General features: G+C 43.6%; 6 protein-coding genes, 5 non-coding genes and 1 pseudogene across 17 annotated transcripts; 8 read left to right on the plus strand and 4 right to left on the minus strand.

The window, feature by feature from the left end:
- Positions 1 to 78686: 78686 nt before the first annotated feature.
- Positions 78687 to 369745, minus strand: LOC121200233 (partitioning defective 3 homolog). 3 transcript variants are annotated; one of them, XM_041065396.1, is made up of 24 exons: positions 369215 to 369743; positions 339551 to 339652; positions 280846 to 281020; positions 260208 to 260392; positions 256925 to 257062; positions 238907 to 239013; positions 237950 to 238033; positions 233840 to 233965; positions 231132 to 231359; positions 229845 to 230032; positions 225969 to 226108; positions 225329 to 225457; positions 214198 to 214386; positions 213735 to 213905; positions 204061 to 204208; positions 194784 to 194970; positions 185044 to 185192; positions 177479 to 177712; positions 174081 to 174315; positions 156244 to 156372; positions 148749 to 149048; positions 94913 to 95030; positions 88014 to 88141; positions 78687 to 82258 (listed from the first exon to the last, which is right to left on the minus strand). In XM_041065396.1, the coding sequence occupies exons 1-24, from the start codon at positions 369332 to 369334 to the stop codon at positions 81829 to 81831; spliced, it is 4140 nt and encodes a 1379-aa protein (XP_040921330.1). In that variant the 5' UTR covers positions 369335 to 369743; the 3' UTR covers positions 78687 to 81828. The 3 variants fall into 3 exon arrangements, with proteins under 3 accessions (XP_040921330.1, XP_040921328.1, XP_040921331.1); XM_041065394.1 differs by having other exon boundaries at positions 94913 to 95033; positions 369215 to 369742; XM_041065397.1 differs by lacking the exons at positions 78687 to 82258; positions 88014 to 88141; positions 94913 to 95030 and adding an exon at positions 128651 to 129241 and having other exon boundaries at positions 369215 to 369745.
- trnaw-cca lies at positions 337303 to 337374 on the plus strand. The gene has a single exon. It is a non-coding gene; the product is annotated as a tRNA-Trp (tRNA).
- On the plus strand, positions 343714 to 343785 carry trnaw-cca. Its single transcript has one exon. It is a non-coding gene; the product is annotated as a tRNA-Trp (tRNA).
- Positions 362892 to 362963, plus strand: trnaw-cca. Its single transcript has one exon. It is a non-coding gene; the product is annotated as a tRNA-Trp (tRNA).
- Positions 369746 to 376373: 6628 nt separating the features above from the next.
- trnaw-cca lies at positions 376374 to 376445 on the plus strand. The gene has a single exon. It is a non-coding gene; the product is annotated as a tRNA-Trp (tRNA).
- Positions 376446 to 376657: 212 nt separating this feature from the next.
- trnaw-cca lies at positions 376658 to 376729 on the minus strand. The gene has a single exon. It is a non-coding gene; the product is annotated as a tRNA-Trp (tRNA).
- Positions 376730 to 377897: 1168 nt separating this feature from the next.
- cul2 (cullin 2) lies at positions 377898 to 389154 on the minus strand. The gene is made up of 21 exons (XM_041066245.1): positions 389022 to 389154; positions 387761 to 387899; positions 387221 to 387323; positions 387008 to 387102; positions 384515 to 384620; positions 384236 to 384318; positions 383889 to 383985; positions 383623 to 383733; positions 382691 to 382853; positions 382429 to 382553; positions 381990 to 382097; positions 381703 to 381762; positions 381480 to 381608; positions 381196 to 381282; positions 380830 to 380982; positions 380523 to 380600; positions 380351 to 380417; positions 379996 to 380198; positions 379623 to 379724; positions 379391 to 379507; positions 377898 to 378676 (listed from the first exon to the last, which is right to left on the minus strand). The coding sequence occupies exons 2-21, from the start codon at positions 387877 to 387879 to the stop codon at positions 378545 to 378547; spliced, it is 2238 nt and encodes a 745-aa protein (XP_040922179.1). The 5' UTR covers positions 387880 to 387899; positions 389022 to 389154; the 3' UTR covers positions 377898 to 378544.
- Positions 389155 to 392681: 3527 nt separating this feature from the next.
- On the plus strand, positions 392682 to 396500 carry LOC121200572 (cAMP-responsive element modulator-like). Its single transcript, XM_041065953.1, has 3 exons — positions 392682 to 392777; positions 393961 to 394120; positions 395320 to 396500. Exons 1-3 carry the CDS (start codon positions 392747 to 392749, stop codon positions 395462 to 395464), a joined length of 336 nt encoding a protein of 111 aa, XP_040921887.1. The 5' UTR covers positions 392682 to 392746; the 3' UTR covers positions 395465 to 396500.
- Positions 396501 to 398767: 2267 nt separating this feature from the next.
- Positions 398768 to 429427, plus strand: ccny (cyclin Y). 5 transcript variants are annotated; one of them, XM_041065882.1, is made up of 11 exons: positions 398768 to 399445; positions 414901 to 414975; positions 416041 to 416061; positions 417386 to 417420; positions 418249 to 418349; positions 418482 to 418517; positions 419289 to 419346; positions 419674 to 419793; positions 422630 to 422796; positions 425373 to 425535; positions 426057 to 429427. In XM_041065882.1, the coding sequence occupies exons 1-11, from the start codon at positions 399292 to 399294 to the stop codon at positions 426171 to 426173; spliced, it is 1047 nt and encodes a 348-aa protein (XP_040921816.1). In that variant the 5' UTR covers positions 398768 to 399291; the 3' UTR covers positions 426174 to 429427. The 5 variants fall into 5 exon arrangements, with proteins under 5 accessions (XP_040921816.1, XP_040921817.1, XP_040921819.1 ...); XM_041065885.1 differs by lacking the exon at positions 398768 to 399445 and adding an exon at positions 413297 to 413352; XM_041065883.1 differs by lacking the exon at positions 416041 to 416061.
- Positions 429428 to 432465: 3038 nt separating this feature from the next.
- LOC121200688 (gap junction delta-4 protein) lies at positions 432466 to 433936 on the plus strand. The gene is made up of 2 exons (XM_041066133.1): positions 432466 to 432529; positions 432720 to 433936. The coding sequence occupies exons 1-2, from the start codon at positions 432466 to 432468 to the stop codon at positions 433934 to 433936; spliced, it is 1281 nt and encodes a 426-aa protein (XP_040922067.1).
- Positions 433937 to 436368: 2432 nt separating this feature from the next.
- Positions 436369 to 438767, plus strand: LOC121200241 (annotated as a pseudogene).
- A 4634-nt stretch (positions 438768 to 443401) lies between these two features.
- Positions 443402 to 446141, minus strand: fzd8a (frizzled class receptor 8a). The gene has a single exon (XM_041066157.1). It carries the CDS (start codon positions 445733 to 445735, stop codon positions 443990 to 443992), a length of 1746 nt encoding a protein of 581 aa, XP_040922091.1. The 5' UTR covers positions 445736 to 446141; the 3' UTR covers positions 443402 to 443989.
- Between the last annotated feature and the right edge of the window lie 130575 nt (positions 446142 to 576716).

The raw sequence follows: 576716 nt of genomic DNA on the forward strand, positions 1-576716 counted from the left end.
TACACTTTCCCTGACATCCATGCCTTGAAGATCTCCCACACGCCCACCCAACCATTCACCGACGCTTCTCCCCTGCTTATCTGTCAAGGCTTGGATAAGATGTTGCCGGGCAGATTGGTTGGCAGGCTGTAAGGCATGACTTGAGCCTGTTTGGTTTGCTGTGCAGCCACCGAGGTGTAATGCAGGGTGACACTCACACATGGGAAGAGGATGTGATGTGTTTTATCACTCGGCTCTGCACAGGAATGAACTAAGGGATTTCATTAAGCGCCGCTTGTATCTTCCTTTAGCATGTTGTGGCAGGATACAGTTTTTCATATTTACTGACAAGAGTAAAATAGGCACAGACAAATGATAAATATAAATCTGCACTCAGACCTTTATTGTTGAATAATACCTAATGTATCTAAGCCCACAGTATTAAGCTGTCCACCACTTTGGGTCATTATATTAACAGTAAAATGCAGCGGAGGCGATAATGTGGTGCAAATTACAGCACACTTGGTTTCCTGCACTGCCACTAATGGCTGTGAGTACAGTCTTTTCATTGCACAGTAAAGTTTAATAGCTTTATTAAATGGGCTGAAGTATATCACTGCACGCATATGATGTAAGAGTGGATCTATTTACATAGGCAAAGTAAACAATGTGTTTAATGGATTATTGGCAGGCCAAGGGGATAATCAACAGGTCTGTCGATGAAACACGAGGCCACTGTATCACTAATAGATTCAATGCTTGCAATCGCTAATTAACACACAGATGCCAGGAAATACTGTCAGGAGAACACACAGTGATTGTGCAATGACAGGCAATTCTTATCGCCGTATCAGGAGAAGATCAATGGTAAAGTGAGTGAGTCGTTTCAATGAATAACTGAATCGTCTATGAAAAATGCATGGAAAAGTGCTGTATGAGCTGCGAGGCACAGACATCCAGCTCCAGACACCCAGCTTTAATCCTAGGATCAAAACGTTCTGCAGCCCGGAAAAGATTTTGAACCCGAAGCCTTCAAAGGCCAGAGACTGAGAGATTTCATCAACTAAAAAGGACAGTGTGAGTTCCTGCAGAAAACAGAAACGGCACAATGACTCAAAAGACGACTCGACGCCTCAGATGAGACACAAAGGTTCAGAGACAGTTCACTCACTGACACCCAATAATCAATGTGCTTTAGCTTGACAGCATCAGATGAGTTTCTGGGGCACTGCACATAAGACTCACCCTGTCAATAAAAACAGCTTTACTTCATCCACACAACTTCTGTCATAAGTCAATAAAGGACAGTGCGTCAGAGGTTTCATTTTGATTGACTCTTTCAGGTAATCCTGGGAGAGTACATCCTGTTGTAACATTTCAGCCTCATATGAAATAAACTGGCCTGTCTTTATAAAAATGCCTTTGTAATCAAGTTAAAGTCACAGTTCTGTCTTTTTATTTGTTCCATCTTTGCACAAAATGGGTATTTGTGTGCAGTTTCTACATTCATTTTTTTTTTTTTTAGACCTTTTCCAATCTTGTTCTAGAAGGAGATCGCACACAGTCACTAAAGCATTAACACAACTTGTCAGTATAAATGTAATTCATTGTAAACGGATAAAGACTCTTTGGAAATGAAGGTGAATTCTTCAGGTGGGGGGGGCGGGAGGAAAGAAAAAAAAAAAAAAGCGTCTTTTGCATTTTATTGCCACAGCTACACTGAAAAGCAGCACAGGGCATCATCACCAACCACTCTGCTGACTTCATCCCAGCTTTCATACACAGGAACCTCAGCACACAATAGCTTCAGTGCTGCTGCTTCACACTGAAACTGTCAGTTGTGTCCTGAAGGCTCCTCTGCAGCTTAGAGACATTCCATTATTTATCAGCTCACCCACGTAAAATATTTCACACACACACACACAGTGGAGGGACGACTGTATGTTTTCATACATTTGACCTTGACTTCAAAAATCGCCTTGTGTGTATGTGTGTGTGTGTGTGTGTGTGTGTGTGTGTGTGTGTGTGTGTGTGTGTGTGCATGCTGACAGCGCTCCCTGTCAGTGAGTGACTTGACTGTTGAGTTGTGTTTTTACAGGCTTCACAGATTTACATGCCCAGCAGCCGGGGAGACTTAAAGACAAGAGAGAGGGGGTGGTTATCGAGGGGAGGGGGGGGATGAGTTACCTATCATTCGATGCTGCCTCTCTTGCATAATCCCACGCTTTCAAATGGAAGGAAAATGCTGATGAAGCCACAGAGCAGAACAATTGAAGGCAGAGAGAGAAAAGGAGAGATGGAGAAAGAGAAAGAGGAGAGCCTGCCCTCTTCTTTGGCGTATCAACGTAAATTCCTGACAAGGCAAGCCTCCCCTTCTTCTAGTTTGTGTTTTCCAGGCTTGCATTTTGACTGGATCAGCATTCTAATGAAAGACCGCGATGCCCCAAAGCCCCGTTTGAATCCCTCAAGAAACAGTCAGCAATTGTCTCTTTTGTTAATATGCAACTTCTGCCGTGCACCTGTAGAGAAACTCCGGGGATTAGAATTACGTTTTCATCCTGACAGCTCAGAAAAGTTATCTCTTCACCTCTATCAAACTAGTTTTAAAGCATGGAAGAGAAGAGATATGTGAAAACTTAAAATTCAAAAACACTTTACCCAAAGATTAGAGAACTAGGATGTCTCTAACTCCCACTGAACTCATTCATCTTCAGCTTTCCTCCCGTCATAACTTTTCCTGCTTCCCTTCATCCCCTGGGCCCTCCATGAGCACCAGAATCCTTTGGATCAGGTACAGAATCAGCCAGAGCATGCAATGCACTTCAGGCCAGCAATGTTACACCCAGACTCAACCTGGAAAACATTAACATCTCAAACCTGCACAACTTCAAAACTGTTCTCCCTGCTCTGGATGTATTGAAACAGCCCCGGGCTCTTTCATACTTCTTCTGTTATGTGTGTGTTATGTGTGTGTGTGTGCGTGCGTATCAGTGTGTAGCATGAAAGCATTTTCCATTTGCAAATTACTTCTGAGGAAACGGGTGCTGACCAGCTGGTACCTTATGTTTATCAGGGCCTTGGCTCATTACACGATGAACGGCAGGAAACCCTGGCAAGTGTTTGCTGTTTTACATTACCAAACAACAATAGAGAGCCAAACGTCTTGTCGGTATTTCGTACCAGTTATTTACACGCTGCAACAAGCGCACACACACACACGAGGACAGGATTCAAAAGGACGTGTGATTGTGCATATTTTTAACTCTGCTCCATTCACATTCTAGTTGCCATCATGATTGTGTGCTGTGGGAATGGATAACAAAGATATCTAAAGCAGCCAGATTTGTTCATGAAGACCATCACTTACTGACCAGCCGAAGGTGAAGATATTATTAACCTGTGCACAGCAGGTTAGACAACCTTCTCCCTGCTATAGGTCATTATAACCTGTTCTGTTTGACCTGCACTTTGTATCATGTACAGAAAAAACTAAGTTTTGTCTAATTAAAAAAAAAATCTTCTTCTGATATGGAGCAGCAGCAGCAGGAAATCTTTGGTCTGCATTCGCAAAACCTTAACACATCTCAAATACAGTTCGGATACAACTGTGAGGGCAATTACTGACATTAGCAGCGGGTAGCTGAAAGTAAGAACAGGAACATTCCTGTCACACTAAACTCCCAACCACAGAGATTCAGTCACAGGCTAAAATAACCGCCACCAGCACAGTCATAGACAGTCATACACAGTGACATTGATCAGAGGGTTTGGTTTGAGAGATCAAACCACCACAAGTTAAGGCTGTTTGGCCTAAACTGGCTAAACTGTGTCCATCGAAAAACAGCATCAGCACAGTTTTTATTGGTAAGTCTGTGTTTTTGGTAATCGACCTCAAAACAAGGCCCCTCAAAGATTCTGGAAAGTAAATGGCCTTGAATGTGATCCACTCTTGTTATAATTAGACTTTAGTGAAGCCCCGGCAGCACCTGGATTTATCTATGTGCCTAAACATGCCCGGTCCAATTCAAACAGTAATACTGCTACTGCTTTAACATCTTACAGTGTCAGTAAATACAGCATCACCTGCTGCAGCTTTGTATAAGAGGAAAATGGGATGGTCTTTTTCTGTCTTTACACAGCACCGTCTAACTGGTACACATAAAGCTGAATCTGCAAATCTGACTGTGATCATCACTGCATTAAATATGTAATGAGGAACATCTGCTGGGGTACGTATCATCTCGCTAATGATGTGATTGAACAAACCAGGGCAGACAATGCTGCTGCCTGTCTATTTTGAAGTTCGGCTAGCAGCCCATGAAATCAAACTTGTGTGTGCTCACGAGTTTGTGAACCACTTGGCAAGAGATTGACATATCGAAGGATGAGGCAGTGCCCTGATAAACGAAGCTGGCGTGTGCTTGAACATTCGCCCATTGCCTCCCAATAGCTGAATTAAACACTGGCTGGGAATCGACTCAAGGCAATCCACGAACAGAGACGACCAGTCCCCCACCTGTTCCCTCCAATGAATTCATGGGTTTCTCAAAAGAATGCAAATCAAAGTGACTGTCTCCCCACAAAATGATGTTATCAAGGATGGAGACACATGCTGTAGCTGAAGGGAACTGGGAGAAATTGTTGTTTGTGGTTCTTCAGCACAAAAAAAAAAAACACAGCGTAAAACAGAATGATTGCGCTGGAAGATCAGCCCTTCCTCCAGCATTTTCCTTCAGATGAAAGACTCGTACCTGTTTTATCACAAACGCACACACATTTGGCTTTGCGCTCTACCTTCACAGTCCAAGTATATATCAAACATTCCTCTGCTTTGCTGTAATTTCTCTCACATGATTTTTTTTTTTCTTCCCCCATTTCCTTTCATTCTCTTTCTGCATGCCGGGGGAAATGAAAACAGAGGCGGAACCCCGGGACAGAATTGTTCTTTATTCATGCTGTCTCCTCGTGTAAATATGGAGCCATCAAGTGTAAACTGAATTCCGCAGCCGGTCGTCACACAGAGCTCGTATGGAGATGTGGGATACCGTTGGGATACCACACAATCCCACACTGGTTCCTGTCACATTTTCCTGCCATTCAAACCCAAACACACCTCTCCTAAACAGTCACAACAGTCCGAAACAGGAACCGGATCTCATAAAAAAGGGGAGTAAAAGCCTCCATTTGGTATTGTGCTTTCTTTGTTTTGTTTTTTTTACTGCTTTCAACCTGTTGACTAAAACCATCTATGGTTGACTGTTGACTCTACAGAGTGTGATGTTTTAAATCTTTTCTTTGTTCCTGGGTTTCTTGGTTTTTTCACGTTATGTAGTGGTTGAAATATAGATCTAGGTTAAACGCTGAAAGAAGTAATCAGCGTTGCATATGTTAATTACAGATATGAAGATAGCAAACAGCTCCTTCATAATGACCTCCCCTGGGCCTGTGCATGGTTATCCAGCAGTGTGCTAATGGGGTTACTCACAGTCCTCTGTGGATTTCCTACCACCATCTATAGAACCAGATAAGCTTTATCAGAGTAAACACTGAGCATTTACATATCCGTCGTTACAAACACGACCTAAAATAGTACTGTTCAAACACAGAGATGGAAAATTTTAAGATCCTTGAACATCAGAGAGTTTATGAAGAAACACAGAAGAGTCTGTGCTGCTCATGTAGTGGGGATAGCAAACCAGCCAGACCTCTAATGTTAGAGAGGAAGTCTGTTTTCATAACTTGGGTTTTGTAGTTTTGGTCATTATTCTTACTGGTAACAGCAACACTGAAGTGCTCTGGGATCACAGCGGCATTGATAGGAAGAAGTCAGACGTTTCACACTGGTTTTAAACAAACCCCCAGGTTAGTCAAACTTATCTGGAACAGAAAACAAGAACAAAAATACATCAAATATTAACCAAACTGTCAAAGGCAAACATCCATCACAGTTTACAGACCAGCTTCTTGGCTGAACATTCACCTGCCATACTTGCTGTAGTCTTTCTGCATGTGCATTGAGGGATTATTACCAATGAGACTGGCAGTGCTAACGTTGGGTTCTGCCTCTGTGAAACTCTCAGCACTTGTTTCTTGCCTTGTTGGACCAGATTTTAGATTTTTTTTTTTTTTTTGTTGGTTAGCACAATGTTCACAACAGACAGAAATTATGTTTCAACTAACCCCATCTTTGGTCTCTCTCCGCTGTCAACAAACAAACAAAACCTTTGCCTGATATTTGCTGCTGTGCAGTTAATGCTAGAAAAAGATGCCTGCTGGAAGTGGAACTAACACTAATGAGAGCAGGGAAACTGAACCAAAACCACAGTGTGGGCCATAAGAACCAAAACAATGAGCCTCAAGATGCTAAAAAGGGCTGTCGGCGAACCACACAATCGGATGATTGTACTTGTTCATCAGTACGAGAGATACCTTTGACAATACCCAGTCATTTGACCCACTGAGTGCAGCTTTTACATCCCTGTGTGTATTTGTGGCACAACCATTTCTTCAGGACCTTCTGAGACCTACATGTCTACCTTTCAGCTCTTTCTGAATTCCCTCCAACCTCTGTGCTCTTCCCTTTGTCCTCTCTACATGGAGAAAGCTATCTCGACAGTAGGAGATAAACATCGGCCAGACACTTGGAAACACAAGAAAGAGGCAAAACCCAGTGTTGTTGCAGAGTACACTCTCTTCCCTTGCAGCCATGTCTTGTTTGTACACTGGGGAGATGGCAGAATCTCATGTTTCACCAGCTCTTGTCGCGTAGCCCCACCACCACCGTCTGTTGCTGTCATCCCTGTATACCCAGTTGTTAAGAACAGCATGTGCAGTCGGACTGCTTTGCATCTTTCAGGTGCTGCTAAAAACAAGAGGAAAAGGGGAATAAATCCGACCAGCAGTGCTGCACTGAAGGATGTGCTTTCCCCTGGTTATTTCATGTCCCCTTCTTTGTCTCTGGCCCTCTCCTCTCTCTCATCCTCTCAACTGAGGTAACATGACTCCAACTTGATGTCTATCACGATCCTCATTACACCTTTGTTGTCCTTTCCCAGACCCACAAAGGAGATCCTCTGTCTGAGGTGGTCCTTGTCTCCCTCCCTCAGTCCCGCCACTCTTTTGTACCGTCTCCATTTCTCACAGAAAGCCTCTCCTATGAAGAATCTGAGGTAGTTTTCATGAATTTAAAAAGGTCAAGCTTCTGGTAGTGTCAGAATTTTGACTTGTTACCTATACCACTGTATTAAATTCAGCACAGCTGGGTTATACTGACATGTGGATGTCTGTGGTTTCAGCCCCAGTGGCAAGAAGGATTTGTTTGGAAGGAATAGGGAAAAAAAAATCTTGAGTTTTTGCCAGAAAGAGAAGAAGAAAAATCTAAGTAAAAAGACAAAGTACTGCCACACAGTTTCATTTTGAAGTCTCTGGTGATGTACAAACACCACAGCGGCTGGAACTTAAGATGCAAACCGAAATAAGACTAACATAAGAGTGCCACTTTAAATCAATGACCCAGATAACTGGAAATGAAAAAAATCAAATCTACATTTATAAGACAGTAAAGTGCACTATGCAACAGAAAAGCAAGCACAAACAGTGCATCTCAAACAACTTTAGCCTCAAAGACATTCTTCAGACTCTGCAAACTTGACAGAATTGCTGCAATCGAAGGCGCGCTCTCCACAGCAATCAAAGTCCTCTCCCAGAAATCTGAATGGTTTGTGATGATGATTAGTTGACCACGACGCGGAGCCGACGAGTGGATGCAGATGTGGCTAATTCCGATAGTACACGGAATGCTGATTGTGTGGCACAAAGTGCTAGCGGATAATCAATACAGTTAGCATTGCTAGCCCTCGTTCCTGCATTTGAGGGCTCAGCACCTGTGACTGCAGCCCTGAGCTAATTTCAGCTTGATTATCATCAGAGCTCATCTGTTTCCTTGCATTCCAAAAACTCTCCAATTAGAGGAGTCGTGGTGCTGTTAAATCGAAGTGTACTGTACACAGCAGGGACAGTTATTCAAGTGTGGGACTTTATATGGTAACGTCTTAAAGATTTAGTCTTTGGTAAAAGCCTGAAGTCTTTTGAACGCGGTCCGTGAAATGACACAACTTTCTGAACACAAAATATACCAGATAAGTGATATTGATCACTAAATTGTTAATGTGAATTATATTATGCAGGATGTTCCTGTGTAATTGTGAAATTTTGCCAAAACAGTTCTAGTCTATGTGATGTAACAAGGTGATACCTACACACCTGAGCCAGAAACACTGTGAATATTTCATTGCTGTAAAGATGTTGTTCCTCTGATGCTCATGCAAGGTTATGTTTACCATTAATAGAACTGTTATAAACGAACTCCTGTTTCTGTTTTTGTAAAATGCGCAGGAATATCATTTGAATAGCAGAGTAAGTGCCTCTATATCATGTACAGGGCTTTGTACAATAATGTATGGCCATCACACGTTGCCTGTGTGAAGACAGTGCTCGCGGCTATCATTCCCCAGCCTTTGTTTTTCCCTCTTTCTGAAGCAGGAGACGAGCCACAGAATGACTCCATTAATGCAGAAACTATTTCTTCCAAATCAAAAGAAACACCCCACCTAATGTAATGACAACCTCTTCCCTCCTTGCCTCTGGTGCTTTTCTTTTACTCATCACAGGAAAGGAGGTCATGAAGGTTGGGGTGTACAGTATTGTGTAGAGTTAATGTGCATGTCTGTGGTGAAGTTCCCTTTGATTGACAGTGCGCTGCTGAAATGGTGCCATACTTACTTATTTTGTGCAATCGAGACAGTTAAATGACCAAAATAGATTATGGAACCATTATATTTTTGTTCCCTTTTTGACATCTCCAGCACTCAGCAGCCACGGCTGAGATGTTTTGCTTTGCACTGGTGGCAGAGCTTCTCTTAGTGGTGTTGGTTCGGTGGTGGTAACTACCCTGTTCTGCTATTTATTTCAAACCAAATGTTCTTCACTGTAGCTAGAAACACAAAACACTCTTGTTTTGATGTTTTGATGTATAGAAAAGTAAGTGCAACTGCTTTCTCCTATTATTTGAGTTTGGTAGCCTTGCTTGTGTTTATACAAGCAAATAAAAGCATACACTTTGACTGTATGCTTTTATAAGTAATTCTTATTCCTAATTTTTCCTCTGTGTGACATTGGGAGGGCCACTCAGCAGGCCTTCAGGGTTTACTTTGGCTTCTCCTGCTCATTCCAACATGTTTTCTGTCTTTCACTTTATCACCTGAGACATTTTTACGTTAGCAATTTATTTTAAAGACTCGTATTTTTCTTTGTATGAACTCGCAGAGCTTAACAAAAGAGAGATTTATTCACAGTATATAAAAATTTAATTACTATATTTTTTACCTCAAGTGTTATATTAAACCAGGGTCATGTGACATGGCCTTAAGCCCCTGTGCTATTTAATTCTACCCTGTATTTAGTGTCTCTTTGCAGATGGTCACCTGTTGTGGGAGTCTGTGCTCAAACCACTGATGGTTAGCCTCTGTGGCTGGAGTCCTAATTAAGCCGGCGTGGAGATATCGTGAGCCAGCATCATAATGATGCTAATTGTTTGCTTCGACCCAGGAAAAGTGCATCATGGGCATAATGGGATAATAAGAAGCTCTAATGCCACCCCCAGTGGGACAGCACCTGCTTATTACACACTGAAAGCTATATTTAGTCACTGTAGGTGCTAATATAAATGAACCATATATATACATGTGTTTTGGATGTTTGCATTATTTAAGCTCCGGTGAATTTCTGGGCAAGCTATTTGTTTGTGTGCATTGCAGTTTGTAGGCTTTGTCTACAGAGGAAAGGGGGAAGACAGGACAGCAGAGAGAGGTTCTGGAGGAGGGTGGGGGGAGGATGGGGGGAGGTTGCCTTTCATATTCTCAGCATGAATCCAGCAGAAAGTCATTACCCACAACAATAGAATTTCTGCTCTATTTGCCTGGCATATTTTTCCATCTGGCCTCTGAAGTGTGCCACCCTCAGTCCGGAGTGTAAAGAAGTGCCCCAGACAAACAACTCTTTCCACCACTGTTACGAACATGCCGTGCCCTCTGTCTCAAGATGTGTTGGGAATACACAATTGCCATTTTTTCTCCTCTCTACCGTTCTTATGCAACAATAGTGTAAGGCCACCAAAGGCAGGAGCCCCGTCTGTCATAACTGCTACGAGCATCTGTTGGACCGATGATTTCAAAACAAAGGCTTCTTGGTTTGACATCTTATCCAATGAATTTCAGAATGTGGAAACATGAGGATTCAGTCTTTGAAGGAAGCATTCGAGGTCCAGGCTACAGAGCAGAGCTCGTCATTAAGGACAATGGAGTGTATCATTCAAACAGAACAGAACAAAGTTTCCTATAGAACCTGCTGAAAACCTGAACATTGTTTTTCAGCTGTGTCTCCATTGAACTGTTTGTAATCATGTCTCATTTCTCTCCAACAATTAAACAGCTTTGGGAAAACTGAGATGCAGTAATGGATCCAAACAAAACATTTGGCAACCTACTGTAATGGCCCAGTCCTCCCACTGAAAGCCCAGTATGTGGGAACTATTCTGAAATGGGTGGGAGAGCTCTCATCTTTCCTCCTATCTCTCCTTACATGGATTCCTTTGCTTTTTCGCTCTGTCTCCTATTAGTAGTCCATGAGAGTGGGAGGAAGAAGGAATGCTTTCTGGCACAGGGGTCCTTTTGTTGTCTTGGTGACTGCGGCTCTGCCATCTCAGAAAAAAACTCAGGGACGTAATACATCATCACCTTGGCTCCCCAAGGCAGTCGTCGCGAGGCTCTGATCTGATTCTCTGTACAGCATCATCCTGTTCCACAAACACAACCCAGACCAACGTAGCACAGTCGCCGTTTACTCAGGAAAAAAAAAAAAAAAAAAAATCGACTTCCTGGCAATCATCCAGCTCCTTAACATTCACCAGAAACGTTCCTGTGCTGCCATGCACATGTCCCCATTCATCTGCAGTTATTTAAGTAAAGATTGTTTTTCTATGTGTGCCCACTGGCTTTGAAGTGCCTATTCTGCCTGCTTGGAATATGTCTCTGTTTTCCTACAAGACAAAGCCTCCTTCTAATTTCTGCGGCTGTGTGCAATTTCGGCGGACAACCTTCAGATTTACATAGCGAAGTGGCCCACCTGCTCTGTGTTTGTCAAGCCAAGAGAGACGGATACAGTGTCTTTGTTTAAGATTGTAGATTTGATTAGAAGATTACTAATTCATCCTTACAAAGCTTGGATTACTTGAGTGCTTCGTGTTTTTGGACTTACACAGATCTTAAACTTCTACTCCTGTGCTGATGTAAGGAGATAGCCTTATATAAATAAAGTTATCCGTAAAAGCAGTAGACTTCTCTGGATAATGATTGGAGGAGGCACAAGGCAAACATTAAAATAAGTTTCCAATAAACATGCTTTAAGTTACAGAAAGGTCACCATTAACTCTGGAACGCACAATTTGCTTCTCCAGTGTCTGATCCTCCACATTTCAACATACAAAGACCTGTTACTGCTCCAAACGTGAGATCTTCATGCATTGTTTTCAATCTTTATTTCTGTTTAACGTTTTCTCCAGAGAAGACACACAAACACATGCTCACATGCATGCACGTGAAAGCGCACACACACCCACACACACAGTTCCTCTGGCTTTATGAAACATTTCCCGGGAGGCTTAGCGACTGAGGAAGTGTCACGTAGATCATTTTCTCATTTCTCCTTTTGATGAAAGCTTGTTTTGAGAACCCCCCACCCTCTCTGAGCGCAGAAACTAAAGTGACTGGAGTGAATGAAGACGCTCAACAGGATATCATAGCTGTCAGGGCAATATTACATTCCCTGAATGGTTTCTTGGACCACTGTTAAATTGAATTACGCTGCAACTGAATGATCATCATCATCTGCATACAAATATGTATTTAGATTATGCAGGGATTTCATCTCGACCAACCAAAGTTTAACTATTTCTCGCTGCTAAAGTCTGAGCATAAATTGCTGCAGTTGTCTCTGCTGATGCAGTCTACTGCCCCCAAACCTGGTTTGAACTATATTCAAAGTCAAAGTATCGAAATAATCTCCTCCGCTGTGAGCTGACCTATTCTCGATAGCGATGTGGAAACTAATTCAGTCCTGCTTCCCAGATATGTGATGTGACTCCAGTCTGGCAGGGGTGGGCAGGAGTGGACAGGAATGAACAGAGCGATAAGGAAGTCCAGACCCAGTTGCCCACTGCCCGCCGCAGAAAGGCAGACGTGTGACAGATCATAAAATTAACAGGCTGCTCTCTTTTTTTTTTTTTTTTGACATACAGAGGCACTGCACAAACAGAACTGCTGCCCAGAGATAGGAGGTAAGGCAATCACACAAGAGACGGTGTGGGGAGGAGAAGAGATGAGGGGGGAGCAGGATGGAGAGATGAGGCACATTTCCTGCCAAGTACTGCTTCCTGAAATGTTACTTAAGTAGAAATAAAAATAATGCTGGCTCTGTGTGATGACAAAAAAAAAATTCATATTAGAAATTTAAATTTGACATGTACATGCATTAGGCCTGCAACTAGGATCCTTTATATACTTCCAAACAAACATGGACAGCAATGAGTGGGTACACAGGTCTGTACACAGCAGAGGTGAAATATATAAACTTTGCTGCCTTCCTTTCCTTTCCTTTCCTTTCCTTTCCTTTCCTTGTTGCCTTCAAATAGCTTATGTTGTCTGACCAACAGGTTAAAATCCAAAGATTTCCACAGCACAGTGATGTAAAACAGAGACAAGCAGCATTTAATCACATCTGAGAAGCTGGGACCGACAGATGTTTCGTGAGTTTTACTTCAGAAATAACTTACATGGATGTGTATGTAGCTTAAACAGGACCGAGAGTCGACAGCTACACAGGACACGAGACATTTCATGGCAACCAATCCAATAAATGTTTCTGTGTGAGTAAATAATATACACAACTGTGAAGCAGCTGCTGCGTAGTGGAGACTGTACAGCGGCAGAAAGGTTTTTAACATTCACTCAGGCAACCATAGGTGCAGTCTCCCAGATATAATTTAAAGATATCCATCAGCCACGTCTTCTCTCCCTGGCCCTCTGAGCTGCTCTCCAGGATGACCAATAGGCCTCAGCTGTGGCCATCTCTGCTCCAGCTGATAACCTCTCACAAAGCAGGGACCCAGCGTCACCGCTGGCCAAAGCAGGGCAGTGTTTGGAGCACATTTTCTGCTTGGATGGACCCAATGTTTCTGGAATTCTATTGACTTTGCTGCTGCTGCTGCTGCTGCTGATCTGAGCGAGGGTAAAAAAAAAATGAAAAAAGTGACAGAGGGGAGATGTATAAACCTGCTTTCAGTGATGGAAGGCGAGATTGCGAGGACTAGTGAAGCAGGTAGGTTTGGGCTCCAGGGTGTACAACCTGTGCCTTTGCCCCTTACACCACTAAAATGTCAAATCTGCCCTTTGCGCTCAGTTCAAATCTTATTATTTTTATCACATACAGCACGGTACAAACCGCACTCAGTCGTCTGTCACTCACCTCCCTCACCTCCCTCAGTCTTATTCAATCATTCTTTTTCTTATCTAGCTGCTGGCTTCAAGAACATCCAATTTTTATAACCCTTGTGGTCTGCTTATGTACTGCATCTCTCTCCCACTTTCTCTCCATGCTGATGCCCAGTTAACTTCCAGTTAAATGTGTTTTAAATAGGATTCCTTTCACATTGTTAAGGTACCAGATGCTCAGTGCTGAAGGCCTGGTCAAACCATGAAGTGGCACCAAAAATTTCATCCTTACAAAATAGGTGACGTTAGAAGCTATGTTTTTCTTTTTGTCTTGCATGTTCTGTACATTCAGTATTATTAGCAGTCAGTCACAATCATGGCTGTATTCAGATTAACTGAACACGACGTTTCAAGATGGCACCACATTCACTCCCAGGAAAGTTGCTCACTGGGCACATACGGCTAAAATGTCCCTCGCCCGATTGGGATGGTTTAGATGTGGGTTCGAGACTTCCTCTGTCTGACCAATCTGACTTCCTGTGGGCTGCAAGAGACCCCACTGATTCTTTGAAATGAATTTATATGGCACTGTGTAAGTTCACAGTTTTAAATACTCATGTGATCTGGCCTTTTTTGTCTTCCAGCTCAACATGTTGACAGTAAATTGGTTTTAATATGACAACATGAACATTGACATGCCCACAAATCGTTGCTAGCAATGTCACTGGTGCATCGCCTGCACATTATCCAGAAAACATCATCTTCAAAGCACTGATTAATATGTATAACTCCCCAACCCCTCAGACAGAGAGAGAGCTGCTCTCCTCACCAGAACCAGCACAGTTACAGCACCGTGAAGAGAGCACGGTTATGAAATGCCACATTGAATTTGGGAATTATGTTGAGACACTGGAGTTGCCGGGGTCTGTGGGAATTATAACGTAATGAAAAAAAGAACCGCTCCTCACCATGGCCTGTCTCATTTGGCCCCCATGTCCGTTTCCCATAATGCCGAGCTGCAGGGAGTCAAGTGCTCCGAATGGTCCTCTCCTTTGGATCTAATGTGTGCCCCACGCTGTTGTCAGAATGACTTAGCTGTCACCTGGTGAGAGGTGCTAAACGTCAGCTGGGCTTTCTCACAACAGAAGGTGAGTGGGGTGGCTCAGCCAAGCTGCTTCCCAGCGACAGTTCACGCCGCTGAAAGACAAAACTTTCAGAAACTGATACGTACTATTTTTGGATGTGAAACACGGCGGCCACACAAAACCTACTCCAGCCGTACGGCCATGCATCTGTTTTTCTGTCCTCATCCTTCTTCCTCTTCTTGCCAGACATGCTCTCATACGCACACGCTTCGCTCGATAATGCTTGGGCCCACTTCAGCCGTGCAACATCCTGAGCGATGGCTCCCTCAGCAGCACTCTAAATGACTGTGCCCATAACCATTAGAAAATATGGAACATGAGCACTAAGCTAGCGTTGAGAAACATACAATGCCGATTAATCAGGGAGGGGGCCTTTCCCCTCTCTGATGCTTGCTGCTGTATTACATGGGCACAGGGGACGACTCAGTGCTGAGGAAGCCAATAAAACAGCACATTCTCTGGAGGGAACCAAACGCTGCCAGACCATCCGCTGTCGTCGAAGCCTAGTGATGAACCGGGCCATTAAAGCTTAGCGACACCCAATACTGGATGCCTGCAGGGGGCCGTGGGTCTGTTCTCATCTCGGCTTTTACATCTCGGCTAATTTCTAGGGAGGAAATCTGCGTGCAAGGTTCAATTCTAATGAAGTCAGGAACATGTGTGTGTGAATAAGCTGGACAAATGTAACTCTATATGGCCATTGTGGGATGCTGCTGTAAGCTAATTGTTGAGGGCAAAATGACGTCGATTCAAACTGCTTTAGAGAACTCTCTCCAGCCTTCAGCGCGACTCACCGTGCACTGTGATTACCCATTTTCATTTTTTCCTCCGTACAGTTTTACAACAAAAGGAGCAAAGCAAAGGAAACTGCTGGGATTGTTTTTAAGTTAACAGCGTGGCCCACTGCCTAACAAGGAGCTTGGGGGAATAACATGTTAAGTGGAGATGTGAGCCAGAGTCCTGCACTGTTGTGTTGATGTTTATTGCACACAAACAACCAGGCACAGACTCTCTACCTTATCCTGCACATGAAAGCCTGGCCCGATTTCAAAGTTTCCAAAGAGAGCACAGTCTGCAAAACACCTGCAAGATAACACTCAGGGAGGATTAAACTGCCATTTGACTCTCTCTCTCTCTCTCTCTCTCTCTCTCTCTCTCTCTCTCTCTCTCTCTCTCTTTTCATGTGTTGAGCCTCAAGTAAAGACTGCGACCGCGGCATTGCTGCTGGCTCCAAAGGCCGACTCGCTGATATCATTCAGAGGTGAGCCCCTCGGATTTGTTTACTTAATCCAATATTTATGCTCTGTGTATATGTTAGCGAATGCAAAACAGTTTGTGCCTCCAACAAACAAGACACACGGTCCCCAGATAAATGCAAAAAAAATATAGGGATGGTTGAAAAAGAAAAAAAACAAACTATAAACAGGAAAATAAGAGTATTAGGGGAAATTCTGCGAGGAATGTCTGTGGCTCACGGCAAAGCAGATAGCCGGAGTCGACCCTGGGAGGAATTATCACAGTGGGCAAGTTAAACGTGCCGAACATCTCCTCTCTTCATTTTCACCACTGCTTGTTGACAAAGTAACGCACGAGTCTGGCTAGAGCTTAGTCAAACTGCAGTGGGAGAGTGTAAAATCATATTAAGCGAGTGCAAAATTATACGTCGATTAGCCAGATTTTTCTGTCTGCAAGTAAAAACAAGCAGAAATGAAATTTAAAATTCAGCAGTCAACAAAGACTGATTATTCCTCACAGCTCAGGATTGAGAGCACAAACTAATCTAGCGGTCAACATGAGGGTGATGCTACACAGTCCATCTGAAATATTCTCCATTCCTTTGATCTCATCTGATCTTCTCCGGGGGGGGCCTGTGTGTCTGTCTGTGTGTCCCCCAAGCTCTTGCCATATCCATGCATGGCCATGATGTTCTCCCAGAGGGGCGCTCTGAGATGTCTCTGGCTCCTCTCTGCGCTCTCCGTGTCCAGATGAATTGGTCAAAGGTCTCATCTGCCACTGATCTCCTCCTGTCCACGCCTACAAGACTTTTACGGTCACGCTGCCTGGGAAGAAGCCCTGCATGGCTGCCAGTGATTCACCCACAGCCTGGCTCGGAACTGAACGTTACCATTCGTTCCAAGCAAGAAAGCTTGTGCTGAAATATTTCAGACTGTGGGGAACATATTGCTGTATGTGTGGGTAATATGGTCATTCAGCATTTCTCTTCAGGCAAAAAGGCTAATCATCGCATTTAGTTGAGCCTGGTTTTAAGATCTTTGACTGTTTTCAACAAAGTCCCCCAGGGCTCCATAAGTGTGGGTCTTATCAGCAGTCACACGCATGGCAGATAAAGCATCTTCTATAAGGCACCACACACACACACACACATACACACACACACACACACACACACACACACACACACACACACACACACACACACACACACACACACACACACACACACACACACACACACACACACACACACAGAAACATAGATAAACACATGGACATAAACAGATAAACACAAACACAGATCTGTAGTGTAACGTGCTACACTGGCACAAACAGTATCATTTCTTTCTTTATTTTTCTGCTCTGCATTTACTCCTTTAGAAGCAAGAGCAAAATGTTGATAGTATGGACATGGAGTAGATATTGTTTTAACTCAATATTGCATGTCATAATATTTTTCACTGTAAGCATCACAGCACTGGGCTCTGATGCAAGCCTGCTGTGCTAGGCTGAAATCAAGGTTTTGCATGTCTACACAGACGCCCTCCTCACACCGTGAATCCACAAAGGGCAGCTTCGATACGCCGCGACACGCAAAGAAATATAGTAACGCACCAACAAAGACGAGGAGAAAGAGGACTGCTGGCTGCAAACATGAACGTAAACAATGCACGATTCAAAACACTGAAAAATCTTCTGGACAAATGTTCTATGACAAAGGAAATGAATTCAGTTCTTCTGTTAAAAACTCTGATGAATTTTCTGTCTGCTGAAAATTCAACAACTCACATCTGTCAAAAGAAAAGTCATATTCTGCAATTTCCTTAAAGGGTTGTTTCACAAAAACATGTATTACTATTATAAAAATATTTACTTTTCTAATAAAACTATCTGCACGGATAAGGTTAGAGCTAAATGTGTTTTCTTTCATTTGAGTGAACCAGCCCTTTAAACATCCCTGATCATTACCTTATATTAAAAAAAAAAGAAAAAGCTCTCTTCCTTTAACCGCTCCCAAATGTACTTTTCCGTGACCTCAGGCATGATGATGTGCACAATGAGGTAGAACGTCATGTAGACTTAAGCTAAATGAGTTGTGAGGGCATTATTTATCATCAAAGGACTTTCTAATTACTCCTGATAGTTGAACATGTTGAGGAGAACACCAAGAATATGAACTTTAGCTGTTATCGCCTATCTGTAGCTGAGGCAGAATTAAGGATTGGCCCTGCACATAATCACTTGGCACAGGCAATTACAAAAATAATTAGAATATTAATTAGAATTTCTCATTAGTGCACCCTGTTGTTTCAGGAAACGAGTTTAATGATAGGGAGGCCTCTGGTCTTCATCCTTCCCAGTGGGGGCACAGTTTGCCCTGAGAGCAGGAGACATGGCCCCCGGAAAGTGACAGAGCAAACTATCATCATATAAAGAGGAAGAAGAAAGAAAATCAAACAGAAATAAGGTCGATGTGGGATCGGGCAAACGAGATTCTGGGAGAACAGAGGGGCATGTTTAATCGTGAGCTGGGGGGCGTATTTACACAGTTAATACCCACGCTTACACATTTGTAAGCATGACTTTATGCCTGGATCTGATTCCCAGGCAGTGGGATGAGGAGACTGTCATCATATCATCTGGGGTCTGTCTGAATCACGGGCAGAACAATGTGGCTCAATGCTTTTCTGCTACTTCCCATCACTAATATATCCTTTCAGAGTCCTGCTCTGAAGAACATCTCAGTTAGTTCCTGCATACTTCCGTTCATTCAGCTCTCTACTCTTATTATCGGCCATTCTGTGCCCCATAAGACACGGGGTTTGTATATTCAGGATCTTTCAATAGGCCCCGCTCTGTGTTTGCTTGAGTCTATTCCCACCACCAGTGGCAGCGTGTTGTGTTTCACCGCACAGCAGACAAGCACAGAGGCGAAGTGTCGAAGCAGGAGACCCATTCATTTGATGGGAAGGTTAGTGAATAATCAGCACCGGCCCGCCATGACACCGGACTGCGCCGGAGACTGGGCCAGGTGCTCCGGTTCACAAAAGTTATTTATTAACTGCATTCAAATTTATTCTGCTGCCACAGCTGCCATTCCCACGGTCATCTCACAGCCGCTGCGCAGACACTCTGCGTGTTTATCATCTCTTTCAGTCCCTCACTCTTTATCTCCCGCCATCTTGCTTGTTCTCATTTGTTATTTTTCCTCCCAGCCCCCCACTGTCCCACCCCCGCCCCCTCCTCCCCTGCTTTGATTTTTGCAGATTTTCAGTCCCAAATAAACAAAAGAAGAGAAAAGTCTGGAATTCAAATAGCAGTTCTGATGCCGGATGAGTTCATGAGATGCCATAAATATTAAAAACTGTTGTGCTGACAGCCACAGTCATGGGACATGAAGTCCTAGTTTTGCAGCATGTCTTCATGCTGATAAATTATTTGTCTGTGAGCTCTCAATCCCACTGTTAATTTATAAATAAATTCCCTGTCACACATCTTATGATGTGCATGTAAGCTGTCAGTGCGCGCAGTAAGGCCACCTCCACCCCAGAATCCATATGGTTGGTGCGCTCGCACTTGTCAGGTTGAGCCTCTGGATGGGAATGAACAGCTTTTTTTGTAACCTACATACAATAACACGCAGGCATCAAAGCAATCCCACTGGCTACCCAAGGAAAGCCATTTCTCTTCAGATCAGCCTGCACACAAACACTTTACAAACCCTTTCATTTGACTCCATTTAAAAAAAATATATATCATGGTGTTTGACAAATAAAGCCATGAGTAAACAGGTGCACCCATCCTCTCTGTGTGAAAGCATTAACGGTGGCGATAGCCAATTTGCATGAGTGACTCGAGGTGTCTAAACAGTGAGGAAAGAGAGCGCTGCCTATTATAGCGCTCCATTGATAGCACTGACTTGTGTGCCTCCTCTGAGTGCAAAGAAACGCCTTTCATCTTTTGTTAGGACACACAATACAGCTTGTATTGTGATGTTTTTTTGCTGCAGGAAAGCTGAAATGATGAGATGTTCCAATGTGCCATTGTATGGTTTTTCCATCAAGTTTCCATATGTAGCTGACAAATGACTATACAGGCCTCAATCGCTGCACGAGGTCGTTCTCTGGGCGCTGCAATTTCTCTCTTTACATATTCAGGAAATGCATGTTGATGCAAGAATGAATGATAATGCTCTTGCCTTGGGGCAGTGTGCTCTGCAGTATCACGGTGCATATCCCAGTATCCCACTATTCAGCAGCCTCAACTGGGGGAGACAAAGAGGCCGCAGCCGAAGAAAGAAGCGTCCGACTGCCTTTCAAAAGCTCTCCCAGCAAGTGACAGTTTGAGACCTGGCCCATGGAAAATGCCACGCTGACAGAGATGACAGAGGGAGAAGAGGATGGGGTCTCACACACACAGACACACACACACACACACACACACACACACAAATGTCTATGGAAACATGTATAAATGTATAAAAGTGCACCAGAAAAACTATGGCAGATAAAAGTCAAAGCTGGACCAATTTACAATGAACAGTTTAGGTGATAACTTTGCTGTAGAGCTGCAGATATGAGTCGATTCATTGATTAGTCGTTCAAAGAAAAATTGACTGGCAGCTATTTTGATTATTGATTAACTGATGGAGTCATTTTTCAAGCAAAAATGACGAATACGGGCCAGTTCCAGCTTCTCAAGCATCAGGATTTGCTGCTTGTTTGTAAAAGTTACATTTTTCTTTTCATGCCCAGATGTACACTGGAACAGTTTTCTTTTTAAAAAAAAAAAAGAGTATTTATCGAAGTTGCTGTCTTTTCAGTGTGAAATTCCCTGTGTCTGTTTCCCGACACTGTTGCAGTGGGCGGTTAGTAACACAAAGAGGGAATTTTGTACTAAAAAAACTGTAAATTTGGAAGATACCTACTTAAACTGTCTAATTGAGACTGCTGTAATCTTATATATGCTTCAGTTAAACCTTGAAATGTATTTTTGTACAAGAGGAGGATCCCCCCACCATCACTTACACTGGAAGTGCTTTAGAGAGGGCTTTCTTAACAGCCTGAATAAAGAAGACGAATGATTACAGCATGGAAAAACTGTTTGAGTCACCTGAAAGGACAGACATGAAAAAATGAAAACCCATCTGTTAAAGAACATTTATGGCAAATTCAACATCAAAGCCTGCAGCTGTGTTGGTGTTGGAATCCTGTTGAAAGCAATCTTAGATCCTTATTGTTCAGATAATTCACTACTTGACCAACCTCATCATATCACTGCACCATGGCCCTGTACATCAAGGTGGTGAAGGCGAAGTGGAGGCTGTCGGCGCCCTCGCCTCCACCAGCCAGTCGCTCATAAACCACTTCCTTCACTTTGTAACTGGCAGTAGCTTTCCGCATGTTGACCTTGCCATGCTCCATTGATTTGGGTACTTGAAGCTCTGCTTGTCTGCATTTATTAAGATTGGAAGCAGACTGGGGGGTTGGTTTGGGATGACGGGTCTGACACCAGACACCAGGTACCTTCCCCCGATGCTCTCAGGTCTTCTGACACAGGTCTAATAGGCTCTGACAGGCTCTCTAAATGGAAAATGTTAATGATCGAGTATGTTAGCAGGATGTTACCAACTCTTGCTGATTTTATCAAAAGGGTTGGGGGGGGGGGGTTGGGGGAATACTAGAAGGTGACTAGATACCCAACGTCCATGACCGCTCAGGATGTGAGAGAGGGAGCTGAACAAAGGGAAACACAATACCACGTGAGAGGGAAAAAAGAAAGAAGGGGCATAACAATATGCACCTATGGGCTTCACACTGACTCATTTAATCCATTTTAGATATATTTTATTGCTGATTATTTTAATGCTAATGATCTGTACATATTCCATTCAACAAAATCAGTCCATCTTTGAAAATAAAAGAGTACACAGCCGTTTCAGTTGTTTCAAATGTTAAAGAGAAATTCTTCAGCTGCTTTCATTTTTACTGTATTCATCATGAAGCCACTGATAAACATGATCAAACACAGAGGAATATTGTTTTATGTCTACAACGTTCAACCTTGAAATCAGCATGTAAAAAGCTCTACCTTGATAAAAACCAAAAAATTTTTATCACAAAAAGAGAAATTTGAGAGGCACTGAGACCAAACGCTAACTAGCACGTCCCTGGTTTTCATGAAAGGATAACAGAATAAGCTGATTTACTTTTTGATTTATCCACCACCTCACACACATCGTTTAGTCTTGCGCATAATTTCGAGAATTTCCAAATGACAAAATTACTTCTGTGCGAGGAGAAAAGGAGGAAATGACTTGAGTGTCCTATTCATTTTTAGCATAATTTTAGTAAAATGGATTTTTGTTCAAATTTGCAGTGAGGACTCTGAAATTGCACTTGCTCTCGGGCTTCTAATCAAAAGGTGCACTTCAACACACCATAGACACTGCGCTCTCTAGTCCACAAGTGAACTTAAAAGGGCTAACTCTAATCACTGTTCACGAAACAAATTCACTTCACATCATATTCAGTGCATGCAGGTTCATTTAAATCAATTTTCTAAAAGGCAGCTTCCCACTGAGTAAGTAAGGTGTAAGAGAAATTCTTTTGTTCTGGTCCGGACTCAGTGAGGAGTCCACTCGGTTGCAGGGGAAAGAACGTTTGACTCAAAAGCAGTTTGCAAGGTTATAAAGGGTAAAATGAAAGATGTAAAAGCTTGTGGCAGTGTTGTGCTGGTGGCCTTTGTGTGGTGAGAGGTCTGGTCAGGGCAGGTAATGCTGCTGTGTTGTGGGGCAGTTGATGATAAACCAGTCAGATATGGGCCTAAGACCAGGTTTCATCAACCCTGTGGTACAGTTACTGCTGCTGTTCAGACCACATTTCCTGGATGATAATATTTTTCATCCTCACCTGAAAAAAACACGGCATTGCTCTTTACTGAAATGACATCAAGGTCCAGCTACAAAGGAATTAGTTTTATAAAATCAAACCACAGCAAAAAGTCACATGAAGGCTGCTGGAGTTTCACTATGTTGACACAGACCATGCAGGGAATTTGACTCCAGAAACAGAGAACACACAAGATCACACAGATGCACACATACAGCTAAACAAAGAGATCAAGATAAACACTTAGCTGCTGTATAAAAGCCGGACCTCTGTAGTGTGTACAGGGAGCACACAAGAAACAAGTGTTAACACCCTAAAAACAAAATCCACAGCAGGTAGATATACAGCAAATACACAGCACATAAAACCAAACACTCACCCATCATTCCAAAATAATTAAAAAAGCATGTCTTGTAAGTTCAGGCACTTCAGCAGAACTCTTTCATGTTTTAAAACTTAGCTCCTATACTTACAAACTAACATCAAGGTTTGTAGCAGTCCAATTATTTAAGATCCCAGCTCATTTCTCAGGTCCATCCGTGCTCGTCACTCCCTGAACAAGTTCACAAAACTCCCTCCCCCAACGGCACTCTGGGCTGATTCAATTCTCTGAGCTGTAATTCAGCATGAGCTTTTCTCAAACTTAAAATAGTCTAGTTCAGTTTGGTGGGAAAGGTTACAGCAGCATGTCTGCGCCGGGTACAGTCGTCCTCACGAGAAAGTGATTTCAGGCACTTCAGCAGAGCCGTGGCTCTGAAATCTCTCTTTGTCTTTGTGTTCTTTTTACTTTTGTGGCCTTTTCTTTTTGTGTCCAAATCTGGTTCCCAAAGGCCAAACAGGAAATCCTGTTTTCATGTTTTCGATGCTGTTGTCTGGTTATGAATCACCTGTTGATTCTGATTTGGCCTGTACGCTGTGCAGACACTGAAGCCAAATTTGAATTTTTTTTATTTTTTTTCATAGAATCTTTTAAACCTCAACATTATATAAATATCTATGTACTTTAAATCAAACTGCTGTAACAAATGAAGGTGGACATCTTTACTTTTTACTTAGGCAGAGATCAGAGTTTGAAGCAGTTTCTGGGATAAAAGTTTAACAAACAAACCATTGCTGCTGCTGCAGGAGAATAGCTGATGGAGTATACAGTAAAAAAAAATCATTTTCTGGAAAAAAAAAAAATGTTTTTGAGAGCAGTGTGCTGCTAATCATACACAAGAGTTGCCTGGGTCCCTGCACTCATGCTATTTCAGGCATTGAGCGTCCTTTTATCCCTCTACCTCCTAATAGCTAATCTCTATTGATTTTCCCTCCAAACATCTGTCCTATTAGTATGTTCTCATCAAATCTCTGATGAGGCCTATTTCCAAGATGAGACGGAGCAAACCATGCAGCCATAACAACAGAACCCCATTAATGTAACCCTGAAAAGGTATCTACAAGTAGATGGAAAAGGATGGAGGAAGTAAACAGGGACCACAGGGGGAGAAAAAAAATGGAAATAACCATGAAATAAAGGAGTTCAAATCATAACCAACGTTACTTCTCGAGAGTGGTCTCTCCATAAACGCAATCAGTCTTCATTTGGTCAGAGCCTGTGTCAAAGCGGGATGGGCTCCACATTACCAAGGTAACTAATTTCTTTTCTATTAGCTTCAAACAGCTGAGAGAGGACAGGCCAAGAGGACAGCTGGGAGGTGAGATGGAGAGGGGTGGAGGTAAGTAATTGTTGATCACAATAGTACAGCTGGAGCTTGGACAGCCTCTGTAATTGGGCCCGGCGTACATTTCTCAAAGGTGAAGATGCGGTGTCTGTTGTCCTTTTTGTTTACTCTGTGTTTTCATTATGAACCATAAACCAAATAACAGCAGTAAGACAGTGAAAATGGTTCTTCTTTAACCACTGTATGAGGCCTGTGTCAGGTCTGAAGGTGCACATGACCACGACCAACACCATGCAGGCCTTTAATCATCATTCAAAAGCTGAAATGTGACATTTACAGAATAATAACTGTGGATATGCACGGGGCTGAATGCCTGAGAGCTCTGGGCAATTTTGGTTTAATGGCTGCTTTTCTAAAAAAGACACATGTGGACTGAGCAATAGGTTGGATAACAGAGTGAGGAAGAAATTACAAAGCTCCGGTGCTGCTAATGATTGCTCTCTTAAACCTCTTTAAGCATTTTCCTCGTGTCCTTTGTGTTCTCTCCTGCCATCGTTTTCCTTGCAGCAGTCAAAATGTAGATTTTCATGGTGTCACCACTTTAGAATGGACTTTACTTAAATCATTTTAAGATTTAATATATCCCTCCTCCTTCCCTAGACAATAGAAGTCTTTATGCTGAAAAGATCATAAATTTACCAACCTATGGAGACAATAGTCCTCATCTTCCCCTGTTCCTGTGTCAGACTACACTGACCAAAGACACACCTCTCACCCCTGTCTTGTCCTATAAGTGAACATGACTCCATCCATTCAGTTACTACAGGTTGAGAATGTCACTCAAAACCATCTGGCAGAACAGAGGGAGGTCTATATCTGGGTTTACTGGTGAAAGAGAAGGTTGGGACGTGTTCAACCCTTTTTAAAAGGCCAAGGTAGCAGCACTGGTAATGGAACGTAAAGGGGATCGCTGTTAAAGGGGAGCAGTGGAAGTGAGAGGAGAGGCATGAATCATATAGAAAAAGTGTGTGTGTGTGCTGGAACCTGAAACAGCTGTGCAGCGCCTCATAAATGCACCATGGAGACAGGTGCTCCCTAACACGGAAATATAACCACCATGCCGAAAGGAGAGGCCCCGTCTCACACGGCGCTGTGGGACAGGGCGGAGGCAGGTCATGGTTCATCTCCACTGACCCGCCTGTCCTTCAAGAAGATTAGCCCGTGCACGACAACTCAGAGCCAAAATGGACGGCTCGGCTGCTGATGTCTGGGTGCATCCTTTTTCGGGGGGGGTAAGTAATCAGTGCTAAAAACACGGAGGAGTGAAGCAATACAAGAAGTACTGATGCGTAAAACCGGCCTGCACGCTGAATTCAGAAGCCTTCACCAGTCTCAGCAGCTCTTCAATCAAATTGACGCAATTGCCCTTTTTACAAATGCACTGAGTCAGTGACAGCCCCCTCCCGACCCCATGCCCCACCCTCCCACCCCACCCTTAAAATGAAGTCTGATTTCAATATGAAAGTGAGCGTTGCACATAATCAAGCTCAGAGGGGACCCAGAATTGGACACACACTAATGGCTGCAAACCAGTGCTTTGTTTTCCATGCTGATGTCCCGGCTCCGCATTTTTTTCATATATTACACATGACTGGGAATTGCGATAATAAGGTTTCAGCCCAGTGGCAGCAGGACAGATACATACATGCTCCTGTGCTGCTGTGACTGATGTGAATCCATACACAGGACAGAAGGTTTCAAAAATTCTCAGAAGATTAAAACAGGGTTTTTCTTTTTTCTGAAATGTAATACTGGGGCACATGTATTTGCCCACTGGGGTTTTTCAAACCACATTGATTTTTGACTCCACACACTGTGACACGGTCTCAGCTGAACACCGCAGCAGGTCATACATGAAGCAAGGAAAAAGGAAAAAGTTACGGAGCCCCAGAGTGGCCATAGATACCAAAAAAATTCATTCATCAAGCCATGTTTTACTACACTGAGCACTTTCAAATGCTATTACGTGCACGTTGAAATACAATACGTCCTCACGTTCTGGTTACTTTGTGTGAACAAGACAAGTGTATATGCAGAGAGCCAGCACCCTGCCAACAGATGCTATTTCTGTCTGGGTACCTACTTGGAAGCTGGGTGGAGTCGCAACCAAGTACAGACTCTGTCCTCCAACACTTCAGAGCACCTGCACCCTTCATAAGTGACAGTCGCTTGCATGCACAGTGACTTCTGGATATAGACTGGTGACTCGCCCTCTGCTTGACTTACCATATTCAGCTGACTTGGAATCCTGCCTGGAGTGTGTCACCAAACACTATGGGCTTACAACAGACACTCACCTAACTGAGGTCAACGTTTTATACTGTAGTCATTTCTCGTTTCCACAAAGATTAACAGCCATTTAAGTGACAATAACTAAGACTGAGTTAAAATGACTATAACAGGGTCAGATAGGGCTGTTGATAAACACAAGTGACTTAATAAATACTTCAGAATTCTTCGACCCATGCCGTGTATTAGAAAGAATATAACTCAGAAACCAAAAACACTAATTACAAATCAACATTATTATTCTGATGTTCAGCAGCACTTCTGCTGCATCCTGAACTCATCAGCCAGTGAATTCATTCCTCTAATGCAGCCCGTCACTTTAGCTTTTTATGAATTGTTGTCCTGTTAGACAAAGATAAAGGCTAAAAATCATCAAAGTTCACTTACTGTGCAGTTATTGCTGCAAAAATGATGAATTATTGGTGGAAAAAGAAAATTTCAAATGAAATGAGATTCCTGTCCTTTTTAATATGTTTAAATTGCTTTCTTATTTCTTATTGAGGGAAAAGACCGTTGTTAGACTTTGTTGTGACACAAAGAGAGTAGATGAAATATTTCATCTGTTTCTGTTGCTGTGGAACTAATGGTTACTTTTTTTTTTAATTGGAACTGATTTAGCTGTAAAATGAGAATCTTTATTAAAAAACGAAGCAGCGTGAAAAATGGAAACCAGCTCTGTGTTGGAAGGATCTGTGGCTTTAAAGTCACAAAAATATTCACTTGAAAGGTGCAGTATAATGACATGATTAGCCAGTAGTTCACCCGAGCACTGCTCATGTACAGGAAGTGATCCCCTGCTCGGCCATAGCGATGGTGCCATAAGGATGTCCTAATGGCGTCTGACTGACGTCTCCAGCGCGCCACATAAACCTTTATTAGTAGTCCCTCAGTCTACATCTCGACAGGTCAAAGCCATTACTGCTCAGCATCACCAAAGCCAACAGGCATGTGTCGAGGTGGGTTCGGATAAAACCACTCGTCTATTGGATTAGGAAGCAGAAGAGAGAGAGGGAGAAAGGCGATACCCCATAATGATGTGTCATGGCTGCCTGAAAAGGCATGGTCTGTGATGAATCGCAATGTTTGGCCTCATAAATTATAATTATTTTGTGCCAGCACGGTTTGAGAGAGCCACTTAGCATCGCAGCATCTATCAGTCCACCCATATGGCACGGAGATTAACGCTGGACATTTTTTTTTCCTCTCTCCTCAGAAAAAAGGGAGAGGGAGGAAAACAGAGTGGTTAAAGGAGCAAGGTGGCTGCAGTGCTCGTATAAATCCCACACACAAGCACATGCTAAACTAAAATCAGGAAGTGGTGTTTTCACATCATGGTTGTTTCACCCTGCAGCTTACTGACACTCTAACCTGAGGCAGCCCAGTTCCTGACAGGAGATTTCTTTAAAAACAGATTATACTCTATTGCTCATCTAATGCTGAACTTCACTTATTCAGAGAACTGAAGCTGAAGTCTGTTTCTGTAGCAAGGACATTGAGATTTCCAGAACCATACCTGAGCAGCTGAGGAAACAACACTGGTTTTGATTAGACATTCTGGCACAATGCAGCTTGTTTTCTTAGTTACTTCTCTTCGAACAACTGTTTCTAGTTTGTCCACACGTTTCATTTTGGCATGTGTGAATCTGCTCTGATCACAAAAAAATGTAATGTTTGTCATGTTGGATTGAGATCCTGCTCCATACAGCCCAACTAAAGGAAACTGTTTGGTCCTGGAAGTATTCTGGAAACATCATTAGACAACAATTCCACGTAATTTTCCTAACTTCCTGACTGTGTGGCACACTCGGAATTGTTTTCACATGTGGTTCGGTTTAAATTCCAATCTATTGTGAAAGCGCCTGGCTGCTCCCCTCGTATAGAATCAGAAATGAAAAACCCTGATATGATGCTCATGAAATCCCACTTGAGCAGAGCGACACATGCTCAGACAGGCTTCTGGAGCCAGCACTTGTACTGGGTTTCGTAATTTCCAATTAGCATGCAATTCCAAGTCCTAATTCAATCCCAGCTAAACTCATTTGCCAATTCATGTGGCAAGTCGTGCATCATCTAAAAATAACCATTCTAGACATCTATTAAAATAGCGAGTGAACATGTTATTGTCAGTCCTGGTTGCATTGGTTGGTATGAAACCTGCAGAATCAGAGAAAATAACAGGCAGACAGTCTAAAAGACTAACAAGACCAAGTGAGAAAAAAAAAGGAAGGAAGCCTCAGCCGCTGATGGGTTATGATCTAAACCAAGGAAAATGCTGCTTCCCACCTCAGTCTGGCACCTGTCCAGAGGTCCATCTACAGCTTCCCTGATGTTTTTATGTGACCAGACATCAGACCACAGGCACAAGTCGCTCTGATCGCTCATCCTAACATCTTTTCGGTGGTTTTCCTGCCCCACCAGGCAGCCGGCGCAGAGAGAGAGAGGACCTGTTGTTTGACACAGTGAAGGAGCTCTGGCCTCGGGGTAATGCGGCTGCAGAGTTTTCTCTTCAGTCAGAGTGATTGGAAACCTTGCAATTTGGGGATCAGTTTTTATGTTTTATGATTTGCAATAAGTTTTTACAGCTTCAAAAAACACAGAGAAGAAATAAATCTCCAAACAAGCACTGGTAAGTCATGGCTGGCTGTGCGAATAAACAGGTTGCTTCAATATTTTGATTAACACCATACAACAGCAATTTACTCAAGTAATTTCATTGCTGTACAGTGAAGATGTCTACCTGCAGTGAAAAAGATGGTTTATTAAATATTAATGCCAGTGCTCAGTGGCACTTTGTGAACAGAAATCCTTGGCAGCACAGTCCCAGTGTCAACAATACAAGGAAGCTAAGGAGAACTGGTGGCAGGAGCAGTGACATTGAGAAAAACAACCTTTAATCATAATTTACTGGCACATGAGATATTCACTCAGTAGCATCGAGCACTGATAAAACTCAATGTGAAGAACGCGACTGTCAAGAAACGTGACAAAATGCAAACTCACAAACTGTCATTCAGATTATTTTCTGTTCATGCACCACTAAACTATGGAAATGCACATTTTTTCACTTTGGACAGAGAGAACCTGTTTCCCTTTCCCATCCAGTCTTTATGTAAAGCTAAGCTATACCTTACACATCTTGACTGTAAAGCAACAGTCTGACGTTTAGGAAAATATATTTATTCACTGAGAATTAGATGAAAGATCGTAATATCCTCATGTGTGGATGTTCACCGTGTAGCTTAACTTGTGGCCTCTAATTAGACAAACACTGTTAATGAAACACCTGTTTAAAGGAGCCGGCTGACGTTACTCCTTGAGTAAGAACTGAATGGGATACTGTAAAAATCTAGAGCCTCTCTGTCCATGTGTAGGTAGAAGATAAACATATCTGGCCCTGAAAATCTCTCAATGTATAGTTTTCTCTCTACATGAGTGCACTTGCTGTGAGAACTTGATGTGAGGAGGAATAACAATAAAACTGCTGTATCAGATTCCACTGGGATCTAAAATTAACATTACAAACAGAACATCCACAACACCTCCTCCCTGAGCAGGCCCTCTCTCTCTCTCTTTCTCTCTCTGGAGTTGGAAGAAAAATAAAAACAGGCAAAGAAAAGAGAAGATTTTTCACCTTTGGGCTATATGGTAATTTGAATGATCTAACTAGTATCGGATTTGGAAGTGCGTGCTGAAAATGAAGTGTATGAAAAGCGAGTGCTGGATCACAGACGATGTGAGAATGACTCAGAGTGAGAGAGAGAGACCTGATACGGACTGGAATTATCATAAGCCATATGCCCGCAGCCTGTGGAGAGGCCACAAGGTAAACAAAGATGATGACAAACAACAGTGCACACACTACCCGTACCACCCCCTCACTCCTCTCCTTTCTCATCAGAGCAACACAGGCTGCCAGCTGAATTAGCATCAACTGGCTAATACATTTGTAATCTATTCTGAGCATAGCAAACAATATAAATTGGATTTCTAATTTATCCTGACGCATTTATGCAAAGAGTAATGGAGTGTCGCCATGGTAACGGCTTTGATACATGGCAACTTTCATCAGAGAGCTCAGAAATACCTTCATCTTCAGTCCTCAACAGGAAGTGATATCAAAGCGTTTCATATGTTTGAAACTCTGCTTCTCTTATATCAATATGTCTTATATAAAACACGTCATACACACAAAATCAAACTCAGTCGGGTGTTTAACTTTTTTTTGTTTTTTTTTTAATACAATGGCTACAAATACTCTCACCTGTAAGTCCAAACACACCGAGGAAATGAGCATCTGAGAAAGACAACAGGTGACTGTCAAACAGCTGAGTCTTTACATGTGCCCAAGGCATCAACCATTGATTAGCCAGATTAATCACAGGGCAGCTTCCAGACGCCACCTTTCTGCAGCCAGGAAATGAAAACAAAAATCTGCTCCTGAAGCAAATCCACAACAGTATGCATACACACACACACACACACACACACACACACACACAAAACACCACACGAACAGAAAATCAATGGCGAGGCCTCACAATGCACATAAAACCAGAGCCCTCACTCTTTTGATTATCTAACTCCCAAGAACAACAAACCCAATTAATGATATCGTTTCTGGCTCCATTGAGCCATTTTCTCCGTCCGAGATAACCTAGACACACCAAACATGCTGATAAATGGGCCGTAAACTCCTATCCACTAAAATAACAACACTGCCTAATGTCCACTAGGATGCTTATCACAGTGTAATCATTATTGTGTTTGCACTGAGCTTACAATGTGGGTCAGAGCTGTGTATATTGTGTATTATGTTCATTATTTAGCTTTGCCTTGACATTGAAAGTATTTCACGTGTTTTCCCTGTAGCTTTGCTGCAATAGAACGAGTTCGACGATGTGTGCGGTGCAGGTTCAGAACAAGTTTGACCAAATAAATCTTACTCACTCAAGCGATGCTTGAGTCAAACATATATGATATATTACACATAGTTAATTTCACTTTCTGTTTCTTGTCATGTTTTCCTCAGGATTAGACCCATGTGTCCGCTGCTCTGTGCATTAACGGGAATGTGTCAGGAATTTTCTCTGGCTTCCGTATGAACTGTTCAAGGGTGTCAAATATACTGTGATTATACGCTGTTTCATCACATCATAAAAGAAGTCATTTTGTGATTAGCATAAACACACAGTAATAACTGCGGGGGGGAAAAGAGAGCAAACAATAAAAGCGTGACCTTTATTTTACCAAATGTGATGTGTAAGAGGTGTGTAACCGAGTGGTGCGTGAACAGAAAATGACAACGTGTGATTCGGCAGTGTTACATGTTTCCTGACAAACGTGTTCTTCACGTTGTTCTTGATGCTGCCGAATGATGAATAGTCCACTTACGTGCCAAGAAATTATGAGTAAAGGTTATTTCTCTCAATTTCCCCACTCCTGAGGCGGGAAGGTGACATGATGGGTGTGGAAACTGCTATCGAATTCGGAGTGGACAGTGGTTTAAACTCCTGAATGACGATCAGCAGAGCAACATTCACAGCTCAGATCAGAGAAGATAAACACAGTTTGATCTCTTGCAGTTGTTTTTCATTTTGGAAAGGTTATAGAAAAAAAAAACACCCTCCAAACTCTTTAGATACAGACCATCACTTTGATTTAAGCCCCATTTACACTGTTCAGTATGTTGAGAAATCCAAAGCTGGACACGCCGGCCATGATGTTTGCTAAGCCATGATTTGAGAATCACTCAACTCTACGGACTCCTTCAACCATTCAGATAATAATCATATATTATCACCCACAGAGATTTTTATTGACCAAAACCAACAGTGGGTGTGATGCAGCTGAGGCACCTCATACACTGACAGTGCTTACATGGAGCAAACACACACACACACACACACACACACACACACACACACACACACACACACACACACACACACACACACACACACACAGGTAGGGGAGAACAGGAACAATAGTAATCAACAGGATATTGCTGCCAAAAGTTGTCTAACCTGAAATTTTCCACTTGACCAAACATGTGAAATTGCCCAAACTCTCACACCTGATTCAGGCCAGTCAGACACTTTACTCTGTCCCCTGTCTCTCCTTCTCTCTCTCCTATATTATTTATTTTAAGGACAGGCCTTTCTCAATTTTTTTTTTTCAGTTACACCAGACACAACTCTTGTTGATATCTATCTTCGCTCCCACCTGTGGGACACTGTGGTTCATGGTTCAGTGGCTTTAAGTAGCTTCTTCACCAGGCAGCAGTGAGTCCACTGCTTCCATGCAGGCTGAGCTCACCACAGACAGGTACTGTATAGTAATAGTGCATTTTATTTATAGGCACCAAAGTCACCTTACATCATAAAACCAGACAGTATTAAATAACAGCAAGACTCAGCCTTATTATCATTATCATTATTATTATTATTATTATTATTATTATTATTATTATTATTATTATTATTATTATGAAATTAGTTTGTTTTCCTTTTCTTTCATCCAGCTATTGTTTCCTTACTTGTTTAACCACCGAAGCTGTAATCTGTTTATCAGTGTATTCCGCCAACAATGAGAGAATGACTGTTGAATTCCCCTCTCCATGATAACAATGAGCACAGACATTAACAAGCTATTGGTGTGTCTGATTGTGGTTTGTATTTACTGATGTGTATCAATCTGCTGCCGCGAGCTTCTTGTGGCAAAGGTCACGGCTGACGCTCGGTGAAGTGCTTATTCATGGCATTCATCCTTTTTACTGTCAGTCAGGATCACACACGCACAATGCCACGATAGGTTATCCATACCATTAACGGAAGACACAGAGATGACAGGCAACAAAGACGGGGCTGTCTGAATGGTGAGGCGGTGATGTGTTTATGGGGGAAAGAAGGGGAGAGGAAGGGAGCGGATCCTGAAATGACAGCAAGAGAATTGAAGCTCAGCCCTGGGATTTGTCTTACATTTCCCTGATCTTGTCCCCGAGCGCTCCCCATTATCAGAGAATTTATTTTCTATTTATTTCATTTTTATTTGGGTCTCTAGCTGGATATTTATATATTCATTTGTGCCACCATTGGTGTGTGTGTGAGGCGAGCCGTGAAGTGCATCACAATAAATGTATTGACATAAACAGCTCGCCGGGCGCATTGCCTCAGCCTTTGATGAGGGTTTAAGTAGGAAGCCATTGAGAGACTTATGGAGAAACGTTCCCACGGGATCAATAGATTAGAGGCCTAACTAATCTTAGTGAGCTAGATAGCAGAGCTCGTAAAGCAAAGCGACAGCGGTATCAGTAACACATGGTGTGCCATCACTCCTCTCTGCCCTCAAACTGTAATTATTCCTCACTCTAACATGGGTCATGAACGAGTAACAGCGTCTGTTGTTTTCCATGTGTTCTGTTTTTGCTCTGAGCCCCTGAAAGAATAAAACCGTGTGTACTTTCTTCTCGCTGCTCATTTCTCTCCGTATCTTCTTTTTGACATTTTACTAGGTGTCCATTATCTTTTAAACTGTGGTGCAGCCATTATGAATTCATATGAACACTGTCGGCGGATTCTCTTTATAATTAAAGGTGCTCCTGAACAAGAGCTTCCACAAAAACGGTGAGATGGCTGTGTGTCGAGGCTGCTATCCTGAAACGGTTAGAAATGTCAGTCCTGCATCATATCTGATTGTTTCTTGGCATTTTGGCTATATTTAGAGAAACAGCTCTAATCTGATCTCCTATGATGTGGCTGTTCATTTTTCAAAACTGAGAGAAAAAAAAAAAAAAACTCACTAAACTTAACTAAAATGCTTTGGTTTGCCTGAACCTAACCACCCATGGGAATCTGGATGTGAGTGGACTCTGTCCTACCTGCTCCCTCTGACTGAAGTGGACAGTGGACAGTGGCTGACAGATCCAAGGTGAGCCACCCAGGACGGAAGCCCAATTACACCGATCCGTGGGGAGTGAACCTCTGCACCATTTATCAAACCATTTCAATTAAAGCCATCTAAGAAATGATTAAATAATCAGTTGCAGGCTAATGGAGCCGTATATCCTTGTTATGGGAGAACATTGGTCATCGGCTTGGGAATGTCTGGCTACTGCCAGATGTCACACAGCGATGGCAAACGAGTAAGACGGATGACAGGAAGAAGGGAGGATGGTAATGAGAGACAAAGAAAAGGTAATGCTTATTGGGCCAGTGTGGAATATAAATGTGAATCCATGTCAAAGAAAAGTTCTCCATCTATGGTTTTGGCCACGTTGTGAAACACACCATAACTGTTTTAATGTCACTCACACGTGCAGCCGCGGCTGACGCTGAAGACGAAGGCAAAACCACGAGGTCAACAGCTGAACGTGCATCAGCAAACGGCAAAGGGTGACACATAAACTGTCATGAAAGTTTGTCTGTCTGCAGTAATGCAGAGTCCTGTCCCTGTCAGCCTGCTAGCTACAGCACACAGCTTCAGGAAACAGCCATTTAGCCAGAGGTGAGTCTGGCCTGCTGTGGATGGTGTCACACACAAACAGATAGAGATAGCATTTTCCTTTCTGCACACACAGTCTTTTAAATATCCATTACAGTTAATGTGTAATATTTTCCATCTCACAGGATTAACTCTAAACTTAATTCTGAAAATAATCACGACAATTTCTTTTTGGAAATGTGGCACATGATGCTCACGAGGGTTAATCTTCCCATGTAGAGTTTTATTTCAAAAACACCATTAACACACACACACACACACACACACACACTCGCGCACACACAGAACTGTGCAGTAAGAGCGGCTGGGTTAAATAGCCGTCATTATCAGGCTGGGTGGCTGTAGAATGGAGGTGACCCTGGACAGCTCTCCATCTTCCTGCTCTACGGCTGCACATTAATGGTTAATTGATGTCACAGGGGACTGCTGATCAAAGGCTTTCTAACCAGCCCCCTTTTCAAGCATGCTCCACTGCTATTCTATTAGCAAAGCAGGCATGCCAGACTGAGGTGGGGGGGGGGGGGGGGGGGGGGGGGAGGGATGGGGAGCGGGAGTGGAGGCGGGTGGGGGGGGGGGTTTGAGAGTGGGGTGGGGATGTTGTTCCGTCCTTCTCTTCTCACTCATCTCCCAACCCCTCCACACACCCCGCCCTGCCCTCCCTCCTCCATGATAATTAGCCTCTGCCATACACACACCAAAACACACGAGTATACACACACACACACACACACACACACACACACACCCTGAGCTGCCACCGTATCTGCAGCTTAAAGTGCTGGTGTTCTGACAGCCATCAGCAGAAATAGAGGCAAATCTTATTTACCTCGCTGGATTTTCATTTTTTTTTTGCATCCCTTAAACTCCCCCCACTCCACCCCACTCACCCCCCCCCCCCCATATTTATGCCACTTTCATGATTTCTCTCCCCACTATTGTCTGTTCACCCACATTTCCTCTCAGTAGTCATGCTAATGCAGTAAGGTAGGGCCCGTTTGGTGCTTGGCTACACTACAAATTGCAGTTAGAGCTCACAGATATTTTCAGAATTGGAAGGACAAATGAAATGACATAATATAAATCCTGTGCTAAATATCTTTATTCTATGTGACACACAGTTTGGGAGCATGCCTTTGGTCAAGTTGAGTGAGTGGGAGTAGACGGTTAAAAAAGAGAGCAAGTAAAATTATTAGTGTTGCGCAACTGAGATTTAAAAAAAAAAAAAAAAATGTAAAAAAAGAACATAACGTCATGATGAAATAGTCAAAACATTTAGTCACTAAAGCTGAAAACTGTGCTTAACCTGTAGAACAATATGCAGCAGTACATCTCCATCTGTGCACCTGGTACCTGGGGTACAGTCTTCCACTGGACAATTTATCCTCAAATCAGAATCCCTGCCACACCAGGCAGCTCAGAGGAAGCACATGCACCACGATGGCTTTGTGGAGCTGTAATATTGTGAGTTTGGCGGGCAGCCTGGAATAATTAGTGTTGCCCTGGGTCTGACTTACTGTTTGCTGGGCTCGCAGAACATTCCCTCTTAGGCTCTTTGGCTGCCAATTAACTCTCACACACACAAATGATCTTGCGTGCGCCCTGAGCTGTAATCTCTTTACAGATTGGAGTCTGCAAGCCCCATTTCTGTGAATCTTCTAATGGTTCGCCCACTGATTTCCACACTGTGTCACAAACACACGTCTGTCTGTGATTATAGTGGCTGCAGGAAACAGCGCCGTGTCACACTAAAGGCAGATTATGCTGACAGCTTTTATTAGGTGCAGTGGAACCTTATGAAATCACTACAGCATATTGAAGAAGAAGGAAAGGGGTCACGGTGGATAAACTCTGTCAGCGCACTTTTGTTTGCTTTAACCAAACCCAAAACTCCTGCAATATGTCAAGTGAATATAAAAGGCATCTAATGTTTGATGCATCCGAGCTGCAGGTTTGACAGCACACTGTGCTCTGCCTGAGCGAGGCCAACAGAACCAGTTATGCATCACAGAGGAAGCTAGATAAACGCATCATCCTCATCGCTCTCGCGCAGCGATTTCCCAGTAGTAGGTCTACTTGATGAAGTGCCAGCTCCCCTCCCTGTTATTCTCCGTGCGCCAGCAAAGTGTCCACATGCACGAGTGTATTCATCAGTCAGGTGGCACAAGCTCGGCTTTTTTTTTTTCCCTCCCTCCTGTTCTCCCTTCTCGCTGTTCCCAGGTGTGAATGAGATTGGGCTGATTTATCTCCTTTGTGCTGCTTATCAGTGAATTGTAGTGATAACCAAATGAACTCAGGTAATGTGAAAGCGCACACACTCGCTGATTAAATATGTTGTTAGCATGCAATTATGCTCTGGATCACATTTGCAGGGCATACTGTACAGAATATAATACTGAGTCTGCAAATACTTACATGATTAATGAGTCACCCAGGAAATCCTGGCCTGTAATTGACTAATGTGAAAGCCAAGAAAGAAAAAAAATGAAAGAAAGAAAAACTAAGAACACACCAGGCGTAAACTGCAAGAGCATAAAACTGAGTGCAGTAATCAAAACAGAGCCTGGGGCCATTGGCACATGACACTGACATTTACCTGTCTCTGACACCTGCATAAACCTTGTTGTTGCTCTGTTTCTTTTGTTTTTCAGCCAAAGTGATGTCAACAAAGTCAGGTCCTCACATGCAACATGCCACAATGATGTTTGTGTTCACTCTCACATCCAAATCTATCCGAGACACCTGTAATTACACTAAATCCCCAAAACTGCAGACTTAAACCCAGAGGAGGAGAGGAGATGCTGGAAACATCGGATCCAGCCTCCACCCTGCCATTATATCCCACAATTCCTCACTTCACCTTACAGCGACAACAGCCGCACTCATCTCACCCACCGCACCAACTGTGAACTCATAATGCTGGTGATTTCTCACACATATTTTTCACATCATGCGCACCACCCTGCTCTACTCTTCTTCAGGGGAAACTGCTGGATGAAGGAGCCCTGTGATGAGCAACCTCCGAGTTCCTCTCACAGCACTTCAAAGAAGGAATTAATAGAATTAGCTGGTCAATGCAGGGGGACTGACTGCAAATGTCAGATGGAGCTAATCATCCGCTAGAATAACATTGGCTGATGACAATGAGTCATTGCATAACCTTTGGACTTTGTTTGAGAGTTTCTGCCTGTCAGAGTACGTTCACAGCCAGACTGAGCCTGACTGACATCATGGCTAAACCAAACATCTTGTTCATGCTGTACAATACACTGGGGAAAGGGCAGGATTAAGAAATATAACTGTACCTGTTATGCTCCACATAATAAGAGCAGGGATATAGGGGTAATATAGCAGTGACCTCTCCAACTGAACTTTATAAGGAATGGGCAAAATAATAGGAACATGTTACGACACAGTACAGAAGTGGTACTTCTTTATTTGGCAGGGTTAGAGCCCAGTCATATAAAGAAGTACGGTAAAGTTCATTCCCATGTCCTCACGTAACATGTGGTGCTGGAAACCTGGCTGCACAAAAACTTGTTTGTGGCAAAATGGATGCTGACAGGAAAGGTTTACGGTGTGTGTGACTGCTACACCTCACTCACTTTTATGATGATGAACTGACAAAACAGACGTAGAGGGTCTGTTTGAAATGAGTCATCAGAACAAATCCAGTGATCACACTGAAATGAAATGGATTTAAGTCTGAAACTTCCAGCTCGGAGTGAATTTTAGAAATAAATATCTGCACATGATGTAGGGTTTTTGCTGTGGCCTTGTTGTGCCCTTAGGCCAAAACAGAGTAGTACCTGAGCTACCCAGAAGGACTCATGGACTGAACACACAGGCACCTGGGCCCTTGAATTCTTCTTCATATTTCTATACTCCTAAAGACTCCTAAAGATCATCTGCATCCTTGCGATCCTCATTAGTGTTCAGCGTCTGTCGATCTGTTGCATCACTGACGTGCTTTAAGTCGAGGGCAGCTCATTTAAAGTCTGAATAAATGACTGAGTGCCTACATTAGGAATGCAGAGATAAAACACAGCTGAAATATTAGAACAGAGAATGTACATTCCTGCAGTTAGGATGCCGTCCTAACAACCTTACTGTGCTGTAACGTCTGCCTTTTGTGAGATTTAATTAGACATGATATCTTAATTTGCACACAGATGTACCACAAAGTAATTATAGCGTATTTTCCAAAGACTAAGCAAAACATAGCGAAATCCCCCAACTGCCTGTTGACTGGTAAGAGTAAAAATAGCTCATTTGAAGACAGTGGAAGTCTGTCGTCTTTGAGTAAGACTTCTAGTCTGGCCTCTTGGGATGAGGCTCACTGCAATTTATCACAGCCACTAATTATTCATGTTATAAGCCACTTTCTCTTGCAGAGAGAAAAAAAAAAACAGAAGAAGAAGAAAAAAAATAACAGGCAAACACAACAATGACACAAGAGCAGAGCAATGAAAGCGCCATATGTCTAGATTGTGTGCCGCTCACTGATTATAAGACATGTGTCTCATCCAGAGGGAATAGAAGACTTGTGCTAGTTAAGTGGAGTGTCTGCTTCCAAGTCTTATTTATTCAGAGAGGGGGAAAAATATGTCACTGTGTGATCCCTGATCGCTTCCTACCCATCATGTCAGCCCCATGTTTAAAAAGCCCAGCAAATCTTACCATTTGCTCTGCGAATTTATTTATTTAGATGACCTTTACTTTGTGATTATCAAACACTTAATTTAGCTCAAAGAATAAAAAGATTTAAAAAAAAAGCTCTAGATACACAACAACAGACAACATGATGCTATGTTATTCTCTTTTGTAGTTGGACTAAGAGAAAAAAATAACAGCTCTAAGATCCTACTTCAAATTCAGTGTCTTTGAATGTGTTTCCGCCTTCATTATGTTGCAGCACATTCACATTATTCTAGGTCAATGGCTCCATTGAAGACCTATCTTGCAGAAGGATCAGCACAGGAGCTAATTACACTAATAGGCTCTGGCAAAATGTTTGATACCAAACTACTAGCTATAATATAAGAGCTGATAGAAGACCACAAGCATTCATTTGTGTTCCTTTACTTTCATCTTTAACAGTGTTTTCTTCGACTGAGCGCACCATGCTGTCGCACAGATGAGGGAGACTCGTTGTGATGTTATGCAGCTGTTGTGCTTAAGAGGCACAGTTCTAATTTAGAACCATATCTATGTACTACTTTAATCAGGTAGCAACAAAAATATCTATGATATCTCTGAGCTTACGAACGTATCAAGCAACATGTGGTGAAACTTTGTCAGTGAAGTATGATGAAAAATATTTGTTGACAACCTATTTTTGACAACAAAACTGTGACGAAAACTAAATAAAATTAAAATAATTAGGGCTTGAAAATGACAAGCTATGACAAGATATACTGAACAGTATCAAAACAGTTTCCTACAAGTTTGGCTGCTTGACCTGATGCAACAGCATCTCACATTTCAGTGATGTCTCTGCCAATAATATTAGCAAACATTTGTGGATCCCAGAAGGAAAAAAAAATATTTATGGACTCAATTTATCTACAGTCCCACTGAAAATTAGACAAGACACAGCAACATGACAGCTGCAACACACTGTGAGAACATGCAGACCAGCCCAGGGAAACCAGAGGAACATAATCAAGGGCTGTGGGTGTGACTGTAACGTTAAACTCTTCTTTTGTTTTGGTGTCAGTAGGAAAAGTGCAGGATTAATGTCGACAGTTAACCATCTAAAACTTTATGTTCATCATTGGTGTTATAGCTGCTCTTCTCAAGCTAAAGCAGGAGCGTGGATACTACGTCAGGTAACAGGTGAGTGAACTGGGCTTCTGACTGATTATGTCACTCATACTGAGGAGCACTGACTAACGGTGAGCGACTGAGGGGAGTCGGTCTGCTGTATTACTGGGCACTATCTGCTATGAACAAGGAAACATTGCCTATTCCACTAACCTTGTGATAGAGGACAACAACACCTGTAACTATGGCAACTGCAGATAACAAAGATGGCAACAGTAGCCTCTGGAAGCTCAGAGGATGTAAAAATAAAATGTGCATGATTAAAATGAGACTAAAAATTCAGTCACAACAACACGACTGAAATATTATATATATATATTTTTTTTTATCAACACTGTCCTATATGCACTAATGTGGAAACATGATTATTTTCTTGCATTAATGCGTATATAGCATGGCCTATGGTGATAATGACCAAAGAGCAATAACCTAAGTTTCTGTCTCTGAAAAAACAATATGCAAAGTAGCAGCAGTGTTTTTTTGAGATAATCTCAGACGTTACAAATGGCAGAAAATCATTATGAATGTTTCTCTGAGGCCTGAAGCTAATCATTTTACATGCATTGCATTTTTTTTTTCATATGTACATTCCTTTAACTTTCTGTTTTTTTTTCATATGTGAAATTAGCGTAGAGAAAGAGAGGCAGTGCGATTACTGTCTTTTTTTCTGTCACCCACCTCCTGTTTGAACATAAATCTGTTCCTTTGTAATTCTGTCTTTTACAGAGATCCAGTCTACACATTGAGCAGTGTAAGAAACACTGCCTCTGCACACAGCGTACTGTAGATTCCTTTCTTTCACAAGCACGGATGAAAGAGCTCACAATCCCAAGATTACATGAGCTGTATGTTCCAAAAATAGACACTGATGCGTGTGATGGCATGAAGTTTGTCAGCAGATATATACAAACAGACATATGGAGAAGCAGCTTCACACAGACACACTGGTTAAAGGTTGCATATTAAGAATCTACCCACTGAAATGCCTACCTGTAGGGAAAGTACAGGCACCAAGATCTTATTCATCATAGCAGCGCTCTGGTATAACATCACCTATGAAGGCCTATAAAGGTCTGGGACTATGGCAGTGACACAGAAATTACATGGAGACTGCAAAAACTGTGGTTGGTCAGACTGGTCATATTTTCTGCTACAAGTTTCCAAACTGAAGATAATTTATAGTGTCGACAACATTAAAGACTAAGTAGTATTTCTCTTTTCAGTAACACACGTCAAGTAAAGGCCATATTAAACCGCAACCGCTCTGCTCACAGCAAGCTGAAGCCTGCCACTGTCACTGGACAGCACAGAATGAACGACAGAATATTCACACAGTTAGAGAATCCGATTAAAAGCACGAAACGACCTGATCACATACGACACGTCTGTAGAGGAAAATTTGCCTGCGAACAGAAATTGGCATCTACACTGTAGGTAGGTATCCACTTCAATGTGTTTCATTTATCATCCCTATTATTTCCAGACCAGACAAGTTAAGCAAGATTAACCAACCTGTGTTTAGGATCAAAGTCTCTCTCCTCCTTAATTGGCAAAAAAAAACATGTCTGTTCACACAACCTATACCACTCATGGTTCTTCCAAAATGTATTTATAAAAGCAGATTAGAGGAACATGAATATAAATGTATTTTATAGGTGACAGGGTTGCACACAATCTGAAGAGGATTCAACAGGTCCTTCTTTTCGGCCACTATCGTAACCTGATTCACCGAAAGTCATTGCTGCAGCACCTAAAATCCTAATGTAATAACCAGCACAACATGTAATTATTCTTATTATATTATGTGCAAGAATTTCGCATGTTTTGATAACAATATGCAAAGTTATCGCACGTTTCGACAGGCCACTTCCTGTGTACCCAACAGTCAATAAATAACTGTCGCAGCACGTAGAAAAAAAAAAAAAAAAAAGCTTTATCTGTCCCCTCTGTGCTGCATGCGTGGGAGTCCGTCTGTTCATTTCAATAGCAGGCGTGATAGATGCAGCGCTGAGATTATTGTACTCTGTGACAGAGGAACTACATTTCCAGCTTATCTTCCCAGTGGCCATTCATATTGCCTACTTGGCCAAGTATCCTCCTTCACACCCAAGGAAATGATTAACCAAGAGAGGCCCAGTGATTACCACCGAGGTTCAAGCCAAATCTCACTACTTGCAAACCTGCATCCATTTTAATTTTATCCACGAGCTATAGATGAGCATGGCTGAGAATTAAAATTCAGCAGTATCAACAACATTCATTCACCGAGTTTAACAATAAGTCAACAATGAGAATGTGGGATGAATGTGCTTGATAGTGAAGATATTCAATTATGATGGATTGAATGACGGCTTAGTGAGCATAATGCTGTTGCTCTTCCCTATTGGGTTGTTTATTTTTGGCTTATTGTTTGCTGCCTGCGAATAAATTGTTAAAGTGCTCTAATAAGCAAGATGCCATTCTTCCCACAGCTTCAAAAACAGTATGTCTTCATACAGCTGAAGTAATTCCAAGTGGGCAGATGGATTATGGATAAAAACCCCTTTCAACATCCAATGTGTTTGATCATGTTCTATTTACCTTTCTACTGGAAAACTTGACCTGAAACACAAACATACCTGGGTTGCACGTGCCTTTAGCCTTCGTGTAAAATGCGGATTTAGAAGTTAAAAACAGTCCATCAGGAAAGCATGAAGGAGGCTGTCTAATCGAGGGAAGGCATGAGGGAGTGGAGGGGTGAAATTGCTTGCTAATGGCCTCTCTCTCCCAGCTGTGAGAGCTGCAGCTGTCTGGGTGTGCTGAGACAAATAGAGGTGGCTCATGTGGGGACCACAGCATCCAGACAACAGCTCACATTTTTTCCCTTGCACACTATTTGGCCACAACAAATTAATTCTGGACCGCTTGGGAAGGAACGGGAGCCAGCTGGGTGTTGGCTAACAAACATGTAATGTATTTTCAGTGTGCTGAGCCTGCTCTATCTGGAGATGCATGATTGAAAAGTTGGGCAAGTTGAAAACATATTTGCTCCAGTTACAAGTGATTCACCACAACGTGACCTAGAAATTATGGCTGTAAAAAAAAAAAAAAAAAAAAAATGAGAGGGAGGGAGGAGAAAGTGTCAATGATGTGAATGAAAATGATAAAAAAAAAAGAAAAAAATCACTCCTGAATAATCAAAATTAAAAAAAATAATCTGCATCCATCGCTGTCAGTACTGTGGCCAACTCATTCATATAACCAGAGTGCCTGGACTGAATTTAGACAGACATCAGAATGGGGCTCTCTGGCATGCTGTTAGAGAACGAATGAGAAGGATGAAATCCACTTGGCGGAGATTTTTGTATGTCCAATACAAAAAATAGTCATATTAAGTTCATACTCCAAATTCCATACCTCCAGATTTACATTCAGTGCCAGTGCCAACAGTACAAAGTAAGAACTAAATGTGCAAGAATTGATTTTTAAAGAATCTGGGAAATGCATTGCTGTGGTAAAAAATCTATGTTGGTATTTGGCTAATATCAACATGATTAATCCAAACTTTGATTTTATTCCAGGTTTCTGAAAGGCGCTGAAGGAAACACCTTGCATTCCATTTTCACTTACTTTAATTTCACGTTACTCACATATTTGGCTGTGATTGTGAAAGTGTGATTCATTTGTCAAAAAGGAAGGTAGGCTATCTCCCCTTTTTCCTCTGGCAGCTCTGATACACAGCCTCTGGAAGGTCTTCGTTCAGATAGACGTTTGTAACCTTCGAGGTATTTTGCCTCTGCCGCACTGCTTTCTTGTCCTTGTCCTCTTCCAAGAAATTTGACCACAATTGGCTTGGGCCTGGTGGAACTCCCCGTCCTAGGTCTCCCTGTTTTGCGTGTTCTCTCCAAATTAATTTTGTTTTGATCAAGTTTTAATTTCTCTTGAGTCACCTATTTTACTTCCTCCTCACAACATTTCTCATTTGGAGACTCAGGAACGCCATCAGCCTTTTAAGTCCCTGACTTTAGCATCTGGGGCCAGAAGAGATTCAGCTAAGTTTACGTGAAGTCATTTGTATTTGAATTACATCCAGCTGAGAGCTCGTTACAGTTATCTTTCCTTATGAGTAAACTGGAGACTTGCTTTCAGGCCATGCACCTCTTTCATGAGCTCATCCACTCTTTTGGCGGCTGTTCTCCCTTCTGTTTATGCTGCGACCTGACTGTGTCTGCGGCTCGCTGTCTATGAATGTTACGCTCCACTTACTTTGTGGTTCGCTAGTTGCTAACTGTGTCTGTCTGCCATTTGGGGCCAGGCAGGTAGTGTACACTGGGTTCACCAGAGCAAACCTGCTGAAAACAGCTGCCTGTTGTGGCTTTGGATATGAGGCTGATGAGACTGAAGCAAAACATTCAAGCTGCAGCACAAAAAAAACAAAACAATAATCTCAAACACAAAAGAGCTCTTGTGCTGCTGAAAGGAACTGCAGAGACAGGCGATATTTCTCTGTGGGTTCATCAGTACGAACGCTCCAACCACATTACACAGTCATTTGATCCATTGTCGGGCTGGTTGGTATAGAAGTATTGATTAGTGCAGCTCTAACCATAGTTTATTTGCCTTAACCACAATCCTTCCCAAACCATAATCGCAGCCTGTAGTTCATTTGAACACATACTGTAGAAATCTTTTAAAAACACTGTTGGTGCTGGACATTAAAGAAACAAACATATCCACGCTCCTCTCTGGCAACAGGACTCTGCAGTTTTGTCAACAGAAAATGAACAAACAGAGAAACACTCCTCAAAGCGACTCAAAAATAAATAAAGGATGCTCAAACCGATTCAGTTTATGTATATATCGAGATCAGGGGTTCAAAAGGGCATTTTATAGTACAGAATATAAATATATTTCTGTATATTTCTGTATATATTCTTCATCATTTCACATGTCCCTTCCACGTTTAGCTCCAGACTGGAGGAAAATACATAAATAAACTACTTAAAACACCCATACAGTACACACACATCCTCCCAAGGAACCATGGGAATTAAGGAGGTACATGGCATTTTTCTTGCTGCCCACATAGACTCAATTATATTTACTGCACATAAACTATCTGCATGTTGCACAAGAATCACCAACATACATGACGATTCCTCTAAATGTGTCACTTCACCAGACTCTGAATCACAGCTGCTGAATGTTGACTCCCGCCTGAACTTATTCTCAGTTATGTTGTTTTCTGTTTATTTCTACAAAAGAAAAATATGAGTATTTATTCACTAAAAAAAAAAAAAAAAGCTGTCCATGACCTAAATAAATCACGCTTCCTCTCATTTGGAAGAGGAGCTGTATAAACCACTGGATTATGACGGCCTTTGAACTATTCCTCCCAGACCAATGACTGGTTATTAATTCATCCATTCTTTTGAAAAGAGTGCCTCATTATCATCCCGATATCAACCCGTCCCGCGAGAAGTTGCGGAGCCAAGCCGTCAAGATTTTGCTCTCCAGCTTCACAGGCTTGTCAAATTAAAAGGGCCTACCAGTGACACTTTGAGGATGGCTCTCCAAAAACAGAGGAAAAAAGAGATGAATTATGTAAGATATTTTTGAATATTGCATTGCAGAGGAGGGTGTCCCATATGCCCAGCGTTTCCAGTCTCACAGAACACTGGCACAGTACAGCAGAGGTAAACTCATCCACCTCTTTTCTATTCCCTGTTATCACCGTCAGCAGTGCGGAGTCGGCTCCTGTGGGTTTTCTGAGAGAGAAGCTTTGGGAGATAAGGGGAGAGGAGACGATCACAGAGTGATTGAATGAAATCTGCATTTGGAGGGAGGACTCAGATAACATCAGAGGTTCTTGGAAGATGACCCGAGTTCTGGGAAGTGCAAAGAAAAATAAGACGGAGCTCCTGTCTGGCTTCTAACAGCTTCTACTCCTCATCCTGCTTCATTTGGAATCAGGGAAATATTTGTACCTGTTATTGAAACAGATAAATAAGTCAGACTCAGCACTAGTGCTCCATAGAGAAAAGGATTCGGGGGTAATTTCTGAAGGAGCTCTCACAAAAAGAACGGCAAAGCACAGGGCAGGCATGTGATCTGGAACATCTAAATGCAGGAAACACAGCAGGGAAACCGCAGTTTCCCATCAGAAATGAATAGAAGTTGTTTCCAGAAGACACCACTAAAGAAATACCCTTAAAACTCCCATTTCTAACAAACAAAGCAACTGAAATGACTCCCTTAGTACAATATTCCACAATCTATTAGTTTTACTGCTAATCACTTTTCTCTTTCACGCTGTTGCATTTATTGACCTTTTATCGGTACCAGCGGTCCCCTGCTATTTCACTGCGTGTTGCGTTTCCATCTACTCTCTTCATTCCCCGCAGCAAAACAAAGAGATAATTGAATTGCACCCAACAGGCCACCTGATAAGTCAATCTCATATTTAGAATTTTTGATGAAGTCTCACCATATGGCCTGCACCCTTATTTTCTGCCCAGTAAGCCCATGTCTAATTGTTATTATTATAATTACTGGAATGGTAACAATTGTTTTGCAGGGGACGATGAGCAATGTGATGCAGCTGTTTTTACACCACTGAATTAAACAGCGAGACACCTTGGTGGTGAACGGTGTCAGTAATAGATTGTGCCACCAGCGGGGTTTAATATTTGAATTCTGATTTCCTAATTATAGCAATTACACTTGTGCAATTATAATAATTTTGAATTGTGTGAATCTGAAGAGTCGTCCAAAAGTAATACAAAATAAACCTAATGGAAAAGAAAAGCTGTTCATACAATGCGGAAGGATTTAAATGGAGATGAGATTAAACTTATCATTCAGTCTGACTTTATACTGTAATGTATTCCAATATATGATGCCATAATCCTATAAGGGGCGTATAGCGGTATGGAAGATAAAAGGAAAACTGATTGGAGAGCTGGAAATGGTGATGACAACTGCCAGCTATTTCACATCATGCCTCTTCTTGAGTAAAGAGCTTAACTTGAGCCTTTGTTGTGATAAAGAAAAAAAAAAAAAAAAAATTCAAAGTTAAATCTCAAAACAAGCTTTGTGGTCGAGGAGTCACCAAGAAGGTTGTCAGCCTGATTGCCTCAGAGGAGAAGATGGTCCCTCGTCCTCGTTCTGCAAACCACAAGATGGGCGTTCCAGATCTTTCTTAATTAGGTGCGCCTCTCTAATCAGCTGAGCAACTCACTGCGGGATGTACAATAACGATATCCTGAGGTGAAGTGCATGCTGGGTCGCCAGGGGCACGGTCATGTTTACCACAAGTTGGAGCAGGGGAGGCCAAACAACGAATATCAAATGCCTGGGGATGCAATAAATCTTAAAAATACTCTTTCATTTAACAAACACTGAACTCATGACAAGGGAGCCTTGAGTCACTGCACATAAAATGGAATTTGCATTTGAGTGCATGTACCGAAAACCAGGGAAGATTCTGAGGCAGAGTTGTCACACATGTCCACCATCTGTTGAGGACCCCTACAAGGCACATTTAGACAGCTCCTGGCAGTTCCAGAGACACGCATGGCAGTGGGCCTCTGCTGAGCGGCCATCAGCTCCCATCGAGCCCCTCTGGAAACGCTCACGCTCTGCCGTTTGCTTAATTTCTCATCTGTCATAAATCCGTCATCCCTCCTGCACCAGTTGCATGCTGGTCGGTCTTAAACGTGGGGCCTGTGGTGCTCAGTGTGAGGCGGACTGTGTGCAGCACGGTGGATGTATGGATGCACACCACGACAGTGATAACAAATAAGAGTCGGCACAAACGCGACACACACGGTGACCATCGTCGCTGCCATTCATTTGACTCAGCCGCCTCTGTCTGCTGCTGTAGTTAAAAGATCATTCTTCTTTATTACTTTAATAGTATTTTCCCTTTTTCTGTCCATCATTCCCACCGGTAACAACAACACTGTGCTTTCAAAGTTAATTACTGAGATTTTACACACTCAACCAACTATGCTCCACAGTTTAGAGACAGACTTGATGTTCAACTTTGACCTGTTGTACCTACCATCCATAAGGGATTTAGTACTGATATTTTCTGTGCCCTCGCTTTGGGTTTTACTTTCAGATAAAGTAGTTCACGTATTCTGTCCGACACCGTGGGCTTGTTTACAACCTGTCTGCTCATCTGACTGCTCATATTTCTTGCTCCACTGGACTTTGTTGTGGCGATATCACATTCTCAGATCACAACGATGACAATCGTATCATAACAGATACAAACTATGGCCCAGACTACAACAATAAGACCCAAACCGTCCCTTCAACACATTGTAGATTAAAACACTGCAGCCAATTTAGAAAACTATTATCTTGACCTGCATGTCATTTTCTATGACCCAATATTGACATACATAATTTGCATTTAAGTAATCAGGTCACCGTCTCATTAGGATTATGTGCCAAACTGTCATGCTGTTGCAAACTGAGCTGTGACTTAGCCTGTGTTGTGTTTGATAGGGATCTGGACCTCTTTCTTTTTTTTTTTTTTTTTTTTTTTGTTCTGTAGCCTTGCCCACAAGGAAATCAATGGCATAGCAAATCAGAGCTCACAGCATTAACACATTAAAGTCACAGTCAAAAAAATTAAAGGTTTCTAAACAGATGGTCTCATTTTATGCAAATGTTATTATGCAAAACTAAGCCTGGAGGCACGGCTATTTTTTCAGCCTTTTAATTGGCAGAGAAGAGAGAGAGGTGCCAGACGTTGCAGGTGGCAAGGTAGCCCCACGTTTCTTTTGTCACATCCTGAGAGAGAGTTTTCAGAGAATTTTATTTAGTGTTATTTCCACCAGGGCCTCGCCACAACCATCTGTATGCTGAGAGGGGAGCCCATTGAGCTCTGTGTGATGCTGCAGCTTCTCAAAGCCTGGTGAACTGATAATGTAGCACGTTTTTGCTCACAGCGGGGGCTGGCTCACCAAGGCAACGACGGCTGAGAATAAACCTTTGGTTAAGAAGGTGAGCATTATCCGCCATGCTCTTTTCCCTCCCCTTTCATGCCCCGAACACTCTCAGCTGCTGATTAGCACCATGTAGTCTGGAGTATGTCAGGATAATTAGGAAATATGATCTGAATAGGCCTTCGCACGGAAAGGTCTGGTCAAGTTGCCTCCTTACGAACGTAACAAACATTTAGCGCCCGACGTTGGCTCGCCTCTGAAGCAAGACGTCTCCGTTTAGTTTAATCAAATTTTATTTTCCTGTAAAGAAAAATGTGGCTCATAGAAATGGTTTACGATAAACACACACAATAAAAACGGAACATAAAAAAAACTGCCACAACACATACCAGTGTAGAGTGACATCAGCTGGTAAAACCAAAGTTGCTTACTGGTACAAAACAGAGAGTTCTTGCACAGGCATCAACACTATATCATGTCATGAGCTAATTAAATAATCTAATTCAAGAGAGGCTCATTTTTGTTTTGAAGCCTGCAGAAGCAGCACACAGAGGGCACTGGCTCAGACTTCCCTCCAAAGAGAAGCTACTGAGCCCTAAAGAGACAAGAACAGGCAAAACAAAACAAGCAGCTCAACCAAAATTACCTCAATTACTCCTGATGAAATCTAGTTTTTTGGACTCTGATCAGATAAAAAAAATATTCAGAGGGGGACTTTGAAATATGTAACTCGTCCTATAATATTAAGAGAAGTTTTTGATGTTGGGTCCTCTTCCCAACATCAATCTCTCTGAAAATGTGCTCTTCATCAGCAGACTTTAAGATGTGCGTCACTTTTTTTCATTCTTTAAAAAGTCTGCTGTTGGGGCATCACTCATCTGCTCTCCGTGGGACTGGAATTACAGGAAATAGTGCGATTAAGTGTTGGCACGCACTGTACACATAAAGAACATGAAACTGCTGTATTTGTGGTAGTAACTTCTTAAATGTGATAGCGCAACATTCAGACTTTGGCAGCTCAGATGTGCTTTTGGCTCAGGGAAACACTTTTATTAGATCTGGCTTTCCAACAATTAAATCTGACTGCCCCAAAAATTTACACTTGACAAACATTTTCCTAAAAGATTTTCCATGCGAACGGTTATGCATTCAATATGGATGAGAGTGTAACAAAGACCTGAGCCGTTCTCATGTTTCTGTCTCTCGGTGCTTGGTAACAAAGAATAGATGAGGTAACACTAGATGCCATGATCTGACTGTAGCTGGACCCGTGGGGCAGCACAGACAGGTCAGCAACACCTCTGACTCTATAAATATATAAAATCCCTGGCATGTTCTCGGGTCCCCTGTTGAGCTCTGGGCCTGTGAATCATTCTGCCCCCACCTGCTCCTCTCGTGCCCCTGCTTTGCCTCTTTGGGGAGCAGCCAGAGTAAACAATGTAAATAAGTCATGATGACCAGGATTTGTTGGCACGTGTTTTCACAACCTGCAACAGTGTTAGACTCAGGGCAAGCCTCAGTCTAGCAATGGAGACTGCGATCTGCTGACAGTTGTTCTTTGGTAATGAAGGCAGTGAATAGATTCAATCATTTCTAAGTACTTTACAGATTTTGGCATTTCTTGCCAACAACATGGCAAGAAATGCCAGGATGCCTTGTTTGTCTGAGGGAAAAAAAGAGTTTTTAAATCCACATTTCAACTAGAAATACTTGGTCATTTGTCTGTGCAAGCTGTCAAGGTTAGATTCAGTCTTTTAGTGAGCTACAGGAGTTACAATCTGAAGCAAGCGAAGAGGACAAAGACTATTTCCAAACACACCAGAGATGTGCAAATATCAACCGGAGTCCATGTCAAGCAATGTTGTAAATGATCATGACTGTGACTTCTTCTGGTGGACGTGTGCATCCATTAGGGTTTTATTTCCAATCATATTCAGGCAAACAAGTTGATATTTCGCCTGGGTTTGTTTAGACAGTAAGGTTGAATGCTTGCCAATTATAAAGCTGCCACTCAAGCTGCCAGACTGAGTTTTGCTAAATAACAGAGTTTAATTAAAGTATCTGATTAAATATCTTTTGCCTGATGCCTTAAACCATAAAGCCTGCAATAGAGTACAAACTGGAAATACTTGGAAAATGACTTTAATTGTCAGTGACACGTTTGTTTTGTGTGCGGATGCCAACCCTGTGGCCAGACAACAACTACATAACATTTGTTAAATTCACACTATCTATGATACCTGCACATGATAGGAAGGTGCTGTGCTTATGGAAAATAAACTATGGTTAAGGTATGTTCAGCCCCATGTTACGCCCCAGTCAAGGAGTGTGAGGGCAAAACTTAAGGACAAGAAGCAGAGAGTGAAAATGAACAGTGAGCGTATTTTATGAACCAAACACCAGAACAACAAAGAAAACCAAACTATCTTCTTGACCAGAGTTTGGCCTAAAGACATTTTCTAACCCTGAGTCCATAAGCTAAACAACACAGGAAAAACCAGCATCCAAATGAAAATGAAGATTCAAGACTTCTACTATGTGCTGTATGTTAGCAATAAGGCCAAAACTAAGAGTAAGTACTATTAAAGCTCACACACAAGTTTCACAAAGTTTCACAAACTTCAGAGGAGAAACGAGGCTCCATTGTCAACCTCAACCTTCCTCATCACCTTCAGAGAACCCAGGTCAAACAGGCCGGCCTCTGGATCAGCCAACCCACAGTGGCCCCATCACTGGAGGTTAACCAGTCCACACTGGAACTGTCAGGTGACACACAGATCCTCACAAAGAAAAGAGAGCGCTCACTCTCCACCACAGATTTATGCAACACACAAAAATAAGATGTAAATACAGCTGAGGCTGTGACACCCTACTTAACATTAACCACTATTTCTCCTGGTTTGTTTATAAAACATGAGGTTTGATGTCAGGTCATTTGACTGGGCCTTCGATTTCTCCCATAACTGCATCTGTTCCTCAGAATAAAATCATTGTATGAAGGCGAGCATCAGCGCTCGGCTACAGAGCTATTCTGTGCCATGTCTGGGTTTAGCTGTTGGTGGACCCCCTGTATTCAAGGCATTCACCGACAGGGCAGAAACGCATTTGCCAATAATCCCGTATTATGAGGTAGGAAGGAGGAGAATGACTTGAATGGTAGTGGCAGAGGGTTTTTCCTGTCTGAGAAGAATGGAAACTCAATGAAATAGAAGGGAGACACAAAGCGGGCATGTGAGGGAGATGATTAATAGTGAACTCCATTATTGAAAGGCCTCACTCATAAGATGTTCTCATCTCCCCGAGGAGCCAGCACAGAACTGCAGGCTAGGTTCACACTGCTGTTTTTTTTTTTTTCATAACCAGAAATTTCCTCATAACACCATGGCAGAGAAAACAACACCCTTGGGGGCTCAGACGCAGGAGAACGGACGCTTTAAAACACCGGTGAGGCCTCCAATTAATCCTGAGAGCATGTTACCGATTCAGTTTTTGTTTTCAATAAAAACGTGTCCAACCTAAAAATGGGGCACTGAGTAAGACGCCACACTGCTGCCCTGGTCAGTTAGGTTTACAAAGCGGTTCAGGCACAATAGCATATACGTCTTGGAGTGTATTTTCACTATCGATGAAAACGCCATTACTAGTATTCAAGATTTCAACAATCAATCCAGTTCTTGTCAATCAAGTTCAAATGTCCAACATATTGTTTTATTTTTCATTGTTTAATTTGAATTCACATTTCAAGTGGCTCTTTTTTTTTTTTTTTTCATGAATAGGCTATTGGTTAAGTAGACTGAGTGCTCGAACGACATTTTGAAAGTATTTTGGAGCCAATAATGGACTGGGATGGATGTGGAGAGGACATGAACATAGCTCATTAAACACCGGGGTGAAAAGCTCTCGGCAGGCTCTCGAACGCATGGCTGAGCAGTTCCAGTCACCTCCGGCGAACCGCTGGCTGGAAGCTCTGGTTGAAGGAGCTACTCCAGTCAAAGGTGCTTTGTTCTATTATTTTATAGAATAACAAGTAAGTGCTTGTTGCAAGGTCAGGGGAAACAGCAGTGGACATCTCTAGTGACAAATTATTCTCTTCACGGAGCTTAGAAAAGACTTTTTGTCTCGATCGATTCTTAGCTCAGTGGCAGTAGACGGATTTTTTAAATGATACCTTTTACAGCTGGAGTCTCGATCATAAACCGAGCCTATATTTAGAGGCCTTAAATACCTTCCTAAGGGCAAACTATCTGCCCCCAAAGGAGTAATTGTTCTTGTCTTAAATGCCAAACTAACAAGTGCTTTTGGCATTTAGCATCGTCCATAAAAACATTTAGCCGTAGCTCATGTCGGCTTCGGCTCTTGGTAGTTTCTGTTTGGCATAATGTGTGTGCACTAATGCACCAAGACAAAAGACAGCTGGCTTTTATTTCACTAACCTTTATGCCTCCCAGTTGGTGTTATTAACCACATACTTACTGGTTCCCACATGACTTGTTATCAGGGTTTACATTAAAAATGAATTTGCTGGTTCTATCGGCTTATAATTCATCATTAGGCTGTTGTAAACCCTGCTTTATCACCCGTTTAATTCTTCAGGCAGATTGTAGGGTCACTGACCTTACAGGATGTGTCTGGCTGCGGTGAGCAAAAGTGACGGTCTTAGTAATTATGCTGCAAAGGGGCCAAGGTCAATTAGAGAGGAAATTCTCTGAGTGCAATTAAATTAATGTTAATATATATTTGTTGCTATCTCAATTAAGTGCCGGAGCTGTCAGATTATTCTGTTAGGAAGGTGTCAGAGAGGCTGAAGGAGGGCTGTTTCCACCTTTACAGAGTTAATGAACACTTCAGCTCTGCGTCAGTCACTTTGAATTTCCTCTTTGTTGCTCCAAAGAAAACTGCTCCCTTTCACATCTGAAACAGTGTCGTCTCTGCACTTTCTTTTTAAATATGATAACAGAAAAGAGGATCACATTTGACCCAGATCGACGACCAATACGTGACACATTCTAATGGGCAGCAGGAAATGGACAGAAATAAAGAAGACCATCAGTCAGCCACAGACAGATAAGTGAGGAGCAGGTAATGGGAGGAAGCCAGCAGCAGCTGCCGTTGGTGGTGATATCTCTATGGAGCAGACGTAAAGCTTGAGAAGATTTGGGAGACAGTGCTGGCTGGCAGGAAGCATCCACACTGGAGGACAGATACTGTAGCTGTCTCAGTGGCTAACAAATGTCTACTGTAAGCAGTTTTTAAGTGTTTGTAAATGAGATGGCTTCAGTTTTTTTTTTTTTTTTGTGGAATTTCATTCAATTTTGTATGAAAAAAAAAAATCTGTTCTTCCACCTAACAATCGCTGCCTAAGGTGTTTTTCAATTTCTTACATTAATCCAGTTTATAACAAATTAAGGATATATCCTCGAACAATGCAGAAAATTCTTGAAAAGGAAAAAAGATCACCCACCTCCCTTCAAGACTGACTGAGACTGCCCTTTACCTGACAATGTGTCCCATATAAAGTCAGCCCAAGCCCCAGACAGAGGGAGGACGAGCTGTCACCGTATCCCTTATCATCCGCCGCAGCATTGTGGATGTCAGGACTCCTGCTCTTTTCATTTCTTCCACCCCTTTTTTCTTTTCCTCCCTCCCACCTTTGCAGTTTTCCCCTGGTATTCAAGCGGTTTAAGCAACGCATATAATCTTCAACCACCCAGCCAGCCCTAAGCCTCAAAGAGTCACCCAGATACGGGCAGATGGAGGTGAGCTATCAGCTAACCTGTAACCGTGGGCCTAAGGCGATAATCATTTCAAAACTGCGAGGGGAAATGGTTTTAATAGCCCTGTAAAGGTAACGTTTGTCTGCCTTATCACACCTGGCAGATGCATCAGAGAGAGGGAAGGGGAGAAGGAAAACACGGGCAGGGGGAGAAAGAAAGAGTCAGCTGATAACAGTCCCTCCCCAGGGAAGGATAAGTCTGGAATTAAAAAAGTGCTTCCTTCAGGAGAAAGTTTAGGGGATTAAGGTTAGTCGCTTTTCCCCTCTGTTCACCTGCACCTCATCCTCACCTTACCTCATCCTCCCTCCTGCATCAGCCAGCTGTTAACCCCTGGAATGAGCTTTTATGAGCCTTGCAATACATTTGACAGACACCTTGTATTTTTACCCTCGGGGCTCAACTTATTTCTTTATATATTTCAACATGAATGGATACTGCTTTGTTTTCCTCATTACTTCTTGTGTGTTTTGACCAGTGGCAACAGTGCGTGACACTGCACCTGCCTCCATCCAAAGCTCCTTTCATGTCGGGAAAAAGTTTCCATGATAGCTGGTCTAAATGGAAACACCAAACCCACAGTTTCAAAGGCCCCTCTCTGCCGGTTTATACTTGACCTGTCGGGGGATTCGGAAAGCTTCAATTGATGTTTTATAGGGAGCATGGCCCTCTGTGCAGTGTTACGGCATAACTGTAATATTCCACTGAGGACAGACCTGGACTCTGACTGCAGCTCTTGGCATTTGACGGTATTTCTCTCGGCTGTTTCAGTCCCTTACATCAGTCTTATGCGCGCTGGTTTGGATTTATGTGTGACCTGAAATTGTTCACTTCTACTTCGATGTAAAACTTTTATGGGGTGGTTATGGAAAAGTTTATTGTTTTGTTTATTGTTCCCATTCCAAGAGTGGACTAGCTCTGGGAAGGAAAATTTTAGCCGACAGTTTTGAAGGTTGATACACTTGGTATTAATGCAACTACAGTAAAAGCTGGATTTAGCATCCCATAGACATGTATGTCTGTCTGTCTGTTCACGTCTAACACAATGTGACGTTAATTTGTCTTTATGGGAGAAAAAAAAAAAAAAAGAAAAACTACAAGCTCCTCCTGGGGGAGATGACACAGGACACGCGCAATGACCTCAAAACAGCGAGTGCTGTCACAGGACATACACGAACCTCCATCATGTCAGGAGCAAACCACTCAATTCAATTACTGCACATCAGAAAACTCATATACTGGTCTAAGCTTAAACCACAAACTTTCCTTGCAATCACCTGGAGTCCAGTTGGATCTATGAGCCTCCTCCCTGTGACAACTGATTGTCAGCAGCCATGTACTGCTGACAGTGATTTCGCTTTAATGGCTGATTGAGCATGTCACCAATCACAGTGTAACCTGCAGTTTGATATGCTGCAGGGCGAGTCGTTTGACAGCCGTGACAGCTGCTGTCACCCTCAGTCAAAGCAATAACGTCCTAGCAATCAGCTGGAGATGAATGAGCGTTGGCGCCCTGTGTACCTTCACGTGTAGAAAAAGAAGAATTCAAACTCCGCAACATCTGCTGAAGTTGGAACGAAGAGAAAGAAAGAGGGGGCGGGGGCGGGAGCAGGTGATAAATAAGTGTATTCATAACCAGACGTAAAGTAGAGGTTGTTCCGCTGAGCGCCTCTCTCTGTACCGAATCGCACTTTGAAGTGTTTAGCTATGTTTAACACTCCCATTATGCTGCAGGGCAGAGATAACTTTCGACCCACCAATCTTTCTTTTTCCACTTTCTTCCTCTCAGTCTCTGTTTTCTTCTCTCAGAGGCATTGAGACTGTTGCTATCTGCACCTTTAATGCTGTAATTAATTCCCTGACACCCTTGTCATCTTACTAGTGTAAATTATTCTGCTGCGTGCCTCTGGGTACTGGTTAACACTCTTTATTTAGTAAAGAAGCGAGGTGAAAATTAAAGCTCTTTTAGTGAGACAAGCTTGTTTGTATGGAAAGAGTGATGTGACTGACAGCTTAAGTCGGTCAGTAACCTTTGGTATTCAAATGTCCTCTAATTTACTTTACTTCATTTTCTGATAATAATACTATGCTGCATATAGAACTTGTTGCATGAGCAGTCTCTAAAATGTAACTGTGATGAAAGGGGGACATTCAGTAATCCATTAAAAAGGGATGAACTCAGCTGAAAAGCAGGGGGACTTGTACTGTGTCTGGACTTGGAAAACCAGTCCACGTTCTGAGGTGGCATTATGGTGATTCACAAAGAAGAAACGTGGTCACGGATCATTTCTCGGCTACACTTGGCTGAATTATGGAAAACGTTTGTTTTTGGCCCCCCGTGTTTGAGGAAGCGGGGCATGTGCTAAATATTAAAATGAGACAAATCCTGCTTGTTCGAGATGCCCTCTTTGCCATTTTGTTATGCCAAAGGAAAGAATGGGTCAGTGTTCCGCATCGTGGTGCCCTGACGCTAATACCCCGAGGTTGACAGCAATGTCTGGAAATTCAGCTAATCTTTTCTAAAGTCCAAGAGGGCTGTCAGTTTGAAACTAAATACAAAAAGTGTTCCAGTGGGTGTTTTCGCTTATTGATCTGTGTGTGTGTGTCAGTACAGATTCAGAAACTTCTTTTCCCAACGCCAGTTTGTTTATATGAACAAGGAGAAATGTCTAAACAGATTTCCAAACGCACCTCACACAGCACCACAGCAACAACGAAACGAACCCAGGATGTGCTCGGCAGGCACACGTGCTCGTTAAACGATAGGTTAAATTATTCCTCTCTTTGCTGTAACCGTGGACACTCCAAACTGAAGGACAACTGAATGCACTCAAGGCAGATTGTGAGTGGGACATAAACAGTCCTGGAAGGCTGTATATGCTCAGGATGTACCTTCGTAAAACATCACTGCACTGCTTTTCAAAAAAGGAAATCTCACACAGGAAGTTAGCTTTCCACTGACCGTCCACTCTCAAAGCAACAAGGGCTTTAATTTGAGCAGATATGATGAAGCATATTGAGTTTGGTGGGAGGTTAGATCGGGGTCTTCCTCCCACTCTGGCATGCTGGGCCTCAGCTGGAGCAGCAGCCAGCAGAAGACCACTGAATCTCACTTGCCTTGATAAGCCTTACTGCTCACCGTTTTCCCTTAATTCTCACCGTTTGGCTACCCTTCACCACCATCCAAATCCATCTTCCTAATCCCGCCTCACTTCCCCTCACCGCCACCCCCCCTCTGTCTCTCCTCTCTCTTTCTGCGAGCGGCTGTCTTGTTGCTCTTAGACAGATCAGCAGTGGTGGAAGCAGCAGCAGCAGCAGCAGCCAACCTTAAGCTCTCCACATGACTCCTCGTCTGGAGGAAGTGTGGCTCAGCAACAGTGGTGGAGGAGTTTCAGCGGCTTTGGTGTCTCCCACTTTCAGTCTCAACCTCTGTCTCACATGATTGTAAGCATGATGGACTTAGCTGTATTCTTTGCTGTAATTTAGCTTTTCGGAACCAGCAGCTGAAACTGAGCATCAACCCAGATTTTCTTTCATTTTGTTGTGCTAGGCTTATCAAACACGAATAACTGTCAGCTCACATGTAAACAGGCGTCTCCTTACACACATAAAATCTTGTGCTTTGGGTTGTGACATGTAGCTGGATTGAATTACCTTCTCAACCACTGCTAACTACACCACAGTTCTCTCTAGAAAACACAGTCAAAGTGAAGGAGGTTTGAATAAACTGCCCCAAACATTAATGTTCCCTTCAAGACAAACTATAACAACTTTGCTGATCCCCTGACTTTTCATCAACCACTGTCATCAGGTCAAACATTTGTTTCGTTAATAGCTTGGCTTTTTACCAAATACCTGTAAAACTGATAACGCTCATGTCAAATATTAGCATATCATCATGCTAAACTAAGATTGTGAACATGGTAAAACTAAACTACTAAACACGCCAACATTTGCATGTAGTATAAAACTCTGCTGTGCCTAAGCACAGCCTCACAGAGCTGTTAGCGTGGCTCTTAGGCTCATTTCTCCGAGTCGATAATGTCTCTTCTTCTAATGTATTGGAAAATCTTTTTCCCCCATTACAGAGATGTTAATGCCCAGAAAAAACATTTAGAGGCTTTTGCCTCAGTTGAGCCAGACCATCATTCTAAGGTGAGGTGGTTGCCGTGATGCACAGCTCCACCATGTTCCACCTTTCTTGTCAAGATCCGGATTTTCAGACATGAGTCACTAACAGAAGTGACAGCACTCAAATTGAGCTTGTATTTAAAAGTTTCAGTCATTTTTTTTTTCTAAGGTATAATCTGTGATGATCAGACAGTGGAACTGTGAGTCGGGTGCAGTTTATTTTCTGGTTAGATGTAAGCACAGAATATGACTAACACTGATCGTGATAAACAGTGATAGCAATGTCACAGCAGTACTGAGCTCCAGAGAGATGCTGTGTTTTTTGCTTGGATATGTTTTTGCAGCATATCATCTGCTTGACAGTGGATGGAAACATGGGTGTGTTGTGTCTTACTCTGTGTCACTGTCTCTGTCATATTGTCTTTCTCCCCCCCAGCTACCCTCCCCTCCATTTTTTTCTGCTCTTATACTAGATGTTGTGGTCATGACAGCTGTCAGGAGGTCTGGGGTGTCTGAAGGGAACACAATTACTTCCCATCCCTTCCATCACTGAATGCTAAGCACTTAGAATCCTGGAGTGAAACCAAAGCAGAAAGCTGCAGCCTCCCACCTGTTTCCAGACAAATCCTTCTCTTCATATGTCTATGTAAGTGTTTGTGTATACAGTACGTACACTGGCTTGTCTGTGTCTGTTTAGAGTCTGTCCATCGCTCGCTCTCTGATACATTCTGCTGAGTGTAACGGAGAATAGCAGGTGGAGCGACGGCCTACGCTTCTCGCTCTATGTTTAACCTGTGAGATTCAACACCCCCCGAGGTGGTGTGACACGTCTCTCCCGATGGGTGCCTGCTTGAGTATAATTAAACTTTGGTGGAAACTAAACTTGTGTCAGTAACTGCTGCCATCAGCGATATGACTGAAGTCAGCTTTCTTGTTCTCTTGCTATTCTCTTGATAGTGTGGCATGCCATTTCCACAGATTCATGTTCCTTTTTAATGACTTATTTGCTAAGTAGTTTTATCTATTTTTGCTACAGCTCTACTGTCTTCACAAAGTGAGACAATTTGCTTCTCTATGGCAGAAGCCTGTGAAACTCATCCTGCAAAGCCACAATAGCACATTTCAAACAAAAAGACATTTTATGGCGCTTTATGTAAAACAGATACTAAATGAGAAATATAGAATAAGACTGACTCATTTTTACATATACATTTTTTTTTTTAGAAATGTTACGTGTGAGGACTATTTCTTTTAAATCCAAATGAATATGATAAGCTGCTTCATATCAAGACATAATTGTTACTGATTTAAGTTTTTGTTTTCTTAAAACAGCTAAAAACAAAAGGTTTGTCCTCATGGCCTCTGTGTTTAAGACACTGACCGAGTGAAATGTCACCACTTGGAGATGTGTGATGGAGACCTTTCTTGCATGTTATCCCCATAGGTGTATTGACCTTTATCACATCACAAATGTTGGCTTGCCCAGCAGGAAAAGCACAGGTATAATTAACATTAAAAACGGCTCCATGCCATTTAGGGGGGCTTGTTCGAGGGTCCTTTTTCTTAATTATAGTGCAGCGACCTGCTTCATTCTTAGAAATCTCTCAAACGTTTTCTACAGGAGACTAACTGGCATTTTCTTGGAATAAATCATAGACTTGGCCCCAAAAAATAAAAGTTTTTTTTGCAGGGTATTTTTGTGCTGGTAAATTTTTTCAGACATTATACATACAGAGAGAGAGAGAGAGAAAGGGCACATTTTTGTTTATAACTGCTTTCTGTGTGCTAATGGCAGAGTTACTTATGTAACCTGAAAGCCAATTAACTGTTAGCATATTATCTGTAGAAAATACGAAGCCTGCTGATCAACTTGGCAACCAGTGATAGAGAAAACAAACAAAAAAAAAAAAAATTAGAGAGATATGATACACACAATGGCCTGGAAGCCATTTCCTTCCCATTTCCTTCCACCTCAATGGGGTTCCTTATGTCTGACTCAGTTATCTCTTTGAAATAATGCCAAGGATGTCATCTATATTCCACTCATGAGAGACAATTCAAAACACCAACAGACTCTGTAGCTTTTTCTGTGACTGCCGCACATTCCCCCAACACCAAAACAGGAGGTTTGATACTGTGAGAAAATGCCTGTGCATCTGTGTCCCTGTCTGTCTGTGGATGCAGAGATGTTCCATCTCAAGGGGATTTTCTTTTTTTTGTTTTACCCCTATGCATAATTCTGTTACCATCATGATACAAAAAACACACGAGGAAGATCTGGACAAGATTCTCCTGTTAAAACAGTTCTAATCCCCTGAATCAACATTCCACTGTTCATTAATTTCAATAAGTCTCCTGCCTGAGACGGAGTATGCAATTCATCACTGAAGAGTTGGATTTTGCACTCCAAATACTGATGTCACTCAATTTGCTGGAGTGAAATGCAACACTGTGTGGTCATGCAGCTGAGAAAACAGAGGAAAAAAAAAAAAGGCAAGAACATATTCAGCTGTTGAAATTAAAGGCTCCAGTCCACATAAAAAAGTCCATGACGTGCTGGCTTCACAGAATATTGCTATACTTAAAAGTAAATTATCACACCTAAGGTGGTGTAATGTCTTAATCACATGGGGCTATAAACATTTATTGGCCTCATTAGTCCTCGCTTTTAAGGCCTTCAGCTGCTTTGTTGAAAGTCATGTTAAATATCGCAGTGTTTTTTTTTTTTTTTTTTTACATACTGTAGCCCCAAGCACAGAGAGAAGCTGGGCCATTAAAACAGCCCTCCTGCACAGGATGTTCCCTCTGAGCAACATTCCACAACAAGCTCTCATCTTCGCTGCTTCTGTGCCCATTTCACTTTCCACCTGATCCTGATCTCCAACATTCCAGTACGCGTCCTCGCTAAATAATTACAAGCAGCCTATTCTCACCTGTCAGGGCGGTCAGGACCTTTGCTAAGAGTATGACAGCCATCTTGTCCCCTCACTCCTCTAGTTCCATTAGTGTTACTGGTCATTGTCACTGCAGGTCCATTCCAGGGTCAGGGCCCTCCACTATAGGCTGTAATTGCAGCACGTCAGGCACTCGAGAGCCGCTGCACCCACCTAATGAATTGTCACCCAGTTTAATATGAAATTACATTAGGGTGAATCGTAATAGATTAACAGGGTTGGCAAGGTTAGTCACAAAAGATAATCCATTGTAAATTGCTGATTACCTGCCTAAAATTATTACAGGAACATGTGAAGTGGATTACTCAGCGTGAGTGATAAGCCCACAATCTGATCACCCTCACATATCACTGGATTACTCTGTGTAGGAGGGAGACGATTGCTAATCCTCATCCTCCTTTAAAAGGTATTGGCCATTAGCTTATTCTTACAGTGGCTACAGAGGACACTGGAACTTTTTATCATGGTGATATTTGATAATTATTATTAATCCCAGCCTTAAAGGTAACTCAGATATTTAATTTATGTAAGTGTCTCATCTGGACTGACTAACTCTCTGCATCAGCCCACAGCCGTGGGTTATGATCTGTTGCAAGTTATAAAGCCCCTTCCCCATTTCAGTTAAAGGATAATTCTGGTATATTTAAATTTGATCTTTGGCTCTATGAATTATTGTTTGTTACTGATAAGATAACTTTGTGCAAAGGACAAAATAAATTCTAATCAACCTGCTTATTTAAAAGCCACTGACCATTACAGGTTAGCTTGTTCTTGGTAAGTGGCTACAGAGGACAATAGAACTTTTTATCCTACAACATCCCAGGTTTGACTATTCTATGTGAGACACAGTGGTTAGTACTGTTGCCTCTGTCCATAGAACAAACACAGATATCAGCTGGGGTTTGACCCCCCCCATGACCCACAAAAAGATAAGCTAGCTAGCACGGGAGCATCCTGGGCACTGGCCAAAACACACGCTTCAACATGATACAGAGCAGTAGTGGACTCATTAATCATTTAACACCAAAAACATTAGCTTATCTGAAAGTTTATGCTCACATCAGTAAATTTCAAAGCACATAAACACATGACTTACTCACATCTATATTAATATTCCACTTCAACATAATGACTCTTCACACAGCACAGCTTAAAGAAAAGAAGAAAGGAAGAAATTCACACAAGCAAATCTGTAGCAGACCAACAAATGCAAAACAGAAGAAATTCCAACTTATTCAAAGCCCTGCAGGCTCTGTCCAGGAAAACAAGATGCAGTACTTCCACAACAACCAGACAGCAGGGAGTTAAATCCACACAGACAGCCACAGAGAGGCATTTAACCAACCAGCAAGCAAAGGACAGATAACAGAGACAGGCAGAGATACAGGCAGATGAAGGGTGGATCTGACTCACGTGTTTTTTTTTGTTTTTGTTTTTTCCATGTCCCGTCCCTGAGATTGAGGATCCAGGTGATTTAAATGTCCCACCGCACTTGTTGCTGTGATGGTCATGCTGCTGTGTGTCCACATGTCCTCGCTCCCTTGGTGTTAGAAAACTGGTTTTTACACAAACATTTAAGCTAGCTGGCATCATGAAAAAGGAAAGGTTAGCATTACCTAACTCTCTTAGCTGTTCCCTTCTCAGAGCTCCACAGGCTTCACTGTTTACACGGTAAAGAGTTTCTCTTCTGTCCACTCACAGTTTCTCAGGGACTGTTTCACAGCTTCACTTGCTAATGCAATCACAGGAAAACAGCTGCACCTGTGTGGGCCTTTCAGCAGGCCCCGGTAAAGCTGCAACACCGTGTCTGACCACAAAGCCTGAGCAACACTGAGCAGCCATTACAGCCCAGAGGGGCGCTGTGTCTCTCCTCTGACAATGGAACAACACTGTTTGTTATGTGACGAAGAAGATGATTAAATCTTTCTATTACAATGACAGTGACTAGGAGAGGTTCTTGCCTTTTTTTTTTATTTATCTCTGCTGAGATAAACAGTTTTATTTAGTACAAAGTTATCAGAAATAGTAGAACTGATGATAAATCCTAGAAGAAGAAAGACTGGATTTTAAATAAGGAATTGTTCTTGAAAGTTGTCACACAGTCACACAGCCCAGGCGGGTCATTCAAAAGGCGAAAAATGAATTACAGTGACCGATTTGCCTCCTCATCCTCACAGAGCTACCACCATAAATTATTCTAAGTACGAAGGCTTATGTTTCACCCCCTCACATGTGAATCAGCCGATGCATTTTTCATTGACCAGGGGCTCCATTAGACATGCTGATAGATGTTTCTGACACTTGAGGGGAACATTTTCATACATCCACAGAGGGATGATTATTAACAGAGATAAACAGAGTGAAATGACACACAATTATGCTATCGTGTCTGCCCCCCACCTCCTCCTCCTCCCATAGCCCAGTTTTGACGGCAATCATCTAGCATTTCACACCTCGAAACCCAAGCAGACAAGCCAGAGCTGTCAGGATCGCTGACCTAAAATCAGAGTTACATTTCCGATATGAATAATAGCAGGCTTAGTCATATTTCTGGCGATGTAACCCATCATTATTTGTGCCCTCGACCAGTAAATATAGGAAGGGAGCAGCAGTTATCACAGTGACAGCATCTCAGCTTGTGTACTCCTAATTTATCAAACAGCAGGATCTAAAAGGCATTTATCTATCGACTGCCTTAGAACAAAAACGGTATTCTTTTGTGAGGACAAGAAAACAACTAGTAGAAGGAAAATTACAGATGTTATTGAGTTTTCAGTTATCTCTATCATTCTCTGTGATTTCCTGCCACTCAGTAAACACACGATGTGTAAGTTCAGAGTTGCTGTGCAATGCTGTTCTCTTTTCATTTCACTTTATTTTTCCTTCAAACATCCCTGTGCTTTCAAGAAACAGCTCCAATAACTGAAAGCGAGTTTTAATGAATTAATCTGTGTGCGCAGCAGCTGCAGATAAATCTATGACTCCACTGTGAATGCGTCTGCATCGTCTTCTGTGTACATGAATAATAGTGCATGTTCAATAAGTGCATGCGGGCGGAATGGACTGAGAGTTCATCATCATAACCATCCACACATTGCAGCAATCATCACATCTTACACCTTGCTCTCTGTCCCCCGATGTTTACAAAAATGCATGAATGAACTCCACTTTAAAAGCCATTCCAAATAAATGCTTTTATTGATCTGTTGTTTTGCCACATAATTAGGGGAGACCGGGGCTAGTTGTCACACGGGTAAGTTGTCACAATGCAATTATCTTCTCCACCAGAGGGCGCAACTAAAAAGTGGAGTACTAGTTTTCTTCCTTTGCATAGTCAGGCCTCATGGACTGAGTGAGAAGAGGACAACACATTGTAAGTTGAGATGAGCACCAATTAACCATTTTTCACTACCCAAAGTAAAAAATATTAACTCTATATTTTTTGAAATAAGCTTCATTCAGATAAAAATCCTAGCAGTTATACATGTGGACTTGTTAAAGTAGATATTAAGGCATCCAGTCATACCTCAGTCATTGTTCTGATTTAAGCTAACTTTAAGATAGAGCTAGCATTAGCAAACATGGTCTTTTGGGGCAACTTGTCACAGTCATTTGGGGGTAAGTTGTCACATGTGACAACTTACCCCAGAATAATAACTTTCAAAAATAATTTAAATCAACACATCCAAATGAAAATTTTACTTTATTTTTATAGGAAAAGAGTGGTTTAAAAGAGAGGAGAAAGTGAGAAGATGGTCAGGAGTTATAAAAGAAAAACAGAACATGGCAGTGCAGCTCCTGACGTGATGCTGAGGGCAGTCAGGCAGGTGACCCTAGGTCACAAGTCCATCAGGAGTACGGCGAAGGACTTTAATGTCAACTACCGTACTTTGGCGCGGTACTGTAAAACATTCACACCAGCTGAAATTCAGGGTCAGACAGCTATCCCAACTACAGTGGTTGGGTACAAATCACCACGGCAGGTTTTCAGCACAGAGATGGAACTGCAGCTTGAGAACTATATCAAGAGATCCTCTGACATATATTTTGGTTTGTCTCCATCAGAGGTGAGAAAGCTGGCATATGAATTTGCGGTGGCAAAGGGCCTGAAATTTCCGCAAGCTTGGTCAGACAAAGAAAAAGCCAGTGCCGAATGGTTTACAGGCTTCCTAAAGCGGCACCCCTCACTTTCTCTTAGAAAACCAGAGGCAACTAGCCTTGCCAGAGCTAGTGCCTTTAACAAGGAGAATGTGAAGTCTTTTTTTGACAATCTGGAGAAAGTGTTAACCAGACATTCCCTGGGACCAGGAGATATCTGGAACATGGATGAAACTGGAGTGACAACGGTACAGAAACCAGACCGATTGGTAGCCAGGCGTGGCTTCAAGCAGGTGGGGTCACTGACATCTGGGGAAAGGGGTACCCTGGTGACCCTTGCCTGCGCAGTCTCAGCCACAGGGAACAGCATCCCCCCCTATTTCATATTTCCTCGGGTGCACTTTCGTGATCATTTTATGAACAATGGGCCACCAGGCTGCAAAGGAGGAGCAAATCCCACAGGGTGGATGAAAGAACCACACTTTGTTGATTTCCTCAAGCATTTCGTGGAACATGCCAAGTGCTCAAAGGAGAAGCCCTGCTTACTCCTTCTGGATAACCACTGCTCACATCTCTCTATTGATGGGCTGAATTTCGCCAAAGAAAATGGCATCATCATGTTGTCCTTCCCACCCCACTGCTCACACAGGCTGCAGCCTTTAGACAGAAGTGTTTACGGGCCATTTAAAAAGCATGTAAACTCTGTCTCTGATTCCTGGATGAGGAACAACCCAGGGAAAACACTCAGCATCTATGACATCCCTGGGATTGTAGCAACTGCTTATCCCCTGGCTGCAACCCCACTTAATATTCAGGCTGGCTTTCGGGCAACAGGGATTCAGCCTTACAACAGGGATGTGTTCTTGGAGACAGAATTTGCGCCATCTTACATCTCAGATCGCCCCTACCAAGACCCAGCTCTACCAAGCTCAAGCACTAACCCAGCCATTCCAGGCTCCGAAATTGTACCATCTTCTCCAGGCCCCAGCACTGACCCATCCAGCACCAACCCAGCCATTCCAGGCCCCAGCACTGGCCCAGCTGCTCCAGGCCCAGGCACCAACCAAGAAGCTATTCCAGGCCCTAGTAACCCAGCCTCCTCCACCAACACATTTACTCCAGAGGATATTAGGCCTTACCCAAAAGCTGGTCCAAGAAAAAAAGTTACCCAGCAGAAAAAGAAGAGAAAAACTTCTATTCTCACTGACACACCTGTGAAGGAGGCACTTGAAGCTGAAAGGCAGGCACAAGGGAAGAAAAGACTGTTCAAAAAGAAAGGCAAGGCAACCAAATCTAAAATGCCAAAGAAGCAAAGCACAGGGAACAAACAGAGGGCAGATACAAAAAGAAAAACTCCAGATGACTCCTCATCGGAAGAAGATGAGTCCCTGTGCCTGGTCTGCATAGAGCCATTTGGAAACAGCCGCCCAGGAGAAACATGGGTGCAGTGCATGATATGCAAAAGATGGGCACATGAAGAATGCACCCCTGGCAATTCAGTCTACATATGCCAAAACTGCAACTCAGATGAGGAGTCTGGCTAGTGAGCTCAGGTTTTGTTTGAGGTTTTCTTTTGTCCCAGGACCAGTTTAAGTGTTTCATGATGCATGTTTCATAATATTTCATTTTATTTCATGTTATTTCATAAGATGCATGTGCTCCTGGCAATTCAATCTACATAAGCTATGCCAAAACTGCAACTCAGATGAGAAGTCTGACTAGTGAGATTTTCTTTTGTTCCAGGACCAGTTGAAGTGTCAGTTTCATAATGCATGTTGCATAATATTTCATGTTATTTCTTGAGTAATAAAAGTGAATTATTGTCATTTATTCACTTTCAATTAAAACAAATAACAACAATAATTTTGTCCTTATTTTATGGGTTGCAAAATCCAGTGTGACATCTTACCCCACATAGTGTGACAACTTACCCGTTTGTGGGGCAACTTGTCACATGGTGACAATCTCCATTAGATTGCTTATAACTCTGCACTGACACAAGATATGAAAATGACATGAATACAAAATATATACCTGAGACTTTGGTCTTTCATCTGGTACATATTTTTTTTATATATGATGTTTTGATTCCAAGATATCTATATGAATGTAAAAAGTGTGACAACTAGCCCCGGTCTCCCCTATCTGAGAGGTGTAGTTCTTTGAATAGTTTTAATGGACCTTGGCCAGGCGTGTGGGCTTGTACTTACGGATGACAACATGATTGTGTAATTATTCCAGCACAATAAGTTGGAGACAAAGCACAGCACTCCCTGTTGCCAAGTGCAAAGATCTCCACTGCAATCACTAAGTTCACTTGTAAATTTTCAGCTGATACTTTTCCAATCGATTGTCTTTTTTTTTTTTTTTTTACCTACAGCCTAATTTCTGTTACCCACAATGTCACGAATTTCCATTTACAACTTCCGTGTTAGGCTTTATCTCCGCTGCACTCAGCCACTTATATTCCACATCAGTTTTCGTGTATGTGCTCAGATCGACACGCCAATCAAATGGTCCCTACTGGCTCTCAATCTCCCAGCCTTCCTGCCCCGGGCTCTGGAGACGGAGAAAGGCCGTCCTGGGGTCGTGACGCTCCGTGTTCTCATTCAGAGAAATCCCATTGCTGTTTTTTTCTCATTACCCACGAAACCCCGTGTCTGGGCGAACCCCCCTCCACAACAGCACGCCGCAGCCTCAGGTCAGAGGTCAGGTATTATTGAAGTTGTTTTTATTTATTTATTTCTGCTCCACACTCTTGTATCACTCTCGCTGCAGCCATGGATAATGTTGTTTGTGTGTGCTATGGTAAATTCTTCAGGATTCTGATTTGTTTGTCCGTCTTCGAGAAACTGGAGACTGGTGTCATGTCCTGTGACTGCCTGAAAAGAAAGTATTATTTATTCAGAAAGCAAAAACTTGTGCAGAGGGAGGGATTAATACCAACGAGGCAGGGGGAATGAATAGGCTTTTGTCAGAACCCCAGTTCACCCAAACATCTGCAGGAAGGGAGAAAAATCCCTGATTAATAACATACAGAACATTCCAAACAAGGAACACATACATTTTGACTATGACTTTTTTTTTTTGTGATGCATTCAGGTCACTTCAGTCACATGTTCAGAATTCCTGCATCATACTTCACTTGGACACAGAATTTAAAAAAAAAAAAACTCAGGCTATGTTCACGAGACTCAGACAATAAAACACAGCATCAGTTAAACAACAGTTTGCATTCAGTGTCGGCCTTCAGCATGTCTGCATCACCATCCCTGCATGTAGGACGCCTGCTCTGAGGCTACTAACAACTGAAGGTCTCGGAAGATCTGGTTTCTGAGCTAATGAGCTAATGTTAGTGTATGAACAAGCCCCTAAAGAGACAAACAAGGTGTTTTTGCCAGACTCAGTGAGTGTTGCACAGAGCACGTGCACTGAGCAGGACAACTGGGTTTGGTCATTTCCAAAGATTCTGGATTCAAACATAATCAGTTGTGTCACAGTATTATGAAAACTGGGGGATGAAAACAGCTTCTCACAAAAGGAAGCCGAAGTCCTTGAGTCTTAGCTTAAAAAACAATTTATTGTTGTTGCCTCTGCTACAAAAACCTTGATCAGACTGGTAGAAATTATTTTCAGACAGTGTGTTGCCACTGGGGGAATCAGACAAGGCATCTGAAACGTTACAAAGCCTTAAATACCTCAAGTGAAATCCAGTTGGAAAATTTGGCAGGTATTGTGTCCCATCAGCAATGCTATTTCAACAATGTGCTGACTGCAACTGTAAAAAAAATAAAAAAAATAAAAAATAATAATATACAGATATATTTTTACAAAATATACACACATTTTCTGTGCTTAAAGTAAGGGTCACATTCACTTTCTTCATATTATTGTGCATAGTCAAGTTGGTTAGTCTCATACTGCATGAACAAAATGTTAAATTCAATATATCTGAGCAAAAGAGAGCAGTGGGATTTGACCTGAGCCTTTAAAATAAACATTCATGTTTATGAGGTTACGCCTGGTCCACGCTGTGTGGTGGTAAAGCTAAAGTAAGCGTCTATAGTTTTATTGTTCGATAGACAATAAAGAATATTTATTGGCATGTATTTCATTCTAACTCCACGGCTCTGCACTGAATACACAATGATTTCACACGGGAAGTGTGAGGTGAACCAGCCTTGGGCGACGGGCCCCCCCCTCACAGCAGCTGTTGGTGCAGATGTAAGGTGACAGTAATCAATACTGATTATTAAAGTGGGAACACCATCTCTAGTGTGTGATTAATCTTCATTCCCTCATGTTTACAGAGTCTCTTCTGGCCCATTCGCCTCAGAGGGGGAGCGTTCCCCATTATCTGTCCCCAGAGACAGGAAAAACAAAACAGCGTCAACATTAAAGATACTCACTGTCACTGTGGAAGGAGGCAGGAGGCAGGCGCAGGTCGTCAGTGGGATGGAGCCCACATGTGCTGTACCATCAAAGCACAATGTCTGCAACATATTGGAAAGGTGTAGGTAAAGGATGTGTGCTGAATTTCCAAAACATCCAAAACACTGACACAGTGTAGGCTGGATCGCACAAGTGCATTTTCACCACAGTGTCAACAGTGCTAAGGCTGTTAGTATCCTGTTAGTTCTTATGATGTAGCTCATTGTCTGACCACGCCTGAGGGCAGCGTTCATACATGTACAGCACATAAAAGCTGTTTTTTTGCCCTGCTTTCACTAAGGGGCGACATAAGTGGCGTTCGGGTGGAGATAACACCACACACAGCTTTGTGTTTTAGTCAGATTGTCCATCATTCCCCCGATTCGTTTTCTTTTAATGAGAGTCTGCAAAACACAGACTGACTGACAATTTATCCAATTTGTTTTCCTCACAATATCCCCTCAGCAGAGCTGAAACGTGATTAACATTGCCATGGTTAAGCTTGGCCATTCAAAGCTCTTGGTTAAGGGTATGGAGAGATCATGCTCTGGGTTAAACAGTGAAACAGACCATGATAACTTTTCTTTTCCACAATGTAACTAAACCACAATCTGTCCATTATCCTTAACTAAAGTGTTTTCAAAGTATAAACCACACATATGGGACTTTGTGCTTCCTGGGCTAGAAAACATGTCCAGGCAGCAAATACATTTCCATATTGTTTCATAAGATTTCATCCCATAACATATTTGCCAAAACAGTTTAGTTGTATATAAAGTAATTTATAGGAGGGTTGGCTGGCGACTTCTCACATTTCCCAGAACACAACCACCTGAGAACATACACCAGTCAGTTAAACCCCACAGCTGGATGAGTAAATAGCTGTTGTGGCCTCACTTTGTTTTGCTGTTGTTATCCAGTCATCAGAATCATGATCATATCATCAGTTAGAAAGATATATAACTAAACCCCAGCAGTGCAGGTATAACAGTCATTTTAGGGTTTGTCTCCGTATCAACTTAATTGGTTCTTATTGTTTCTGTGCTTGTGGGAAACGTTACCAATGCTGCAGGACACGTAAAACCCCAGTGCCATAGATATGCAAACACATTATCCAGCCAATAACCTTGCTCTTAACTAACACTGTGTCTCTGTACAGTATGTTCTTTTCAAAAGTTAAGTCCTGTAACCTTGCTGTATGGCAGCTACTGTGAAACAAACAATTCATCATCCTTGCTCGACTGCATCCACAATCAAATTCAGATTAATGTTTAAAACAAAAACAAAACAAAAATCAAATTAGAGTCACTTAGAGTATGGATTGTTTGCTTTGGGGGCATTTATGCTACCAGGTCAATTAAAGGAAGAATCAATAATACAATAATGAAACAATAATGAAACTTTGGCATCACATAGGACGAGGAAGTAAAACAACCCAGGGTTATAATGCTAATCACTGATATACAGCAAACATCCAAAGCATGTGGGAGCAGGTATGAATCATGGATTCACAGTCAGAGGGGACGAGCTGCTCCGTGTGCAGATGTGTGTTTGATATGCATCAGCAGCACACCATTAACATTTTTGGACTGGGTTGAAGGCTCCCGGTGCCTCTTGTCTCCATCGCCTGTGACTGCAACAGATGGTCACCCCCTTTCGCGCAGGCTCCACCCCCTCCCTGAGTACTCCCCCACAGGTGTCAGGCTCACACTCCCCCCCCTCCTCCTCCATCGTTAAATAATCACCAGCAGCAGCCTCAGCCCCCCCCCCACCCCCCACTCCCCCTTTCTGGTTGTCAAAAAAGGAATGGCACCCTTCCTCTGTTTAATCCACTCTTACTCCTCCTCTCCTTTCCTCCCTCTTCCTCTTGAGGACCCCCCCCATCACTCAGCACCTGTGAGGATCCCACCGAGAGGAGATAAGGCCTTTGCGTAGCTCCCTCTCTCTGCGTAAGTGGGGTTGGGTGATGGTGGGGGGGAGGGTCAGGTAGAACAAAGGGGGAGAAAGCACACTGAGACATTGGGAATTCTTGACAGCTGTTTCATTCGAAAGGCAATCTCCTCTCCCGGGTGCCATATCTGAGAAAGACAGGGGGAAAAAGAAAGAGAGCGGCTGCACTCTCAGGAAGGAAAAGGAAACAGACGAAGATCTTTAGGAAAGTTCAGAGGATTAATTTGACACAAGGCAGAGAGGATGGCAGAGGAGGAAGAGGAAGAAGGGGGGAAAAAATGCTTTCTTTGTCAGAGTAATTGCTCTCAGCCAGTCTAGTGTGCAAACTGAGGAGAGATTATAGGATTTATTCCCATGTAGATTTTCAGCGAAGACGCTTTGCTGGAGCCTTTCTGTTCCCTTCAGCAGAATGTGTGGTCTGGGATGTGCTGTATAAATCCATAAATACATAAATACTGAGCAACACTGGAGCACCATTTCTTTTATTCCCAGGGACAGTAAAGCACAGCAAGTACACACGGGTCAAATGTGTGTGTGTCAAGGCAAACAAATGAAATGTCAACATAAATGACAGCACAGTACATATTTAGCATATGGGAAGCAGAACGGCAGGTGCAAACTGAACCGTCATTGTTTTGCAGCGAGAAAAACAAGCCTTTGTTCAGTGTCAGAAGGCAGAGACCGTTTCACAGAATTACACTCATACTACTGTAAAAGGTGGATAAAGCAGAGGCCTGCTGGAGGGATGGAAACACTAATTACAGATGCTATCACACGAGTAGATATTCAGTAGAATAATTCATTTATTTGATGTTGAAAACACAGAAACAACCTGAATTTGGGGGAAGAGATTATTATGAGATCAAAACCGCTGCACATATTTGCATTTGTTGTGCTACTTTGTTTACCAGAATACTTCAAACAATGCATTACCATTTCAAAGCTGGTCAAGTATGTGTAATTCTTTGTCCACACATGAAAACAAGATGAAATTGTGTTTGTCGATTTTATTTATTTATATATTTACTTCCTAGCCCGCGAGCTGAGAGTAAGAGTGCAGCTATAAACTATCAGCTTATCTTTGCACTGAACTTGTGGTGACTCTCTCATGACTTGCATAAAGTAATGGAAGTAAATAGCATCGTGTTGCATGATGAAATGCCTCGTGCAGCACAGATGCAGACACTTTTTGAAGAATCAAAGGCTCCTACAGCAAGAAAAGAAACTTCTGTCATTCCTAATGGTTTCTATTCTATTCTACTCGATTCTTTCAACATGTGTCGCCAATCAAACAGCCCTCAGAACACCTTCTGTTTTCAATCTGGCTCTCTGACGGGCTGCTTCAAAAGTAAAGGGTCCTGAATGTTCCCCATAGAGTGTGTGTGTGAGCGTAGAATATGACAGGTCTCATTACCTTCACTGCAGCCAGCCAGGGAATGCCCCACAGTTGCCTACAAGCTTTTGTTTCCACAGTAATATCTCTGATAGCAGCCTGTCTGTATGCCCCTTCAGCGCACAGCGACAGTATGTAACAGAAGCAACGAGGCCCAAATTAGACCAGAGTGACGTAGCTGCCATACAACCAGGTCTGAGGCTTCAGAGGAGACAGAGTTTAATGAAACCATTTTTCTGTGTAATGAAGTTGCATCATAACCTCAGCAGAAGCCCAACGACTGTTTCATGTACTCTGTTGGAGGTTTCGTGGTGTCCTCAAAGCCCACAGCAGCACAAATAAAATGTTCACGTAAAACATCAAGCCCAAGCTTTCACAAGGCAGTGACTCACGTCACATGTCGAGGCTTGTTATCTTGATTGTTTCTCCTCATTTGTGGGGAAGTCCTCTCTTCCCGACGCCTTCAGGGCTGTGGCTGGTCCCAGGCAGCGTGTGACGCTCCATGGGTGGCATGATGGGAAACGGCCCCGGGTTAAATTGGCGCAGGAAGAGGAGGTCTATCTGGGGACTTCTGTAGCCTGGTTAGGCCCGTATTTTGGCCTGAGGAGACCTAATTTCATGGTGTGCACTGGGATCAGTGATGTTGTGGTAGATAAGCTGCTGGGCTGTGTGACCTTCCAGTCGATGATTAACATGTGCCAGCCACGGAAACCAGTGATTTATTTTATTTTATTTTATTTATTTTATTTTTTTAGGTGTTTGCATATGTGGACATGTCGAGACAGGCTTGTCAGCATGAACATACATTTTGGACCCTCACACGTGCAGCTGACAACATTTCCATCATGCGTGGCCTTACAGCAAGAATCATTTCCTTTTTGCACATTTCACTCACACAGGTTCACACTGTTCCCGGCCTTTCATCACTCATCTGTGGTCGGAGTAGTACAACAACTCGCCGAATCTGGGAGTCTTCAGGGTCTTGACCTTGAAATTGTAAAAATATTGCATTACATACAAGTCCTGAATTTATAAAATGAAGCTCACTCAACTTGTTAAAGAATTTACTTAAAGCAAGAGTCAGTTTTTCCTTAAAACCAATGCAGTGAAGTCCAATTAGATTTTAAACCCAAATATACATTTCTCATTTAGTTTTCTTCTGTTTGGGATATGGACATGAGAACCATAAAATTGTCAGACACAACCGAAATGTAAATTTAATTTAATTTGGACAAAGTCAAGAAATAATTTAATACAACGATGATGACAAGATAAGATATTCTTTTGTGAATCACTCTCTTCATGCACCTTATTTTTTCCTTTATAGAGTGTATTTATTGTCTCCTTGTTACTGCTGCTACAAACGAATTTCCCCACGGGGATTAATAAAGTATCTCTATCTATCTATCTATCTATCTATCTATCTCTCTTCATCAGACACCACAGCCGTACAGCTTGAATTCATTTGTTGTTACTCATTTTTCTTCCTCAGAAAAGTTTGAGAGATATATGAAAAATAACAAGTATATGTCCACATGCTACGGATTCAAGTTGCTCAGATTTATGTCAGCCATAAACGCTCGGTGAGCTCAGTTCTGGTGGATTTTATCCATTACCGCATCCCTGACTGCTGTTAAAGGTCAACCGCTGGACCTGAAAAACTTCCCGCCCGGTTCACATCATATTTAGTGGAACAAAGAGCTCGGACGGTTGAGACGATGATTTGTCACAGCGAGGAGGAGGTGAGAGCGTCCTGGTAAACAGAGAGAATACGTACACTGCCTCTGTTCCTCATCTGGTCATCGTTTCTTTTCAGTAAGTCAGTTCATCTGCAACTCTGTCTCTGTCTCTGAGCTACACACACACACACACACACACACTCAAAGCCTGCTCCACTTTCCATGGTCCACAGAGTGAAAGGCATTAGCCCTTCCTTCCTCCTCTCCTCACACATTAGAGAGACCAGCCTCTCCTCAGATACACGCATTCACCAGATGTTGCCCAGAGCTTTAGAGAAGAACCCCCAGGTATGTGTGTGTGTGTGTGTGTGTGTGCGCTCATGTCATCCTCCCACAATTGGCTTTTCTTGTGCATCTGCCAAGATTAATGACCACAGTTTTTCCTACAACAGAGTTCAGTTCCTCTTTTGAAATCCCAGTGGGGCAGCAGATCAGGGCTCAGAGGGAGAAACAGGTTCTTCAACCCAAAACAGGTGACTCCGACTCCGAGGAGTGTAAAAAATGATTTCCCTGATCCCCGGACTGGAGCATTTTTATCTACCGGCAGTTCACACACACACACATCCCATCTGCTTCTCATATCAACATACTTGCACTTGCCAACACAGGGGTCTGCTGGTCAGGCCTGCAGGGGTCGAGAGGACAGAGCGGAGTAATAAACTCAAACTGGACCAATGACAGTGTCTGCTGCTGATCACTGGAAATCTCTGAAGGTTTTCATCATGAAATATTATGATGGCGGGAAAACAAAGGGGGGATATTAAAGACTCAGCAGAGCTCTTTCAGTGTGAGTAACGAGCGGACCGATCGGGGCCAAAGACAGCTTTACTGTTCCCTCTGGCTTCAAAGTGTTAAGGGTGCAAGCCGATACAGCAGAGCACCCACCAGGTTACACACTGTGTTGTGTATCATACAGCGATGAAACCTATTGTGTTGTGATGGCTTTAGCTTACCTGTACGGACACACGGACTGGATTTATATTTGTCATGTCAGTTTTGTAGTGATGACGTCATTGTACATGAGAAAATCCCGTCTTTATTCCAACACTTCCATAAATCACAGTGGAAACGTAGCCATAGAATGAAGATTTTATTATCTATAAAAACTGGTCTTTCTCCGTTCTACATGATGTCTGGTGTTTCTAAACCTGTAGAGGACCATATTCTCACTGTACTGTTTAATAGTGTTATAATACTCTGTGCTAAGTTAATATTATAGCTTGAAACAGTCCCATTAGTCTTCTAATGTACAATGCAAAACTGTTACTGAGAGGCTTTGTAAAGAACTAAAGATTATCATCCTCATATAATGATATCCTACGTCGTATTTCCCTATTACAATATACAAAGGTGATAAACATGAGTGGATGTCTGCCTTGTGTATCTCCTCCCTGACCAGACGGACTCCTTCAAAGACCTCTCCCTTCCTCAGGATGAAGGCAGATTTGGCAGGAGTTCTGTGAAGCAGGGCCAGAGCCAGCCCTTTCTAAAATCTGCCTTTTCCCTGGAGCTGAACATCATAAAGTTAACTATTGTCTTTATCACCATCAGAGTCATCACAGGATGTTATTAGAAGGTAAGCCAGCTCAAGCCAAAACCTCCTGGCTGGCCGTCAGTGACCTATCAGGAAAAGAGATTAAAGAGACGGAGAGACGGGGATGATGTGTTCTTACCTCTTACTATACTTTTTTCACTGCGGCTTCAACAAATGTGGAAGCCACATTTTGAACAAGTGCCAACATATAGCTGTAGCTATAGCAGAAGTTCATCTTGTTTCAACATTCCTCCAGTCATGAGGATCTGTTCAGGAAATCCTGACTTTTTTTTTATTTTTTTGAGTTACTTTTTTTATTTTTAGCTGCAGAAGGCACGAGGACTGATCTGTCAACCAGGCAACTAAACGCTCGGAGTTTTTCTACTTCAAATACACGAATCTCTGAGAGAGAAAAGCCAATTTTATAATCAAAATGGAAAAACAGAAGTTTAACAAACAGTGGCTCATTCTGAATTCTTAAATCAGCACTGTGCAGCATGGTAGCAGCCAGAACTAAGATATTCATTATTTGCCTTCAATTATGCTTCTTATTTCGCTGGTGTGTTATCAAGTAGAGAAACCATTTGTGAATGTTAAAGCAACACAATCAAGGGAAATTACTGTAACAAGGATTGAAACTACCCTCAATTTATTCATTGAAAAAGTTTATATTGTATGTACAGAGAACAGCAGAAACGGTTCTTAATGATGCACTGTTGTAAAAAGGAAAATTGCACTGTGCTTACATATTAGTCATCTTTTACCACCGTATTGTGGATAATAAAACACAATGAGGGACGGTCATAAAAATACAATGAAACAATAACATTATATTTCTCATTTCTCCCAGGATAAAAAAAAAAAAAAAAAAATCCCCCGAAACAATAGCTTTATGGGAAGAATCCATGTGTCACAGAGGCGGCGCATTAACATTAATTACACGACACAAATAATAAACGTGCATTATGGGATATTATCAGATTTGCATATGAGGAGAAAAAAAATCTCATTAGATATTGCAGCCACTTGAAGCCCTCCCCAGCTCATGGTGAGACACGTAAAAACACACAGACATCAGTTAAAACAGCCGCTGTGTCTCACACACACACGGACACACACACGCACGCACACACACACACACACACACACACACACCCACCCTCTTTCATCCATACAAACCAGACCCAATAATTCTGCCACAGAAAAACCTCAAACATGTGAAACTGACAGATGAAAAACATAAATGAAGAGAAGAAGAAGAGACAGCAAAAGTGAAGCGCAGCCTTGTTGGTAACCTCCTGTTTGTACTGCGCGCTCAGAGGAATAGTTGTGATTACTCCATTGACTGAATCATCTGCAAGGTCAGGCCTCCCATCTTCTCTCCCTCCCACTCCTCTGCTCTTCTCCCACTCGGCAGCCAAGTGGTTCATATGGCTGCCAAGACATATTCATAGACATATTGGAGCATCCAGTTACTGGCAGCGTTCTCAGACACTTAAACACATGTCCACCTACACTAACATACACGCACACGCTGGAAAATTGGTAGCTGAACAAACATACTAGTGCTGTAATTTACATACCCGTGCATGTGCGAGGAAGCACTTACACAAATGCTCTCTCATTTCTTTCCTGCACTTGTGAGCACCATAAACCCTCTACCACAAAAATGTTAGAAATCTCACTCCTAACCTATTCTAACCGTTCTAGCAGGTCTAACAGTAACCATGAGCTTTATCTTCCTAATTCTGGTCTAAATCCTGAACCCAGGACTCAGGAAATAACCGGACTTTAGAGACACAAATTCATTTGAATGTTAATAAAAGGGCCAAAGACAGAAATTCTTTCTGTAAGAACCACAGCTTGTTTGGAACATTTGACAATAGGTGTATAACATACTGTCTATGTTTAATTTACATGACTATGAGGGGTAGGAAACATCTCATTGCAGGTTTGTAGCAGTGGGTTTACACTGCAAGTAACCAGGCTGCAGTTAGTTTTCCCTAGTAACATCATTTCTACAGAACCAGGGTAGAGAATTTGTCCAGCTGGGTGTTTAATCATATACACATTTCTAGTTACCTCTGTCACCTGGTTTCTCTGAGAAACCTGCTCTCTTGAGTGGATGTAAACATACTAAAGGGTAAAATGCCTCCAAAAGTGTGATCAAGTAAAAAGGAAATCAGGGTAATTTCCCAGCTCCCTCCTATCAGTTACCAAACAAATAAAAACCTCAACTTAAAACCAGTTTTAACAATAACCACAAATTAATCATCAAAGCGTCTTCACATTGCAAAATGCGTCATTACTCTGACAACTAAAGCTCAAATTCTTGTTCTTACAGGGACAAAAATACAAACACACACACACACACACACACACACTCAGGGTCATACATATACACTCGCACACACACTTCTTTATTGATTGAATGTCGAAAAAGCTCCCAAGTGGTTTTCTATCAATGGACATAATCACGAATGGAAAACAAAATCAGCTCTATTGTATCAGGCCTATGGATAAGCAGTCCCACACTGAGGCCACCCACTGCAGAGCCGATGTGGTTTCCCATGCAACCACCCTGATGAAATATTCAGCGACGACCAGCTCAGACACCAAGGGTCCAACCGGCTTCGGTTACAGCCAAATCATTCTTAGTGAGGCCGAGGCCGGAGTCATGCCGGCAAGGTCGGCAACGTTTCTTACTCCTCGCCACACATGACAACAAACACACACACAAAGGGTGCATTCATTTTTAATGAGGTACATAAATTAATAACCAAGACCTGACCCGGTTTATACTGCTGGGTTTCCCTGGGTGGGTGGGGCAAGCTAGGAGTGAAGGAGATGCTGTATGGTGAGGGTGACAATGTGAGGAGAAAAGACAGAGATAAAGCAGCCAGCAGAGAGGAACAGAGAATTCAGGATTATCATATTAAATACAAGAGGGGGTTGGAAGGAGGACACAGACTCAGGGTGGTGTTGTATCAGAAACCAAGAGGGACATTTCTCTGCACTGGGGGGGGGGGGGGGGGGGGGGGGGGGGGGGGCGGCCATGCCCAAAGCCCAAGCTCTGACTCCACAGTTCACACAAGCTGCTTAACATCCACACTCTCACTACTACTATGCCAGCTCCTGCCTGCACCTAAACCCACACACACACACACGTGTACAGTAGAGCCTGACAAAGTCCCCACCAACAGCAAAAATAAGCCGGATTCACACATGCATGATATCGACTGAGATCCCCACCAGGACCCAACGTGGTACAAAAACATGCCCAGGCCGCGCCCTGTGCTCGGGGTTATGATGCTTAGGCCAGACTGATGTCCGTCAGACGTGGTGATGCAGTGATGGCCAAAACCAATCGCCTCCTTCTGCTGTGATGTCTGCTGTACTCAGTGCGTCAGATGGATGGGTCAAAGCTGCAGATCAAGAGCTCAACAAAAAGGGGCTGGTGCCTACAAAAGGTGAACCGTCAATGGAGGAGAAGGCACATAGTTCAATAAATCTGATGGTGGATAATAAAGCGTCTCAAATCATTTCTTTTTGATACAGCTAAAAAGGATCATTGTTCATATCATAAAAAAATCTTCTTTTTTTAAATATTAACATTTATATCAACAGTCCCATGAAGGTCTCAGCATTTTGCAGAGAAAAATAAAAAATTTAAAAATGACTTATTGCCCTCTCTGTATTTTTCCCTGTTAATGCTCCTAATCTCCCAAAACTACTACTTTCCAGTTCCTCGTTACTGTCTCAGGAGTAAAACGGCCTTCCTTTCTCTGAACCCTGAAGCCTGCCGAGCTTTGCGAGCTGAGAAGGAGATGGGGGCACATCCTGTCGGTAGGGGCCCTTGGACTGAGGTGGAGGCTGCACTGGGGCTGAGCTGGGGGCCTGAATGTGGTCTCTGTTGTGGTCGTAGGTGCTGCTGCTGGGGGTTTCCTGCGCAGGAGGCGGCCTGGCCTTGTTGGCCTCCTGCTCTCTGCGTCTCTGCTCCTGTCTCAGCAGCTCCTGAGTTTCTAAGAGGACACGGGCGTTGAAACTGGATGTTCCCAGGTAGCCATTACGTGATCCCTGGACGCCTGAGTAGCGAGGGATCTCCTTGGATGTCTGGAATCCGTCTGTAGGCATGTACACCTTGTCCCATGAGTCCTGGGACAACGTGCTGGGGTTCTTGCGAGGCTGCCTAAACACACAGAGACAGGTAAAGAGGTCAGTCTTGCTGTTGAGATAGTCACCTTAAACGGCACCTGAGCTGAAAGGGAAGAGAGGAGGACAGCAGTTAACTCTGCCTGCAGATTGCTTTTTTTCTGCATTTGCCCCTGGGTCAGTGCTATTGAATGGGAATTCAAAAGAAACTGCACTTCAGCAGAGAATGTGACCATTTTCACATTTTGTGAGATTAAAAAGGGATGTGGTAGCGGCGCTGAGTTAAAATACTGAAAGCAACATGGGTGGAGCAAAGAGGGATCTGTTATAGCCTGCTGCATGATTACACTGAATCCAGTGACATAAAGACCGCGACATGAAAGAGACAGGAAACAAACAGAGGAAGCCTGAGACGCCCACAGGAATATTAGTTCCACATTGTAAACAAACACAAATGTTAAAACATCCCTGAGAAAAATGGCTGCTTTCATCCATTTAACTCCTTTTTGGAGATGCAGACGGGTGCACTTACGGCACAGACAGAGTAATGGCAGGCCTCACGGCGTTATCTGCCTTCTACTCATCTTCAGTCTGCCTGCTAGCCCCTACACCAGGGGTCATCAACTACGTTTGTCCAAGGACCAGATTTGTCTGAGCAGACACTATAGGGGTCAGGCTTTCAAAAAAAAAAAATGTTTAGACCTAATTAGCCTATTATTGCTTAATATTTTCTTACAAAATGAATATATATATTTTTAGCCTATATCAGTGTGAACAGACTCCTAAAAAGGACACAAAGCCTTTTGTTGTTTGTCAGACGAGCAAAAATGTCGCTCTCAAAGAGCCTAAAGCAGAAAGTAGAGGTGGAAAACCTCAGTTTTAATGAAGAATGGACTGATAGGTGTACATACCAGTTCCAGAAAATATAGACCTGTCTCATCTGCAATGAAAGTTGCTGTTGCAAATATAAATAATTAAAAAAAAATCCTCCTGATCATCACAGATGTTGCTCCTGTGGTTGGCGACGGAGGTCTGGTGAGCAGAATTAAGAATGTGGCTCCCAAAGCTAATGTCTCGTTCAACCAAATTGTGCTGTGTGACAAACTAAGCGGGGATCTGAAAGAGGTTATGCACAAAACAGTGAAGATAATTAACTTCATCAGAGGGAATTCAAGTACGGAGCAACGGCTGTTCTGCAAAATTTGTGCTTCTCAAAACAAGTTCTTCCGCAAAGCCAAGGAGCGCTTCACTGAACTCAGGGATCAAGTTGTGGATTTTTCAAAAGGAGCAGCTGAACACCTGCACATCATGCAACACAGAGAATACATGTGCAACCTTGCATTTTTAGCAGACATATTTTCCCCTTTGAATGTGTTCAATGTGCAACCACAGGGGGAAGAAAAATCCGTTCTGGATATGCTGAAAAAGTTTGATGCCTGTGGGAGCAAACTCTATTCCACACAGATTTGTTTGTCAGGGAGCTGCTGCACTTGAACACACTGAAGACAGTGGGTGTGAGCAACGTCACAGAGAATATGAAGAAATGCTTCACACAGCTGGGGGAGAATTTCTTTACCAGATTTGATGACTTTGCCATTTCCAGGGATGTTATTGAATTTGTGCGCGGCCCATTCACCATCAGCTCAGGTGGAGAATTCTCAGCTAAAGTGAAGAAGGTGACGATGGACGAAGCAGCGATTCAAAGTGAAATGAAAGCTTGAGCCCCAAGACTATGGCACACTGAACACATGGGCTATGTACAGTATGTGCTCACCATGTTCAGTTTACACATGCAAGCCTGAGCTCTCAAAAATGACCTGACTGCCAAACCAATGTTTGGAGGACTGCACACGAATAAACCTAACAGCTGTCAAGCCTGATGTTAAGAAGCTAGTGTCAGAGGGGAAATGTAATTTCATTTGTACAGATGTGTACAGATGCCTAGTCGACCCTTGAAAGCAACATTTCTGGAAACTAACTAAAACTGTTTTAATTATTTATACCCATTTTCAGTTGACACACAAGCCTGGCATTTGCCATGCTCCCTTGTTTTTTAAGTGATGTTAATAAAACCAATTTTCTTCCTTTTCTTTTTTTGACTGAGAAGTTCTGGTTCTTATTACGAGTCATTGTTTTTGTGCATGTGAAAAAAAAAATTAAAACAGCAAAAAAAAGGTTTTTGGCTAAAGCATTAAGCCTGCTCCTCTGTTACTGGGCTCCATTAAGGCTGAGGCGCGATGGAAGACCTGTGACAGTGTCTTTTGCATCAGGGGTGCTAAGAGAAATCCCATTCACACCTCACTGACCCACTGTGTGCTCAAAAGGAGTTTGACTTCACGGTGCACAAGGCTGCAGAGACGGGGGCCCAGGATGCTTTTAGGCCAAAATGCCTAAAAGCATAAAAGTTCTCCAAATCTTGATTTATATTTGATATGAAGGGGTTACACTGTAGATACAGAGACTATGCAAGCAGCTGTTGCGCCCACGCAGTAGCCAATGTGATATAAGTATGTGCATAGTTACTGTGAAGAATTTTATTAAAGCATAATAGTCTGATTCTGTAAAAGACTACAGATCCAGCATTGTAGTGGAGATATCAATGGATGAAGTCTACGTTTTAAGTGTCTGCACTGTGGCAAGACTCCTAGTAACCCCTTGTGTCAAACGTAAATCTGTTTTAAGGATTTTAAGCAATGTAGGCAATGTTTGTACATCAGCTGCACAGCAGAAAATGTACATTTCTTCTTCTACTCTCCCTTGTTAAACATTTCTTCTTGCTATTTATCCAAGTAAGTCTAATGAAAATCCCACAATTCCAGCATTACTGATGGAAACCCCTGTGGTCCACAGTATCTAAGGGGAGGGGAGGAGCTGAAGCACATGGCAGTGTGATGGGAGTTTGTGTGGCTTTGTGAGCTTAGGTTTACATGTTATGCATGCAGGGACAAAAATGTATGCATTTATGTTCGGTACATGTGAAACGCAAATACATTATGTTGTTACATTCTGTGTGTGTGTGTGCATGCTTGCATGCATGAAGAGTGTGTGTAAGTATGAGGGTAATTGGCAGAGGGGCAGCTGTAGGGACAGACTGCAGAGAGAGCCCCACCACATGCTCCATATCTGGGTTTCACTGTCTGGGCGAGCCGCCATGCATTTACACCCCGGTTTGGCTTATAGAGCGGCCAGCACCGCTCACGAGGGAGCCGCTTGTTTAGGACGCCTGTTGCGCAAGGCAGCGATCTGCGTTTCCAGAATGACCTTTTAGTTTTTTAAAGCAGATACAAGAAGGAGGCAGACTTAAGGGGACAGTCTTTGGTGGCAACGAGGAGAGATGGCATTGTTCCACAGGAATGTAGTCGTGATTGATGTGTCAGGGGAGGTAGTTCTCCTTATCACCTCTACTCCTGCGCCAGAACATGTCACAAAGTAGATTAGTTACATTTACAGAAGGAGGGAATGGGAAAATACATCATGCCAAAGACTGGGGTAAATTTAGAATGACAGAACATAACAAACAAAGCCAGGAAGTTGGCTTGCACAGAAATTTGCGGCCGTTGTGTGTTTCTTTAAAACAGCTGGGAAGAATCAGAGTTTATGAGAAGGAGGAGAAAGCACATGCTCAGATACAGAATGATTAGGGGAAAAAAAAAACCCAAATGCATGCAATGGGCAATGGATCAGTCGTTTCGATATTTTACAAATAAGTTGTCAACAAAACAAAATAATGTTTTCTTTACAGTGTGCAACAATATTGTTTTGGCAGAGGAATGCAAGAGCTGCATGGATATTCAGGAGAGCTACTGGCAGGTCACTGAGGCCACGGGTAAGAACCTTATCTTGCCCACATTTGTGTGTGTGTGTTTGTGTGTATTTTTGTGTGTGAGTGCATTTCTTTCGGGCTAATCAGTGCTCTCTCTTTCCTACTAACACACTCGTTCCTCTCCCAGCCCCTCTCGCCCTCCACTGCCTGTCACCGCTAATCCTGCTCCGACAACAAGCCTTCATTAGTGCTCCTCCAGTCCCCACATCCCAGACAGCGAGCTAAGCCTGGCCGTCATCAGATAACTGGCTACCATGGCTTCTTCTGGAAGCTCTTTGGGAAGGACTTTCTTGTGGGGGGTTGTCCCCTCTCGGCTGAATGGCTCACTGCTCAGGGATCCTGTTTTGGAAGAGAACGACAGAATGAGGGGGTTCCAAAAGAGAGGTGGTTGGAGTGGTTGGTGGAGGGAATTGTGGTTATTAATCTGGGGATATAAGACTCCAGCTCTTTAATGAGGAGCCATGCTAGACACAAGCTCTAAAAAGCCTTAGCCAGGGTCAAATGTCAAGCCTGAGCTCATGCGACTCTTTGCTAAAAGACGCTATGAGATTATGGGAGGAATGCATATCAAAGGCCATCCTCGCCGGGGCTTTTTTTCGGCCGGCCAGACCAACTTTCCCAAGAGAAGCAACTCACTGAAAGGGGAGGGCTGGAGGCAACTGTCACATCATATGAGCTGCCAGCAGATAGCACCTATGAAGGGAATGCATGGACTGGCCTGGCTTAAACAGACCACATTGATTACGGGTCCATGTGGATCACAAATCCATAGCCTTAGACAGGAACATGTTTTAATCGACCTGACTGTGGCTGTTCGGAGACAGCAGAGCAAAAGAGGACGGATATGAAGAAGTAATTGCTGTTTGTGGAGGGAGAGACTGAAATCGCAGGAGAGCAGACTTTCTCTGGCCAAGAGAATGAAGAGACCACACACACGTACACTATGTACTCTATACACACACATTAAGTGTTCTTTGTTTAAACTGGCAAAGCAGCAAAACTTAAATAAATCAGACTTCACTTTCAGCGTTTCAGAACATACTGTACCTTAAACAACACACAAATCTCACACTGGATGGATTTCAATTTCATTTTGAGAGGAAATATTGTTTATTTTATTACTAACTTCAAATCCCTGTATTAGTCAGTCAAAGTATAGAATTAGTAGCTTTAGTGACTTTCTCTTTAAACATGTAAAGCTCAGGATGTGCTAATTTTTCACCAGCAGTGGTGAGTGTAGCCATTTGCATTGACTAAAATGTGAGTAGAAAGCTTCAGAGGATTGGTAAAGACACTTTACAGAGCGATGGCAGGAAATGCAAATACTGATACTAAACTCATTTCCCCCCCAAGGCCTCCAGATGTAAGATATGGAAAGCTTTATTGGCATCTCTTTGACAAATATGCAAAAGAATCGAACCAGGATGATGAAGAAGATAAAGAGCAGCTCTCAACTCAAGCTGTATAAGGCGAGAGATTGCCAAGAGAAAATTCCTTTTAAAAAACATAATATTAGAGCTGTTAATCATAAAGGAAGTGTTGGGGTGGGGGTGAGGGTGGGGGTGGGGGGTTGATGCCTGTGACAAAGTCACCACTTCCTCAGGGTCAACATTGACTTAATGAAGTTGAATATCAGTCAAATAATTCCAAGCGATCACATTAAATGATTTCACTCAAAGAGTTTTGCTAAGAATCATTTAAACGTCTGGAGATGAGTTGAAAGTGGCTTTGTGGTGATTGACTTTGTAGCCAAAGAGATACGCTAAAGAAAGTGAGTGAGGAGGGGGAAAAAAAGGGGAAAGGCACAAATATGAGGAAGGGAAACTGATGGAAATCGAAAAAGTCAAATGAAGAGGTTGAGAAAGGGCAGGAAGAACGTGATAAGTCACAGGCTGGGCAGGGAGAGAGAGAGAGAGAGAGAGAGGCAGACAGATGGAGTAAAGAAGGGAGAGGACGAAGGACGTCTCACCGTGGCAGGGAGCTGTACTGTCTCTGTGTTTGCTGGAAACCGTCTCTGTCCTCTTGCTGCTGTTTCTGAACCTGAGTCTCAACTGTGACAGAATGACGTCCACTCTGTGTCTCTGTCCCGTTGCTCACCTGTAACGTCAACCAAATCAAACAAGACAAGACACACACAGTTCAGACAATGTAACACGGAGAGACATAAAGCCACACACACACACACACACACACACACTGAGATGATGGTAGAAATGTCCCTCAGCACAGCAGGTGGTTTGACAGTGTGATGCCTCCTGTGTTTTGGGCTGCCCTCAGGGAACAGGTTGTTAGTGGGTGCGACTCCATGATGACAATGGCACTGAAAAATGCACCTGTGCCCTGGTGATCTCGTTGAAGGCATAATTCACCAAGATATGATCTTTCTATCAGTTCCAGGAAAATCATACAACACACTCTGTAACAAAATTCTTAAAGGCGAGTGAGGCTTTCAAAACAAACCTGGTCAGAATTACGTTTTACCTACAGCGCCATCAAGAAGTCTAAAACAACCATACTGACCCGAAAATGAAATGACTTTTTTTTTTCTGGAAATATTGAAAATCTTTAGAAAATAATTTATAATAATTGAAAATTATTTTTTCATTACTGTACGATACAATCCATCTATGGACCGGCCACATTACTGTCAGACCTTCTTCTTTGGTTTTTCTTGATGGAGCTCTTCTTTGTCTGCTCAGCTGAAGTGTTTATCACCACTCATGTTGACTACTACTCTATTCTAAAATTATCTTGGATTTTAAGAAGCGTATGTAATTTATGTAATATATCTTTTAATCAACACACTGTGTTTTTCAGAACTGCTAAGCTGAAGACAAACTATGGATGAATAAAACCGGTCACTGCTTCATTCTACAGATGTGTGTGTGTGTGTGTGTGTGTTTGTTATCTGATCATCGGTGGGGTTGACATGGAGATATCATCTCCCTCAACACCAGCGCACTGCTAACGAGCTGGCTGATGAAAGAACATGACAAGCCAATTAAACAGAGGCGAGCTGAGGAGATGTCGTGAGTGTGGCTTGACCAAGTGTCAGTTTTCATAAGGATCGGACAGTAATATGTAGGCAGGTGGAGGTCTGGATGCTTTCTGTGCATAAATTCCTGCTTAATTAAATATTAACCAATCATTTTTTACTATTATACAACAACATAACCACGAAAGACTCAGAGTTTTGTGTCTCGGAAAGAGACTTTTTGGAATTTTGGAAAATCTGCGTGAATGTGTTGGTGTGTGGTAGAAAGAGGTAAAAGTACAGGACAGAATGGATTGATGGGGTAAAGGTGTGTTGGTGTATGGAAAGGCTGTCAGCAAAAGTGTCTTTTTGGGAACTTCTTGGGTTCTTGAAATGGCTGCTTTCCTCCTCTCTTGGACAGCTGCAATAACAGAGCAATTACATTTCACTCAGCGTCAATAGCATGTCCTTTCTCAAGCCCTCCAAGTCCTAAAAACACAATAGTATTCCACGTGGGTGAAGTGAATTGGACTCATATGTTTCAGGTTTTGCTGCAACAACACGTTTCCCCAGTTCAGAGAGTGTGGTGCACTTAAACGAATATCAGATGAGCTGTAAGGGAAAAGGAGAAATTGTTTTAATGGGGCCAAATGTGGTGGTGAGAAAATAATTAGTCACGCACACTGAAAGTTTTTAACGTGATCTGAAAGGAAGTGGTGAGGAATCCGGAGGTGTTTGACGCTTCGGTTCAAATCCGAAGGGTTTGAGGTGGATGACACCATGCCAAGAGAAATGCAAGAGAAATAGCCAGGAGAGAAAATCAGTCAGCGTAATGGCATTATCCAGGGAAGGAGAATCAGATTATTCCATGTTAGGCCTGGAATACAATGCCATATAAAACATGACATTTGCTGAAATCAAATCAAAGAGACGTCCGTGTTCGTTTTTATCCAATAATGTGAAAAATGATGTCAATACGTCGCTTTTATCCCTCCCTCGTTTCCTTGGTGGTGTCACAGACAAAGCAGGCAGGAAAAAGACTTCTCCACCTGTTTAAACATGGGAGCGTTCACAGACGGTGAGACAGGAGGGGACATAATTATGAAAATTATTTGCAGCTATCAAAAATCCGGGAACAGGAAAGCAACTCGGACGGAGCGGAGCTTTAAGAGTTCAAAACATGAGCGAGGCAGGCAAGGTGTAATGTTTCTTGGTTCAGAGTTGGACCTTTGAGATATCAAAGCAGTTTGCTGTGATGGGTCAGCACTAACATATGGCGCTGCTGCCTGCGTGCCTCGTGATGCTATATTTGTAGGCCACCACATAGGGAACAGTTTTAAAAGAGCAGCCGTGCTGTACACAAACAGACATATGGAAGAAATTTAAGTTGCTAATGGGCAGACAGAACGAGAAGAAAGCGAGAGAATGGTAGTGAAACACCACATCCTGACAAAAGCCCAGCTGGATAATGATTCTCTCTTAAAGTCCTCATGTCGACCCAATTCCGCCAATTTATTATAAGCTAGCCCAGTCCATTTGTGGTCGCTAGGGTGTGTAGCTCTGGGCAGAGTATCCATCTGAGAGCAAGCGGTGTGGTCTGCCATTTCCCGGTCTCTGGCCCATGAAACCATGCGGAATGGGAGTTTGGATTGCTTATCTCTGTATCACTTAAGGACTCCACAGCACGTACGACAGGCAGAACTAAATGTTTTAGTCTCATTTTTTGCAGCGCAGATATCTGTGTGGATGAATGTGTGAGCTAACGGAGCTGAAAAATATCAGTGTAATCACTTTGTTCTCTTCCCTTCCTGCTGTTATTTGTCTTCTCTGTTAAAACACTTTGGTATCTAAGTAAAGCGAGCGCAGTAAAAATGCTGGATGTGTCGGCATGCATACATCTGTGTACATGCACGCTTGAGAGTGCAGATTTGGCAGCAGGATTGAAATTGAACAAAAAAATCTACCCCACACTCACAATAACTTTGTGAGATGTTCAAATATGTTGGCAAGTCCTGTTTGTTGTGGAGGTTGTAGAAGAACTTATCCATAATTTACACATGCAGCCCGAAGAGCTCACAAACTGAGAGGAAGCTTCACAGACTCTTAGCCCCTGGGAAGTCAAGTGACTGCGGCTAAAAGTGGCTTATTCTTCACATGATCACGAAGTAAAGAGCTCACAGTCAAAATCAAATCCCCACCAACATGAAAGCACCATATTCGGAGTAACCAGAGTTTACGTAAACATAGCATATGTTTTGTAGACTCATGTATCCTGGTAGCAGGAGATGGAGCGATAATAAAATCAAAAGAATTCACATAAATAAGGGCTTTACAAGCTGCTGTTGGTGTGTTTGATCCAAGGTACCAGCATGGCGCTCGAACTCGTCTGTGTGGTCATGCTCATTGGTGCTCCAACCCAACAGCACAAATTGATTTTATTGCTGCAGACAGAGAGCGAGAGAGAAAGAGGCAACTCTTTGGAAAATACATAGCACTTTATGATGAACATCTGGAAATCCCCTCTCACAGAGCAGCAGAGAGGGAGGGAGGGAAAACATGCCAGCTCTAATTGTGTGTGTTGACCTGGGGCTATGTGATAGACAGGGCTTCTCGTGTCCTGGTCATTATTCCATTAAGGAGGAGCCGGGGTTCGAGGACTGACCTCAGCATTGTCATTACAGCAGACATACCTGAGCTCAGACGCCAACACTCCAGAGACAAGCTGGGGTCGAACCCACACACAAGGAGCCTCACACCTCACGCTGCTCCACACGCTCCCTCTGTACCTGTTCCTCATTATGGTCACTATTGTCTTGGACATTTTGGGTTTTGTTTTCCACTCAAAGTGAAAGATTTTTTAAGACGTAAAATATAACAGCAGTTTGTTTGGAATCGGCAGAACTTGATTCTTGAAACCTTGCATCAGCAGTTTCAATTCAGTCCATTCAGTAGCTGTTCCGCAGCTTTCAGTCATTAACATTTTGAAATTCTGCAGCATCTGCTAATGGAAGTCATGTGATATGACCCACAACAGCTACCAAACAGACTCGGAGGTGATACTGTTTTCCCTGATATCTGGATTGGTGATCAAGCAAATATGAGCTTGTGTTGTTTGTTTTCATAAGAAAATACACAGTATAAATAAGACAAGTGTCATGCCTCTGGATGCGAGCAGCTGCTCTTGTTCTGGTTTGTGCCGCAGATCTGTGTGGAAACCATCACAGTGTAACCTCGAGTACTCAGGGCCAACGTGCACCAAAGTGCTGCTCTGCAGAGTTTGATGTGGGAGGCATTTAACTGCCTTCTTGAGCATCAGGGCCTTTTTCCTGGTTACAGTCACTTTCCGCTAAATGTTTTCATTTACAAAAATTAGAGGTCATGGAGGTTTTCACTTTCATCACCGTGGGCAACATTCAGCGATGACACGGAGTGGGGAAAAAAAAAAAAGTGAGATATCAATTTCTGTAGCAAAAGTAGCTGCAGAAACCGGTAAGAAAGGAGCACAGTTAAAAGGTTGTGTTTCTTAGTGTGGGTCAAAACTGTTTCTAAAAATGCTACTGACGTCACAAATGCCTCCACCTACACAGTTGAAGAGTTCACTCTCTGAAAGTTATACAGAGTTTTCAGTTTCATAATCACTCTAAGAATATGCAGTTGAGATGGAAACTGTAAGTAAAGAAGAAGAGTTTATTTCTCGGATGTATTTTTATCTCTTGCTCCTGCTTCTACACGTACATGTTAGATCATTTTACCTTTTCTTTTCACCAACACTTTCAACATAAATGTGTCACCTCATATTTTTGCCTCCTTCTTTTCTTTCCATATTTTTTTCTTGCTTTCCATATTCAAATATTTGCTCCATCCGTCTAAAATAAAGCCTTATCCATGTTGCTTTTGGGTGACACTGAGACAGGATTTCCCTTCAGTTCATCTAATCAGTGTCAACATATTACATGTGTACGCCTGTATCTTTCCTAACAAGCCCCACCATTGCGAATCCTTGTTCGCAGCACTAAAATAACATGAAAGAGGGCTAATAAAATAGACTTCAATGCTCCAGGGCTGGCCCTGTTTCTTCTTACCAGTGGAAAAGCAGGGATATGCTCAACAACGTCAACAATCACAAGCAATTAGGAGCTCAGAGGCTCAGAGAGAGACACAGACTGAGACTGCTCAGAGCTGAGCAAACAGTTAACATCTCATTCTGACAGCAAGAATGTGGAGAGAGAGAGAGAGAGATTAAGAAACCAGAGGAGACGATGTCCGCTCTCAGTGATCTTCAACCATCAGTGGGACTAACACTGAAGCTAATCCAGAGCAAATAAAGTTTCTCTGCGCAAAAACATGGCAGGAAATATGCTGTTACATCTAAACCAAACTCATTCAGACAGCAGGAAAAACGGCCGAAGACGCCTGCCACTCCAAAACCAATTCAGTTAACAGACTGACACTTCTAATCCTCCAGAAAATGTGATGCCAAATGTTTTTCTTTCAGACTCTGACATTCTGACTCATAATTTAGAGAACAGCTCCGCTTGGTGCAACAATTAGACATTTTTCCTCAAACACCAGGTCAGAAAAGTCAAACTGTCTCAACCATTACATTGCAAAAATATACAATTATTTGACCTGTAATTTGTTCAAGCTTCATTATACAAGTTGGGCTCTATAGTTTAAAATAAAGAGGATGTATTAAATCAACAAGTTCTATCACTTCTAACAAACCCATAAATAGCATGACTCCGTGTTGGGATCATCACAGGTTATGAGGACAGATGAAATAAAGTGCTTCTTTATTTAAACTTCAGGCACAGTTGAAATTCCTGTGCACAGCAGGGAGGAATACGAGATCAAGCCTGAATGAATTAACAAAGGAATTAACTTGATTACATTTTTCCAATTATGAGGACTAAATCCCATTGTTGTTACAGATCAATCATGGAAGAGGAGAACGGCTTAAAAAAAAAAAAAAAAAAACTTCTCTAAAATTTTAATTTAAATTTTTTCATTTAAAAATCCCTTTAATCAAGTCTGATGAAAATTAAAATGAACGTGTGCCTCACTGTCATCACATTCTCTCCCCTCACTTTGCCTCTAAGTCCTGAACAGTCACTTGTCATCAAACGTCTCCCTTGTTCATCTCCTCTCCGCCTTCCTGCCATAAGTGTGTCATATTTTTGGGGTAGAAAAGGCGCAGGCGGAGATGAATAATCAGCAATTTGTTCCCAAAGCTGGACCCCGAAAATACAAATTAGTCAAAGAAATAGTTTTAGTGACATGAGTCAGATAGTTTGGCTGTTGTACAACACTGACGGATGATGGAGTCAGACTATTCATGCAGCCAGAGAATGTTGATGTTAATTTTTATTATTAATTTCACAAGTTATTGTTATTGTTGTTGGTCCCTGGCTGCAGAAATGTGTGACACTTCTTAACTGTAGTCTGCAGAGATATATATAACTAAATATCTTCTCCTGAGAATGAGGCAGAAAGAGTAAAATCTACTGGAACATTTTCATCTGCTGTGTATTTGATCGAACAAACTGGGTAATAGCGATAATCATCAAGAGGATACCAATAAAAGATATTTAGAAAATACTGAAATATTGATTTGTTAGCGTTTGCTGCTAAAAAGCCATGATATGGAGCAGTATCCAACTCTGCCTGAACTACAGTCAGGTCACACATAAATAATCCCACAAATAAGATTCTCCTTTATTGATTCCCAAGTTCCACGAGCAGCTGGTGGCTCTGGAGATAATCTGAGTGCCCAGAGGTGCATCGGGGGCAGTTACCGCTGGGGTTTTCACTGCAGGGAATTTTGAAGTATGTGTTTCTGGGTCTGTGCAGCTCAGCGCCGCTCTGATGGAGCGTAGCTCCTATTGGACACTTACCCAGGACTGGTCGAAACTGTAGGTGTGCCGATGGTCCTCGAGGTCCTCCTCCTGTTTGGCCTGCTGGAACTCGTGCCTCAGCCTTTGTATCCGGTCGTGGTTACTGGGAGCCATCTGACTGCTGGGGAAGAAGGAAACAGGAGGTAAGATAACAGGAGCTGCTGTTTTGAATCCAGTTAGCACACCGAGCTGTTACTTGGTCATTTTTCAGCAAGCCCTCATTCAGAAATAACACCTGGTACATTACTCACCTTGAATATTGTTACAGATGCTTTCTTGTATTTGAATAATTCACTTGACCACCCTAACACCCCTCTAAATTGTGAGGAGGATCCCTTGATCTGACAGTCACGATACCCTTTTGCATACCTGACTGACACCTCTGTGTGCTTTTTCATCCTGCCCTCGCTCTTCCATCCATTGCCCCTTAACATTCCTATAACTGAAAGTGTCCCCTGTGCGCCATTGTGAGTGATGCATGTCCCTTTTAGACTGCAGGAGAATGTTGGCCTTTTATGGTACACAGTCATTAAACACCGTGGAAAACCCTCATTTACATCCCCTTCATTAAAGGGCTTTGAGGAGCCTGTCAATAGGAATCAATAGCCTTCCTTCAGCTTAATCAGGCTCTCCTTTTATCAGCAGCTACAGAGACAGCACATGACAAAATGCATAATTATGATGAGACAACCAGCGTGATAATAGGCCTGCATTTATGCATACCACAGGGATGAAAGTGACCAAAGGTTAGGAATTTGTGCTGGGCGGGGATGGGAGCTTGGGGATGTAGGGAGTGGGATGGAAGGAAAGGGAGATAAAGGCAGGAGGGGTGTCTCGGGTATGGTGCTGAGTGAAAAAGGGAAAGGTTAATCAAGAGCATGTGGGAGAAAGGAAAGAAACAAAGTCATCCAGGATTAAATAACCACAACTGCAAATGAGAAATAGAGCAGAGAAGTCCAGGTGGATGAAAAGAAGAATAAGGGGAGACATAGCTAAAAACATCGTCAAAATGGACACTTGACATGAGGACCTGTCACCCTGTCACTGTGTGTGTCCTCCGGAGTAGCACTTACAGGTGGCATGCCAGCAGTGGGAGTGATTGCTTGTTTGGGCCCAGCGGATTCTGGGCGCAATTATGGCGATAATTGCAGATTAGAATGAGCACATCCTTCTGATGATAATGGGCACGCGGACATGCTGCCAATCAAGCTTCATTAAAAGCACAATAAATAGCAGCTCATAAAGGAAGCTCGGATCTCAGTGAATGCCCCTGCTCGGCACTTGGCGACACGCGGCTACCGTGTTATTCGTATCGCCCGATCAAAATCAATTGTATTAGTTATACCCCATTTGATTCCTATAGCTTTATGTGTGTGGGAGTGCAGGGAGTGTACATTAGGCCTTTTATGTGGATGTGGGCAATTAAGTGGCTCACTGGGGCGTGAGGTGGCTTCTGCTTTTAGGGTGTGAGGTGATGGTGAAGTCCTTCTATTACTGTTGATTACAAAATCAGCGTTCCCTTTATCGTTGCATGAAATTGCTTAAATAGCATATGCAGTGTTAAAACAATTAAATTACATAATTCTAGTCTGTACACAGAAGAGCTGCAAAGACTAGATGTACAAATTTATGACAACACATAGAAGAAGCTCATAGAAGAAGAGATTCCCCTAAAGTTTTTCCAACAACTGTTATATGAAACCATTATCAGCTTCAGAAAGAGCAGCTCTACATGCACAACAGTGCATCTGTTTAATTTCATCTGTTTGTTAATGCAAAGGTTTCCAGATTTCCCCGAAGATCTGTTGTGCAAAAGTGTGTGTGCCTTAGCTGAACTGTACATACACACACAGCAAACAAAGGAGAAGCAAAACTTAAAACACATCTGCAATTCTCAGTGAATTTTCTTCGTGTTTCCTGCTGCTGCTGCTGCTACACATGCTAAAATAAATGCCATCATCCCTGTTTGTGCAGAGAGAGGTTTGACAAGACTGTAATGGGTGAAAAAGACCAAACGTAGATGTGGGAAGCCCGATACATGCAATTAGTTTAATCCCTCAGGCTGGTCAAAGAGAAGCCCAGGCTGACTCCAAACAAACAGCCTCGTAAATTTTTTCTCTTTGACCCTCCAGGGAGGGTCATTGCTAGCATCAGCATCTCAAACATGCACCACTGGGCTACAGGAACCAGGCAACAACCCAGGCCATAAACAAGACTACTTGAGTCCATGTACACTCACTGCATAACAAGACCTATTATCTTTCTCTCACCCACTAAAGCTTCAAGAAAGAAGGATTGCCTGTACATTACCAAAGATCTGCTCCAGTATGTGCTGGATAAAGTGGTGGGATGTGGACTGGAAGATCAGGGAAGACAAGATCTCCAGCAAATTAAAGATATGGCAGCACAGCACTTCGATATATTTTTCAAAGAGCTGCAAATGGAAATCGAGTTCGGGTTGGGAATGGGGGTGGGATTTAACTGGGGGTGAATTTGTCACGGTAGTTCAAAGGAGGCCTGTGCAATATCTAGATTATCTGTAGGGGCTTCTCTTCTTGGTCCTCCACCCACCGTGTGGATACCAAGTTGATGGGATTCTTGGAAAGCACTGCATGGAATTCTCCAGTGCAAATATATATATATAACATATAGGAGTCAAGCACAAAGAGGCATCAGAAGCTGCCCGCTATCACTGCTACCGTCTGCAGAAGACCTGTCTCCATACATAAAGAAGATGGATTCAGCTGCCTTCCCCGAGAGCTCGGGCACCTCAATGCATAATTAGTCAGCATGATCGCTCCTGATGCATCAGGTGTCACCATTTACAAATTCCCCCCTGAACGCGCCACCGTCTGTAATGGGCCTGAAGAACAAGAGCGGTGAGAAAAGATTGAGGGAAAACCTGGTAGCAATTTATGCTGGAAGATCACCTCAGCAATTAAGATGAATGTGTCACCCCTGCCAGCAATAGATGGGTATGAGGGAATATGAATGAGTGCTGCTCATCACTTTGCAATAAGCCCTGTGTTTGTGCGTAAGGGAAAATGTCTGCATCACGATCGCATGAGCTTCAGTCCCTGTGCAGTTTTTCCCTCTGAAAGTCCTCTTTTTAAAATGTGAGTCAATGGAAAATGGGATACTGCCTGTAAAGTAATTAAAAAACATGGGGGAGATAAAGTATCCATATGCCACAGCATTTTCACAGCCAGCATCTTCATTCTGTCCTGTATAATGAGATTTGCTCAAAATTCATTTGTGTGTTTCGCAGACTGAAATGTCAGCACTTGGCCTCGCAGGTTGGCAACGCTGTTCCCTAATGCATGCAAACAGAGCCACGAAACACAGACCGCAACACGGAGACGCAGAAAGAGACACAAAGAAGCCGACACACACTCTCACTATCTCACTTTCCCTGTCTCTCTTCCCCTCACTTTACAGACCCTTGTATTCAGTAGAGTCACACCGCTGCTGTATTTATAGCTTGGCTGAAAGCTTATTCTGAAGGCTTATTGGCAGAGGTGAACCTGTGAATTCATAGGCATGCAGAGTCAGGTCAAACAACAAGGATTCAGGCTCATCTCAACAACAAAAGACCCTCAGCTGATCTCCTCTTCCTCCTGCTGCTACTCCAAATCATCCTCTTATTAAAAAAAACTAGCTGAAGTAGGAAAATACCGCAGAACAACAAAAACAAGGCCTAAGATTATTGAAGCAAAGACTGTGAAGGAGCAGTGGTGTGCATATGTCTTTGTGCATACGTATGTGCGACCTCTATCCCACCTGTGTTTTTTAACCTGACCCGTTGACAGGGGTCATGAGCCCTCTAAAGCGGCAGCTGGGGGTATGTGAACGCCTGCCTGTGTAATAGTCATCCTTTGATCCAGGAGGATTTGGCAGATGTCTCACACACCACACGGCTTAGGCCGAGGATGCAAACTATGCCCCCGGTCCCACTGTTTGCTTCTGTTGGTGGATCAAAGCCGAGTTGAGTCTCGGCATGCCCTATAAACACTGCCACCGGCCAATAAAGGAGTAATCCAATCACTGAGAGTGTAACATGGGTCATATGAGCATACCTAAGGTCAGGGGCCAGTCCCAGCCAATCGGGATGGGAACAACAGAGTGTTATAATCCCGGAGATAAAATTTCAAGAGGTGAAGTTTGACAGAGTTTTGAGAGTTGTCACAGACTTGTTCATTTCCAACTAAAGTGAAAAAGGCTGAACTGTTGGGGCTGTGGTCTGACTTTTAAATCAGGCGGTCTGTTATTTCTTATCTGATCACTGTTGATTGAAATTCTATCAGATTATCTGGTTTCTTGCTCTGGCCCCAGTATCTCCACGCAGCAGATGAGGGGGCAGGCTTCTTAAGTTTGGACCCTTTGGCAATCTTGCATTAAGTCAAAGGCTTAGCTCATCTTTATTCCATCGCCCTGTGGACTTTCATTTATTTCAAAGACAGAAAGATGAGGCATTTTTCAGGAGATGGACAGCCTTTGGGACCTACCGCGACGACAGAAGAAGATTAGATATGCATTACCGCTGGTCATTTTTGAATGGGAGAGGGACAAAGATAAAACATTTTTTAGAGTCTTCAGAGGAAATCAGCATATATCGGCCAATCTGCTATGATTTTTGTGGCAATCAAACGAAAGCAGTTGAGGCACTGTAGCCTTCTCCCACTATTTCTTTCCCGCTCCACTTTACTCTCTCTTTTCCATCTTCATAAAAATATCTTCCCATTTTCTTTTTTGTTTTTCCTTGCCTCATCTCTCTCCTTCATTTTTTCTTTTTGTTCCCATATGTTTTATCTCTGAATGCCTCAGTCCTCCTCTGTGGTTACAGGGATAGGTCATGAATTCCCTTCTGTCCCCCTCATCCTCTCCCACTTGCCTGGTAAGTGACAGCTGCAGGCTGGACAAAGGCCTGATAATACCCTGGATTTGTCAGGCTCTGACTTCACCCATGTTCTCCTATGACTGATGCACCGACGGTGGCGCCTTGCCAGCTAAAATCCCCACTTCTAGATGGGAGCTTGCTGTTGTTGTGTGTGAATGTATGTGTGCACGTCTATTCATGGTTCCTTTCCTCCAAAGCAGTCCATATGGGGTCCTTGGGGGTCCTTGGAGGCCATCATCTGGGATGCCTGCCTAGGCCATAGTGGTGGCGTGACTGGGGAGCATGGAGCTCTGATTAGCAAGGGAAAAAAGCACTGCCTGTTGAACTACTCCCTCCGACAGACGGTCCAGCATGGCTGGCCCCTGGTGTACCGTTCATCTCCCGCTTCCCTAGTGTGAGAAATGAAGAAACAGCTCTGCCCTGAAGGGAACCACAGAGGGCCGTCCACCAGGAAATACAGCTCACAGAAAGAAAATAAAAGACGCAGTTCTCTGGTTATCTCTTTGTCCCTTTAGAGACCTACACCCCTCAGTATTTCAAAAGCCCCATTTGCCCCTGCACACATATAGCCCTTCCACCCTGTCTGGCTGAGCTTCATCCCAATTTGTTTTATTACTCCAAAGATCTTTTTCCATTCTAAACATTTTATGCTTTCTTTCTTTCTGTCTTTCATTCTGCTTTTTGAGAGATTTTTAAAATACAGGTGCAGGTGAGGAATCATCCTACGTCTGCTCCGCCTTTTCACTGAGTTTTACAGCTTTGGTTCCAAAGAGAATGCACTTTAACTGATTAATGGCACTTTTGTTTCTGCGTCTTGTGCCGTGTGGATGTATAACTGTCAGAAGGAAACAGTAATAAAAAAAAAAAAGAAAAAAAAGAAAGAGAATGAAAGTATGTTTAGCTGTTTTAAAACATCCAAGATATGGACTCAAGGCAATTCTGTGGCAGGCAGAGTCAGCTGGATGACCAGAACATTCCAGTAAATAAAAGTTAAAAAAAAAAAAAAAAAAAAAGATAAATGCTCAGGTGCAGTCAGGACATGTATCAATTATTCAGCTGATCTTGTGAGGCAGATGGCAGCTGCTCTAACACAGAGCGAAGGACAGACAGGAGGTCACAGTGGCTGTCCATCTAAAGTGAGCGCAGCTCACAAAAGCCGAGTTCAAAAAGTTTTTTTTTAAACAGGAAAAAAAGGGACTTGATATGTTTGTAAAAATGAGGTCAAGCGCAGTGCTTCCATTCTCCTTTATGTTAGTGTAAAATTAAATATATTTGTGTATCAATATAAAGTGTACTCTAAGAAAAAAACTCCACATGGTTCATTTAGCTAACTCTCATAAGTTGCATCAAATCCAATCTAGTGTAACTCAATTTACGTCCAGCGGCAGCAGCAGCCTCTTTTCTGAGTCGCGTCTTTGAGTAACACTGAGAAGCTTTCGTATAGCATAAGGGGAAACACAACACTGACATGACATGTTCTCTTAAAATGGATGACAGACTCTACAACAGCTCTCTCCACCTCAACTGCTGGCAACTTTTCTACAACTTATTTTCTGGGAAGAAAGGAGCAAAGGCGGCTCCTGACTGACAGCTGCGTCCTCCGTGAAGAAAGAGATGAACTTTGAAGTTAAAGCCCCTAAACCCAGTCCATTGATTCAGAGGCACTTGCTCGCTCTGAGAGAGAGAGAGAGAGAGAGAGACAAGGAGCAAGTTAGACTTGGAGTATGGCTGCGACTGCATAATGTGTTCACTCAGTCAGAAACACACACTCACACATGCATGCATCCACATCAGAGTAAGTGCCACTTTGTAATGAGACAAAGCTGCACTGCATGCTAATGATTAAAGCGAATCACGTGTTCCAAAACTTGCAAGCACACGCAAAATTAATTTGCTGGATCCTGCCGCAGACCACAAATACAGTAAATCTTTTATTTTCAAAGAAGCGTATAAACACTATGCAAACACATGTGGTAAGTTTCACAACAGGGTGAATAATTCTCTTCAAATACAGTTTTTCTGTCTCGTTACTGTGCAGCGTTTATATTGCACTGAGGCATCTGATGAGTCAACATTCCTCTTCAGGGTAAGGAGACTGAAGAGTCCGTCTTAAATAAGGTGTGAAGGCCATAGGCTAAAGTATCCATCTAAACAGGTTAGCTCAGCTTTTATGAGCCCATCATGCTTTAAAGACAGCGTTTATGAGATATCAGCTAGCTAGGCACTAAGAGGGCAAAGAGAAGTGAGCTGGGGGTACACTACGTGACTTTGGCTTCCAGTTTACACTTTTATGGACCCTGACACCAAAATATTTGGTCTAAGTATAGGTTGGCGCCATGAAATATAAAAGTGGTTGCTGTATTTTGCATTAGGTGACCTCAAATAAATACCCAGTGAGACTGTTACGCTGCAGTGACAGGTCACCTTTGCAGGCTTCCCTCCTGAGCGGCACTCCAAAACCCAGAGAGGGCAGGAGGATGTGGCAAAAACACCAGCTAGACGACTGTCAGACGAGAAGGAGCCGAGTGGATCTCGAGACGAGTTTTCCCGGCCAAGTGTTGATATCTCAAGTGCTTTGAGTGACACAGATGCCACATCTGAAGTTAAATAACCTGCGAAATGAAATTGAGTAAACAGATGTAAAATTAAGAAGGAGAAAAAAAACTGAAGAAAGAATGAACTGAATAAGTTTTTGAACTGTTGAGTATAAAAAGAGAAAATGGGGACGCTTCTTGTTATCTGTTATCTCGGTGTGCTGCCACAGATATAGTGCCACAGAAACAGCCTCACAACTATCTCCAACCTGCCTAACAAGGTCCAGCTGAGCTCATCAAACAGCTGTGTGATCCTGCAACCCCCTGCCAAACCTCTCCTTCCCACTTGACTTACTTTTTCACTTTGCATTTTGAGACTGCCTCATCCCTCAGCTGCTCTCATGCACTGTAATGGCCACAGGCAGCTTATTAGAGAGGCACAAACAGGCAAGTTTTTTTTTTAAACGCGGTGTGTACCACTGCCTCAGCACAGTCGCAGGGAAACAGACAGGCTGGAGGGAGGCAATCCAAAGAAGGGGTCAAGAGGTAAGTAAAAAAAAAAAAAAAAAAAAAAGAAATATGAAATATAAGTCACATGAGAAAAGTCGGTGATATCAGCTATCATCAAATATTATCCAGTGTGTTATTCAAAACATCTCATATTTCAAGTAGTGGAAAATGTCAGAGAAAACATTGTCCTATGATTATCCTGTGCTGTAACACAGCAGTTTGTCTGTGGTCAGTTTTAGATCATTTCCAAATTAAGAATGATTTAATCAACATTTTAGACTGATTTAGAAATGGCTTGAAATTTAGAAATGGCTTTAGTCTCTGTGAATTGATAAAATCACTCTGTGATGACTGAAAAGCAGCAGTTGCCTGCAGGAGAAAGAGGAGAAACCCATAAAAAAATGGAGGATTTGGACTGTTAGAGGATTTGGAACATTGCTGGTTGTGTATAAAAATGCACTAAATGGATTAAAACACTGGTACGGTCCTTTAATGAGAATATATGCAGAGATATCAGCATGTGAATGAGCCGATGAATCACTCCAGATGTAAATACTCACACGCAGCTGACCCTCTCTAACTCATTTGATATTCTAGCACATTGCTGGAGTGACACATACTCACTGGCTACCTATAATGAAAGGCTAATATTAGATTTTCAGCAGGACTTAGCAGCACTGATGCACTGGCCATATATTACACATGCATTCAGAAATGTATCATTCGACATTTGCAGCATCATTTTCCGTAGGATTAGCAGACGTGGAAGGTTCACTTCTTTACTGTGGCATTCAGCGGTCACATGAAGATCCATTTTTTAAAAGTCCCTTTTAGCAGCTAACAAGCAGAGCAGATATCCCGTCTTTTATTAGGCCCCTGAGGTCCCACAGGTTCATTCTGAAAGACCTACACCACCAAGTATCTCATTTTACACCGGCGCGGCATCACACAGTGCTGGATGCAGACAATCGCTCCCTTTCCAAATGTCAGTGGATGACGCTCAGCGGGCAAGCCACGATTCAGCGGTAAATAATTTACGCCAGGCCTCCGTAGACCTCCTCCTCGACCTCATACACAAGCAGCCCCCATGTCTTCTCCTCCACGACCCCCCGTGCAGCTGCTGCTTCCTCTATACATAATTAACGAGAGAGACACCGTGGGACGCCCGTCACTCAGAGCCGGGCCAGAGCCAGCACCACTTTAAACAATAACAATATTGATAGTGGGTGTAATAAAGCAGAATTAAAAAGATGGATTCCAATGATTTTTTTGCTCCTGGCGCAGCTGGTCCCACCTTTAAGTGGTGAGGAGAGGAAAGCGGGGTGGGAGGTGGGGGGACTACTGGTTGGTGGTACTACTGGATGGAGATACAGACTGTTACCCCTTTCCCCACCCCCTTCTTATCATCCCCTGGTGTCCTGTACTGGCTGCTCTCCTGTACTCTCCATTACTGGATTAAGTGTTGAAGCCCTCCTCTGAAAGCCAGAGAGAGGGAAGAGGGAGGAGGTCAGGGGTTGTGACCTTTAGTAATGGCCACGCAGACGGACGAGTGAAAAAAAATGAAAGATGAAAATGGCAACGTCATTTCAATTTAGGCTATCAGTGTTGTGTGATGATCAATGTTGAGGTCAAGAGGTTAGCAGATACTGACAGATGGGGAGACAAAAAGAAGAAGACAAAAATGAGAGAATCAGAGCTAAAAACACTAATTAATGTTCAAATAAGGACGCTTAGAATGATTTGTCCAATGTCTTTATACATGAGGACTAAAATGGTTCATAAGCACCAACAAGTGATTTGCATGACAAACAGTTCAACTTTATTCAAATCTCATTTTAAACATAACAAAATGTGCTAAAAAAAAATAATAGTCCTAACAACAGTTTGGAGGCTGTTTTTGTTAAATACTTAAACTGTTCTTTTTATTCGTGAGACACATTCACACATCAAATCCACCAGTCCTCTGCTTCTTTTACAATGTTGTAATGCATTTGTATCAGTCCATAAAGTCACAAAGTCAAATCAGTGAAGAAGAAATTCTGCCATTACTGCTTTCACCCATCAACCTCCGGGAGCCTTACATATGTTAATGCCCCCTTCAACCTGTGACCCTCACATTCATGACATCATTATCAACCCAACCCAAGACATAATGTTGCCCTGTCACCGCCGTGATCTATGGTCACAGTGGCTCTCTGTGCTAATGAAGCCATAACGCTGCCTTAAACCGCTGAAGCCGCGACGAGCTTAGCATGGCCGTCGCTCAGCTTAATGTGAGTACACATCCATCATCTTACATCAGGCATCAATCAATCAAAAGCCCCCCGTGACAGCTGGTAGCCCCTCGCCCCCTCAATCCACCACTATGACCACCATATACACACACACACACATAAAAAAAAACCTCATTGGCTGTGATTATGAACTCAATTATCATCATGACTGCGGGCCACCACTTCCCCTGTGACCGACATGCTAATCAGGAGCACTGGCAGTCAATAATCAAGGCATGGAAAAGGCCATCGGGTGCAGAACTGGTCAAGTATAATTATATCTTTTAATGTCAATTGGCTTAAATTAATAAGCTTGGACTTCTCTGAGAAAATGACAAGATCTGGAGGAGAGCAAAGTCAACATGCAAGGCTACACAGGAACTGATTTGAATTCTTTCTTAGAGAAGAATATGCGCATATATTCCAAAAGCTGATCTTGTGACACTGCAGCGAGGCCAAGGATGATCTTAGAGCGTCTTTGTCCTCCCTGGAGATTTAGAGGGTCATAACTTTCCATGTTCAGCCCAACTAAAAGCTATGAGGTCAGCCGTGACAAGCTTTTAGTCTACAAGACACAGCGACAGTGGCAGCGTTCCCTGTGCGCACACATGCTTATGCACAAACACCCCCCCCACCCCCCAGCAGCAGAGGCAGCAGCTAAAGTAGGTCTCTGTTTATGAAGCTAACATCAGTCCTATCCTGTTGTTTCTTCTGAGCAACAGGGATCTGAACCAGTGTAATTTAAGAAGGGCCTGGATTTCAGCGAGCACACAGAGATCTGATAATGTTTCTCTGTGCCTTTCAGCTGACAGCTAATAAGATGTTCTGTCATGAGGCCAAATTTTTGGCATTTCACACAAAGAAGTTGGGTGTTTTCAGTGCAGGTGATTACCGGACTTCCCCAAATATGAGCTGTTATCACAAACCAGATCAGAGTGTAATACATTTTAATCCGCTGGCTAAACTTCTTCCGAGTCAGAAAAAAAAAAAACCAGCTGCAAAGAGAGGGAGAGGGACAGGAGATGAGAGAAGGGCAGCAAAAAGACAGAAATTCTGCACAGAAGCAGAGTCTGTGTCCTCAATAACAGAAATCTTTCTAATTAACCTCTTTCACTGAGAGAAACTCCTGCCTGGCATTTCAGTCACGAAAGGAAACTGCAGATTCATGGGAGGAACTTGGAATGGACATCACAGGGGTGAGAAAAGAGAGAGATACGGTAGTAGCTTTCATATTATTTTATCTCAGAGCACGGTCTCTACCCCCTCTGCAAAGCTACGTGTTCAAAGGCAAAGACCCCATAAGGGGCCACATTTTAAATGTGACACAGCAAAGCTCTCAGCCAAGCTGCTAATGCACCTTGTAATGTCCGAGAGAATTATTCAGGCCTGGTTAGGTGGCTGACTTTGAAGCTCGGGTTTAAACTGTACTTCACGTGAAGGGGGGCTAAGAGGCACTGATGACAAAACACTGTCACCTTCAGGTGGTTTAAGGAATGGGTGACAGGGACGCCACTCGTGATGGTGCTCCCGGAGTCCCAGACAAGCCACAGAGGATTAACCCCCACGCGGTCATGGGTTCGCCCACAGATGGCAGCCGCGGTGGCTGATGTGTGAATGAATGCACCAGCGAGTCAAAACTAAATTAAGGTACTGTCACTACATCTGCCCGCGTACACACGGATGTGCATACACAACCACATACACAAAATGCTCATTACGCCTAACCTCCAGCATAGGGGGAGGGGCTAAGGGGGCATGAGAACAAAAGCACTAAGTAAGTGGTGAGCCCTTTAATTATAGGCCAGTGTTTGGAGACCTCCCAATAGAGCTGAGAACAATAGAGGTCTTTGGTAACGCTCAACCTGCTGAGTTAACACATATCCTCCAGGTATGACAAAACACACACACACACTAACACACAAGGCCAATGGCCATGCCACGGAAATGAAGCCATAATTGCTCTGTTGGTAACGGAGAAGTGAGTGGCTGGTCCGAGTGGACACAGAAATATCTGAAGCACATTTAATTAGCTTTCCTCCCACACTGAGTGCAAGTGAATATCCCATTATTTACCATCATCTGTAGCATTTAATTTAATGCGGCTATGTATAGCTGCTAGGTAATACTTACCTGAACATATAATTGCTAAATTAATTTTGATACTATAGCGTAATTGCAGAAAATTAGATTATCAAGAGAAAATTAGCGTATTTCCCATCTTTGCTCCTTTATGTGTCCCTGGGTGAGTTCCTGAAAATTGCTAAAGACTGCTAAAGACCATAACCACCTCAGAGAAGGTGGGTTCCTTTAAACACATGATTCCCAACAGCTGTAGGCTCTCTAATAAAATGTTCTTAGCAGCTTAAAGTATAGTAAAGAGGTGATACTAAATGAGTAAATTGACTCTCTTATGGTGTCAGAGTGCAGTGAGGTGTCCGGGTCCATGTAGTAGTGAATGTGTGAAGGATGAGGCCTATAAATAACTTGAGTGCTGATTGTGACCATATGACCATATGAGAAGTGACAGCTTTGCCTGTCAGTGCATTTGACAGGCTTAAGGATAACTCCACATGCCTGGCAAATTGGATTGGAGCTCTGGTGGCTTTGCACAGAAAAAAAAAAAAGATGAATCCTTCCCTGCCTCCTCCCTATCCCCCCCCCCCCCCCCCCCCTCCCTATCTTTTTCTCCCTCTCACTTTTACCCCCCTACCTTCGGAAATTCAAAGAAGTGAGTGATGAGCTGGTAATAGGTAATAGTTTCTATTTCATGTTTTAAAGTTAGTGCAGGGAGGCCGGCCAAGAGCTGATAAATCATCATCGGTGCAGATTAAAGACCATTATCACCTTTAAACAGTCCCTCCCCCTTTTCCAAAGCACCGGCAAGGTGATCTTCTGAGGAAGACGGGGAGAAGGACAAGAGAGCAGGCTTTTGAAACTTCTGACGGCACGGGAGTGTCTGAAGGGCACCACTGGATCGACTGAGAAAAACAACATTAAAGAGACTTAAAACGAATACCTCCACCAAGACAAGACATGGAGTCCAAGCTTTTCTGTCTTTCACCAGCGGCACCCAACAACCCAAGAGTCAGACGTCTGCACACTTCCCACCCAAGTCCAATCCATCACCATCAGGAGACACTTAATGAGAAAAGGAATTAAATTAGCTCGACAAGTGGTATCTGCACTTTTGTCATAGTCTGATCAAAACCAAGGCGTTCCCAAAAATAGCTGTAACAGGCCTCAAAGGCCAGTTAATATGGCAAAGCTTAACTTATTCCATGCTCAGGCATCTTGTAAAGATTAATGAGAGGGGAGAAAAGAGAGAGAAAGTAGACTGATGTGTAAAAGACAGGCAACAACTTCAATGAGCAAAAGCAGCTGCTGGCAGTAAACAGTGGTTGCCAATTGGCCAGCGCTCACAGAATGCCAATCTCCAAAGCAAGGCGTGGCTGCCATGTCAAAAATGGAACAAAAAAAAAAATCAATTTAGCTTCCAAAAGTTGTTTTAACTTGAAAAACAGGAGGGAGTGGGTACTTTTCCCCCACTTTCAGATCTGAGATTAGAACGTTTTATAACTGAAAATAAAAAAGTTATCTGCAACCAAGGAACGCAGTGGCTTTACACTGGAGAATAAAAAAAAAATCAGTCCAATGAGCTGAGAGACATTTGTCTTGATGAATGACCAAATGTCAACGTTTACCCAGGAATCTACTGGAAAATTTTTAAAATTCAATCACATGCTGCAGTATAAAGATGAGCCATAAAACTGCTCTGTGGACTGATTTAATTCCTCTTCTGCAGCTTTGGTGTACACATGTGTATGTGCTTGTGTGTGTGTGGCCTCATCCTGAAATGTTCTTATGAGAGACAGATGAAGCTGAGTGAAGTTTCTGCTGTGCTTATTGAAATATTTCTTCAGGCAGTTTACGAACTGAAACCGAGTCATTTCACTTCTGGCAGGTTCATATTTGCACGAGGCCATCGCAATACTCCCCCGGGTGGGTGACTTCCATACTTATGTAACATGAACTGGCTATTGCTCTAATAAGTCCAATACTCACCACTGCCTCGGTTATTTCAGCCATGGTTATTTCACCATTGCGCAACAAGTGCTGAATGGTCTGATTTCCTGTGTTGAATGGGGATAGATACACGAGACAGGCCCACTCCAGACAAGTCAGGTCCCAGTGTCTAGGATGTAAGTGGGCAAAGATTATGTGACAGCATTGGGAGTAATGAGAGCTTGCCACATGCTCTGGTCGCTGCGCTCCTTCAAGAGGAAAATCTCTGATAATGAACTCTAGACCTTTACTTTGCTCCTCAACAGCCCAGACAGACAGGAAGAGACGGAGAGAGAGAGAGAGAACTGGAAGAGCTTTCAACTATCGTCAGCACAATCATCATGTAGTGAGGCTGCCTCTCATTACCCCTGTCTCTTCTGACGCACAGTAACACACTGGCTCACACGCTCAGACATTATGCATGTGGATGAAAATGTGTTCTCAGAGGCGTCTTTGCACAAACACGCAAACATAAAACTTTTGACTTATGTGGATTTATTCACACAATTCCATGGTCTCCACTCTAATCATTTTTCCTTAGTTGTATCTACAGTGTCCATTCCTGGCAACTGACACCATGAGTTTTGCTTTTAATTGCAATAGTGTGTTCAGTGGAGTTACCATCACCTCCAACATTTATAAGTTAAGAAAGTTGTTAGAATTTAGTTTCTTTTATCTGCATGAAAACCTGGGTGTAAAAGGTAGAAATCACCTCCCCCTGTCCAAGAAAAGTCCGGCACCTATTCCAAAACAAATCTCTATGCTCAGCTATGCTAACTGGCTACAAGGGGAATGTTGATCTTATCTAACTCTCAGCAAAGAAGGAACAGAAAAGTTCCCAAGAAGTCAGATGATTTCTTCCAGTGTGGTAAACCCTTTAAACATACACAAACATGCTCTCGCTTTTCCTAAATCTGGAATAATCGAAAGTATAAATCCTTACAAACCAAGAAAAAAACACACTAAAAACACACACACATTTGCTGTCTCAGGGAAACTCACAACTGCCCAACCTCAGCGTCTGATTTCACTTGGCCATCTCATCGATCACAGCTTATATCGTCTGAGATGGACAGCTGCTGTTGAGAGCCAGAGGTTCCTGCTATTACAGAGCCATCTCATCCATTTACTTGCAGATCAATGGGACAGTTACTGAAATGGCCCTTGGAGCAGTGTGTCATCCAGCCCAGACGCTTTAACCGCTTCGGTCGTGCACTAACTCCTCTCTCGCTTACCTGAGCCCATCTCTGTCTTATCGGGGCTGTCCTCTCTCACCTCGGATGTTTGTTTGGGAGATGGACTCCGAGACAAGGCCGCGACCTGGACCGGTGATTCGTATTAAAGTTTGATGGCGGAGTCGGGAGGGGGTTTTGTTGGCTCGTGTTCTTTACAGCACCGCTCTGATTAACAGGTCGCACAGAAACAAAGTCACTTTATGAATAAGTAATGGATGTGCCTGGACACTGCCAAGTTCCCTTTTAATTAAATTAAGTCACATTAAAAAAAAAAAAAAAAGGGGGAGAAGAGGGGAGAAAAAAGGACTCCCCTCTTCACTTGGACAGGGAAGTTTAGGTATGATTGCAGCCCGGTAGGGGATTAACGACTCATCATTAAAAACAGCGATGATTCTTACTGAGGCCTCGTTTCAAAGTCACCACAGATGAAAGGGGACACTTGGAGACTGACAGAAATGCATGCAGGGAGTTCAAAGGAGCCTTGGACAACATTGTTTTGCTATAGGCCTTTTCTCACGCCTGTACACATGCATACAAACACACACACACATACACATGCATACACACACCCGGCCATTCTTTTCAGGATGGACTTACCACTGAAAACCCTCCAAAGAGAGGGAATCAAATAAAGCCGTCAGGAGACGGAGATTAAAAGGAGTGCTACACAGTAAAAATCTGATTTATGAAGCTCAGGCCGGGTTGCTACGGGGCTTTTGGTGCCATGGTAACCCAGTGAACGGTAAGGTCGAAGGGGCGGTTGAATAAGGAGCCGCAGAATAGCGAGAAAAGAAAGGAGACTTTTAACCTCTCACTGTTCACATCTTTTCATTAAGCCTCGAGCCTTTACCAGGCTAATGCATAAAGGTAGAGTTTCAATAGGGAGGTCAAAGTCCTCTTCATAAATAACGAAAGCCTTTCTCATTGTTTCCATTCAGGCCAGAACAGATCTATTTGTGTCCTGAATGAAACAAGGACTTAAAGGCAACAAGTTCATGATTCTAACTTTATAGAACCGGCTCTTTTAACGCTCATGTGCTTAGTGTCTTTCTGTTGCCGTCTTTCATTCCCTCCACCTCTCTCTGCTTCTTTCCTTCTTCCATCTCTCCACTGTCCTTTATTGTCAGTCCACTGCTGTGCAGCCACTCACTCAGCCAGCCAGCCTGTGTGGCAGTTCTGAGGCCCACCGTGGTTAGTGGTGTGTTTTTTGTCTGTGGGAGCAGTCCTGTGCCATGCTGCTGTGTCCGGGGCCAAGGCCCTTTCCTATTGTCTGCTGCCATATGGAAGCCAGCACCAACATGGAGATAAGCCTGTCCTCATGCTGTTCCCTGACCTTCTCAGGCACCCAGCTGGCACTAAATGCAGAAATAATTATTATCCCAATTACCCAGGCCAACTCTGTCTCCTCTTTGTGTGCTGAGGGTAAAGAAGGGGTGGGGTGGGGGCGCGGGGGGGACACTGAAGTGCTGGGGGAGATACTGCGGAGGGAGGTCCCACACTAACACTAAGAGGCTGGTCTCATGCTGCCTCATATACTGTATATTAGCTTGTCTATTTCTGTGGATGCCTCGTGAATAATTGTAGACTTTTTCAGAAGTTAATCATCATACATTTTAAAGTAGATACATAAAAAAACACTTCATAAAATGATTAAATAAATTAGCATTTAAATTATGCAATTAAAATGTTGTAAAAGTATTAAATTTCCATTTAATAATGCTATTTTATTATTCAGTCTTAAACTAAAGAAAAAAAAAACTCAAAATAGTTTTTAAAGGGCTTTTACATTTTATTTTGTTATTCCATTATGTAGCGGAATATCACGCCCTTAAAAGCAGTAGTTTAAAGTGTAGTGTTTAGCAGTGAATAACACTTCAGGAGTAGTTTAAGAAGTTTCCTTAGAGACTTTTTAAAATTTCTTTTAAGCTGACAACAGCCACCGTTTTCTAAAAAAGTGCAAACTGCTCATTTTTAGCAGCCACCCCTCAACCCTACAATAGGCACATAAATTATACATATAAGATTTGACATGGTCACATTAACAAATGCTTTTCTATTTCTCATTTAGCAAGATTATAAACCGTGTAGACTCAGTGGAAATACTTTTTTTGTGATACTGACATTATTTAAACCGCACACCTTCCCTGTAGTTTTCTGTAATACTTCATTAAGTCCATGGAAACGGACAGGAACATGTTACACATATTGATTTACATGGGCAGGATATAACCTTTGAACACACATGAACGCACACAGAATGTGCTGATAATTGCTCTTTCTTCAGCAGCCAAGACTGACCTGACATTATTCCTGTTAGCTGCACATCATTTGGCAGGAACAGGTGTAATGCTGGGAGAGAAAATAAGGCCAAGGTGTCCATGGTTATTGTTTTTTGAAGAGTGAGATGTTGACTACTCGCTGACTTCCATAAATAAACTTTGTTCAAAGGGCCCTGAAATACTGATGCTGAAACATATAATAAAGTTGGCAACAGTCTTTAAAACCTGCCACTTTCACCTTCTCACCTTCCCTTAATCAGTTCCTGGTGCACACTGGAGCTCAGGACACCAGGGTCTGAACAGGAATGCTCCACAGATGTTCCAGTCCTCCAACTGCTGGAGCATCTGTGTCATAAACCCTGTCGGACACGCTGAAAGATGGATGGACAGACAAGACGACAAGTGCAGAGCTTCAAAGCCCGGGCAGGAAGAAGAAGAGGGGGGAAGTTGGTGGATTTAGCCCTCTCACAATGGACATGTTCACTGGATGTGAAAAAAGCCCTGTGAGAAAGATATCTTTTCTCTGAAGCCCCCACCCCAGTGGAATCTGCTCCAAGAGCCCGAAACAGAGGTGGGAGGGGGAGGCACAAGACCCGAGAGAAAGTGAGGATGAGGAGCCGTCAGTGGCAAAGCAATGTGTAGCATGCAGCGTATAAAGAGCCTGAAGGGGTGAGTCATCCGCTGTGCTGAATACTATGACACCAAAATGGAAAGATTTGAATTGGTGCTCGAGATGCCTATAGGCTGTAATAAGATAAGATACTGCATAATTTGCCAACAATAACTTGAACGTAGCGAAAATACATTCGCAAATGTGAAACCATAAATATGTGAAGCAGCAACATTAACTTTCAGCTCTGTAACAAAAGCCAGAGCACAATAAAAGCTGTAGAAAATGGAAGGTGAAACATACAACAAAAACAGTCATTAGTGCCAAAACGGCCTGCACCATCAGCTCATCTTATCTCTGCACTTTTATTGCTTTCTCTCTCCCTGCAGTGAAACGCTAAGGCTGCTGGGGATGTGGCTGATTCCTCCCTGAAGATTTTTATCCTCACTGAATGTCACGGGAGCTTTGGGCGCTAAAATCACTTTAGAAGACTGTATTTTATTGTGTTGTTTTGCTTCAGGGTGAAAGTGCCGAAGAATTTCGGGGGTGGGGGGGGAGGGGGGTGGCAGCGATATTTCATAACAATGCCAGGAGAAATGATCTCACTTATCCTCTTGGGATCTCAGTAACGTTTCAGGACGATAGATAAATAATGAGGTAAACGCCACAGTTTGGAGAAAAGGTGAGGGAGGATTATTACGTGGCTCTGTAGACCAATGAACATATCATGTCTTTATTGACAGGACGGCCTGTATAGAAGACAGAGGACAAGGCTGTCAGAGCTTGTCCTCTATTTGATACATAAAGTAGATCCACATCCTGTACTTCATAGCCTGAGGTGTCTCACAGAGGGTTAAGCAATTTCGGTGCTGAAACTGTGGCCAGTAGTTTTTCACATTGTGAGAAATCACTTTCTGACTTGTAATATCAAAGGGAATGACCTGAAAGAAAAGAAAACAACGCACACCTCGGTGGAGTAATGAAAGCAACGGAGGGCGGATTTGAAGAGATTAGTCTGCCAGCACTTACATTTAAATGCCTCTATCTGGCCTTGCTTCACTCCATCACATAGAAAATGTTAAGAAGCGAAGAAGGGAACAGCGGGGTTGATTAGAGTGGGGTTAGGGATTAGGTCTCAGCAAAGACGCTTCGAGTTATTTAAATCTGCCCCCTTCGTCAAGGTACAAAGCCACCGCCGGGAAGGTGCATCATGACTTATTCCAATGGAGTGAATAAAAAGGCAGAAATAAAAAAGAACCAGATAAGTGAACTACTCGCCAGTGTTTATTAGCTCAGTGCTGTTCAGGTAACAGCCTCAGAACAAGACGCGATGGATTGGATTGCCAGAGCAGAGGCTCCGTCCAACCAGGGAAGCAGACAGAGTCCACTTTTAATTAGGGGCATCACTGTGAGAGGCCACTCAGTCATGAAGAGGTGACATAGTGGAGAGGATTTCTGATCACTGGGATTTAATGTCACCTTGTAAAGAAAGAAGAGAAAAGCTAAAGCGCATCCCAAAAAAAAAAGGAAAAAAAAACTACAACACAAGCCACTTGTTTGCCAATCACTTCTCACATTAAACATTAAAGAGTCTTAAGAGTCTAGGCCTGTAGCTTTTCATGTACTCCCACCCTTAGCGACTGTACACTGGGGCTTTCTTGTGTCTCTCTTGCCAAGACTGTGATCTTTTCCTGTGTGTGTGTGTGTGTATGTGTTGGTGCCAGTGAAAGACAGACTAGCACTGCCGCGGGAGATGATGGGAACACTGACCTTCTCTTTACCATTACACCGCCCACAAAAGATGAAAATGGCTCCTGTGTTTCTGATTGCCACACGATCTTAACAGTATATCCAGGATGGATGGAGAGATTGTGAAAGTGTGTGTATGTGTGTGTGTGTGAGGGGAAAAAATGTGAGACAGAGAGAGGAGATGACTTGGTGTCTCAGCAGGGGGACAGAGACATCAAAGACAATCCCAAAACCACTCATCGCCATCCGCTGACGAGACAATGTGCTAACACTCTCTGAGGCTCAGAAATGTGGCTGTATGTGTGAGCGCATGAGCATGTTCATTCTAAAATCCGTTGCACAAAATTACTTCTCAGCGCGTCTGACCTCCATCTGTCGGGTGCTGCTGGTGCCATATTTGTTTTTGTTTCATCTGCTAAGAATCAAAGACTGTAATCCCGCTGAAATGGGCAGCGTGACAGAGCGTCTTACAAGAAGAAATATGTAAGGACGATTCTGCGTCTGTGTGCGAGACGGTTTGTGGGTGAGTGTTTAACACAGGAAGAACATCCAGGACCTGACTTGACCCCCACCAGCTGGCTGCCCCACTTTTCTGTCTGCTAGTACACACACACACACACACACACACACAGTCACAGTTACACTGTCTTTGTATCTTTGACAGAGGTCCCAGCAGCCCCTCAGCAGACAATGCCCCAGTCTGTCTACAGTACACAAAGACTTTGCTCGGAGTCTATGTGATGTCCGCTGAGTGTTTGCCAGTGTGGGGCTCTGCCTTCAGGGGATGTGCCTAGTTGAGATGGTGTTCATATAGCTCTTTTGCTGTCATCACCTCTTCCTGATTGTGTGTGTGCTGGATCGTACCCTGGGGAGACGGAATCACTCAGTGAACGGCACTTTTTGGTTTCACCATAAAAGCATTCAGCATCAATTACTGAGTGTTTGTGTTAGAGCCAACTCATGTTGCGTATCAGGGATTAAAATAAGGGTCGGATATGACACATGATTTTATTCCTGTGTATTCAGTCATAGTAACAGACAACCAGTTCCACTCCTGGGAGCTTCTGAAGGCCCCAACAGAAAGACTGACACGTCTGAATTTTACAGATGTTTTTTTTTTTCCCTCTCTCTCTCTTTCCATTCTCTGTGACTCTCCAGATGCTACGGTTTATTGACATTAATCCAGGACATGTCTCTGGACCTTCTTCACCTATTAACTTTGTAAGACAAATAATGAAATATGCTACAATTGGTCTGGATTCCACACTTAGTCTCTTGGTCAAGTTTCAAAAGTAATTCATGGCACCGGGATCATGTCATGTGACACAGTGATCGTCTCAAAAGAAATGAGATCCTCATCAGGCCGATATTAGATTGTTGTTCGATTATCAGTATTAGCTATCCGTCTGTGAAGGAGGTATTTAGTCCAGCTACAGAACAAAGTTAAACAACCATGTAATTTGTCGTGTGACATTTTACACCATTTATCAAATTGTTAAATGTGACTTATTTAGTTGATTTCTCACCAGCTGACCTTTGAAGAATTTCTCCGCACATCAAAGACTCATTTCTGGTGTGGGTCAGAGCGCTGCGGTCGAGGCTAACGAATGTTGTTTTATTCACGTGCCTGATATGTTTGACCTCCTTATTCGCTGTCAGGAGCAGACGGATGGTTTGACCAACCTTTCACACTTCTGTGTGACAGCGATGGCAGCGGCACAGGATGGATGAGCTGAAACTCGAAGGGCTTGGACAGGTGTAATTCTCCAAGTCCGATTCTAAGCTTTTCTGTTTGCCAAAATGTCAAAGCCCCCAGCGCACAAACACACACTTACATCACATACGCACACACATGTGAACACTGCATGTCAGTTCAATGGTCCTGACAGGGCTGGAAAGCGAAGAGATTAGCATGCTGGCCTCTGAGAGTCGAGCTCGGGCACGCCTTCCCGAGTCATGGTTAGGATCTCAGTTTGAGGGCTGAAGAGATCTAATATTAAAGTGCAAAATTCTTGCCAGGTTTGGACAGTTTAAGTTGTTCTGCAATGAGCTGCAAGACATTGATCATGGATATATTTCAATATTCTTAACACTAATGGAAAAAAAAACAACCATTTAGTTTTCACTGTGCCAAAACACATGGCAAAGACCTGTCATGCCTTACTGGTGAACAAACATGGATCCATTGTTGTGTGTATTTAGTGTCAGGGATGTCACCCTGGTTGAAGGGACACCTACACAGGTGGTACTGGAGTTACACAAAGAGCGCCATTTCTTTCATTCAGCGGCTACAATGGAGAGTCTTTAGCTGATTGTTTCGATTGATCACACAGGGCGGTAAGGAAGTCAGTCACAGAGCAGCCCACCATTGACTGCTGCACGAGGGAGGGACCGCGCAGCATTGGTGGAAATAAATCATGTGTTAAAATTATATTCTGATGCGGGGCCTTGAGTGCATATTGATTCGTAATTATTTGTACTAACAGTGGCGAGGGAGGGACAATGCCATCCATTACTGTGTGAAAATAGGCAGGGGGATCAATGCGAGTGGAATAAGGATCGTGGTGAAAAGCACGGCGGCCATTCCTCTGTCAAAGACGATCATTAGCCCGAGCAGAAGAGAGAGCGCTCTCCGCCATGACCACGGCTTGCCTTCACAAAGCTGACGGTAAATTACATTCCATTCACAGAGGAAAAATTGACCTCACTACTCTTGTGGTGGCACAGGCAGCTATGTAATAACAGTGTCTCTGGACTGAGGACAATCATCCGTTGCTTTCTGCATTTTTCTCTTTTGTCTGTCTTTTTCTGTGCCTCTGATATATTGCTATTTGCACTGTGATTTTGACTCATCAAAGGAAAATGACGTAACAGACTAAGACCATAATGACAACAGCAGAGGGCGAAGTGATCACTACACACAGACAGGAGAATGAGGTGACGTCAGGTTGGTCTGCCATTAGAGTTACAGATGTCGAGGTAGAAATTAGGACACACACTCACACAGAGCCACGGCAGCCAGGCACTACTAACACTGTTCATGGTGGTCTGCACCATGTGATGGTGTAAGAAACCCACACAGGCAAAGATGTCAAGGTAAAACCTGGAGAAACAACAAAAACTGTACAATAAAGTACGGTACGTGGTGCAATGCTGAGTGAGAGGCAGATCGAGACGAGCCGTCACCAAACAAAGTTTAATTAAGACATCGAGCTCTGAAGAGAAAAAAAAACAACAACAGCAAAACAACAAGGAAAAATTCCCTTCTCCTCAGTTAGAGAACAGGAGAACAAATGTGAACTATCTAAACACATTAACCCAAGCCTACGGGCCCGGAGAATATAAACCTGCTTAGCTGCCCGCCATGTACACATTCACCCACACATACACACAAACGCGCCGAGCAAAGAAAGGCAATCTCATCCTCCCATTATGATTTGATAGCTCAAATTGTAGCAATGATTCAAGTGCGGTCCTGTGGGTTTTGTGGATGAGCCCAGAGCCTGTTATTTCACCACTGGGCACCAGGGGATGGGAAAGGATGCTATTGCAGCCAACAAAATGACCATTAAATCACAGGCTATGAAGCCACTCTGGACTGTGAAAAAGCATGCACCTACTGCTTGATGTGTCAGGTGTGTGTATGTGTGCGCGTGTGCGGATGTAGTGTTATTCTGCCAGTGTGCGTTGTTACCTGTGTGTCTGTGCGAGTAAGTGGAAAATGTCTGGATAGAAATTGTGTGGATACACACTGTGTCCGTGCCAAATTGTATGGCAGAGTATAACCACTGAAGTGCAAATTGTGTGTACACTGATTCAGTGGACGTGCAGGACGTGCAGCCGGTGTCCGTTGTTCATCTCCTCCTCAAATGTTAGAGGCCTCTGAGAGTAAGCACGGTCCACATGCACATTACGATAGAAAATACACTGTGTATCCACGGTTTATAAAATGTTTCCGGGTAAATCAGGGGATATGTGATCAAGTCCATATGTTTACAGGCTACGTGCGTGTGCAGTCCCGTACATAATGCATCTATTGTTTGCAAATTTAATAGTCGGTGCATGCCTGTACATGTGTGAGTGTGTTTGACAACATGACTGTTGTTCCAGTGTCACACCCTGTCATAGCCAATTAAAGCCTCCCAAGTTTTTACAAGATTAAGCTGCTGGCTATGCAGTGAGAGCACAGGCACAAGTTACTGTCCCTGTCAGCCAGCTGATTCATTCCTTTGACATACTAACACTAAAACATCTTTGTTGTGTTGGACTGTTGTGTGTATGCCGTGGACTGTTGTGTTTACGCTACACTGCACTGTGAACAGTGAGCATGCGTACAAAATGTTAGCAGCAGCCCTCAGTGATTCAGAGGCCCAGAGCTGGACCTGGGCCCTGAGACGTGACAGGGGTTTTACTGCTGGTGAGAGCTGCTGTGAGATGCCCTGAAGTCAAGGGATGAGTTCACATTTTAAAAACAAGCTGAGTCAGTGTTGTACATCGAAGACAGAGGGCAATACGACGCGGCAAAAGATGATGCAGCTCCTCCATGATGGCATCATTTCTCTTGCCTGTTCTCTAAGGTAGGAAGAAGCTCCAGCTGTGCAAAGGCCATCCCTCCCTCTGCTTCACTCCTAGCCAGGAGCTACAGTTCATGGACTGGTTGTGGGAAGGAGGGCAGCTCTCTGGGAGATTGGATTGTGTTGGGTGGTTACCTTCCGACTACAGTGCTAAGCATCCTGCTAGGAGCCGACACACTGGGGGTGCAAGACTCCCCCCTGTGCTCAGCTGAACAGAGCGAACACAGCACTTTCCCCATGTGTGGCATTGCACTAGCACACTCAACAAACACAGCAGCGTGGGTACAGCATGTGATGTCAGTTGCCGCACAAAGCAACAGTGAAGTAAACAACAAAGCCACAGGTATAATGCTGGAAAAAAGGACATTTAAAATGATGTTCAGTGTTTTTTTTTTTTTTTTCCAACACTACCAAGGAAACAGATGTAAGGAGCCAACTCAACAAGCAACAACGAATCTGCAGAGAACAGGAGTAGCTGATGGCTACAATCTACCACCTGTGCCACTGATGATAGCTACCAGAGGCCAAGTACTTCACTCAGCAGACAAAAATACCTCCATCCTTCGATAAACCTGGGGTTCCCATGGAAACGACGTGGAGGAGGTGAACGCAACATCTTGTGCTAAAGAACTAAATTAAAACAAACATGTTTTTTTTCGAACAACAACTACCGAAACGTCTTATTTTGTTGAAATGTTCATTTTTTGTGTATAATTAGAAAAAAAAAAAAAAAACATGCTGGAAGCCTTTTGATCAAACCTTCCAGAGTAGGATCAGGTTCAGTTGCCCCCTGCATGACTTCAACCATCCACTACAGTTCTGTTGGACACATGGTGACTGCTTCAAGGTTGTAAGAGTCATAGCATGCAGTGCTGTGACTGACAGATCTCCCTACTGTAACTTCATGTGGACGCACATCAAAGGCTCACAATAGGACATCTGAACTGTGGATATCTCCCCCCCCCCCCCGACTCAGCTTGCTGGAAAGGAAAAGCTAAGGGAGCACAGGGGAGGAATAGAGGAAGGAAAATATAAAGAGGTAGAGGCTTAGCCTTATCTCCTCCATGCCTGCCTACCTCCAGAGGAATGAGCTTGAAAGGTTTCAAAGTGCCGGGGTTTGGCCCTTGTTGCTGCATTGCTGTGTTTCCAATAGACCTGTATGGTAAAGCTGGGGGAGAGGGTGCGTCTGAACCCGGATGTGTCAGTGGCTAAAGGGCTCATTAAAATGTATCCCACCAAAGATGTAATGTGTCCTACGATCATCAGTGCTGTAGTCAGGAGTGCCAAGTCATTACAAAGGCAGGTCCAGCTTCTTCTGAGTATGTGTGAGGGATATAAAATAAAATAAAAGTAATGCTTAAGGACTCAAGTATGATACAAGATATAATTCTCCTCTGCAGGCGATGCACCCTTTGTCTCATGTCCCTTAGCATCTTGCACATTACTGCATATTTACTCAGATCCATTGTTCAGAATTATTTAAAGTTGACTGGACATTCTGTAGATGAGAAAAATGTGCATAAATGCACTGAGATATGATTATACAATGACCTTTAGACATCACTAACCCCTTTGCACAGTCAGAGAGATACAAACCAGAACTGTGTCAAAAACCTGTTTTCCAGCTTGTCCATCTACCCGCCAGTTTTGACAAGGCAGCCATAACCTTTTCCCGCACTTTTAACTTTCTTTCCCTGAGTCACATGAGGAGTTTCAGTTCACCTCAATCTTTTAAATCCCTGAGTGTTTGCTCAGGAGAAACAGGGGCTGTCTTTTAAAGGCCAGCTTTAAACGACACGTGTGTAAACAAGAAGACTTCTGGCTTTTCTCCAACATGAGATGTGATGCCATAATTTCTCCTGACAAGCGAGACTTCAAATTGGCATTTATCTAAACAGGCTGGGGAAACAGTGCACCAACGAAAGCGACACATGTTAAGACTCAGCATAACAAAGGCAGCAGCACTTAGGGGCGCGGGGGGGGGGGGGTTGACAAGTCAAAGGTCTCCCTCTGTGAGAGCTGACATGGTAAGGATTAAAAAAAGAAAACTGCATTAATTAAGTTATTATGGGGGGTTTGGTTTGTGACTTTTGACTCTGGAAAAGGGGGATAGTGAATCAACAGCCCATATTTGGGAACGTCAATGTGTTAGCTGGTCAGGAGAGAACTGTGCTACAGGTGGGAGCCATTCAGCCATCCTGCTGGTTAAACTGGTTTTGTCATTTTCTGGGATCAGATGTGGAATGAAAGAGAGTCATGTTCCAGACATAATTTAGTCTGAGCACAAGATTACGATTTAGTCTAAGTTGTGGTCGAGCTGATGAAACAAAATAGACATTAATTCGTCTCAGTTCCAGAAAAATCAAATCAAAACAAAAAATTAAAAAAAAAAAAAACCCAGTAAGCTAACAAAAGTAATTCACACCCCCTGTGAACAGTTAAACGTTTGATTCCCTATTACCCCCTCAGCCAGATATTTAGGATACGTAATTCAAATGTCGGCTTGTGTTTCTATCACCACCACCCATTCACACGGGAATTAACTCCCATAAATACAAACCCCTCTAGTTGGAATAAATTTTCATTACAGAGATGAGAGGGAAAATAATAATCTTTGACTCAGAGTTACAGTAAATAAAAGATGGTATCTCCTGGTGCTAATATTTTTTCCTCACAGTTATTATAATAAAAATGTCCAACTGAATGTTGGAGCATACAAAACAGCTGTATTTGCTGCCGAATGTGTGTGTGACTGTCTTCAAACAGGCCCAGTCAAAAAAAAAAAACAATACCAAGAACAAACAGAAACTGTATTATTCATAATTGGCAAAATCTCTTTTCTGATATCAACCCCTATGAGGCGGCATACATGATACATGAGAATATGCTCTCATGTATTAAATCTTTATAAAGTGGCACAATGAACTCAGCCCCATGTGTTCCCTGAAAAATACTGCCAGGCCCTTTGGCTGCTCTGTATGTTACTTCACTCGCTAAGCAGTGATGAAGGCCGTGATTAATGTCTGCTTGACCACAACTTTGTGTGCATGTGCATCAGTCTGACTGTGCAAATGGTAAAAGTGTGTGTGTGTGTGTGTGTGCGTGTGTGTGTGTGGTGCCCTGGGTGCCTGCTCCTGCTGCATCCCACTTCCCCAGGGAGCCAACACAGATGCATAAACCTGTCGGCTCTCGTGATCGGCAGGGCGATGCGTGGAGACACACAGTGACAAGGCTCACCTAGATTCATTAGACCTCCTAAGGACCAGATCCATACAGCACTGCAGGCTGGTGTCACTGCTGGTTACCCTGACACACACATGCACACACACACGCACAACCAGAACAAAACAAATGCTCCAGATAGGAAAAAACCTGGAAGAAGACCTAAATCAATCTTGATACACAGTGAGACCATCTAGCAGTCAATATCGGACAATTCATGTCAGGCAGTGTGACAGGTATTGTGTTTGACTCCTGAAAGTTGGCCACAGTTGACATTGTCAGGACCAGTAAAAGTTGATGGGAACACACTAAAGCAAAGGGGCAGAAAATGGCAGCAGTGATGACAAGAAAACTAGTTTTATTTTCCAGAGGCAAAAAGCTGACTGCTGCAGCAGGAGGATGTTTCGCCCAGAGGGTAGAGAAGAAGGCTGGTGAGACACTTCTGAAACTCTGAGAGATGAAAATGACAAAAACAAAACAAAACACCAGAACCTTCATCAGCAGCTACCGTCAACATACCCGTAAGCAAAGCACTGTGCTGTTAGTAGTTAGAGTATATAGTCCTGGGCAGCTCCAGGTACGAATGTAAACCTGTGTCAGTGTAAAGTAAAGAACATGAATGTTCACAACAATTTCTCTGAAAAAAAAAAAACAAGATAAAAAACAAAGCCAACCAAAGATAAGTCATGTGTCACATGACTGTCGCCAAAAACGGGACGAAGTCAAAAGATGTGCATGAGTCTATGTCAGTGTTTTTCTGTGTGTGTACTATATGCCGATGCCAGGGCTGAGGCAGGATGGGCAACAGAGCTGGCAGCCATGCTAACACCCCCCACCCTCCCCCACCACCCTAACTCTGTGTCTGCTCTGATTAGATGGAGCTTCTTACTACGGTGTGCCAGGAGCTCTGCCAAAGATAAAGACAGACTAACAGATGTTCCCCTTATCTCAGGACCAACCTCAAGCCCATCAACTCCTTAACACTCAGAGACACACACACACACACACACACACACACCCACACACACACACACACACACATACACACACACACACACTGTGAGATGACTGTGCTTCTCTTAAATCCTTCTGGAAGGAATCAGGTCTTGCACAAAAAAAAAACTTTTTACTTTCAATCATGAACACTAATTCATGTATGGGAAGACAACGAGGCTCACACACCCATAACTGCAGAGCCGTGCACGTCTCCAGATCCTGGTAGCTTCCTTTGGCAGAGAGAGGAAGCATTTTGAGCTGCTCCACCCCTCTGCCTTCCTCCAGCCGCATGCAGTTAGAGCAGAAGTGGAATGTTAAGGTGGCTTTGAAGAGGTGTCTGCTTCGTGTCAACCCGACACGACACACTTATTGTTCTCAACATGCACGGCTGATTATATTATCTCTCTCTTCCACACACCGCAGAAAGAGAGAGTTTAAGAGACGGGGGTGAGGTGTGGGTGCAGAGAGAAATGGAGACAGAAAAAGTAGCAAAGGAAGAAGGAGAAACGAGTGGAGGAGGCTCTAAATCAGGAGACAGAGAGATCACGGCACAAAGACGAGAAGCAGAGCTCCAGGGGCCCCAGGGTTTGGGGTCTATGTGTAGGCATAATGAGCGGAGCCAAACATATCCAGCCTCATTAATTTCAACTATCAAAGCCACCTTCTCCGTGCGCCACGCTGCCTGCTTCTTCTCCTATCTGCGAGAGCCCTCACTTGTCACCTAAGATCAAAACAAGCGAGAAGGAATGCTAGGCTAGTGGAACCGTAAGCTGGAAAAGATACTTTCTTATTTATATATATTTAAAAAAAAGGATTTCTGAGAGAACATTTTTGCTTTCTGCTGCCAGAGTCTGGATTTAGATGCCTAAAAATACACCCAAACACCTGGTGTGGAACAGAGACTGTGCATTATAATGCAAGTGGTTAAACATCAATATTTATGAAGGGCATCTCCTTGGTATGGTAACAAGGAGGACCAGTTTAGAAAGAAAAAAAAAAACAGCAGGGTCTCAAATGGAAAAGTGCAATCAGACTGGAAGAAATACCACCATCCTCCATGAAGTGAAAAGTCAATATGCCAATTACTCTCTGTAATGAAAGTAAAAACATTCAAAGTGTCAGTGCAGCGATATACAGCAGGGAAGCAATAATCACTGAATGAACGAACGAGAATGTGTTGAATCCTGTGCAAGGAGAAATTAAACTGGATTCATTTGAGACAATAAAAATAAAAGACTGCCTTCCTTTTTTCTTTTTTTTTTTTTTTAATTTTAAACAAGCTACACCAGAAGAAACCAGTTGCTAAGGGTTTTGTAGCTCCTTTCACCCATTTGCATCAGTGTTTTTCCTTTTCTCTGCAAGTAAACACATGCCTCATTACGAGTTATTTCTCAGCTCAACATCAACAAGCCGCAGCTAGTTCTCCAAAGCAGTAACATTTCAGAAACCAGTTTGCTCTGAGATGCTTCTCAACTCTTATTTGTGGCTTTTGTTTGTAAAAACAGACTGGTACACACCTCAGGCCATGTGGAGCTTAATTCTTTGGTTACATGCTTTTCAGCACTATTCCCACAGTTTCTGGACAAGGTGGCCATTGTAACGTTATTCCTATCGTGTGGTGAGGACAGGCCCGAGGACATCAACAACCACCAAAACCTCCAGAGCCCGGGCATTTGGTCTGCCCTCATGTCCCCCGTTTGCATGGCCAAACAAAGCCAGCGTTGATTTAAAAAAAAAAAAAAAAAGATGGCATCCACGCTCTGATAAAGCTCGATGCTTCACATGTCAGGCACAGTCAGAAGTTTTATAATGTCAAGCACAGAGGCAGCTTTTGTGGCTCAGAGTTAAATAAACAGCATTTTCCAAAAGCAGCGTTAAAGAAAGGTGGTTTTTGCGCAGCAATCATTTACACAACAATGCACACGCTGTTCCTTTGACACATAACGTTTACCGCTTGATAACCTATCCCATTAGCAGACAATGCCAGAACATCATTTGTAAACATATGGAAAAGAGTCAGGGTTGTATTTCATCTGGGGACACTATCAGGGAGTCTTCCATTCCTGATCTTATCACTGGGGCTCGATTCAGGTTCTGCTGTTATAAAAACACCTCAGCGAAGAATGTAGCGTATCTCTAGTCGCTCATGTTCCATGCTAATAAACAAAAAGAAGAGAAAACACTCCCCCGACGTGAGGGTGAAAAGTGGAAAGGCTGTCGAGTGGCGGCCAAGTTTGTGTCATGTCCTGTCTCACTTGGCATGGAATTTTATCACCATATCACCTCCCTCTCTCCCTCTCTCCCTCTCTGCCTCTCTGCCTCTCAGAACGAGGAAAGTGTACGATAAACAACACTCTCCCTGCAAAACAGCCACGCTCTTGTTGCCCTTTCATTTAGTTCACGGTGTCTTTTTCCCCCTTCTCTTTACTTTTCCTTTCCTCTGGACTCTCACCTGCTTCTTCCCTTTCAGATGCTCAGGCTCCTTTTCTCCTTTTCAAGAACACATGCAAATACACGCAAACACTCACACAAATACACACACAAACACACAAAGTTGCAAACTTACAGAATCAATAAAACATCCAAAGTAAATAAACAGTAAAAAACTTTTCAATTGCAAAAGTTACAGACAGTCAGCCGATATTTTCAGGCAGAGCGATGATAGAGAAAAAAGGAATCGAAAAAAAAGAAAGAGTTACATAAGAATCTAGGTTAAAGCAAAAAGTGATTTGCCTGTAATCTGACACCGCTGATCAGGTATGGATATGAAAAAACAAAAAGAAACAAAGAGGCTTCATTCTCTTTGGTCTCTGCCTGGTAGACTCTCACTTTTGTAAAGGTAGAGAGCTGAGTTTTGCAGACAGACGTGAAGTTTTTCACACAGTGGAGGCTTGAAACAGAGAATTCACAATGGGGGCTGCCAGATATGTGAATGTCTGTGTGTGGGTGGTGAGGTAACTGGGGAAACTTGCCGTACTGCACTTTTATCAGGGTTTTATAATGAATCAAATGTGATGGGCCCCCAGTCTGTTTTTTATTTTTTGCTGGGGGTTTACAAAGGGATCTAAGCTGATGGAAGAGGTCACTTTTCCACTTTCACTGGGCTGTTATTTTCAGTTAAAAGGTGAGCTGGAACCCACAGCTGAGCAAGTTCATTTTACTACATAGCTAGTTTGAGAAAATGCTGATCTGAGAGAGGCAGAACATTAGACTTTCATTTTCAACCAGTACAACTAGTTTTTTCTATAAACAACCAGCAGAACTGAATTTTAATTTCTGATTGATTTCGTTAGTTTGAATTATAGTGGTACAGTGTAGTAGAGCTGATTCATTCAGTTTTAAAGGCATCGGACACCACAAAATGTGATTAAAAGGCTGTTTTGATATTTAGATATAAAGTGGATGATTCTGTCTTTGTCAGCTGAGGCCTAACGTGTACACACTATTCTGCCGGGGTCATTCCAGTAGCTCTCAGACACGGATCAGTCAGCGAGGCTTTAGGCCGGGGTAGGGTCACTCTCAACACGGTCACTTTCATTGAACCCTCTAAGCAGCCGTCACAGTGTGGCCAGTGACAGAAAATGTCAGCAAGCCACTAATCCCTGTTTAGCCTGCAAAAACAAAGACAAAGGCCGCTCCCTCCCTCTCGCTCACTCTTGTTATCCCTCTCACTGCCAGTCCCACTAACTCCCACCCACCCACCCAGCCAGCCGCTCAGCCTGCCGCCTCCCCACTGCTTAGCAGCCTTCACACAAATTCACACACACACACATCGACACACACTGAGGCCCATATGGAGAGGCCTGCCCGTTGCCATTGTGTCCAAGATTATCTCCTCTCTCAGCACCTGGTAGGGGAGGAGGGATTAGAGTGCCTCCTAACCGCTCTAAGAATGCTCTCTACTCTTTGACTCCGTCCCGCCACACTTCCTGTTTTGTTCTCCTTCCATCGTGGTCAAGCACCATATGTTGGACTGAATGAGGCTTATCCGTGAGGGGCAGGCTTTACATGTAGCGCTGTTTAGCCTGACACTGGCATGTGTCAAGACGAACGGAGGAGGAGGCAGAGATGAATGGGCCCTGGGTTCAGCTACTTGACATTCTTACATACACACAGGGCCAAACGGTGCACACGCACACTCGCCCTCCGCCTGCGATTGTGCCAACAGTGGCACACTTACCCTTGATAAGATTACACTGCTACAACAGGCTTAGTGATGCAGGGGCCAAAATCAGTGACTCATCATGACAAGAAAAACAACAGGAAATTGTGACCATGGAACTACGAGGTTGTGAAAAATTGATTATACAAAAGAAGCTCCTTCTTTAAACAAGTTATTATCATATGTTTAGGTTTATTTTTAGTTTTACTCTTTAATGATCTAATCATTCAAGAAAAGAAAAGGTCATTCCTGGCGGTTCTACAAGGTTCCAGCTGTGAAGTGAATCACTGCCGCTTTCGCTGTGTTGCCTCACTGCTCTGAGAGTAAAGATCATGAAACTGTGCCTGTGCGAGGCTTTGAAACCTCAAAGTTTGTGATATCAGGTGTTGACATTAACGCCACTGCAAATGCAACTGATAAAAAGTTCAAGTAACTAAATGTGTTGCATTGTTTTGAATTGAATAGAAAAAGTTTATGAAGTCAGTTCAAACCTGTCAGTGAAAACCTGTCTGTCTGAGGAAAATGTGCAGTCTTGATTGTGAATGTGCTTTTTGTGTTGTGTTTACCACAGGCTGTGTAATCTTTGTGACTAAACACACACCAAGGACGATATTTGATACACGCACACATGCCCCTTTGTGATTCATTTGCTTTCTGATAAGACGGACTGGCAAACAAAGTGAGGTGAAGCCATCAAGGTCTCCAGATAACCTTGTTTATTCCACAGTATGTATGTCCCATATAATATGAAACTCTCCTACTCTAACAGCCTTGTGAGGTTCAGAACTGAAAATAAACACTGCTCTAAAGTTACCATCGTCCTTCGCCAAATGCTTCTAGTCGTTCCCTTTAATCTGCCCAGAAATCAAGGCCTTATTTTACAGAGTACTATCTGGGCTGTGAATTGCATGGAGGCAAAACAAAAATCAATAATTACTTTAATTGTGTTAGGCTAATGTGCATGAAAGCCATCTAAGCTCACATCAGCCAGCCTGGCCAGCACGCAGGCGGGCAGGGAGGCAGATAACGGAGGATGGCTCTGTTACACCTACGGCCTAATTACAAGCAATTCATCAGACAGATGCTGCGATGACAGTTAATTGATTTGTGAATTAATAATAAGGGGTAAAATAATTCTGCTGCCAATGTGATTCCACCGTCATGGTACCTGGCCAACACCGAGACACTCCAAATGCTGCGGGGTGCTTCTGCTGATCAGACTGATACTGTGAAAAACAAACCCAGGTAGAGGATGAAACACTTTATCTCACAAGTTGTTGTATGATTACTTTGCCAAATACATGTGTTGTTTTGTTGTTTTATTGTTCACTTTTCATGGAAAATGTTGCACAGGTGTTGCTGCTGCTGCTGTTGTTGTCAATTAGCGAAAAAATGGCCCAGTTGCTCGCTGGCCGAGCTTTTAGCATCTAACAACCAGGTTAGTTCCCTATTTCTCTGACACTGAAAAGACAAAAAGCAGAGGGCACCATGCAGGGAAAACACTACTCTAAGGCCCCTTGTCAAGCACTTCTTTTCACAAGCTCCTCAGGGCCCTTGGAAGGGACAGAGAAAGCGGCAGGGGAGGGAACAAAACTAGCAAAGAAAGAGAGTGTTAAGAAAGAAGGAGTTATAAGCATGAGTGGATTCACAGGCAGCAGCAGGGGCCGTGGCCTGCAGGGAAACAGGGCTATGCTACTGTGGTTGGTTAAAGGTTGCACTCTTGTTGTGGCCAGGTATGGGGGATGGCTACGATGAGGTGCAGAGCGAGCATGAGGAGGTTAGGGGGTCATGGGGGACTGGAAATAATGAAGAGGAAAGCCTCATTCACTTCCTTGGTTTAGCCTTTGGCCTATAATGAGGGCTCTTGACACCAGGGAGCACACTGATACGACACATTTGGCAGCCTGGCAAATTGACCTGGGAGCCTGACGAGTGATTGACAGCTACTCCTCAGGGCTCCTAAGCTGCCCTGCGTGTTCATGTGTATGTGTTTGCGTGCGTGTGTGTGTGTGTGTGCATGTGAAGGAGGGAATCAGACTGCTGGAGAAGGAAAGAGAAAGTGAGACGGACTGAGACAGAGGATGAGGTGACAAGGGGCTGCTGACAATGAAGAGGGAAAATGTACTAAACCAGGCCTGGAAAGGTAATTGTGGGTAATTCAGTGCAGGACCAAATTAGAATTGAGGTTCAAACATGAAAATGGCCTGGACCAAAAGTGTTTACCAGACGGGGTAATTCGATATTGGCGTGGCCACTGATGCGCGCGTGTTCATGTGCGCATGCTCGTGTGCTGCTGTGTCTCAATACATAATGTATTTCGACTGAGACTCTGCCTCTGCTGCTCGGTAGCTGTCGTCTGAAAATGCTAAAATATATTTTGGTGCCAAAACGCCACAGAGCTTGGCCACAGACTCAAGAGGTGTATTATTTGACAGATGCAGAGTCAGGTGACATAAAAAAAGGCATTTACCATCTTTGCATTTTCACCTCATAAACAAAGATATTTTTTTTTTTGTCTCTTTACATTCAGTTCTACTTTTTAATTTTGCATATCACCTTATTTTTCTGTTATTTACTGGAATGATTGACATAAATTGATTATATGTTTTATACTTTGATCACTGAAGTATTCAGGTTCAGTGCAGTGCATATGGAGGATGTTACTGTCTCTATATAATGTCATATATAATGTGTTACCAGTTTCAGGCAGAAAATGTTCGTTGTTTCTTCCCACTCGTGCCTATGACTTCTGATTTTCTCTTTTAACGTTCCTCTCACTTTGAAGATGACATTTATTTGACATTAGCTGAAAAAAATTTGATTGATGTTTTATACTGATGATTGGGATAAGAAAAAAAAAGATTATATATAGTTTATAGTGCTACAGCGAGTAAGACAAGTGATGTATAAAATTTGTTTTCCTCATTACAAAGAAAGATGGAACTGACTGTCCTCCTCTAAAGAACGACCCCACAGGTCGTCTGTACAAGCAGCTTATTATGACCCATAGTTATGTTTTATTGTTAAGCGACCTCTAGAGGCCGTTTATTACCTGTGGTAACTGGTGTCAGTGTTGTCTCTTTCATACATGACCGTCCCACAACCTTAACTGCCCATTTATCATCGCAACCATGGCAACTAAGGTCCTCTAACCTGGAGAAGGTCCTAGTTTAACACAAACCACAATCTTTTCTTAAACCTAACCAAGCAGTTTTTGCCGTGGCCATTCCATAAGCTTAACCATTTTTATTATTGTTACCATGACAACAAAGGTCCAGTATGCCGATGCCGGTACACACAATATGGGTCTGGTATGCCTGGTGCTGCAGGGGCCCCTCTTTCAGGAGACGCTCCCGTGGGTCGTATCAAAGGGTAGAGACAAACGAATATGCTCGTTTAGGTTGGAGAGCTAAGTTATAAGTACTGAGCAGCTACAGGAGGAAAGATTATTTCAATTAGTCCAAAAGTAAATATGACAAGAAACGACGCTCAAACACAAACCGGGAATTTAAACCTCACATGTGACGGTCGATAAATCCTCTGTCTTATCCTGCTGCTGTTCAGCAGACATCAGACATGCAGCCCATAACTTCCAGTCGTATCTGTGGACTGATGGGCTGCGATGTTTGACTAGTTGATAGAGATGAGTAGGAGAATGAAATCTCTATGTCTCTCTTAACCGGGGGGACATATATCAGTCTCACCCAGGTGTAAACACTGACTAACAGTCTATTTATCTCACAAGCCAGAGAGACCCTGACCTCGCTGCTACTCAGCTCATAAAATAGACTCCCAAACCTGGAGGGGAGACTTGTACCTGATGTGCAGTATTTAGATACTGTCACGACACAGCACCCTGAATGGAAAAGCAATATTTTAGAGAAAGACACGGCTGAGTTCTTTGAAGCTGACAGCTACGGGCGAGACTGTATGTTAAAAATTAGCCTGTCTTATCAACCTGAATCACACAGACACCCACTCCCAATAACTGGGACACTGTAAATTCAGTTTATTTACTGAAGGAAATTACGTTCTCAGGTAATGTTCACTAGCTGGAAATATCTAAACACGCAAGGTGACAAACCAGAACATAAAGATACACTCATACACATGATGTTTCACTTCCTCACACTATAAACCAGGCGATAAGGTGCCAACCGAAAACTACAGCCAGTGTGTCGCAGGCAGCCAGGGACATTTTCTGCATGTCTCCCCCATGTAATGTGTCCTATCATTACATCATTTCCTTTTTTATCCCGTCTGTATAGTTTGATGTGAAGAATCACAGGCTAACTATACTGATAAACATGAGAAGTGCTGGGTTAACTGACAGCACTTTGCAGAATCTGTGGCTATTTTTGAAATGTTGTCTAGAGCCAGAAGTAAATCAGAAGTGAATTCATTAACCTTAGTTCCTCCATTGTGTTGGCTGGCAGTCTAAATCAATAACACAGACGTATAAGACCATAAAAAATAGCTGCTAACTGATATTTAATCACCAGTATCAGTAAGTGATGCAGAGCTATGAGTAGCTGTGCAGAGGACTCAGAGAACCTGTAGGAAACGGAGCTGACAAATGAAAGCTCCTCTGCTGTGTTTACTTGCTGTCAACACACTGCAGGCACGCAGCCACCTAATTAACATCTATGTCCTGTAAATGTGCCAGTGTGTGTGTTTTTAATCTCAGACAGATAGCGGCAAAACAAAGCAAAAATCCCAACAAAAGGAAAGCTAAAGTATTTTGGCTGGAGGCATCCGCCGCAACGCCACGATGCAAAAAGAAAGAACTAGACAATAAGCAAATAAAAAGAAAAAAGATGGTCTCACATGAATGTGAGCAATAATGACACAGTGACAGCTCTAGTTTATATGGCCAATAACTGTGTCGCAGCGTGATTGAGCCGGTCTGGTGAATTATAGCCCCTGTAGACTCTATTGCTGCCATTTTTCCTTAAGTCTCCCTGAGGAGCAGAACTGTCGACCATATTCTTCTGCCCCTGTCCTACATGAATGAGGCTGGTAGATATGTGGAGAGTTATGGTGACGGTCACAGGCTGTTGCTTCTCATATCTCCGATGGTTGTTTTAAAGACAGACTGATGGGAGTGATGAGAGCGCAGGGGGGAGGAGCGGAGGGAGGTGGTGTTTAAGGAGCGTCTCTGTGGAGAGGAAGCGTGTTGGAGACTGGAAACACCTCACACCACCGCGCTATGGCTGGATGAATGATGGGATGGGAGCCTACAGCTGTGGCCTCAACAGGGAGGTGTGGGAGGGTGAAACGCTCTTCACCTCAATCACTCTCGCTCCGTGGAAAGTGGAGGTCTGCTCGCCTCCCTGTATTCTCCTCCACTGGGTTAATCTTTGTCTTGTCTGGCTGGCTGCATCTCCCTCCTTTTACTATTCTGTTTTTTCTCACCTGATGCTTTTTTGTTGTCCTAACATTTTTGTCTCATTCATCAGTTCTCTTTGTGTTTATATACCTCCAGCTGCCTCTCCCCTTCGGTGTCTGCCCATCATCCTCCCTCACTCGCTCTCCCCTATTCTTGCTTTGCACAACGGTGAATAAAATGGTGGGCACACAAAAAAAGAAATATTTAACAGCCTTTGACTCGTCAACCCCAGCTCACATTACTTGTGTCAGAACTTGCATATCATCTCGTCATCATTTGAGAGTCATACATCCGCTGATAGAATCGGTTTCTCTTTCCAGTGATAGCCGTGTCATCAGGGATGCACTTGAATTATCTGACTGACAGCTTCATGCCGACCTGATCCTCTTCTGGTAGGTTTTAACTGCTGTTGATTTCATTGAGATTTGCTGTTCATGTATGTTTTCATTATGTGGGTCTGGTTTGCTAGAAAAACCCTCGATGTTGCTAAAACTCCTTGAGATTTCCCTTGAAGAGCAGAACCTTCTCCACCACACTGAACCATATAGACTGGATAAACATTTGAAACACTCACTTGGTGAATGAAAATGAGCCTTTTTCCATGTTTCTTATATCTATATACCGCGAGCCTGTAAATAAAGGAAAGGAGGGAGAAAAACAAGCAGAACGAGCCTGGAGTTCACAGGGTTTAATGTGGTTATAACCCTATTCAACAAATATGAGGAGGGCAAACTTTTAGCTTGTTTACCTTCCACTTTTACATCCCCGCCTGCGTTTGATGTCTATTTATCTGCTCTCCCTTTCTCTCACCCTCTCTTTCAGTCATCTCCCCTTCGCTCGCAGCTCTCTCTGCCCGTGTGAGGATGTGACGATGACACAGCATGCCACTCTGATTACAAGGTTAAAAGACACAGACGGAGGAGTCACACAAACAGCAGCACCGCTAATGTCACCCTCGCCAAAATAGAAATGACGTCTGTCAGATGCGGCCATAATCCTGTTTGTGATGTGTGTGCTCTCTGACAAAAGCGTGAGCAGGTCCAAAATCATGCACAAACAAACACACCCACACACACACACACACAACAAACAATGTGAAAGATGCGCTGTAAACAATTTTGTTAAGCACGACATTTGGCTGTCTGTTTGCATCGGCCACCTCCAGACCAGCAGACTGAATGAGACAAGACAAGGGTGGGTGTGTGATCAGGAGGGGGTTCATCCTGTCACTCTGCACCCCCAGATAAGATGTTCACCCTCTGTGTGTGTGTGTGTGTGTACTGCATTCGTCAACGGACCACCACCTACCCAATCATGTAGCAAAAAAACACTACTTTCTCTTTTCTCTTTCCCTGTCATCCTCCTCTTTTCCTCATCTCCATCCTTTTAACTAAGCTGATTAAAACACAACTCCCCACCACCACCTCTTCCAGCCCCCCCTCCTCCTCATCCACCACCCAGCCCATGGCCCTACGGCAGCATGGGACGGCGACGGGCCCTCAGCGCTTTCTGCATGAATATTAAGTGCAGGATTTGTGTCGCGGGTTTGAAATTGGAAATCACAAGTTTGACTAATCAGCTTTGGAGGTTCCACATTCGGAGTTTGTGTGTGTCTGTGTGCGTGTGTGCGTGTGCATGCATCTCTTCCCTCGTCTCCAGTGGCAACAGAGAGGTCCTACACACACACACACACACACACACACACACACAACTTCACCACCACCACCCCTGATCCCGCTGCGAGTCAGAGTGCTTATTCACTGCCTCGGCGGGGCCAAATACTCCCCCCGGCACGCACACACACACACACACAGACACACATGCACACACACACTCCCCTCCATCCTCCTCCACCCCTTCACTGCATTCACTCCCACCCACCTCTTATTTAAAAAGGGACCCAGAAATAGCCCAAGAGGCTATTAGGAAAAATACAGCCAGAGGAGGAGGAAGCTGTAGGGGTTTACAATCCAAAGCCATTCAAGGGTACACTCCAGCATCTCTCTCTCTCTCTTTCTCTCTTATTCTTTCTCTCTTATTCTCTGTCTCCCCCTTGTCATCCAGCCTTCTCCCTCGCTCTCTCTGCCTCTCTTTGTTCTGATGAATCAGTGCTTTAGTGAACATGCTCATTATGGCTTGATAGCTGGGGCTCGTTCAGTATCCCTGGCATTGGTTGAAAATGGAGAAGAAAGACGGAGATAAAGAAAGAGAGGGAGAGAGATGGGAAATGGAGGGTGGGGAGGGAAGGAGCGCAACAGGAAAAGGGAGAAAAGGAATAAGAATGAATGCAAACTGAGAGAAAGGAGCATTAATGAAGCAAAACAGAAGAAGTGAAAAGTATAGATTCCTCACAATCTCACAATGGACGGCAGATTAAATGAAGGGAAGCACACGACCCGAAGGAACATTCAGGTCTCTGTATTTACAACTAATGATAAAATTCACATTTTCTCTCTCTTACCACTGAAGCTGCCACAACCTTTCCTACCTTCTGATCATACTTACAGCAGACATGGTATTTCCTCCTGTTTTAAAGCACTTTTATAAAGCACTCTTTCTTCAGGGTTGGAGCAGTTGCTATCAGTTAACCGTGTTCCAGTTCTCACAGAGTTTTGTAAGAGATAAAAATTATAGAGAACATTCAGAATTATTATTGATAACAGCAATAATATCAAATAGATTTCATTTTCATGCTTTTACTTAATGTCCTGCTGCTCTAAAGACACCTTTCAGAGAAAGTGGTTTTTCAAATGCTTAAAGTCTGTGATATATCTGGCTGCACACATAATACAGGGGTTAAATGTCTCACTGACTGACCTGAGTGTGCCTCCTGATAGCAATGTACCAGGAGAAAAAGCCACACAAAGAGCTACTTTAGGAAATACTTCAGGTCCCGCGGCCAGTGACGAAATCTCTAACCTCTTCATCTCACGGTTCACGGCCTCACAGGACTGGAAGAAGGATTCCATGGCCCTGGTGATATATGCTTTGCAGCAACCCGCTATATCTGTGACTCAGGCTGTGCTGTGAAACAGATGTCTGCTGAGATTTACCGTCATTGTGTAGAGACATAGTGAGACAACAAGCGTAACGATAGTTTATCCACGATCTTACTGCACAAACATTTGAAGATGTAGAATTGTCTGACGGCGTACACGGCACACAAAGAGAAAACAGCGGTAACAGGTTTTATCATCTGCTGTACAGTGTGAATGTAAATCCTAAAACAAATAAGCAAATAATGGAGATTTGTAAGATATTGATTTTAACATCGCTGCATAAATGAGCCATGTCTGAAGAAATGTACATAAAACTGAGACAGATTTGAAAAGGAATGGTAAAAAAAAACCAAAGCAGCACAGGCTGAAACATCCTGGCTTTTAGTCTCTAATATGGGTCAAACTCACAAACCAGTAGATCCTACTTTTCATTTCATAAAACTCGGTAGCTTCTTTCATTAGAGTTTCCCTGCCTGGTGAACACACACACATCCAGTTAAACGTACGTCCCAAATGCTGTTGCGTAGTACTCCTTACGACTTGTAAAATCATTTTTGTGAGTTAAAAAAAAAGCTCTCAGGATCTGGATCATCTTTAAATGCACTAAAAAGTATTCAGTCACTGCAACTTATCATAATAATAATATCACTTTGACAAAAAGGTAAAGGTGACAAAATGTGAGCCGTGATGAATGAGTCGGCCGTCAGGAATGTGAGGAATAGGCCGTTTGTATGGAAGAAAAAAAAAAAGAAAAACTCAACAAGCGCTGTTCTTATCCTTCAGCTCACTGTCTTTTAAATCACTACAACAATAACTTCCAGTTCCCCATGTTCAGAGCCCAGTAAGCAGGTGCTCACACTGCTGTAGTCAGTCTTTACTTTGTCTCAGACTGAGGACATTATCTCACCACGCCAGGAAGTAAGTCTGTGTATGTAACCATAGTTTTTTGTGCCACTATCAGCTTCATCATCTGAGAATCACTCCGTTTCCAGTCAGACCTCCAGGCCCCCACTATCAACCACTCTATTAAAGTCCTCCTGAACAATCATCTCTCATCCTGCTGTGCTACATTATGAATAAATGACAGGCACTGACACACGCCAGAGAGAGGACGGTAACACACACGCCTGCTCTCAGACGGGGCTATGCTCTCACACACACACCACAATTCAAATACAAAACTCAGCCATAAACACAAAACCATAAACTGATTTGAAATAACAGGCTTTATCACCTCGCCAGCTCTCACCGCCATGCAATGGATGAACCACAACTTCCTACGAAAGGCCATAAAACCAACGTGGATTTTAATTGACATCCTCAACTACCACTAAAACACCGCCATTACCCGGGTTAGAACTGACTGCAGGTCAGCCTGGCAGTGAGCCTTTAATGATGGCCATATAACTGCAGGATGGGGATTATTCTTTACGTTTAATCACGGCAGAGAAGACAAGTGTTTCTGGGACGACGTCTCTCACTGGGACACTCACACACACATTCAGCCACAGCAGCTGTAAAGCTGAAGGATGGAGGCGGTAATACCCAACAATAACACAGCTACCTCGGACTCTTACAGACACACACACATCTGAAAATTTCCCATTATAAGCAACTTAAATTCATACTTAAATCCATTATATAACACAATAAAAAAAATCTGCACTAAATCAATTTGAAAGTTTGTTGCTTCTTGAGTTGCTATAAAGTACTGACATTTAATAAGAGGATATTTACTGTGCAGTTCCAGGCAGGAGAAAAACTTGGAGGGAGTAAGGGAGAGGAAAAGTAGAGCTGATTACCAGGGATTTACGTGGCGTCTGGTCCAATTCAATAGGGCTGACTAGGTTAAAATGCCTTTGGTTATTAACTTCCCCAGTAATTTCTTCTGCTATAAACAAACTCCAGCAATCACAGTGAATACAGAGGACACTAAAAGATACTTATGTGATTTCCTTGAATGCGACTCTTTTTTTCTCTGAAAACAGCCGAGGAGCGAAGACCTTTGGCTCCATGATGATCCCTGATGACATCACGGGCCCATTACAGCGCACCAACAAGGCCATGTGCTGCCATTACTGCACTGCGAGGGACTAAGAGCATTTTTACTGGCATGCTGATGGCATTAGAAATGTCTGGTGGCCCTCACAAGATTTTATTAGGTCCCACAAAGGAACTCAAACAGGTCCGGCTCAGGTGACCTGACAAAGCATGTCCCGTTTCACTAGAGGGGCCCTAAAACATCAAGCAGAACCTGTACTGAACAGAAACATACAGAGAAGGCCCCGGGCTTCCCCCCTCCATCATACTAGAAAAATGACTTTTCCAGAACTGAACTGAAACAATTCTGAAATTATACATTTTTCATACATTTAAATGAAAAACTAAAGATTGAACAGGAAAAAAGTGTCGGTGCACATTATTTCGGTATCTCCTCATGAGTCAGTCTCAAATATTGGAAGGAGGCTTAAGACAGATGGAATGTGTCACTGGCTGGTCTTGTGGATTTGGGATGTATTCACCCATTCAGTTCCCTGTAATTACAAAGGCTCTTGCTGAGATCCGATTTGCCGCCGGGAGCTCGTTCAAGGCGCAGGGATTGGAACGACAATGGCGTCGTCTGACAAAGGAATATGGATACTGCTCTTAAAATAGAGAGAACCTCTGCTGTTCTGTGAGGAGCGCTCAGGCTCACTGGCTCAGATGTGGGCAAGGTAAATTTAATTACGTGCCCTGTACACACTGGCTGGCTTTCGATTAGAATGGACTAACTTCTTGATACAGTTGTACCCCAGCGACCACTTAGAAAATAGTGTTCGGGACACAGCTGGGTAACTGAAGCAGGAGCCACTGGTCAGTACTAAACTTTTAGGCACAAATCTCTTCTGTCTGTTCTGTTCAGTGGCCTTGTCTATTCCTAATATTATGAATTTCAACCCTTTTTAACAGCAAATGTGAGTGAGGTCCTGTCACTACTGCAATAAGGGAATAACAGAGTAGTCCGCATGGAGCTTTAGGGTTTTAAAACAAAATGTACTCTAATAAAATGTCAGGTGAAGGCCAATAAATCAACTAATGAACTGCCAATAACAGATATTTGGTGCTAATATTTAAAATTGTTGTTTTTAAATGATAGTTATCAACTTTTCCAACAACATGAAGTTGCAAAACTGGAATTTTTCCAGAAAACATGCAGAGAGCACCAGCTAGCAAGAGATCTGAGGGCTGGCAAGCTGCTTGATGTTTGGCGGGGCCTGGTTGGTCCTCAGACGGCATGCCGCTCAGGATGCAGGTGTGAGGATGAAAGTGAATTCATGGAGAAGAGACTTGTGGAAGTTTATTTTTGGAGCGGCTGATATGGCGGTATATGGTGTGGTTTTCATTATTTGCAAGTGAAAATATGTCTAGCAATTATTAGATTATAACCTGAATTTCAGTGGATTTTAATGACTATAGTTTCATCAGTGGTAAAAAGTAAAATCTGCTTCATGCATTACAGTGTTATTGTGCAGATTTTCAAGCGAGATGCCAGTGTATGAGGGCTGGATTTCATCGGACTAAAATCTGGATTGGCCTATAGAAATGAAGATAACATCTAATTGGATTTTTTAATTTTTGATGAAAGCTAAAATTGATTAGATACAGCAGCAAAATTATTGATCCAGTACGTTTTTTCTTGTATTCACTGTTATTCAAACTTATTTTCCTACCTTAATATTTATATACATATTTATTTATTTATTTTTTATTCAGCCAGAACTACTGTGCCTTATTCTGTTGGGCTCTGCTTTTTAGTTGCATTTCAGTTCTTCTTTTGTGGTTTCTGCTCTCCTGCCTTCCACAAGTTATGTTTACAGTGAGATATGAAGCCCTAAACACTCTCTTATGACTCTGCCAGCTTTCACTTTACAGTAAACAATGACTTCCCTGGCCTCACTTCACCGGTGTTCAAACATCAGCGCACAGAAGGAAAAATGCATCAGTTATCAGCCCTGCCTGACACTCTGAGGCCACTTCTGTGTTTATGTGTGTGTTTACATTTGCCGTAACCGAAGAGAGGGATGAAAGCAAGGTGAGGAGGATGAGGAGGCGTGAGAATCATCTGCTTGCTGACATGGTTCATAGTGCAACCTCACGCTCTGCAGTCGCCTGCCTCTCAATCACATTCCTCACCTGATCTATTTCTGGAGCGGCTGCATGAGAGTGGTGGGTAGCAGGGATGAAAGCAGTGATGCTATGTTAGTGGAGAGGACCCGTGATTAGTTTATGAAATTGGGTTATCTATCATGTGAAAATCAGAGTTTGTCACAGAGGAACCTCATATGCACGAAACAGGCACACCACAGTGTGTGTTATTCAACCAAAATGGATTTCTCAGCCACTGAATTTGCAGAAAAGTACGTCCCATGTTTGCTAACAGCATGTTCCCTGTGTGCTTTCTCTCAATTAGTCGCTGTGACATTTTCAAAACAAATCATCAAATTCAGTCTAAATTGTCGAGGAAAACTTGCCATGCACGGCAAAAGCTTGTCTGTTGTGTTCATCTCTCCTTGGTGCAGCACAGGCAGTTACCCTGTCAGGCATCGGCAGCCTTCAGGAGGGTTGAGGGGGGGATTAACTGTCTATTTGCAGCAGCTGATTGCCCGGAATGAGATGCCCTCTGGTGCTGATCAACAAACGAGGCAGCCCCGTCGGCATCGGGCTTCCGGGGCTTTAGCAGAGAATGTTTTTCGACCCTGAATATTTCTGTAAGAGGAAAAAAATCTATAATCATCACGAAATGTAAATAATTGAATTCTGGCGGACCCCACACCCCTGCTGCCCTGCTGCCTGTGTGAGGATGCAGACAGACTGAGGAAGTGGGTAACATCCTCCTGTATCCAAACTCAGTCAGTCCTCTGCAGCCTTCTTTTGGCATGGACGATGCACACTCTACTGGCACAGCGTGCAATCGATGCTGCTCCTGTTCGGGTGTTCTGCCCACACAACAAAAGGTAAGATATAAACAAAAGTCCCCCAAGCGACAGAGTCCCCAGATTTGAGAAAAGCTGGTTTATTGACTAATGTTTGCTAAGCAAACCCTAACTTATGTGAAATCTCCTGCTGGGACGTGGAGGATGTGGCTAAGCTAACGTTACTGGTTGTTCACCCACTAGATGGCAGTGTACATGTCCGTTGCATAATGCAGACTTCCCAAATATTTGCAGGCTACATCTTGATAATTCCACCGAAATTCTTATTTAAAGCATAATTTATAAGATGGATGGTTTTATGGATTTGAAAAACATGTTATGGAAATAATGTTTAAGTTAACACATGATTTTGTCATGTAGACATAGATGACATGAGGTGATGAGTTAAAGGGTATAGAATCCTTTGGGAGAAAATCGAGATGGTAGCCGTACAGTGCAGTAAAATTCAATGAAATTTAGGCAGAACAACAGGGAACACCTTAAAAAAAAATCTGGTGTGCACCCCACGCATGCACATACCCTGACCCCTGGCCCTGTCAGCTCCTACAAATGCCCCCAGGTAGCCCTCTGCCATATTCAGACCACCCCGCATCTCCACTTCCCATTTTGTCTGCCGAGGCACGCCTGCCCTAAATGGCACCCTCCCCTGCTTTCCTTTCATTTTCTTGTGAAAAGTCATTAGGTACTGTACGCGTGTCTTCCAGGCTTCCAATCTGAAGGACGTTGATAAAATACATACTGTACATGCAACTTTAATCAGCTTGATCCACTTGATGTAGAGTTGAAGGCGAGGTGGGTCTATATTTCTCCCTCTCCCTCTCGCTCTCCCTCCCTCTCTCTCGATCTGCTTTCAGGCTGTTTGCTTTCTTAAATGAACGTAATGGTACAAACGGAGGATAAATTGCCTTCTTGTGCTCCATCTCATCACATCCATCCCACAGGGCCCTCTCCGAAGCGGGAGGGTAAAAAAAAAAAAAAAAAAAAAATGAAAACAGACCAGGAAAATAATTCACTTGCTTTGCCTGGGAGATACACATTGCTATCTGTGTAGAGCCTCTGTGATAAGGCTGATGTGCATTTGGTGCATTAGGCCTCCTGCACTATCACCACAGCACAGAACAGGCTGAGAGCAAGGGGCAAAAGCCAGCGCACGAATGCGCGTGTGTGCATCGGACTTGCACCCTCATTTTGTAACCTATCCACAGGGTTTACACGAGGCTTTTCCAAAGCTGCGCGGGGACTGAAACACCATCTACACAGGTTTACCAGGTGTCCTGCAGACGCCGGTAACAACAGCTGACCTGAGGATTCACCTGGACTCATTCATTACACCGCCAGCTCTCTCAGCAGGAGCTAACATTCCAGATGAACTCTCCCCATTACCTCAGTGTCCCTTTTTTTATTCTCAATTAAGAGCAGGAGAAGGCACTACCCCAGACATTCACTGTGACACTAATTTCACAGACACACAAGGACACTCAGAGGGAGTAATGGAAAACGCTGGCGGATGTCAGCGACAAACAAAAGGCAGTGCCAACACATGCTGCCACGGCTCTGGGAGTAAAATGTGATGCAGTCAGCGTCATTTCTAAGTCTTTTACAGGAAGTGGTGGAACTGGATACACCAGACGAAACAACCTGGAATTACAGAGACGCTGATGAGTAAGTAAAATGTAATTAGTTACCATAACTGTATGCGTCTCATTAAAGCAAACTGTTCCTTGATGCTAGGCATATCAGTTTCATTCCCTTGGGAACAACGAGAAAACATTATTAGAGGCTCACGAGCTGTTATTTAAGTCTTAAGGCAGACGCAGGGGTCGTAAAAAATTCATTTGTTTACCAATGAATTATTGAGAGGTAGGATTTAATCAAAGCTACAGATGTTGCAGTCAGAAAGTGTTGCTAATCTCACTTTGATTGCATCCAAATGAAAATATAGACAATAAAAATCAAAGAGACTGATTGTTGATTGCAGAGTTAATTACGGACGCCAAATAAGAGACAGCAAACAATAAAAAAGTGATTACTTCAGATTGGCTCAGCGATCATCTGATTGAGGTGGAACGTTGTTCATAAGAACTTACTCTCCATCTGCATTTTTTTTTTAATGGAGTCATCCAGTGGTCCATTCTGACAATACAACACAGAATAAAACCAAATGATTATGTGTCCCTGTTGGAATGGTACTGGTACGAAAAAAAACATGATGAGGATGATGAGAAACAAGACAAAATGAATTGTTCTTACTGATGATTATCCAAACAATAGTAAGGATAAAAGCTCTTTCAGCCTGTGGCACTGAAGAGCAGGGGGTGACTTTTTAACTGCAGTCTGCGGCTGTAAAAGACCCTTCATCTGAGGTGTGAAGTATATGTCTCATTGCATATTAACGCTTCCCACCTCACACATCAAAGTCTTCAAGCCTCAGAGTGGCGAGGTGGTGAGAGCGAGGGGAGAAATCCTCACAAACTTTCTCCTGAGATGAAAAGCCTGACCTTTTATCAGTGCTGGAAAATGCATTAGCAACCTCATAATCCAATTTCAAGACCATGCAAAGTGGAGGTTTTGACTGAATTTTAGTGTGGAGAGAGCAAGGGGAAAAACACCCCAGTGAGTGTTTCTTTAGGTGAGGATCTCTGGGTTCTCTTTCTCTCCCTGCTCTCTGCCTGCCAGGCTCTCTGGAGCTACTGAGATGCAGAGGACTTCAAGGGCTTTGCACTGCTGAGCTCCGTGAGCTCCGTATCTTTTCCTCCCTTCCTCCCTTGCTTCCCCCCACCTCTTCCTCTCTGTGTCTCTCCGACTCTTTCTCATGCCCATGCTCTAAGGAGCTTTAGAAACTCGACTGGGTAATGGGAGCAGCAGTCAATCAAATTGCAGTTTCAAAGGTGATGCTTTGTTTCACGCTTGCTTCCCACAAATCCCATCGAGCCTGGCACCTGTCAGGTTGTCGTTCTGAAACGCAGCATCCAACGCCAGTCACCCAAACCCCACGGTCCCTGGGCAGATGGAGGGGTTGACTTGTCAGCTGCCTGTCAAGAAATGAGGTCATTCCATTTTGCTAGGTCTACCTTTTTTTTTTTTTTTTTTTTTTTTTTTTAATAAGGTGAAACAAAACAACCGAAAAAGAAAACACAGAGTTCAGGTGTTTACGTCTGGCTCACTTTCCTGTAAACTCTGTGACTAACAGAGCAGAATTCATGCTACAGGTTTTAGGGGGGAAAATGATATTTGCGTTTGCTTTATATAAGGTTTTAACAAAACTGAACATGAATAAATTCTTGATTTCTATTGGTGCCCTTCAGTTTTACTGAGCCTGACAGCACTGTCAAAACATCACTGGTGCTGCCAGCTCTAATAACGTGGAGGTTGGTAATAAATTGTCAAATGAGTTCTTGTTGTACCGTGATCTCACAGAGGAACAGTAAAACCCGATACAGCACAGTGGACAGGATCTCTGGCCGCCCACAGAAACCAGGGGTCCTCGTATCTCCAAGGGTTTATAAGCTCAGGTCTGACTCATTCCGGCTTTACAGTCACACTGACCTTCCCATTAGGGCTCCGTTATCAAAGGGCTATTTATCCAGCTGCAGCGCCGCCATATGAACTGCAGTGGATAAACAAGAGTGCAGCTTTGAGACCCTTGGCAAGTCATGGGTGAATGCCTTTATTATGGCATAAAACGAACGCACATGCACAAACACACGAGGCATAAAAAGAGTCCGAGATGCAAAACTATAATGTACGGTTACTGGCAATTGCAGGCATTTGGGCCCCCACCTCCTCTAAAAAGGAACACCTCCCCACATCAACCGAAGGGCCCCTAAGTGTCTCTAATTAGTCGACTGGATCTAAAGAACCTTCTTCTATTTGACTAAAATGTTGTGTTTTAATGACAGCACCGAGGATGTACAGTAAACAAACCGATGGGAACCCAGACTCCCGGGTGCACCAGTATTGTTTGATGTCTTTCCAGCTATGCTAATGTTTGACTAGGTGGCTTTTAGATGAAAGACACTGATTAGTTCAAGTGTAGTCATCCTCCAACACACCCTCTGCCTCTGTTCAGCATTGGGTGTGTTTTTCCCAGCAAAGATGGAAAAATAAAGGAAGGCTGTCAGCTAATTTCAACTCAATTTACTTCCATTTACTTGGTCCCTGGAACCAATTTTACAAGATAAGATTTGTGCAGTTGTGCCATGCTTCTAGAAGTCATATGATAATCAGGAGATGGCTTCCACCACGGTAATATCCCCATATAACATTATTTACTATGCTGCAGGAGGTAGTGCTGAGTTTATTCTGTTTTTAGGTATATATATTTTCTGTGTGTGTTTTTTGGAAAAGAAAAGAAAAACAGATCAATCTGTGGGCTGTTTCTCAGACAGCAGAGTGCTGACAGTCATGTTACAGGCAGCCTGCAGTTTTTAACAGTAGTGGTTTTTGCATGTTGTTTAAGTCCATTCAGGAGTGTTACAGGGACCATGGATCTTAACTCTACAAGAAAATAACTCAAATATTCCTGTAAGACAGGATCCTTGATCTGCGCCTTTGATCAGAGTACGTTTGTGTGGGGTCCACTCAGAGGGCAGCAGCTGTATCCAGGTCAGAGCTAAATGCTGCTCCTTCTCCTCTTACATACAGAAGACGGACTGACAGCCAGGAGTGAGCAACCTTCGCTGGACAGTCGTCATCCATTTCCTTTTCCTGGACCTTCAAACGGGAAGTTTGTAGAGTGTTATCTCTGCAACTCCGAAATATTGGATTTAGTAGTGGCAACAGGATTAAAAAAAAAAATAAAAAATCTCAAATTATAAGCCATACTGGATCTAAGTTCTGATACCAATTCTGCTGTCTTGGTACACGGGACAAACAGAAATGATTGAAAATTTTGTTGTGCTGGCACTTTATACCACGAGAGCTTCATTAAGTTTAATTTAGAAATGTAAATTACTGTTTATATTTGTTATGATAGGCAAGTGATGGGAGTCATGAATCGGAATGCATTTCAAGCTCCTTTTTTTGCAAATCGTAAATAGAAAGCCTCTGAGCTAAATAAGAACCAGTGCATATTATTATATCTCAAAAGCAGCGAGACAAATATTACAGGCATACAGCTGGGCTGGCATACACAAGATATGCAAAGCAGCGAGAGGTGCAAAACAAAAATGCAGTGTTGAACATGCAGTGCATATTTCAAATCAAATAACAACCCTCGCAACAGCTAATCCTGTCCCTGAAAGTAAAACTCCGCACTGCACTATCAATACTCAAGGCTCAGACCCCAAACTAAATATAAGCTTGTATATATAATTAACGTGCAACACTAAGCTTTTTATGCTGAAATAAACCCATGAAGGTGAGAACTCACTATTTCTAAGAAACTGCTACAACAAGAGAGACGGAAGGAAAAGATAAGATGGGTTCGCTTGATGTTATTTGTTTTCTTTTTTTTTAGATAAGGATGAATTTCAGAGACAGACTCATAAATAGTCATAAATATATTTGTGTTCCAATCCAAAAAGATATTAAGCCAGTGTGTAAGATAAAAACAACAGGAATATGGAACAGCTTTTGGATAGTCGGAGGAAATTTGGCCAAATCTGAATAAACCTAAGCAGCCAGAACGATTTGAAAATGTATTTTAAAAACTTACATCAAAGCAGCACAGCATCTGTTTACAATCAGGCCCCTCATACAGGAGGAACTTTGCATAACTCAATCATTTCTCTCAGAAAGCCTCGAGCAGATTGCTATTAATATTCACTCTTAGCCTGGTTTTATACAGTACCTCTGCACAGAGCCTATTGATATTCCCAGTGAGAATCAATAGCATCATGTCTATCACTGACCAACTTCTTAGAGTCTTGTGATGTGAATACACAGGCTGATTGAACGCCAATCAAGAATTGCCTCGCCTTCTTTTTTTAAACTTGCTGCCAAGGCTTATCATCAGCCTGTGCTTTGGAAGTGGGATAGTTTACAGTAGATAGTTGCTATGACACAACAGGACTATTCTGAGGAAACACATGCAGGTAACCTTCACTTTAGACATATGGATCAGTGGCCTTCACTAAGCCCCAGATGTATTGGCACATGGATTTAGCCGGCTACCAGAGAGGCCAGATAACCTTGTCATATCTACTCTGTCATGGGAGGGTTACAGGATGGAGAGAACCTACCTCTGTAAATCACACACACACACACTCTGTCCTGGTCATACACAGTAACTCACACACTCCACCCCACCTGAGCCTAGCAGTGAAAGGTCACAAGCCCCCAAGTGACAGCTGTCAGTCACAGGAAATAGGTATTATCCCATCCACTAATAACACCCTGAAAGGTTCTGGGAAACTATGGGGGTAGTGGTCTCCTGGCTTCTCACCACAGGACATGACCTGCAGGAAATCCGTAGCCCTGTAGCCCTCATAACACTTCCAGCTCAGCAGAGGTCTCCTCATTAGGAATGGAAGAGCAAAATAAATTCAGCAAAAACAAACTGGACCAAGATGTGCAGCATGTCAAGATTTAAGAGAGCTGAGTTTTTGGGTGAACATGCATAACACTGTTGATGCAGAGCTTGCAGGTACCGTAATATTACTCTATCCACTTTACAATTTTCTTCAATTTAAGTTTCTTATTGTTTAAATATATTCGTTGCCAGGTACACTCGAGGAAAATGCAACTTCCATGGTTTGCTGATGACAAGTCATGACACTTAGACAGGTTTAGGTTTTGTGGACTTTGTTGAAGAAACGTTTTGTTGAGTGAAAAGTAAGTTATGCTGTAGTCTATCTTTGGGGATTTAACGTTGTACATAGAAACCAAAACACTTTCCTGTTTGCTGAAGCTAGAAAAAGCGAATAAACAAATAAAAACATGCAAGATGACTTCTCATGCTCTGCATGGCGTCGTCGTCGCATCAAAACGTCCGTGTTGACACGGAGGTTATGAGTGATACAGCCCCCAGCGACAAGCAAGCTGAACTCAGAGGCAGTGTGACTCAGAAAAAGGTGTGTGAGAGGCCGGGGAGGATTACCTGTGATCCAAGGATAATGAAAAAAAAGACACTACCTGATATTAAATTCTAACACATGGAGAATTATTGATAGGCTCCTGATGTTGTTTTACCTTGATTCTTCCTGCCTGCCTTGTGGGAGAAGGCAGCGATACCTCTGTGTAAAATTCATCCTTTTTCTGTGCAGCATGTGTCATCCATGATAAGTATAAGTGAACAAATAATGTCACACCACTGATTCTACATCATAGATGAGGTGTAAATGAACTAAACTGTTGCTAGGCACCAGCACCAGGGACAAAGCTTTTCAGTGTCGTTTGAATAACCTTGTCATGGACTATTTTTTGGTCCTACCTGTCTGGAGCTGCAGGACGTCCATTGCGAGGCTTGTTGACCTGTGCATACAGAGCTTCCAGGGGTGGACCGTCCGGAAGGCTCAGGGGAAGGTGAGGGCTCTGTGGACTCTGAGGGAGATGGTAGTGGTGGTTGTAAGGGTCCATGCTGCTGCTATCTACAGACGAGTTTAATGATCCGATGCCAGCGTAGGTGTGCTCTTCATCTGAGCTGAAGGTGCGGCTGACAACATCTTGGATCTCGGCATATTCCCTCTCCTTCGCCTGCTTCTCCCGAAGTTCCCGCATCTTGGCCTGTATTCTGTGATAAAGACATTAAGAAGAAAAAGTGTGATAAGCGTTTTTGGATTTGTGAGTCATTTGGCAAACTACAAAAGTTGTCCAGAAATGCCAAACGTCAACATGATGTGCTCAGTGGGAAAAAGTCTCAAAAAACTGTGACGAGGATATTATCCCTCAAATTCTGGCAGAATTATATTTGATGAGTCAAAAATGACTGAGTTTCAGATGATCACAAATTTCTAAGGAGTTTAAAGTGGTTCTGCAGATTTTTGAAATGTTTTTTCGCTGCTTTTCTTTGCCTTTGTCTTTGGGTGAAACTATGTATTTGGCCAATTCCAGCTAGAGCAAAAGAACCATATCAAATTGCCCAATATTAATCAGTTCTTAAAAGATTCTTTTTGTGTTTTCCACGCAGTGAGTGGTGCTGATGATAAGGAGGAGAATATACAATATTTGTTCTGGTAAAAAACAGTGTGCTATTTTTATAAGATTGGAAAAGTTTTCATAAAACTCGCCCCTGGAACTGAGACCAACGTGGTAACTTACTAATTACATGCATTTATTTGTGATGAATAAATGCACCTAGTAAGAGAAACAAGGAACAAGGAGACAACACAACAGAGAGATTTAGGGTAAAATAAAAAAAGGGCCGAGATGGGTGTACTTATATTATCTCAAAGGTCCTCTAACAAGAGGAGTTAGGAGGGAGACAGTCAGCCCTCCCAGTCCTCCTTCCCACCCCTTCCTTTCCCTCCATGCCATTCCTCTCCCGGGGACCACTTCCACACAGCAGAGCCTTTCACAGGACCTCTCCTGTGTCTGAGAACGGTTCCATGTGAATGCCCATCTGTCCGCAGCTAACGAGACTCAGTCATGGTGTTGCATGGGAGCGAGGAGGGCTGGCATTGTAGGAGCAGGGAGCTGGATGTGTAGGAGTGCTGGGGACGGACGGAGGGGGAAGTTGACCTCCCACTGTGGTGACCCTGACAGCAGCCACCAGAGCGCTCACTAGTTCCAGATGCTGCATCCCTGCTGTAGGGTAACACACATCCACACACCCCCATACCAGCATGCCTACCTCCCACTGGTGCTAGACTTCCCAATTACCTCAGGTCATATCTGACCTCTGACCCCCCCCCCCCCCGCCCCTCTGCTGCTCCTCACAGATGATTGACAGGTTTGGAACAGAGCTAAAATCCCCCCCCAGCCTAACGTTCTCTCCCATGTCTGTGTATTTTAATAACAGTAATCACATTTCAAACAATCACCATTTTTCAGTGCCGGATTAACCCAATTCCCACATCCTACCATAGACTGCCTTGTTTATTTTTAGCCGTCCAAAATCCCATTTTCTCAGCATTATCTGCGGAATGAGATTTTGATGGAGGCCTGATGCAATGTTGCATGATACCCAGTCATCTATAAAGCCTCTAAGCTGGTTGGGTGTATTTTTGCATTGTTCGTGGACCAGGTAAAGTATGGAAGTGATCAACTCACAGCGCAGTTGTGAACACCCAGTGTGGTCTCACTTTAGCTCGTGCTGTCAGGAAATAGAACACAGGCCTCACAGAGAGGAAAACACTAATTCCCAGAAGCCCTTTCACCTGCCATCTGGCTAAAGTGATGTCAGATCTCTGCCAGGAAGGACCAGACAATGATGTTACCACAGGTTCACGGAAGTCCGCTGGGATCTCAAGACCCTCTGGCGTTTTATGGACTAATCAAATTCATAAAAACAGCAATATTGACATTTGGAATGAGATAATGGCCTTGGCTAGACTGGCGACATGAAGCTAAACGAGAGAGACTTCTCTTCCAGGGCTCGGGAGGCTGACAAGGATAAAGCTAATAGGTGCATTTCAATAAAAGGATATTAACAAGCAAAAACGCCACAGATGTGAGTCATGCTGTTGTCATTAGCGTCATTACCATCAGAGCCTGTAACTTAGCTGCTTTTATACACCCATCAACTTTCAAAATAAGCTTTTGTTTCAATTCATGACATCCTCAGGGGAGGAGTCATGGCTCTTTTTTATCATGCAAAAGATCTGTCTGTCTGTATGTAAGCAGAGAAAACATATCCCCAGTCCGAACCTGTCAGCGTGCTATGAGAGGCCTATCTCGACATGTTCTGGACGTCATGAAGAAAAGCTGCACTATCATACGGTGATAAGGTTCCATGCTTGGCCAGGTGGCAGTGGGCCTCTGTGGCAAGCTGTGATCTGAATGCTACATTCTCAGGTGCATGTTTTCTGCATATGATTGACACAAAATGAAAACCAAAATAAAAAAAAGATGTATATCACTTCATCAAGAACAAGCAAATTAAATCTCTTCGTTCAACCCTGAGGGGTTGGGACTGAGGGTGTGTATCCAGTACGTCTGATCTGCATCTGGTTTCTGATCTTTTATCAATGTAACAGAGAAATGTTCAGACACATCAACATCTTACTTACAAAAATAATAATAAAAATATTTATAATTAAATATTAGAAAAAGCCAAAACCATGGTCGCTTCTTAACCTTTATCAACTTTCAGTAGCCGAAACATAAAAACACCTGGAATTCAAAGCACTGGCCTGCAGGCCCAACCATCCACCCCTCCTGCCTATAACTGCACAGAAATCATAGACAGGACGTTAATAAAAGCATGAAGCAAATTAGTAGAACATAAAAGTATTTTATAGGGAACAGGGTTTGAATTTAGTGGCCGTTTTCTGCTCATTAGCTCCAAACGTTCACACCTGCTAACTGCATTCTTCTTCTGCAACCTGCAACTGCCGCTCCTCTTCCAATTCTGCTCCTTCTCCTGAGAGACCTCCCCCGCAATGTACCATATATACTCCATTAGCCAATTAATGGCCCAGCATGTTAACACTGAGGAAAGTGCTGCCCACACTAAACATGTTATTACTGTACAGCCCCAATTACTGGCCCTTCTCCTCCTCCCTCTTACCAGATACTACATACGAGAGGAGAGGACACTGTAGCTTTTAATGCAACGAGCCCGGAGAGACTTTATTTCAAAACGGGGGACGAGCAAGCTTTAGTGTTTCACAGCAGCCTCGCTGTGGAATCTAATTTTTATTTTAATTATACTGCTGACAGAAAAGAAGATGCTTCCAATATTACGTCAGTAATTGCTTAGTTTCTTTTGTGTCGCTTTGCGTTGGCTGTGTTTTACTCTACATTCTTAGAAATAGACCTGACCTCACATGTCCCTTTAAATAAAAAAATACAAAGCTTACTTACTTGTTCTTCATAACAGCGCAGTGGAAAGGCATTTCCTCCTGGCCTGACAGTCTAGACAGCCTAATGCTGAGGCTTTCAGGGCAGTTGAAGTTCAAGTCCTAATCCACTGACTGACCATGTTTTCAAGAAAATTATGTGTCAGCCAGATGAAGCTGTTCTTTCTTTAACTTCACCCTGTCGTTTTTTTGAGACTGAACACCGCAGTTTCACATCAACTAAAACCGAATTTGTAAAAAAGACTGCACATGAATGTGAAAGCAGAAGACTGCCATGTTAAGTAATAACTTTAACACATTGTACCGGCAGAATGAGCGGCATGGTGTGAACGCGTCAGCTCACCTCAGGTCCTTCCTGTCCACACTGAATAAATCTCACTGTTTATCCAACAGGGTTGTTGTTCTGGACCAACAAAGCCAGCAGACTCCTTCTCCATATGTTTGTCAATGTTTAATCTACCCAAGGGGAGGCTGTGTTGGAGGGGTGAGCTGTCTGTTCTCTCAGACACTCATTTTGAAGTCAACACACTTAGAAGTTTGAAAGCCTGCCTCTTCAATATGCATTGTTACTGTGGTGGATGAAACAGAATGTATTTGCTGTCTTACTTTCTCATCCCGCCGCCTTGAATAGATTTTTCTTTTCAATACCCACTCATCAAAACATGTTCTATTGTTCTGAAGTGCAGATGGAGGGCAGAATGTATCTGAATCTAATCAAAGTGCAGTAAATGACTCCGCGCGCAGCTGTCTGTGCAAACCTCCGATTGGCCGTCGCTCGTGTTGAGTCTTGGCCCACGACAGCATAATGCAATCACAGAGATAATTGTCCAAGTTTCGTGGTGTTAATTCACTGTGTTAATAATCACATTAACTTGCTGTAGGTATCAATATAATTACAAATGTAATCACGCTTCCCAATCAGCCGGTTGTAGCTTCCTTTGAACTCGCTATGCAAATGAGACTCAAATAGGATACTGAAATAATGAGATGGTTTGACAAAGTGGAACGATAACATTGGTGCCAAAATCACTGTGACAAAAAAAATAAAAAAACAGAAAGGGAAGGATCTGCCCTTAGCAAGCTGCTTTATGTTCAGGTGGTTTTAAATGTCTGTACGATGAACGTGACGAAGAAACGAGCTTAAATAAAAGAACAGATAAAAGAACATATTCTCACATCTAATCCACGTTTACCGTTTGTCAAAAATGAATTGTGCTGACTGACATTCTCCAGAAACACTGCTCCGGTTTTGTTTGTCTAGAGTCAGCAGGAAGTCAAACAACAAACAAAAGGAAGTGGGACACTGTTGAGGAAAAAAAAAAAAGAAGCAGTGATGTGCTCTGCTGTGTTCTGGGAAACAGGAACAGGGAGAGTGGCAGTGGAGTGCTGGCCGCTGATTAGAAGCCAACCGGAGCCAAGCAGATAAGAGAGAATGGACATCATAATCAGCTGCCACAGAGAAAGACAGAGAGAATGAAGTTCAGTTCAGGCGGAAAATGAGGAAGGAACATTGTCAGGGTGTCTTTGTGTGCTCCCCACTTTGGCCAGGAAAATATAGTTTCAGGGCTAGCATGTGCAGAGATAAGTCAGAGACTGATAGAAGCTCCACCAACACCACCTGCCCTGTGTTTCTTTCTTTCTCTCTCTCTTCTCCCCAATGGCCTCGCACGAATGAGGGCCACAGCCACAGAAACGGCTTCTCTCCAACCCACCCAGGGTCCAATCAGAGAGCTTGTTGTCTCCACAGTCCTCTCAACATGAGCCAATCAGATAGAGGTGCCTTGGGTGCTGTCCACAGGCACAAAGAAACCGCAGTAATGGCTGCGGCTGCTGGGCCGAACCACAGGTTCTAACGCTGCTTTGATGAGAAATGAAACAGCCAATCACAGGAGCCGTATGAAATCTGCCAGATTTTAGCAAAACAAATGCTGCTGATAACCGCTCTCCATCACGTTGATGCACTGCACTGTGCTCTGGTAATAAAGTCAAAGTTTTATGTACTCTCTTCTCCACCATCTTCAATGCTGCTTCTGTAAGAGGCTGACAAGATATCAATTAGGAGAACATTCTTCCTCAGAATAAACAGGTTGTGTCTGTATGGACCGCAGGCCAAACCATAAATTGCATGAATCATATCAAGGTCAGAGTTTTAAATATATAACCATAGCTGCCTTATTGCAGGGCGGAAAGGGCAGGTTTTATGAATTAATCTGTCTCACCTCTTCGCTGACTCCTATTTTGAATCACTAAAAGCCTCTGTCAAAACCGTCTGCTTGAATTAATGATCGCTAATGTCAGCCGGGCTGGGAGTTTGGCTGCGGCCCCATCCCGGGTCGTGCTGACACGCCGCGCCGCCTGGTGATTGCCAACTTCGGAAACCTGTTACGGTCCGATCCATAATTTCATAAACACGCTCTGAAATGGTCCCGTCTCCGTAGCAGCAGAGTAATCAATCAGAGTGCGCACCTTAAGCGGAGAACTACAACAATCAAATGTAGCACCTTGGGAGCGTAATATAGTAGTGCAACCAAAAAATACAAGGAGTAATGGATTTCTGAGCTGTCGTCCTGCTGAACCCTGATGCTTTGAATATCGACTCGGCTTCATGGCAGGTTGGTTTATTATTACCCACCACCATTTCCCTCAGGATTCCCTTTCCATTAACCGAGGGACAATCCTGGCCTAGCTGAGTGATGGGATTTGGGAACAGGTACAAAAGGAAAGAATTAGGCTGCCCTCCTGCACAGGGAGCTGGGACTGGAGCTCACACATGCAGAACGGACACAAACAAGACAGGGAATGAGAATGTGCTGTAAGACAAAGTAGCAGACAAAGAAATTGGTTGACAGCGGTGAAAGAAAAGAGGCAGGATTTAAATAGTATGTGTGTGTGTTTGTGGGGAGAGAAGGGTTGAGGGCATGTGCTCTACATATCTCATGCCCGCTGTGCATCTGTGTTGATTCTGCTGCTTAGCGTGACAGTCGTTTGGGAGCTGCTCAAAGGGGACAGATCTGGATGGAGAGCCAGGGCCCGCTGGTCTCCAGGGCGCACTGAGGGAAAGATGTTGGGCCCTCAGCCAGAGGCGTTTGCACCCGCAGCAGAGAGGACCTTCACTGCAAGTCATAGTTGAATACCGAAAAGACGCGTGCTACAGCTTTTTGAGCAGGGCCTCCAGATGTTCCATTCAGCAGGGAAGAGGCCCTTTGATAGTGTTTTTTTCTTGTGTGAACACTTGTTTGTGTTTGTGGTACCGTGCATTTTCGACAGCCATCCATCCTTCTCTCTCTTCGCCGTGAGAGGGAGCGGTATCAAGCCCTATTGTTTCTATTCAATTAGCTGTCATTACCAACGGCAGTTTGATTACTGAGTTCATTTGGCTGGTGGAGAACAATGGAGGCAGCAAGCTGTCTTTTCATTCACCGTGCCACCAATATTGTCTTCCCTGCTGGAGAGAATTAAATGGGGCTTGTCTGTGAGGGATGAGGCACATGCAGCAAAACCAATGCTTTGCCTTATTCTTCTGGACGTCCTGATGTCCACAAACACCAGAGGACGCGGAGCCAAGAGGGCTGGATAGAAAAGAACAGCATATTCTTGAGCGATTAACAACCTGGGAGAGCTGCAGGAGAGGAAAAATGCAGAGCTACATCGATTTCACTATTATAATGAGCACCATTCAATCATGCCAAATCCACAGGGGCCTACGAGCACCATTAGGAGGTCAGTGCCTCTGAATGGCACAGGCAACAACAATCCATAAATGATCTATTTAATGTACTGATATAAAAGAAAGGGACATTTCACAAATTGACATCTGAGTGTTTTCCCAGAATTTCCCAACCTTGCTCCTCCATTTTGTTAATTAGGTAGTTTGCTAATTTTCCGGTCAGCAGTGTTTTTTCCCCCTTTGTTGAGCCGGGACTTAATTGTTTAGGCTTTTAGCGGGCCCTCTGTCTGAGCACTCACCTCTCCTGTTCCAGCTTCATCCGCAGGGTCTCCTCTTCTGACGCCTGCACGTCCTCGGCTTTAGATTTGCTGGAGCTCTTCCTCTCCATCCTGTCTCCTGGCCGCTCATCCCTCCGGTGCTTTACAAACCTGAGCAAAAGAGAAGGGCAAAGTGGATTTAATTGAGGCTCAGGTTTTAATGTTTTCTAACCCAATATGGACTTCTTTTTTTTTTTTTTTTTAACAGCGGCATGTCTCTTCCTTTGTCCAGGAATTTCATTTGAAATACTCAGAAGGAAATTAAAGTGTCAAACTGTCAAAATCTTCAGTTTGGGTTTGTATTGGGGAGACAGCTCAGGAGGAGTTTCCCGGGGCACCCATTCGTTATTGAAAGAACAATTTGGCCTTTTTCATATAAATGCAATCAAAATGCAGCAAGACATCAAAAGATAACTCATCATCCCCGACAAGACTCCATCCAGGACAGCAGAAAGGACTCAGTGTGTGGTGTTACAAGTCTAAAAGGCAGAAAATGGCAAATCTCTCCTTTATAAAGACGGGATGAGCTCCACATGTCCCCCCCCCTCAGCTGCAGAGCAGTGACAGCTCATGATTTAGCTTGGAACGAGGTAGGAACAAACTACGTGCAACCAGGCGAAATGTAAGTGGAGGAAACCGCCAAAGCTCGCCGGCATCATTTGTAACTTTCTAGGCACTGTCGCAAACTTTTACATTTTAATGACGGGAGTGACACGCGGGTGGCGGTAAATCCGTGACAGCTTTACAGGAGGTGAGAATAAGCCAAGCCGATGATCGTAAATTCCTCTGGTCGGAAGAGCTCGGTGCTCCGCAAATAAATGACTGGAGACCGTGGCTGCGTGAGGGGTGTGAGAAAATGATGAGGGATGGAAAATAGAAGGGAGACATGCAGTTGACAGGTGTACAGTATATTTACAGGGCTGCACACTCACAAACACACAAACACACAATAAGTGGACAACTCCATTGTCTGACTCCACTGACTGAGACGTTATTACTCCCAACAATGTGCTCGTGGAGAACACTAAGATCAGATGCCAACTTTTTACATGTGCGCAGAATTTAGGGATAAAGGACAAACTCTCTGATGAGACAGAACAGGAAGGCAATATCATGAAAGTATGATGTCATTTCCTGCTGCTCCACAATGAGGCCAGCTGTGGAGGAAGCGCAAAACTGCAGGATATAGAAAAAGGAACTATTACAGACAGATATCCAGGAAGAACACATGATGGTCATTTTACACATGGAGGCAGAAGCACATCTGTACATCATATAGAGCAGACTGAGTGTTTGTGTATCTACCATGATCCAACATGTTCGCAACTGCAAAGCCTAATTAAACGAGCATATGCAGAATTGGATATAAGGTTGGATATAAGGTTATTGTGGATGATTATAACCGGGATAGAGCACTGAGCTATCACACCTTTTAATCAAGCTTTGTGTGGGTGAAGCACAGGAGGACTCACAAAGGCCATAAATTAAAACCAAACCACACCCAAAGGTAAATACTGAAATTTTAGAGGAAGGATGTCACACCGATGTGTGTAACACAGCTCTAAGTGATGGCTTTGGAAAAACATCACCACAGTTTTTCATTACATCGCAAATCAAAAGCAGAGAATAAGACACCCAGCAGCTGTCGGAGGGCACGAGGTGACCTGCAGGCAAAAGTTCTGTCTGCACACAAATAATACAATCTAAACACAATTACAAAATATGGAGACGATATGTAATATCCTCAGCATCTGCTCTGAAATGTATCTTGGAAATACTGTAGACGTTACATAAGGAAGGGACAGAGTCTAAAACACTGTCGGCAGAAAAGCTAAGAATGTTTGGACAGACGTTGGGAAAGGTCAAACATTTACATGAACTGAAATGCTGAGCAGGAAACCTGCCTTTTTAAACACGGACCTGCGGGGAATGAGAATGTGCATACATTTCTGACAAACCTATGATAATTATTTGTTCTGCTCTAAGTTGTTTTTGAACAACTGTCACATGTCACTGGTTTCTGCTCAATAAAACAATGTAAACGCTGCAAACCTCGTACTTTGTTTTTTTTTTACTTATGGTTGTCGTGCTGGTGGAAATGAGGCCATTTATATGAACAGTTTGATGGTTGTAAAGACAAAGCAATAACAGAAAGTGTATGGACACGAAGGCGTGCGGCCACAAATGGCGAGAAATTCAATAAACACAATCACCCGAAAAGGACTGGATTATTATTTAGTGTTTATGTTACATAACACAACTCAATGTTCTTGCATTATACACACAGACATTGATTATGATGTTCCACATGGGCTTTTTTTGAGCAGTCCCGTTCAATTTCAGACAGCGGAACAGGAGAAAGCGCTAAGCTCTGCCGTCTCCCGGCCCCATGGTGCTTCACTCCCGAGTTTATTTTTACCTTCCTCATAGCTGAGCTTTATCTGACAGTTTGAAAACTTTCTCCGAAAGCTGAAAAAAAAAATCACATCAGACAAGGTTGACTTTGGGCCAGTGGAAGTGAATAAATTCATGAAATGGGAGACTGTTTCCCTCACAGATGTTTATTATTCTACTTTACATTAAAAGCAGCCAGGAGCTTTGTGCAAATGGCTTCTCTGTGGTAGCGGCTGTTTTAGAACCTTAATCTTCTGAATGTGCTGTGGCCTGGTGGGAGATCCTGTGTTTGCGCAGAAGAAGAAGCACAGGAGTGATATGTGGGTTCTTCTGTAGCACAGATAGCATACATTACCTGATTAATTAATCAACAAATGGCTCTGGTAAGGCATAAAACTCTAGTGCTGGGGCAGGGAATGCTAATAATAGTGAACCTGCTATCTATCACCAGAGCAGGTGACAGCTTCGCTCACCTCACTTCAAAGACTTTCATTAACTTCCTGAGCAAAATTCACCTTCCTCTTTTCTTCTTCCATTTTTTTCTCCCCCTCCAAAAAAACATAAAATATCCTTAGGGCAGACAAACTTCTGCCCTCAGCATTTCTTCTTCTTCTTCTTCTGGATCGACATCAATACAGTTAGGGATTTGTCATAGTGAAACATATTGGTGGATTAGACTGAGCAGGACCCTGGGCACGCAGCGGCTCCCATATGAAAAGCTATTCCCCCATCGCCGGTGGCTTGAGAAGGAGGGCCCACATCAAAGCGGAGGCGGAGGAAAGGGACGATCCTACCAGAGCTATTAGAAGGCTCGAGACATTTGCTGGTTCACTGACAACACGGCTCTGCCCTTCACTTGAACAGCCTGAGCCCTGCCAGTGGGGACCATCGTGGAACACAGGATTAGCCACCAAACCTTCAATGACGCACAAACCCCGATGTAATATGTCTGCCCTCAACATTTTCTCAGCAGGAAGCGATCAGAGATCTCAGAGAGCCGTGGCACCAGTGCGTGTAGAAAAACTACAAACTGTACTCAGTAATGTACTCAGCTGTTTCCATGAAAACTCTGGAGACGGTATTGGCACCCTGGCATTAACCAGGGATGGCATCAGTATACTTGTATTTAGAGCGAGGTTGTTGAGGCCTGATAATAAGATATTGATTGGCAGCAGAAACGCGTGGGCAGAATGACAACAGAGTAAAAACAGTGTAAACTGCAGTTTGACTGAAAATAATTTTGTCATGTGGCTGCACAACAGTAAAACTACATCATAGGAATCTCAGTGGCTTTGTTTAACATCACACAGAGGTACAACAGCTATGAACATTCATTCCATGGGAACAATAGAGTAACAGAATAATCTTACTTACATCCACTTATTAGCTTTTCCAGAAGAAGTAGAAAGCAGACCTTTAAATTAAGATTATTCTGTTAAATAGCTATTTGATTTGCAACGGTCACTATTTGAGCAACAGCTGGACCTCTCCATTCAAGCCAGATGAACAATGATACGCCATTTACATCCTCATAAAGCTCTGATCTTTTTCTGCTTCAATCCACCGGAGCGAAGCTCTGTTTAATGATCCGTTCCTAAGCATCTATCTCGCCGCGGCAGACAGCAGGTAAGAGTGATGAATACACAAATGCAGAGGGGCCCTCAAAGGACAAAGAACAATGGTGTAGAGAGATGTAGATCACAGAGCCGCCTGGGTAGGAAGACGTTCAGTTAAGATTACATGAGCGCAAACACACGACGGCTGAGTAAGATGCAAGTTTGATTAGCGGGACGGTGATATGCACAGGGAATCTAGATATGACCTTTAGGCTGCATTCAAAGCTGGAGCTGCTCTGCGCTATTCATCACTGTTCAGTCCTGACAATATCTGTTGGCCATTAAACCTCATTTAGATACGCCAACATGTGTCAGCCATATATAATATATGCTTTATTAATGCTACGATGGCCACTGATGCGATGAAACATTGAGAGTAAAATTGAAGCGTTCAATCAAAGTGTCCTGGCTTAGACATCAGCTGACAGCATCTCATGAAATAAAATGTTTTCAAATGCTGATGCACATTAGACATACTGTATTATTGCGTATCTGGCTTTACTTTATGTATCTGCTTTCACTAGAAAAGAAGCCAGTAAATATGTACTCCATTCAATATGATACATCATCTTTTATCACTGAAAACAGAAGGGTTTATACCACTAGCAGTGGATGCCTCATACATCATCTTCATCGATTTACAGGGTAATAATACTTCAAGGCTGCAGCACAACAGAGGAGTAAAAAGTCAAAGACAGAATTTCCAAAGAGGGAGAAAAAGTAAATTATGCAAAGCCTCAAAGCCAGTTTGATTGTTACAATCATTTAATCTGGGGAGTAGATTTGAGAGAAGCAAATCTGTTTTGACATCTTCTGTGGGGAATTCTGTGCTTTGCTTACAGGAAGTTGCTGACTTAGAGAGAGAGAGAGAGGACAGCAGAAATAGCTGCCGACTCCTTCCTCTAAAATCTGCAGTGTTTAAAACACAGTGCAGGGACGTAATGGACGACCTGGTTTAACCTCATATGATGCACTCGTCATACGAGGTGTTAAATCTTTTGGCATTATTCAAACCCGCAAATGGAACAGGTGAGCCAGAAAGAACAAATGACTGCATCTATCAATTTGAGTAAGTGATGAGAGGATAATTTCAAGGGCAGACAGAGAAAATCATTATGGTTTCTGCTCGGCGAACCTGAAAGTTAATCCAAATCTCCCAGGGCGAAGTCCCCCACAGACGTCTGATGTGGATTCTGAGCCCCCATCCCCCAAAACTGTATTTGTCGCTGTCAGGAAGTAAATAAATAACTATGCCTCCACCCACTGCGTTTCACTGTGATCCATCCAATCCATAAAGCATCATAAAAAATACACTGCTTTTTTTTTCTCTGAAAAGAATCGAGAGACATTATTATCATCTTATTGATGTACACAAGTACACAGCAGAAAGCCAAGACCAGCACATACACCCACACACTAACACACCTTACTCTTTTTCTACCCTCTCCTTTCCCTGTCCAGTGCAAGGGCATGCCAATATGAAGAAGTGCATGATGTCTACACTGTGCTGCACCTAGGGCAAAACCCTGTCAGTGGCATGTAATTTTAATAGTGCCTTGTTAGGAAGGTGAGGCTGTCGGATTTGTCTGTCCGTTGCTGCAGCTGTGGTGAGTAAATACTCTCTACCTGGGGTGAGGCACACAGATGCCGTGTAAAAAAAATCCAATAAGACAGTCAGAGAAAGAAAAAGGGAGAGAGAGGGGTTTTTTTCCCCCCCTACGAATCACATTGTGACCCGGCGATCGTTAACAGGCATTAAAGGGGCATTCGTTATCGCCAAGTGGCCTCTGCGTAATGTTGCCACCGCCGGTTTCCGGGGACACCCGACCCCAGAGAGGTATGGAAGGATGTTCTCCCGTCATTTCTCCAGCTTCGAGCCACCGCCAGCCGATTATCTTCTTCCCTGCGGAACTCATTATCTGCAACCTGTAATGTCAGTCAGCGCTTTCCCTGCTCAGCCAGACCTCTTTTAAACTGGAATCTGCAATTTGACGCATGTCTTAAGGAAAGGAAAAGCGTTTTCCTTGAGAGCTTAAAGAGAAAGACAGCAGCCTGAGATGCATCAGTGAATGTGTAAGATAAGGTAACAGCTCTTTGGATTCACACCATCTTAGGGTTCATGATATGGAATGTGCCTTCAGAATAACACAACTCTTAATGCAGGTGCACATTCCCTTGCCTTTCCCCTACCTCTTACAGGTCACAGCAAGATACGACATCTCTGTGCTTTTACTTCATTGGACAAGGGCTTGTGCACACTGAACCAATCGATTTCCTCCTGAGGAGGAGGAGGGGGGTGCTGTTGTTGATTGGCTGCAGCTCTGGAGAGAAGCCAGCCCTAATTCTTCTACCAACGGTGTGAAAATAGTGGGGAGAGGTACAGGAGGAGGGAGGATGGGAGTCGAAATGGTTCATGCCGGGTGGGAAAGTGGCGTGTCCCGCACTGTGGAGGCATGACATGCATTTATTCATGACATCAGGCCGAGCACCGGCGACAGCGCCACAGGCGAGATGGAGGAAAAATGATTCTCTCCAGAAACTTCTGCGACTCTTAGGTCTCCCAGCTCAGCGAAGACGACAGCGTCACGTTAGAGAATCCTCGGTTTCGGTGACGCTCTGTGTGGCCTTTCATTCCGAAACAACGAAAAAGAAAAACTATTTGCAGGTTTATGAATTGTATGCCATCTCAGATCACTGTATTTAAATCACAGTCTTGTTCTCAACCAAGAGCACTGCCCCCACCTGTTTACCATAAACAGGTTATTGTATGGAAATGAAGATTTTCTGGCTGAAACACAGATGCATAGAAATTGATGCTATAACCGCCCTTTCAGAAAATTGTTTTCATCCTTCGCTTTATCTTTTTTCCTGCTGTGTCAGTCAGTATTTTCTGTTATTCCTGTTACTCTCCAGCCAGGTCTTCTTCCATCTGTTTTTTCCTCTCTTCACACTTCTCTTTTGGAATTTATCTCTCGGGCCTTGCACTGCATTTCTTTCAAGCCTCTATGTGTTTCCAGTCACCTGATCAACAACTGCATCCCACTACTTGTCTAGTTGTTAGTAGACATAGATAAACAAAGACAAACAGAGCCTTTTTTTTTACCACCAACACCCCTGAGGGAGAGAAGAGGAGAAAGACAAAGGGTTTGGACTAAAATAAATATATGGGTGTGAAGAATGGTCAGTCACAGAGAGCCGCAGGGCTGTTTTTCAGTAGTATCCCATCCTACAGATTCTTCATTGTACTTCCACTGTATTTTGTACTGTTTGTGCCATTATATGTGAACAAGTGTGTGTGTATGCGTGTGTGTGAGTCTGTGTGGAGGAGGGCAATGGTAGATTTTCAAAAATTCCAGTAACAGAGTTAATCCGCTCTTACTGAGAAATGTTCTTTCCAGCCACAGAGAGCAGACAGAATACAGACACGGAGCTGCAGCAACATCCAAGATGATGGAATTACATCAGAGAGAATGGCTGAGGATGTTCTCTGCCTTTAAACCAACAACTATCAGTATCAAAGCAACTGAATAAGAGTATATATCTGTGTGTGCACACGCATGTGTGTGTGTGTCTATAAAGTCTATAAAATCTACATCTAAAAGTTCCTGCATGTGCGTGGGCCTGTGTGTTTCCAAGCTGGGGGGGGGGGGGGGGGGGGGAGCATTCATCACTCTGTGTGCTAATTATTCATATTTAAGCAGGTACACACAAGCATCTGTGTGTGTGTTTTATCTATATGTGTGCGCCTGGATATCAAGGGACAGCTTGGCTTGTCCATATTTCAAACAGCCTGTGCAATACAAAGGACGAGGCCCAGCCCAACATGATTGCCTTTAATGTTTCACATAAATCACTGAGTTGTGTGTGTCTGTTTGTGTGTGTGTGTGTGTGTGTGTGTGTGTGAGGCGGGGAGGGGTGTTCTTGCACACACTCGGAGGAACGCTTCAGAGCCCTGACACCACTGATTAAAGCCTCTCATTACAACACAAATAAACAGTCCAAACACATCCATACATCCATTTGTTAAAGTGTATGAGTGCAATGAGTTTCTGAAGGACAATTTACATAGAAACACTTCAGCAGCTCGGAGGGACGTTCAGGTGTTGGGATAAGCTTTGTGTGTGTGTGTGTGTGTGTGTGTGTGTGTGTGTGTGTGTGTGTGTGTGTGTGTGTGTGTGTGTGTGTGTGTGCACACTCCAATCATGCAAAGTAATGTTGTGTTATTTAAGTTGCGGGTATACTTGTTCCACACACAATAATCCTGTAAACTTTCTTTCTCTCACTTTACACACAAACAAACACCCATGCATGAGCAGACACACACACATTTGTTGTTTCATGGCCATATCCTGTACATATACATTACTCACATTTGGTTAAAGCCTAATCAACCTAGCCCACACACACACACACACACCCGTGGGGGTGCAGGGATGGAGATGGGGGTGCGGGCAGGCGACAGCGCTGCAGTTTCTCTGTGGAGGAGCTGCAGTAGGTGGCTCAGGCTGTGACCTAGATACAGTATGGCACACTGCATTCCTAATGGGCCATTTTGATCACTGCCACTCTCTGTATCCTCAGCTTGGCTCCTGCTGCCTCGAATACAAAGATCTCAGCAAACACAGCAGCCAAAGTCTGCTCATCTCTTTTAATGATGGCAGCAACTGTCGACGTGATGGTGCTGCAGCGTGGGGAAAAGAAGGCGACCTGAATTTTAGAATGGCTGAACAAATCAGCACAGATGCGTAGAAACTCACGGGAATCAAAGACTTTCATTGATAACAGGTTTGGTGATGTGTTTACAGCTGCTCTCACCTCCTGCAACTTAAAACCATCAGGACGTGTAGGTGAGAGGAAATAGCTTGGGATTATTGTCACGAAACAAGATTACCTCATAAATTAATTGTGTTCATCGGGCCGCTTTTCTTGTCTTTTCTGTTTTGATTATCCTTGCTTCTTGCAATTGTCTCCCAACTAATTTACATGCTGATGAGTCTGGAGACAGATGTGTTTTGCGACGCTCAAATGCCTGATTTCCACGATTTCCAAGATGCTCGCCTAAGGACAGGCGAGGGGGAGAAGAGAGGCAGATTTTCTGTCTCGTAAACGTCAGACTTTGAAATACAAGCATGGACACACACCGGCCCAAGCGTTGTATCTGAGTCCATAGGAGAAAGGAGACAGCGGAACCGCTGACCCGTGATATACATCCCCCCCAGCATTCACAGAGACAGACGGGAGAGGTCTTTCTGTCAATGCCACAATGAATCTCCAGGGCAGCTAAAAAGGAGGAGGGAAGAGGGATATGGGTGGATATATGGAAAGAAAGAGGGAGGGAGTGACAGTAATTGTGAGAAAAGTGAGGACGAGAGAGAGTAGGACTCCCATGGAATCTCAGGGATAGTGACTGTACATCACAAGCAGAGTTAGATAAATAACCCTGGACACTCCTCTTCTGTCTACTGGCCTTGTACAGCTGGATGAAACTGCTGCTTCTCCAAAGCAAAACACATAAAACAATTAGACAGAATAGGATCATAATTAAACATGCTGCATTCAGCATTTTTCAAGTCAAGAAATCATTTGTAAAACCTTAGTACTGTAAACAAATGATATAGCAGGATCAATAAGGAGGATTTGCAGCTGTATTTTATATTGTGTAAACTGAGCAAAAAATCTGCTTTACTGATTTACAGCACAAAAGGAAAGTGCTTTACAGCACAGGAAGAACATTGGGATTCAGGAAAGATTAATCTGCAAGAGTGAAAACCTTATGATCGAAGAGGAAATGTCCTCCTCATGTCAGGGAGCAGCGAGGTTTGTGGGTAAGCTACAATGGTATAACGACAAATCAGCCATGGTGTCATCATGAAAGTAGTATATAACCATACTGTGGTACCATACTGTGGTATGGTTAAAGTTAGGTTTGTTAGGAAAGGTTACAGTCATGGCAAATATACTGTATATGGCTGAGGTGTGGTTCAGGTTAAACAACTAAAATACCGCGACTGACGTCCTGTAAAAAAACTGAACCCACAGGACGCCTGTGCAAGCAGCTTATTACGACCCGGAGTTACATTTAGTCGATAGTCCACCCTCTAGTGGGCGAATTAATTATGACGGGAGCAAAAGAAGATGATGACGTAGTTTATGGAGCAACACAGTCCACATTAGAAGGAGGGAGAGAAAACACAGGTCTTTGACTTGTGTAGTTTGTTAGGGTTTATGTTAGTTAAGGTTAAATAACCATTTATTTAAGGAAAGAATCGTGGTTATGGTTCATGAAAAGGCAAACATTAATTGTAGGTTCCTGTTGGAAAACCTGTATTTAAGTCTATTGTACAACATACCTATACACCACCTCAGCCTGTACACTCTTACTTTCCATCTCATTACATAAAGGGCACAATACGTCTGCTCCTGGCACTGAACATTGGGGTTGGAAATAGAAGGTGAATAAATAACCAGCATGGAGGTAACTGTTATGTTTGTTGGGCTGAATATACAGCTGTAGATACAGAACATGTAAGAGGCTGAACCAGACACCACACAGACCTGCAGCTAGAAATATAAACTGCTTCAGCCTTGCAGGGGGTGGGGGGGGGGGGTGTGTTTGGTGGGTGGTATGGCAGGGAGAGCCCAATTAAGAATCTTTCACGACAAACACAGGGAGGAATGAAATCCCGATCCAGCCATGAAAAGAAAGAATCTCCATTTCTCTGACACGCTCACCAAAGACAGAAGAAAAAGATCAGTCAGAGAGAGAGAGAGAGAGAGAGAGAGAGAGAGAGAGAGAGAGAGAGAGAGAGAGAGAGAGAGAGAGAGGTGGAAAACCAGGAAGAATAGACAATTTCACTTTACATGCCGAACACATGTCGGAGACGCCGCTGACAGAACAAGAGGAATACGGTTCCTGGCTTTAATTGGTTGTCTTTGATGGAAATCAGAAGTGTAATTCAACATCGATTGATATTACCTTTGTAATTCAAAAGCAATTTTCCCAGCTTTTTTTCTTCCGCGCCTTCATTGTGTTTGTCTCTCGCCCAGCACCCATCCTCTCACTCGCATGTTAGGAGTGTGCACACATCAGCAGGTGGGAACTCAGTGGATAGGAAAGGTCATTTCAGCCAAAGGCCTCTATTTCATTACATGCTAAGCCTGGTAGATGGGTGAGCGGACTAGCAATGAGTCCTACTGTAGCAGGCAGCACACTTCATTTGCATAGCACATAGGGGGAAATAAATAGGTTCTCCCATGTGTATTTCTCACCTCTGTCTCTGTGATATAAAGCATGCTTTGCATCTCTAAGTCAGCTTATACTTTAGTTTCTTCCCTTTGTCAGACCAAAACATATATTTAATATGGTTTATTACAGGGGGCATTGGTGCCTCATTTGTACTATTTAGAAAAACAAAATGGGATTGTGCCATTTTCAGATCCTTGAACGTGCTCTTAATGTTTTCTCATTATTTTCAAACCCGCCGGTCCTCTGAGAGTTGACTCGCGTTGGCACAGCCTTTCACTGATTGATCAAAGCGATCCGGGCCAGAGCGGAAAAATAACATCAAAGTGGATCCAGAGTGTCTCAAAGTGTGAAAAACAAATATCAAACAGAGGAGAAGAAAGTTAAGAAACATCGGGTGGTTTCTGTTTGCAACATCGAGGTCGATGAAAGGAAAGAAGATGGAGAGAGTGTGAAGGGAAGAGAAGAAGAGAGAAGAAGAGAAGACATCTTGGGTTTCCACTGGTGGGTCTGGGTTTGATTCCACTGGGCTTGGATCATTAGTAGTCATAGGCCTGGTAGAGTATGGAGGGGTGCGCTGCTACACTTAATTTGAGCTCTTTAATAACACACTTTATGAATTCAGTCATGTTTGCAGCCCTCTGCCTGAGACACAGTGTGAGAGACATCGGTGGATCTCATTTCAGGCCAACAAGATTTCAGATTCAATTAACTCCATCGTGCAACACCACCTCTTCTCACACACACACAGACACACACACGCACGCACGCACGCACGCACGCACGCACGCACGCACGCACGCACACACACACACACACACACACACACACACAGCCTCCCCACTTCTCCCCATGCTTCAAGGTCTATCTCAGAGCACTGCATGATCATTCTAAACCTAATTACTCCAGGGCTGTCTGATGCAGGCCCAGTGCTGCCCAATCACATTTGCATCGAGTGGCCAAAAGCAGAGGAAGTGCGGCCGGACAGCCAGCCCCCCCCCCCCCCCCCCCCCCCCCCAATGCCCCCCACCCCAATGCCCCCCACCCCATGCTTGAAACAAGCGTCTCTCATTCTTACATGACGGCTAAAGTCGCAGCCTCTCCTCCCTCTCCGTAATCCTATCACTCATCCTCTCCCCACGTCTAAATGCTTCACCTCGCCAGAAATTGACAGTGACATGTAATTTTTTGACACCAGACACAAAGCCGTGCTTGCCTTAACCTGGCGTACAGAGGAGTTTTGTTGTTTTACTGTTTTCATCTCCCGTCGCTGCACTCTGTGACAGTGGCGCTAATCTTCTCAGTGGGGGACTTTGTTGTTAGTTGTTTGGCCCCCTGCTGGGCCTCTTTGGTACATGATTGGCGTGAGAGTAATGGAATGTCACACTCACAGAACATTTTTGTGCTCTTTTGTTTTTCCGGAGAAGTTGAAAAAGCTGACCCTCTCTCTGTATAGTGCCCTCGGTGACATGATATTTCTTTTAGCTGTGCAGCCATTTGAAGGTGATATTGAGGTATGACTTTGCACTTGGCAAAGCTGCCAAAAGCTGCCAAAGTTCACTATTGAGTTCCCTCTGAAATATTCATCCATGACAGGGGAAATTTTGCAGCTCACTTTCCTTTCGCCTGCTCCACAGGGAGGTCGAGGGGTCAGCGGCACAAAAGTGCCCCTGAAGCTGACAGGAAGTCTCTCTGTTGCTCACAGACACTTCAATGAGTGAATCTTTGCCCACATGAAGACTAGAAAAGCAATCAGTGCGCACCCTGCTGAACCCGTGTCCGTTCCTGCGTCAAAATCCAGAGCCCATGATGCGTTACACTATTTTTTTCATGTAATTGTCTTTTGCTGCATTACTCATATTCTTCACACCGTTCCAGCTGCCAGTCATTCTCCCATACAGGCTCCAGCTTGATGCTGTGCCCCGTGTTTGCCTTCACTACCTCAGCACAGACATTATGATGAGTGAGGCAGAGCAAACGAAGAACAATTATCATTTTCTCTCAGATTACATTCAGCAGATGTCAGAGCCCACATGTGGAGGCAGCTAATTGCCGTCTCCAAATCAACTGTGCTATAATGCTACAAGCATGTGTGAGCGTTTGTGGGAGTGTTGGGGAAGGTGGAGGGGGTGAGGGTTGTGTTATAGGGAGAAAGTGTGTATGCTGATCCATCAGGCACGCTCTTGGCTGTGTGTGTGTGTGTGTGCATATAAAAAGCCACGCTAATGTGTGTGTCATGTTGGTGTACTAATGATCAAACTGGCTTACCCGCCATCAGCTGTTCACACCCACACGAGCAGAAAGAATCATATGATGATACAAAGACACGGAGCGGTACAGGAGCACGCTAACTACCTACTCTCGTGCTACACACAGTCATGCTTTCATGGTGTGGTATCCATATTCTCACGCATGCATGCAAATACACAAATGCGTGCCAACCCCCCCTCACACTCCAGTATTCCCAGTGTGCTTCCACACTACCCAAGAATAATAAAGATTGAAAGATAGAAAGCATTCCTACACTCAATCGTTCACTGCTTTCCTTTCCAGGCCACACCCCTCCCTGCTGCATCTTTCCATGTAGCCTTAAGTGGAGGCTGCATCCACAGGGAGGAGCAGGCAGACAAGGTCCCAGGGGTGATGTAGGGTGGGGGGTGAGGTGGGGGGGGGCTGCAAGGCTGTCACACTGAGCTTCAGTGTCGGTTGATGGCTCGGCGTGAGGCATGCCACTTATCAGATTGGTGGGGAGGGTGGAAGTGGGGTTGGGGGTAAGAGTATGTGCGTGTGGGTGAGGAACGCTGAGGAGCAAGGGTGAGATGCCAGAGCCCATTAACGCAGTCCTTTCATCTATACACTCGCACACGCACATGCAAATGTACATGCTGCTTGAAACTGCTCACGATAGCATGCACACAAAAAAATCGCCAGAGATCCTCCATCCTCCCTCCGTCCTCCCTCCATCCTCCCTCCGTCCTCCCTCCAGGCAGACAGCAGCACGATGCCGTGACTGCCGCTGTGAAAAGCTCCCTTCTCTCCTCATTCCCCCCTCTCCCTTTCCCTTTCCTTTTCATCCTCCTTTCCCACTCTCCCTTGGTGCCCCAGTTCACTCCAGTGCACACGGCCCCTCTCTCCATCTCACCCAATCCACCCCCCGCTCCACCCTCCTATCTGGCCCCCATTCCCCGTCCCCATCCCCTGCCTTCCATTTCTGCAGCCTTCACACTGCTGTTTCTCCTTCATGCTACTCTTTGCTTTTCGTACAGTATAATGCATTCTCCTCACTCTCGGCAAAAACACAATTATACACATAAAAAAAAAATATTTCGAGGTAGAAATATCAATGTACAAACACACACCAGCACTCTGAAGATGGATATGCAGACACACACTACTAAAATACCTACATAACGAGTTTAATTAACCCATTAAAATATTAATTTTCACTTTGTTTTAACAACTGAACACTCAGCCCTGTAATAAATGACCCAGAATGGGGTCTTATTTTTTTTTATGTGCTTACACACAACATGGCCACACACACACACATAAACACATCAAGAGACGGGAGCTGGGTCATTGATGGAGGAGGTCAGTCAGTCACAGAGCAGACAAACAACACCTCATTAGGCTTGTTGAAGTGCGTCTCGCAGGCTGGGGCTGAGACATCATTGTCTGCTAGCATGCTAACAGAGCCCCGGGCAAAGCTTCCAACATCTAAACAAAACTGATAGAATCGGAAAGTAATGATCACATATTATCCACTAGAAAGGAGATGAATAATCACATACAGTGGTTTGGGGGATAATGCACTGCCCTGCACTCTCCGCTATCCCACTGAACGCTGACATGGACGCAGTAATAAATGCGTGCAACAGACATCCTTGAAATAACAGTGATGTCAAGCCGCCCAGGGCTCAGTTTTTTTCTTATGCATGCATGCACATTGTTATCCATTCACAAGATTATAAGCTATCCATTACTGGATGGTACAGGACTGTGCACCAGGCACTCTGCCATCCTACAGGCAGAACAGTGTGAATCCAGAGAGGCAGGGAAACCAGGGTTGTGCACTGCAGTTTCTTTGCTTTGGGCTTTAGGCAGTCAATTTTCTTTCCATCACGCACTTGCACACTTTCAGTCATTCTTGCACTCACAGTATTTATCTCAGTCTCTCCCTCTATCCTCCCTCTCTCTCTCTCTCTCTCCCTATATTAGGCCATCCTCCTTTCCCCTGGCTCTGATGTTAATGCACTCCCAATCAGGCTGTCCATTAAATGGACGTGCGCTACACGTTCATCAGGCTGTCCAAAGGCCTGCATGCAAATGAGCTCAAATTGCAGCGCGCTGCAAACTCCTTGAAATCTCCTTAGAGTGAGAGCGTGAGTGTACGATATGCATGTGAGAGAAATGCATGAAAAAGTGAGCCTGCCTTTCCATTTTATGCAAATGAAAACCACGGAGACAAGCATTACAAAGGATTAAGCCAATCAGGATGTCTTTTTGATGTTTTGATGCAATGGTGAGACACTCACATGTGCAGCTTGTTCATGTAAATTCTATCCGTGATCCGTGAGCCTGAGAGTGATCAGTTACTGTCAGCCAAAGCCTTTGTCATGCACAGTAAAACTTCTCTGTTCCGAAATCACTGTCAAAACTTTTGCTAGAATCGCTGAAAGTGAGACACACAACAGATCTTTCACTTTGTTTCCCTCGCCTCCCTTTTGACCGCTAGGCATTTCACATCACTTCATTTTGTTCTTTACAAAGAAAGTTTGTTATTGTATCCAGTGGGATACATTAATTCTCACCTCACTTCCTTGCCATCTCTAACTTTCTAAACCTGTTAGGTGGATTGTGAGAGAACAGAAAAGGACAGTGTAGACGTGTGGGTGTGAGAGCTGTCACACTTTTAAGTAGAAATTTGTTTGAGGTATCAACAAGGAGTAGGAGCAGCAGAAAGAAAGGAAGACAGAGCCTGAGAGTCGGAGGGACACGCTGCTTCAGGAGGCTGCCTGTTTGCATTCAGGAGGCACAGGGCCCAGTGTTAAATGCACGGAGCAGGGGCGAGTGTCAGCGATGCCTGCCACGTGCCAACTCTTAAGTGGCAGTGGCACTCAAAGATAATGAAGAACGATGATGAGGCCGAGGAGGGCATGCAGAGGGCTCACGTGCACGGCTAAAAATCACCCAGCAGCCACCTATCGGGCCGCGCACGCAGCCGCTCAAAAAGGTTTGCCAACGGCGCTGATTGCATGTCACAGAGTGTTAAACCTGTGGCTTAAATTTCCTCTTTCATTTACTAATCCAGCGCATTTCTCTGTGTGCGCTCCTGAACGCGCATGTGTCTACACACATATGTGCTCACGCCTGGTGTGCAACAGAATGTGAGCCTGTAAGAGTCATTATGCATTTACACCACAGGATGCAAAGACAGTTGAGTTTTAAAAAAAAAAAGAAAAAAAAAAAGCCAGGAGTGAAAATAATGGAAGATAAGCAAGCTCCCTGCATTCCTCAATCGTGACCTCAAAACACACTTGTCGTCTTTATTGTTCATTACCGAGCCGTGCGCCACGATACGCTAACTAATCCCATTAAACTAATCCACATGAAAACAACTTACGGCACGATAACGGGCCGCACTGCCTCCACCATTAATTTATGCCATATTCAAATGTGCAGAGAATTGAAATAATTAATGTGACTCCCCCACTAATTTTCCTTGTGGCAGAGATACTGAATGGATACCCGCAGGATGTTTATTTTCATCTCGAGTCCCTCTGCATGTTTCTCCTACTTTTGTCTGTGTACACAGAGTTTGGTCCAAAGCAACATAACTTCTTGACTGCAGGGTGAAGAACTTATGTTTTTTTGCCCATCTCTTCCCGGAGCACATGAGGTGGTAACACAGTGTTAAAGACCTGCAGCAGGTGTGATTGTCGCTAGATTAAATAATTGTTTTAGAATATTTTTCTCCTTGTTACATTTATTTTTTCATTAATGAATATTATGGGCTGATGGAAAGCAGAATGGTGGAACCTCTCCTGGCCTTCCAGGGTAGTCTGCCTCTGCCTCTACGACTTTGCAACCGCATGATGAGACAGCAGCAGAGAATACCGATCCCAGAAAACAATTCCAGCCTGCAGTCGATTTTATCATCTGCAAAGGTCTTTTATCCCCAGAACCAAATCACAGCTCCCACATTAGCACCCATATGGGCCCTGAACATTGTCTGCTGGTTAACAAATGCTGAGCATGTTTGGATAGGAGGAGCGCGCACATGGGTTTATGAATAAAACATGCTGCCCTTATTAAAAATAATCTGGCTCAAAAGTGCCAGAGGCCCTTGAGGTCGATAAACCCCCCCCCCCACCACCACCACTACCTCCATTCACTCTCTCCATCTCACAGGGTTCAAGGAGAGTGGTCCCTGATTAGCACTGGCAACATCCAGAGAATGCATTCAAATTCTGTATGATCCAGTGGTGGACATGTTGAGTAGAATTAAATAAAGCAGATAGCAACTGGCGCTCGAGGCTACACAGAGGAGACTGGCTCCGTCTTACCTGAACATCTCGCCCAGGCCCTTCAGCACGCCTTTCTTGGCTTTGATCTTGTCCTTGTCTTTCTCCTCTTTATCTCTTTCAGGTTTCTTCCTCTCCTTCCCTCCAACCTTGTCCCCGTCTCTGCGTCTGTCATCTTTGGTGAGGCTGCCGTTCAGCCCAGGACCCACAACGAGGTCACCGCTGGCGGACGTTGACTCGCGGCCTGATCGGGAACTTCCCTCTGTATCCTCGTCCACTGGAACGGAGGGAACGGAGCGGGTGTTAGGCACAGATATTGAGATGGAGAAGAGAATAGCACACGCAAACATGGGGAGAAAGAGAGAAAGAGCAGACAGCAGACAACAACAGCAGCAGATAAAAACTTTAACTTCCACTTCACACTCCCCATAGATCACAGAAGCTGCATCTGAAATCAGTTCACAACAACACCACTTTTTTTTTCTATCAGTTACAAAGATTCACTTCTTTCCTCTTGTAACATCAGACAAACCATTAAAAGAAAAGCTGGGTCCCACAAGGTATCGCGGCTTTGAACAAAACAAACTGAATTCATCCGTCTCATTAGAGCAGAATATATTTACATTGTACACCCGGTGAGAATAGTACTCAGTTGAACATATTTTCACTTAGCTGAAGGCCTGAAGTTATTTCAAGTGTGTACATTTCACACAGCTCACAAGAGAACCATCTTTTTTTTCCCCCTTTTCTGTTGCATTTCGTATAAAAGTGATATGACCGAACCGTGGAAGTTGGAATGATCATCATATGAATCTGGTTCTTAATTTACGTCTGAACTCATTTCAACCCAGACATCAAATTGAAACCAAACTCCTTAGGAGATGTAAGGTTGATTAAACTCAAAGTTTCCATCACATCTAATCAGAACTGATGTGCAAAATGTAATTAATCTGTCAGTAATTATACATTTAAATAATCTTGAAAAAGGCTCCCGGGGATCTTAATTGCAAATGCGGTGCGCTCCACAATCGGCATAGCTCCTGTCTACGCTATATCTCTGGCTCTGAGGCATGAGGTAGATGTCCTTCAGATTACAACTTATTACAGTCTTACATGTCATTGTCCAAGTTCTGCTTTTGACGGAGGAGAGAAAAGCACTTATCGTGAGGAAAGAAGAAGGAGGGGAGACCGTGATGGATTTTCAGCATATAGGATGAGACAGACTAAGGGAGGGAGGAGCTGAGGGATTCACATTTCAAGGAAGAACAGTGGGGTTTGTTTTCTCTTGTGATCTGTGGAGCTATCAGCTATTTCTTTCAGCTGCCATCTCGGAGGGAATTACTGAAATGGAATCTCAACATGAGGCACTGTGTTGCAGGAATAGAGCGAACTGGCAGCCTAAACCTGCTCAATTATGCAGTTCATTGCTGCACGTAGCCCCTCCCTTCCCTTTCTCCACCTCCACAAATTTGGGAGCAGGTTCTGGATGAGTATCAGTTATATCACTCAATCTGCTGCCTGCTTATCATCCACTTAAGAGCAGCAGCAGCGAATTGCAGCTGTGAGCTGTATCTCGCTATTTAAATGAGTGCTAATGTTGCTACTGCTTAACGATGCCAATCTGCAGATAGCGTACTAAATATTGTAATGCAGAGCCGCCCAGAGGGCAGTGGCCATGTGTGCTCGTACGTCTGCATGTACACACTTGTTTGTGGTTCGGTTCTTTACATGTGATCTTACAAAGGCCTCGTAGTGAGTTAGAAGGACGAGCAAACAAAAGGGAGCACTTCATTTTAAAAATTCAAAAGTCGTCTTGCGTTTCATTTGCATTTTTCAAAAAGAAGAAACCGCTTATCAAAAAAAAAACCAGACAAAAGCCTTTATCGTCGCCGGACATCAAAAAGTGAGGCCATCCACAGCAATTTAATGGAACTGAAAAGAAAATGACTTGGCTTACAATCTCAAATGACAGCAGGAGCATTGATGAAAGCATCAGGAGGCTGAAAGATAATTTGAAGAGACAGACGACCACAGGAAACATTTTGTCACTTTGGTGAAACTCTACTATTAAACTTTCCTGCTTTAATAATCATGGACATTTAAGCTGTCCTGTCAGTGAAGGTTATGACAGACAAGTAAAATAAAGAAGTAAAGAAGAAGAAGAAGAAGATTTTTGCCCTTAACTGCAGAATTTCCTTTTGCCTTTTTTATTTCCTCAAACGATGCAACACAAAGTAGCACAAGGGGAAGTGCATTTGGACCAGCAGGATATCTTCGGGGACACATTTTCTTTAGGTGATGCCACATTCTTATTTTATGTAAATAAAAGTCTGGGAGCAGAGGAAGGCAGAGGCTTATCTGTCAACTTTGACTATTAACCTCAGTGACGAGCACAGACTGGCTGCTTTTATCTAAATTGAAAAACAGAGTTATTTGAATATCATGAGGGAGAATGCAATATACCGCAGCAGGGGAAATCGGTTGCTTTCCCCATTTTTCTTTGCCGAGATAAGACTGTATTTAGTGGCATGCCGACAGAGCTTATGAGAACAAAGCGTTTCAGGCAAATAATTCCCTCTTTCTCAAATGTCCCCCAGCTCTTTTAATGGAATCCTTTAATGGTGAATGGAAATTTATATCTGGTGATTACTCTTGTAGTGTTGCAGTGTTATTACCTGTCGCAAAACATAAGACGGCTGTCTGTCTATATCCAATGCATGTCTTTTTGTCATCAAACACCGAGTGGGAATGGATATATCCACTCACACAGAAGGTGGCATGTCTTTCCTCTCCTTCTCTTCCTGTCCTCATAGTTCAGGATAAAGTAAGGTAATTTTGGTTCCAGTCCCAGTCAGGCACGCAGGGAAAACAAATGTGAGTAAACCTGGCAAAGTCGTGAGGCGTCACGTGCCAAAGCTAACTGGCACAGACCGAAGCAAACACATTTATTTCATTTATAATCAGAGTAAATGTACTTACACATACATATTACGTGTAAAATGGATACAATAGGACCCTGACGTATGTGAGTAAACAGCAGAAATTTCTCCCTGCATGCACTCTGTTGAAAAACATGGCAATGCACTTTAAGAGTATGTAAGCTCATGGGAAAACACGCTGCCACATTCTCTGACAATCCCACGAAACATGAACTATGTGAATATTAATGAGTGTGTAAGCTAGACGCTTATTGCAGATGTACTTTGCAATGCATACATCTCTCCAGAAAGTGGGGATCCCTAACCTAGTTTACTTGTGGGTGAAGCCTTCCATTCCGAACAGGCTCTGGGGAAGCATTATTGCGTTGGCCTATTTTATACTCACTGAAATTCTCTGTAATAATCTTCTAATGTCTTCCATTGTACGTTAGATAATGACACACTTTCGGGCACATTATCCTGGATCACTGCAAAACACAGAGTCAGTGTCTAAACACTCACACGTCTCCATGCTGTTCTCTTCCTCTGCCGCCGTGACACCAGGTTTCTCGTACGATTTGTCAATCGCAGCTCGGAAGCTCTCATTGCAGCCGCGGCCCCTGACGATCCGCGAGCGTGGCCTGTTAACGTTGATCTCACTTTTCAGTGTTGCCTCAGCAACCGCCGTCTGGAGGCTTTCGAGGGAGCTGGACTTTTTCAGGCCCAGCGAGGGTCCGACCGCTTGTTCAGCAGAGCCTATGGAAAGAGGAAACTGTGTCACTGAGGCCAGCAGACTAATGGTGTGCGACTCTAACTCCCCCACAATGGCAACCTAAAACTTCTCATCACAGAGCTCACTGCATGTCAATGAATCATTTACGTTTTGCTAGTTTTGTATGGGATGATGTTATGTGCCGTACTTGGCAGCCAAAGAGAAAGTGTGAGTCTGGCAATTAACATGAAAAACAAATGATGCCATTGCCTGGGCAATGAAGTGTGTGAAATGAGAACAGAGCATTACATCTTCACCGAGACATTTTCCTGTGGAGAAAAAATATAATTCAACCTTTGTTCTTGTGTCTGCAGAGTTAAATTATATGGCTGAAACATAACGCATATAAATGAAATATCAAAGACAGCAGAGTACCACGGCACCGGAGTGATTATAGAGTTATACTAAAATATTATAAATTCCCAAAATGTTCAAAGAGACTGTGAACCTAAAACTATTCCCACGGGTGGTCCTCAACCTGCTTTCACTTTCCCTGACAGAAAGGAGGGAGAAAAAGGGGAAGGCACATAGACGAAACAAATCTAAGTCCATTCAATTCCAACACCATCCTCTCATATTCACTGGCTCATCAAAGCACAAACAACATCTTACACTGGTAATCTTTTGCTCTCTTCCCAATTGTAGCTAATACCTCAACACGAAGGCAGCACCACACTCATACATATCACACTAATAAGACAAAGTATGTCCTGAAAAGGACATACGTGGTGCTGATATGGAGGCAGGTAGGCCAGCTGTGTAGAAAACAAAGTGAACAGTCAACCTCTTCAACGCTGGAGCCAGGCCCCAAAAAACTGTAATTATTTTTCCAATGCTTGCCAGGGGTTTGTTTAGGGCATGTCAGTGGAGCGCGACTCAGGTATTGGTATTTCATTTTGTCAGGGAGCGTCCGTCAGCTCCCCGGAGCTCTTACCTTACCTGCCAGTTGGTAAACAAACAGCCTGGTTGATTTTCTGTCCCCTTTATTGTACCTCCATTCAGCGTGTTGCGCGGTGCTGTCACACATAACAAGATGGATTTCTGCATATGTGCAAGTGAAGCCTTGTTAGATGTAAACTTCTGCGGAGGAAACTATCAGTAACAAAGGATAAACTGTTGATTCAATTACTTTAGCAGCACCACTGACTCTCTGAGGACTTAGCACGTCAATGAAGTCTGAACAGAGCAGCATTGTGTCTTTACAACTCCCTGTAGACCACATAGACCCTCCACATGTAGTGAATGTGCCGCTGTTTCGTCTGTGGCTTCATGTGGAGTAAATAAACGTCTCCCACGGCTCTTCCTGTTGGTTTTCAATGGCACATGTTGCCATAAGGTCTTGTCTCTACCCCCCCTGAATAGAAAACACACACATGCAAACACTAGGTATATATGTTTGTATGTGTGTGTCCCGTACGGGGACTGCTCAATAGGCACAAGAACACAAATCCATGACATACACATACACACACACACGCTTCTGTCACGTAAAATCAACAGGATCCTCGACATGTTTAAAGTGGCCTAAATGAGGCATGAGCCACTGCTGCTAGGTGATCACAGTGGACCTTAAGATGGAGGGCTGCATGGGCAAACACAGATTAGGCAAAGAAAATAAACCTCCATCAGTGCAAGAAAACAATTTGGGAACATAGGATGGAGCACCCCGCCTGAAATACATTTGTTTCAGTGCACGAGACTGAAACTAGAGAGGAAATGTGGGGCAGCACGAATACACGAAGGCTGCAAATGCAGGGTATGAATGAGTCAAGAGCTGAAGAAATAAGAGGGTATACTGACAGCACTGTGCAGAAATGCATATATGATGCTGCTGTTATCATATTTTTTCCAGCGGCAGCTTGTCTTTTTTGTTGGCTGAACGCCTTTGCCGGTTTCTTCCTGATCCCTTAACCAAGCAAACCTGCAGGCGCTCACTAGTGATTAGCCAGCTAGTTCAAACATCCATCCACACAGTTACTTCCAGAGGACAAATGTAGGAAAGAGCGGTGCTGACTGATTTTTGAAAGTTTTCATGCTACTTTTAGGATCTTCACGGGTCACAGGGACATCTGTCTTCTTGCTGCATTTGCTACCAATGCAGCTTTACTGAGAGTGTGAGTGCTTCTCTATCATCCGTGGCGGCTACAGATCTGCTGTCAGAGAAGTCAGATAGGCTAAAAGGTCAGCTGTTAGCCAGTGGTGTTGGGTTTCCAGACTGGTAAACGCACTGTTATGTATTTAACGCACCATTCTCTCTTCCTTTTCGTCAATGTTAATAAAAGTGTCCAATCCCAAGAGAACCTGGGCTCAATCCTGAAAGTACCATTCAAGACAAACGAACACCGATCCTATAATGCTGCATCCCATTTAGTGGGAAGAGCACATATGTGTGCCCTCAGGCTGCATTGGACAGTAAAATGAAACTTTACTGTGAGCTACAAACGTCTGAGGGGTCAAAAGCTCTCTGGTTGCAGGAACAGAGGATTCATTTTACAGCTTAATTCATCAGATGAGGACGACCATTTCTGATTACTATGACAAATTTTAAAGCCAGGGAAGCATAAAAAGCCTTACAAGGCCAAGAGAATGCAAGTAAAAATCATGTAACTCATTTGTTCAGAAGGAGTAATCTCATCATGCGAAGGACAAGAGAGGACAGTCTAAAGGAAAAATATAAGGAAACATTGGCATAGACACAGCATGGCAGAAAAACGCTGTAATTTTTCATACTTTGTAGATAAAACTCAATCAATCCAGTAGAAATGTCATGTAAATTTGGGATTTTTTGAAGCTTAGGCAGAAAGCCTGCCAACAGTGGACACGCAGAAGCCAGGGTACATGTTAGACACAATGGGATTGCAAGTTAGAGCCGCACGGGATGCAACAGTTCAAGGGAACACAAATGACATCTGCTGTACTTGGAAACGGGGAATTATCGTCCCGCTTGGTATTCCGCACCATGATCCCCTTCACCATTGTTTCTAGTCATCGCGGTGAACGACGGAGAGAAGCAGAGAGACAAAGAGAATGGGAGAGCGAAGCAAAGAGAGAGAGTTTGCCCACAGACCCCGGCTGCCTCCAACCTGCCTTTGTTTTCATCAGAAGCAGCCCTGGCTCTCCAGGGAGAGTTTGACGGACAGCTCTCTGTATGCCAGTCTATTATGCGATTCCTATCACACAACAGAAGCCTCAGTGCTCTGCTCTTCATCTCCCTCTTATTCAGAGGGATGAAAATACATATTCCCCCACTGCATACAGACATGAGTTTGTCTCTCCCCACACGTCTGGAGGAGAAATGAAAATCATCATAATGAAATACAAAAAAAAGAAAGACAATCAAACCAAATATGGGGAAAGTGCAGCTGGAATTTTGTCATGGCTGAGGACAAAAATGGCCAACGTGCTCTGTTCCTTAGCCAGATAAAGGGCAAGGACAGTTAATTGGAGGAGATCCATTGCCGTTAAGCGTTAGAGGGGAGGTACGGCAAACTCCATGAATAAATCAGCAGCAGTTATTACAGGGACAGGGGCCCATAGCATAATTAGAGCAGCTAAAACTATGCTCCCCAGCCATTATTCACCACAGGCTCTTGCATGTAAAGATCTGTGTACAGACAGGGGCTCCATTACACATAATTTATTCAGAGAGTCAGGGCTTTAAGCAGGGTGGTAAAAGGGTAATTATGTTAAAAATAGCCTCCAAGGTGGTCGAGGGAAGGCCACGTCCAGGTACCCTAGTGGAAGAGAGGCATCTCTGGGTCAGCAGCAGTCCTATGTCTCTGCCAGTTGCAGATCATTAGCCCGACAGAGGACGTCCTCCGTACGCTGAACATGTGTCACAAAGGAATCACCATTACCGTGTACTTGTGGTTAATATCTCAATCAAGGATTCTGGATACTGTCCTGTCCACTCTCTAAGCACACCGAGCTAAGCTATTGATATGCAGAGGCTGGCAACTTTCATGCCAAGCCTGGCAACCCAGCGGATCAGCAACTGACTGACCCGATCTTAACTGATCTTAATATTTGCTCTCAACACTTGTTGTTTGTATGTTTAGGAGTCCTCTGAGATGTGTTTGCATGAAAGTAATGTCCCATGCCTAATATGGGCACACGTTATTATTTTCAATTATCCCTGTACACATCAGGTATCAGGCATGTTAGTTTCAAATTAGCGCTGTCTGAAATCACACAAAAATACGCCCTGGTGAACCCCGTCGTCGGCGAATGCACTCTAACGTGCTGCAGACGCAGCTCCAAATAGTCTATAATGGATCAGTTGCACTGAGCTGAAGAGGCTAACTGGCAATGAATGTCTCTCGATCGCAAACGCCGCTCCATCGCCCGGCTTTCTCCAGCGCTCCACACCTCCTGAAGTAATGAGTGTTTTCTTAAATCATTTGCAGTGCAGAACGAGCACAATGGCACAGGTTCCCACATTAGTCGCCAAGTCTCCATTCAACGCCGTGCAACTCCCTCTCAGCAATATGAAAACCCTCTTTTGATCATGCTGCAATTTTCCTCAAACAACACTCTTCTCCATATGCATCTGAAGGTGCCAAGATCACAGAGCCAATAATGGTCGGGCTGGTTATGGAGAAAGAGTGGGACTGCTTATCCAATCTCTATTAAGGACCCTTAAACCCAGCTAAACACTCATAATGGTCCTTTGTAATAATGGTGTGAGTGTACGGAGCTGGTCCCGACATGGTTGCTTGTGCAACAGTTAATCTCATCTGCTACTGTTAAAGAGCATAAACAAGCGTGAGTGGTTAGAGCCTTCTGTACCATGTTCTTGAGCACATGCAAAGCAGAGACAGCATCAGAAAGAAGTGCAGGCAGATACCGGATAGTTTGAGAATAATGATCTAAGTGGAGCAGATATTACACCCCATGCAAGAGCCTGTCAATCACGAGGCTTACAAAGCAAAGTGGCTGGAATGTGCTAACGTATTACTGTCAGCACCTCACGTCTCTTTCTTCCCTTTTCTTCCCTCACTCAGTTTTGTTCCCCATCTAAATGGGACTGAGCTGCGGGATGTCTGACCAGTTTAGCATATTTCAACAATGATGGGCTTCAAAGTCACGAAATCCATCTGCTGACGTGATGGAGCACCTGGAACGCGATTAAAAGGAGGGACAAAAATACCTAGTGACAGAATAAAATCAGCCTGTGGGGGATAGCATTGTTGAGCATGTTAACAACTTAGTCAGGGCGGCTTTGAAAGAAAAGGACAGCTTTATTAATGTGTTAAAAGAAAGCAGAGAGGTTTGCCTGCACCTCCTACTTCACCTAACGTCTGAAGACAAACCTGTCATCGTCCAACAGTGAGCTAAAGACGAGGCTTAAGGGTAAACGTTAGCAATATGTTCTTCGGCTCATTTAATTTTCAGCCCCACAGTTCATTAGCCATAGGCCATATTTCATTGTGTGGCTTTGATGTAATAATTTCATTAAAATAATCACGATGCTATAGCAGTGTGCGTCTGTGAGATAAATGGAACACATGTAACATTAGATACGTAGCACATCAAAATGTGTAGCTTTCGTTTTGAACGCACACGGTGGAGCTTGTGTAGAGCCTCCATGTATCGACTGAAACATTTCTCCTCCGGGAACTCACGTCAGTTACTGGAGTTATTATGAGAGGAACAAGTTAGTTATTTCCCTGCACCATCTGAACACTGATATTCTCGCTGATGGATTATGATTTTGTATTGGCAGGGATTTCTGTCAGCAGGATACTTCACAAATTCATTTGGGCCCCTGAAAAGTAGTGAAAGGGAATGTGATTTTGAATTGCATCTAATAACACTCACACCGATCTTGAGAACTAAGAAATAACAGAGCAGTAATATAGATTTGTAAAACATCAGTAACGCTGGTTATCCCAGGAGCAAGGTATCGTCCTATGAGCAGATGAATTAGTCTCCTCTGTAAAAACAAACACTGTGGTTTTCCAGAACGAATCAAATTCACAGATAAATGCTGACACCACTTTGGCTCAATTAAGAAGCTTTTATGATTAAACTTGATGATAAAATGTGCATTTGCAATAATCAGAACACCATCATGGAGCAATCTCAGCTTCCTGTCCATTCTGCTCACTTCCTGTCCTCAGTAATATCCAATTATATTTTGACACTAAGAACATAATGGAAACTATTTTTCTGCTCAGCTAATTTCTCAGTGAAATCTATCTAATAAACAACGATCATCTTTCTCCAAAGCAGCACTTTCCGCTAAAAGTTTGTTTTGTCTGGTTTCACTTTGTAGAAAAGTTTTGATGGTGAACAGAGGCCAGAGCTAATACAGGGAAGGTGGAGCCCACAGAGCTGAGTGCAGTGGCCTGGACCTACACCAGACTCGGGGAGAATCAAAGGTTCCTACAGGTCTCTGGGCTCCTTGTGGAAGAGAGCTAGTTGTTATCTGTTATGATTAGCCAGTGATCCGAGAGAGGGCAACGTCTGCTTCAGCCTCAGTGGGAGAGGCTCTGGACTCACACCATCTACTTCCCTGGGTACAGCCTGTGTTTTAGCGTGTGCTTGTGTGTGTTTGTGTGTGTGTGTGTCTGTGTCTCACCTGCCTCCCCATCACTAAACAGTCAGAAAACAGGCCATTGTGCTCTTGTTTCTAATGTTTTACCAATGCTCCACTGGACACAGGGCCATGGGACGTGGAGGCCAAACGAGGACAGGTGGTGGCTGAACTTGTGACAGGTACTTGCCATACTCAGTAAGAGATTACTAACAACATTTCAGGTGCATTTACTTGTGTTTTTTCCTCCAAATTAAAGTGGTTTAAATAATCAGGCTAAACTGTGTCACCTTTTACAACCGTCCTACTGTTCTTGTTTTGTGCCTGGCTGGACTTCGTTGTACTGATTAACATATTGATATATGAAAACAATGTTACTGTGAAAAAAAAAACAAAAAAAACAAGACGGCCAAAAATGAAAGACGATAAAATCACCAAAACAATGAAAACAGACCAAGAGTAAATAGTAATAAATACAATAGTAACAATAAATGTTTGTTTTTGCCTCTCATGCTTATCCACTAAATATGAAGAAGCCAGCAAAGCACAGATACTGGAACCAGAGGGAAACTGTTAGCCTGGCTCTTCCAAAGGTAACAATCTGCCCAGCAGCACCTATAAAGAGGTGTCATGTGCCAAACTATTTCTTGGCCAGGACCAGTTCCCAGGTAACCCACAGAGACTCTGAGAAGTTAGTGGGTCCAGTTAAGTAATAGTATAATGGATAACCCTGCATAAAACAGCATGTAAGTAGTTAGTTAGTGTGAGAATATTTACCTAGATCCATGCTCTTGGACTTGCGGGTCTTGATGATCTCCAGATGTGCGGGATTATCGTACTGTTTGGTGCGTTTCTCTGACATACTCTGGCGGCCGAAGCCCTCTCTCTGGAACGCACCATCAGGGTCTATGTCCGGACTAAGTGTGCTGCAGTTCATAATGAAGAAAAAAAATCATTATTACATTTCCCAGAGTCACAGTCAGTGCACAGTCATTCCAAAAACATTCTTTGAAATCCAATGATTATCCAATTAAAGAATATATTATATCACACACATACACACACACACACACACACACACACAGTCACTTCCAATCCTTCATTTCAATGACTGTTCTAATCAAGGACACCTCCACCTCTGCCGGGTGGGTTTAGGACACGCCACAACTGGGAGGAGGAGGAGGAGGCATGGCTAAGATGTGTGATATCCCAGGGAGGTGAGGGTGCTCTGGGGTCATGGCCACTCAATAACCCCCCTCCTCCAATATGTCTGGGGCAGTGGCAGGGCCCGGCCCACCATAGCACACTCCCTTTGAGATCCTCTATCTCTGTCTGGATCTTAATTGAAAATCGGAGGGGAGTGGGGAAAGGAGGCTGAGAGAGGAGGGGGGGGGGGGGGCACTGGTATTTGCATGCAGAAGAGCACATTTACAATTAAGGTGAGAACATCTTGCCATTTGAGAGGAGACAGGAGGGAGGAGATGCAGTGCTGATGGAGTCTAATAAATGTTCCATGCATGAGAGGACACTGTCACTGCTTCTTTTGTTGTTAATGATCACACATTATGATCATTAAAGGGTTTTTGTATTTTTACGTATAGAGATCCTGAATTTCTGACATCTAACAACAAAAATTTCATCAAGTAATCAGATTTTTCATCATATTGCAGACAGACAGCTTTTGTCCTAAAAGCTTGATGATGTGAATATGTGTCAAATGTGCAGTATTAGGGAGTAAATCTGATTTCTGTCAGTGTTTCCTCTCGGAGCAATATTTTTAATATGACTCAACAACAACCGCAGATCTTCTAGCACTTGTAAACAATTCTTATTTGGGTTGTCAACCCCATTTAACAAAAGAGGAGCGTCGTGTGTCACCGAGGAGCCGACGTCAACATGTCACTTTGCTGTCGACCACACCTGACAATCCCAACTACGATCAGGCTGCCTCGCAGGACCGACTCCAGCTGACACAGGAAAAGAGGGAGGTGGAGCAGGAAGAGAGGAATGACAGCACAGATCTATTATTCATTTATTCATCATCCCTCACTTTTCTCCTCTCATCATCCCAAGCCCACAAAAACCAGCTTGCCCTCTCTTTTTTCTGTTTCCGCAAATGTCATCTGTCGGAGCGTGACTGAGACGGCGCGGGCGAGAAAGGACGTATTTTCACCCTGAATTTAGATTCCGTTTGCTCTTGCCAGCATTGTGTTTGAGGGGAAATTGAACACCCAACTGAACATAGACAAAATGAGAGGCCAGCAGGTGGGATCATGCACAACCCTGTCACACAGGTACAGACAGTTGGTGAGTGTGTGAGAGCAATTACGGGGACGAGCAGTTGGGATGAATCAGAATCCAGCTCATGTGAGCGAAAATGGTGAGAAATCTGTGGGCAGTAAGGGTGACGTTCAGAGGGACAGAGCAGCAGTGGTGCAAATTCACTCGGTAGGACATCAGATCTGCCCATTTTAACACTGCCTCTGCTTTACTTTGGTTCACGCAGAGCAATGACTAAATGCCCCAGGTTGGGATCCAGGGTAGAAGCAGCCAACTATGCAGCTTTGAGAATCCCTCCAAACCAGAGGCACCTGCTGTCCGAACTTACTCCATGTTACCGTGACTATTTAAAGAGGTGGCAGTGACCCTCTACACCACCCTACACCGCCCTTTTTTAATTTGTCCCTTTACAAAGAAACCACTCCTACCTGTCTTTGAACTGAATTAGATGTAACACTATTCAGTTTCATAAAAGAACTGAAAAGAATAATTCAAAGCAATTTAAAAGTAACATGATACAAGCCTTAAGAGTGCTAATTACTGTACGAGGCTAGTATTAATCTTCTGGTGGACTTAAAGCTGGCACACAAAGATTCACAGCTTGTACCGGCCATTAATAGAAATTCAGCACTCAATTACAGATCTCGTATTCACGCTCTACTTGCTATTCATTTTCCCATAGGAATGCTTGTTGTAATGAGATACTGCTTCGGAAGTCTCTTTGCTGTGATCCAGATGCTTCTTAAGCTCAAATGCCGAAATAGCCTTGGCTGGTTTAGTCTACGAAGGTGAGACCGGCGATGGACCTCCACGGACATTGAACTGCTCACTTCAGTAACACACAAAATGTATGTGACGGATGGGAATAAGAAACAGCTGACCACGTGACCGCCTCCCAGACAGTTAGATAATCTGCAGAGTGGCACATTTTCTTCCTCAGACCATCCATCTCGTCCATGCCTCTGGCCTATTTTTAATAGTGGGCCCAATCCATTTGGATAATACATTCTCTCATCTCTCCTTCTTTAAACAGTGTTTAAAAGCAATTTCCACCATTCTGAGCAGATGCTTTCCTCCGCGTTCAAAGTCCTCTCATCATCTAAAATTAACTAGCCTGAGGACTGCTCACAGGCAAATCCACTGCTTTAACTTGCATTTTACATCAACTTGTTCCTGTCTCCGTCACCCCCACAGAAAGTTAAATGTGTCAAACTGCACATCGGTCTTGTTGCTAAGTGGTGTGTGCTAAAAGCCCTCCGTGCTCACACTTTACCCCGGTGACTTGTGTTTTTTTTATCCTTTTCTTCTTTTCTCAACTCCCAATGCTTCTTACCCTCATTTAAGAACGACCCCAAAGAGGTAAATCTCAAAGCGTCCCGCTTCTTAAAAAAGCTCAGTTCGGTTTGATCGACTAGCGGGGGCTTCTGTGCGTTAGTTTCAGCGCCTCAGAGAGGGGGGTAATAGGTGAAGAGCACTGCTTGGTAAGGTGCTTCTGAAATTGTCCTTCTGAGGACTGGAGAGGGGCAATTCAGCTGACTGCATGAATGCATAGCTGGGCCAAGAAGCTTGGAGCAGCCTTCAATCTCTGCATAAAGCCCTGCATGAGAAGTTAGTGCAGAGGTCTGTCCTAAGGCAGGAGGACGAGTTGAAATATTTTATATGTTTCAGGAGAAAAAAGTTGAATCTTTCACCTCCATAAAAATGTTCTTAAAAATTAGACTATTGTGAAAAATAATGTCTCAGATTACAACTTTTATTTCACTTGCTTAATTACACCAATAAAAGACTTGACTTCAGCCTGGATATAAAAAAAAACATAAAATAAAATGGCTCCATTAGCGCCACAAGACGAGCAGCTGCACCTGTGATTTGCTGTAATTTCCTTTTAACAGTGGTGAAGTTGCAGCGGGAGACAGAGAGGGAGAGAACAAGATCAATTAAGACCTCTTAGTCCGTCGGCCAAGTCCTGCGTCGACCCCTTCGGTGTTTGGACGCTCATGAATTTTGCTTCTCTGGGCTGCAGAGAACAACTGACAAGGACCGGGCAAAGAGATGCTTTGGTTTGTGTGGCACAAGTGTGTGTGTATGTGTGTGTGTGTGTGGAGGTTACTATGGCATCATTCATGCTGAGATTCACCTGTATCCTGTCACAGTGAGGCAGTGTAGGGCAGACACACACACACACAATATACAACCCGGGGAGTTGTAGATAAACACACTAAAGGTGAGCACAGAAATGAGAGCATGCATGACATGCTTGTAAGAATGGCTCACCACAGAGACATGGTAAATATTCATAAAGACAGAGGGGACTATTAGCATTTAAGGGGAAAATGCCTGCCGCTTGTGTGTGTATGTGTGTGTGTGTGTACTACCTAGCAACTTAAATGGACATTTGAGATTAGGCAAATGGTGTGTGTGTGTGTGTGTGTGTGCATGCACTACAGGGCTGTTTGCATTTATATGTACTTATGCTGATAGCTTGATGGGAAAAACACGTGCTTAACAGAGCACTCGTGATTCTTAGTTACATTACTGAATGATAGACTATTAGGGAGTCGACTGAAGTAGGCAGTCTGCCTGCAGTGTTAGCTTGGAAGTTTGTTTGTTCGTGTCTATGTGGACCTTTTCCACTTTATATGTTAATTTGTGAAATTGTTTACCAGCCAATGTGTATCTAAACACTCGTGAGACTGAGTGCGCCTGTGCAAAAGTATGTGTGTGTGTGTGTGTGTGTGTGTGTGTGTGTGTGTGTGTGTGTGTGTGTGTGTGTGTGTGTGTGTGTGTGTGTGTGTGTGTGTGTGGGTGTGTGTGGATCTGTGAGTGTGTGTGTTTGTCTGGAGTCCTTTTCCATCTCTGTTAGTTGACAGACTGTGTCAGAGCTGCCTGGGAAATGATATTTCCACCTGTGACACCTCACAAAGACAGAGAAGGACACAACCTCGCTCTCCGTCTTTCTCTCTGTCCTAATGAGAATTGACACCTATCCTCTGTCAGCCATATCATGACAGCGCCCCTAGTGGTCCAACTGCGAAAGGAGGCCACTTTTCCTCTACCAGCTCAACTGTTGTCCTCTGTTCATCACACCTCCTGAAGCCAGTAATGGACTTTGGATGGGGGTTGGAGCACAGGGCCTATACAATCATTTATATTTAACAAGCATGTAAATTCTTCTTTTGAAGGATCTAGGATATTTGAGAGGGAAAGGACTTTGACAGAGGAATGAGCAGTTTTGAATGACATGTATGAATATTATGAAATATGATAGTTGGGGTTTTTAATATTAGAAATCTAAAAATAATAATGTAGTATTTAGTGTTAACCTCATAATTTAATCCTTGGGAGATTTAAAACCCTCAAGAAAACCTGGAGAACAAAACCAAAGGGCTTCCAATAAGCAGTCAAACCATCAAATCAATCATACAATCAATATATAATTGAACAAATTACATCATATTAATTAAATCACAAGTGGCTATTATCTGATTTTAACTGCACAGACCTCCGTTCCTCCTGCAAGTAGTAAAGAAAAGTAGAAAGAATTAATTCAGGTGATTTGCAGGGCAGCTATGATAACAGGGCTCCGTGTTGTAATTGTAGCCTGTGTGCCACAGGCTAGCTGGTGGTGGTTACTTCCCAGCTCTCAGTGATGTTGCGTAACACCTTCTAACCCTTACAAATGCCCCCCCTAAAAACCCCCGAAGTCTTAGTGCAGTTCATTAAATTCTTTTCATTCATATTCGTCGTATCATCAATAACTTTTACGAAACCACATCCACAACCCTCTACTACCCTGTACGGTAATTATGTGGGAGAACTGTAAACTTCTGTTCACACACTACTGTGTAATTACATGAGCATACAGTAACAGCCTTTCTGTGCTGCAGTGTTAAAGTTATAATAAATTGTAAATACAGGAAACACGATTTTTAAATTGCCGTACGAACGTACTCTTGTGGTCTAATATTACATTTTAATGCATTAAGTTTTCTGTTTTATTATTTATTTAAAAAAGGCCACGAAAGCAGCTGGTTTATACTTTTCTTCACTGGAACTGTTCACATCAACTTTAAGCAGCTAAATGAGGAGAAAAACACAACGCTGTGGGTTGATTGTTGAATAAAACAGTGTTAAAATGTGTAGAGGTTTTGTTGTTGGTAGGAGAGACATTCACTGCCTCTGACAGCCACATCTTCAAAGTCACGTTGCTCTGCTTCAGCTCTTTGTAGGTTAGGGTTTTACACTCCTCTTACAAACTTCTCCTGAGCACAGGCACTTGTGTTCTGTCTTGTTTAGATGCTACGCTGCGACGTGAGCCTGCAAATACTTTTAGAAGAAGTTGTTTTTTTCTTTACGAGGACAAAGTTGAAGACACCACGGTGCGGATGAGAACAACTACAGAGGGAGCACTGCATTGTTATAAAAGGGAAGTATAAATACAGGCGTGGGTGCTGAGCAGCCAAAATGGTAGGTAAAACTTTCCCAAGTGTTTTTGTCTCTAGAAGCCTGAGAAAGTAGATTTAATGCAGCCAGTTGGAAAGCTGATGGAAGCGTCTCTGCAGATCTCAGCATCTTTAAATTATATTTTTGTAGATTGCGATCTCTGATTTCTGAGGTCTTTTATTTTTTAAAACAACAGGTTCGTTATTTGCACACTGAACATGAAAGGCATAAAAAGAACTAGAAATGGACTTGGACCCTAGTTAGAGAGAACAGACACACCCTGCAACTGCACTTTCTCAACTTCTGGGATGAAAACCAGGTGGAAAGTGGAAACACTCCCTCTGCATCTCTGATGAGCCTGCGTGTATCAGAGTGTAGGAGCTGCCACGATTCTACACTAAATTGTGTTTCTGACACTGCACATTCCACTCCTGACAGAAAACCCTTTCATGTTCTTATTTATCCAAATTATTCCGCAAAGCCACTAAATCACGCAGTGCGTCTTATCTGTTTCACTGTAAATCATTGAGACGTGGCCCTTCCTGTTTGGCTTTAGATTCAAACTAATGAGGGAGGAGGCACCGCAAAGAGAATTAATGTGGCGGGTCAGGACCCGATGCTCAAATGAACTTAGTGCAGATATACAAAGCAATAATTTACAACCTTTATTTATCCAGTGAAACCTGACAGAGGACAAACGCTGGTTTCCATCACAACCCCGCCGGTATTGTCTCTGTGGAAGCTGAAGGTTTGAACCAGCCACTGACGTCTGTCCCCAAGCCACTTTCACTAAGCTCAACACTACCACCACCTAGCTGATAAAAAGGAGGAGAAGTCTTAATAAAAATACTAATAAAACAGTCTGTAATACAGCAGCAACAAATAAAAGCCTGGGTATCTTTGGATTACCATTTTAACAGAGATCCAAAAGTACTGCTTTGTAATATTTGTAGTCCCTTTGATGTGCACTTGAGACCTGTAAAGCTGCTATGGTGCAACAATGGTTCATAACAATGGGGCAGCTTGTAGTGTTTCCAGGAGAAGGCAAAACAGGCGTATGTCTTCACACAGCGAGACATGAACAGAGAGGAACCGTACACAGAACACACACCCATTAGATATTGGCTGAGGATGTCAAGAGGAAAAAGTAGGTCAAGTTATGCGTCTTGTGTGAGATGGGATTTCTGCCTCTCCAAAACAACCATTCATCTTGGGGGCCTACACATTAACACAGTAACACGTGGGCTGTGTCATTCGCTAGAAACCTGCTGAGGAGAAGAAAGAAACGGAGGGAAAATATCACAGAGGGAAAGATGAGAACGCATATTCATAACACCGCGTGAGCTTGAAATCGGATGAACGAAAACAAGAAGAAGAAAGAGGAGAAGAGAGGTGAGCAGATTAAAAAGACCAGAATCTTTTTAACTGATTTGTGTTTAAATTAGTAGCTCTTATAATAATCACTAGCAGGTGCTGGAATGACCTTTTGATTACCCCTACATTAATAGAGAGAAGTAAGCCAGGATGAAATTAATTTTAAAAGCCAAATGGCTCGCTATTCCGTGAGTGAACAAAGTCACATACTGCGCTGGAACCGAAGAGAAGAAATAAATAAGTGAAATAGGAGAGAAGAGAAAGAGGAAATCTAAGTTTGTTAAATTCCACCAGGCCTGAAGGACAATGATTTTACAAACCAACCAGCACATTTTTTGGGGGTTTTGTGTATGCACTCAAGGTGTATAGCTGTGGCCTTGGCAAGGAGCCTCCCATGAGTAAGGACGGCTGTATAACACTGGAGGCCAGAGGTGAGACTTTCACAGCTCTGCACAATACATATTCAGTACGTACGGGGCCCTGACTGCACTGCTGCTGCTGGAGCTAAATTAAAAAGTAACAGTTCCAAGACACTGGAATCTGACTGACCCACATCCCCTAGCTAGCTAGCTCAGTATGCCTGGTAATGCAGCGTGTGTGAGTGTGTGTGTGTGTGTATGTGTGTGGTGGGATGTTCGGGGCACTTGCAAAGGAAATTGAAAAACAGCATAACTGTATAAGTCAGTCAGTCTGAGGATACACACACGGTCAAAGCAGCTGTTAGAATTTGAGTGAAAGAGCCTGATGTGTGTGTGTGTGTGTGTGCGACTTCAAGGACATGAATTATTCACAATAACCCAAGGCGGGGGCACACAGCACACTTCTGCCTTGTGTGGTGCAGGGCGTGTGTGTGTGTGTGTGTGTGTGTGTGTACAGTGTGAGAGTTTGTCTCTGTGTATGTTTATGGGAGTTTGGGGTGTGTGTGAGGAGGTCTGAGTGCGGATCAACCAAATGCTGTAAGACCTAATCCACAATGACAAACCCCTGACATCACACGAACAATGATTTACTCATTCATAATAAATGAGAGAGAGGGGGAGAGAGAGAGAAAGAGAGAGAGTGTGCAGAGAGAACCTGGAGAAAAAGAAATAAACAATAATAAAAGAAAGAAAGGAATCGAGCATCTCTATTCATGGAAGCCAACATTTCACCTTGAAATAAGAAATATTCAAGCCTGTGGTTCTTTTGCCGTTCTACATGAGTTCATCCAGCCAATCACAAAAAAGAACAGAAAACTTTCTAAAATAAAAAAATGAGTCACTATAAATTGAAGTGAGAGTTAAAAACACCTCTGCTTAGTGAGAAAGCAGTGACTGACTTTGTCACTCAGATGAGGAATGAGGACATGACTGGATGTCTTTATTTACTTTACCTGAACACGACTGTTATACAGGAAATGACACGTCTAACGTTAGACTGTGTGATTAACAGCTATAACTTCCTGTGTTGAGAGGCAGCTTTTGAATGACAAAATAAAGAAAGACTTTTTCGAAAAACATTAAAAATCAGCAGAGAACATGTCTCTGAGCCGACTCTTTGTTAACCATCCTGGTCTGTAGGGATTCCTGTGCTTAAAAGGGTCTGTCCCTAAAGAGACTTAGTCCTCTGGTCCTCTGACAAGGCTGATGAGCCCTAGCTCCCAGGGGTTGGAGGCTGGGGTTACCCTAAGATCTGCCGCACTGGATGTTAGGGTAACCCCACTTGCCAAATCCCCCTTTGACCCCTGCTGGCTCCACACTTCATTATCAGTCTATGGACTGAGTGTCGGCGCTGAAATCCCTCGGGTGGTTGGGGAAGCGAAAGTTGAGTCCCTGAAAGTTTTTAACTCACAGTCTGAGCACTGCTGCTGGGTCATCCATTATTGAACACACACACACACACACACACACACACACACACACACACACACACACACACACACACACACACACACACACACACACACACACACACACACACACACACACACACACACACACAGGCAGACAGAGCCACACAGGTGCTTTTCCATGTGTACACACATACACATGGTGTTACACAACTGCATATTTAAACCCAGATATGTGCCCATATTTTGGGATTCTAAATATATCCCCGAAGCAAAACTTCATTACTTTCTCATAACAAACTTAGTGTATGATATAAAAAATGTTATTTCCTGGTTTGTTAAGGCAGGGAGCTGGTTTGCTGATTCCTACTAAGGAAATAACTTGTATTAACTGAAAACGCATTATAATGTACATTCCTGTAAATCTGCATTTCTTGTTTTTTTTGTAACGTGGTGACAGTCCAGAAATTCAACCCTCACACGGAAACCTCAGATACCAGCTGACCTACACCTCGGACAAACACTGTGTCGCTTCCTTCCACTCATGGTCTGTCTGAAGTCCATCAAGTTATAAATATTTCAGCCTGCTCACCATTCATCCTGACCGGGCACGTCGAGGATCCAGGGCACCGGATTCTCTCCCACAAAGCCCATGTCATCGTGGGAACTGGAAGACGATTGGTCAGAAAGGTGGGCAGGAAGCAGGGGTGGCCTATCATCTTCGATCATCACTATGTCGTCCTGTGGCATGTTCACAGTCGGAGAGAGCTGGTAGTTACCTGACAGAGGGGGAGGGGGGGGAGAAAGCGATGAGACAACATAAACAACTCCAGATAATTAGAAAAGCTCCTTCACAGTTACATAATGTAACATGGCATCAGTACCTTTTCAAACACCCAGTCCGTGGTTTCTGATAACAAATGTGAAAAAAATCAGATTGAGAAAATCTGTGCACACACTGAAGCAAACAGCTCCACTGACACGTTTGAGTACACATAACAATTTTATCTTGCTTTAGTAATTAGCAAGATAATACGGGAGACAGAGATATGAAATATTCCTATCAGGACATGCCTGAAGGACACCAATATTTCTCAAAAAGGGAAAAAAAAAGGATTCTCATCAGATACATTTGTGAAATGCTGAGTGAAAGACAAGACAATTACCACCAATGGTGGGGGGCACGTGACATTTAAACAGGACGGGGACAAAGTGACCATGAAGACTCACAAGACAACGCACAAACATGATCTAATGTCTGCTGTCCAGAGTCCACTCTCTTAAAGTCGCAGCCAAAAGTTGGAGACCTGAATACTTTTGTTCTTTCTCCTTCTCCAAGGACAAATATGAGCAGAAGCAGAGCTCCCCTGATCTGTATTCCATCCCGTCTGACCCTCCCCACTGAGGACTTCTTTGAATCGCTCCTTTGCTGCTCCTCAGGAGTCAAAGTCAATGGGGAACGAGCTGCCGCGGCTGGCGCTCAGCACCAAGGGCAGCAGGAGGGTTGTTCAACAGCATGAGAAGTGGCATTACAATACAGGGGTGGAGGATTCGCTCTGCAAATTGATCAGTGCCCGACTTCAGCGGAGACGTACACCCACCAAAACCAGGGAATCAAAGTCCGGATGAGCGATGAGGACTAAGCCCTATCACACACCTGCTTACTATTAGACAGCAGTTTTCAGAAACGCTGAACTTCCTATGGTCTTTGCTTTTGTTTGCATTATAGGAGAGCCATTTTGCTAATTTAATAGCTCAGGAACAATTGTGTGTAATCACTAACAGCAGACAACAATATTTAGCCTGGCAAGATCCCAACATGAGTCTGAGAGGCATTTAATTTCACTGGGGCCTGAAGAATGATAAATGCATACTGTGGAAGTAAATCTGAGCACCAATCAACGCAGCAATGAGGTGTAAGGTTTAGTTATTTGTGCGGGGAAAAAAAAAATGACAAGAAAAACAAAGATACAAAACAAAAACATCTGTGCAGGGGAGGACATAAAGGGAGGCGGGCTCATAAAGACCCTCTCCTAAGAACAACCAAACTCAGACAGTAAAAATAAAGAAATAGTGAAAGGTTATTTGTCATGATAGTCAGGAGTCTTATCAGTGGCATGCGTCAAAGCAGATTTATTACACCTTATACTTTTGGTGAATAGTTGTATGACACCAAATGTAACGTTACAGTGAACAAACCAAATGATATCAGCGAGGTGTTAGTTTACTTTGCAATCACAATGTTTATTTTTAATTCTTATTTGTTTCTTCTTGCTGTTCTGGCCCGTGAACAGAAACCTTCACCAAAAACCTGCTCCTGGACTCACACATCTGTTAATTGATTCTTTTCGAAGCCTCATCCCTTCGCCTATGGACTGCTCATCTAAACCAGTTAAGATGGCTGCCAACTCTGTACAGATGAAGGCCATTTCTCACTTGGGCAGCCAGACAGAGAACCATGGGTAATTGAATTCACCCCGTACTGTAAATCAGCAGGACTGGAGTAATGACAGTGAGAAACTACAGGGAGGCAGTGTGACTAAGCTGGACCTTTCAGTTTCATAGTAAGCAGACCAAGCAGTTAAATTATAGATGGGTAACAATATTCATCATTTATCTTTAATCATGTGTTTGTGTTATGGCATCATTAATTGTGACATCCAGTTTTGGTGTATAAAAAACTAAAAACAGTGGCAGTTTGACCTCTGTCCAGGTCACTGAATGTATGCTAAACAACATAAAAGGAGATTTTCTGTACTTCCACAGATATTATGATGCACTGTGTGTACACAGTCCAGAAGTTTGTCTAGTTATTATATGATTTTTAAGAATCTTCTTTCTGTTCTGTGTGTTTTATTGCTCTGTGTGCTTTACGCTCTAAACAGAAGTTTAGCTCTGACCTCAGAGTCCTTGCATAACTCCTCTAAGTCAGTCCTGAAATTTCTCCCCTGTCGTCATTGTCTTTGCTTTACAGTCAGTTTAGGAAAAGTGCGGCGGTGTCAGATACGAGATGCCCTGCGGTTGTGTGTCCACTGGGGCCGTCCTTACACCAGCCTTTACTTTCCCTCAGCTCTTAGGTAGAGTTACCTCTCAGTTGCATCAGCAGCGCTGAGAATTTCACTACAGTAGAGACCTGGAACAGACAAACGGTACAGTCGCAACATAACAGTGAAGTGATGTTTCGTTAGAAGAAGCTCTGTTAAAGCTTTGGTTTGTGTTTCAAATACACAACACATGGGCAAAGAATTTCTTTGCATTCACAGTATGCACTCTTAGAGACAATACATTACCCATAATCACCTTATATTCACTCACGTCAGCAGACCACTTCTGCTAGAGGACACAGTTTTAATTAGAAACTCTGCACCGTTCCCTCTCCCAGCTTTATGAAATACTTCCAGCCAGGACCTCTTGACACGAGTGGCCAGCACTGCAGATGAAGAGTTGCTAAAAGCATTCCACTTCCCTCTTTACTAAGCCAAAGGACACACACACATATATAAGCGATAAATGGCTAGTGGACAGGTATAGTCAGGGCGACGCCGATGCTTTGAGAGTTGAAAATAATTAGAGAAGTTGCAGCTCTTGATTTTCTGCAGTTGTAAGCACAGAGAGAAATCACAGCCCACCCATCCCCAATACTTGTTGAAGCATACAGCAAGTTAACTCTGACAATGACTCTGCAGCTAAACTGGGACAAAGAAGCAGACAAGAAGAGTTGGGCTGACTAAAAGAGCCCAGAAGAAAATGACTCAGTCTGTGTTAAATGGCTCTTTGGCTCATTAAACTGGGCTGAGAAAGATAACAAGCAAAAGGCAGAGTGGAGAGGAAGGAGACTTTTCAGCACCTTCGGTGGTGTTTTGGCGCAGTGAGGTGCAGATGGAGCTGCTCTCTCACTGTTTTAACACCACTGTCTCTTACTAGCTCCGCACAGTCGGTGACGATGGGAAAAAAGGGGGCAGGTGACAGTACCAGCAGAGACACTCCACTTTCTATTGGCAGCCAAATCGACAGACAGTGTATGTGTGTGTGAGAGTTAGAACTAGCTGGTGACTAAGTTGAAAGTCAAGGTTGTTCCTTATGCAGTGGTGATTTTACATGCAAATAAGTTCTGATGGAACAATGGCTGAATCCATTCTCTGTGCTGTGTTCGGAGCCTTGTGCTGGGAGTGCTGCTGTTGTTTACGTCATTTCGCCAAAGGAAGGTCATCATGAACATGCTGTTGTTCTTAAGCAACTTTTTGTACTGGTTATCCTCTCGCCTAATGGCGGAAAAAAAATAACCACAAGCATCTAAACCTGTGAATGCAGTTACAGTGTTCTCCAAAACCCCCAGAACCGCTATCTGGGCTAGAATCAAACTGCCGTTATTTAGCCTTTGATGACCTTTGCAATTCCAAAAACACTGGAGCCTTTCATGCGCTCAGCTTGTGGAATAAAAGCAAATGAAAAGAAACGCTTTAATATCACACACATATCTTAGAGACATCTACAGTACGGCAGGTCACATGGGGATGAATATCGTTCGAGCTGAGATTATTAGGGGTTATTTGCTATTAGTTTAAGAGCTTCTGATTAATGCGTAGCATCTTTGCAGCTAAGGGAAGAGTTCTCTGGCAACAGGACTGTGCCACTGTGGCCTCTGTGACACTGTAATTGAAGACAGCCTCTCATGAGTCGCACTGACAGAAGCAGACACACAATACAACACAAGCTGTAGGGTGGGGGTTAGCAGTAATACTGTGATGTGGAGGCTTAATACATGACAGTGAGCAGCTGAAACATATTAAAGTCAAAGTGTTTGCTGTGGTTGTTAATTTTAATGTTAGAACATTAAATGTCACTGCAACTGTGGTTCATCGCTCAAACAGAAAAAATGGAAATGATATTTGTTTAATTTGATGCTGATATCAACTGAGCTTTATCCACATTACACACTCTGTGATCACATCATGGTCCTGTCATCCTATCTGTCCACTCAACACACACAATTTCAACAAGAACGTCACAATTAAATCAAATAAAATCCCCCAGTAAACACAGTCTGTTCTTCTGCACCCACTCAAATGGTGCAATCACTACAGTGAGAGCCACATTTCCACCACTGTCCTGAAGCACGCGCAGCCCTCTGGCCAGCCGTGCTGAGCGTGTGGAAGCTTTTCCACGATATCGAAGCAGCAATGTTCTTCCTCCCTCTGGCACAGAGCGAGGACAGAGACAGATGTGTTCGTTGGCTCCAGAGGCCACCTGGCTGCATCCATCCAAACGGATCACAACTTCCCTCTCTTCTTTCCCTGCCCTCTGTCCAAGCATTGCCCGTTGAAACATTGAGCTGTAAGGTGAGAGGTCACACTAATAGCCCCACTCCATCTTCTTTGTCCTACACCATTTCCTCCATCTCTGTCCATCACACGCTCTCCTGCCTTCTTTTCCTCTGTCTTCTCTGTCCTCCTCCCTCCTTCTGTAACACTTTGGCCTATTGATCTGACTGGAGGAGAGATCATTAGCTGATCCACACTGCCACTGCTTTCAGAGCCATACATGAATTGCAGCAGGTAATCACCTTAAGTACACGCTGGTGAAAACCAAGGCCTTTTGCTCAACAGGGGACATCAGTGCCATTTTTTAACAGCGTTCCACCATTGACCAGGGATTCCCCGGTCAGGGCAATTGATCAGAACATTTACTTGATTGGCTTGATGACGGTGTCTCACCTGCTTGTGGAGAAAGTCAATGTCTGGACTCAGATGTCGAGGATATGAATGAGGACGCTAAACGCTGGGAGTTACGGAGACATGTGGAGTTAATCAGTGATTCCCATGGACAGAGGAACAGAGCTTTCACCAACCTGCCATAATCACTTTCTGTCTGTGCTCTGGGCCGAGAGCTGTTGTAACCGCATTTAGACAAAATGTGACTTTTGTTTCTGCGTACTGGGAAAACTGCTTCGGTGGCAGTCCGATGCAAAAATATCCCCACATACTGTAGGGAGGTCAATAATGCAGCCAAGATGGCATCGCTGCTGGCAGAGAAGATCTCCAATACAGCATAAGACTAAACTAACCACTTCTGTGGCATTTATTCTCATGATGAGGCTGAAAGATTTTTTCTGTTCCAAAGACCAAGTCATCAGCAGGGCTGAAGGAAGATCTGCCCCCGAATCCAGGCCTGTTATTTAGCCTTTAAATGGCATTTCAGAGAATATAATTTAAAAAAAGAAACACCTCAACCTTTCCACACTGGCATCAGCTGCACAGTCTATGCATCCAAACCAAAGACACTGTATCAAATACAGTATGTACTGTGCTTTTAACTCATCCACTCATTCAATCCATTAAAAAGCTGAGAGGAGAAACATAGGAAAAGGGAAAGTTTGTGAGTCTGCAGACTGTGAAATACTGGAGGTGAGGAGACAACAGGGTCAGGTCCTGGGAAGACAGCCCCACTTAAACACCATTAAGGAACACTATAGCGTCTGGGGACACCCAGAGGTTGGTGTGTCTTCTCTTGTACATTCATCCTTTCAAAAAAAAATCTGTCCTTAAACTGACAAAATCGTTATTATAAGGACTAATTTTGTATTTGGCTTAATATGTAGGATTTTTCACCTGCACTGCATACATTGCATCCTGGGATCCCGAGAAATCTACTTTCCTGTGCGTTAACAGCTTGAGTCCGCTTGGCTGGTTCCCACATCCAGCCTGCCATCCCACCCCTCCTCCACTCCGGTGCCAGTCCTAGGTGTGTATTCTGAGTCAGGCCCTTAGCCAAACAGTCACATCCACAGCAAACGCTGGTCCACGGGCCTCAATTTTCACCCCAGCGTGTGGACCCCGCACCCAGTGGCACTTTTCAATTAAACAGAACGGAAGGCGAAGCCGGGTGTGATGCTAACGACCTTTGTGTCAAACCCCGGCTGTCGCTGACACACTGTGCACACGCAGGAGATTTCACTCCGTTCCATATTTCCTTCCCTTTTATTTACCTTTTCTTGTTTCTTTCTTTCTGTTTCTCCTGCTTTGAAAGAGAAATTATCTTTGCCAATTATCTCAAAAGGAGGGTGTGGATGGAAGGAAAACAGAAGAACAAAAGAAAAGAAAGTGTCAGGAACTCATTTCATTTTGAGCAGGGAGTCAAACAGAGCGAAGTGTATGTTCACCACCTGCTAGCTGTGGATTCAGCCCCTGGCCATGATGCTACAATTCATGGTGTGTGAATCCAAAGCTGACGATATCACAGCATTTCATGGCTTACTGAAGCAAACGGGGAATGGAATTACCTCTGACTATTGATTAGCTCAATGTGTGCGTCCAGAAATATACAAGCACGCGCACAGCAGATAGTTCTGAATGACAGCCCAAAACACTGCAGCGAAGATCAAGGCGAAGCGCCCTTACAATCAATGCGACGACACCACGCCAGCCATGTCTGGCCTTCATGAGTCAGTAATTTAGCAGGTGTAGATACACTCAACATCGAGCTGTCATTCAAGCCCTGCCGGCTGTGTGCTTCCTGACCTTCCCGAGCCGATATCAGCATCTGTCCTCTAACCACAACTGTCACATCTCACACACCAGGCAATATGTCTGAGCCCATCTGAAATAATATACAGAAGAAGATAGAGAGTGAAAACAGCTACTGTCTGTCTCGCCTGCTGAAACTTACAATCAACACAAGTGAAGAGACAATTAAGTTGTATGAGGTTAATAGGCTATATTTTTATTCTGTCTCTGTTTCTTATTTATTGCCTTAGTTCAAACTAAAGTGAGTAAACATAAGAGATTTTGGATCAATTTAGAAACAAAGAAAATACAAAATACATCTTCTGAATCTTTAGTAAATTGAAGATGTTAGTGGAGAAAATGAGGATCAGTTTTACAGTAACTGCAAAAAGTCATAATTCGAGTGTCTCTGAGCAGCACATTCCTGTATTTTACTTCTCAGGTGCTAGGTTCTACCTCAGCGCGGCAGTGTTGTGTTGCTATAATGAATATAAACTAATCTCTGGTTGCATCAGAAATTTAAACATCAGACCTGTGTCAGTTTAAAAAGATGAAGACCTGTCACAAAATGCAGGCGCGGGTTAATGAGGGCACGGCTCAGAGACAGCCTGAAGACACAGAAAACTAGGAACTGACATTTTCTTGCTGCGAGACAATCCGAGTCAAAGATCTGAGACTCCACTGAGCTTCAGCTGTGATAACTTTCCACCCCCACCCCTAAAACTTTTCCACTTGGCTCATTTGACTCTCACTCTGCAGGATGAGATGAGCGCCGGGCGCCCTTGAAGTTTCAACGGCAAGAAACTTTTCCATCAGCGTGCCCACAGTTGCCGCTTACAATCACAGCAGCGTTCTAAAAAGCCTGCATCGGAAAAGCAAGTGGAGTAAATAGGCCAAGCTGAGAAGAAAACCCAACCAATTTCAGAACATTTGATTTGGGATGGAGGAGTAAGACATGATGAAAGGGCAAAAAAAAAAAAAAGAGAAGGGGAGACAGGGAGACAGAGGGAGAGAGAGGGAGAGAGAGTGTCAGGGGCAAGCCCTATTGATCTGGAGGCTTAATTAACCATCAGATGCCTCTGACACAGCCTCTGATCTTCTATGATCAGTAGCAGAGTGGCACCACTCTGGGGGGAACAGTGAGGAGGAGACAGGAGAGAAACAGGAGAACACATGGGAGAAGGGTGGAAAGGGACAAAGTGTAGATCACTGACAGATTATAAATTCACTCCATCCGTGCAGGACAGGTGCAAGTGGTAACTGGGAGGGAATCGAGAAGATCATGAGGAAACAAGAAAATGGTGGAGGGCGGAGTAGGGAGAAAGAAAGCCGGGGATACTGGGGATGAGGAAGAACAAAGAGGAGGGAGAAAAATGGAGGAGATGGAAACGTAAAATGAGAAAACAAGTGCGTGAAAATCTACTGTGTGTGTGGATACATGCGACTGCACTGCATTATCCCCAACAGTGACGCCCTCCCTACACTGATGCAATTACCTTCAGCCTCTGTGTGTATGCATATGTGAAAGGTCTGTCGATGCTGAGATGACAGCAGCGACCGGCCGAAGATTGAATTGCCAATTCTAATACACCTGAAGAGCTGAGATCTCAGCCCGCTGATGTCAACTAGGGTAGAATGGGAATCAACCCCAGTGAAACCAGTCGGGAGTGGAGTGAAGGGGGGAAGGATGGGGGCTGACGTTAATCCCCGAGAGGTTTGAATAGTGAAATAGCAGACTGCGGGACGCGGGGCGATAAGGTGGGATGAGGCTTCGAAGGTGACGCTGGCTGGGGGTTTAAGGGAAGCATTTCACAGGGAACGGGGCGGATGTAAAAATTAATCAGCACATGTCAGATTACAGACAGCACCAATGCATGAGGGAAATACACTCACCAGGCATTTCATTTTTAGGAACACCTGTACACCTGCTTATTCATGCAATTACCCAATCAGCCAATCGTGTGGCAGCAACGCAACGTATAATATGCTGCAGAGACAGGTCATAAGCTTCAGTTAATGTTCACATCAAACATCAGAACGAATGTGCAGCTGAGAAATGATCTGATGCAATCATGTCAACATGGAGCAGGATCTCAAAGGAAGGTTTCCAGCGTCTTATGGAATCCATGCCATGAATAATTGAAGCTGTTTTGAGAGCAAAGGGAAGCCCTGCCAAGCTTCGCTATGATGTTCCTAATAAAGTGCTTGGTGAGTGTATATCTAATGAGCATGGGGTTAGCAGGTCAACCACATTTTCCACGTTCGCGAAAAAGGTGGCCGACCAAAGAAAATCCAATTTGTGGAGTCATTTGGTTCAGTGGCAACTGAGAGCTGACAGAGAGTGACGCCTGCTAATATATGACTCACCAATCCGTCCGACTGCGTTAGCCCGAGGCGTCGAGATGTTGTCCAAGCCTTCGATGGTTTCATACAGAGAGTGGGAGATACGGCGCTCGTGGTTGTCCAGTAAAGAGTTCATGGGATGCACTAAAACCGGAGGGCTGCCAGGGGCGTCCTACAGAGACCGGGAGAGAGATGAAGAGGAGGCATGGGGCTCAGAAAAGGGTGCCAAAAAAAATGTTCTGTTTAATCTCATACATAGTAAAATATTGTTATGAACATTTTCCACCATATATAGTAGTTTTCAGCATTCTGTTGTCCCTAAAAAGGGATTTTTGAAAATTAATGTGGAAAAATGCTGAAAACAAGTTGTTTTGAATTGGAAAAAGGAAAAACAGCCTCCCACTGAAAGATTTTAACAGATTATTTTTGCAGTGTATATGCATCATTAAAACAGGAAGTTATACACATATAATCAAATTCACACACAAAAAGAACAAATGGTGTCTGCTGAACACGGCTCCTAATGTGATGCCATCAATACTCCACAAACATGGAACCAGGGCTTCAGCATCCATCTCGGCTTATGTTGGTATTTTCTGGTTCAGCAGTGTGAAACGGCTCCTGCAGTAGTCCGAGCTGGATAAAGCTCCATGGATTTCCCATAGGCCGATAGACAGCTGTCTCTAACAATGAGCCCTCGTAAATGGACCAGTGACATTTGCCATGTGGTTGATGTGCTGCGCTGCTGGTTATTGAGCCCACTGTACGCTCAGTGCATGTGTCAGTCTTGACAGGGGGACATAGTTAGCAGTTCGTCTTTGAGTTTGGGACCACTGGGCCCAGATACTGTGTCCAGGCTTCGACAGCCAACAGTCTGTCAAAGGTGATATTTTTAGGACAGAGACGATGCAGCTACCACAGAAAGGTTCAGGGTGTGTACAGGGAAAAATAATCTTAAAATCCATGAGCAGAGAGTTAGAGAATAAAGCTTGGGCCTTGGCCTTATTTCCCACAATGCTTCATAGCAGCCCGTGGGCAGCTGGGGGAATGCACTGGAGAAGAACTCCCTGTACAGGACCTATTACAGATAGCTCCCTCACAGCTAGATCGTCTTGCGCAGTTCAACTCTGTACCTCAAGCATGCTTTAAACCAGGAAGCCCCGGCTAATATTGATGTCTCACAACACTCTGCTGGCTCCCGGCCAAGAGAAAGGGGAGTAAAAGATCAGATAACAAAGTGGCAGGAAGACAGGAGAGCAGGAGGAAGAGGAGGAGAGAAGAAGAAGAGGCAGCTCCCCGCCACCACAGTGGGGAGTTTCTGGTAAACAAACGGAAGGAATAGCGAGAATAAGAAGAATGAGGGGGTGTGGGAGCTGAGGCCAGAGTGCAGTGTGGGTGCTGTCAAGTCGCCTCCTCGTGGGCGTAGCGTGCCCTGGGAGACACGTACCAGGCTGCAGGGACTTATTGGCTGTTTAATATAAATGAGAGGTTTAATGAGGTTGAGAGCGCAGGACTTTATCAGGACAGCGTGGTGATAAGAGCGAGGGGCGAGGAGGGAAAGAAGCGGTGAGTGGGTGAGTGTGTGTGTGTGTGTGTGTGTGAGAAATGTGGGGCCGGGTCAACGCAATTACAATCAGAGCCACGGCCACCGCCAGCCTTATAATAAAAAGAATGTCCCCGGATGATTCAGGCTCAATAAGGTTCAAATTGTTTCAATGAAGATTTATTTTACTCACTTCTCCCTCTTCTACTCAACACCTCTCTGGACTTATTAATCTGTTTCAGATCTGGCACAGACTTGTCACGAGCTGACAAGAGGAAGGTTTCAGATAAGAGGTAGGGAAATGTGTGGACACAGTGGAGCCGAAAGCGGCCGAGAACCAAATGATATGAAAACTGTGCACAGGGCGTGTCAAGTGGGATAGATCTCAAAGAGACACTTATGTCACTGTCTCCCTCCACGTCTGAGAGGGACGGGCTCATTTTAAAAAGTATTCACTGGCTTCAAAGGTAAATAGACTTTGGAATCCACTTAACATGGAACCAAAATGGCAGCAATTTAATCTTTGTGTATCCAGCATTAATTAAGTCTGCTTCTGTGCATGCTGATGCTTCAGCACGCTGTGAGTGTTTACTGACTGGTGCAAGTTTGTATGACAAGCTGTGACATTCTGATGTAAAACGAGAAGCCTTTTACTGCCGTCGTTTATTCACTCTCCCACATACATCCAGTTTTTAACACTACATTTCCCTGCGATAGAAACAGCAGGTTAACAAAGTGATTAAATAAACTGCCTCGTGGTATCACAGTGTTCAAACTGCTGCCAATTTAATCCCTAAACAACAGCAGGTTAACTGAGGAGCTTATTTGTCCATAGTGGATGTGTTTCTTTAAGTCTTTCAGTGTCGTCGGTGAGATTTTAGTCCTTTCTTACTCCCAGTTCTCATCACCTCATCATGTGTTTAATCTGTCTTAATCTAGTCATTTTCAGAGTGGATTATCCTGTTGACTGAGGGAGAGGGCAGAGCACTGTGACTGACACCGAGCCCAGTCAAGATCCGCCGCTGCTCAGTGATTGGACTCACTAAGCATGCCTGTGTGCTCAAGGTAATGCTTTTATTTTTTCTATGTGCGAATGTAGAATATATGAGAGTGTGTGTGTGTTTATAAGAATTTGTGGTAAGTGCAGACTCATGCACAAAAGTGTTTTTGCTTGTGCATCAGCATCTCCCTGACCTTGAGCATTTGTTGAGGGAGAAGAAGCAGTGTGTTGACAGCGCTGGTCTTAAGCTGTCAACTAAGACTAATAATGTCTAGTCCATGGCCATTTCCTGGCCTTCTATCCTGGTTTCAGCCTGTTGCTCTGGCCCTAATCCAGTCAACCTCCACTATAATGCTGTAATTACAATCCTTAAGCTGCTGCATCCTGCCACGGGCACAACTCACCTCTCTGCTGGCTAGATACCCCACTTTCATTAGCTTCTCACATCCTCCTAGAGCCTCCTATAATGCCAGTGATTCCCAAAGTGGACTCCCAGGTGTTTGAGGAGTTCTTAGCAAAAGTTCGATTTCACCAAAACCTCACACCAGCCAGGAAATCAGCACAACAGGATGTGTGAGAATAACTCCTGACCACATTTCAAATAACCAGTAAAACAAACCATGTGGAAATAAGACAAAGAATTTACAGCCAGGCAAACCAGTGTTCTGAGGTAAATACCAACATTACCATGCTGATATACTCATAGCAACACGTCGATCTTGAGCATGTATAATAACAAACCCATCCAAGGACAGTAGAGACATTCCAGTCTGAACCAAACTGATGGACCAGCACTGCCATCCTTAGAGTCAGGCTGGTATCAACCAAACATTCCTCCCTCTTCTTCCCATCTCTTCAGGAATCTATATTTCCGGCCGTGACCTGCTGAGCGCTGACAATCCTCTGTTCACATCGGCCGAGTTCAAGCACAATGTAATAGTATCATATACAGCTAACAAGTGAGCTATGTTGTGATGTGATAGGGCCGTGTGTATGTGTATGTGTGTGTGTGACTGTGTACATATGTATTCACATACACGAGTGTATGTTGCTTAACAACACTTGGGTTTTCAGACACTAAAGCACACACTTCACCTCTGCAGTCCTCCACTGTGCCCAAGCAGCCCACTCAACCACCAGATTCAATATATTATTCTCTCAATTGGTCCTATTGAGTTTCCCCTGCTGCTCCTAAATGAGTTAGTCCTCAGAGAGCCGGCTGGGAATGAGGGCCCGGCAGCACTGGAATTGCATTTCTGCTGCTCTGCGATCTACTTTCCTCAATTTAGTCGCCGCTTGGTTGCAAACTGCATTTCCCAGAGTGCACTGCACTGTGCCCTTGCTCTGTCCCCTTTCCATGAATCACTCCTATTTGCTATGACAACAGCGGAGTTGCAGTTCCTACATGTCATGATCTAACTGGACTTCAATCACTCCATATTATGTGGAAGGGGTGGGGTCAGCACAGACGTCCATCCCTTTCTCTTGCCTCTGCTGTGGGCCAGCATCTCAATGTTCTAAAGCCTCTCCCGGCAGTGGTCAGCTCAATACTAATAAAACCATAATTTACTAGGCCGGGGCTCTGATTGATAGCTCTCTCAAGGCTCTATCGATCAGCCCTTCTCTCATCCGAGCCAGCGTCTTTTGTTAGGGCCAGTCACTTCCTTCCCCTTTGTCACTTTGCATAAACGTTCTCTTAGTGACTAACAGCAACACTATTAGAATGAATTACAAACACGGGCCTCTGGCATGCTGAGGCCACCTGGGTGCTCCTTTAGATACAGAATAAGCTTTTAAATCTACTCTCGTCACGGAGTTGACTAAGCTACTATGACTGCAGGTTTTTATGATGCAACAATGCTGGAGTGAAAGCATGGAATAAAGCCTCTGCTGCTTCGATCACCCTCCTGTACCCCCTGCCACTTCTCATCAATAATAAAACAGTGTTCTAGCTTTGCCCATTACCTGACCATGTTCCCTAATGGTGTAATTGTAAAATAGAAGACTAAGGTAAACTATGATCCATAATATGTTATCATTCCAAAGCAAATGGCCTCTTCTTTCTGAAATTCCATCATATTTAAATGGCATCATTTTGATTCCACTTGCTGTTGTATGTAATATTAACTCATGTCATTGTGTCAACCTAAAAATGTGGGCTAACCCCCCACCTCACCCTGCACGCTGCCCTGTCGTCCTCACGCATCACGCTGTTATGAGCCTGTCACGCTCCTTCAACTTAAAGCATTGACGTTAATTAGCTGTCGTGTATTTCAAAACCTCAGCAGAGTCGTAAATGTCGGCATTACGAGCGGTAGATTTGTCGAGGAACAGCAGAACACCGGTGGATATTTCTGTAAATGTGATTCTGTGCAGTGAACTGAGAAAACAGGAAACAGAAACATGGTTCTCAGGTGGATAAATGCACTGGGTTACTTTGCCATGGTTTGTTGTCCCACTTGATATTTACATAATTGGGGTTGCTGGACTGGGAAGTCTTTCAAGTGGTCGAAAGAGGGGCAATTCTTTACATTTACATAAAGCTTTACATTTATGTCTCGAGGTGGTCTTGACAGAGAGCTCTGCTGAGACAAGCAAAAAAAGAAAGTGAAAGTTTTACTCTTTATTTCAATAAATGGAATCAAACAAATGGGGAGGATCGCTGGTAAAGAGGAGGACGTCCTTAGGCAGAAGCTCCGTCTCATGAATTATCATGAGAAGAACACGGTGGAGCACCACGATGTAAAAATAGCTCACTGTGAAATTCAACTCAATCTGTAGATGTGTGAGTGAAGTAGCTTTGCTGGCAAACAGAAGGGAGGGGGGTGAGAAAGGTTTTGTGGTGAAAGTATGTTTTGGTTGCTCTGATTTCTGCAGTGCCTCACTGGCAAGTTGCGGTAGCACTGTCAGGAAGGACAAAAAAAAAAATGACAGCCAGTCAAAAGTAGTCAAAAGTAGTCAAAAATAGTCGATGTCTGCAGGAGGTGTCTGTCATAAATAACATCAGAATGCATAGAGAGGCGTGTGAGTGTATCCTGTGATGAATTTCACATCAGAGAAATGAAATCCAGCCACAAACATGCTTATCATCAGCCTGTCTGCTTTTAGATACTGGTGTGATAAGTATCTTAGAAATGTCATGAACTTGCTATGGCTGGTGCAAGAGGCAGAAACAAACATCCACCACTGATCAAACATTCATAAACACAGGTGGTGGGGGGGGGGGGGTCAGGGGGTGCATGTGTTATAAGCTCAAAAATAAAATCTAGTTCAGTTTATTGGAATTAAATTACCTTAAATTCCCACTCACTCTCCTTAATATTAAAGTAAGTTCTGATGGATCTCTTGCGAACACTCATTTCTCTACACTGTGTTCTCATTTTCAAAACTTCTAACAATCCATTTTGCATGTCTATGTGCTTTTTTCAAGACTTATGTTTACACTGTAAACCTAACATAAGACAGAATGATGGGACATCTCTACCTTATGGATGTGGAAAGTTTATGGACACATGATCAGAAGTCCCTCTCTGACAGTGAAAGCAAGAAGTCTGGACATATCTGCAGAAGAACTGCCAGGGACAGACAGACAGACAGACTGACTTATGTCTTCAAATGGTCACAAACAGTGAAAAACGTGGGCGGTACTGAAAAAGATTTCAGATTTAATGTCTGAAATATTTAATTAACTATCAAAAGATGAGGGCAGGAAGTTGAAAATAAATCTAACCCTGACTTGAAGAACTGTAACGGATTTGACTGAGTCACAGGAATCTGGGTTTGTGACTTGATCAGTCACTGCACTAAAAACATGAAAGACGGAGAACATTAGAAAAGTTTGGTTTAATTAATAAATAAATAAATACATACTGGAAACTGAAATGACTTTTCATAAATGCAACTGCTTAAACACATGTGCTGATATATTAATAGAACTCAGATACTGAAGAGAAATTATCCAGTCTGTGAAGCAGCAATGCAATTACAATGCTTCAAACGAACTGGCAGTGACCAATCATATCGCCCGACTATCTGGGGCAGAGTGGTAGTTTTTCAAACAGGGGCAATCCGCAGGACCAGAACAGAGGGGAAATTAACTGCTCTGTGGGGATCTGCACTCGTGTGTGTGTACTGAGCATATTCAAATGTGATGAACTGTCTACCTTTGTCTCCTGTTGGATTAAACATCACATGCATTAAAGGTACTGATATTAGAACTGGTTTCCAAAAGCAGCTGCAGACATTTTTCCTCTTCTCTATCAGGCTTTGTTACCTGACTCGCTGCAGCTTCAACTCACTACCGTTCCTTGACCTGGTTGAGTGAGAATCGTCCTTGACCCTTGACCAATTAAGATTAGTACTTTAAAGCCTGAATGAGGGCACTAAGTGTTGCCACTGCTTTAATGGCAGCAACAACACACCAGGTCCTTCGCCTCAGACATGGTCTTAATCATCAGCAGCCTACTGACTCGTCTCTCCACTGAGAGGATCTGTCTGGATGGATCTCGCCCCGAGCTCTGCTGAAAGCAAATGGGCTTCTGGGAGACCTAAGGCAATATGTGGAAGCGCGTGTTGAGGTGTTTCATGTTCATGTTCATGTATTACAGGGTCAGTTGCATCACACAGAAGAAAATCCGATGCCAGTTTCATGCCTGGTGTGCAGCTTCAGTTTTGCAAAACCACCCACCAAACCAAACCTAAACCACCAGGAAACGTTACACAGCTGTGCTCTAACAGAAATGACCACACTTTAGCCCACAGGACCAAAGCAATGATGAAATCAGTGCAATTTTCATGGAGTGAGGTGGCCTGGATTTGCTGCACCCATCTAAGTCCTCGCCTCTGATGCATTAGGCTGTAGTGCTCGGCTCCTCTCCCCTGCAGACAGTGATGGATCTGATTCATTTCAATGGTGGCCTCCAGTGCTCACTCCCATTCGGCTGGGTGACAGTGGCAAACTGGCGGTGGCTCCCCACAAATCTGCCTGGCCAACACAGCAGAGCAGGGGAGAAGGGGAGGGGTGGGGGGGGGGGGTGGATGTAGCTGCCGGGAGCATTTGTCGACATTTAACTTCTGCTTTTCTTATTTGAGGTTTGCAACTGACCTTCAATTCTTCATTTACAATCTTATCTTTTCTCTATTCTGAGTATATCAAAATTCCCACTAGTGACTTTGTGGAACCTTTTCAAACCACTAAGCTTCCTGAAAACAGTGCAGCTTAGGCAATGTATGATTGCCTGTAATGGGACTTTAATGGATGGAATCTGAAATGCACTATTACATCTCCCTTCTCCTTCTGTTTCACACACACTCAGTCTCCCTCTGCAACATCATCAATATGCTGTCTCATAGCAACTGATGTCGAAATAAATGTCAAGTTATATACAAACTTGTCAACGTTTCTCTCTAAATTGTCTCTCTAAATGGATCACAATTGTAATAAACTTTAATGTAAAAATGTCATCCTTCATCCATCCACCTACAGTGATAGTGGAATAAGAAAAAAAATAAAAAATAAAAAATTTATGTTTCTCAAGATGTGTTTGTCTGTGACCCTAACTGTCTGCCTGCTGGTGAGGGATTAAAGAGGACAGGAGAGTGACTGGGCCCAAGTGATAGAACTCACTGAACCCTGGGACTGAGAATTCCCAGGAGGGACATGTGTCCTCTCCCCCTATAATCTGGAGGTGGGGAAGGAAGGGAAAGAGGGTGGAGGAGGGACGAAGGCAGAATGAGAAGAGAAAGGTGTGCAGACTGAAAACTGCCCTGTGTCTGAAAAATGCAAGAGTCTGAGCTGGTGGGGCGAGCTGCATCGAGTATCACTGAGACAACGAAATATATCCCAGGAAGTCCAGCTGGAACAAGAGATCCACACTGATATTGAGTTTTAACTTGAATTGTATGCAGCCTTGATGATCCCACTGTAAAACTGAGAAAAACACTGCACGTCAGTCCACGACTGATAAAAGTGCAATGCTGCAATTAATGGTAATTCATGTGTGAAACCTGTGGAAATTCTGGCTCTTTTTTATTCCATGTTTTACCTGTTAAACGACAGAGCATCACACCTGTTTAACTGTGAGAAAAGGGTTAAAACATTAAAACCAGAAGAAAAACAAGCTCACGGGGCATCGGGGGTATGACGCGTGGTAAAGAACAGAGAGACCGAGCGCTCGGAGGGTGAGGGTTAGCGGGGAGGGTGAAGGACAGAGAGGGAGGACGGGGCTCAGCGTGGTACTCCAAACTGACACACAGCCACAGGACACAGGCTCCAATTAGAGTCACAGCAACACTAATCAAACCTGATCTACAACCTCTGGCTGCAGGGTGAGTGGATGTGCGTGAGTGTGTTGAAGTATTTACCCATGAGTCCACAATCCTGAAATACAGTCACGCTGTACTCTGTATTTCCCATTCAGCTAAATCATGCTTGCATTCATCTTGGGGTTTTTTTTTTGTTTTTGTTTTTTTACTCAAGTGTGTAAAACAAAAAAAAAAAAACAGTAGAGTTTTTGTTAAGGAAAGGTGGGCTGGGATTAGTTCCGTATCACAATGGACATTTCATGAAGTTGAAATCCCCTGGCTTTCAATATTCTTCACTGTTGCCTCATGACAAATATTCTCCTAACCGCAATACATATTCCTTTATCTGCCTATCCTATAGTGTTATTTTGCAGGCCTGTCAATCACAACTCAGTGAAGTGCTTCTTAGATATCATATCAAGGCCCACCGTGGGCAAAGAAAATCACACAGAGAACGGTGGGGAAATATGAGACGTATCACCTATCTCACACAGGAAATGGGACTGTTTGAAGATTTGCATGGTGGTGTGGTCGCTTCATAAAGGTCCTCCTCTAGCTATCTCAAAGCTCCAAAAACCTATGGGGGACAGATTACGGCTAGTGGCAAGGCAGAAGAAAGCCACTCTCATTTATCATTCGGTGCAGCTGAAATGTGGCCATCCCTCTTCTTCATTCAATGCACCTGCTACTTATTCACAGACAGGATTTAAATTAAAGTACGCATGTGTGTTTGTTGAGTATGTACTGTACACTGTATGCGTGTACACAATCCGAGTGAAAGGCACAATCTTAGAACTATGGTGGCTCAAAATATCAACAATATCTGATTTAAAAATGAAACTGTTAGCCTACCTCACTGTTTTTGGCCACCAGCCGGGCCACGATGAGCTGGATCATCCCTCGCTTGTTGCCCTCAACAGACATGGATTTGCGCAGCGTTTCCATGGCGTCCTGGTTGGTCTTCTCGAGCAACGACTCCCCATTGACTGCAATGAGCTGGTCATTGACATGTAGGCGTCCATCCTGCAGACAAACACCATCAGGTGAAAAATCAGAAGCTTTAATTTTATTTTCAATATCTTTTTTCAAGTTACTGATAAAATATTACAGAATGTTGTCATGCCTCTCACAACCATCATGTGACCACCTGCAAAAATCACAGACACTGACTTTGATACCAGTGTCCAGTAATTCAAAGGGGAAGCTGCTCTACAGCACAGTGGTCGACCTCATCTTTGTATTTACCCGTAGGTCACAGAGCTACAACAAAAACAATGAATGGTCAGAGGATAAGTGGTTGGGAGCAGTTACTTGCCTTGCTAGCAGCCCCTCCATTGATAATGGATTTCACAAAGATGCCCAAGTCGGCATGGCTCTCCTTGGACCGATTGCCCTTGACGCTGACACCCAGGCCTGCGGAGCCTGAGTCATTCAGGGGGATCTCAAAGGTCATGAACTCTCGTGTACCATCAGGGGTTAACACCATGTCATGTTCCTCTGGTTTCTGATAGAAGAAAGAGAGAGATCGATTTTAGTCTTTATCAGTTGGCCTTCAATAGAAAAACTATTAGTGAATGTTTGTGATGGTCTGGCACTGCACATGTGCTAATACATTTGTTTGAAAGAGTGAAACAGGCACAAAAACCTGCACAGAGCTCTGAGTCTTTCAGGCTGTGATGACTTCACTTACCAGCCAAAGCTGGTAAACAGTTGTTGAGCCTCACTATGGTGTCACTGTTAAATTCAAATGACTGTGAGAAGTATCTGACTTTAACTTTAGTGAAAAGACAGAAAAACAAAGAGAACAAAAAAAAAAGATGACAAAGAATAGTGGAACAAAAATCGAAAAAAAAAAAAGAACAGGGAAGGTGACTGACAAGAAAATGGAAACCATGCAGGAGACGAGATAAAGAAGGGTAAGATGAGGGGAGCAGGAGAAGAAAGCGAATGGATGGCAAAAGCATGTCACATATCTCAGGGCTGTCATCGTCAATTGGCCATACTGTCTAGCAGAGCGCTGCTAATTCCTTTCTGCCGTCATGAGCTCGGTGTAGGAACAGTGAGGACAGCAGAGAACTTTGAAAACGCCAGGTAGCAATTTGATGCTCAAACAACAGTGGCTTCCTTTGAACAACAGCCCTTTGAAGGATAATTTGTGACACGTTGAGAATGTGACCTCCTTTCCCGGTGCAATCCACGGGCCTTTTGTTGAAAATTACCGTAGTAGGGGCCCATACTACAGATCCCTATGCACAGTACACAGAAGCGGTTCATTTCAGCTGCCAGAGAGGTGTGAGAGAGTACTGCTGAGTGCCTAACGCCCAATGCAATCAATTCAGCTGGAAAACAGTCCATCAAACAACCATTCCAGTCTCTTTTCTAACAATTTCCACTGGTGTCTAACAAAGAGCGTCTGTAAAAAATAACCAAAGGAACAGTATTTGTGCGAACAGCATTCGATTGCAGCCAAGCAGAAGGGGAAAAGGTGTGAGAGAAAGCTACTGCTGACTATGAGAAAACCTGGTAAAGAACTACGGATGTTTTAAAATAATTTCCATTCAGGAGAGATTTTTGAGCTATGGCTGAGATACCGTAGCCGTGCGTGTGCTGAAATCAACAGCAAGTTCTTTCTAAACAGTTCGACAGAAGAAGACAAGACACCATCTTTCTCAAAGAGCAGCCATGCAGGCCTTTGCCTCTGGCCACACTGACAACCACCATAGTTCTTAGGAATTATGTGCCTTGTTCAAGGGCACATCAGCAGCAGTAGTGAGATAATATCTCGTTCACGTTCTCCACAAACACGTGGATATTCAGCGGATAACAGCTGACAACTGTCTGATTACAAACCCGCTCTACAGGAGCAGTGCTGCAATACTGTGACTGGTCAGATCGTACTGTACATGTGTAGTTATCGCCATGGCAGCCAAATCCACATGAACAATACTGGCACTGAGAGCAACCCACCCCAGAAACCCCCCGCAAGACCTCTTTAAATAGACTCACATCAATACACGTGTGCACGCACACACACACACACACACAACCAGATGGATGGCAGCCAGGTGTGTGCCCTTCACAGCTGCTCGGATAAAGAGTGAAGCCGAGGAAAGAAGGGAAAGCTAGAGCATTTTTTTCTTTTCAGAGGCTGAGGAGTTATTAGGATGCAGTGGTGCGTTCAGGTGGAGGCTCTTTTCAACACCCTCTGACTGAGCCCCTATTCTCCAGACGGCCCTCCTATCTGCCCCCCTTTTCTTTCTCTCTGCTTTTCTTCTCCTCCTTTCAAAATGGCAGTACACCTGTCCGTACAACTTGCCAACCGGGCTTTGTCCCTGAATGGACCATTAGTAAATTCAGACCGCTGGAATTCATTTAATCGCTCTGCATTTCAACAACTCCAGCTGTACGACAGAAATCAGCTGCTCTTATCAGGAAATGACCCTTTGCTTTCCCTCGGACAGCTGAACGAGGCAGACGGACGGACAGGACAAAATAACCGCTGAAGAACATAAATATAACTTTATATATCCTGTTCTGTCTGGAACTTGCAGAGACATCACGGCAGAATGTCCATCTATATAATCTATAAGCTCTGACAGCTGTTAAATTGGAGCAACACACCAACTCATGCAGGCTGTGATCAGTTGTTTTCCAATGCAGGCCCCTAGCAACGCAGCGAAAACATACAATTTCCACTCTGAAAAGAGCACTCGTGGATGAATGGCCCTATGCGTCACTGGCAGGGTCAGTCTATCTTTAATGAAGATGTTTTATCAAAATAAAATAAATAAATAGTGGCTATGAGTTATGTCCCTGGAGAGGCTTTTAGCCCAGCAGTTGAAGATAGTAATACATTGGATGAAAAAATTACTTTGGATGGACCCTGTCTAAGCCTGTGTGTGTGTGTGTGTGTGTGTGCACGCTCTCTTCCAAAATGATGACAGAATAACCACCCACTCAGAGCTGTGTTACGGGAAAAGCGGGCCGAGGCAGAGAAAGAGAGAGCAGTGTAACATTTTCATCAGACAGGAACAAGCGCCGCTAGCCAAGAATGAGTTTGTCAGGCTGCTTGACAGGCCTTGTTGCACCGATTCTGCTCAGGCAGAGCTGGATTCAACTACCTCTGTACAGGAGGAAAAAAAGAAAGTCAGCTCATTTTCCCAAGCTCAGCCCCGTGTATGCACCTGAGACAGAGAGCACAGAAGCAACTGATGTAAAAACACGGGAAAGGTTGCATGCTTAAATCAATTTCAATATGTACCAGGAAAAAAAAAAAAGTTTTAGGCAAAATACATCTGAATTGTCAACTGCAACATTTTGGGTTTTAACATTTTTTTTCTCAAATCAATTTATTTTTCCCGGGAAGAGAAGGTGAACTTACTAATGACGGCTGACCTCTGCCAGTGTCACCCTGCTTAGTTATCCTGTATTCTGCACATCTGGAGATTTAAAGTCGCAACAAAATCCAAAAGATGCTCACGTCTGGCTGCAAATGTGTGATGTTGCCTGCTGAATAAAAGGTGCAGTGCTGCGTTCAGGTGCTGATCATTAGGGTCAAACTTATTACTGAGCCGCTTTTAAGTGGAGTGCCTGTAAGAAGCCTATGTGGTCTCCTCTCTGCTCTCTCTGACTCAGCCATGCGGTCACAGTGCATTATATGATTAAGTCCTTTGCTAATTAGCACTGTGATGGGTTAGCTCCCATTCATTACAGTCTATTGTCCGGGCAGGGGAGGGCGGCAGAGGCAGCATGTGAGCAGAGACACAAACAGGTGAACAGAAGAGGGGGCAGAGGAAAACGCTGCTCATCACTCCAGCAGAAGAGTCCCGCCTGCTTAATAGACCTTTTTGTTTTGTTTCTACCTCACTTAACTCGTCATGTGCTAACAAGGAAGGTGTGTTGGATGTGTGCGAGTGTGTGTCAGAGAAACAGAAAAAGCCACAGAGAGAGAGAGAGAGTGCAAATGAATCACAATTACTTCTATTCACACATAACTCTGAGTTCTCCGCACATCACTGCCTAAAACAATTAACACTGCTGGAAACTTCTCTCCACACTTGGCCCAATTTGGTGACATTAAAGGTCATTGGAAATGAATTTAAAAAGGCTAAAAGAAATCAGCCATGGATGTAATTGCAAAAAGGGGGGTGCACGCGTGATAAGTATTGTAACACAAAAAAACATTTTCTGACAAAGAGGCAGAATATTAAACGCCTCTAAGCCTGAAAACAAATCCAGGCTTTTTCAGGTACAATGATGGGTTGAGAGGCAAGCTGTTACACAAAACTGAAGGGCACGAGGAGCACAGCAGGCGGTGGCAGGTTTTAAGTGTTTGTGAACCAGCAATACATGTTCTTCACTGGGCAATCCAGCAGATTTTCAGCGCTCACAAACTGGAACTGTTATCCTTTGGGGATGTTCTAATGAGAAAGCTCATTTGGCTCATTAGCAGAACAAATGCTGCTTCTATGAGGGCATCTGAGGCCGGATCTATCAACATGACTGCAAACGCACTACGGCTGCTGGTTCCCAGTGAAGGCACTGAGTGGATCTCACTGTGAGCAACCAAAAGCAGGCTCGTATAAAGGCTCGACTTGACTAGTAGACGTCTCTGTAGGCAATTCAGGAAACAATTACATCTAATCTAAGAGAACATTAAAAAAAATAAAAAGTTGACTTTGTACATGTGCTTGGCAACTGAGAATGTTTGCAAAAGGCGTTTCAGTGGAAAGTATAGATGCACATCATGAAGCAGATGCCTCTCATTTCAAGCTAATGGTGGATAAAAAGCGCTTTGCTATGTCCAACTGCACATACACACTTCAACCCATTATGTGTTCTGGAAACAGACGCTGAATCCCCTTTGGGAGAGTAACTGTGTCGCCATAAGTGGCCTTTAACTACCTTGTTTATCGGCATAGCACAACGCTGCGGTGCACCCTCCCGTTCTCTGCAGTGACAGCAAGCATAATTATGGGAACAGCTGCTGAAAAGTGCTCAACAAAAACAGGTGGCGTCGACGAGACACGCTCGGAAATCGTTAACCAGGCTGGCATTGTCTTCAACCACGCTTGGCAGCATTCGGTTTAATTGCGACAGAGCGTGTTTCTGAACTCTGCACTCTGATCAGTAAACCTTTCTATAGGAGGCAAATTAATAATGCAGGAAGAACTCATCAGCATTCTTCAGATAAATAATAAAGCGTCTGCGATAAACAAGAGAAAACAGAGTAAAGAAAAGAGGAGTGAAAAGGAGGAGGAAAGTGCAACGTGAGTGTTTTTCTACTAAAAATCAGGGAGTGAGGGCAAAGTGTGAATTTTACGAAGCTTTCAGCAGACAATTTGGATAAAGTGTCCCTACAAGAGGAGGCTTTTTGCAGATGGGGAAGGGATTTTTTTTTTTTTTTTTTTTTTTTTTTTTGTGCCATGGTAACACATCGGAGCCCTTACCTACCAGATCACCATGCCCTCTCATTTCAGACATTTTTAGGCAGAGAGTGGAAGAGAAAGTGACCTCTAAGATGCATCCGCTGCTGCCAAACTGCTCTGAAGAGCTCCGTGAAGTCACAGATGCTCTCGCTGATTGCAGGTTGCCAAACCACAGCCCTACACAACTCCTTCCAAGGGCCTTTAGAGCAATTCCTGTAATTTGACTTCACCTGAGCTCCAACTGTATTTTCAGAACAAATTTACCAAGTACGGGTGAGCTATTTCTAGACGTTTGTAATAGGAGAGCAATTTGCTGATTACATCAAATTATATTCTATCAGCTGGTCTGTTTAAGTAATATCACAGAGCACAACTGAGAATTCATTACTGAAGAAGTGTGAATACTGGCAAAAAAAAGGTTACAGCAGCTTAAATTATCAGCTCCACCAGTAAGAAATGACTCATCTCCTCGAGTTGTTTGCCAAGTTTTACCGAGGTAAACTATCTGACTCAGTCACCTGCTGTTATATAAATACACTCCTTAAGAGAGAGAGCAGAAAGATTCTGTCTGTAGCACTTTATTAGCGGAAAGTTGCAATACATTACATCATCTTTACAGTGGGGAGAAAGAGCATTACTCTAAGAGACACCTAATTACATTAGCTCCAAAGATGTCATTTTTTGGCATGGCTGTAGATACTGCACAGTTTAAAGACAGAGCTGTTTATCACCACTTCAATGTAATACCCCAGGAGGTTTATCTGTGCTGTTAAAGCACTGAAAGGGCCACGGCTTTGTGTGGAAGGACAGAGAGGAGGTGCACACCATCTGATCTCTTTGCTTCCATTGAGATTTTTCAAACAAAATCAAAGAGTTTACTCTCTGATCCTACATCACCTCTGCTACCAGCAACATGACTCGTGAGCAGAGTTTACTCAGAAAATATAGAAGTATTCGAATATATTCTGTGACATTCAGCAGAAGCTTTTCAGAAAAAAAAAAAAAGCTTATATAACGGTAAAGATAAATCCTCTGTCAGACTGATACTGATAGCATTACAGCTGGGATTCTGTTTTCACTAAACTGTCAATGGCAGCGTTGAATTATGTGTTGAGGAGTAAATGAAAGAATGAGGAGGAGTGAACTTGGCTCTAACTCAGCAGATCTGTGTATCATTCAGTTGCCTCCACAGACAGGGGATCGTGTTTTGTTTGCCTTGTATCAATTCATTTCTCCCTCTACCGACTCGGTAAATGGATCTCAGCAGCAGGAAAATCAATACAGCCTCATAAGTCTGCTATGGTCTTCCAACTTTAATACGGGCAAATCATGAATGGTAACCTCCCTGTACTGTGGGCACCACAACAAAAGCCAGCTCTGTAGCACTGTTAGAGGAATGATTAAGAAAAAGGAAAGGAGATATCATCTGCTGTGAATAATTGTGCCAAGCGATGCAACGCTGATGATGATTGCTTTGACTGGGAAGAGAAAAACAAAGGAGAGCTTGTTTGGATACCTGAACCATTTCAGGGAACCTTTTATTTCTAGCGTATAGAACTATTTCAGGCATTTATATAAATAGCATTATTTCAGCTAAAACAAATCTTGAATTGGAGTAGTTCTGAATGCCTCAATTACAGGCCAGTGGTAAAAACATGGCAGGGAGGATTTTAAACTAGGCCACTGGGGTTGGCACTTATGAAACAGGCCATTAGTCTGCTATAATTGTCAGCAATACTGTCACGCATTTGTCTATGGCGTCCTCAGCATTCGCACGAGCCATAAATTCGGCTGTCACATCAATCAGAGGCCGGAATTAATTGTGCAATTAAGACTCTCATTGCTTGGCAGATATAGCTACTAATGGATCAGTGACAAGTGTGATATGATCATAAAGAGGGGGTTTTAATGTACTGTTTGACTGCTCTTATGTGGTCCGCGGTGTTACAACAGAGGCTCCACAAGCCCATTTGTTCTCACAGTCCTATCGAATGTAAAACATACTGTTCATGTAGGGTCACAGAGAGATGTAAAGGCACAGCGTTATTATGGCACATGTGACTAATCAAGCCCACACCGTGTCAGGTTTTACATAGGGCGGTTTAGTATTTGTGGTGTTATTTAAAATATGTTAGAGGCGTGACGGCGTGCACACACACACGCACACGTGTGTGTGTGTGTGTGTGTCTGTAAGACGAGCTGAGATCACAGCAGTCACGCTGACACAGCAGCAATGCTTCCTGGCAAATTCACTCAGACTGTGGGAAGAAGAAGAAGAAGAATTAAAATGATTTGTCATCACTGGGGACACAACAGGCGCGCACTACATTTCTTCCAACTCATTATTTATGCAATAACAGACAGGTTTGCTGTGTCCTCTCTAAATGGCACAACAACAGGTGAATTAACGTGGAGCTCCATCACTAACGGCGGGGTGTGGACGGACGTCTTTAGAGCGGGTTGACATTTGACGTGGTTTTTTCCAGGAAAACAAAGGGAGCGATGAACAACACAGTCTCCACAAAGCTGGGAAATGTGGACTAAAGGCGAAGTTTTGCTCGCAGCTGTAAACACAAACAGTGCTGCACACTGGAAGATAAATACCTACAATAAATAACATCCACGGGCTACGCGTGGGAGGTGTGCAGTACATATGTGTGTGTTTAAATGTGGTGTTCTTGTGACTGTGTGTGTGGAATTTCAGTGGTGTGTATGTGGGTAAGTGTGTGTGGAGCTGTTTTGTAATACTTCACTGTGGTCAGTGTTATCAGGCTGGTAACTGCATGTGAGGTCATGAATAATGATAGCTTAGGCTTTTGATTAGGATGCCACCTCCACCTGACTCCAGTCCACCTCCACAGGGATCAGTATTAGATCACTGACAACACAATTTCATGTGGATCACTACAGAGGTGTGACCCAGAGATCATGCACCAAGCTGTTATCTAAAGATCACAAAGCACTGTGTCACAATCTGTCTACATGTATATCCTGAGTTTTCACCAAGTTATATCTCGCTCACGTCTTTCTGCTTCAGTTTCCATGAATTAGCCTCCAAACCTGTAGAGGGCAGCAATGCTTCTGACTTCTCTTTAGACTGTTGTAACCATAGGTTGTGACCCTGCCTTGAAATCACTGTTCCAACATCCCAGAAATGCCAAGTAAAGAAGCAGCACTCCTACTTCAGGGTCTTCAGGGTCCAGGTTAAGTGTTAAGAGAGAGACCCTGGTCTGTATGTTCCTGCTCGCCTCCTCTCTCCTCCTTTAATGAACATGTCTCATAACCTGAAGGTCACAGGGTTCATCCCATAGAACCAAACATACTACAAGACAGAAAACCAATGATGCACAGTTCCCTCCACTCAAATTACACAATATCACAGACTGCACAAGTTTAAGAGAGAAGAAAGGTATTCAAAGGCAGGCTTATTAGTGATGAGTCCAGAGTTTGGTTAAAGGTTATTGCTGCACTACAACATATCGTGTCTGTCTGAAAAATGCCTGTCGATATCCTCAGAGTAGAGAGGGAGCAGTTACCACACACAGAAAAACAGGGAGAAGTCACAGAGGCAACGCCCCACTCTGCTCTACTGCCATTTAACCTTTTCTCTTCCCACGTGTTATTGAAAGCTATTGAGAGCTGCTGCTATTGCTGCTGGAAGCGTGTCAAAATACACCCCGACCGTGGTAATTAAAGACGCAATGCAAACATGCTGGGAGGGTAAATTAATTCCTCTGGGGGCGCGTGCGGTGCGCCTGGCATACAATAAAACATCTAAACAAAAGGAGGGATTTTCAGCGCTGACATTAAACATCAGCCGGCAAATGTCAACGAGACAAAAACACGGATCCTCTTTATTTTCATCTATACATCTGGATCTGCTGCCAGTGCGTGTGTGTGTGTGTCTGTGTGTGTCTGTGAAGGCAACACTTCTTTGACAGATGCCTGCAGTTCTCTGGCACGTCATTCAAGCTGCAATTTAAAACGTCATCGCATTATCATTGAGGGAATTACATGAATGACAGCACGTAAACACTCGTCCATGCATGTGTGCTTGTGTGTGTCCTGGCACTGGAGTGTGTCGTATCCATGTACACACACACACACACACACACTCACTCACCCATCCAGAGTGTGTGACAGAGGAGGAGAATTACCAACCATGCTTTTCCACCTTGTTTCATTTGCAATAACAGTCACCAGCAGAGCCTTGGCCTCCTTATCTGATTTTTATGAACATACTTGTAAGGATTATTGAGATTTGTGAAAACACTGCTGTGAAACGTTAAAGTGAAAAAAAGAAACCAGAAAGGGAAAAGCAAAATGCTAATATGCAGAGGAAAGTAATGAAATACTGTCTCTCACAGTTTGTAGTAGTTGGTCAAGAAAAAAAAAAAAAAAAAAAAAAAAACAACAACAACATAGAGGGAGAGAGATTATTAGACAGTGTTTCCATGATGGGCTTTTTCTAATCGCGTCATGCCTGAGGAGCTAAGAGAGTGTAGCCATCAAACTCTCACACCACACCGCTCCTGAGCCGACAGGCCGGAGGCAGGCGTGCATTTTTTAACTCCTCACAGCATCGTTCAGCTGCTGTCACGGCTGCTGGGGGAAGGCATGAGTCAGTCTGTGGGATCTGTGTGCTGGCTGTAGTGGTTAAAGAGAATTTTCAGTAACCTGAAGGTCACAATTCTGACTTCAGAAGCAGCTCATGATACATGCAGACTCACAGCAAGATAACACTTTTAAGACTGCGCTAGGTTCCTGAATTTAAAGCTGGTTGGGATGAAAGATGTGGCACTTTGCCACTTTATGAATGTGAAACATAAGGAGCGATTTAAATGTGTCTGTCTTGGGGCTGGTGCATTTCTAAGTGGAAAAACAGCACATTAGCAGAGTAAAATGTGTCCCAGAGAGCCATTATTCTACAGGTTGACCAGCTCCTACGGCGGGGTTAACAGCCCGGGTGCCAGGCTGAGTATTATGGGTAGGAGTGAGGTTGGCATCAGGGGCCTCTGGTCTGCCAAGGTGCAGTGACGCCCGAGCCTGCTGTCAGAGCCGCTGAGCGCAGGCTGGACGAGGGCAGCAGCCTCACCATCTGTTGCGCGACAGCCAAAGTCACCCTGTATGTAGGCTGTGTGTCTGAGTGGGAGTGTGTGTGTGTGGGGGGAACGCGTTCATGTCAGTGTCCTTGTGCATGTGTGCGAGTGTGTGTGTGAATGTGTCCAAAGATAAAATGGTGTCTGCTCATACCCATTAACTGAGGGTGTCTGTGTATGCGTGTCAGTGTGTATGTGTGTGTGTGTGAGTCAGTTCACTGCAGTTGCCTGTTGGTGGGGTGTGTACCTAAACCCAGCTTACCCTTACATTCAAAGCACTGTGTGTGTTCATATAATTCTCAGCTCTCATTCGTTCCAATATTTAGATCCAAATATACCTCAAAGCCAGAAAGGTGGATCTCAAACTGGTTTTAAAAATACTTTACAATTTAGCTCAACATCAACGTGAATTTTTAAAATGAAACCACATGAATAATTCATGAACTTGTCGATTAGAAAGACGAGTATAGAGTTACACAGAACACACAAGGATGTAAAAGTGTCTGTGCAGAAAGTTGATGGAGCAGTTAAAGTTCAGTATCAGTGTAGCCACCATGACAAATCCTCCAGCTGTACAGATCGTTATACATTTAGTGACCTTCACCAGGTTCCTCCAGTGAATTCACCTCTGCTGCTGCTTTCTACTCACTTTTATGTTCTTCTGGCCTCTATATAACTGTTGGTTATGTGATTAACAATGTGTTTTTATGTTTTTGGCCACAATTAGATAATTGTGAGCGCACGTAGCCAAATGAATAAGGAGTAACTCTCCTCTAGTATCAAGTAAATCACTTGTTACACTGTGGAGTGAAAATGCTAAGCTTGTGGAAGATACAGCTAAAGACATATTCTTGTTTTTTAGTTGAAAGCGGTTGTGAAAACATTAGGTGATAAGGTGATGTGCTGACTGGGGACTGACCACTTCTCGGGGCAGCAGGGAGTCCTCCTGGCGAGTCACCAACAGGTTCACAGTCCCACCCATGGGTGTGGCTCGTAGCAGGGCCACCACCTCCTCCTGAGTCTTACCACCGAGGTCCACTCCACTGACCTGCACACACACACAAACACAGACCTAAATACACAGATAAGCACATACATACAGGCCATAATACATAATAAATATGCACACAGATACACACACTCAGAGGCAAAACTAAAATCAAAGCGCTCTCTGATTTTAATGAGCAGGAATCTATGGCCTCCACATAACCTTTATGCAGATTACCGTCTGCGCCGGTCGGAGCTGGAATTAAACATGGGTTATTTCCCCCTAAAGTGAGCACTAGCTGATTTTCATGTCAGTCTGATTGAAGTATAATCAAAATATTGTTCCATCTAACCGCTTTTCCTCTGCAATTCAAAGCTGGAGCTGAATTGTTATAGCCATAAGAAACACAGTGTATTTGACTCATTTCAACAAAAGCTCTGTAAGATTGAATTTTGGAACAAAGCCATATCAGCAAAAGAGTAATTACTCCCTGAAATAACACACAATCTCAAAGAACACACTCGCTGAGCACTATGTACTGGTTAGGGGCTGTTAAAAAGCGCTGCCCCACCTCCAGCAGCCGATCTCCAGCTTTCAGTCGGCCATCTTGGATGGCGGCTCCTCGGGGAAGGATGTTTTTGACATAAATGGGAGCGCTGCCGCCAATGGGGACGTCTCTGGATGTGATGCTGAACCCAAGACCCTCTTGGCCTAAGAAAAAACAAACACAATTCACAATTATAGGTAGACATGAAGTGATAGTTTTTCCTTCTCACCACCAAAGAGGTCAAAGGTTCGCTGCATATCAATCCTGGAATTTCAGCATCTTACCAGCAGGGCTCCTTGAACCTGGGCAGTAAAACTGAAAGCTTGCCAGGCTACATGCTCTCGACTCTGCCAGTGCTACAGCACCTTTATATGTATTTATAAATGTCAACAATGCAAGATTTTTTTTCCTCCCGGTGAGCATGATCATTTTCGTGCTTTCACTTAAAAAAGTTTGACAGACAGAAACCAATAGAAAGAACCAGGCTAGACTCTCATTTCCATTTCTGAAAGACTCTTTTCATTACATGTCACTGTAACATGAGCAGCCGCTGAGCGGGATCAAATTATGGTTCCACCGTGTTCTGTACCTCCTACAGTCGCTGACGTTTTTCACTGGTTTGCCATCAGGGTGTGTCTCACGTCCCTAACTCTAAATATAGTGTCAATGCTATGAACCAAAATTGAGTGTTTATGATAAGTTCGTGTGGACTGTGAAGCCACTTTTGAAAGTTATGGTCAGAATTAAAGACCAGTTATCGACCAGAATAAGCAGAAAGAAATGAATGAGTATGGATTTCAGAATGCATTAAAATGCTGCTCGATAGCTTCTTAAAATGTAGGACAGCTAAAAATCAAAAACACTGTTTTCTAAATCATCCATCTGCCGTGTGCCCAGATGTTTTAACCAAAAAGCCGTCAGACTTTTAGCTACAGCGAGCGGTCAGGAGGCTGTGCTCAGTTCGTGTCTGGGTCATAGAAACCTCTCACTATGTACAGATAGTTTGCAGTTTGCATAATCCAGACAGCAGAGATCTTTATGCGTATGTTAAAGCTGTTTCTTACTGATGTATCCTTGAGCAAAAGCTACACGCCTCTTTAAAGAGCAGAGAGGTGTAAGGCTGACTTCAGCAGCTGAATCTGAGAGAACACTTCAGGTATCAGCTGTGCAAAGTCATTTGCCTTAGGTTTTAAGACTGACCTTTAAGGTTCATCAAATGAATATGAATTGCTGGTCTGGAGGAAGTGGGCAAATACAATAAGGGATAAATAATAGGATCTCAGGGCTGACCTTTCCTGCTGACCAGACCCGAATTTGTCAAATAAAGGCAAGAACTGGTTTCAAATGTCAGCTGGGGAATGAGGTAAGCCAAATAAATCGTGTTTATCGGTTATTCTTTGACAGAATATTTAAAAATTCAATAGCCCTGCAACATAATGTTATAAGATGAGTCATTAAAGGCAGCGTTCAGAGATTCCACCGTGCACAACCTAGCCGCTGGCGTTTCTAGCAGTCAAGTGGGAAAGTCGCGTTATGTGGTGTCAGTGGAGGCTTTTCTGACGGTAACAACAGTGATTAGTATTCATGTCAAAGTAGCTGCACATTTCACAGAGCTGTCAGCGCCTCTGATGGTTCATCATGACCTACTTTTCCCAGTATGTCTCTCTAGCAGTCTGTCGAAACTGTCTGTCGTCTCGCTGACAGTGATGGTGTTGATGAACAAGAAAGAGAGAGGAGTGCGGATGGCAACTTTCTCATGGCGTCTGCACACAAACAAACTTGAGGAAAGGTGATGAAGAGGTTGCTTATAAGAAAGTCAGAAAGTTGAGCGGCTGAGGACGATGACGTGCTCTGATCTCTGCAGCACCGTAACTAAGCAGACAGAAATAGCTGCCGTCGTTAATGTTGAATGTTAAATCCGCAGTTTGTCTTTCTACAAGTGGCAAACTTTTAATTCAAGGTCACATATCCTGCCACGGCAACCGGTTCCCTTCTCTGTGCAGTTGTTATCCTCAAAAAGAAACTACAGAGGAGTAAAATAATGAAGATTTCATTTCTACTAAAAAATAAAAAAGTGGCTTCACAGATTTCTAGTTACGTTTTGCTGATCGTTACTTTGAGACCAACATTTCCCTCTGTCTCTCTGTCAAACAGTTTCCAGTTATCCAGATAAGCTGCATATAATGGTGCCCCTTTTAAATCTTCCACATCAAGGTCTTTGTTCCCCTTTCAACAGTGACCCCCCCCCCCCCCCCCCCCCCCCCCCCGCCATGCCAGTCCCTGGCCTGCACACATCCTAATGAACAGAATCAAACTCCTGCCCATTGTAAAATCCAGTCGTTAACAGTCTCCGATCAGACAATTAGGAGAATGCATCTCTAATAGGCCTCCAGTAATTAACCACTGACGTCTTTATTTTGGGTAATAGAAGACCAGGATAAAAGTAATTGTATCCCTTTCTGGATTAGTTGGAATCCTGGCTCCAATAAGCCAATTAAACAGCAAACATGAGGAGAGGCTGAGGCACATTACAATGACTTAATGGGCTGCATATGTCCTTTTCAACTGCACTATTTGATTAAGGCACTCCTCGTTAATTTGCCATGCAAGATCTGCTCCTGCCGCTCGGAACTCGGAGCCATTTATGGCCGAATCACAACAACTTCCAATGAGTCAACAACAAAACTGCTGAACCCTGTCTAAAAGTACATTAGCAGTGATAAAGTCTGATGGTAATCAAATGGAACTGTCAAAATGGATTGCAGAGACACGTTTGGAGCCTCTCAGATCTTAGTGCTGAGTTGGATTTCCAATTCAACAACATTTGGACAGTAATTCATCTCTATTTAATGTTCATGAATAGCTTGAAGTTTACAAGTGAGGCACATCCATTCAAGTAAGCCCCATTTAAACCCTGAGCAATAATCTCAGAGACCAGTTCTGTCACTTGGGCAGAAGCATACCTATAAGAATTATGAGTGGTGTTGAATTAGACCATGAAGCAATGTGGCCAGTGAAAAATAAACTCAGCTACTGGCATCAGTCTCTGGCTGGAGCTCCACCAACATCTCCCCGGCTCGCAGACAAAAAGAGAGGAATTTTATCATATTATAAACACACAAATATAACTCGCACTGCAGCGCTCAGGGACCTTTGCCAAACATATTAGAGCAGCTTGTGACTGCATTTCCCCAGAGGTTTGTTGCATTTAGCCTGCGCTGCTGCCCTCACTTGCCGCTCTATTCCCTGAAGCTCGCTGTTAAGGCCTCGGTGCCAGCTTTCAACTCAACATCTGCTCCCACCAACAGAAAAAAGGAGCAAAAGGAAAAAAAAAAAAAGAAAAAGAGTGAGTGAGTTCATTTCACAACCAACTGCTGTAAAGATAGTGAAGTGATGAAAATGAGATGGAGCCTGGCACTAAACCCCGCCACAATGGCTGCCTAAGATATACAGCTGCTCCAGTATCACAGGCCTGTCCACAAACAAACGCACCTCAGCTGGAGGCAGACTGATTGCTGAATCTCAATGTTTCAGCCACAAGACAATGGTGATGAAGCCCAAGAGCATCAAAGCACAATCTTTCTTTTCAAAATGGGGTTGATCTGTGTTTGCATTTGGTTTTTTCTGTTAAACAAAAGCCAGAGGAAAGAAGAGATTTCTGAGAGATTTAAACTTGTCTTTAGTCTCCCTGAACCTATTGTTTACTCTGGAGAAAATAAATGCATACATATGATGAGACAACACTCTGCCCCCTTTGACTCAGTGAGGAGTAATGAGGGGAGACAAACCACTGCCACTTGCTGAAGTTAACCACGTCACTGATTTGATTATTACTCTTGTGAAAATGCTGAAAGTGTTTCTCTCTTACAGCCATGAACTCATGCGACTGCTGGTTCTTACCTTTCTTCAGCTGGATGTTGAATCTGTGGCCTTTGGTCTTTAGGTAGGAGCTGGTGGACGGGTTTGTGCTTACCCTGCGCTGCAGGGAGGGGGAGGGGGCTGACGAGGTCCTGGAGACCAAGGTGTGTGGTAGCGTGGTGTAACGACGGCTCGGCTCAGGTGTGCTTCCTGCCAGGGGGCCCTGGTGGCTACAGCAGCAAGACAGAGATCAAGGGTTGATTTGTTGATTAGTTTAATTCCTTCTGTATTTCCAGTTTGCTGTTTTGTTTTGTTTTTTTACCTGTAGTAGGTCAGTTTTTCACTAATGATAATGTTGCAGTGTCAAACATGTCAGAACAAATTTTGAATAAATATCAGGACAGCCCATTTTTGGAATAAATCAGTGGGTTGGTCAAAATCCAGGCGTCAAGTCAATAACTTATCAGCTGACAAATTGCTTGTGGAGTTAGAGTACATATTTTTGAATGTCACTGGACTTTTTTTTTCTTTTTTTAATGATATACTTTATTTTTTATTTTGAGATAATACGTTTTAAAATTGAGTGTATGTCTATTTAGCCATTATGTGTCAGGCTCTTATAATGTAAAGTATGATGCACTGATTTTCACCAGGCAGTAGGAAATATTGACAGACTTACTGAACATAAAATACAGAGAATGGATGGAGGTTATTAATTTAAAATTAAGACTATAAACCTGCAGACACAGACCTAAACACCCACATGTTTAGCTTTCTGGAATTAAGCCAAAGGCATTACAGAAATTAATAGTAACCACAGGCATATAAAATGGGCTTTTAACAGGATGATCGGATGAAAGTAATTGGAGGTCTCAGGTAGAAATTCTTACTAAACTGCTCTCTTGCCTTTTATAGTGTAGCTTTTAAACTATAATGGATTCACAGTGAAGATATTAAGGAAAAGTCATTGACTGGTGTAATTAAAACAAAATTGGCATGCATTAAAAAACGGTGGCAGCTCGAGACTGTTTAGATTAAAATTTTATTTTTTTTATTCATCTAATCAGAAGGGCAACTTTCATTTCATGCTTGAGGACAGCCCTGCAGTTGTCTTACAGCCCTGATCATACTCATACGGATGCACTCAGCTGCAGACTTAGATGTGCATGCTTCTATACACACCACAATCTATGAGTACATGAATACGTTCCACACAAAGGGCACTAGAAAACATTAGTCTTATGACATCTGTGCAGGCTGTCTGAACGCCTTTTCAACCATAAAATATTTGCTGGGAAAATGAAAAAAAGAAACGAGGGTCAAACCTACTTGTGGCCGAGGCCAGGTTGTGGTCCAGGCCTGGACGCCGGCCCACCCACTAGACTGGACCTGTCCCCTGGCTGCTGAGGGGTTTGGCTGAAGTAGACTCTGTTGGGCTGGGGTGGGCTGAGTTCACTGTGGGCTGACAGCAGCTCGTACTGCCTCTTCAGGGCTGCGGGGACCACATGGAAGAGGATGACCGGGGAACGCATGGCATGCCTGAAAATGTTCTGGGCTCTGGAGGTGATACACAGAGAGTGTGGAGGTCATGCAGACAGAAATGAATTAGCTTTAACGTGATAAGAGATACAAGTACAATAATGTGCTATCATCGCCCGGCAGATACAGAGGGATAAGGAAGGAAATGATGTACTGTATGTTGAGACGTGATAGGGAGAGTTCAGGTTAGCATGGCTAATCGCAGTGCTACTCACTGTACAGAAGCACAGAACAGAAAATACATCATCTATAATTACCAGACAGGAAAGAGATAAGGACGGTGAGTGGTAAATGAAATATTATATGTTGTGTATTCTATATTATTTCAGAGAAACATACTGTATGCAGAGTATCTGAGTGTCTGAAGTGTAGTAGTCTGTGTGTTTGTGTGTGTCCGTGTGGTGGGAGGTGAACGGACATGAGTTGACTCAACAATCAGAACAGAGATGATGACTCATGCATGAGGTTCCAAAGTAAGCAGACACACACTTCATATCTTACACACAAAATAAGAAAACACACACATACACTGTGGTCTCATGTGAGTTTTAGGGCCAAATCAGCCGAGACAAGAGCTCAGCATCACTCCCAGACACAAGAATTGTTTAGTCTGGTTTCCCGGCGGCACTTAGCATATAGATAGTCTTGCCACGAGCGAGCCATGCAGCAGCATAAGAGGTGTGGTGGGTGTCTGGAATCCAACAATCCCAACTCCTGTTTCCAGACCCCCATTACCACACCAGTAATAACATGCTGATTCCGTCCAAATGACAGCCGCTAAGCTGCTTCCACCACAACAGACAACACTTCATTCAAGCGGTGTCACAGAGGAGAGACGTGCGTGCCGTACCAAGGCACTTCTGTGGGATTTGGATTCTCCCATCTTTATTCTTATGGTAATTTACAAAAATCAGTCACATGTGCACGCTGAGGGGTGATGACTGAGTATGTGTGTTTGTACGCAAATGTTCCCACGTGCATGTATACAGTGCCATCACTCCAGTAATCAGCCTCCACGCAAGCCTGATTGAATAATAAATTACCCCATCAATGCATCATTACATTCAGTTAGATTAAGCGCCTCAAAATATTTACCCATGCAAAACAATCCAAGGAGATTAGACTATCACTTTAAATTGTCGCTCTGTGCGGCGCACAATCAAGATGGGGGGGCGGGGGTGATGAGAGCACGGGCGGGTGGGGGGGGGGGCAGGCGGAGAGGAAAGTTTAGCTCCTTCACCTCATTTTCATGCAGAATTCCAAACATCATATGCATTTGGATGCTGGCGAGGAGTGTGTGTTTGGCAGAGGAGGGTGAGTGCCGAATGCTACAAAACATCACTCCCTGGTGGATTTGGTTTGAAAGCCTCTTTCACAGTAGAAAAGGCTTGGAAGGAAATTGTAATGTTTACTAATGACAATAGCATCGTTTAGAAAGAAAAAAAAAGAGAATCTTAAAACCTTAGTGGCTTTGTACACAGTCTGATGAACACATTAGCATAATGTGGTAAAGGTAACTGTGACAGTCTGGAGTTTTACAAGCTGATGGAGAGCTTTTCTCATCTTTGCCAAAGTCGGTTATAAAACGTTCGGCATAGTTTCAAACTCTAATTCTGGATGCAGAGGAGATCCAAACATGGTTTCTGTCAGTCATCCAGCATGGTGGCTCTGGGCCCAGTGGTTTTAGATGACTCTGTCCAGCCCAGTGTGACTGTAGGCTGGACCTTCGTTAGCAGGAATTCAGGCTATTTCTTCCTGTGGAGGAGTGGATGATAAGCGAGAGAGCCAAGCAGACCACCGCCTCCATACACTGCCTCTAGAACCCAGCCTGGAGGAGAGGCAATCTATTTCTCAGCCTGGCACACACACACACTTTATAGTTCAGTGTCACTGCATGTGTGTGACACAGCAGCATGTGCAAGTATGTGTGAGAGTCCACACATTCAGGCTTATGCGTGTTGGAGAGAGAAGAGCGGCCCAGGCTTATATCTTAATTCCACTTTAGGAACGAATAGAAGTGATGGCTCGATCAAAACGCACAGAGAGAAGAGCGTAGGCAGTTTTGGATCAGGGGGCGAAGCGGTGGTGAGGGACACTGAGGTCACTGAGACCTAACACAGGAAGGCCAGCAAGTCAGTAATATTTCTGTTTCATTGTGCAGCTGTGTTGGTGTGATGTCTCTCTGTAGTTTGGGCTCCACTTATCAACAAGAACACCATTTACTGTCACAGCACTTTCAGTGTGAGCTGTTTCACACAGTGGACAGTGCTTCAGACTAACACTCTATGTATGTGTCCCAGTTTTGCAGATCGTGAAGGGAAATTAAAATCAGCGTGGTCTCCAGTGCAGCTCACAAGAAGAAACTGAAAATATTTGAAAAGCTACAGGAAGTAGAACATTTAGAGTTAGCAAAAGGCAAAGACCACTGACTACATGCAGAATAATATAGCAGAGGAAACATGTTACATTATCTACACAGGACCAACTTCAGAGCTTACTGTTCGAAGCGCAGGTTGCGGATGTCTCCCTGGTTTATCTTGACGATGCAGTCGTTCTCCTGGAAGAGACGTTCCTGTTCAGCTTTGCCTCCCTGCTCCAGACGTTTCACGAGCAAACCCTGAGTCCTGCGAATTATCACACAACAGGTCACAGATGAAGCAGCATACCGTGTCAATCACACCGCATACAGTCACCTATCGACACACTGAAGAGCAGGCGGCAAGATGCAAACCTTGTCCCCTGCACAAAATAGGTAGTGACAGTGAACAGAGGTCTAGAAAAAAAAAGCATGAAGGAGGGAAAAAGGTGAGTCGTAATGAAAAGCTATGTGATGAGTGTTACCAAAAACAACAAGTGGATCTTCTAGTTATCCAGACCTGACACTGGTATGTATCAGGTGTTGATATGTTTTATGGCAAAGAGATTCAGAACTAATGAATCAACAAGAAGCTGCAAGCACTCGTCCATTTTGTGTGTGTTTCATCAGTGAACACGATCATCAAAATTAATTGTCTAGTTGTGATACTTTTGAAGTTCCCCAGCAGATTTTGGGGAAAGTTGATAAGTCTGCCTGGTAAGTTCAGCCCTGCTGTAATGTACTGTTCGTTTACGCTCCACTGTCAACAAAAGTTAACTTTCTAAAACTTTAAGCTCGGATAAAGACCTGCATTCTCCCGCAGCCCGGAGAAGCAATGCATTACTAACTTAATTTTAAGCCCCCTGTCCGTCCCTCTGTCCTCCACTCTGTCTGCCTATCCAAGGAGGTCTGAGAGAATGATGGGGAGGGGGGGGGGGGGGGGGGGGGGGGGGGGGGCTGTCTGAGGTAATCCAGAGCAACAGCTAAGAGATCATCTTCTGGCTTCAGAGGAAACACTGCAGCTGCCTTCACTAAGACGAGAGCCGGCAGTGCTGTAATAAATACCCGAGTAGTTCCACGGCAGTGCCATCTCAGCAATCCCTTCAAAAAAGGCAACCTCTACCTTCAAATACGCCCCCACCCCCCTCCCCCCTTTTTCCCTCTTCTAAATAAATACATCAGTGAGCTCCTTGGGGTTTTAGTTAGGCCCTGAGGATAAACACATGCAAAGAGATCTGATGTGCGCTCGCACAGCAGAACTACAAACCGTCCGTCTCTAAGGCGCCACACGCCTGAGGAAGCAGGTAGACTGAGCGAGTGCAAACGTTTGGTGTCCTTGCATAAACTGACAAAAACTTTGGAGGCTTACTTCTGGGAAATTAAAAATAATGACGAAATATATCAGAGCCAAAGCCATTAAGAAGCCAACCTAAGATGTGCAAGATACAGAAATTTACACCGCAGTCAACAGTTGATCTGTGCCACGGATGTAGGCTGCAAGCTTTTCATATTTTCAGTTTCCTCTCATGTCACTGGGCACGTAAACAACAGCACATTTAAATCGTGACCCTGTTTACCGAAGACGTCAAGGGCAGATCTGCAGAGCTCTTTAGCATTTCATCCAAACAGGGCCACTCTCAGAACATTGCTCTAATTGGCTGCATAATGTGGACATCCACGCTCACACCGCAGACTCATCTCAGCTCCTCAGTGGGGGTAAACGGTTCGGCATTAAGTTGAAATTAAAGATCACAAAAGGCCCTTCCCTCTCTCTCCGTGTCTGAGCCAGCGTTGCCAGGTCAGCTTAAGTGTGTTGAACAGAGAGTAATTGCAGGCAGTGTGGAAGTGGACATGATCGTGCTTTATCTCCATAAGTGTTGGCAGCTTGAAAACAAAGTATTACGCATAGAGATTACAGCATGGACACACTCTAATGACTTCTGATCTGGCAGCAGACCAGAGACAGTAGATGAAGTAGTTTTGGTTGATCCCTAATCAGTATTCAAAGCAGCAGTGAGGAGGATTGGGGATAAAGCAGCATCTTTTTGGGATTTGAATAAGATGATGATTTCATAAAAGCACCATTATTGTGATGACTGTAATGCACTGCCACCCTCTCAGTTCCTTCCTGTCTCACTGATGGGTTTTTTGTAGATACTTATCAGTTACTTGGGAAAAGCAGGGAAGCTACAGCTAAATCTAAATGGCATTCTTATGGGCTGCAAGTCGGTGAATTCATCAGGCATCAGATATAAGACGAGGAATTTGCAGTTCGAAGGTTCTCTGCAGACACTCTGCAGAATCTTACTTTTTATACAACACAAGACTCGGCGTTGTCCAATGGCTTAACTCCATCTTGTGGCTGGGCAGCAGAGCTGAGGAATGATTTGCAGGAGCAGCCCACCTGCTCTCATCTACTGCCTTTAATCAAATAATAATCCAATCAGGATCCATTTATGCACAGCAATTATGTCCGTAGTTTGTTTACAATTGAAACTGGTCATGGAATGAGAAGTTCATTAAGCAAAGAATGCATCTGCGAGGGGCCTGTGTGCGTGTGTGTGTGTGTGTGTGTGTGTGTGTGTGTGTGTGTGTGTGTGTGTGTGTGTGCGTACAGTGTATTTATGACTGCACACAGCACATCAGCACTCAGTGCTCACTAACTGTTTGCATGTGAGCAATAAAAAGAGAAAGACTGCAGGAGCCTGTGTAAGAATACACCTCTCACTCATACTGTTCACAGTCACACAGGTGTAAGTTCATTTTCAGGTAAGGATCTGTGCATGTGTGTGTGTGTGTGTGTGTGAGTGTGTCAGAGGGAGAGATACTGTCTGCTGGAGTGACAGAGTCTCTAAGCTCTCCCTGCAGATGTCTTGCCTCCTGCTTGGATCTAACTTGATGTCAGAGCAGTGGAGCAGAATGCAGGCAGCCGATGCTGAGGAGCCTGCAGTTCCTTGCTTGCTGTCTGGTTTTGCTGGCTGTCTGACCCCTGTGTCCCTGGTCTAGACACTAATGACAGCCCGCTGAGCCTAATGCCTCTCGTCCTACTGCACAGGAAAGAGCTGGGCCAGGCCATTAGCATCATCCCACTGACCAGACGCTAAGTCTTATCATGTCTGAAGTTAATTGAAGGGTCTGATAGCTATTAGTGCGGCCCTTAGCTGATGGAGAAGAAATTTACTGGCCATGCAGCATTACTGCTATATCTCACAAGATGCTGTTTGATTTTACGGGCGTGGAGAGTAGCTAAAGGATAATAGCACATCTAATAAATTAGTTGGATTTGAACAATATTGCTCGCTGAAGTTTTATCAACGCTTCACTTAGTTTGGTGCCACTCATCATTAATCATTATTTTCCTGCCCTGACTCAGGATAAATCAAAGTGTCACAGCCTCCGAGAGAGTCGATCGCACGGGGTCAAAGCTAAATATAGTCTGCTGACACTTGCTTATAAACAGCAATGGGATTAGTGTCCCAAAGAAATGACGTGCAGCAGTCTTCAATGACAGCCATCCTCACTCCCTCAAATGTCATCCCATTTCATCTGCTCGGCTCTGTCTTTTCACCTCAGTCCCCCTGCCTCCTCCCTCCAGCGCTAAGTAGTCGCATTCACCTTGGTGGTGTGCCAGTCCCTTGGCGTGCAGCAGGGTTCCGTGTTATACACAAGCTTTTAGTTTGATTACATCTGGCCACTTCCTCTGTCCTTTACTCTTTTCTGGAATAACCATAAACGGGGAAGCATTACTCCTCTTGTCCCCTGTCAGCGACACTCCTCATTGGCTCAAAAAAAAGCAAAAGGAAGCAATCTGAATCACCTTGAAGGCAGAGTGGACACCATCGTGACACAGGTTAAAATAAAAGAAAGGCTTAACAAGCTGTAGAAAAACTGTGCAGTCAAGAGCAAAACTACTTTCATCCGTCCCCCTTCCCACTGGGGGCTTCGGAGCTGTGGGATGTGAGCAGTGATGGGTACTGGTGTGTAGTTTCAGCAGTGAGACTCACAAAATAAAAAAGACAGCCAGAAGAATTAGAGTCAATGAAAAGGATAGCCTAGAGTAACACACAGAAAGAGATGAATAAGAAAGAAAAAAAAAAAGAGTTGGAGAAAGTAAAATAATGAGTAAAAGCAAAAAGGAGTAACATCCGCTGGGCTTCGACACAAAGGCTGAGGGGACATGCTGGATAATGAAACTGGCCATTGTTGTACACTAAGCTGCATTGATTCCCAGATTTCTTCTTCTTTCTTTTACCTGACATCCTGCGAACTGAAAGGCACTACGTGGATCCCCAGGGGCCCTCCTTCATTGGACACCTCGACCGGCTTGAGCATGCCTCTGCAGGACGATGATGGATGTGGCCGAGAGGACGAGGAGAAGGAGGAGGCAGGGGGAGACATGCATGAATAAAAAATAACAAGAATGACAAGGAAATGCAGAAAAGCAGGATATAAAGGATGACACGAACAAACACGACGAGGCTGATGGGATGTGTGGGACGGGGGCTGGCACGGCCTTATTTGGTGGTGCTGCATTGTGTCGCCTATACAAAGTCATCCATTACAAAACCAGGCTGGTGGACCTCAGGGTCAATTAGGGACCCAAATGGAGACTCCAATTAAGTGATTAAGATCAGACTGTTGTGCTAAAAGAGAACAAATTAATTGAAAACGTGTTAAGAAGGGAGGGAGGAGGAGGAGGAGGTTAATTTGTGTAGATAAAGACGTGAAGACAAAGGAACACAAGTAATGTGTGTGATGCTTCTGATGGGAGAAGGCCTTGGTCTTGATGTAAGCTTTGTGTTGTCATTGTCATATGAGCGTGGTTGGGTATGTAATTTAATGATGGCGTTGTCACAGATATTCCCACCTCTGGTATAATTTAGAATATATTAAACATCAGGTTCACCAGAATTACAGAAAAACCATTTTCCTCCCTTAGCTCTGGTGAGGTGCACCGACACAGACAGTTTTACTTTTATTTGTTTCCAGAAAATCACAGCGATGTGTCTTTCTGAGAAGAAACATTTTTAAATCCAAAGCTGTGAGCCCTGAAAACAGAGAAATAAAAAATCTGGATGAATAAGACCAATTATATCTGAATGGTCAGATACCAGGAAGGGTAAAGGAGAAAATATATATTCTTGGAATTTGGACATGCTGTGTGTTACACAGGTGGTCGGGGGGGGGGGTTTGTTAGGAGCTCACTCACTCTAGACTTAACGCCGGTGAATGGTCCAATGAGGAGTCAGCCCTCCCTACTGGCTCTATCCGCTCAATCCGCCTTTCTTGTTTCCTCTGCTCTTCTTCCTCCTCCTCCTAAAAAGAAAGAAACAAAAAGAAAAAAAAGAAAAAGACAGGATAAATCATTAAAAGACTGTTTCAGTAAAAAGCTTACACTCTCTGTCATTATTTCTATTTGGCTGTGCTTGCATCCCCTCCTCTCCTGCCTATATCTCTCCTCTGACTTTTAATCCAATTACCTGCAGGAACAAGTAACAGTCTCTATTCTAAATCAAAAGAGACTTTCAGGACAGACTTGGGCCCTGATTTTGCAGCAGAGGCTCTTCAGCCAAAAAACCTCAGTGACAGCGGTGACAAAGTGGCCCTGATCAATTGCTCCTGCTCAATCCATCAGGTCCGGCCTGGGGCGTGGCACCACCGCCACAGGGTTTTCGCAGTGATACGATGAGGTCCAGGGTGAAGGGAAGTGGTCGCACTCGCTGTCATCCGTTTCTCTCACTCTCTTCATTTCATTTAGTCATCTTCCTTCAGGGCCATTAGGCAGCGGGGCTGAGAGGCGGTGGCTTTTACAGGCACGCCAGACGTCTGAGGACTTAACTAGGCTCTGGTACGAGACAGCAGCTTCATGCTCTCCTTAATGGGGAATAAAATCTTTATCTGAGCTCTCTTTATGGGGATGGTGCAGACTGAACAGGGCACTTACATGCAGTGATGACATGCCGTATGTAGAATGGGAGGGAGACATATGTCATTGCACAGGGTTCATTTTCAACTAATCACCATCTGTTGAGGGTCGGTAACAGAGAGAGCCGTTCATCAACAAGTGACAGGAAACAAGTGACGCCTTCTTCATTTTGAAAGGAGAAAGAAAATTCAGTTTTTGCTTCCACTCCTGTTAGTACCCGCTGATCCTTGTGTGCGTCTGTGTGTGTGTCTGCGTCTGTGTGTCTGTGTCTATGCTTGTCAGCAGCCAGACAGCGCATCGTCTCCTCGGGAGGGTCTGCTGAAATGCTTTGTTAGCCACTGCTATTTCCCCGCCCTCACCCCTCACCTGCCTCTTTCTCTCGCTTTTACTTAAATGTCAAGCACATCCAAATAGGTCTTGTGCCTTTTTGGTTTCTTTATGGAAATGGATTCAACCCCTTTCAGAGGCCAGGCGACACGCGGGAGTGGCGCACAGAGACTCTGTCCCCTCTTTATTTATTTTGGGGTGGGGGGGTGGGGGCATGAAAATTTCATCAGCAGCCTGCCTTAGGAGACCTCGACTCACCCTACCTGTCTGTTTCCCCCTCTCTAACTGTCCCGTATGAAAATGAGTCAGTCAACCAGTCACTCCCACCTTTAATTATGTGTCAGCTGAGGTCCTGGCCGCCTCACGCCCGTTATTCACAAAGCTTTTTATGAAAACCCCACAGGGGAGTTGACTGGATTTTTTTATATATATATATACGTCCACATATAAAGACGGGAGGGCAAAGAGCGGAGCGGGCAGGTGAAATTGGACAAAGAGAATAAATATAAGACCATTTAAGTATGCGCCAGAAGACAAGATCGGCAGAAACTGAGATGTGAAAGCTGAAGGAATACGCTGACTTTGAGAAAGAGCATTTTCATACTCTGACTGTATGAAGGAGGCGACGGTGCTCGACGTCTCTGTCTCATTAGACAACAGAGTGATCAGGGGGATGAGCTGATTCACAGTGTATCATCATTGAAAGTGACACGTAATTAACTTCAGTAACAGTAAGTCCCAGAGACGCCTCCCTGTCCTGTGGGTGGCTGTGGAATGGCTCTCTTCCTCTTTAAGCATCTTTCTGATTAAATGTAAGAAAAACTGGGAAGATGTGATGTGATGACGTGAAGAACAAGTAAAGACAAAAGGAAGCCACTGTATCTGTGATTATCACCATCAGAGCACCAAGGTGAAGGAATCAGTCGCTTGCACCTGGCAAAAAGCACAGTGCAGGTTGGGTATGTGAGTGTGTGACAGGTAATAATACCACAGAATGGCAACAGCAGATATCAGAGCAGCACCGGAACAAGGTGATATTTCTATTCAGGTGTGAAAAACTGAGCAGGAACTGTGAAAATGACACGAAAGAAAAGAGGAACCCGGTTTATAAAAAAAAACAAAATGCATGAGAGTGAGCAAATCAGAGCAAGTTGGCAGAGGAGGAGAGCAGAGAAAAGGAGGTGTGAAGAAGAGAAATGTCACAAACAAGAGAAGTTAAAGAAGAGGGGGGAACTGAAAAGGTAAAAATCTTGGTTTGTTAAAACAAGTAGAAAAATCTGCAAACAGAGTGAGATTTTCACTCAGTGCAGTGATCTGTGTTACACACCCCGAACTCTGATATCGACTTTCCTTCCAAGGACATCTGTGGAACAGTTGAACTACTCTGGGTACTGAAGCAGAATCAATTCACTGCTTTGGAAGAATCCGTGATGTTTTTTTTGTTTTTTTTATGGAAAATGTGTTAATGTGTTGTTTCTCTAAACTGAAACATATTGTCATATTGTCCCTGCTACAGAAAATAACACCCGTCTTACACCACTGGTGTTTGTCAGTGCAAGTGTTTCTCAGTATTAAGATCACGTTTTCACTCTCAGATTTGAATGCGCGACATGCTTCGACTGCCAGTCGGCTTCCCCCCACAAACAGAAACACATGATTGACACTTGACACTGGATTTGGAGGCAGTGCTTAAGTGGCCACTGTGGTTCGTTAGAGTCAAAATGGGGACATCCACCCAGCGAGAGCACAGGCGCTTCATTATTTCAGACTCTGTGCTTTTCACCAGGCTAACAAATACCACCTCTGAGAAGACATACGATAAGAGACGACTTGTTAGGACTGACATTTCATCCAGTCAAGTCCTTAAAGATAGCTGCTGACTTGCCAACAGACTGAGTGTTGAGTCAGTCTTGCAGGGGTCAGAGTCTCCTTGTGACCAGAGGTGGAAGAAGAAGTCATCTCCCTTTATATTCACTGCCAACCCCCTTATTGTCTGTGGCAAAGCCGAGCACTGAGTGACAGCAGAGGAGAAACACAGGCTAAATATACATCCATCTCGCTGTGCTCCTTCGCCCTCCCTCTCTTCTCTTTCTCTTTTTTTTATCCCTCCATCACTCTGAATCTCTCCTTTTTCCCCCTCTCTAAAAAACCTTCCATTTCTTCCTCCCTTGAGTGCTTTTAGCACCCTGTTGATCCCTTGGTAACCAGTAGAGTGGGGAAGCAACAAGGCTTTTCAACTCTCCATGGCACTCATTCCTTGCTCTCTCTCTCTCTCTCACCCCCCCTCCCCCACCCCCACCCCCACTCCCCTCTCATTTCATAGGGAGGGCTCCGAGCCCTGAACTGTGGCCAAAAATCTACCCGCCTCTTAGACAATGAATGGAAGCAAAAGCAAGGGTTAGAGGCTTGGCCATCGGACAGCTGTAGCATTAGATTATTGAGAATCATATAAGAGAGAGAGAGAGAAAGGAGAGAGGGATAGCTGCAAAGTGCAGAGTCTTGTTACCTTCAAATGCACAGACAGGTTGAAACAGTGAGAGCACGGAGGAGAGAGAGAGAAAGGGAAGGAGGGAGGGAGGGAGGTAGCAGCTGTCTGCTCAGGAGGGAAAATGCAGCACACACACACACACACTGAAAGTGCTGGAGGGTTGGGGCAAAGGGTGTGTGTTGAGGAGCTGTCATCCTCCATCAACCACTGTTCTTAAGGACACCTACTGTAAGCATGTGTGTGTGTGTATGCATGTGTATGTGTCACACCATTAGCCATGGGCAAGTACAACATGTAGCTGTTTGGGAAAGCGCGGGGGGGGGGGGGGGGGGCGCTGGGGGGTTCTCTCCTCCTGAGCCCATCTTTGGCGTCAAGGGCTTAACAAGGACAGGTTCAAAGGTCACAGCAAATGGTGTGTTACACTGGCCACCACCCCTCCTTCAGGGCCGAGGTCCACATCTGTGTGACAGCTTCATGTGTGGAGCAGGCCTTCCTGTCAGACGATGTCACACGCTGCCCCACAATGAGCCGCCTGTGCCGGGCAGAACAATGGAGGCCACAGAACAGGATATAGAAATGTCTCCAAATGAACAATGTGGTGTGTTCGCTGTGTGTAAAAGCAAAGGAAACAAGCAATTTAACCAGAGCATTTAGCAAAATGACTGTTGAAATATTTACAAAGACTGCCCTCCCTTTTGAACCAGCCAGCTAAAAATATGAAAGATTATTTGTGCGAGGTGACGTACGCCTGTTATGGAAACATGAAACCAGCCAAAGGTAACAAACGATGGCAACGTGTGCAAAGATTCTGCTTTTAGTGAGCGGAGATGGAAGTACGAAAAAAAAAAAAAAAACGGCAGGAGAGGCGGAGGCTTTTCCTCTCCCTCACAAAAGGTTAAAGAGCCATAATTGTACCCTCATTACCTCCAGTTAATGCAGTTGGACTAAACACTGTACAACAGACATGACCAAACAGGACTTCACAGCACCGCCGCATTGCACAATGGCACTGACACACAAAGACAAGCTGCAGGTAATAACTCCTAATAGTCCCATTAAAGTTCCTTTGACCTCACAAAGCAATTACCAATACTTTTCCATCGTCACCGCAGCCGCCATCTTGCTGTTTTCAATCAGCCATTAAAAGCAGCTTTATGGTATCGGACGTGTACGTCACAGCAGAGCAGCAGTGCTCACCAGCTGCTGACGGAGGGCGTGTACAGTGTGTAGGATGGCCTGGTCATAGATGTGTCAGAATTTACCATACACATGATTATTCTTCGTGTTACAATAGGTCCTTTATCCCTCCTCCCATCCCCTCAGAGGAAACTGCCATTAGGACCAAATTAGGCCCCAAAATGGCCTCTGTGATTAGATTGGACACGACTGTTGCACCCAACGACCCGATCCCACCCCCTCCACTATCTTTAACCCTATCCTCCCCAGCAGCCCATCGGACTCCAACGCCATTAAAACAACCAATATGTCACAATCAGAGACATTATAAGACACTTATTTACATTTATGTTGGGGAGAGGGAAACACTGTGAAAGGCTGGGCGAAGAGTTAAACAGTTAGTGGATGATGAAAGGTTCATAAGGACCTCCTTCATCCTGCCCACAGCTTCCCTAAATGGCACTAAATGGTTGTCAGCAGAGGCAGAAAACGGCTTCGGAATACTTCCTTATCTTCTCTATACTGTTAGAATCTTAAAGACCGTGATGATGTAAGCTTATGGTCATTTCAGTAAGCATCAAATATGGATTTATTGTGTTGATGTGAAGGGACACAGAATATGCAGTGTAGTATCTACTGCATCAGGCCTTCTTTCAGTGAAAGCTTAATAGTGTGAGAGAGAAAGAGGGAGAAATATAGAGGGAGGTAATGATACTACAGTCCTGTGTTTGTTTGCCAAAGAGAGAAGACGAAGCGGCGCCCGTCCTCTGATGAGGACACGTGTTGTCTTTCAGATTTCACACACACACCGCCCACGGGTTCCAGCCTTGTTCAAAGGAGAGCACTTGCATTCCAGATTAGATGAACTATTCCTTTTGATAATGAGGAGAAGGAGTCAAATATGTGTTGCAGTGCTAGGTGAGGACAGGAGGCGGGGTGAGCCTGGGAATCAAGAACCTGATCTGAACTGAAACGATTCTTTAATAAAAAAGTTTGTTTAAAAAAAAACATGATTTTTGATTCCACTCACCTGTTTCCTGATAGAAAGGTCTCAACTTACATGTTTTCTTCTTTCATTTCAATTCTATTTATTGATATGTCTCCATTCTCAATAACATATTTTTTGTGCCGCTGCATCGTATGTAGTTTAATATAAAGTTTAATATAACTCCCTCAGTCCAACACCTCCTTTTAATCAACAAAAGTCTCCAGCCTTTAAATCTGTCTCTCTTTGTTTTGCTTTGGAAAGATACGGCTTCTGGCTCATAAAGGTTTGGGCTCTGACGTGGATTTTCTTGAAGCAAATTACGGGGACAGACAGGTTCCTGATGCTGTTAAGCAAATTAGATCAGAGATGTGAGGCTGCATTTGTCCACATCAGGACAGAGAGCAGCGTGATGCGGAGGGGTGGGGGTGAGAGACGGACAGTGCTGTTTGTGGGCTGACATTTGGAAAAACAAAGGCCGTCTCTCTCTTTTAACTCCTCTCATTCTCCCTCTTTGTCTCTCCACTACAATCTTCTCTTCTCGTGTCTCTGTCTCTGTCAGTGGGAGACTTGCTGTGTGTGGAATACATCATCTGCTAGCGCCTGTTTCATATCAGGCCTGGACTGATCTATCAATGACACAGCTGCCTTTGCCTTTGCCCACTGCATCGTTAAATTGCACTTTAATTAAATTAGGCCTGCTAATTATGAGGGCTTAAATCAATCACCAGGTCAATAACAAAGGCCCAAGGCGGACGGAGAGGACCGAGACTTTTTCCAAAGCTCATCAATAACAGCCGCAACCGGAGCAGACCGCTCCTGTTCCAGAGAGCCGGAGGTTCAAACGGGTAGGAATTACTGTGAATTGAGTTATCGTCACCGGCTTTTGTCCAGAGCACTTCTTACTCTTACAAGCTCTGTGAATAATGTTGTTTGAATACAGTGGAAGTGTTTCAAAGAGTCTGAATGTGCATAGCGTTTTGCATTAGAATTACTTCAAAGGGGGTGTTTAAGGCAGATTTGGAGTTTCTGGTGCATAAGAAAATAGTTCAAAAGGAATATTATGACTTTCCAGACACCTGGCTTAGGTGCAGCGACGTGATTCTGAACAGATAATCCTGGGGGGGGGGGTAAGTGCACAGGCCCGCTGAGGGGACAGTCCCAGCTGAATCCAGGGTCTTTACCCATGCATTAAAAGGAGCTCCGTGGTGCTTTTCACAGATTAATCATCATTTTGAGCTTATTAAGTGGGAGGACAGTCTGCTTTCCACTGCTCAGAACGTTTAATCCATCTTTCAAACTGTGAAGGTCAGTGAGCGAATGTTACCCCCGTTGAAATAATAGCGGCTGTTTGAATTTCAATGAGAGCACCCGCGGTTCGGATCTGTATTGTAATTAAATACATTTTCTTTTCTTTTTTTTCGTTCTCTGCCATTATGCGAGTCAGAATCACACTGACTTATTGAGTAGCACGGTGGCTGCCAATAAACTACACTCCCTGCTCTGCCAAATCGTCATGTGAACTATTTAATACAACACTTACTATGATGCAAATGCATCAGCGAGTAATAATGGCAGCACTGGGAAAGAAAATGTGGAGAGCAGCTATTCACACAAGAGTCTCATTCACCTTCTATAGGATGTTTTAACACACTGTGACCTTAAACCCTAAATACACTGAACATAAAGACGGAAGAAATGATGAGAGCGAATGATGTCGAACGATGAATAATTTAGTGGAAAGTAAAGCTTTGGTAAACATTGCAGCGAGTTATTTCAGGGGGTGAACGGTCTATTCCACAGATCAGCGGCTGTTTGATGCCTTGTTTGAGCAGGTGGGGGGGCGGGGGTGGGGGGGTGGAGTGTGGGAGGTTCATGGGTAGCGTCATGGGAGCAATGTGGGGCGAGGTGGAGGGGGGCACTTTCTATTTCGTTTTAATTGGAAGCTGAAATTCTTGGATAAGGGGGAGACAGAAAGCCATTTGGCTGAGTCCTTGCTCTCAGCCGGGGCTAAATGAAGAGGACCGTGTGGAGATGAGGGGCCTGTGGAGGGCCAATAATGAGGAGAGGTCCCAAAAGACTCCTGCACAGCCACGGCAATCTAGTGGACCCAGGAAAAGGTGGGGCAGGGTGTGGGAGGGTGGCTGAGCAGGGGGGGAGGCTTTTAGAGGGGAAGGAGGGAGAAAAGAGGAATAAAGGGAAAGCAAGAGGAGGGAGGGATGGAGGGAGAGAACCCTCACATCCTTGTAATTTTAATAAAAAATGTTTTTTGTTTGTATGCGTTGTTGAGGCTCTGAGTGCAGTGAGTGCAAGATTAATCAAGATATCGATTGACCAAAGTGTGTGCTAGTTAGAGCTGATGATGATTTACTCGCTAAATACAACAAGTGATTGCAATCAGTGATGAGATAAGAGCACGGGGAAATCATCAGTGTCACAACAAACAAGACGGAGCGGAGCACGGACGGCCAATTTGCAGCACGTAAATATTGTGCATGTGTAGACGCCCACCTACGCCACGCACACACGAACACGAACACACACAGGCATACTTACATATCAAGGTATCTATTCATATTTCAGTCAATCACATAACAACATCAGCAGGAGTCTCACCTTCCAACACACACACACACACACACATATAAATGCAATCCAACTGATGTTTCCCCGCTCCACTGTTCTCTAAATGGAAAAGACTGTCAGCGTGGGTCTGGCTGAAATCACGAACGCATGTGGGAATATCAGAGTATGGTATGATGGGGCTCAGCAGGGGTGCTATTCTATGCAACAGCTCCCATGGCCTGTATACCTGGAGCATGAAGAGGAGAAAACTCCATTGGAAAACTGCTGTGCAGGGAGAAGCACCGCCCATTACAGTGATGCTCTTTTGCTAGAATGACACCATTAACGCTCTCTAGGCTATTCCTGATTCAACGCGGGCATCCAGCCTCGAGACGCTGAAAGAATTATACCAGTTATTTTGCATGTTTTACCACAGACAGTCTTCAGTAAGTGTGCCATAGTTTTTCAGTGTTCTCAGACACTCCACACAGCCGTCGGTGCCCATTCATTTCACTAAACTATAAGGACTGAAACCACCTTGAGACGGGTGAACGTCATGTGACCTCTATGAAAGTTACTGGTCAGACTACTGCAGTCGACCGTGATATAATATTTCTTCCGTTTGTTGGGACAAAGTGTGGACGCTCCAAAATCCAAGATTCAGACAACAAATAAGAGAAGACACAAACCCACATTACCCTCATCCTTGTCTTTTGCACGTTCCTGTAAATGTTGATATAAAACTGGACAGAACAGCCTCAGAATCAAGAAGAGAGTAATATCTGAATGAATCCAAATAAAAGCTCTTAGCAGAGTAGTACGAAGTGGTTGGCTACCATGGCTACAGCTGTATGGAGGGAACAGAAATGGACTGACTGGCCCACAAATATTTCTTTCCTCCTCACCCTCTTTCTTTAGAAGCTTTCTGTTCCTCCATCTCCTTGGCTCTGAAATGAAACCACCCCATTCCTCTCCACTCGCATCCAACTGTGACCGCTTTTGTTCTCCGGCCAATGCAAATGAAACAGGTCCCTTCGGCCGCGATGGCGAAGCAGCCCTGTCTCGTGTTTCTCAGTGGCCCCGAGATGTGGATGTTTACTGTCGGTCGGGGCCTTATTACATTCCTTCAGCAACTTAAAAGCATTGGCCCCCTAATGGGACCTATAAAACAGTGAGAAAAGCCTATTGTGACAATGGAGCTCATTGTGTGAGAGTGAACTCATTTGGCACTCTGCGGAAAGTGGAATTGTGTGGCATATTTTTAAAAAAAAGCAGCGAGGGAAAGAGAGGGTGAGAAAGTAGAAAGAAATCAAATAAATAGGAGTGAATGACTTCACTCTGTGGGAAACCGGGCTCTGTCAATCACCAAAGTCCATCGAGGATAAAAAAGAGCTTCGGTTTTCAGCTGTAGCTGTTGCAGAATATATTTTCATTATATACTGTATGTCTTTGTTTCTCTCTTGTCCTTTGAGTTGGAGTGAGATTTTTGGTGTCGATCGTCTTAAAACGACCATTTAAGGGTTTTTTTTTTGTGCCCTGACTGCAAACCAGTTTGCAGGTTTGGGTTTAATTTAACTCACAACAGAAACACTTTGCCTGAATACTGACCGTGCTCCTCCTACACTCCGCTCAGGACTTCCCTCCAAAGCCGCTGACACGGCTGCCTCTGAGAAAAGTAAATTGATTCAACTGAAAATGCAGGAAGATAAGGACAAAATGATTTCACCTTAAGGAACAGAGTTAAGAGTGTGCGTCTCCGCTGCCCGAGCTGGTCTGACTCCATGCTGACAGCCCCGTTTTCTTCCCTGAAATCATTATTGTCTTCAGCTAAGGTGCCCCTGCTCCCTGTGATTTGTGGGTAATGAGCTGGCACCCCCCTGCCCGTGTTCAATTATTCTCATTGAGAAAGTGATTTCTCACTCCACGGAGCAAATCGGGGAAAGGCGAACGCGTGAACTCTAATCAAGAATTAACATGTTCACAACCAGCAGTGCGGAGAGGGATAGCCACCCTGATGGTGCAGAGGTGCTGTAGATGTGGACAAAAAAAAGGGGGGGGGGGGGGGGGGGGGGGGGGGCAGTAGGAAGGAGGAGGGTAAAGGGACAGATGAGTGACAGTCACTGAGGTAAACAGATCTTTCACCCGTCCCTTTTAAACCCTGTTTCAGTTCATCCACTCATCTTTAGTGTTTTGAAGTGAGAGAAAAAGGAACTGGACAAAACTTTTCAGAGAGGGTGATGTGTTTAAAACTAAAGGACAGACTGCCTTCCTGAAGGGGTGAATGAATGAGAGAGAACGACGTCTGAGCAGTTATTAACCACAGAGGAAGGACGACTGAAGAGCAGGAAGTGAGAAGATGGGTGCAACCTTTGGAGAGAAGAACAGAGACAAAGATGAGGATGAAAGAGGAGCAGCCACGGCCTCTTCAGCCTCTGAAACTAGACTTAGCAGGTAAATCAGGATCATATGGATGTTTTATTAACTACTGAATATATCTACAAATTAATTGTAGTATTGTATCAAAGCCATAATTAATTCATTCTAATGCAACATCGTGATCATGTTCTTCAGTGTCTGAGAGGCGTTTTCACTCTGACAACAATAAAATTCTGAGGGAAACAGTCGCATTTTTTAACTCTCAGGGGGAGTTTTTGCATATAAATAGCCAAATTTGAAAGATGGCACAAAAAGCTTTTGGGAGTTTCAAAAACATCACTATCAGCCTTCTGAAGCCTGAATCAGTCAAACTCTAATCTGAACAGTCTGGTCACACACACACACCCAGACGCACAGCCTGCAGAGGAAGACAGGTTAAACATTTTCAGGCTATAGTACAACTGATAGAGAAGAGTGCTGGCAACTTCCAAAAATGTCTGCCGCCTTCTCTCCTGTTCAAACAAGATAAGAGGAGAGACATGATTTGCACAATTTTCAATAAAGTGAGAAAGGCAAGAAAATAAAGAGGAGCAAGAACAAACAAAGCGTATCTTGTTTCGAGAGGAAAGAAAAGGCCAACGTGGCATGAAGCTTTTATCGTGGAATAACAGAGAATGACTGTGGGTTTTTTTTGGTTCTTCTCCTTCCAAAGATCGGCCTTTTCACATACTGTCCTTGGGAACTGCATTTGTCTGCTGTGTTATGTGCTCGGGATTAAGCTGTAAAAGTTGTTCTGAATTTCTAAGCACTTATTTCTATCATCCTCACTCTCTGTCTCTCCCTGTGTGCGTGTGTGCATGTGTGTGTGTGTGTGTGTGTGTGTGTGTGTGTGTGTGTGTGAAGGTGAGAGGGGAGCTATCCTGAATGCTAATAGTCACAGAGCCCAGTGAGAGCTTCTGGGCAGAAAGGCTGGTGGATGGTTAAGTGTCATGTCTCAACATAAATCATGCACATAAACATAAACATACTCACACACATACTCATACTCAAACTCACATCATGGATCGTAGTGATCATCACTGCTGTTTCTTTCTAACAAAGATGTTAAGTTAATAATGAGATGTTCAAATGCATTATTTTCATAATTGCTCATTTGCAGTTTATTTTCCCTGCTGTGGAAAGAATCAACAAAATGATGCAACCAACTGTGTGTGTGATACCTGCTCAAATGTGCACACACACACACACACACACACACACACACACACACACCCACACCCACGCACACATTACTCTGTATTTAATGACTAAGCTAAAGCTAAAGCTTAAGAGAAACGGTAGAAAACAAAGCCGGTCTGTCAGGGGTCGTGACGTTCTGGCAGCAGTTCAACGCTGAAGGCTAATTAAGTGAGGAGAGGCCACTGTGAGGCTCAGGGCTACACGGTCCTCACTCAGGTCCACTCAGGTCCTACATTACAAAAATGTAATGTAATCTTAAATTAGTTCATCTCAGTCTCAGTCCTTAATATTTAATAGAGCCGAGATTATTACATTAAATTACTGTTAAAGAAAATAACAGTAAGTCAGACTAGTGGTTTTAAGTAGAAGTACTAGCTACAATTACTCAACCCCTTTTTTACTCCTTTATGAGAAAAATAAAAAACGCTGAGAAGCAGATTAAATTAAATTTTAAAGTAAACATTTATATACAGTGTAAAGAGAGTGAGCAGGGGAGAGAAACAGAAATGGGAAGAGTCGTACAATTAAGACATAATATTTAATATGAAAAAAAGAATAAGAAAAGAAATGTGTTTTTTGTGGTACTGTTGTGTGGAATCAGTGTTGAATACACAGCAGCTCCTGCTGGTCAGGCCCACAGGGCAGCAATTAGAGAGGACATGCTGAGTACATCCTGCATGTATGCATACACTGGAGTGTTTTTCTGTGGACTAAACCGGCACACAAACCCTCTCTATCTACTCCTGCGACTGTTTTGGAGCTGGCTGACCTTCCTGTCTGGGTCTGAGGGAGAACTGACAGGGTCTGGAGAAGTGCAAAGTCCTCTCTGCAGACACTGGACACCACAGAGGGACTGACTGCACCGCTCTGGAATGTGGGTTGCTGTTTTTCTGTGCTCTCTCTCCTCCACAAAGTAAAACCCCTCAACCTGCTCTTCATCAAACATTCACCCAGATTTACTCAAACACAACGCACGGACGCATGGACGCATGTGCACACTGCGTCCAGCAGAGAGCACCGGACAGAGGGACAAAGAGCTCACCTGATTCCAAGTCATTCAGAGAGACAGGTAAAGACAGAGAGACAGACAGGAAGAAAGAGAGTGTGTTACGCAGGCACGGTTTGGGGGTTGTTGCAGTGTTTTCTCTCCGTGCTCAGCTGCTCTAACACTGCCTGCAGCTCGCCTCGGGGCCTGCACACTGTGTGGGCTTTACCAACAGACGAGTCAGGAGAGGAGACTCAGTCACCAAGTTCACTCACCAACAGCAGCGCAGAGAACTGAAAGCTAACTTCTGTGCAGGACTGGCTTGCACACAAGTTTTCCAACGTGCCGCTATTTTATTTATCGATTTCCTCTTTTGTGAGCTCGTCCACCTCAGCTCTTACTCTGATTCTGAGAAGATTCTCAAAGTATTCATTGTATTTTTAATTAAACAAGTGAAAGTCAAGCTATAGTTTAAAGCTATAGTGAGGCAGTATAAAGAAACAAGCAAATAAGCTGATTTATATTTAAAGGGAAATTCCTTCAGCCGAGAATCTATACAAACAGAAGTCCCCTGGAAATATGTGCGACTTTGAGATCAACAGGCTGCTACACTACACAAACAAAACGTAAATAACAGCGGGGTAAACAAATACTGGGATTTACACTTTAAAGTCACATTCCTCTGAAAGATTCTCAAATTTCACATTTTGAGAAAAAAATAAAACATTTAATTGAAATTCACACACCTGTATTCATTAACTGGGCTTCATCTCACACAGTCTGCTGCAGTGTGTGAACAGCTGCTGGCTTCTGACTGAAGTGAGAGAGGCAGGAAAAACGGGAGAAAACTAACATTTTGTTGACAAATCAGCTCACAAATGGCAATCTGTGTTTGTCTGGTGAGAAATCTTTGATGTGAAAATATAAAAGTAAAGAGCGTGTTCACACCGCTCCTCGCTCGCTTCCTCCGGCTTGAAGTCGGACGGACTCATCTTCTTTCAACGCGCTGGCTCGATGATTTAGCCGGGCACCTCGCCACTTTGGGTTTCCTTTAAAACCCGCCAGACAAGGTGTCTCATTTAGACAACAAAGAGAGGGAGGCACTCCGACAGCTGGAGGCTTGATCAAAGATGTCTGATCAGAGCCGTTTCTACTCAGACGTGTTTTGGACTCAGTTATGTAACAGTTTTCTTTTTTCTTTCTGTGTCCCTGCATCTCCCTCTCTCTCTCTCTCCCTGTTTGAAAACAGCATTTTCAAAGTACTACACTATAGGCCAGAAAATAACAAGTCAGTAAATGATTTCAGTTCACATTAGGAAAACTGTCTGATCGCTAAATATTCTTTAAATAAAACATGATAATGAGTACTTATACTGAAGTGTCTCTCTCTGCCTGTCTCTGTCTCTGAAACCTTCGAACTCTGAACTTAATGGATACACATCAAACATCTCTGTCTCCGTCCATGTGCGTCACTGTGACTGGGTTAAATCCCTCTATGACTGACAGCTGGTACGGCTCATGATAACGGCCTCGGTCCCTGATCAAGGCCGCAAAATAACACTGCGGAGAATCACTCAGCCGGATCCGAATGTGTGAAAGCATGTGTGTTTGTGTGCGTGATGCTGAGAGCGAAGGCCCATTAGCATTCATCAGTAGGATAACAGGCCGGTTAGTGTCAGCTGTTTATGTAAAGAATAGCTCATAAGGCCTTGGTGTTTATGGGCGGATAGCACACGCTTTTCTATATAGCACGGCTGTCTGGGTGTGTGTGTGTGTGTGTGTGGAAAGCTTTCAAGGGATTTCAGGGGCTGGAGCTCCTCAAGTCTCAGATGAAACCATTTGACACTGAAGTGAATTTATTGACCGGTTATCTAAACATCAGAGATCAGACACGTAGCCGGTATAACTGGGTGTGAGGCGGCCTTCTGATCAGCGTGTATGTGGAACATGTATGTATATGTGTGTGCTGCATTTTATAAAGACACCAGACTTTTTAATCTGAAATAAAAAAAAAATCCTGAGAGAACCGCTCCTGGATTTTCAGCTGCTGCTCTGCTGCCCAGCTTCGGATCCCTCTCTGAGTTTATCACGTCTGGGTTCACAGGTTGTGTCTCTCAGTGGTGTCGTGCATCTAACTTCCCCAGAAACTCTCTGGTATTTTAAGCTCAGGAGCCAATGTGCCTGACTTCACATTCCTAATTTATAGCAGGGGCTGGGCAGGCCTGCTTAAATATGAAAGGCAGAGTGAAGCACTTTAAGAGTGCACCAAATGCTGCTCCACACAAATCGGCCATTAAAGATTTGATGGCCGAGTGTTTAAAAACCTGAGGTACAGTAAGACTGAAGGAGAGGAGAAACACACACACACACACACTGCACATATACAAAGTAATGAGTGTGTCATTTGTTCCAGCGCACAGAGAGAACTGAGTGCGATGCCCCGTTTTAGTTCTCTTCGTTTTTTTGCTTTTATCTTTACTCATAAAGCAGAACAATGAAGCACAGCAGATAAATAATCCACGATAAACAAACAAGTGCTAATTGGTGTGATTTTCCTAAAACCTTGGCATATGTGTGTGTGTAAACTCATTATCTCCGTCAGCGCTTTAGCACTGATCACAATTCTTTTTAATTAACCCACTCGGTGTCATTTTTATCTTGCGATTCGATGCTGCGGCGCTGCCTGTCCATCAAACAGACAAAGAAAACAAAATATCAAAGCGTCATGCGTGGGAGGGGAAGGCTCCGATCACGGCTGAGATGCACGGAGAGAAGGAAAGAAACAACTGGGCAATTAAATGCCCCTTCGAAATCCACACTGTGCCACCTCTAACGAGCGGATTTGTGCTTTGTGAATCATCTTAGTCATATAGCTGTCGGATTACTCAAAGACTCAGGTGGCACCGGGTATTAGCCACCGCTGAATTCTTACACTGGTACTCCTGCTGTTTTTCATTAAATGTTTACATACTGATGTTGGTATGACTCCCGCCCTGAAATCATTATCTCAGATTTTATTAGATATGTGTTTATGAGCACTAACCTGAAAACTTAATGTACCAGCTCTCATTACTGTAGAATATCAGCTTCAGTGTTAAAGGAATAATTTGTCATTTTGGGAAACACTTGTTCACTTTTCTTGCTGAGAGTTAAATGAAAAGATCGATGCCAGTTTCATGTATGTACAGGAAATGTGAAGCTGCTGCCAAGAGCTGTTTAGCTTCACACAAAGACGGGAAGCGGTTAGCCTTGGGCAGAACCTCTCATGCTGCCTGATTAACACATTATCGTAGTGTGAGGTTATTAACAAGTTTTCTTTTTCTTTCTGTCTTTTTCTTTTTTTGGTCTATTTTCATTTTTCAGCTTTGACTGATGACATGACTGTATCATCAACCTCACAAGATAAACCTCAATGTACATAATGATCTGAGTTAAAATAAATAAACGTGATTTTCTCTCGTGATTTCAGTGACAGTTCTGTCAGGAGATGCACCAAATGACGGTGAGAGAAGGTGACAGGAAACAGAATAAGGCTCACAGGACCCTCAAACTTTGTTCAAGTTCTTGTAGCAGGGTTAGATCTTCTATTAGAGCAACACTGCAACAGCTTCATATGCACAAAATAAAAATACATACTGCACTAAGAGAGCTTCTTTTCCACTGGGTTGCTGAGTCCTGACAGGCTGTCTAGTCAGGGGCAAAAACTGAAAAACTACACTTGCGAATGAAAAAAAAAAACGTCAGCATCTGTACCAAGGATAACAATGAACCTTGGCCAGGTTGATTTTCAATGCCACTAGAAAGAGAAAGGCAGACAGACCTCCCAGAAACCCACATCACTGCAGCCTAGACATTTACGTGATAATCCTGTCAAGACAAACGGAATGCAACGCAGGAAAGGTGTCTGTGAAATAAGCCAACAGCCACAGGTTCGGTAGCTTGAATCTCTATCAGCTCTTTTATATTTGAACTGTTTTATTACTTCCTCACTTGCTCTTTACTCTTTATCTGACCTCTGCATGTTTCACACCCTCTCATTGCTTTTTTCTTATTCTATAACGTGAGGGCGAGATCGATTAAACACCTTCTACGTGGGTCAGAGCAGGTAGCCGAGGAAGTGACTGAGAGGCAAACAGAGAACTCCTCTTCACGTCGAGCTCAGCGTGTCCGACACCTCCCAAGGTCATTTCTGTTCTCCCAGCAGAGAGCCTCTGTCACTTTTAATAACTTTTAAAGGGAATATTTTTCTCTCCTCTGACAGGCTGAGGAGTAGAGGGACCAGCCGCAGAGTGAGACAATCACAAAGTGCCGACAGAGCGAGGAGGTGTGAAGTGAGGAGACAAGCCTGCAGTGACTAACAGTGTACTATGTTACTTTATAAAAAAGTACTGCTACATAGAACAGAAGTATGAAGTCTGATATCAGTCGGTGTTTCACGCTGACCGGGGCAGTGAGCAGCCAGTGCTGTTATAACCACTGTCACTGTTATTACACTATGGTAAGATGTGAGACATTATGAGACAATGCAGCACCGTATGGAACATAGAGACATGGATAATCTGCAGGTAGAGGGAACAAATACAGGTGCCAGCCCTGCTGAAGAAACATATCAGCTCATGCTGCCTTATGGCAAAAGTTACATGTTGCTGTCACTCAGCAGGACGTCTTATTATGGTAAAACAGCTGCCAAGTGTGTATGAGAACTATTCTTGTGTCCATACTGAGTGCACAGAACTTCTCCCAACTCCCAAGACCAAATCTAATACTCCAAGGGTAACATCCAAGCCTGAGTACCTGAGATCCAGCAGCAGTGCTCTTTAAAAATTGAAATCTATATATCTCAGTGTGTGTGGGGTATAATGAGGCTAGGGACTGCTGAGGCAGACTGAGTTGGTGACCCACCATGATTGAATTAATTTGTTATTAACTGGTAGACATGGATATTAAAGCTGTATTTAATATGGATTTGATGCATCACAGCTGATGCCTTGTCCACTTAATAAGGTTAGATACTGATCTGGCTTATTGGAGAGCTGCATCCCTGGCTCTCCAGTTTAGCTTATGCAATGCTTCAGTTTCCAACCGAGTAGTAAATATCGTTCTTTAAAGAAACAGGAAGATCATATATATATTTTTTTTGTATTAAGTCCACGACCATACCTGCTCCTGTCTGTCGAGCCACTGGTCCACCATTGGATGGTTGGCGCTCAGGGAGGATCGAGTCATCTCTCTCTGGAACTGAGTGGACCAGCCACTCGCGTCCCGTGGAAGGCTCCGGTAAGCGTGGGCTCCTCTGCCCTGCAGAGGGAACAGGACGAGGGGTGACGAGATTAGCATCACTGAATGGCTATGACACAGAAGCTACTATCAGAAGAAGAGTTACTTATATTGATCGGACCACTGCTGCCACAAAGAAGTGACTTGGCACATAATCAGCCATCTGAAATCCTTTATCAACAAACAGTCTCAAAGACTGATCCACCCTCCATATTTCTGGCCTTTAAACGGACAGTTTTGTGGATGAGGGCCTTCTATGGCAGCTGGTTGACGGACATTTTGTGGTGGAAGTCGGTCGGTTTGTCTTGGAGCTTTGCCACACACACACCGAAACTGAGTTGTTCATTCAAGTCTCACTCCCTTCCACCCTCACCCCTAACCCCTCCCCACAGCTAAACCTGAGCTGCTAATGAGAGGTCTCTTATAATAAGACAGCCGCAGCTGAGCTCTTCCATTACACAGAGAGCACCTTCCAAAATGCTCCTGCCAAGGTAATGTCAAACAGCAGCAGACCTGAGAAGACGTATTACAATGGCCACAAGCACAAAAACACACACAAGCACACTGGATTACATTCCAGACATGCTAGCCTTGGCTTTGAAATCCCAGTGATTGAAGGTCATGGTGGCTGAAGCTTTCTGAATAAAAATGAAAGCAAATTAATATTAAAAATCACAGCGGAGACAATGATTCACCGAGACAGACAAACAGAATGAGAATCATTAAAGGTTTGATGAGTTATGAAATGGCAGCGAAAGAGTGAGACAGACAGAAACATTAAAGTTTTTTTTAATGAGACATCGCACAACAACAGAGCAGAGAGAAAACTCCTGAGTGGTTCACTGCAGGATGAGAGACAGGATGAGAGGCAGCTGAAAAAAAAAAAGGAACAAAGGCAAAACAAAACAAATTTTGCTCAGTGACTTAAAAAAAACAAAAGAGGAAAAGAGAGAGAGAGAGAGTGAGAACGAAAGACCAGGAGAGAGATCCTTTGCATGTGTTTTAGTGCAGCTGAATGTGGCATGACGGGGCCCAAGGAAGCACCGCAGACAGGACTGTAAAACTCAGCCGGACACGTGGGCTCTACTGAGACGGCTCCTGTTAGCCGTCGTGGCCTCGGTCCCCGCCACGCAACACGCCGCGACAAAGGACCTCTCTCCACAAACTTTTACGACACATCAGATCGTAAAATGCGGAGAAACCCAGATACCGGAGAGGTAACAGTAAATCAGCAGGCTCATATCCACTGCCTAATCCCTTTAGTTGACTGTGCTAAGCGTGGAGAACCCAGAGTATGAGGCATTGTAAAGTCATTGGGAGACGTGATGAGTTTACAGTGCTGGCTGATGACTGAGGATTCCCATTGGCCTGTACTGTGGACATTCAGCAGAACCAGGCACGGCTCAGCCCGGACTCGTAGGAAGTGGAACAGATCACGGCTGGCTCTAGTGTGAAACGGTCCCAGACGATGGAGAGAGTCTGTGTGTATGGTGCTCTTTTGGCAGCGCTTATCATTGATGTATGGCCCCTCTAAGAACAATGTTAGCTCCAAGACATAAATATATCAAAGTCAGTGCTGACTAATACGTTCAACATCTGTTGCTGATTGCATAAAAATAGACTTAGACTCAGACGGGTGGTGACTATATGACAGCTGGATGTATGAAAAAGAGATACAGAGGATTATGAGAACTCCCTTTGTAATGAAAAAATCCAATAGTCCTGTCAGAAACTGGACAATAAATACGACAGCCCTCCAGTGTTAGCTCATTACTTTTCATTCCAGTGGCCGGTGACAGGAAGATGACTTTAATTGATTTAATTCAGATAACTGATCACCTGCTTCAGATTACATTCAGTCAGGCTTTATTTCCAAAATCTAAACAAAGAGCAACATTTATTTTAGCCATGATTTGAATAGAATTCCTGTTGCCCCTTTCAGTCATACATGTCCTTACATGTCCTCTGCAGTGCAGTGTCAGTTACTGATGTTACACCATGTGTTAAGCCCTGAGTGCAGTTATTTGTTTATAGTTGTTAATTCCTGTTATGTAAAATCCCACCATGCAAAGCAACCACATATTCATAATCCGCACGTGTGTGTGACTGTGCACGAAAGTGGACGGCACAGGGCACAGCAGAAACGCCAACCTGAAGTACCAAGTACAGGAAGAGCATCTAGTGACACTCTGGTCTCAGCTGTTAGGTCGAGCACACAAACGTCTTCCATGTTTGCTCAGTTTCACGAGTCAAAAACGAAGCTTCTCTGACAAAATGAAAAGTCTAATAACCATTTCACCCCAAACTTTCCTCTCCACCCCCCGCTGTGGCGTGTGCTGAGGCTTGAAAACTAAAGTGTCTTTAAAAGGGATTATCAGACGATGCTTCCAGACAAACTAATCACATGGAGCGTTGCTGTGTCACGTTCCAAGCACTCAATCATCCCTCTTTTTTTAACCTCCCCGTTTCATTGGGAACATATCTCTTTCTCTGCGAGAACTAGAGGTCTATCAGCACCATGTGGGGGCAGCCATTTTGAGAAGTTAATTGGCTTCCCTTCTTTTTTTGGGAGCCGCGGGGAGGATGTACCTGAGCTACGCTTTTTTTAGGATTTATAATCAGAAGCTCAAAAAGCCTCGGAAAAGGTGAATTTCGAACAAAGGGAAAGTGTTTAACAATCTCTGCTCGTCTTTTTGGAAGACAAGAAAGGGGTTGTTATCAGAGGGAACTAGTTTCAGATAAAGACTATCTATGCCACTGCTGGATATCTGCGCGCAGGGCAGCACAGGTTTCATATCTAATGGTTATTTCTTTGATTTGGGGTGCAGAGGAGAGCAGGAATGAAAATGAGGGAAGAAAGCTCAGTAAGGAAGTTAAAAACAGAGACTGCTGGAGGTTAGAAGATTTCAGAGCACATATCTCTGACATTATAATTGATGCAGCACCAGTACATCTGCAGCACTGTGGAAAATAACTTCTAGGCAAGATGCAAAAGGATCAGTATATACTACTTGAAAGTGGTGTAATAAAGAATAGATGCAATGTCAATCTTTTAGAGACTCTGTGGAGTTTTAACCTTATTCTGACATGAATGGTATCTCACAATAGTTAGTGGTTTTTAAGTGTTTCTCTCGATAGCAGTCAAAAGTCGAGATGTATATGTTACCTTTCGTTCCAGGCTGCCAGTACCAGCGCTTGTGTTTGGTTTGTGGTTGTACTTTTGGAAGCCAGCAGTTGTGGACCAGCGACTCGGGTTCTTTCTGGACGGTTCCTTCGGACCAACTGCGACTTCACCAGGAGGAAGGTCGACGAGGGAGGGATCGCTGCTGGGACGGACATGGAGAGGCATGTCTGTGGAGCAGAAGGAGGATGGAAAGAGAAGAATGAGAAGGAAAAAAGAAGAGTGGTGGAATGAGAAAAAAAGAAATAGGGGACAGAGAGAGAGAGAGAGAGAGAGAGAAAAGTTACAGCAACAACAAACCACTTGCTGCTTTATCCACTTACTGAGCAGATCACTTTCCATCTCAGCGTTCCAACATTTGCACATTTCTGGGGCCATTGCTCTGTCTGGTAGCCACAAGACCCCTACAGTCCAGCTGAGACATGGGAAGTGGTGATTATAAGTACTGTTGTTTTTATAAAAGGCCTACTGAGCCCAGAAGGAAACACTGTACAACTCAACTGTGGAAGGTTAGGCTTGGCTTGAGTCCTGCTATGGTGAAAGAAATATATTGTCGATTCACTTTTAGCTTGAAAATTACCCAGACCGATAAAAGAAAATTAAAACGAGGAAAAAAAAGTATGTATGTGAATGATCGTCTACGCCTTTGCTCAGCCTAGCCACTCTAAAAATAACAACCGCAACTGCAGCAAATTTCTCAAGATAAGGGTCATTTTTATGAACCACACTACCAACTGAAGCTGATCCTGGAAAGTTTCCAGAGAATGAAACCGGGTCTCAGAACCAAAATGACCCCAGCCATCAAACACGTACAAGGAAACCGCACGGGAAACACCGGCTCACGTTACAACTGTCACACTAACTGATCTACAACTAAAACTCGGTATAAAGTTCCCACATTTGATCGGAGCTGCCAAAACAAGTAGAGGGAATGAAGTTGCTCCTCATTTCACACTCAGTGAGAAATCCTGCTGATGCCTGTTACACAGGGAAGGCGGTGAGTATATCCGTGAGCTGTGGTGAGAATCATCTGGATTTTCCCAAAAGGCCATATGGATTTGTTTATGACATTCTAGCAGTCAACGCGTTATACCCATAATTATGCAAATAGTTGGATAACCACCTGTCAACCATCGGCGGATCACTGCAGCGAGCATATGCCGGTGCTAAGCTTCCATCTGATACACCAGAGACACGTCTTAGTGGTGGAAGCGACACATTTTAATCATGGCTTACGCTGTGCCGCAACTCGTGCGTATTTAATGCTGTGACAAGACTGGGGAGCTCTGAATGCTACTGTAAGTGTTTCCTGTGACCGCCTGCAGAGTGGTTAGGTACGAAGACAGTTTAATTATGTGACTGAATCCCAGACATAAAAGGTGAGCTCAACATGTGTCTGTGTATTTCCAACCGAAAAATCACTGCCTCCTTTTCAATATTTTGCCAAACACAAATCTTTTCAAGAAGCATCGTTCTTGACCCCAATAACTTACATCCCTGCTCCGTCCTCCCATGTCCTTCACCTGTACTCGCTCTAATATGTTCACTTCATCAAAAATCCCTTCTACCTCCCTCCTCTCTCACTATCTCACTCCAGCTTGTTTCACTACATTATTTAGTCTTCTCCTACCTGATAATTCTGTGGTCAGGACTCTCTGGCATCAGCCCTTTGCTTGTTACGTTGTTGATTTATGTGGGAATTAAAGTTTATTCTACTATTGCCCTCACTCACCTGTAGTCTGTGGCTGCTGTGATTTTCAAGGCTTAGTTTTGAACTGTGACTGTTATTAAGAGCTATACACATGAACCTGAATTGCAGCAGTTCAGGGTATAGTTTAGGGTTTACGCCCTGTGTCCAAAACGACAGTGAAAATGCAGAAAATACAGCGAGATGAGAAGTAAGGATACATTTCACCACAGTTTAACAGTGATTAAACCAGATTTGATGTATAGTGTAAATGCTAAACACTGCTGGTCATTAAATTTAAGCACCATGTTATAAAAACCCTTCTAATTGTAGCCAACTGCTGCGTTTCAAAGTGTTTTCAATCTCACTTCCAAAGCTGACGATGCCAGCGCAGAAACATTTGCACCACCTGTCCTGGTTTAGTCTAAAATATCTGCTCTCGCACTCTGTCCCACAGGACAGCACCTTCTTTTCCACAAAGAGCAGAGGGACGCCAGCAAGGAGATTTCCTGTGCTTCTAAGAACTTTCTCAGCAACCAAAGAGTGGAGTTAGCAACACAGGTTCCAAACAAAGTCACTTGACTTAACAAGTCTATGTTTCTCTTCAGTAACAGGTAGCCTGTAAAGCCACACTTACTTTCAAACTAGTTTTGCCCATACTACCCCCAAAGTTTGGCCAAACTACTCTGCTGACACAAATCATACTGACATAACACACCAGGAGCTTTTAATATATTCTGTGTACGATTCCTCCGTTACAAATGTGTTTCATTTATTCTGGCCTCTGTCTGTAGGCTTCCTCAAAGGAGGCTGGGAATCGAGTAAAGAAACCACAGCTAGCAGCCAGACAGCCGCTCGTTCTGCGTTTACTCTTAAATTAGGTTGAAGATTCAATAATGGCATTTAATAGACTTTGCCCCCTCTCGGTGACGGCTGGTTCACGTCCAGTTCAGTTCTCTAATGACGTTCACCTCAGACAGCAGGAGTAATTAACGTCCAGTATTATCCTACATGACAGGCTTAGAGATGACACACACACACACACACAATTGTAGGAAGACAGGGACTGAGCGATGTCCTCACAGACCTTTGGGGACATTTTGAGAGGCAAAACAAAGAAACTGAAGGAAAAAAACAGTTTTAACAAAGGCTCAAAGATAAAGCTGAATCATTGCATCAAACCATTAATCCATTTATCTGTATTTTCTCCACTAAATGAGCCTTTTTTATTAGTAAGGACTTATTATATTATATTATACTACAGCTTAACAAAGCTTTGTTTTTGGTGTATGTGTGTGTGTATAGGGAGTTACACAAGACACTTGTTGTGGATTAAAAGCCTTGATGTATTTCCCAGAATATCTCAAGGCTCAGCTCTTACTGGACGTTTATCTTTGGAAACCATGACAACATTGATCCTGGTTTATGCAACATGATTCTCTCCAGATGTAACAGACCAAGATGTTGTTATGGACTGATCATAACCTGAATCGTTTGAAAACACGCTTACCCAAAAATTCACACAGAATAACAGCCGAACCTAAGAGATGCAGTGTTACATTGAAGGTTGATATGCTGTATGATCTAGAAGACATCATTTGATGTTAAATTTATAAGAAGCTAGATTAGGCAATTCCGTTTTCCAATTTCATCAGATAATCTCATCATTGCTGATCATGCTTTTCCTTCAGGATTTGAAAACCTCACAGATTTAGATTCGCATGAGTGAGATTTATAAAGGATTTACTTTGTGTGAGGGAGGAAACATGTCCTCTGACCCTCTTTGCACTTCGGATCTACGCTTACACATCAGCTAATCATGTCTGGCTGTTTTACGATGCCACTGGCATCTAAACGTGGAAAAGGCTCCCATTCAGTGAGGTCTCCTCTTTAATAAAATGCTGATCCATCACGGGTACAAATCCTTACAGATTAACATATGATAAATAAGAGAACTGTTGACGAGCGTCTGCTTGTTTGTGTGTTCGCTGTGTAGAAGGTCACAGTGTGAAGATTCTCTCCACTCCCTGTTCTCCCTGTCCAATTTTCATCTACTTAATTTGTGATGGGATTATCCCGGCAGTCCAAAGGGTTTGGTTGGTCCCACGTTTAATAACCAGAGCTTCCACTTCAGACCGAGCCAGCCATCGATCCAGGCTGAAGAGGGAGCGAGACCACTGGGGGGGGGGGGTGGTGGCTAATAAGACGAGGCCCTAATCCAGCCCCTGTAGTGAGGGATTATGGCCAGGGCACGGGGTCACAGAAATGTACACACACTACAATTGACCACAGGGAGAGGTCAGACTCTCCGGGGGCTATTACTTCTATTGCTTTGTCCTTTATTTATCTTTCACTCTCACCTTGTTTGGAGGAGAAATATATTAGCTTGTATGAATCACTGTGGATAAAAGCATTGCCATATACACACGGCAGGAAAGTCAATATTAAAGTCATTTAGTTTAGTATTAGATTGCAGAATCTTAAAAATACTGAATGCTGTGAGGTTACTCCTGATCACCTGATTCTGGATCTACAGCACAGGCACAGCTACTGTTTGGTTTTCTGTTTCTATGGCCGAAGGACCTGAAAACACAGGAAGGAGTAAACTGTGAGTAGATGTGAACGACCTTGCATCAGTTTCAACCAACAGCATGAGCAAAAAAATGAAGCTGAACTAGAAATGTCTCAGATCAGTCAGAAAATGTTCAGTGTCTCATCTCACAATGTCTTACAGTGTCCAAACCATGCAAACGCTTATTTTAGGTGTTACAGATCTGAAATGGAACACGACATTATCATTAATCCCCGTCAAGACGATATTTCTCTTTATGAATAAGATGGTGTTTGAGGACACCCACTCAGACAGCACCATGCTTTTAGGTCGTCTTGGTGCTTCTTTGTTGCTCTGGTGTCCATTGTAGATGTTGTTATACTGAAAAGGGACATTTTACTCTGTGAGCTGATGTCAAGTGAACTGCTGATGTTTAAGTGCTTGATATTTTAGTAGTCTTAAGTTCTTCAGAAGTCTTCAACTCTTCAGCTTTATTAGCTGGATGACCTGTTGGCAACATTTTCTGCAGAGCAAAAGAAGCTGCATGGTGTAAAAATACCAACACCACGAAAACATTAAAAATAAAACAAATATGCGCAATTTTGATAGACTCATCACTCTAGTTGGTCATAAACAACACCGACCTGCAGCACAGTTACATCCACCTCACTTCACTTCCTCAAGTTTTCCTCAAGCGGCTTTAGTAACGCAGCAAAATCAACATCCACCCTTGTGGAGAAAGAGATGGAGGTCAACTCTAATGTATTAGCTGTGGAAGTTTCCAATCACTGAAATGGCATGAAGTATAGAAAGAGGGTCCTCAGTATACCTGGAGAGGAGGGAGTGGCCCTTCGCCCTGACTGGCTGCCAGCTCAGGGTAATGGAGCTAATGTCTCTGCATACTGATAAGGCTGCACAGAGGACACACTAAGGATGGGCTTTGTATTAGCGTGTGTGTTGTGTTACTTAATGAGCTCACAGGGTATAAAATAAACCAAAAACAGTACCAGTAAAAAACTTACAGGGATTTGGGTGAGAGCTCTTGGACAGTCAAAATGAGATGCAGAGGACATAACAGGAGACTTAACATTAAACAATAATACAAGCTGATATCAGTATAGTATCAGTTCCTCCATACAAAACCTTCAATAAGTCAGATTTAGTGTTGAAACAACAAACTTTTTCTTGAACAAAACTCCATTTGCTCCAGTACCATTTAGTTTATTGACACCTGAACAAGGTGCTGCCTGAGGTCAAGCTGATGGTGCAGCAGATGTTGGGGGGAGGGGGGGCAACATCTGCAGTGTTGTATTGAACGTTACATATATTAACATGCTATGATGGATTTTCCTCTACAGTAAGATGTGGGTTAAAGGTTGTGGAATAAAGTCAGGGCTTCACCGGGATTTAAACACAAATGTGCGAATACGGTGAGAAAATGTGCACTAACGGCCGAGCAGGGATGAGGACTGTCTGCTGAGTGAATTGGGTATTTTCTCTCGTGGCCCTAAAGCCCTGGCGAACTCTGAGTCTTTGCTTTCACATCGAACTGATTTAAATATAAATGCCATGCGACCGCGGCTTCATGAAGTGAATGTCTAAATGTTCATGAAATGTCTAAAAGCTATTTTTTTTTCCTGGGCTACTTTGAATACTTCAAGCCCGGGCCAGTTCAATGTCTGAATAAATTATGGCACTGAGCCATTTTAACTCGCTCTCCAACCACTGACTACATATTGATGTCCCCTGTGTGCAGCGAGGGGGATTTCCACTGAATGCACCCTGACCTGAATCATCCACAGGGGACAAAAGGGTTTTTTTTTTTTTGGTGGGGGGTGGGGGGCAAGACAGTTCTGGAGCGGTGGGAACCAGGAATGTGGAGGAACAGATGAAATATGTAGAAGACTTAAATAGGATGCTGGTCAACTGAAGGCTAAATAGGGTCAAGAATACCACTCAGAGTGCTGCTGTAAAGTGTTCAGCAAACTCTAATCTGATGTATCTGAGAAAAAACTGTGAATAAACATCAAGTGTTGACCTTTACCATGAGAGATGGATGGATGGATGGAAAAACGCTTTAAAGCAAAGGTGCAGTTATCAAAACAAAAATCCTACTTGGCATTAGAGCTAAGTACAGTGTGTGTACGTGTGTGTGAGTCTGCTTTGATGCATATGTATGTTTGTGTAAATCTGTATGTGCAGCCGTGTGTGTGTGTTTGAGCGTTCTTGTAGATGCACATGTGCATGAATATACATCAGTTTTTGTATTTTCATGTTCATTCAATCTCTTTGGTTCGGAGCAAATTCTCCATGAAAGATGAAAGAATACTGCAGCGGCTTGTGACCAAAGCATGGTAACAGGAGAGGGAGCCTGGGCCAGCTTCTCTTTCATTCCATTTTCATCCTACACCAAAACCTTAAAGACAGAATAAATCAATAAACTTGCATTAGCAAGCTATTAGAAAACGCAGCAAACCTTCCCTGGGATACAAAAGTCTGTAACTCAGTGTATTTAAGTTATAATAAAATCCAATAATTACTAGTTTGTCAGATGTCTATTTTCCAGCGCCCCATGCAGCTGGTTCATGCATAAAAAGACGTGTTTACAGAGAAATCAAAACGCTGACCAGGCTTCTTCCTGCACACCGTTCACAGGTTCCATGGTGAAGCTCTTCAAACAGCAGCTTCTTTCACAAACGAGCCTAAAATATCACCTGACTGGCTGCGTAGCCTCCGTTCCTTCTGATGCTTGACACAACCGATCCACTCCTGTGCCAGCGTTATACATCACGGTCATCTCTTCAAAATTAGCTGTCTAAGGCTGCAGTTTCACCGATCAGTGTCAAGGATCTCTCCGAATATTTAACTTCAACATTTAAGCTCTCAATACAGATGCTACCACGGACCCAGAAAGCTCAGTCCCGCCTTCAGTGACAAACTTCATATGTCAATCACGTTAGTTTTGGTGTTGGTATGATGTCCTATCACAGTCCCCGAGTCAAAGACTGAGGCAGGAGAGAGCTGCATTCCCAGCGGGCTGCTGAGTCAACCATCCTGTTTTCATTTTGAGCAAGACATAGAGAGAGACAGAGACCGATTCTTTTCTCCTGACAGAAAGACAATACAGACTATTTACTGGAGAGAGAGAGAGGAGAGGATGTCAGCCTTCCTCAAGCCCTCGGAGATGAGGCCTCCAACTGCAGACACCTAGACACTTCAACAACAAATCAACAATAACACCAGTGTGTGTGTGTGTGTGTGTGCTGTTTGAAGACTGTTTCCCCAGACAATGAAGATCTCAGAGAGCAGTGGAAGGGAGTGGAGGGGAGGGGAGGGGAGAGGAGGAGTGGAGTTCACTCCCCAAATCAAACCTGACTCATCTAGGTCGAGACACACACACACCTGGTGTATATCCATGCATGTGTGTTTAAGTGCTGGCATGTGTGCACATCTGAATAAGTGCGCACTTGCACATGGTGTTTGAACTTCTAATGTTAAAGAGGTAATTCCTCGCCTTTTTTTTTAAAGAGGAAATGAACCTTTTTCGTTCCAGAAAAAGTTTGGAAACATAAGTTGGTTTGCCAGCTTCAGTCCTGGTTTAAATCCAGTGGTTCTATGATTAAATCTCCTGCTGTGTTTACTGTGCAAATTGATTTTTCCAACTTTTTTTTTTTCATGTATGTGTTTTTACTGCAATATTCTAGAATATTAAACTCTACCTAACTTGTTATTCCCTGAAAATAAAATAATGTAATGAAAATCATGCCCCATTACAACACCCCAGCTCTGTCCCGACTTAGACCACACTCATGAAGACTCCCATCCACACCCAGACCGCCTGGGAGTTACTAATAAGCAAGCCAAACAACCCTTGGCCAACCCAGAAACAGGTCCACGGCAGCACCTTCCATGTAAATAACATTTTGTGAGTTTCTCTGTTATGACCGGTCCAGAGGTACAGGCTCCCCGAGAAAAGGGGCCATAAATCTCCCTCAGCCTGATACGTGGCCAAGTCAGTCATGATTAAAAACACTGCTCTGAAAAAAAATCACGAACCCGGAGCCGTAGAAGCTGGAGGCAAAGCCAAAGCCACAGGCTCGTTAGATTCTAGGATTCAGTTTTGGTTGGATAAACAAATTTTGACTTACACAGAAAATATCAAAAAGCTGCAACTGCTGAGATAAATAAAGGTTTTCTCCAACACAAACCTCTGCTCACCCCTGAAAAGTAATTTCAGTGTGGGTGATTACTTTAGTCAGAAGCTGGGACGTCAGTCTGTGAAAGCTGCAGTGAAACCTGCCTCCCTGCTTTAAGAAAGTGACTCAGCGACCCTAAACAGTTTATTAACATGGCTTCCAAAGGTGATCTTAAGGGTCCTACTGTAGTCAAAATGCCACTGAAGAGGCTTTAGCACCCAAATAAGACTGAGGGTAAACAGAACTAACACAACATGTCCATCACTAGCTACAATAAAAACCTCTGTATTGGCTATGAACTGCAGTGTGTTTACACTTGTTTCACACACGTACACTGGGAATGTTTCTGATCTAGGCCAGTCTTGTGAGGCTAGCACCATTCAAAATTCCCCTGAACTCAAAGCAAGCCTGTGCACGTGCACTGTACAGCTGGTCTTTCTTATAGTCACTTTTCTAAGCTGCGTTACCTTTTCATGCTGTGTGAAATGTTGTGAGCAATAAAGCTAACAGTGAACATCAAACTGCCCTTTAGTACCAAGCAAGAGCAATTTTGATCCAACTTTTAATTCAGATTATAGCCAGGGTGTCACGGCCTTAGCTTTCAGTGAGAGAAATCTAACACTGAAGTGGAAATCAGAAATATGCCATAAGTATCCAGACTTGTTTATATATGTGAGATACTGTGGTTGTGCAGTAGACTTACAAAATGGTTCTGAACATTGTCCTATACCATGTCAATGTTAAATAATAGTAACTAAATTCATTTTGAGACCTCACTGCAACAGCAGTGTGGAGACAAGAGCATTACTATAGACTTATATCCTGTATCTTTCCACTGTGGTCAGCAGTGACTGTATGGAACAAAGAGTCTGATTCTTCTGTCTCCAAACAAGCTTTAATTGTCACAGATTCAATTGTCAGAGCCGACGTGTGAGTGGAAACTGGAGGCTGGCGAGCGAGTGAATGAATTTCAGCTTCTGTCAGGTCGGGCAGCATCTAAAGCACGGAGCCCATTCCACTGCAGATTCCAGACAGCACGTACACAAAATCCATATCACAAACATTTCAGCCACAAGACCAAGTTCTTTCTGCGCTCTGAACAAAAACATCCTCACACCAGCTGCTCTTTTCAGAAAAGATGACAAATGCAAACTTCCAGCAGTCTCCCCAACTTTTTCTGGGCCCTTTGATGATTTATTGGGAAAAACAGAAGTTATTTGGTGAGCGAGATGAGAGGAGTGCTGCGGCAGGAGTGATATGGGCACTGGTGTGAGGCCTGGCTTAAATGTGTTGTTGAATGAACTGAGACATTTCTGGTTGAAAGCTGCCTGCTGGGAGCCGCCACCGAGTACATATGCTAATCTTAAAACAGCTAACACACGCACATAAATCTATTTCTACTCAGATGCACACACACACACACACACACAGCAGTATGAGGTCAGAGTAGTTTACATGCAAAAAGTCAAGGTATATCAGAGAGCGGTTGTTTCCATAACGCAGAGCTGAGCGACAAAGACAAAAACAGAAGAAAAGAACTGACAGACTCAGCCCTGCTCGGCTCTACGGGAACAACCTTTATTAGGACTGTTTTAGAAAAAGTGAATACACAATCCTGAAAAACAGATGGTATTGTGATGTGCAGACTCTGTGTTTGGGATACGCATCACTCTGATCAGTCACGCAGTCCTATGAAACCACATGAGGTTCTCATAGAGATTTGAGGCGGGGGGTGATGAGAGGGAAGCAGGGGTTTAGAAAATCTAACGTCGCACCCCCGGTAAGAATAACACATATATATGGGAAACGGGGTGTTAGAGTGAGTATGGAGGCTTTTCTTCAGTTTCACTGATCATGCTGATAACAACAATGTCAAAATAATGCTCGGGTGGTGGGGGGGAGTGGTGGCTGGGTAGGAATTATGTGAGAGTCACAGGGAGGCCGAGAGGTTAAAGGTGCTATGTGTAGCATTTAAACATCAATAAATCATTGCTACAGTCACCCCACGCTGCCAACATACACCACAAGGTTAGATTTCACACAGAGTTTGCGGGATGCGCTGCTGCACAAAAGAGATCGCTTTACATTTCAAAACAGAAAAAGGGCGACGTGCTTTCAGTGCAAGCGTAGCGTGGGATTGCAGAGTTCCTCGCCGTTGTAGTTGGAGCTAGCGACAGGTCTCAACCGAGGTCCAAAGTTTCAGGGGTTCACAGCGCCACCGGACCCATCAGTGAGGTGTGCCGAGTGATGAAATACACAAGTAACTTTTCAGCAATTGCAGCATCGCTTGAAGCACCGAAACCCTGATCATGTGCTGAAAAGCATGAACTTTTTAAAAATTTTGTCAGAGTCTGGACAAATACTTCAATTTAAAAACTTCTGAGGAACCACACGGCGCATTCTAAACTGTGCTGATGGAAGTTTGGTCACTGTTTGATTTTTTGACGCATTTAGGTTCTTGGTCCTTTGGACTTTGACCCACCACTGGTCTCAGTTCAAAACACTGAAAGTTTATTGAAAACAGGGGCCTAGAAATGACATTAGCATACTACTACTGCTTGTCCTACACTGGCATGTCAAACATAGAGACTGCCCAGGGTGTGTTTGCAGCCAATGGTTTTATCAAATGAAAGAAATGCTGCAGTCATGAACCGCATAGCTGTGGGAAGGTGGAGAATGATGGGGGTTCAAAGTGCAGGAGCTTAGCATGGGAGACCGGGGTCCACACCCTGATACAGCTGTGGACCAGGCTTAGGCAACAAATTGGTTGTTTGCTTACAGTCTGTACTTGAATAAAGTCATTTCAGTTCTATGGTTTATAATGTGGTAAATTTACAAACACAATTTAAAATTCTACTGGTTTGTTGCAGCTCTGATTTCGGTTTCAAGGCACCAAACAGAAGGACAACTCAGCGAGGTGTGAGCCCCCCCCACAGAACAACCTGAAACCAGTCTCCATGCATCGTGTCATCACCCCGCCCTGAAACGAGGAGGCACCCAGATCTGAACGGAGGACCACTTGATCTGCAGTCAAATGCTCCAGCACTTAGCTGTACCCTGAACACTGGGGACACAAGGGAGACACCGTAAGTCGGCAAGTTGAGGGTTTGATCTCTGCTACTTGACTAAATTCCACATGACAAAGACGATTTGGGCCAGCGGGCTTTAGGAAGTGGGCAGGAATTTAATCCGGCGTGTCAACCTGCATCTGCTCTGCTAGAATAAGACACTCAAAACCCAACCAGCTCCAGGGGGTTTTCCTCTCGCTGACCAAGTGCTGACAGGTCTGTGTACGGAGCTGCAAATGAAAGGAGACTTTCTTTATACGTATCAATAAAGTATTGTTATTGTTAATACAAAAGATGCCATGATGGAAACAAAAATCTGTAACTGATTGTGACTTCTCACACAGCACATGATCACCGGGGAGTTTTCTGCAGTCGGGGAGTTTGTAGCGTTAGAAACTCGCTGATTCCTGCAGGAACATGAAAACGTCTAAACACATATTAATTATTAATAGTTCAAATCTGTGCCAAAAGTTAGGAAGCAGCTTTGTCCTCATTTCCAAACATTCCAGACCCAGAACTTTGGTCCAATACACCAACATGTGGTTTCTAAACATCTGCAAGGGTAGGAAGTCAGCATAAGGGCAGTCACTGCACACTGTCAAATTAATTTGCCCTTAATTTTCAAATGGCTGGCAGAAACCACTCCATGAGAAAAAAAAACAATAAATCAAGCACGGTATGCGAAAATGTTTTGCTTTCATCAAAGATGTGATCGTGAGCCAAAGTAAGTACTCTGAAAATGATCATGTTTGTGGGAAATGGGAATGTGGTAGGGGAGTGTTCTGGGATTTCCACGGCGCTTTGGGGCGGATTGTATCTTTGTGGACCTGATGAAAAACAGGAGGAGGGACAGTAAAGGAATGACAGACTCACTGTAGCTGTGGCCAAGGAGACGCACCACTCTCTCACTAGCAAGCTAGGGCCAGTTTCATCATTATTCATGAAACCTTCTCACACATTCGTTGCACCGTCTCACTTCCTAACTCCATGGGTTTTACTGCATCGTGTTACTTGGTGAGTATTTGTCCCTGTTGGAGGAAAAAAAATCCACTTTTGTTATTTTGTCTCGCACACCCATAGAGTGAGATCATTCCAGCTGTTGTCAGACAAGCAAATCAACTTCAATAAGATTCTCAAAGCCAATCCCACAGTCTTGGTATGAGGGACAGGAGATTTCCTTCACTAGTTTTCAGAAAAATACAGACTGGATATTTCTGCATTTCTGCAGCATGTCCAGTGTGTGTGTGTGTGTGTGTGTGTGCTCATACATTTAGCTATAAAAATGAAAAACGATTAACCTGCGCTTTCTGTTTTTGCATGTACACAACAATGCTTTCACGCAGTCTGCACGTGTGCATTAGCGTGTGTAGATAAGTGCCTGCTAGCAAGTGTCTGCACATGCCTCTGAATGCCTCCCTCACATGTGCTTTATAGCAGACGAACTTCACAGGTGACCTCCCCGTGGAAGACAATGAAACAGATCGGTGCAGGAGGGAGGGGTGGGAGGCTCTTACAAAGGGACTAATGAGGTGGGTGTAGGAGTTGAGGGTTTGTTTGCAGGTCCAATGGGATGGAAGAGTCTGGAGACAAAGAGATGCTAAACACCCCATAATCCTTTGAGCTCTTATCATGCCAAGACCAGGAGGCATCGCCCTTGGCCAACTGTGACCCTCTTCTGACATGTCACACACAATGGAAATGAACCACAGAGGTTCTCACTGACTAATGAGAGACACAGAGAGGAGAGGCTGGATTTACTGTTAGCACCGCTGCTCATTTCCTGTTAAAAAAATTTCACTGAAATATTTTTTGATTTGAATCGATGTGAGAGCTCGAGTAATTATGCTAATTATTCAGAGGTGTAATCATTGTAATTATGATGAGTGATGCATTTTTAGATGAAGCCTAATGTATTTTTTCTTGCCTCTTATTTGCATTCTTTGTTTGAATGTTCCACATTTTTGTTTTGGTAAAGATATACTTTGCAAGTTGAACGCACATATTAGTGGAACTACTGATGTGAAGTGAGAACCATGTTGTTTTTGGGATTTCAAAGTTTGTACTTCAGCAAATCTGTTTCTGATAAAAAAAAAAGTTGTGCCAATAAAGTGCTGACTGAAACTACAAGCAAATTTCTCTTGGTTGTTCTCTTCGCCCAGATGGAGGGAGAATAAAGAGCAAGCAGAGGAATTTGGAAGTGAAAGGGGGGAGAAATAAAAGACCAGTGTAATGATTTTAATGATTCTCTTTCTGTTGAATTTACAAAGCAACTTCAGCGAGGCCTGCAGTGAATTAGCAACTCCTCAGCTAAACTCAGCGCTACAGAGAGAAACAGAGAGAGTAAATCAGTTTGTTTATTAATGACTCAAGAGACGGCTACTGAAGACCTCAAGCTTTGATTTAGTTTATTAAATTATTGTTAAAATTTAAAATTCGAAGGCCCCTATTTGTAAGTTGGCAGTAGAGGAACTTTGTGATTCTTTTTGTGGTCACAAATGAGGGAAAGAGACTGTGAACACGGGTTCTTTCCTTGTCTTTGTCAAAAACAAGATGGAGGAAGGGTCTGATGACTCTGTCACCTCTGCGATCATACTTCCTGCTAACACTTCCTGTCTCTGGGACGTCTCATCCCCTAAGAAAGCAAAGCCACTGTGAACAGGACTTTTCTCAACACTACATAAATATGTGAGCGTTTACATGGTGGATAAACATTAGAGTCCAGTGAGAAGTGGACAAAGGCGCCGCATTTCAGATCGGGGACAGGCAGACACATAATTCTGCTACATGTCCTTCTGCTGAGTGTCTTATACTGAGATGACACCAGAGTCCGTCAGTGCAAACAAACTTTGGCTCCCTTCCCATGCTCCCTGTCGTGGGGTTATGACCAGTCACCACTGTGTCTATGTTTGCATGTCAGAAAGTGTAAATGACTTGTCCCAATCAAGACCTCGGTGCTCCTGGGTTGCTTTAAGTGTGACACGGGTGACCTGCAAAACTGCTCTCAGCACAGCTCAGGAAGTAATAAAGCAGTCAACAAACTCTCTCTCTCTCTCACACACATACACACACACACATTCGTACACACAACTCTGAATGATTCAGCTGTGTAGTTGCGCCTTTATTGGGGTCCTGGCAGACGTAATAATAGGAATTGTAGTGCTAGCACGTTCCCAGTGGTGCTGAGTGGAGACTTTGACCACTCCAAGCACTACACACTTCATTACCAAAACATTGTCTTCACCATTTAACAGCGCCGGCCACTGCAATAATTAGCTGTAATAAGCCCTGGATGATGTTATGACAGTATGAGTGTTTTTATGACTAATATTCCCAGTGACTGTGAAATGAACACCCACTCCTCAGCAGTTTAAAGACCCACCCTGGGCACTGCCTCTCCCTCTCTCCCTCTACAAGCCTGAGTATGATTAAGAGTTGATATAACTAATAGCCTCTCTCTCTAACTCAGGTGGAGGAAGGCGGTTCAGATTCTCATGGGGACCTGTGGGTTTAAAAGTGCTTTCAGCTTGCTAATGATGAGCTTGCTATCTCAACATTCTCGCTGCTGAGTGTGTACTCAGCGCTGTAGCTACTCTGAGAGGTGTTATGCGCAGTTAGAGTGGCTGTGGTTTGTTGATGAATAACGGCTGAGTAGATGTATGAAGAACCACAATGACATAACCACACAGAGTACGATAGTGATCTAAGACTCCAGGCGTGGACCTGAACAATGACTCGCGCTACGTGTCTGTCGTTCAGTCCCCGCTTTTATATCCTCACACTGGCAAACATTACAATTCCTTTGCCAAGAACCTCGGAAATTCACACGCACAGGTGCATTGGAACCATTGTGTTTTACTTGCACAGCCACTTCTAGCACTAGAGCATGAATCACTGGAAAACATATAATCCATAACTGTGGACTTAATTTAATTTTTTGTTGAACCACAGCTAAATAAACGCTCAGCTCTTGCTCAGTGTTAGCTGAGGAGATAAGCCTGTCATCACAAGTGTTTCATGACAATGGGTGGTGTCATGGCGCCGCAGAGGAGGAGAGAGAGAGGGGGGAGTCCTGCAGAAGGCTATTTCATCACAGCTGCCCGAAGCCAAAAATAAAGGAGAGAAAGAAAAAGAAACAAAGAGAAAACTAGAGTACCAGTCGAAAAACTGTGCCGTGTTTCTTGGTAATTCCAAGGCCCGTGCTGATAAAACTCAGTGAGGAATGGACGCTGCTTCTTGCATTCATTCTGCTCCACAGTTCTGTTTTTGTAGAAACCAGCTTTACAGAGGCAGGTGGTGAGGCAGGGTATAAGTACTTCACTGTTAATTCTGTTGCTATATGACACTTTCTAGGCCTTTAGCCAATAGTCTGTGGACCTAAAAATGCATTTTTTGAACCTGTCTTGTAAAGGTTACCTCCTGGAAACCCTAACACCACAGAGTTTCAAGTACAAAGTACAAAGGGAGAGGCCCTTTGTCAAAACTGAGCTTTAAGAGCCTTATTTTTTTTTATTATATTGCGATCACACACTGTTTGCACATTCTCTGATAAAGTTTTGTTCCAACCAAATTCCCACAAACTGACTGACGCACAGAAAACCAGTTTGGCAAAATAATTAAGAAGCCATTAGTAGCCCATTGTGTTCTTGATGGAAACTAGGAGGCAATTATAAGTGGGGAGTGAAGGGGGGGGGTCAGTGTGACCCAAAAGCAAAGTGCTGCCCTGTGATGGATGAATTAGTACAAGGTCAAGAACCTGTTGTTGAGAATAACAGTTCAAAGCAACTATTAGCAGCACGGATTGTAATAAAGCATTGACTCAACAAAACAGAGAACAAATAATGTTAAGTGTCTTTGACAAACAGCTAAACTTGTCATGCTATACAATAATTCAGTGCCTGACCTTGTACAATGCTCAAATTTGGAATCGATTTATTTAATTTAATATTTTCCACAGCAACTTTACTAAGAAAGAAAGAGAGAAGGAGAGAGAGAGAGCCGACGTGAGACGGGTTAACCATCAGGCAGGACCAATCAGCAGATGCACACTGCCACTGTTATCAACTGTGATTCCTGAGATATCTAAACCCCTAGATCGCACTCCATCACCTGCTCACCACTGAAGTGAGAGATTAAAGAGGTGGGTTTGGACCAGAGACAGCTAGACAGGGGGATGGGGGGGGGGGGGCAGATGAGAGAGGTAAGTATCAGTGCCTGCGATCAGACCAGGCTGCACGTGGTTCCAAACCTTAACCCGGGAGTTTATCTATAATGGGCGATCAAAGCCTTTGGAAGTCGCCCAAACCCAGTGGAGAGTCTGCGATGGAGGGGTAGTCCACTGCTCAAGCCTTAATTCTGAGATGAAGCACTTAAAAAAACCGGTGAAATAATTCTTCACACACTGTCTCAGAACATGTGCCGATGAAAAATAATGTCTTCACTGAGGAGCTTTGTGTTTTTAAAACATGTTGTGAGGCATTTGACATGCTAACTTCAGTGTTGGTCACTGTGAACTGTGTGCAGCTATGCTGTGTGTTGTAAACGTCACAGTGCATCTCCTCTGCTGTGGTGACTTTTATATGGCCTTGGCTGACAGCAGGGATCCTGCTCAGTGGCAGACCACTAAGCCAAATTGATTAGATGAAGGCCCTCCTCTTCGGAGGTGTCCACACTTTCTCCCCCACAGGCAATCTCTCTAATGGCCTCCCAGTAACCCTGTCACCGCAGAGCTTCAAGGACCACGGGAGCAGGTCAGTGGAGGAATGGACTATTCCTCACCACAGAAACAACAGAGGGCGAGTTTGTTGTGTCTGGTGCTGAAACTTGTAGAAGTGGTTGAAGTGTAAAAGGAAAAAATGACAAGTTATCTGTAGGTATTTTAGTTTGATCTGTGCATCAGCGGGGGGTCAATCATAAAAGCATCACTGCAATCACTGTGATCTTCTGTTCGGGTTTCAAAGCCATTCCAAGTCAATGTCGGTGTCGTTTTAACTTCTGTCAATAGCACTTGAGCCCCCCCCCCCCCCCCATTTCCTGATTGTGGGTCCTGAGCAACTGCAATTGAGCCTCTATAAAAACGTAGGAATAAAAATCCTCAGTGTGAAGGAACAATCACATTAACGTAGTCATCCATGAACACATGACACGCCAGCGGTCGAGCCGATGTTTCTCTGATCTGTCGAGCACCTCTGTCACACACATATAGTGAATGAGTGTAGCAGGTGTAGCAGGCTGTAAACAGACTGAAAGCACTGAAAGCGACTTATTAACAGCCTGGACTCAGTGGAGACAGCGTGATGTTTGAGACAGTGGACACAGGTTTAAGCCCTGACTGCTTACTTAGACTTAACCTCAGACTTATCACTGTGACCTCAGCACTGTGCATATCACTCTGTGACGCTGCCGACTCTCCCTGGACCATGTGTCCATACCTGAGGGACTGTTAAAGCATGGGAAACCTCTGACAAATGCCAACATGGCTGCGAGTAATATAAAGTAAACTCCTGGTTCAAAAAGAAGGACCTGAGTAAAACTCTTTGAGCAACAAAGAACAGAACATTCAATTTCAAAGCTACAAGCACCATTAAGATCCAGCGCTAATTTAAAGTTTCAGACATTTTCTTACTTCTGAAAGATTAGAATTTAGCGGTGAGTAGAGGCAGAGGCAGCTCCGGCGTCCGTATAATTACGAGAAAATTACATTCATTATTGTAATTTACATCTCATCTCCAATCCAATTATTAGCAGTTTGACCTGCACGGCACATGTTAGCATGGAAATCTAAAATGGGTTCCCAAGGCGGAGGCAAGGGAGGGATGGAGGACAGAAAGAAAGCGGGAGGGAGAGTTTGGGACTTTGGGAGTTGTAGGAGGAGAAAAAACAATCAATATGGCTCTAAAAGATGATGATTTTAAATAGCCATAATTCTCTGCCTCAGAGCACAGCTGCCAAGGGCGCCGCTGCTACACTTTGATGTCTGATATGCAATATTGCTGCCAGTAATTTGCTCATCTGCATCTCTGGAGGGACCATCGCCTGTCTGTCTTTTTCATCTGCCTGACTGTGTACATGTGATGCCAGTCAGTCTGTCTGTCTGTCTGTCTGTCAGTCAGTCTGTCTGTCTGTCTGTCTGTCTGTCTCTGCATCTCCTCTGATCTTATTCGCTCCACACATATACAACTTCTGAGGTGCTTTTGAAGTGGACATTGGAACTTGCATTATACATCAACACCAGGGAACAAACATACGCTATAAACAAAGCAATCTCACTTGTATCTTGTTTGTAATGCTGCACTTATGTAAACTACCACAAAACAAAACAACCACCAGCTTTACCTGCCTGACTGCCTAAATCAGGTCCAGCCCACAGCCTCTCTTTCCGACCTACCGTCTTCACTGTCATTATCTCAGAGAAATTGCTAAAGATATACCCATCACCACGGCGGACGCAGTGTGTAGGAAGCACTCACTTCTCCTGCTTTGCCGCAGTCCTGTCATTGTATTTCTTGAATGCGAGATTTATGGGCTTAGAAGTGTGTGTTTGTGTGGGTGAGTAAGACAGCGCTTTCATAAGCTCTCATTTGTGGCATCAGAAGGAAAATACATGAGGCCTGACGTGCTCACAAGTATGAAAAAATCAAGTCCCAATATGACCTGAAGATCTAACAATTCTTTAAATTCAGGAAATAATTACTAATTCATAGCAACATTTCTTTTACACTGGTTAGTAAACAGCTGTTAATGCTAATGCTGGCTACTGCACCTTCAGATGAACCCACCATGCAAACATGCAGCAGGAGGCAGACAGGATAGGTGTGAGGGCAGAGACCGACCTGGGATTTATTGCCTTGTTCAAGGAAATTCCAACACCGCCTTAAATCTACTTTGTCCAATATAAGGATGCTTTTTTCAATCATCTTTCCACCAAATATGAACAGTCTTAGAAACTATAAATCAGTACCGGAGAATCTTTGTTGGTGTGGGGGGTAACAGACAGCAACATATCTCTGAGAAACCGAGTCATTTTTCACATTTCAAACGTGGGTTTGTTTGAAGCTCGGTGACAGCAGGTCGGACAGCTTTAGACAAGCCTGCGCTCCACCCTCTGCTGCTGCTTTACTACTGCAACTGCATCATTCCCGAGAAGAATCTCCATAAATCTCCACAGTCCAACAGGCAGGAGAAGCTACTTCACGTTCTCAGGTCAGGGCAGGAGAGTTAAGTCGACTGTTCGTTCATGTGCATGTGTGTGAGTCCTCGCTCGTATGTGAATTCTGCCTTTGAATGTCTCAGATGTCCCTTGAAGTTTCAGCTCTGCATCGTCTCACGGGTTCCACTTCATGGGACGTCAATATGTGGACATGAGCAACATCTGAGTCACTGACTTGTATGTGGTATTTTCTGGTTGTGTGTGTGCGTGTACGTGTGTCCAGCTTGCTCTGGCATGTGCGCTCTCACTCATGCATGACCGGGTATCCGACTGCGTCTCTATTCCTTCCGTTGTCCCGGTTTCTACCTGTCTGCCTAAGTCAGTACGCTGCCATTCCCCGGACACGCTGCGCAGCCTTGACAGACACTCGACTCCACACAACACACCTGGAGCATGTCAAGTAAAACGGACGCTGGCCAGTTTTTTCTGGAGTAGGAAGAGTTTACTTTGTTGTGTTGTATGTTGATATTGTTTCAGTCAAGTTTACACTGTCCGGTTATTGCTGGATTCAACTTCTCCGGTCTCTTACCAAACTGCTGAGTGTGTGCATCAGTCCAGAGCGTGGTTTCCCTTCACTTCCTTTTGTTATGCTTGACATTCCCAGTAACATTTAGCCGTCAGATGTCACTTTCATGTCCCTGACCTTTAAATTCCAGCAGTTTGAATTCCTGCTGATGGCACAGACTACCCGCTCCGTTCTTAAAAAGCACATCATAGTCCTTAAGATGCTAGTCAGGCTGATGCTTCCTAATTTTTTTTTTTTTAATTTTTAGGAATTCTGCAAAAATGAGCATTTAATGAAGTTTTTTCTTCCCCGCGCACTAACATTTATTAATACCTAAATGATAACAGCTTAACTATCAGCTAACTTTTAGTGGTGATACGATTCAATGTGATATGTGTCAACGGACTCACTGGATCGCAGGGCGGATGGCGTGACCTCGATCTCACTGCTGGTCTGGTAGGGCTGGAAGGCAGATGCCGAGCTCATGTCACTGGCGAAGGGTTCGGGACTCTGTGTACCTGTGGAGCTCGCGCTGGTGCCGTCACCTCCGTTGTGAGGATCCTGTTCTTCATACACAGCGATGAGCTGGAGAGAGAGGAAATAACAGGTGTGTGTATTAGTGTGTGTTTTGGGGGACAAAGAGAGACAGAAAGTGTCTACATATACAGGAACCAGTGCTCGTGTACTGTACATTCAGGTAATGTGCCTCTGTGCAGTATGATTTAAGTAACACACACACACACACACACACACACTACAGCCTAATCTTGCAACATCTGCAGTCATGTAGTGTGGGATGTTCGAGGTTGCCAGGTTTGGCTCCCACAGTGAGCAGCTGCTCGATTTCCACAAAGGTGATACGTTGCCACGTTTCCCAGGCCAGATAGGGAGAACTCCCCACAGCATCCCATAATTATCAGTCTAACACACACTCTGCTCATCACTATAGCCAACTCACCCACTTAACAAGAGGGGGAGAGAGGGAGAGACAGCGGTCTGGATCACGGTGTAGAGGGAACACTAGACTCTGTTTCCTCTTTCACCGGGGTAAAGTAAATTAGACCAGGCAACGCTGATTTACTACATACGAGTCAAAGCTGATTCTTAGGCTCCTGGACGGAGACACACACACTGAGAGAGAGAGAGAGAGAGAGAGAGAGAGAGAGAGAGAGTGAGTGAGTGAGAGAGAGAGAGAGCAATTAAAGCATACGTCTGCAGTAGTGGAGAGGAGATAGCAGTGCCAAGTGCTTCTCATTGCCAGCACAACCTGTTACTAAACCTCTCACAAGAAGATTAACCTCTTATTCCTTCCAAACAGAGCAATCATACAGCAGCAGCCCGACACACACCATGCCATACAGAACAATGGTGTGTGTATTACAGACTTGAGATGAGTTCCTTTTTATGTCTTTGTGCTACCTGTAAATCTATTTAATGGAAGGCCGCGGATGTGGAGAGAGCAACCGACAAAGAAAGCATTAGTCGCCGTTGGGAGCAAACAGCTTTTGTGTATCCTGCATCGTATTTGTCTGAGGGTAAAAATAGCACAAGTGTTTTTCCATGTATTTGCTGTTTTTCATCACCCCAACACAGAGAAATCTGCATATAAACAAGTTTAGAAGCCCCTGCTCTTCTTTTTGATTTAATTCGTATGCAGGGGATGATGCTTAAGTGTGTATGTGTTTGTGTATCTGCATCTGAATTTATGCCTTTCTGTGAGTATGCCCATGTGGTTTACTGTTGCCGTAATTCACAGCGACATCTCTCACACTGGCTTTGTGCAATTAAAGCAGACTGTTTTTTTTATTTTATTTTTTTTTTCCTAAGCTGTTCCCTCGCATCCCAATGCCATCTCTGAGACGCAGACTATCACGGAAGGCTTCACCCATTTGACTCTAATCATGTTCCATTCCGATCTGGAAATTATATTCCTCAGGTTGTGAGGGTTTATCAAAAATTTGTTCAGTGCACCAGAGAGGCAATCAGGGAGAAGAGATATCTGGTGCTACAGAAAAAGACGACCTTAATATAAGAAATCAGGCGGTTTGAGGAGGTAATTTGCTGCAAGTTTTCTTATTGGAAAATGTGTAAATGTACATTTGTTGAAACGCGCAAAGATACTTCGCTTTGTGTTTTAACTACAAACACAGTTAAAAGGCAAGATGAGGATAAATACTGATCAATTTGGATTATGTTTCTTTTTTTTTTCGCACATACTTTGATATCTGGTTTCTTTACAAGATGTTAAAACTTATTCTGAAAGTGGAGAGTGTTGTTTGAATTTGTTTGAAGGATGAAATTTCAGCAGTGACGACGATGAGGAGAACAGATATGAGAAGACGAGAGAGAAGGGCTGTCCCCAGAGGGATTTACACTGCCCGAGTGCATGTGTGAGCCAATGAATCATTAGTGACAAAGTAATCAGGCCTCCCATTCATATGTTGGTGGGAGTATTTAGCAACCTGACAAGCCCTCTGCCTGCCAGCTGCCCATTTAGAGAAGTGGTGAATACTGTTGTTGGTGTTGCGGCGAAGCGTGATTCATTTTTAAATACATTCCAAATCCCTCTAATTAGGTTCACTTTGCTATGCCATGCATCCTTTCACCAGGCACTCCAGAGCACTCTGTGGGTATCTGACGTATACAGCTAAACTCCTCCACACACCCTCCATTTCATAATCAGATGGGCCTGCATTTATCCTGCATTCAATATTTATGGGCTCTTGAAAGTGCTTGTTTGTCCCCTAAACCCAAAGAGACATGAAAAGTTCCCACAGAGACATAAAACTACCAGTTAGTCATCTAATTTAATGAAACCAAAGAGAAAAGGGACGATGGGCTGATGAGCTGATTTCTTGTTTTCAGGTAGTGCAAAGGTTTTTTTTTCAATTTTTTGCTTTTTTTTTTCCATCTTTCTGTTCTCGATCTGTGACAGGTGAAACGTTTACATGACATGTAGGTTCAATTTAATACCCAACGAAAGTTTTAAACAAAATAATATGGGATAGTTAAAGGGATAGTTGCAGCATTGCTTGTAGCCAGTTATTGGGGCTGTGACCAAACCATACAACATGATCATCAATACATGTCTGCAGAGCATCTTTGGGGAGTGGCTTCTTCTCTTTGGAGATTTTGAAGCGCCCTGTGTAGCCTCCTTATTTTGTTGCCTCTCTCAGAGTTTTTTCCGTCGCCGTCTCGTCCTCTCTCTCTGCGCTGTGGAGAAGTGGGTACACTTGGCCGGAGGGAAAACTGACGCAATTCTTGCTGTTGACGGGACAGAGCTCAAGAGGCAACACAGCGAAAGCCATCACACAAACGCTTTTCTTCCATCTGGGAATTGGTCACAGCCACTTAGAACTGAGACGATTTCACGTTTCAATTTTTTTTACTCTCACACTTTCCCCCTGTGGCTGCTGTACAGCGGGCGTCAAGTTGTATTCAGAAGTTTTTCAAAAGAAGGAAAAGTTTTTTTATTTCTTAGTGATGCACAGACGGGAACAGCATGGCTAATTGTCAAGTAGCATGACAGCTGAGAATAAGGAATCAGAGCGGACAGGAGGGAGGGAGGCCGTGAACAAGAATTTTAAAGTGCCCCTGAATAACACGATGCTACAGCCTACAATAAAACAGATATATCAAAACCAAAGGTAGACAAAGAGGAAGGAGAGAGGGAAAGCACATGACAGGATGTGAGCTGAAGAAATGTTCCAGTTTCCAGTCTCCAGGATAAACTCTGGAGCAATTTGAAAAACCTATTTAGCTCCTACCTGCTTCAGCTGAGAGAAGCGAGGAGAAGAACTGACTGAGTCTCATTTCATGGGCCTCTCTCTCTCTCTTTCTTTCTCTCTCTCTCTCTCTCTCTCTCTCTCTCTCTCTCTCTCTCTCTCTCTCTCTCTCTCTCTCCCTCCCTCCAGCAGGGAGCTACAACACTGCTACTGCCTTAAGCCCCTGGAGCAAGGCTGACACTCATCCACTCTCAGCCGGTTCCACTGACTGTCACAGCAGCTGCCAATCACCTGCTATCTACCTGGAAGCCTGAGGGCTGCTGGAGAGAGGCAAGAGCAAGAGGATGGAGAGACGTGATGATGAAGAGGTGAGGCGGAGGAGGGGAGAAGAAGCGAAAGGAAAGAGAGAGAAAGTCAGATGAGGCAGGGCGTTCTTTGCAGCCTAGGTACAGGCTGTGTTTGGGATTCAGCATTTCCATATCTGTAACGGAGGGAGCAAGGAGACGGGGCACCGAAAAACAGAATCTCAGGGATGCCTTTCATGTTGGCCTCCTTTGATCTCCTTCTGGCTTTTGGCAGCAAGGGCGCGGCAGAAGAAGAGATGGCGAGGAAGCAGCTGAGGAGGGAATGAGGAGATGTTTTGACAACCTCTCTCCATCTCTTTTCTCGCTTCTCCAATCCCCCCTCCGCCAAACACACCCCTCCACTTTCAGAACCTCTGATCTGCCAGGAAGCCCGGGCATTAGGATTGGCACCAGTACAAAACAGTCGTCCCAAGCTCCGAGCGTCCGCCAAGTGTTCGCCAAGCAGCACTCCGACAACACGAGACAGCAGAGGTTATTAGTAGTCACAGGGCAGCGTTGGCAATGCCACTAGAGACATGTAATACCTGCACTGTGACGCTCTGACGCTAATCCATATCTGCCACAACAGCTTTTTCACAGCCGAGTGGATGGGGCGTCTGACACGAGTCAACCCGCGGGAAACCTGTCCGCTCAATCCACACCTTCAATTAAAGAGCACATCCACATCGTGGTGCCAGGCTGCGTCCTGCTGTGAATATTTATGGCTGCACAAAGCGACCCTCGGAGACAAGATTAATATTTATTCATTTGTCTGTCGGAAGGTTTTCTTTTCCCTTTACATCCAAAAGCGGAAACTCATGCGCATGACTAATACGAAGCGATTAGAACTTAAAGAATTCACTGAGCTGAATTTACTTCCTGTGTCGCCTTCAAACCTTCACTGAGACTCTCTGTGTGAATTCCTCACGTTTGTTTTGAATTGAAATCAGTCAGTGTTTTAACTGGTATAATGAATGAAGTTGTGTTAAGTGACACACAACTTTGCTACCAAGCACAAACACATACATGTTATCACACACACACACACAGTCCAGGTTTCATCTCCCCTCACTATCATTTATCATCATTTTACTCCAAGGGCACCAGGGGCGCAAACTTATTATGGGTACAGTAAGGGTGTAAACTGTGAATGCCACTTACTCCACCAGAAACTCGAAGGACTCTAAACTTGTTGAGTAATAGCTATGAGCCACCATCCTTCATCCACACACCACCCATCTATCCATCCGTCTGTCCATCCATCCATTCACCCCTTTCAACGCTCTCCATCTATCAGTGATGGATTTTTGCCATCCATCAGAGAGTAAGATCTTTGATCATCTATCGGTCTGGAGACAGATCAGCTCGATACAGCCCCCCCATGGACACACTCTTCCCTGTGGAGACGGTACACGGTCCTCTCACTTCCCTTTCAGCAGCCACCGAAGAGAACGTGACCTTTACTTGTAACTTTTTCATGACCCAAGGCAACATCGCCACGGATTAACCCTCCTCCTCCACTGCAGAGTTGTCACACAATATTTTTAATATTTCATCCTCTCCTCCGGCCCGTTATTTCTCGCACGCCGTGACTCGAGCAGACCAACAAAGTGGTTAGTCCTGTATTTTTCCTGCTCATTAAGACCATAAAATATTCAGAGAATAGATCCGAAACACTCTGGCCTGCCTTCACTGGCATTCCACATAACCCTCAAACGGCACCCTGCAACACTTCAGAAGCATATGCATATTTCAGGTGCTGGGGGGGTGGGGGTGGTTATATGCTGGCGAGCAGGGAGATGACAGGCTTAAAGCAATATAATCCCAAAGCAAGCAAACGCAAGTCTTCAGATTGGTTTACGCTGCTGTTCTCACTAAAACATTAAGTCATCGATTCTCTCGTTTTCTAAAACAGAGCAGCTCGCGAGGCAGAGTCACTGCTGGGAGAAGAACAAAAAAAAAAAAAACACAAGGTAGGAGGGGTGTTAAAGAAAGAATGGGTGAAGAGGCAGTGAGAAAATATACAGAGCAAGCAAAGTTTAACCAGATTAGAAACTCATCCCTTTCAAATCCACTCAGCCAAGTTCTCGTCCCTGCCTTTGAAGATTTCCTCCTGCGTTGGAGGAAATGAATTCACACATATTAGGGCGCCCAGTGCGAGCGCTACCTATGCAGTGCTGACAGAAGGGAAAATCCCTACTACACCCCCGTCGCATTCTGCCGTGTGTATTAATACCTTATAACCCATGGTCACATGTACAATTCAACACTTTTCAGCCATGGGAAATAAAGAACACTCCTTTTTTTTTTTTTTTTGAAGGCTCACAAAAGACCTTTGCAGTCTGCAACTTCAGAGGCAGAGGAGGACAGGAGGGAGCCATGGAGGGAAAAATGATGACATATTCACGAAAGCAATTAGGGTGGGTGTCCATAAGAAAGCAAGAAACATGATGAGCATCTTATGACCTTGATGGGCTAAATTACCATCAATCACCTGACACTAATTAACACTGAGCAGACACATGAAATAATGCTGAACTAATCTTGTTCCATCAACACGTCGACATTTTTAAATGTAATCATATTAATCATGGTATTCCGTTCTGGGTGCAGAGAAATGGATTCACTTTGGGCCACAGCTTTCTGCTGTCTACAGTAGTCACTTCACTTGCATGCACTTTACTTTGTTTCCTTGAAGGGCTTTGTACTTGTAGGTTGAATGCACATAAGCCCAGGCTGTACCCAAAATAGTTTGTGTAGTCTAATCATTTGTTTATGGTATCCTGTATTGATTTTCATGCCACCCTATATTCATTTTGCTGTCTAAACAGAGCTGCTGGGGCACCTTGAGGCGTTGCACCCTCAAACTGGTCTTAAAGAAATCGAATCAATGCAATGAACCTACCTGCTCCCACAGTCTTCATCCAGCCCACCACCACCACCACCGCGCTGCACACCCAATCTAATAATGCCTTTCCTCCCCAGCCTCGATTCACATGCAAAACAACAGCCAGACAGGCTGTCTAGGGGCCGAGCTCAAAAAATACACACACACACACACACAAATATGAGTATGTGAGTGCACCCAGTCGCCCATACGCACATACATACACACAAAAACACAAAAAGTCACAGTTTGTGTATTAGTATTCTTCTCCCAAGGCGATGGCATTAGAAAAACCTGTATTCTAACAGTGCCTTTCAGAGAGAAGTGCCCTTCAATCTTTCATTGGTTATGCACAAAGCCAGGAGAGAGTAATTAAAAACTCCACATTCAGGGACCTTGGCACAGAGAGAGAGAGAGGGCCAAAAGAAAAAAGAGAAAGCTTCAAACATTTCAGGCCTCCCTGGTGGAGAGAGATGGAGGGAATGAGGAGCAGAGAGGAGAGGAGAGGAGAGCAGAACGGACAGAGAGGGAGGACCATATCCTTGGCAAGGCCACACATCCTCTGTAGTCAAGGCAGATGGAAATCAGGTGTTACATACCTTTAACAAGGCCGGAGCCGATTATTAACCTGAAGAATTTAAGCTCTGAAACTGACATATCATACACGCAGACCTTAGCTGCTTAAGTAAAAAGATTAAGAGAAAAACCCTTTGATTCTTAGAGGATGATACTGAAAGGCTCATCATCTTGACAAACATCTTTCAAGAAACACATATCAAAACACCGCAGTCGACCTAGAAATCAAAGGTACATCACACACAACAGCTGTTTTAACATTTGAATTTTTACTTTAAACTGCTGTGTACTTTTTGTGTGTTATGTTTGCCTGTTGTGTCTCGGGTCAGAGAGCTGTTTAACATATGCAGAGTGACCTCAAACCTCTTTATCCGGTTTAGGCAGCAACTGTCAACCAACAGGTATATACAGCAGATCAAAACACAGCATCAACATGACTCAGGATATGATTAAGGTTGACTTACAGCTTTGAGGTGCATATATTGTTGCCAAATTAGGGTGTTGCTCTCTTTCCTGTGTCGCCTGGGATGTCCCCGGGTGAGCTGCCTGATAGCCCGGGGCCATGGACCGACAACAGACGCCGTACGAATGCACAGGCTACTTTATATTCAAAGGGAATCACTTTGAACTCACGTAAAATAGACTTCAAAACAAATACCTCAGTCGGTCTGACTACTGAGAGCAGCACCTGAAAGCAGATCATTAGCAATAAATTCATTATTTCACGTATTTCTGTTGCTGTGAACTGTGCATTCAACTCTAACTCAGAGCTGAAAATTTAGAAAGAATATTCTTGTACAAAGAGGCTGGATGGCCTTGGTTTTCACTGATTTACTTTCCTTATACTTCCTTAACACATGAAAGCTAAATCTCAGATTTACAATAGTAGTAATTAATTCCCAATCCACACCAAATCCCTGGAGTACTGCAGAAAACTCTCGGCTTCTAATGGCAAAGACGAGTTCTTGAGGAAGCAATCACTGGATGTTTCTGGTAACCAAAATTTAAAAAAAAAAAAAACAGTTATTTTCCTGGCAGCTGCCAGTGTTGTGCCACTAAGCCAGTGAGCTTGTCAATTAGCCCGTCAAGTGCTCAGCTACACTGCTAATCAGCTGGTAAGAGTAACAGCCAACCAGCCAGTCAGATAATGAGTACGTCCACAAAATCCCAGCTACTGGGCCTTTGAGCTGGTCCGTCAGCCAGTGAACCAGTCAGTCAGCCAGTCAGTCGGTGGATTATCTAGTACGTCAGCCACTAGTGCACCAGTGAGCCGTGAGCTAATGAAGTGCTCGGCCAGTAAGCCAACCAGTGACCCAGTCACCCACTCAGCCAGCAAGAAGATGGCCAAGTGGAGCTAAACACCCCACTGTTGGCGCCGAATCGAGCAGAGGCAGAGCCAACACATAGAACACACACTTCCACACGTACACAAGAACACACAAACCAGCCAGTGGGGACAGCAACGTCATTATCTGCCATCTGCAGGCCTGAGTGGCCTGAGCCTGGAGGGAGAGGAAAAGAAGAGGAGAGGAGGTGAAGCATGTGTGTATCAGTGGGAGGGGGGGGGGGGGGGTAAACACACAATGTGAGAAGTGACACACTCTCACTAACACACCGAAACGCACGTGAGGACAACAAAGAAATGGCTTTTTGCCAATAAGGGAACACACAGGCCTCGCTTTGTGAGAGAGGAGTGTACATCCAGTGTGCAATTACAGCTGTGTGTTCAACAAGACCACACTGACAGACAAAACGCCATCACAAGTGTGTGTCTGTGTGTGAAGTGTGTATGGATGCTTCTCACATGGTGCAGAACTCTTTACACAGATGCAGGTGCTAATGACAATGTTAAACACACTTTTTTCTTCCCGTTTAACTGCTGCTGCTGCTTGTTGTGTGTTTACAAAACAGTTGCAATTTAACACATTTCTGCACAAATCTGAACATTAGCTCATTTGTTGGTAGCTGACTAGTTTGTGTGCACGGTTACGTGGTGGGCTGAGGTGCGAGCTGGGTATGAAGGACTGAAGATTCAGACTGAATAACAGAGTCACGGGCCACCGAGAGACCGAGTGTGTGTTCTTCTGCAGCTTCTTCCTCTCCATGCTGTTTCTGTGCCCGTATAGCCGAGCGCATCACCTCACAGAGCTCAGCACCTCCATGGCACCGAGGCTGTGGCTGCGTGGAGAAGTGTTGTGTGTCAGGTTGTGTCGCAGTCAGCCTCACATGGTCTTGGACACACGGATGCACCTTTCCAGGAGCGACAAGCCGACTAGAAACTCCTGCAAACGCTTAGCCCATCAGTTGGACTGCCACAGCTGCAGGGAGGGAGAGCTGGGGTCCTGTGCCTGGTTTTTTTTTCAGTTGTTCCTCTTTTCAAAGACCGAGCAGCACCGTGTTTGTCAAATATAAACTAATACTAACACATTCTGGCTGTTTCACTGTGCGAGTCAAACTGACGGCACAGCTCACAAATGACAAAACTACTCACTGGAGCTTCAGGCAAACCCTTGACTCAAACATTCCAGAGAGTAAATGGCTTTCATTCAGGCTTTCATCACAAAGGTGAAACATTTCAGAAAGTCCCTCACTCCTCTCTGTTCTGTCTCCTAACACCCTGCTGAACAGAGGGGCCACCTCTTAGTTCAACATCTCTGTCCAACTGCAAGTTTGTGTCTTAGCAAGGCAGCTTGTGCCCTCTAGTGCATGTCACTCTACAAGTACCTTGCAAGTAACTGTACTCTCTCCTGTTCTCCATCCATTTCTACATGCTCTGACAACAGAGGAGAAATGTGGCTGTGAGATGTTGTGGTACTTTATATACATATCAAGTTTTACACACACACAGATATTTGTCTTCCAAGAGATGATCCCAGGGATCTGTCCAGGCAGACCAGTGTTCTGTGCTGACCTATATTTTTTAACTCCATCAGATGAGCTCTCTTAGTAAGCTCAGAGAGCAGCAACATGAAGGAGCGCTCTGCTGCTAAAACAGTCAGTAACTCAGAGAAATGTATGTGTACACTCAGTGTGAGAGAAGGGACGTGAGGACACAGTGCGCCCCACCCTGTGCATAATAGGAGGTTACACGACGGGGTGGGGGTGCATGTCTGGGGAGTGCTGCTGAACTCCCGTAACCTCAATTATTCAGCATTAGGCCCTGCTATTGATTTCCTGTTGGATCGACTTACTGAGTCCCGAGCATTGGGACAGTGACATGCTATAGCCTTCCCTGGGACGGATCTTTAAGAATGGATGGATGGATGGGAGTCTGTTAGAGGGAGAGAGAAAAGAGATACAGATCCTTGCGTGGGGAGGAGGGTGTAATTAAAGATACCCCTTATCAAGGCTGTGATAGATGAAGATGTCACAGCCTAGCCGACTAGTTAGTTAGCGTGAGGCGGTGGGGGGGGGGGGGGGGGGGGGGGGGGGGGCTAGTTAGCTTGACTCTGCAACCTTGGGGAGGGAGAGAGACATTGCATGGAGGGCAGAGGGTTCCCATGACTGCAGTTCCTGCTGTGGGAGGAACAATATTTATGTTTGAAAGGAAAACTCTGTGGCTGTCAGATATGCAGGGAAAGACTAATTGGTTGAGGATATGGGGTATTATAACTGGTGCTGAGGCTGTGGGGGAGTTGGGCCATTTTCTGGAGCATCCATCAGTGCCCACGCCGACCTCAGTGAAAACAAATAACACAACTATTCCAGGGAAAGTCACCCTCAATATTTCTCACACTCGGCCGAACCATCAGCTGTGAAAACAAGTGCCATGCTGACGGCACAAGAAAACAACATTACGCTGATAAAGGAGGAATATTTTTGGTTTCCCTTTCACTTTCCAGGTATAAACCTGGTCATATGTAGGTCTGTCTTCTTCTGTCTGTACCTGGCTGCATGGTCAGACGTGGGTCAGGTTCCAAATAAAACAGATGGCAAGAGCTGCCTTTCTGCAGTTTCTCCTTGGCCCAACCTTGAGAAGCTGTGCTGGGCCGAGCGGAGCTCTGATCTGGGCTGAGCTGGTTTGGAGGTTGAAGACTGGAGGGGGCAAATCTGAGGCCCTGAGCCTGACAGAGTGCACGCTAATTCGAGGAGGCTGAAGTAGATGAGAGGTTTTGAAGTGTCGGGAGAGGTGAGAGAGAGCTGGAGTGGGGAGGATATCTTTAGACTGAATCTGGAGCTGAATTTCAAAATCTCACTTCCCTTAGCCTGGTTTTAAATAACTGTGAAAGAGGAAAAGGTTTTCAATGCAAAACAACTAATTAACTAAAAATGCTAATGAATCAGATCTTTATCTCAGAATAAACACTATTGATTATGTGATCGATCAGATTTTTTTTTACAGGACGTGAGTGTGGGATACAGTTGCTCTGAGTGGCTGAGATTTTCAGGGAGGACGGTGCAGGTGTGTGTGTGCGGGGGTGAACAGGGCAGGGCTGTGGTCTTGGCAGTGAGTAGTTAGCCGTCGGTGATTCGGCTCCGCCCCTTAATCAGCGTTTAATTGGCAGCCCTGATGACAAGTCCAGGCCGTGGGGCAGAGCACAGCGACTGTTTACGGCTGCACATTACAGCAGACACACAGACGTCCATGTATCCACCTGAATGTGTCTACAGTACGTAGCACAGTATTAATGTTTGGGCGCCTGTATGTATCAGTGCTCGGAGGCCTGTTTTGACCTGGGTTTGTAACTCTCAACATCTGCTTTGCAGTTACTGTGCTCTAGTATTTTGCCAACACACATCTGTTAAACTTTATTGGGGGGTATTTTACGATATTTGTCAGTCAACAGCACAGATCAAAAGCCACCACAATTACAAGAAGTTGCCCAACTCGTGCAAATATTGTCAGTAAGGTCACTGTGGATACTATCTGTTCAGACTTGGCCCTGAGTTTGAGAGTCATCAAACAGTTGTGAGAGTATCAGCCTGGAGGCTAAATTCGTTCTGATACACAACACACAACTTTGGCAGAACTCACTGCACACGCAAAAAAAACACATCCAACTGTTCGTACTCGCCTAGAACTCGGGGGACTATACTAAAGAGATTTTCAGCCGTGGGATGAAGAGGAAGATAAAGAGAGCTAGATGGAGAGGTAAAGATCTGAACTTCACAAGATGGCAGAGAGCTCGTGTCGGCTCACACATGGTGGCATGAATGTAAATCAGCAGGTGGATCATGCTGTCAGCTGCTGTCAGGGGTGGAGAGGAGAGGAGAGGCTCTGCACAACTTTCCTGTCCACAACCCGAGAGTCAACACTCGTATTCTCTACTCTCGTCTGTCCAAACTTCATCTTCCTCCTCTTCACTCTCTGCCTATCACAACGTTTATCTCTGCCTGTCTCTGTTCTTCACTCTGTCATTCTCTTATTCACAAACCAAACCTCCTTCACGTCACCTCTCACTTATCATCTCGAAATATCTCTTTTCACAAATCATGTATATGAATTGGCCGATCTCTTGGGGTGTGATTTTCCTTTTAGCTTCCACTCATGGCAAAGTTCATCGTCTGAATATGAAATAATAAATGAGCTTCTCCACTGAAGCCTTACAGTTCATTTGCGGTGCTATTAGACTGGCATGGCCACTGATGCAACCTATACCTCTAACCCTGTGAGGAAACAGATCTACTTTTGGACATCTTGAGTGAGGACATTTTATTTTAGGCAAACAGTTTGGGATTAGGAATTGATTTTGGAGCAGGACTTGAATGAAGAACAGATTAGAACAAGGGTTCAGGCAGGGGATAGCTCAGAGTTATGACTTCATAAGCATCACTGTAAAGTCTGACGAATCAAGACTTAGTACAGTACTGCAGGATACAGATTTATACACACATGTACAGAATCTCATATTAACCAACCAATCATTCCTTTTAGGAACTAGGGAAGGTGTGAGATCAAATCAAACTAATAAAAATGCACAGAGAGAACACAGAAGGCAGAGATTTACACTCCATCCCTCCACAACACAGATGCAAGTGTTGCTGGCCAGAGTGACACTACCCTGGCTCTGCGGTCCCACCATGCCAACCCCAGCTGGAGATCCAGGTCCCCCCTCTGCTGTACACAGCTGCAAATCCCCTCAGCCATTCTCAAAGGCTCCTTTGGAAAGTGGAGCATGCAGCAGGAGCCAAGATGTCAGCTCTTCTAGCAGTTGGACAGCTGATCTGCGTAGAAAATAGGCCTTGGCAGATGGGTGAGGCAGCAGTGTCTCGAGGTGAAACAAAAAAGCCTCCCAAGAGCATAATCTCCCCCTTCAGAAGATGTGTAAGCTGCAGCTTTCAAGGAACAAAATCAGCAGATTTTTCAGCAGGAAAAACAGCAGCTTCTGACACCTGTGACACTTGTTAAGAAAGCAATTCGAATTTTAAGTGCATGTAAATCCTGTCCATACTTTGCTGAGGCTACACAGAACATGACTTCTGGGAGAGAAATCTCTCTGACGACAGTAAAGGGAAGCTGTTAACCAGACACCGAAGAGGCCAAAGTTTGCTTTTGCTCAGTTTTTCGTGCTGGTTTTTCAAACACTGAGCTCCTTGACAAGAGAGTGAGTAAAATATCTTTAGATTGAGGTTTGTTGGTGGAGTCATCAAAGAGGCGCTGAACTGGGTTGATCTTCAGTTGTGCTCGAGTCGTGTTTTGACACTAAGGTCTTTCTCAAAGAAGCTTTTATTTCAGCTCCAGCTGTGGAGTCGATACTCCACTCAAGCTGTGGACTACACACAGGTCCAAGACTTACAGTAAGGATAATGTGCTGTTCGGAAGATCTAACGGCAATCACCGGTCAGACGTTTTTCCATGACACTGCCTTCTAACAGACAACAACATCTCCTTAATGACACAGTCGCCTCACAGTCATCGAAACAGGCTATTTAAAATGCATTACTTCGCTGGCCCTGTGTCTAAAATGGTCACGGTGGGATGCAAGAGAAGTGGCTGTTTCTTTTACGGTAAGAGACGGGCGAAGCAAGCAGAGGTGGCCAAATGTGAGCTTTCCATGAGCTGTGTAACCGTGTCTCCACCCCAACTCATGTTTTATAGAAGATTTTATGAATTAATTGTGTGCCTAGGGAAGAGGGTGACCGGTAACCACGGGTGAGTGAAGAGGCAACGGCAGAGGGAAGAATTTTTCCTTTTTAGAGCAACTGTGTATGGGTGAGGTCACTTTTTTTTTTACATTTTTAAAAGTTTAAAGTTACGATTCATCTTTGAAGTACAAGATGAATAAACATATGTGTGATACATGGTGAGTGTGCGCGTACATTGTGTACATGTGTATGTCTTTTCTCCAGAGCCACCTCATAGACAACATAATCCAGAACACCTCTAAACAAGGCATGACAGCAGCCAGGCCACACCGTGCTATTTATGGCCTACATGCACCTTCCTAATTCACCTTGCTCCTGTTTGTCTCCTGTTAGCAGTCCTTCAAACCAATTAACACCTAGACAGCCATTCAGGTCTGATTCCAAACGGCTGGATGCAATTAGAATAAGGAAACATGGCCACTTATGGCAGGAAGGGGATTTAAGACACTGGGCTGGGAACTGAGACCTCTGATGGTTTGCCTAATGATTGGGATGTAGACAGTGGCTGCTGATAACTGTGAGTGAAAGCTGAGAGTAAGGTAAATACACAATGATTCCTTCCAGAAACTTAAATTTAGAAAAAAAAACAAAAAACAAAAAAACTTCAAGCCAAATTTGGAGTTGATGGACCTGGTGAATAAAGTTACACTTTACACATCTCAGTTTTCTAATGAAGTAAGATTGGAGTGTGGTGGCCCAGAATGCCGTTCCCAGGTGGGGTTTTTTCTTTTCTTTAAGGGTCCCATGGGAAAAAGCTACGATGGCGGCACTGCGCTCTGATCTCCGAAGGCTCCGCCCCATCCAGATTATCGCCACGTGGGACCGGCGCCAGCAGTTCTGGCTCGGCTCAGGTTCCCAGCATTGCCCCCTTCAGCGAGACTGTGTGCGGCGCAAAACAAAGACAAAGCGGCGCTGGTCTGAGTCGCGACAGCCGACCAAGATCTCAAAACGGAAACATTACAGTGAGCCGCGCAGCACGACTCTTCGTGCAGGGCTTTGAAGGCTAAGTGCATTTTTACATGTGCGGCAAAGGTCTTTACCTCAAACACATTCCATTCTGTAGGGTAATGTGGCCTTTTAGTACAGTTTTCCACACGTAAACAATGTTGGATCACAGTGATCACACAACAGTTGTGCATAGTAGTGACATCTATTGGCAAAAAAACAAAAAAAAACAAAAAAAAAAAGAGGAAACCTCGGGGTTCAAGTATTTGAAAAACGAATTAGTGTTAGAGTTCCATGGTAGAAACACTTGATCCCACATAAATGTCCCTGATCTCATGTCTCCCAACAAGAAGACGACAGACATGACAGGACTGAACTGGGCCAGTCTTCCCATTTCCCACTGCGGGCTGTGAATTATTCATTCCAACCAGAGGCCCATACATACAGCTTAACTATATGACGATCTAATGAGGGCTATTGATCGAATAATTGATTGCTTTATGCGTGGACTAACTGACTGCCCACTGATCCATTCGGGCAGCTCATTACTTAATATGCATTATTCAGAGCTAACCACTAACCAGTGGAGGCTGCAGTATCATTCTGAGAAATGAATGTCAACAAGAATATAATAGCAGAGTCAGAGCCACATCAAAGCCTCTATGACTTTTCCAGTGCGGTGAATAAACACACAGCGGCAGAGTGTAAGAGCAATACAACGACTGCCAGCTTTGATTTGTCAGTTAATGACACAGGGTCAGTGAGGTCCTATATTTATCCAACCTGCTCTTACCCTGCTGTGAAACTATAACCTTGGCTGTAACTTCTCACATTCCCTGCACCACTTTTATTTCTAAGCTGTGTCCCCCGGTTGTTTTATCCATTCCTGACTATTCTGGCCTTTTAATCCCATAAATATTGACAGATCCAACCACATGGACCTCTGGCCCCGCAGAACTTTGTCTTTCAAATAAGAGACTACAGTATGTTTGGCTTGCATCCTAGAGAGGCATCAAATAATGTGCTCTTTGAGCTTTTCCCACAGATTTCGAGGTGAGCCACAACACAACCGTCTCCTCTTCTCCTTGTCTGGTAACAGAACCCGAAAGGAACCTCTCCAGAGAGTGCTTTGCAAGAAGTAAATTACTAAACTCCCACACACTGACTCTGACCTGTTCTAGCTTTCTGGCTCGACTATGAGCGTTTGGGTTGCAACACAGTTGGCTGGCCCACAGCTACAACTTGGACTGTACCATTGTGCTCACTTAGCATCCTTCCTGCGAGTGATGGTTCAAGAAACACTGGCAATGCAATGAAAATAGTTCTCTAATACCATAAATCTGTGATTAAAGCGCGCTACAATGCAGTCTGCTGTCTACCTGAATAACAAGCCGGGGGTTATGAACCGGTTGCCTGGCCTACTTTTCCCATCCTTTTTTTTTTTTTTTCTGTTTTCTGCAGCACTATCAGACATGCTTCCATTCCACAGTAAACCATGTGCACTGACCATTTGACAGAGATGACAGGAGTGGGATGCCCTCCTGCCTTCCCTTTCAATAAAACAGCACTTTGAGGCCTCTCTGAGATCTTTTTCTAACAATCAGAGAAAGATGGGAAGAAGAGGGAAGAAGAGGAGGAGGGAAGGAAAGACTGAGAGAAGGAGAAAATGTGACTGTGATGACATACTGTGGAGAATAGAGGGGTCTCCGGAGGGAACTGGAGCTGAAAGCATCCAAATCGACTTCCTGGAAAAGCAACAGCAGCAGAGCATACTGTATGTTGAATGGGTCAACAGGGGCTAACTAGCCAGGGTCATCCAGGGGTCACCTCAGTGTGGGCAGTTCAACTTTCACTCCTTAGCTTGGCCTTCTTTTTCCATTGCAGCTAACGTGACTCTGACTCACTGTAGATGCAGCTTCTGTATTTAGTCTACATTTCCTCGTGGACAGTGTCAGTGCAAGGCCAAGGCATCAGAGTGATGCTACACCAACATGAATATGTCCATATGCATTTTTTGGTCCAACTATAATTAAACGTAGGCTCTGTCTTCAATAAAGTAATAATGTAGAATGCAGAAGTAATAATGCAGTAATATTTCACGCCAAGGTGAATGCAGACACAAAGACACACCAAAAACATAAATATGCATGCAAATAAGTTAAACATTCTGGGATGATTGTTTATAACAGGATGCTACAGTACAAACAAAGAACATTGGTGTGAGACGTTAATTAAAACTTGAATTTCTGTTTCCTTCCTGCTGCAGGAGACGCAGCTGGATGTCTGCGTCTCCTGCATGTGAGGACTAACTCACGTAACGTTGCTGGGGTCATGGGAATGTGTTCACTTGGCCTTTAGGTGATTCCACTGGGACGGAGTTAAATGTCCCCATTCACTGGCGATCCAAATTAAAGTGAAGCAGAATGTGGTCCAGGTTTATGATCTATTTACAATTCTAATTTGGCCACATGCTCCAAATAAACAGTCGTCCATTGATAATAGCACAGTAATTGTCCAGCAAAATGGCAGCAGCAGAATGGCAAATGGCAACTCAAGGAGCAGAGCTGAACCAAGCTCCTGCTATTCGTGTCCCCCTTCTCCATGTCCCAGGTTCAGTGCTGGTTTCCTGCCAGTCCCGTAGCATTTCAGGCAACAGACACAGAAACAGACACACGAGACACGAGACACTCACAACAAGCACCTGGAACCATTCCCCAGGACTAGCACCATTTATGAGCCAGATTATCCATAGCTCTCCGGGGTCAGCTGGGACGCCAGGTCAGGGTTTGTCACTAATGGGGCTCTGTGAGTGCCAGGGTACCAGAGTTGTGAATCCCCCAGAGACGCATCAGTCTGAAGGGCCCAAGACTCTAATTGGGGGAGCCCATGTACATAAATGACAGATTATGACCTATAAATGAGAATTTATGTGACCATTAGACGTGCCGGGTGATCCCGGCAGAGATGGAGAAGGCGCTCATTAGCTATGCATTCAGAATGCCTGGCTCTGCCTAATTAGCCTGATGATATGCAGGCTACAGACATTTTCTTGTTTTCCAACCTAAAACATTTCCGGCTTGTTATTTTGATGCACTTTTGGGTGCAATTAGAGGGTGATTTGGATTCTTTGTGTTTTAACTTTATATATTATATATGTGGAAAGAGCAAAGCAAGGCATCGAGTGCAGCCAGGAGCCCAAACAAGGTGAGAAAACCACTGCCAGTTATTGTTGTGTGATAGCGATCCAACTTTAACAGCTTTATGAGACGAGCCTCCCTTGTCACCGTGAGAGTGGATGAAGGGAATATTTACCCAATATTAAAAAATCTTTGATTTGATATATCCGCGGGGAAGGGATACGTCTAGAAAAACATCAAAATCAATGAGCTTGTCCGAAGGTCTGCAGTTGAACGGTAATATCTGGGAGATTGATCGGTGTGATTTGGGATTTGACGGCAGACTCAAATATTTGCACATGAAGTGGCAGTATTAGTGCTGTAATATTGAGTGGTGGTGGTGGTGGTGGTGGGAAGTGGGTGTCATGGGAGGAGGAGATGAAGACGGCTAGGAGAGAGAGGGACTGAAGACAGAGAGACCGGGGAGAGTGTGTGTTTCTATCGTACCTGTCTTAAAAATAATTACTGCTTATTATGCAGTCGTGTACATATTGGTTATCATATACAACTGTGCTAACAGCTGGCTAAATAACTCATATCAATATAATGTGTGAATGCATAAGTTGTTTGTTTTTAATAAAATGCAAACTGCTTTGGCAGCATTGTGTCTGATCAGCAGCGTGCCAATAAAGTTAATGAAATGAGTAATATTGAATTGAGAGGTGTAGCGAGCGTTCATTAAGTCGTGCTAAGACAGGCCAGCATTGTGAGTCTGTGTGTGTGCAAGTGTGTGTGTGTGTGTGTGAGACAGAGAGGAAAGTGTGTTTTGATAAACCCCCTTGTCTTTGCTCCCCAGCTGCACCCCCCCCCCCCCTTCATCTCTATTGGTTCTGCCGGTTTTGATCAGCTCACTGAAGGGTTGGAGACGCTCCAAACACAGCGTTGCAAGCGTTACACAATTAACTCGCGGTGACAGACAAAAGGTGCAGCAAAAAAAGGGTTTTGAAAAACTCTCCCTCTTTCACTCTGACCTTGTCTCCTTGTCTGTGCTACATATGTGATCAAATGCATAAAATATGTGTTTTTCCTCTGGGTGAAATTACTCAAGATAAAAAAAAATAAAAAAAAACAACATAAAGAACTGCACTGAAGAGCAGATCATCTAAATCACATCCAGCAAGTGCAGACATGGAAATACATTTTCACATGTGGATCTAATAACTGAATGTATCCCAGCTACACAGAGAGTGAGCATGGATGGACACTAACAAACTAGTCAAATATTAGTGATGGGAATACCAAGTATAAAGGATGGAAACTCTAAGAGGAAGTGATGCGTACTGAGGAAGAATCTAATTTCAGCAAACACCACAGGATCATTTCTATGCCAGGTGTAAATGTAATCCAGAAAACTCAGATGTGGACGGGAGCGGGGTGTCAGTTATGATCCCACGCATACAGGGAGTCTTTCTTTATCTCCTCTGCTCCCTCCTTCTCTCTGCCCCCTCGCGTTTCTGTCTTTCTTCAGCTAACAATACCAGAGTGTTATTTCTCTTTGAGGAGGCTGCTTGAGTTCCCGTCGGGCACGAGGGCGGCGGGGTGGAGATGGAAGCAACGGCGGTGCGAGACGGCGACATCGGGCCAGCGAGCCTATTAGTGAACTTCACAGCTGGACCTCTCACTCCCTCACTCTTACAGACACACACACACACACACACAATGGTCTTCAAGAGACCCACTGAAGGCTGTGAGTTTGAAGGAGGAGAACAGGGGAAGAAAGATGGCGGTGGTTGTCCTCTGAGCTCCCGTTAAAAGCGTCTTAAAAGCTGCCAGAGAGGCTGGATGAGGGGTGGGAGACGGCATCCATCAATTAGAGGAAAATGAGATGAGGAAGAGGGGTGAACAAAGAGGCAGCGAGCTTGCGAGCGTGCGTGCGTGTGTGCGCTAGGGAAGCAACAAAGTGAACCAACCCCAAACTGTAATGAAACAGAAGAATCCATTGTCACCATGGCTCTGACAGGTTTACAGAAAGTTACAGGAATCATTTACAACTTTGCACACTTTGCTGCTGAGTTTGTTCCACTGCACCTGAAGAGCCAGGGATCGTGTTAACATCAGGTTACAAATGGGCAAAGAGTGAGAGAGAAAGAGCTCCGAATAATAATCATAATAACATAAGAGACTGTGACATAGAGCAAGGTGAAGCAAAGACAAAGAGACTTTTGTAAAGTTGTGTTAAGCTGAGCAGAAGTGGCTCCTTCTTTTTGTTTTGTCGAAGTCTCCACGGTTCTGTTCTAATTTAGACTGAGAGGTGTCACAGCTTTCACCCTGCTGGCAGGCACTTGAGGTGCCAATGACACTGAAATACTTTGAATACATTATGGTATTCTTTTTCTTCATTTCATACCTTTCGCTCGTTCCTGCATATCATTACAGCAACGACACCAGGGAGGCTGGTTCATATTCTTTTCTATGAAGAGTTTGAGGTTGTAAAACAACAATATCTAACCAGAGCACAAGGAGGGTGCGGAGGTCTAAAGCAATTTAGTCTCATAACAATCTTTAAAATCCTTTTTTTGGTCCTTTTAATCTGCCAGATAATGCAGCAGGTTTGGTTTAAACAATTAGAAACAATTAAATAAATAAACATCTACGCTAATTTACTTATAATTGCATTCCTGTTTACTAAGGACAGGCAGGACATCTGTCTCTCAGTGTATTTTACACAGAAATGCAATTATGATTAAATGATTTATAATGTTGTTATAGCACATTCGCTGTATGTCACTATCGGTGTTGATGAAAATAAATACTTTTAATGGTTTCCTGTATGAGTTCATGACAAGGCTTTGGCGTGTGTGATGAAATTCAGCTGGTGCATTAATGTGATGCACCTCGCTCACTCAGCTGGAGAAATGTTCATCACTCAGCCCGACTGGCTGGAGAGCCTTTGTTTGGATTATGTTGTGCAGAAGTGGGCACAGTGGTGTTGATGACACTTGTCTACTATTACTGGCTTTCGGTGCCTTTAAGCTCCTCAAGCTGCGTCAAAGTGCTACAGAGCTGCTTATGTGACCATTGACTTCTGGCCAACAGCAGAGTCTCCAGCAGCTTGTGTGAGGTCCACTTAGCATACAAACTGCTGCTGGACAACAGCCTGTTATGCTAAACAGATAGTAGATGAGAAGTTCAAAGTGAATGTGTCCTCGAGTAAATAACTGGAAAGTTAAAAGCTGCTTGTTTCCTCAGAACCAGCTTCACTTCAACGTCTTACTTTTAAAGCAGTTTAGCATCAATAGATCATTATTATTTCAATGCTAATGTATCGGTCTGATTACTAAGAAGGCTGACCGCTAAACTGAATCTTATAGCCAAGATGTCAGGCGAGAAATATGCATAACAGGAAGAAAACACAGTTCTTTCAAAGTAAAAGAAGCTGGAAATATCAGATGACAGAAGGTGTTGAGGGAAGAACCAGTTCTAACATGTTGATCTTCTTTAATAAATACGTTTATGAATAAATAAATAAAGGCAGACTATGAACATCACTCTTTTTCACAAGAAAAGTGGACACGTCACAGCAGGAGAAGCACAGGTGTAAATAAAAACATTAGCGATGGCTGAATTCCATTTCGGTTTCAGGGTTCTGCTCTTGTGCACACTGCTCAGTGTCAAACTGTCATGTCTTACTGGGACACCTGAACAGAACAGAGCTTTGTTAATGTTGTTAGTTACCCCATGATGTGTTAAATTGTCTGCTGTGAAAACGGCTCATACAGCTGGCATGAAATCTCACGCGTGGTCTCATTGGTTCGCTGCAATTAAACCAATACAACTCAATTAACTTGGCAATTATTCAGTATTGATCTTCAGCATGCGACAACCTCTATGATACTGAAATGTCAAATGTAAATCAAGTAGATTTACACGTGGAAAATAATGTGTTATTCTATTGTCTTTAAACCTGTTGTAGCTGCTCCCAATGTCAAATAAGCAGCTGTTTATAGATACAGATCGTCTGATGTCTGTCTTCTATCAATCAGGCAGGTTTGTATTCAGAGCCCGTGCTCCCCCAGAGGAGGGTAAGGTTACATACACTATGATAAATCAATACACATGTTCTTAGCCACTTTCACAGTGTGTTACTGTTGGCTACAGGATCCAAACTGATTTTTTTTAAACAGTACATTTGTCCTAAAAAGGCCTCTATAAAAAAAAAAAATCTACCTGGAGGGGAAATTATTTTATTTTATAAGTAGTTTCCAGGATCTTGAACTAAAGATAAACTGTTTGCACAGGTATCAAGAAAATTCAGATCAGTTTGATTTGAATCTGAAAATAAGTGAAAGTTATTTAGATAAACTTTTTAAATTCTAATTATTTTATTGCTGCTCTGATCACAGACTGTTACTGTGAAGGGCTTTTACTTGATCAACACATAAAAACTGACACAGTTGACTAATAAATGCTATAAGCACGCAAACATGACACCGTCTTCTGAACACAATGTGTCTTTAAAACACTGTCAGTGTCTTTTCCTGCAGCATCCAGCGTATATAATCACAACGTGTCATATGTTTGATTGAGGTTTGGATATTTACACAATCCGCTGCGTTTGAGAGCGAGCGCTTATTTATTTATTTATTTCTGATTTATCTATTATTTAAATCGTTTGATGTGTTATTTCATTATTTTCTGTCTATTTCCTTCAAACAATGTGCAGCTGAAACGAACAAAGTAATAATTATTTCTCCATTAAAACAGAGCGTGTGTGTGGCGTGTTGTGTACATACAGTGTGTAGAGCGCACATCTGTATGCATACACATGCCTGTGTGTTTGCTCAACACACGATGCATGCATGAATGCAATTATGCATAAACTATATGTGAATATCATACATATATGTATGAATATGTATATGTGTGTGTGTACCTGTGTCAACCTGTGTGAGGTCTAACTCACGCCGCCCTCCCTCTCTCCCTCACCCCCCCCCCCCCCCCCTCTCTCTCTCTCTCTCTCTCCACTGAGCCGGCCTCACTCGACCTGCCTGGCCACTCCTCTCCTCACACCGCTGGGATCTCTGTCTCCATAGAATCCTATTAGACAAGGCCTGCCTCCATCTGGATCAAGCACTGACAGCCCATTCATCAACACTGCTGTCTCACACGCCAACACACGCAGGGCCCTTCATTGTGGAGAGGGATGAACAAACATCCCATAATAATAAAAACAGACACCCACCGGGAAGAAGGGATGAAATGGTATCTCCACAGACAGAGTCAGAGAAGAGGGATGAAGAAGATGGAGACGAAAAGGGGCAGAGTTTCATCATCGTGTGGTGTGTGAGGTCTGTGCCCCCTTCACTCTCCATGTTCATCATGAACTGGCTCCTGGTCTGAACATAGTGATGAACACACACACACACACACACACACACACACACGGCAGGCGGCAGCAGCAGCAGCAGCAAGGCCCCGGAAAAAAAGAAAGGCAAAGAGAGAAAGACGGGTTAATAACAACACGCAGTCCAAGTGAGGTGTGAGTGTACCGCGCAAACACAATACGGCTGAATAAAAATCCAGGTCATGTGAAAAGGGATTCACCTGGTGAGGAAGAGGTAAATAAAAAGGTGGATAAACTCAACAACTCAAACAAGTGCATCGTCCAATCAGACGGACACACACGTCATATTTATTCATCTATTTAGACATTTCGTGAAGTCACTCTAACGTTACTAAGTCGTATACTTTATCACTTTTGTGTTATTACAGTTTGTATCAGCCTAGAAAGTTTTAATGAGTTGCTCCCTGATATATCCCAGGATGCACCTGTGTAAGGACCAAGCCTAGACACACTACATCAGGAATAAATTTTCAATCTTGACTAACTCTTGATCTTCAATATCTCATACAAGAGTGAGCAGAAAGGGCACATACAGGAGTATTTATCACACACACACACACACACACACACACACAAATCATCAGCAATACTATTGGCAGCAAAGCCATGAGAGACTGATGGAGTGGTTGTCTTGGAAACAGAGACTGGCACGGGTTATTATGAAGGAAGAAATGAAGGGTGAGGGGGGTGAGGGGGGTGAGTGAGGGCCACAATGCAAAGATCTGCAGCGAGACAGAGGTGTGTGTGTGTGTGTGTGTGTGCGTGTGTGTGTGTGGTTATCAGGCTGATTACAGCGAGGTTCACCTGTAGATAAGTTCCATTCTCTCACTACCTCCACTATCAATAATTCACATAAGACAAACGAATCAATAATTCAGACAAATACACGAACCCACAGCTGAGGCTGCTATATTCTAATGCTGCGTGAGCTACGACTTAACACACAACTGGCAGAAACACAGACTGAGAAGGAGAGAAAATGGATGAATAAGGTGGGATCATAACAAGCACAGACCAAGTGACAGACTGACAGCTGCCCCCATCCCCCTCTGTCTCCCCTTTCTCCCCATTTTTCCTCCAGCCGTCTCCCTTCAGTGGGTCCGTAGCCCTGTGGTGATTGTTGTTGGCCTCCTTCTTCACTCCCTCTCTCCCTCCTGCCCTCCCCCATTCCCTCTTTCCTTCAGCCCACCCCCCCTCTTACAGAGAGGGGAAAACAAGTATCCAGGCAACACAGCATCGCTTACTGGTGGAGGACAGGAGAGGAGAGGAGGGAAGAGGAGAGGAGAGTAGAGGGGAGGAGAGGAGGGGAGGGGAGGGGAGAGGAGAGGAGTAAAAACCGCATTGTGATGGAACCAAGAATACAGATGAGGCCCATAAAAAGAAGGGATGAATGAAAGGAAAGGTAGGAGAGAGAAAAAGAAAAGCCATAAATATCAAATGAATCTCTGAAGATACTGAACACATGTCCGGTGAACAGCATCAACTAAAACAGGCCGAGAAGGAGCATCTACAACATTAATTAAATAATAAGACTGTGACAGACAGAAAAATCCTAAAGAGAAGGGGAGAGTTATATGATGATCAAACATTAATCAACTGATTAATTCAAGGAAATGAAAGAAAAGACCATATGGAAAAATCAGTGAGTGTGTTGATTCTGGTTGTTTCTTCACATTAATTCATGTGTTACCTCAGTGTGATATTTGAAGCCTTAGCATCTTAACATAACCACACTACATTAACTGAGCCCTCTACACTTTAAATGAGTCAACGCGCTGATGGTTATGCAGCGCAGACTTTATTCCATAAGCTGTTGTTTTGTGTGTTGTGATAATTCGAACAGTAGAAAATTCTTCTTTCACCCTGAAACTGTTTTTAAAATATTTTCAAATCCATAGCTGTGTGGACTGAAGAGCATCTGAATCCGTCAAAAGAACCAAACTAATGAGCAATTTTCAAGAAAGAACAGAGACAGTACACTGAATGCGTCGCTTTAGTGAATGTAATTTTATGACAAAGCAGTCGGGATGGCGACAATACATCACTGTTTTCTAAATTTAATCCCTGATCTTTACCCATAAAGCATCCAGAGTAAAAAGACTGGATTCCTGCTGAGAACAGCCTGAACCCCACTGCTGACTTACTCTGCATTTCTGCCAATGTACAATTGGTAGTAAACATTATTTAAAAAAAAAAAAAAAAAAAACCTTGAAAAAAATACACGGAAAATTGGAAATTATGTTAATTTCAGTGTGTCTGGAGGCATCTGCAGGGTGTTTGCATGAGGGCAAGCTGCTCGATAGATAAGGTTCCAGAAAAGAGGGTTTTCCTCGGCTCTCCAAACCCCTCAAGACACACAGCAAGATGGCGGGGGGGGGCAGCAGACATAAAAACATTGTTGTTGTGTGTGTGTGTGTGTATTTACTTTCATCTTTTTTTATTCAGCCAAGAAAATAAAGTTTAATTTCTTCATTTTCAGTCACAATGGTAAAAGAGTGTGGATCCTAACATGCCAAATAAAGTTTGCTGATGGTGTGCGGCTCCTTCTGGGATATAAACATAACAGTTCAATAGACGGAGAGACGTGAAGAAAGCGAGCGTCTGAAAAACATATCCAGCTTGCTGACAATTCCATTTGCAAAGAATTGTTCACATTGGACCCTCGCAAATCCTTTTAGCAGTGCTCTGCATGGGACCGTGATGCCAGCAAACACACAACATGGCCCCTTATGCCAACTGGATGATGACATTTGACAGGGCTATGGAAGCTCAGCTCCAAACCCAGGTAATTTGTGGCACGTACGACCACTGTGAAACGGGATGAATGAGATGCTGTGGAGCGCTGTATCATTCAGATTAACTGGGTTTGGTATTTATTATGGAGAAACTAGGTGAGACAGCTCAACTGCTCCACAGCGGGATCTGGTGGGATGACTACCCTCTACAAACGAAGTGAGCAGGCCATACCATTGTTTTTGCACTTACAAAGTGACACAAAATCACATGCATGTCCGGATTCAATCTGCAATCACACTGAGCAATCAGTGGAGAGCGGCGTTACAGCCCCGTGGGGAGCAATCTGGGCCATTTCCAAGCAGCATCTCCCACAGCCACGTAAAGACAGAAAAAGCTTTCCACAGAGGAGCTGAGCTCATTTTGAACACGTAATTGTCCTCCTCTTCCCCTACAGCCTCATTACAGCACAATCTGATTACAGGGTGGAAAACAAAGGAAGGGGATAAAAAAAAAAAAAACTACCCGCCATGGATGAGGTGGATGCAGGTCTGTTTGTATCTCTGTCAACTTTACACTCCACCCTCCCTTCCCTTTATGCAAGCAGGGGAAAGTCGAACTCTATAAAAACACAGTTTGTGCTCATTCCAGGTGAAATTGCATGTCACATCCGTTTGGGTTTCACAACGTAACAGCATAAATTCTCATCCCCGGTGTCAGAGCCGTCGGAGCTGGAGCAGAGAAGTGGCGGGAACCTCACAGGGCCCGACGCGGCTGTAACTGAAGTCAGCCCATTTTCTGTGTATGACAGCAGCAGAATGAGACTGTTTCGGCTCAGTTACCGCGCCACCATCGGGTCCCCCTGCTCCCAATGAGCAGATTTCATTGGCCTCTATTACTGGGTCAGGCTGCGTGTGGCAGCGGTGGTATGTGTTTGACTAGGCAATAAGCCCTGTGTCACTGTCACTTTCATCAGCTGAGACTTTCCCCTCTCTCACTCCGTCTCTTGTCTTTTTCTTTGTCTCTCTGTCTCTCAAGGGCAGCCTTGGAAAACCGTCCAGCCCTCCAGGAAACAGGCAGGTAGGAAGATCCAGAGCAGACCCAGAGGAGAACAGCGGAGGGAGCTTTACTGGCTTTCTGTGTCACAGCTGGGCAAAGTCTTTAACTCCCACAGGTTTGTTCATCACTTGATTTAAAAATGCATTAATACTAAGTTTTACCTGCTGGAAGAAATTAATTTCACACCTTCCTGTGACATCAGCCGAGGGTATATTCACAAGCTATAACATTTTATTGCAAAGATTATGATAAAAATAAGCAATGCAGACCTTTCTGATTGCACAGAGGATGGACAGTGCAGTGTGTGTGCATGCCCTTTATGTGATTTGAAAATGAGAGGCTTCGGGTTGCACGTGCATGCGTGTGCACTCATTCGGCTGCGTGTGCTGACCGTATGTGCAAGTGTTTATGTTTATGAGCCAACAGGTGCAGAGCTAATACAGAGTCAGAGCACATCATTATATCCATGGGGACTTTGAACGAGTGGAGCAGTGCAGAAGAACCACACATTCTCCAGGGACAGACACAGCCCTCAGTCAGTGGAGTATATCCATTACACAGGCTACAGGAAACAACACAGACACACACACACACACTCATTTACACATGGCAGCAGTCTAAACACTAAGCAAAGTTGTTTATCCAGTACTGACTTTTGTGTCTTTCCAGATTTTCATATAATAAACCTACATCTTCACCTCCAGCACACACAGCTATAACTGGCAATGATTGTATCAATGAACTCGTAAATCAAAACTTAATCGTCAAAATATCAAAGTCTTTAGTCCAAAGAAGGCTGAAGGATTTTAACCTGATTAATAAAGTTTTATTAATAACAGTTTTTGAACATTTGGGGTTCTCAGTGTGCAAAACTGTCTGGCCCATCGTCACAGAAGCGTGCCATCAACAATAAGAATGCATCCCGACTGTCACTTTAATAACCCCAGTTATAGCTTACCTGCTGTCTAAATATGACAAGCGACACTGAGAAGCTCAGCCTCCTCATTGTGCAAAATGTGGCTCTTAAATAAACAAGCCGCAGTAATATTTCAAGCACTTTTCTAATCCCATTCCTTCCCCTCTGATCATCAGTCCCTGTCCAGCTCCATTAGATCTGTTTCATATCGGAGAATAACGATATCCCAGCCGCTGTGCATCTCACCGCGCCACCGTAGAGCTAATCAATCTATGGCCTGTCTCTTCTTAGGTGGACTGATCGGCTGGCATTATTCTCCAGTCAATTACCTCCGCTGAGAGAGGCAGAAGAGGGAATGACAATGGACGCTGATGAATGCCACTCAGGGCTCCATTTAACCAGCCAGGGTGCCGTCCCCAAGCTGCCAGTAAGACAATTGGGTCATCTAATAGGTATTTATATGAGCTCCCCCTCAGCAACCAGCTATTTGCAATAGAGAGAGGTTACTGCTGGAATGGACTGTTTACCTGTGATGTGGTAGTTTGCATTAGGGCATAGTGGAAGGCCACAGTGTGTGAGATGGATGCTTCTGTGCTCCAGTGCTGCCTTTCAGCAGTATCAGGAGCCCATCGTGGCTCGAGTCTGACCTGCCTCATTTAAACTTTCATTACACGCAAACGGGTAGTAACAGCTAAACAGCTGGTGAAGGTATTTAACACGTCATTATCATCAGTGCGCGTGTGCAAGAGTGAAGCAGCCAAAAAATGGTAGTTGGCCTGATCAATGTAAGGGTTTAGGGAGAGGCAGACCACAGAAAGGGTCTGCTGTCCTGCAGGATGGTGATGAGAAAAACACAACAGCACTTTTATGTGAATGATGAAAAGAGGAAAAGGCAAGAAGGAGAATGAGTAGGATGAAAGAAAAAAAAAAACAGACAGAGACTGTATTCATCGACACAGGCCTAAGAGAAGAAAAGGAAACTGGGAGAGGAAAGAAGAAAGAAGGGAGTGAAAAACAAGTTTAAATTCAACTTACAGCGTCAATGTTTACTGTAGAACCAAATAACAATATATTGTTCAGTGCATTTAGAACATTTCTGTGTGTGTGTGTGTGTGTGTGTGTATATATATATATATATAAAACCATCTGTCTATTTCATGTCCATCACTCCTGAGTAAGGTTATACAACAACAACAATCATGTCTCACTGACATACTAATTTCCTATGACAGAACAGGTGTCTGCGTTTTTCTCTAACCGTCTCCTCTGTTTTTGACTGTGACACAAGGTTCTTTTGTGCGTCTTCATGCAATAATCATTTTCACAACTGGCACCGAGGCGTCAACTTTCCTGTAATTCTAATAACAGACGGCCACAACTGTCCAGAATGGTCAATTCCACCTTCTAAATTACTGCTTCAGGCAAACGCTCTACACACGGGCGAGTTATTCAGTTACAGCACCAAACGTCTAAAAACCCTTTTAGTATGCACGTGGTTTCCGCTGAACATTTCTGTGGAGGCTTTGAGAGGAAGGTTTCACAGCTCTCAGCTGGGCTCATATTCCCACAGTTAATTGGGCCTGACGAGATCTACGTGACTTCAGACCTGCTCTTTTTTTTTTTTTCTTTCTCCACTTTAAGTGTGTACATCTATCGACGTTAACAAATCCCTGGGCAATAAATTCACACAAAACCAGGATTTGTAGCAGCATAGGAGGCGTCCTCTTAGCGCTTCCTCCTTTTCCTCTTCCCCTGCTCCACCGCCTACCTCTCAGACAAGCCCCTCCCTGGCCTGGCTCCAGGGTGATCACAACCAACATGTTATCCATTTGACCCCCTGACCCACTGAGGCACCTCCTGTGGTCCAAGGAAAGTACATTTGGTCAAAACATGTGTAAGGAAATACAGGAAGTTAGCTGTAGTTAAGACGCTACTGAAGAAATCTACCATTTGCACAGGACTGTGTGTGTGTGTGTGTGTGTATGTGTGTGTGTGTGTGTGTAGTTAAAAACCATTACTAGAGTGTGGCTAGAGATCATTCACACACCTGGGCCCCAGTCAGCGCTGCCCTGCCAAACATCTGTGACATGCCCTGAACAAAGCGGCATCATGGGAAGTCCAAATTAAGCATAGCGCTGTGACACGGTCGGGCACGCTGTCGAACACTCAAAGTGTTTGGACGAGCGAGAGACAGAGACGGAGACAGACAGGACACATAGACGAGGTAAGTTTGCTCTGCAAACATAATACAGCTAAATTAAAACAGGAGCTGAATGAATAAAAACATCAGAGCACTGTAATTAAACTTACTTAAGCAATTAAACTTCTGCAACACTGGCCTTTGATTGACACGAGGATAAAACACCCACACTGCCTTCAGTTGTTAGAAGAAGCACTGATGATTGGACAGCATGCTAAAGCACAGCGAGGCCATTACAAAACCATTTTACAATGCAGGGAAATGATACGAATATCTACACAAATCCACCGCAGTGCCTCACGTTTAGGCCCAATGTGTTACGCTCCTGAAATTAATTCAATAAATCACAGAAAACTAATGAGAGAGAAAGAAAAGCATATTTCATGACACGTCCAAATAGTGCTCAGTCTGTGGAATAACAGGAGAGAGGGGAGGGAAAGCTGTTCCCAGAACTGAAAACTCCCCGGTTCTGGAATACGGGGCGTTGATATTTTCTTAAGTAGGCCTCGGGGATAGCTTTGGAAACCATGCTTGATGTAGGATTTTATTTGCCTTGGAATAAAAGCCCTCCCTTGGGTGCTCCTCCTCCTATAGGCTGGTTAACCCTGCCTGACACACACACACACATTTGAACATTAAGTAGGTTATGATTAATTTTCTTTGTCATCGTCTGCCTATAAAACAAAGTCAGTTGGAGTGAGTGGGGGCTTTTCTCCTTTCCTTTTAAGCTGCACACTAAATCATTCATGGCTATTAAACAGTACATGTGTGTGTTTAAAATGTAACTCAAATATGAACACGCGCGCACACACAGACGTGGACACACACACACACACACACACACACACACACAGCCTGTACTTTCACATAATGTCATTCAAACTCTAACCTGACATTTCCTCTGTATTGTTGCTTTTTAAATGGACCTGTAAATAACTGGGAGCACAATGAGAGGACGGCGGACAGACGGCTAATGAATTCAATTAGTCAACGTCAGGCCGATTAAGAGGTCTGAAGAGAAGCATTGTCACATCTTAGATAGGGAAAGAGCGTGTGTGTGTGCGTGTGTGTGTGTGTGTGTGTGAGACTCAGAATCAGTCAGCCAGGCCTTGCACTCCGGCCCTCTCGCTCCATTCATCAACAGGGACGACGGCCAACGAGGGAATATATGAGTTAGTGTATGTTTGGTGTTGTAGGTGTGTGTCTTTCTCTGCACGTGCATTTTGCTATGGTACTGTGTGTGTGTATCTGTGTGTGTGTTTGCATACCAGCAGCTCATTATAACTCTTTGTACCAAGACACTGCACATCTCAAAGTCGGTAACACTGCCTCTTATCTCAACAGCAGGCTGAATGCTTTGAAACCGTCAAAGGCCTCATAGATCCTTTCTCAATTAAGAGTAACCTTTATGCTGGAGGATTCACATCCCACAAAAGCTTCTTGTCTGCTTTTACACTATGTACAACAATAGAAACTGGAGGCACGGCACTTGTAGCTGTCAGATGCCGAGTTTAAACGGTGCGGTTATTTTTTCACAGCGGGCCCGATGGGGAATCGACCTTTTCACTGAGGCGCCCGAGCAAACAAAAAAAAAAAAAAGCAAACAAAACAAAATGCCAAGCAAAACTCACAGTATTCACGCAGCGATTGCCTGATGAAACGGTGCCAAAAGACAGCAAACAACAGAGCTCCTCAGCAGCCGACTGAAGCTGCCGGAGCCTCTTCACCAGGGGACGCTAAAAACTAAACGTGTTCGGGGAAATGGTGCCGCGCACGCAGGGTGAAGTGTTTCCGGTAAGGAAAAGTACGTTTTACACTCATGTTGGGACAGAGAGAGACAAGCTGAGCTCAGATATCAGTAACAAGGAAAGTTTGCATGAATACATCAGTTTGACTTGTAAGGATTAAAAAGACTCTTCCAACACCGTGGTGGAGTGAGAGAGGAAGCAGCCGCTGTTACAGATTCAGTGATAACAAGCTTAAGAGAAGCTGTGAGCACCTGCTAACAATGTTTATCACATGTAAAAACATTCTGTTATTACATATCCCACTGCTCGAGTTAGTTGATGCTTTAGACATAAATTAATATGAAAAAATGCAGAAAAAGAAGAATATGAAGAACAAGTTGAATATGTATTGAGGATTACAAGGCGTGCAATGGACTTGGAGTGGACTTCCCCTCTGATACGACCCATAGAAGTGTTTCCTGAATCAGCTCCCCTGCAGGCGGATGGAGGACAGACGCTACAGCGAGGTGAGGTTCTTGACTCAGAGAAAGATCATGGATTGGGTTAAAATAAATACTTTGCTTTCTTCTATTTTCTTCTCTGTGTTATGTGTGTGTACCTGTCAGGTGTTATCCAGGTAGGGCTCTGATTACTGATTAATCTGCAGATTATTTCTATAATTAACTGATAATCATTTGATCTCAAACTTGTTTTTGTCAGAACAGTCCAAACACCACAGAGACTGAATTTACTATCACAAAATGCACACAGCAAATTTACTTCAGAGACGTTTAGAAGAGTCAGTTTAACCGTATCTACTGCAAGAGATTAAAAAGAAAAAGAATTTCTAATGGGAGAGATTTATTTGGTAAAACACACTGGATTTCATAATGACATTCAAAACATTAATTAATTAAGAAAGAATGAATAGATTAGAGAATAATTATGCAGCAGCAGTCTCTGTCCACAAACGCAGAATAGATATGTGGGACTGTCTTTCACAGTGGTTGTTACTCCTCGGTTCCTGAGCACTGAGAGGTTAGAGTGGGCCTGTCAATTGTGACCTGAGAGCATTCACTCAAGGTTTCCAGAGAGGATGTGTTTTTCTTTTATCTGCCGTCTATCCGCTCCTCTGACAGATGCTGCAGTTTGCACCGAGCCAGGAAACCACAGTCCGAGATGCTCCTATTGATGGGTCAGGAGAGATGAATCAATTCTCTGTGAGTGGACGCACACAGCAGACAGGAACTGTGCACTCTGTTCGGGCTGAGGGCTCCACCGATGCTACACTATGTTTATCTCTATGAAAGGCATCTCCTTTCACCCCCACCTTACACACACACACACAGGTTCGCTCAGGCCCGAGCCCTGATTGCATCTGGCTTGTCATCGTCAGCAGCCAGCTCGGCTACCCAGGGGCCCCTGCTGCTCTGATGGAGCAAAGCAGGCCAGCCTCCCTCTACATACGCTGTTGACCCCCCCCCCCCCCACTATTCACCCCCTTCTCACGACAAATTTAATTTGGAGGTGCCGAGGACTGATAAAACCAGGAGACAGCATTTGGGGCAGAGGGGGAAGGAGGTAATTTGATACCTCCTCCTGCCCCCTTTCACCTCCTCCACACACAGGCAGGCACATGTCCTCCCCTCCCTGTCCTCCATCCTGCACCCCCATCCCCATTCCCTACATCCCCAGACAAAGACATCCCTTTTTTTTCCTCACTTCCATTTTTTTCTGTTATCAGACAGATGACAGGAGGAAAACGGAAGAGAGGAGGACGAGCAACACCATTCTTCTTTTCTCTGTATTCATGTTGAATGATATATGCTATTTACAGTAGCTGTATACTTACCTTCTCTGACTTTTAAACACTCCCCTGTCTAAAAAGAAGTTCAACCCTTCTCTAAAAAATAAGTGACGTTTATATAATAATGTATAAGAAAGTATGTTTGAGGATTGGTATTTTTTCGGGGATTTTATTGGAATTTATTTGAATAATTCATCAAAACAATTGACAGATTAATAAAAATAATCAGTAGTTGAAGCCCTACAATAGCGAGACATTCTGAATAAACACAATTACACAGTTAGCTTCTGAAACCAGTGACTCTCAGCAGCATCGTGGGGCATTAAACGGCTTCTTGTTCAGCTCCAAAACTTAAGTGAAGCGATAAACAAGCGTAAATCGCGGCTCCAAGCGGCTCCAAGCAGGGGCCACTATGGTGCGTGAGCCTCCACAGATGTTGGCTACAGTTTATCTGAACAGTCTTTATTGAATTAGCCAGAGACCAGAGTCAGCTGTCTGGAGCTTGAGGTTTTCACAGGTCAGTGCTCCCCTCCAGCCCCGCAGCCATAAGGCCTCTGAGCCACCTGCAGCTGGGAGATGCAAGCTGAACCTCAACCTGAGACGACTGTGTGTGTGGTGTGTGTGTGTGTGTGTGGTGTGTGTGGTGTGTGTGTGTGTGTGTGTGTGCGTGTGTGGTGTGTGTGTGTGTGTGAGAAGGAGTACAGGACAGAGACAGAAAGGGCTGACCAACTAGTCGACAGATGGCTTTTCTTGAAAACAGAGCACACTAACCAGACACACCAGGATCTACGCACAGATACACAAATACATACATGCAAGGACAGAAGGTCAGGCAGGTGAGAGTGTGTGTGTGTGTGTGTGTGTGTGTGTGTGTGTGTGTGTGTGTGTGTGTGTGTGTGTGTGTGTAGGTTTAATGTAGCTGGGAGCCTGACCTTCTTGCCTTCTTCATATAGACCGGTGAGAGCTCCAATTATTCCCCAGGATCACTTGTACACACACAAAGCTCAGGGCTCAAGGCTCACACACACACACAAACACATACTCACACACACACACACACACACACACACACAACACAAACACACTCTCTCACACACACAAACGTCAGCAGTCCCCAGAGTTAAAAGGGCCTTTCTTCCTCTAACATCAGTCAGATCATGTTACCATGCCAGTCCTCCTCACCAGGCTGGTGAACGGGCACCACCCCCCCACCCCCACACTCCCACTGCCCAGCTCATCTATTATTGACGTTGACATAATTGCAGGGGGGGGGGGGGGGGGGGGGGGGGGTGCAGGGATGGGGCATCTTCCACCAATATCAAGACTCCCAATATAAAAGGCCTTTAAATAATTCAGCAAAGAGGTGCCCACCCCACGGTTTCTCACATGATGAGATCATGGTCCCTCAGACGCAGGAGGGCGTGGGGGCGTGGCTGTGTATATATGTGTGTGTGTGTGTATGTCAGTGTGTGTTCATAACCATGTGTCAAGTGTCAGTGGGAGTTGTGTAAATAAAAGAAGTGCCATTCATTACGGGATATGTCATCAGAGGTCAAATGATGGGGCTGTGACCTCCTCACCCCCAGGTTCAACAACAGCTCGGTCTACAAGCACCTTCATTTATCAAGTGTGTGTGTGTGTGTGTGTGTTAGTGAAAAAATGTAATGTGGGTCGGGGTACCGCTCATTTGTATTCAACCAAACTTCAGGCATCAGCATATACTGAGATTACGGGTTAGGCAAATTGTTAAGCATGATTGATCGTGTCTCGTTGTTGGAATAATGTGTGGTCGACTGACGACGTCTCGCCACACTGAACGGCTCATTTGAATATTAACGACCTAATATTCGCGTTGCTTTGAAATGCCATCAAATTGTTCCTAATTCTGATGCGCAAATGATGCACAAGAAGTAATTTGAGCCTCATCAGAGTCGCAGTAATGACAGTGCAACTTCGAGTGTGAGATGACACCGAGATTTATACGTCTGAAGTCGTAGTTTTACCACCTCATCCAGTGACCACTGCAGCCACTTAACATTTGGATTAACATTTATTCTGTTCCTGAAGGTTTTCCTTGTGGATTAAAATGAATAAATGAAGTTTTGAAAATAGTGAAATTGAGAAAATAAAAGCCCGAACAAAACAAATTAGTGAGTGGAAAAATCTTATAATAAATGAGTGTAACGTTTAAAAGACAAAGGTCATCAGAATTTAGGTTTGCACATTATAGACCAACATTTAATGTAATAATAACTTTGGGGGGTTTTTTTATTCTGATATATTGCCCATGTTGCTATATAAAACAGTGACAGAGGCTATTTGTTGTTATCTTTATGCATAAACACAGAAGCACGTTCAGCTTAAGGAAAAGACATTTTCTTTTTTCCCCTCAGAAAATCTGCTCTGGAGACACCAGATGTGTAGTTATGAACAGCTGTAAGCATTTTGTGTGCAGTATTTGTGAGATAAACACAGACAGCACAACAATCTAGTTTTGTCCAGTGCAGTCTAAACACCCGAGTCAGACGTTTGATGGCTCGAGTCTGCACAGTTTCAGCATTGACGGAGATATCAGGGCTCATTTTCCACCCTTCAGAGGAAGCCATTAACTGCCATTCATTCCTGTACTCGTAGGATAAACAACTTCCACAGTGCAAGGCAATCCATCACAAGTGTTTCAACGTTATCTCAGCGTGCTGAGTTGAGTATTTTCATATAATTGCGCACATTATATTTGACTCTGCACAGACAGAAGGAGATGGATCTTACTTATCGCATTCACTCATTCGCTTCTTAGGTAAACTTTCTTAACCAGGGCACCGCTCAGTTTCAAAACATGTGGTACTGCCTGAAACATCACATGCATTTCAAAACTGCAGTGGGAAACTAGATGAGACAGGATACAACTCTAAACGACACGTACTCTCTGGAGGGCTGTGTCCTCTCCCAGCATACACTGAGGGAAACAACCAAAAAACACCAATCTTCAGTTTAACTTCACTTTAACTTCACTTTAACTGAGCTGTATGATTTTGTACTGCAGAAGAAAACAGAAATAATGAGTGGCTCAAAACCAAAAGGTCACAGGTCTGATCCCAGCGACTCTCATCGCTGGTTCTTACTGTGCAGCAGAGCTGTGATCAGTCCCATCAGCAGTCATGACCTTTCCAAAATGTACCTGTAAATGTAACAGGTGAGGAAGCATCACCCACAGCTTGTGAACATCCTTCCCTTTCCTCCGATTCACTCATTCACACTCCTCACTCCTCACTGCTCACACTGACAGTAACATTACAACCACATCAGTAAAACTATCAAACACGGACTTGTGTGTAAGGTGCATGACCAAACAGCCAAACTTCAGCGGGCTCCTACAGGACCCATCAGGGGAAATCAGCCTCCCTTAGCTAATAAACAGTAATGACCTGCTTCCCGACATGTCTAGGAGCCTCCCTTTGTGTCGGCGTGGTGATGAGGACAAAACAGCGGAGCCAGCAGAAAGGAGCTGCGCCTGGGGTGGCCTGGTAATTACTGTTAATTGGTTTAACATGGGGATGGATGGAAAGAAGGATGAGAGCGAGAGGAGTGGAAGGAAGGATACAGTTCTCCCCTCCGAGCCCCCTCCATAGCTCGTATGATGTGATGTGTGTTATCGCAGCTCTCTATCAGCAGCATGAGCTAATGTAGAAGAGCAGGGGGGGGGGGGGGGGGGGGGGGGTCAGATATGCAAGGTGGTGAGTAGCCTACATAAACTGTCTGGTAAACAAGTACCAACTCGTATGTGTAGGACCGAACACAAACACAAAAACACATGAATTATGCAGACAAACAACAAACAGAGACTCGCACTGGCGCACAGGTACAAGGCCATGAAGAGCGTGCATACAAAGAAAATGTAGACATGGAGTGTATACATCGAACACATACAGATATTCACACACACACACTCTACTGTAAAACACTGAGATTACACAGAGCCTGAGGGGAGCTGCTCACCCAGATAAGACAGGCAGTCTGAGGGCCATTTACGGCCATTTGATGCATAATGATCCTCCTATCGGTGGTTGTGTGGGCAGAGAGATGAGGTGTGGAGTATTCCCCATTCAGCTCCATGTTAATACCCCGACCATAACCTCATCAACAACCTCTGGACATCTACACAGTGCTGCGCTGTAATCTGCCTGAGAGACGCATAGAGAAACAAAAAGAGCAACAGATTTTCGGGGGAAGATGAAAGAGGCACTTTGTACCGAAGGCTCCGGTGTGGGTGTGTAGATAAAAACAAAGGGGTGAATGAATAAACGCGGGAGGCCTGTGACCCATAAGTTACCCACAGGAACAACTCCTTACTTGTGTAGTGTAATGTACACCATTGATACTGAAGCCTAGGTGATCTCCAGCAAAAAATAAATAAATAAACAAACAATATGGCCAATTATAGGCTGTGCTTCACTCTGCAGCTGTATTTTTCTTATATAACAAATGCTCACAGCAGTTTTGTGCTTGTGTTTGCTGTTACACTGAGAAGTGAAACTCCCAGCAGAGTATACAAACCAGAGGATTATCACCTGGCATTTGAAAAGCTCTGACCCCAGCAGCATTTTAACAGGAGTCAGATATGATGCCTTCCACCACAGGTAAGTCGCCTAAAGAGGAAAGTGAGAGCACCAACAGGTGTGATCTGCTGTGGCTGAGCAACACCTTCCCACTCTACCCTCTCCTTCCTTCCTTCCTTCCTTCCTTCCTTCCTTCCTTCCTTCCTTTCTCTCTTCCTTCCTGTCAGGCTGCACATTTGAGCATGAGGCCAGTGTGAGTGAGAAAACCCCGTGGAGGTTTCTTCTAAACAAACACAGTCATGGTTCAGTGTTTCTCACCAAACGCCCTCGCGGGCTTAATGAACATGTTACATGCATTTGTACATTAGCACAAACTCCAAAACATCATTCAGCCCTCCTTCAGAACTGACCGATGGGTAATCACCAGCCTAACACATACTCTACACATCTGCATGAAGACATTCTGCAGTCAGCAGAAATGTGAATCCCTGTGTGCACATGCAACAACTCCTATAATAATTTAAAGTGCAATTTAATGTTATAATGTTTGTTTTATGTCCCACAAATCTAACAGAAAAATTCTAATTAGCACAAACTAGTATTTAGAAAGTTACTGGTGTTGACGCTCTGTCACCTACTTGTAGCTACTGTACACTTGACATATTTATCTGTGGATGGGACCAAACGCTCTCACTGATCCTCTCATTCATGAAATCACGTCTACTGTGGCTTCCTACATGTCAGAGACAGCACTTATGGTATTTGTGGTGGTGGAACCAGACAATTAACAGACAGTTCAGGCTGCCCGAAGCCACTCTTTGCAATTATGGCTAAACAAACCCACACTATTATGTATTTATACAACAAATGCTGTTATGATGCACAACAGATGCTTTACACATCTGAGGCCTTTTATAAAACCTACTGCATCTTCACTGTAAGAAGAGAAAACAAATCGAGACATGAGTTTCTATTTCACACCAGGTCACAGAAAGTTCTGACTGATCTCTATCAGTGCAGACACACACACACACACACACACACACACACACACACACACACACACACCACAGTCCTATTTCTGAGTAAAACAGGTTGTAAGCATGACCACCACTGACACCATAAAGACAGGTCTCCTCTAGTTAGTTTTACGACTACTCCAATACACGCAATCAGCCGTAAAATTCACCCTGACACAAAAGAGCCCTCCAATAAGGCCTTCATGTGGAGGGCAATAAAACATGGCCGCCCCAGGCAGAAAACAACAGCTTCTCCTCAAGTCGATTTAGGTCCCAGCCTCTGTCGTTCGGGGACACAAAAAAAAAAAAAAAAAAGAAGCAATGTTTCTTTCTTTGGACAACTGAGTCATCTAGAGAATTGAGGGCCATTGCGATGCAGAGAAGTGAAATCAGCTGCTATAAAACATGATGGCAGGCTGATTGGTAAATAGCCCTGCCTGTCAAACGGACTTACGAAGGGACTGCCATAAAACAGCAGTAAGTGGAGAGGCTTCGCTGGATGCTGTCACAAGGACAACGGGAGCAAAGTACATAAAAATACACACTGGAGCGTGGCATCATATACAGCAGAGTGAAGAGGTTAACACGTCGTTAGCCGAGGCCTGCGTTAAAGCAGAAGCCTGCAGAGTACGACTGGAGATCACAGAGCTGTAACTTGTGCCAAGTTGGATTTGTGTTACCGCTTTAAAAAGTCTCACTCTCGTGTCAACACAGAGATGATCTCCAAAAGTTCTACGACTTAATGCCACTCACTCTCAGTCTGGGGTAACTGATGCTAAAGGGGCAGCACAACTTAGTGTCAGTCACGGCTGCGTGACTACAAATAACCCTGACTGGCACTGTGCAGGTGGTATACACAGTAAATCCTGCTCTGAAGATTCTTTAAATGTGTTTGACAGTGTGTGTGTGTGTGTGTGTGTCTCTCTCTTCTACAAAGTTCATTATTCCAGAGTTTTTGGCTTCGGCTTCGACATCTATGAACAGGTTTCTCCAAAGTCCTCCACCCGGCTCAGCTTGCCCTCCCTCCCTCCCTCCCTCCTATCTATTGACAATCCTCACCCTCCTCATCTCTAAACCTCGCCAGCACAATGCAGGTTTAAGCTGGGATGAGAGACAGTGCTGATGGCTGCCGGAGTTCATCAACAGGGGTATAAGCCTGAAAGTTAACCAGCGCTGGGCCATTAGGCTTTCAACGTGTAAGCTCTCAGAGCTGTGTAGTATTGTCAATGAGCGATGCTTCAAAGATGTGTACGGTGGGAGTTGGGAGGCGGAAGGCTTAGGGCTTTAAAGTACTGTAGTTGTGGGGAAGTTTTCTAAAGTACGCCGAGCGGAGACTTCCTCGCAGAGGGAGGGAGAGGCCGTCTTACAGTAAAAGGGATGAGTTGAAGGACTAATGTGTAAACCATCTGCGTGACTGATAAAAGTGAATTGTGCTCCCATCCATGTCTTCTAAAAGTCTATGAACAGGATTCGCTTGTAGAAGGAGAGCAGTCTGCTGAGGCCTTTTAGATCACCCAGAGAGAAACGGAGTGAAAATGTGATGGTGCAAACCCTCCAATACAGATGCATACACACACACACACACATATATATATACACACAGTTCTTCACACACACACAGCTAAGGTGAGCTCTGTGTGTGTGTATTGTGTCCCCCTGCTGTTAGATATTTTATAGTGTGGATGGTGAATCACACACTGCACAGGCTGATGCCCCCACAGAGGCCAGGCTTAATGTAAAGCGTAACAGCAGCACTGCCAAAAGACAAAGGGAATCCAATTGCAGCTATTTCACACATGGTGTAAGGCAAGGAGGAAGATGAGGAAGAGGACAGTGGACAATAAATGGGACGCTCTCCCTCCCCGTCTGTCGACAGGAGAGAGGGAGCGTGGCTGGTGTCTGCTTCATGCCTGTTACGATACGTGTGATGAAGGCACGGCTAAAAACTCCGGCACCTCGGCGGCTCTCTGAGAACAGCTTAGCTTTCCACAAACCCCAACAAGTTCGTTCAGGTTTGCAGCATTACAGCTATGTCGTGTTCAGCCGCACGCACATCTGTGTGAAGCATGAGCACACCTGAAAGAGGCACGAAGCAGAGGAGGTTTGAGTTACTCCTGCTGTGATGAGACGTCCTTCAGCTTGGCTTCCAAAAGGAATCTGTGAACATCTACAGAGCATGAAGTTCTCACGATGTGGACCGGTGCTGCTGAATACACCACGTCTTCAACGTGTCTCTGAATGCACACGCATGCCTCAGCACTGACGTAATGTGATATTCTTGATATGAGGAGAAGCGCAGGACGTGGGTTTGATCCCTGAAACCAATAAATGACTTAAGAGTTCCTGAGTAAAAACTCCTCTTACCTCACATTTAGGAAAACAGCATCAGCTAAAACCCAAAACAGCGACAGGAAGCAGTTATCTCCGTGTGATCTAAGGAAAATGGATACAGCTCATTACATAATAACACCTTTTAATGTTGAGGGTTTTTTAAAAGTTCATTCTGTGAGTGACTTGTACTGTGTAGTACAAGGTTTCCTGCTTTCAGAGGAATCTGACCCTGTTCACTTGTCAGACTATACAGGACCCAACAGTGGCACCACAGTGCCCCCTGCTGCAGCTGCAGAAAAGTGCAACCTGAAGGCAGCCATAAGTCATCGCTGCGCCAGGAGCTCCCACTTCAACCAGTGGATCACTCTGACACCACGGAGAGCTGATTGTACGTCTTCTGATGTATGCTATCACTGACACGCTCCTGCCACAGCTGAGCGAGTCTTTGTGGAATGAGGAGATGTTTGGTATAGATCAAGAATTCCCCTGATGTCCTTTCAGTGTCATGTGCACAGTGGACTTAATGAGTAAAGCACAGACAAGTTGTCAGCTTTGACTCACATCTGTACCACTGGTGCTGAGAACGGACGGCCATTAAGATGAAACTGAAGTTTGAACGTTTATGTGTGAATCACTTTGTGACGTTCTGACTTCATGTTTAACACTGATCTTGATGTAATTGTAAAGGTTTGTGTTTTCACTACAGCTGATAGAGTCATGTATGGTGCACGAACACCAAATCTTTGCTGAGCACAGCTCACCTTACACATGAAGATCTGGTTTTCTTATCATCACTGAACAGCTCTGAGTTTTGTAGCCGTTTGTCTGACAAAGTAAGCAGCTGTAAAGCAAAGCTGGCGACTTATAATGAGCAGAATTAAACAGCTGCCATTCAAAAGCTAAATGATCCACTGAAACATCGGAAAATGAATCCACAGCCAAACTTATAATGATAATAATCATTGTGTTTCTGATTACAAAGACTTTTGACAGAAATTTACTGGACACAGTTTTTAGTCTTTATCTGAAGTATCAGATATAGATTGCCAATTTCATATTTTAGCAGCGTATAGGAAAAAAATTTTTGGTTTTGATTATGTTACAGTATGTTACACAGCAATGGATCCTTTTATTTCCTATATAGCATCATTTTCTCTCCAATGACTTTTAAACACTACGTCAGTCACATCAAAACGGTTCTGAAGGAAACTGTGACTGTAATGAAGACAGTAAACCTGCTGCTTATAAACTCCTCATGGTGATTTAATACAGAAACACTGTGGCTTCACAATGAAAAAAAAAAAAAGCTGTTTGGGAAACAAAGGTGGCACATTTCAATATTTCATCTCGACTTTCCCCCCTACTAAGCCAGCTGTGAAATACAGGCGGTGAGTGTGTTGTTCCGCTCAGCATAAACATAACACCCCCCACACACACACACACACACACACACACACAAACCACCCACCCCCACTGAGACCAGCCTAGTTTAAATGGATGAGACGTCACACGTATTAAACAACAGAGGTGCGCTGCCACAGCCTGATACGGTGGGGGTTAATCTGCAGACACACACAGCATTCTACACTGACGCCTTCCTGCATCTGCAAACAAACAAACAAACAAACAAACCAAGACACACATGGACAAACATCCCAAACCTATAGCAGGAGAAAGGCAAGCATACGTACGGAAAAGAACACACACTTTCACACACACATGCGCCAGAACAGACCACCTGTCAGTGTGTGTGTGTGTGTTGAGCGCCACTGGCTTCACCTGCGTGCAGGAATACAATTCTTTGATATTCATATCAACCTCCAGCTCTATACACTACAATCAAATACCTTTCGCTTTCTTTTCCTATCTCTCTCTGACTCCCCCCCCCCCCCCACACACACACACACACACACCTCCCCACCAGACATAATAATGACACAACATAAAAGTGGAGTGTAGAAACCTAGCACTGCAGTTAAGGTGTTTGATGTCGAGAAAACACACCAGCTTTACTGTAGCTGAGCAAAGTGGCGGGGTGGCTGGGGGAGGGGGGTACAACAAGGGGAAACAGACAAATTGCAAGGAAGTCAAAAGGCAAAAATATGATTGTGTGGTATTTAACACGCACACACACTTGTGAAGAGATGTAAGGGGCAACAGAGAGCGCACCTCGCCAAGTTATGGGAGGGCGCTGGGCCAGGGTGACCGTCCTGCCAAACTGCCCCCCAGGCAGCCGAGGACAATCCACCATCATGGCCGTCATCAACATTACAATTAGAAAGCAGGACCCAGCTGGTGGACTGGAATGGACTGATGAGGGATGGAGGGGTGAAAAAAAAAAACAGACACAGCGTGGAATGATCTGCACAGAATAAAAATGACCGTCTTAACTAGTTATTTATTTTCATCTGCAATGAAATAACTGGCAGCATTTCTGGCATCAGATGAAGGTAAATCCACCTGTTTCTTTCAAATGCCTCCTGTAAACGTGTGAAAACATCCTTAGCAACAAGAACATGACAGGTGATTAAAAAAAGCAACACAACCTCACACCTCAACGCTGCTGATTCGTATTAGAAACCGCAGCCCTCCCTGCTTTGCCTCAGCCTTGTTAAACACAGATTTAGCTTTCAGAGTGTTAGAATATTGTACTTTATTGCTCTTTGTGGAGAAAAAGTGTCTTTGCTTTACGACCCTCTCCTTATTTGAAACACTACTGCCAAGGTAAATGCTTTAGTATTCGCTTTGCAATTTATTCAGCCTCCCGAGTAATGTGTGGCTGAAATGTTGCTCTGGATTCGCTCCCCGCAGCAAAACTCATTTTCATAGCCACATGACAAAATATTAGCACGGGCTTCAGAGTGAAATGTCACAGTTATTTCTTTGTCGAAGCTGAATGAGGGGCTGGTTCAGCGAGGGGAACCTCCCACCGCGACTGGTCTGGTCTCAGGTGCCACACCTGTGCTAATAGGACCACTAATTGGAGCATGGCACTACCAGAGCGCACGCACACACCCAGAGCGCATACACACACACACACACAGAATGCCCGGCCAGACGCACCAGGGATTTGAAGGCTTCGCTCAGGGTTTGGGGATTGCGTTTGTGTGTCTCGACATAAAGACGTTTTTTTAATCTTGGTTTTAAGAGACAGATTAAATATGAACACTAACTTACTCATCATAAAATACAGAGGAGGCAGGCAGAGATTAAAAAGAGGGCGAGGCGCAGGAACAAAGACTGAATGGAGATCTTTTCACTTGACTGATGTGCAAATGCCTCGTCGGCATTTTTCACATTTTCCTTTTCCTCTCAGTCTCCCTCCGTCCTCCTTATTCAACCCTCCTCTTCCTCACAAGAAGTGTGGAGGCAACATGTTGAATAATATATCAGCATGTGTTGTTGATGGAGCAACCTGGTTTCAGCTCTCAGTGTGTGTATGTGTGTGTGTTTACGCACAATTCTGAACGTGTCGTACAGACTGTCAGTATCACAAACAAACAGACACACACATACCTAACAAGCTACGAACACTGCCCCCCTCCACTCTGTAACACATCTGTCCTACACCTCTGTACTGTCAAACAACTTGACCACACACACACAAACTACTGTCCACCGGATATGAGTGTGTTCCATGTGCCCACTCACACAGCAGAAGACAAAAAGGAAGGTTCAAAAACAAAAACAGAGAGCAGGATTTTCCTCTGGTTGTTGGTAACGAGTCTGTGTCTGTGTTCCACAGTTGCTGTTAAAACAGCCATATTTGAATACAAGTAGGTGGCACATCTGTCATTTTTTTTTTTTTTTCTGTCATGAATTATTAACATCCTGCCATCGCTGGCAGCAACCGTCGCCATTATTTCACTTATGAATAGAAATACTGTGCCAGGGCTGCGTCTCGTATCTATCAGTCGTGCCCACACAGTGTTTGTGAGGCTGAAACTTCAAGGTCCTCGTAATAAAGAAGAAAACTGGAGGATCAACAACAGCTAGTGGCTTTTACAAAGTGTGTACTGTTTGGTGGAAAACTTACAAAGAGCTACACATATTCTGCTCCTTTATCTCCAAACCCAGGGAGGTCAAAGGTCAGCTATATAACCTCTGATGCTGGGAGGGATGTAGAGTGTTGCTCTACATCCCTGCTTAAAGAACAGTCAGTCAAATCATTACAAAATAAAAAAAAAAAACCACCAGAGGGCTGGACTAAAAACAGATCGCTGCACTGAAGCTGAAATAACAACTGTCATGATTGAACAAATAAATCTCAACCTTGCAATTAGGTAATAAAAAAGAAAACTAAAAGAACAACTTCGACCATGTCTACGTGTGGATTCGGTTAAACGTCTGGCGGTTAGAAAAAGAAAACCACATCCAATTTTCATCTGGTCGAGCTGCAGAAAATTAATTTCCCTAATGTGAGGCTTGAACTCGCTCACTTTTACTTTGGCAGTGTCTCTTCTCATCTCCCCACTTTACACATAATATAACTGTCACTCTCCACAGTCACAGACTGGAGTTGGGCAGAAGAGTTTTCTTTAATAAGACTTCTGGTAAATGAGGTAAATGACTGTTTGTGCGCGTGTATATGTGTGTGTGTGTGTGTGTGTGTGTTGCCGTGATCAATAGGGTCAGCTGGTGAGTCCGTGTGCAGTTCATTCACTGCCTGATGATCAATATGGGATTAGAGAGGCAAAGCAAGCTCTGTCTCCTGCCTCCTCTGTCATCTCACAGGCTGTTTAAGTAAGGGAGAATAAAACGAAGACAATACAGAGGTGTGGACAGAAAGATGAAGGCCGTGGCCTGTTACAGGTCCAGAGCAGAGCTGTGAAGAATATGGGATGTAGACACACACACACACACACACACATATCATATATGACTATATGAAAGCATATTTCTGTGTCTTCAAAGCTACATTTATTTCCTAATTTTCACACGTCTCTGTCCTCTGATGGCGGCTTCGGGCATCTTCCGCTTTTCCTGAGATGTGTAACATCACGTCAGTAAACTGCTCACACCCCGCCTAATGTATGGCTGCTTTAAAGCCAAGAGAGGAAAAATATGGATGGAAATACCTGTTTAAGGTAACTAATATTTGTATTTTCCTTCTGACATATTAATTTTTCATGTCTTGTCTCAACCACATTAATTCCTGTGGGAAAAAACAGGCCGTCTCACTGAAGGGTGGCTTTTCTCCCATTCAGGTCAATGCCATCATTCAGACTAAAGTTAGACACTTAAGATGGAACATAACAGATCATTAACCTTCACGTCGACATGCGTTTCCTCAACCTGTACCTCAGGTTATCTTCACTCCAGCTCTCGTAACAAAGCATCAGTGCAGGAAGTGGTGATTTCAGATCATTACAGGAGACGCTGACTGTACACACACACAAAGTCAAACAGACTTTTCTAACAGCCACTGAGGGGGCTGTTTGTGTGTCCTTTGGGAGTGTCATCGGTAGGTGAGGCCACACACAGTGTCAGTGAGTGAATCAGGGCTTTTACAGTGTAATGGCCCTAAACAAGGAAACCAGAGTTACTGACAACAGGGGAAAATACGGCACATCACATGTGACTCTTCTGTCTCTGTGCAAAGACGGACACTTACACTAATGCATGTCTACAGGACAGTGCTCCTAGCACAAGAGAGCAATAACATAAGATGTGTGTGTGTACAAGTGTGTGTGTGTGTGTGCAAGTGTGTGTGTGTACACTGATGGATGAATGTCTTCAGAGATAAATGGGTGTCTATTATTTGTGCCTTTTATAGGTAAATTCCCTGCTGACTTCCGAATGGGAATAGCACGCGGTCTTCCTGCACGCGCGCACACACATATGCACACACACACACACACATAAGCACACACATATGCACACACACATAAGCACACACATATTCACATAACGAGCTACAACTGAGGGGCCCTAGGCTGTGGTACATCTGTTGTAGAGGAGACATAAGGCATTCATGCAGGGACTCTCGAAATTCTTCATGCAATACCACACACATATACTGTACACACACACACACACATAATACACAATACAGACTCACTGCATTAGATGAATGAGCTTTTTTTTTTTTCAAACACTAAGGAAGAAGGAAGGCATCGTGGTGGAGGGGCTTTATGACATTTCTGCCTAAAAATCCCTTCTGAATAAAACCACAGCTGCACACAAAGACACACTGAGACACACTGAGACACGTTCTCTCAAATTGGCCCACTGACCTTCAGATACCCTCCATAATGAATACATACAGCTTTTAGTATTCTTGACTTCTAGTGCAGGGAGACGGGAGGACAGAAAGATGAGGGACAGAGGTTTTCTGCATATTACAGACAGAAAAGCCTTTTCACAGAGTCACAGAGTCACTGTGGTTCACTTTGATATAGTGATTAAGTATTTACTGTATATCAACAATTTGCAGTTTGTCCATGATAAACTTCAGAATCTGAATTAATTCTGATATTGTTTTGATTAGTAACAGAAGATGTTGTATTGTGGGGCTGCAACTAATTCTTCTTGATTAACTGTTTTTCCTATGAAATTCTTGATAAAAGTCAAAAGAACTTGTTAAAGATATTAACTTATGAACAAGCACTGTTTCAGAGAGGGTGTGGGGTGAGGTGGAAAATCTTTTCCATCCTATCAGACGTAAAACTCTGGGGGAAAATGATATTTTCTGTGTAAAGATCCCGAATAAAGTCACAGTTCTTGCAAAATGCAGTTGCTGTTTGAACTACCTTTTGCATTTGAGCGAACGTTAAACCACATGGACCAGCAGCTGAGCAGACGGAGAGCACACAGTGCTTCAGCGTGTTTGTAAGCCTCCAGTGTTTTAGCAGAGCAGGACATAATCTGAAGAGGTCTTTAGCCTTTTCTCATGAGAAGAGAGGCAATGAGAGCACACAGCCGTTGGTGTTAGAGGGGATTCAGCTCTCTGTCTGCTACAATATGCCTGTCTAAGCTCTCCAAACCGGGCTTAGCTTCCCGGCCCTGGCACCGCCTCCCTCCCTCCCTGTGCCAGTGTCAACTTCAGCTTGGTACAACGCCAGCCGCCAACGCCAGACTCAGCTTAGCTCGTGGCAATGCCTGCGCTCTACTTTCACTGGGTTTCTTCTTTCCCTCCTACATTGCTTCCTTCCCTTGCTTGGATGTCTTTCATTATTTTCTCTTCCATCGGTCACTGTTCTTTTTTCAATTTTTCTTATCTCTTTTGTCCTACTGGTCTTTGATTTTTCCTTTTTTTTCTTTTACTTTATCTACTTGTTTTATTTTTTTTTCCTTTTTTAGTTCAGATATATAAATAAGTGTGTGCATACAAGTGTTTTGTTGGTTTTACTAAATCCTGCTTCTATTAGCCCCTGCACCATAGGCACAGCTAGACTAATTACTACAATATTTAAACCTATCCTGGTGTATATCATATCACCCCCTGTAACAAATTAACCCAGTCTAAAACAGAGCTTCGCCTTCCAAAGTCTATTTGAGAGCCAATTTTCACACACAACCTTGGAGTGACTTTGGATCTGTGAGGGTAATTATATATGGATCTGAGAGAAGTAGTCAAGTGTTGAAAACAGCCGCTCATGGTCTGGAGACTCTAGAGACAAAAGCTACACCGGGATACTTGTCATGCAGAAGAGACACTCGCTTGGTTTAACAAGGAGCTGAGAGGCAGCAGGCTGAGAGAGAAATTGGTCTATATTCAAAAGAATAAGCAATTGATGGAAGATTGAAGTTTTCTGTTTAAGATTGCAGTTTCTTTTGAACTGGCAGTGACTTTTTATAAGTAATTTCCTTGCAGGGCAATCATACTGTAGAGCCACGGGGAGAATGCACTGTTGCCCCCATGAGGTGAGATGGAAAGACTCAGATGAGGAGAAGATTCCTCTGAAATGGGCCAAAGTGCAGCCGCATAATGAGACAGTGAGGATAAATAACAAATACAACTCATTCAGTTTCACAGTGGAAACCAGGGCGATGCCCCTTCCCCCCTGTATCTATGTCTGAGGCCTGATGTCCTTTGTTATCTTAGCGCTCCTAGGTACACCCCTCTGGGGGTCTTTGCGAGGGCGGCGGGATCCCAGTAGGGGGCCTGTATCTGTCACCTCAGTTTAGAGCCTGTCTCATGGCGGCTGACCCAAATCGACCCCCTAGGGCGATGCCAGGCCCCTCTGCAGGACTCCACCGCTGCAGATAATAGGCCCGTTTGGCAAAGTATCCAGACACTGGAACCAAAGCAGCCCTGACAGCTGTCAACCAGGACAAACATCCTCCTCCATGACACACACACACACACACACGTGCACAATATGAGGATGACAGTGCGTGTCGCCACTATAGTATGTCTGTGTGTGGGTGGGTGGGTACGTGCGTGATTGCTTTTCTACACAGGTGTGTAAATGTGCACACTTTCTTGTGTGTGTGGGTCCTTCCACTTTTTTTTTTTTGGCACAGCCTATCCACGGCTCTGGTTAAGCGCCTCGGCATTGCCAGACAGTATTCAGGCGAGTCGACGCCATGTCAGTAGCAATTTGGCGCATCGGCAGAAGTCTCTTCCTGTAGGGGAGCTGTCACGGAGGAGAAATCAAAGACACCTACGTGACTAGCTGGGTTGCCTTTGAGCTGAAAGAAACGCTTGGTGACGTGACCTGATTTCACCCGTTTTCAGGGAAAACACAGCGGAAGATGGAGGAGTTGCCTCCTGCTTCGCAATATGAAGTAACATCCTTCTTACCTCAGGCACGGGGATGTGTATGTCATACTGCATATGCTATACAGATAAAACAGAGTTGTTGTCAACAAGAACGGAGCAGTGTTATCTATACATGTGGCTCAGCAGGTCTGCATCAGCAGGCTGTCACGTCAAGGCTGCTCGGCGACCTTTGTTCCACACCATCACCTCTAAGACTCTCTATACTACACACACAGGCACTTTAACCACTGCACACGTGTTACATACATTTATCATGTATGGTAAATAAAATGATGACTCCAGAAAAAGTAAAACAAAGGTTTTAGATAAATAGAATAAAAGGATGTTATAACATCATCTCTGGTTGATGCTGGCACTTGTTTTAAAAAGAGTCACACTTCTTTCCCACTTACACAATATAACGAGATATCGCAGATCATTTTCACATAGAACGATCTGTTGTCATAGTACTGTCACGACGTGCAGGGCTGCTGCAGAGGAGTTTCCAGTTTCCAGCTCTGCTTAATTGAAAACAATCTACACTTAATAAAATTTAGCACATTTACAAACAACACAACTACTGGCTTAAACCAGCCTTATGCACTCATAAAGTTAATTACTTAAGAGTAAAAACAGGAAGTTTTCCATGTCACACAATAGAGTACACTGACCAACAGAGTACGGAGCTGCTAACAATAAAGGTCTGTGGTTCTGCAGAGCAGTTCCCAATGGAAAAAAAAAAAGAAAGCACAAAAACTGTGGTTACCCTGGGCAGCTCCCCACTGTGAGGGATTATAACGGCATAAGTGGGAAGGAGGGAGCTGCCGAAAAAGAACAACAGTGCTCAACAAATCTACCCCGGGTAAGTGAAGTTCAAAAACTAGGAACCTAATAAACAAGCAACAACAGACAATAAATCCAAAGCCCCAGAGGAAAATGAAATGAAAAACTGCTTGCTGCCGCCCACGAGCCTCAAGGCAGAGCAGCGGAGGTGAGGATAAATTCCGCTACCACACTGAGTCTGAAGAGCCAACTCTGGTCCTTACAGGCTAATTACAGCTGACTACAGCAGGGTGTGTGTCTGTCGAGAGATATGTGTGGGCATGTGTGACTCTGTATTTCTGTGTGTGCGTGTGTGTACTCCTGTGAACGTATGAGTGTGATGTCTCATTTTGTCTGAGAGCTCTTTTATAGTCTCTGTGCTGGGTTAAGACATTCACACTCTCTGGCCAGGAGAAGTTAAAGTGTGTGTGTGTGTGTGTGTGCACATGCATGTGTGTGCATCTAATTTCAGCAGCAGCGACACCTTTCAGAATTCAGGTACATACCCATATATTTGCCTGGATCTCAGTGCCAGTCTGAGGACGTGGAAGTCTAAGGGGATTTTCTCTGAGCAGAAGCAGGTGCTGATGGTTCAGGTAGAAACTACAGAGAGTGTTTTATCCATTCGTACCCTCCTGTTTGTCAGTCTCCCCTCTGTTCCTACATCCTTCTGTCAAAGGGGTTGGGGCTTCTTACTGTGGGTTAAAGATTCAATTATACCCTGCTTGGGACCATCATGTCCACTGGACAATCAACGCCCAGGTTATGCTGGTTTTAGTTCAACTGAACTTTATTCATAAAAGTAAGAAACAAAACAAAACCAAACAAAAATCACTTTAGTTGAATGTGCTGAAAACTTAGTTGTACTTCCATTTGCCAGTTCCACCAGAGTGAAAATTAAATCACCTGAAAACAATCAAATTCATCTTAAAGGTGGAACTCAGGCTCTAACTCAGTGTATCCTGCAGGGAGGAGACTGGCATCATTTTCAGGATATTTCACTGGATTTTAGGTGTTGCATCTACAGGTAAATTCAAGCATTCGCCACATTTCATTGTTGACAAAGAATGGTGTAGTTATACTGCTGGAAATCAACCTGGAGTCAAGCCTGTCAGCAAGTTACGAAAATAAACTACAGCTCAGTTTCTATGGAGCCTGTACATTAGCATAATCTAAAGACGTAAGAGAGGTTTGATGGGTTTACCCTCTCAGGCTCTTTCTTCCTCCGCCTACAGAAAAAAGGACTTTATCAAACTAGACTGCAAAAATCAAACAGGGCTCCGTGGATCCATTAAAATGTTCAGCTGCTTCAACTACAGCAGATTAATCACAGCTGTAGTTGGAGAGATGTACATCAAATACAAAATAAATCCAGAATGTGTGAGGTGTCTGAGCGATGATGGAGAGACAGCCAACCAGACACAATAGTCTTCAATTTATGCCAAAAGAGGCTGCATTCACTCACAAACACAAACACACACACACAGAGACACACACACGCACACAGACACACACGCACACAGACACACACACACACACACACAGACAAACATAGTAATTAGTCTTTGATTTCCCCCGGCAGTGTTCTGGTACCAGGGGGCAGCTGCTGGGACCCTGCTTTAGCCTTGGCTAATTTCACTCACGGCTTGATCTCGACCCAGCACAGGTGCCCACTTGGCGCCCAACCGCCGTTGCCATGGCAATGCCAACTTCAGGGGCCAAGAAAATGCCAATTGTCCAAGGAGCTCAGCCACAGGAGCCATGGATGTGCTACTCATTATAAACAGGCCGTACTAACACGGGTGGAGGAGGCAGCCAGTTCAGTTCGGTTCAGTCAGACTGCTTCTTTACCGTTACATGTGCGTCTACATTCGGCTTCTGTTCGTACAGAAGTGACATGTGTCTGCCTTCCTGAGGCTGAACATCCATTTCCAAAAAAATTCTCTGTGCCGCAGACGCTGTAAAGATAATACCACAGGCTGCTATAACCTGGGCTTGAGTGCCTCTTTGTGGTTCACAGGAGTCACTGCAACATCCATCAAGCTTCATGTCCAAGCTGCATGAACCTGTTGTACAGCACACTGCACTGAACGGCTGATTCAGGTGCTGCTGTAATGAACTTTTTTTCTGTTTATCACCCCTAAGGACTCACCCTCCACCCCTGCACTCATTAAGCCCACGGGGACAGGCTCCGTTAATGAAGGAGATCCAGACTGCGAACACTGAGGGACCCAGGTCCACAAATCATCTTCACTTATTTGCTATCAAGCTCCCTTTGGACAAAATTTCCAGACAACTACTTGCACACTAAGCAATCAAGAGTAAAATAATGCTGTTTGAAGTGAGGGGAAAAGCAAAGCACCAAGGCTTAAACACAGGAATCTGTGGGCAGTCACAACCAGGACAGGAGACGAGAGACACGGCTCAAATGGACCCGAGTGAGAGGGTAAGCGTCTTTCTTTGTGCCGCACTAAAGCCAGAACTTCATGTTTCCCAGGAGAGATGAACTTTTACACCGAATAATGTCTCACCACACATTCGTAGGACTTGATTACAGGAATCACGCTCATGTCTGCCTGACTTTCACAACAACAACAACAACAACAACAGTTCTGAAGTTTCATATAACCCAATCAATCAACAGCCCAATCCCCCTGCAATGGCCATTAAAGTTTCATCTTATTTGATCTAATTGGCCATATCACGCTCATTTCATTCCTTTATAAACTCATTTCAGCAGACGCATATTGTGAATTTCTTACCTAAGGCCATCATCTAACCAGGAGTCATTTTAATGGCCTCATTGCCATCTGGTGTATGGATGAAGTGTCTGTATCACAGCCATTTCCAGCCACTTCATAGCTATCAGAAGGAGATTTTCACACTGAATGGATTTTCAAAAGTCTAACCTGAGGCTCTCAGCGAGATGTTTCTGCCTCCTTCCTCGTCACTAGATTAACTGAAGCATTTCTTGGTGTTATTTCTCTTGCCACAGGGCTCATTCAGCCCTGCTAAAGACTTAGCAGGCTAATTGTAAAGGCGGGGAGTCGGCTGCAATAACGATTTCGTGTCAGCGCAATATGTACCAGTGGTGCATCTAAGGCCCCGTTTACACTTGTCGTTTCAAGAGTTTCATATCCAGATTAAAAAAGACTTCAGGTTTTCTTTCACTTTATTAGGAACAATACACTGACGCTGGGTTGTTCCTCCCTTTACTCTCATGAAGTCAACAAAACACTGGAAACTTTCCTTTGAGCTTCTGCTCCATGTTGTTTCAGATCTGGAGACTGAGGAGACCACTGAAGTCCACTGAACTCACTGTCACGGTCATGAAACCAGTTAGAGACGACTTTTGTTTTGTGACACGGAGGATTATCCTGCTGGAAGGAGCCGTTAGAAGACGGTAAGCTGTGGATGAACATAAATTCCATTTACTTGTTACTTGGTACTTATTAATATTAAATGCACTAAAGCTGTGGCTATTCACAGCTGTGGCTGTTCCACAGCAACAGTGTTTTTACATCCACTACATGTTGTGTGCAAAGACGTTTGTACAGATTCTAGATTAGTCTTGATTTAAATAATTAAACAAAAGAATTTTTATATAATACTCAAAATGAAATGCACAATGAGGTGGTCCTATGCCCATCCTGCAATTCACACTTCAGGCCAGTTGGTGGCAGTATTACACCAGAAACCAGGTGGCAGCTGCCAATAAACATCAATTCCTGAGTATCTAAGGACTGTTAATGAAACATACATTAGATTTACATCATTAGAAACAAACATAATGCTCCAAACAATGTTAGGACATCAGGAGTGTTTCAGATTTCTCTGCTGTTTGTTCAGAGAAAAAAACTGAATCACCATGAAACTGTGATCTGAGCAAATACGACACAGACAAACCGTCAGCGCTTCATCAGATTTATCTTTATAGGGAAAGAAATGGAGACAAAGAGTTAAACTTCCCACCAGAACCAAACTTGGAACAGCAACAGGGACATTTGAGCAACACAAAACCGAAACCAACCCAACGGTACAAATACACATTCTCTCATATTCCTCATGCATGTGAAATGAAGGTTAGATCATCAATGTGAGATTCTGTGGAGCAGAGACAGACACGCTGCAACATGCAGCTCTATGACTGAATATGAATCACAGCATGATAATCTAACTGCTGAACCTGAGCCAGGCTTCTTACAAACACACACACACTCACACACACACACACACACACACACACACACACACACACACACACACACACACACACACACACACACACACACACACACACAACCTAAGATTTGAACAGCTTGGGTGCTCCCAACCACAGAGCGACCGAAATGTGCCAAGTGATAACAGCAGTTTCTGCATTAACTCCCCTCTGCTCTGTTTTCTCTCCATGTTTCTGCAGTCACACACACACACACACACACACACACACACACACACGCGATGTGAGATCATTCACTTACACCTAAATGTGACTGAACTCTCTGTACAGTACCATGGCTGTAACAAAAACATCAACGGTGGATAGTTTCACTTCTACTGATGTTTGATATGATGAACTGTTGGGCGGGTGTATTTAAACTCTCAGTCTGACCTGGTGGGTTACCCAGCTCAGCTGTAATATTATATTAACTGTTGGCTATTTTGGCTGGTGTTACAGTAATAATCCAAAATGCAATCTAACTAGCTTCCTATAGATATCAGAGGAAGCTTCAAGAAAAAAAACTAAAAAAAAAACGGCTGTTTCCTGACAATACATGACAGTGGTCTGTGTGCAGGGCTCATGTCCTGTCCCCACCAGACCTGTGCAAATCAGCTATAATGTTTTTTTAAAAGAGCAGGCAGTCCATGTGATGTCAACACACGTTAGAGATAGAGCTGAGACGTGAGACCTCGTGGCGCAACGGTAGCGCGTCTGACTCCAGATCAGAAGGTTGCGTGTTCAAATCACGTCGGGGTCAACGTATTTTTGAGGTTTAAGAATAGAAAAAAAACCTCACACCATATTAATGAATCCCACTGAATCTTGGCTGTGAGCTCTACAGATCAATCTGCACAAGGACCTTGGCTTATGTGTGGGAATGAAACTGTTGCTCCAGAGCACTACACTAAAAGGATTATTTACGTTATATCTAAACTGAAATTCAAAATGTGTTTGAACAACACCACCGTGCCAAAGGCTGGCAACAAAATTTGATGCAACACAAAGAATTATGATGCAAAAAGTGAAAAAAAAACCCACACAATGTGCAGCAAAGTAAAAAACAACAACAACAAAGCACGACATCCATGAGAAGAAGAGCTGAGCTGTCATTAAAGGGTTAAAATGATCAGGCCTGGTTAACTGTGAGTCTGTTGGAAGGTTAGACAGTGAAACAAGGATGGCAGCAGGAGCTGATGGAAAGAACTGGACAGACTGGATTTACCACTACGACTATATACACATTCAAAGAAGCAAACACACACACACACACAATGAAATACTCATGCACTCACACACACACACACACACACACACACACACACACACACACACACACACTGTGTGCTCTGTGTCATTTACAGCAAGCGTCAACAGAGTTTTACGACAGTGTGTCTTCTTGTTGTTGAGTGTCTGACAGTATGACACAGGTTTACTCTCTACAGCTGTAAGATAACCTTTATAATATCACCATACAACTATACTGATGGGAATCATGGGTAAATAATCAAAAAATCAGGTGTTGTTGAGGGAAAATGTTATAATGTAATGAAATGAAATACTGTTGTCAGTGAAACTGTAATGAGCCCCAAAAACCACCAGGGGGAGCAGATACTCACAGCATGATGAACCAAAAAACATAATGAAAAGGAGAAAATATATGTCAGGTTTTCTTTTTTAATTCTATGTAACTGCCAAAGACAGAGTCTTTCTTTCCTTCTCTGCTTCCTTCTTTCTGTCCTTCTTTGATTCCTTCTTATCTGAGGTCGATCAACAAGAGACGGATGAAAGGACTTGAAATGAGACGAGATGAGAGAGAAAAACGACACAAGAGTGTTTCAGACCACAGGTGCAAAACAGCTGCTCCCACCTGATGCGTAACCATGACACCCACCGTACAGTCATTATAAGGTGTGTCGATGCACATGCACACACACACTCCTCCTCTCTCTGATACACACAGATTCTCATTCAGGTACAAATGCACAGTCAGGCAGACCAATCAACCCACAGCTCACTGGGCTGCTCTAAAACTCACACATCAGACGTGGGAAATGTACGATTCAGCGTGAAACGGCCGCACAAAACACACACTGTTCTCCGTAAGGACGCGTTCTCAGGTCTCACAAAGGAGGCTCTTTCATTTTAAACCAAAATGTTTCATCATCACTTAGAGGAATACATGATGATGAACCCAGGGGCTTTAAGCTTAGTCATCTGTGAAGTCATGAGGACGCCAGATAAATCAGCCATGTCCCAGCTACATCAGGATTCACTGCAACCAGCAACAGTAGATGATTATCATGATCAGACCAAAAGCAGTTTGAATGAACTGATTAAAAATAATGATTAAACCATTTCCCGCTCACAAAGATACAGAGAGGGGGTACAGCTCATTAACTGGCCCAACATTGAAGCCAGAGAGCAAGTGACTCAGGTGTAGTCAGCACTCCTCCCATGGGAAGGATGCAGAGGGACTGTGGGTAATCGTTTACAGCTGGTCCAGTGGGTGGGGTGGGTAGTCTGGCATCATGCTGCCTCTAACACACAAGATTTTGCCCACAACCTCTTACACTGGCAAATTTAGAAACACGCACAGCCCCACACACACACACATCAAAGTGGGGCCCTGAATCCGACACAGACAGCAGACAGCACTACATCATTCAACCTCCACAGATACAAAAACTACCAACAGGTTGAACTGATAGAATACGGTGGTGCGCAGTAGTTCTGTAATGTATTGGTAATCGCGGGGCAGTAAAAGCATACAGGTGTAATCAGAAGCACATGTCAGTGCACAGAGCTGCGGAGTTCAGATACCATCAAAGCTATTTTCGCACAAGGAAAAGGTGAATGGAAATGAGAAGAGAAAACAAAGTATATGAACTATGCAAACGCTCCCTTTCGCCCCAGTTACACACACTTTGACTCACCCTGTCCTTGTCGTCCACCACGTCACACAGCATGTCATCCAGGTCCAAAATGCCTCCGTCTCCATATTCCAGCCTGTGGACCTGGACCCAGTAGCTAAGGTCCTGGAAAGAAAAAAAAAAGAGAGAGAGAGAGAGAGAGTATTAGCTCAGCAATGAGACCAGCTTTATTTGCACCATATACCATGACTTAGGATTTGTAGCCTTATGCGAGTAAAGCCATACAACACATGAGCATTGCCAGGCCAGAGGAGTTAGCAGCTTGTGTCTCCGTAGGAATCAGCTGATCTAATCACCATGTGGTTCACGTAATGATCCAGTCGGCTCGAACGCAGAGCCTCTGACATGCTTATGGATTGACATCATGATAGCAGTTATGAAATATTTTAATCTCCTGCTGGATGGACTGAAAAATGAGCATATGGCTCAAATCTTGGTTCACGTGGGAGCGAAACAGGCACGGCATCAGGTGTCCACTCAAGCCTTGTAGTTATATATTAATACAGGTGACAACAGTCCTCTACCTACAGCCCTCTCAGGGAACATGTGTAGTTACATGTCCATATGTGATATGAAGATATAATTACACATTCAGAAACCCTGTTTTTCACAGTATTGCACCAGTATATTCACAGGACAAACAGGTAAAGCCTCATCAATATGTTGCACAGCCCATCAAAGGCAGGAAGCAGTGACGACAGAAGCTGGGAAAAAAAAGGGTTTAAAGGATTGGTTTGGGATTTTTGTATCTCTTAAAGTATCTCTTAAAACAACACTGATGAGCCCGTATGTGCGTGAGAACAGGTCACGGTCGCTGAAACTAATTCTGCTTCCTATTCCCGCCCTGCAGCTCTTCCCCCAGAGTGAGACTGCACCGTAAGAAATAGGAGGTAAAATGTACAACTTGTCCAACTAAGCTTAATGGAGACAGCATTTTTTTCCCATAAAGAAGTTATGCTAAAGATTTTTCAATAGTAAAGCAGAAGTCAAAAAGTATAAATCAGGGCCTAATTTCAACCAACAGACAGACAGATAGAGAGACCCTCCTCACTCTTTTGTCTCTACTTTGTCCTCACTCTATTTCCCTCCCTCCGTCTCTTTTCCTCCATACTTTTTCCTCCAAACCGAGTTGTCTTCAGCGCTGTGGTTAAATGCCTTCATGCACGGCTCTGTTGTACTGAACTCCATTGCGGTTCACCAGGCAAAATGGTCCAACTCATTAAGGGGAATGACTGTGTGGTATTTTCCTTCCTTCTGGGGTTGTTAGGAGGGAAAACATGGCAAGTTTATCAGGGACGTTCCCAAAAGACAAGACAAGAAAACGGAAGCAAAGGCAGAACTGTGTTGTTCTCAATCATTGTATTAGCTGGGGAGAGTGATCCAACACTGTAGTCATTAATGTGTAAGGCTTTTTCACCAGAAAGACTAAAACTACACTATAATGCCACTACAAAACATACTTAAACCACAGAAGAAGAAGAAGATGCAGCATTAATTTACCATCTCTGGAAGTCATTACAAACCACTAACTGACCCTCAGTATGAAACACGAACAAAAAAAATGTTTACATTTTCAAACGCTGTTCGGCATCTCCCACCAGACTCGTTTCTCAGACGGATTATGAGGAACAAATATGATTCTGAAAGAAGCTCAGCCACAAAACTTAAACCCAGAAACACAGTCAACATGGAAGGAAAGTATTTGATGTTGACAAACACTGTTTAGAGCTGAATTGGTTAAAATTAAGCCTTACATCAATGGCACTTTGCCGCCAACAAGCCAAAAGTAATACTTACGAGTTCTTGGCTTAAAGACTCCACATTGTGGGAGTATTAGCAGAAAACCCCTCTCTGACTGAGAGGGGGATGGATTTTCTGTAAATATTTTGGTGTAAATACTAAAGTCTTAACTGATGCACACACACACACACACACACACACACACGACTAAAGGTTTTTTCCCTACACTTAGTAAGCATAAGTAAGACCTCTGAGGAAGAAACAGCTGGTCATGTAAAAAAAAAATCTTTTAATCTTTTAATGTTACATTCATACTAATTCAAAACATGATTCCTCTTCCCAGCTGATAATCTCATTTGTTCCACATGCAGCTCAGGTCATATTGTCACAGAGTTCTTGGAGGATGCTTTGTGATCTTAATTTATAATTAAAACATTAACTCTAAATATAAAGATTAATGATTGGTACATGTCTGCTAACATGGAAACAGTTTGGCTGCAGTTCAAGAGGAAACTAAAACTTTGATCACATCTATCACATTTGACACATGTGATATGGAAACCAGTACAAATGGACTGAAGAGAAACAAAGAGAGCAGTGTGACAGAGTCATCTGTATTACTGTGGCGTACAGTAACAGTGGACAGGGAGGACAGCAGTACAGTTGATGCAGTCAACCTCGGCTCACTTTGTTGCCATCATCTCTGAAACTAAATCAACATGTTACACAGAGCCGGCTCCTGCATGTGTAGCTTCCTGACTCTGTATTTGCATTTCTCTACAACTACAGGTTTTTATTTTTTCAAAAAATGGTTTCATGCACTTTGACAAAACCTAAACTAAACTGAAAAGACCCGAGACATCTGTCCTGCTGACGGGTCTTTGAGCAGAGAACCGATCTGAAGCGCCTTCAGCAACAAAGTGGAAAGACAGTTTCTCCAAATGGGATCAGTATCATATCATCGACCAGCATCCAATAAGATACTGCTGCTCTCGTCATGCAAAGTCCTTCCACATTTTTATAGTGGAAACCTCATGTGCAATCAGAGGAATCAAACCCCACACAGACTCGTGCAGCTGAAGTACAGCCAGGTCTCAGACCAGTGTGAAAAGACAAGATAAGGCTTTTACCTACCAGACAATGCTAATGCTTCATCACTATTCAAGTCCTGAGAATGTTTTTGTCCATCAGCACTGTATTATTTCATTAACAAAGGGATATGTCATTTACAGCTTTGACTGACAATCTAAGTCATGTCTGTCTGAGGCTGGACAAAAAGTAAGATGTGAGAACGACATCTTACAAACAGGAAGGAGGGTTACGGAAAACCTGCAGAAACTAGTGTAACCTGTGTTGGATAAATGATTATCAGCACTGTAAAGTTACGATTTCAGGTCAGGTACAAAATGTCTGAAAGGTTAGCCATACAACTCCTGAACAACAGCACAGGGAACCTTCTGCACTGCTGTAGCATGTTATCTGTGATTACCTGTGATTACAATGTACAGAGTCTGATAGTCCATAGCATTTTCATGTCACCACCGAAGCACGAGATGCCAGCTAAGACATTAAAACATTAAAATATGACACCTGGCAGGTACGGGAACATTCAATTACTGTCACTAAAGTCAACAGCCCATGAAAATAGATCGACACGTCACTGTGAAGTGCAAATGTAATGGGAGCAGCTTGAATTCTCATCATGTGGCATTGCCAAATGCAACAACACAGGAAAACACAGCAAACCTGGTTTCACTCCGATGAAATATCAGAAAAGGACATGAATAAAGTGGCCTGGTGGCTCAACGTGCAGCCGCAGAGTAATCCCTGCTGTGTTGACACTGAGAAGATCAGCAGTTTAAAGGAGTTTTGTATTCAGCTCAGCAGATATGAGCAGATATGCGGGGTGTGTCTGAGAGCATTGTCTGCTAGTCTTTTAGCGGCTGCCCCAGTGACCCGCTTAGTCACATGTGAGCTTTACTCATTCATTCATACACTGAGAGAGTGACATGCAGCCACCCAAGTCTGATCAGGTATCAGGTATCAGGCTTATCTGATCCAGTGTAGAAGGTGAGAGGGAACAGACAGGTAGTTGTTCTCTGTGTCGCACACACACACACGCACACACACAGACACACACTCACACTTGCGACATCAGCCCAGACAATAGCTCTCTTCACCCCATTATCTGTGTCTTTGTACCAGAGCGGGTTGCCTGTTCCTGTCAAAGACCACACAAAGACTGGTGCCCCGAAGGAAACCGTGGGGAGGGTGGAGGGAGGGGGGAAAGTGTGTGTGTGAGAAAGAGAGAACATGTGCCAGTGTGTGTTTTACGATTGCCGCATTAGCTCCAGCAAGTGCTGCTATTCCCACGGGGGTAACGTCAGCGCCTCGGTGTACTTCTCAAATATCCAGGGCTGCTGCAGGACCTCGTGGCGCAACGGTAGCGCGTCTGACTCCAGATCAGAAGGTTGCGTGTTCAAATCACGTCGGGGTCAATCCCTTTTAAAAGGCTGACAGACCTCGCTGCAGCCATGCATTCACTGTCCGTCCAGGTCGGACACAGAAAGTGAAATCGCTTCGTATGACACACAAACTAAAGAAGGCATAAGAGAGATGCAGTCACACTTGTGGGGTGGAGCAAAGAAGACATGTCTCTTGTTGGTGAGGACGGAAGAATGTCAAGCATTTGGCGATGACTCCATTAGGGTCGATAACAAGCAGGATAAAGCATTTTCACAAACCACGAGCAGCAACAGTTTACAGGACAGACGAAGTGTGATGGTGTCTGTTATCTTCTAGAGATGGCATCAACAAGCTCTGTTCTGTAAACTGAGAAAGTGGATCTAACACTGTGTATTAGATCGTCACTGTTTAAAAGGCGCCACTGAAGCTTAATATTTAATCAGAGCAGAAGGAAATACATGTCGATATAAATGAGTTTCTACATATTAAAATACTTTCATGTTTAACTCAGAGTGATGTTCTGATGTGTGATCTCTGTATCTAACTTCATTCAGTCCTTCCTTCCCCACAGTCTCATTAAGGTTTGCTGAACGCTGCGTCATGGTTCCTGCTCACCCTGATTAATGCAACATTTCACACCATGTGTGATTAAAAAAACCTGTTTCATGTGAACGTACCGCTGCACTGAACTGATGCAGCTCTCTGCTTTCACCAGACTTTATTTCTATCTTGGCATCACTGCGATCTCTGTGAAGGTCGGTGCAAAGATCTGATTTCCATAAAAGCTGTAAACAAACACGCAAAACAAGTCTTTTCCAAAGATTCGATTCAGTGTAGGAAAGAGGTGTTTCTGGACAAAGACAGATGAATGTAAGTGTGTATGTTTCCTGAGTTTACTTTTAATGGGTTGCCTCAAGTGATGAACAGATAAAAACCAAAAATCACCAAAAAAAACATTTAGAGAGGACGACAAAAAGCTCCTGAGCAAACAGCTTAGAAACCACCATTAGTCTGTGACCTCTGACCTCTCGGAGCACAGGCCTCCCTGTGAATCATCGGCTCAGCCCAGTAGTTCGACTTCTCAACCTCCCGCTTTCAGAGTCGACGCTCCGCAGCACAATAACGGCTGAGATTTATGGAGTGTATTTTCTCCTCTGTGAGTCATAAACGAGAGAGACACACACACACACCTCAAAACCAACAGCAGCTGAAGAATGTGCTTCAATTAAAGTCAAATAAAGCCTAAAATAATGCTCATTGTCATTATTCAGCTAAGATCATTGACTGAAAATCAAATAAATTAAATACAGAAAGAATTCAGGCAGGTCTGTTAGGTTAGGCAGCAGTGACGGTCCGTCTCAACCGGTCAAAATTTCCCACAGAGCACTGTTCACGTTCTGGTTCTCGGACGTTGTTGATATCGAGGGCAGCAGCGATGGAGAGTGCGTGGGATTTTTTTCTCTTTTGTTCTGTGGTTATGATTCTGATCCTACACACCTGTCACTGAGACTTTGAAGTGTCCCTTCTTTACCCTTAATCCGCCCAGCAGACAAGTTTGTTGGTTGACATCATACATCGGGGGCGAGACAAACTCTGTGGGACACAGTAGTTGATTTTCCAGTTTAGTTCAGTTCCTCTGGCTTGTTTTAGTATCACTAAAATAGACTGAATATCCCTCCGGGGCAAAACAATTGCTTCTTAGCAGAACATCACAGCCTCATACTGGGCTAAGTACAGTGTGTGTGTGTGTGTGTGTGTGTGTAGGTGAATTATTGATGCCCTGCCTGCCCAAAATGACCACAGCCTGCAGAGTACAACGCCAAGGGAAATGTGACACCGTGATACACACACACAGGAGGCCTGCTGCGTGTTACACATCCACAGCAGCACACTGTTCAGAGTGTGCACCATGACACAGAGAAACTGTCCTGGAAACTCAAAGCCTTCATGTAATGGCCATGAAGTCTTAGTGTAATTAAGTTTAACAGACTGCCACACACACTTTCCAACACTGACTTTCACTTCAAGCATTTATCTAATTTATTATCGAACGATAAAGCACAATGAGTTAAACAGTCGCACTGAACTCAATGCAGTTTTAGCCACTTGTAAACACAGTGAGCATTCAGGGGCTATGGGCCAGCTACAAATTCACAAAATCACAAACAGTTCAGCTGCATGTACAGTACGTGGGCCAGTGCCTCATGTTCTGAAACATCTTCCACTAAGACTGAACAACTGAACAGTGGAAATAAGCACAAGTTTCCACATAACTGGTGAAAATCCTCCCTTGTACTAAGGAATGTAAGAGTGGACTACTAGATTAATGGCTTTGCAGGATGCATGTGTTTGTAGTGCAGACAGACAGTGTGAAAGCATACAGAGATATATGTGTATTTCTTTTGGCCAGCAGTTTACATCTCCCCACCCTGTGCACTGAAACACAGTGGCAGTACTGGTGCCAGGGAGGGTAACAAGGGATCAAGCTGGTAATTCAGGCCAGCCTGTCAAACTCTGAGCCAGTCCTCTTAACCTCGAGACCCTCCAAATATCTATAATGGCCACACCTACACCGCCTGAGCCAGAGCAGAGACGGCTGTCAGTTCTCTGGAGTCTCGTACTGTAGCTGTGGAGGAGAGAAGAGCCAGAGAAAATATCCTACTGTCGCTGTAAGTCAAAGGCACAGCCACTCTTTAGACAAATGACACCGGATTTTCCAAGCGTCCTGATTTAGGATGAGTTGTACGCTCGGATAAAACCCTGAAGTCGTCTCCCCTGCTGTGTGATCTGCTTGAGTAGGGGATTTGTAGTCCCTAAACCTTGTTTCTCCAGGACTTACAACTCCACATATCACCCCTCACGATAAGTACAACGTGGAAAGCCGAGCATCTGGTCTGGATGAAAAAGCAGGTCGCAGCGTTTGTTTGTGTATATGTGTGTGCGTGCGTGTGTGCGTGCGTGCGTGTCCACACAGGCCAGACATGCCGTCTCATGCCTCAGCATGACCTGGAACCGCTGCTGCGATGAAGGTTTCACTAACAAATTAGAACAGACATTATCACATGAGGGTCTCGTTGAGCGGTTTCATAATGAAACATCATTAAGCCAATTAAGGAGTAAAACTTCAGACAGGACGTGTCAGTGATTTACAGGCATGACACAAAAACACAGCAGAGTCTGAGAGGTAACATCAGTTAGAGGCATCTGCATACTTACATACTACATAACAATAATAAATTCCTAAAATGTAGTTATAAATAACTGACAGGGAAAAAAACACCTTTTTATTCAGTCAATGAAAAAAACACACACACATAACGGAGAAGTGGACCATGAACTGTGGACAGCTCACAGTCTGTGCTTAAGCTAACAACTAACTGGCTTGCAGTCACGTTTTTGTCCAGAGTCCCAGGGTAGGTAGCTTGTTTGGGCAGCGAGCCAGTTTCTTCCCATCTGAGACATTAGTGGACATTAGCAACAGCGAAGAAACAAACACACACACACAGGCAAACACACCTTACACACATTTACTGTCTCGGGAACATGGAACATCTAAAGTAACACGCATGATTTGGCAGCCGGGGTGAATGCATCTCCCACCGTGAAGCTAAAATAAAAATATAATATATCCCAGACTTGCAGACAGCTTATGGTCTGCAGATGGTTTGTAGTATGAATCAACCAGGCAGCAAGGTTCTGTTTAAAACTGCCATCATTGTGTCTCAGTTTCTCCCCTGAAGTGTCCTTTGCAAGACACAGAACTCTCACGCTAACAGGACACAGTTCTCTAGTGGACCCTGACCTCCGACCTCCTGTGGACGGGAAAAAGCAAAGGGACAGTGTCCTCGAGGGTTTTTAATAAAGAGTCTATCTGTCAGTTTCAAACACGTAGCAGTGGAAATCAACTGACGGAGGGTGAGCAGAAACAGAGGGTGAGGGTGTCGTGTTACTGAAAGGGTATTTTAGTCTCAGACCCTGAGGGAGACGTCCCCGTCCAGGCCATCTGCTCCGCTCTGGACGGGGAAGAGGAGCAGTGAGATTTGGTGCAGATGTGAAATATTTGTGTATTAAAGTGAGACGGACGTAAAGAACAGGTGACGGACATTTAAAGAACATTATCAGTTCATCACTCATGGTCAGTGTGTCATTGTCTTTGCACGCTTTCTAGGTTTAGTCTTAATTTGCAATAAGAAGACAAAGAATTGCAGACGTGCAACAATATGAGTGCACAGACATCATGACCGAAAGAACGTCATTTCCTGTTGTGCCACTTTGAAGTTATTGCAAAAGAGCCACACCAAGATTCACAACAATAACTGAGCAACAGAGTAAACAACAGTCAACAATGTCCAAAAACGGCTACAAAACCCTGCAAATGGCACAGAAAGTCCGTGCAGTCCCGGCACACCGAGGCCCGCTTCTTTGTCGACTCACAGCAGTCAGCACCATTTTCGGCACGCGTTTGTTTATTATTTCATAAGCACAGAGGTTATGCTCGCCAGATGGGGACCTCTAAATGAGCCAAGAGAAACACAGAGCACAGGGTGAATCACCGAGAACAGACAACCCGCAGTGGAGATGTCACGACACACACGGCTCTTTCACAGACTGCAGATGTGGAACACAGAGAGGTCACAGAGTGTTTTCTAGGATTTGTGTTTGTGTGTGTGGAGGAGGAGAGGGAGGAGGAGGAGGAGGAGGAGGAGGAGGAGGAGGAGGAGGAGGAGGAGGAGGAGGAGGAGGAGGAGGAGGTTGTTCCTGGGATCTAAATGTGGAACAAACATCATTATGTGCCACACATTGTGTCCTGTGTAAAGAGACGCATAATGTCATTGTTCAGGTTGAGAAATGGTCAAACTGGCAACAGGAACAGGCTCCAGGCAGACAGGAAATGACAGGCAGCTTGGACTGTCACTGTATCTGTGGACGGTGAGCACAGAGGACGGGGTGTTCAGTGTCAAGATGTGGAATGTAAAATAGAAGCGGAGAGGAGGAGGATCTGCATTTTTCCAGGGAAAAGAGAAATCTGATTTCATTATTTAGACACAGTTTCATTTCAATAAGGACCTTAGGAATTCAGTATGTACTCAGTTACTCGTTCTAAATATCTCTAATTCAGGTCGGTGACCAGGTAACATGACCTCACAGAACATGTTCAGAAACTCTGAAGAACCCATTTGTACTGAGGAGGGTGCTGGGTCATGGTTTGTGGAGAAGCAACAGACTGTGACCAACAAACCCTCTGACACACTTTACACAAGAGCACACACACCTCACACCGAGCGTGCATGTGTGTGTAGATCCCAGTAGGTTCGAGAGCAACATATGTAGAGCAGACACTGAGGTCCCTGGAGTGTAAAGGCCAGCAGAAGGGAGTGGCGGCTCTTTGGTCTCACATGTTGAGACAGTGCACCACACTCACCACATCTGTGCTGCAACTGCAGGGCGCACAACTGGCTCGTGTACCCGTTAAAGAGTTCCCTAATACCGCTTTCACACACAGCTGCTCCGCCGTACACTGGACAACAACAAAAGAAGCTCATGTGTCCACTTTCATGTGTCCACTTTCATGTGTCCACTTTCTGTGTCTTCAACGCGTCATGACACTGATGCCAAAGAACCACGCTACCGAGCCAAAGGGTCAGGCCGCGATAATGATCAGCAGGTGTGGACTAGGTTCAAAAAAAAAAAGAGGCCTTGGAAATTTGATCCATCACAGCAAACCCACAGAGTCCACCCACTGTCCCACTTCTTAGAATATCACACATGTATTACGGTAAGTATTATTACTGCTGATATATTTAGAGTAAAATAAAAAAATGTGGGTAAAGAGTGTGGCAGCTTAGAGATCACAGAAATCCTACAGACCTAAATACAACCTTTTCTTTATATTGTTTATGCATTTTTGACTTTTAAGTCTAGTTATTCTTATTAGCAGGAACTTCAAGATACTCCAATAAAAAACCTGAGCCAACTCGAACATGTGGACGTCTGCTGAGGCGACACCTAACAGGAGCAGCCAAAAGACGACGACGACGACAACAACACGTAATTTATTAAGTCAACTTAACTCCAGTGCATCTCAGTTGCATATCGTGCATGTCAGCTAGGTAGGAAGTAAAATTCAGGATGGGTTGAATTATAAGAAACAGACTCACATAGATGTACAGAGCAGGTTTTGAAAAGCTTTGACCTCGACGTGACTTGAAACACAACCCTCTGATCTGGAGTCAAACCTGGTGCTGCCACTGCACCACGAAGTCGTGACCTGTTCTTACAGCCCTCCTCATCGCAGCAGGCAGGAAGCTCGTGTCAGGTAACGGATCTGTGAAAATGTGCTGTCCAGTGAAAGACACAACTGGAAGTAGTTTCTCTCTCCAGAAGTCAGGACGGTAGACAGGGTACTGCACATCATAAAGGAAAAAATGGAAGAAGGAATGAATCCACTGACAATGTGTTTGATCATCTAAACAACACAACCAGCTGAGATCAAGCAGCACTGGTCAAAGAGATTTCGTGCTGCATTTTCTAAACTGAATGAGTTATATGATAAACGGTCTTTTGGCAATGCAGCGTTTTGAGTCGTGTAATGGAAACACGGCCCGCGCTGACGTATTTTAACACAATGCACTGCGTTTTTCACCAAGTTTCCAGTAGTAACAGGAACAGATCTTCTGAATCTCTGTCAGGAAAAAAGACACGCAGAGACAGACAGACGGACAGAAGAGGGAAGGGGCAAGAAGAGAGAGGGGTGATGAAAGCCACTTTTCAAAGGATCACTGGGGCGAACGTCCAGAATCCACAAACACTGACGTCTGAAACTCGGAGCCACAGAGAGCTGTCCAAAGAGAAAGAGAAAAGGGGAAAGAAAGTCCAGATGTGTGTTTGTATGTGTCAGGAGCTGGGCACGGTGTGTTCTGCTGCACTGTGTTTATGTGGTGCCAATCCTCAAACTGAGCTCTGCTCTCTAACAACATCCATTAGCTGGTGATAATAAGCGATTGCTTGGACAAGAACTGACAAAGTGAAGTGGAGGGAGAAGAATCGTGTGTGTGAGGACCATTAAATTTCAATGTAAGCCTGGAAGTAACTGTTCTATTTACAGTAATATGTCTCTGGAGAATCTGGATCTGTTTGTGTGTTGTTATGACTGCTGGAAGAAGAAACCTGCAGGGCGCCGAGCGAAGGATCTGCCTGGTCACAGACTGAGCTGGAGGATCACTGTGGAGTTCCCACCGTGCACAGCGAACAGGTACGGTGTCCCATATCAGCACTACAACCACCCCCCACCGCTGAGTGATGGAGGAGGTCACTGCGTGGCCGGGGGAAACGCTCATTGACCCCGTACAGGAAACAGGCGACACATAGGAAAAGCACTTGAACATCAGTGGGAAACATCCCAGCAGGTTAAAAGAGAGAGAGGGGAATAAAAGTGAGGAGAGACAGACAGGAAAGGAGGAGGACACCGAAGAGTGAACGTGAGAAAGAGAGAAAGGGAGAAGTTCAAGCATTTGCAGATTGTTTTATGTTTGAAGAACAAGAGAAAACCGTCTTCCTGTCCAGGTCATAACCTTCAGTGGCCTAAACCAAATGTGGCTGAAGATAATTTGATGAAATGGACAAAAGGCCTCAGGTTAAACCTGGAAGGCCCTCTGAACATAAACCTCTACCAACGGTAAACTAACCGAACTCTGCAAAGATGGCAGAGTAAACACTTTCTATTTGTTTTGAATTGTGAATTTAATTTTCTAACAAATAAAATGTAAACACGATGCCGTTCCACCCTCCAGCAGCAGGAAGGTGGAAATCCCAGATCAGGGTAAGCATTAAAATGTAATCAAAGTTTGGCCGAGGGCGATCTGTCTCTGTCTCACCGTCAAACAAACCCACACAGGCAGATGGACGAACTTCACTGAAACCTCGCAGGCTGAGATAACCATACAAGCTATCTGCTATGTACAATCTTAGTTAACCTGACGGAGGAAACAAGTGCTGTGATGCAGCGGTAGTTTATCTGACTCCGGATCAAAAGGCTGTACGTTCTCATCAGGCTGAGGTCAGTGCGACGGAGCAAAGCCTCCGAAGATCAAAGATCCACTGCAGGGTTTTTAAATGACTAAGCTTCTTTCCTCAGCTGAGTAAAATTCAACAACCTGCTCGGCTCAAACTTTCTCTCTGTTTTTTTGTGATTTACTTCAGTAAAGGCTGTGCCAATGGAATACTCATCAATCAGCACCGAGGTGAACAAGCTGCTAAGTGCCAGTGAGACTTGTACTTGTTTGTTCTAAAACCTAAAAGCCAGCCTGACGTTATCGAGATGAATTTAAGATCCACAAGTTTCATGGTGTGGTTATCATCGTGGTTCTCAGGCAGGGTTTTTGTACTCCCTAGCGCTCTGTTTATATTTTGGAATAAAACTTATTTGCCTGTTTAAACAGAGATGCCTTTTGCCACTTTGTCAGTGCCGACTGCTGTGGCACGATAATGAACAGGCCTCGCTGTACTCTGCAGACATTAAGCAGTGCATTTTAATGTTTCATTAGCGCTCCTCTGCCTCGCTCTACATGTCTGTGCCTTGATAACACCCAGCCTAACTACAGTCTCCTGCTGCTGTTCCATAGAAATTCATAGCAGATCATAAACCATGAAACAAACATTAACATTCAGCAAACGATGTGCAGGTGTTTGGACAGATGGTTTTGTGCTATCCAAGCAAATATCTCACTATTCTGATGCAATTATGTTATAATTCAGATATAAGATGTCAATAAATCTGGGGTGGGGGGCGGGTGGGGGGTTGGGAGCCAACATTACACAGCTCCTGAATTCAATCCAGATCTACTTCAGTCTTGGTTTGAGACATTAGGAAATCCAGCTTGACAAACACGCATCATCACGTCTGCTCGGATTTACGGAGATCGTTAAGAATTATGGGATAATTACCTCAGCAAAAACACATTTTCCCAAACTCACTAGAAACTATTTCTTTATTGTAATAAAGAAGCTGATTTTTTTTTTTTTTTCTCAGATGGATGCAGTCTGCTTCTGTATCACAGCGTTTCCCATGTGTCAGCTCTGAGAGCAGCGTTAGGAGGAAACACACATGGCCACTTAGCAACTCAACTGCTTCTCTGTTCGCTGTCTCCAAGCTTGGCAGGACAAGCTGCAGTCAAAGCCAAAGGCTGACGAAGACACCTGGCTCACACATACTGTCAGCAGCCTGTTTGTGTGAGAGCGCAGACGTGTTTGTTTGCATAGGGCCACTGAAACAGACTTCCTGCATTAATGTCGTTATTCTGGACTGATCGCTGCGGTTGAAAACAGTGGTGAGGCTCGGAAGTTAAGTCACCGAGCTCTGAGATTATTCAGAGCGAGGGACACAGAGGCCCCGTCCTCACGCTGCCACCAAAACACTGGGGTTACCACCTGTTTCTAGCATGTAACTGACAAAGTTTAACAAAGTTTAACAAATTTTCCTCCAAAACTAAACTGTCAAAAACAAAGAAAGCATCTTTTCTGTGTTTCTACTTTGAAAATGTTCAGATTTTCCCATGTTGTCCTTCTAATGGACACTGAGTCTTCCAAACATAACAGCATTATATTTAACTTTCAGGGTTGCCCACCCACAGCTAATAAAGTGCCTGTGAAGAGAGAAGCGGTGCCATCTGAGACGAGCGCTAAAAAAGAAAGTTTGCATGTGGAACGTTCGCACGGGGTTTGATCGTTTCTCCAAAAGAGCACCAGATGGAAAATATACAGTTTACGAAGTACAACAGTGGACAACAGTGAGCATGTGATGTCTCCAGGCTGCTACCACCACTCTCTCTCTCTGCTGCTTTCTCCTGTAGGCTAATGGAATCACCCTGCAACCTTCAAAACCTCAGAGCGTGTTGCACCAACTCATTCTCATGTCTAAACATGATCCACCGTCATGCTCTCTGCTTTTATCTCTTTAACATTTCTAACAAAACACCTCTGATCTGTTCTCAGCGTAAAATGAGAAATGTTAGATCAGATAACAAGTGTGTGTATCCTGAAAGTTTGTGTACACGATCACCTCTCAACACACGAACTGTGAGTCACAAGGAAAAAGACTTATAAGAAAGAAAAGATGACAGCTGGAGATAAAAAGAAGAAAAAGAAAACTTGAGACAGAGGCATGAAAGAAAAGAGAACAAAATACAGGAGGCGTGAGAGTGGGAGAGTATAAAAGGAGGATAAATGAGAAGAAGCCGGTGAGAGAAAAGAGGGAAGGTAACAACGGTAAGGAGAGGTAAGGACAGGGGAAGGATGCTGAGATGCTGAGAGAAAGCACCGGAGGCTGTGCTGCAAGGTTAAATCTAATGAGCTCAGTGTTTATTGACAAGTGAATTAGGGACACAGCTACGCCGGGGAGGGCTGAAACTTTCACACCTGTGCACACGTGCATTTGGGGTCATCTCAGGACCTGCTGATGCTCGAAACAAGACTGTAACGTACAGCAGCCTCTGTGTGTCTCACTCTCTCTGGCTGTGCATGAAGGCTGGGTGCTGCTGAGGTCAAATAACCTGTGGGATCAATTCAAACTGTGCTCGCTACAGAAGTAAAATCCACACTTATGTCTCCTTCTTTCTCTGACGTGCCGTGACATGATGCAAACACACTACAGCAATGAACAAATGCAGCAGGCGTGTCAGCGAGGGAGCCGAGCCGCTGTGCCAACTGTGCCGTGGTTTGGTCTGAGATGCAAAAATGTGAGGTGAAAGAAGAAGCATTGTATTTGTTTCACTGCCTACAACAACCCCACCTCACCCCACTGCTCAATGCCCCACCTCCCCCTCCGCCCGGTACTTTCACTGAGGCTGTCTCATTAAAAGGCAGTGAGTGATGGAGGAGAGCTCCATCAATCTCTCTTAAGGACCACCAGTGTTGACGGCTTGGTGTGAGGACAGGGCCTCTGGAGAGGGAAAATGGCCTTTTTCTTGCCCCATATGCATCTCAGGGTGGAGGTGGAAAGAATAAGAGGTTGAAAATGCAGGGTTGATTGAGTGAAGTGGGGCTGGTGTGTGTTTGCCCCTGAGTTAACCTGTGCTGCCAGGCACCGACCAAAGCAGTGCCTCAGAAACCAAACACCTCCCTGCTGGAGAACCTGTTTTGTTTCCAAAGGACAAAACTATGTGCTTTTCATTTTATGCCATTTGAATCATGTCAAGGTCGAGAGCCAAGATAACGACTGCATGCAGGCTGATGTGGTGCTGCTAATACCTACTCTAAAGGGGATTAGCCAGTATCACAGCACATCAGCATACAGTGAAAGGTTATCTCCTCCTGAAGAAGTTTAAGAAGGAAGACCTCAAATTTGGCTCTGGATCAGCTGAGAGATGAACGGACGGGGTTGGAGGTTTTCACGGGAACACCGTGAGCAACAGGCAGAAGCGTGGTGCTGGACGTTTAGAGCAGGGTTACTGGGAAAATCTGGGAAATCTTCTCGGCTGACAGATTATGGGCTGTAGCTGACAGTAAGAAACCGGCTCAACCAGGTCATTCACCTGAACCTGACAGCACGTACACAGAGACACACAGAAACACACACCCACTCACTCTCTCCAGGACGCTGTTAACACATACCGAAGCAACAACAAACATTTATCTGTAAGGAAGCTGCAGTGTGTGACAGATGTACTGTGCAGATGGAGGATGTTTACACAGCCTTGCTTTGCAGAAGCCTTCAGACTCATTAGTAAACAAGTAGATGCACACAGAGAGACCTCAGAGGTCTCGTTCTGTCGGTACCTGTCAGTACGGTTCACCACTCAGCGTCTCTGCGGTGTAATGTGATCTGAGATACCTAACACCCACTGCCAGTCAGCCTCCTGCACAGAAAATCTACTGGGCTCCTTCAAGACCAGTCACTTTCAACAACAGGGATGCAAATACTGGTGCTAGTTCATGCTCAAAGTAAAGCTCTGACTTTTTTTTCTAGAGCTACTATAAAAATCAAGAAGGTCTGGAGCAGGAAAAAGGATGCAAATCCAAAAATCATTCCTTCCAACGTACACAGAATAAAATTTTTAATCTAAGACAGGAGGTGCATTTCCTGTTCTTCCCCCAAAGACTCCAAAATCAGCAGCTATCGTTTCTGGCCGCCATCTTTCAGGCAGACATTTTGGAGATGTGAGGATCTGTTTGCAGGAAGCAGATGCTATTTGCAGGCCGCCTCTTTCCCTCAGGCGTTACTGATCCCTAATCATAGGGTGTGAGATGGCTGGCCTGTCAGTGGTAACTCAGCATCCTCACAGCCTCAGAAAACTGAAGAACAGAAACCCATCTGTTATCAATGTACCGTCGGTCTTAAAGCAGCAGCAACAGGATAACCCCACCAAGGCTCCTCCTGGCATCTTCGCCTCAGCCTCAAGTGGCTCTCAATTGTTTCTGGGCACAGGAAATAAAACTGCAGTACATGATGAGCAGGCTGACTTTGACTAGTCATTGTTGTCATAAGACATACAGCGGGAGTCTGAGACTGAGTCAGTGTTCTGCAGAAACCTCCTTAGTCATACAAATAGCAGGGTTTTTTTTAAATCCTCTACCCAGCATGAGTGTTATGTGAGCTGAAAGCTAAATTTAAGAAGTCGTTACTGGAAAAAGAAAATGTTTTAATGAATCCTGACCACAGAGAAAGGTCAAGACAAACACACGAATGCACTGCAACCGACTTTGATTTCATGTTTAAATAGTTCTCGTGTCTTTCAGCCGCACTTCCTTGGTCTGTACCGAATGACCCCATTTCATGGTCCAAGCAAAGACTAATCATCCCACAACATGTTCTGTGACCAGAAAAAATGTCTGGGCAGGAAATTGCTCTGCACAGATAAATCCACAACTTTACATATTCATCAGTGAAATCTCTATGTTGGCCATCGAAACCAGACGAGCTGAATTCACGTGTCATTTGCAGAACTAGAATGTCACACCCAGTTGAAAATGCATATACTAATGCTTATGGAAGAGCTTGTACTCTGCATCTTTTTCAAACATCAACCTGCCGTCTGCTGCACTAAGACTGAACACCAGCACAAATGTTTCTATCAGACTATTTACACTAAATGCACAAACCCTTGGATCATGGCAGTGATAATATATTCTTATTACAAAAAAAACAGTCAAGATAATTAAATTGTTTGATTTGCCAAAGGGGAGAAGAAGCAGATGTATCTGAAGCCTTGAGATGTTTTTACTTGTTCAAGTCAAGTCAATCTTTTTTATATAGCCTAACATCACACAGCCAGCAATAAAAAATGCTGCTCTTCTTGCCAGCGAAGGTGAGTATAAACCCACAACATCATCAATCAAACAACATGAAATCACTTTAATTATTAATCTCTTAAAACATCATGCTATTGCTCCTCTGGACGCTTGTCGATTCAAATCAGAAGCATCTCGTTCGGCATGCTAAAACACTCATAAAACACCGAGTCATCTCTCGTTCTCTTGGAGAACTTGGTAGCCTTGGGCTCCAATCGCATAAGTGTCCTTGTTGAAGAGCAATGAAGAGCTAGTTCATTTACTCGGTGTACAAAGAAGCTGCAGCCAAGGTCAAACCATGGTGCTGACATGTGGCATCAGTGAGCATTCTGCCATTAAACTTCACTCTGTCAGGGATTTTCTGCTGCTGATCCAAGAGACTCAGCCTTTACAGGACCCCTGAGTAGGAACACACAGAAACAGGCAGCATTTGGGACTCAGTTCCAAACAATACCAATCTAATACTGATCTAAAAGATCATTCATCACACTTCAGCAGCATTGAACCCCTTGACTACTTTAGAAACTCTTGAGTCAGAGTCCCGAGAACAGACCTGACTTCCCCACAGGGCTTTGGTTTTAAAGCACCAGAGCACAAAACCTGTCAAAAACTTTTATTTTCCATACATTAACTACACAAAGGAGTCTCCTTTAGCCTAGTAGCAAACAAGATTCCTGTCAGTCTGCTCATACAGATGCTTAATTCAAAATAAATCAGCCCAAACGACTCCAATATCCCACTGTCCCGCCAACGTCTAAGCCGCCCTAACATCAAGGATTTATTTTTCTCCTGTAGGCCTGAGCGTGCCATTTCCATTTCACAGATCTGTCTGGATGTTAAAGAGGATGTCTTGGTGGGCAGATGTTTGTAAAAATCCAGACAAATTCAGACAGATTCATATAAACACCAGTCGCCACAGACGTAACACGTACAACATTTTTCGCAGGACTTGTGTGAGGAGTCGTGCAAAAGTACATATTTTCACTGCACTTGTGAGTCACTGTGGTTTCCTGTTTCAGACAGGTATTTTTACACAAAAACAGGTTTGTTTGCAGAGGTGTTTGCAGCATATGCAAAACAATGGAAAGTAAAGAAAGATCACATAACACAGACAGGAGAGATTATTCAGTAATCTGGCCAAGCAAAGTGCTCTGAGCTCAACAGAATAACTGATCTAAACTGACAACATAACAGATTCCAGACCAGTAGGAAACAGATCATCAGAACAATTATGGCTGATCAACAGATGCAAGGTTCGAAACACAGTAGTCACCTCTTTTTGGGGCACAAGGCTTTTTTTGGGGGCATCACGTAAGCTAATCAGGCTAAACTGCATCCTGGGAGATGCTGGATCAAGTGCATGAAAAATTAAGCTCATGCTGATAATGAATACTGAATGAATAATGATGACAATGTCCTGAAGCCAAACCCAGTTTAAAGTTAAAAGCGGGGCTGAAAAATATCTCAGAATTAGATATTTTTCTTTCTTTAAAGTTTTTTTTTTTAGTCTCAATTCACTGACAGCTTTTTTTTTAAGAAGTCGTCAGGTCCTGATGAAGCCTGTCACTGCTTCAGTCAGGTCACTGGTGAGTATTAAAGGATGCTGTGAGTATACCGATACCAAATTACAGCGATGCCACACAGGCACTGAATTACTACTTGCTCATTAGGTTTAGCATCATTCAGGTTTATCGACTAATACGAGATCAAAATGTAGGTTAAAGTGTGTTTGATAAAAGCTTAGTGCAGCTACTGACTGCACACAGCCATGTTCAGCCTATTTACTTTCTCCCCTGAGAGAAAAGACTTTGTGTGTGCATGTTGCTCAAGGGTTGAAAGACCCAGAGTGCATTAGAGGGATCAAAAGCCAATGACAGACAAAGCCACAAGAGCACTTTGATGTTGTTTATGAGTCTTTTTCCAAATCGTACAGTTATTCTCACCCTTCCAAACAAATATTAAAACGCCTTAGACAGTAAATTACACTTAGCAAATTAATTAGCGAGTCATTCTTTATTCTAATTGCATTTTCCCACCCAGTGTGTACAAAGACTGTCCATGTGCCAGAGGGTAACCGCTCAAGTTGTGTTTTAGCAAACATCTGCCCCCCTGCTGAAGTGTTGCTGAGCAAGGCACTGAATCCCCGTTGTATAGGGAAACCCCTCAGACCAACAACATCTTAGCATGAAGCACATATCCCATCTGTGTTTACTGTGGCTACACAAACCTGCCACTATTCCCTGTATTCTCCTCAGAGAATTACATTAACACAGTTTACATGCTAATTATGAACCTGTGCAGAAACATTAATACACTTTGTTGTGAATTTCTCACAGTCGGACAGAATATCTTGCCTCACAGATACCAGTTTAACGTCAGGTTAGGAATCACAACAGGAAGAAGATGATTCAGGAAGACAAATTACATGGACAGAGGGCCTTTTTGACCCGTTTTCCTGAGGAGGAGAACGGAGTCACCCAGGGCAAGATAACACCAGTGATACAGAGGTCAGAGAAAGCCAAAGGAAAGCCGGTTAGCAGGAGATAAATATTTGTACAAGCAGCAAATTGAACCTGCTGCAGCAGAATGTGTGAAGGTAGCCTGAGTCAAACCGTCTCACATGTGTGTAACAGTAACAAACAAATGCTTTTTGTGACAATAGGGAAATAAACTGTCGCTCACAGTAGCAAACACACAAAGATTCATCACACAGCCATATCACTGTACGCTCAAAGCAGCAATTTAGCATCTTTAACATCTTCAGCTAACTGCCTGTTGCTCATTTGCAGCAACAGCCAGTTAGTTTACAGCCAAAGGAAAAAAAAAAGTTAGCAGTTAGCTAAAGAAGAGTGAATATCGGACTTACATGTGTCAGCTGGGCAGAAACTGGGTCAGCTGAGCGCTAATGTCTCCCTCTTTCTGCTGGAAGCGTAAATAGGCATTTGTTTGCTAACACGTTAACCACAAAGCGAAAACATGTTGATGTTTTGTTTTTTTTTTGTGCTCTTTCAGGAGTTTTTCTGCAACACTGTGGCCAGAAGAGAAAAGTAACTGTCATGGCAAACATGACCTGTCATAGCAGGAAAAGCACAGCTGTCTTTAATTACAGTGCTGAGGGCTGTGTTCCATTTAGGTGCACTCATTTGGTGTTGTGAATGCTGGTTCACCGTCATGGCTTACTGACAAAACGAAATGGTATAAGACACGCTGTTCCAGTTATTAGCTCCACCTGTCCTTTTTTTCATGCAATAAAAACTCAAAATGTCTGTCATTAAAAAGGCCTGTTGCACCTTTATGACCATCAGCCTCATCAGGACTAAGAAAACTTTAGACTTAAATTTAAGATTTTCAACTTTTTACATTTTTTTTGTTAAATGTTCTAATTTATGGTTGTTTTCATTCATTTTATTTTGTATATATGATGTTTCCTCTATCTGTCCAGGTATTTGGACATATAAAGCCACTGCATTTGCAAATGTGTCCCTTGTCCCAGTGCTATAAACCAAATGTCCTTGCGTCTGTCTCATCTCGTCCATACATGATGTGAAAATACATAACCTTACATAAGAAGTGTGTCAGGTGTTCCCTCCCAAAGTCAATCATTCAGTGGTCTGATTCTTAATACTTGACAAACAAGCTGTGCTTACGCACCAATAACTTTGTGCTCTGTAACTGCAATCATGGCCACAGAAATAAGCTGTTGACAAAACAGGGGATCACACCCAAGAGGGCCTGGCATGGCCTGCATGTTGAAACACTGCAAACCACATAGTTGGCCGTTGCCACAACTTGCTCAAAGTTGGATCCAACTGGAAGCAGGAACTGTCATTTCACTGAGACGTGGGATGAGAAAAACAAGAGGAATAACTCGAAGTACTTCAAAGGCCTACTGTACTCCAAACCAAAGGAAAAGCACCTTGAATTTGTCTTTTACACATCTACAGATTCACCATTTGCCAATAAACACAGTATTCTTAGCCCTAACTATGTCACCATGAGGAACAATGTAAATTTCACAGATAAGTAAAGCAAATGTCTTTGGCTCTCCATGCCATAGCTGTTGGGTCGTTAATGGAGATGAGATAACCTCCTTAACTCTGTGGTCAGCTTTAACTTCAGTCCATTCCAAGCCAGTGAAACAGCTAGCCAGTCAAGCACATTATATGAACCATTAACCACTGTACTGCAACTCTGAAACAGGAGTAGACTGGAGTTTTAGTTTTGCAAACATCCCTCAGCAGGCTGGCTGCTCTGAGGGCAGAGATGACCTCGGTGGGCGAGTGAAATGTTGATATGCAGAGTCATTAAAAGCCCAAAGTACAAGAGCATGAAGCTCAGATCATAAAGTCCATCTTTATTTCTTTTTGCTAATTGAAATAATGCTGATGAAAGTTCTCAGTTACCCTAAATTCATTGTGTATATTCATATTTTCTAAACTAAGTTTCTCACTATAAAGCTGTGTTTCCTTGGCTGCATCCATTGAACTTTAACTCAACCGATGTGATTATTTCTGCTTCCAGAGCAGCTCTGCCTCTGAGAACCGACTGTATAACTATAACTGGAATCCATAAAAGCTGCGGAAAAGCTTCCCCTCTTCACAGAGCCAGGTTTGGGAGCTTCCCTTGACTAAAATGTGGAGCTACAGCAGCCTATACCATTACTGAATGGAAAAGCAGTGGCTGTGTGTATTTTAAGAGCAGAGAAAAGGGGGCCTCCATGTCTATACGTGCAACGTGTAGACAGTGTAAGCTGTCAAAACAGCTTTCAAGAACTTTATGGGATGGTTGAAAGTGCTTTTCCATCTTAGCAGTATTAGCAAACAAAATGTTGGGCTTTTCTGCCTGACATACGTTTAATTCAACAGCGTGTCAACTCACTCATTAGGTCCATTTAAAATAATCCAAATATAGGTTGTGTAGTCCATCATTCAACCCATGCAATGGCACCGACTGCTGAACATTATGTTATTATATTCTTTCATGAGGGGATATTTTCCCCTACCCTACAATAGAAAAGAGAGAGGTTGGTCTGGTGGTAGTCCTGCATCAACGTGTCTGGCAGACGATGGAAAACACAAAATTATCTCTTTGAACGCAGCCGAGCAGAAGACAAAGGAATAAAATATAAAGCAAGGGGTAAAAGAAACAAGAACCCCTCTAATGAGGGGTTTATACTTCAGATCATGGCGTCACTAAAACCATAAGCTACAGGAGGGTTCTGTGCAGCAAAAGATTACTACTTATTGTGCCATGTTTTGCTGTGTTTCAGTTGGTTATGGTAAAAATCGTTCCTCTAACTCCCAGTCAGTCAAACAGAATTACATGCAAGGAGATTAATGTTAACCTTTCCCAAAGCTAACCCTTTATCTGCTGGTGACTAATCTGTGACAACAAATGGGAGTGTCAGAGGTGAATGCTGTGGGGAAGGAGTGAGCAGGCTTAAGCAGTGTGATTAGAGTGATAAGAAAGAATAGAGCTGGGAAGCACAAAACTAGAGCCAAAACTGAGAACTGGTGCTACAATGGCAGTGAGTCTCACTCCAGAGAAGACGTTTGTGTGTTCAAATCACATCAGGGTGAAGATTTTAAGATGCACGTCTGCTTTTAGGCACACAAAAAAAATGGATGACAGTAAATTATGGAGTAAGAAATAACTTGAAACACTTTAACAGCTCTGTCTTTTGTCAGGGAATCATCTGACCAGCACTTCATTTCCACTGAAGAGGAAAATGATGAGAACAGACTTTGATTTTCCTTCTAAACTCTGAATGTCATTGGACAGAGAGAGAGAGGGAGAGAGAGAGAGAAGGAGAGAGTCCAGGATGGAAACACAAGTTGTGCCCCACCTCCATCAGGACCTCGTGGCGCAACGGTAGCGCGTCTGACTCCAGATCAGAAGGTTGCGTGTTCAAATCACGTCGGGGTCAAAGTTTTAAGTCGCACCTCGAGCCTTTGGCGCGCACACACAGTACTTCTCTGATTAAAAAAAAAAAAAGAAAACAAAGATGACTAACATCCTCTGCGACTGTATACATTACTCATGGCAGAACCTCAGATCAAGATAACATTCATCCCCTGCTGCCTCACCTCACTGGAAACTTTAACCACATGCATCAGAGCACAGATCCAGGATGCTGCAGATAATGAAGTGTAACATTGAAATGTTTCATATGGTTCATACCTGTCAGTCAGTTAATCAGATAGCCTAAACTAATCCTCCAGTCAGGATTTCCCTTCAGTTTGGCAGGATGTAAATCTGCTTAATGAAACTAAAAGAGTCCTTCAAACACACAAATGCAAATGTTTTGTGTTTGAAATGGCTTAGCAAAGAGCTCTTGGTGACTTTATATTCACACTACAGCTTGAATAGCCAGAAACATAGGATGTTTTTGGAGGCTCGTGAAACCATCCCTGAGGTCTACGATTCCTGAAGCTGTGAGGATTCAGCCCTTCAGTGCACATCTAAGTTATGCAGGATCACATGCAGAGCATCGCTTCTATTGTCCAGCCTCTAACGGTTCAGGCTAATGATTATCAGGGTTATCTGAACCACTGGGTTACGATAACAACATGGAGTCCCGACCAACACAAAGCTGTGGCTGAGGTAGGAAAACACAGGCTAGCAGCTATCAAGAAGTCATGTTTGATATGTCGACGTGGTCAGACTGAGCTATTTCTGAATAAAACCACGTTATCTCTGCAAGAACAAAAAAAATCACTGAAGAGCACACACAAAAACAAGCTTAAACATGAAACACATCCAGTAATTCACCATGTGCTTCCTGCCACACTGTCAGGTCCTGCTAAATCTGTAAGTGATTTGACAACAAAAGGAATTTCTATTTTTTAACACCAAGGCCGGAGGATAAACACAGCAAAACCATGAAGGAAACAAAAAAGAAAAAAACTGTATCAACTACTAAAACCACATCACCAGCAACAACAGAAACTGACCCTGACCCAGAATGCCCCAGCACGAAATATATGCAAGAGGAAAACCAGGCACGCAATGGTTTGGCATGGTTTAGGCACACTCAGACTGTGGCAGTTACCATTATGGCATGTGGCCTGTTTGCATTGCTGTGTTTAGCAGATATTGCCAGAGATTCTCCCAGATTTCTGTGCAACACTCGAGCACAGTGCGTCCAGAGCAGCTGATGTTTTACCCTCTGCAGTCACATGCAGCCTTTGCATGCACGCATGTGCCCTCTCTGCCATGTGCAGCACCTGAGTGCACACCTGAAATGCATGCTAGTCAAATGGGGAAGACCTAAAGTCATCCTAGCTTGACCATGAATAGAGGCACTGTTTGGGGAAGATATGGGACCAGCTGGACAGACTGCATGGAAGTAGTCTCAGATTCTCTTTGACACTGACTCAGATGCAAAGCCACATGAATGTATACTAATGTCTGCAGTACCAACAGTGCATTCCTTACATATTTGGACAGTGACACAGTGTTTGTTGTACTAACTCTGTAATCTGGTGCGGTGGAGCTCTCTCTCTCTGTCTGGCATCAACATCACTTCCTGGTGCAGGACCTGTGGACCCTTATGTACATACACCCTAATAATACAAACTGATAAACATGAACTTTATTATACTCATCAGATTTTATATTTAGTTACTGTTGTCTCCAAACCTCAGACATTAGCAGACACTTGATCTTCCCTGGTGCTGCTCTGAGGGGCCTGTGCTACAACCAGCCTCACTTCTTACTTGTGTGGTTGTTGCCAGGTCAGCCGACTTTGACATTCAAGAACAAAACACAGTGTCTGGCCTTAAAAATCAGCTTGGTTGTCTTTCTGTATGTTTACGTAATAAGCAGCCCTGCACTTCAAACACCTTTAAAACTGAAAATCACAACTTTAACTTTAACACTCACTGTTTCTTTTCAATCCCATATGTGCTTGAGTGGAGCGCCTAAATAACTGCATATGCTCCTACACTGACTGAACAATAGTTACATTAAAATAGTTCTTTAAGATCTCGAGCAACATTTCAGGCTGGTATTTAACTGCTCGTCTGCTTCTCCACTTACTGTCACCACTGTATGCTGCTATAAACATGCTGCTACCAGCCTCCATGGGAAATTACAGGCTATTTGCACTGTGTTTTCTGCAAGCACCACTGCATGCTCTTTTTTTCATTTTACGTTGCAGTTTTTAACATGTTAGTTTTAAAAACAAGAAACTGAAAAGACTCTCTGCAGACAGCATGCAGTGCAGCCCGGGTGCTGAACATCTTTTCTGGATGCTTGGGCAAACTTCAGCTCGTGACTGTTTGAGGCAGCGGGTGTCTGATGTTTTACTCAAAGACTGGCAGGCAGCTATTCCCCTGGAAGGAGTTAGCACGAAAGCAAGGACACTGCTCAGGCGGCTGGACCACAAGACAACACTGTGCTGACCAGCTGGAGAAGAAAGGAGGAAAGAAAAGAGAGAGATTGAGATACAGGAGAAAAGAAACTTAAGAAAATCAGAAGAGAGAGTACAACAGGAGGCTGGTTACTGAGTCCACACTCCTCCTCTTCTACTGCTCTGTCCCCTGCTGTGGCAGAAAAAAATCACTGACCACAGCTGAACCATAAACCTACTCATACTCAGTTACCATCAGTCACATTGCATCCCATCATCCTACAGGGCCTATACAGCGCAGCGTTCTACAGCCCACTCACATGATAATCCCCCCAATTACCATCCACTGCTGTAATAGTCCTGTTCACATCCAGCAGCTCCTCTTCATTGCATAACCAGTGAAAGTGCTGAGTGTAGTGAACTAATGAGCACTGACAACCTTTCCTAAGGTGCTTCCTCCTTTCTCTCTGCAGTGTGTTTCTGTTTAGCTGCGCAAGCAGAGACTTACCGGTATGTTAGGTCCTTACCTGAGAACCAGCGAGGATTAAAAACTAAAGCAAACACTTCCCAGAACAGAAAAACAGTTTTAACTGTTCTTTGCATTACAGATGCAGTTAATAACTTTCTAAATTAAACGTTCCTTCTGTAAAAAGGCCCAGAGCCTGGTTTCTACTACACAAACAGATGTAGTTAACATGCTGCCTGAAACACTTTGTTACAAACAGATGCTCCGTTGCCTGATGCTGCCCTGCAGCAGAACAGTGTCTATCCTGAATCCTTCCACTTTCTCTTGTTTCTCACCAGGTAGAACTAAAAGTTACCCAACAGCTAAGTTTGCTTTGAACTGACAAGAACCCGAGGAGACTGGAAGCCATAGGGCAAGGGTCAGAAACAGGCAACCTGATAGATGTGAGGGTCCAGGGAGCTGAAATGCAGATTATTGTAGTTCTTTGTTGTCCATTTGTCTCAGTGTATGTGTCCTGTCCCTGTGTGTCCCTCTGTGTCATGATGACTACTGGTTTTCTGTGTGAAAAACATGTTACTATCCAGCACTTATTCACTGTTTTCATGCCACGGTTTTCTGTAACTCTGTTGTCTCCTAAAGATACTGTACATCTGTGACATGTCTGCAAACCTGAATTTGTGGAATTCTGGGAGGAAAAAAGGCTTTAACCTACATTTAGGTGGAGTAGCTGTGGGAAAGCAGAAGACAAATAAGATCTAGAGATGCAGAGTTTAAAGCTCTAGAGTTAGAGCCACAAATTATGGATCCAGTGACTGTCTGCTTGACTGTTCTTTTGTTTTATGTCTCTGAAGGTGGACCAGATGTGAGCGAAGCCAGACTGTAAGAGAATGAGCAAAGAGCTGAATCTCCCAGTTACATCCATGTGGTGTTATGTGTGCCAACAGGACAGCCCGCAAAATAACATATGCCATCTCAAGCGATACACGAGTAATAACCAGATTTTAGTCATGTAAGCAGGAGGAATATGTTATTTTGTGGGCTGTCCTGTTGGCACAGCCCAGGCCTGTGAAGAGAAAGGCAGGATGAGAAGCCTGAAAAGCCCTTCAGCATTAATCCTTCATGACTGTGAATACTGTAGACCAGATTGACTCTGAAGTTAATGGTGCTTGAGTGGGTGATTGATGCCTGCTTCCTGGTCCCCACTGGGACTGTGATGAAGCCTGCGAGTGTCTCCAGAGAAGATCGGATCCTCCAGAGCAGCTTGTGGCACCGTCTGAGTGGGTTCAACACAGCTAATTCAGAGCCTCAAACACGGAGAGGAGAATCATTTCACAGATCACTGACAGAGAACGAAAAGCAAACAGAGCACAGGCTTCGCAGAACTGACATAACAGAGTTAAAATGGAGGTGTGTTCAACTTATGTCCTGCGCCATATATTTTAGCATTTTCGTATTTAAAAGTGTGAGAGAATAAAAGTAGACGAGTCTTTTCTGTCCTGTTTGTCATTGTTCATGAAATCAGTTTGAGCTGCAGTCTCGACTAACGCTGCTCATCATCACTTATTTCTCTTTGAGCTCCTTGTGAGACCAGAGAAGATAAATGAACACTTAAGGCTCAGTAACTTAATCAGACCAGAACTTAGAGTCTGTGATTTATCTTATTTTTTCATTGGATCAGAACCAAATGAAGCAAACTAAGAGAACACACCAGGCTGCGTCCACACACTGACAGCTGTTAGATTCATGACCACTCTGACATGTCACCAACATCCCACACTGACATGGACTGACAGCAACATACCTGCACTTCTCTGTATCACTGTTTTACAAACACTCCAGGCTCCTGCATGGTGGCAGACGCCTCTTTCACTCTCCTGTGCTCCTCTGTTTTTCATGCTAACACTGAAACACCCGAGCTGCCTCATGTCTTGGGTGAATGTGTCTGATTTACATGCTTTTTATGGCAAAACAATAATAAATACTGATTAGATTTGAGCATTTAAACGCATACTGAATGACAAAGTGTCTGCCGGCTGTGGGATGTAATACTGTGATATCTTTAAGGACGCTTGTGATTTTTATTATGTTGTAAATGCAGCCATAAAAAAAACAACTTTTTCATTTTTAAATTAAGTCTGTGCTGTTGTCAGTTACAGGAATATTATAAAACTGAAGTGACCTGTGTGTGATTACGTCTTCCTGTAGTCCAAAGGTCTCGGCTGGCCTGTAATACGGTAGTTGACCCAGAGCCAAGTGTTCTCCAGAGGGAAAGCCTACACTTCTATTTACAGCACCGCTGTATGGATCAATGGACCAGTCGCCTCCGTTCTGCTGAACCATGGAAAACCATCAAGCACTGGTAAACAGGGGAGTGGATGTGTGTGTGGGTATGTGCGCGTGATTGCTGCTGTGTGTCTAAGGAGGAAGTGCTCTTCCAGAATGAGAGTTACTGTCGACCCACGTCATCACTGCTCACCCTCAGCGGGAAAATCTACTGAGGAGCAACTGTGGACATTCATCTTTACCAGGAAGTTACAGGTATTTGTCTCTGTGGTGATGAGCATACAGGTGTGAAATGAGAAGTGTAATCAAAGCAAAGCTCAGAATCTCTGGTAATACACAGGGAAAAATAATGATCCCCTTCACTGAACCCTCTCTAGATCTTTGCTGAAACGTTTCCCAAAGCTAAAACAATGAAAAGATATCGTTTGGAAATACAAGCATGGGTTCGTCAGGGTATTCCAGCCCCCCTGAGGCAAAGCTGCTGCATTAACGTGACTCCAATGGCAAAACCACCCACTGGCAAAGAGGAGAAAGTGCTGTCACTAACCATGGCAACAGTTCCAAACTTTAATTCATTCATTAGCCATTTAATGGGCTTTAAAGAACAGCCACTAGAAAGCCACAAAGGGAAAAGCAATCAGCGTCCTAGTCAGGCCCCGTTCACATTTGGCAGACAGGCTTCACACACTCATGTGTTCCATCATTTAAAAGATGAATCCTGGATGAACTGAAAAGCCTGACATACAAAAAACAGGCTCATCTAACTCCAAACTTCTTAGATGAGCTGTGGAGCAAACAGGGAACCACCATGATGACAGCTACCATTCCTGAGCAGCTCCTTTCAAATCACTGTGGAAATATTCTCCTTTTACTCAGTGCGCTGCCCCACTCTCCCTCTACCGGGGGCCCCTGGGGGTCCCCACTGGCTCCGGTTCTTGGGGCAGCCACTGTCTCTCCTCTGCCCACTCTCTCCCTCTTTCTAGCCCGAGAAAAGCGCCATGTTGAGGCGCCAGTCGTGGATGCAGCGTGCTGCACGTTACAAAAGCACACCGGGGGAGGGCCGCGGGGCACTTACCTTTGCAATCGCCTTTTTATACCTCATGGCCGCTTTTTCGATGAGACTGTGGACTTTTATATTCCCATCTCCACACGGAACGACCACCCGGGTCCTCCCGAAACACACCGTCACTTTCATTTCTCCTCCGCGTTAATTCCAAAGAGGAAAAAGCGACAATAAAGCGACAAAAACCATCCCCGGAGAGCGAAGGGCACGAACTAAATCCCCAGCTGTGGTGCAGAGACCGACGCGAAGTTGTCTTTGTGTCCTCGGAGGAGAAGAGAAGCCCGGCGCTGGATCCAGCGGCGGTGCTGGGTGGCGTCCTCCCTGTGCCGCGTTGACTCACTTACAGAAACTTCCCAACAAAAAAAAGCTTCGACAGCGAGAGCGCACAACTGGCCTGACACTGAGGGTGCACCCGCATGTCAGAGCAGGCGCTAAGAATGTTCCCAGCACCAACCAGGACAATGCAGGTTGGATCTGAGGACAAACTCACCGGAATCCTGTTCATGTTTTTCTTTTTTCTTTCTCTTTCTTTCTTTCTTTCTTTCTTTCTTTCTTTCTTTCTTTGCTTTCATACCATAGAAAGTTGATTAAAACGGTGGTTTGCAGTCTGTACAGATCTGTGTGGTTTAATGGAAAACTTTTTCAAATAAAGCACCTCTGAATAGATCTTTGTTGGGTTCATGTTGTGGTGATTGATAACCCCTGTGAGCAAATACACTTTAAGCCATATTTCAGTAGCTTATCAATAGGAACTAGAACCAGAGTCTGGGACTTCCGTGGCTCCTTAAAATCATAGGGTCAGGGCCAGAATAACCCACAGGAGGGCAAAACCTGGGCACGAGTGGGTCGTGAGCCCTCACACACACATATCAACCCAAAAATTAGAACTGGACTGTCACTGCACACAGTCCTGCAAAGACTGTGAAGTCCTGATGCATATCAGCCTGCTGTGAAAACATTTCATGTGGGATCCCTCTGGAGTCAGACACTGTCTTATCAGATGGAGTTTCTTGTGTGTGGGAGTCAAGGTTAGATAAGTCCAGGAAACCCTGATCCAGGATCAGGTTAAACACGTATCACACACGTATGTGAGATCTGATTTATCTGTGAAAACCTGGTGATTCATGGTTCGTGCGAACAGATGTTGAGTTTCAGCTGGAACTGATGAGACAGAATGAGTTACATGTATGTTTTCAGAGGAGCTGCAGGAAAAAACACCACAGTCAGACCAGTATTTAAGTGAGCTGCACTGCTGCCACAGATAGCAGAGCCTATATTAATGTTATGCGTGTGCCTAAATTATTGAACTGCAGTGCAGGATGAGGAATGAGCCTAAGGCTGGATCTACAGTATGACCCAATTCACTGATAAAAGCTGAAACCTTTCTGCTGAGCTTCTCTCGCTCCCTGCAGCTCTTCTTCTTTATGAACTGATGTCGTCCAAATGAGTGAACACAAGCACCAGTGAAAGATCCACAGTCCCTTTTCTCACAGACACAGTCTCAATGCAGGATGTAAGAGGCCTTCAAAGGTTACAGCCCTGCACAAAGGTATGATCCATAGATCAGCCTCACTAACTCAGGCGGAGGCTGCTGAGTATTTAAATTTAACGCAGTGTGTGACGACCTCTGCTTCGTCTTACACAGGAGTTACAGATGTTTTCTGAACTCCCTCAACTAGTTTAACTGTTTGTCCACAGGGAGTCCACTCTGCCAACTGCTGCCCCAGCACAGTTTCTCACTTTGCACATGACTGATACTCCCCCCAGTGGCAAAAAGAGAGAAACACCTTCCTTAACACTGAAAACCAACACCAGAAATCACATGGGCACAAGTGACAAAACTTTATAAAGTGTATTTATTCGATATCATTTTTTTCTGTCTTGTTACAGAGAACATCCATGAGCAGGTCGATGCTTCCCCCAGGACTCAGGCTCATTTCTAATCTGCTACAGTGAGATGAGTCCAAAGCCTGAACTGTAGTGTACCCACTGCACATGAGGAATGCAGGGAGGAGGAGGAGGAGGAGGAGCAGTGAGACAGTGGTGAACATAAAGGGAGTGAGAAGGCCTGAGTTCCAATTCTAAAGAAGGTTCTGTGTCTCATTCAGTTTGTGTTTTGGAACTTAAGAGAACTTAACAGTCTTCAGTCTCATGTTCATGACCGATCATCAACAATGAGCACAAGACGTTCAGCTCTGTATAACTCAGGACAAATAACGAAGTGTCTCCTCTGTAACTGACAGTACAGAGTGATCTGTTTGTGTGGTACATGAAAGTGTTGCTGGAGAAACCTTCGGTCAACAGTGAAGCCAAGGCCAATTTTTTATTTTTCATTTGTTTTTTGTTCTCATGTATGGGAATTAGATTTTAAAATAAATGCACCATAACTGTGGAAGAGGAATGAGCCTGTTTATAGAGTCAGAGAGTGACAGAAATGTAATTATATCTGAGAAAGTTACTTTACACTTTGGTTTATCTTATATCTTGTAATAATGAAAAAAAGAAACATGCCACTGAAACAGTGGCTGGAGAATAGAAGATGAGTAGTTTTAGAAAAGTGTGGGTGTCCACAGAAAGATGTCAGTGTGATTTATGCAGCAACATATCTTCCATTTACTTCCACTGCCATATCACTGCATGGCCGATAAAAGATTTTGATTGGCAGCAAACGTCTAAACCTTAGAAAATGTCTAGTCTTGTGTTTCTATCGTACAACAAAAGTTTCCAATTTTCCAGTTCACTCGATCGTCAGACCTGAGAAAATCCAGGTTCTTTGTCCAAACATTTCCAGACTTGCTCTGTGTGGACAGACGAGCAGCGGTGCAGAAGACACATGGTAAACAAAGCATGTGTGAGTGTCTGCATCTCAGAGCGGATGTTGTAGCTGACAAAGAGGTGAGACTTCCATGGCAGACGTGCTCTGACATGGTCCCAGGAGTGGAGGGGGTCATTCCTGACACATGCCTCTGTCATCACAGACTTACCTCACTGCTGGAGAATTCAACTCTAACATATACACTGCCTCACACACACACACTTATTCAGACACACGTGTGTAATTTACCGCATCCTTCCTCTGCCTTTGCACCTTTCTATCACCAGCTTTCTGTGTTGAAGGTGTCTTGAAATCTTCTTACTGGTAAAACATGTCATCAGTGAGCTTGTGGAATTGGCTTTAAGCTCAAGAGAAGAACTGATTTATAAATATTCAAATGAGATTTGTATTATAGAGCAGCAAAGTGGGGTTGGTTCCCCATTATCGAGCACCAGGCACAGAGAACATGCAAGAGGACACATTTGGATAAAGTCAAACATGCTGATAGACATGAATATATCAGTGCGGCCTGAAGATGAGTCAGAGTCAGCTGTACATTAATCATGATTTACTGAGGGCCTTGTTTACTGGTCATGTACATTAGAAACGGCACCCTGACTCAAGGTGGTGGTTAGGTTGGAAGAGTGTGGGAGTCCTCCGTACTGATGGTCCCCTAACACTCCAGGCTCCGACACATGCGCGGTAGCTCATGAGGCAGTTGTATTGAACCACTGTATCGACGTGGTTTTCTCACTGACGTTCGAAGCAGGTGAGTGCTTCGGACGTCATAGGAATCACCTGATTGGTTCGGTTTGTCACGTGAATCACGTGGTGGGATCGAGTGTGTTCAGGGATAGAATAGCTCTGTATAGTGGCGGTCATTTGAAGTTTCCTTTGCAGAGTATGTCGGTTTGTTGCGTTTGTTCGGTGTTTTGAGAGTTAGTAGTGTTGATAGTGTATTTTTGGAGAATCGGTGTATATAGAGCAATAGATATATAATATATAAATTAGATATAGATAAAGAGTTACATAGATAGGTATATAGATATATAATCCTAAATAACAGATATAGAAAAGACATTGAACACGCATTGTTCTGTTTCAGTGTCAGCCACCATGGGGAAGTTGTTTAAGTCCCCTGAGTGAAGCTGCAGCTCATCAACAGATCTATGAAGCATGCTGTCCTCCTCAGAAATTCCAACAGTTAAATGAGAATAAATACAGTTAAATCACAGAAACTATCAGGATTTCAATGATTTGTTTTGGGGTTTTTTTTTCAAAGCAAATTTACTTGTTATCTGTGAAATGAATCTGGGCCAGCTCCAGTCATTGATGGAGTTTTTGGAAAGGACTGGCCTTCGGTCCCGGTGCAGCCGTGTGTCCCACAATACAACACTGCTGCACGGTGACCGAGTGATTTTTATGTTGATGTTAATAGGTGATGCAACACTGAGAACTCTGGTTGACAACACATATCCTCCGGGTGCTCTCATGCTCCTCTCTCGGGCTGTGCGACGCCCCCCGAGCAGGCCCGAGAGCCTGTGCACTCTCATCTCAGTCAGGGTGCCGTCTATACATGCATATGCTGCTGGGGCATGCTGGGAAATGGGGATGGCTCCCACACTCTCCATAAAGCCAGTCACCACCATGAGTTAGGGTGCCGTCTATACATGCATATGCTGGGAGTCTGACTGTCATGGAGCTAGATAAATAGTGCTTTTCTGTTTGACTGCACCAGATGATAATGTGGTTTCACATGGATTATTAATAATAATAATAATAATAATAATAATAGAAGACCATGTTTGTTATTTTGCTTGGCTGATTATAACTCTACATAATCTTCACTTATATTTTGTGTTGTGAAACATTGAAATGGACATTCGAATGACATTCATGAGATGTGCTCTACAAATACAGACTGATGTCATTTTCACATGGTACTGGTGCAAATACAGATTATATCATGGTATGTTTTGGGCTTCGTTGGTAAAGAGGTTTATGTGTACGTGGGTAAAGAGGGTGTGCTTGAAGAACAGGGCAGTGGGTGTGCTTGTGTAACTGTTTATTTGTAACTGAGTTTTTATTAAGAAACAGCAGTTTTTCTACAGTTTTTGGACTCAGTCGGTTTCTTCTTTTACAAACTATTTCCCCAGCCTTGGAAAAAATCCATTCAGACGGCACAGATGAGGCTGGGGTGTGTGTGTTTATATGTAATGAATCTATATGTCTTATCTATATCTAATGTTTTTTAGGATTATATATCCACATACCTATCTATAGAACTCTTTATCTATATCTAATTTATATATTATATACCTATTGCTCTATATACACTGATTCTTCAAAAATAGATTCTTATGACGTTCGAAGCACTCACCTGCTTCGAATGTCAGTGACCAAGCCACGTCGATACAGTGGTTCAATACAACTGCCTCATGAGCTACCGCGCATGTGTCGGAGCCTGGAGTGTTAGAGGAGCATCATTGGGGAGGACTGACACACTCTTCCAACCTAACCACCACCTTCAGTCAGGGTGCCGTTTCTACATCAACACAACAGCTTAGCAGATGATTTTCTTTTCACGTGGTTGTGCCGCCCCCCTCCCCATGTGATGTTGACGCTTAACACGGCGGAGTCTCAGACGGTTTTTAGACCGACGGACGGTCGGCACAAAATCCTCGTCCCCGCTGTCTTGTCCGCACACTCTGACAGACGTATCCGAAGGGAATGAAAAACAATGAAGGGGGGTAGGATGAATGAAGTGATGTTAGAAAAGGGGTGGGGGGATACAGTGGGAGGGTCTAGGAAGTGATGTCATACAGTTTCCAACAGTTAAATGAGAATAAATGCAGTTAAATCACAGAAACTATGATCACTCGGTCACTGTGCAGTGTTGTATTGTGGGACACACAGCTGCACCGGGACCGAAGGCCAGTCCTTTCCAAAAACTCCATCAATGACTGGAGCTGGCCCAGATTCATTTCACAGATAACATGAAAAGTACGTTTGCTTTGAAAAAAACCCCCAAAACAAATCATTGAAATCCTGATAGTTTCTGTGATTTAACTGCATTTATTCTCATTTAACTGTTGGAATTTCTGAGGAGGACAGCATGCTTCACAGATCTGTTGATGAGCTGCAGCTTCACTCAGGGGACTTAAACAACTTCCCCGTCATAAATCACCTTTTTGGCATAAGGGTGTACCCTTATTCTCTGCAGTGTCACAGTGTCACAGACACACGAGACAGCGTAACTTTGCTTAAATCAAATTTCTGATAACTATCACAGTCTGGTGCAAGTTAATTAAGCTGAAAGCTCGAGGAAATACAACACTACAGTCTAACTCTGACACGGAAGAATGGAGAAAGACTGACACGAGTAAAGACAAACATCAGGATCTGCTGATGTTCTGATTTGACTGATCCATATTGTAACTGGTAGATCCAGATAATAATACACCAGCTAATTTTACACCATTCAAATGTTTGGTTTTTTAGTATTCACATGATGTGTCCTTGAGTGATCTACAGTTTGATGTGTCCTACTACCTGTACTCTTAAAGTGAACAACACTGCTCCCTTATACTTCTGAAAACTGAGAGGCTCCACCTGCAGGCTGAACAAAGTACTGCACCTGGTCTTGTCTTCTCTCCAGGAACCTTCTTTGTTTGGATTAAGCCCAGAGCCTTTAATTGGCGTGTTTGTGGGGATTGGGCTCAGAGTGAGCTATGAGCACTGAGAATGGTGTTAGCACAGCCTCAGCACTCTGATTTCACGGATTAAGAAATGCTGCCAGCTGCTGATTTGCATATACTTTGTCTTTTTTCCCCTGAAGGTCCAACTGTAAAACATCACAGTTTATTTAGAGTGAAAACTTCCCGTGGTGCATGTGAGATTTGTTGAACAATGACCACAGCTATACTTTCAGCAGCAGTCATCTGACAGGACGGGCAGTTATCTAACATCAGTTTCATAAATCCTGTGAAAGGATGCAATTAGTGATTATGGCCACCAGCAAGGGTGGGTGAAGAACACTAATCTCATGGATGCAGATCTGAAACGTGTTTTTTTTTCATGTTAAAACAACCACAAAACTGTCACATTCCAATAATTAGGGATGAGATTTGATCCCAGCACATTAACAAGAGAAATTCACTGAGGAGCCTCAGCTGGTTTTTGACCTGGGGCCTTCTGGTGGCTAACCCCGGCCCTGCCTCAGTCCTGTTATATTTACAGATTTGGGTTTTGACCTCATGTGAATGTGTTATAATCAGTTTAGAAACACAGTACTGTGTGTTTTCATGTCTCTTTTCACAACTGTCAGTTTCCCGGACCTCAGCCTGAACTGTATATGACCTTGTGGCGCAACGGTAGCGCGTCTGACTCCAGATCAGAAGGTTGCGTGTTCAAATCACGTCAGGGTCAATGATTTTCACACTTTCCTCAACACTAGTGAGGAGAGACAAATAGTTAGGTTTTACAGTTGCTGTGAGTTACCTCCTGATAACTCTGAGTAAAGCAGTGAATGTGAAACGAATGATTAACTTGACATTAGATTAACTGTTCATGGCGGCTTCCCAAATGTATGATTCAGTGCAGTGGTTGTGATGTTAAAGGTTTTGTATTGGAAAAAGATTTGACCCCGACGTGATTTGAACACGCAACCTTCTGATCTGGAGTCAGACGCGCTACCGTTGCGCCACGAGGTCCTCCGCCGACTGCCTGGTCAATAAGGGACATTAGAAAATCCTTCACCGGAAAGGAACGCGAGGCGCTCTTCCTGTTTACATTTCACCGTTTGGTTCAGTATATTTCATACGGAGAAAACATGGCGAACATGGGACACATGACAAAACTGTCCTTCCGTCCTCCGTCTGACAGGAGCCGTAACTGATCCACCGTGTGTCCCGACCATCCCACCTCACCGTGCTTCCTGATAGATGCGTCAGCACCACGGACAGCTGTCAGCACACCAGCTGATCGCCTCGCGTGTATTACGCTGCTGCGCGCCGAATGCGCATGTGCGAATGACGCTGAAATCGGGCGCACTCTGGGCGCGCTACTAATGCGCATTCAAATGCGCTCATACCCAGCTGATCAGTGATTAAACCTAACATTTACTGTTTACTATACAAGCATTTATAAGCAGTGCATAAACAGTTAATTAATGTTTCCGTGTGTTTATTAAATATAACAACTATAACTTCACCCGTGGACACTGAGATATGAAGGTTGCAATAAAGAAAATGACAACACAGTAACACACCGGTGTAAATATATTAAATATCAAATAATGAGAGTGTTCATAGGCAAAGTTAGCTTACAGCTACCTTACAATGTGTAATAAGCAATTTATTAAATATTTATATACTGCTATTTAATGTTAAATGGGGGGAACTCAAAGTTAAGTGCCACCACTTTACAGTTATGATCTGTACTGTACTTTGTGAACATTCAGAAAATTCACAGGTGTGAATAATAAAATGAATAATGGCTGAATTCCATTCAGGCGCCTCAGGTTCATATTATTCATTAAGGCTCCCTGTCACAATTCACCTGGACAGTAATTGGTGACACAGTCAAAATGTCCACCTCTTGTTTGGAGTTCTGTTTGTTTACAATCAGCCAAAGAAGCAGAGGATTTCTGAGCCAACTCTGCAACAGTATTTAAACCCTGCCTGAGAACAGGACCCTCACCTGAGCTGTACAGAGACCTCAGGTGTGTGTCTCAGCATTCAGGAGTTTTATAGCTCCTGTATAACAGATATAAATGTTTGTAGTAACATTTTAGTGTCAGAATATACATTCATTGACAAACAACACTGGAAATGACACAAATATGGATCCATCTGACAAATGTTTACATAAAACCCTTCAGTGTTTTTATTTATTTATTTGACAAGCAGCAGGATCATGTTTGTCACACCTCATTTTTCTTTACATTTGAAAGTAGATACAATAGTCAGTATACCAGTTTTATTACAATTTTTTTTCCTAACTTCAGTACATTTAACAAAGAAAGAAAAATAAACACACAACAACTGCAAACGTGAGAAAAGAAAGCATGTTTTTTTTAATGTGAAGCCACCAATGTGTCATTGATGTCACAACTAACTCTTTCCCCAATTTTTTTTTCCTTTATTTTCGGTCGACTAGTATGTTTATCAGCTCTTTCCTCTCAAACGGCCATAGGCATTTTCTTTTTGTCATTTGACGCACAGGTGCGTGGCACTGGTGATGTTGTAAACAGCTTAAAATCAGAAGGTGGGTGGGGTTGGAGGGGAGGGCCTGATGGGTGGTGGTGTCAGCTGACTGTCTGGCGTGACACGATGACCATTCTTGTTTTCGAAGACGGAGGCACCGGTCCTGCTTTAGTCACCGTAGAGGATCACAGCAGACAGCGGCAGTCCAAAACCTAAATGAATGAATGAGCCTGTTGTGTTGTTTATTTCATGTTTTAAACCTGTATCTGCCGGTCAGTCACACAGGTGAGTGTTTTGCGCTCCATGGCTCGACTCCTCTGTCTATGCGACGTAGCTGTACTCGTCCGCCGAGGTCTGGCTTCGCTCTATGTACTGCTTGTCGATGAGCACCTCGATGCACTTCTTGATCATGCTGATACTGGGGTTGAACCTGGCTTTGGACTGATTGATAACCTGCACACAGGGATGATTGAGAAACAAAGTGGAACAGTTAAAAGCCGCCACACATCTGCTGCTGCTGAAACTACATCTGTAGAATGCATGTTTCTAATTATTTTGATATATAACAATTCATTTTTTTACATAAAAAAGCATAGAGATTACTGTGCTGTGATCAGTTATGTGGTCAAATATAATTTGGCTGTCTGTGGCCATTAAGTTAATCAACTGATAGAAAATGAATCTACAACAGTGGCAATAATGGATTCATCCAAGTACGTTCTGAAGCAACATCACCAAGAGTCTGTGTGCGTGTGTGTTGTAGCTGACAAGCAGGTGATACATGCTCCAACATGATCCCAGGAGAGGAGAACATTGTTCCTAACACATATTCACACCACATGACTTCCTTTGTATAGATTCATTCATGCACGTGATCAGTTCACTGTTTGTCCTCTGCCTACGCCTTCTGATAGCATGTTACTTTATACCTCTATTAAAGGGTACAGCCTGCTTTACTGTCCAGGCTTCCAACAGCCCTCCATTACAAACCTTATCCCTCCTCCTCATGTTACCAGATTCCCTGTAAATCCTGGGGACATGACTTTGAGTGGCATGCACTGTATGTACGCACAAGCTATTCCCCGGCTGGTCCCCATCTGCCCCTCAAATTATCAAGAAATCAACTGGATCCACAAAAGGTCTTAAAATGAGAGGACTTGCACGCACCTCCTGGATGAGGGCGTTGTGTCGGAGCACCTTGCGGGCCTTCATGATTCTCACTATAGCAGCTTGTAAATACATTTTGCGGTCCTCGTCTACGGCACTCCTCGTCTGCTCCATTTCCTAAACAGCAGAGAGATAAGTGACATGTTTTTAGATGCTGACGCAGCTGTCAAACCACAGAGTAACAGCAAAACCTCAGAGACGACTGAGAAGGATGGGTAAGCATTTGTCTGACCTGTGGTGTGTCTTTCTGCATCGATGTTGTAATCTTGAACTTTGTCCTTTTACTGGTGAAACTCATATTTAGTGAAAACGTGGACTCTGCTTCAATCTCCTCCTGTGAGCAGAGGGGAAGAGATTAAAAGGATGAAAATGATTTTACACACACTACAACGAGCACCGTCATCATCTGTCTTTGTGAGATGAAGCGACACTTTGGACCGTTCAACACACCGAGTTTCCAGCAGCGTAGACGTACCAGACTGACATCAATGCTTTGCAACTGTCTGAATCTTGCACAATTAAACAAAAACTTCCTAATCAAAGACCAACCACCAATGACGAAGCATTCCAAGAAAGCTTCTCATCGGATCTACTTGAGCTCAGACCTTTTGTGAGTCGTGGTTGAGCATCTTGACGTCCAGCAGGGACTTGATGGTCTTCTGTAGCTCCTTCTCGTTCATCTGGGTGCCGTCCTGCAGCTCCTTGTAGGTCACCGTTTGGCTGTTGTTGAAGGCCAGCAGCACCGCCATCTGGTAGGTGGTCACCATGGCAACGTACGGCTTGGACAGGTAGTTCATTTTTACCTCACCTGTTGGTGACGGGGGACACAGATGGACAATGATAAGATCTAGTGCTCTGCAGCTGGAGTCGCACTTTCATACAGTGGCTCAAACAACACATGCATTTTTATACTCAAATCATGCATAATTCATTTTACACACACGTGTGTGTGTGCGTTACCTGTGCAGAGGTAGTGAAGCCAGGTCAACTTCCTCCCACTGAAGTGCTGATTATAGAACAACTCGAACTGTGAAAGGACGGGAGCACAGAATTTATTCTACAGTGTGCTCCTGTGATCCGTACGAACCTCTACAACTGACAACTCGTCTGTGCCCCACAACAGCTGACTCACCATCTGCACGCTCTTCTCTAGTTCTTGAGGGATGGCGAATGTGGAAGAGGGGACGTGTGTGAGAGGCCAGGCTCCAGCCTGCAAACACATTGCATAAACAACAACATTTACACATTTCTACGTAGAATAAATAAAAACGTAGAACACAAGCTTTCTGATTGGTGGAGTCAAACCTGATAATACTCAAAACGATCTTTGATTTTTAAATCTAGATGTAGAAGTGGAGAAAACACAGCATATGTTCTCAAACAAGTAAGACTTTCCTTTAATCCTACGTCTGTTACTATAAGTGAGGAGTCCTCCTCACCTGTAATACATAGATCTGGAAGCTGATGCCGAGGTCCACCACCGTCTCCTGCGTCTTGATGAAATTGTTGAACTTGTTGTTGAGGTCGGCACTCACGCTCATGTCTGTGTACATTCTGTGGAGTTTGCTCGTGAACTCGTAGCCACACGCTTGCTGCAGGGTCAGGGACGAGGAGCGAGGAGTAGTAGGAAAGGAGGAGTACCAAGGAAATGAGAGAGGAAGAGAGACAGGGAGACGGGACTTTATGAGCATGTCCCTCGTGGCCGGAAAAAAAAAAGACATCACAGGACACTGGTCTATGGTGGACTGGATCCACCTCTAACTTAAGCTGAAGTCTCAGTTCATACTGTACAGCTTTGGATTTACCTTTAGTTTGTTGATCATGGCTTCTTCTGAGTCCATTGACAATGATAAAGCATGTATTAACCGCTTTGCTAGCATTCTGGCATAAAACTGTGGAAATCAAAGAAAATAAGACTTGAAACGAGCAAAGTTATTCATGCAGTGATGGACAAATCTTTCTCTAAAGCTGGGTATTTTTGGATGATACTAAAAATGGACACTATGAAGCTAGTACGTCTCAAACTATTTTAAGCTCAAATCTCATGAAATCTGAGAAAAATACTTTGAAGCAGGAGGCCTCTCGTCACCTTTTGAAAGATGTCCTTGTCGTCTATGTACTTGAACACTGTGATGAAGCTGGTCAGTTTGTCCTCCACCTCATTCTCTGTCATTCCCTTTGCAGATTTCTTCAGCAGATTGTCACAGTATTTCGCCAGCTGGACAGAGACACCAGGAGGGACATGACCAGGTCAAGGCACTGTGTACAACGGGTGTGTGCGTGTCTGTGCGTGTGTGTGTGCGTGCACTCACGAGCTCAGGGGCTTTACAGATGGACTTGGGCTCCCTGAAGTTCACCACAGACGTCAAAGCCTGAGAAAGCAAGAAATCAAATAAACATGTTCATTTTAAGAGCGGAAGAAAAAACATGAGCATGTGACCTAATTACACTATAAACACATTTATGACTGTCGTTTTGCAATTACAGACAATGTACTGGGAAAAGGTAACTCCCAAACAAGCTCGTTTTTAACCTCTAGTGACCGTTGTGAGTATGTTGGTCAATGAGGCACCAGCCATTAGAGCCTGGGCTTGAATACCTTATCAAGTGCACTCATGAAGTGCTGATCTCCATTTAGAACTGTGTTAATGAGCTGAACAAATTTACTGTGAACCTCCAGCACCGACTCCACAAACAGGGTTGGCATCTAGAGTTGTCAGAGGAGAGAGACGGAGTTGTTAAAATGACATTTACAACAGTCAAAACACTGAACACCTGTATTTTAAAACACAGGGCAGCTACAGGCAGAGAACCACAACCTGAAAAAGATGAAGTGATAATATCAGAATTATCCCCGAACAAAATTAAAGGTCTGACTTTTACTATGTCAAATTAAACCCGTGGTAAAATAAACACAGGATATGTGAGTAACAGCTATTTCAAGCCCTAACAGGTATCAAGAAAAAACACGACTGTGGAAATGCACAATATGCACATGTACAGGCATGCATGCAGACACACATCGCTGCGGTACTGACGTTTTCCTGAGAGAGGTTACTGGTGCCTCGGATGCCCTCGTTGTGGATATGAACCTGCAGCTCCTGGATCATGTGAGGCAGCCCGTTGGACACGGCCCGCAGCAGGGTGTACATGTTAGCCATGTCTGCACAACAAAAGACGACAGGACGCACAATTTTATCTTGATTCCACACAGCGATGCGTGCGCTGTGCGACTGTACTGACTTCCTTCATGCAAAACAGATATATGCACAAGGACACAAAGGACAGTAGTAGGCTGACCGTCTCTCTTCTCCTGCCGAATAATGTTCTGGCACTCCCCGTGCAGGAACTGCAGATGATCTGCCACCATCCTCTGCTGGCATTCGTGGATGACTTTGGCGTAGGAGCTCGGGTGCAGGTACTTCCGACATCGCACTTCTTCGTCTTTCAATCGTGCCAAAACCTTGGAGGATGAGAGGGGTGAAAAGAGATCATCTGCACTGACTTCAAACTATACCGACTGTTAACAGTTAACAGTCAAAGACAGATGATATGTCTCCATGTAGTTTTGAGAACACAACACAAAGGATAACTAAACAATACGGGGAAAAAGCTGCCTACAGCTTTAAACTTGACCAGATAAGCAACCGTGTCTGAACCTGTCCAGACATGAGGGGACAGCGATGTACTGTACAGCTGCTGTTGCTGCTCCTTCACAGTCATATTACATATCAATCTTCATATTAAGTTGGCAGCACAGTGACGGATCAAACAGGAAGGCAAGGCGCTCTCCCATAATGCCTGGTAAAGCTTAATGATGATCCTGTTTACAGGCTGGAGGGATAAAACCATCAGAGAAATCTGATTATTGCCGGTTTGAATGAAAGAGAGAGAGAGGGAGAGTAGGTCATGTCAGCTGAGGTTGCCCGGGGGTCTGTGATCTCAGCCTCAGCGGGTTAATAGTCGAGCTAATACTCAGATTAAAACTCTTATGTCACCAAACTGACATGACCTGACGGTTCACACACACACACACACACACAGGCCCTGGGTGAATGTACTGTCATCTGATGGATGCTGGTGTACAAACAGACACGCACACACACAATCATCTGTAGCTACACGCACAGTGTTAGTCATCATGAAGTCCAACCACAAGCCAAGCAGCCGAGCCATATATCTTTATTTCTACATACACTCACATGCTTGGATTATCTCTCCATCTCTCCTACCTTCTCCATATACTGTGAGCAGTTGGATTCTTGCAGTAGATTGGAGGCTTCCTGTTTGTAATACTCTCCCGTTTTTGTCAGAAATGGCCCTTCGAAGATTTCCTGATAAAACTGCAACACAGGAAGAGGATATGGTACGCGTAGGATTTAGTGCACATGGACACACACGGACCTATATGAATGCCTGCGTGTGGATAATCAGTATTTGTGGCTTTGGATTTAGTCTGGGAAAGATCAGATCACCGGGTCGTTATCTGTCGTCTCACCTTTAGTGGAAACTTCTTCTTGTACTGTTCAACATGAACAAAGGAGTTGATGACCCCATGGATTACCTTCTGGTTGGGGTTCTCGCCACAACGGTCACTGTAAGAGATTGAGGAAGCTGCTTTTAGAACAACATGACTATTTTACAGAAAGGCTGAGCATTACATTCGTTGACCTGGTGGTACACAATGTAAATCATATGAGCAAAGTCCAAATTCATTAAGATTGAATGAGTATCTATTGCTTATCTCTACAAGTGCAGAAAGAAATATTAATTATCCATTCCAGAAAAAGAAAAGCAGATCTCAGAAAACAACTTCTTGTGGCACAGCTTGTGTGAAGAACATACTTTTTGATTTCATTCAGCAACATCCGGATCAGGACAGCCTGAAGGGGCTCGATCATTAGCTTCCTCCACATATCTAGCGCCAACTGCAACGACAAATGTAAAGACAGAACATCACAGCAGTGCAGATAATCCCAGAGTGGATCGTAGATGTTGGAGGGTGTAAGGTTGGGTACTGGATCCCAGAAGCTGAATCCCACTCATCTCTCGATCGTTCTGTGCTCACCTGTGACACAGAACGATCGAACTGTTTTATGTCAGTGTGAGTTTATTAGTCAGTACCTCTCCAATCTCCATGAGCGGCTCATTCATGTCCACTCCCCCGTAGCCATACTGTAGGTCTGCTTCTGTTAGTTTGTTCTTCTTGATGAACTGAGTGTTGAGATACCTAAAAAAAAAAAAAGAAGTGGGGAAGTGGTTAAGATCTCAACTGCATCTCAAAGAGCTGCAGCAGATATGATCAAATGTCTAGCACATTTGTGTGTGTGTGTGTTTTTTCAAGAAGCACTAATACCAAAACAGTGCTGCTACCGGGAACCACCAGTTGCAAACTGAGCTTATTCACCCATGGAGGCTATGTGAGACGCTCACTCTTTGGTTACCCTGATGGTCACTCACTCACTCTGTAGCCATTTAGTGTCAAGCCAGGACTGTCCAGGATGCCTGAGCCAGGGACATTTTTGGAAAATATTTCATGTATGAATATCATAGAGAAAATACCTGATTTTACAACATACTGCACACTCACCTGGGACTTTGTATAGTTAGAAGTTTTTATGTTTTGTTTTGTTTTTTTAAATGGCGACTAATTCAGGGAGCTCTGTTCTGTAAAGAACATGACTGAAAGTGTTTTTATCTGGCATACTAGGCAACGGGAGGTCAACCAAAACACAGACTAAAGTATATGCATACGGTATTTTCCTTTAAGACATTTTCATGGTTCTGGCACTGGCAAACTGTAGGCTGCATCCATGTTTTTAGACCAGACATCACCCCAAAGTATGTCCTTAAAGAAATCAGCTGATGCAAATACTCCTTCTAACTAAATTCCACTTTGAACTCTCTGATTTTTTTTAGCAAGTCAAACAGGTAATTCATATCTGTGTGTAAGATTAAACAGGCTATTTATAACAGGCTAACAGATTAAAATTAATCAGATAATACTGACTGAAACAGTGAGTTAGATTTCCCCCTTTAAAGCTTGTACTAATCAATAAGTAGAATTGATATTTGTGATAAACTAACAGTTTATCAGAGGAGTTTGTGTGATGTGAAAGGAGCTGATCAAAGCACTAAAATCAGTGAGAATCATACCACCCAAGGCTGCAGCTCTAGAGCACTTCAGCACATTGTTTTGGTTTTAAAGCCCACACATTTACTGTGTATTTGTGTCTTGCTGATCTCATTAACCCTCTGTGGGCAGCAGTTTCCGGCAGATAAATGCACTGTGCACAACCTGCCCAGTAACAAACAGCAGACTGACACATTTATTTTGTTGGCTGGTGGTTAGTTAACAGTTAGTTAACAGTTAATACAGCTAACAGAACAAAGTTAATGCAGCTTAGACAAAGGGACACGTTTCAATGTCATTAGGAAAGTTTTACATTGCACCAACACACACTGAGTATCAATATGAGGAAGATTCATTTTGAACCCGACCCTGATGTTGACATTCCTACACTTAAAGTGTATTTCAACACATCTCTGGTGCGTTTCAACGCACACAACAGTAAGTCAGCAGCAGGACACTCACAGTCTGATCACGGTCATCAGGCCGATCTATGCTGGCTGATTCAGTCCACCTTAAAATTATGTGTAATTGCAGCATCTGTCCCTTTCTATATTTCTACTACATGCAGCTAATCATGAAACAGGGAGAGCAGAACTGTGATGGAAGGTTTTAAGTGTCTTGTTTTAATTCAGCTGGGACTTCAGTGCATGTTGATTTGTGTTAGACAGGATGGAAACATAAATATGAACACATGCAGTTCAGGATAATAAGCAGCCCTCTTCTATATTAAGATCTGAACACTACTATGTCACTACTAAAGCCAAGAGCCTCGCTTTCTCTCTTGCTCATGCTGACATAATAAATTACAAAGGCATATGTATATGCACAGGCAGTCTGGTGGGAAGTACTCATAAAAATAGATTTGAAAGCTCTCCATGGGAATATTGATTTAGAATGAATCAGGACACACCAAATGCCTGTCGGCCCTTTGCACCATGATTTTCATGGTAATACTTTAAGTTTAGAAAAAAAATGTAGGCTGGAATATTGTAGCTTGTGACAGAATTAGTGCAATCTGCATCTAAGGACCCTGGGACACTGAGCCAACTTCAAAGACCAGTTATCAACCAGTTAGTTAGACCAGTCAAGACACCAACATCACCTCACATCTTCTGTTAAAACTTATACTTGGACACAAGATACTGACTACAGCCAACGGCCAGGTGACTACAGATGCTTATATACATTCCACACCTGGTATCCTTAATTTGTTCTTCAACAACATTGCAAAGAGACAAACAAAGAAAGTAACCAACCACTTTCATGCTGTGGTGAATTTAAGGAAATTGTGTCATCGTAATCTTAAACTACAAACTGAGAATAATTCTGATTAAAAACGAAACTGGCTTCTTGTTTATGAAAAAATAAAGGTGGAGGAGAAAAAAGGCCACGCTAAATGATGAATCAGCCTATTGACTCACTCATATCAAACACTACATCAGCATATCGAGTAGAAAGAAAAGGCCATAAAAAGGCCGTGTTACCTGTACAAGCAGTCCATGTAGTCAGCTCCTTTGCTGTACTCGTCCCAGTATCTGTGGTACATCACTAAAACCTTCTCCTCGGATTCCAGGACTTTCTAAAATACACACAAACATGACAGGTGTAACGGAAAGCAGCATAATGCTGGAATAAAAGAAAATGCACTCAGTGTGTTTTTCTTCGTCAGATGCTGGAGAGTTTTTGCAAGCGCTTACCTTGTACAACTGGCGAACATGATTCTCAAGAAACACCTTGGTCTCTGTATATAATCTTTCACCCAGAGGCTCTGGGTATGCAACGCACAAGGCATAAATGTCACTAATGTCAAAGTTCAGGATGCATAACAAGGATAAACAGGATATAATTATGTGCATATAGAGCTTATAAAGATGTAATATATAGGTAACATTGGATAACGCATTTTCTAAGTTCATGATTCTCTAAAAATAAAGCAATAGTTCAATACTTAGCTTTTACTTGAATGAAAAACTCTTAATTTCATACTGACATTTGATATGTTTGATATTACAACTGTTTAAAAAAACATATTGGTGAACTAACTATATAAACTCTAAGTGCTTATCTGGATTATGTGAACGTCAAACACATTAAGCTTTATAAAAAAAAAAAAAACAGGCAGCTTGATTTACTGTTCTGAGAAGCTGTGTGACTCATCCAGAACCATGAACTGAAACTTTGCAAAAATCCTGTGTTGCAGTTTAAATTTCAATATGGAGCAAGTAGACATAGGATACGAGAACCGGTCATTCCACGTGGCTCTCTCCACATAGTCAAGCATCACAACAGCCTTGATTGTCGTCAGTAGCTTGTTCCATGTCTCGTCAAAATCCACCACCCGCGGTTTTAAGGACATTGTACAGTTTCTCTTTCAGTCTGATGGAAGAAGAAACACATGAATACATGAGTGAGAAAAGGAATTTAAAAACTAAGTAAACTGCCTGGCTCCTAGTTTCAGTTTCTTTATTACCTGTTGTTTTGTGGCTTCAACCTTCCGCAGTTTGGATAATTTAAAGTAAATATATTTTAAATAACATGAAAGGATAAGATTTAAATTGTGAACCAGACATAAATGTCTGTAAATATAAAGGAAATACACCTTGGCACCATGACTATGATAAGTCATCTGTACAAAGCCCATGGCACGAAATATACAGTAATTACAAAATGAATTCTAAATCTGTTATCAGTTTTTAAAATAAAACTTAACATTAAAGGGATATGAAAACAGCATTGAATAAGAATAAAAGCACAGCACAGCTGTCAAGACACAGGGCAACATGGACATCCACAGAAATCAGTGTAATGATAAACAGCCTACTTCAAAACAGCTGCTCACATTACTATGGTAGCAACAGATGAGATAACAGAGTGCTCAAGTTCATGGAGGTAAAACCAACGTTTATCAACAGTGAACACATTAGGATAACCATCAGGTATCACTACTGCAACTTATCGGGCGAGACTGCTACATACAACAATACTCCAAAATCTATATGTATGCCAGAAGAATCATAGATCACCTGCAAGTAGGAGAAACTAGGCCCTGTGTTGCTTCTCGTTATTCATACCAGTTGATTTCTCGTAAGAGAAAACATTGCAACATCATCATTCACACTTTTTCAGGATAGCCACTTCACATTTACCGATATCCCTCTTTCAACAGGAAGCGTTAGTAAATCAACAGCCTTCTTACTGCCACGATAAAGGCGGCGAAGTTAAGGGTACCAGCTTGCGGGATGCCAATCCCAAAATAGGATGGCTAGCTAAAAGGCTAACAAGCTTCTAGCTAGAAAGCTACTTCTTCCTGCTCAAGTCCCAGCAGTTTTAACCCATCAGCTACAAGCTAGCAGCTAGCGGTAGCTCAGCTATCGCTAGCAAATGGTCATCTTATTTACAATTTCCCCACATTTGCACTGACAGCTCGGCAACAGATGGTGCTATTGTTAAACAAAACAGGTTATTGAGGTCAAGTGTGGACTTTTGAATAATACATACCTCTGTACAGTATATACTTGTTATAAAACTCAAGTTTCTCCGCTGTCACAGGCTTGATTTGTCTCACTTACAGGTCTCCCCTACCTCTTGGGTTATACCAATGCATCACATGGGGGTGCGCTGTGAACATGCCTAAATTAGCCGTGAAGCTGGTTCCTTTTTGTTTTCATAAATTGTCTTTGCGCTATTTTCGATTTGAATATTTGCGATATTTACACATACCAGTGAAAATAAGACTGGACGCATTCGGATTCAAATCATCTAACAACCATATGGTATCGTCTAAAACTACGGAAGCCGCGTAGGGATCTAGTATTAAAAATATAACCACAGATGTTCTGCAGATTTTAATGAATTTCGTCTCTGGTCTGTTTAAGAAAGTGTAGACATTTTCTCCTCAGCTGTGAGGAGATTCGCAAAGAAGATGTTTAATTTTTCTAACCCTACAATTTTTTTTTCACTGAATTCCCCCTCCATAAATTGACACAAGCTTAACTGTTATGGAGAAAAAACAACTAAACTTGAAAGTTTGCAAGTAATGGTATGAACAGTGTTTGCTGTTTTTAAACCACAGGAGCCTTAAATACCATTGTAATCAATGGCTGTGGTGTTTTATCCTATAACTGCTTGCAGAAAGAATAGAAGAAAATCAGCCAATCAGAATCGTCGAACAAATTACTGCCTAACGTTCCTTGGGGTTAGCCCAGATTTTCAATACGGCTAACAACAGTCACAATTTATAACAATTTAGCAGTCTGTTAATAACTGAAGCTGAGTTTTTGATTTATTTTTCCTGAACTAAAGCGCATCAGGCTTCATACAACAGGTACAGCGTATTTAATGTGAGAGCAATGGCGGTGGGAATAGGTGAACTGTTTATTAACAAGTTACACAGAGCTAGCTAGCTCCTCATTAAGTAGAATAAGTAATTTAGCATTATAGCTAAAATAACAGTTTTGGCTTGACTGAAATCATCCACTGATGTAATTCATTATTATTAGTATTAGTATTATTATGATTATGATAACTAGTATTTTACATCTCACTGTATTTAGATAGATAGGTACTTTATTCATCTCCTGGGGGAAAATCATATATTCACACATATTTAGCCAACTGTTTTTTTCAATGTTATCACATTCATCTGTTGACAATACACCCTCAAAATCAATAGTTGAACAGAATATCATGTTGACAAACTGCTTTCATGTAAGTATTTCAGCAGTATCTGACTGCAAACTAACCTCCTCCACCTCTTCTTTGACTCATAAATACAAACCTTAGAAAATACTGAAACAAAACAGTGAAGTGCTTCGCAAACTGTTTGAGTCATTATGCCTGAATGGCCGTTCTAATTTGTTGTTTAAACTTCTTTGAGATAATAGCAAGAGGATTTACGAGGTGGCACAGCAGATAGTGGCAGCTCCTATTCATCTGTCTCACTGTTTCCATCACTGTTTTACATCTCGGTTAAAACAGACACTTACTCTAACCCTCTTTAATCACCAAGGCAGAATCAGAGCGGACACCCTGACCAGCAGCCCCTCTCAGTGCCTGTCAGAATGAACCAAGGGAAGACAGAAGAGATATATCAGCCACCTGCACCCGAGCCATGCGTTCATACATCTGTTTGCCAGCAAACCGCCAGAAGACAGTACTGTAAGCATGTCTGAAAGCACACGCACATGCAGAATTTGTCCTGTTACTATGACTACAGTTACTACCTCTTCCAAAAGTGGTACCATTACTACAGCTGCAGCAACCATCCTTCTTATTAATAGTGCTACCATCACTACTGCTGCTAATAATAATCAGAACAAAGCAGGTAGACAAATGATAAACTCTCTATAGGAAGTTACTTTTGAGATAACTGAGATGCATTCATTGATTTTGGCCACTAGAGGGCAGACAAAGAGTAAAACAAGCTTACATAGTCACAGCCACCACCACTACCACCTCCTTGGGTTATAAAGTTGTTATGGCTAATGTGTTAGTGAACAGTTTTCTATGCTCACACCCAGAAGACGCAGAGTAACAGTATCATCCTGTTACAGGAATGTTTCTGTCCACCAGACAAAAATAAGCCCAATATTCACTTTCTTCTTAGCTCTGTTCACAACTCCTGAGAGAGATACCTCCTGTAGGTCGTTAGCTTGCTAGATGCTGAAATGTGCGACCAGCCAGGTGGAGTTGTTGGTGCCTGTCGTTTGCTACAGGTACATTTAATATGTCAAGGGAACTGTCTCATAATTATGACAATATGTTTCAAAAACTGACAATATCTGACTATATCAGAAAAGTTGTCCCAAGTTGACACTAACACACAGGGAAACACCATAGTGGACATATTGTTATATATGGGGATGACTGTTTAATGTCTCACAAGCATATCTGATAAATCTCAACCTGCCTTTTTAGCAGAGTTTGTAATGGTGATGTAGTTACAAATCAACTGTAACAGTAAAAAAATGATAGCATGCAGTATAAAAACAGTCAAAACTTTGTTGTGATAAACAGAACACAGGCTGTGTAATTAAGTAGAATAATCTATTGATATTTATATGGCCTTTTTACATTTTTACTCTCCCAGTTGGGTTTTCTCAAGGAGCTCCAGTCCAGTTCCCGGCTGAGGGGACACAGACCCTGCCGTTTGTGGCCATGACCTCCACACAAGCACAGCAGCCTCCACCGAGCACCTTTCAATGCTATACGGAGATGGTGAACTGCATGCAGCATTACTGCATGCCCTCAGTGCCAGGTAACACTTTTTTCAGACTTGAGTGTATTAGAGACAGTTAGCACTGTCACAACAACAGGGTCCAGAGTTTGAATATTTGCCTTAGTCCTCTGCTTGGACTTTGTCCCTTCTTTTTGTGTCTGTGTGGTGTCCTCTGACACCAGACAGTTAATTCCCCACCAAAAGACACGGATATTTGTGTCTTTGACCATAAACGTAGGCAATGGTTTCAGAGCTGTATCTTACAATTAATAAATATTGTCATATTAAGCAAATTACAGCTTCATACCTAAAAAGAGAGTAGAACCTTAGTTGCTGCCATACTCACAACCAGGTTGTATTAAAAAAAAGCCTGACTTATTATTATGTACTTGATACCTTTACCCTTTTACCCACAAAGTTGGATTTTTTTCAAGGAGGTCTGGTCCAGTTCCTGCATCAGGGGACACAGAACCTGCCACCCATGGCAATGACCACCACACAAACATCACAGCCTCTGCCAAGCACCCCTGTATACAACTGGGTGGTGCTGGATGGCTCACACACAAAAAACAGCACCTAAAGATTTCTACCTGATTTAGAACAAAATTAACCTTCAGGGTAAATCACACAAAGGGCCACGCATAAGAGACTACACAAGACTATTGTTTACCTAGAATTAATTTATTCATCACATTGTATGCTACGCAAATAGGTAGTAATGTCTGATATCTCTTTCAACAAGCCACATCCTTCAGTGTTGTGCTCCAGTGTAGCTGAAGAAAATTCCTCCCCAGAGACAAACATCAGAGCCCCTGACTCATCGTGCTGTCGAGGAGAGAGCAAACCATGCTGTTGACATCAGGAGGCCAGTGATGTCATGCTGATGTCAGTGCCTCTAATTGTAAATCGCACACATAGCCTCGCTGTGCGCTGTGGTAACATTTCAGTCACAGAGGAGGCTCTGAAGGGGACACTTTCTCTTGGAAAAGCTGGGAGTACAAAAAGTATGGCTGTAACTGGGGATGAGACAGAAACAGGTATGTTTGCTGTCATCTGTTTTACTGCCACATCTGAATATCTTTTTCTTCTTTTAAACGTCCTTGTTCAGTTGAAATACTCATTAGGAATCTCTCAAAGTATAGTAAGTGATTACTAATGTCAGTGTGGAGAAATGAAGTTAATTCAGGAGTTAAAAAATACTGATTATTGTGAGCTTTGCTTTTCAGGCATTACACATTCACTTATGTTTTTCTGTTAATTATTCCCAAACCACCATTATACAACTCAGCAGCTCTTCAAAATAACATCTTGAGCTGGCTCCTCTAAGAAAAGTAGCAGAGGACCAGTTGAAATATTACTGTTGTTTTACACCGTCAGCTGCAACAAGCTTATTTCAATAAGAAATGCTTCCACTGGCTCTGCTTGTGTCTCTCTCTCTGTCTCTCCCTCCCTCTCCACGCCTGCTGCCTCTCCCTTTGTGAAATGCTTCAGTGCTCTGCCCACTCAGAGCACATAGCAGCGGTAGTGGACGTCACTGCTTTTCCTGGAACAGGCCCCCAACGGCGACACACAAATGCAAACTAGCGAATATGATGCGCGTTGACGTCAGTCGCTGGCCACGCTGCGATAATGTGCCGTTCCTTTTGTGATTCCATCATATCAGAGAATTAATCATCAGCTTGTTCTAATATGAGGGGCAGTGAGTTCTGCCGAGCAAACACTGAACAGAAGGAGAGCTAGATAAGATTTACAGCATCTCTAACTGTGTACTTTTTTCTTTTTCAGTGTCACACACTCATTTGATAAGAGTATTTTGTCCCAAGGACCTTTATGTCAAAGTATGCTGCTGATTTAGTTTGGAAGAGGAGCACTGTATGCACTGTCAAATTCTGTTTGTTATCATTATCTATTAAAGAAAGCCTCACATGAGACACTGCATTTCACAGCACACAATGAAGGAGCATGTGATCAATAAACCTTTGAAATCTTGAATATCTGAGAACCATTTAATCTACAGTGAATTTACGTTTGACATTTGTTTGGACTGAAACATCTTCATGGAACCTCTGAGAATGATGATTTAACAGAAAAAAACTTTTTTGAAACTTGCTCGTTCAGTAGTTACCTAGGAAGGACTTTCCCACAAGCTTTGTAATGATTTACAGATAGCTGGTGCAAACCAATCCTGTTGTCTGACTTATTGTTTCTGTGTCTCCGCAGGTCATGCAGGTGAACTGACTGCCTACCAGCTGCATAAGCCCAGCTCCAGCCTCCCGCCGGGGGCAGGGACAGGGACAGGGACAGGGACCAATGCTCGTGGCTCCAAGAAACCTGTAGAGGATGCCGTACAGAAGAGAGAACTCCGCTTGATGAAGAACAGGTAGAGAGAACTGTTCACACTCCTCAATAGTTGATTTTACCAATATTAAATATATTGGTATCAGTGTACATTGTGGCTCATAATTAACGTGAATTTGCAGAATGGAATACCAAAGGAAGGTTTGAGGTATTTTAAAGCAAGCTTTCTTGCTGAGAGTTGGATGAGATCGACACCGCTCTCATGTCTGTGCTGAATGGATGAGGAAGGAACAGCCAACAGCTGATTAGCTTAACTTAGCAATAAAGACTAGAAACAATAAATGCACCTACTGTACCAGCACTTCGAGCTGTTATATGGTTTGTTTAACAACAGAGTGTCTGTTACATGGTTTTTCCATCAGAGGCAACTGACAAGTTCATCTTTCAACTGTACAATGTCACTCACAGAACACATGTATATCGGCCAGTACATTGTTATCGGAACTCTCAAATATTAATATCAGTATTGGCCTTCAACACATCAGTCTGGCTCTATGGGACATATTCACTGGCAAACACCAAATGCCAACGGATGACAGTAACTGCATGTCGTAATAAGATGCACAAGCCTGTCATCTCCTCCATCCAGAGTCTTAAGCTGCTAATTGTTAGGTTGCCTGTCCATTATCTGCTCTGTAACATATGCTTGGGGTGAAATGTGAGCTGTGTCTCATGATCAAATATTAGCTCGTTGCAAGTAGGTAATTTGTTTGTGTATAGGTCTGATTTACTGGTGAACAGGATTGGTTATCCTCTGCTTTTAGTGAGCTATTTGTTTGCTGTCTGTGAGAGGCTTTGAGCTTCCTTTGTGTTTGCTGTAAACAACCTTGTGCCACCACCAACACTGACTCCTGCTTTTCTTATCTGCGTGTTTCCTGTCCTCTGACTTGATGATTTTACTACGATCAGCCATCACCGAATCATTGTGCTCGTTTCTTTTTGGTTTGTTTTTTTCCTTTATGACATCCTTCTCCTTGGGTTGACTCCATTACGTGAGGTCCTTTCCAGAAGGCATCTAATGTCACAAACATGTTGGTAATCATCCTCATCTAAACATTCTGTGCCGACATGAAAAAACCTTTTGTAAGTCCTGTAATGTGAGCTCTCTTTTTCCCTTGGTGTAAACTGATTTATGGATAGAATGAGTTCTCTGTTGTGTCTGGGAGAAAAGCCAGGGCGGTAAGGCTCCTTTTTCATGGTAACTGTTGTTGTTGCTTCCAGGGAAGCTGCCCGGGAGTGTCGACGAAAGAAGAAGGAATATGTCAGATGCCTCGAAAATCGCGTGGCCGTGCTCGAAAATCAAAACAAGACTCTGATTGAGGAGCTTAGAGCCTTAAAAGACATCTATCGACACAAAGTTGAGTAGAGGAGGAACCAGGATTGTGTGGAACTGTGTTGTCGGCTTCTGTGGGGTGTCTCGAGGACTCTGGTTTTGCTTATACAGACAAATGTACAAACACTCACATGAGCATGAGCTAGCACAAAACACTCCTTGTCCTTGCTGTTAAATGTGTTTACATGATGATGTCAATGTTTCTGGCTCTGAATTATCCATGCGCCACTACCAGCAAAAACAAGAACCTTGTTTGAGGTCAGGGTTATCGTCAGTGAGTATCGCAAAGAGCTTGTGTCCCTGCCTGCACAGGGAGGCTGCCAGAGCAGGCAGGAAGAGAAAGAAGGAATATATGGACCACCTGCAGAATCGCAATGCCTTACCAGAGACAGAGAATCAGATACTGAAGGCCCGGAACAAGGCCCAGCCAAATACCCAGCCTAGATCTGTGCTGTTATCACCTGAATTGCGCTGCAGTTTCCATTTGTTTCTGATTAGTTTTGTAATTTGGCATCAGTTGATAGTCTTTGTGGTGGTTTATGTTGCTATGGATGTTTGTTCAGGGAAACTCTGTCTTAAGCCAAATGTTCAAAGGGGATCTGATCGTCAGGGTTTCACACAGCGAAGTTTGTGGTTTATTTTATTGCACTTCAGGAATCCTTATACAAGCATACTAACAGGAATTAACACTCACTGCATTTATCACCCATCACCCATCCTTCATCCTTCTTTAATGTAGAGACCCACCAGGATCTGCTGTGCATCCCTACAGAGACTTTTCTCCTTCTAACCTGTGGCATTAATATGTGTTTGGGCGAGTTTACCCTGCATTTTATAGTTTTGAATACCAGTTATTAGTTTGCACAAAAAAATTCAAAAGTATTTGTCTTAATATGAATAAGTGTATATTTAGTTAACACATGCATACATGTGTGGAAATTGTATTTACTTCCTGCTTTAGTTCACTTCGCTTCCTCTCAGTTTACCTGGCTGAATTTAGAACTGCATTTATGTGACTCTCATTTGTGTTAATGACAAATTTAATGCTGAAATAAAGCTTTTTAACTTTACTGCTGGTGTTTTATTTCTCCTATGCGACACATTAGCCGCCGTCTTGTCATCACCACACCATATTTATACATGTTAAACAGATATTTTTGCAACTGATGGTTAACCAGGGACCAGACAGAAAAAGCCCCTGCATGACTAGTTTTTATAAAACATTGTGAAACAAGTGAGTTCATTTGTTATTAACTTGAGCTTGAGAAGAAAACAGAAGAGAGATACCAAAGCATTTATACGTTTTATTGCTATGATGAGTCTCAGCCTTGGGTTTCTGATCAGAACACGATGTGCTGTCCTTTCAGCGATAACTCGACCTGATTGCCAGGACTGTCGCTGACAAAGCGAAGGAATTTCTCCTCTCTCACATTGTTTATTGTTTTTCCGTAGATGACAGGCACGTTGTGGAAGAGCCACGCTGTCGTTACACAGAGCATGCTGCAAGAAGGGGAAGTGAAATGAATATTTAAACACAATGGCATTGTCCTCATGACAACACTCAAGAATTTGTTGCAGTAAAAGGGATAGTGTGCAGCATCTTTAGTCAGGTATTGAAATGCTCATGCAAGAGAAAAAGTGTGCGATAACACCTCTAAGATTTTCAAAATGTTTTTCTTTTTTTCATCTTCACTGCTTTGTGTTTGGTTGCAGTGACTGTGGGTTTCCTGCTCTGTCGCTCCCATGTGCTGTTTATTACAGAGGCATCATTAGAAACAAAAAAACTAAGGAAAGAATCTAATACCTCTGAGACTTGCTTTGCACCTGGGCCTATTGTGAAACCTTATTCCTGCCAAGTCTGTAACAAAACACAGGCGACTTCCACACCGATAGAGACAAAACTCTGTGGAATGCAGCGGGAGGGAAGAGGAAATACTGTCCGAGTATAGTCATAGACGACAGCAACAGGCTGGTTTGCCTGTAAAATGTAAAATGCTGCCAAATCCAGCTGCAGCATACTCTTCAGTCTGTGATCTTGGTTAGCAGAATTTTACAATTGCTTGTGTGTCTTTCTGAAAGTTTTAAGATGAAGACAGGGTTTGAAGACAGCTAATCCATTTTTCACATGATATGTGAAAAAGAAAAAATGTCTTTCAGATCATAAAATGCATTCTCTCAGCTGGAGCAGGCTGTACTGTGGGTGTCTGCCGTTGTTAAATGCAATGCAGCTGCAGTGCCAGCAGGCCGCACTGCAGCACCATACCTGCTGTTTTTGGTGCAGCACTTCAGCCTATGTGATCATGCCAAATAAAAAAAAAGAAAGCCCATCTATCCTCATACATTCTTCAGTCTCCAGCATCATCAGTGTTAGTCTGAGGCATCAGTGAGTACATGCTGTCTCTCACGTCAAGGAGACATCTGAGTGGATTAGATTACTCCTCAGGACTCCACTTTGTTTACGTTAACCTCTACTAATCCGGCTTAATGCTGCAGAGAGGTTTAGACTGAGCAGCCATTTTACTCTGACATAAGTAAAGCCCTTATGGATTTGTCAGTCATCAGTCAAGATGAAATAATTAACTGGCACACACAAAAATGGGTACGAGGGAAATGACAGATGTCTGTGTTTGGGTTCATAGCAGATCATAAACAGGGGCAGTGCCACAGCTGTAGCAGTGATGCTAACCCACCTGTTTAAGCAAGAGCAAACTGCTATATATTCTTAGTTTACTGTCATTATAATAACTATAGATAACAACTGATGAAAAGTCATCAATAGGTCCCAGGAACCCACTTGAATCCCAAAGAGGATTTTTATTTTATTCCATTCAATTCTACACCTTTCTTGATGTACTGTATTCCCTGAGAGACTGTCATAACTGTCCATTTATACTTGTAACCACCCACATGAACCGGAACCTTTTCCTTTACTGCCACTGCGCTGTGGGTTTTTAAGATGTGTTTACGTACTACCAGAAATATTGTACATTTAACCGGAGATACATGTGTGGCCGTTGTCCCTCAATATGGTGAAGGAGTATAGAAAAACCAACAGCAGGAACAGAGAGTTAATAACAGAAAGTTTTTAAAAAGATCTCTGCTACTGTACGTTTTTATGTGCAAATTATTTTCCTAGTTGAGACAGAAATATTAAACACTGTGACATTTTTTTTTCTCTCTCTCTCATAATATAATTATTTTCTTTTTAAACGGGCTTTCGTGCGTGAAAACCATTATTTGGAATGCATTTAAAACTGCGAAGCCATTTCCTAAATTCACTCTCGAATTAGAAAGGGCGGACTTTACGCGATGCGCCTGAAGGCAGCACGGCAGCGGATGTAGCAGCAGCAGCAGTCCACAGTACATCGGCAACCATGTAGCTCTGAGAGCAGAAATATCTTCTCCCGACGGACGGAAGTATCATGTCTTCATATTCATTCATGTCGACATAAAGTAGCCGTGCGACAGAATGTGTGTGTGAACAAAACCGGGGACCGCGGACGGGAATCACAAGGCGGAGGGAGTCGACGTGAAACCGAAGCCTGTTATATAGAGGCACTATCTGCCCTCGCCTGGAGGTTTGGAAGGGGGACGCTGGTCTTACTCATGATTTATTAGCACACCTCGGCGTTTTATCGGCTCTTTAAATGTCTCCACTCGTCCAGCTAAGCGCATTTTAGACCCGGGAGCAGGGCATGTAACGCTAACGGACACCGGGGCCAGTTTGTAGTTTGCACCAGGTCTGCCTGCCCGCGTTACCGCCCCGTTTTTTCTCTCTTGTAGTAGCGCTAACAGCACAGCCAGAGGGCTGAGGATACGCCGCTGGCTGAGGACTAGTCGCCAGAACCTGCTCAGACACCATGGGGAATACAACCTCCTGCTGCGTGTCGTCCAGCCCCAAACACCGGAGGAACAATCACTCCAGGCTGGAGACCTACCGGCCGGAGCCGGAGCTGAGTCGAGAGGACACGGGCTGCAACCTCCAGCACATCAGCGACAGAGAGAATATAGACGGTGAGATGCAGACTTAGCCTCGTTTGGTCTGAATAACGTTTAAAAAGGCTAATATAAAAAAAAAATATAAGTCATACAAATATCTAAAAAATATTATTATTGTTATTATTATTATTATTCCATGGTAAAGTAGCTGTGGACAGTGATTTCTTATTCTGTAGACACTCACGCCTCTGCAGATTCAGGCTGCAGCATTAACAGATTATGAGAACTTGCAACATCTGTGCAAAGGACCCACCCATGCATTACACCAGTATCTACAGCAGTGTGGGCTTCCTTTTCATTGGACCTCCAACGTGTTGGAGAGCAGCCATAGGACAGTGGTCTCCAGGGTCAAAATCTAACAGGGCTTCCCCAGCAAACTATCCCCCCGTTAGTCTGAGCCATTTGCTGCAGGTCTGCTGTCAGAAAGGTGTACCCCTCCGTCCCTGTTATAACAAGCTGTGGTGTACTTTGTCTCTTTGTTTGGCTTGTTTGCGTAAAAAAGTGGGAATCCCTGTCAGTTGGTGTTGGATGTTGTCATGTTCGTAGTCCAGAAGGCAGTTTGAATGAGTCTGCTGAGGGAGACGTGACTTGACCTCAGTCTCGCGTCATCCTCGCTGTGTGTCCGTGTGTGAAAGGCTGCGTACGGTGGGGACAGCATATTGAAGGGTGAGTGTAAATTTGTGTTCCAGTGGGAGGTGATGTGATAATGATGGATAGTGTTTGTGGCAGGGTGTCCACTCACTTCCTTTGGGGGGGGGGGGCTGAATAGGAAGTGACCAGCGACACACTTTAACCCTCATTAACACCAGCACAGTCACATACTACTGCACATCTGAGATGAAAAGTTTTGTGGCTGCCCCGACAAAATGGGGAGTAGTTTAGCAAAACTTCTTTTGGCTCTTTAGAAGTCAGCACTGTTCTTTCCTTTCATCTTATTTACCCAAACAGATATATAGTTTTATGAGGCACCAGTTTGATCTAACGAGGTTTAAAGTGAGTCTAATTGTGTGTCATTGACAAAAAATGTAGGAACCCCAATGATTAGTGAGGAAATGGGAAAGAGAGGGAGGCCCGAGAGGAAATCATCCCAGCATGCCACCACCGTCAGGAAATTACCAGTAAGGCTCGAGAAAATGTGCAGTTTTTAGAAAACATGAAGCATAAGCAGGAAAAAAAGTCCTGATGCAGAGCAAATTCAGGTTGTGGCACATCAAACAACTTGGCATCACATTGTCTCAATCCTCGAGATCATGGATTTTGTCGCACAGTGCAGATCACAGTGGATGCAGATAGCACAAACAGCCCCTCATGGTGTGGTATGATGGCAGCCAAAAACAGGTCAGAATGCCACTTGGACTTACGTCTGTCTCGCTGTCTCTGGCGTGGCAGGTTTCTTCCCAAAGCTGTGTTGCTCAGTCTAAATGATGTGCTGCAAAAATGGCCATTCAGCCTCACTGTGCTCCTCCCTGTGAGGATTGGACACCCCGGAGTGAGCAATCAGGGAAGCCCCAGGGTCTGAGCTGTGCCTTCTTCAGCAGCTTTGTAACTGACGGAGCAGACATGGAACGGGTCGAATGTGGGTTGGGTTTATTTCCACTGTAATTTTGGACGAGAGCTTCCATATATCCATTTTCTGACACTTACTCTGACCTGGGTCGGGGTATTACCCGGGCTGTGCAAAGGACGCCACACATCCTTTCTCCCTAGATACTTCCTCCTGCTCCTCTTGGGGGATCCCAAGGCCCTCCTGGGCCAGATGGGATATGCACTCCCTCCCAGCTTGTTCTGCGTCCACCCCCTAGTTGGAGGTGCTTTGAACTCTGGCACAGGGAGGCATCCAGGGGGGATCCTAACCAGATGTCTGAGCCACCTTGACTAACTCATCTCTGTGTGACTGTGTCTTTTAGAATAAATGTAATAATGAAAGGAAAGGAGGAGCTCAGCATCAGGTTTCAAGCTGGTTTTAAGTGTTTGTCCTAAGCTGTTTACACAAGTCTTTAGGTAGTGAACCTCTGACCCTGTCACTGGCCCTCTAATAGTATTCCACAGACATAAGAGTCCTTTACAAACCCCGTGGAGAAACACAGCCTGGTCCAAGCAAATTAATACTTATACTTAAGTCACGTATACTGTGGGTCATCACAGCCAAGCCTGGCCATAGCAGGGGTCTGGTATAATCTTGAGTACAGCGTGAATAGTAAATATGGAAATGTGCAAAGAGATCATGTGACGCAGGGAGATTTGATATCTTTCTTGTGAGGGAGTTGGGACGTAACAGCTCACGCGTTTATCGAGCTCTTGTGTTTTATTTGATTTGGTATTACCTGACAAATAGCGTGGTTTTGTTAGCATTTAGCGCGTGAGTGCGTCTGCTTGTCCTGTGTGTCTGTGTGCGGAGACGTCGAAGCATGTGATTCCAAAAAAAATCAGCCACGAGAACTGCTGACAGTGGTGGTGGCACACACAAACAGAACACTCACAGTGCTCGCTGAGCAGCCTCCTAACAAGTAAGACGGGGCCTTTTAAGTGGCTCCTTTCTCAAATCAGCAGTATAATCTGATTTGCCTGAGCAACTGCTCGCTCTCTATACATTCCCCTGTGTTCTGATTATAATTTACACATCAGTCAGAGACAGAGGCTGCAGATTCATGTCTCCATGTCTCTTGTCTATTTGTTACAGTGTGCCATGCTATATAAGTTGTACTTCACAGCGTGTATAAGCCCGGCAGACGGCAGCAGTGAGGTGGGTATAAAGACTTTACTGGCCTGGCTTCACACAGCACTCTTTACGCCTTAATCTTAACCTTTATTAAACAGTTAAGATAAACAGCAGTAGGGAGAGGCTCTGTGCTTGAAGCAAATGTGAATGTAAATAGAAAGAAATGGAAAAACATCTTCTACATTTCTCGATCATAGTCACATTTTCACTGGAGCAGTTTGCTATATTTTTAATGTAGTTTTTGACACAAGGGAAACTGCATCAGTAACAGCCCTAATCTGAGCTCCTTTTGAGAAAAAGTAGTACCTGTCGTTAGGGGCTGATTGCTTGGCCTCCTTCAATCCAGTTTGCAGCTTTCTTGAGAGCAGCAAACCCTGGCATGTGCGCACTGTAAACTGTCCTGGTGGTGCCCTGCCTTCGTAGTGTAGCTCCACCCTTTTCGTTACATCAAGCAGCATGAGGAAAAGTGATGTTTGAAGCTTCCATCCTAACCGTGCATCCAAAAACGTTCACTGTCGACATTGCTCTTCCTTGGATTAAGTTTGAAGTCAATCGGATGAATGAAGGAAATTGAAATAAAGGCAGACAGAGATTCCTCCATTTATAGTCAGATATGCTGGATGAAAATCTGATTTTAGTTTAGAATAACAGGTGAGGAATGTGAGGATGAGATTATGACAGATTACATATCGTCATCTACATGTATCTCATCCAGCTCAAAACAAAGAGGTTCAGTGTCACTGCGGCGCTCAGAAGAAAGAGCCATTCCCAGACCCTCTGAACAGCCGAGCTATTTTTAGCCTAATTTGATCAAAGAGCATTGTAATGCTGTATTTCTGTACAGCAGCTCGAAGCAAAGGTGACGTCTCAGAAACAAGAGAAAGAGGAAAGAGATATGGACGACAAAACAGACGGATCTCTCACCCTGCTTGGGTTTTACTTAACATAGACATCTGTAAATGAGCAGTGGCTCCAGGCCCAGCATTTGTCTCTGTCTCATCAGTGTTAAAGTTGGTTATTTCTGGAGCACAGACACACACACACGCACACACATTGATGAGTCTTGCTTGCAGGCTAATTGAAATCTGGACATGGATTATTCATGCCTGGTTGATGAGCCTGGGGAGTCTCCTAACTATGAATTCCAGACGAGTTGACCTAGATGTACAGTGTATGATACTATAATGTTTTGATTGCTGATGAGGTGAAAAATGCTCATTATTGTGTCTTTGCTCTTTATGTCTGAGGTAAAGATGTACACATTTAAATTCATGTTTAACTGACAGTATTCCTCTTTACCAAGTCTCGTAGTTCAAGTTCAGTTTCTAAGATCTACAAGCGGCTGTGATTAAAAAGTGTAACAACACATTTTGACCAAAGATCATTATGAATCATAAATAATGTAAAAATATTTGCTTTAAAAAAAAAATGCAATTAGAGCAAAGTTTTTGCAAGGAAATGTTGACTCTTTTCGTCGTTGTCTAAGCAAACCAGTTTGAATAGTTTTAAGGTGAAATCATCTTGTATTCAGTCTAATTGTGGATTAGCATTAACATATAAAGCCTCAGGCTCCACATTTGGCCAAACAGTAGAAGTGATGATGGATGCTCTGGCACATCTCCCACTTTCGGTTAAGGTTTATTGGTTAAGGTTAGTGAACTAAGCCAGGAAAGCAAGTTCTTAAGCACATTTCACAGCAGCCCTGACTAAAATTTGATGCGCTGTCTGAAACCTGGGCGGCAAATATCACTTTTCTGTCACATTTCACTTTTGGTGTCAGAGTTAAAAGCTGACGGGTTATTTGTGTATCTGCGTTTTACACGAGGGGAAATCAATCCTGAAATATGCAGCGATGCAGCTCGAGTGTTTGGTGGGGTGTGACTCTCACTTTGGCTCATAAACTTGCTCCTTTCCACACGATTTGAACGGTGCTGTCACTGTTACTGACGGTGTCCACCCATACCAAAGACAGCAAGCTCGTGCACACTCTTCAGAGAAATGGAAGACATTTGGAATTAAGTCGAATTACATGAGGCAGGTTCAGGTGAAGTGTGGATACACTGATTGGATTTTTTTTGTTAGGGATGAATCATACCTGTGCTGAGTGTGATAGTGTCTCCTTTATCAGTTGCATTCATTGGCAGGCTGCGTAAAATTGACCCCAGTGACCTCTACACTGTGTGGTATACTGAGTAACTGGTATCAGCAGATAACCTGAATGTAATTACTTCAAACTGGTTTCAGTGCAAATAGGTACAAAATGTTTTAAGCTTTTAAAACATACTTAATGTGTGGTTTGTAAAATAAGATTTATAAAGAGTGCTTTTATTTGGTTGCTAATTTTACGGTTAGTTTGGAGAGAAATGCTAAATCCACAATGAGTCAAGTGTTGGCATGAAAAAAAAAACCGTTTGACTGCTTTTTAAAATCAATTTCTGCCAATTGCATTCCATCAATATTGATTCGTCTCTACCACAAATACAGTGTTTTGCTGAGTCTTAGATGTCTCACTGGCCTGCTGACAACAACACAATCTATTGCCAGAGACACGATTTCTGCCACTGTTTATTCTCCTCCAACGGCAGTTGAAGCTGAATTACAGTCAGTGCAGTCACACCTCATTCATTTGGTTATCTTATTGTGCATGTGCATGACATTTCTGTTTATCCAGGGATAGTGGGCTGAAGACAAATGGAAAGCCCGGCTTAACAGCCAGACCTTGCGTCAACATCTGGCAGCTGCTTTAGGAACTGTGGTTTAAGTGTTTTGGTCAAATGCAACGTGCTGCTATCTGTTGAGAGATGGAATGATTTCAGATGTAGGCCTGTCCTCATCTTTGTGTGTATGGCTCTTGTGTTTAGGACTGTCTGCGTTGGCAGGACAGCCATAGCATTTAAAACAGGAGACAAACTGGAAGGCTGCTCTTGGATAAGGGCTGTGTCTGCTAGCAAATAGCAGAAGTGGTTGTGATTGGTTGTGAGATTGTGACTCATGTCTTTTTGAGCGACTCACAATCACTGCCTCATAAAAACTATCCATCTACTTAACTCTTTTCATCTCTGTTCACAAAAGCCAGCGTTTTCCCAGAAGGACTAACAAATCATTTCAGAGGGAACAGTTTCCATTTAAAAACGAAATGAAGCGACTCACAGAGTGTTAATGAAAATGCAATTGCCTGTGACTATCTCATTCGGGGCGTCTCGTTTGGCTTCGCTCGGCCCGCGCTCGGGAAGTTGCCTCCGCTGCCCACAAATTACCTGCGTGTGTGTTCGCCTGTCCTGCCCCTGTCTCCTGAGAAATTCACATTGTAATGGTCTTCTGCCAGTTCTGATTAACGGATGTGCGGAAGCCTCGGGATCACAGATCGGGAACGGTCATTGAAATAAGAAAACGTGTCTCTGTGTGGAAGATATGTCGAGAATTCATTCACTTTCAGTAGAACAGAAGACTTATTAAGGTATTCGAAGTCCAGCCATGTGCACATAGAGCTATTAATAGGTGTGTTTGAGGTCAGCCCTGATGCTCCACTGGGACTGAAGCGACTGAAAAAGGGCTGCCCCTCCTGCCTGTACTGAATATTTGTACTGAATAAGTTGATGCTGCTTGAAAGAAAAAAAAACTTGAGGATTTGTTAAGTGAAATAACTTTACCTTTGTGTTTGTTTTCGTTTTGCGCAGCCAAAGTGTTCAGCTCAGGCTTTTGGGAGACGGCTGTGGTGTAGTGAAGCGTGGGAATGCCAATAGTCTTTGTGATCCAAGTCTTCACTTCATTAGAAGTGTACTCCCAAAATCCAACTTGTTAAGAGTGTGTAAGCAGGAGGAGAAAAAAAATCATTGAATGCCCCTGGTTGAGAGTCTAAGTATATTCCCATCAGTGCTCTTCAGTGGTGTAATCAGAAATCAGCTTACATAATGCAGTCTGTCTGTTTGCTTCCTGAAGTGGGGCTTTCAGCTATGTGCACGCTTGAGAACGGGACTCGATGGCAATTAGATGTGGTGTTTTGGAGCTCAAGAGATCATTTGGGCACAGCTGTCAGCACACCACTTGCATTACTGGCAAATTTGTGCTGCAAACTGGGGGAGACGGTTTTTGTCTTGATCTGAGCAGGGAGGACAGAGACACCCGGATTGTATAGACAGATGAAGTTTACAGGGTTAGTCTCTGTGACCGTGTTTGACCTCACTGAGCTCCTCACAATAGGATTTAAAGTAGAGATTTGCATTTATTACCTCACACCCTGTTCGGGCCCAGCGAAAGAGACGAGAGGGAGTCCAGGTTTTGCCTGAAGTCCTTGAGAAACAAGTCTGAATCAAGACTCAGATGGTTTGGTCGAAGCTAACAGGTGACATTATGCTGTCCCTTTCTCTGCCATGCAAATGTTTTTCTGAGCGGCACTTGAGAAAAGGCCTTTGAGCAAGGCATTTAACCCCTGAGGTGCTCCAGTGGAAGCAAACAGTGTTTAACGGATGGTGGTGATTTTGTTTGGCTTAGAATCGTGAGGCCAATCATATAAAATGTCTTAAAATGTCTTTATCAATCCTATAATTTCTTCAGCTATTTAGAAATTAATCAAAAAACACTGTTTTAAAGTTATTAATGGTCCATTTATATAAGAGCTAGTGGGTTTTGATAGAGTTCTATTGGTGGTAGGAGGTATCAAACTTTTCTCAGCCAGTAATGGAGCATGAAATGTGGTTCCTGACTGTCTCGAACACAGGGGCATAATTAGCTTTGTTTCAAAGGAAATTCTGAATTAAATGATCAGACTCTAAAGTTAAATCTCAGTCATGAAAAAAGGAAATTGCCTGCTGTAGTTTTTCCAAAATTAGCGTGCCATACTGACTAACGGCAAATTACATCAGCTCTGCAGCTGCAGCTGCTGGGGACTTCCTGCATAAACTGTACCATGTGACACGGAATATTACATCATTGTTCAGTAAACTGAAACTGAAAGGGTAAATTTATTAGCGGGGGATCCTGTTTTAATGCAGTCTCATGTTAAACCCCAGTATTTTTAAACCTTTCACACATTCACTGACACCCTGGACTTTTCTAGACTTTACCTGGAGGAGCTGTATGTGCGAACACTCGTCTGAGTCACTCAAACTGGACATTAAATGGACTTTACCCAGCCAGCTGCCTAGCACAAAGTCTGTTTGATATCCGTTTGAGCCCGTGTGTGAACGGAGCAGGTCATTGTCTGGAGAATGGGTTGTTCAAGTGAGAACTTTTAGAAACTGTAGAAATTATAGCTGAAAATTTGCTCACTAGAATATTCTTTCTTCACAAAAGGGGAAACAGGCACAACTGCACATGCTTTCATCTGTCTGATGTCTATATTCTGGACTGCTAACAGTTTTCATATTTAACACATTCACACATAAATGCCAACATGTTCTTTGTACATGGGCTTTCAAGTGATTTCCTTGTTTGCGTGTTTACAGTCAGATTTTCTCCCCTACAGGTAAACATGTGTTTGAAGAGCTCATCCTGATGCAGCAGGGAAACATAGCGAGTGAGGCCTTGTTGTTTATGGTGACTCCGGTGGAGTCGGCTCATTTAGCCAGCTAACCGAGCATACAGCCATCAGATGGGACCAGCGGAGCTGCTGGTCGTGGTTTGGTGAGCAGGTGTGGAGGTAATTACAGGCTGCTGATTGGCTGTTGGAAGCCGTCCCGGGCTGCTATTGAGCAACAGCAGACAGCCGATGCAGTGGACAGCAGATACCTGGACTCATTCATTCCAATGGTTTGGTTGTGTTTAACTATGATGCAGAGAATGCGACATCCATCACTTTCCGCTTATCAAGAGGAATAGATGAAAGATGGTTTTGTGTGTAGAGGAAGTGTGTGTGTATCAACGCCTGATAGCACACGTTGTTATTCTGGTGTGTTTGCTTGCGTTTTGTGTTGTTTTTTGCATGTGTGCTAATGCTCGTGCATGCCAGCATTTGCATGTGCGTACATGTTGTGTGGAAATGTAAACACGGAGTACGATGGAGCTTGGCACAGATGGCCTTCCTGTCATCCTCGGCTCCTTTCACAGCTTGACACCGGATGAACCCCACAGTGAGAGAGAGAGAGAGAGAGGGAGGGAGATTAAGAAAGGAGCGGTGAGAGGAGCGTAGGGTGGCGGCAGGCTAATGCATCATATCTGAACAGTTTTCATTTTTCTGGCAAGTTTGTAATGTTTGCGTGTCTTCAGGGCAAACAACATACACCGCACACGCTGCGGGGTTAGAGGCATCTAGATATCGAAAACCTGCCCTTTTAGAATGAGAGTCGTTTCAGAGAGACGTGCAGTGAGTTTAAATCTTTGGTATTTAATCGTGCTTTGAAACACACCAGATGAACATTACTGTAATGAATCCCTGCTTCTGGTGCATGGATCCTGTTCTGCAGGGTCAGCTGTGCAGGAGAGGGACCTCAGGGGTTATACTGACTTTTTAAATATTACATGTCTGATATTTTAAAACATGAATCTTTGTTATCTTCACATTTTGTCAGACGCCAGTGATCTGCAGGAGCATTTGATTTCTCAGTGACAGTCACATCATGTTTGTATTTTTGTGACCAACACTCATGCACACCCACATGCCAGCACTCATATAACCCTGGTGCGTGTCCACCCAGCTGCCCCCGTGTGCCATAATTTCACCATAATCACCCAGTGTGTGTATGCTGATGGATGCCATGGCTGTGCTTTGATACAGTCACACCTGTGCTCTGTCTGTGTGAGTGTACATATGTTTTTACGTGTGTGATCATAAAAACAGATGAAGTGATTATAGTGTCATTTCTCAGTGCACTGGACAGCAGGGCGTGTTTATGGTTGTCTCCTCGCCTTCTGTGGCTTCTTTACTGTTTGCTCTGTGGACAGCACAGTCCCTGACCCCAGAGCAGTGCAGAAGTTTGAAGTTTTGTCACTCTCACATTTTAAAGTACCTCTTCAGACAGCAGTTTGTGCCATGAGTTGGCAGCGTTTACATTTCTGCTTTTCTAACGGTCTGTTTTTGATGCAAAATTTGAGAAAATCAGCGTATTGATCATCTTTCTGCAAACAGGTTCGTGTGAAGCTGTGCAGTGGTTTCTTTACCGGCGATCCGTGTTGTACAGTGTCATCGCATCACGATGGCACAATAAGACTCAGCAGCAATTAGTACAGTGTAGTGGGAGAAGCAGAGAGATAGAGCAATAGAAAGGAAGAAAAAGACAGCGAGCCCGGCTGTCTGTCTTTGCCTTTGATGGGCTCGCCTCTACCATCTGAATCGTTTCAAGCCAGCGTTGCCTGGTTACAGCCAGCAGAGGATAGAGGGATGGGAGGAGAGAGAGAGAGGGAGGGAGATGGAGAGAGGGAGGGAGGGAGGGTTTATGGCTCTCATCAGGGTGCAGAGTAAATGAGTCCTCTCCCTGCCCATGGACTCTTCAAACATCCCTTACTCGCTTCTGTGTCTCACTCTTTTGATGGATCTATGGCTGTATAATCTGTGTTGTATGTATGATAAGACTTTAGTTTCACATCAGGCAATGAGAAGCTTCTAGTCTCTGTGTCATCGGTGATTCTTTTATACATAGCCTCGATGAACAGATGGAAGTATAATAGCTGATGTTGCATTGCCATTGCTTTAAACTACACTGTTAGACTGAAGTGCCTGGAAAAAGATATGAGTTACTGGCCTCGCTGAATGAAATGTCAATAACGACTTAGCGTGTAGCCACTCTGTCCTCGCGTCTGTCTGTCCTTGCAGCATCGTTCACTGCTTCTGCTTTTGTCCCCTTGGTCTATCCATATAAGCTTATACAGAGAACTTAACCTAACTGCTGTGTTGTATATGATCTGTCTGCAGGTTTTTCCTTTCTTTGGGAACACTTTTCCTTTTCCTGACTCCTCTTTCCTCCCTGTGCTGTGTCATTTCAGCTTCACCTAATTACAGTAAAGTGTAAAAGTAATCAGCTGCAGTGCTCCACATCCAGCACATCAGTATACATGGCCAGGTACACTGCCAGGGAATGTCACTGTATCAGATCACAGTGATGGATTGGAGGAATCGAGGACTGGGAGTTTTAATGTAGTCGTCCAACACGGACGTGTAAGATTCTGCTTTATCGTAGTTCCTCACAAGGTCGTTCCTTTCATATGTAATGTCCTGAGAACAAAAGCTTAATGTTTGACAATCTTTTCATTAGATATGATTTTAAAAAACAAAAAAGAAGAAGAAGAAGAAGAAGAAGAAAGTCCCATTCTTCAGACACAATGAAGAAGTCAGGAAAGGCCCGATTTCCCACTCCTGAACTGACCAAATGTGAAAGTGGAGGGGAATTTTTTTTTTTTTTAACTCACACACATTGTTCTTCTCTTTCTTCTCCAGTCGGTGGTATTTTCACTCTGCTTACCAGTGATTTTCAAACAAACACAGACATGCAAAGAAATGAAAAACCGCTTCCTTGTGCACGTGTCCCAGCTTAAAATATACTGGAGTGATAGAAATGCACACGCAGAACACTGAATGCTGGGAATAGGTTTTCTGTGGAGTTCAGGTGAAGTCCTTCCCTGCTCATTTCCCTCCGTCTTCTTGTCCCTGTTGGCTTTTCCTTAATTAACGCTCAGCTCTTCCCCTGTGGTGAGTCTCCATCGCTGCACAGATGCCTACAATCAATGATACGAGCTCAAGGGTGGTTTAAGCTGTTAGGGAGAGTTGTGATGGTGCTGCTGGGGGCTGCTCCATTGGTGTGTGTGTGTGTGCGTGTGCGTGTGTGTGTGTTAGGTGTAGAGAAGGCTAAAAGGTGGATGAGTCATTTAACATTACTCGTTCATTCATTTGGTTTCCCATTCATTTATTCAGTCTACTGACCATTAACCCTGTTTCTCTTTCGGATTGTCGAACACTGATTTTTGTGAAATCATGTGACACTAAATTAAACCAACCATTTAAATGGCTGGTTTATTTTAGTGTGTGATGTGGATTAAGGTTATAACTGTGTGGCCTGCTCTTTCTGCCCTCTGTCGCACATTCACAGCCTATCCTGCCTTCACTAGCAATGCCCAGTGTGTGTTAACGGCTGCGTCCTCTCACTTTCCTTCTCTCTCCTGTTGCAGTTATCAGCGCCAGCTCACAGTATCATGTATCGCAGAGGTCATAAAGTTTGCACTGTGATAAGTATCCGATGAAAACAGTTTTGCTTTGCTGCACTGAGAGGCAGAAAGCAGATGGGTGGGATCGAGAGGGTGAAACAGCAGCCGAAATGGGGCAAGAGCTTAAAGTGTTCGAGGTAAATTCACATGACAGCGTGATGCTCTTAGATACTTCATGTACAAACTGAGGGCGACTCGTCTTCGCTCTGCCACAGACACTGATTCTCACCAGAAGCCTTTTGGTAAAATCACATACCAGCGGTCAAAACAGACACACCAGTCTGATCTGATGCAGCACAACACTCCCTTTGACTTATCTATTTTCAAACACCAGCTACATCTTGTGCTCTTTTCTCAAACACTCCATTACAAGATGTTCTGTGTGCTTCTTATCTTAACCGTGTGGGTGTACGGTCTGATAGCATGCTGCTGACAGCCGGGCAGGGCCGTGCTGCGCCATCTGGATCCCCTCCGGCGGGGCACCTCTGCAGGGCAGCCAAAAACCGGCAAAGGGCCTTCCTGTCTGGGCTGATGTTGCAACCCAAAGCCACCCCCATGACAGACACCGGGGGCAGGCAGGCAGAGAGCCAGCTAACCGCTAACCACACTAATACAGATACTCGTGTTCACAATGAAATGGTAGAACTCGGTTTCCTCTGCAGATAGTTGCAGCTGGTTGAGGTGCATGCTTCAGGGTTTTCATGGTTCACAGTGAGGCACAGGTGTCACCTCAATCACACCAAATCACAGGTGCTCACCTGTGATTTACTGAACTTTGATTTTTTTTTTTTTAATAGTAAGACAGTTCAAACATTGGAGAGACCCTAAACAGATGCCAGTGACTATAAATGATCCTTTTTGTCTGTGAATGAGAATAAACTGCTTAATAATGATAAATACGAAGAATAAATACGCAGAATTGATTTTGATAGTGTCTCTGTTTCTGTAGGAGTGTAAGTGGTGGACGTTCAGACACGCCTGTCTTAAATCCACAGGCTGACCTATTCCCTCCACTCTTTGTTTAGCCTGCCTCCCTAACAATGTGCAACCACCACCCCTTACTTCATTTCCTTTCTGCTTCCTGAAATGCAGGAAGTTGGGTGCTTTCGTCTGCCCCAGGTTGGAGAAAGGGAGAGAAAACTGGGGAGGGTGGAACCACACCAGAGGTCACTGACACCAGCCATGGTGGGGGGGACACACCCTGGGTCTGTGGACGGTCGGCTTCCTGTCTCAAAAAAAAAACAAAAACATTACCTCGTCAGGAATTAAGAAAGCAGTGATACTTTCTACAAGTGGAAATTTCAGATCACACAAAACACAGTTTCAGCTCGCAGCAGTTATTCACGACTGGCGTGTCGCAGATGTTTGTGTGAGCACACTGACGCGTGTGTGTGTGAGTGTGTGTGTGTACATCACTAACAGTCGAGCAGTGTGTGCTGCATCATTAACCCACCTTCACTTCTCCTTCACTGCTCTTGCCTTGTTCCCACACACCGATCTTTTATTCAGCACCGTGTGTCACTACCTCCCATATCATGGCAGTGTATGCGTGTGTGTGTGTGTATGCGTGTGTGTGTGTGTATGTGTGTGTGTGTGTCCTTTGAGGCTCTTCATGTGGCTCTCCAACACAAAAAGACAGTAGTTCAAAAGAGTTTGGACACAATGGCGGAGACTCACATGCGTAACCTGCAGCGTACTGAAAGAGACTCTCGTTCCCTCCCACTTTCTCCCTAACCTTTGCTCTCATCTCCAGTTTTCTTTTCTCACATCCTCTCCTTCTCTCTTGCCCTCCAGTCTCCGTTTTCTTTCATCATTTCCTCTCTCTTATCGTTGCCGTCTTCTCTCTCCCCGTCAATTACGTTTCAGAGCTGTCGCTCTCATCACTTCATTTTCCACTCTCTTGCCCTTTTTGCCCTTTTCTTCTCTCATTATCAGCTGGTCTCTTTTCTCCTGCCTCCGACTCACAGCATCTGTTTCTCTTTTCCTCCGTTAGTGTATCTGGGTGTTGGTCCTTTCTGACCCTTCCGGTTTTTACTGACATCCTCCAAGATACCAGGAAGCTGCTGATGAGGTCGCCACCCCACACTGGTTGTGCACATTACATTTTAGTTTTCTTCCCGGGTTTCGACCGTGGGCTTTGTGGTTACATCTGTGTATTATCACCCATTTTCCACCTGTGCTGTTCTGAGATTTTAGGAGTTAAAGCTTCACCCAGATCGGAAAACGATAACGATCTTAACCTTATGCCAACAAATGTTTGATCTAAGGCTGTTCAGGATATTAAATCAACTCACCTGGCCACCATAAAAATTCAAGCAGCCTCGGAGGTACAATAGCAATCCACTGTTTAAACAACAGCGGTTTTCTGTTTCACTAACCACAGACATGAACACGATGTCTCAGAATACAGGGGAAAAAAAACAACTAAACTTTTCTTTGGAAGCTTCCTGTTTATAATTTAACAGTAAAAACTCATGTTCCAACACGATTTGGTCTGTGGAACTTAACCAGGGCAAAGAACTAGGGCATAAAACTGATACTGATGTATTCAGTGGTTTTACATAGCAGCCATCTGCCTGGTGACAGTGTCTGTAGCTGGCTCTGGTTCTGCGTGTACAGGCCTAATAAAGGAGGGTGGTTTTATGTGTAGAACAAAACTCAAAAGCTGAATTCTAATCTATCAGTAAACACCGGATCTGTTCATCCAGTGTGTTTGTTCATCTGCACCAGGAAAACAGAACAGTAAAGAATTTACTACAAACTTCCTCTCAGGTTCCAGCTTCTTACATTTGAACGTGTTGATTTTCTCAGGTTTATATCAAAGCCTTTGGACCGTTGGTAAGACGAAACAAGAAAACACAGGATGTCTTTTATGTCTCTGGGAACTCGCAGTGAGCTTTGTTCACACTTTTTTTTCTTTTTTGGCTAAATATTGAATGAACTAATCACAAAAAATGGCAAATAAATGAACCGATACTGTCAAAAATTGTTGGACACCTTGTGTTGTGGAGGACCTGGTGGCACGTGGCCGTACCTGCAGCGGTCAGAGGTCCGAGGTCGTCAGCTGTCAAAGATCTTTGGCTTGTGATTTACCGCAGATTCTTTCAGCAGCTGCCGTGTGATCGGGCGGTTGATCCTCGATGGGATGTGTGCAGACAGTGATCTAAAACAAATCTATACCTTTCTGCTGTGTTTGTTTAGCGCATCGATTTACAAACCGCCGTTTACTCAGCGCTGGTGCTGACAGATTGTTTTTCCATTCGGCTCAGTCCATTACAAGGGAGGTGGTTAACCCCTAAAGCCAATCCCACATTTCTAACCTCAAAATGAACGGTTTCAGTCCACAGTGTGTTTGAGTTTACACTGGTGAAACACCAGGGTCTGATGATTACGTCCTGTTAAATATCATTTTGTCAGAAGAAATCTGAAGATATCCAACAACTTAAATGTTCTTTCCTGCCAGAAGTCATTCTTTAGATGTTGGAGTCTCAGATCTTTCAGCACTACAGCTCCAGTCGTCTGCTGCTGAAGTATCCTGTTTGTCCAGGTTTACGCAGTATGTTGTGTACAAATTTGAGAACTGCCTGTGACATTTAAGTTTTCTTTCTTCTTTTCTCAGATCTGCCCATGGAGTATAATCCCTCAGACCATCCCCGGGCCAGCACCATCTTCCTCAGCAAGTCACAAACTGACGGTGAGTTCTGCTCTGATCCGTTCTTTGGAATTTCCTCACTCTTTGGTCAAAACTAGATCAAAACTAAGAATTTAATGTGATTATGGCTTTGATGCCCATGAGGCAAAGTCTGCATTTAGCTGTAGATTAATGAGTGATTCTTACACCTGTTTCCGTTGGCCCAAATCAAATCCCCATATCCCCCCTGAGGGCTGTGTGATCAGTGTATGCGTGGTCTGAAGCCTGTAAATTGAAGCATGTGTTGTGTAATTTTAAAGCACAGTGAAATGATGCATGTCTTATGTAGTGTTATGAGAACTAGTCTGACTCCCTCAGGACCCCAGTCCTCTCTTTCACTTTCAACCCTGAAATCCTCTGTGTGTCCCCCAAAGATGTGGCCCCTGTTGACAGAGCTCATTCAAAGAGCAGCGTTGCCATATGTGGCAGCTTTATATTTCAAACTCATTCAGGTCAAGAGATGACATATGCCTCATACTTTGTATTTCAGATGTGGAGCTATATGAAAGCACCTTTGACCAGCATCTTTTTATCCATCATAAAGGCTCCAGGCCGGCTCCTGTGAAAATTTCACAGCAGCTGCCTTTTTGTCAGATTTTCTGAGACACACTGTGGTGTTCTGATCATCTCGTGTAGGTGCTGTCAGGCACGGACCCCTCACAGTGACAGTAATATCACGTTTTAATCAACTGAAATGAAATGAAGTTGTTTTTTTATTTTTGAGACTGCTTCTCAGTGTAGATGTAATCTCTTTACTCAGATGATAAGAGGCTTAATATTCTTCCATTCACTCGCTGGAGAAAAACGGGTTCAGCTGAAGAGTTGGTAGCCTGAAGGCTGATGTATTGATCTGATATCGGGGGCTGAGACTCAGCGCTCCTTTATTAGTCTTATCAAGCTCTTGTGTGAATGTCTACTGCTCTGTTTCCCCAACATATTGCACATAAATACCAAGACAGGAGCTGCACAATGGGCGACTTTGTACACTCCAAACCTTATTTCACTGAAGCCCGTTGTGTATATGTGTCATGAGCCAACATAGAGACAACTTGGACTTTTGTTTTTCAGTTGCTGTGCCCAACAAGAGAGGTAAGCATGAACGTGTGTCTGGTCTGTGTAGGCTGGTAGCATTATGCTTACTGTGTGTTTGGGCTAGACTCTTCATGTAGTCTCAAGCTTTATCGTACTCGATCTGTATTGTCGTCTGTTAGCAGAGTATGTGCCTTAGCTGCAGAGCTGCTGGTATCATTCTGTGTGTGTGTGTGTGTGTGTGTGTGTGCTTATATACATGTCAGTCCATGAGTTGCACCATGATGAATAGGGCTGCATAGAGAAATGTCTCATGTCAACTAATTTGTCTCATCAGCGGCGCTTAAGAAATCTGTTCTTTTGAGAAGGTGAGAATGAAATAAAAGTTAAGATTCAACCAGGAGGACGAAACCGATTTGGTTATTATCACAGTTCATTGTGTGTAAATGAATATCTGCTTTTTTTTTTCTTATAATTTCATGAGTCCCTTCTGAAATCACTGTCTTCAGAAGTGTGATGTTTTTTTACTAAAATATGCAGCCCTAATTATGACGCAAGAGCCTGCAGCTTTTTGCTAGAAAGCAGCGCGCACAGTCACAACTGCTCTAAGTGCGTTAGAGTGTGTGTGTGTGTGTGTGTGTGTGTGTGTGTGTGTCAGGCAGGTGAGCGTCGGGATGAGAGGTGCCAGACAGCTAACGACGTCACCGTGCGTGACGCTGCGCTCTGCGTCTGCTCCAGTTCGCTTCGCCCCTTCCTTTGCCCCTTGTGTGTTTTCCTGCATCAGAGCGCACACACACACACACATGAGGACACACATGGATACACAAACGGACACAGAGTGCTGCCTGACACACAGCTGTGTGTGCGCGCGTTGTGCCATTTTTAGAATGACACAGCACGGCACTCAGAGAAGCGAGCTCTGTAAAACTAACAACTCATCGCGTCCATTAAGCAGAATTAGCATTGCAAATGACCGGATTTGTGTGAACACACAGAAATGAAAATAGAAAAGCTCAAATGACGACGTGCACTTGAATTACAACAGTCATCATCCCTGATTTAATTTTTGGACTCATGCACGCCAGAAATGATGAATGGATTAATTAATTAGCTCACTCTCATTCCCACACACTGAAAACACGGTCTCCAGTGTGTCTCTGAGTACACAGAATGCTGTGTGCTGAAAGTGCCGTGCTTTGTTCAGTGTGCTGTAGAATAATAAGAGGACAAAAAAAAAAACTGTTCATCCAGTATTTTCTCAAAATCTGTGATTTGGAACCTGTGAACCCTGGAGACATGCTGCTCCCTGTCTGTCAGGGGTGTGTACTGCACTGACACCTGCCTGCTTCAGCACTGACCCGTGTCCCTGCATCTTTCCTTTCAGTTCGAGAAAAACGGAAGAGCCTTTACATCAACCATGTAAGTACGATCAAGGACACTGTGTAGGACAGAGCAGGTCGATGTTGATTTAATTACTTAACAGTAAAAAAAAAAAACATTTAAGTATTTAATTGAGTAATACAGTTGTGATAATCATGATTGTGTAGATGGTAATTTTAATGTCTTGTATTTTTTGCAAGTTCACACACATTTCGGAGAACAAGGTAAAGTCCCCAGAATAACCCATAAAAATAATCCCACCCTCGTATCATTGTCCCGCCCCCGTCAGACCACACAGATTCCACCTGTAGCCTTAGTCATGTATGTTTAATCACCTGAAAGAAACTCACATGTCGTTAACTGTAGAAATAAGTTCATCACATTGAGGTGAAGTTCATCTTTGCCCGTCACTCCCCCCAAAATACGCAGTTTCCTTGATGAAGCAGTAAAATGTTTATATTGGGGGAAAAAAGAGCAGTTCAGTTCCTGAAGGAAAAAACTGGATTATCCCGTCTTCACAATCAGCAAATGACTGTTCGTCTAATATTAAAATATTAGGGAGAAAACTGACTTTTACCAGAAACAGTACATTAACGCTTTCGACTGCTGGTTCAGTTTCCACTAGGAGAAAATAAAGTTAGTGTGGGGTTATCTAAAGATGAACTGCACCATAAATCCAGCTCCTGCATGCAGCCATGTCACACACTGACAGAGGACAGACAGAATTAGTTTGTGGGCTTGCAGGTGTCCTACTTTCCATAGCTGTTTGCAGGCGTTTTGGCAGGTCTGAGTGTGACAGAAATAGAGATTGACATGTGTGTATCTGTGTGTGTTTGAATGTCCTGTATGTTTGTTTGTGAACCCCAGCATCATACAGGCCCAGTGAGACGGAAGTACAGCTCCTGTTCCACCATATTCCTCGATGACAGCACTGTCAGTCAGCCCAACCTCAAATACACCATCAAATGGTAACTTCAGAACCGTTTGTGCCGAAGCTGATGTTTAATTTCAGTCTGCGATGAGGAGAAGTGTTTTGGCTCTTTTAAAATGTTTAAAATCCATTGTCATGTCTTTTTTTCTTTTGCTTTTTGTCTTTACAGTGTAGCCCTCGCAATATTCTACCACATAAAGAACAGGTATGATAAGACTTTTCATCCATTCATTCATTCATGTAAGCACACAAGTGTGTAAAGACAATGGGCCTCGTGCAAGAACCACTCGTATCTTAAATGATGTATGAGTTATTTAAGATAATGTGGCGTTCACCAATTTTCTTATTTGTATGAATGACATTCACAAGGGACGACAGTCAGTAAAAATAAGATATATATCTAAAATAGACTTTATGTTGATCCTATCATCATCATCGCTGTAAGGGTTTGCCAGTTTACTGAGAGCTGTTTCAGATTGCTCTCGGCCTGTTTTCATCTGTTGGTCTCTGACAGCAGGACATGAAGCTCGATGCTGTGAAGTTTCTGTGAATGAAACCTGCCTGTGAGACCTGCAGTGAGACAGAAGGGCTTGTGAAGTCACTCGGAGGCTTTGATGATGCTAATTTTTTATAATCTCATAAACGCACACCTCCTCATGAGCAGACGGGAACTCATGAAGCGTAAACGAGCGATTTACAACAAGTTTGTCTGGTTTAGAGAGTTTGGGGAATATCACTTCAAATACTTAGTAAGAGAGGTTTGGGATGAGAACAGGAAAATGCTCTTGGATGTGGCCCCTGTTCTCTAGTCTGTGTTCACTGTAACAGGCTGATGAATGCCTGTAAATAACTCACTGAAGAGACGCTGTCTCAGAGGAGGATGAAGTCATATTTTGAATGAAACGAGTTTCGCACCATCTGTTTTTCTTTATTTCTTTCACACTCTGATGTTCTTCCTCTCCATTTGTCATTTCAGAGATGTCGACGGAAGAATGCTGTTAGACATTTTCGATGAGAAACTGCATCCGCTCTCCGTAAGGGCTTGACTGAAGATAAATTTCCATTGTGCACGTGCTGTAGAGCTGTCAGGACTCATCAGCAAGACAAAACCACACAATGATGAACAGCAAATAAGAGCACACAGATCAAATAGTGGGGAAGTCTGACTTGTAACCTCTGGAGCCATCTGGATCATTCAGATCAATTTTCAGTTGCTCCAATATCCAGGACCTACAAATCACTCCATTCAACATGAATGCTCATTTTATTCACACGAGTCTCAAACAGCAGCTTGTATTTCCAGTCAGATCAAACGTGAAAGAATCTCCTTTAATTTGTTGTCGTCTTTTTGTCCATCGCAGAAGTCTGAGGTTCCTGCTGATTATGACAAACTCGACCCCGAGCAGAAGCAGATCTACCGCTTCGTCAGGACGCTGTTCAGCGCCGCACAGCTCACAGCTGAGTGCGCAATTGTCACATTGGTGAGTGTATTGTCCGTGTGCACGTGTCAGTGTGTATTTCAGCACTCACATTAGGAGGTTGCTTGATGCCTGATTCTCTTTTTTTTTTTTTTTTTTTTTACCCTCTCTGGGTTACTTGCACTGCCTGGTTTCTGTTGCCCTCCTTTTTTGTCTCATATATATTTTCAGACGTCATTTCTTCTTCTGGAATCCATATGAAATGCTCAGTATGTTCCTCGACAGGCTGCGTCCTCATAATTACTTATCTGAAAAAGTTAAGTTCTCATGGGAAAAATCAGAAAATCAGAACAGGATTCATTTGCTTGTGCTGTTTTTTTTTAAATACTGCTCTCAGCTGTAGTTTTTATTGGCCATGTTCTTTCCATACTTTGTGGCTCTGGTGGACACGTGTGTCCCTGGAGACTGGGACGTGCAGGGTTAACATGAGTGGCCTAGTATTGGGTTGCTCTGCTTCCCGACAACTACACAAATGTGTGAACTGGAAAAATGGGTGGGTGGGTGTGCCGCATGGACATACTGTATTTATGACTCGTCCCCGAGAGTAAAGTCTCACATGCCGTCAGTGACTGAACTGAACTGGGCTGCTGGTTGGTGGTTGGTGGTTCAGTGGAGGTGGAAGCTGGTCATCTCCCTTCTCCACCACAGTCATTCTTTGGGTGTGTAATTGTAGATGTTCCATATTAGGCCTATATCTTTAACGGCTTCTGCATTTTCTCTTGCACCTGCACTAACTGGATCTGCCTGAACTGGGATTAGAAAAAAAGATGAAGAGTAGAGACACGTTTGACTGGTTGGTTGTTTAAATGAGAAACTGGTTTGGTGTTTATTGATGTGATGAAACTGATACCTCTGTTTAACGTTGAGGGAACCGTTCACTTCAAATAAAGTGCCTCTGCCTCTTTGGTTTCCCATTGTTATGAATAATAGATGTGATGATATTGGAGCAGGATTCCTCTTTAACCACAAGAGAGGCCACAAAACCCGAGAGGTAACAGAAATGTTAAAGTAGTGTGTTGTTTAATCACTGTCAAACATTTTCACTTTCGTTTTTAATCCAGTAAGAACATCCTGTGTTTCAGGAATTAGCCTGATCCTGAGGTAAAAGGTTAACTTCACCTCTGAGCTCCATGGAGACCAGTTGATCTGTGTATCAAACCTTATTTCCAATATTTGCTCAGAAATCACAACATTAAATTCTGAGGGTTGAATCTGGTTCCACAGGGTCACTGTTTGCAGACCACACTGCCTCTGGATTCTTTGTTGTCCTTGTTTCTATAGTTTTTTTTTTTTCTCTGTACTGTTGCCTTCATATCACTCAGCATGTGGGCTGGTTCTCATTTCATGCAGGCTTTCTTCAGTGTTTGCTGCCAGATGAGTGTATATGTGGTGTCTGTTGGCAGTCGCTGGGCCACAACAGAGAGAGGTTTGCATTGCCCGCAGGCACGGAGCCCAGCCCGGCATGACTTGTCCAATTAGCCACCTGAGCTGTGCTCGGGGCTCGCGTCAAACCGGGCTACAAAATAGGATGAAAGAATGTTTTCATTTCTTTTTCACAAAGTCGCTCCCTTTGCCTCTCTGCCTCTCTTTTTGTCCAGACCACAAGGTGCCATTATAGGTTTAGTAATTCCATGGTAATGATCCTTTAGCAGACGACCGTGGACTTTTCTACCAGTGTTCTGGGATTGTGTTTAGGTTTTTTTAGTCACATAATGCTGATGGTTCTGCCACTGTGCAGATTCACACAGAACTATAACAAGTGGAATGCACAGTATATTCCACACTGCCATAAAAAATACACCATCTCTGCAAACCCATTTTTTATTTTTATTTTTTTGCCTGACTTGTCAACTGAGATGTCAGAACTCAAATCTTTCCGCTGCTGTAAATGTTCTGAACACAGATCGCTGCTGAGCCTGCAGCACATTTTAGTCATGAAAAATTCTAAATTAAAGCCCTAATTAGTTAAAATTACTGTAACTACAAAAACATGATCTCATATTTGGATTAGAAAATCCTTGTTCCACACTTTAGAAAATGAGACGTTTAATTGTCCTAATACCTAAAATAAATCTGCAGTAGACTGTAGGATAAAAAAAACTTTAAGATTAAATATTTAAAAGAATGTAATGATAGAATTTAATAGAATAAATACAAACTGAAAAACCTGCTCTGGAAACTGAAATAAAGATGAAAAATGAAAAAGTTGAGGTGCAGCCTCCATCAACATGCTGGACATTAAGTTATCTCCATGCAGCTTCCTTTGACAACAGCTGTAAAATGTAATAGAATTAATTCTCGCTTCGATTCTGACAAAATGATGATCAGTGGATCAGAAGGATCGGTGTGCGCTTTGTGATCTGTGCACTGTGGGAATTCTCTGGCTGCTGAAAGACAAAGAGTGAGAAAGAGATGGAAATGGGGAGAGAGGCGGAGAGATGGAGGTGTTCGATCCACATGGATATTTTATGAGTGAGCTCCAGGGGAGATTTCATCAGCCTCTGACATCTTGTTATTGTGAGGAGAAGGAGACAGCAAACAACAAAACAGAAAACTAACCCTGCACAGTATGAAGCAGGCAGGGAGAGCAGGGGGCAGCAAAACACATGCTAATTACATAGGAAGTGGATTGATAGGATTTGTATCGTGTCATTTACTTGCTTCTCTTTTGTGTACTATGGAACTTTGCATAATAAAACCTGTCTGATGCAGCCTGTGGGACATGTCAGTGTATTAAACTGAACTCATGACACGGTCGTGATCTTGTTTTATTGTTGTTCCAATGCTGTGTCCAGTCTCTTTTTCTGAGACGCTTATTTGTGACATCTCTTTGTCTAAGGTGTATTTGGAGCGGCTCCTGACCTACGCCGAGATCGACATTTGTCCTGCCAACTGGAAGCGTATCGTGTTAGGAGCCATCCTCCTGGCGTCCAAGGTGTGGGACGACCAGGCTGTCTGGAACGTTGACTACTGCCAAATTCTCAAGGATATCACTGTGGAGGACATGTGAGTCGCTGGGAAATCACGCACAGAACTGCATGTTGTTGATATGTTGGCTGTCAAAAGTGAACACAAATGTAAGACACACATAATAGATTCAGGTCAGTTACACTAAACATTAGCAGCTGCGATGGTTTCTGTGTTATGAAGGTTTTCCTACACAGCAGGGCTACACTGAAAATGTCATTTTACTCAGTAACACATGGCCTTTATAGCCAACGTCTCTGGGAACACAAGGTAAATTGGCTGCAGCTGATATTTAGCTTATCTGAATATAATGTCTTCCTGGTTCAGCTTTAGTGTTGAAGTCAAGAACTGTGTTGGAGGTAAATGCTATTACCAAGAATTTCCTTTCTGTACAGTAAGAACCGAGAAAACTTCTGATTCTGAGCTTTTATTTCTGGACAGAAATGTTCTGCTACAGCAGGTGGATCGTTACTGAACTATGGGAGGTGTTAAAGACATTATCAGTACCAACAATCAGCACTTCTCTTTTCTCTGCAGTCAGTGCTCTGCACCACAGTGAGGCAGAGATCTTGTGACTGAGAGAACCGTCTGCAGTGGTTCCATCACAACAGCTTCTCTCATAAAGGAACCAGTGTCCATGTGAGGGAGCTGCAGATTCACATGACCGAATACATCATACGATGGTTTAAATAAAGTTTAAAAGTTAGAGCAGGAGCACGTGCTGGAGAAGATTTCTTTAGACTGTAAGAAACATTTCAGACCTGCGGGGTCAGGACGTGGCTGCCTGTGCAAGTCTTACAAGCACAACTCATGGTCATTTGTTTCTATACTGTGCCGTTGTAAGTGAAATTTATTTCCTCTGACTGAGGGCATTAAGTTAAAGACAAACTGCCAATGGATTATTTTACTATAGAATAACCTGCTGATTGGTTTAAAGAAAACTATAAAAAAAAAAGAAAAGTCGCTCAACATGTCCTTAAGCCGAAGTTACCATCTTCAAACTGCTCATGTAGTCAGTCTACTGAGAGATACTCAGTTTATAATCATAGAAGACTGAAAATAAACAGCAAATATTCACATTTGAAAAATTGAATTCTGGGAGATTTTCGCTTAAAAATAACTTGAACAATAAATCAGTTCAGTTTCTGTTGATGGAGTGATTCATTAATGGACTCATCGCTTCAGCTCTGTTTGTTGCAGACCTTACTCATCGTTCAGTTTCAGCCACTGTTCCTTCTATCTGTTGCCTCTGTCTTAGAGTAGCCGGGGTGTGTGGGATCAGCCTGGGTTCAAGAGCTGCTGAGAGTCACATGCATGATGGTCCAGTCCCTCAGACTGGGTCCTGCAGATTGAATCCAGAGGACAGCATCATGATGCAGAAGGTGTAGCCCACCTTTTGTTAGAGGCGGATTTATGCAGCTCATACTTTATAAATACACATTTATTTTCCTTCGCTCCTGAGCAGCAGATGAGATATTTTGTTTCATGGTCTGACCTCAGATTAAATTAAAAATTCAGTTGGACGTTGCTGTGTGTAATTTTTAATCTGAGAGCTTAAAACATGGAAGAAGCATCCTGAGCATGAGGAGCCACTGCTCTGCCCTGTAAACCACATCCGTCTCAAATCCCCAGGAACGGCCGGATTACTCTGAGGGGGAACGCGATGCTGCAGACGTGTTGCCACGGCGACAACCTCTGACCTCTGCTACATTCACCTTCTTCTGCACCAGCGGCTGTATATTCTTGTCCTTGGGCTCAGATTCACACAGCTGACTGACTGTAATCCACCTGTGTGAGAGGCTTTCTGTGCCCTTTGCTGTTCACCCGGGTGGCACTTTACTGGGCATTGACTCAGTATCTGAGATCCTCCCAGGATCAGTTTTATGTTTTTGTGTTTTTTAAATCCCTGCTCTGAAAGCTGGCCTGCTGAGCTCCCCACCTCTTGACTGTAAAATAACTGCAGGGGAATTGAGGAAGAATTATAAAAAGAAACAGATGAGGCTGAATGAGAGCCACGGAGAGATAAAAAAGAAGCAGTGTTATTAGGCAGAGTTTGGCTACAGTGGGGTCTAAATTTAGCTCGTCTGTTGCTGCATGCCTGTAAATGTGCAGGGGCGGGGGAATAAAGGCTGGGAAGAAGGGATAGATGGTGCTTCTTTTGCAGGTTACAATGCAAAACAAATCATGAGAGATGGATGAAAGCGGCCGTCATCGGGCACGAGGCGATGCATGACAACAGCGCTTTCAAGATGTGGGATTAATATGCTCTTATGCCCAGTGCTCAGGTCTCCATTGCTTATCATTCCCTTTCATTATGGGTACAGGCTTATGTTTGGTAGGCGTACTGGGGATTTTCTCAGGGCTTGTGCACTGGTACTGTACATGTGAAGATAACACCCCCTGTCTGCATGAGCTGATGGATTTGCCAGGATGGTCTCATGAGCACTTCTGTGTTTCCTCTTCAGTCTCATTACAGGACATCTCTGTAGACAGAAATTCAGTTTTAAAGGACTAACTAACTCTATTTGAATCTCAGTTAGGTCTGCTTCCTCACTAAATATCCCATTTTTTTCCAAGCTTGTCAAAAGGCTAATTTCTCTCTGTCTCTGCCGAAGGAATGAGCTGGAGCGTCAGTTCCTGGAGCTGCTGCAGTTCAACATCAACGTGCCGTCCAGCGTCTACGCCAAGTATTACTTTGACCTGCGCTCCCTGGCTGAGGCCAACAACCTCAGCTTTCCCCTGGAGCCCCTCAGCAGGGACAAGGCCCAGAAGCTGGAGGTGAGCAAAGTGGGAGGAGCAGGCTTAGATTCGGGAGCTCAGGTCATAAAGAAAATTTACGCAAGGACAAAAATAGAGGTTTGATTGAATCTGAGTCTAGTTTAATTTAAAGGTAACTGACTGTGGAATATAATGATCCAAGGCCATCTGGGTAATTCGTGTTTTGAAGAGCTTCAGTTCAGCACGCTCTTGCACACAGAGCAGAGTGTGTAGATGCTCTGTTGGGTGAAGGACAGGATGTAAGGCCTTGTTGCCGTGTAATTAGCTTCACTGCCTTCAACATCTGTCTCTCCGTCCCCGTCCCTCTGTCTCACTGCAGTTAGCGTTTGAAGCGACGACGTTGGCGGATGCTTTTGTTTCTGTTCATCTAAAATAGACATGTTGATATTTCACAGCAGCATGACATTAACAGTTAATAATGGCTGTATCTTCTTTTTCTTGTTCCAAAAATATCTTTTGTGAAAAGATGCGTTTATTTGCTCTGTGCTTACATTTAATTTCTGTTCTGTGCTGACTTTCAGGCCATCTCACGACTGTGTGACGAGAAATACAAGGACTTGAGGAAACTAGCCAAGAAGCGGTCGGTGAGTGCAGACAACCTGATGGTGGTGCGGTGGTGTCCGGCCATCATTTCCTAACACTGGCCACCGGCAGCGCCGCAGCAGCAGCAGAGGAGGAACAGATCAGACCTGTCAGACGAACTGTATCTCTGCCTGGTAAGCAGGCAAACCAGGTGGGCAGCAGTCCTGTGGATCAGTGGGTTTGTCTGTCACACACACACACACACACACACACACACAACCTGGCACTTTTACACGTGTGATTGCACCCTCTCTGGGTTGTTGTACATAGAAGAAGCCCCACTGGCTGCCTGCACTGCACCAAACAGAGCTGAGCTGAACCAAACTGAAGCGTGTGAGTGAACGTTGGTGGAATAAAGACCTCGACTGCAGAAGAGAAGAAGAGGCCAAACTGAAATACAGCTGGCAGCAGCGTCACATTATTCCCTCTGAGGCTCAGCTGCCTCGTACGCTTGATTGACAGAGGCCATGTACATTCCTTTGATTTTAAACCTCTGGCTCAGTCTGTTGTTTTTTTTTGTTTTTTTGGCCAAATCACGACATCATTTTTTTTTTGACAGCTTACAAACACATCCAGATTTTAAATACTCAGTTCCTCCGTTTAATTAAGTGTTTTGTTCTTTATCTGTTCATTTTCATTCCCATCCAGCAGAGACCTCAAGCAAATACAGCAGAGAGGCGCGTACATTCCACTGTTAACGCCAGTGTACAGTTAATCCATGCGACTGGAGCACATATCATCAGCCATCCTTGTTTAACTTATCCCATTTACATCGCAGCCATTTAACTGAAGTTCTCATGCAGAGCGCTAACAGTGTTTAGCTCAGTGGCACTTTGACAGGACCTGGGAATTCAACGCGTACAGATCCAGTCGCAGGAGGGTTTTTCTTACAGCCAGGCCGTCAGGCCTCCGTTCAGACTCAGCTGTTCACCTGAAGCAATATTCATGCACCACTTTGTTGTTGCAACTGGACACAATAAAGCTTGTGTACATGGGAGAGGACTGACTGGAAGGTGGGGTCCACTACTCTGAGACAGATGTGAGACATTCTGTAGAGCTTCTGTTGTACTTTATTCACTGCCATTGTCCTGACCTGTGGTGCCTGTAATAAGCTAGTTTAACACTTCTCCCCTTTCTACTGGAGGAAAAGAACAAATAACTGAAGTATTTTTTTCTTTAAGGTTTTGTATGGTTCTTCCAACTTAAAAACAAACAGCACAAAAGGAACATGGACGTTTAGAAGCCACTGAGAGCATGACTCTTCAGGGTTGTTTCTGTGGGTGGTGTTCTGCAGGGGACCTAAATGAATGAAAAACGCATTAAATGACGACTCAGTCACTGATTACAGGAAGATAGATTGTAAAAAATTTTGGTAAATTGTCTCTGTACAGTGTGAATACAGCGCCAGTGTGCAAATCCATAGACTGAAGTCGTACTGTAAAAAAAAACAACACAAAAACACACAAAAAAAAAGAATAATGTTAGAATATTTATATTGGATCAGATTTTACTGTGTGTGAGGAAGCAGTAAATAGAAGAAGTATTAAGATTTAAATGGGAGACACCACTGAGGATTTTTTTTTTGTCTGTTTTCTTGTTTAGATGTTTTCGCACTGCAGAAAATGCCAAGTTTGTATGTGTTCCATACTGTATATGGTATATAGAAAATACACAAAGACAATTCAGGCGCATTTTATTATCTGTCGTCATTTTTAAGGATTTTTTAGCCCCAGTCTGTGAAACTAACAGGATGTAGTGACAGGTTTTCAGGGAAGTCAGAAATGTCACTGAGTGAATCAGTAAATATTGTTAGTTAAATAATTCAAAGACAGCAAAAAGAAATATAAAGCTTTTAATTGTTCCTTTTTTTTCCCACTTTAACACAAATCAGTCAATTAAAAAACATTTAAAATGTGTTTATTTTAATCTTCATTGAAAATGTGGAAAGACGTGTATTTTATCATCTGATTGGTGGTTAATTTATAAAAAAAAGCTTTTTACTTTTATCAGCTGATTGGGTGTTAAAGGAAATGAACAAATCGTGTCCTGATTGGCTCTTTTCTTAGATCAGAAATAGGAAAACATACAGGAATGTAGTCGAGGATGAACCAACAAAATCAGTTTACTTGGTTTAATTCATTCAAGTTTAATGAGGATGTGGGTCGATTAAAGTGAGAAGTTTCAAATCTATAAACTTTGTAATCGGGTTTATTTGCCTTACGATCCGCTGGACTCAGATTATTCTCCACTACATTACTGTATTCTTAAAAACACCACGGAATAGCCTGGAAATCTCTCCTCCGTCAGGCTTCCAGCTTATTTTGTGCGTTTCATCAGCAACTTGCTCGTCTGTGATCAGACGTCAAGCTGCTGGAGAAAGGATCGCTCAGTGAGACTTCCACCTCTGACCAGCAGGTGTGAGGAGGGACAGAACTGAACCAAAGTCATGGAGAAATGAAGGACGATCCCGTTCGACCAGTGACTGTACACACACGTGTGTATACACGTATATACTTTTGTGCGTACAGTCACTGCGTTGGACGCGTTGCTCTGATCTGAACCAGCCCTCTTGCACATAAAGTAAATGAAAAGGAGTGGGGACCTGGAAAGAGAGCTGTTGTTTTGCCTGGTGCTTTGAATGAGTGGAGAATAAAGTGAAACTGTCTCTGTAGGAAAGTGATGTTGCTGTTGTGAGTTCAAACTGTTGAGGTATTCAAAGATTGTATATCCTATTTATTGTATGTGTGTGTGCATACAGCTCGGTCTGGTGTTGTGTGGACTCAGAAGTAAGCGTTGATGCCGTGTGGTTCACTATGTTGAGTCCTGAGGTGGAAAATTTCTCCCGTACAGCAGCGACCTCGGGCCTGTGGCGTCCTGTCAGCTGGTTACTAGGTGTGTGTCATAGCCTTGTGCACTGAACTCTACCTCTGCATAGAGTTTTCTTTTTCTCTTGGTTTCTCTTCCTCTCTGCAATGACAGTTTTTGGATTTTCCAAATTCGGCTTTGATCACGACAGTTTCCTGTGCTAACATCAGCCAACTGCTGTAGCTGTGACCTTTTTTTGTTTTGTTTTTTTTTTCCATCGATATTTTCAACGAGTTGTACTGTATTCTGTTGTTACTGTCAGTGATTTATTTCCTTTTTAGTGAGTCATTTGTTCCTGTTCTCAGTTTGCCAAACTCAGATCTCTCTCTCTCTCCTCTCTTTTTCTCTGTATGTTTTCTATTATGATTTTAAGAACTTCTCCCGACTCTTCTCCTCTGAAGCAATGTTTAGAAAAACCTGTGCGAGAATTAAACTTTAAAACGTTGCAATAAACCCAGCGTGCGTTTCCTGTTTGATGTGAAGGATCACTTCACCTTTCAGAAGAGGTAACAGCAGCACACACACGCTCCGGGACTTCAAACCATCATTCATGGCGTTATCACAAACGCTTAGCCCAATATTCTAATATGTTCTGTATTGTACAACTGATGTGACTCAGCAGGGTTTCTTCTCCCAGCGAGAACCGTTTAAATGGCTTAGAGCAAGTGGTAATACAGAGATTACACTCTGCCATATTGTCACTGAGGGACACATTTAATCCTCCATATTAGCCTTGATTTGCATTTCAATCACCAGCTTGGTAATTACTGTACAAGTCAATTCTTCTCGAGCTTCTCAAGAACTACATCAAACATGGAAAACTGAAATTCAAATTGCACACACACACACACACACACACACAAACTCACCTTTGAAGCCACATGTCGTTGAGTTGACGAACACCTGCAGCCTACGGTCCAGTCCTGGAGTCCAGCTTCGTTCTCTGTGCAAGGTTCCAGATTCAGTGTGAGAAGTTAAATCTGCAGCCGCCACAGATTAAAGACTCGGGCACATCAAAAGTTTTTATTCACACAACAGTGAATGTTCAGACTCACAACATCAGACTGAGTAAAAGCTGTGAGTCTCACACGTCAGGACCGTTTATTGTAACGCTCGTTTCCTCTAAACTGACATTTGTGTCTTGAGGCCTTTTTTTTCTCCTTCGTGCCAAATTATATTTTTCTATGTGCAAACTGATTTCCTCAAAAATGACAAAAGCAGACACGGAGACACAGACTGCACGGAGGTGGAGAAAGCTAAGAGTCATAAACAGCAGGCTGGATCTCTAACATGGCTCATTATACCAAATAATCACAGTGAGGTTTTATTGTTTAACTTCATTCAGTTCAGGAGATGCTACATGTGACACAGCCAGGATGATTGAAAAAACACACGTGGCTCGTCCACCTGTGACTGTGACACATCCAGCAGACGTTAGGATTCCTTTGGAGCTGCGTTTCAGGCCACAAACCAAAGCGGTTTTATGGGAACTCCTTTGCTGAGAACAGCTTCTTACAGCTGCTGGAAACGATGTCTGTGGGCTCTGCAGAGCTGATGGGAACTGCAGTGTCGAGTAATAACTCTCCGATGATTCATCGTTACCATGTTACACGCTGTCACTTGACCTGGTGCTAATATGAAAACACTGATTTGTGCAGCTTTGAGATGAAGAAAGCGTGTCTGATCTCTGAAAACCACAGCATCGGTGTTTCACAGGTGCTGTGGGAAGAAGAAATCCTTCCCAAACATCCTATAAATCTGCTCTCTGGGCGTTTTCTGTGTTTGTCTGCTGATGAATTAGATCATTATGATCGTGTTGGCTTATGAAAACCTTTTTATGCTGAGTTGGGATGTTTGTTTGCACACATCAACACAAGGCTTTTTAGGTGGAACAGGAACATATCTCAGGTCTGTGCTCAGTTTTTCATTGCTGGTGGGGGAATGGAAAAGCAGCTGCGGGATCAGGTGGATGATCAGGTAACGACTGAGGCGGGAAAGCAAGCTGCTTCAGGACAGGTGGGGAATATCAGAGTCTGAAATGAAGGGATAGTTAGTTTGCATGGAAATGGCTTTAACTGCCGAAGCTGGAGGGGAGGAGGCGAGGGAGGAGGGTGAAAACCTCCATTTGGAAAGTTTTAATGTTGCCTGTGTGGCCTCGAACACACAGAGTGATCCACGAGCTGAAAGGCAGCCCCCCCCCGTCACTTTGCTGTGAGGCTGTTTGTACTTAGGGTTTGTTTGTTTGCTTCTGGCCCATCGAACTGTAACTTCTGTGAATAAATCTCAGCCTTCACTCGCTCGTCGTCTCCTTCAGCGTTTCCCCCTGCCACACAGTATCTGCTGACCTTTAAATGCAGCGTCAGCACCTCAGTGCCCAGTGAAATGAACGACAGGTGTGAATACTTCTCTGTCCGGGTCAAACGTTCAATGTCACACGCACATTTTATGAATTTTAAACAGAACCAGTCACGTTCTCAGCCTTAGCTTCGCCAACCAATCAAAATGTGCCTGTTGGATTTTTACTGTGAGTCAGTGTGGATGTGCTAATGGTCACTGATCTGCAGCGATTGTGAGCCAAGCCGACTGTCTTTACCCATGTGTCCCACCAGAGGCCTTGTCTGTGAGAGAGGGTGAGAAACATGAGTGAGATCTGCACTAAGATGAAGAATCAAGTTTAATCTCATCTGATTAAAATAACTGCCCAGTATTCATTTTTTTCTCCTTTTTTTATAATTTAAAAAACTTTGTTGTGTTTAAAATTAATGATTAAACAAAGATAAATTTCATTCCCTCATCAAATAACCACACAGCAGGTACTTATCAGTCATGAACTGGCATCAGCTGTGAGAAAGTCCAGTTTACAGCCCACTAACATGTCATGAGAGTTAATCCACAGTCTGCACGCCTGCACATTATCTTGATTTATCACAGTAAAGACCTGTTTTTTTATGGAGTGGCCAGTTTGAACGTGCTTGCCATTGTGCTTGAGAACTTAATACAGCAATTCAGAGTGAGTAAGTCCGGAGGCTTGTTCCTCTCCTGTAAGGACGACCAGCAGCACCAAAATATCTCTGCAATGCCAGGACGGCAACATGCTTTTGGAAGCGTGTTAAGAATAGACCCACAATGGGGCTCGCTCCCGTCTTCCGTTGTCTGAGGACAGACAGTTGTCTGCCGGGGACAGAGGAAGAGAATACTTCAGTCTTTCAGAGACTTGAGTGGATCAGGTTGGACTTTCCAAGCAGGACATGGGACAGACTCTGTCTGTGAGAGAGTCGGTGTGTCAGTCTGCCACGGGAAACCTTGTGTCCGGGACACCTGGAGGTTACTGTGCTACTGGAAACCACTGCGTCTCTGGGTAGAAAGGGTAGATGTGGAAAGAGGAAAGGAGACGTAGCTGGATAGGGAGTGAGGAGCTGGCTTTACCCTGTGGCCTGGAACTGGAGGACTGGAAGGTTTTGGAAGGCCTTGAGTGCAGCAAACATGGCAGGACCAGGTGCCTCTGAAATCATTTTCATCTCTGTCAATCACAGCATCACTTTGATGGGTGAGTTGACTCCACTGACTGAGCTGGTTTCTGATCCCTGTGTTATGTTTATGTGCTCTGAAATATGTAAGCTCTGTCTGTGGGCGTGTAAACCCTGAGTGAAACCGCACAGTCACCGATTTTATCATTAAATCTGCACAGTCACTGTCGAATCAGCACATTTTTAAATTCTAACGTGCTTTACTTTCAGGGAAGGTGTGGCTCGTTGTGATGATCCTCCTCCGCGTCCTGATGCTCCTCTTTGCTGGTTACCCTCTGTACCAGGACGAGCAGGAGCGATTCGTGTGCAACACCATTCAGCCCGGCTGTGCCAACGTGTGCTATGATCTGTTCGCTCCCATCTCTCTCTTTCGCTTCTGGCTGGTGCAGCTCATCACCTTGTGTCTCCCATATGTCTTCTTCATCATCTACGTGGTCCATAAGGTGTCAAATGGCCTCACGGTGGACCTGAACTCCTCTGGTCACGTCAAAGCCATGCCGCTGTTCAGGATCCATCAGGAGCCGTTCAGCAGGACGTCCAGAAGCAAGAAGCCTCTGGTGGCTGAGCGAGGAGGAGCCCGGTGCTTCACAGGAGCGTACATCCTACAGCTGATGTTCAGGACTTTGCTGGAGGCGGGTTTCGGAGCAGCTCACTACTATCTGTTTGGTTTCTACATCCCTAGGAGGTTCCTGTGCCAGCATCCACCGTGCACCACCCAGGTGGACTGCTACATCTCCAGACCCACTGAGAAGACTGTTATGCTTAACTTCATGCTTGGTGTGGCTGCTCTGTCCCTCTTCCTGAATGTGCTGGATTTCATCTGTGCCATCAAGCGCTCGGTGAGCCAGAAGGGCAGGAGGAAGATGATGGTGGAGAAGATATATGAGGAGGAGCAGTGTTTCCTTTCAGCCGGAGCAGCGTCCGGGGAGATGGACCTGAACGTGTCCCTGGCTCAGCAGGATTTAGAGGGAGAAGATGGTCAATCAGGGAGTTTCAGGAAGAGGCAAGGCAGCAGGAGCTCTAGCAGAGGGGGGGAGCTTGGTTTAGGTCAGGAAGCACCTTCCCTGGAGCGCTCCTCTCTTCCTCGCTCTCCAGGTTGTAACACCAACGGGAACAACGGTTATTCTGTTTCCCAAGAGGAGGCTCCGGAGAGGAATGGCAGCGAGGTGGCTCTCTGTCCCCCGGAGCCAGCGGGGACACCCAGGTCGATTCGTGTTAGCAAACGCAATCGACTCAAACCGCCACCCCCGCCCAGACGGGACCTCGGGTTGGCCCCCGGGGGGACAGTGGGGCCCACCGGGGACATCTCCACAGCAACGACAATCTGTACCAGGAGAGTGGGTCAGTATACGCTGGTGGAGCTGGGCAGTGGCGCAGAGCTACAGACCAACGAGGACGGACAGGAGAAAAGATCGGAGTGGGTTTGACTGTGGAGGCTTTGGCTGCTTTATTCCCAGGTTATTCCTGAACATATGAATGAGGGAGATAAGTGTGAGAGCAACATGAGGAACAGACTGAGATACGAGGTTTACACTGTGGCAGCAGCTGTTGGAGCCGACGTCCTGCCACGCTCTCTACCTCATTTCACAACACAGACTGTCACTGGAGGAGAATCCAGACCAGCAGGACATTCACCAGACACCTCAGACACACAAGGCACAGTCATGTTTGCTGTGGTTTTATCATCAGATCACATTTGCCTTAGAGGAGCGTTTTCTGCCCCAGTGATGCAAAGAGGCAAGAATTCAAGTCACGAATTCGAACTCTCTTAACAAAAGCAGTCAGGAATGACAGGACACTCTATCCTTCAGCGTCCTTGAGCAAATCTCAACCTTGAGAAAATCTAAAAGAGTGCAGCCCACCTGTTTCTACCCCACCTCCAATGACAGACTGTACACAAACAAAGGCAGGCCTTGACCTGTCCCACGTCCACAAACACCCACCCCCCCCTGCTGCAGTCATTCTATATGACACAACCTTTGACCTTCTGCTTTGTGCAGGTCACAGGGTCAGCGTGGACGCAGGCAGCCTCTGGGCCCTGTGCTCAGATGTTCTGGTGAGCTTTTGGAGGAAGAAGGTCAGGCTGAAAGGAAAGACAATAATCTTACTGAGGTGCTGTTACTGGGCTCAGAGAGGAGAATGGGATTCCTCTGTCAGAAGTGAAGGACATTGTGAAGTCCCCTAAAGCCGACATAGGCTCACAAAGCAATTATGTTTCCCCCATAGGGGCTCTGTATTTATGGAGACAGCTTGTCACTCTATTTCAGGGCCCCGTGGAGCTTAGGAGCAACACAAGCCTTAATGTACACTGACACTAGAAATAGAGCACACAGAGCTCTGCAGAGGAGCAGCGCTGTCTGTTGCCCTTCAGGACATCTGCACCCTGCCCGCTACGGCTTTGGTTTCACCTCGATCAAAGCTCAGTTGCTAATGTGGGTCGGACGCTCGTGTCCCACTGTGACACGTGTCAATCATGGACATCATAATAAGCGTGATGACATGCTGAAATGTTTCCAGGTTTTTAGCAGCAGTGTAACCTGTCAGCCTGGTTTCTGAGCATCCCTGGGTCACATGACTCCCGCAGTAAATCAGCGGCATCACCATTCGACTGTCGCTCCGTATAGCTGAGGGGCCAGTCTTTGTGTAAATGGATAGCTTTTGATCTTCCTCCACCTTTGAAGCTGACAAGAAAAGCTCCCGGCCTCATATCTCACCTATCTGCCGAGTGCTGCGCCCTGACTGTCACAAGTGCGACCACAGGGGGTTTCATCAGACCACAGCAGGTCTGACGGTGCCACGCCTTCTTCATACACCCAGTGTTTGGTGCAAGAACAAAGAAGGGATGATGTACAACCCTTTAACTTCTCTCACCAAAGCTGGACTCAGTCACAGGTGTTGGTTTTGTGCTCTAATGTCTGGATAGACTGTGAAACACTCTGGGGATTGTTAAAGCCACATGGAGCCATAACAGAGACCCATAACTTCAGTGCTGATTTGCTATAACAGTTAAAAATATTGAATAACCAGTGCTGTGCTAATTGTAATAGCTGCCTAATTTTCTTACATCAGGTAATTTTCCAGTGAAATGTTCCTGTTATTTTTCTCTCTAACTGTATTTATGCAGCTTCATGCATCACTGTAATTTGTGTCTTTGTAAAGTGAAAATCCTGTGATTGTTTTTTTTTGTTTGATTGTTTTTGTTTCTGCTTTTCAGTCACTGACTCTCAGATATGAAGTGATCTTTCTCTGTGTAACAGTTATGTCAGTCTTACGCTGAAGATTTCACTTTATTGTGATTAATCTTTTTGGTCCCTGTTGCTGTGCTCACCTCATCAGTACTGTAGTCTGAGATCATGCTGCCCTCTAGTGACGCAGAATGTGAACTGCTGCCCTTTGCTGAGTACTAAACTTGAAATCAGTGGCTCTGGTCCCGTGATGACCGACTTTGATGTGTGAATATTTGTATCTTAAAAATAAAATTAAACTCTGTGGTTGTGACATTAAAATAGTTTTGTAGTTCAGGTGTTCAGGCAGAGCTTCATCTCTCAGAACATGCTGTTTAACACACACACACTGTCACAGGTGAGTCCAATGCTGCTGATTACGCTGCCTGACAAACAACAGGGGGATGAGTGGAGCAGCTGCAGAAGCAGAGCAGCTGTCTCTGTGCTCCTGTGGTTGTGTAAAGAGGGAAAGTTAAAGCGTCTCAGAACTTTCTCTGTTGTGTTTCTCCACGTTTGAATTGTGTCACTGCTTATTTACATTTAAACAGCCAAAGGAGGCAGAGCTCAGAGCTGAGCAGCACGTTTAGTCCCAGTTAAACAGAGAGCCTCCTCAAATCAGCACAGACCATCCCACCATGTCCGTGTCTCTCATCCTTCTGTGGATCCGTGCTGTCTTCTTCGTCCTCTGTCTCAAGTGTCAGAGACCTCCTGCGCTGCCAGTGCTGGGGAACCTGCTGAACCTCGGCCTGGACAAACCCATGAGGGACTTTGAGAGGGTAAGAAAAACACTGATGTGGAACTCATACTTTGTCTTTGTCTCCCACTCTTCAGACACACACACATTCACACCTCAGCACCGTCCAGTCCACACAGAGTGTTATACTCCATGGAAGTGGCTCCCAGTATGCTGTGTTAACAAATTAAATTGTGCAGATGATAAATTGCAGAGGCAGTGACACTGGCTGCCTATAAATGTTTGTTATTAATTCAGCTGAACAGTTTGATTTCATTCTATTAAATGAAGAGAAAGCTAAAATAAAAGTCACCATGGTTTGTACGAAATCTTTTTCTTTCTCAGAGCAGAATCTGCTGAACAGTACCAATGTTTTCATGTGACTGTTTATTCAGCTGATTGGCTGAAAGATGACGATGACAGATTATTTAAATAGATCAGAGCTGATAGTTAAAAGGAATTCCTTTTCTTGTTTGTGAATTAAAAGCAGATCACTCTGCTTTTGCTGTAATTCATGGTGAGTGACAGTGATTCATGTTGAGTTTGTACTGGTTCTTACTTCCCAGCTGAGGAAGTGCTATGGAAACATCTACAGCCTGCTCATTGGTCCCAGACCAGCTGTTGTCATTAATGGGGTGCAGGCCACGAAGGAGGCTATGATGACGAAGGCTGCTGATTTTGCTGGACGACCCCGGGACGTTTTTGTCAGTGACCTCACCCAGAACGGTAAGACAGAGACCAGGCGTCACGGGGCAGAGTCTGGAGGATCATCATCATGTGACCATACCCACACCTGTCACAGGAATGGTCCTGGCAGACTACGGCCCCAGTTGGAAGGAGCGTCGCCGCTTTGCTCTGATGACTTTGAGGAATTTGGGTCTGGGGAAGCAGTCCATGGAGCAGAGGATTCTGGGAGAGCTACAGTTCACAGTGGAAACACTGGAGAGGAGCACTGGTATGTCATCTGTGGGTGCACTCACTGCGACCTCTCACACAGTAGGTTAGAGTTTGTTACACTAAGATGAATTTATGTTGCACTGTGTCGTTGTCACAGGTACAACCCTGAGTCCTCAGGTTCTGTTTCACAACGCCGCCTCCAGCATCATCTGCCAGGTTCTGTTTGGTCTTATACAGTCTGTGGTCACAACATGTGTGTAAGGCACCAACTTTAGTTCAGAAATATCCCACATGTTGCTGCTGAGAGTAAAAATATCCAAACAAATTCACAGACACAGTTGTTATTTAAAGTGCATGAAGCCCTGATGCTTCCTTTACAGCTGTATAACTTTGTTCCCATGATTGGAAACCTGCCGCTGCCGTTCACGAAGGCCTTTCAGAACACTGAGGTCAGTATCTTCCTGGAGAACTTCTCATTTTTCCCTTTACAAATTTATTAATGCGCTGTACTTGCACATGCTGTGGAGCTGAATGAGTTTTTTCTTCAATCAAAAGAGGAAAAAAAACAGTAAATTTCTTTTCTCACACGTGTAAGAAACTTGCAACCCATCTGCTTACTGAACAGAAACAGACCAGAGTCCCTGGGCAACCACGAGACTTTCTTGACTGCTTCCTGGATGAACTGGATAAGGTGTGTGTCATGTAAATAAAGAATTTAAATGGCAGAGAAAGAAAGAGAGAATCAAACAACGGAAAGATCCCTCTTCTCTCTCCAGAGAGGCGACGACGGCTCCTCTTTCTGTGCGGCTCGACTCATCATGTTTGTTCTGGATCTTCACTTTGCAGGGACAGACACTACATCCAACACCCTGCTCACCGGCTTCCTCTGCCTCATGACCTACCCCCATATGCAAGGTTCGTCTTCAAGACTGATATTTTTCCTTTCAAAAGCCTGAATGATTCCATCATTCGGGCTTTTGTTCAGTTATTTGACGTTAGCTGTGATATGTTGTTCTGCTAATGGTGTCACACTGTGAGCTCTTAATATCTGTCTCCAGCAGGAGATCGACCGCACGTTGGAAAAGAAGGATCGCGTCATTATGACGATAGACACAACATGCCCTACATGCAGGTACATCACACACATTTCTCTGAAGAGCTTTGATTTGATATTTCATTGATTGTTGGTATAAAGACAAATTCTGTGATGGATACAGATACAGATGTTCTTTTACTGCTGAAGCTTCTCAGTTGAAAAGTACTTCATATCTTGAATTATTAAATTTTCTCCAGTGTGATAAAGCATAAGAACATGTTGTGTGATCTTTATGGATCCAGGCTGTGATCCATGAAGTCCAGGTCTGGCTTGTATGGAGCTCTTCCTCATCGTGGCGACTCTGCTGAGGAAGTTCAGGTTCATCTGGCCTGAGGATGCCGGGCAGCCAGACGACACACCAGTGTACGGGGTCACTCTGTCTCCCAGACTTTACTGCATGAAGGTCCAACTCAGGACCACACAACAGACTCTCTGCAGGAACAGTGAAGGTTAATCCAGCTGGACGCGTGTTACGCTCACACAGTGTGCAGGTGAGTGAGTTTAAAATATTCTTTTAGCATAAGTATGGATCACAAAAGAGATGAAGAAGAAAATCACTGTGAAGTTTATAAAATAAGGTTAAAACTTCAAAGTGTTTGAAGACACTTCAAACAGGCTGTAGTGTTTTAAAAGTGGTCAAACAAACTGAAATGATTATTTTTATTTATTTATTTTTTTTCATACTTGCTCTTCCTCAGTAGTGTCTTGTGGCATTTGCTTTATTGTATGGGCAATAAAGCAAATAACAGAATCTGGGTTATGGCTCCCCGTGTGGTCAAACCCTGGTATTGCATGTATTAATGTCTAAATATGAGAAGTGTGGAGCAGCACAGCTTCATGAAGGAAAAATATAAATGTGTTTGTGGCAAGAAAAAGTTTGAGAACCCTCTGGAAGGAGCTGGTTCGCTGCATTAACTGGTTATAAAATGTGATGTGATCTGAACACACCTGTTAAACATTTAAACACGTGATTGGCTGACTGGATAATAGCATGAGTGAGCAGGTATACAGGTGTTCCTAATAAAGCTGCTCGGTGAGTGTAGTGTGGTTACATACGGCACGCTGTAGGATGCTGTTTGATAGGAGCAGGATTTACAGTGTGCATCACTTCCTGCTGTAAGTAGAGAACTCTGCTGTCCTTCATGACCATCACCCTGAGACATTATCCTTCTTTATTACACTCCCAGACTATAAATCGCAGCATCGCTGTCACCAGCTGTTGATCCTTTGCGTTTGTTCTGCTCGGTATTTATTTATCATCGGATCCATGACATCACATCCCCTTTCAGTGCCGAGTGCGGTGCCATTTCTTTGGACTGAGGTGACCGTGCCCAGAGAGAATCTGGGAAAACACTTGGCGCTTCAGATGAAAGCAGTTTCCCTTTTGTGTACATGTCAGTCAGTCACTGAAGGACTGAGGGAACACAGTGTTCTGCTGTGTGTGTGTGTGTGTGTGTGTGTGTGTGTGTGTGGAGGTGGGGGTCTTTGGATTGGAACAGGCAGCAGGGGTGCACTGTAAGGACTACTAAACCACAGAGGCATTGTTACTGTGCCAGCGGGGAGCCGGCCATTTATGCTGATATCTTTGTTGGGCTCGGTCATAGTGCTAAAGTGAAGCATTTATTGGCTGAAAACGGCTTGACTGACAGTGACATTAGTTTTCTAGTTTATCTTTATTTCTCATTTTAATGTGGCCTTTAACACAGACACGGCACGTTTAGAAACAGACACATGCTATGGACAAGATTCCGAGGAAGAGAGGAAAGTCTGGGTCTGACCTCAACCATCTTCCTAAACTCACCTTTCAAACATCCAAACCAAACTGCGACAGCATCAGTGACGTCGACTTCCCTGAGAAACTATAACCATGCAGCCTGACGGGACTCAGAAATGCTGAGCTCCTCCATTTTCCAACATCTGGCGTCTCAAATGGCCAGCTGGGAATAACGTGCCTGAGCTGGAGGTCGGGAGCTTCAACATTAATCTGAACGGGTCACTGAAACTCGAGGTCACTGTTGTGCTTCATGCAGAGAAGATACAACCCTGGAAACTCCAGGGTTTTAGTACTATTGTTCATCTTCCACCGTCAGATGCTGTCTGGAAAAATAAAGGAGAAATGATACCAACCAACAGTTTTTATGTTTACAAAACCAAAAATAATCACATGTTCAGGCTCTTCAAACTCTGATGGAAATACTGAGCTACAAAAGAAAACCCTGTCAGCATCATCTGTCTTCAACCAAAATGCTTCTATCATGTGATCAAAAGTCAAAATATGAAATATGGGCTGATGAAGTCATCCGTCATAATCTGTAATATAAAAACAGCTAATGCAGAGGACAGGATGCTGTCCAACATCTCCTGTCATGCATGAAGAGATGAAAAAAGAACTCCACCCGAGAGTATCAGACGGATCGATAGTATTAAAAAGCATGACCTGCCTATCGCCCCCTCCACCCTCCTCTGTGTCTGCCTCTCATCAAACAGCATTAATATTTGATAGGCAGCGATGTCAGAATGCTCCTCCTGGCTCCACGAGTGAGGCTTTAACACCTGGACACAGATCAGGGAAGAAGACAATTCAATCAAAGAGCGGCTGCGTGAGGAGATCAATACTCCTGACTTGTGCGTGGTCTGAGAGATTTGTTTCTTAGCACATTTGTCAAAGTTGGTTACAGCTCCGTGATGGCAGCTGGCAGAGTCTGTATGTTTGCCACAGGCCACAGACCGGCAGCGGAGAACAAGCTTCAACCAGTTGTATGTCCACGAAATACGTCCCAATAAAACAAGCCATAAACTCAGACTTGACCTGAGCTATTACCAGTTAATACCCAGCCACTGAGGCAGCCCTGCCCTGTCTGTGTGAAGCACTTCTTAACAACACTCTCATACTTTCCCCTGTAAAATGCTCCTAAATGTCTTGGTGGAGGAAGCGGCTGTTACCTGCTAATTACAGTGTTTGTGTAAAAGGAGTCAAGCCAGGACGTGTTGCTTTCAGGTGCCTGGGCAGTTGGTCTGTGAGTCGGACGTGGTGATGTGTGTGTTTTTTATGTGTGTGGTTTGTCATGTTTAGACAAATGATCTGATTAGCTGAGGAACAGCTTTGCATCATTGTGTCCTTGTCGCAGTGAGGGACTGGATGCTGTTTGGATAAAAGCTGGTTCCCAGAAATAAAATGTGATGTCAGCAGTAACTAAGACAAACGGTTGCTTGGTTTGTGATCCTGTGTTGATGCCTTGTATCTGTTCAGCTCATCCTAAACTTACCTGAGCAGGTGATGAGAGGCAGCTTGATGTAAGGTCGCAGGTTTTAGCTGGTTTTTAAAGTTATTTCCGGAGCTTGTTTTTTATTTTTCCCAGAGCTAAACTGCATCCACTGCCGTTCATGTGGGTTTGGCAGCACGGTGATGAGGACTGGACAAAACCCTCTGCTTCTCGTGCAGGTGACGTTTAGCAGACTTAGGAGACCTGTGGAGCAGAGACTCAGGGAAAAAAATGGCACTGTCATCCTTACAGCCAAGATTTGGTGCACGCAACAGAAGTGTGGAGGCATGTGGAGGTGTGCAGTGCTGCTTTTACCACTAGGTGGGGCTGCACATTAATGTCACTGCTGTGCAGTGCTGGCAGTCAGAGCTGGAGTTGCACACTGCTTGTCTGAGGTTTTTGTGGTAAACACCAGGAAAACAAGCAGCAAACCTGGGTGCAAATTTGACAATCTGAACAAAGTACGCCACCAAATGTTCCACACCATGAACTCTTATGAACGTTCTTTACCAGGCTACACTTATTTCAAACTTGCAACTGAAAAAATAAAGCCCATTAAAAGTCCTAAACATGATCTTCGATCAAACGAACTCTAAAACTGCTCAGAACCGCCGTTCATCCATGAGGACGCCGCCGCTCTTCAGATCTTAAAAGGAAAAATTTGTTGTTACTTCCAACGCATCTTCTCTGCCCGTCCTGTTCTCTGACAGCGGCGATGCAGGATTTACAGGACTGATTCACACTCCCAACTGATGCATGTCTGCAGCACGCTGAAAAGAAGCTTTTGGGTTTCACATCTGCAGCCTGAGCGTAAAGGAAATAAAGCAGGAACAAAACAGACACCACAAAGCCCAGTGTCACCATTGAGCAGTAAATCAAAGGCATTTCTACTCTGGGTTGCACTGTATCATCTTATGCCAGCGCACTGGGTTAATTGGGACCAAACCAGTTACATTTGTGGCAGAAATGGCTCGATTAGGGGCCCTAAGATGTGAGATCATGTGAACAGACCACCTGTGGGGCTTTCATTGCTATTTCAATATCATTCATGTCAAGGCCCCTGCACTCGCTGCCACAGCTTGAGCTGAGGGAGAAGATGTTTCAATTCAGGCTCTGCGAAAAAACCAAACACAAGACGCAGGGGCTCTGGCAGGTTTCAGCTCTGACAACACCCGCCCCCCCTCCAAAAAAAAAGAGAGCAGGTCCAAAATGCTCTTTCAATTGTAGGATGTCCATCAAAGCATCCAAATGGGGACATTTAGGGGGAACCTTGGCACATCAGACAGACACTCCTAATACACACCACCTTTATTCCAGCCTGTTAAAAAAGAAAGATCAAAGTTTCTGCAGATGAAAAGGGTCCGTTCCCTGCATTTATAGCCCCATTCACCCACTCCCTCTTTTACTAAATTAAGAAAGCGGGCTTCGGCAGGCATGTGAAGAGGACTTTAACAATTATGGAGATGCTCCAACTCAACCCCTGCCTCTAATTACCGGTCTCTGATGGTTAAAAGGGCTTCCTTTTTAGCCAGGACTCTCAAAAGCTGCCATTGCTGCTGCTGCCATCCTCAACACGGTGACCACAAGGAACCACAGAATGCTCCTGCATGGGCTGGGGGAGCAGAGGAGTCTGCCTCACATGGGAAAACACCGCAAAGTTACACAGATCATGAGATTTATCAGGTGTTTTATTGTCAAAATAAAGGTCATATTTGTTTTCTCACAAAAGGAGACATCTACACTTTGTACAAATTTACAATAGCTTATAAAGTTTTCTTTTATACACAAATTTACACGTTTTTACATAACTTTTATATAAATACATTTGAAATTACAAAAACGAATGACCCGTAAAATACTTGGGCACTATTAAGGCTTAATTTAAACTATCTTTGATGTGATTGAATTATACAATGTTATCTGGCACTATGTAGATAAAATGGTAATAAAAAAAAAGCCAAATACTCTTTGTCTGAAGCTAATTAGGAACAAAACTGTCTCTCTGCCTACAGCAAGTAATGCCCAGTTTGCGTGAAGCCTCAGCCTGTACCTCTAATACATATAAACAGGGAGGAATTAACCTGTGTGAGTGCACAGGTACATTGTTTCAGCCGATTCTCCCCGCAGAGGTGTGTGTGGATGTTTGGGGGGGAAGGAGGGGGACACCTCAGCAGCAGTTCATTACTATGCAAATTGCTTAAGACCGGGAGTGATGCGTTATCTCCCAAACAATTAGCACTCCCCATAAGCTGCTTTTGTTTTCTCATTCAAACCTGGGACAATGGCATCTGCTTGGGGCAGGACACGGAGCTGGCCGTGCCCGACCTCCACGTCAGTCCGGTGCTCACGTCGCTGTACATGGAGCCGCTGGTGCCCTTACTGCCCCAGCAGCACCTGGTGCAGAAAGTCCTCCAAGAGTCCAGAGTTTTACCAGACCAGATCCACACCCCGGACGTGATGCCCACCAGAAGGCACATAAAGTACTTTAACATAAAAACGGCATAGTCCGGACTCCTGCGGTCCCGCTCCAATAAACAGTTGGAGCAGTTGTGTGTGATCTCCCAGGTCTGCCTGTTGTGCTGCTCATAAAAGTAACAGGCCACTATAATAGTTGCTGGCACAGTGTAGAGCACTGTGAAGATTCCTATTCTAATCATCAGCTTCTCTAGTTTGTCCGTTTTGGTGCCACCTTGTTTAATGACGCTGCGGATCCTGAACAGGGACACGAATCCGGCCAGGAGGAACATAGTGCCTATGAATAAATAAATCACCAAAGGGGCGAGAACGAAGCCCCGCAGATTGTCCAGGTTCTGATTCCCCACGTAGCAGATGCCTGCCACCGAGTCCCCATCGACGGAGCTCAGCGCCAGGACCGCGATGGACTTCATGCTGGGGATGAGCCAGGCGGCCAGGTGGAAATACTGGGAGTAACTGGCGATCGCCTCGTTTCCCCACTTCATCCCGGCTGCGAGGAACCAGGTCAGGGACAGGATGACCCACCAGATGGAGCTGGCCATGCCGAAAAAGTAAATGAGGAGGAAAACCACGGTGCAGAGCGCGGGGCCGGTGGTCTCATAGTGGATGTGTTCCACGTCGAACTCCCGGTTGCACGCAACTTTCTCGTGCCCGGCGATGAGTCTGACAATGTAGCCGATGGAAACAAACATGTAACACGCTGAGAGGAAGATGATGGGTCTCTCCGGGTACTTGAATCGCTCCATGTCGATGAGGAAAGTGGCGACTGTGGCAAAAGTTGACACGAAGCACAGCACGGACCAAAGTCCTATCCAAAAAGCGGTGAACGCTCTCTCGTCGTGCGTAAAGTAGGGGTTGTGGCACGGCATGGCGCAGTTGGTGATCTGTCCCGTTTTGACACGGTTGTAAAGCGGGTGACGGTCCGTGTTCACTGGCACCATGGGCTCCAGACATTTGCACCCCGGCTCACACGGTGCGGCGGGCGGCTTGTATTTCCCAGACGCGCCGGGTCTGGGAGGCTTATTTTTAGGCGGATTGTAACCCTTACCGGGGTGGTTGGTGGGTTTGGAGAGGACAGGGGACACTGTGGTGGAGTCGGTCCTGTTGTAGTCCATGCACAGAGTGTCGGGGTTGCCTTGGACCGGCAGCAGGTCACACTTCATTCTGTCCGGCCAGGGAAAGCCGTACTGCCTCATGAGAGGAGCACAGCCGGCCCGGGCTCTCTCACACACGCTCCGGCACGGCGGCAGGGGTTTTTTGTAGTCCTCCAAGCAGATCGGGGTGTACATGCTGCATAGGAAGAACTTCAGGTCCGGCGAACACTGGATCTCAACCAGAGGCCAGAACTGGTGCACCTCCAGTCCCGCCTCGTCCTGCGTGTCGTGGTTAAACTGGTTGGGCATGTAGGTGTAGTTGTAGCCGATCCCCTTACACAGTGGCACGGCTATCTCCTGGCAGGTGATCTCCTTGGCCGTGGTGCAGCTGGATCGGGGCAGGAGAGCGAGTGAGAGGAGCAGGTAAATCCCAAACAGGTCCATCTCTCCGGCGCGTCGTGTCCCCCTGTTCTGCTACGGTACAAACAGCAGTAAATCCCCTCAGCCGTCTGCTTTTGGCACCAGTCCCGTTAGATGTTGCGCAGCGAGCCCATCTCGCTTCTCTCAGGATCTTGCACGGAGTTGCAAGCAATGTGCAAGCCGTGTTTACTTTCGGCTGAGGAGGAGGAGGAGAGGAGAAAACAGCCTTCAGGGCGGCGAGCAGCAGGCAAGATGGCTGAGAAAAGAATCCACCTTCTTCTGGAAGCCGCGCTCCGTATCCTCAGACAGCCTGTTGTTAAAAAACCAAAGTGCTGCTGTCCGATCGCTGCTGACGGAAAAATGTGGGCCTTCTTTCTTTCTTCAAAACACAACGACTACATTCAGTCGGCTCGTCCCACCTTAGTCCTGGTTCCCATACAAATCATCAGCTTAGAGACGAAGCGGTGCCAATATATACCAGAGCCTGACTGGCTACACCTCCGGAGCCGCTGCTCCAATCACAGAGCGGCAGGGGCGGGGCTTCCCGCGTGTCAATCACCATTTTTTTTACCTAAGAATGTTTTGTTATATAGCTCGTGATCATTCGAGTTTAACCTGTGTCTGTGGCACCGGGAGGACGGGACGGTGATGTGTGGAAAATGGAGACGCAGAGTCACCCACAGCGGATGATCATCACAGATCAGATCATCACATCCTGAGACGGAATAAGACCCTTACTGCGCTTTTCTGTCATTAAAGTTCACATCATAGGCTGCGTTCATAGATGTAGAAGTAAACTATAATGAACCTGTTCCAAATAGCAGCACTATCATTTTAACATTATAATCAGAATAATATTATGTGTCAGATTACAAAGAGGCTGTGACCCACACCAGAGGCTCCGTCAGTCTGAATATTAAACTACTGTTTTCATAATCTTCCCCTGTGACTAAACTTTCTCCTCAGTCTTGTAACTTCCTCTAACACACAATCTTTGATAGACTCACAACACACACACAGATACACACATAACACACACCAGGCAGAGCGAGGATGCGTCTATAGCTCCAGATGATTGTTTCTGAGAGAGAGAGGCCAGTTTGGTAAATTGGCTAATTTGCGCATGATAAGACTACCCAGGGAGCTGTCTGTCCTTGTGAAAAGCTGTTTTATTTTTTAAATGAGGTGCTAATGTTTCGTTTAACGCTTGCATAGAGCTCCGCGGGAGGCGTAATTGCGCGAGGCAAAGACCAAGCAGCCCAGCACACAGACAGCGGCAGAGCTCTCAGAGCCTGTCTGAGCATCTCTGCACTGATTTGATTGTAATCAAATTGCATTAAGCGGCATTTTGTTATCTCTGACATGGTCAGTTACATTTTCCTGGAGCGTCTTGTAAAGTCGTTCTGTACAGTCTGCCTTTAATTATTCATGTTTCCTATAACCGTGGCTTCAGGTGTTTACTCTGACTGTGCACAGTACATTTATACAGAGCTGATTTATGGATGTGTGTGTTATTCTGCAGTGATGAAAAGTAACTAAGCAGATTTACTCAAGTACTGTACTTAAGTAGAACTGTGAAATACTTCAACTGCACTTTAATGTTTCCATTTTCTTAGTACTTTATTCTACTGCTCCACTGGGCCACATTTCAGAGGGAAATATTTTACGTTTTACTCCACTGTATTCATCTGACAGCTGTAGTTACTGCACAGATTTAATTTACAAAACACATGACGGGTTTATAAAATGGTCCAGATTAAACTTCCCAAAAGCATTTAACATTTTCAAACTTTAATTCACCTCCACCAGCTACAAAAGTGAAATACGTCTCACACATGAATGTGTCCATTTTGAAAATCCAGCAATAAAATGTACATAAAGCTAAAACTCTGCTGCACAATGAGTATGTTTACTTTAAGTGAAAGGAATAATGGACTCTTACTTCCAGTACATTATTCTGATGTTTGCCTTCTGTTACTCAGGTAATATTTAGCAGGCAGCACTTTGGTCTCACAGTGTTTTTGAAATGTGGAACTGCTGCTTTAACTTGAGTAAATGATCTGGGTATTTGTCTTGTAAATAAATGCAGCTTCTGGTGAAACGAGGCAAGCGAGGCCAGACATGTGATCAGCACATCTGTTCGAAACTCGATATTCGTCTCACTGACAAGAGGGATGTGTTATTGAATAGACATTTTGTCCTCTACTGCACGCACACATACACACAGACACACACAGTTCCTGCAGAGTCTGGGTGCGAGGAGGCCAATGTGTGGTCTTAAAGCAAAGGCAGAGCGTTAATAATAATAATTTTAAAAAAAAGCATCTTCCTCCCAGTTTCTCATCTGAGCAAAAAGCAGCACTGTGTGCAGAGGCCAGGCTGGTGCCGGAGTTATTGGAGGTATTGTGTTTGGAGTGGAGCCAGGTCTTTATCATATGAGGCAACTTTTTTTTTTCTTTTTTTTTTTTTTTTAACGACCCACTGAGTGAATAAAATAACCCTGAGTGAGCTGAGCATCAGGAGAGCACAGATTGATTAAGTGACTCGCCAGTGAGAGATAACAAGGAAGGAGCTCTGTTAATGGCTGTTTGCTTTTGATTAGGAAACAAGAGTTCAGCTCGCCAGCGCTGTGGAGGTATGTGAGCGGCGTATGTTTGTGCACACGATGGATGGTGTGATATTTTCTCAATAATAAACCCTGGTATTTGAGATGTGTGAAAAAGGACACATAATAAAAAGGGAGTGAGGGTAAGGTGCTGGTCACAGTGTGGGAGCGTGATAGAGGGAACAGAGGGAGGATAGACGAGGGCAAGACAGGGCAGCATGTCTGCACAGAGATAATGATTTACTCTGAGGAAGTCCACTCATCTCCTGTTTGCAACGCAGGGCTGCACGCTGTGAGAAAACATCTTCCACGACCAAAGCCTTAAAGAAACAATCTGACCAATGAATAAAATCCACAATCACATCAAGATCCAAAGTTAATGTGTTCGGTTTAAAGCCCTATTCTGTGTGTCAGAATCAAGTGCTCCCGCTGAAGAAAGGAAGCCCATCAAGTGTGACTGCTTGCCAGATCCTGGACTTACCTCTGAGATGGTGAGCCAGAGATATGCTAATGCAACTTTATCTTGTAAAGGAAAGCTTCGAGGAGATTTAGTCAATCTGCTGGACACAATTCCAAGAGCCTCGGTGGCATTTAGCGGGCTCGCGCTAACCCGGGGCTGCTTGTTAAGACTTCATTAGCTGTGTTTGCTCAGGCCTCCTCTCTCCAAAGAGGTGGAGGAGGGCTCCCCAGGCTCCAACCTCAGCCCCACTATAGACACTCCATATGGGGCTTGTTTGCTCACGGCTGGCCTGGTAATCACTTTCAGGTGGAGCTGGAGGAGCCGGACCAAGGCTGAGGGGATTGTGGGGAGAGCTGGAGAGCTGAAAACCTTCCCCCCAGCCCCCGCCGGCAACCCTTCTTTCCACCGGGGTACTCCTGAGGTGACAGAGCATGGAGCGTGTACCCTGTGAATTAGCTCACCTTGGGCCCATTACCTTAACAAACACAGCCGGCCCCTCCAATCAACCTACTGCTGGGAGGACAGGCGGCCCCTGTAAATCCTTCCTTACAGCCACTGTCCCTCTCTGAGTGACCAGGGGCAACGTGTGTGTGTGTGTGTGTGTGTGTGTGTGTGTGTGTGTGTGTGTGTGTGTGTGTGTACTATGTGTACTATTAACTACGGAGTCAAGTCTTGCAGGAGGACTAGTCAGCTTTACATGATAACAGGAGCAAGCTGAAACACTGGCACTTATTCTGGAGAGAAATGTTTTAATTTCATTTTTTAATGCTGCGGGCACCACAAATGAAATTTGGCTGATTATATAAAGGGTTTGTCATTTGTTACTAGTTGATTTTTTAAGGTTAGATCTGGTGATTTATCAGTCAGTTAAAAGCCATTAATAATAAAAGTGTTAGGGTTCTCAGGTTGTGAAAAATCCTTTCTGTGATATTGTCCATATACTTTGACCAAAATAAACTTAACATAGACAGCTACAGACCAGATGAACTGGGTTAACATTTTGTCACAGTCCAAATGAACATTGTATGTTCAGATTTATCTCCAGATTTGATCAGCCCTTTAAAATATTCTCTTCACATGAACAGTGAAAGCGAATCAGTGTGAATCTCTTACATAATGTCACAAACATCCTTTGGATGGTTTATTCCTAAAATCTTGAGAAAAGCAGATTCGCTTTTCACAATTAATTAAAAAACTACATTTCTTCCACGAGGAGAATCTGAACCATTATCCTGCAGCCAAAGAACTGACTGCTGTTGGCTGCCGTCCCTGAGCCAAGAGTGTGTGTGTGCGTGCGTGCGTGTGTGTGTTGTCGTCTGATTGTTTGGAGTTTTCAGCCATCTGATGCCATAAGAATCTGGCCAGCCAGCAGAGCTCTGCTTTTGGCTGCTATGACGCCTGCTACTTGACACTCCTGTCAGATTTATCTCTCCTCTTGTAAAACAGCATGCAACTTGTTCTCTCCGTCCAGAAAGGTAAGCGAGCCCACAGAGATTTCTCCTGCTCAGGAAACACTCACACACACACACACACACACTAGACCATATAATAGTCGGAGCTGATTTTTTTTAACCCTTGCGTGTAACCGGAGACGAGGCCTGCGTGCCTGGAACAACACATGGACGGCACTGAAGCAGGTAGACTGACCATCTGGTTCCAACACATGGGGAGGAACACTTGTCTTTGGATCCTGAAGTTGGTCATTTCATTTTTGTGCTCTGCTGCTTGCTGTTGTCGTAGCTTATGGTGGTTGGTTAGTGCGGGGGGGCTGGCTGCATCAGGGCTGATTCTGACCAGACTGCAGAGGGGTCACAGGGGTCACAAGATGTCTGCACTCATTCCTACAGGGAGGGAACGAGAAGGCGAGTCCCGCTAATTAACTCATCTCATCACTATTCATGCAGTCTTTGAATGCATCCTATTCCACCTCTACCTGTGCTCCTTTAACCTCTGCTCAAGGTATTCATGTCTCTTCATGTCAACTGCTTTAAGCTAAAAAAATCCCTCGTTTAGATCTTGCAGTGTCAGCTGGGACTCCTGGGATGAACTCAATCACCAGGAATCACTCTTTTTTTGAAATACAGTGATGGAAACATTAGTATGTAGAGCTGAACTGAAATCACAATCTGCAGGTTTCACTGACATCTGACATTTTTTGTTGGGAGGTTTTGTTCCAGTCTGGTGGAAGCTTTCGTGTAATACTGTGTTCTGTCTCCATCTCTGATTCACAAGGAGTTGGTGATGCTATGATTCAAATGTAGGGTTGTTGTGTGTATCATCTAAAATGTAGGTTAGACAGAATGGATGGCAGAGTGTAGTGTTCGGCAGAAGACCCGATTGTATCCCCCATAAATCCTGCTGGAGTCAGATGGAGTTTCAGGATGGAGTGGATGAAATACAGGTTAAGAAGTTATGGTTTGCTAACTCTGTAGAAAGTCATGAGACAGCATTTTCTTGGAGACGGCAGTCCACTTAGATTTTTGTCTGCTATTGACTCACTCTTCGCCAAGCCTGATGAGAAGACTGACAGTACGAGGAGAGTGGTATCAACCTTCTCATCTAACTCTCGATAAGAAATCAGATTCATCAAACTATTCCTGTAATTGTCCAGAATTAACAGCAAATTAGTCCTAAATAGTTTAATATAGTCAGGAATTAGGCAGCTTTGCTCCAGACAGCTTGAGATGTCTTCATCAAGTCTGTTTGTGTTCGATATCTCTGTGAAAGCAGCAGCAGAACATGACTCCAGAGAGTCTAACAATGTCTATGGAAGTATGTACAGTATTTCCTTCATGTTTTCACTTCTCTTTAGCACCGTGTCCCTCCCTACCTCCCTCCGTCTCTGTGTGTGGCATACTGCGAAACAGATGGCGAGGGCAAGGATGACCACCAAACAGAAGGAAGGAGGGAGCGTGAGAGGCAGAAAACGACAGGGTAGGGAAGTGGGAAACCATATCCAGGGGGCGAGCGACTGAGAGGCAGAGAGGCAGCAGATGTGTAAAACACAAACGACCTTGTGGAGTTTGCGACTCGTTCTTGGCGGGCTCCGATCAAACCCCCGAACACTCTTACTGTTTGCATCAGAGGCCGAGCGAAGCCCCCAGTGAGCTACCCTGGCCGTCCTATACTGCTCATTAGCAGTCCAATTAAGACATGTTTATTTATGTAAACACAGGCATTATTTACAGTATTAATCCAGCCTTCACACTGCCTTTACACAGAATCCCGTCTGACAGACCTGCTTTGGGGAACAGCTTCAGGCGTGAAGAGTATTATTTGAAGCTCTTTGGAAAACATCTGCGATGAGCTGGAGGCATGAGGGTGAGCGGTGTTTGTGCAGATGTGTGTGTATGAGGGAAGACTCAGGCTCCCCAAGGCCAGATAGTGGGACACTGATGACAGCCACGTTGTTTCCAGCTAAATAATTAATATGAATTTCTAATGAACATCGTCGTTACCCACATACGATGCTCACACAGTGTCACAGACATCAGGCCGGGCATGTGTAAACTGAATGTTAGAGGCATTTCCTGGACACGTCAAGGAAAATACAACGAATGTAGTTAAATGAACACCTGAATGTCCACATTGTTTGTGTTATTTGTATAGGTTTGGACCCACTGGGCTCCTGTTGTGGTCCTCCCAGGCAAATTGAAAGACAACTATCTGCATAGCATGTCAAAATAAAGGTCCTCAGACACATAAATCTTACCACAGTTGCAAATGTAAGTAGATACTGTGGCTATTTTCTGTAGTTTTCAGGGAGAAGAAGGAGAAGGGTTACCTGATAATCAGAACGAGCTGCTGTTTCGTTTCACTTCATTCATCTCAGCTAGATTGAAATCAACTCGACCTATCTGAACCTCTGAACCCGCAGAGATGTGGATGGTGAGTCTGGAGCTGGAGAATCAGAGATCAGACTGCTCTGGATTCCACTACAGATGGTAAAATTTAGCATCTGATGCAAACGTAGCTTAATGAATCATCTGTTGTGGCTAAATGCGTCTGCGTTTGTCCTTTTCTGTATCTGAGATCGGTGACATGTTGATTGACCTGTCCTCAGAGGAAACACACCCACACAGTTAAGTTGTGTTGGTTCTTTCCTTCCGCTCCAGATCTAACTGTGCAATGTGCAACAACACTGAGTGATAAAAGCTCCGTCCTGACACTCTCCTCCACCTCCAACATTATGAGGGTCTCCACTCCAGCAAACCATAATTGGATCAATTGAAATCATTGTGTTGCTGAAATGAGGTTAGCGGGCTGGACTGAGCTCCTCTAAGGGCACTTTGTTTTATTTTTACTGATTGCATCAGGCAGGTGAGGAACGGCCTAATAACGCTGCCACTCTGGGGCCGGTGATGTTATCTCCCCTCATGTAGACTGAGGACGTCTTTATCAGCCAATGACACCATTAAGATTGGCATCTCCAGACAATGCAAGTGTGCTTAGTGGGCTGCTAAGCTAATTGTGCAATCAGGGAGGATAAACATGAGGGCTGTGACCGCATTCTTACTGAGCTTTTACACTTATTAAGGAGTTGCCTTACAGCTTGGTCTGTGTGACCTGTTAGTTAGCATTTACAGCTGTTTTAGCTAATTATTAAGTTTTAATCTGTCATTTTCTAAAACTCCCAGTAAGATTGCATGTGCACAGCTTGGTGCCATTATGGGGAAAAGGACTGAAAGTGCTGCTTTCCATGACTGTTGTTTGTTGTGGAGTCTCATTCGCATACTGCCATTGCCAAAGTCAACATAACACACTCTGATACTGACATACCACTAAGGATATATGGAAAAAATCCTGATACAACTCTTCGAATGTGTTAAAGGTTAGTTTCAGGCCATGTAGTCAACCTGGATGCTAAATAACAGTGGCATGAAAACTGTAACATATTCCCTCTGTCAAAATATCAGTGAAGTGCATGATCAGAATGTGAGAAAGCAGAACTCTGAGTATGTTTTAATGTGCTGTGAAAGACATATAAAGGTGAACAGAGCACCAGAGGTTGAGGAGCGGGGGCACTGAAGTGAGCTTCCCCTGAGCTATGCTGTATGATGTCTGATTGACAGGCTACACGCTAAGCTCACCTGAACCTCTGACCTCCCTTTTTACATCTCTCTGTCGCTCTTCTCCTCCCTCCCACTCTTCTTTTTTTCTATTTTTCTGAGAGGGGGGAAACCTGAGGAGGGCCATATTCAGGGTGGAATGGCTCCAGGCTACGACCTCCTCTGAGGGAGGTCACCGGGAAACAAAGGCCATTCAGGTAAACCACTCTGAGCTGGCCTGTGACAGACAGGCTCCCACTGAAGATAACACTGAGGCTAATGTATGAGCATTTGCACAGTCAGTGCCACAAGACTGGGCTGCAGTGAGTGCTCAGGGTGGGTAAGGTGTGTGCGTAGGTGTGGGTTGTTTCAATCAGTGAGTAAAAAGGAAAAACAGACTGACAGGTGAGTAAACACAATGCTCTGAAAGCCCCACTGAACATTCCTGAAATGACGACGCCGGTGCTGAAAATACATACAGAAGTAGTAATCCTCTTTATGGAGGCTAATCTTGGGCAAATTCAGAACTTACAAACCACATAAGAGGACTTGAAAAGCTCTCCCCACACTCTCTCACTCCAAACTGCGTTTGTGGACCACACGACTCTGCGCGAGGAATCAATATGCTTTGTGTTTGATTAGTACCCTTCAGCAAAGTGCTGCAGACGGAATGTTGATGAGCGGCTGAGACGTCCGCGGCAATTACAGCCAGAAAATTTCAACCTTTCAGCCTTATCTCATCTACCTAACTGGCCCGCTCTTGTGGAGGGACTGTGCTACGGCAGATATTACAGATGTGCTTATAATTACAGAGCTGATGACTCTAAAGAGCGACACCATTAGCAGTACTGTGAACAGTATATGAACAGTGCTGGCCTCTGAGCTGGGCACAGTTTTTGTACTGGCACATTGTTTACGAGGGGTCCTGTGCCAGATTATTTCTTGGCCTGTTGCAGTAACTTTGAGGATTTTTGCTGTCACTTTTTGCACTTTGGTTAGTATGTGAGTTTTCCACTCTTTATGCTAAGCTAAGCTAAGCTAAGCTAACCAGCTGCTTGCTGTTTCTTCGTGTTCAAAAATTGGTCATTTCCACTTTGCATAGGGGCTGGGTAAGGTTTAGCCGTGGTTAGCTGAAGGTAAACGCATCCTTCCACTCGTCACCCGGACCCGTGTGTTTGATGTCAGAGCGCTGCCTATTTGCAGTCCCACCATGTCCATGTTCTCTTTAAGCCGGGGAAACTGATTTCTCTCATTTCTTTCATTCTCAGATGAGAAACTCTTTATGTTGCCTAGAGGTATGAACACGAGTGTATCTTTCCATCTGTCAGTTTGTATTAGCCCTGTGATGGACTGGCAGCCTGTGCATGGTGTTTCCCTGCATTCTACGCAGTGCATGCTGGGAACATTTGGTGTATGACTCTGTAGGTTATTTCACCTCCAACCCATTTAACTAAACTGGTAAAGAAAAAGACTGTGGCTGCTTCATAACTGAGCCGTAAATAAAATGTGATGGACTCTGAAAAGTTCTCTCCCTGGTTTGAGAGCCTGTGTTTGTTCCAAGCAATAACACTTGGATCCCACGTGAGCGGGACTCCAGAACCCACTGTCCCATCCTACGGGTTCTTTAAAATGTCACCATGGACCATTAGCACAGGCCGGGCTGCCCACCCTGAGCTGCTTCCATGTTTTCTCACACAGCCACACTGATGAAATGTTATCTGTAGCTGAACTGTGGGTTCTGGATCAGCCTCTGACTCTCCCTGTCCTCTCCCCTCCCCCCTCATCCATCTTTTCTGCGTCCCTCCTCCTCGTTTCTCTGAGCAGGTTTCACTCTTGTGCCTGTCATTCTTCTGCCTTTTGTATCTATGGGCCTTTTTGCTATTGAATGCTGCTTTCTCTCCCACCCCCACCCCTCTCTCTCCTCTCTCTCTCTCTCTCTCTCTCTCTCTGTCTCCCATCTCCTCCCCTGCTCTCCCCCACTCACTCATTCACTCTAGGGCCTAATTATGAGATAGCTTCGAATAAATACATGTATTTTTTCTCCTGCGAGGGGGGAAAAAACCTTGTGCTCCACTTTTTTTTTGAGAGTAGGTTGAATTCTAGACTCAAGGAGGTTTTATTCACTCAGGTCTCTCTGCAGATCGGAGTGGTCGCTGGGACGGGAGATTTCCTGGGTGCAGTAATTGTGTCTCATTAATTCTTACTGTAATGCCGGGTAGCTAAACAGGCTACGCAATTAAGGGGCTGAGCCCTGAATAGGCTGGCTAATCAGGGGACAAAAGCTGCAGCTCAGAGGCCATTAGGCCTGGAGGAAGTGCTTCCTTTGTAAGGAGTGGTCTGCGATGCCTTCATCTTCATCCAATCCGGGTGGGGGAGAAACCTTAGGGGGGGTTCTTCCACTTATAAACCTTTACTGCTCAGTTCATAATAATGCCCCTGTAATACCTTCAGCTTTTAGCACAAACAAAACATCCTGCTCAGGATTACGCAAGATCATCAGTAGATTTCCTGACCGTCACTGAGAAAAACGGTAAATGATTTTTTTCCCCACACCTCGTTGGGCCGACTGGACTGGACTCTTTTTTTATGAGAAAATCTTGATTGGCTTCTTTCATGGATGTCAAGTGTGCCCAGAGATGCTTTCTCCCCTGCCATCCCTCCTCCTCCTCCTCCTGTTCGGTATGTGCCCCGGCAGCCCACACGCTCCTCCAAACTGTCGACTCAGGAGTCTGTGAGACCTTTCTGCCATCTGGGAAGGGTGGAGGAAGGAAGAGAATAGAAGATCCTAACATTATCTATCCCCTTGCCTTTCTCCCTCTCCTCTCTCCCCCTCTCCCCTCTGCAAGCTTTATCTTTCATCCCTATTAATCACATCGTCAGGCAGCCTAGACGGAGAATAAATGAACTCTCCTGGTCATTAAAATTAAGCATTGAATTATTGACATGCAATTAGCCTGTCTTTTTTTTGTGGGGAGACACTGAAAACTTTCTCCCCACAGCGAGAGGGGAGAAATAATATGACGGCTGTAGCCATCGGAACTAAGAAAAAAAAAAATGGGAAAGTGTGTGGAAAAAAATTGAACATGCCAGAAAATTCTAACTTGGAAAATCCTATTTATCACATAATAAGAGCACTAAGCCTGGTTCCATCTCATTTAGCTGAGTTTTATTCCCATAAGGAGTGGTGTCTTGCGCTCGTTATCTGCTTCGTTATGGAGAGGCCCGTGCTGCCGCCTCTGGATTATACTGTGGATTATGTTAATGTTGCAGAGACACGCGGACACACTAACTAACATTTAGGTGATCTCTCCCTGCTGTACTTTCCTTTGTGCTAAACTTGTTTATATGTTTTCATTTAGCATTATGCAGATTCTATTATTATTATAACTGAACAGATTGATCCCTAACTATTCCCATTAATCCCCTATCACTCAAAAAACACAATAACAATACGAAGGAGAAAAAAAACAAAACAGTAAACAATATTTTGGGGCAATGCGCCTACATACTCTCTTTTCACAGTCACTTCCAATTACAGTGACAATCGCCTTGGTAATTTTATGAATAGCAAGAAACACTTACTGTGCTTGTTAGTCAAATACACATTCTGCAGCCTTTCATAGCAGCAGAGCAGGAGTTTGACAAGCTGTTTACGCTAAGCCTGAGTAAATCAAATTCAGAGTTTGCCTTCCCTCCCCAGTAATCTCATTTTGTTTACTGCTAACGCTAAGTACATTAGCATCTGCAAGGCCTGTCTGTATTTACTCTATTTACCCCTACTGTACTGGCTCTAAGCCAAACGGGGACTAATGTTACGAAATGAGGGTAACCAGCTGTATATTCATGAACAGCTCGCTCCTAATCTGACACTGAGGCAGGGATCCAGAGCAGGCAGCGCTGCAGTCGAGAGCATAAACTGACACAAGATGTGTTTTTGCTTAAGTGAATGGAGATATTAACTGCTTTTAAGCTGTAATATTTTCTTTCCCTCCTCCTGGGTGTTTATATGTGAAAGTGAGGCATGACAGGAAGGGAAATGGCAAACCTCCCTCTCAGGAAACCCAAAGATAGACAGCAGGAAGTAATGGTTTGGGTTAGATCATTCCAGAGCAGTTTAGTTAATCGAGGTTTACGTCGGAAGGAAGAGTAATTTGAACTTTTAAGTAACGAGGAAATGACATCAGGGTCAAAGATTGTCAGGTTTCTATGCCTCTGAGGTGTCTTCTCTCCTGGCCTTTCACAGTGAATGGGGCCAGTATCAGATCTCACCTGTTGTGTTCATATGTGTCTTCCTGTTTGTCCACAGTTCCGGGGTCTGACCACAGTCCGGGTTCCCATAACCTACAACCTGGCCTCCACGCCTCATTAGGGAGCCACATCACAGGTGGACACTGTGACCTGTGTCTCAAACAGACGCTGTGCCAGACACCATGAGACTGCAGGTAAAAGATAAGTTTGCTGATATAATCTACATTTTTCTTATAACTGTGACCAGAAAGGATTTTGCCTTTTTAAATAAAATGAAGATTGTTTTCACCTCCACAATGAAACATAACAGCCAGGAAAATATTCAGTGGCTTCTGGCTAATTAACCTGAATGGACAGGTGGACGTGGTTTTGAACCTCTGGACAGAACCAGGTTAGCTGGTGTCCCCCAGTTTCCAGACTCTGTGCCAAGATAAACCAATCAGCCTCTGGTTGTAGCTTCTTACTTAGTGTTGGGAGGTGAGACATCAGTCATCTGAAGTGTATTTCCAAAAATGTCAAACAGTTCACTTTAAGGAAGCCAAACTCTGAAACACTCATCCTTTAAACGTCACTTTAAGAAAACATAACAAGATCAGCAGAAGTAGATTTCAGTAACAACCTTAACAATGAAAGACTCACACCATTACTGCATCACAGCTTAGTGACTGTTCGCCCCCCAGTGCAAACAAATGATTAGCAGGAGTGTTAACAACAAAGTGCTTCATTCGATGCTGCGGATGTGACCTATTATCTTGCTAATGCTGCTGCCCAGTATGATCAGATCACCTGACGCATTTCACGTCACCACAGAGCACAGTCTGACACGACATTAACACAGGACATGTTGATTCTGTAGTTGTCGGATGTTGCACAACACCTGCACTGCTCTGTTTAGAAAGCTGCTCTTTGCAAAACAACTGCTTCTTCCAAAAGTACAAGTTTCCCAGTTAGAGGTGAAAAAACGTTTTTTTTTCTGATGTGGCTGAAAACACATCAATCAACAATCAATTCACCTTTACAGAAGCCAGAAATCCCCTCTATTATCGCTAGTTTAAAGTGATCCTACATTGGCCTTTAGTGAAATTAAAGCGGTGTCTTCTCATGTATTGGTATGTACACATGTTCATCCAGCTCGCATGTTCTCAAGCAATGAAAGCTTGAATAGGATCTCAGCACTTCATGCCCGTGCTTGATTTTTTTCTCTCCCATTTTGAGAGGATCAAACACGGTTCCGACTCAGGCTCATTGTGCCTTCTGCAGCGTTGAGAAGTTTTAGCATTGGGAGGATTTTCGCCCTGTGGCAATGCAATCTCTACATCCCAATGTAATTATCTGGATAAGACATTCTCTCTCCGTGGTGAAGGCCAAAGTTTCCTGCCACAGTGCGTAGAAATTTGATTTGATTGAAAAGGCTGTGCTGTGTGGTGCGTCCTCGTGGGCTCTGGGGCTTCTGCGGCTCATGCGTTAAGCCTCCATATCCACATACAATAGTTGTTAAATGCATGACCATTTTCTCTTTCTCTGAATTACTTCTGCATAGAATTCTGAGAGAAAGTTTCACACATTTGCTGCAGAAGTGTCCTGAAAAATTAAACGCATATTGAATTTAGACTAACCTTCTTTGTGGAGCTTTCTATTTCTCTCCAACCGGTTGAATCTTCTGTGCCTGGGCTCCCTCAGCTCCCTGTGACAGGACACTGAGGCGTCTCACTGTATCTGCTCGAGGCACTTTTATTTCACCATGTCCGAACACAAACGAGTGTAAAAACAAAACATCTAACCAGGGAGGGATGGTGTGACACTCGAGGTCACTGGAATATCTTCTGGTTCACTGGCCACAAGGGTCACACACACACACACACACACACACACACACGCACACACACTTCAAGAGCTGACATCCCTCAAAACAGCAACTGACTGCTTATTGATAAACACTGTAATGTAACTGTTGCAGCATAACACACACATTAGTTGACTCGTGCAACATGTCCATTTGGACGTGTGATTAATTTTTAAGTTCCCTGCTTTCATGTTGCATCCTAATTTTATATGCAAAACCGATTCCAGAGAACGCGCCACTGAATACGTTGCTCAGCTGGTTAAAAATTAATAGGGACGTCAATGCCTGAGCATTGTGTTACTTTTTAACCGTGCGCTTCGTTAAATATTCAATCTCAGGAAGGCAAATACTACATTCTTTTACCTTTAGTTGTATATTTGCCTCGCTGTGTCTTGTTGCTTCCTGTGCTCTCTTTCTTTCCCTCTTTCTTTCTCTCTCCCTCTCCCTCTTTCTCTCCTGTTGACTCTGAAACCCGTGCTTCCACTTAATTGGTATTTCTGTTGAGATTTTCCGAGTGTGAAACAACAGAGCCTCACACCTCAAATACAGTATTTATTCATTATTTTGCACACAGTTGTCTGACAGCAGGAAACCTTATTAGCCAAGCTAATTTAAGGGGTGACTAGCAATCCAATTAGGTCTAATTGGAGGCTGATAGAACAGTGTTCAGAGGTAACCTGCGCTGGCTCTGGCCATCACTGTGTCCTCACGCCCCTGGATGCCTTCCTCCTCCCTGCGTGAACATTACCCGCCGCCTTGCTGAGGTCTGGGTCGTGAGTCAAACTTTGAGATTGTTACATTATGTGGCACCAACAATGGAGATCTATTCATGGTGGTTTCATGGAGCAGAGGGGGCTGTGAGAGGTGGCAGAGGCTAATTCAGCGAGGCCTTCTTACAAAGCTGGAGACAATGTCCTGGGTGTAGAGCTGTTGTCTCAGGGCTGAGACCACCCCAGCAAACCTTCACTACAGTGGACACTGGTGTCCTCACAGTTTATAGACATGATGCTAAACATGCATCTTAAAAACGACACACACTACTACTACTTCAGTGTGTTTGTTTCTCTTAGAGAGCTGCTCTGAAATGATGAGTGAGAATAACTGTGCACACACTGTGCTTCATTTAATCATGTTACCAATAAAAAAAAGTGAAACTATTATTCTGAAAATCTTTTCAGAATAAAAGCTGTTCCCATAAAAAGCTTCACATTTACTTGTTTTAATGACGTCTCATTTTTTAGGTATGTGACAGTTCAGTCTTACAGCAACACACAGTTGTTTTAAGTTACTTATGTGTTAATCTATACCATCATTATTCTTCAGTAAGTTAACAAGCTGCCACTATTAAAAAAAACACACAAATCAGACATTTCTTGTATTCAGGACTCTTGTGATTATGTCCTGCTTTAAAATGGCAGATTCTCTTTGGAAATCAGACCAAAACAGGTGTATTGTATTGCTTCATCTCACAAGGTTTGGCTGCTGTTTTACTCACCTCAAATACTGGAATTACCGCCTTAAAACTTAATGCAATGCAGCAGGAAGAGCAGCCTTGAAATGCACGCAGAGGAATCAACTCAATCTCAGTTACACCTCTGTGTTTGACTATTAACAGAAAAGCTTGAACAGAGATCTGAGAAAATATGTATCATCATCATCATGTCAGGAGGAGAAAGAATGTTTTATGTTACGCCATCGAACTTTGTGTGGCCATTAGCAGAAGTAAAAAACAATTACTGGACTAATCACCCGACATGGGGACGCTGGAGGAGCCGTTTCAGTTTTAAATACTTTTTTAAACACTTGCAAAGTGCAGAGTGTGTTTTCTGATTTAAAATGTTTACTCAGATTTTCCCCTTAAGCAGTTTTCAAAGGGAATCCACTTATCTGTCATAGGTAGTTGGCTGCATTGATGTTTTATCTTAATGAGCGTGATGTTTTGTCGAATAAACATATATTTAGTCAAAGGTATAGTGGCTAGATTCGTGTAGACAATTTCATCAGGACTAATTAGTAGCTGTTCTGTTCTGTAGTGTTTGAATCGGTTGATTTTCCACAGCAGCTGCTGATGAGTCAGGAAAGTGTGTGTCAGTGTTCAGATTTCCATTTCACTTTGCGTCTGTGTCATCTTTGGACTGAAAGTTCACTCTTGACCTTGGAAACAGTAGTTGACAAAATAATGTCGACATAAGGTCACTTTAGTAGCTCTACAGGAGCTTTTGGTCCTGTCACGTGACCTTTCCCAGACTCAGTCTCAGCGTGTGAGCCCAGAACAACGAGACGGTGCTCAGAAAAGTGGACATTTTCCAAATTTGATGACAGCTGGACGAACTGTGTCCGCTGATGAAGGACGTGACGCGATCAAAAGCTCCAGCGTTGCCATCAAATGGATCTCATGGTGAAACTGTTTTGGTAACTGTTGTTTTCAAGGTTAATGTTGTTTCACTTCACATTATTTCAGGTAAAAAATCAGCAGTCAGGAGGACTGACCATGTGACCTCCTACCTACCTGTCATCTCTCTGCAGCAACTATGAATTAATTATGTAAGTGATTGAATTGTGTGTTAAAGTTCTTCATGCATTCATTCTGCTTTTGCTCTTCTATAATTCCTAAAACCAAAATATTTGCTCCTGTCCTTGTCAGAAATGTCTTCAGAAACCTGTGAACCTCCACCACCACGCAGCACAGGAGATGATAGAGCGCTGTCATTTGTCTCACTTTGATGATCCAATAGGAGACGTCTATGATCACAAGGACACAAGAGCAGATGAAAGTGGCTTTCTGCATGAGACCAGCATCAGGTACCCAGGGAAATACTCACCAGTAACACATTTGAGCCTGTTAATGTTTCCTCTTTGGGGGAATCCAGCGTGTAAATGTGTGTGTGTGTGTTTGTGTGTGTGGGTGAAAGAGAGATCAAGAGGAAAATGAGTGGGGGTATTTCCCTATCTGATTGGCCACTGGCTGGGTTTGGAACGTGATGCAAGTAAACACAGGCTCCCTTTGAAATACCTAATGCACCATTTGCAATTCTAAACATTTCGGTTTACATTTACTCACTGCAACCTTGACGTGTGTGTGTGTGTGTGTGTGTGTGTGTATGTGTGTGTTTTTTCTGCAGATCAGATCAGTTCAGCTAAATTTAAAAATGGGGAGCATGTGGCCTTTAAACAGAGCTGCTGCGTAGAAAAAAGCAGAGACGGGATCTTTGCTGTTTCAAGAACTGTCATCATAACTCACCTGTGAATTCGAATTGACAGGAAGCTGTAAAGTGCCGAGTAAATTCTCCGAGCAGAGCCATGAATCAAAAGAGCTGTTATAAAGCACACTTACAGAATTTTACAGCACTGAGGGTGGACACCTGTCATTGTTTAAGTACGGCTCTAACACAGGAGTATTTCACCTGTGGCATGTCCCCTCAGAGTGAAGTACGAAGGGAGAGGAATGTGAAAGTTGGGGCTTTTTACTGTAATGGATTTTTTATTGCTTACCTTTCTGTTTTTGAGTAAACTTGTTATTTTTTGAGTTCTGACTCCACATAATGTACAAAGACTGTGTAATGAATTATTGCCCAGCTAGTACATCAGCTTATCATGATTAGTGGAACAGGAATAGAGGTCTTAGCTATTTAGATTCATTAAAATTGCTTCTGGGAATGTAATTACCAATGCAAACAGTCCTCGGACCGGGCTCATTGGAATTCCTGCCATATACTGTAGACACGAGCGGCTCCTTCTCACTTCGGCGGGGTGAGATAGCAGACAGACAGGCTGTCAGGATCGTTATCGTCGGGACTTCATCTCGTTAATTTCGTAGATGGGAGCACGGGTATTTGCCCTGTGGAAAACTAAACTCACTCACAGGGTCCCCCCCCCCCCCCCTTCTCCACAACCCCCACCCCACAACCATTCCCAACCTTGGTCCATGGAGAAACCAGCCAGGCAGCCGGGCCCACATATAGCCTGCAGTCATATCAGACCCAACAGCCTGGCTGGAGTCAATATGACTGCAGGCGAAAAAATGGTGGTGGAGCTGGTCCCCCTCAGCCTGAGACCTGGCTCGGGCAGCAAACAGCGAGCGCGCTGCTCATTCAATATGAGTGAGTTTGTCTCCCTTCCTCCTCACCCCCATCCTCCCCCAATGCACATTTCAAAACTTCATCCCCTGTCACCCCCACCCCCACCACCACCACCTTCTTTCAGCTCCTCTCTCCCAGCTCTCTGGCTCTCACTCAGCCTCCTCCTTGTTTTTGTTGTAAGTTGTACATGATTTTTTTTTTCATTATTTTGTGAAGGCGAGTGTTGATGGTGTGTGAGTCTGTGTGTGTGTGTGTGTGTGTGTGTGGCACAGCACTCTGACAACCAGATTTGATCTGACAGCAGATGCCTCTCGTTTTTCCCCACTCTGCTGACCCTGCAGACCAGAATGTGGAGAGGGTCGGGAAAAGGGGTGGATTTGGGCTAAAAGTACCTTTTTCATTACTGGAGTTTGGTGCTGATGTTCCTCTCTGCTCGTCAGCTCCTAAGTTTACTGATCATTTTCTACCTCTCTGTTTCTGCCTTTGAGAGCTGATCAAAAGTTCAATCGTGAAAATCTGAAGAGGAATAATGATTAGAGGTAAACTATGGAGTCAGGGAGGAGGTACCTTGTGCCCACATTATGCACACACACACACTTTTACTCTGCGTGGTGAAGCACGAACACACATAATCAGTTTCTAATTCATGAAAATTCCAGGTAGCAGGTGACTCATAGGTGACACAATAAAACAAAAAGAGAAAGAACCAGAAACTGATACTCAACATTTAAAGGGTATCAGTCATTATTTTGAAAGGGTCCACAGGGTCGGACAGAATCCCATCCTGTTTTATGTGTCCACTGCTATTGTTATGCATTTTGTCAATGGAATACTTATCAGTAAAAGACAAATTTCAGGCACAGCTGTCTACATGCAAAAGCTCCACATCCACAGCTCTACTTAGACATCTCAAAGAGAATACAGCAACACAAACTGTTTCATTGCTCTGTGTGTGTGTGTGTGAGAGTGTGTGAACAGCCCTGTCACACGTCTGTTTACCGTTTCACGTTCCCAGAGGCACAAACCTCTCGACAGAGAGGCTACATTTATTTTTCCTGCTGAAAGATGTCTTTAAAAGAGCAACGTTTTGCTGTCTCTGCTTTAAAGGCGGGAACGATGTCAGTGTTACAACCTCAGAGGACAAATTAGAGTCAGACATCGCCTTGTGAGACGCTGTGTGTTTTTCTCCTGCGTGCCAACGGTGGTACGTAGGTTTAAATGTTTCCACACATGCTCGGCCATAGACTCACAGCCTTGTCTTTAATACTATTAAAACATGGATGCAGGTGGATGTGATGTAAAAGTGACTGTAATTCTAAACAGCTCATATGTTGCTTTCATTCCCAGCGAGCAAAGTAAACACGGACCTCTGCTTCATAGCTCGACATCACAAATATAGATTTCACTGTCATCTTTGAGTATGCAAACGATCTGAGTGTCTGTCGGTGGATGGATGGCTCATGGCTGCGTTCCAGGCCTTCTCATTTTAATACCCAAACTGACGTCGCGCTCCGCCGTCCTTTTGTTACCGCGCTGCGCTGAGCCTCTCGCCGGCCAAGAAAACAAAAAAAGTCAGTTATGCGGTGGCAATTGATGCGACAGGCATTTAGTAAGGCGATTTCTATGGTAACAATCCTCAGGAACATTTTCATTTCCAGTATCAAACGGGTAAAAACGTGGCCGTGATAATTAGCAGTGTGTGTGTGTGTGTGTGTGGAACCTGCTTTAAAGGACTTCAAAAAAGCCTGGAGGAAAAACACAGTTTGGTGTTTTATGACATCTCACCACTCTCTCTGCTGTCAGTCAGCATTAGGGGCTGTTTTTGCCTGTTGTATTTTTCTTTTGTAATCTAAAGCACCGTCCTTTTAAAACAACTCTGCTAATTACTTTATTTAATCGGGTGCCGGCCGAGAAATTATTTTTGTTGCCCCGAGCTAATTTTTGAACCTGTAACAATAGCTTTTGAATATCAGTTTAAGATAAAACGCTTTTATAGTTAATCCTGGGGGCTGTTATATCTACACATTTTGAGTCGCACTTTCATGTGGACCCTCCAAGATCACGAGGACTCTGATATAGTTGTATTGCACCTGAGGATAATCTGAAAACCAATGCAATTAGTGTGACAGTGCACAAAACAAGGATGGGTGTAATATTTAAGAAAACAAAACGCAGTTGCTGCAACGACAGAATTTTGTTCCTGTTTGACAAAACACCTCTGAATCCACAGTCCTGTCTTTTTCTGACCCACACCTGTTCCTCCCCCAGCTCCCCCTGCCCCTCTCTCCTCTTTTTCCATTTTGAATTAGAGAAGGCAAGCACGGGGCTGCAAGTGGTGTTTGAAAGACCCCCCCTCCCCAAAAAAAAGACAGGGAAGGGGAGCTCGGTGGTGGTGGTGGTGGTGGTGGGGTGAGGGGGGGGTAAAAAGAAAATCAAAGTGAAATCGGCAGAATGCGGACTTTCAGAGGCCGCGGCACAGTTGAACTGAGCAGGCCCAAGTCCTGTGAAAAGAAATGGAGACAGCCTGAATGCAAATTAAATCCCCCTCATTCCTGCAAATATTGTCTTAGCCATTAGTGCGGGCTTGACTAGAAAGGAGTGGTCCCACTCATTGTCACTCGGCCAGGGAGAAGTCAGGGGAGGAATTCTATTCAGTGGCCGTCTTGGGGGCTCGGTGCACTTGGGCGCTTGTTTGGTACCATTCAAACGCCACAGACCGTGGCAACAAAGAGAGCTTTCAGCGTACCTCACTGTAAAAGCATGTGAAAAAGAAGAAAGGAGGTGGATAGGAGGGGCGAGAAAGGGGGTTGGTGGGGGTGAGGAGGGCGAGGGGGGGGGGGTGGGGGGAGCAGCACTGGAAAAGTTTAGGTGTAGGTCCTGAGTGGAACTGGGCCTGTATGTTGTTTTTTAATCGTCCAGTTTATTTTGCTAGGTGGGATATTGGAGCGCTTCATGCAGCTTGCACAGTTGGCTCCGCTGGGTGAGGAGCTGTGGATCACACACACACACACAGTCACACACAGTCACACACACACACACACACACACACACACACACGCACACACAGCCTTTGAGCGGCCTGCTTGGCCTGTCTTCCTGCAGCACCCATCAGCAGAAAGCCATACCTTGTCTCCTCTAATGCTGTTTGTGTATATTTATGTGTTTACAGACGTTTTTACAGCTGGCCTCTGCTTTGTGCATCATCTCTAGTTGCTGTTTTGCTCTCAGACTTCGTCATCAGACGGGTCTGAAGTGTGCTATTGACCGGAAGTGGCTTTCATACACAGCACACAGGTCTTTCTTTTTTTTTTTTGGTAAGGCAGAGCACATATATCTGAATGGAGGGCCCCCGTTTTGTTCACATTCCAGAGCCTTCTGCTGTATCCATTGGCCCTTAAACCAAACATGACTGTTCACGAATGGATTATTTGTGTTTGAATCCACATGAGAAAGTTCAATCTGCAGTACACAGTATTCTGCTGGCTCACTCACTGAGCCAGCAGAGTTATACTCTGCCACGGGCCTCACACATTAGCCGATAGCAAGAAAGACTCGCGGAGAGATAACTCACGAAGCTCGTACACGAGAGCGAAGGAGTCGGTAAAGAAATACTGCACAGGTTTGTGTTTGTGTGTATAGGTGCAGCTGGGGTGTGTGCAGAAAGCAGAATAGCCCTTGGCATCCCAGATTTGTTTTGACTGGTGCGTTTACAGCAGCTGCATGGGCGAGGAAGGGCCCGGCCGAAGTAAAACAACCAAATTCTTACTTTTCTTCTTCTTCTTTTCTTTCACTCTTCATCCTCTCCTGTCTTTGGAGAGATGGCTCCCAGCCAGCCAGCTGTATAATCAAGCCCTTCATTTATACTTTATTGACAGATGCTACTTCTAGCCTTGGTTGGGGGAATATGGTTTGTTTTTTTGAACCTCTGGGAAAGATTGAGTTCCATGGCAGGGTGATATATGCTTCGGAAAGCTTTGTTAATGTTGGACTACAGCTGCACGGTAGAAGTGGTGGAATGCTTTCCTCCATTTTGTCAAAAGGGAGAAACCTCACAACTTGGACTTAGTGAGGGAAAAACAGTATAGGAACTAACACAGGTGTGGCAGGAAACTGCAACTCCAGGCTGTTAGTATGTATAGTTTCATTTCCAAAGGCACCAGAATCACGTCACTGACGTAAATCATAAACGCGGCTCATTTTTCCCTCTGTTTGGATGTATTTATTTCTGCAACGTCACTGTCAGGAAACAGAGTAAACAGAGTTTTACAAGTCCCAGCACGATTACTGCAAATGCTCATGTGCAGTATTGATGCCTGTTTGTTAATTTAGGTCAAACTAGAATAAATAACTTCCTGTTGTTTTCATCATCACTGGCACCTCAAGCATAAACTGTTTTTAACGGCCACAGTCCTGCGTCTGTAAAATGTAAAAGTGACGGCAGCGGCTCAACGTTAAACCAAGTCTCGCATCAGTTCTCGTTTCAGTTGGTTCTTTGATCTGTGAAGCCACCGTCTTTGTGAAACAGCACCTCACCGTTTCCCATGTGCTGCCTCGTGCTACAAAAACAAATGAGAAGACTCTGAATTACTGCATGTGCTCTTTAGATTCGGCTAATGCACGTCAGCCAAGAAATCCTCACTCACACGAACAGAGGAAGGCAGAGGGTGCCAAGACAATCTGAGGCGGAGGAGACGGCAGGTTGGTGTCGGTGACAGATGGGATGGAGAGGCTGACTTCTTTATTTTAAGGACGGTATCTTCTATCTCTTCCTGCCAGCCTGTCGGTTCAGTCTCTATCGGTACCTCTCTGTGCTGTTGCTGGGGAGAGTGACACATGTTTACGGCACACGCAGAACATTCATGTTGTTTTCCGTATGCACGGATTCTCTGTGATAGTATTTGTGCATATGGAAAACAACATGAATGTTCCGGTCTGCTTGCTTTGCATTGCTGCTCTGAATTCCCACATTTGAGGGATAAAGGTGGGTGGAAACATGAAGGAGCAACATCTGTTTGTCCTCCAGTTACTCAGTGACTCACTGTCAGCAGTGCTGACCTTCAAAATTTTAAAAGTATATCATCTGGGCCCTAGCTATAAAACAATTCTCAGAACCACACTATTTCATATATTTGCCCAGACATGCATATTTAAATATTTTATTTAAACCAAGAAATTAAAGAATTGTATCCTTACATTGAAAATATAGATAGAAAAACAAAACAACCTGTAACTTCAGGTAATGAATGAAGCAGCTGTGCAGAATTTGTGCTAATTGAGGAGGATAAAGGGTCACTGCTGGCTGCTAATGCCACCTGTAAACCAGTGCTGGAGGATGCTAATGCTGCAGCTGAAGCTAGTCCCAGACATTACATAGTGGACCTCTGTGAAACTGCTGTAGCTTTTATAGATCATGCTAAGAAAAAAAAATGACATGCATGTTGGTGATGAAAGCCGAAGTCCAGTTAAAGAAAACAGGGACTGACTGAGAACTTCAACTGAAATCATTATATTTGTTGGCTGTGCTCAGGTGGCAGAGACCTGACCTGGTGTTAGGAGGTGCACAGGTTTTTCTCATTAGCTGTATTAACAGAGTTTTGCTGTGCAATGAGGGATTGTTACCGATATCTGACATTTTCACTTTGACCTCCAAATAAAGTGGTTTGCATCCAGTGATCTGGCTGCCTGTTTCCAGTGTGATTGATCGATCATACTGCTTATACAGCATTTCTTGTGTTGGTAGACACTGTTGTTGTAATGACCAGCATGTCGTCAGAGCGGTGCTTGTACTCTGACAAGTACAGTTTTATCATAACTGATGGAAATTCTGTCCCAAACTACCAAAATAAGACCCAAGTTATGATAAACCAGAATTATCCTTTGACTTTGCACACTTGTGGCGTCTAATTGTGTCTGAGTCTGGTTTTGAAATTGTTACCAGTGTCAGTGAGAAGAGGGAGTGGGGAGCACGATTCCAGAAAAGGCTTGTTGACATCTGTGTTTTTCCACTTAGAGAGAAACTCTGCCAAAAGACAGGAACACCTCAAACCCACATCCACTATCCACTGCTGCTGTGGCTTTGTGTTTTTAAAAATACAGCTATCTGTGCTCCATAAACGCCAGCAGACACTGGGTTTGGAAAGGGTAATTTAGCTTATTTCTAAATATGTCTCTGGTACAGGTGTGTGGTGGAGACAGCCACACCTGGACATATAACCTCAACTATTTATCATCTCTCCCTCTCTCTCTCTCTCTCTCTCTCTCTCTCTCTCTCTCTCTCTCTCTCTCTCTGCTTCTCCTCCCTCTCTCTGGCTTGCTTGCCTGCCGGCCCCGACTATTTCCCCTCCAGCAATGACAGGATTATGTCTGACATGTTTAAGGAAGTGGCTTTGGCAGGTGGTGTAGAGGAGGCAGGCAATGAGACATACACACACACACATGCAGGTGCATGCACATTCCTGATGCCAGCCTTGACTCAGTAACCTTGTACAGCAGGGCAGGTTTTGACGACGTGTCTGTCTGTCAAACTGGAGCTGAAATTAATCTGCGTGTAAAGAGAACGAGGGAGATGAGGCAGGGAGGCTTTAGCATTAACTCTGTTATCATTACAGATGTCAGGCGGGATGACAGGGGAGGGCTGATGCTGTTGGTAAACCGATCGCCGCCGCTTGATTGGAGCGGGGAATTAGCCTCGCTTCATTAAAAGCGAGCGTTGGGGACAGGTGAGCTATTTATTTACTCTGCTGCTGCTGCTGCTGGTGATGATGGTGCTGTGTTAGCGAGGAGGCCTTCACTTAGAGTCTCCTCCGGAGCTGCATTTGTCTGCCAAGAACATGACAAATGACACTTTGGAGGAAGAGGAGAGTAAATACACTCTCCCGCTCTGGCTTAGCTCGGCCCAACCAGACCGGCTCCATCTAGTGTTTCACCACCACAGAGCCAAATTCCTGGAAAATGACTTAATTGTGGGGTAGATTTCCAAATGATGATTCGAGGCGAAATGACAGAAAGAAAAGAAAAGAGGAAGCCAGGGCCAGGGTGGAGGTCTTGTATGAATCTACTCACTTTTCTCAGCAGGTGAAATCGCTGAGGACGTGGGCTGTAAGAGAGGTGAAGCTGGAGAAACAGAGGGGATCAAATTAAAAAGAAAATCAGGAGGAAGCAGGGATGTCTTTGCAGGTTCCTCCAGCAAGAACTCAGACAGTAATTGCAAACGTGTCCAAAACGAGGGGAGCTGTCTACATCCGACATCCTGTGCTTTCAGCCGGGTTTTTATCCCAGAGACGGAGAACAAATGGCAGGAACTGGAGTGCCAGGAGGTGCTGAGGGGCTCCTTATACCTGCTTTTAAGTCGACAGGCCCAAACATGTCGCCCCCTCCGTTACCCTAGAGGTTTGCTCTTTCCACTGTTGATGCAGACAGGACACACTCTGCCTCTCTGTACCCACAACCCCTCTATTCATCAAGTTTTATATGAAGTCACGGGCTGTAAATCAATGTTCTAAAATAGAGGAGATCCAGAGAAGAGGGAGACGCTCAAAGCACTTCAGAGCGTCTTTGAAAAACTTGCATCGTCACAAACAGGTGTTTTGATTTATGGTGTTTGTGTTTAATTGGGGCAGATTCACATGAAAGGGAAGGTGAATTGATATTTTTCAGGCTGTGAGTGAAAAGACACAGTCAGTGTTTTCTTCTTCTTCAGGATGCCCTCCCCTCCCTCCCCCCCGCAGCTCCACTGTGCACCTGGCAAAAAAACACCATCGTAAACGTTCCCTTGTGGTATCACAGGAGTTCATTGAATATGTGGCTTTATAAATAATGTCTCAGGGAAGAATTAGCAAAGAGCAAAAGTTACCTTGAGGGTTTTTCTGTTCTTGTTCGGGTGTTTTGAAGTTTTTAGCCACTCTGGCGGCACGGATCAAAGGACGGGAATGTCAGTCTGTCGGTCGGCAGCTGTTTGATGGACTGCCATGAAATTTTGTGCAGACACTCGTGGTCCTCAGAGGATGAATCTGATTGACTTTGGTGTTCCCCTGACTTTTAAGTTAACATTTGGAGTCAGTGTGAAACAGTTTCTGCAGGGACTGTGATGAAATTTGCGACAGAGATTAAAACATCTCTGCAGGATGAAAGTTTGGTGACCAGCAGGTTAAAGTAAAATAACTTCAGCACAAAATTTTGTATAGACATTCTTGGTCACCAGAAGATGTATCATAATGACTTTGACTTCCTGGTTTTTCCTTCCTCTGCCATTTAAAGTACACGACTACAAGACTAGCTATATTTTTTGGAATAGTACATTAAACTTTACTGTTCTTCCAATTGTCTATAGAGAATAATGCATTTAGAGTACATCCCAAAACATATAAAGATCAAGTGACTCTCATAGAAAAAATAACAACCTCATCAGTCCTCTATGATCAGCCTTCCCTGATTGCCTGTGTGTCCCATTTTGCTTTTTAAAATTTTCCCCTCTGGTTCTGGTGCATGAACAGCATGCCATATAAAATAAAAACTAATTGCACGCTCTCAAAGCGAGCTATGTTGTAATGGGGTGAACTTTTTCTATTTTATGGCTGTTATTCTTGGCATTGTCTTTTATTTTTGATTTATTATCTAATGGTAATAGATTGTGGTTCTGGTAAATGCCGCAGCTGTCCACTCAGAAGTGTGTGTCCTCTGGCCTGCTTACCAACGAGGCTAAAATAAGGCTTGGTTTTTTGTGCTTGTTTGAACAGAAGCTGTGGCCTCTTCATTTTGTGGTTTCCAGCACAGCTCCTGTTTTTTTTTCTCTCTAAATATAATCCTAAACACCACTACCTCATCTCACTCTCCTTGTGCCATTGTAATAACGGACCAACCCAAACATATACAGTTTTACATTTTAATTTACTAAGGGAAAAAAGACCTTGGAAACGTCCACAGGGCATTAGGAACTGGGTGATTTTATTTTCTTAAAGCCAGACGCCGTTGAGCAAGCACTGCAATTCATCATAGAACTCTGCCTCTGCCAGCTTTTCCTCAGCTCGCACAAATGCAGGGATTGTCCAGTCTGTCAGAAATGTGTCACTAGCGCTGTTGTTGAAGTCATTAACATTAAGGAGACCTCTGGAAATGGCCAGAAACAACACACATTGTTTCATTCCAGCGAAGTGTTGTAAGTGCTGCACATGGTAAGGAAACATGTCTGAATGTTGAAATCAGCGAACAGCTTCTCATGAAAACACGCTTGACTGGTGAAAAGCTGTGTTGGAGTGAAGCGAAGAGCAAACTAATACCTTCAGCTGTCGGCCTAATAACGCACCGCTCCGACGTCTGTGCTGCTTTAATGACCTGAAGCGTGGACAGATTATATGCAAAAAAAAAGAGCTTACTGTCAAAACTGTGCCCAGGCGAGCGTATCAGCAGCACCTCATCTGTTTTCCACTAACACGCTGAAAGAGAAATCACAAGTCCATGTGTCTATTGGAGCAGATTGAACATAGCGGATGTGTGTTAAACGGCCGGGCCCCTGGAGTACTAAATAATGACTCCCAGTCGCCCCTCGCTCGCTCGGTGTGGGAGTGCAGCGCAAGGAGAAGTCTGAATGGAAAAATCTTCTGTCCAAACAACGGCCTGCTGCTGTCTCCACCGCGCGCCCTCGGCGTCTGTCATCAGCCGTCCACATTGTTTTTGAACAATTGGCACTAATTTGCCATCTGGTTGAGGGAGCCTTTGTTGCACGGGAACGGAAGCATTGTGTAGTTATCAATGGCGAGTCCACTCAGAGAGCCACCGGTGGACAGAGACAAACGAGGAGACAATGCTCTTTATCTTAACTACACTGTGCTTCACTTTATTGGAATGACTGTTTATCAGACAAAGGCAGAACATGTACATTCTGCTTTCAAACCACATGATTATAAAACATGTTAAACAGCAAAACTTACATCAACTTCAATCAGTTATTTACGGTTTCTCCAAAAATTTAAAATAAATAAAATAAGAAGTCCATTGAGACAAATTGGTGATACTTGATCAACAAAATAACATTTCCAGGGACTAAAAACTGATGAAAGTTGTTTTTATGCTGCTGTAGGTTACAGCAGATGTTTGCATCGATATCTGAATCACACAGTCAGATTGTTGAAACTGATATTTTCCAACAGCAGTGACAGGTTGTCAAAGTCAAGTGTGTTTCTGAGTTTGGTTGTGTTTTCTAAATGTTCGGCTTGTTTCTCTGTGCATGTGTTTTCAGAAGCTGCAGTGCCCTGAGCTCTCTGTGTGTCACCGCAGGTTATTAGTTGAAGAAACATCAGATAAGTAAAAACAGTTTCTATTTGGCTGAAATGAAAATCTGCACAGTGTTGAGCTCAAATGAAACAACATTACAGATGTTAGGGGTTAAAGTTTTCTCTGTCCCACGAGCTTAAGATGACCACAGAAGTAGCTCCTTAGAGCAACAGCCACTTCTCTGCTGGCCTCAACTTTTCTATTTTTCCTTCCCTCCCCCTGTCCTCCCCCTCTCCTCCCCCCTCTGCCCTCCTCTCGGCTGCGTCCTCGGGGAAAATGCACAGTGATGTCACTGCAGCTGAAAGAGTAACAAAGCACCGGTGCCTCTCTTATTTTTCCAGTTTGTTTCTCTCTCTCTCTCTGTCTCCTTCGACCCCCCCTCACACCCCTCCCGCTTCCCAACACCCTTACACCCCCTTCTCTGCCCTCTCCATCTCCCTCATGCTTCTGTTGTGTATTACCCCCGCCGCTCCCCACCAACACCACCTCCTCCATCCTCTTCACTCCAATCCATTTTGCAGCCAGGCCCGGAGAAGATGAGAAGTGGTGCTTTCTGTCCACAAATCAATAGGCCTTACTCACCTTTGAGTCAGGCTGCAGAGGCAACATCATCACTGTATTTGGCTGTACAGTATGCGTGGGGGGGTGGGGGGTTGGGGAGAGACAGAGGGGACCCAGGGGTGCTAGCCTGCCTGTCTAATGCATTATTGAGGAGTGCATCTCAGCCATCAGTTGCAGGTAGAAGGCTGAAATAGTCTTATTAGCTGCTGCAGACAGAAGTGTGGTGGAAAACACAGCTGACCACAGCTGAAACCCAGCGTCTGTGAGGTAGAAGCTGCTGTTACTTTGTGTGCGGATGCTCAGGGATTTGTCTGGTGGGACTCTGGAAAACTTGCCTTCCATTGAAATATTGCTTGAGAGTTATTTTGTTAACTCTCAAGCAATAAATCATTGTGTTCTCTCATCAAGTCGTTAAAAAACAAACAAAAATAAAGACCACGAGGCGGTGCATCGCAGTGTTTTTCTGTCTGTGTCTGAGAGGAGATTTTTGGCCTTTTTTGACATTTAAAAATTCCAAATCCTGTAAGAAAGCAAAACCCAATAATAACCTCATTGTCCTGCTGTATATGGATCCATGGAACAGTAGATTCATATCAGTATGTGCTTCATTTGTAATGTGTTGGAGGCTGTTTTGACTCCATAAGTGAGAGTCCTTTTCATAGAATTTTCAATAAATGTCTCACCCTGAGGTTGCGCTCTTGGAAAAATAATCTCCTCAGGCCCTGTCAGCATGGAGATCCAACAGCATGCTTAAATATTCTCCTCCAAAAACACAGAAAGCAAGTTTAATTTGGAAAGTTAATTTGCACCCCAGTGGGTCTGTAAACGGTATGAAAAACCAATGAGCATTGACATGTTATTAAAAATGCATGTCCCCAATAGGAGCATTTGATTCAGACATCTATGCTATGCTGGAGCTATGCTAAATGTCTGACATGCAGCTTATTCGTGTAATGTTTTTACATTGCATCATGCTAAACATTCCTGTGCTGTCGTTAAAAAAGAAAGGACAGCTACCTTCAGCTCGCTGTGGAGTTCGAAAATTAGAAGTCAGAAATATTTCTGTTCGTCTTTCTCTGTACGAACCACAGCAAAGCTCAGACGAACACAGCTTTCTCCTGCCGTAGTTAATATTAATGGCTTACACTCAAAAAGCAAACACACACACTTTTTGAATGATCCAAACAATGACAGGATTGCTTGTAAAATAGTCCCATGCAGAGTGTGTGTGTCTGTGTGTGTCGCGGTGAACGACAAATCAGACTGGTTTGAACAATCCTGTCAATTTGGTTTAATTGGTTTGTGGAGTGTGCTGGAGCGTGTGACAGCGTTCAGCAAATGGCATTTCACAGATCTGAGTCCTGACATTCCCCCATAGATAATGAACAGAGCTGCATCTGTTGATCCGCAGAGGTCCCTTTTGTCAGAGCTGGATGTGCCCCCCCCCTTGTTAAAATATGAATGTGCAACTTTGATCAGTAATAAAGGCACAGGTGTTGCACTGTCTCCCTCATCTATGTCTAGTATACAGTACAGTGAATGATCCAAATGTACACGCTCTGTGTGTCTCCAATGAGAGCGTTTGGCTGACAAGACTTACAGTACAGGAGGGAGCGCTTTTTGTCTAATTAGGAAGAGCAGAGAGGGAACTTTAACTGGGGCAAAGAGAAACCAGGCCAAACCCTATTATACTTAAAATACCTGATGCTGTGAGACAGCGCTGTAATTGCACCAGCTAGCAAGCTAGCCTCAGGACGTGCTGAGCAGACCCACCTATCCTCCGATAGCCCGGCTGGGTCTGGGAAGAGCGGCTACACAACGTTGCTTAATTACATCTCCCAAGACTAACTTAATTAAATCTCCTCTGCCTCTCATACTCGATGGTTAGGGCTAAAAGCTTATGATTCAGATCCATGAGACTAAAAGCATGTGAAAAACAACCATTCATTTAACCATGAGTTATAGATACAAGGTTGATGTTTTAATCTGGTTTCACCGCTGCTGAATAGAGTATGTAAATGATTCCTAACCACTGGTACTGGTACCACAGGCATAACCACTTCTGCAGTGGAGAGATTGTGGAGTAATTTGAAATGACGATTGGAATGAAGAAGAAATCCACATATTGAGTCAACTGTAAAAACTGAATGAAGAAACGGTGGACAGAAATTGCTAAAAGTAGACAAATGGGTAAAGGGTGAAATATATCCAGTATTATAGAATTAACAGTGTTAAATAACATCCAGTTTAAAATCAGTACAATGGACATGTGACTGTGTCAGTGAAAGGGAACCTGAGTTCAGCTAACCGGGCCTACAGGGGGCGCGTCTGACCAAAAACAGGTGGGAACCACGGATGTAAATTACACACCTGTTGTATAAGGAGAATATTCACGGGCTGCGACTCGACTGAACAGTGTGGGCCCATCCTGACACGTTAGACCACATTGCTGCTCACATTAGTTTGGTCATCACCAGCCTCACAGACGTGTCACATCCAATTATCTGAAAAGTGAACTTAAGTGGTAAGCATCTGGAGCAACTGCCACCTTACAGCTACACTACATCTTATTATGTGAATTGACTCACTGGCCCGTAACGCAATCTCTTATTCATGTGTTCAGACGCAAGCACATGCATGTATGTCTGCCTCCCTCTGGCTCACACACAAATAAACCTGCTCCTGCTCCACTGAGCTGTGGGTCCCCTAACAGGTCCTCAGTGGAAGTGAGGACTCCTCCAGAGTGCTCCTGTGTTTTGAGCAGCAGCTCACGGTGACATAACTGGACACAAAGGAGCTTTTGTTGGCATCCAGTGATACTGAAACTGCCTTTGTCATTCCGTCTATACATGCTACGCTCACCACGACGCTGAGGCAGATTACTGTCAATAGCTTCAGTGTATTATGTGTTCAGTGAGCGGCCTCACATGAAAAGTTAGAGACTGGATAACCTGCAAGAGACCAGCAGATAACACCAGTAAGCTCTGTCCACACTGTCCAGTTCCAGCTGGCCAGACACTGTTTTTTTTTCACGCGCTGTGTCGTCTCACATTCCTGTGCACTTCTCTAATACTTTAGTTAACATGCAGACAGCCTCAGGGCCACTCCCTGAGGCTGAACGAAGAGTGACCTGATAACTGCCTGCCAGGTCAGGGGAGGGTACTCGCCAGGAAATGGATAGTTGTCCTCTGCCCTGCTGACCCGCAGCGCTGTTTGCACACCCGTGTTTACACACCCCTGTTTACACAACAGTGTGCTCAGTTGCATGTCCTTGAAAAATGAAGCAATCAAGAAAATCTGCCAGGAATCTGGTGCAATTTACAAAAATGGCTTGTTAGGAATGCAGCACAGGTGGATATCTGCTGTGGAAAAACATTAAAACTCATATATTTCTGATTCTTGTCTGGCAAAGCTTAAGGACTGTTTGCGAAACACTGGCTCATTGGAGGTATAATGGTGACTCACCACAATCATTGTGTTGTTAGTGTAATATTTCCAAAGACAACCTGTCAATACTACAATTATTAGCATCTTTTTTCATCAGGTTGTCTTTGTTGTTTTCAGAATAAAGAGGCCATCGCTGCTCACGGTACCTTCCCAGTTTTGCTTCCCTTTATTCCAAATAAAATTATTCAAGCTGGAAAAAACATTACTTTCTGCGAGCCACATGATTATTTCCTACCAAGATGTTTGAGAAAGAACTTCTAAAAGTTATGAGTTGGCCACAGGTTGATAATAAGATTGATGTGAAAATGCAGGTAAATTTTGCTTCACATTTCAGGCAAAAGCCTCTGAAAAGCAGGGAAACAGCCACACTGAGGAGACACAACCCTGCACAAGGCCTCAGTCATAACTCCTGCCGGAGTTTATGGTAACACAGATACATGGCAAAGCTTAAGGACCGACATCTTCACTCTGTGTAACAGGACAGAATCAGATGGCATTGTGATTTAAGGAGCAGAATGTGTGGACCTTTCCCTGTCTGCACGGTGGTCTCCGGTTTGAACACTAAGCAGGCCTGTGGAGGTACGAGGCCTAAGAGGGGCCCATTCAATCAATCTGAGACGTCCAAATGTAAATAAACCTGTATGATGGCAGTGGTGGGTGGCTCGGTGGCGTTCTCTGGAGTGGGGAACTGCAAGCCTTGGGGAAATAGAGCAAGAAAAAGCAAGCAAACCGTGACCCGAAGTGATTTGTACCTCTAGAGTAACTTCACTGGGACCCTCGGGGTGCCATACAATGCAGCGTATATTGGATTTGTTTACACCTCACTTGGCCTCAAAGGCCACCACGACGGGCGGTGGTAGAGGGAGGGTCAAAGACGGGGATCATGGCTTCATTTGCAGATTGAGGGCACGGAGGGAGAGCTCTGCCTCTCTTTGGACCACAGATGTGAGGTCAGAAGACTCACATCTCCATTCTATATGCTCCTGATGGCAGGAAAGGCTAATAACTGTTTTGGGATCAGAGGGAGATGAACACCCGTCTCAGGCAGACAGGACACACACAGAGGCTACAGACAGGACATGACTTGTGGATCACATTAATCCCATCGGTGCAGCTTAACTCCTAAACTGATGTCAGTCTACCTAACCGCAGTCTCTATGTAAAATAGGGAAGACACAGATGGACGGGGAGGAGGTGGTTAGGAAAATGACAGAATGTGTGTTGATATGATGTAACATGAGACTAAAAAGCAGCTACAGGTGAAGGGCTAACCAGAGAGTTTGGGAATGCTGGAGCGGCAACGAAAACAATGCTGACTGCCAGTTCATGTGTTATAGGGAAAACTCCAGCTTTCAAATTCTTGAGGATATAAAAACTGGAAACCTTCCCGTGAATTCATAAATTCAGGCCCTGTTAATAACTCACCAGATGACCACCAGTCTACAGAGTAATGACTGAACTGTCTGACAATGTAAGTACTGTACAGGACCCGGGGCCGATGCGTAGTTAAGGGGATCTGTGTGTGAGCGCACAGGGCCAGGGAAGCAGGGAGCTGCCTGCCAGCAGAAATGCAGCTGCAGGGCTTAAGGAGCCAGAGGCCCCGCTGTATGAATGCATCAAGTAGATGTTAATTGGCGGCCCCCGCTTTCTGCCACTAGTTGAACTCCTCCCCCTTGCCTCCCTCCCTCCCTCTCTCCCTATTTTTAAGAACAAATGCCACATTCCTGCCATCAGTTATCTGCTCTGCTGACAGTCCCAGTGGCCCGTGGAGGACTCCCCCCTGCAACCTGTCCACTCCAGGAGGAGGCCTGTTTACACAGCGCTGATTGGGAGCGCCCTGCACTGCCCTTGTGACCTCTCCCCCTCTTATGCCCCCACTCTTTCTCTCCTCTCCCTCTTTTCTTCTCTACACTCTCTCTTGGCCCCTCTCTCTCTCTCTCTGCTCCCCCCCTCTGTGGTTCTCTGAAGCACCCACAGTGGGACTGAGGTGGGCGCTGCTCTGTAGAAGCCCAGGCAGCAGGGATGTAAATCAGTCATGGTTTTTACAGGCCTTCCTTAAGTGAGCCCAAGGGCCATGCTGGGTCTTGGTGGTGGCTGGCCCAGATTTGCAGCTTATTCACAGGGAAGAAGTGACTTTTGTTCTGCTTATAGCCGCTCAGTTTCAACACTCTTGATTAAAGGGGACTCCAAGCATGACTAATGTTTCCATTTCATCAAAATGGAAAATAAGATGGCAGAGGAAACCACCACTATCTCTCAGGAACACAGTGACACTCATAGTACACGAGAACTTTGACTGGACATTTGATGAATTCATAATTTAGCTGATATATGAAACTTTAAAAGTTCTGAATGTGAAAAAAACTGGATGCCGGGCCAGTGTCTTGGTAAGGTGGAGTAAATTTGAGATATTTTATAGTTGTGCACATGTGACACATGAGAGTTTCATCAGCTCTGTCAGTGAACAGTTACTCTAATCAACACTTGTCAACATCAATTACAGATTGGACTGAACAATGAGAACCCCTCACCTTATCTAATTTAGTCTAATACAGCAGCCCGGCGACTTTGTTGAGGCTGTGTCACATGGTAATCCAAAAAGCTTTGGTTACTGCTATTTTAACAACAAAACACCTGATCAGATTTAATATCTCTCATGGCTAATGAAGGGTCCATTGTACAAGCCAAACTTCTGCTGCCTCCAGTTTCTTAAATTAAGTGTGTTTGACCTGAAAACAATCATGAAATGAACCGCTGAAGATTCTGAGAGAGAGAGGTTGTGTCACAGTGGAGTAGGGGAAAGCATACAGAGGCAGAGCGAGCTGGGAGGGGGGAGGCAGGGGTTGAGGGAGGAAATGGGAGGGAGAAGAGCAAAGAGACAAAACTGTACATCGGCGTGGTTTGTGTCGAGGGGCCGGGTGCACTCCTCTGAAATCTGGGGCCCCCCGAGTTTCCAGCTGTGTGAAGGGTTTCTCTGGAGCTTGTCATCACATTGGGAGGAGGCTGCTCGGCAGCAGCTAATGTCCTCCAACCACCCTGTAATCAGGAGACTACACTACAATGGACCAAAGAGAAAAGAAGAGGAGAGAAGGCTGTTTGAGCTGCCTACAGTAACCTTAACCCTAAACCTCACTCTAATTCAAATTCATTAAATAAATAGAACATGGAGACACTTGTTTTCATAGCAAATGAACTTTATTCAAGGAAAAAAATCAAGTCCCACATTTTGGACCCCATATTCTCTAAAGGAAAACACAAGACACTGAAACTGAAGACTGAGGATACTCTGCAGTGCTTAACACTGTGCTGGATGGTGCCAGGCTGCTGACATTATGTCCATACTGATAAAATAAGAAACTGCTAGATCGCTAAAGCAAAGGTTGATCTTAAAAAACAGCAACTGTCTGACGGCAACTGATCAAATTTAGATGAAAAAGGTTTTAAATGAACTAAGTGCCCTGTGAAATGGTTTGTTTTTCTCTGAGAATTGGCGTAATTAGTGAAAGATGATGCTCAGGTTAAATTCTCTGCAATAGACAAATGTGTTTTTGTTTGGGTTAAAGAATACGTAAAAGAAAAGTCAGTACAACAAATACTGAATTTATGTGTGAAAACTGTCCTTCCTTGTCTTTTTGGGAGGAAGAAGAGCATTTTACAGTGTTGTTCCCCAACGTTATCAGGTTCATTTTAGTGTTGAATCATTCATTTTAACCCAGTGAAATTTTGGAATTTAACTATTGTTTAATTTTTTGGTCAAGTTCAGCGAACAAACAAAACAAACAAAAAACTGTTTATTTTATGTCCCACAAATTTATGTTCTGAGTTATTGTGGTAGTAATGGATGGTTTATGTGTTTTTTTTTTCTTAATTTTTTATTTATTTCTGCTTGTGGTTTTGTTTCAGACCGTGTGCTCGTTAAGTGATATTAAAGACAGGTGTGCCTTCTGCTTGCTCAGAGATTCTGAACACAGGTGTGACTCATTGCTTCCTGGAGGCAGTGAGTGGGCGCTACCATGAGAGGTAAACCTGTTCTGCAGTAGATGATATTACATCAAACTTATTGAGCTCATGTGTGAGTCTGTGTGTGTTTATAACTAACTTTAGAAATTAAGATCGCCAAACAGGGAACTGGAATACATACATTGTTGCTGTGAATGTGTACCTTTTGAATACTTGCCATTTTTAATCCACCCCTGTGCTTACCTGAGCAGATGGTACATTCCAGTTTAAATGATGGCTGAGCTGTAACTGTGCCAGTCACTTCTCTGAAGTGGGAGTGAGAGTGGCAGTGGGGTTCATTTGATGTTTCCACAACTCTCCTGTTTTTTGGGGTTTTTTTTTAATTTCCTTTTTTTTTTGGGTCCAAGTTTTTTCAAACACCTTCCTTTTCTCTTAATCCCCTTTGAAGAGCCCAAAAACATCTGCTGCCATGTTTTTGTGTGGCGATGCTTAGTGAATGAGTAGGTCGTATAATTTAAATGCTATATGCAAGCAGCTTACTTGTCACTCAGCAGCATGAAGCATCAGAGCCAATGAAGATCACAGGGGTCATTTCTGTTCTTGTTACTGACTGATCACACAAAATTTTGTGCTATTTCAAAATGAGCATTTTGCATTGGGGGGGGGGGGGGGGGGTCATCTGGTCAGTACCTCTCCCTGAACTGACTCAGATGGGTGGGGGACACTGGATTGGCAAAGACACAGGCAAAAGACCAAGCTGTTGAGAAGCAATTGTTTGACCACTGACAAGCATCACAGCCCCACTTAATGCACATCCACTGCAAGAATGTTCTTTTGTCTTATAAATTTTAAGACATTTCTATACCAGTGCAGTTGTATTTTAAGAAGAAGAATTATAATCATGAAAATTATAATCATTGCCATTTACAGCTCCTAAAACCAGATTTGTATTGGAAACAATTGAAATGATTTCACCCCCACAGTCACATTTTTTTTGCTTCTTCTCAGATAAAATCAGATTTCACTGCTCTACACCAGATTAAATGGCTTGTTAAGCTGGACGGGTGGATTTGTTTGCAGTGGAGAAGGAATATTGTTGCTCATGGCATATTGTAGAATGAATGGGGACACAAAAGGGAGGGAATGGGGGGGGATGACCTCAGAAGCAGTGACCCAGAGTGAGTCCCATGTCCCCCAGTGGCCCTGCCCTGCTCAGTCCTAAATTCCTGAGCGTCTCCAGCCTCTGGACAGCCTTGTCTGCAGACAAACAGCGGGGTCCACGTTCCATTTAGTGAGCTTCTTGGAAAACTCTTTTATCTTGTTTAGTGCACACTGCCCCATGTTGGCACAGGACCAACACATTCAGGCAATCACACGCAGGAATATGTGCATGAATGCAAACAGCCAGATTGAGGTTTGGGTTACTGATTCACAGAGTGTTTTCAAAAGCTGTCATTTACTCCATTGGTCTGTCATTAAAAGCATTTGAATGAGATCAGAGAAATTATAATTTACAGCGCCTGATGGAGAAAAAGGAAAATGAAAAGACAACAGTGAGCAGAATAAAGCCGGCAGCTCCTTCATGTGGTTGTGCTTTTGAAAACCTCTGTGAACCAGAGGAGTGTGTGTCTTGTTCTGTGCTGAGCTGAACTGACAGTACCTCCAGGGCTTAAATATTTATCTTGTGTGCAGTTTTCCCACTAGTCATGGAATTTCTGGAATAGTATGGAATTTTAGGGGGGTGGGGGGTGGGGGGTGGGGTCCTATTTACCAGACAGGAGACATCAGAGAATTTGATTAGATCAGACAAATCATGTCAGTGAGCTGGGGAACACACTCATTGCAGCAGATGGTTGTCAGTCCAGTTAGAGTGGAAATCAAACTGTTCAGTGTCGACAAACCAGGAAGAACACGTATCAGTCATCTCGGTGGAACTGAATGATCTGTCTGTGAACTGTCCAATCAAAATACAGAGTTACTGCCTATCTTAGGAGATAGGTAGAAGGACAGGTAGGAGATCGGTACTAAACATTTACATTGAATTCTAAGCTCCATTCATCCAGTATTTATAATTAAATAACATTTAGACAAGTAGAAAAGGCTCAACAGCAGCATAATATAGATATAGCAAAAATAAATAGAAAAGGAGCAAAATGGACCCTTGAGGTGCTCCGTCGCTGAAAAGAGCAGCATCAGGCCTTTTATCACCAACCATCACAGAAAGTGATCTGATACCAACAACATAAACCACCTGAGAGGTGGGGAGAGGCTATATCAGTAGCTGAGCTAAGATCAGCTTCAGTTTTAATATCAGGACCACAGTGACAACCCTGATCATATGGCTGTGTCTTTCTGACACCACAGCCTGCTGCGATTTGTCCTGGAACAGAGAGCACGCATTGATGTCATGGTGTGAAATGGTGGAAAAAAGGCGTGTGATTGGGGACGAGGGCTCTGGCTTTGCCCCATTGTTGTCTGGGTAATGTTTAAAGGTCAGAGGGAGATAAAGGCCTGACTGACAGTAAGGACAGGGCTGGTGTTGGAAGGGTCAAGGGTCAGGCCTTCACTGAAACACCCCGATTTATGGCTCCTCGGACTGCTGGGTCAGGGACTCGACATTGTTCAGGGATGTGATCATTTCCATAACACTGTGTGTGTGTGTGTGTGTGTGTGTGTGTGTGTGTGTCCATGTGAAGGAGAAAGAAGTTCTTTCTGAGCAGCTACAGAGTTTGTGTAATCTGTGTGAGAGAGAAAGATGTGTGTGTGCTTGAGACATAGATGTGGTGTCTGGAAATAGCAGCGAGGAGGCTTGCTGAGCTGTTTGCCTTCCCAAGTTTGATTTGACATCCTAATTGCCACATGGAGGAACAAAATACTCTGAGGTTCCCCAAATTGAAGTCGATGTTGAACCAAGCAGGCTATGTTTAGCGGCCTGGGCTATCTGTGGAGGGCCTACATTTACTGTCGCTCACTCTTCCTCTCTCTGCCTCTGCCTCTGTATTTCTTTTTTCTTCTCTCTGTCTCTTCCTGAAGGAGGAAATATGGAGACAGAACCAGAGAGAGAAGATTGACTGGAGGGTGCCGGCACAAGAGAAAAGTAGGTAGAAAGAGAGTTAAAGATAGAGGGAGAGAGAAAGGACGAGCAGCAGAGACAAATTGGAAGATCACTGCTTTTTATGCACCCCTCCAGTGAAACTCCCCAGCCAGGCCGAGCACACACAGAAACACACTTTTTCCTTTTCTCTCCTCCTCTACCCCCACCCCCATCCACCCCTCCTTAGCTCCCTGCTTCTGTACACCCTCTAGCAGCAGCAGCAGGCAACTCAGGCACGTAGCTGACAGGCAAACTGAAGCCCGGTAGACTGGAATAATTACATGTGGCTGTCTGCGTGGAACATGACAGCTCTACCTTCAATTAATGCATTTTCATCACCTGCCGAGAGCTCCCGGCCTCGCCCGCCCGCCCGCCTGCCCTCCAGCCTGTTGTCCACCATGGCGAGCCACAGAGCTGCAGGATGGAAGGAGGGGTAGCAGTGAAGGAGGGGCAGCAGTAACGTGTGACGCACATACCACCTCCCTCACATTACGACTATTAATGAGCACCAAATGCAATCGGTGCGAAGCCTTTCCACGCCAGTCAAAAGCTGAAGGGTGGAATCAAAGTGGATGGAAGCTACACGTGGAGTAACAAACCAAAATACTGACAATTAACCTCTGAACCCAGCTTGACACGGCAGGTACCTGACTCCCGCTCCCCCACCCCACCAAAACTGAGCCATCAAAGGGTGACAGGGCTCTGATGAGCGGTAGCAACAACACTGCGACAGGAGTCGGTGCTCACTGACGCTCAGTGGACACACTTTATTTGAATTTCCCTTCCATCCAGTCCTTGACTTGAAATGCATCAACTCTGCACGGGAACGCGAGAAAAGTAGCTGTGTGAGGATGTGGAGTTTAGATGCAGCTTCAATAATTTTTTCCTCAAGTAAGAAATAAAGTAATAAGAAAAACAACTTGCCTGCAATAAAGTACATTAGTAGTTGATGTCCCACCTCTTCCCATCCCTTCTCTTAAAAAAGTAGAAGGGGTTAATTATGAAACTGACCCCCATGTTCCCGCCGTAACTGCGGACACAGATCCTGAGGAGTTTTTACCTCACAAAGGAGACAAACTGGAACATCGCTTACATTTAGCAAATCTTAATTTACATTTAGAGTGATTACTCCCCCCCCCTCAAAGCAGTTCGAGGAAGTCTCCTTCACTTGCCTCTGCAAGAAATGCTGCTTCCAAATTAAATGGTGCAAAATAAAAAATCACAGGAGAAGCGCTCAGTGTGAATGGATATTAAAAACCCGAGCCCGAGTCAACGAATGAAGGCCAGCAGATTAAAACAGAGACAAGGACGGAAAACAAAAGAAAAAACATTGGAGCATTGGTTCTTTGGCCTGTATCAGCCCTGGATTAGGATACATGAGCCGGGCTGCCCGCACTGTGCCACTTGAGATGAGTATAGATTGAGAAGCAAGGTCAAGGAGGTGTGAATTAATGGTACAGATAATCAGCGGATTTACTGAGGCAGCCCTTCACAGGCTTCCACCCCTGCTGTGTAACCCCAGCAGCCCCTGGCGTACTCCAGGCTCCCATGGTAGCAGGGGTAAACATGTGTGTAAATACTCTCTGCTGTGTGCTCACACATGCATGAACGCACCTGCACACACACACACACACACAGATAACAGATAAAAACTTACAAACATACAGTGGGCATGTGCACGTAGCCCACATATACACACCAAAACACACACACACACATACACATATAATGGAAGAATCTGAGAGGAGGACTGACAAAAATGCCTGAGGTAAAATGAATTGAATCCAATGAGATGTATTGGGAGGATAGATATGTAAAGGGCTGCTGCTGACAGCTGCTATTGCTCCCTCGGTGGCTGGTGCCAAATGACAGGCCTGCGGAGAAAGGTGCGTTTGATAATACAACCACTACAATCTAAGATCCTTGTTGCCTTCAGTCTATTTATATTCCTTTTTTTTTTTTTTTTTTTTGCATTGTTGTCGGCGCTAACCTCGAGTCAATGCATCTCGGGCTGTTTTACAAGCCTCGCATGGGGAATGCACTTTGTTTCTTTTTGTGGGCCACGAGTTGATGTCTTAAAAATAGCATATCATCACTTTTTGGCACATTGAAATAAAACAGACAGACACACATCTCACTTCCTTTCTCCTCCCTCCTCTAGCTTCCCCTTCCCACATGCGTTAGATAAATATTCAGATCGGAGGGGTTTGGGGAGCTCAGTGGGGCTAACATGTTGCATTGGGCTCCTTGAGCAGAGAGGACAATGACTAGGTCCACAGTGCCCCTATTAAAGCAGCAGCCTCCAGGCTAGTGGATTAGCTTGAATAGGCTGTGCTCCCCAGGTACAGGATTTGGTTTACATTAGCCAGCTTTGCCCTTGGCTGCTATTGCTAACTCCTGTTCAGGTCACTTAGCTTGGGCTCACCATGCAGGACACCTTTTTTTTCCCCGAGCATAATTAGAAAGCAAAGCTTAATTGACATTACTTTGTGCCACAAATATGTTTGCTGTTGTTTGGGGAAGGAGTGCCCGTGCAATTGTTGCAGCAGATGCTCGGAGGTAGAGCGGTGCGAAGGAAGAAACGTCTCACTTTCCAACAGCCTTGCGTGCGTGACAGTGAGAGGAGGGCATGTAGCTCGGGGCAATGGGACCACTTTAAATTTTAAACACAATCTCAGCTTTGTCTCATTTCAATGCAGTACGTCTGGAGGTGGAATCAGAATGCATAAAATTGACTGCATGAAAAGATAATGTATAATAAATGTATTCTGCGTTGGGCGCCATGGATCGAATCATTAATTAGCAGCGCAGTGCCCTGTGCTAAACATCCTTGTTTCATACATATTTCATTACGGCTCTGACAGTGGCTGGGTCTGCTGTCATGGGACTGTGACAGATGTCCATTAGTTGGACTCGGGACCAGTGGAAGGGAGTTCCTGTTAACCTGTACCACCCTAGATTTGGTGTCCCCATCTGGTTGGCTCTATGGAAACTGGGTGGCCCCTTCTTCCAGATCATGCTTCCTGTCCAGGATGTTGGGCCCGATTGAGAAACACTAGCTACTTTCTGTTACAGCTGCCTGCATGATCCCAATATGTCTCCATCTACTTTATCTCTGTATTTTACTCTTCTCTCATTCCTTCTTTCTTTCATACCTCCTGAACAGAAAGGTCAGAGGTCAGCGGCAGCTCCTCACTCTTCAGTGGGGAAGAGTGCATCAAAATAAATCTGATGAAGCGACTCAACATGTCAAACCAAGAAAAACACAAACCTAAACAACAAGAAAAAACAAACAAACAAAATCCGTAAACGCTAGCTTCACTTGGTTTGATCTCAAGAGATGGAATCATGAAATGAGCATCCCCGGCTGAAGCCCTGATCAGTGGTATTCCCTGGGGGAGAGGACTTCCCATGGTGGTCCTGACACTGAGGGCACCAGGCGGATAACAACATGGTCTGCAAACACAAATATCCTGAAATCATAGACCCCTGAGGGACCTCATAATGTCTGCATGAGGACCCCCACACCGTAGTTACCATCTGCCAAACACAAGAACCATCAAATATGTACCTGTAAGGTTTTCTTTCCTGAATTTCTTCTATTCTCTCTCACTTAATCTGGAATAAGACAGTCAGTGAGAATTTCTGAGACGTTCATATTGGATTTATACTTTTATACTTACACAGAAAGTGAACATTGCTTTTCTTTCTTTCTTTCTATCTTTCTTTTTTTTTTTTTTTTTTGCACGTGCCTCCTGACAGGAAATGGGATCAGTCAATCGGCCTGTTTGACACACAGTGCTGCATGATGCATTGTTGAGATTTGAGAGATGTATACGTAGACTTCCCCGTGAACCTCTGCAACCTACAGTTACGCGTAACATCCCTCTCTGTGTGGATCCACAGAGACGTTAATGTGTATCCTCGCAGAGCTGTAATTTCAGCCTTCGTTGAAATGCTGTCATTCAGAGATTGAAGGGTTCACCCACTTCTATAAACACCATGAACACAACCTGCCAGTTTGGCTGTCTACTGATATGCATATGTCTGTTTCATAGGCTTATGCAAAGACTGTCTGTCATTCAGGAATAATGTAAGTGTGGGAATAAAGGTCACTGGGTGGCAAAAAACAGCCAAAACATCAAACTATATTTCAATTCAGCCAGACTGACAAGTTCGGAAACTAAGATGTAAACTTTTACATCTGCTTATATCATCATCATGTGAGGTATTTTGCAGCCCTTTCCATGGAACATGTTTCACATCAGACAACAGTGTTGTATGTCTAATGATCTCCTTCGCATTTCCAGTTCAAAGAGAAGCTTTAGACACATGTATTCCCTCTTCAGTGTCTGCGCTTTTTACAACGTGAATGCAATTTGTCAGGTGAAGACGAGGAAAAAATGAGGCCAGCAAGAGTGAGTGAGTGAGAGTGTGTGTGAGTGAGAGAGTGTGTGTGTGTGTGTGTCTGAGAGAGTGAGTGAGTTTTTCCTCTTTATTTTGGGGAACTAGAGCGTCGTCTCAGCGCTTCGCTATTCCCTACTAATCAGGTGCTGCCAACCTGCCAGCCAAGGCGGGACGCGAGGGCTTTCAAAACACTCTGCTAATTAACAAGCCCCCAATGCATCCCTTCCGCTTTTACAGCGCTAGCACATCTGCCATAGAAACTCCAGGGAAGAAAAACTACATTATCGTCAGCCTGAGTGGATCCCTTCACTTTGCACGCAGCCTGAATAGATGTGTGCGTTGTGCTGTGTGTATGCGTGTCAGTCGCAAAGGTGCGTACAAAGTTCTTCACACGAGCTCCCAATTTTTTTTCTTTTTTTTTTTTTCTTGAAAGTGTCGACGCTTTTGCATTGGTGCTCTGCTTGTGTAGACATTGGCAACGCGTCCCGCATCTATCAGGCAGCTGAAAAGCATGAATAGCGTTCCCACCGTCTTAATGACTGTTTACATGTCCCCAGCACAGATTTAAAAGATGTTTCTGGTCTCGCCTGGGGTCTTGCTGCAACACATCTTTGACAATCCTCTTGCATGATTAACTTCAAAAGTGTTGAATTCAGAAGTGCTGATTCCTATTATTTCTCACAGCCCCTCAAATTCATACCAAAATAGAGCCCTGATTTCATAGAAATGTGTTACTGAGTGAAAACTTGTATTGGCTGCAGCTACATAATAAAATGTGTTGATTTTAGTGGGGACCTGGTTTGAGGGGGGGGGGGGGGGGCTCGTGACAAAATGGTCAGCGCATGATCTCAAGCCCCTTTTTATAATCCAAATATTTACTTAAATCAAAACTCTGGGAAATGGACTTCGCTCACACAGGTAGAGAGGACTTTCATGTAAAGTCAACACTTCTCATGTTAACTGTGAGTAGGAAAAAAAAGCCCTTTTTAACACAGAGTGTAATTTACACAGGACGCTGGTCTTTGAAAACCCCCAGAAAATTGGACAAAGCAGACACAGTGACCTCGTTTACTTTGGAAAGGGTCTGCCGAGGCTCTAAAGGATCCATACATCCACACTCATTCTGGAGTTCTGACTTTTTCCAGGCCTGGAATTCCATCTCCTTCACGTTTGCCAACCAGAGGCTAGTCGGGGCCCGGGAGATCCCCTCAGCTCATTTCCTCTCTGTCAGAGAGCCACACCATGCTCTCTCTCTGCCTCTGATGGAGCCTCGTGCCAATTTACTGCTGCTCAACATCTGCCCCCCTCGATACTTCATGAATCTGTCAATGAACAAGATGTATGTCTCATGTCCGAAGCAGGACGTGAAAGTGAGGTGGCAGAAGTGCAACTTCACATCGAACTCGCCCAGTTTTATGTAACGAGTCAAACTTTTTATATTTTTGTTTGGAACTAAATATATCACATTAATCAAAAGAAATTAATCAACATAAGGCATGAAATAAACAAGTAAATGAACTGATGAATTGGTGAATGAATAAGTGATGCTAAAGCTACATTTACACCTGGTAGGCAAAAATTTTATTGTTCTTTTGCATTCCACAGAGGTCAAAGGTCAAGTTTAACCGCTGGTAGGATTTAATGTCTTGCTCAAACATATGCTGAGAGCTTCTTTATTTATAACATCTCACTCCTCTCAAAGCAGCAGTAACTGATATTTCTTGTCCAGTTAGAAGCAACAGAAAAAGTTTTAAACACAACATTTACATTTTATCCCCCTTTAAAAGTATAAAGCAAAAAGATGCTTATTTATATCCAGTGGACACTGAGCAACATGCATTCATTTGTGTTCCAATTTTTAGTCGCTTTATATTTGGTCCCAACTAAACCATTACCTGAGAGAAACAGCTGCTTCTTTAGCTGCAAGAATTCAGTATTTTATCACCAAAACCTGATGATAGAATAGGAAACAGAAATTCCTGTTCGGAAGTAAAATTTACCAAACAGAATCAATAATATGAAAAATACAAATAGCTTAAATATTATTTTCGGCGTCTCGTCAGAATTTTCTTGGCACGGGGACCTGGACTCATGACCTCAGTGCTTCTATAATCTGAGCTAAAGCCTCAGTCACCTCAGAGCTTTCAGCACGTTAATTCATGCTCTGTCTCACCCCGAGCAGCGTCTTCTGGACTGGCTCTTTTCCCCGTAATGATCAAGTGAAGGGCAGAGCTCACTCACCTTTGTATTTTCCTTTGGCGTGGTCTCAGACTCGCATCATCTCATTAGCCTTGCTGGATCTAACACTTGTGCTAACTGCACTAATATATCATGTTGGTAAATGATGAAGACGCTGCTTGCTTACTGATTTTTACTCGGCAGAAGCAGACGCTGTGTATAAATACAGTTTAGAGATTCATACAGCAACTGCAACCACAGCAGGATCAGCAGCAGAGAGTGTGTTTTAGTTGAATCCTGGGCCTGAGAACTGTCGACAGAATTTTTTTTTTTTTTTTTTTGTGGTGGTGGTGGTGGTGGGGGGTTACTTGTTATTCTCTCCATCTTCAACGTAGAGGCCCTGGCAGAAAAATGCCAATCAGGAGGCAAGTCGGAATCCCATCATCCCTCTCCTGCCTAGAACACCTTCACTTTCCATTTTGCTTATGCAAACCAAGCTGTTTAGGGATGAGGAGAGAGGCGGCTAATGAGCTGCTTGCATCAAGCCTGCAGAAAGAGAAGGACCCCTGTTCATAGCTGCTCAAGAGAACACCTCCTCTGGGCATGCTCAGAAACAGCAAAACAACAACAACAACTATACAGCCACGCAAACACAAATTGATGTGATTAACCAGTGGGAATGACAGTTATTGTGTGAGGGGCTGGATGCAGAGCAAGCAGATTCACAGTGCTAGAGATTGCACGCAGGCGGAGAGTCTGCAGCTGCAGATGACTTGCAATATGGAAAAGTTTACATGGTGAGTCGTCAGCTGACGATGGGATGTGCTTGACCTCTGAACCACAAAGTTTTCCCTTTACTTTTTTTCCTCTCCTTGTTATTTAGTGTCTCCTATTTCCAGTGCAGTGTAACATAAAGCTGTAGAAAAAACGACATTGGGACTGCCTGGCATTGTGCACTGTAAACCAATAACGATCCATTACAGGGTTTGTTCATCTGCCAGAAAAGGCTACATAGATTATACCAAGTCACAAATCTTACTTCCTGTTGTCATCACAAAAAAATAGACGAGTATGTTCTTTTATTCCAGAGGTAAAAGTTTCTTGAACTCACCCAGGAGCTAAAAAAAAAGCTCAACACAAGTTCAACGCGATTCCCCCGATTTCTCAAGTGTGCGATGACCCTCGCTTCCATTAACAATGATGGCTTCCTGTTGTATAACACGAGCATTGTCTTTATCAAAAATGACTTTCTCAAAGTATTACATGTAAATATGAGTGCAGCGAGGTCCAGTTCAATCCATCGTCCAGTGCACTGAACTTTTGCACTTTCCTCAGGCTGGCCAACGTTTGCTTCGCCACAAAAACCATCACAAACAAAACACGAGGGCAGTCTCGTTTCACATAATTGCTCAGCCAGAAAATGTCCATTACGCTCTTGTTTTCCTTGGCTCGCAGAGTAGAACTTTAAACCATGAAAGAAAAGCAGTGTGGGAAGTTCAAATGGTATTGTCATTAACGCCTCAACGCAGTGATCATTCACAAGGGGCTTGCATGTACAGACAATGCACGCCTTTCTTACAGAGGCGCAGATGGCATCGTAAAAAAAAAAAAAAAAAAGAGGCCTTCTCTGCAAACACCAAAAGCAAACACACAAACACTGGTGACCCTCTGAGTCCCCAATCCATCTTTTCTCCTGTTGGGCGCTTGTTGTCCCAGTAAGATCAAGGCGTTTTCATTGAACTGATGTTTTCATGCTGTTATGCACGCTCATTTCGGGCAACTCTTGAAATGTAAATGGAAACTTTTCTAAATGTTATATTACATCCAGCTTTTGTTCCGACTTCATACTCGACAATTTTTGGGGACTTTTACCGTCGAGGTTCCCCGAAGCTTTAATGTACAGTAATTTATTGCTGCCCATTAATCTCCACAGCACTGTCTTCTTGTACCTATTGTGCTCTGTCCTTTTTCAGTCAGTTGAATTTGTTTGCACATCCAATCACTGCAGTGTTTGGTGAACACACAGTGCAGCATGAGGCCATCGGCTCCATTTGGTTTAAGGCAAATTGGCTAACCTTTTGAAATGGCTGGAGCTGGACCTCATCTCTCCTCCAAGACCGGTGGGTATCCCGTGGACTGCCCTTCAGTAACACAGATGTTCCATCTCCAGAGTAATGCAGCCTTCCTTAGGCCTAATCCTTGGATGCTGGCACGGCCGCAGCAGAAATATTTCCAAACAGAGCTGCAGCACTTCTGTGTGCAGCTGTGCCTCAACGTTTGTCAAATCCTGTCATCAAGTGGCGGAAACGAGGCCGAAGAATTTTGCTCATGATTACATCGCACTCAAGCAGGGGCTCACGTATACACATCCGTGCACAACATCATGTATTTGAGCAGTGAAAAATTCATTATTATAATGATCATTCAAACTGCGATTGATGGTCATCTCACATGTTTTAGGACAAGTTCGTACGAAACACATTTGGAGCTTTAACTTATTAATCACTCTCCTTAATCACACTCACTCTGTTGGCTTTGTTTGGACAGGTGAATACACTAACATTTAAACTCTGATACTGCCAAGTAAAACAAGACAAGACTACTGATGTGGCTCACTCTTCATACCTGGACATTGTGTAATGGCTTTTAATGGTTTTCTCATTAATCTCAGAGCAAATAATTACAGCCAAGGTGCCTGAGTTTGTAGAGCTGCCACTTTGGTGCAAACTGAAGTATCTCAGCAACTACTGACTGGATTACCATTTAAATAAAAAAAATGGCTCTGATAATCCCCCTGTTTTCAGTTTGCTCACCACCAAACTCTCTAACCTCAGGGATGATACTGAAATTCTGCCCCAAAATGAAATTTTGTGAGTGAGTGATTCATGTCTGACTCCTGCACTGACATGAGCTGTCAGTGGAGATGCTGATTTATGAAGTGTTTGGTAGTGTCTTAACAGATGCTAATACTTAAGTTTATGGGTTTATGATCTTCACACTGTTCACACACACACACACACACACACACCCACTCTTTGTCTCCCTCACTCACAAATGCACACGGTCCTTAACACATCCAGCCCCCACCCCCCCCTTCCACAAATGTCCATTTGCCAGAAAAGGTTTACAGCAGTGACCTGGTCTGTTTTCCCCTCTTTCATAAGAAAATTTCCAAATGTGGTTCCAGACTCTTGCACCGAGGTCAAGCACATTACTTTATATAAAGACCACATTATTTCCTGTTAATCAAGTTATTATTTTCTCCCATCCACGTTTAATATCTGACTGCTCTGGGCTCAGTGGTAAATATGTCAACCATTTTAATTTGAACTTTTCAACTCCCTGATTTAGCACAGCGATTTTTGCCACTGACCTCTGAGGAACATTTCAATTTATTTGGCTCCCCCCGCCCTCTTAATTTATTTTTGCTTATTAATGAGAATGGAGTTTGGGAACCGTTTTGCTATTGGAGCGGGCGGCAGGAGATTGCAAAATCCCAGCTCTGGAAGTAACGAGTTGTGTTATTTGATTGGTTATCTCAAAGGGAAAACACCAGGTCAAGCTGAATAGATGAATAATTGGAGGTTGAATTATCAGACATAGGAGATTACACGAGCATGCCAGTCATTAGGAATCCTCATTTGTTTTTAAGAGCAAAGTAATAAACCCAAACAAAATGAGACAATAACAATGATACAGCTTGCTATGAATCCCCCGGGTGTCGCTTATGGATTTTCTTCGTTTTCCTCCATCTATTTTCATTTTACAATCTCATAGAAAATTGTCTGTATTTTTTTTTCACCCCTACCATTGGTTAGAATAAGGATCCAGCATGGTGCTGACTTCTTTTGCGGCCCGTCGAAGTTTCATGAATGATTAAAAACGCTGGGCCTAGACCTGCTCATAAATAAACAGCAGGCAACAGGACTGAACAGGCTTCTCATGGACAGGGAGAACTGACAGATTGGCTTCCAAATCATACCATTCAGTGGTAGCTAATCCACGGCATAGAGTTTTTATGCAGGAGCAGCCTGGTCAGAAATCATGCATATGCACCATGGGGTGGAGAGGATGTGTAAAAGTAGATGAGAAAGCAGTCGTAATGAGAAGAACATGCCCTTATAATGCATACAATCAACTTCCTGCTCTTATTTTTGTCCAAACTGTGAACAAACTCTGAACATGGAGCGAATACAAATGAGTCTGAGCTTAAAACGGTGCCATGCAACCTTTTCCAGTCAGTGAAATGTCATCCACATGTGCAGCTGACAGAAAACCAGAACCAAACAGCTAAATGCTTCTAGTTCTCTCATTACCTTGGGGCAATATTATGATTTTAAGTCCTGAGTCGGTCCCTGAGTGGGTTGAGGGGTCATTGCATCCATATGTGGTCCTTTTTTCAGCTGTTCTCCTCCAAATGAGAGCCAAGGTGCCACAGGACGACCCTCCATCTCAATCTCGCAGCATAATGAACAGTCTGAGGCCAACCGCCCTGAACGTGCTGAACTTTTGGCTTCAGAATCACATCTCGGCCAATTTACTCCCCCGCTGGTATTCTGTTCACCCCCACCCCCACCCTCCAGGTCAAGTGCTTGGAAGCAGTTTGCTGCTTCAAACCAAATCACTAATTGCTAGAAATAGCTGGGATGCTTTCCATAAGAGTTGCAAGTTTGCTAATTGTATGCGTTTCCATGTGTTTTGCCAGAACAGCTGAGAGTGACACCGTGTGCTGGGTGTCTTGTGGGCTTGTTAGCATCTGGATGCATTAGGGAATAAGCAGGGCTGATTATCTCTCTATGTTTTTCTGGGGGAGTCGAGGGATAATGTATCACATCGAGCAAGATGAAATTAAACCTATCGTGCTGTGAAGTCATCGAAAAAGAAAATACTCTTACTACACTTGCTTATCATGCTTGAATTATCAGTAATCAGCTCTGCAAATTGAAATATATCCTACCGAGGGTATAATGAGAGCAGCACTCAGATGAATGTATCTGAGGTGTTCCATCAAAAGTAAAACATCTTTGTGATGTTATCAGTAGTTGGAGATGAAAGAAGGAGGGGATGTTCTGATTTGCTAATTGGTGTGTTTATTTAACAGGTTGATGCGATGAAGCTGCTCGTTCAGCTTCATGTAAAAATAATGAGGCGGTTTCTTGCTCCAGCGTGGCTCAGGTATGATGAGTGTCGGGGACGAGGTTTCACACGTCCCCCCTCGTCCGCCTCTTTGTCTCCGAGCCCTGTCACCTGACACTCTCCTTTTCTTTGCCTGATTTACCGTATCGCTCTAACCAGATCTCTGACACAAATTGGGATATTATGACAATGACCACAAGGGTTAAATGTTGTGTTCACCAAACACTGACTGGTTCCCCCACTTTTCCACCCTCCCCCTCCCCCTCCACTCTTTTCTCTTTTCAGCCCATTATGTTGTGGCCCCAAACCTGCTAAACACATTTCTAAATGACAGTTAGTGCGTCTCTCTTCAAAGAAACCTTGAGTTGTGGATTTTCCTCGCCTAATGTGGCATCTTTGGCCACGCAATAGAGCGGAGGGAGAAAGGTGGGGCCCAGTGGGACAATGGTGGTTTGTCTGAGGGACGGCATGGAAGGGGTCAAGAATCAGATTGTGGAGGACATTAGCAGTCAGCAGATTGATACAGGACCATTGATTCCCAGCTTCTTTTTTCCTTCCTCCTGGACATGATCTGAATTGCAAATGGCAGTTCTGTCGCATTGGCCTTTTCTGAAGTCAGAAAAGATTGGCGAGGGAGGGGGACTTGGGGTTGAGTGGGGAGATTGGGGGTTCCCACAACACACAGGCCCTCTACACTCCATAACCTCACTCCCCTCCCCAAAGAAACCCCTCTGCTGCACTCCTCCTCCCCGAGTCCTAGCCCTTGTCCCAGGATCCCACCACAGCTGCCTCTGCAGTCTCCCAGGACTTCTCCTCACTACTGAGGAAAGCACAACAGGCTCATTGTTCTGCAGGGAGGGGGCTTGGACAACTCTGCTGCTCCTAGGTGTATGCTCTCGCCAAACAAGGCCCATAAGGTCTAAAGGGGGACTGCTAAAACGGACACGGGAAAGTTAGTGCTCTGCTTTTTTAAAAGCCAAGTAATGACACTGCTCCCATTGGCTGTAATAGTTCTACTTGCCATCATATATATTTTCACATTTTTAAAATATGCTAAGAGGTGGGGCTCCAGCAGTTTAATTAGTGTAATTAGTTTTTAAAGTGATATTCCACAAGATTTTTTTCAGGAACAGTTGGTTATAACATTTTAAATCCCAAGACATTTTGGCAAAAAGCATCATGCAAAGCAGCTCTGCATCATTACGATAGTCTTCCAGCCCTGTTTGTTGTCCTGCGTGTCTTTTTTTGAAAGACACAACTAAGTGGCAGGTGTGTGTTTCCTTGATCAATTCAAGTTTAGAGAGAAAGTCACGCAACGAAGAGTTGGACAGAGGCACGTGGACGGGCAGACAGACACAGGGAATGTAAGGCAAAAATAAATAAATTCAGGAAGTGCCAACCGTGGACGCTGCGAGTTTTCCAGCTAATAATGTTCCATCACCTCACAGAGACAGAGGAAGTGATATGCAAATGCTTCTTCACACACACTGAGCGTGTCCTCCAATTATAGGCTCTCATGTTGCTACTGACCACCTCGGCGCAATTAGCCCCCTCCGTATTCGACTGTTGAGCCATGTTAGTGTGGTCTGGAGGCAAGTTAGCATTGCAAATGAAACGAGAAGCAGCGTTTCCAGGGGTGTCATTATAAATTAGTGTTGCATGATGGGCACAAATTGCCATCCCTGCTCAAACTTGCATCTCCAATAAGAGCTGGCTTATTCCCCAGGAAATGCTATTTATCCCAGTGTAAATGTGCAGTGAATCTGCTCTCAAACAGGGACAGACCTGTGCATGACAAGTAAGTCTCTCAGAGCCACAGGGAGGAATCTGAGAATGAAGGAAACGTTGGAGTTTGGGTCCCAAAACAGACATGTATGCAGTTATGATTCATCACCTTTGGTTGTCTTTATGAACTGATACATTTTAAAAGGCTTTGCTTCAGCCAGGACGCTGTCTAATATCTCCGTCTGGGCTCCCAGCTGTGAAATGTGAGCTGTCAGCGATGGGCTTTACCCCTCAGATGACTTACACACTGCAATGTGTTTCAAATAACTGGCTCAGTTCACAGTATCTGGATGTCAGTCACTATCTTGCTCATATCTTGCATCAATACCCCAGTACGTCTGTGAGTATGTGACACTGAACTCACAATTTAGTCCCAGCCACTGCTGCAGCCCTGGGAGAAACCCTTTTTATTTCTTTTAATGCTCCGTGAAGGGATGATGAAGTGTGGTTTACTATGTCATCTGTACCTTAGTGAATATGTACCACCCTGGGTTCATATTTCAGTTTACAGCATACAGTTTAAATGTGGCCCTGCAGCAAATCAATATCTGACAAAATCTAAATGTTCCCCTTTTCAACTTTTAGACAGAGTCTGTCATAATTCTGCTGCTAATAAAAATGTTTTCATCCATGTAAATCTCAACACAAATGACTGTAAAATCCAATAATTAATTCTGTGACATGCAGTACAGACTGCAGACCAGGGTCATCCTCCGAGGATTAAATGAATGAAGTGAATTTGTAGATTTTATTAAAAGAAAAAAAAAACATAAATGTTAACAAATTGTTGGCTTTGGCTAAATCGATATTATTCATGGTTTTGCTTTGGCTTCATGATCCAAGACACTTTTTGTTTTATTCCAGCTAAAATGTAGTTAATGTAGTATTACCATGCAGCATGTAAACCAATACAAATACATGCCTAACTTTGAATGGCTGCTTGTGGAGGAGGAGGTGGAGAGATTAACAAAGCTTTATGGAATTAGAACTCAATTTCTGTTAAGAGACAGTTTTGAATATTGAATGTTTTGAACCGTCACCTGCTCTGCGGCTGACGTCAACTCCTTTCTTATTCAGCTGCAGAGTAAATCATATGAGTGTGAATGTGCCTCCGAGCCTTTATCTGCCTCACTGTTTTACCACTGCGCCGCGTCTTTGTTCGTGTGGACCGTGGCTTAGCATTTAGCCGGTCTCTGGCTGCGAGACACTGTTCCACCATCTCTGGTGTTTGCCATCCTAATCAGCTGCATTGTCTCCGAGACGACCCAACTCTAACCTCGGGCCCGCCAACTCCAAGGCCGCTGCAATGGATGATGGGGCTGTGTTTGCTGCAAACACTGATCTAAATTCATTAACCATCCCACAAACACTTTCCCAAGGTTTGTTTCCAGGGCCAAGCGCAGCATCTGAAGGGGCACTAGACAAGTGGTCTCGGAGCAGTTCATGGAAATCCTCGTGGTTGTACGTAATTGGAGCAGTGGCATAGAGGGAGAGCAGGAAAATCAATAGGCCTAAGAATTATAGCTGAGAGGTGCTTGAGGGCTCACCTTGAATAAATAAGAGGTAGGAAAACTGTCATGAACCCAAGGTGAGAGGCCAACCTTTCATTTGTCGCTCTCAGTCTTCCTGTTTGGTTGCAGCAGCTTCACATTATGTAGGTGTCTCACACAGGACGATGCCTGGTCCCACTTGTGATTTGAGCGAATGTTTTTCCATGTTATGGTTCAAAACACAGGGAAACATGCAAAGCTGTCCTGAGATTATAGAACTGACAGCACATTACTATGAATTTTGACTGTAAATATGTGCACAATAGCTGCAGCGTCATTGTAGTTTATATTTCCTTACACAAAGTGAGCAGAATTCATGCCAGTCAGAAGCACAGAAAGCCCATCAGATTCAAACTGCTTTTGGTGGAGGACACTGTGATTCTCCTGCATGTCCTTAAAGTTGACAATGCAAATTACATGACTCAGACATTTTCTCCTTATGAAGCAGTTGTATAATGTGCTGAGTCAAAACATTGTGCCATGAATAAGAAAGCTGAGATTAAAACTGCACATCTGAGGTGAATCCTGAATTTAATCCTGAGTATTATTGAGGGAACGTGTGGCTCAGGATGACCCTTTTTAAATGAGCTGAGGCTGAACAAGTGTGAGGTGGAATGAAAATGCAAAGGCAGGAGAGGTGGAGTGAGATACACAAATAGGGAGACAGACTGATGGGAACAGACAAATCAAGCAAAATAAGCATGAGGGTGGTGGCATGCCTGAATGCCATGGCTGGGGGAGGAAGAAAAGGTGAGATGGAGAGAGACATAGTAAGAAGTGGCATGCGTGGCGTCTAAGCCCAGTCACATTATGCCAGCTCGATGGGGCACCACTTGCTCCCCAGCTGCCAATAAAAAAGGCCTCATCTCCCAGTCCTCTGGGAATGATATCTGGGGGAGCCGGAGAAACGCTGCTCTCCCTTTAAGGCCTGTCAGAGGCGTAAATTTAATCCTTGAACCTGCTGGGATGCAGAGGAGCCGAGCAGCAGGAAAGCCTTTCCGACTTCAAGGACCTCGGCTGGCTCTGGGATAGCCTGCCAAAAAAGCTTTAAACATGATGACAAATTCATTTTGTGCAGCTGCACCCCCGGTCCACTTCGGAAATGGGGGTAAATGATACCTCTGCAAACAAATTTTAGAAATAATTATGCAGACGTTTCAAGGATGCGAGTGTCTGAGGTATGTTATTTACTTTAGCTTGAGCATTTGAGACCGAAGTGGTCTCTGTTCTTTGTCCCTTTTTCTCCCTCATTAGATAAACAGTAAACATATTCTTCTATTTCTGACTTCTACTATTTTGCCAGAAGGGGTGGTAGTTTGTTTTTTTCTTTATTTATTCCCCCCCCCCCCTCTGCCGTGCCACCAAACCGTTGCTTGAGTGTGTGGCCTGTGGCACTGTGGGAGTCCGTCTAGCTGGAGAGGCATTTTGATATGAGTTGATTATGTGAGAGACAGTCGCTGAGATGGCACAGAGGCAGAGGAAACCGATTTTTACAGCCATGTGAAGAGCGGATTGCAGTAGCAGCAGCGGGGTGGCCGGAGGCCTGCAGGGAGAGAGGTTTATGAATATGTTTGTATCCGAGTTTTCCCCTCCTCTTAATGTCAGGGCCATGCTAATCGCTTGGTGCTCTGACATCTGGAAGCCTCCCAGTGGAGGGCAAATCGCACAAGTTTTCTACGCCAAGATTTCCAGAATATTTGAAGTGGTCACACCTAATCTATAGAGATGAAAACCATTAAAACGGAGGAGGGCAGATTTTTCTCTCCTGCCGGAACATGGTGAGCCTGTCAGAAGTATGTCGTGCCATCTTTGGTCAAAGAGAAGACGCCTGGCTTTCGCCAGATCGGTCTCTGATTTTCATCTCCCTGAAGTTAACGAACTTAACACATGGTCTGATACAGAACTCTTTTTATTCTCCTCCTGACTTACTCAACATTACCTGTGAAATGCTTAAATAACAACTTATTTCTGGATCAGATTTGTGTCGACAGACCAGCGGCATTAGAATGTAATCTGAATAATATATGTATTCCCTGTTGCATTCTTCATAAGACTTTGGCAGTCTGTCCTTCCTTCTGAGCTTTCAATCACTGGGCCTCAGGGGGTTGTGGATACCTGCTCTTTGAAGCACTCAGAGAGCAGAGCAGAGCAGAGGAGAGTCAAGATGTGGGAAAAATCAGCCTCCAAATACAATGTTTTCCACACAAAACAGCTGATCAGAGGTTTAAGAAACCATGTATAATACGAATGAGTAAATATTTCTCTCATGACACTGTAGACAAACAGAGAAAACGTATACTCAGGAAAAGCATTAACTACAGCAGGTAATCCGACATTTGAACAGGCTTTCTGCGATGGAAACAATGGAATGTCTTACATAAGGAGGAGGCCTGTGCTCGGAGGTGATATTCCTGAGTGCTGGAGCCTGCCTTCCTCTTGATGGGATCAGGAAGCCTCAGGACAGGAGATAAGCAGCCGGCCCAGTATGACAGGACCAGCAGCGCCCCTCCATCCAGATCACATTTCACCAGCGGGAAACCAACATTTCCCTACAGCAACTGATAATGTACGGAGCAACAAAATAAAGGGACAGTGTGAACAGCAGTAACTATTTGGTTGTGATTCTGATGCTCCTGAGAGAAAAAACACAACTCTGAGGGGTGAAGACACCTGTATATACACACACACAGAGAACATGCATGTTTGTGTAAGCATGATGCACACACACACACACACACACACACACACACAGTAGGTCTCTCTCTGCCTGACGCTTTACAGGAACATTGCATCTTTACATTTGTAAATCATGCAACTCCTTCAAGTGGAGGAATGTTGTAAAGTAAACAGCAGCCAGGAAGAAGGAAGAGGCTCCCACACTGATGATGGACACAGCGAGCTCAATTCCTCTGCTCGTGTCTTTTCAATCACATAGACGGAGCTAATTCACCTGCAAACGACTCCATACTGTTTATAAACTCACTGAAAATCAGAAAACAGGAAAAGAACATACAGCCTCGTCTAAAAACAGGTTTCTCACAGAGACACATGTTGATCTGTTGTCCTTTCATACAAGAGCTTGTTTACATCAAGACATTTCCTGAAGCCTAATCATTAGTCATTGGTTTGTGTCAAAGAAACCAGCATTAAAAGTATTTAGAAAAACCACAAGCTGTGTAAATTTGTAGTCTCTGATTGTTGACCCCAGTTTTTTTACTGTATTTTTTTTCTCTTATTTATTCCACGTGCACTAAAATGTAAATGTACTGAAACTAATATTTAAGTCAGTGAGTCACTTGTTTGAAATGGTCAGGTTCTTCTTCCTGTTCCTCTTCACCAGACCGGGTAAAGTTAGCTCATCCTGTGGGAAGCGGAGCAGAGCACAGTCAGAGTTAATTTATCTTAACAGTCTCTACATGCTGAGACAAAGCCTGTAATCTAACAGGGACCTTATCTGTACTCGTCTGAATCCGTGACATCTGCTCATCTCACACAGCTGATGCAGTGGATAGAGATAGATGCTTAAATCCACTTTAAGACTTTGCACTTAAGGTATGAACATAGTTCTCTGTGCTCACTTTCAGCCATAAAGTCTCACCCAGATTTCATCTCCTGCCTCTGCTCCATCATGCCACAGCAACATTTTCACCGAGTCTCAGACACAGTGAAAGAGAATTTCATCTACACTTCTTCCATCACAGCGAACGAGCATACTGTGGATTTTTGTGTATTTTAAATGTTGAAGTAACAGATGGTGCAAATCCAATCAGGGTTTTAAATGCGACAAATATTCCAAATGAATTAATCTCCCACCATTTTAACAATGTTTGTTTGTTTTACTGTTTTTACTGCTAAACCCCAAAGACAAACAACATTTTTTTATTGTACCTTAGAACTGTGACTTGGCAGAACGGGCCTTTCAAGCTTTGGATTTTTCTACATTTTGAAATAGTGTAGATGGGACTGAAATGGTCTGGAGGGTGATGTCTTAAACAGAAGATCACAGATATACAGAAAGGACTAAACTCTGTGTTTATCTGCTCTAACTAAAGATACAACCAGGCCAACTAGTTTTCTACCTACAATATTAATGCAGTGTTACTACACCATTGCCATTGTTAAATACACCAAGTTACATTTTTAAAAATGGCCCATTCACAATCAGCACACTCACTGTGCCACAGTGATGCTATCAGCTTTAGCTTCAATAGGACGAGGCCAAGTTCAACCCAAATGATGACTTTGGAGAGATTTGTCATAGTTTGTTTTTTGTTAGATATTATACAGATGTTTTGGTCTCTCTGAAAATAATGCAGGTAAAACTTCTTGTCGACGTTCACTGGTTTTATTTTATAACTGTATGTGTTTGTGCCTGAAAATATTTATTAGAGCAACGTTTGCATTTCAGTCATCATTTCCAAGTTGAGGCGTAAATTCGGTTTTGGCATCACCGAGCTTCTGAATCCCACATCCCCCCCCCCCCCCCGTGAAAAGTCAATAGCAATTGATCAGAACATACCTGGGCTTCCCTGCGTGGCCCTGATACTTCAAATAGCAGCACCCCAGTTTGAAAAGCTAAGGTGTTACTTTTTATTCCTCCTGCATCAAACACATCCTCGATCAAACGTCAAACTCTTCAAACGAGGTGTCATCTGCTGCTGTCCAGTCGGGTTTGATGTGAGGATGTGTAATGATAAAAAAGGAAGTGTTGAAGCTATACAAGACTGTACCTGCTTGCCCGCCACCTTCCCTGATACCCCAGAACAATATCTCACAGCAAACCAAATGGAAACTGACAGTGTACACCACCTCGTTCTGTCTGTTCATTCATGACTAATTTGTGTGTCTAACCAGAAGCTACAGTTCATTGCCTGCCGGTGGTATAGTTAGGAATCAATGTTTTAGATTGTTGTTAGTATTCACAGATGTAGACACACGTGCTATTTGACTGCCATACCTGTGGGCCAGGCTGAAGGAAACCACTAATACAGCTCCAGCATGGTCACAAATCTAAACCAACTCTCTAATGGCCTACCTGTTTACACAGGAAATCAATCCATTTGAACTATGTACAATTTGCTACACCACTTTACTTGTGGGTTGCTGTTATTTTTTTTTTTTTAAAACAAAACATGGACACAAGCGTCTCTGGTTTCACGGCAGGGCTCAGCGGTGGAAGCCGGCACCTCACGCAGGTCCGAGAAACAGAAACCCAGCTCGAGTCCAATTTGCTGCAGGTCTCCCCGAGGAGAGGAGCGGTGTTGATTTTGGCACTCGCTTCCAGTCCCTACCAACAAATCCTGCCTTTTTTTCCAGACGTGTTGGCTCAGGAACTCACTGGAGAACTGGGGGAAAAGAAGAAGAGGAAGGGAAAAAACAGCGAGGGGGGAAAAACAGCCCCAGGGCTGGAGGGAGATATTGTATGCATGTGCACTCAAGCACAAGGTTTGTGGCCAGCTGCTTAAGGATTTTTCTGGGGAGTCAAGATTATCCACAGAGTCAATAGAGTGAGGGAGAGAGAGGGAGAGTCTTGTCTGCTTATGCCAGTGCAACTCAATTCTGCTGGGGTAACAGAGAGACACTTTCAGCTCTGTTTTTTTTTTTATATTCCTCTTTTTTTTTTCAGACCTCGCCAGTAAGAAATGAAACTCAACATTCACACCAAAGATCTGTGAGCACAGCGGTTCATCCAGGCTTCCAGTGACTTGTACCAGCCCCATTTTAAGTCCAGCACCAACACAACCTTGATAAAACTCCACACAATTGCATGACAGACTTCACATTTATTTTAGGTGAGAATCCTGTCAAAACTCACAGTTCAGCTCATGATTATTCTCATCCCTCATTTTCTTTTATTTCACTCAAAGAACAGCGATGTCTTATGGGATGTTGTTATCTTTATACCCCTTAGAATTTTAAGCTTTCATTTGAGATATTAAAGTGCGAGTGAGGCACACACACACACACACACACACTTGGTGAGAGCGTAGATCAGGAACAACATCCCCTCCTCCTGTGGCTTGAAATGGAGCTGGATAAGAGCTGTTGCCAAGGTCACAGCTCTGCATTTGCACAGCCATGGTTGTCAAAGGCTGAAAGGGCTCAAGCCCTTGAAACACCTTCTGGCGAGCTCCTCCATTCTGCATGTGGTGAAACTGCTGAAGGCAAAAAGAGACAGAGAGAGAGAGAGAGAGAGAGAGAGAGAGAGAGGGACAAGGGCAACGAGAAGGGAGTCTGCATTTCACTGATACCAAACCCTACCACACCGTCACACTTTGAATAATTGTGAGGGACAGGCTGTGGGCACCTCTGAGCCAGAATGTAGGCCAGAATAATACCCCTCCTCAGGGCTTTCTCTGCCAGCCCCGCGCTGAGGCCTCGACGGCAGCGCCATGAAAAGCCAGTTAGAAAAGCCAGTTAGCTACCTACAGTAGTTATAGACTGCAGTTAATTTTGAAACTTTAACCCAGAGCTCCACCTTTTCCAGAGGAGCGACACATTCCAAATGTCTCAATTGAAGCCGCCGCTTGCTGAATAGTCTTTTCTGGGCGCTGCATTGTGGATGGACAGCCCATTCACTCAGCTTTTCAAGGGTTTTGTCAGACAGGAATTTAGATTGGAGTCTTACATGACCTTTCCCAGGGGTCACTGGTTGGATGTGTTGGAGCTTTTGTTGGCACACCTGGGTGATGAGGCCTTGACAGAGCTACAAGCTCCCGTTTCAGGTTTTGTCCCGGGCTGTGATGGAGGCAGGACCTCCTTCCCCCACAATACAGGGCAGAGAATGGGGGGGAAAATGGCAACGTCTTAGCTTTAGCAGGTGATTTTATCAGACTTGCCATGAGCAGTACAGCATTTTAAGACAAAACATTAAACTGGCATTAAGAAACTAATCAGATTTAATGAAAAAATCATGAACAATGTTTGATTAAAATAAGTACAGAATCTGTTTTTGTCTGACTGAGCGTCGCACATGACGTATGCTGGGTTACAACTTAATTACCACTTACTGACAAGGTTGTGTTTCTTTTTTTTTTTCCCCCTTTCTGACTTGATCCACAATATGAGGCCACAACACTGCAGCTTTGGCTTTGGCTGAAGCTGCTGCCAACATGACCATAAAGCACGGAGTGACAGCTGAGCAACAGCAAGCGACAACAAAACCGCTCGGAGCTTTAACAGAGATTTGTCCATGAGAGCAGCTACACAAACATCAGAATCATACATTCAGAAAAATATTTACTCAGCTGAGCTGAAATCACACAGAAAAACACGGGTATGAAGTTTTCAAATGTTCTATTTTTTACGCAACATCGTGACACACAAATAGCAGCACAACTGTTACTGGTCTTGCATTTGAGATTACTCAACAACTGGACGACTCACGGAGGAAAATCCAAAGAAGCAATGAATTAATTCTGTGAAAATCTCAGTGTGGATACTAAATTAGACTTGAATGAAGGAAACTAAAATCAGGAAGAGGATGAGGGCCAAAAACAAACTCATGCTAAGCTAAGCTAACCACGTCCTGGCTCTGGCATCATAATCAGCACACAGACATGATTGGTTTTAATCCTCTCATCTAATGCCGATGAACTGGTAAACACACTTTACAAAGTTCATTCAAATCCACAGAAGACATTTTACAGTGTTTTCACTGTGTGTGACTTTAGCATATAAAATTGTGTAACTGTAATTTACTACAAAGTAGCTGTGTTTGTGGAAGATATAACATTTTTATGTATAAATGTAAATGCAATGTAAAATCTACGCCAGCAGGATTTGATTTAAACTCAGAGAGAAAGAGAGCGAGGGACACAAGCATCATCAGATGTCACTCACTGGCTGATTCTTGCACAATGTGATATAGTTTGGTTTTTTTTGTCCATAAACAGAAATGTGCAGAGGGTAAAAACTACAAATTAACAAATGTTCCATATCTAATCTTAGATATCAGACACCGAAATCTGCGCAGATGTTACCTGCACAAACAAACACAGCTGAGTGAGAAAGACTGTTCTCAACCACTAAGTGTTGTATTCCTGCAAGGAAATCTGGGAAATCTGAAAATAGCCCCGAGGCTCCCGGTGTTATTGTAGGGATCGAGGTGGATGATGCAGAAACCATTGGGAAGCCACAGTGGGATGGTATTGGACCAGGCTTTGTTTGGATAAATACGTTCCGAGATTACGTGGTTTGCCAAAGTACAGCCACTTGTTTTTGCTTGTTCAAACACTGGAGCTGTTTTTCTTTGAAACTGCACAGGAATGAAAAAAAAAAAGGAGAAAACCAAACTCAGATTCCACATGTTGAAAACGTCCACCTTGAAGAGTGATATATATCGCCTGGAGTCGTGGCATTTTGCATGTGTGAGAAAGGAGAGTTTGAAAGAGCAAAGAAGCAGCAGAGAAATGATGCTGAGTCCTGTACAGTCTGCGTCTGGATCGTTGTTGTGGCAGCATGTTCAAAAAAAGTTGACAAGTTTAGTGCATACCTCAGCTAAACGATTCGTGGCGACAACCTCTCAATATGGTCTGCTGTTTAAATTAGGAAGCGATTATTAGGACGTAGCTGCAGGCTTCCGGCAGCAGCAGACTGACAGGGCCTTCAAAGAACTCACCCCCATCACCTCTCTCTGAACGCGGTGATCATAAAGGAAACTTTCCGGGGCTTTTCATAAAGACAGAGTTCAGCGGGGTCAACGCCAAAGCGCCACGTCCATATCGCTCTGGCTTTCTGAACACCTGGCACCTGCTTTTCTCTCCTCCAAGCAGGAAGCCAGGTCTGAAGAGGAGATAAAGTGCTGATTGTCCCTTTCCTGCCTTCTTTTTAGGCAGAAGTCGGAGGCATTGAAGTGAAACCACTTGCCTTTCAAGATGCCTCCCTGGTTACTCTTTACTGCCTGGGAGTCTCCCTTCTAGTCTCCGCTGATTAATCAAAGTGCTCCATCATCAAACACTGAGGCTCGCACGATTCGCCGGTGCCTCGGCCGAGCGTGTAATGCCTAGGTATCATCATGCCCTCACAAGAGTAACCGAGGGGCAATTGCGCATGCCGTGTGAAGATAGGGGATCTACCGCAACCAGAGTGGAAGACGCAAAGCAACGTGCTGCCTGCGTTCAGGATCTTTATGTTCGGCAGCCGGCCACTCACAAAGCCTCCTGCACCCATATCTGACAAAGCTGCTCTCACATGAGATTAAATGTGTAATGAATGAGCTTGTATGTGCCTGCATGGGACCCTCCTGCTCGTTCAGTGCACGACGACTTTGATCAGAGTACTGGATAAGGAAGCTACTGGAGCACCTCTACAAGGTTTACATACATGCAGCTACACATGGTAGTGGTGAGCTGCCTCCCTAAGCCCAGTGTGAGGGATAGGGCGATGAACAGAAATGAACATTCACATTGTTATAACGTCGCTCTCAAGTGGGAAAGATCACTGTATTTAGTATTTGGGGAAGAAACTGCATCCAAAATAAACCAGAGGTAGAGCTGGGAAAAATAAAATCTCTATTTATTTATTTTTTATTTTAAGATGGGGAGATGATTCACTACATTTTTCCCCCTCACAAAATGCAGAAACACTACAACCTGGCTGAAATCTAATTGTTATTCATATCGTCAAAAAACTGTTTATGAAAAGTTTTCTGTAAATCTTTTTTAAAAACGCTGCCTTTGGGCTGCACATTTTTTTGTTTGTTTTTCATTTCAGTACCTCGGGTGATCACTGGGGTAAATTTGTCAGTAAGGCTGAAATGTGGTGTCCTGTGCTGTTCCCTTAGTCCGTGTGAATAGATGCACAGTTTGTGGTACTGTCATGACTTTAGACAGCTGATGTAGCCAGTTATCATCAGTTAAATTACCTTTTGTGCACATTGTCTTAATGCAGCTTCTATATGTATGTAGATATTTTACACACTGTGAAAAAAAATGGAGTTACAGTAATTTGATATATATCCCCCCGGCCCTATTTAGAGATGACTTTGCATCTAACCAGTGTCCAAAATGAGTCCAGAAAAGTGGTCAAGTCCATACAAGCTGATATGAGCAAACACAAACACAAAAACACTGAGTTGAGCAGAAAGTAGGTTCTGAGCTCTGAGGCCTGCAGTGTGAGCATCTGTTAACTCTCTTCTTCTAACAGACATTTTCCCTGGAGGCAGAGAGTTTCAGAGCCCTCGCTGGTGGCTGTTTTGGTGTTATGGTTGAGTACAATGACATTAGAACATTGGTTTTGGGCCTTAAAAATAACTTGTCTGTGGTAGGTACTTGGAGGCATTTTCCTGTAATTTAGCTGGGAGCTCTCCATGTTCCACGCTCTGCAGCGCAGGGAGAAAAAGAGAGAGATGCCCACTGTTGAGAGAGCAAAGTGTGTGGCCGTGGTGTTGTCTCTCACCTAACCAGCAGCACCGTGATGAAACCCACGCACCAAGACCAACATGGAGCAGGAAAAAACTCTTCATACTCTCTGCTGGAATAAAGAAAAGCAGTTTTAGGAAAAAGAGCTGAGAGAAAAGTTGGCCTCCAGTTACTGCTCCCTGGTTTTAGTTGATATTTAGCCAAATGCTGATGCCTATAAACCGCTGACATAATGTTCTGCTTCACTTCCTGTTTTGCATTGCATCCTAAAAGTGCTGACGTTCTAGTGTATGAATCACCTGCTTTTACTCTTCTTCAAATCTACACATTGAAAAACACATTGTCTCACGCTGATCTTAGCCTTTAGCTTTGCCTTTGCTTACACAGTGTCTTTCAGCATGTGCAGCACCAGGGCGCCACCATCCACAGCTGATGATTTATCACGGGAGTGCGCCGACAGGTTTAAACGGGGAATCTGATGAAGGACGTGATGTTTTAGGACGGTCTTCTCATCCTTTTAAAATGAGTGGAAACAGAAGGAGGACTGACCAAACTGAACATCATCTTTTCATCATAACTGAATTGTGGTGTGTGGATGCTTCAACCTTTGCTGCTCTGCTGTCTAAGAAGGGGTAGAGTTGGGTGGTCAAGATGTCAGGTGCAAGGCTTGGCTGTGAAATTAAAGAGTAAATGCAACAGGATTTCAACACTAAGGAAAGGAGCCAAGAAAAAGGGGGGGAAAAGAGAGAAGAAAACACTGGCCCCTATGAATTGTATGAGCCCCCCTGTAGCTGAATTATAGATCTGCTTCAGTGTGTTTGCCTGGATGATTGACAGAGGGGGTAGGCACATTTTCAGACCCCATGCCCCTGCCATGAAAGTGAAATGAAATCTGAAAATGTACCGCAAGAGCTCTGCAACTCTCAGCATCTCTGTTTCTGACTCAATGCCAGCGATAGGCAATGAAATCTCCTCATTTGACCACAGTGGCTTCATGCAGTAATAATCTTATTCCCTTATGAACTGTAGCACTTGTGGGAAAAGGTCCTGTCTGTACTCCTTCCCTGTGCATAACTGTCATTCACTGCATTTGTGCATGTTTTCCTGCGCCGCACCGTTCTTCATACACGCTTAAATCTTCCTGGGACCAAGTGAATACATTCGCAGACTCTTCATGATTCATTTCATACCAGAGGTGTTTTTGTGTTGTTGTGTTGTGTTTTGTTTTTTTTGACAGTGAAGCCTGGACTTTTCCTGTCAGCCGCCTTTCTGACATAATGAAAAAGTTTCTATTTTTAATGATGTGATTTTAAAAACACTGTTTTCCAAAGATCATAATTCTGGCCCTCGCAGCTAAAGGACAAAATCTTTCCCCCCCAAAAAAAAAGGATTTACTCTGCTGAAGAATGAGAGCATCAGCAGTTTCAGCAGGTTTCCCAAAGCGACATCTGTTTATGTCCAAGTCATGAGCATAAAGGAGGAAGTCAGGTGACGTTATTATACCGAAACAACGTCCACATAGGGAGGAGGAGGTCACCGTGGATGGACGGGTCAACAAAACACACAGGAGGAAGCTGGTACAGCTTTTGTTTTTTAGAGCATCATCATAATTTCTCCATCACCTTAACCACATTTATCATTGTCACCATGACAACAAAGATGTTCCAACCTCAACAAAGTATTTTTTTTTTTTTTTTACCCAAATCAAAATGTTTCCTGTTTATTGTTTAAATTGGAGGAATTTTAAAATGCAGCAGCAGCGTTTGTGCTGTTAAATCAAACACACTGAGCAGCTGCTTTTGTGTGATGGTGTCTGTTTACAGTGCAGCCAAATAAACTCAGCGCTAAACTTTGTGACAAAGACACTGTTTCCTGAATAAATAAATCTAACACAATAGAGCTGGATCACGAGCTGCATCGTTCCCTGTTGATCCCTCTGTTGAATCCAGTGCAGGACTGGTGGACTCCACCACTACCAACCAAAGCTCCTGTCTATACATTTCTTTTGTTTGCATTGCTGTAACAGCATCATGCTACTTCAACCTTCTGATACAACAGATAATATTTGCAGGAGACATCATTTTATGTGTTTCTGGCCAGTGCTGCAGTGTTTCTGGGGAGGAAAGTCTCTTTTGCTCTGGTAAATAAAACTTATTTTTTGGTGCCTGGGTTTCCTCTGGGGCATTTCCAGTACGATCAATAAGAAAGACAGAAATAACAAACTGTTGCTTTCAATTCTTCAAGAAAAGTAAATTCTTGACTTTGAGAAACAAACAACTTTCACAACATGATCTATTGCTGTTCTAACACAGAAATATACACATTACATTACATTTAGATTTTTTTTTGGATATATTAAAGAACATACAGATTTTTGTGGCAGCATTAAGCTGTCTTACCTTTGCTCTAAGTTTCTTACAGTTTCTGCTCTCACTACAACAGCTGTGTGGAACCTTGTAAAGCGTATTCATCATTAAACTTCAGTCAGTCCAAGTGCCTGACTTCCTCCCTCACTCAGTGCATCACACTTCCGCAGGGCATACAGTATTTAATTTAGTTCAATCTTTATAAATCAGCAAAACCATTCTTCTTCTTAATGGAGAGGAAATGTGCGTGGCATGTCAACCAGTGGTTAACCTCGCAGAAGTTTCCCAGTGTTAATCTTGGAGGAGCATCTGAGCTTTTTAATAGGAAAAGCCAATTAAAAATCAGTTAACATCCGAGTCCTGCCATATGCCTTTTCCTTTAAAAAAAAAAAGACCTGAATACCTGCACTGTTCCCAGCAGTAACCGAGAGACCCATGACTGCACCTAATCCGCAAATTCTATAACACACAGGCCATTTCCCTATGTAATTCTGTAGGAAACAAAAGGACAGTTATTTCAGGGGAGCAGTTATTCTGCACAGCGCTGGCAGGGGCACGGCGGCTGCCGGAGAACAGCCTCCCTCTCTCTCTCTCAGCACCATGAAATGAAAATTTACATTCGCTTAGTGGAGCCGTGGCGCTCAGTGGTAGACAGCTGTATTTTTAATGAGAACGGGGAGATTTAATTACCTCTGTTTTAGTGGGCAAGCCTTCTGCGGTGCAATGACAAGGGATATACAGTGCAAGGAAGAGGTGGCAGATGATTTCTCTGCTCACATCCCAGCAGTCGCCGAGCGGAGTGGAGCTAGCTGGCACCGGGGCTGCAATTAATCCAAATTTATTCCACTACTGTACAAGGCTGATCTGAAGGAGACAGTGGAAACAGTCAAGGTGGTGAGTCTCCTGAAGAGGAAGAGGAAAACAAATAAAAACAGCTGCAATCTCAGATACTTTGCTGACATGTACCACTCATATTTTAATTTGATTATTAACGTTGCAAAATTTCCCCCAAGGCCTCGTTTTTATCGCATCAGCGAACTTCCTCAGGGCCACATCTGACGCATTCATGCCGATTTTCAGCCGCAGAACTCAAGCTTCTACAGAGGTGGAAAGACAACAGGGTATCTGACGCAGTTATCAGCCCAACAACACTTCAACACACTCCAGATAAACCCCTTCTTCTGCAAATTCATCACTCTTTGAACTCATATGTAGCATAAGTTCAGACTTAATGTGCACTCTGTAATCCAATCAATGAGCAGCAGCCTTGTATCCCAGCGCTCAGTCACACACACCATCAAAAAAGCTCAATTGGTGGGACTGAGAGATTATCATCATCTTCATTTCAGCATCAATTGGCAGAAGAATCAATTTAAGCGCTATCTGGTATCTCCACCCACACACACACACACACACACAGTGGCATGAAGTTTTATTTTATCATCATGGGGAATAATGAGAAACAGTGGAGTTTCTGAGAGCTGGTTTGGAGACTTAATTCTATCTGAAGGGAGATAAAGTGGGTTGTTTTGACCATCATGCCAAATTGAATATTCACAAAGATATAATTGAAATGCTGATAGCCGTCAGAGCCGTTGTATGAAAATGATAATGAGTCAAGGTCAAGGCAGAAACGTACATTTTCTCTTGCTGGCAGCACCGATAGAAGGTCATATTCCAAATGCAAAACAATTTCACTGTAATTATGCGTATCCTGATTATCACTTAGAGAAGTAAACCAAGTACATCCAAGCACATAATGAGTGGAAGAATGTTCTAGAGTTGTTGGTACTTCAGTTGTGATTGTCTTCTGCTTATTTATTTATTTATTCACTTGTTTACAATATTTTCCTCTTATTAAAGCAGCAGTAATGAATACTTCTAATACTGCTTCTGAGCTGTAAACACATTTACATATTATCACCTTACAAAGTATAAAACATGCTCATTTATATCCAGTAGACATGGAGCAACATGCACTCATCTGTACTCTAAGTCTCTTTCCAACTCTTATTTGGTCTCCACTAAAACTCTACATGAGGGAAATAACTGCTGCTTTAGCTGGAGAATGCTCCACCACTTTCACAAGCTAATGGCTAACAAAGATAGTTAAACCAAACTAGATCTGCGGGAGACTGAAGAGTCTGGTCATGATTTACTGTGGCTTTGAACTTTTCACTCAGTTTAACAATTTTACTTCTTCGTGTCACGTCTAACCCCTGAATCAGATTATGGCTTTCATTCCTGCTTGTCGTCCTAGTTTGTGTTCCCCTGTTTTACTTTATTGTTCTAACCTGTGTCTCGTTTCAGAATTACTTCCTGCCCTCCTGTGTTTCCCGCCTGTTTGATTACCTGGCCCCGCCCTAATGTGTTGCACCTGTTTCCCATTGTCTCTCCACTCCCTCTTGTATTTAGTTGTGTCTTCCCCTTTGTTCTCTGTTTGTCTTCGTCCTTGTGGCAAGCGTTCCAGCAGTATTACCCTCGTGTGTTTTCTAGTGATTTTCGACCCAGTTTTCCCTTTGTGTTTCTTGAGTTTGCCCAACGATTTGGATACCTTTGCTTTATTCTTCTGACCACCGTGTACCGACCCCTGCTTGTGAATAAACCTCCCTTTACTCACCTGAGCCAGCGTTGAGTTGTTGCATTTGAGTCCCCGGTCCGAGCCCGGCCTGATAGAATAAATAAAAAATACGTTTATAGGTGGCATTCAAACGAACAAACACAATCAAAATATGTTGTGTGTATCCTCACAAATTCTCCTCATTAAACATTTGCAAATCTGATTTCATATAAATTCAAGTTTTTAAAATCCAACATTGTTTATATGCAAGCGTGCTTGCAGGCTTCCCCCTTCCTGCTATTGCTGGCACATTGCTGCATATTTTGGTGCATTGTTGCCACCTTTAAATTTGTGGAACAGTGTGTAACCGCTGAGAAACTGCTCCGCAGTGCAGCCAGGGGTCAAAAACTCCCCGGGAAATCTTTTTCTATGTTCTCAAAAATGGCACAGAAATGATTAATGTGAGAACCCCGCATTCTACAAACTACTCCTCTCCTGGAGCATGTTTTGCATCATCATTATGGGAAATACATACAAACCACAACCTTTTAGTATCTTTGAACCTGAACTGACGGAGTCTGGGCCACGTCGAGGCTCCACTACAAGCAGTACAACACTGATACGATATTAAAACCGGTTTCTGGTCACCTGGAGAATATTGGTCCAATAATCACACTCCTTTTAGCTCCATTTTGGTCTCCACCAACTCCTGAAGGAAAAACCTGACTTTTTAGCTGTAATGGCTCCACTCTGTTCACCTTCACCAATTGCTAGCATACTGTTGTAAGTTATATGGTGTAAGAGTTAGTCTACAATGGACATTTTTGTGATCCATTAATTATTAATATGAAGAACTGATTCGTGCAGCTAGAACCAGGTGGTTTCAGCACCCTAAGCCAAATCAGAACACACCAGAACTTTCCTGCAAATGTTCTTTCTAAGACTTAAGTGCAGACATTGTGTGCAGTCCGACATTTGTAAATGTTGCTTGTGAACACAACCTAAGCAGAAATGATTTTCCTTCAAAGTCTATTCAAAGAAAATTTGTGGCACATAAACTTAATTATTTTGGAGTTAAGGTTGTCAGTACCATACTCTGCAGTGTCAACACCACCAGTTCTACATGCATCAGAGGATATAAGCGACAATGGATAACTCTAAAATCACATCTGCTCATTCACAAGCACTTTCATTACGATCCACGATTTAATCAGCAAAGTGATGGGACTTAACAACAATACCACAGCTGCCCAGGGACACAGCCTGTATAGAATTCTTGATGCGCAATTATTTTGATCCAGTAGTTCATTTTTTATTAATTTGCTGGGTCTGGTAGTTCATAATTTAGGTCCCAGAAAGTAAAAATTCAGCTATGTAGCAATTAAGGGGATGTTCAGCAACGGAGCCCAAATTCACCTCCAGCTAATGTTTATAATATTCAAATACCGCCATGGATTCCATTCCTCGGTATCATTATGAGTCCTCACTGCACGGCAACTTTGAGTCAAACATGAGAATAGTTGGAGGCAATGTGTTCCTTGGGGTTTAGTGGAAATTAAAGTTTTAGAAATTGGTTCATGCCAATCAATGTAGTGAGTCAGGGGAGGGAGAGGAAAAATAACGGAGAGATGCAGGAAGAGAAAATAATGAGGCCAAGAGTGCAGGAAGGATATCCCGCCATGATGATTGGAGTGACAGTGACTGAGAGGAAGAGGAGGGGAAGACAGTCAGGGAAACCCAAACTCATTGAGTTCATCTTTAGCTCAACGTGCCAAACTCCTCTGCAGCACTTGTCTCCTTACAAACTGCCAATCCACCCAAAGTGTCTCCTCGCTCCATCATCCTTCACCGCTGTATCCTACCCTCCCTCACACCCTCACCGCCACCATATTTTCTTTTCTTTCCGCCCTCCTCTGTTTCATTTCTCCCTCTCCCCCTTCTCTGTTTGGATTTGGGCAGACTTGAACTTCCCCCCTCTGTCCCCCAGCCAGCTATGAATCACACGGAGGCCAGGGACCCAGAGGCTGCCAGGGCCTCCTGATGACTCCCAGCCCGGCCATAACAAGTGGCTGACAGCTCTATTTACATAAGACCAGCAGGCAGCGGGGAGAACCAGCTCAGTCTAAGTTACATGCACACACATCCACAGTGCAAAAGGCAGATATGTCATAATAACACTTGGAGGGGGAATGAATGAACATCTCGCTCCAAATGAATACGGGAGATACACAGTCAATAGGTTTTATGGCCTCGGGGCGAAGATGCAAGCATTTGTTTTTTTTCACATGAGTGCAGAGGGTGGTGGGACCCAGGAGACGAGGGGCCTTTAGACCTCTATATCCGCTCCAGTCATACGTCTCTCATCGCTAGATACCAAGGAGAGCGGAGTGAAGTATGGCACTGTTGATTGATGTTTAGCTGTTGTATTAGGGCTAATGTGCCTCTTTGACCTTTCATCTGGACTCGAGCGCTGACCTCTTTCGTTACAAAAATACATCACTTCAGTTACAGAAAATTCAGATTTAAAAGCCAAAATATAAAAAAGCACTTTACATTAAAGAGCAAAAGGGGAATTTGGTGTCTGTATTTGATATCAAATTCAAACCCCAGCATTAACTTGAAGTAGCTGTTTATTATTAGGCCTGTCTTTCCCATTTCATGTGAGGACACCAGTTTTGCAGGTGTGTTGCTGCTTATTTACCTCGGTGGGTAGCTGAGGGGGGAGATGGAGAGCGTATACTCTCTCTCCCAGACTGACAGCTGGGGAGAATGTTTATGAAATAAACATGGGCCTGATGCAATGCTCAGAACTCTGCTCGGCAGTGGCCTTGGAAGCCTCCTGTACCACCACCACCACCCCACCCCTCCTTCCTCTCTTTCTTTCATTCTTTATGTGTCTCTGCAATACATAAACACACACACATATATAGTGTATACACACACACATGTTCCCCAGAGCTGTGGATACAAAGGTGCTCATGGGCCTAATGGGGTCAAACAGACTGTAAATCAATTGTAAGCCTGTGTCTTCGAAGCTTCCTCCAGAGGACGGACTCTGCCACTGCAGTCCCTCACTCTGCTCCACATGAGCAGCTACGGTGTATAACACGTGTGTCAAGTTACACTGTGATTTCAATCACAGTGGAGGAATTTTAAAGCACAAATGCTACAAACACAATGATGACAAATGTTGCCAAGGGTGCTCTAGACTGCTTATCAGTGCTGAAGACAAGTATGATGGATTGAGTTCATGGCTTGAAACTCTTTTTAAACTCACAGTACTTTCCTGAACTCCTCTGACATGCACGCATGCTCAGCTCTGCCTCTTTAGGTCCAGACTCGATCCTTCCAGAAATACATTCCAGTAAGTGAATTAACTCTTTGTCATGAGACACGTATTCGTACGAGAAGTGAATAATCCTGAGAGTTTCAGCAGGAGAACACAAATGAAGGAGGCGCTGTCATGGCAGAAAGATAAGAAATTTAAGTTAAATTTCTTCTTTATGGTAATTCCAGTTTGATCAAATATGACTAAGGCAGTAATATCACACACAAATGAACAGAGACAGAGACTTCACTCTGAGTAACATGACTCTTCACATTACAGAAGCATGACAGAGTTACACACAGATTATGTGAAAATGTAAAAATCTGTATTATACAGACAGGTTCAGTTCTCAGTACTTTAAAGTTACATTTACAGCCTTATCCAATATAATTACATATAAACATTAATGCCTGGAAATTGCTTATTGTAGACATTGACAGTGGGTGTAGAGGGACTTTCAAGCAAATCCAAGGGCTCCTCCTCTTTACAAATCCCGCTTTAACCACAACCTAAATGTATGCACACACACGTCTGCAGTATTATACATTCATTCAAGCAGACACCTCACACACACACCTACAGCATGCAGTATGTTAGTCTCTATTTGCACATTTCATATTTTACAGGCACCAAACCAAGAATCTCAGGTCCACTCTCGGTTGTTTCAAACAGATGTTGGACACACAGAGCTGCATACCGTAGATTCTGATGCATTACTTAGAGGTAAATACCTCAGACATGTTTCCTAAATTACCTCAAACAACCGCACAAGGCCACACAAGAGCTGCTTTTTGTTCAGGTTTAAAAATACATATTCTCATTGTCAGCAGCACTTGCTCTCTGAGACAACATGTGTTAATAAATGATAATGCTAGACTCTTGGCATGCTGCTTGTCGGCCGACTTGAAGTGCTGTTGAAAGGCTAATGGTGGTTCTACATGTTTTATTAGCAGCCTGCAAATTACTATGTTTCTGGAAAGTCAATACTGAGCCCAAGTAGAAGGTATGCTGAAAGAAATGTCTATTTTTAATGAATGTAATGAAAATGCTAGGTCTGATAATACTTAATTGCTCCACGGGTACATTTTATATAAGAATGTATTGACAGCAATAAATATGCAATCTTTCACAATAGTCAAGAACAGACGTTTCAACAGCCAATCAATAGGACAAAGTTTGTTTTAATCACGGCCTTGAGACATTGCTCATTACAAATCAAGTGGTATTGAGTGAATAAATCACTTTAATATGCATCTAATCCCTAAAAGCAAAAACTGAAACCCCCCCTCTCCCTCCAGATGAACTTGAGGCTCAACAGTTCACAAGCATCCAAAACTCTGACTAATGTCCTGAGCAGCTCAGGCGGTTGCTAGGAATAACAGGCCCCGGTCACTGTGGAGTATTGGCCTCTGTGTGCCATTATTCCCTCAAACGACCGGAAAGAAAAGTCACTTTCTGGAGTAACGGCTCCCTGGACGGGAGGCTGTCGTGCAGACTGTGAAAAAGACACAGGTCAGTTGTTTGCCCATGCTGTGAGGAAGAAAGAGGACCAACATCCTGCCAGAGCGCTCGCTGTATGTGTGTATTTGTGCGTGATTGGTAGCAAGGGGGTTTCTTTAACGATGGATCCGTGATGGAAGGTGGCCCTCGCTTGGCTCGGGTTTCTCTCCACACGCAAAAGTTCAGCCGGTTAAAAAAAGAAGCTCTAAAATCTCTGCACATCCATTAAGATTCAATCCTGTGGTTTGAATTCTTTACAGAGGCAGTTAACAAGACTAATGGTGCTTTTTGCCATTAGTCCCCCTTGGTAGAAATTCAAAATTATTCCTCTTTTATTATCATTGAGTGAGAATGAGCTGGCAATCTGAAATATGTGAGTTACAGATGTGACCTCAGTTTGTATTATATTCACTTGTTTAAAGATTTAAAGTCACAGACAGGCAGAATAAGTGACCTCACTACCTGACTCATATCCTCAAACCTCAGCTGTGACAGTTATTTCCTCAGTTACGTCCATAGTGTTTACTTAAGCAACTGTTTGTGCCAGACCCTGGTTAAATGGAAGTTAAATGAATGTGAACGTGAACAGCATATTTAACAGATTAGCCATGCCAACCAGGTGGCAGGGCTGTTGATTCAGTTCTACGTGGATCATCTGGTCTGAACGAACCCATCCAAAATCCCAGTGAGGTCTGCGGAGAAGAACCTGCCCCCGAGGCGGGAACATAAGAAATATCCCACAACAATATCTGCTCGTAGAACCTGGCATGATAAAACTTTTTTTTAATGGTATGTAGCATCTGTGTGTTGGCACCCACAGTACTTAGTCATGTTATAGCTGATATAGGTCACTTAAAAAAAAAGTCTCTCTGTAAAATTTGCCAGAAATTTCATTATATCCTGACCAGTAACCATTAGTTGGTACACTAATGGACACAACTTTAGGAGTAGGTTTCTGATTGAAATAGTGGGAAAAAGAAAAAGTGGGGATGAAACAATGGCCTTTTCCTCCTTTACAAACAGCGGCAGCAGCTGTAAGGTTGAGGAGAGACTGTGGTCCAGCCTGTTGCCAAACTTCTCCAGTGTTATCAAAGGTTTTCTCTGTACTTCCCGTCCTCAGCGCTGATAAGTGTCTGCTCCAATCTGATGGGAAACAAGTGATAACTGTGTCCTTCAAAAGCAGTGCCCAGCGATACCATCGCGACTTGACTTCTGTTCCAACAGCCACCTGGGAAATATTTCCCAGTTCACCCTGCTCACCCCTGCTCGACACTGATTGACACGCCGTGATCACACTCATCTAATGTTCCCGTTCCCTTGGCCAGAGCAGCACCACTGTCAGTCAGCATACTGTAAAGTAATTCTTGATGTTATCTTAATGTGCATGACTCAACCCTCTGACAACCATCCACATCCATTCCACCTTTGCTGTGGCTAATTGGTTTGGCAGGCTCATTCTGCCACGGAGTCGTGTCTGGCTGAAAGCTGCAGAGTAAACCTGGAGTGTTCGGTGCTTTCAAGTCAAACTGGAGACTGAAGTCATCACTATCATGTTCTGTCAATCTAAACTCACACGGACAGACTCCTGCAGGCCACAAGTTACGAGACTGTACTTTCTACTGTACTCCAGCACTGTAATGATCTGCTGCAGTGCTTCACTTTGCAGGGTATTGCATCATGATCAGTAATGTCATGAATCCTGACAGACAGCCAGAGGGGCACTTAGCTCCTGCATTCTCAGCTTCATGTCATCTTTCTTTATCGCGATCAGGCTGAGGCCTAAATGAGCCAAAAAAATTCACGTCAGAGGTCAATGAGTGGCTGTTACGACCCCAAACTCACTTCACATCGGGTTTTGCCACATTGCATATTTCAGTAAACCTCCAAAGAATAGTTTCTAACCTGCATGATGATGACTGTGCTGTCTGAGTGCTCGAGGCAAAGACGAAGAACTCCATGGCTGAAATCGTGGCACTTGTGTTTTGTTAAACTAACATACTTTTCGTACATCTCTGCTGTTAAAGCTTATACTGACATGATAAAGAAATGATGCTAAGTTTCCTAACTTTGAGTTTTAGTTTACCATAAAGCCTGGTCCACCAAAAAAGGTTAAAAAAAAAAACAAAAACCAGCAAACAGATCCTGAAAGCTGCTCACTAACCAACACATTCACACTGAAGTGAAGAAAAACACGTCCTAACTGGACGTTAAAGTGAGAGAGCTTTGTCAACAGTCACACAGTCACATCTGTTTACTATCACTGAAAACGTTAATAACAGGAAACTTAATGATTTATATTTAGAATTGCATAAAAATAAAGAACAGCCCAAACATATTCACTTGTAGGTGCAGAGTTTTTTTTTTAAAGCTGAAGCTGAAGCCTGGTCCAATTAGGAGAGCTCCTGCGTAAAGCATGCAGATGTGATCGAGGCTCGGAGGCATCTAATGCTTCAGGACACGGGGGAGGCGGGGGCGTCTCACCCTGGCCCAACTCCAATTACACTGCTTCCAAACTTCTTACTGTAAAATTTCCATATTTCTCCCACAGGCCCAATGAAGAGTGCAAAGCAATATTTCTGGCAGGAGTAAAAGAACCAACACAAGGGAATCTCCCTTTAAGAAAACCTGAGGGGGCAAAGCAGTAAATTTCAGCTACTTTTACGGCGGCGTTTTCAAGATCTGAGGAAATTGAATACAGCACTGATATAGCCTGGACGCTTATTAAGCCCAGCCTTTTGTAATAGGAGAGAGGCTTGTTCTAAAGCAGGTAGACTTGCCAAGAAAGGGTGATTTCAGTGAAGCGGCAACACCAGACCAAGAAGTGGAGAGACGAGAGGATTACTCACTACCTGAAACATGATGTGGACAGGAGTGTGGCCGCGTTCCAAATCTGTTCCACCGTGCTTTTTGCCCCGGCTGTAAATGTTTATGAATCTACTAATTTGACAATTCTTTGTGTAATGCACAGTTGATTTCTACTCAAAACTAACAATGACGTTACTGCAGTCATGAACTGGAAATGTTTACATATGAAAACAGTAACTGGGAACGCTCAAGTTAATCTAACAGAGCTTTCTTGTCTTTTACAGCCGTTAAAACTTTTACTGTTCAATAAAGAGTAATTGGGGTGAGGCTAAGCTAGTGTTGCTTACCTGTGACAAGTGACATGACTAATATTAAAAACACCTTTCTGTGTATTTTTCCCCAGCCTGCCAAAGTAAACAGTCTCAGTTATTACTAATGACTTAAAGCTTTTACAGCCTTGCGAGAGATTCAGTTGTGACACTGATGTAATTCCTGGACTTTCCTGTTGTGAAAATACATTTGCTGGAGCTGCTCAGCGACAGACAACAGCAGCTGCTGTGTAAATATATTTCCAGAGATTTTTCTTGGATATTTGAATAATGTGTCTTATATTTGCTCTATTAAATGTAATACAAAGGATTTTAAGTTACATTACTATGTTTTGGGTTTTTTTTGGAACTTCTCGCTAATTTCAAATGAATGATTTTAATAATGACTTTAAAAATCAATAAAACATCCACAGCATTTGTGTCCAATCACAACAGAACTGACATAAATAAGTTTTAATCCTTGATATATGTTCATGTTACACTCTAAAACTTTCAATCACACCAATGTAACTGATGCTATTTAGTTTAGCTGCTTTATTATGATTGAATTAACTCTGCCACTTACAACATGTGTATTACTAATCTCTGAAAAGAAACTAACTTGCCTGGTGCAGCCTGTTTTAATTTAGCAATCCATAAATCTCCCCTCAGTAAACACTTTAGCACGTTAGCTTTGAAGTTACAGACAGCGTTCGCAACCATCACATGTTCATGAACATTTTCTGGAATGAGTTTCCGTTTAATACAAACCCTTTATTGTTTCTGTGTTAACAGTGAACCAGTGCTGAGTAAGTGCACTCTCTCGTGTCTGTTTTAAAGTCCCCATCCTCAGTTTAGCAAGTTTTGGTAGTGGAGGAGGTGACGTGATGACAATGAGCTCAGAAGAAAGGGTGGAAGGCGTGGAAGATTATGGTTGGCACCACTCGTCTCTGGCCTGGAGGCTTTCTAGGAGGCAGCTGGGAGCTCGGCTCAGGTGGAATGAGGTCACAGCAGTTATGTGAGATGGGGGAAGGTGGGGATGGAGACACAGAGCAGCTCCATAGGTTATTGTCCCATAGCTGCTTCTCTTTGCGGATATGCATGTGTGCACGCACATGCCCATAAGTCTGGTATAGATATTAGGACCATGGCCCGTATTTATCAAACTGCTGAAAGTGAAATGTGGCCATTCCTGCTCTGATGCTGTAAACAAGATTAATCATGTGATCACTTAAAGCTGCTCTTTAATGACAACTCTTGCACTTTGCTGTGAGTTGGAATAAGTTGCTTTATGTAGGTGATAAAGTAAGTTTTGGGCCACCACCCCTGTCAGTAAATGTATAAATGGCTGCACAGCCTGTAGGAAAAGTCATTCAGAAATCTAAACTATGCTTTTATTCAGTTTCCTCCCACTATTGTATAAATGTCATTATGCAACCAACTTATAAAACCATTTTACTCTGCAGTCGGTAACATAACCATTCTCTTAATATTGCTGAAAAATTAATTTTACAGAGCACTTCAGGATTTAAAACAGATGAAATACAACAAATCTTAAACCGCTGTGGAATAAGATACTCTGGTAAATGACACGACGTACTAAAAGATGTGAAATAGGTTCATTTACATGGGAAATAAATCAACTGAGGGGGCATTTTTTCCACTTTTAATAAAGGAATAATTGTAGATTCTACATTAGATTAAATGACTTTTCAAGATGAGCAAGTTCTGTGTAGTTTTTCAAAGAGCGACTTTTTAAGCCTTTGTTTTACCAACAATATATCAGGTTAAAGCAACAGTCTGGTTAAACTGTACCAGTGGGCTCTGCAGAGGGAAGTGAGCTGTGCACATTTTCCTGAGGGCTCCATAATGCATCCTACAGGCCCAAACATAAACCATCCAGCACACGTTGCACAACCCTAAAGGAAATGTACATCTTGAGATAAGAGTCTGGACAAACATTTCAGATTGTCTTTGCTCGAGTGTCAGTTTATTTTGAGCTGTTTGTAATGTAGGGTCAGTGAGCGCCACCTCACAACAGAGGATGTTGTGTCTCCGGCTCCTTCCCAGGCTTGTTTCTGCTTACATAAAGTGTCACAACAGGCACTGTATGATGACAAAGTGATGGGATGTAACCTGCAAGCCCCATTAAAACTTTGAATTTGTAGAACACGTCACAGTTAATAGTGTTAACTGTTCTCAGTAATATCAAGATGAAGACACAAAAAAAACTCAGTGAAACTGGTTTCATTTTTTTTCACGTGTTTACTTTTCTATACATACAATAATCCTTTAGGCCTGAAAGGAGACGCTCATTTGGCTTTACAAAAGACTTGAAATGGTTATTTCCTCACCTGATATCCCTTTACAGGAAGAGATCAGGTATTTCCTTTCCAGAGCCAAAGGTGGAAACACGAGAAAGCTTTCTGCTGATTGCGTTTTTCATATATTGTTACAAACTCAGCGGAAACAGTTAAGAGAGACTGAAAAAAGCAAAGCTGATCCACCTGAGTGATTGGTGTCACAGTAGCTTTTACAGTCAGCCAGATTCTTTGAAGAAGATGAAAAACAGATAAAAAAAAGAGAAGGAAATTCAGCTGAACACTTGATTTGGCTTTATTGAAATCCCGATGAGCACTTGGATCAGGCAGCAGTATCGTCAGCTGGGAAGTGTACTGGAAAGAAAAAAAAAAAACAGTCTGAAACTGTATCTGAGACACACCTGCTCTTAGCAGGTCAGCTGGCCTGTGAAAATCAAGCCTCTTTTCATTGGCAGTGTTAAGAAAATCACACCGTGCCTTGCGCAAACCTCACAATAAAGGAAGCCAGAACAGAAGGCCGGATTTGCTCTTTTGACCCTGTTGTGTTTTCCCTCCTTTAAGTTTGCAACACTCCGAGCTCTTTGACTGTTTTCATCAAAGGAACGCTGGCCTCCTTTGGAGACTCGCCCTTCCGTGGGAAGACTCACGGCGAGACACAGCCGCAACATGATCCGCTCCGCATCCATTGATTATAATGTCATGACCCACCATTTGTGGGTCACAATCCTCCACAAGGACTGTGGAGTTTGTATGTTGGGGTATTTGTCTTGGTGATGATAAGGAAAAATAACCAAAATATAAATTGCTGCAGAAAATTCAGATCTAAGTGTTACTCTAATCTCATCACAGGGCACTCCCATCAACCTCACCTGGAAACGTTAACATGCTGACACTAAACTAGTGAACATGATGGACATTATTATAATGTTTAACATAAGTATTGTCATTTTAAGCATGTTAGCATGTTAATGTTAGCATTTAGCTCTCAACACCATTGAGTCTAAATATAGCCTCCAACATTAGGCCCATGTACAGAGCTGCAAGCATGGCTGTAGGCTCATCACTTCTAAATCAACTTTACTTTAAATGAAGTACCATCATGTTTGTGTTCTTGGAGTTAACCTATTTTAGGATATTGCTCATTTTCTGAAAAGTATTTAACAAATGAAGCGGTTGCTTTCTGACACACCTTAGTGTGCAGTGTTCACTTTGTGACTTGTCCATACAGATGTTTTATCAAAGATCTGTGGGATTTTGGGAAACTGGTGTCAAGTTCTCATGTGAAAGCCACAGAACAGTAACACGGTGCATCATTACACTCAGTGTAAAACCTGCAGAGGGTGATGAAGACTCCGATAAACCTATCAAGCCCAAATTGCGCTGTGACATGGGAACACACTGTGCAACAGGCCCAGACCAGCATACGTCTCATCATCCAGCCCAGCCACAAGCCATACATTGATGATAATGAGTCTCTGTCAGTGCCATCCAGCAGTATTGAACCAGATCCTCTGTGTCGGGGGAACAGCCGAAGCAGAGGCACATCCCCTATATCTCTAAGCCCTGTCACCAGCTCGTATTCAGGCTCGGCTGATTAAAACTGATGGGGTGACATGATTGTGACCTGTATGGATTTCTAACGCTCCTAGCCACACTGCCTGAGTACATGTGTCTTCTCTCTTTGACAAACCCACCTGGGAGCCCTCCGAACCGAGCTGCAGAATGCATAATTTAAGAGGCAGCAGGCAATCAATACCAAAAACACTAACGACATGGGAGGGAGAGAAAGAGCCAGAGAGAGAGAGAGAGAGAGAGAGAGAGAGAGAGAGAGAGAGAGAGAGAGAGAGAGAGAGAGAGAGAGAGAGAGAGAGAGAGGGGAAGCCATCTAAACTTCCCAGCAATGTCCATCAGCAGCAGTCATACGTATTAACTTCTAATCCCAGTGTGAATTTCCCGTCTTGACATGAAACTTCAGCAGAGCACAATAATCCCCTTCAGGAGTTCAGTCCATGTAGACCGGCGTCAGTCTCAGGGGTTAACATAATACACTATCATCCTGCCACTGCAATGTTTGACATCTGATTCCAATAGACATTAATTTTAAATTGCATGAAGATGAATAAACTGCTTCAAGCTCAACACCTTCCAAAAATTCCAGACGCCCGTGTTCGACTTCTTGCCTGCACTGAATTAAAAAACATGTTAAATTAAAACAGAGATTATGCAGCTTAATTACCATTTTAGTGATTGAACTAATGTTTTAAACATGTTTTTTCCAAACTAGCCTGCAAATAGAGCATATTACAGAATCCATTTGAAATGTATTTTTCCGAGCGGCACGAGTTTGTTGTATTTAACTTTTGTGATTGACGTCTCCTTCTCCCGAACAAATTCCTTTCCATTCTGGCGCTTCTCACTGTCACTCTCTCTCGAAGCTACAGAGGAGCTGTGGTTTGCTAAAGATTAAGGGACATTTCTCGCATATCCCCAAAAAACAAACTTAGTAATTGGAAGCCAAACCACTCAAGGACAGTGGGAAGAAAGTAGACAAGCGTCTATGGTTAGCGTAATGAGACATAATCACTTGTGTTATTACCTCTGGCAGACAGACTGCAGTCCACACTGAGTACGAAACACACTGCACGTACTCCTTAACCCCACATGGAGAAGTCCAAGTGCCTTGAAACAATGAAGGTTTTATGAGTCAGATGTGAACTCATTATTGCTTCTATGCAAAAGGCAAACTGTGCTGATTGTGTGATAGCTACAACTGCTGTGTAAGGTGGATTTGAGATATTTTGTACTTTCATGAATGGTCATTAAATGTTTCCAGTCTCTGACTGCTTTAAACCATGCCACTGTTGAACTGCTGTACCAGGCCCCAGTGAGTTCACTGAGCTTAGGTCTGTTACAGTTTAAGAGGACGGTTGTGTTTTTCCTGTCATTAAAACTGCACCGTACGAGATAACAGAGTCAAACTGGAAAGCTGTACTGGAGATACTCATGCCAGTGTCACGGTCAGCGTGAGATCCCATGAACTAGTTCACTGAGAGGCTCAAAGGCCAGGAGTGTGTCAGTGTGAGATGAGCCCTGACAGCCTGCAGCTGGGCAGGGACTGGCTGCCTCCTGTGTCTACACCTGGCTACAGTAACTCACTCTACAGTACTGAGTTTCAGTGCAGTATGGATTAACAGAGAAGTGTGTTATACTGCTCTATCCCCAGGCACTCTCACATTAAATGTAAGAGTAAAGTTTGGGGCAGTGTTAGATTGAAGCGATTGAGACTTGATTTGATTTGAGCTAATGAATAAAGTAAATCTCTGTTACTCTGTGTGTTTGTGCATCCAGTGAATGAGGAGATATACAACTCCTAGTTACATGTTATATGTTCTTAGCTGGGAACCTATACTTAAGAATTTCCTGGTATTGTTAAGAGATGGATGGTTTGTAAAAGTAATGTAACATTTATTTTTCAATAACTTATTTGTACTGAGCAACTGATTAAAGTAAATTGTGCCACAATGGAACTAAACCTAAAATTGTTAGCACTGGAAAAACAGGATCAAGTATTGTCCAAAGTATGTAGAGTGATGTGTATAGTATGAATTTGTTGTAATCTTAACAGCTGCTGTGATAAATTATGCTAATTTCAGCCCCCCCCCCCCAAAAAAAACCAAAAAAACTTAAAACCTCCTAAAAACAGTCAAACAGGCTGGATAATCCATCTCTGTTAATCTTTTCTTTATTGGGGTCCAATTAATTTCCCTTTCATTTCATGGCTCATTATTGCGCTCGGCGTGTTCTTCAGTTTGCATCTCACCTCTGATGACCCGAGCGGGAGGGCAGAAACAGCGTAGCTGGACTTTGGCCAAAACACACTAAAAGATGCAGAAGGTGCAGCAGAAAACTCGACCGCAAGATTTGTTTGATATTTCTGCAGCCGACACTTTCTGACGAGGGGAAATGGAGGATAAACCTGTATGAATATGTATGTGTGCTATTACTCGTGTCCTGTACGTTCAGTGTTCAGCACAGGAGAAGGGCAGGACTTTGGGAAGACTGGCCTCTTCACACAAATGCACTCTGGGATAATTGGAACTGTACAGAGATGGTCTAGATAAGGGGCTTATAGGAGTGAATAGGTTGAATCAAAAAGGCTGCCTGAATGACTTGCCTCTGACTCCGTCTTGATTGACACTCTAAATGCAGTCATGACGGGGGAGCTGGAGCTGCAGCTTAGGGAAAGCTTCTGCCTGGGGTTTTCCTGCTCCCTTGTTTTTAATTAGCCACGCTGAAACCTGTAACTGGAGCTGGGGCTTAAACAAATTTAATTGCTACATAATAGCTAGTTTAATACAATTGTGGAGCAATTAGGATGGATATTTGTTGCCGGCTGGCATAATAATGCTCGCTGTGTCTTACTTTCTCTCCCTCCCCTCTTTGGAGTATTGAAGTGTTTTCTGCCAGGGGATTTCTGTATGGGCACCGGGCACAGATGTGCTCCTGAGTACAGCATATGGGGCTCTAGCTCCATCAAAAAAAAAAAAAAAAAAACATTGCTCCAGAGTAGCATTTACTAAGTCATCCCCCAGTCCTGCAGCAATAACCCAATTAGAATTCATTACTGCACCTCTCTCCAGGCTGCGGTTTGATTTCCACGTTTGCCCATGATAAGCTTAGCATGCCATACGCAATTTGTTATGGACAGTTGTGGCAAAAGTTCTCGTGCCGATTTGAGGAATTCACGCTCTTGGCATGTCTATTCAAGATTTTGATTGCATTGCATGTTGTACCAAACTATTGGCAGACTGCAGCACCATCAGCTATATGACTGTCATAGCTGTCAAATGTCTCATTACTCCATGTCAAGTTAAAGGTGTATTCATATTTATGTCATGAGGCTGCACTGTATGGGAAATGGTGGTATAACCCATTATTTATTGAAGCGACTGTGACAGACAATGTACCTGAGGAAGTCTGAAAAGTGAAAAATAACATTCCTCTCCCTTAATAAGGCTGTCTTGTCAAACATTTATGGGACAGAAAGAAAACAAGGGCAGAGGTGTACGTTCATTGACATCGTGATTGGGGAAGGCTGTCACAGGATATGGGTTGGGGAGAGTACCAAAGAAAAATCAGGCATTGTGTTTGGAGGAAGCGCTTATCACTAAATTGCCCCGAGGTCTTTTCAAAAGAGCAACAGGCTGTGTTTCATGGTGTTCTGTGTGTGTATTTGTGTGCATGTGTATGTGTGTGTGTGAGTGACAGAGAGAGAAACCTATAACCCATATCCATTACCAGGAAACTGCAATGCAAGAGTTTGACTCCAATACCAGATTTCCATTATTTGAAAAAAGAAAAATAGACACCTTGTCATGCAAAACACCTGCAGGCAAAGTTAGGCAAATACTAAGTATTATTAATTTTTGTGAGCAAATATGTATTTTCTTATACAGGAAATATACACACATATATATATATATATATTTGTTCATAATATCTTGATATGATATGGTAAATAAAAAGTTATGGATTTGTGATTGCGTCTAACAATTCATCCATAATATCAGCCCTAAACCGCCAATAAAACCATATAATCTGGGATGAAACTACAGACACATCGTTTAGGGTAACTTGCAGAAGTGCCACTGTGATTATAGTTTTTTCAGATGTACTGTATCTATCAAATAAGCTTTCTCCAATGGGCAGTAAACAGGAATGTCAGTGATATGAAAAGCTTTTGTAATTCTGATAAATAATGCAGAGAGGTGCATGCCCAAGTCCATCATTAGCAAAAATGTTGCTGCAATTTAGCAAATGAGGCAAACAGGAGAATAATACATGTCCCTGTTGGTGCTTCAGTTATTGATACAAACTCTAATTACACAATTATCAGGCAAATGGAGCTGGGTATTTGAGGGGCACACGGTTTAGTGCTCTGAAAGCCATAATTGGGATCTGATGGTCAGGGGCCGCTCATTAATTGACCCCTGCTGATCTGAGCTGAACAGAACCATCAATAGAGGGCTGTTAACTATGCAACATTCACATGCACGAAAGCACTGTAAATGAAGATGGCAGCAGCCACTCTGTTGGAGCTGTTGTCAGCTGCAGCCGGGGCGGGATGATGGGGACGGGCCGGTAACACACTTTTCCAAACCCCCTACCCGGCCACATCATCACCGAACAATGAGAGGAGACGGCTTACACCCAGCAAGGCTCTTTGAAACTAAAGATTCCAGCAGAGAATGGCGTGTCTGTGCCAGCACTGAGACGGAGGGCCCACTGGGCCCTGGGGGCTTTGGCCAGACAAACGCAGTGCCCAGAGGTGGCATCCGTTTACTGGTTAGTGGACGTTTGGGAAGCACAGCGGAGCTAGGTGTGCCTCTACTTAGCAAGGCAAAGAAGCTGTGTCACCTACAAGAGCAATGAGACGCTGGTGACACACTACAAGTATTAGCTTCATACAACATCTAGGTCTTAGCCTCATTTGTTACACTACATGTGGGCATACAGGGACAGAGAAAACGGATGTGGGTGTAGTTCATGTTAGCTGAGTCTGATGTTCCAGTCAGAAACTGGCCCACTGACCAGGCACCCGTCCAGTAAGCTGTCCAGCCACCCCATCAACCAGACAAATGAACAAAGTGTTTGTGAAAAGACATCAGCAGGGGACACCCTGCACCTGGGGCTCAGTAAACTTTTTTTCATGCTTTTCAACCACTCGCCCTCTTTCTTTCTGGTCCCTTTTTTATCACCAGGGGGTAGAACACACTTTGAAAAAGAAAACATTTCCTACCGGCTTGCCTTAAGACAGCCCTTTGTATTTTTTCTCGCCGCCGCCTGTTGGCGGAACACTGTTTAATAGTCCACTGATAATGTTCCCGTTCATAAGTCCACAACCATTTCTGCATGAGGCTTAAAGCTGAAGACGGGAGGAGTTTGTTGATAGGGACCATAAATCACAAATATGCTACTTGAGTTTCCAGATGGTAGCCATAATGGATATATACATAGCATATATTTAGACATACTGTGATTGACCGGCAGACATGAGAGAGCAGAGGTCAGAATGTTTATGTCCCTCATGATTATAAGTCATTGCAGTTCAAGACAATGGGGAACATTTGCACATGAGACACGGGGGTATGGCTCCATCCTGTAAAAACACTGAACCCACGGGGAAATGTGGATTAACTGTTTGACCTCTTACACCTCAGTGACTGAACACACCGGTAACTTCCCTATGTGTGAGCCTGTACCATTTTCTCTGTTGCATCATACTTGCATCATTACTTAGCCAGCAACTGCACATCCCCTCTCACCTTAAAGTGCCTCAAAAGCAACTTTAAATTGGAAGATATATTTAAATTTTCAGAAAATAATTTTTTTTTTTTCCCCTCTCTGTACATTCCTGCTCAGGGATGTCCTGAGAGGCGTCGTGCAATGCTCAGGGCTGTATGCTCTACGTTTCTATTGTATGCAAACTCCACAATGTACCAGTATGAAATTTTAAAAATACAAGGTTTAGGTTAGCCCGGATCCTATTTAGCCTCAGAATAAAGTGTTTAGAAAATGTGGTTAATTTTATTCCAAGCACTAAACTGGAGCACAACAGAACTGGTTATTTAAAGCAGCAAACCTGAGGAAATGTGCTTATTCACTTTCTTGCCTAGAGTTAGATGAAAACACTGATTCCACTCCCATATGTGTGCGGTGGATATATGAGGCTACAGCAAACAGCCAGGTGCATAGGTTTCGCACTAAGACTGAAAACCACTAGCCAGAGTAAAAAGACTATACAAAAAAACAATTTTGAAAAAAACACCAGGGAGTTAGAGTGTTAGTCATCATCTCAGCTTCTGACTGAATTCAGAACTCATCAGAAACTCCAGCACTTTACGTCGTTTGCTTCTGCAGCACAAAATTCACAAAAGTCGAAGCATTTTTAACTTCCATGCACGTGTCGTCACGAATTCGTGTCCAATCGTGTCTTTCCACAGGTGTTTTATCCTGCTGCTTCTAACATTCACCTCATGTTCCGCTTTAACGCACACATTCATGTGTGACATTAATATTTTCGTGTTGCACAGAGAAATCAAATGAGCATATTTACCAAAATGCCTACCTATTCCTTTAATGCTTCTAATTTTAAATAACCACTGGCATCTTTTTTTTATTTTCTCACTTCAGTCTGAATCTCACGAGTGAACGTGCAGTGAGAGCTTAGGTGTGAATCTTGTGAAACGCCTTCCTGCAACCAAAGACCAGGCTCCTTAAATATGTATGCTAATTCGGGGCTCTTTTTCTGGGGTCAGCGTGTGGATCCTGTTCGCGGTCGTTAATGGAGGTGGAACTGGACTCAAGTATGCAATGATCTGGTTACCCTGACATTTCTAGAGAGCCTGGTGCAGCAGCCACGTGGAGAGTGGACGCTGGAATGCTAGCCTAGAATTCAAATATAGACCTCAAGCGAGTCAACTCTCTGTGGCAGCCAAGGAAAAGCCTTAGCTTGTCTTTCCCCTTAGAAAAAAAACCAGCAGTGAGTTACTGGAATTAATCTGAAATGGTCCCCAACTCATCTCTCTCCTCATTGCTGTGTTGCCATGAATGAGTTAACAAGCTCTGTAACCCTTCCTAGTCAGTGTTCACCAACTATCATCACAGTGGAAGTGTGAATAAGAGTCTCATTCTTCATTGTCCCAGACTAGTCTTAGTGGGAGTTCACACACTGTGTCTGGAGTCTGGAAAATTGCACTGCGATTCAGCTCTCCAGACAAGGGAATAGCTGTCAACTCCTGGAATGTTCCTGTGAAAATAAACAATGCTCGGGCTGCTCTCTGCGTCTCCCTGTGTTTCCCCTCTTAACTCTCCGTTTTAACCCTCTCCGCTGGTGCCTTTATGCATAAAACAGTTGCAGCAGAATTGAGAAGGGAAGTAAATCAGAGTAATGTCTCCTCAAGGTTGGAGGCAGTCAGTTCTGGCCCTGAGAGTGCCATCTTTCAACTCCTCAGCAAAAACATGTGTTCAAGGTACGGTTACAGGAGCCCGTCCAAGTAAGCCACAGATCGTATTAATCACATGTCTTTCATCATGGCACTAAAAAAAGAGCTTTTCTGTGTTCAGCGCTTTGTGGCTTTAGCAGCGTGCACAGCTTTGCAAGGCTGCAATTTGTTTGTCAACTTGGTTCTGTGTGCATATTCAGTGCCAGGTCACAGAAGTCAGAAATACCTTTTTATCAAGTCATTTACAATAACTGGGTTGCAGATAATCACGTGTTCCTCTTGTGAAAGTTGTTTGACGTGGTTTTTAAGGTCAATTTAATCAGAATGCAAATTGGTTTTGATTCTTGTGCAAGTTCACCTCAGTCAGTGATAATTTGGTGGCGATGATATGTTTTTTTCTTTTCCGTTGGCTTGTTACTTTGGTTACAGCCAACAAAAACACGGATCAGCCTTTACTCAACTGCAGACAGTAATTTACAGTAGGACAGAGAAACTTAATAATAATAATCTACACAGATTTTTCTCTATTAAAGTAAAATGAAGGAAGATGTTTCGTGACATCTCGTCTCATGGACAAGAGCAATACATAAAGAAGGCAAATAAAAAAATAAAACTAAAATAACTTAAAAAATTAAATGTACATATTATGCAGCGTAATGACTGTAGAACTGCATATGCTTATGTTTTGGTCCTAAAGTACAACAGTTTGTGTTTTTGTTTATTTACTTATTATTTATTTACTGTTATTGCATTTATATTAAACACTTCCATGATCAGATACTGTATGTGTGCATCACATATTTATATCTGCCACAAGTTTCAGAACAGTAATGATCAAAGATATACACGTGTAGAAAGAAGAAAAAACAAATAAAGGTTAAAAAAAAAAAACTATGTACGAGCAGGGAATAATCTTTCACAACAGAATCACTGATCTGTGAAAATAAAATCAGGCCTGTAGGCTGTAATTAACCCATTTTATCTGGTGTGTAGCAAAATGTTCCAATTTGTGATTTGTAAATGCTGTTATCTGATAACCATTTCCTGGGAAGAGTTTTTTTTTTTACCAGCCACCAGCAGTATATTCAGTTACGGGCTTATTTTCTTACTTTCCTCTCGCGTCGTCGTCCTTATTTTTTTATACATTGACAAATAGTTGAAGTCACATTCAGTTTTGCATTTTGATGCTCAAATATTTGAAAAGCTGTGTTTGCCATAGATCGGTATCTGCTTTCAGTTTCTCATGGTGGACTATGTTGATCACGTGTCCATTTATTGGGATTTATGTGGGATTGTCACACAGTGCCTGTATTGTAATAACTGTGTCATGTAAACCAGGTCTATGTAGAACTGTAAAGAAAGCATCCACACTTACCTTTGATTTTATTTTTTGTATATGATATTGTCTTGTATGTTGTCTTGTGTTTGTGGTTGTTGTATGAAACCTGTCTGACATACTTCAGCCGAGCAGATCAATAACTACATCGACATCTTTTTCAGCTCGATATCACTGCTGACAAATATGCTCTATCAATCATTTGAGAAGAGCATCAGTTAATCTGTAATATTGTTCGGTTGTAATGAGCCCGACTGGTTCAGGGAAATGCAAACATGGCAAGAACTACAACTATGTTTCACCTGATATTAGAGTCATGTGCTGTGCATGTAAAATGAGACATGCACAAAATATCCTTTAAAGGTCTGAATGTATTTACAGTATTTGGTATTATAACCTAAAGATAACAAAAGTACACAACCAATACACAATGTTTTCCGGTGGCTACCCACAGATATATTGTAGATGACAAAGTCACCTCATATGAATCATTCACTTTTCGTTGGTGACTAACTTCTGAAAGTTTGAAAGGATTCTGCATGTTGCCAAATCCAGATCACTGTCCCAGTAGTATGGCGCAGTAAGTTGGAAGCAGAGATATGGTGAGAGGGCGGTGGCCTGAGCTGGCACAGGTAGCACAGATCGAGCGTTCTCTGGTTTCGTTGCCTTGGCCCACATACAGAAGCAGTGGGGCCATCAACTTATCAGGAGCCGGCTGTCATCGGGGGAATTTGCAGAGTGAGTTTGTTATTGGATCCTTGGTGTGGGTGGAAAAGCAGTCAGGTCGTCTTTCTAGACTTGCGGTTTTACTGGCTCTAATATGACCATGATTCAACTGCCTACCAGCCACTGAGTATTACTGGATCTTGGCTTCTCAGCTTGTGTTGTCCTACTCCTGAGGACACACAGCAAAGAACTATACAGTACAGAGTCCACTTACTTTACCAAAGCCGTAGTACATATATGAATGCTGTTATACAAATTTGAACTGTGGGGAGAGAGAGACACTGGACCTTTCTGAAAGAAGGAAAAGCTCCAGTCATTTTGTCGACAGAAGTTGTGTAAAGAAGTAAATTCAACAGCACTGAATGAGCAAACTGAGGAAGCACAGGAAGGAGACCGACTTCATCCTTTGGGAACATGAAATGTTTTCTTCGCTGGCTGATAAAGATATAGCTTTATGACATTTAGCTGTTGGCATAATCCGTCAGCTTTCATAAATCATGTATAAATAGTACAGTAGTTTCTAAACAGTTTATTATAGTTTGAAACAAAGATTAAAGCCGTAATCTCACTCCAGCTGTTCAGATCAGATTATGGAGCCAGATCTTTCCACAGACCATGTTTTGATGTGTCGCAGCAGGACAAACCTGTTGCTCTTGGATACAAGCAGTTTTCAAATGACAGATCTGTCACATGTACAAGTGATGTCTAATGTCCCCACGTTGAATGCGATCGGTAACACACTTACTCTGGTATGACTTAACGTCATTATGTCTGAGAATAACTAATATACGAACGTAAATGGGAAGCTATTTATATTTCTTGTGTACGAAACACTGAGATGTATCATGTGAAAGCCATAATTTTAACTCATGACCGTTATAAGATGCTGATGAGAGCAGTGTTTGTCAGGGGGAGTGAAGAGGCAGCTCCATCTGTGGCACGTACGCTGTCCTGCAGCCGATACTCAGCTTTGCAGTTCAAATACACAAGGCCCAAACCAAATATTGCTCTTTGAGATCCACCAGGCTTAATTGTTTTCCTTTCAAATGATGTTTCATTACTTTGAAGGAGTCGTCCACTCAGCTTTTCGCCACCCCCCCTCACAGTGTATGTCACTCGACCGCACATCGAGGCCGCAGCACTGAAGCTGGTGAGGGTCACAAACTTGTGGCATGTTTTGTGATCGCAGCAGAGCAGAACCTTAATATTCCTACAGTCCTTTGACACCAGCACAGATTTGGTGCTGTGATTTTATTTTATTTTTTTTTAAATTCCTTTCAATAAATCTTCTGAGTCCCTGTAGGAAAGACAACCTCTTGATCAATCGGTGGTGAGACAGAGGGAATGTGGCATTTGTCTCCTGTCTCCAGTTTATTTTGGCCAAAATGCAGCTTTCTTGGGTTGATGAATATTTAGAAGACTTCATCCTCTTTTGTTTGGCTGCACAAACCAAAATACTAACAGTGAAACGTGCATATGGGAAAGTTTTCATTGGCTACGGCAGCTCGAGGCAGGTCTGTTGGACGTGACCTTGGACATAATTGCCTACAATTAAGTCTTTCTTTGTTTACTCTGACATAAGTTATGTTTTAGGAAGATTTCAAGCTGGAATACATTGAAATTCAGATCAATGTGAAGAGCAACCCACAAACAGTTTTTACCATCATTAAATCTGACTCTTGACTTGTCGGTCGTCGAACCCTCATTAACTTTGTGTCATTTTATTTCTCTAAAAAGCAGACTGTTGAGACATCTGATTAGTTTGTTGATTAACACATCTGAGAAGGAATTATAGCCACCGGAGCATTCAAGGTCAAGTTGACTTTCCCTGTCACCTCCTTAACGTGGCGTGAAACCAGTAATACATTCTGTTTAATGGAGTGACACAAGGCATCGGTGTGGGCTGGGCCAGACAGGTTTGATCGTGACCATCGAGCCAGAAAGTTGGTGCTGAGCGGCAGAAGGCGCACCAGGAGCCCTCCTCTATTTCAATGCGTGGCCTGACAGCCGGCATTTAGCTGATGGGGACCTAATAAGGCCTGGCGTGGAGTGACCCCGGTCCATGCCTGCTGACAGCCTCAAACCCCCCCCGACCACCCCCTGCCTCCACCACCCTGCTTGAGCCATCAGGCGGCCCCTTCATCAAGGAGGCCCATACGTCTCTCCACATTGGGCCAAACTTTGACTTTTATCATGGAAGGCCACTGCTCGTGTCAGATGGGCTTAATGACTCAATCTATCCGATCAAATACAGGGGACAGCAGTGGTATGCTTGGAATGGGACTGGGCAGAGCCTGTGTGTGTGTATGAGAGAAAGGGGGGTGGGGTTTGCTCTGTTTTTTCTCTGCAAGGAAGCATTTTAATTATTTCCTGCTAAGGAAACTATATTTAACATACTTTTATTTAATTTTAATCCAAGAAGAAATTAACACCCAACCTGACACACTTTAACACACAGAATCACAGTGAATCACAAATGGAGAGACACACAGTAAATCTGATGAAGTGATAAAAAAATCAACGCTCTGTAAACAATGCAAGTATCAAACGTAGAAGGAAAACTGACAGATGTGATGTAGTTCAATGTAAACAGAAAACTTTATTAGTTAACAAGAAAACTCAAATAATTCTTTTAAATATTTTCATATGCAGTCTTTGCATGATTTCAGACTGCAGTTCTCACCATGCTGATAAGTTCAGTTTTATGTGCAGATGCTCTCAGTTTTCTGCCTCTAAAACTTCAGGTGAATGGGACTTTGATTGTGTACAGCACAGTGGCTCATACTATCAAGTCTTTACCCTCTAATTCTGATTACCTGCCCCACCTTTATGGGTTTCACCTGTGTTTAATTGTTTTTCCCGCCCCCGAGTCTATTTAAGTCTTGCCTGTCCCTTTGTCTGTGCCTGGTCTTTGTCTGTAGTGTCAAGCGTTCCAGCATTTGTTCCTTGTGTTACTTCTTGTGTGTTTTTGACGTAGTTTGTTTTTGAGTTCTTTTCTGAGCCCCTCCCTGACACATACACAAGTTTCAAAGGGACTATTTCTTCAGTAGAAAATAGTTCCGGTGAAAATGGTTCAAAGAAAAGTCTGTGGATTATCCAGAGTAAAAGAGACACTGTTTCTGTAAAATCAAGTTACTGATGAATCTTTGAAATACAAATATTCAACCAATCAGCAGCACAAATGAAGTTCTGTTCACCTGCGTTTGTATTTCGGTAGAGGTGCCAATCTCAGAGACACACACAATTAACAAAAGTATTTTTAATTTTTTTTTTTTTTTGCATGAACCACTACAAATAAAATTCCATTCATCTGGGTGGAAAAATATAACCAAAACGTTCTGCACAGATAGGTACCACCAACGAAAAGCAGAACACTGTGTTGCTTTGTAATTTGGGTGAACTGACCCTTTAAGGAAAGGGAAACTAATACACATGCCAGGACTTTGCCCTCTTGAAGCTACAATACCTCTGGTGCACTCTGACAAGTAAAGTCTTGACTGAGCCATGGGCTTTGCTAATGGAAGGCAGACAAAACATTTTCTTTGCTTGATAGCATCTGTTTGCAGTGCAGAGTCGAGCGGATATCAGGAGTGGTCGGCGCGTGAGAGCGAGGGGGAAGAGATTGTGACACATTTCAGACAAGTGCTAATGAATGTAAACATCAGCGCGATAAAGACAACACAGCGTGAGGAAACATAGCCTCAGCAGAGAGGGTAATTTAATCCATTTTTCAAATGCCTTTCGTCTGCCACAATGCTCTTATCATCCTCATCACGGGAGACGTTAAAACAAGCTCGGGATGAGTCGTGTCAAAGAGACAGCAACAGCGAGGGAGGGGCGGGGAGGGAAGACCTCCTGTTGAGAACATGAAGGAGGACATTTTCACTGCGAGGAAGGTGAAGGACACCTTGGGGTGCTATCCACTTAATGAAAAAAGTGATGAAACTTGGTTGTGTGAGTCAGTGGGGAGCTGATTGAATTTGTCTTGGTTCAAAAACACAATTACTTGAGGGAGAAAGATAAAGATGCCTTCATTTAGCTCTCAGCTTCCACATATAAATATTACATGGTAAATTTTGTTTCTCATTAATAAATTCATTTCCTGATTTATTTGTTTGTTTCCCGTTGCGTTCCCTTCTCTTTGTAGAAAGTATCGGGGGACCATAGCACCTCTCTTTGTTGTGCTTATTTGCTGAATGTGTGAGGTTTGTACATTTCCATAATCAGTGTGTGTGACATCAGCCTGTATAACAGTTCGACAGAGAAACTCCGCCCAGCGACCTGTGGCCTCTGCTGACCCTCATTAGTCAGGCCCACACACAGCATCTGTGCTCCGTTAACCTAAGGCCATGTCAACCCATCCATCTCTGACAGCCGTGTGGCTCCACGTCCCGGGCTTCCCCTCCGCTGCAATTTAATTAAGTTTTATTGGAAAAAAAAATCTTGTGACAGACAAAGGTTGAATTCGGTCACGGATCTTTGTCAGACATCAAATCCTGCATTTATGAGAACATGGATGAGAATAATCTAATCAGTTTCTATTGAGGATTAGAAAGACTTTAATGATACAGGAAACATCAAGTCAATGTTTTAAATGACATGGGCACATTTCTCTTTAATAGTGCAGGTAAAAAGTGATCTGGGTGATGATAAGTTGCATGAAACTTGATGTTCAAACCATCGGATGACATCTAGCTCGTGTCCCTTCAGAGGTTAAATGTACTAAGTTGCTTTGGACAAAAGCATCTGTCATGGTGTTTATTTCATTTCACAGCAACATGTTTGAGTTGACAAACAGCAGAGTGACTAGGACTTGATGTTTCAGTCCCTGTGGTAAATTGCCACTCTCCATGTTGGCAGTGGGACTGGGACTTCAGTTTTCCTGGCAGCAAGGTCTTGTTGATTTGAGCTGTGAGTGTCATGGTATCTTTTTTTGAGTTGTTCAAACAGCTCGTTGTCCTTGAGCTTCGCATCAGAGCATCAACAGAAATAAAACAATGTGCAGGGCAACACCAAACTGTAAGAGAAAGAAAACATGAAGGGCACACGGCCAAACTGAAAGAATGAAATGCAACATTATTAATTTTTTTCTCTTTTACTTCAGCATTCGACCTGTTAACAGAGTCACTCATCACAGGCCAGACGTGCTGTCTCAGGGGCATCCACAGGGACGTCATTTCTCATGGCCTCTTGGAAAACACAATATACAAACTTCTGTCATAAGGCAGGACCACCTAGTGAGCGAGGGAGACACAGAGTGCTCCATTCAGAGAAAAAGCTTATGCAAAATAAACATCTACAGCACGATAAGGACTGTCATATAAGCAGCAGCAGCCAGGCCACTGGGGGCTAAGACACAGACGTGCTGGTACATGAATGGTGCTTTCTGTCTTTACACTGGGCTTTTACTTTGTCTCAAATCATTACAATGAAAACGTCAAGAACTAGAACTAGATCCCTTTCTGTTGAACTTCTTCAGTCAAACATCATTACAAATCCACATTGCAATATCTATGTTGTGTTTTTGTCTTTGTTGTCATGAGTTAGGTTATTAACAAGCTTACACCTAATTATCAGTTAATTAGGTTCACCTGTAACCCTGTGCAATCCAGCACAGCAACCTTGCAATAAATCTCTGCCCACAGTGACAATGTTAACATGCTGATGATTAGCACATACAATGTTGATCATGTTTACCATCTTAGTTTAGCATGTTAGCATATTCACATCTGCTAATTAACATATTAGCATCTGCTAATTAGCACCAAAGTGGAGCTGAGGCTGATGTTAGTGCTGTTAGTGTTGCAGCTATTCAGACAGAAACCAAAGTGTTGGACAAATGAAAATCTGAACCTGAGGATGGTGCTGAGTGAAATGTGAAGAGACGTCCAAAGTTAATGCAGCTCATGCTCTGGGGATGAAGTTTTGTAATTCTCAGAATTATTAAAATATATAAACCAGTTATTATTGGACCAAATAGTTTAACATAATATTAATAATAATTATCCTTAAATTATTAAACTGCAGAGGAAACAGGAACAGCAAAAGAACTCTCCCCTTTCTTCAGCACTGTTATGACAGTAAAGTCTGATAACATTCTCACTGTATTATGTCTAACCTGCAGGCTGTGACAGGATGGGGAGGTTTAGACTGTAGTGTTAGGAGGCGTAACTCACACAGCCCAGTGTGTGAGATTAATTTAACTGGCAGAAAGTACAGATTGCAGTAGGTAAGGCAGATAGAGGAAATGGCCCTGAAATCTTAGATGCTTACAGACGTAACGCTGTGTGCTCAGGCCCACATTTGACTTTTGGCATCTCATTTTGTTTCCTGCCGGCACAGATGCAGCACAAGTGGATGTAATTAGTGTGGACTGATTTGGATGTGATTACAAAATAACACTGGTAGTGAATGTGAGCCAGATTCAGAATAAATGAAGATAATCTTTTCAAAAATAACTTACGAATCTTAATGGGTCGCTTCTATCTTCCTAATTTAAGTCATGTCACAGCTTGTGTGTTTTCAGCGTGACCAATTATAATCACAATCGCACAGCAACACCAAAAGCGCGTGTTTGACATTGCCAAACACTAACAAGAAAATAATCATAACTGCAAGTGCTAATATTTGCTCAGAGTCGATGTTTTATTCATGGGACATCTGTGCCACTTGGAATCAGCCTGAAGCTTCGCAACCAAATAAGAATTATTCAATTAAACTCTGCAAAATTGATGGACAAATGTTTGCTGCTTTTATTTCATTTTTTATTTTGCAGCAGCTCAAACCGAACCCCATAACAATGCATCAATAATCTCTCAGTGCTGCATCACCTCAACTGCCAGTCAAAGGATGGACTGGGGCCTGTTTGCTTCCCTGATTTGAAATATTAATACAGGTGAGCCTTGTGAGATGCAAAAACGTAGACTGGGGCACATGCTGGCACCAAAAGCAAGGCCGCAGCTTGACAAGGCAAACAAGAAGCCCTTAAATAAATGATGAGTTTAAAGGTTTGGAGATGCTCTCTGACATGAAATAACCACTGTACAATGAGAACAGCCCTGACCCAAGGATTTAAACACAACCTCATCAGCATCAGTGGGAAAAACCTGCACATTTACGCACTGATTGTGTCCTTTTAGAGTCCAGAACACTGCGGGACATGCACAACATACTGTCATGCTGTCAGAGTCGGTCATACTGGACTGAAGCAGGAGACAAACTGATAATGAGCCAGGACCCCTTCTTCACTCTCATTCCTTTTCTTTTCCTGGAGGAAAGGTTGTGGTGTGCACTCCTGCCTGCAAAACTAAAACACCCATTTACACTGACAGGCAGGATGTTTTTTCCTTTAGCGCTGCGGATGCACAGAGAACCGCGTACCTCACAATCCAAGCATGGAGAAGAGGTGGAGTTATTTTAGAGAACAAACAGTGTGCTTGGCACAGCACAGAAACACATTCCACCCTGCTGTGTGTCTTTGGGGGAGAAAAAAAAAAAAGCTTAAGCATGCTGCAATGTTTGGCATGTGGACACCGGATGTCAAGTGAAATACATATAATTTTTACTGTATTGTGAGCTGATGGATTTCCTGGTTCCTAGAATATAGCACTGATAGTGGAATGAGAGAATGCAGCATGAATGCAGAGCTGGCACAGTGACGGCCTTCACTGAGTCCAGGCCGTGGCTTCCAGGGATTTGTCCAGATGAGAGCTGAACAGGCCTGAGGATCTGTTGGAGCCTTCCACATTGCCAGATTGCCTGTGAGTGTGTGCGAGTGTGTGCATGCAGGCAGACATGCCTCAGAGGGGCTGTAGACTTAGTACGTTTTCCAGTTCTGAACAAAATGTTGAGGGCTGTACAGTCAGGGGAAAGCTGAAGAAGTGGGCTTCTGCCTCGGTTTGACAGATCTGGGTGGGTGAAAGCTGATTTCAGTGCTAAATTCAAGAGGCCTCTGAAGACATTGGTGGAAGCTTGGGTTGCTGCAGCAGCATCTGTATGTACAGATCCAAACACACCAGCAGCATGTAATACACAGCTCAGTGACATATGATACACAACTCTTGTACTTATTCTCCTTTTCCTTTTTTTTTTTTGCATTCTGTTGTTTCACAGCACATCTGCAGTTCGCAGTGGTCACAGAGGACAGTTTTCAAAACCATGGGTCCATAACATAACTCCAGACAAAGGCAGATATCACAGGCTTCTCATTTCTGCCCGGTGACCGTTGATTTTGATTCTGTTTCCAGTTGAAATCAGATTCCAGCCGATTTGTTTTAAAACACAAATTCTGTAAAAGACGTATGATGCAGCGTAAAGCTACTTGTCCTTAATATTATGAGAATGATAAGGAGAAATAAAAGATCAGGCTTTTTCTAAAAAAAAAAAAAAAATTGTCCTTTTTTCAAAAACTTTTATTTGAACAGGCAGAGAGAGACAGTAATATGACATGCATCATGGCCCCGCACCCCACCCCAGGCCAGGAGTGGGCATTGGAGCAATGTGTGTGTTTTTGCTTTTTAATAATGCACTGTCAAATTGGAGAAAAAAACACAAAAAAATCTATACAAAAGTAGTGCCTTGTAAATATACTCAACCTATTTGTAAAGGATTAATCTCCCTTCATTAGACCTCGGCTGTATCATAAGCTAAACCTCCCCTAAGCCACTGAAATGGGCTCTTTGTTGACTGTTTTTGTCATTAAATTCCCTTCACCCTGTACATCGCTTCCACCTAAAAGCAGAGAATATCAGTGAGAGAAGAAAAAATCGATTACACCTTGCACGTCTGTGTGCATGTCAGGGGCTTTTCAGTATTGGAACCTAATTAAATTAACCTCAAAGGGAGAGGGACTGGAAGCGCGGCTGGGGCACTCGGTGCACGTCCGATGATTAGCACATCGATTTATTAAAATGGGCCAGCCAGCCAGCCAAGACAAGACCCTTTTTCCCGCCGGGGTCTTGTTTACTCCAGACTGAGACAGTTATAACCGTTCTGCTCTGCACTGCACGGAGGAGATAATTAGATGTGAATGAGCGAGCATTTCTGAAATACAGTTAGAGCTGGATATAATGGGCACTGCTTTGTCCTTATTGGGGTGGCAGTAATGAACGGCCAGCAATTTAGATTTTGGCTGTGTTCTGCCTGTGTGTATGTGCACATCAGTGTTGAAGAAAGGAAACCTGCAACTTTTTTCCATTTAGCTTTTGTCAGATATGGAAATGCAAAGAAAAGATCTTGAATATTTGATGGATGTGACTCAGACTGGGTCCAACAAATCCAACTTTTTTTCACAAAATCAAGTTGGAACTGTGGAACCAACATGAACGTTTTACAGTACACGTGCAGAAACACCCTGTCTCTCTGTCTGTAGGACTCTCTGACCCCTTTCTACACACACACAGATGGAACACACACACGAACAGATCCAAATGGAACATGGGATGTTGACACAACAATACAGTAGTAAGTCAGAGTGACCTAAACCAGGAAAGGGTAAACAAACAGCAGAGGTCACGGGTTCATAGCCCAGGGCCTCTCAAAGAATCTGCTGCCACAGTGGGTCATCAGGATATCCTGGCACTGACTCACTTTGTCAGCAAGCCTGTCGCCATAAGACAAAAATATGCTCATCATCACACAGAGGAACACGCAAGCTTTTTTACGCACAGTGACACTCAGTCCACCACGAGACGAAGCACAAACATTTTCCTGTGAAACATCAAACACTTACACTGTCTTAAACTGTCTTACATATTCAAATATGATAAACACGTGATGTCTCTTAATAATTTAAGTTGTTGATAGCTACTGTAGTTCACAATGACCACATCACTGGTTAGTTTTGTTGTTTGGAAGTTTGAAGCTCTGAATAACACCACAGGTCGGATGTAGTCGTGTACACACACACACACACACACACACACACACACAAAACCATGCAAACGCCTCTTTTCACACATTCTCTGGTTGTTACAGTCACAGAATGTACGCACACTTTTTTCCAGAGCAGTGTGAGGGTGATTTAACTTTTTGATCATGATTTATGATCGGTTTTATGTTCTGTGCTGATCTTTTCAGCTGGCCCTGTATGGTGGTCTAATGACTAGTGGAGTCTCAGTATGCAAACAGGTGATTACTTTTGCACTGCTGCTGCTAATGGCCACATCTGACATGAAGAACAATAATTAATCCTACAAATTCAGTTTCTATATATACAGGTTAGAAGGACAGTACAGTCCATGATGTAGGCTTTAACATTTCCATTCACAACACCCATTATTTCTGCTGTATTTTACACCTGTCTAAAAACATGTACACTACACTGTTTATGCTGTGCAATACAAATCACTTTATTTTCACATGCTCAAAGCTTGTCATCCAACCTGTAACACAAATCCATGATGTAATCTATCATTCCGCGCTCTACAGTGTCTCCATTGTTCACTGAAATAGTTTGCTGCTCCCCTCAGGCGATAGATTCACAGTCTTAATTCTCAACTTTAAATAACCTTTGACTGACTGACTGCGCTGAGCTGCATTTCATACGCAGCGGTGTTATTTATTGTGCTCACTGGAGCTGGAAGTGATAGCGGTGAACTTCTCTGTTACATGTTGTTAGTTGAGTTGGGTTAAGTGACTGCTGACGCTTGCTTTTTGTGTGACCTGCTGATGGAAGTGACTCGTGACCTTTGGATCCTGCCTGAACACAATACAAACACTGAATCACCCAAAGACATGTAATTCAGTAAAATAACCCAAAACGTGGAAAGCCATACTTATTTACAGGCGCGGCTAAGTCTGTTTAGCTTGTCTCATATTAAGCTGCTTATCTCCAGTGTGAGCACGGTCGAGCCTATGGGTCATTCCATTTGTGTTATTAGAAGAAATACTCCACGGGACAATCCAAACACTATAAGAGTGCAACCAAAGTGCCAAGAGAACGAGGAGATCCCAGGCATGGGTGTACATTTAATCTTAAAACAACATTACCATTGATACTGGTGTTTGGATATATTTTTTAGCTCGCCGTTATCACTCACAATTATGATATTGTTTGGATTCCCACATTGCTGCTCATATTTCCAGCGGACTGGCAGCTCACTGATGGAGGGCCTTCCCTGGGGAGTCTAGAAACGCAGCCGTTTTCAATGTGTCTCATCCTGCTCCTCTATCCTGAACTGACTGTAATTGGCAGCCTCTCCTCGTCATTGAGTTATTACATTTCCCCTCTCGGCTATCCCACGTACCCCTGGGAGCACTTCACACTGTGAGCAAGTCCCGTGAGCCCCCTCTCTGTAGGACACAGAGGACCTGCAATATAGTCATCCTCATGGAAACAGAAACCTTTCACTGCCTGGCTCTCTCTCTCTCTCTCTCTCTCACTCTCCATAATGGGCCATCATAGAGTTTTCCAGTGTATAATGAGGCACTAAGTGGAAAATAGCATGGCGCCAAGCACTATCATTTCGAATTCCTGAATGTCCACAATTAATGCATGAGGGTGGATATTTAACATTTTGAAAAGAGAAGAAAACAATTATGTGCTAATGCATTAGCAAAAGGGCTTAATGCTGCCGTGCTTCAAAGGCGCCGCCACAATAAAAGTGCAAGAAAGGTTTACTTTTCCACAGGATGCAGGTCCCTTTCAACTTGACATTTCTTTTGAATGGTTTTTATGATGTGGAGGCACAAGGATGATTTATTCTCCTCTAAAGTCATCCGAAGTCAAAAAATAAACACAGGTTTAGTGGTTGCTGGTGTCACTGCTAAATAAACACAGACCTGCCTGCAATTAAAGTCCCAGTTTCCTCCGGCGGGGCTGACGTCTTGGTGGTGCAGGAGAGCACGAGCGGCAGGAGGCCACGGTCCATTTCCTGCGTATTTTCCTCGGGAATAATTGCAGACGCTGTTTTGTGTGATTAAGGGCTCCGTAATCGCACAATTTCCATATTGTTGACTCACACTTGGAGACGGTTTTCGTCTGCAGTGAAACATTTTGCAAACTGGTAATTGAATGGGAAATGCAGATGCAATTATCTAGTGAGCAATGACTTGTGAGAAACCTGTGTATGATCAGTGTTTCCACTAGTTTTAGGTTCCAGTCTGAGACTGCACACAAGCAGAAACGTATTATTAGTGTAAGCACATGGTAGTTTCTTCATTACATTACTACTCTTTCTCTTTAAGACTCACAGGATACTGGTTTGCAAATGAGGCAGTTCCAGGTGAGCCCCCGTCATTATCCATAACCAACCTGCAGTCAGGACCACACTGTGTATGACAGGGAGAACATAACTAAGGATGTTTGTCAGAGAGACAGCTGGGGAACGGACTGGAAGAACAGAGGATGCAACTTGATATGTTAAAGGAAAAATCTTCACCTGTGTGAAGAGCAGATCAAACAAAGACACACTGAGAGGAGCAGCATTTTCAACCATACAACACATTTACAGTAAAGCATTTATGTACTGTAACTTTATCTCCTATTAATTACATTTATATGAAACTATTTACTATTATCAAAACATGCAACACCAAAATAAAACTTCCATGATTCATGTTGAGATTAGCTAATTAAAAACCAACAGAGTAACTCAGCTGATCATGAAAAAAAAAAAATAGAATTTGGAAAAAGTTTGTAGTACTTAGTAGTTGTCCACATATTTGTGTTTAGGAGGAAACTAAACACTTAACAGGGATTAAGAATTACTCTATGGCTACAAAGACTACAGGAGCCTGACAGGCTGACTCACTTTAATCCTGAGTCCATTTTGTTCCACTGTGGACACAGTTTGTAAAGAATTATCTGTTTAATGCTTTTAATTCAGTAGAGAAAATACAGAGAATAATTTATTCAGAAAAGAATGAAATCATGACATTTCACCTGAAAAGCATGTCGTCAGCGGCCTCTGATATCCAGCAGCCTGCCCAGTTTTTGTCAGCTGGGGGGAAACATGCCAGTTTACATCACCTGGAATGACGCAGAGCGAGAGAACAGAGCGAAATGGAGCAAATAGAGCGAAGCAGAGAAATTCATCCGCCAGTTCTCTGCCATCTCGAGTCAGGTCTCGAGTCTGGAATGAAACACACACACACACAAGCCTGTCCTTGTTTCCCTCTTTCCACCTCACTGACTTCCATGTCAGCACTAAATGAATGAATAACAAATGACCAAAAAGGCTCCTGCAAAGGTCTGTGTGGATAACAGGCATTTTTTTTCCATCTCCACACAAATTAAAACACAACCTCAGAAGAGTAATCAGTGAGGAATTCAGGCAGTTTGACATCAGCACTGGTCACTGTTGACTTTCTGTGAAGAATGGTTGGTCTCTGTATCGTAGCTCATGATTTTCCACAAACCTTCATCTCTTAATTACTGTAATAATGAATGTATGCATGGACGGTAAAGGCTCTGGCAGTGGAGGGAAGCTGGACTGCTGCTTACCTGTCACCATGACGCACAGCGGAGGGTTGAAAAACCTTTTGAAGGCTTCATGTCACCTGAAGACATCCCAACAGTTGCTGTGGCTAAGGTGCTGGCAAACAGCTGCTTATTTACACACCTGCCCCACAAACACAGAGTAACATCAGCCTTCATCTGGAGTTTCTGGCCGTGAATGAAGTCAGATATTCACTTTACTTCAGCAGTAGTTTGGTCTCGACCAAAGCCTGAGGGAAACGTGTCTTTAGCTGCTAAATGCTCCACTCTCTTCCTCTGGTGCTGGGCAGGCAGCACACAGCGGGATTATCTGAGCTTTACTGAAAGCGGCTTGGAAATGGCACTGATGAGAGCGGAGGCAACAGTAAGGCTGTGAGCAGCAAAACCAAAACAACAAGCTGAAAGGTGATAAAAAAAAAAACTCAGAAGAGCAAAGAGGAACGGCAGAGTTGGGTGATACTTCGTTGTGCTTTCGCATTGCACACTGTCATTTAATCTGTTGTTAATGAGAAAATACTGATTAGATCAGTTTTAAAAGACTAATTCTGTTCACCCCTCTGCATAACTCTGCAGCTATTTTTAACCTTACTCTAAAAATGTCAGCTGTTAAAGTGACTGCAGAGAATGTTACTGAGAACACGTGTTACTGAGAAAATGTGTAAAATGGTGTTTAAATACAACATGCCTGTCAATTGGCACCACTGTAAATGTGCCTGTGTCCATTAAAAGGCTAATTTTCAATTGTTATCTCTCGGCCATATGTTAAATCAGCCATTATTTATTTTCATTAATGGTCTTCAACATGTCTGCGCAGGAACCTAAGACTCTGAGTGGAACTTATGCAATGTGGGGAAAGAAGAAGAAGAAAAAAAAGAGAATCCTCTCCCATCTGTTGCAGCTTCCCACTACAAGTCTGAGGACTGTCTTTCTCTAACATCTTCAGCAGCTTACAATCCACAAATCACTGGGTCATATTTCATCATCAGCTGCCGGCCTGTTCCACGCCTGTCTTCTCCACTGTGGCTCAGCGACATGTGGAGAGAGAGAGAGCGAAGGCGAGAGTGAGAGATACTGGAGAAGCAGGAGACATACTGTAGATGGGTGGAAGGAGGGTACTGTATGCGTGACAGAGGTGCTGTGAGCTTCTGCTGAGAAAGAAAACATTGCGCTTATTTGACTGTCACGGGGTGTGACTAGAGTCAGAAAATGTCAGGTCATGAACACCCGGGCCCCCCTGAACGACAGGAGGGTGGAGTCTCAGAGCGGGATCGTGGGGGGGGTTGACCAGCAGTGCAGAAGCTTGCTTATACCTCACAGTCAGCTTGGGTGGTTTAACTCACTGTAATCAATATTTTTACAGTAACACAAGGCATCAATGAAGATATTTCCATCATGAACATGGAGTGTTGGTTATGTATTATTAGTGAAGACATCAGGACACTGTGTGTGTACACTGTATCTATACTGAGTCAAACAAACAAAGCATACACATTCCCGATTTGCTGATGACCTGCAAAATGTTTAATTTCTCTTAGACTTTATGGCGGCCGTCTGCCTCGGCTGGTTAGGTTGAGAGGAGAGAAATGAGGGAGAGAGGAGAGAAAGAGAGGAGAGAGAGAGAGAGACCAGGAACAGAGTGAGTCATTCCTGAGGTTTGGAAAACCTGTTGGCCACTTTGTTAAACTAATCCAGAGTAAATTCCAGCATCACATTTACAGAAAATCTTTCTACCGCTGTGTACAGTATCATGCACCAACTGCTACATACAGTGTCAGATTTCTGTGTTGGCAGATGTTTCACAGTCCATGGGAGGTTTTGGCAGCAGTTGGCAGCTGTGATTCATGTCAAAACCTAAATGGAAAAAGTCGTGACAGATGCAAGTATGAAAACATGCCATTTCTGTGCTTTAGAGGAGATCGAGTTAAGACTAAGTCACAACAAGAAGTGTTTTTTTTTTGTTTTTTTAGTTTAGTTTTTTACTTTTTGCAGTTAGCCAAATGTGACGCATAGCAACCATCCCCAGAAACAGCAGCACCAGGTGCACCTGTTTCTTAAATCTTTTACATGGTCTGGTGGAAAAATATGGATTTTAATAAGTCCCTTCAGGAGCAGTGGAGGGCGGGAGCCTGGGAAAGTGGACTGAGCGAGGTGTCCTGTGCATTGGATTCATTTTAAATGTTTCATAATAACATACATGCAGAGTTTGAGCTTAGCCAGCTGGGAATAGACAAACGTCCTTGTACAGTTAATGTCAGTATGTCAGGTAACTGTCGCACCGTGTAACAACATGTCTGACCTTAAAGAACCAACAAGCCAAACTACTTTTATCTAAAATACAAAACTTCCAAGCAACAAAACTGTTGTTGCCAATTTATTGTTGACTTGGACTGCAACTCTTCGCACTTCAAATTTGATGCCCAATTTTGGGATGTACTATTCAGTACCATTTCCCTCACATGCTTGCTTAGCTTAAGCTTCTCAATTATTCAGGCTCAGATCAATACTCAACACACTCCTGTGAGGGAAGGCAGGGGCGAGAGACGAATTTAAGCCTGAATCTGGATTATGGATTTGTATCAATTTATGTGTGCCCATTCAACCAAAAAATCTGTGGAAAACACAGTGAAATAGGGCTAAGTGGGGAAAGCTGGAAGGCTCAGAGCTTCTGTCCATTTTAACTCCTTGTTTTTCAGCCACCGTTTTTAGCTTTGGCCAATTATTACACTGCCAGCCTTGGTCTGTCAAAGGCGCCTTTCTCATTAGCCTGTCCCCAGTTCAGTCTACAGGCTTAATGAACAAGGCCTCCATTACCCAAGTTTACCTCCAACTTTAACAACAAGGCTGTGTTAAGAGCACGTACTGATAGACAAGGACAAGTCACACATCAATGGCAGCTCTAACAAGACAAAAAGAGTGGGTTAAGTTCACATGGGAGTAAAACTTTCATTTAGGGATTTTTAAAGGGGATTTGCTGTGATTTCCTGTTATGGCTTGGCTCCCCCTAGTGTTGCTCGTGATAACCTCCATGTTACAGCACACTCACACCTGTGGAGACACGTTTGCTATTAAAGAAATTATCACCAGCTTTCTGATGAGACGTCCGCTCGTTGGACGCACAGATGAGGGACAGTAAAATGACAGAGCAGAGGCTCCACATTCAGCTGAGACTAACTACTGTGCTGATAATTACATCAGCAGAGTCTGATGTCATGTGAAACTCATTTCCTTTCTGTCATGCTGAAACCAGACACTGCCACACACTTTTAAGGTAATTGGGCCAAATATGGACATTATATAAGGAAAGTCTCCAGACCACGTTTCTGTTTTGGACCTAATTGTCTCAGGTCTTGAGGATATTTGAGGATATTTTGAGGATATATTATGTTGCATTAAATCCATTATTGCATCACTGCATTGCATCTCCTTTTGCGTGTTCATCTCTGTGTCGATGTGTGTGGTGCAGAGTGTGTATCTGTATGTGTGGATCATGTCTTGCTGCAGTTACAGAAATGTTCCTCCCTCGCTGGCCGCATGCAGCAGCGTGGCCTCGAACTGCGGCCCCGCTCTCCGCCAAAGCCAACGCCAGAATTAGAGATGGCGGTGAAGCTCACCACGGGCCCTTGTTGTATTTAGATTGGCAGACGAACAGCAGCTTCACTCAAGCCCTGTTTACAAAGGGCTCCCATCCACATTTGTGGGAATGATGCCTGTAACGCTCACGTAAACAAAGGCCCTGAAAGGCCTGTCGCTCTCTCTTTCTCTGCCTCTCTGTTAGACAGGCATCAGTCCAATAATGTGATGTTTTGGTTTAAAATTAGAGGAGGAACTCTCTTGGAAATCTCTGCTGGTCTGACAGTTTGACTGTTTGTAGTCACAGCGCAGGGTTTGGTTTTAAAATCATTTTTAATGAATCACGGTGCAGCAAATCGCTTCAGACTGCGTATATACAGTACAATATGAATGTGTTAATCATGGTGGGGCAACTAACAGGTCTTTGAGCTGCTTTATGTTGTACTGGGCGTGACACACAGTCCTTTAAATCCAAATGCAGCCACAAACAAACACAAACACGCTGCGCTCCTACAGATCCCCTCACTGTTTCGAGCAGGTTTTGTGATGACCCAACTGGAGCTCTTGCACTAACTTTGCCTCATATTTTCAACATTTTAGCTCTCAGTTCCAGACAAAATACCAAAAAGCAAGATCACAGCACAATGATTAAAGGAAAAACCCAAAATGAAAAATAATAACAGAGAAAGGGTTTAAAATAGAGTACGTTAAAATACATGGCAGGGAAATCCTATCCCCGAGAGAGGGTCAGACATGTAATTTGAAAAAAAAGGCAGAGTTAAATGACATGTAGGGAGTAATTATAGAGTCCGAATAGACAGAATGAACTGAAATAATAAAATACCACCTAGGCCTGTCAAGAGTTTTCTGTGGACCGAGGGAAAGTAGCCTTGGGTTTAAAAAAGGGCAGGCCAGCAGGCCGGCAGGCCACCACCCATCCCCGCTCTTCAGCCTTACGGGAAACTATAAGAAGCATTTAACTCTGTACTTTGATCATACGGCACACACATCAGGTTGTAGGCCTCTGCAAAGGAGATGAAATGAGGTCATTGTTTTCTAGACATTTCCCTGAAAAGAAAACTCATCTCGTTTCATGTGTTCTCATGGTAAATCTTAATCATTTTAATAAAACATTATCCGCATGACATCGGCTTGTTTTTAATATAATTCACTGTTTCAGAACTTTTCTCTAAAAAGCGACTAAATAAAAGAAATCAAAAGCAGTTTAATAAGACATCCAAGTCAAATAACCTCATCCACTGTACAAGATTTGATACAAGGCAAACACTGATCTTGTTTTAAAGTTGAAGACACAGCACAGGAAAATTTAATAAAGCCTCATCTTCATCATCATTATCCTGTCCAAAGTGTTACTTCAAAGGACGGAGCACTTCATTTGACTTAACTCCTCCGCCTGTCTGCAAACATTATGAGTGTCACATTACCTTCAGACTGATGGATGGTATCCTCCTCCATCCAGAGCTGCAGCTCCATTATGGCGCTGTGGCCTGGCTGTGATTGATTGCACAGGGACTCAAAGTGGAAGTGATGGATGAGGGAGTGTTGTTTACCAGCCGCGTGGTTGTTTATGTGATCACATCCCCAACCTTTCTTATTAGCACTGCGACGTGTCTGTCACTGAGGAGATATGACAGAATCAAAGTGACTCTGTTACGTTAAAGGAACATTTCACCCGTAATTTATGTGGACGTCCAGTCTGTGCTGGTGGTCTCACACTTTGAAACCAGCATCCTCCTCCTCATCCTCCAGCGCTCACAAGTACAATAAGTCACCAGTGTGCTGTGATTGTACGGTCCACTGTATTGAACCAGGTGTGTTTACCTGCCTGTGCGCTTCTTATCACATCCGGCTACATTTCCTCCTGCTCACGAAATGTGTAAACACAGTTTCATAACAACACGTGACAAAAGAACAATGAACCGCTTTTGTGATGTTAAGAAGACGAAATTATAACCAAAGTTTTAAAGGCCCAGTTTTTACGCTGTGACACGTGAAACTCACCTCAGCCAGTGATGCTGCATTGTTTGACACGTGGTGATCCAGAGGGCAGATATGATTGGCTGATTTCAGGAGTGGTCAGATCACTTGCCGTCAGTGGTCTGTGATTTGTGAACACACTGTTTTATTGGGAAACCATAGTTTGGTGAAGGCTCTTTCCTGTATCACTATGACAACGCCAGGTCCATAAAGAAATGGTTTTCCCACTTTGGTGTGGAAGAACTGGTGTCATGCTTCAAATCACTGGGAACTTTTTCTGTATTAAACCAAGACCAGGATCTGTCCCAAACCTTAACCGAGTGCTGTGAGAGTCTATACAGAACCATAAAAAAGTTTAACAATGCTGTGGTCACATTCACAAAATGAATGAAATCTGTGAGAGGAGGAACTCTCTCTAATCCGTGAACATTTTACTGACACGTACGGTCTCAACATTCTTCCGTATGTACTGATTAACAGGATTTTCTCATTGAAAACACAACCTGTTTGGCGTTATGTTTCCTAGTTGTACAAACGGTGAACATGAATCTTAGGGGACAGGGTTGTGTGTTCATACCCAAAGGAGATTTTCAGTAAATGACATACAGATGTTGTGTTCAGGTGTCCACATACTTTTAAGCAGAAAGTGTATTTAGAGATCTGATACAGGCTCCTCTCTGCCGTGGTCATGCTTGTTGTGTAACCCAGGTGTGTGACCTCATGTTCATGTGAGTTAAGTAACATCTTTGTTGTACTGTAAAGGGTGTGAAAAAAGGTGTGTCTTATCTTATAATCCATGTTTGTGTGTGTGAAGTCATTTCAAGCTTCAGTCCAGTTTGTACTCTCTGGTACAGCAGATCAGTGTGTTCTCATGGCTGTGGAGGGAGGGGGCAAAAATAAATACATTCATGTTCCACCATAAATCCTACTAACCTGGTGTTTGTGTATCATGACGGTTTAATGTATAGATCAAAGATATCAGACGCATAAAAAATGAAAACCTTATATTTAGCAGCCTCCAGAAATGGCTCAGAATCTGTTTCTGTCTTACAAATGGCTTCAGTCGACACCAGAATCGCTTATTTCAGTGTAGAAGCAGAAGCTGACCTGTATGAGTGTGGCTCAGCCCTTAATGGTGCACACCCAGTGCTTATCTAGGATCTGCCCCAGCCCAGACCATAATATGTTCAATCACTCTGCTGACAGCCGCCCTGGTGTCCACATCTCTCCTCTCATCTGTCAGTTAAAGGCAGTGTGTGTGCAACATGTGATACACTGGCCCCAGCATGTCACTCCCTCAAATGGCAAGTAACTCGATTTTCCACAGACGGTTTGAGAGGAGGAGAGAGAGAAAACAGGCTGAGGAGATGTGTAGGTTTTGGCAAGAAAGGCAGTGATTCACATTTTGAGGAAATGAAGGAGGGTAATTTCCTCCAATAGCTATGACCAACTGTATTTTTGTGCTCATTAGTTTCTCTTAGTCAGGGATGTAGAGCACGGTAAACCTAAACTCAGTTTACCTACATTTTTCTCTGTGGTTTACCCACTTTTTCCAGTTAGAAACGTCTCATAGTAAATACAGTAATAACTGATGTTGGTAATATAAGAATATGGTATTTAGGGAGTAGTTTTTTTCTGAAAATAGAATTGATTTGTATTTACTGCCAGTGCATTGGAAACTGTAGATAGTAGCCCAGCAGTGAGACTTTGCTATCACCTAGTGGCCAAATGGAAGCATACTTTAAGAGCATGATGACCCTGATTAACTCGTTTCACTGTGTTTTCAGGCAGAAAGGTTTTCTTACTGTAAAGGTAATGTACTGGAGCTAATATACAAATAATAGAACAGATATATTTCATGTTTACATTCTATTTTAGTCACTGAGTCTCACACAAATAGCCTCCTACCTTGTGCATGTCTCAGAAAGCTAATCATTAATAACCAAGCCAAGCCTTTATTGACACTAGCAGCTAACATTACAATAGATTTCACTGCTGTGTGTTCACATCTGTTGTTTTATTTTAATATATTTGCGTGTGAGTGCATGCACACACTGTGGGTAAATGTGTACATGCAGATAATCCCGCAGCATGTTAACATGTGTGTCCATGTTTCCCTGCTCTCCTCTTACTCACCTACACATCTGCAGAAAAGGTGCAGAGAATCTGAGAAGACTTGTTGCTCTCCAGCTTAATCTCCAGCAGCAGCTCTTGCTCAGATTGATGGTCTTCGGGGATCAGCTGTGCTCCAGGTCTGGCAGCAGGAAAAGGCTCCGCAGGGATACCAACTTAATAGAGATAGCAGACTGTCTGGCTCTGTCTGAGCGCTCGGCAGCAAGTGGCTGAGATGGATCGGTGTGTGTGTGTGTGTGTGTGTGTGTGTGTGTGTGTGTGTGTGTGTGTGTGTGTGTGTGTGTGTGTGTACCGATACACAAAGAAACAGACACACACGAGTGTAGGCACACACGTTTCCCGGCTCTCCGCTGACTATGATGTGTGTCAGTCATATGTGGAAGATGTTTTGAAGCATGCTGAGTATACAGTGGGTAGCACTGGCAGCAGTTGGGGTCCTCTGGGGCTGAATTCTCTTTTCTTCTTCTTTCTGAAGTTGGATAAAAAAAATAAAAAAAAATTCAGTATGATTTGAGGTTATGCTCAAACCTGATGCTTTGAATTTCTGTAATGATTATTGACAGACATGTACCACAAATTATATGCAGAAGTAAGTCATTATATTGTATTTCAGGCAGAGATGTGTGCTTTGAAAAGCAGCCGATGACCATGATGAAGGGACTGGAAGACACTGAGAGAAATGCAGGACATCAGTAATATGTCTGGAATTGGCCCGAGTCCTCAGAGAGTCACCATCATGATAAATCTGTTGTCCTGCCCGAGTGCTTCCTGTCTGATCTGAAGATTACAGCTTCATCATGTTGGTGAAATACTGCAACAAACAGATGAACCAAAGGTCACAAACATAAAACTACAGCCATTTTAAATACTGTCCTTGTTGCAGCTGGTTAGCTTAGCTTAGCAGAAAAAACTGGAAACAGTTTCTAATCTTGTTTGTTTTAATCTGTACAAAATAAATAAATAAATAAAACAAAATTGTCCAGCACTTTCACAGCTGTCTCCGTCCACTCTAATGACAGTCAGGCATGTGCCACTTGTATTTTTTGGACTCTTATTTAATATGGACTAACAGCTTTTACATGTCACGACAATTGATTGACAAATCCACCAGTGTAAGCAGCTCTAAGCTTATTATCAGCCACATCAGTGGGATTACTTCTATTTATCTTTATATCTTATGGAGTACGTGTCAGTCAGAGATGAACAGAGGGTTTGATGCAGCCTTGCACACGAACATGTGGTCGTTTACCAAAACTCTTTTCACCTGTTAATGGTGTTTGGACACATATAACTCAGTTACTTAAAGGTGCTGTGATTAGTTGTGAATCAGTTTTAAAGCCACTATCTGAATTAACCTTTTGTCTAGTTGCAGATTCACCTCCTGCCCTCCTGTGTGATTACCTGTTCCACCCCTAATCTGTTTCACCTGTGTCTAATTGTCTCCCCTCCTCCTAGTTTATTTAAGTCACCTCCTCCCTGTGCCAGAGTTTCTTTGTCCCTGGTGTAACTCTGTGTGTTCAGACCCTGTTTTTCTTGTGGTTGTTGCTGATTTTGCCCCTTGCCTGTGCCTAACACCAGGCTACCATCATTTGCTGCCTGTGTTCTTACACTGCACTCACTGCTTTTTATGTTGTGTACAATCAAGTCAAATCACACTGGGATCAAAGGGGAATCCCCTTAGAAAAAAAATTCAAGAACCAGTGTGATTTCACGAGAGACAAATGACTTTCTCCAGTCAAATGCCAGAGTTTAGTTTGTGCAAACTGTGGAGTCTCAGACTGAATGTTCTTGCCACATTTTCACAGAAAACTCTAAGAACCGATTTAATTTGCAAAATGTTCCATGAAGCAGCTTAAGAACCATGTATCCATAGCCAACCATAGCCTGTTCTTCCCCACTGGTTTCGACATCCTCTGCTCTGCATGTCCATCTCCCTCTTTCCCTCCCTGCCTCCATCCTACTCCACTTCCCACTAATTCCCCTTCAGCAGTGAGACAGTGCTGTGTTCAGTGACATGGTGAGACAGGCTCAGTGACTGGTGGCTCTGACAGCCTGTCACACACATCATGCATACATATGCACACTCTACAGAGCTGCTGTGACGGCAGATGGTGGTGCGAGTCCTGGCCTCCGACCTGCAGCCTCTCTCCCCCTAAAGCAACCACCCCTCCACAACTACTACCCTATGGCCCTTTACCCCCACCGCCATGCCACGCATGCATTTAAATGAGCTCCCTGGCAATTTGCTGCTGTGCTGCTGTCTCTGTGTGTGTCTGCCTCTGTCTCTCTGCACCGGTCTCTTTCTCTCTCTCTGCTGCTGCTAATGAGGTTCTGAGTGAATGTCAGTGCAGCCTGGTGATGCTGGAGGGTCTAATGGAAAGACAGAAAGATGCAACCTTTAGGTTAATTACATGAATAAATATAGCATGGATGCTGTAACGGAGGGCGATTTGTCATCATTTGATAAAGAAGCATATTTTCTCACGTTTATGTGGGTTTATGTTTGTGTGTGTGTGTGTTTCTGAGAGAGACGTGGAATGAGAGCCAGACAGCAGAGTGTGTAGCTGCCGGGTACTCCCTGATTGCTGCCTCGCGAGCTGACATGTTTCCCTCCACCTGCAGAGACAGGCCGCGCTGACAGAGACACTGAGAGATCATTAGTGTTAGCCCCCCTGACATAGCCGTCTGAACAAGCCTGCTCCCCTCCTCTCCCTGCGCCCCCTCACCTCTCCCATTGCTCCCCTGCATCCAGTTTTGTTCCATCAGTTTGTCCCCTTCCCCCCCATCTCATCATGTTCTCCCTGTTACTGTTGTCGGCCCCTGACAACTGTCTGGTCATATCTTGCCTCTGTCTGCCCATCTAGTCATTGCAACTGGTTCACAGCTCACATGTGGATTCCACCTTTAATTGATTCAGTTGTTGGAACCGACTTCCATCACATTATAACACTGGAAGCTCAGTGCGGCACTGTTGTGAGTGGGGCCACTGAAAAGAGCTACAACCTGGCAGCAGTTAGCGATTAGGTTTCGTCAGTTTTCAGCTCTTTGGGAGCTTGAAACTAAATTTATTCACCTCTGCTGCATCATTCTTTGAGATTTAAAGTTTGTTTGATTTTCCAACATTCAATTTACACATAAGATTGATCAACAAACATAAATACACGCTAACTTCACCATTTGAGAGTGTGAAGGATCATGGCCGCTGAAACTGTTCTAACGAGAGACAGAGAGAGAGAGAAAGTAAAGTTAAATATAAAAACCAAAAAGTACCAAAAACAACAGTGAAGCTGTAAAATTCAGGTTGTTTAAAAAATAAAACCCGAGCATCAGAAGAGGCTGAGCTGCACAGACGTCTTTAAGATCTATTTACATAATTTAAAAAAGTTCACACTGTGTTTGTCTAATCTTTGTGACCCTCTGCAGAGCGGCAGACAGAGAGAAAGGGTTTCTCTGCCGTTTGAAATCTCACCAGCACAGAACGCAAAGACTCTGCAAATAACACATGACCATATATCAGCAGGGGTAATTGGGAAAATGTTTTTCTTTGTGGTCTGGCTGAAGAACAGCTGAATGTTTGTCTTTTGGCCAATGACTATAGTTATTTTACAAACAGATGTGACTTTTGAGATTTTATAGGCAGAGAAAACAATTGTGTACAATTTACCCTGTTTAAAAAGTTAAAACAAAATTAATGAAATATAGTCAGGAGTGTCTTGGTCTCTGATATGTGGTATATAAAGACACTTAGTCTTTTTATTGAGTAGATTATTGTTCAGGCTTGCTATCTGTACCTAACATAGAGAAATTATATTTACAGTGAAGAAAAATCCCATGTATTTTCTATGAAATATGTCCAAAGCTGTAAATCAATTCCCCAATGGACCTCATATCAAAAGGTCATCCCACTGCTCACAGCGTTCCCAACATGGCCCTAATCCCAACCAGCTTTGTGTATGTCTCCTGTCTGTGGGTTTGTATCTTTCACTGAAAACACTATAAATAAAACAAGCAGTCAGTCAGTGGTTAAATCAGCATGTAATTAAAGTGCTGTTTGATCACTTAAATCCAGTGCACACTGCTAAAGCAGCTTCCTCATCAAATATTACTGAAACGCGATTTGAAACAGATCATTCACGTTCTAACGAGATCAGCTGAACTTCTCACGGTTTGGTTTCCACTGACGGGTGACACGGATAAGACGTGGGTTTAGGTTCAGGTTAGATTCAGGTTTAGGTTAGGGTCAGTGTTTGTACACAGTGAGTTAAAGCTAAAATATAGAGTGTGGACTGATGATTTCAGCCAATGTTGGATGAAACAAGTGATAATTTCCTACAGCTAATCCGCACGTGGTGGATGTGATGTTTATCATCTCTGCTAATTACGGATAACACTGTATCTGTCTGACATCATAAATGTAATGTGCATAAAAGTAAAAATAAAGCACTTTGAGGACATGAAGGAAAATTAATTAGCGATGGACAGATCAGTGGGCTCACCATGGAGAGAGAGATAAAGATTTGAAGTGAGCGTGCTCTGTGTTTGTGTCGTTCATGAACTGAGGTTTGAGCCTGTGAATAAAGGCACACTCCGCGCTCCATGAATCCCAGTCCAGACCCAACCTCATAAACCACACACACCAGTTTAACTGTCCAACAAAAGCAATGAAACCTCCATAAACATTATCAGTGCCTGTTATAGCAGGCTAATAAGAGGCACTTGGAAGGAAGAGAATCATGTAAATAGCTCTCACACGGCGGGCCAGCACAGTTCAAGTTAGCAAACTCTCAGCTTGCCACATTAAATCTTCACACAGTCCCTCAACATCCCAACTCGATGAGCCCAACAAACCAGGGCACATGGGCCGGCGAAGGATTTAAAGCTTTCTCGGCTTTTATGAGGGTGAAGTGGGTGATCGTTCATCAGACGCAGAAATGAGGAGGTTACACCGCTTTGATTTCTGCTCAACATGAAACCTAAAATGTTCTGCGACGGTCTCCTGAGCTGGTAGAATATTGAAAAAAAAGCTTTACTGCCCTTATTACGACATCACACATCAGTGGTTATGCAATTGCTATTTCACACATGCATGACTTTCAATTCCTGCCCCCTCATCAAGCTGAGCTCCGAGGAGAAACAAGGTTTTCTATTAACATGAATCATGATTATATTAAACTTATATTTAAGGTCAGAGCCGTAGCACATGGAAGTTAGTTCTTCATTAAAGGGCATTTCTGTAAACATATACTTTTGTCGTAAACATTGTTATTGTACCAAATAAGGAAAAATCTACAGTATGTTTAATGTTATATGAGCCACTTCACTGTCAGCACCAATCACCGGTACAGAGGATATGAATGTTCTCTGTATTCACTGTATTTGAACATATTGTACAGGTGGAGACTCTGCACAGAAATTAATGCTTTATTTTTCTGAAACGTGTCAAAATCATGTTTTTAAGCAGTTCTCATAAAATTGCAGAGAGTCATTAAACCATGTTGAGCCTGTTCTTTGAGCTGTTAAAGACGGACTGAGGCCTTCAGGTTAAGACTGGATCTGAAATTACTTTGGAGTAAATTTGACTGTTAAAATAAATAAAACAAAACAAAATGAATTTGAACTGTTCCTCATAACGAAAGAATTACAGAAAATATAACTGGACTAGTTATAAATCTATGCAGAGTTTGGTTGGTGGCGAGACAAGGAGTGAATGTCTACTGCTGTCTTCTGTCCCTGCAGGTTTACTTTTTTATTGTGTCACTTTTGATCTACCCCACTAGGTGGCACTGTCAGTCAAATGAAGCTCAGCAGAAGAGAGAGACGCTGCAGGATCAGTGTCACATTATTCCACAGCATCTATTCTACACGTGTCACTGTTATAAATCTTGTATGAATGTTTCCGTCATCATGAACAGCAGCTTGATGCAGTGGTATGACTGTAGTGGACAGTAATCAGGTCACGCAGATGTTTTGTCAACATCAGGCTTCCCTTCAGCTCTGGGACTGAGCGTCTCATCCTCTCTGTTGATATTTTGTCCAGCGCGTATCTGTCCTGAGTGTCTCAGTCTCTGTATTCCATAATTTGGAAAGGTTAGCAGTGCACAGTGTCAGATTGTCAGTTTGGAAAATTAATTAGCCCTCAAGGGCCGTTTCAGTGCCAGTACAGTGTCATTCACAGAGGCACAGAACAGCTCCAGAAGGTTCCATGTGGATTTGGCTATTTGACGTTCACTGAAGCTTAGAGGTCTGGACGCCGTTCAAGACACTGAGAGAATATTTGCTCGCACAGACCAGAATTTTGCACATTGCTGGACAATGACTACCACGTTCCTCTGCTGACAGAGAGGAGCGGATTTTTTTTATCTGTTCTCCCTCTCAGCCCTTCCATTTTCCTGGACAGTGTTTCCTTCCCGGCCTCAGATCTCAGCCCAGCTAAATTGATGTGCCCCAGCAGCCGTACAAGCAGACAGGTTGTACTGGGTTAGAGGAGGCCACATGCTGCTCGGAGCCTCAGCTTTGAACTTTTACAGTGGCTCCTCTGGAGAGGAAAGAGCTGTTTTACAAAAGGGAGGTTTACACCATGCAGGATTTTTTATTAGAGTTTGGTGCAACAACATGCAGGGAAAATGTAATACTACCTGGACTGGGTGTAATATCTAGCATGACCACCATCAACGTCCAGCTCTGATCGTGATGTGCGTGGAGTGTTTCTTAGGACGTGGCAGACGCTGCCAGACTCATGTCCCCCAGGGCTCGTTTAACCATTACAGATTGCTTTCAGTGAGACAAGATAAAAAAGTAGAAAACAACCAAAAAAAAAAAAAAGTCTGTCCAGTTGTTCAACTCATGAATGACATTTGTTTAAATCAGATTGCTGGAAGACATTTGCATAGTGAAGGAAATTGCTGGGAAATGTCACAAGGAATTAGCAGGTTGTGATAGGGCGCTGAGAAATGTTTTTTTGCTTTTTTTTATACTCCCTGGCATTTGGAGGCTTGAAAGTCAAATGGATTTCATTGATTTGTCTTCATGCTGGATGTTCCCCGGCCGCTCCTTTTGCAACAGCGACTCCTGTTTATTCTTCTGCCAAATGGGCTTTTTGTGATGGCAGAGGAGGAGTGTGGGGGGTGAGGGGGAGGAGGTGGGGGGGCTGTCTGCTCCAGGAGCCCTGCTAGTGAAGCCTGTCCATTAAAGTATCATCGAACATCTTCAAACAACTAATGAGTTTATTCCAATACACTGACTATCTCCTTTCTTCTGATGAAATTCTGCGTCTCTTGAGTCACCTTAGAGGCACCGAAGCTTCAGATCCATTAGGGGGCACTAGATTATAATGAAACACTGTGGAGCCCGGGGTGGAAAAAAACAACAAAAGATGCCAGTTGACGTGTGCACCTTGTGGCTAGGAAATAAGAAAAAACTGACAAAGATGCAGAAACTAAATATCAAAGAAAATATTTCCAGTCTTTCAGTGCTGACCTTCATTTTTTCCCCCTTTGAACTCAGACAGCTTGAGTCTGTTATTCAGAAACTTTTTTATATTTGACTCCACTCTCAGTGAAAATGCACAGTTGAATTTAAAAAAAGACCCCTGTCGGTTAGTTGTAGGGATATTTTGAAAAGGATATAAATTCTCCTGAACAACAACCTCCATCCAGTCCCAAAACAAAAATGATATTCACCAGGGATTCGTAAAACACCAGATTTTCTCCTTCACACTTCATTATGCCTCCTACTGAAAGCATCGTGTTGCTTGTAAAATATATATCTTGGCTAATGCATGCTATGTACTGATTTGTCCAAACTGATACTTGGCAGATTTTGAGAAAAACGAGTAGAAATTTCAGGAAAAAAAAATGGACCCACTCTTCTGAGTGGAATCTATTCTGTTGCCTGGAAAGCAGTTGTCTGCAAAATGTCTCTAACGAGAGGAAGGAGGAAGGAGATGTGATCTGGAGCACAATCCTCAGGTAGAATCTGACCCAATTGTCTGTGATGCATCTCCGTTTAAATGCTATCTGACGTCTTTCTGTTTTACACCGCGACTATTAAAGTGGGATGAGGTCTGTGAGTAAATGTCTTCGCCGGACGTCTCATCATTATTCCTACATTTATTAAATTAGAATGATTTATGGCTGGTTTGTATGGAGCACGGAATATTACCTAAATGACTGTTTAACCGAACACAGGAATTTCATTAACTTCTGACCCCCCAAGTACAGATTCTATTGCATCAGTGCAGCCGAAGGAAGGTAACTACTGAATGTGTTGGTGTCTGCAGCACAACTTCCCCTTATGAGACTCTATTTTTGGACCATGTGGTTGGATGTTTAATACTGTTTATACTGTGTGTGTCTGTGTGTTGTGATCTACACCATTTACATGACCTGTTCGGATGTTCTTTCTGAGAAAGTTACCATCATCGGTTTAACACCCACCCTGTTTTGTGTTCCCCAAGTTCCAACTGAAGATAGAAATCTCTGAGCAGAAATACAGAGCTTCATTTTTTTTTTTTTTTTTTTTTAAAGTTTCCTAATACTGCTGGGCACTGCAGTTTTTAGCGCCTGTTACTTAAACAGAATGAAGGCGTGTACCCGTTGGACACTATCTGGGGACAACTAGTGACTATTTACAGCAGCAGGACATTGTATCTGGTAGCAGGGTCGCACTGGGACATAAGAGCAGTCCTTGAGTTCGACCTAAGGCTGCAGCACATGAACACAGCACAGCCCCTGGAGGGGTTTTCATAATACCCATATTTTACCTTACAGTACTTTGTGAGCCAGTGTATCAGTGTAGCAGCACCACAGATGTTGTGGTGCCACAAATACCAGTCAGAAACAGCCTGCTGTGCTGGTACATCCTCATCTGGATTAAACTCATTTCAATAGATGAAGTCCTTTGAAATGAATTACCTTTCTAGCCACACCAGGATTATTTCAACTATTTAAATGCAGTCATAACACAATCTATTCTTCAGAGCAGAGCTGAATATCAGGTGCATCATGTTGATTCATGTGGTTCACTATCACACAGTCATTCACACGTTTTCTCCAACTCACCCTTTTCTCTCCATGTTGCAACACGTTCCTGACTCTTCCTCATGTCCTTTCTTTATTCACATACAGAAAATCCCAGCATGCAATGACAGGAACGCCTGTTGGCAGGTGTCATTACCTCTGTGCAACAGGGTTTATGGGAAATATGGCGTCTGCTTCTCTGTTTTAAAAACAGGAATAAAACAGAGGTTGTTTCTTTTTTTTCCACAAAGATGCTACATGTAACATCTGGACACCCACAATTATCCATACACATGCCTGCATTTGAAACACATGAAATAGAAAATTAAATCATATACAGTGCAGCCACATACATGAGGAAATACGTTATGCATGTGTATTGGTGTTCTGTACCACTGTGACTTTCCTCAGAAGTCTGTCTTGAAGGGAGCAGCAGATTCATAAGATGAATATAAAGAACTGCACATGCTGAGATGCATACATGAATGAGAATGTCCCCCACGCCGACCGTACATAATCAGCCAGCCATGTTCCTTGATTGTTCTCAGCAGAGCCTCCGCTGAATTCAAAGCGTCCTTTTAAAATCCGTGGAATTCACCTGGGACGGGAGGGGCGGTGGGATGTATCCAGCCCACATTACCTGGAGAGTCATTTTTCAGCCAGGCTGCGTGAGATTTGGTTAAGCCTGCCCGTGTCTCCTGCCGTGCCCTGAGGTCACGGCAGATGGACAGGTCGGTGAGATATGTAAAACTATTCCACAGATCCAGAGCCTGGGGTGAAAGGAGAGGGGTCAGGCATGAACTCGCCTCCTCTCTCAGGGTGACACAAGTCTGCAAATGGCATTAACTCAGAATTTGTATCACATCGCTGCCCTTTTCTTTGCCCATGTGGAGGTTAGGCTGCAGCACAATTCAGGACCAAAGTGAGATGACGTGATTATGTGCTGTGGCTAAATATGACCAATGTATGTGCATTATATATGTGTCTGTGTGCCGTATGCTCACATGACTTTGGCTGTATCCACGACTTCATTTCCTTCCTCCAGCCTGCAGCTCCCTCCACCCCACTGTGCGACCTGACAGGCCTGTTCATTCCACTCGGGATGATGATGTGGATGTCATGAATTGTATTGGCAGCTGCCAATGTCGATACGGCATTATGGAATGAACCAGTGTTTCACACAGTATCTTAATCTAATTTACAAGGCTCCCTGCTTCCTGGGCAGCCAGGATGCTGCAGGGTCGGCCAAAGTCGAGCAAACAAAGTAAATATAACGGACAGAACGTCCTTCTGTCGTTCACGGGGAAAGGTATCCAACACAGCCAAGATGAGCTGACCTAAAAATACCGGTGAAATATTCACACAAATCCTGGCTTGCATCCATTTTCTGTAGCATTTGCTTTGCTGAGAATGCATCATCTCCTGTGAATCCAACGTACAACAGTCAGAAGTGAGTGATCTGCCGCACACACTTAGAAGAAATAGTCTTCCATTGTAGCACGCGTACAAAGGGCTGAGACATGGCTTTAACAACCACATTGCATTGCTCCGGCTGGTTCCACTGTGTGCTGCGCATCAATCCCATGCAAATTTTTTTTTTTTTTTTTTTTTTTTTTGAAAGCACACCCAAACACTCCCTTACCTCATACATATACACACATAAACACACAGCAGCACTTCCCCCAGCATCCTTTTACGTGATATCATTAGCCATAAGCAATTGCCTGACAGGCAGGAGGCAGAACGCCAGTTTTCTTTCTTTTTTTTTTTTTTTTTTGCAGTACATAAATCTAAAAACCACATATGCTGCTGTCTTTTGCGTAGTTGTTCTCCCAAACATGTCTCTCCTTCTTTCTCTCACTGCTGGTTTGAATCAATTAGCAGACGAGTGTTTAGGCAGCTGTGTGTCGCCTTCTGTTTTAAGATAACCAGGGAGTTTCATTTTCAACCTTTTTGCAATTGTGAAATGTTAAAAGAGCTGACAGGCAGGGAATGGCTGTTATTTACAGGTATGCACGGTGGAGGTAGTTTAGTATGCAGGCCACCACATCAGTAACAATACAATTTCCCTCCAGCTACGAGGTGATTTCCTCTTTGGGGAGCCTGTGTTGGCACGACAGTGAGCAGGAAGGTTAGCTCTTGGAGGCATTTAAACCGGGCGCTGTGTGCAAACTGACACCAGGGCTCTGAGTTAGATGAGAAAATACAGCAGGGTTGTTGGTTTATTAGAAAGCTCGTATGGAGAGTCACACAGAAGGTCTTTGGACTATGGATGAAGTCTTGAGATGTCTCATCACAGCTTCTCCCTGTTTTATCTCTATTTAGCCAGTCAGCCTTAGACAGCAACGGAGTCAGGAGGGCACCAGAGAGAGGACAGTGTGTGGGGGGGTGGGTGGGGGGACTTGATCCTGGGCCGCCAGGGTTACGTGTGATTACAGAAGCAAGGATCTTAATGAATACACCATCTCAGGGCCGTCCACAGCTGCTCTCCACGGTGCAGGAAAGTCTCAGAGCACAGTGTATCTAATTATTGCTCCATGTCTCTGCTTCTCTGGAGCAGTTCAGGGTTCAGTTGCTTTACTGAGGAGAAACTTAAAAGGAATTATTGAGGGAAGTGAGTGAGTTGTTAATTCCCACTTCCATGAATTCACCAGCTGGTCCTTGGACCCAAACCACCAACCTTACAACAACAAATCTGCATCTGTGCATTGTAGATTCGACGCTGGGGAAATAAACGATAACCAGTTTTCTTTTTTACGCTCTATTAAGTGGAAACTTTGAACAAGGAATCCATAAATAGTCTTTAGAGCTGGATAAGCATCAACACTGTCAGAGACAATATGGCTTTTACTGACACATATGTATGTAAGTTAAAGTAAGACTAGAAAACTTGATGTATAAAATGTAAACTACCCCAAATACAATAAAAACAAACAGAGCAGCTAATGTTTCAGAATAATGGTGAATGCCAAAACATTACGTAACAACTCAACTCGAACTCCACTGAACCAGCTTTTGTTTTATTGCTTGTAAATTCAACTTTTCATTTGTAAGAGGAAGAATGTGAATTTCTTCATTCAGAAGTTTCATACTCTGGCTTTAACTTAGTTGTGTGTTTTTTTTTTTTAAATCTGAAAGCTCATATTTTTACCTGTAGATACAAAACGGATGCAAATATGATTTATGAAATTAAATATCAGAAAATAGCAGATCTGAAATAATTTGGTCATGCATCAAATTAAAACGGCCTTTTTATCTCGGTGGTTTTCTTGTTTGGCATCTCAGTTTCTTTTGGTATTAATTTCCCTAAACTGATTCCAGTCAAGCTATTTCTGTGTTGACACTCTGAAATGGATGATGACACTCTGACACAGCTGAAATGGTTTTGACATGAGATGTGGAGAACCCAGCAACGTCAGAGGGTCCAGGTTATATTTGGGTCGGTTCAGCGCTCCGGCACTGAGGTGTGACATACCCACGTTGTGCCAGAACTGGCACACTGCTGTGAGCTCCTCAGCTTGCACTCTGCTACCGAAGGTTTCAGTCCAAGTCTGAAGTGCGACTCACCCGTTTGGAAAATCACTTCCCCGATAACCCCCGCTGCCTCCCCCCTCTCTGTCTCTCCCCAGTTAATGTGTTGACATGGCCCACAGAGTCACCTGAGGGGAAAAAACAGAATCTCCTGAGTCACTGCTCCACTTCTTTTTCCAGAAGTATGACAACGGGCCAAGGCATCAGGGTTTGGCTCCATTTCCAGCTCTGCCTGTCCAACGTGCTGGAAAGTAACTGCTATCAGAAGCGTCTGATCATCAAAGTGGTCATTGTCTAAATGCTGCTGTTTCCTTCATGTTGTGACGGAGGTTTATTTATGAACATGCTGAAATCTGTCTCTGGCTCGGCTCACTCTCTGTCGACACGGTACACAGCAACATAAATCTGAAGGCGCTGGAAGTCGCCATCGTATTTCTCCTCGTTCCTCCGCAGAATATTATGCAGGAGCGAGATCAGATCTAATTGAAAATGGAAATGAATCACTCGGAAAAAGTGAAAATGAAATTAAAGTGAGGGAGGTGAGTGCTGGCACCTCCCAGAGGACGGCGAACCACAAGGCACCAGCCTTGGTTACATAACTATTTTCCCTCTGCTCCGTTGGCAAAGAAATGAAAACACACATACACATTGACACACACAAACACCAACCAAAAGCAATTAGGACTGAGGAAATAACAGGGAGTAGGAGTCTGTGGACTAGTGTTTCCATCAGTGCAAGCTTCTCTGCAACTGGACGTACAGCACCAGAATAACACTGAGTCAGTGGAATGTCCCTTAGAGAGCGGTTAGCCCGCTACTAACCATTTATTTAGGCCATAATGGAGCCTAAAACCACACTGGAAAGTGTCTGTTTTCTCTGTATGTTCTTGTACTTCTATACTTATGAGGACCAAGTGTCCTCACAGGGACAGAGAAATGAGGAAAATGGACGTTGAAACTTTTGTAGCGGGTTCAGTACAGTGGCGATCTGGGTTTATGGGTATTGTATTTTATAAGGTTTATGTTTCACCTCTTTAACCCCTCAGACAGTTTGGAGAGTCCCCAAAGAAAAAAAAACCCTTGTGTGAAGACAAACACTGTTAAGGACACAGAACTTTTTTCCTATAACCAAAGTTTCTGTTAAAAACTGGATCAGTTGATGGTGTGTGATCTGAAAGGTGTTGTTCTTCACTGTGAAAAACCCACAGACTGTTATCACCTGACTCTACAGCCTCACTCAGCTTTATGGAGCTTCATGGCATCTTTCAGCGGAGTGTTTTTGGTTTTCCAGCCCACAGCCTCACTGTTTTGGTTCACTCGCCCTCGTAGTGCCGTTTTTGGCACAAAGCACGCAGCTGTTTTCAGCAGGAAACCTCAGAAAAGCCACTTAATGCTGCTGCCACTCTGAAGCACAATCCCAAACATCATATGTACAGAGTGTGATGTGACACACTGGAGATATTTATTTTATTTGACTTAAAAGTGACCTAATGTGGGGCTTTTCAGATCTCATTGCCACCTTGTGTGAAAAAATCTGAACCTTGCTTTTCAGTCTGAAGTGGAAAGAATTAACGTTGTTGGATCAGGGAATGAATTTCATCTAATGAAGGTTCTCACTGCTCTGGTTGTACACATTTCCATGTGTGTGCCCTTGGCCAGTGGACACACTGACACTGACTCACAGGTCCAGTCACTCTTTAGCACGTCCTGCCCCCAGCCCCACCACCACCCCCACCCCATCCTGTCCCCAGTGTCCTACCCTCATCCACCCCCTCACTCTCCAACCCTTTTCTCATCTCCCTCCTCTTCATCCTCAGCCTCTGACTCACTGTGCCAGTATCCTGTGACACTTTCAGGATGATCACACACTCCCCCGCCCCACCCCACCCTCACCCCCTCACCCCTCCCTCTTTCTCTTTCACCCTCTCACACATAGACACATGCACACACAATCTCTGCTCACAGACTTGCCCAATGTTAAGTCCCTGGCTTAGTCAGCCTCGGAGCTGAGCCCAGGCCCTGCTGGGAAAGAGAGGCCAGGCAAGCCCCAACAGAATGCTAATGATGTCATTAACCTCTGGACTCCGGGGTCGGAGGGAAAAGTGGCTCTGAAAGGCAAAGATCACGTCACTCTTCCACTTACTCATTACATATTTACTGGCAGACATGCACGCAGGTGCCCCACAGAAATAGGCCTGTGTGCAAACGATAAAGCCTTTTTATTACATTAATGCCTAATGAGTCCACTGATAGCTGTGTTTTTCTGACTCTAACGCTTTCGATTGGAAAAAGCAGTTTAGACCTATGCAGTAGGTGGATAAAGGTTCCTACATAAAGGCAAGGGATCAACTAGTGTGGGTGTTGGAAGGCTCATACAACCAGTATGGGGGTTCAGTGTATTTGTAGAAAAGATGTTGGATCAGCAGGTGGAAAAAGGCAGAGGGCAAATTCAGAAGCAGTGAGGATCTATCAGCATATTAAGAGGCCAGTGTCTTCATTTTATGCCATTTTATGCTAATTATTTTATTTCCAAAGAATTTTTTGTCATAGATCCATCAATAGAGCTGAGATTCCAGCTACTGAGATCTGCAATGCTAGTTAGCTTTAGCAGGGAGCAGCTACATGTCAGATAGATAAAACATCTCAGGCTGGTCCCACTAAGTGCATCGGTCCCATGTCGTCATGTAGGATGTTCCCCGTGGAGGGATACAAGTGTAAGTGGTCAGAGTGGGTCGGGGGTGGGGTGGTCACCCGCTGCACGTTAGCCTTCAGCTGAAAGGGTCACTGATGTCAGCTGGCCGGATGAACATCTGTCCAGTGACACACACAAACCCCGGCATGCACACCGCTCACATCCATACAGATGTGGACGTGCATGGAGGCGGAACACGTACTTGTGATGTTACACATAAATATGGAAAATGGAATATGTTAATCAAAGACACCGAAACAAACGTACAGTGTGTGAACAGACACTTAAGACACACACAAACGCACACACACATACACAGGAACGCAGCGGGAGGAAGAGGAAGTGGCTGCCAAGGAGGTGGGAGATGAGTGGGCACTGAGCAAACAACACTTAGAGCAGGAAGTCCCTATAGGAAGGTTTGCTTGGAGAGGAAGGAAGTGTGTTTGGTGTGTGTGTGTGTGTGAACATGTGCGGAGGAAGTGTGGATATAACACCACGGGTCCAGCTGACTTTGAAACCACAACACAGCAGAGTTTCACAGGGTGAAAGCTGGTCAAGGGAAATCTCTGGTTTCTTTCAGCTCCACTAACTTCGCCCAGGTTAAAGAAACTGCTGCAAACCACTTTGTTAACAAAAGCCTTAAACTGTAGTCATTTTCAAATGCAAATCCATATGTGGGGCTTTTAATATGCTGCTGCTTTGAAAAGCTCAATTATATCATGAGCAAGGGCACAGATAAGCCAAGGTATGACTGAATACAGCGAGGTGAAAAAGTCTATTATGGAGGAGCCACCTCAATATAGTTTTTATTTCACCTTTCTCTCTTTCTGCCTCGGAGCATGTCGGGCAAAAGAGTTACATCACTTTTTCTTTCACTTTTTATTTAAGGCTCTTTAGAAATATATCAGTAGACAAGTCATTCTGCTGTGACTTTACCTCGACTCCAACCAAAAGAATCTGACATGTTTTCAAAGTGGAAACGGACGAGTGATGACTCAGCTGCTAATTTCATTTTTTTTTTTTTAAGTTAAAAAGTTGGGATCTTTTGTAAACACGTCTTTAAACTGCGCATCTGACAGACGATCTAATCTGAATGATGTATTGCATGTTAAAGTGTATGAATGCAGTCTTTTCCTAAACGCTGTGGCACCGTGCTCTCCAGTCTTTCTGCCTGACGTTCCCTCACATCCTTGTCGGATGAGCTCGACGAGCCCCTTCACGAACCTGTCCGCTGCTTTTAGTCGACGATATTTCAAACATTTATCCGTCATCTGAAGCTGTTTCAGCTGCTCATCCATTTCAGCATTTTAGAAAAAATCATAACTATTTAAAACAATTATCCAGAACCTCTCTGCTCACTTGCAAACTAGTTTCCATGCACTCTCAATCACAACACGAGGCATTAAGGTGTTACAACTGACTCACGCCTGTGGGAGAGGTGTCAGGTACAGTCAACCTACTGCAACAACACATGTACACACCTCCGTGAACGGCTGCCCTGCCTTCAGCCCATGTCACCCATAATTCCCTGCTCATCCTCTGCAAACCAAACTACTCTTTCTGCTTTCATCAGATCAGTAGTTGATACCAGCTAAGGCTGCAGCACTGAGTTACAACCAGACTATTCCATCAGTTTTAGTTCTTTAATTACGAAACATTAAACATGATTAATGATTTGGTGACTGTTTTTTTTCTCCATGTGGATATATATATTTAAATAAAATTAATTACACACATTTTCTAAAGTTGTGGCTCAGTGCTGTAGTTTATGTGTTTTTGTTGTTCTTGTCAGCCAATACCCCCCCTCCCCCACCCCCCACCGACCCCCACTTCTTTCTGTCTTGCACTGAAGTGAGATATTGTGTTTCAGGCAGGTCATTTCTCGCTGTCAGTAATGCACATCAAATCCCACAAGTAGGAGGGCTAAGAGGTTTGATCGGCTATAATGCCTTTACCTACACTAAAGGCTTAAGAGAGGAAATCACATTCAAAGTTGCCCCGGCTCTGCACCGCACATCTGGGTCTCCGCTGGCTTTCAGCTGAGGATGGAAATCTTGTGGTTCATAAGGCCTCAAATAGAATCCAGAGCTCCTAATCCATCTTGATCTCATTTACACACAAGTGGCGAGTTTTGACTAATATTTTCCTTGATATTTTGCCATGGCAGGAGAAGAAATAGCTCATAGAGGTCCAGTCTGGGTCTGGTCGGGGTTTATTTTGAGATTCTGACTGCGTGTATGTCCCGGCACCGGTCGTAGTATGATTGGGTGGTAAATTTGGTATAATGCTTTCTTTTCCGTGGTGTAAAGGCTGAGGAATGTGCTGCGGTGACATGAGCGGTAGTTTCCACTCCTCTGCGTCTTCCTGTGTGAGCGTGTCCTCAGATGACCTTGTGAGCCTAATGGTTTCATTACAGACGCAGCTAAATTAAAGACATTTCTGAGTTCACAGGCAACTTTTTATACTAATCCCACTTTATTTCAAACACTGAACAGTCTTCTCTTTAAGACACAAGCAATGAGGCAAAAGATTCTAAATGACAGAGACACAGATGAACACGTCCAGGCGATAGACACACGTTACGTCTCACATCAGACGACTGATGTCTCTCTGCCTTTAACCATCACAGTCAGTCTGACCCCCTGACTGAGAGCTGCTGTTGGAGAAGTAACACTTCTTCTTCGTTCATTCCACCCGGCAGACGCCCGTGTCTTCCATGCAGCGCTGCCAGCTGTACAGCGTCTCCTTCTTACCTTCCTGAGCTCCTCTCCCAGCTTCAAAGCCCCGGCCTGATGTCCACACCGAGCTGGAGCGCACTAGATGGCACTGTTTACAACAGCACGGCCTGCACCAAGCGGCAGAGCAAACACGCCATCTCACAATCACTGATTTACAATCCTTTCACTAATCTAATAAATTAGATTGCGCATTATACAGTTTGTAATTACACAACCACAATAAACACAGTTAACAATGCACATCAGCTCCGATTTCCACAGCTGTTACTGCATTAGATGGAGAAAGATATGAAACAAGATATCAGATATGGCAATCAATGTGAAACAAGGAGATGATAAGATCAGTCACTATTTTTTTTTCTTCTTTAATGGCTCATAATGTCATTAAATCTGACTGCCATTATTTGCAAATACATTTAGCTGGTCCACAGGGGCTGTTTAATGAAAAGTGCAGTCTTATCACGTGCTGGTTGTGTTTGTATAAGCTGGATATTTTACAGCTTTGATGCATCTACCTGCTTTATCACTGCTCTCTGCCTCCCGTCTGTTTATCGCATCCTCACTTTTTTAGGCTCTTTGTTGCTCCTTTGTTTGTCAGTTTG

Source organism: Toxotes jaculatrix, chromosome 20 (genome assembly GCF_017976425.1).
Source record: "Toxotes jaculatrix isolate fToxJac2 chromosome 20, fToxJac2.pri, whole genome shotgun sequence".
Classification (NCBI taxonomy): domain Eukaryota; kingdom Metazoa; phylum Chordata; class Actinopteri; family Toxotidae; genus Toxotes; species Toxotes jaculatrix.

Coding starts and splice junctions, on each gene's coding strand:
- LOC121200233 (XM_041065394.1), bottom strand. CDS start 369,334: ATGAAAGTGACGGTGTGTTTCGGGAGGACCCGGGTGGTCGTTCCGTGT. Junction 174,316..177,478: donor AGAGAACAGCATGGAGACGT/GTGAGTGTTTAG, acceptor CCTCCGTTCCAG/TGGACGAGGATACAGAGGGA. Junction 149,049..156,243: donor ATGAAGCTGGAACAGGAGAG/GTGAGTGCTCAG, acceptor TCTTTATCACAG/AATACAGGCCAAGATGCGGG.
- cul2 (XM_041066245.1), bottom strand. CDS start 387,879: ATGTCCTTAAAACCGCGGGTGGTGGATTTTGACGAGACATGGAACAAG. Junction 383,986..384,235: donor TTGCTGAATGAAATCAAAAA/GTATGTTCTTCA, acceptor AATCTCTTACAG/TGACCGTTGTGGCGAGAACC. Junction 382,554..382,690: donor TCGGCAGGAGAAGAGAGACG/GTCAGCCTACTA, acceptor TTTGTTGTGCAG/ACATGGCTAACATGTACACC.
- LOC121200572 (XM_041065953.1), top strand. CDS start 392,747: ATGGCTGTAACTGGGGATGAGACAGAAACAG. Junction 392,778..393,960: donor TGGGGATGAGACAGAAACAG/GTATGTTTGCTG, acceptor GTGTCTCCGCAG/GTCATGCAGGTGAACTGACT. Junction 394,121..395,319: donor CTCCGCTTGATGAAGAACAG/GTAGAGAGAACT, acceptor TGTTGCTTCCAG/GGAAGCTGCCCGGGAGTGTC.
- ccny (XM_041065882.1), top strand. CDS start 399,292: ATGGGGAATACAACCTCCTGCTGCGTGTCGTCCAGCCCCAAACACCGG. Junction 416,062..417,385: donor TGCTGTGCCCAACAAGAGAG/GTAAGCATGAAC, acceptor CTTTCCTTTCAG/TTCGAGAAAAACGGAAGAGC. Junction 425,536..426,056: donor ACAAGGCCCAGAAGCTGGAG/GTGAGCAAAGTG, acceptor GCTGACTTTCAG/GCCATCTCACGACTGTGTGA.
- LOC121200688 (XM_041066133.1), top strand. CDS start 432,466: ATGGCAGGACCAGGTGCCTCTGAAATCATTTTCATCTCTGTCAATCAC. Junction 432,530..432,719: donor TCACAGCATCACTTTGATGG/GTGAGTTGACTC, acceptor CTTTACTTTCAG/GGAAGGTGTGGCTCGTTGTG.
- fzd8a (XM_041066157.1), bottom strand. CDS start 445,735: ATGGACCTGTTTGGGATTTACCTGCTCCTCTCACTCGCTCTCCTGCCC.